We start from the raw sequence: 486,645 nt of genomic DNA on the forward strand, positions 1-486,645 counted from the left end.
CATCTAACCTCAGGAGTTCCACAAGATTCCATACTGGACCGGACCCGCAGTTATAGAATGCCATATACGACAAACAGTACAACTTAAAATTCCCTATGAACGTGACCATCGTTTACAGGTTAAACAGGTTAAATATAGCCAGCCGATCAGGCTAAGGCCGGGGTGGTACATAGTCTTCTTCTTCTTCTTGGCGTAACGTCCTCATTGGGACAAAGCCTGCTTCTCAGCTTAGTGTTCTATGAGCACTTCCACAGTTATTAACTGAGAGCTTCCTCTGCCAATGACCATTTTGCATGCGTATATCGTGTGGCAGGCACGAAGATACTCTATGCCCAATGAAGTCAAGGAAATTTCCTTTACGAAAAGATCCTGGACCGACCGGGAATCGAACCCGTCACCCTCAGCATGGTCATGCTGAATACCCGTGCGTTTACCGCCTCGGCTATATGGGCCCTGCTGTACATAGTAGCCGCCTCCATTCTACTCGGTCCATGGCTGTTTGTCTCCAGTTCCGCACTCTGCGTAGGGTCCGCAGATCGTCCTCCACTTGGTCGACCCACCTAGCTCGCTGCGCACCACGTCTTCTTGTACCGGTCGGATGACTCTCGAGAACCATTCTAGTCGGGTTGCTATCCGACATCCTGATGACGTGACCCGCTCACCGTAGCCTCCCGATTTTCGCGGTATGGACGATGGTTGGTTCTCTCAGCAGCTGATGCAGCTCGTGGTTCATTCGCCTTCTCCAAGTCCCGTCTTCCATCTGCACTCCGCCGTAGATGGTACGCAACACCTTCCGTTCGAAAACTCCAAGGGCGCGTTGGTCCTCTGCACGAGGGTCCATGTTTCGTGCCCATAGAGGACGACCGGTCTAATCAGCGTTTTGTAGATGGTTAACTTCGTGTTACGGCGAACTTTATTCGATCGTAGAGTTCTGCGGAGTCCAAAGTAAGAACGATTTCCTGCCACAATGCGCCTCTGAATTTCTCTGCTGGTGTCGTTGTTGGCGGTCACCAGTGAGCCCAAGTACACGAATTCTTCACCCGCCTCGATTTCATCACCGTCGATATGAATTCGGGGTGGCGGGCGCGGTGATTCCTCCCTGGAGTCCTTTGCCATCATGTACTTTGTCTTCGACACATTAATGACTAATCCGATTCGCCTGGCTTCACTCTTTAGTCGGATGTACGTTTCCGCCATCGTCTCAAATTTACGAGCAATAATATCAATATCATCGGCGAAACCAAGCAGCTGAACGGATTTCGTGAAAATCGTCCCACTCGTGTTTATCCCCGCTCTCCTTATTACACCCTCTAAAGCAATGTTGAACAGCAAGCACGAAATACCATCACCTTGCCGTAACCCTCTGCGAGATTCGAAGGGACTCGAGAGTGTCCCTGATACTCGAACTACGCACATCACTCGATCCATCGTCGCCTTGATCAATCGTATCAGTTTATCCGGGAATCCGTATTCGTGCATAATCTACCATAGCTGTTGTTCGAGCCCAGCGGTGTGGGTCGAAAAAGCAGCGGACTGTATGGTCAATATGCGGGGGCAAACACGGCGGAACACTTCGCGACGGGAGGATCACTCTCGCGGAAGGGGATTTGGCAAGGGCCAACTTTTCTAGGGTGGAGAAAACCAGAACACGGAACGGCTGCGCTTACAAAACTACATTTATTCTCTCTTCTTTTACATCACTTTGTAAATGATAATTATTTCACTGCTGCGGCTGCTGCGCGTCCGATCGGTAGGTCGGTAAAAAACTGTCTGATGCAACCGTTGCGGCTGCTGTTGCTTGGAGCTCGGGGAGAACAGCGAACAGACATACGTTCGCAGGTGTCGGTCACGCTGGCGGACGCGTGGCGCTCGCTGATAGGCTGTACGATTTTGGAATGGATTGCTTGCAGTGTTTCTCGCTTCCGTCGTTAGACGGAACATACTCCCCCCGTTGAGGGCACTCAACAGTCCTCATGGACCGCCGTGTCAGGAACACACTCGTTGTCTTCAATGGGTAGCACGGAAATCTTGTTAATGGGGCGACGGAAAGTAGCTCCTCCTGTAAACACGTCGACAGCTCGGACTAAGCCGTCGTCGCCGGGGTAGACCGCTGCTATGCGACCCATCTTCCAAACCAGCGGAGGCTGATTTCGATCGTGGAGCAGAACCACCATTCCCTTCCGGATGTTCGGCACAGTTCGAAGGTTCTTCTTTCTTGGGTGTAACGTGTTCAGGTATTCCCGGCTCCATGCGCGCCAGAAGTGCTCGCGCATGAGCTGGAGGTGCTGCCATCGATTCAAGCGGGTTGCTTGAACGTCTTCTAATGAAGGTTCGGGCAAGGCTGTGAGCGGACGGCCGATCAAATAGTGGGCAGGTGTGATCACCAGCGGGTCCGCAGGATCGTTGGAGATGGTGAACAGTGGGCGGGAGTTCAATACCGCCTCGATTTCGACCAAGACGGTGGTTAGTTCTTCGAACGTTAGCTTGACGTTACCGACGATGCGCTTGAGGTGGGTTTTCGCAGATTTAACCGCGGCCTCCCAGAGGCCGCCGAACTCCGGTGCGTCGGGTGGGATGAAATGCCATTCGATTTCGCGGCTGCGACAGAAATCCTCGATGGTCGCCACGGATTGCTGATCTTGAAACTGACGGAAGAGCTCGTTCATCTCGTTGTGCGCACCTCGAAAATTGGTCGCGTTGTCCGAGTGTAGCTGCTGAATCATTCCTCGTCGTCCGATGAAACGTTTCAGCGACGCCAGGAAGGCATCGGTACTCAGATCGGATACGGCTTCTAGATACACGGCCTTGGTAGTCATGCACACGTAGACGGATACATATGCTTTGATCAACGCTGGACGGCGTGCTCCTTGCTTGATGGTGAACGGGCCGGCGTAATCCACACCGGTGACGGCAAAGGGAGGTGAGGGTACAACTCTGGCGGCGGGCAAATTACCCATTAACTGGCTGGTATTGCTTGGGTTGACTCGAAAGCATGTTACACACTTCCGAGTGATCGATCGAATGGTAGAGCGAGCGTTCAGGAGCCAGTATCGTTGGCGCATGGCATTCATCAGGCCGGTCTGCCCGATATGGAGCAGCTCGACATGCATCTGTTGAACCAACAGACGTATCACCGGATCCCTGTCCGGCAAGATGATGGGGTGCCGACTCTCGAAAGGTAGCTGGGAACGATCCAGACGGCCACCCACTCGCAGGAGACCATCGGAGTAGATCGGACGAAGGTTGGCGAGTCTCTTACAGGGTTCGTTGGCGCTCACTCGCTGAATCTCGTCCGCCAAATGAACGAGTTGGACTACGTGGATAATCGCTTCAGTGGAACGACGCAATTCGCTGACGGTCAAGTGCCGGCTTATTTCGCGTTGGATCCGAGGTCTTTGGCAGTTCCGAATGAACCGCAGAACGTACCCCATGATACGCTGGATGGCCCGAAAACTGCTGAACTTGGAGAAAAAGGGAAATGGTTCGATACTTACAGCCGGGTTGGCTATCACTCCTTCCATTTCGGGTAGCTGATCATCAGGAACGAGCTCGGGCGAGTCGATGTCGTACACCACTCTATGGAGAAAATCTGGCCCATTCCACCAGAGGCTGTTGGTCTTCAGCGTTTCGGGTAGTTGGCCTCGGGACACGATGTCAGCTGGGTTTCGTAGAGATCGAATGTATTCCCATCGGTAGCCATTGGTGCCTTCTTGGATGACAGCTATTCGGTTTCGAACGAACAGCTGTAGCTGGTTGAGCGGCTTTCTTATCCAGGCCAGGACAATCGTACTGTCGCACCACAGCACAACTTCCCGGAACGTCATATCCAGGGCTGGTAGCACCTTCTGCACCAACCGGGAGAGCAGGAGAGCTGCACACAACTCCTTCCGAGGAATGGAAAGGTCATGCAGCGGAGCCAACTTCGATTTACTGGTGAGGAGTCGTAACTTTGCAGAGCCGTCGGCAAAGAGGCTTCGCAGGTAGATACAGGCCCCGTACGCCACGGTTGAGGCATCGGAGAACCCATGCAGCTCGTATGCAATCACTCCGTCGAATGTTACGCATCTTGGAATGTCGATGTGGTGCAAATGTGACAGCGAGGTTTGCAATTCGTGCCACTCTTGCGCCGTGACTTCGTCGACTGGATCGTCCCAGCCGGTCTTCAACTGCCAAAGACGCTGAGCCAGGAGCTTCGCCAACACTATGACCGGCGACACCAGGCCCAGAGGGTCGAAGAACTTGGCGATCTCCGAATACATCTTTCTTTTCGTCACTTGTTGATCAGCTTCAGCTGACGGCTTCGGATGGTTGGCGATGAACAAGGTGTCGGCACCCGGGTCCCAGAGCAGACCGAGCACTTTGATGGCCTCGTTCACTCCTCGTTCTTCCATTGGCAACCTTTTCTCACGGTCTTCTTCGGGAATGTGCTCGAGAAATTCCTCGGAGTTCGAGCACCACTTGTGGATCGGGAACCCTCCATGCTGAAGTAGCTGCTGGAGTTGTCGTTGGGCCTCGATGGCTTCTTCCACCGAGTCTGCACCGGAAAGCACGTCGTCCATATACGTTTCTTCCTTCACGATGCGAGAGGCGATTGGGTAGGCATCGCCGTCTTCTTCCACCAGTTGCACCAAGCACCGTGTGGCTAGGAATGGTGCCGATGCTGTACCGTAGGTAACGGTACACAGCTCCAAGACCCGCAGCGGTTGCGACGGGTGGGGTCTCCAAAAGATCCGCAGGAAACGCCGGTCTTGCATCGCGTGTAGAACTTGGCGGTACATTTTGGAAACATCTCCGGAGAAGGCAATCTTGTACTTCCGGAACCGCAGGACGATGAAATGCAAGTCGTTCTGTACTACGGGTCCTACCTGTAGCACTTCGTTCAGGGACAGCTCGGATGGCGACGACTTGGCGCTGGCATCAAATACAACACGGCATTTCGTGCTCGAGCTTGACGGCCGTAATACCGCGTGGTGCGGCATGTAGTACGATGGCTGGTTTGGAGGGTCTTCGGTTTCACGGACTTCGTGGCAGTGTCCAAGAGCTTCGTACTCCCGGAAAAACTCCACATACTGTGCCTGCAATTCCGGGTTGCGGGCGAGTCGTTTCTCCAGCATCAGGAACCTCTTGAGCGCCAGAGCGCGACAGTCGTCTAGCTGGTCGATATTTTCCTTGAACGGCAGCTGCACGATGAACCGTCCATTCTCGTCTCGCTGATACGTGGAAATAAAGTGGGCTTCGCATGCCAACTCCTCGGTCGAAAGCTTGGGAACATCAGGCACTTCTTCGATTTGCCAGAACTGCTGCATCATTCGCTCGATGTCGTTCACGGAGGCATGACTGGCTTGCAGCGACACGTTGGATACTAGCGGTTCGACGATGACACCAGATACGATCCACCCAAAGTATGTGTCTCGCAGGAGCGGAAGGTTGTCCGCTAGGTTCAGCTGGCTTGGCTTCAAAATGTCGAAGAAAAGTTCTGCGCCGATCAGTAGGTCCACCTTGTCTGGTGTGTGGAAGTCGGGGTCGGCTAGAACCACTCCATCGGGGATCTCCCACTGGGCAACGTCGATTTTGGACGACGGAATCGTGCCCGTCACTCTCGGCGTTACCAGGCACTCGAGGCTGGCCTGGAAGCTAGAAACTCGAGACTTGATCTTCAGGGTTACCTTGTCGCGAGCCAAGGTGCGCAAGGCGTTGATACCAGTAATTGGGACGTTGGCTGGTTGTTTTGGGAGACCAAGGCGATTGGCCAGTTCTTCGGTGACGAAATTTACCTGGGAGCCGCTGTCCAGCAGGACACGGCATGGATGCGGACGGTTCTTTTTGTCAAATGCTTGCACCACTGCGGTAAGCAGCAGTACCGTCTTGGACGACTGGGCGAAGTTCGACGAGCAAGTGGTGGACACGGGCGGGTCCACGGGAGCATTCTTCTGCGCCGACTGCGGTTGAGCCGGGACAGACGGAACCGGCGGTAGGCTTACCACTGACTCCGCGGGAAGGGAAACGTTGGACTTGGAATCTTGGCTGGGTGCTTCATCAGCATAGAGCAGCGTGTGATGCCGGCGTTGGCACTTACGACACGTCTTATCGGAAGGACACTCTCTGGAGCGGTGCCCTTTACGCAGGCAGTTGAAGCATACTCCTGCAGCTCGGACCTTTTCTTGCTTCTGGGAGGGGTTCAGCGTTTCCAATGCTGTGCACTGGACATTTCGATGAGGGCCGCCACAGAGCTCGCAGGCTTGCGATACCGTAGCGGAAACTGCATGGCTCTTCTGGGGTGGATTCTTCGGAAGCGGCTGAAGCTGCTTTGGCTTCTCCTTGGGATTCGCTGGATGGACGGCTGCTTCGCAGTTTTCCAGGATCTGGCACCTGGACTTCAGGAAGTCGATGGTTTGAGAGTACTTGGGAAGCTCTCCTTTCTTCTGGCCACCTTCCCAGGCCTTTCGGGTTGACTTATCCAGCGCGGAGACGATCAGATACACGACGATGTGTTCCGATAGTCCAGTCATGTTCTGGTCGAGGTAACGAAGACTCTCTACATGGCGGGTGGCTTCGTTCAGGAGCGCACGCAGTTCCTTGTGCGTCTCGGAGGTCATCTTCCTGAGGGACAGCAACCCACGGATGTGAGTCTCCACGATGACACGCTGATTCTCGAAGCGGTCGGTCAAAATATCCCAAGCGTAGTCATAGTCACCATCGCTAAGGACCTTCGTATCCAGTACACCAGCTGCCTCGCCGATGAGCGCCTTGTCGAGGTGATAGAGCTTTATGGCGTCACTATCCCCCGAGTTGTCCATGAGATCTTGAAAGATCGCCTTGAACTTGGGCCAGGCGGCGTAGGTCCCATCGAACGTCGGAATCGGCGCCTTCAGTGGTTGTTGCTGGATGATCACTTGAGGCGCTGCTGTACTTACCGGAGGTACTGGAGAACTCGCTGTTTTCGCTGCCAAAATCAGCGCTTCGACAACGTTGGAGGTGGCGTAGTGCATGTCTTCATAATCCGCATACTCCTTTTCTTGCTCTTCCATCGCTTTATCCGGTACCAGCCCCACTATCTGGGTGTGGAGCTGACTGAACTCGGCGTAGGTAGCGGAGAGCCCTTTCGATAGCACGTTCAGCTGCGCCAAGCCAATCTCTTGGTTACTGGCCAGTGTTCGGTTAATCCTCACCAGCTTCATTTTTACTTGGGCACGCTGCCGAACGGCTTTCTCAAACTCCTTCCTTGTTGCGTCATCCATTGCCGTTTCCCACTCAGCAAAGCCGTGGAACGACGGAGTAGAACTAGCAACGGATGCGGATTCTGGAACCACTTCTTGGTGCTGCTGATCAGCACTGTCGTTTTCTTTTTGCTGCGACCGGGTCACCGGCATTTATCACTGTTTATTTCTTCGCGCTCTTCTTACTCGGGATTGCGCGCAGTTGGTCACTTTCGGACGCGTTTCGAGATTGGTTTTGTCGCGACCGCGCACTGCACCAACTTGTGCAAACTTTTCGCAAACGCACTCGAAATCACTCGCGACGATGTTTTCGCAGTTTACTGCACGTAAAAAAATCCGTTCCGATATTCGTGCACGCTCAGTCACGGCAACGGGAACAAACGGGAACTATGCATAGCAACGATAACAACAATAAGAAATGTACACCGTGAACTAGATTTCACGTTTTCTAGAACGCCTATATTGACAGCTGGAACTAGTTCCAGTTCACGGTGTATATTTGCTTGTTCTCATATTTGCGTTTGTTTGTTCACGTTTATCAGAACGGTTTTCTGAGCGTGTGTTTAGTCCAAACTTTTTTCTGCTCGGGCACTCACAGCAGCAGCAATGTTTTCATTTGGTCCACTTTCCACTTTGGTCCAACCAAGCGTAGCTCGTCTCGTGTTCGTCAAACACGCACAATCATGCACAGCGTCTGTTCCACCACGGAGGATGCCGACGACGCGGGCGGTCGACGGCCGATCCAGGCCGGATCGTCACACTTTTATCACTTCAGGGAGGGTACCGACGACGCGGGCGGTCGGCGGCTCGATCCAGGGAGGATCGTCACGGAACACTTTTCCCCTGCGCCACTCGGGCGGCGGCACAGTTGAGGGATTTTCTTTGGGAATTACCACGCGGATGGTGGTGCGATTCAGGCAGAATCGTCTTCACTTTCACTACACTTTTCTTGGCGGATTTGCCACTCGGGCGGCGGCACAATCCAAGGGAATTTCACGGGGTTTTCTTGTGGGATTCACCGCTCGGTCGGCGGTCGAATCCGGGCAAAATCTTCACGGGAAATCACTTCACACACTGATGATCCGGTTCGGAACGGACCAGATGTTCGAGCCCAGCGGTGTGGGTCGAAAAAGCAGCGGACTGTATGGTCAATATGCGGGGGCAAACACGGCGGAACACTTCGCGACGGGAGGATCACTCTCGCGGAAGGGGATTTGGCAAGGGCCAACTTTTCTAGGGTGGAGAAAACCAGAACACGGAACGGCTGCGCTTACAAAACTACATTTATTCTCTCTTCTTTTACATCACTTTGTAAATGATAATTATTTCACTGCTGCGGCTGCTGCGCGTCCGATCGGTAGGTCGGTAAAAAACTGTCTGATGCAACCGTTGCGGCTGCTGTTGCTTGGAGCTCGGGGAGAACAGCGAACAGACATACGTTCGCAGGTGTCGGTCACGCTGGCGGACGCGTGGCGCTCGCTGATAGGCTGTACGATTTTGGAATGGATTGCTTGCAGTGTTCCTCGCTTCCGTCGTTAGACGGAACAGCTGTTCTCGATCGATTGTATCATACGCCGATTTGAAATCGATGAACAAGTGATGTGTGGGCAGGTTGTATTCGCGGCATTTCTGCAACACCTGGCGGATGGCGAACATCTGGTCCGTTGTAGCGCGTTCACCCATAAATCCAGCCTGATATTGCCCTACGAACTCTCTTGCAATCGGTGGTAGTCGGCGGCATAAAATTTGAGAGAGTACCTTGTAGGCAGCGCTCAGTAATGTGATCGCGCGGTAGTTCCTGCAATCCAACTCGTTGCCCTTTTTGTAGATGGGACACACGATACCTTCCATCCATTCCTCCGGTAATACTTCCTCCTCCCAAATCTTGGTAATGACCCAGTGTAGTGCTCTCACCAGTGTTTCTCCACCGTATTTTAGGAACTCGCTAGGTAGTTGATCTGCTCCAGCGGCTTTGTTGTTTTTCAACCGGCCAACCTCCTCCTCAATCTCTTGGAGGTCAGGGGCCGGAAGTCTTTCGTCCTGTGCACATACTGCTAGATCTGTTACCACGCCACCTTCGGTACTTGCAACGTCGCCATTGAGGTGCTCATCGTAATGCTGCCGCCACCTCTCGACCACCTCACGCTCGCTCGTGAGAATATTCCCGTGACTATCTCGGCACATGTCGGCTTGTGGCACAAAGCCTCTGCGCGAGCGGTTCAGCTTCTCGTAGAACTTTCGTGTGTCCTTAGCGCGGTACAGCTCTTCCATCGCTTCGCGATCTCGTTCTTCCTGCTGGCGCTTCTTCATCCGGAAGACTGAGTTCTGCCTGTTCCGCGCCTGTTTGTAACGTGCCTCATTCGCTCTCGTACGGTGTTGCAGCATTCTCGTCCATGCTGCATTCTTCTCGTTTTTCAACTGTTCACATTCGCCGTCGTACCAGTCATTTCTGTGATTCGGAGTCGCGAAGCCTAGTGCTGTAGCCGAGGTACTACCTATGGCGGATCGGATGTCCCTCCAGCCATCTTCAAGTGTAGCTGCGCCAAGCTGCTCTTCCGTTGGTAGGGCCACTGCTAACTGCTACGCGTAGTCTTGAGCCACTTCTACGTTACGAAGTTGCTCGATGTTGAGCTGCGGCGTTCGACTTCGACGCGTGGTGATAAATGTCGAAAGTTTTGAGCTCATGCGCATACAGCGACTAAGTAGTGATCCGAATCTATATTCGCACTGCGGTATGTGCGGACGTTGGTTATATCCGAGAAGAATTTACCGTCGATTAGAACGTGGTCGATTTGGTTTTCTGTTTGATGGTCGGGTGATCTCAAGGTGGCTTTGTGGATATCTTTGCGGGGGAAGAAGGTGCTTCGGACTACCATACCACGGGAGGCTGCAAAGTTTACGCATCGCTGGCCGTTATCATTCGATACGGCGTGTAGGCTGTTTCGCCCGATTACTGGTCTGTACATTTCCTCCCTTCCTACCTGCGCGTCCATGTCGCCGACAACGATTTTCACGTCACGCGGCGAGCAACCATCGTAGGGTTTGCTCTAACTGCGCGTAGAACGCTTCTTTCTCGTCATCGGGTCTCCCTTCGTGTGCAGCGTTTCTTACTCAGCCGCTGGATGCCAGAACAGACGCTGTTTGAGCCGCACCTCCTTGGTGAACAGACGCTCGGATCGTACCTCCTCAATCTAGCTGAAGTCAGAAGGACAACAGTGCCCAGGCTGCACTACCAGCTAAGCACACAACTCTTAACTGGCGGTCTTTGTCATCGCTTGACCCGTGGAAGCATGAGGTAGGAACTTGTGAGGACCAGAGCTATATTGGACGCTCTCCTTATCGACTGACCGTTTTGCAGCCCAGGTTAAATATAGATAAAATAATTAAGCGAATCATATTGCGAATACATCGACAGTTCTCAACAAAAAATTAATCAAAATCACTATAAATACTAATGAAAGAATAATATATTATATTTTGACTTATTTGATGAACTATTACAAGTAACATAATATTCGCATGGTAATTCAAACGTACTACTACTGCCAATCGTGGTCCACCCGTTCCCAGTTATCTATAAACGGCTTATCGATGGTGCTTATCATAACCTCGCCGCAAAGCAGACAGTCCGACACGAGAATGTCCTCGATTTGACTCTTGAGGTGCTCCTTACTGTTGGCTATTCCACTTCCGGTATCCTGCGCTTGATTCTGCGCCGCCGTCAGCTGTTGCTTCAAATGTTCCAAATGATGCAAAAGTTCCGGCTCTGGAAAAGGTATAGTCATAATATTAATCCGCATTACTTAACGAATAGAATAAAAATCTTACTCAATTGTGGCAACAGTTTCGCCTCCAGGCAATCGCCATGGAACTTGTGCCCACAGTGGAAGATGAAGAACGGCTTCATCAGCAGGTACACCCCACAGATGGCACACTGCTCCTGGGCTCCGATGGTAACGGACCGGTTGCGGAATGTTTGCAGCTTGTTGCGAACCTGCTCGGCCGATATGGCCGAATCCTCCATGTCCTTGCGCTGCTCCTGGATCTTGAGGTTGTACTCCTTGAGCGATTCGCATATTGCCTCCTTGAAGTGGTCGATCTTCTGAAAGTCCGAAAAGTACGGCAGTAGGTCTTCGATGCGTAGGAGGTCACATTCCTTGAGTATTTGCAGGGCGTCCTGGACGTGTTCCTGTTTGCCGCGGATTTCCTTCTCAGCTATGATAAGCCACAGCTTTTTGCGCAGGTTCTTGTCGGTCGGCTGGGATGCGGTGTGTTTGGCGAGTTGGATATCGAAGTTTAGGGCTAGTTCTACCGCCGGTATCCACATATCCAATAGGGTCTGTAAGAAGACACAGGCATCTCGGATTTGATGCTTCAAACAAATTCGCAGCGCGTAGTGAGCATCGTAACTAATCATGCTGAGTTCCTTGCCTTGGGTTTCCAAAAAGGTGAGAAGTTTGTCACGGAAGTGTTCGCTGTAGAGCTGGATCAAATAGTTGTGGACAGCAGGTTCTGCGCAATGGCTAGAGTGAATGCAGAATTCAAGATATTTGACTATTTCTGTGATGTGTTTGGGGCTCTCCAAGCATAACAGAGAAGGAATTAGCTTGATAGGATCTAGTCGTTTTCCTTGATTGATTAGCACGCCAATTGTTTCCGTGGGTAGTTCTTCCATGATTATGGGAGCGTACTTGTAGATCAGTTCCTGGCGACTTTGAGCTCGAAGCACCGCCAAAGCATCGTCAAACCTATTTTGATTGATATACTGTTGGATCACACTTTCATAGTCCTGATGGATTGTTGTCAACGCTGCCAGATTGTGACTGTCCCCATGCGACGCCATCAGATCGTAAATGACCGATCGATTCTTCTTCATGCAATCGATCACAATGGCGGTCTGCATGAAGGCATCAAACTCCTTCTGGAGCTTCTTCTCCCGTTCCGCGTTATCTCCTGCGCTCCGCGAAATTTCCACCAAATACAGTTCTACCATCCAGACGATAAGCATCGTAATCTGAGTCTTCTCCTGCGACTTCAACTTGGCCAAACGATTCTTCAGATACAGCATCAGGGCATCGTTTTCGCTACGCTGTAGAAACTTTAGGCAAACGTCCTCGAAGCTTAGCTGCGTGTCCGAGTAGATTCGAGCCGCTTCCAAGTATTCCCCGACGTCAAAGTAGGATTGAGCCTGCTTAACCAGAACAATATCCCGATGGGCAGGGTTATCGTTGCAGTACTGTAGCGCCAGATCGAACTTCTGTCTATCGGCATAGAGACGCCATGCGTTGCGTTGTTCGTTGTTGATCTGGAAGAGATAGGAGATACAACATGTGTTATCAACTTCAATGCGGCACAGGGCAGAAGCGACGCTACACTTACCTTATATCGGAAAATCATCTTATTACTATACACGTACGTAACGTTTGAGCGCACATCCTTCACCACGTTGCACAGTTTGCCGTACTGCTCGACGAAGTACTCCTCGTAGACGACCTGATAGTTCAGCAGCGAAATGGCCGTCACGTGGTCCACGTACAGCAAAATCGCATGGAAATCCGTCAGCACAAACGACAGCGGAGTGTTCAGCTTCGGAGTCACCTTGTAGGAAGCCTCCGGCTGCTGCTGCTGCTGAGCAATGTCATCCTGCGCAGGGTACGAAATCAGCTCCTCCGGGACGAACTCCAAGATGTTCGTTTTGGGGTTTATCTCCTGAAAGTTGACTCCGTCCTCGGTCAGGCAACCGAAGCTCTTCGGGAAATCCTCCTCGTGGTTGAACGCCAACTTGGAGTAGTTCAGTTGACTTCTCACGATCTGAAAGTTGGACACGCAATCCTCGGGAATGTTCAAATAAGGCTCGAACACCTTCTGCAGCTGACCGGGCGCCATTTTTGAATCCGACGGTGAGAGCGTATCGTGAAATTTGTATATTCTCTCCAACGTTAGCACCAGGATCATGCAGTGGGTGTCCTTCTGTGCCCGTCGCATGTGAAACTCGATTCCCGTTATTGGATTTGGTTTGCCATCGGTGCGCCTCATGTCGAACACTTGTCGGATGTTCTGCTGAACTAGCTTATCACCACCGTCTATACCGATGTCGGCTTCCCAGATGATTCCCTTGCTCGTACCCAGCAAAATGGGACCCGTCATCATATCCGAATTGTTCAGATAGTTGAATCCTATGGCCGTTATTTCCTGATCCTTCAACTGAAACAAAGAAGATTGATTATTATTTCGAATTTCTCCTTGGATGTTGGATTTATGAGTTTTCCTTAAGTCCAACATGATCGCCTTGACTTAAATTAACTTTATAACTGTAGACTACTGTAAATGTTAGCTGCCTCTATTCTCTTTTCAATGGCATTGTGTTTCCATGGAATCATTAATAAAACTTACATACATTTAAGATAAGACATAATCGGTCACGCTCAATGCTCGCCAGATCACGCTCCACCTGGTCCGCCCATCATGCTCTCTGTACTGCATGTCTTCTTGCAACATGCCCTGCCCTCCGTATCCTTCCGGCTTTGGCCACCTTCTGGATTTGTTGGGTTTGCCGTAGAGTGCAGCGAGCTCGTGGTTCATCCTCCGAGTCCTTGCAGGTCCTCCTCGAGCATGGTCCATGTCTCGTGTCCGTAGAGGACCACCGGTCTTATTAGCGTTTTGTACATGGTACATTTGGTGCGTGGGTGAATCTTTTTCGACCGCAGTTTCTTCTGGAGCCCGTAGTAGGCCCGACTTCCGCTGATGATGCGCCTCCGAATTTCCAGGCTCACGTTGTTGTCAGCCGTCAGTAAGGATCCGAGGTAGACGAATTCCTCCACCACCTCGAAAATATCCCCGTCTATCGTAACATTACTACCCAGACGGATCCGGTCGTTTTCGGTTCCGCCTACCAGCATGTACTTTGTTTTTGAGGCATTCACCACCAGTTCGACCTTTGCTGCTTCGCGTTTCAGGCGGGTGTACAGCTCTGCCACCGTTCCAAATGTTCTGGCAATAATGGCCATGTCGTCCGCAAAGCACACAAATTGTCCGGTACCGTAAAACAACTTTTGCGGATAACTTTAGTGACAATTGAAATATTGCCAAAACTATTTCTGTAAAATCAATACCCATTGGATCTCTATAAAACCATGTGAGAGAATTTTGTTCAACAAATTTAAACTTTTAGTTAAATTACTTCAAAAATCATAAAGTTGGAGATGCCACTTTGAGGCGAAATTGATCAGTATACAATTAAGCATCGGTTAAAAAGAAACAATTTTGCTCTTCTCAACCGGAATAATGCGTCAAAACTCTTACAACTAGTGAATTTGACACTTAAAACGCAAAATTAAATTTTGAAATTCCCACCTTAACGCCTGAAGGTAGGCAATTTCCTTTGAAATAAGTGATTTCTGTTACAATAAATTAACTTTTCGTCAAAAAAGAAGTTTTTTTAGCTTATTCATATTCAGAATAGCTTCATAACTTTCCAACCAAGGCCCCACAAAAATGTTAAAACAAAAAAAAATACGGGAAGTCCTAGTGGCAATCGATTGTTTAGAAGCAATGATTTCAGCTAAGTGAGAAATACATTGAAAATTCCCAAAAAAATAAGGCAAAACTGACTTTTTTCTGAAAAAATAAAAGTCTAAACTCATCTCTAGACATTTATGGACTTGATGAGGTAAGAAGTTTGAGATTATTGCGACGCTTAGAAGTTCCTGGTATGCAATTACAATGTAGTACCCAAATGATCAATTTCACCCCGCTGATCAATTTGACCCCGGTTTACGGTAGCTGTTCGGTTTCCCAGATCTTGACTACTAACTGGTGCAGACAGGTGGCCAACTTTTCCGGGCCCATCTTGATGAGTTCTGCTGCGATACCGTCCTTACCAGCCAGTCGTTTTGTTGTTTTTGAGCTGGTGGATGGCATCCTTAACTTCCCTCAGCGTGGGAGTTGGTTCGTTCCCGTCCTCTGCTGCACCAACATAGTCATTTCCTCCGCTGCCTTGGTCCTCCGTGCCTACATTCTCTTCGCCATTCAGGTGCTCGTCGAAGTGCCGCTTCCACCTTTCGATCACCTCACGTTTGTCCGTCAGGAGGCTCCCGTCCTTATCCCTACAGACTTCGGCTTGCGGCACGTAGCCTTTGCGGGATGCGTTGAGCTTCAGGTAGAACTAACGTAATTAAATTAATTAATTATCGATTTTTGCGGCTTAACCAGCCGAATGGAAGTTTTACTTTATTTCAAAAGCTAGACTTTACATATACTGGCGTGAGTGAGAAATGGACAAATTGAGGTGAAATTTGCGAAAAAGTTACTCGTCCTCTCGGTGAGACTCGAACTCACGACTCCTACTCACTAGACAGGCGCGTTGCCGCTACACCACGAGAAGACTCGAAGACGTAGCTGCTAACCTGAATTCAAGTTCAACACAAAATTCCGAGGTTATCTTTTCCACAGATTGCACCCCTTTCGGATGGAATGAGATGTACATCCACACTACGCATATATTGTATATGTAAAGCCTAGGCGAGAGCGTATTGTTTTTTGTGTGTTGGAAGTCCACACACGGCAACGCGCCTGTCTAGTGAGTAGGAGTCGTGAGTTCGAGTCTCACCGAGAGGACGAGTAACTTTTTCGCAAATTTCACCTCAATTTGTCCATTTCTCACTCACGCCAGTATATGTAAAGTCTAGCTTTTGGAATAAAGTAGAACTAACGTGTTTCTTGTGAACGGCACAGCAGTTCCATTTCCTCGCACTCCGCTTCTTCCAGGTGGCGCTTTTTCTCCCGGAAGAGACGAGTCTGCTGCTTCCGCTTCTGTCTGTATCTCTCCACATTCTGTCGGGTTCCATGCTGCTGCATTACCGCCCGCGCTGCATCCTTCTCCTCCAGAACCGCTCTGCACTCCTCGTCGAACCAATCGTTTCGTCGACTCCGTTCTACGTACCCGATAGTGCTCTCGGCTGCGTTGTTGATGGCTGCTTTGACTGAACTCCAGCAGTCCTCTAGATGGGCCATATCGAGCACACCCTCGTCAGGCAACGCTGCCCCGAGATTCTGCGCGTATGCGGGGTGGCCACCGGTACTGTACATTGTTAAACCATCACCAGGTAGTGATCAGAGTCGATATTAGCGCCACGATAGGTCCTGACGTCGATAATGTCGGAGAAGTGCCGTCCATCAATCAGAACGTGGTCGATTTGCGATTCCGTTTGTTGTGGTGATCTCCAGGTGTAACGATACGGGAGGCTGTGCTGGAAGAAGGTGCTACATATGGCCATATTTTTTGAGGCGGCGAAATCTATCAGTCATGGACCGTTTTCGTTCGTCAACTGGTAGGCGCTGACTTTCCCCAATCGTCGGCTTGTATATTCATATGTTCATAGCATTGCAAAAATTCGTTTCCCTTCCTTCCAACTTCCACAGCATAGTGTATATAACGCCTACAAGTTATGCAACCAAAGCGTGCTGTGCCGCTTGACCTTCTTCACCACACAATCTATCACGAACACTATAAATAACCCCTATCCATGGATCACATCACCGACCCAACGGTTACTTCCAGATCTCCCATCCTTTCCGTCTAACAAAATCCCCAGTCCGTGCTGGTTGTGGGGATGCAGAGGTGCTCTCGGTCTTTAGTAGCAACAACCAGTACACTCTAACATTCCTTTCCCTTCCCAACTGACTATAAGGACGTGGCCGGCGCCGTTATTGATCAAAAATGTATGAGCTCCTTAAATTGCACTTTGAGAATAAGTTGAGTGTCCCAGCCCTTATTCATTTGGATCTCAGTGCAATTGGTACCAGCTCAGATCAATCACGGAGGAGCAACCATTGACATGTATAGTCAGATTTGAACGTGATCGATTGATCGTTGATCGTGATCGTCGGCTTGAATTCCTCCTCCCGGCCTACCTGAGCGTTTAGGTCTCCTACGATGATCTTGACATTCTTGACGTCGTATCTTGGGCAGCTATCGTACTCGCGTTCGAGCTGCGCGTAAAATGCGTCCTTGTCATCATCAATGCTTCCGGAGTGAAGGCTGTGATGTGCACGTTTATTATACTGGTGTTGAAGAATCGGCCCTTATCCTCAATCCAGCATATTCTTTCGTCGATCGACCACCAACCGATCACGCGCAGTGACGCTGGTAGATGGTATTTATGATCGCCTCTAAACGTTCGCACCATTGCACTGGGAAAAAAATCTTCATTCCTTCTATGTGTCCGGGACATGGATTTTTGCAATGGGGGTAAACAAATGTTTTCCATAAGTGCGACTCATACTTTTGATGAGGCACCATACAGCAGCGACTCATACAATTTAGAGCACATACTATTCATGTGTTAATTTGCCTGCGTAATCGGGTATTGGTTGCATATACTTTGGATGTGGTTTGGCACATGGATATTTGCCATTAAGTATGAGGCAATTTTCCTGAGTGTGATCCTGTCCAACACACCTCCTGCAGCGCTACCTACGATGCCCAACCCGCGGTGAAGTCGGTGACTTCTGCAGGATTTTTTTCCAAGGACTACGGAATTACTCCAAAGAAATCACTCAGTGATTCCTCAAATCGACTCAGCACTGTACTGTGTGACACAGTTTGGTTGTCTGTGCAATACACAATTTGTTGATGACCTTAGCTCCACAGACCAATGAATGGTAAAGTATTGTAACAATGCTATATTGACCCTTTGGAACCGGAGGATTCACACATTCAATAAAACTATACTGTCTTAGACAAAGTTGTTGCAAATTGAATCCTCTGTTAAGGAAAAACCGGAATACTAGTATTTGAGAATTTACTGACAACCTAGAACATCCTGTACACCATGATGTTTGGAGAAACGAAATAATTGGCATACCATAAGGTGTTTTATATTCTGAGATGTTCTGGGTGTTCCAAATTGTCCTGTAGTTAAGTCCTTCAAATCTAGAAAAATAATTTTATATGCTTTCGCCATAAATAATAGCATTGCATTATCTACTGGGAACGGTAAAGCTCTTGAAATCCACATTGTCATTTATAGACACTATAGGGATATTCCAGGTCAGCCAAACTATTTTGAATTTCAGAACTTCAGGTCTACATTCTCAACAATAGCCATACCTGTTATACTGAGTAACGTTGCATAATCAACCACGGTTACTCCCTGGCCAAGATCACAGGGTTCGACGGTATTAAAGTGAAGGATGTTAATTGTAATTCTTGTAATGAAAATATCACCTTTAACAATTTAATGCGCCTCCAACGGTTCATTGCGAACCGGCTGCTACAGATGGAGTATAGCTGATTTATCAGAAATGCTCGATAAACAGGAGGAACCTGCTGGGGCCTAGTAGTTTCTATACCCAGAAAACAGTTCCGGTCGATTGAGTCTGGGAAGGTTTCGAGAGTCGTTGTGAATCATAATGCAAATTTTTGTGTTTTGTGACGAGTCTCGGAATCTTTTTTGAGTCGGCAGACTTTGAACTGTTTCCTGGGCTTCCCACTATTCGGTTAACTTTAACAAATACACTATACAAAACAAATTTAATTCAAATATGAAAAATAGTAGTATCTCGCGTATTCAATTTGCTAATACATAGTTCTCAACATTTGATGTGCTTTCTTGATTCAATTTTCTCTATAATAACTCTATAAAAAAAACTAAGAAACTAATAGTGGGAAGTGCAGCATTTAACAGTGCTTGCTTATAGATTCGAAGCTAACGTGTGATCAAGACAAAATCGACAGAAGCTGACTACTTCGACTTTGACTAACGTAGACTATTTTTGACAAATTAGACATTTTTATATTTTTCGACTGAGTGTATGAAAGGTTTTCTTTAATATGGACTTATTTGAACCGATGATGCTCATAGTGCTAGGGATGTGGACGAAAGACAACTTTCAAAGATAATAAAAACAGTACTAAAATGAGGATCAACGAAAATAGACATAACAAACACATCGACTATCTAACAAATCATAGGCACACCAAAGATTACTGAACTATAGGGCACAGCATAAATATGAACAATGACATTCTTTAAACCTTGACATGACAAAAAAAAACAAATACAAAATCGACCATATGACAAAACCGAAACTTTCACACACCTTCTACCGTAACCTTCTGAGTCAGTACGCAACAGTATCTTACTGGACGACATGTTCCGTGCACGGCTGGTGAACTGCTTCTGAAGGATTACGTTCTCTATCCTATCCAAAGGCCTAGTGAACTGTCGTTGTCCGCGCAAACGCGAGACGCTTGTGCGCACAGTGATGGGAGAGGTTTCTACGTCCGTCGGCGTGCCGCTAGGAACCTTTCCAAAAAAAAAAATTATCAACCGCGGTTACTGAACCAATCCACTAAGGGGATTCAGGTGGCCAAAAATCGAAAATTGACTTTAAAATAAATCTATACATATAAAAATGAGTTCAAATTTCCTTTGAGGCAACAAAACTCACGAACGGGTGAACCGATCAGCATGACAATTGCACGGTTCGATTTGTATTCATGGTGGCTGTGTTTATAAGTAGTAAAAGTTGAGAAAATTATCTAAAAAAGTAAGAAAATTGATAAAAACCTGATTTTTATGTACTGGGAAGAAAATCAACACGATCCAATTAAAACTGATCTAGAGTGCCGTGCTGCTATGAACCCAACAGTTGTCAAATCACCACAGCTTGGCAAGACAAAGTTTGCCGGGACAGCTAGTTGACCATAAAATAAAGAAGGGTGTGATTAGGGGAAATGGTTCATTCGGGGAAAAGTACCATTCTGGGAAACGACATTCGGGGAATCGACATTCGGGGAAAAACAGCACAACCAAATCTACAACTAGGTCAGCCAAACTATCTTGGAGTTCAGAATAGACTGAATATTCGACAACGGACAACACATAGAGCCCCACTGGCCCACAATGGAGAAATTTACGAAAAGTTTTCCCCGATTGGAATGAAACCCACACTCTGAGGCTTGCGAGACACCAAGATTCGAGTCATGCCAAGATAATTTTGAGATATTCCAGATCAACCAAACTGCTTCGGAGACCATAGCTTCAGGTCTACACTTGTGATAATAGCTTTTGCCACTACGTTAAGTAGTGTTACATAATCCACTGTATGTACCAAAGTAATTCGAGGAACAATAAATGATGCTATATATTTTTTGGATAATGTGGGCCATCCTTACTGTTATAGATAAAAACAACCACTAACATGAAGTGATATTGTTTTAGATAGTTACGTTACACAACCAAATAGGATCCATAAACCTCTTAACTCTCAAGGGTCACGTCATGATAATTTTGTTATAATTTAGGTCATCTAATCTTTCATGAGGTCATAACTTTAAAGTATAATTATATCTGCACTTGCAATACTAGCATGCTACACTGAATAATAGTAGTTTACGCAACAAGGTGCAGAATGACGATTTTTACAGCACGAGTCGTACATTTATCCAACGAGGCTTGCCGAGTTGGATAATTACGACGAGTGCTGTAAAAATCGAGTTCTGCACCGAGTTGCGTACAACGTTTTTTGCAAGTTCATAAATTACCGCTTGAACAAAATTTTTCATCAAACTGCATACTGATGCTCATAGCCATGTTTAAGAAAATCTGATCATAGCAGGTTATACTGTGCAGTTGCCACAATTTTTCAAAACTGCATCCAGAAAGCATCAAGAAGTTGATCAAAACTGAAAACAGTGCTGTAATGGTTCATTACGCAACGCAAATCAGTGCTGTAATGAATCATTACAGCACTGTTAATTTGGTGTAGGAAAGTAGGCCTTTTCCTGTCAGATTTGCATGAGGTAAAACGGCCTATTGCGATGAGAAATTGCAAAATAGTAGTTTACGCAACAAGGTGCAGAATGAAGATTTTTACAGCACGAGTTCTACACTTATCCAACGAGGCTTAAGTTCTGCACCGAGATGCGTACAACGTTTTTTGCAATTTCATAAATTACCACTTGAGGATAGTTTTTAACAAAACTTTTACATCAAACTGCACACTAGACCTGTTCACTTTGAAACTTTTTTCTCCGATTCTCCGTGACACATCAAATTATCAATCCACATGTAAAACCAAGTCTTCAGTCCAAAATTGAGCCAAATTGATGAAGATTTAAAGGTGTATCAAATCGATTTTGTGTTTTTTTTAGCCGTTTTCACAGACATTTACTCAGAAATTCACAAAATTGCTCCGAAAAGATGCCGGAGATACCGTTAAGATATAGTTAGAACAATACTCTACAACTTTGCCGAAGACACTACGGTGTTTAAATTGCGTATTTTGAAGTTATTCAACAATTTTCGTTAAAAAATCACGAAAAAACACGATATTTTTACGATTTTACATATAAAGGTCATGTAATTGACTAAATTAATTAGCTATTACTCCTTTGTGTAACCAACATTTCGTCCATACATCGTTTTTGAGTAGGAATTCGTTTTCATTGACTAATTATCAAAAGTATGTCACGTTGATACTAAAAATCGCACAGAGTTACCAGCACAAATTAAAACAAAGTTACCCATGATTAAGACGTCATGCCATCGTATTCTAATGTCTTTTGATTTAAGTATCAGAAATGGTGCGGATGGTAAGGCTCAAGCTTGCGGATCAGAAGGTCCCAGGTTCAAGCTCAAATACATGATAAACTTTTTTTTTCTTTGTTTGTAGCAGTTAGGATGATGAATCTGCCATGACTTACACGCAATCTCCCAAAGAATAATGATCGGGAGCTGCCAATTTAGCCCATTCCAGGACTAGCTAGATATTTAGTTTATTCTTGTTGACAATAAATCGTGTCGACGATATCAGCTGGGCGAAATATTGAGCATCTGTTTGATAATGATCAATTTTGCTAAAACAATTCAATACGATGATGGAACTGCTTCTGGATGCAACATTTTACAGACAACTGTGGGTGGAGCTTACTTCTTATCTATCTACCCACAAATTAGCACAACTATACGATGAAGGGAAACTTCATTCTTACTATGCACTCTACGGTTCCGAAACAATGCTATGATGCCAAATTGCAATGAGATGCAGTGCGTAGTTTCATCAACTTATAGCAGGATCGAGACGCAAAAAAAATCTATTCCAGGACTCGAACCTTGAATCTTCGAATCCACAATCTCATGCTCAACCAACTGCACCAAATTTAAACTGATGCAGATGAGACAAAGAAGTGTAATGACGTTTAAATCATGGGTAACTTTGTTTTATTTTATGCTGGCAACTCTGTACAATTTTTAGTATCAACGTGACGAACTTTTGATAATTAGTCAATGAAAACGAATTTCTACACTAAAATGATGTATGGACGAAATGTTCGTAACACATAGGAGCAATAGCTCATAAAATTAGTCACCTAAAACAATGTAAAATTACATGACTTTTACATGAAAAATCGTAAAAATATTGTATTTTTTGGTGATTTTTTAACGAAAATTGTTGAATAACTTTGAAATACGCAATTTAAACACCGTAGTGTCTTCGGCAAAGTTGTTGAGATTGTTCTAACTATATTTTAACGGTATTTTCGGTACCTTTTTGGTGCAATTTTCTGGATATTGAAGTACATTTTCGTGTAAATGCTCGAAAAAACACAAAATCGATTTGATACACCTCTAAACTTTTATCAATTTGGCTCAATTTTGGGCTGAAGCCTTGTTTTTGCATGTGGATTGATAATTTGATGTGACACGGGTAGGTCAAAAAAAAGTGAACAGGTCTACTGCACACTGATGTTCATAGCCATGTTTAAGAAAGTCTGATCATAGCAGGTTATACTGTGCAGTTGTCACAATTTTTTAAACCTGTGTCCAGAAAGCATGAAGAAGTTGATCAAAACTGAAAACAGTGCTGTAATGGTTCACTACGCAACGCAAATCAGTGCTGTAATGAACCATTACGCAGCGTGAGGTAAAACAGCCTATTACGATGAGAAATTGCAAAATAGTAGTTTACGCAACAAGGTGCAGAATGACGATTTTTACAGCACGAGTCGTACATTTATCCAACGAGGCTTGCCGAGTTGGATAATCACGACGAGTGCTGGAAAAATCAAGTTCTGCACCGAGTTGCGTACAACGTTTTTTGCAATTTCTCAAATTACCCTTGAGGATAGTTTTGAACAAAACTTTTTCATCAAACTGCACACGTATGTTCATAGCCATGTTTAAGAAAATCTGATCATAACAGGTTATACTGTGCAGTTGTCACAATTTTTCAAAACTGCGTCCAGAAAGCATCAAGAAGTTGACTAAAACTGAAAACAGTGCAGTAATGGTTCATTACGCAACGCAAATCAGTGCTGTAATGAACCATTACAGCATTGTTAATTTGGTGTGGGAAAGTAGGCCTTTTCCTGTCAGATTTGCGTGAGGTAAAACAGCCTATTACGATGAGGAATTGCAAAAAAGTCATATTCGTTAATTTTCCATTAAGAATAAATGGTGTATAATACAAATTGGCATTTTTCAAATGTTCTGTAGATAAGAGCTGAACACCCGACATGTAATAAATTGCTGGTTTCAGGGTATAGGTATTGAGTAGTTGTTTTGAAAAGTAACATGGTTTTGCATAGAAAACTTATTTATTCGAGTTGCTGGAAAAATCATTTAGGGAGTAAGTTTGGAGCAGGAATAAACGCAATGTAATCAGTTCGAGAACCCTACAAATGTTAATTTGAATAACTTAGCATCACATCATTTTATGCAAAATTCTTTGTAAAGTTTTGGTAATAATTGTAAAATTTATGCAGACTGTGGCCAACATGGGTCTATCATTTTCACTCACCTTTGGAATAAACTTTGGCTTGAAGCTGTTTCGCTGCAGATAGAGGACTTCGTGCGTCAGTCCCGGTGTTTTCGGCGACAGCGTAATGAACAGATGGGCCCCCAGTGGATCCAGGAACAGGTTGCACGACTTAAATCCCCCAACATACTTTTCGATCGGGACCTCGGTAAACTTATCCGGCTGTTTGATATTCATCCGGAGGATCGTCAGATTGGTCATCAGTATGATGATCCAATCGTTCTGCACCGAGAGGAACAGAATCCCAGCCGGCAGATTCAGATTCATTTTTTGCTTCGAAAAAATGGGAGGCTCCTTCTTGATGCGGACGCTCACGTATCCCGACGATTGGGGCCGATTCGATGGATCCGGTTCATTGGTGTTTTCGCGGATCAACGCCGACGAATACTGATCGAACATGGAAGCCATTTTGGCCTGGTTTTCTGCAGATTTTTGCACTGTATGAACTAAAATTAATAATTAACACTTTTGAAGCTTTCCCATTTCTCTGGACTGCTGAAATCGATAACAAAACTTGGAAAATGAATCACTTTATTCTAAATTGTTTTTGTTTGTGATAAGATTGTCAAACTGCAGTTACTAGAGAGACAAGATTAGAGAAGAGAAACTTGCAAGCTTTGTGTTAAGCTAGTATGACACTCTTTGACCAATGCCAAATATTTGACCACTTTTGACAGTTAAATTTTGACCAAGGTGTACATGGCAAACAAAAATATTTGTCACTCTCGAAAAACGAATAGGGACAAACAGAGCCAAACAACCTGCCAAAATTTATCTGTCAAAAGTGGTCAAATATTTGGCGTCTGGGCAAAGAGTGTAATAGCACCCTTAGAATGAAACAACTGAAATTACAGGGTGAACATATGAGCAGAAGCCTGAAATAATGAAAAGAAAAACACATACTTTTGTCCGCATTCAGCCACAATGTCAGTCAATGTCAGAGGTCACTCAGTTCCTCATGATATGGTTCTTCGATGGGCAAGAACACAACTTTAGGTGAGTTTGTTCCATATTATTTTTAAAAATACCAGTATGTATATGATATATGGAACTGAACAATGTTTCTATTTATTTCCTCAACAATTATTTCTGATTATTTCAATTTCTCGGCGATAGTTGAAGTTTGTTTTTGTTATTGTTGAATAATCTTCTTCTTTTTTTCTTCTTTGTGGCTCTACGTTCCCACTGTACTGGAACTTGGCCTACCAAGAGTATTTTGCTGAAGTTTTAACAAAAAATATATTTTTGGCAGATATTTCTGGCATAAATGTCAATAATTTCTCTGCACCATTTTTTTGTGAATTTTGATGAATTTACTAAAAAAAAATCAATTTCTTTAGAAACTTTGCAAGAAATGTCCAGATTCGTTCATTTTTAATGCAATTAGAAACTAATTTCACCATAAATAATTGAATAATAAGTAATTATCACTTTAAAAACTTCGTTAACATTCGGAGCTTCAAATATTCTCAAAATAGAATATTAGGGAAATTATTAGGGATATGTATCCTAGAATCCTACAAGAAGGTACGTAGCAATTTTCAATTTTCTACAACCCATGCCCCAGGCCCATTCTGATCAAATAAAAGGTTCATATGAGTTTTCAGAATTTTGTATGGACCAAAGTCTACGAATGAGGAGCGCGGGTATAAGATGACTAAACATTAGTCTATATAGTTTATGGACCGCATCCTTGTTAAAATTATCATCTCAGGAAACCTTCGACGGTAATAGGGTAAGAGCACCAATTTTCGACATCGCGATTTTTTTTAAATTTTGCTGCATGGGCACCTTGCTGATCGCGTCTGATCTGTCACCACTCCTCCGGTATCGGACAAAATACGAAAACATCTGTCTCTGTGCACCTCCATGCAGAGCATATCAACCTGCAAGAGAGTGCCACGCCATTCCTCCCGAACACGGGATTGTAACAGTGTGCGTATACGTCTTCTGCTGCGGCGGCTGCATTTCAATCATCGATACAATCGTCACGAAAGAACGCCGGCTACAATCCGGTAGGTTTTTAAATTGTTATTTTTACTGTAAAATCAGGTGAATTTCCTCACAATTTATGTTTCATTTCAATCCCCAGGTGTCCGAGCATCGAGCAAACATGAGCAATTGATGGATTTGGCGAGTGCAGAGGAACTACGAGCGAAGAAATAAATCTGCCTGTGTGGAAGCGACATTTTTGTTTCCATCACGCATCACCACAACCACACCGCACACAGTCGTCCGTCATCGTAGTAGGCGCAAGAAAGGCATAGGAGGCGGTATCGCGCTGTTGTGCTGAAGGCATCTAGTCAACGTTGCGTTATTGCCGGGGCTGATCGATCTGGTATCTGATTGGATCCGCGGGAATCTAGCGACGATGGAGCACGTTTCCAAGCTCCGTATGAATCTCGAGAAGCAGGAGAGCCTGGTCAAGCTGGGTATTCTCACGACGGCAGCGATTCTATGTAAGTAGTGAATGCTGGTTGAAACACTGGGCGGAATAAGGATGGTCTCACTATGAATGTTCTGCTGTTTTTACAAACAAAAATGCAGACGTGCCTTTTAATGAACTTTACTTTTATGGAAAAAGTGACAAAGTCCCCGAGCAAAGTCTGACAGCAAATCGAATACTAATTTTGATGTTGTGATATTGCAAATTATGATTACTCAGGTTGATGTCGTTTTGGTCGTTTTAACGGTTAAAACATCAAAAATGAGAGCAGAAAAATGTTCCTGTGAGAGCAAGTTGAAAACAATTCCTGCTGTCAGTAATGGCAAATTGATTACTGTTTTTGCTATCAGGGCGAAAAAATGGTAAAATCGTTAAATTTAAAGTTTTTTCGAATAATTTGGAAACATAAATGCAATACGTTAATTGCAATGATGGTATATCATTAGATGCTTTATAAAAGATCGCCTAGAAGTTTTGAAATAACTTGAAAACTTAAACATTTGTAATAATTTTAAATGACAGCCAAAAAATATCAAAATTTGAAATCGAAATTAATCAAGACAATCTGATATCAAAATATGATATCAATTTGCTGCTGATTACAAATCGTGTTTTTGATTTGCTATCATTTTGTTGTTTGACTTTGCTTTCCTGATCAGGAATCGCATAGCTAACTCTCTGAAATGAAAAAAAAGTGTTAGAGATTGATATTAAACCAATTTGTCGAAGAGGATAAGAAATATTCGCAAACATTCATGCTTGACAAGAATGCTCATATATACGAGATAAGAAATCATTGTATATAATAGCTCATTTGGCATCCCAGAATCGAATTTCATGGAAAAAAATGCGATCTATTATAAATGTTATTCTAGGGGTACTCACTAAACAGATTAAATTGCTGCGAAAGCCATGATTTTTTGATGATTAACCTGGGCTTGTTAGGGGAATATCTGTAAATAAAAAGAAAATCGCGTTAAGTACTGTTCCTTTGAATTCCACTAAGAATTTGCATCTTTTGACAGATACGTATTTCGACCTCAACTGTAAGGTCGTCTTCAGTGTCTTGTACTCTGTCTTGTAGTCCAGTCAAGTACAAGACACTGAAGACGACCTTACAGTTGAGGTCGAAATACGTATCTGTCAAAGGATGCAAATTCTTAATGGAATTCAAAGGAACAGTACTTAACGCGATTTTCTTTTTATTTTCATGATTTTTTGTTTATTTGAAATGTTTCATGATTTTGTGAATGAAATAATCAAAGATTGCCTTGGAGATAGCGACGTTTAATCAGTTTACGCTGTTAATTGAATCACCCTTCTGTAAATTATTAAGGAATTGACTACCTTTAGGCGTTACTCGCTGTTTAGAGGATTTAAATTCTGAAATACATTAAAGAGTACATAACTTGTAAGAATTTGGGCAACATTTTCGAAATTAGGGATCACGAATTTAGTAGGCAAGGTTGTTTTCAACACAAATGAACATTGTTTAATGAGAGGATCAATGTTATGATTTTTATTAGCTTTATGAAGATTTTCATCCCGAGGCTGATTCATATCTCCAAATAAATATGGATCAATGTTACCCCAAATCAACAAAATTTAAAAAAAAAAAATCAGATTAAGAAGCCTATTTAACCCTAGTAGGATGTTGGGGCCAATATGACCCAGACAGGCCTGCTGAACGTGCACTACGCTATCGTGGTGCAAAAATGCTAACATCTTAGGAGGGTTAAACATGGTTTAACCCGTTAACGATCATGGTGTCTCACAATTTAAATCTATAAATAAATTTGTTATCAAAGATAAAATAAGCAAGATTTGAAAAAAAAATAGAAGTCTATGGTGTAGTTCCCAAAAAAAATTACATTGATGGTTCTCAATATCTGACAATTTTTCAAGTTCTATTTCAATATACATCTACGCAATCGTTATATTCTGATGCGTAGGGGAGACTGGGGAGACTTGATCCCTTTTTCTTAATTTACCTGAAACTTTAAGAAAAAACACAAAACTAGATCCGATTTCCGTACAAAATGGCAGGTAAACATCTATTGCAAGTTAATACACTACAGAAGGCCTTTAAATTATTGTTAAAGTTTTCCAAACTCTGTTTTTATGGAGGCATGTCTTATAGTCTGTTTTTCAAAAATGGGTGACACTTGATCCCCCTTTGAGCACATGGTTTATTTAAAGGGAAAATAATTCCAGAGTCTTCCTATTCACCACTTGTTTTGGTGGGATTCGAACCCACGACTCCGTTATCGCTAGTCCGGCGCTTTAACCAACTAAGCTACAGAACAAGTTACAACTCTGCAGAATAGAAAGTCAAACTGGATTCGAAGCACCACTCTAAACCGGGTCCGTCTTTCACAACTTTATCTCTCTTTCGGCTCTTAGATGCCAATCTCCCGCACTCTCGCGGCCTACCAACAACAAGTGTGCGCGTATTGTTTTTAGAATGTTGATATTGAAGCTCGACTGACACATACTTCGTCACCAACCATATGATCGGTGCAAACTCAGTATGCGTTGAGCGCTCAACGCGAACGGACGCACGGCCGTCCAACTGCGCTAGAGAGAACGCAACTCATGTATGACAATGATTTTATTGCCCTTGTCATACATGAGTTGCGTTCTCTCTAGCGCAGTTGGACGGCCGTGCGTCCGTCCGCGTTGAGCGCTCAACGCATACTGAGTTTGCACCGATCATATGGTTGGTGACGAAGTATGTGTCAGTCGAGCTTCAATATCAACATTCTAAAAACAATACGCGCACACTTGTTGTTGGTAGGCCGCGAGAGTGCGGGAGATTGGCATCTAAGAGCCGAAAGAGAGATAAAGTTGTGAAAGACGGACCCGGTTTAGGGTGGTGCTTCGAATCCAGTTTGACTTTCTATTCTGCAGAGTTGTAACTTGTTCTGTAGCTTAGTTGGTTAAAGCGCCGGACTAGCGATAACGGAGTCGTGGGTTCGAATCCCACCAAAACAAGTGGTAATTTTTTCACAAATTTATCTCTCAATTTGCCAATTAAACGTACTTTGCCTAAAATACTTCAAGTTTTTACGTCTATTTCAGACATACTAGCCGACTGGTATAGCCGGAAAAGGGCAATAAAATCATTGTCATACATGAGTTGCGTTCTCTCTAGCGCAGTTGGACGGCCGTGCGTCCGTCCGCGTTGAGCGCTCAACGCATACTGAGTTTGCACCGATCATATGGTTGGTGACGAAGTATGTGTCAGTCGAGCTTCAATATCAACATTCTAAAAACAATACGCGCACACTTGTTGTTGGTAGGCCGCGAGAGTGCGGGAGATTGGCATCTAAGAGCCGAAAGAGAGATAAAGTTGTGAAAGACGGACCCGGTTTAGGGTGGTGCTTCGAATCCAGTTTGACTTTCTATTCTGCAGAGTTGTAACTTGTTCTGTAGCTTAGTTGGTTAAAGCGCCGGACTAGCGATAACGGAGTCGTGGGTTCGAATCCCACCAAAACAAGTGGTAATTTTTTCACAAATTTATCTCTCAATTTGCCAATTAAACGTACTTTGCCTAAAATACTTCAAGTTTTTACGTCTATTTCAGACATACTAGCCGACTGGTATAGCCGGAAAAGGGCAATAAAATCATTGTCTTCCTATTCATTTTCTTTTCGAGTTTTCTTGTATTTTCGATGAATATGGAGTGTTTGAAATTGTAAGATTTCCTAAAATTTTTAAGGATATGACGTTTTTTTTTAAATGGGGAGACTTGATTCCCCTTTTATTGGTTTGTACTAAAGTTATAATTATCTGACACATTTTATCGTTGAATAGACTAGAATTCCAAGTAAATAGAGGCTTCCGAATAGAATTTTATTTTTCACATGTATAATGGTGTGTAACCCTCGAGAGATCAAGTCTCCCCATGTCACTGTTGTGTATACTAAGCTGAATTAATTAAAATATGTTAACAACAGCCTTATTTGGATAAATAAGTTTGAAAGTATTTTATTTAAACTATGTGCTGTGAAATTTTGACACGATTTGGTTCAATTTTCACAAAGTTATTGAGATTTTTCGGAATCGTCTAAAAGATTTCTGAAGGACTGAAAACAAACCATCAGCCATTAAAAAATAATGCAATGTACAATCGAAATCACTTGTAGTCAAATCATAGTCGTTTGTCCAGGAGTAGTTTAAAAAAATATGCTAGAAGAAAAATGTTTTTGATTCCGAGCAAATATGGAGGGAACAAGTCTCCCCAGGGATCAAGTCTCCTCAGTCTCCCCTATACATACAATACAGCTCTACACAAGTGAGAGAGATGATAACCAAACAAAAATAATAGAAAAATTACTTATAAATTGGGGCAAAAATCTAACCCGATAAACGCTCAAAAGTATGCATGGCCCTTGTAATTTCATGTAGTTTCAACTGCAGTGTTCAATTTCTCAAATTTAATTTTCTAAAACAAATCAAATAAAGAGTGCTCACTATGTGTAGCATAACCGAACGTTAAAATATTATAGTAGTTAGATTTTACACAGATATTGATTTCTGATAAAGCAATTGAATTTTTCATTTAGTACCCCACAAACTCTCTTTACGTACCGTAAACCGGGGTCAAATTGATCAGCGGAATGAAATTTATCAATCGGGGACTAGATTGTTACTTCATCATAGCAACTTCTATACGTCGTTATGATCATAAAGTTCTTACCTAATTCAGTTCATGGATGCCTAGAGATGAGTGGGGACTATTGAATATTTATAAAAAGTTAGTCTTACATTACTTTTTTTAAGGTTTTTTTTAATGTGTTCCTTACTTAGATGAAACCGATGGTACTAAACAATCGGTTGCCATTAGTATTACCTGTGAAGTTTCTGTGTTAACCTTTTTATGGAACCTTTTTTGTGATGTAATGTAGCTATTCTAAACAAGAATCAGTTCTTGTACCGACTTTTCGAACCCTCAAAGCAGAATACCCTCGTCGAATGAGTGTAATCAGTTTCGTACCTTTTAATTCCGCCCTAATTGCTTATCCTTTGACAGATACGCGTAGACAGTTAAGGGTCGGTCCACTCTCTGGAATGGTGAGACATGTAGATAAAATGATTAAGGAATGTAAGGCAATCATTGAGGATAACTAGCGATTTTCGACTGTGAAGATTATTTCGAATGATTTGTTCTGGCTTACAGTCTTAATAATTGGCCTACGAATTTATTTTCTTGGCTTCAATGTTTCGATCCCAATTTGGATCTTCATCAGGGATCTATTTTTATTTGAGTGACAGAAACAATATAAAAAAAACAACAACACTAGTCGTCTCAAAGTATCAAATCCAGTTCTGCCTAGAATCAAAGGTCTACCTAAAATACATAAACCGGGCAACGACATGAGAGAGATTATTTCAGCGGAAGTGTCCCCTACCCATAAAATTGCAAAATGGCTGATGAAAGAATTCCAATCTATGTCAAGAGTCGTTCGGTGAATAATACTCAGGAGTTTGCAAGTCAACTGCGAGCCTCTGGTGATACAGTGATAGACATTCGTTTAGCCGAGACCAAAAAAAGTGTCAGGAAACCCATACAAAAGATTTTATGATAAAACTTTTTTATCGTAGTAATAGTATATCTAGTATTGTTTTACAAAAATGTGATACATCACACTTACATATACACTGAAACAAAAACGATGGTAAAAAACCCTTCAAATATCATTTTTTGCCTAGACATTCGTTTAGCCGAGGTAAATGAAAAAATGGTTTTTCATAGTTTTTTTTGCAATTCCGTGTGTATATTTCGAGGATATACTCCAAGGCATTCAGTTTATGACGTGTTAGTAAGATAATTGACCTTAAAAGTTTATTTATTTGTAAAATTCAGAGAAATATTATTAAAAAAAAATGTCTCGATAAGGAGAAGCGACGGTAACCAAATTTATTTAAGAAAAATGATTTCTGTAAACACTCAAACGTAAGCTAGATTAGCAGTTTTGAAAATATGGCACAGAATGATTGTTAGAAATGTTCAAATTATTGCATAAAATGTCATGAAAAAATTAAGTATACTAGTTTTTGGTTGTTTAAACTTTAAAATGGGATTGATAAAAGCTAAAATAAATAGTTCTGCATTGAAATAAAGACGTGCCCTAGTGCCTGTGGAGTATACCTGTTTGATACTAGTATTACTAAATGAGTTAGAGGACTGTTAAGTGAAAGAACTGCAAATAGTGTCAGAATTTTTGTACCCTGTTTATTTAAAAGCAGATGATCATACAAAAATGCAAGATATGGTCAAACAATTGGCTTATTTCATTCAATCTGAAGAAATATATTATAAATGAGTCTTAGTTGTGAACCACATTTATTTTAAACATGATTTATTTGACAAGAATGTCTAAATTATGAAACAAGTAGTTCATGCTAGAAATTTGAATACTTTCAGTACCATTTCTCAAAATATGAGCCAACCGATGTATGTTACTTCAGCCAGAATACAGTCTGGGAGCTATTAGAAGACGTAATAGTAGAACAAGCTGTGATTTATGCAAGTGAAACCATAATATTTCATCAAGACAATACTTAGATGTGTGATTTTTTGATGGTTTGCATTATGTTTTTCTGTTAAAAACATTGTTTTTCGTAATTTTTCAACCTGCTTTGGTCATGAAACTTTCATTGCATTCTTTTGAAACACTTCCGATAAAAATAACTACATCAATTCTCAATTTGGAAACATTTACAATATTATGACATATTTATATGAGATGCATGCAAAATTAATATGGCAACACTTCCAAAAACGACCTAATTCATGATTTACAAGTCGATCTATTATGCAGGTCACCATACAAAATGACTTTGTTGGATATTTTTCGAAATTTGTAAGTTTTTTATTATGAAATTCTAAAAAATGTTCAATTCGGCTAAACGAATGTCTAGGCAAAAAAATGACATTTGAAGGGTTTTTACCCTCGTTTTTGTTTCAGTGTACATGTAAGTATAATGTATCACATTTTTATGAAACAGTACTAGATATACTATCACTACGATAAAAAAGTTTTATTATAAAATCTTTTGTATGACATTTTTTTGGAAATTTTTTAGCCTCGGCTAAACGAATGTCTACCACTGTATTCAAGACGATGAAATCATGGTTTCGTTTGACGTCACTGCTTTATTCCCAAGTGTGCCGGTAAAAGAAGCTATTAATCTTTTGGAGGATTGGCTTCTTAGCCAGTATGAAGAGTCAAATTGGAAAAACAAAGTTCGTAGCTATATTAAATTGACACGACTTTGCATGGAAGAAAACTATTTCAGTTTCCGAGGGAATTTTTACAAACAAACAAAAGGAGCATGATGTTTTTAGCATCATCAAGAAATAGAGTTTGTCAGAGATACTTGGAGCAATCAATGGCATTCATGAAGAAGAGAAAGATAGTTCTTGGATCTACTAATTGTCAGGGAGTCGTCTAACTTTGTATTCGAAATTTATAGGAAACCAACGAATACTATGAGGATTATTTCCAGAACTTCTAATTATTCTTATCAACACAAAATGGAAGCTTTCCATCATATGATTCACAGGATGCATACTCTTCCTTTAAGTGATATAGGAAAGCAAAAGGAAATGGACTATATTTTTGAAACGGCTAGGCTTAATGGATATAACGATAGTACAGTTAAGGCTATTATCGATAAGAAAAAGAGGGATTTATTTAGAAAAAGTATGACAACTCTTGCTACTGAACAAGATGTGTTGAAAAGGGTTGCGGTGAACTTTGGTGATATTACAAAACCATTAAAATCAAATTTCAGAAACTTGTGTATAGATTTAGTTTTCAGTAGCAAGAACTGTCAACTTAAGTCATTATTAACAAAAAAAGAAAATAAGTTATTTAAACAAAGCGGGAGTTTACAGTTTTTTGGGGTCTCCAGTTAGCCTAGTGGTTAAGGCCAATCCGGAGACGGCGGGTTCGATTCCCGTTCCAGTCGGAGAAATTTTCCCGACTCCCTGGGCATAATGTATCATTGTGCTTGCCCTCACAATATACAAATACATGCAATGGCAGGCAAAGAAAGCCCTTCAGTTAATAACTGTGGAAGTGCTCAAAGAACACTAAGTTGAAGTGAGGCAGGCCAAGTCCCAGTGGGACGTAGAGCCATAATGAAGAACAAGGGAGTTTACAAGATAACATGTCCACATTGCAATAAAATCTACATAGGGCAAACTAAAAGAACACTTGAAATTCGATTCAAAGAACATATTGCAGTGGTTTCAAAGTGGGTTTCCATACACAGTTAGAAGAAGGATTAAGCTACTTCCTCGATTTTTTTTTTCAGGTGTAAAACTTCAACCAATTTTTCAAAAACCATATTTTTTGGAATTTCTCCGCTTATGTGCACTAGTCCAGGATTTTTATTCGTGAACAATATTTGGATTGTATAGTGTTATTCTGGGCACTATCAAAGTTACATCGAAAAGGTCTTTGGCTACATGAAAAATAATAAACTATCCAAGCATTAAATTTTATTCGATCTATCAATTGCACACAAAAGGCTGAAATACCGAAGGCTGAAATTACAAAAAGCTGAAATAATGATTCGACTATTTTTCAAACGCCATCAATTCAAAAGAAGCCGTTCTCAATGCCAAAATAAAAACGGGAAGAATCTTTGGAGGAATCTCGGCAGAAATCCTGCCACGAATACTTAAAGAATCCCGCAAGATTCTCAAGATTTACAGAAATCTTTAAAAGGATACAAGTTGGAACCCCTGGAGCAATCCTATCTGGAACCTCTGATTGATTGATTGATTTGTTTTTATTTAAGAGACTTTAAGTACTTGGCTGGTTCGTCTCTAAAAGGAACCTCTGAAGGATTTCTTTGCGAAATCCCAGAAGGGACCTTTGATGGAATTTCGGCAGTAATCCCTGAACTAGAACACTTGAGAGCAATTAAAACAATCCCGATAGAAAGTCCTGAAGTAATCCCGGAAGGATTTACTGAAGGAATTCTGGAAGGCATATCTTGTAGAATCCTGAGAGGAATGCCAGCTGAAAGTTTGGTAGGAATCATTGAAATAATCACAGAAGAAATCTCGGGAGAAATTGCTGAATAAATCCCGAGTGGAATGCCTGAAAAACTTCCGAGAAGCCAGCAAGGAACCCGGTACTAGGATGAATCTGTGAAGTAATTCCAGCAGAAATCCCTGACTGGCAAGAATTTCTGTAAGAATCCATTCAGGATTTTCTAAAGCATTTCTGGCAAAAATCCCTGAAGTTATTCCTGAAGGAATCCCGGAAGGAATCTTTGAAGAAATTCCAGCACGAATTCCTGAAGAAATGCAGAAAAGAATAACTAAAAGAATCCTTTCAGGATTTTCCAAAGCAACCTCTGCAAACATTTCTGAAGAGAACCCAGGAGCAATCCCGGAAGCAATATCTGAAGGAATCCCGGGAGAAAACCTGGGTAGATCCTAGAAAGGAATGCCTGAAGAAACCTGGCATGAATTCCTAAAAGTATCTCGAAAAAGTTCTTCGTTCTACTCTCTAGCCACTACCTTACTATCTTCTTTGCCATCTATACCAACCCTCTATCCTATGCTCTATCATAACCTTCAACCCTACCATCTTCTCTACACTCAACCCTATCCTCTACCATAACCACTGCCTTATCCTTCATCGTACCCTCTACTCTAACCCTTCACCATACTCTTTATATTGTGCTTAATCGTACCGTCTACCCTAAACATTCCCCTACCCTCAACCCTATTCACCATCCTACTCTCTTCCCTACCGTTCAGCTTAGCCTCTACCCTAACCTTCTACTCCACCCCCTCTACTCTTCCTTCACCAAACCTTCTACCCAACCGTCTGCTCCACACTTTACCCTACCATCTACCCAGATCTTCTACCTCATCCTCTACCCTTTTAAACCATCAAGCCCGATCAATAGATACCCATATTGCATGGCAGCATAGCTCAAACTACCATTCCGTGACCGCCATCTTAGATATAGTCGCCATATTGCATGGTATCATAGCTCAAACTACCATTCCGTGGCTGCCATCTTGGATATGGTTTGCCATCTTGGATTTCACAATGGCGTCAAATATCGGTTTTTTACTTCTACTTATAATGTGAAGAATTAGCATTAAGTTAAAATTCACAAATACAAAGAAATTAAAAAAAAATCTACTTATGAAGCCCGATCGATACATTAAGTATGAGCTCGGCTAATTGTCATTCTTTTGCCAAGATCCGCACAGCAAAATGCTCGGCAACCTTAATTTAACTGATATATCGGCAAAAAAAAACCTATTTTATTCATAGCAGCACCTGTTTAACCGAGATTCAGCATATTAACTTAAACCAAGATTTGCACAGCCGATCTCGGCATTCTGTGTTAAGTGTGTAGATACTAGCTTGGTTCAAAAAATCGTTTTTGCTCCACACCGCTTATTCGATTCGTAACCAGATTCTATGCTTCTCCCGAAATATGAGCTCATTTGGTTGAAAATTGAGACTGCACAAGCCCTTCAAATTTTATATGGGAATTATTATGGAAAAGCGATGTTTTTCATTCAATAAACCGTAACATTTCCCCAAGTACCCTAGAGGATTAGTTGACCCTTGGTACTACTAGATTACTCTATCAGCTACAACCTTGCCGAAGACCACATTCAAATCGGACGCGTCATTAATTAGTTATCGACTTGTATCTAACTGGACGAGCTTTAGCAATGATCCTCCAGCTTCCCTGCAGGCAACATTGCTGCATGTGGGGGCGTAGATAGCACACTGAAATCATGGCTACTATGTTTCACTGCAAAATGCAGTGATGCCCACCGATTAGTTCAACCATAATGAGTAAAGATTTCGATTCTGGATAAAAATCTGTAACTAATTTCTGAGGCATGCGACTTGAATGTGGTTTTCGGCAAAATTATAGCTGATAGAATAACCTTGAAGTGCCAAGGGTCAACTAAAGCTCTAGGGCACTTGGGAAAATACTACGGTCGATTGAATGAAAAACATCGTTTTCCCATAGTAGTTCCCATACAAACTTTGAAGGGCTTATGCAGTCTCAATTTTCAACCAAATGAGCTCAAATCTTGGGAGAAGGCATGGAATCCAAATCGAATAAGCGGTGTGGAACAAAAACGATTTTTTGAACCACGGTAGTAGATATCCATATTGCATGGTATCATAGCTCAAACTACCATTCCGTGGCCGCCATCTTGGGTATGGTCCGCCATCTTGAATTTCAAAATAGCGTCGAATATTCATTTTTTGTAATTGCGTTGCGTTTTCCCCTACTTTTCACTCGCGGTTGTAATGTTAAAACGGCCTACTTTTCTTCACTAAAACAAAAGTGCCGAAAAGTACTACTTTTCGGCACTCTTAAGAGTGCTGAAAAGTAGCACTTTTCGGCACCTTTGCCAGAATCCAATTTTCGATAACTTTCGAGGCTACCGTAGATACAGCTGCTACTTCTACATCCTCTGATAAACTCGAATCCGAATCAGGACTATCCAGATTCAGATTAAGACTGCAGATCAGGCGTAGAAGCAGCAGCTGAAGCTACTTTTGCTCTTGCCCATGGTGCGGTTGCGGTATGACGACGACCGACGGGAGCAAATTTCTGACACCTAGCCTATCATAGCCTACCTGATCAAGCAAAAGCACCACGCTGACGCGCATGAATGCTGCCACGTGGTTCGTCTTGATACATGTATGTACGTGTAGTAACATTGTACCAAGGATTATACTGAATAGGTATTTTTTAGCAATTACAAAAAACTTTGTATGCAACTCGTTGCAAAACTCGATTTTTTCAGCACTCGTCGTATTTATCCAACTCGGCAAGCCTCGTTGGATAAATGTACGACTCGTGCTGAAAAAATCATCATTTTGCAACTTGTTTTTTTTTTTTTTTTTGTTTGTATTTACGTGTATTTTAACTTATGCTAATTCTACACTTCCTTTGCAACTTGTTGCATAAATAACTATTTTAGTTCTATTCGTGAAGCCCGATCGATAGATACCCATATTGCATGGTATCATAGCTCAAACACAAACTACCATTCTGTATTCGCCATCTTGGATTTCAAAATGGCGTCGGATATTCATTTTTCAGTTCTACCCATGAAGGTCGATCGATAGATACTCATATTGCATGGTATCATAGCTCAAACTACCATTCTGTGGCCGCCATCTTGGATATGGTCCGCCATCTTGGATTTCAAAATGGCGTCGGATATCCTATTTTGGATTTTCCGTCTGTTCAGAATATATAGTTGTCTATAATATGGTGCCCACACGGTACCTACATTGGAAAGCGGGCCTTATTATTAGGAACAACTTTGTAGAAGACCATATTTGTCTAAAAATCATTTGAAGACGCTGAATGCATCTTTCGTCGTAAATCTAGATCCTGGATCACTGTGCAGTTAGGCAACATTATTACGCCGGATATTTTGGTTGGATCACTTTTCCTAATGACTCTGATTATCCTACAGCATTCTCAACGCGTCTATTCTCGGTGCTGCGATTCGAGAGCGTTATCCATGAGTTCGATCCGTATTTCAACTATCGAACCACAAAGTTCCTGGCCGAGCAGGGATTCTACAACTTTCACAACTGGTTCGATGACCGAGCGTGGTACCCGTTGGGCCGTATCATCGGCGGTACCATCTACCCGGGACTGATGGTGACCTCGGCCACCCTGTACCGAATCATGTGGTTGCTGAACATCACCGTGGACATCCGGAATGTCTGCGTGTTCCTGGCGCCCTTCTTCTCGTCGCTGACTACGATCGTGACGTATCTGTTGACGAAGGAAATCTACACCACCGGGGCCGGCCTGGTGGCAGCAGCAATGATCTCTATCGTTCCGGGATACATCTCCCGTTCGGTGGCCGGTTCCTATGACAACGAAGGTATCGCCATCTTCTGTATGCTGTTGACCTACTACATGTGGATCAAGGCGGTGAAAACGGGAGCCATTTTCTGGGCTACGATGGCTGCGCTGGCCTACTTCTACATGGTTTCCTCCTGGGGAGGCTACGTGTTCCTGATCAACTTGATTCCGCTGCACGTACTGGCTCTGATGGCCACCGGCCGGTTCACGCACCGGGTGTACATCGCCTACAGCACTTTGTACACCATCGGAACGATCCTGTCGATGCAGATCTCCTTCGTCGGATTCCAACCCGTCCAAAGCTCGGAACATATGCTGGCCTTCGGCGTGTTCGGCCTGTGTCAGTTGCACGCCTTCGTCGATTACGTACGCTCCCGGGTTTCCAAAGAGCACTTCGAAATCCTGTTCAACGCACTGGTGGTGTCCATTGCCACGATCACCGTCCTGCTGAGTCTGATTCTTACCCTGACCGGTAAGATTTCCCCGTGGACCGGACGGTTCTACTCCCTTCTGGATCCGTCCTACGCCAAGAATCACATTCCCATCATCGCTTCCGTCTCGGAACATCAGCCGACCTCGTGGTCGTCGTTCTACTTCGACCTGCAGATACTGGTGTTCCTGTTTCCGGCCGGTTTGTACTTCTGCTTTTCGAAGCTATCCGACGCCAATATTTTCATCATCCTGTACGGAGTTACGTCCATCTACTTTGCGGTAAGTTTTGGACACTTTTCTTTTATTGTGAAATGACAATGATTTTCTGGTTCTAGGGTGTCATGGTGCGTTTGATGTTGGTCCTCGCGCCGGTGATGTGCGTCCTTTCGGGTATTGCTATCTCGCACCTGTTGAGTAAGTACATCCGCAACGTGGATACCAGTGGAAGCAGTGCGGGTGGTTCCAAGCCACTCGATGCCAAGAAGGCCAAAAAGTTCGAACAGCAGTCGCCGATGAAGAGTGAAATCGCCAACGCATTCGTGGTGGTCATTACGCTGCTGCTGATTACGTATACATTCCACTGCACGTGGGTCACCTCGGAGGCGTACAGTTCTCCCAGTATTGTGCTGAGCGCTCGGTCCCACGATGGAGGACGGATCATCTTCGATGACTTCCGCGAGGCTTACTACTGGCTCAAAATGAACACACCGGAGGTAAGTAGGATAGAAGCGAAGTTTTCTTGATTATACGGGTTATTGCTTTTTATTGTCTGACTCGGAGTTCCACAGCGTTGTGACTGCGTCCTGATAACTATGTTATGTGCTCTGCAGATCTTCACACTCTGCGTTACCTACACTGTGATTTGTTCACTGCGGCTTTCTTGAAGGCCGGGCACCTTGGACCACCTGTTCACGGATTTCCCGGATTCAGACAAATAGGTGGACTCGTGCAGCCTTGTGTCTTATGGCCTTCGGCGCCGCATTTCCTACATAGTTTGCTCCAGTCGTGGCCTTTGCAGTCCTATGACTTGTGTCCTGCTTCATGACACCTTAAACAAACCTCCGGTGGCTCGTGGAACTTCAGACGTATTTCACCAGACTACTTTAATCCTCCCTATTTTAACGGACTTTTTTACGTCCGCAACAGGTAGCAGAACCAAAGCCTTCCGTAACCTAACGGATGCGGCAGCCACCTGGACCTCGCACTGTTGCCGCAGTTCCGTGACGAGCTCTTGCACTTCGGTGACCTCGTCTAGGTTTTTCACCTCCAGAGTCGCCTCTTGTGTAGGAGCCCCCACTTCTATCCTCTCGCCAAGGAACTCTTTCGTCAAACTTTTGTAGGCGGCGCCCTTGCGCTCCTTATTGGGCTTTAGCTGCAGGATCATCTCGCCCAAAAGAGTACGTCTGATTCTGCGCCCGTCGCCTCCCAGATCCACGAGCTTGGCGTCGCTTCACATCGCCTTCAAGAAGTCCGAGTACTTCGACTGGTCGGTCTTGATGACGAGCGCATCGCCTTTCTCGTGCTAGTCACCTATTCTTTTACGCCTTGGTTCAAACGTCCCTGATTTCCTCGACCTTCGTCTTTTTCTTCTTCTTCTTCCGCTAGACCTTCGTCCAAAGGGGATTGGACCTTGATTTGCCCTACTTTGTGGTTGCTGAGGGCCTAACAACTGCCGCAACCCCTTGTTCCCATCCTTTCTGGACGGGCTAGGCTTTTCAGGCCCACCCTTCCCAGCTTTCCGGGACACCTGACTGGGGTGTGACTTACCGGCATTATTGCCGACCTTCGGGTTAGTATTCGCCTTGCCTTGCGGGCACCATCAGACAGCTCCTCAACTGACAGCCGCCTCGCCCGCTTCTGCGAATTCTTATCACGAGCAGCCGCATCCACCACACCTTTTGGACTACATGTGAAAGCGAAGGCCTCCGTCTGGGTAGACTTCGTATACTTTTCATTTACGCCGCTTTTTAACTTCTCCCCTAGGGGTTCATAAGCGATCGTGTCTGTCGTATCCTCCGGGCTACCCGCGAATGCGAATGCCTTAGTCTTGGTAGACTTCGGTACGTTGAGGTCCACGAGCTACCATGAGTTTGTCATGGTCCTGCTTGAAGTCTTTGGTGATGTACGACTCCGAGGACGCAAAGTCGATGATGGAAGTGGAATTTAGAGTTGGACAAAATAGTATTAAACCGCTTCATCAGTCAGTATGAAAAGCATCACGATGATGAACGATAGTTTAAGTTTGAAGGACGGCGCATTTAGATCCCAACGAAGGAACACCGGAACAAATGATCGGTTGAGCTAGCGAACTAGTTCCCGGATTTTGTTCTGTCCTTAGTTGGACAAATGCCATACCACTGTCCCGATGATCATTAGCACTTTGATCGCTGAGTGTTGCTTTTTCTACCAAGATCAAAGGCCAAGACCAAAGGTCTTCCCACAATCAACTCCTAAACTAAATGTTTTGAATCCAAAACCATCTAGGATGCTCGCGTCATGTCGTGGTGGGATTACGGCTACCAGATAACGGCCATGGCAAACCGGACCATTCTGGTGGACAACAACACGTGGAACAATACGCACATTTCACGGGTCGGCCAAGCGATGGCCTCGACTGAAGACAAGGCTTATGAGATTATGAAGGAACTGGACGTCGACTATGTGCTGGTAATCTTCGGCGGTCTGACGGGGTATTCCTCCGATGGTAAGTCAAAATTCCAACAGATTAATAGTGATAGCAAAATATCTTCCCTATTATCTCCCTAATTCTAGACATCAACAAGTTCCTGTGGATGGTGCGCATCGGTGGTAGCACCGACCGCGGTGCCCACATCAAGGAAACCGACTACTACGCCACGAGCGGTGATTTCCGCATCGACAAGGAAGGCTCGCCTACTTTGCTCAACTGTTTGATGTACAAAATGTGCTACTACCGGTTCGGTCAGGTGTATACCGAAGGCGGTAAGGCACCCGGATACGATCGGGTCCGCGGAGCCGAAATTGGCAACAAAGACTTCGAGCTGGACGTGCTGGAGGAAGCCTACACGACCGAACACTGGTTGGTACGAATCTACAAGGTGAAAGACTTGAGCAATAGGGGTGTTTAAGGATGCTTCTTTTTCGTGGATACACTAATGATGATGGAGAATAATATTTTCAATCGACTTTCCTATGACTTGAAATTTATCACTTAAAATTGTGTACTCAAACTCATTATCTGTAGTTTTCGAAATTATTTCTACAAAATTCTTTGATAAACAGCATTAACGCATACAGTCGCACCCCGCAAAACACGAGTCCTAGTTAGATAGTGTGTTATTAGGTACTAGAATATGCAATTGGAGCTCAATTTTCAAGGCAAAAATTGGGCGAATATGACATCATTGCAAACAATGAAAACCACTACTAAAAGCGAATAAATTAGTCTGCCACTAAAAAAAGAGAACAAAAGAATAAAACACTGGTAGTTTTAACGAAACATTTTTTAACGTACGTATGATGGTAATACATTACGCGCATTGTGCTGAGCAGAATTCGTGCATTTATAATTGCTACAAATACGTTTTTTTTGTATCAGTTCACCGGAACACACAGTCACAAAAGGATACTGAGAATAAAAATAACACAACAAACCAAAAGAATGACTTGATTTACCGTAGCGTAAAAATCCGAATGCCCAATCATTAATACATCGCGTCTGTGCATTTTCTCTCCTTCAATTACAAAGTAAGAGTGTTCCATCTGTCCATCAAGGTGATGCTAATTATATCCTACTTGTCGCAGACCCCGGAGTGATCCGAATGAAGTTCGGCTTCTCAGGAAAATTATTCTCGTCCATGATTTTCCATTGCTCTGTGCGTATGCCGCCTTAAATCAATGAACAGGCGATGCGTTGGGTCTTGATTGGTATTCACGGCACTATTTTCCAACACAGTTTCCCTTATCGTTACACCTGGACATCACTACAGTAGACGGAATCGCAAATCGACCATCGAGCATCCGAAAATATTGGCGTCAAATCAGAGTTGATGGGTCCTGCGCCAAAAATGTTTCGTCATCAACAATGTACGGTACCGTCGACTTCAACGGCACAAACTAGAGCGACTAAATCAACCGGATATCAGGACAAAGCGATTTTGAAGAAGAATGTAACGCTGCAGCAATGAACGCGACAGAACGTTGAACGATACAAACAACAGAAGCTAATGACCTCAATGTGTCTTTTTAAACAAGCTTTTGTTATGCCTTTCCTCGCGATTCTAAATCGCTTAATTTAATTTTAAAATTCAACGACTTATCCAGATTATTGGATTAGCATTAATTATGTCACACATATTCGTAGATGGTATTTGTAATCCTAGTCCGCTGTTATGAAATGTGTGTCCTTCGCGTCCGTTACCAAAGCACAAAGATTCGGGAATAATCTCTGACTCTGAGACAAGTTATATATTGTTGACGATCGAGAGCTGTCCTGGTCACGTCCTTGCGACAGCTGAGGGATGGGAAACAAAATTTATTTTGGACTCCTGAGAAAGGTGTAGAACTCTACACTGAAAAAAGTTTTCATATTGATTTCATCTGATTTTCACATGGATTGTTTTCATACGCGTGTCCATTGAATTTTATAGGAATATCACATAGATTTTGCGAAGTTATGTGATTTTCCAATAAGGACTATGTGATTTCCTAATGTTTTCCATAGACCGTATTGATTTCATGTGATATTTCCGAAGAAATTTTCATCGGGAAATCCAATAACAGTTATATAGCCAAGCTAATGGAAATTTTCCATTGGATATGTGATTTATTTTTTCAGTGTACGTCATCTCAGGCCTAGGTGTAATGCCTGGTTTAGATGGTGCAAGTGACTTGATTCAAGTCAATGGAAACTGTCCAATTGAACGCGAATAGAACGTGTAAACACCACCGCTCAACTCACTTGATCAACTGACTTGACTTGAACGAAAGTTGAACATGTTGAACTTTTTCATTCAAGTCAAACGAAATCATCTCACTTGCCTCGTCTAAACCCGCGATTCATGTGAGTTGAATTCAAGTCATCTGTCAAATGAGATGAATTCAATCCAGTATGCTTACGCACCGCACGAATTGAACAATGTAAACACTTCGTTCAATTTAAATGCTTTCAACTGCATTCAGGTGGACGTTCAAGTCGTTTGCTCAGTCTAAACACATCATTCAATTGGATTGAGCACATTTGAGAAGTTTGCAAGTGAAATGCTCGTTTCAGTTGATCAATGTAAACCAGGCTTAACGGAAATATGTTTTTTAAAGCCTTGCATGAAACCACAGAGAAACAGACGTAACACTTAGAACAAATTTCACTAAAAATCATCGTTACGAAAACGCAATCGCTCAATGCTAAAAATATTTATTTATTTAGTATGTGTTTGGCCGGGCCACCACTAGGTGGTGCTAGTGAACGAACGATGAACAAAAGCAAAAACGATGCCAGTACCGCGAGTGGTCATGTTCTGCATTTCTGCCTGGTTACTAAATTAGGAAAATAGCCAGATCAAAATTGAATGTGGTAGATCTTACGCCGTAACGCACCATTCCAAGGTGATCTACCAACGTTACGGGATGTCCTTCGAGTTATCGAAAGATTTCCCAGAAAATATTTCAAGCATTCCTTCCATGAATTTCTTCGAGGATTGCACAAGATTTTTTTCAAATTCCTTCACAAATTTCGCCAGGATTTTCTTTTTATAAATTCTTCCAGAAATGTCTCCACGAGTTCATCCAAATTAAATATTATGTATTTTTTCAAGGAAATATTCTAGGGATTCCTCGTGGAATTCCTGCATAAATTTCAGCATGGATTCCTTCAAAGATGCTTTAAAATATTACATCAGGTATATTTTACAACAAATCATTCGTTGTCCAAGGAATCTTTGAGTAATTTGACAAAGAATGTCTGTAGGAATTTCTCCAATCCTCCAGGAATTAATCCAAAATTCTCACAATAATTTTCCCCAGGAAAACCTCTATAATTCATTCGAGGAATTCTTCCACAGAATTTGCATAGAATTAAAAAAGACATGGACACCGTCTTCCGCCAGAGGCTGTACAGACTGAACGAAACTTAACACTAGACAACGAACACGACACACATTACGAACACCAGTGGAGGAAGAAATATTTTTTTTAAGACACTACACCGTCTCGTCTTCAACCAGAGGTTGCACAGACTGAACAATCACTAACATTAGGCAACGGACAACACGGAACACCCAGTGGACCAGTGATGAATTTTTCGTTTGACGAAAAGTTTCCTCCGACTGGAGCGGGAATCGAACCCTCACTCCGTGGCACTCACAATACGCCTAAACGACTGACGCCGCTAACCGCACGGCCACGAAGCCCACATTCATGTGAAAATTTTCATCACCCGGAGCGGGAATCGAACCCTCACCCCATAGCACGGTACGGTTATAGCTTGGTGACGCTAACCGCACGGCCACAAGGCTCCACTAATTTATCCAAGTATTCCTGTACAAATTCTACTATGAAATACTTAACCGTTATGTGGCCGGCAAACTTTTTGCTTTTTTTCTACACCGTGTATTTTAAATGGGTGCTGGGTACCCGGGTACCCTGCCGGTCACATAAGGGTTAAATATAGAATTTCCAGTTAACATAGTGGTTAATGCTATGGATCGTCAATCCGGAGACGACGGGTTCGATTCCCGTTCCGCTCGAAAAAATGTTTGTATCATTTTGATTGTCGCACAGTATACAATAGACTGGCCCAAATACAAAAATGTCGAAAAATTCCTCGGGGCACCCTCTAGAATCGTGCCTTTGGATGAGAGGAGCAATCTGTAAAAATTTCAGCTCAATCGGTTTAAAACTGAGCTGGCGCAAATGAGTTGAAGGTTTGTATGGGATCTTCAGTCCAAATATATGGGAAATTGGATGACCTCCAGTCTCTCATTCAGCACGCTGATTGTAAGAGTTTGATTTGGCTCATAATTGAAAAAATAATAGTTGATACCCTAAGAAACAACTTTGTAGAAGGCCACATCATGATATTTTAATGGCTTGTGTAAACGGCTTTATCACGCTGCTTGTGTCGGGTTGAACAATGAAGAGCTTGCCGCTGTATCACCGCCAAAGAGGAATAGTTTTTGGTTGTGCGACGATTGTTTTTCCCAATTTCTTCAGTGGAGAGAGAGTCACAAGGAACCAACCGAGCAATGCCGCCCGGTGTGCAGTTCAAAATGTGTGTTGCAACATGACGTAGATGAATTGAAATCTAAGGTCGAAGAAATTATGTCCGTTCTTGCCTCGAATGCTACATGCTCTTCGGGTTCGGATACTTCTTCAGCTATACGACATTCAACTCCTCGTTCATCGCCGCAACTGGAAACGATCCCCAATCGTGTGATGCCACTTGTGCCTGATGTTACCGATCTTACACGATCACAACAGACAACCTCTTCTTCAAATGCTCTTGATGAGAGTTTTGCCCTATTACTGACGAACATTGACGCGAGCGTATCAGAGGAAGATGTTCAACGGATGGTTTCTCGATGTTTGGGTGCCTGTGACAACGAATGTAAACATGTACGGAAGCTTGTTCCGCGATGGGTGGATTGTGATAATTTAGATTACGTATCATTTAAAGTTGTATTAACCAATAGATTGAAGCCTTCCGCTATGAGATCGTCTACTTGGCCAAAAAATGTTAAGTTTCGAGAATTCGTAAGAAAACAATGTACTTGGAAGCCCGATATTGTGTAGATTTTTTGACCTATATGTAAATGTATGACCAGTGATTTTAAAATGTTTATGTTGCTAAAGTGATTATGTATCTTTGTTTCCTGTAGTTTATATGGTGTGATAATACGAATTATGTATCTCTGTTTTTTGTCGTTTGTTTATGTTTTCAGTATTTTTGATATCTTAGTATAAGTATATTCAATAAGACTAAATAATGTCAGTTGAATTAATATAATAAATAAATAAATAAATAAATAAAACTTAATTTAGTTGCGGTTTCAGCTAACGAAAGCAGGATGAGGACATTTTCCCCCGTTTACACTCGTTTGTTACATGCAGCACGTGTTTGCTGTTCGAAACTTGCGCACCACATCATAGGCGGCTATGTTGTCCTTCATTTCAATTGCTCACGCACGTGGACGGGTATCGAAACAATGAAGAATTATATAGCTGCCTATGATGTAACATTAGAATAACTAGCCACAGAAGGTCAATGTCGCGACTGATCGTATGACTAACATCTATTTATTTATTTATTTATTTATTTTTAACTAAAAATTTGGAAGAGGGAAAAACCCCTTTGAGCGATTTCCATTTGAAATACTTCTCAAAAAGGCACAAAACCTCTTCATCTTTTCAAAAACATTATAATAGGGAATCGCGCTACTTGGGCGGTGGCTTCTATATTCGTCTGTTTTCCACTATAACTCAGTCAATCTTGAACCAATTGACACAATTCTTGGAATGCGGTGAGATAGGTATAGTATCTACCCGTGTACAAAATTTCAAGTCAATCGGTTCAAAATTGACCGAGTTACAGTGGAAAACAGACGAAAATAACAGACGAAGAAAACCACCGCCCAAGTAGCGCGATACCCTAATAAAGTTAAAAACTAAAGGCTCAAACGGCAAAAAACCATAGCAGAGCCAGCGTCTTGATGCTTCATCGATTGGATCTAGGGTCATCATTTGCTCAAGAGCCATCAAGGGTCATCAATGAATCATATCTGAAAAATAAAGCAAAAAAAAAACAGAAGAAACAAAAGATTTCAAACAGCATATGAAATTTCATTTAAAAATTCAAATAACAACTTCATTATAGGTAAACATTTTCTACCGAGTATATCACGTACAGATTCCGGAATGGAATGGTTGAAAAGATTCAAACTACAAAAGAATCTTTTTCTAGGTAATTCAAACCTATGGCATACAAATACAATGTGATCAATGTCTTCATAAAAATCTCCGCAATCACATAAATTAGAATCCTTAATATTGATGCGGTATAAATGACTATTACAAATGTAATGATTTGAAATTATTCTCGAAAAAGTACATATCATATTTCTACTAATAGACAAATTTTTGAACCATGCAATTTTATTTACTTTAGGACAAATGGAATGACACCAACGTCCTTTATCACTAGAATCCCAAACATTTTGCCAGTTATTCAAACAATATTCATTAAGCTTTGGAAAGAATTCTGATGCATAAAATTTGCGATTGAAAATTATTCCACTATGCACTCCCAATTTGGCTAAAGAGTCAGCTTGTTCATTTCCATAAATATTACAATGTGCTGGAACCCATACAAATTTGATTAAAAATCCTCGACAGAATAAATCATATAAAATGTTTTTAAGATCTAAAAATATGATATGGGTTTTAAAATTTAAATGCATGGAATTCAAAGCATTCAAACAGCTCAAACTATCAGAACATATAATGTATAAATTTGGATCACATTCACTGATTAAACTGCAAGAGAAATATAAGGCTATTAATTCGGCAATAAATATAGAACACGGACTTTGCAATTTGAAAAAATGGGCCAGATTTATGTTATAAACCCCAAAACCTGCAATATTTTCACAGAAAGATCCATCTGTGAAATAAATTTGGTTACGATTGACTCCCTCAAATTTTCGTTCAAATAATAAACTGGCAAACCGAGAATGTTCTTGTTTTGGAATTTGCTTTAATTCTTCATGTAAAGATAAATCAACTAAAGGCTGAAATGTATGAATGTTAATATTAAAATTATGGAAACTAGCAGTAGCAAGTTCTACATTTTCAGCAGAGCAATAAATAAATGAATCTAGTATTTTACTTGTTGGATTAATTTCATACAAAGAATTTAGGATATTAATTATCGGATGATTATATGAAAAACATTGTAACAAAAATTTACAATTCAATTTTTGAAAACGAATTTTAAGAGGTTCTATTCCAGCTAAAACTTCAATTGATTGAGTATGAGTTGAATTCATTAATTTTAAACAAATTCTCAAACATCGGAACTGAATTTTTTCAAGTTTTGAAAAATGAGTTTGAATTGCACTGCCAAATGTAAAACAGCCATATTCCATAACTGAACGAATTGTTGTTTTATAAAGAGTAATTAAATCAGAAGGATGAGCCCCCCACCAAGTGCCAGTAATTGTACGAAGGAAGTTAATTCTTTTCGAACATACTTTTTGAATATACAAAATATGATTGGCCCAATTTAATTTCGAATCAAACCATAACCCGAGATATTTATAATCATAAACTTGTTCAATGTCATGCCCACTTAAATATAAGTTTATACTGATGTTTGCCTCGCCCTTACAGCGTCACTAGCGGTACTAGAAGTGTCAAATAAATTTTGTTTATCAAAACAAAAGATCCTCTGTAAGATGGACACTTAAAAACAGTCAATTATAACAATTAAAGTTACTAAAATAATAAATTAGGAAAAGTGACTACAGCGCCATTGGAGTTCTAGTGCATAGGTTCCCAAACTTTCCGGTCGCGCGACCCCCTTTTGCCAGCAGACGTAGTATTCGCGACCCCCCATAGAAATTTCCTCATTTGTTGTCTATTACAGTTAAACATTTTACTGTCCCTCGCGACCCCCTGGATGAAGGCCGGCGACCCCCCTGGGGGGTCGCGACCCACAGTTTGGGAAACCATGTTCTAGTGTATTTCTATTGATGTAACGCGCAAGCTTCGACCGACAAACACGTGCTGCATGTAACAAACGAGAGTAAACGGGGGAAGATGTCCTCATCCTGCTTTCGTTAGCTGAAACCGCAACTTAATTAAGTTTTATCATGATGTGGTCTTCTACAAAGTTGTTCATTAGGGTATCAACTACCATTCCTTCAATTCTGAGCTAAATCAAACTCTCTTAACCGGCGTACTGAGTGGGATATTGTAGGTCATCCAATTTCCCATATATTCGGACTGAAAATCCCATACAAACCTTCAACTCATTTGCGCCAGCTCAGTTTTAAACCGATTGAGCTGAATCTTTCACAGATTGCCTTTGGATGGCACGATTCCAAATTTTTTTTTTCTCGCCATACCGTGTGCGCACCTAACTTTGCGCAGGTCCAAACTTTGCGCATTCTTGTAAAATAACGAAACAAATAGCTAAATGTCAACACATTCACCAGTTTAATCATTGCACTAGCATTGTGTAAACGTAAACATTATTTGAAAAATATTTATTTGCCATAAAATCTTTGTTTATGTTTAATAATAAACAAAAAAATACACAAAAACTTCAAAATTTGCCTCGCCCTAACACGCTTACCAAGAAGTAACTCTACTAAAAATCAACATATTCCTCGATAAAACTGTACAACGATGATTAATTTTGCAGTTAATTGACAAAAAAGATGATATTCTAGTAATATCAATCACAGTTCGTAATAAATTTTTCAATTTTATTAGTAAATAGTGGTGCGCAATGTTTGGAACCATTATTTGCACTGTGTTCCTAATTTTTGCGCACTTTCAGTAAACGCATGGTGAACGTGAATATATGACTTATGAACCATTTAAATATTATGTAACACCAGTACTGATAATTTCAGGCCTGCTTCTAAACCATGTAGCAGATTTTGTATAGAAATTAGTAGAAAATTGTATGAACCGTAGCACTACGGCAGGCACTCTCCATCTGTCTACAAGGAGACGAGGTTTGTGAACATTCCTTCATTTGGCTTTTCCGGCGGTCAATGTTAGGGACGATTCAACTATGACGTCCACCATTTTTTAGAGTTTTAGAACCCCCTCTTTCCCTGGGCCACCCCGTCACGCTTCATAGTATACCTAATACATGACATATCACACTTTTTCAGACAACCCCAACCCTCTCCCCCCAAAGATGGACGTCATATTTAAATGACCCCTTATTGTTCCTATCCGTAACGGTCACTTCATTTATCAAGAAGCTTTTACCTTTGATCTTTAACCACAGGAAACTCCTCATGAAGTTTGGATTTTTCACACGGTATGTGCCTAGTACGAACCGCAGACGAAATCAAAAACTCCGGAGGCCTCCGTTCCCCCTCCCTCGTAGGACAAAGTATTTCAACAAAGATCAATTAAGGGCACACTATCTGATCTGAATAACTCTAGTTTAATGGGAAACCATTAAATAATAGCATTTTTGATTACTTTTTTGAGCAATTCATAGCATGCGCAAAGTTAGGCACACCATGCGCAAAGTTAGGAACAATCGAAGATTTTGAGCGCAAAGTTAGGAACAAGGCAATGAAATAGTTTTTCTATTTTAAGTATTTTTTTGTTAATATTATGATTTTTTTTTATATTGCAGACTCAAAGAAGGATCATTAGTCTATTGTATGAGCATGTGGTTCATGATATATTTTGTTTGTTTGTAATTTTTATAACGACTATAAATTTGATTTTTCTTAACTGCGCAGAGTTTGGTGCATACACGGTACAAATGTGGGCCGGTCTAGTATACAAATTAATGCAATGGAGGGCAAAGAAAGCTCTTCGATTAATAACTGTGGAAGTGCTCAAAGACCACTAAGTTTAAGAGAGGCAGGTCAAGTTCCAGTAAGAACGTAGAGACATGCAGACGAAGAAGAAAACCATTAAATCGGTGTACGATGGAAATTGTCAGGAAGTTATATCTGTTTGTCTGTGGTCTATCTGTCTGTCTGACCAATAGAATCTGTGGTACCTTGTGGTATGCACATAACAAATTATTGTATTACTCTATTACGTTTAGCGTGTATGTTTACATTGAGTATCTGTCATATGTGGAGATGTTGTTATTGTTGTCTGGAGTGTGAATCATTGTATGTAATATTGAAGTATCGATAATAAAGTATATACAAATAATGAATACAGTTGTTGAATAATCATTACAGAGAAAGATTCCCATATTGGCGACGAGAACGGTGAACAGTGCATGTGAAATTAGTTTAATTTCGGTTCGGGAAGTGTTGTCTTTGGAAAAAAAGAAAGAGATGAGTGGTATGTGGTGCATGCAGAGTGGTGATGACCTCCAGGTGATGACTTGTGATTGAATTTCAACATTGGAATCAAAAAGGTAAATATTGTGTACTAACTGTTCAATATGAATCAATCTATTTGTACCTTCGAATAATGACAATGATTAACCTGTGAGAGATTTTGATGGTGATCGGTATTGTTTAGTTCAAATCGATGGCAATCACTATTGTCAGATAAAGAAATAAAGAACTGTGAAGAAAATCTAAGTTTTGTTGATATTGATACTCGTTGAATGGGGTTGTTGTCCTAAATCTAGACTTAAATGCTGAATGATGAATGAAGTATTGATTTGTTAACCGCATGGCCGAGGAAGGCGTAGAGGTGAAACAATATTTTGAAATCAAATTTTGCTGTTGCTGTTAAAAGTCAGTGAAGGCGATGAAAGCCAATGAAGGCGATAAAAGCTAATGAAGGCGACATTCTTGAAATATCCGTAAAAGGCGGAAAGGATTACAGATAGAAAAGCCGTTGAAGGCGGAAAGACTTTTCGAAAGCAGGAAAAATGTTATAGGCAGAAGAGCCGACTAAGGCGAAAAACTGTCGATGGCGGAAAGATCCGTCGGAGAGTGAAAAGCTGTTGAAGGCGAAAAAACCGTTGAAGGTGGAAATGCCGTTAAAGGCGGTAAGACCTGCAAGGCAGATATAGTCGATTCTTTGTAGAGCCGTATAAGGCGAATTGTGTTATTAAAAATTAAAGTACTAAAAATGCAACAGTGTCGTAAATTTCGTAAGAAACAGATTACCAGCCAACGCAGATTTAAGGCGAAACTGGATCCATTTCCTCACTTTTTGGTTTTTGATTTTTAATAAAATAACGAAGCAATATTTTCAAAATCGGTTTTCGTACACATGTAGAGTATGGATCAAGGTATCTCCTGAATTTTTCCCTGGTGGAAAAAGTTTTTCGTTTTTGAAAAAAACATTTTTAAACAAAATTGCACAAAAAAATGGTTTCTGCGAAAACGAAAAACTTTTTCCACCAGGGAAAAATTTAGGAGATACCTTGATCCATACTCTACATGTGCACGAAAACCGATTTTGAAAATATTGCTTCTTTATTTAATAAAAAATCAAAAACCAAAAAAATGAGAAAATGCTTCCAGTTTCGCCTTAAGGGCTGTTTGCAGATCAGAAGGAATTTCTCGGCCTATCTTGATGCATGGGAAATTCCTTGGCTGAATCGCTCAAGAAACCGTTTTTTCTTCGATCGCAGTACGCAGTTTCGAAGAAATGACAGTTCAAATGGCAGTCACCGTAGAAAGTTTCTGCCAGGAATCGTTCTAGAAGTTTCTTGAGTGATTTCTCTTGAACTCCAATCCGGGATTTTTAGTTAAATGGAATCATTAAAAATTAAATTTCACACCAATTAAGTGGCAGCTGAGAAGGCGAAAGACAAAACTAAACTTTAGGCTGAGCGTTAGGAACGAATAGTATTTGAATATGTTCCAAATGCAAATATAACTGAGCAGATACTGAGATTGTTGTGGACCCACTTCAGGTGATATATATTGAAGTTATCATTGCTCAGTAAAGTATAATAAGTCTACGAGACGTAAAAAGGGTTGGCTCTTGAAACCAAATTAACATGAAGACATGATTTAACTAATGCTTTGTCCTCTCTTACAAGACTTAAAATGTAACTTCAAGATGATTAACATCAAAGTGTGGAAAACGAGTACGTGTGTACAAATAAAATTTATATATTAAATCCATGGATTTTTACCAATAAAAATGTGTGTACATGTATAAGTGATATTTGTGTTAATAAGTTCATTAAAAATTTGAATAAAAATGTGCTTTAAATAGTTTCAGTACATAGAATTAAATCCTAGAGGCAAGCGTAAGGGCCATAATGACACAGACAACCACGGTCAGTGTGCACTACGTCAGACTTGTAAGCGTAAAAAAAATGAGGATGTATTTCATCGAAAAGATGTGAAATAAGTGATATGATAGACAGATGATTGGGCTTTGCAATATTGCAGAATATTCTAGTCCGATCCAACGAATATTATCAATATGATTAGCATATGTAGAAAATCAGAGTTACTTAAAGATAAAAAGTTCTAAATTTTGACGGTACATTGAATGCGAATAATTTGGAAAAGGCTTGTTGAAATAGCCTCATTAGGTATCTAGAGTGAGAACATAACATGTTGAGGGGCTTTTGCAATATTTTGGAGGTACACCATGAAAATAAGTCCTACAGTTCAGAACCCAAAAGAGCGACATCAAAGGAACAAATTTTTGGTTTTGTAATGTTAAAATAGGTTTGATTGAGCACGAATCACCAGTAAATGCGGGAAAATATGCCTCGTAGAATGTAAACCTATTGAACGACCAAACCGTAAAAATAAACTCATTCAGTTTGAAAGGTAAATGGTAAATCATGAGAATTCCGAAATTATCGGAAACATGATTCCTAAAAACGTGGACACCTATATAGGTGAATCGTCGAAAAGTGCTCCAATAAGATGATCAATTTATTTTGTTATCTGAAGAAAATTGCTTTGTATATAATAATTGGCTACTAACTAAGTATCATTACGTTTTCGGTTGGAAGCCGAAGTGACTGGCGGTGCGAAAATTGATGTATAACCAACTTATAAACATAGCAACTCGATTCAGATTAGTGCTAATTTCAGCTCTTAAGTAGTTTAATGATGCGCAATACCAGCAATCGGTGCGCTAGTGCGGGTGCGAGTTTTGTGAACAATATGTGTTAAATATAATTCAAAAACTGGATGTTTTCAAGTTTTCAAATTACTATTTAGCTAAAACTAGTATTACAAATATTGCTTTGGACAAGTGACGTTTTTTGAAATCCTGATTTGATTTAAAAAAAGTATCAATCCCTTCGATATTTAGAAAACATCTGTAAAGCCAAACTTCTGAATATATTCTGAATAAGAAACGAGTTCCAGCGAAGTTCGCTAAAAAAACATAAAATGAAATAGTGTTTGTATGACACTAGGACACTTTGGATCGAAAACGAGTTAATGGATATTGATAATATTTCCACTGTAACATTCGTGCAGTGTTCCGACATATTAGTTAATGCCTTAATAATAATCTGAATATACATACCTTTTGTATGAGATTCTTCTATGAAAGGACATGTCAAAAAAAATCAGTGGGCAGTATACAATGTTTGCATGCTAGCTGTCATTGAAAACATTTGAGAAGAGGAAAGCAATTCAATCAATTCATCAGCAAAGGTAATATTTAGCTTGACACACAGTATTAAAAATATTTTGGGATTTGGGAAAATACTTGGGTCAAAATAATATTTCTTTTTAGGTACGACCATAAGTAACGGCCAAGTAATTTACCAAAATGCCGAGCAGAGATGGATGACCAAATGGATGACTGTACTACTAATTCTGATGTGAGACTGAAGCGAGACGTTCATAAACTGAGGAGACTATAAGCGAAAACAACCTGGAGTGACCTTGCTGCGGATCTGGAGAAAAAACGAGATGTGGTACCTTGTGGTATGCACATAACAAATTATTGTATTACTCTATTACGTTTAGCGTGTATGTTTACATTGAGTATCTGTCATATGTGGAGATGTTGTTATTGTTGTCTGGAGTGTGAATCATTGTATGTAATATTGAAGTATCGATAATAAAGTATATACAAATAATGAATACAGTTGTTGAATAATCATTACAGAGAAAGATTCTCATAGAATCAATTAACTAGAGAGGACGACTGTCGCTGCTGTTCCCTGTATCTATCTGTCAAACTGCATACTTTTTCGCTTTGACACTTATACCCCCCCCCCCCCCTTCTATTTCCGCCAGTAAGAGCGATGAGTACAGCAGCGCGGGAGGTGATTGGTACTACTCAAAGACGACATAAAAACGGGTGGTTCGACGAGGAGTGCCAGAGGGTAACGGACGAGAAGAATGTTGCCAGAAGCCGGATGTTGGTGTCGAGGACCCGGCAGAGTAGGGAGCGATATAGGGAAGCAAGAGTAGCCGAAAAATGAATCCACCGCAAAAAGAGAAAAGAGCACGAGAAAAATGTGATTGCTCAGGCGCAAGAGAGTAATGAACAGAATGATATGCGGAGATTTTACGAAACTGTCAATGGCGTGCGGAGAAAAACAGCGCCTTCTTCCGTCATGTGCAACGACTGTAATGGAAACTTGCTGACAGACAAGACAATGGTGGCTGCCAGGTGGAGAGAGCACTTCGAGGTATTGTTGAACGGTGGGAGTGGGAGAGCGACGGACATAATTCGAATCGGCGACGACGGACAAGCTGTGGAACCTCCAACGCTAGACGAGGTCAAGACAGCCATTAGAGGACTGAAGAACAACAAGGCTGCTGGGAAGGACGAACTCCCGGTCGAGCTTCTCAAGCACGGTAGTGAGCAGCTGTATCAACTCTAACACCGTATTATATTGAAGATATGGGAGGCGGAAGAACTGCCTGCTAGTTGCTTGGATGGTCTCATTTGCCCTCTTTTCAAGAAAGGGCATCGATTGGAGTGCGCGAATTACAGAGGAATAACACTCCTCAATTCAGAGTACAAAATTTTGTCCGGAGTTCTGTTCCACAGGCTGAGGCCGATTGAGGAGTCCTTCGTCGGAGAATATCAGGCAGGATTTCGTGAGGGCCGATCAACAACGGACCAGATGTTCACCCTGTGGCAGATTCTTGATAAATTTCGGGAGTACAACTTGCAGACCCATCATCTGTTTATTGATTTCAAGGCGGCGTACGATTCAGTGAAGAGAAACGAGTTATGGCAGATTATGATGTATTTCCGGCGAAGCTGATTCGTGCGACGCTTGACGGATCGAAATCAAGTGTACGGGTTGCGGATGAAATTTCGTCATCGTTCGTAACCTTGGACGGACTGAAGCAGAGCGATGCTCTTTCGAACTTACTGTTCAACATAGCACTGGAAGGAGCGGAACCATTGTCACGAAGTCGCATAGCTCCCGGGCCGTGGAAGAGGCGTTCGTACCTTTTAAGAGGGAGACTGCGAGGATTGGACTTACGATTAACACCACAAAGACTAAGTACATGATTGCTGGTGTTCAACGTCGGTCCGGCCGTGGTAGTGGTGACGAAGTGGTGCTAGATGGGGAAAAGTTTGAAGTTGTGGATGAATTTGTTTATCTTGGTACTCTAGTGACGTGCGATAATGATGTTACCCGCGAGGTGAAAAAACGGATTGCGGCTGCAAATCGGGCCTTTTTCGGTCTGCGAAACCAGCTGAGGTCCCGCAGGCTGCAAACGAAGACAAAACTCGCGTTGTACAAGTCTCTGATTCTCTCGGTCGCTTTATACGGTCATGAAACGTAAACGTTAAAAGAAGTTGATCGGAGAGCCTTTGCAGTCTTCGAACGTAAAGTGCTGCGAACAATACTCGGCGGTAAACTGGAGGACGGCATCCGGCGGCGTCGCATGAACTACGAATTGTACCAGGTATATAAAGAGATGGATGTAGTGAAGCGAATACCACACGGCAGGCTGCGGTGGGCTGGACACGTACATAGCTCATATGCCGGAGGAACGACTAGCTAAAATTATATTCAGCAGAGAAGGGGTCGTCGGTATAGATAGTAGAGTAAACATAGATCCGCGGACACCGCTGACTAAAATGTTTCAAGCGTGTAAGTAGTAAATTTCAAGAGTGCGACGGTTGAATATGACGTCATGCGTTCCATTGATGTTGTCCAAATCGTGACGTCATGCTCGTTTGGATACAGATTTTGACAGTTCGTTTGGATACAACGGATTCATCAACACGGATCTATGTTTACTCTACTATCTATAGTCGTCGGCTTCGTGGAAGGTCGCGCACACGTTGGCTTTTTGCAGTTGAGGAGGACTTAAGGACTATAAACGTTCAGGGCGCGACTGGAAGCGATTGACCCAGGACCGAGGCCAGTGGAGGCGGATACTTCATTCGGCGTAGACTCACCGCTACGAGTTGTAGCCCATTAAGTAAGTATTTCTGTTTGTCTGTGGTCTATCTGTCTGTCTGACCAATAGAATGAATGAACTATAGAGGACGAATGTCGCTTCTGTTCCCTGTGTTCTCGTTCGCAAACATACAGAGAACCTATCTGTCAAACTGCATACATTTTCGCATTGACACTTATATCCCTCCCCCCCCCCTCCTATCTCCGCCAGCAAGAGATGTTGCGGCGACGACGCCAGCGACATTCGTCCGCTAATAGTTCAATAACTGTATTGTCTGACCCTTATGGGATTGATTTGGAAACTAATGTACTGATTGGTATAAACATTTGCATGCAGTTTTCTTGGACTTCTTCTTCTTCTTTGTGGCTCTACGTCCCCACTGGGACTTGGCCTGCCGCGCTTCAACTTAGTGTTCTTTGAGCACTTCCACAGTTATTAATTGAAGGGTTTTCTTGGACGGTGAAGGTTTTTAGCTTGATTTAAAACCCTTCCCTCTCTGGAAAGGGGGGGGGGGCTCTTCTTCTTCTTCTTTTCTGACCAACTATCACCGTTTGGCGCCAGTTGTGTTTTACGTCGGCTGGGTCTAGGAGCTAAGCCTTGGAGACAGCCACCATACCTGGGACCCTACAATTCGAACCCATCAACACATGGACCGGGACCTACGGCTTAACGTCAGTGCAGCGGAGGACGGAGATGAATCAACTCCCACGCTGAGGGATGTTAAGGATGCCATTCACCAGCTCAAAACCAACACAGCAGCTGGTAAGGATGGTATCGCAGCTGAACTCATCAAGAAAAGTTGGCCACCTGTCTGCATCTGCTGATAGTCAGGATCTGGGAAACCGAACAGCTACCGGAGGAGTGGAAGGAAAGGGGTAATCTGCCCCATTCACAAGAAAGGCGACCATTTGGAATGTGAGAACTTCAGGGCGATTACTGCCACGAATGCTGCCTACAAAGTGCTATCCCAGATCATCTTCCGTCGTCTGTCACCTAAAACGAATGAGTTAGTGGGAAGTTATCAAGCCGGCTTCATCGACGGCCGGTCGACAACGGACCAGATCTTTACCGTACGGCAAATCCTCCAGAAATGCCGTGAATACCAGGTCCCAACGCATCACCTGTTCATCGACTTCAAAGCGGCATACGATCAGGGATGAGACCATTCATTTGCAAAAAGTTACATTCACTTGCTATTATCTCAGTTCAGAAGCATGCTATCGAAAAACAATGTATGGATGAATTTAATCTTGTAGTTTTATCTGAAACTTTGCCGAATAACATTGGGGTCGCACACGCATACCGAAGTCATGAGCGAGCTGTGAAGGCAACTCTCCACGCGGTGAATGTAAATTACATTCACGCCGTGGAGAGTTGCGTTTGCTGCCTTCTGTTGACTAAACTATTATTACGTTAATAAATTCTTCTATCAGTAGAAAAAGACCGATATAGTCATAAAATGATTAAGTTATAAATAGAATACGGTCGATAAATCAGAATATAACTTGTATAATCTTGGAGCAAATCAATGCATTCCAAGAGTCTGCCTACACGTAGTGCTCAATGATTACGAAGCTTTCAACTTCGAGTTGTTCCTGAAAAAATTATCGGCCTTATTGAAGCACAATACGAGGCATTTTCGTGCAGAGTACTGCACAACGGTGCCTTGTCCGATCCTATCCGAGCCGTCGCTGGAGTGAGGAAAGAATGTATACTATCACCGCTACTGTTTCTCATCGCAATCAACGAGATCCTGGTAAGTGCGATGATCGTGAACCAAATCGTGGGTTGCTGTGGCAGCCCATTACTACGGAGTCATTTAGGTCTTCGAACTGTCTGATTCTGATGACGTTTCTCTCTTAGCTCAACGGCGCACTGATATGCAAAGTAAGCTCAATTACCTTGCCGATCGCTCCACAGCAAGTAAAAGCTCTAATGGAATGAAGTATGTGCTAAAATATGGCTCAGATGTTGAGGACCCATTGCTACCGAATAAAAGAGCAAATAAATATTACGTAACTAGATTTTTTATTCCACAATCTTCGACCTTACATAGACATAAAAAATACTTTACTGGCAGAAGTGGAGAGTATCACGAATAACGCGAGCGTAGTTGTTGAAGCGTTCCACTCCGCGGTCGACGCAGGTCATGATGCGTGGAAGCATATCGGTTCTCAGGTCGAAGATTTCCTGGAGGGTGCGTTCCAGAGCGGGCTGAGTGACCTGCTGGAAGTATTCGTACTTTTCGTTGATCTGAGCACCGACAATGGTCGAGATGGACTCGGTGTAATCGATGGCGTTCCAGTCGATGAATCCACGGACGACGATGTTCTGCAGCTCGGTGGACTGGACCTGGGCATCTTCGATGGCGCTGTGCACATCGGCGGTGGCTCCAGTGATGTCCAAGTTGGCCTGGCTGGCGCAACGCTGCAGGGCCTGTCCCACCCATTCGATTTCCAGTTCCCAGTTGGCGGTGGCCACATCGAGACAAGCCTGCTGGGCAGACGAGCCCGAGACCAGTTCTTCGGTGTCTTCCTTGATCTGTTCGACTTCCTCCAGGGCGCCGTTCATGCGGGCAATCAAGTCACGGTTCAGGTCAATCAGCTGGTCGCTCATGGTGAAACGCATGTTGTCGAAGGTGCCCTCCATCAGCTGGTGGACGGTTTCGGCCTGGGCCTGGATTTCCAGCAGGTAATCGACGAACTCATCCTGGCTTTGGGCCAACGACTAACGGGGCGTAGAAGAACCACAGAGCAATTAGTTATCTTAATATAATGATACCTATGTAAATGAATTATATCAACATTGTAATTCACTTCTTTTTTAAGATATCAGTCATACAGATCATTTTTCGATAGCAGATTGAGGACGTTGACGAAAGAGTTTTGAATCAATGTTTAATTGTTTAAAAACTTTTAAAATCCTGGGAAAAATCAGCCTTGGGCTGAAAATCATCCTAATAAAGATAAATTATAATAATAAAACTCCGTCAAAGGATCCAAGAGACATTCGATTATACTATGCGTTATTAAATCATTGCTATTGCTATGAAAATATTGTCTCTAGGATGTGATTAACCAACCTGGGACCGAAAATCTCTATAATAAAGAAATAATAATAATGAACTCTCTCTGGATTCTCTAATTATGAATATGAGTTGCCACTTTCGCCACAAGATGCGAAAGCTAGTGACCAGATTGTGATTGTGAAGTGAATTACATTGTCAATTTTATAATTTTCATCAGTAACTTTCTCAAGAACTTCAAATCTGAATGTAGTGCTATTCTGCTATTCTGCTATTATCAACGCAAACTTCAAATCTGAATGTAGTGTAGCAAATAATTAAGACTTTTTTTCCTTATTTCGTTTCATGACTGGGGCAGCCATTTTGAATCACTGTATAACTGTCTTGAGACAACTACACTTCTTTTACAAAAATATGGGGATTTTCCATTTAAGTACACAAATACTAAGTATTACTGCATCACAACTTAAGTTTGGACTGTTAGACTAAATCTGATTTGGATGTTCCGTAACACACTAGATTCTACTGGTATACTCTACTAGGTACTTCACTATACTTCCTCGATCCTCGAGGGATATCCTCGATCACACTTACCTGTCCGGCAATGGCCAACAGCAAACACAAGAAGAATTTCATGACTAGAGTTCGGTATTTAGCAAGAAAACTGCTAGGCTACTTTTCAATCCGCTTCCAAGGAAGGCTTCAACTCAACTGACCTCAAACGGGTGGCAATTTGAAATTAAACTTCTGTCCACCCTCAATCGGTATCGATCTGGTATTTAACACACAATCAAATCATGCTTCATCAACATTGACGTGGCGGATGCCGTGTAGAAGGATTTAGAGACCGTATCGATAGGGGCAGCTGTTGGGACGCTGATTATCAGAGTCAGGAAATTTACGAGACAAGGCTGCCTTTGTAGGAAAGAGGCAGGAGATGTCGTAATAGTGAGCGAGTTAATCTAATCTTTCCCGCCAAACGACCGACCACAAACTTATGACCCTGCTGTAATTCTGGCAATCGAACGGCTGAAAAACCACACACAGGATGATGTCCACATTGTGCCGATAAGATTATACGGCTTGATTGGGGAGACCTGCAATATCAGCGCTAATTGGTCAATTCGGGAAATTGACCATCCAGCGCAGTATTGGAACTAATTCCGCAAGCCAAGTGTCGGAGAATGTTATCGATGTTTTTATGCATGTAACCTCACCGTCCGAGGAAGTGAACGATAATGCGCTGTATGTAGTTTCCGACAGTCTGAAATTGATCACTAAAACATATGTTGACCAGATATTTCAAAGGGAAATCGTAAGTTTTTGGTGGTCTTCAATGCATTTTGTATCGCATTTTGTTTCGATCACAAATCTATAGATCCCTCACATGGTTTGGTCCGAAAACGCTACTCAGTGTAGCGAGTACGAGTAAGAGGTCTGAAGAGTTCAGAAGGGATGTGGAGAGTGTGGGGGATTCTAGGAGTATGGTTCTGAAAGGAGCTAATTTCCAAAGAAGTGCGGAGCGGACTTGGTATGATGATTAAAGCACGTGGCTATCACGCCGAGGACCTGGGATCGAATCCCACTCCCGACAAACTCGGAAAAAAAATGTGAGTTCTTCCTTCGGAAGGAAAGTAAAGCGTGGGTCCCGAGATGAACTAGCCTAGGGCTAAAAATCTCGTTAATACAGACAAAAAAAAATCCAAAGATGATCTACGGTAACCAAAAGCTTCAGCGAGCAAAGGCCTGAAGATCTACAAGCATGGTTCTGAAGAGCCTGAGCATGAACATGAGCATAGATGACCGTACTATTCGTAGTTGCTACTCCCTGATTGACCAGAGCAATCGAAATTGCACAAAGAATCAACGAATAGGGCTTGGGACTAGCTTACTATTCTCAATGTACACAGTTTGAGAGCTCTCAACTAAGATCAATAACGGCGCCAGCCACGTCCTTACGGTCATCGAGGAAGGGAGGGAATGTTAATGAAACAAACGTTGTTATAATGACCGCAAATCGCTGCATCTACACGTTTGTCTCAGGAAGGAATTTTTGTTAGTAAGATAGGGTATTATCCGTTGCAAGAAAACAGAGAGCGAAAATGGTGCAAAATCGCTAATAGACCTCCGCTCGTACGTTTAATCGTTCTGGTGTCTTTTACAATAAAATCGCAAATGGGCCAAAAAATACTGCGCCGAAAACACCAACACGATTTACCGTACTGGCGGAGATACACGAGCACTAGCGCTCAAAAATTTTCGCGCAACGCATAATACATTGTCAGTCTGGGAGTCAACTATGGTTGGTGATGTGATTCGACAATGGATCAATAAACACTTACTTTCGCACAATCGATCACTTTTCTTTACGAAAGTATATTTAATAAAAGAAATCCTGTCATGCGTCTCCACCCCATCAGGGGGCAGAAACATTAAGCCCATTCCACGCAGAAACAAACTGAACGCAACAAACCAGACCGTATGCATGAACTGCAAGGAACAACACAATACTCACTACAAGCATGGTTCTGCAGAGATCTAAAATTCCAAATATGTTTTAGGTTATCCAAGAACTTCCGCGAGTTAGCACCTTAAGATCTGCAAGCGTAATCAATGGATTGTTGTTACATTACTGATACACGAAAGTGCTACATACGAAAGTATTGTTCTGTAAAGAACTAGTTTCTAAAGATGATGCCAAGGAGTAAGGGTGTGATTCCCGATCTGAGTGATGCAACTTTTTGAAAGAAATGCCACTGACTGAGTGGTTTGAATTTTCGCATTCTTGATGGAAAGGGACTGGTAGAGGTAGGTACTGCCAAATGCGCAAGCGCATCGTTTCCGGAACTTGTAACATCCTACATGTTTAAGAAGCATGATTCAGTAAAGTACCACTTTCCAAAGATGTTCTAGGTCATCCAAGAACTTCCGCGAGTGAATACTTTAAGATCTACAAACATAATCAATGCATTGTTATTACATCACTGATGCGGTATATCATCACATAGGCCCAGGGAGCATAGTTCTGTAGAAAAGTAATTTTCAAAGATGTTCTAGTCACCCAAGACCTTCCGCCAGTAAATGCCTTAAGATATATAAGTGTAATCAATGGATTATTGTTACATTATATAGGCAGCATCTATTTATTACGTAACACTAAAATCGACATTTTCAACAAACGCCGTAACGCTCGGCCATACTCCCCCCTCCCCTCAAAGCGTTACACAATTTGTGGACGGCGCCTGATGTGCTGTAATATCCTACGCAACAATGGATTGTTGTTACATTACTGATACAGTTTATCATGGAGCATGGATCTAATTTCCGATGGAGTTCTAGGTCAATCAAGAATTAACGCGCGTAAAGGCCTTAGAACTACCTACAAGCATAATCAATGGATTGTTGTTACATTACGGATATGGTGTAACATCCAGGCCTTTATTTACGGCCACTTGTTCTTGGATGACCTAGATTATCTTTAGAAATTAGTCCCCTGCAGAACCATGCTTCATGTCCATGGACTGCAAGGGAACAAATTTCCAAAGATTATCTAGAGGTCATCCAAAAACAAATGGCCGCAAGTAAAGGCCTTAAGAACTACAAACAAAATCAATGTACAAGCGTAGTGCTAAAGTGTAAAATCCTACAGTTACATGGAAGATGGTTTTGTAGAGTATTAACAATCGAAAAATTAGCACTTTTGACATTTTGTTTAGATCCGGAAGGAAACCTACCCTATTTTTCTCAATAGCTTAAAAACGAGTGGAGATATTGCAATTCTAAGTATATGTTTAGCCCTTTAGGGTCCTAAAATTATCAATTTTAGTAGAATAGCGTATTTGTTTCGTCGAAAAAAAAATTCATGTTTTTTTTTGGTCCCATACAATTATTGACAACTTTAGGCCTCTTGAGCTGAGGGACCACTTAGCCTTGAGATACGGACTTCAAATTTTGACACGATAATTTCTTAGCTTAAACGATCATTTTCCAACAACGAACTTATATCATTTCCAACTTTTGTAAAATAAGGGATGGCCTAGTGACCGCATACTTTTTTTTTATTATTACCTGTATTTACTAGCCGTTGGCTAGCTCATCTCGGGTCCCACCCCACGGTTTACTTGCCTTCCGAAGCAAGAACTCACATTTTGTGAATTTGTCGGGAGTGGGATTCGATCCCAGATCCTCGGCGTGAAAGGCATGCGCTTTAACCATCACACCAGGTCCGCTCGTAATGACGAGTTTGGCTGGAATGCCATTTCATCGGCTATAACTCATGTCGTCTTGGTGCTACAGAAGAGTCGGAGTTCGGAGTCGGCTACGTAGGTCATAACGGTGCTCTGCTGTCGAAATCGACCTTTATAGGGATTAAGTGGCCGCGGGGAGAACATCCTGGTAGCTTTGCTGACGTGGCATCGATCTACTGGGAAGAATCCGAGCCCGCGTTTGAAAAGGGGTCCCCGGTAAGGGCCGGAACAGGTGGAGGCCTCATTGTCAGCAACTCATGGTGCTAGCTGATAGGGCCTGAACCTTCAGCAGGTCAAATCGCGTTGCATGCAAGTATCAGTTCTTGATGCTTGCAGAACAGTTGGGCGCGGGCATGGTGGTAGATCCTGCCCGTATTCCGAATGCATATAGGGAGTGATAAGGACCATTCGGGAAACTGGCTATGCGCCAGCATGCTACCTTGGCGGACTCTCTAGAGCGTGCTCTTCTTCTTATTCTATGTGGCTTTGCGTCCCCACTGGGACTTGGCCTGCCTCGCTTCAACTTAGTGTTCTTTAAGGATTTCCACAGTTATTAATTGAAGGGCTTTTTTTGCTTGCCCTTGCATGAATTTGTATATTGTGAGGCAAGCACAATGATACACTATGCCCAGGGAGTCGAGAAAATTTTCCCGACTGGAACGGGAATCGAACCCGCCGTCTCCGGATTGGCTATCCATAGCCTTAACCACTAGGCTAACTGGAGACCCAAGCGTGTTATCGATGTTCGTTGCTGCAGACTGCGCAACTAACCTTATGAGTGCGATATGCACTAGTCCCTCTCTGAAGCAGAAGCAATGCCTTCTTGGTGGTTCCGAAGAGATGAAGGGTTTAGCGACCATGGGAAAGTTGTTTAGGTGGTCGAGGCATGCGTTGTTCTGGCTTTCACTTTTTTTTTAGAAGACAGGTCTATTTTCTATTGAGCAGATTATCCCTCCATGGTCTAGAAGCTCACACGCCAAGGATGGGAACACTCACTTGCAAAGAGTTACATTCACTTGCTGTTTTCTCAGCTATGAAGCGTGCAATCAAGAAACGATGTATGGACGACTTTTGCCTTGTGATTTTGTCTGGGGGTTTGCCGAATAGAGTAAGGGTCGCACACGCATACCGAGTCGTGAGAAAGCTGCGAAGGCAACTCTCCACGGGGTGAACTCTCTAAAATAAAAACTCTCATTTTTGGTTAACACCCACAGGGACTGTGTTGGAAACAAACATTTTTTTAAATTGCTCGTACGCTCACATTTTTGCAAAATATCAATATTTTTCGATATTTGAAGGTGGTTTATAAACCCAGTGAGGTTGCCATGTCGAAATTATTGCAAAATACATGCTCATGTGAGCATGTGTGTTTCCCATGCCATTGTGCGTCATGGATGTTTACTAAAAATGTGCAGGCCGAACACATTTTTGAGCGTAGCCGTTTTTGCGTGAATGTAAATTACACTCACCTCGTGGAGAGTTGCTTTCACAGCTCTGTCACGGCTTTGGTATGCGTATGCGACCCCTACTCTATTGGACAAACTTTTAGACAAAACCAGAAGACAAAAGTCGTCCATACATCGTTTTTTGATTGCACGCTTCTGAACTGAGAAAATAGCAAGTGAGCGTTATTCTTTGCAAGTGAGTGTTCCCATCCCTGTCACACGCATACAGAAATTTGCTCAATTCATCGAGCTGAGTTGATTGGTATATGAGACTTGTCCCTCAGGGCCATGGATCGAAAGTCGGTATGCCAAACGCTATTTATACCCTTCTTATGCGTGTGTAAGCTGAATAAAAAACAGGAAATTAACCATAGCACCGCTGCTGGAGAGTCACGTCAAATTTACATGAAGATCAGGTAGCCAAAGGCTGTATCAAAGCGTGTATCAAAACTGGCTTTAGAAAGTCTGAGGGAGTTTTAGGAGGCGTCAGCGACGTTCCAGAGTGTTCAGAAGGATTCGAGGAGTGTTCCAAGGGTTTAAGGGCGTTCCTAGGGATTTCAGGGGAGCTCCAGAGAGTTTCGATGGGTTTCAGGGGCGTTCCAGGAAAGTTGCAGGGGTTTCAGAAGATTTTAAAGCCGTTCCAGGGACTTTCCAGGGCTATCCAGGGGGTTTGAAAAGCGATCCAAGGTGTTTCAACGGGTTGCCAGGGCGTTCCGAAGCATTCAGGGAATTTCGAGGCCGTTCCAGGGAGTTGCCAACAGTCAAAAACGGTCGGATGCTGCACATTTTTATTAGTTATAGATAAGCATCGTTATAGCGCAGCTGTCTAGATGGTTGGATTTGGGTGTCATAACATTGGTTGTAACGTCAGATGGTGAAAATGATGCTACAGTTTTGCTTTGGCATAGTCGATGTTATAGATACATAATGCATAGTTAATGAAAGGTGTTACACTTGAATTAGAGGTCCCAGTTTAATGCTTATAGCAGTTCACTTACTTCAAACAGTTTAGAGCGCAGTCAGTCAGTTTTGTTTCTGGTAGAACTGTAAGTTTTTCATGATCCTAAATTTTCTACGGTTTGAATTAAATCGTTATCATGAATATTTAGATAGATCACTATCACACGTTAGTTCAAAGTGATTTGTTGGATTCGGTACACGTAGAAGCACCAATTTGTAAGTAGTCCTACATAATTACTAATTGAATGATTGTTTTCTGAAATGAAACTCCCTTTGCAGCTTCAAGAATTAATACAGACATAAATAAGTGCATATTTCTCTAAGGAGTCCGAACAAACGTGCAACGCCTAAATATTCCCACGCCTTCCGATATTCTAAGTCAATTCAACTGTGAAAGAAAAAGATGCATTTCCCCCCCCCACACACTCCCGTTGGAGTAGCTGCCTGGGTATGTTTTTATTTCAATTTTTCACCAACTGCTACGCTCTAGGTAGGTTCTACCCACCTCACGCGCTGTAAATTGGAAGCAACGGGAAACATACCATTCGTTACTGACTTTGTTTTTATGACCCATCATCGCACCCGGTGATGGCCGGGTGCGATCATGTTCAAACACGGGAGTCGAGCCGGTAAATCCACAATATGCTTGGTGGGTCAATGGTCGCTGGGTTTGATTGGCGGCGACCGTTTCAAGGCTCAATTGTAAACCTGTAAAGGTTTTGTTTTTGATCTAAAATGTCGTACTGGACGTTGACCAAAACAACATCCGTACGGTGTCCTGGTTTCGCGGGGCAGCGACCGCGCAGCGATGCGTTTGTTTTGTTTTTCACGATCATACATGTTGGGTCCGGTTGGTTTGGTGCAGCTCTGATTACGCTCGGTGGGCCGTCGATAGGAATGCCATGGAACGGATACCCTATCGATCGCGCTAGAATGTTGCGAAAATCAAGGCGCCGTATTGGCCGCATATGGCTTTAGGTATCCAAAATTGTTTTTGTTTTGAAATCAAGGCGCGGTTTCAGGTAGCCCATATTGTTTTTGTTTTGAAATCAAGGCGCGGTTTCAGGTAGCCTAGTTTGTTTTTGTTTTGAAATCAAGGCGCGGTTTCAGGTAGCCTAGTTTGTTTTGGTTTTGAAATCGAGGCACTGTATCTGCCGAGAATGGTTTCAGGTAGCCGTGATTGTTTTCACTTGGTTCGATTTTTGAACCCAGGTGAACCATAAAAGGAATGTTGAAAATCGAAATCGTACTGGCGGCATAGGGGCGCCGGAATTGTTTTGTACTCGATTTTGTTTTGACTTCGAGTAAAAAGAATGTGGGGTATAATTTCAACGAACATCCGCGGCCGGGCCCGGCTAGGGGTCATTGTGCACAAGCAAGGGTACATTTGAATAACAAGGCGGTTGCTTTGTTTTGAAGAATTGGGTGCCAAGTCCGAAAGATGATGGGGCTAAGAATGATGATGATGATGATGATGATAATGATGATGATAATGATGATGATAATGACGATGATGTTGACGAAGATGGCAATGATGGGGGTCGACTTTGGATACGCCCAAGTCAGGCGTGGTTTCGGTGATAAGATTTTAATAGGATTGGCTCAAACACGCCAAAGTCAGGCGTGGCTAGGAGATTTGGACTTGGGGATAAGATTTTAATAGGTTTGGCTCAAACACGCCAAAGTCAGGCGTGGCTAGGAGATTTAGACTTGGGGATAAGATTTTCACAGGTTCTGTTCAAACACGCCCAAGTCAGGCGGAGATGGTAATCATGAAGAGAACGATTAGGATAGATAGAGTTTTTAACTTTTGGCTTTTACATTTTTGGCATCGAAGGTTTTTGGACACGCCCAAGATGGGTTGGGCAACGTTAGGAATTTTCGTGACTTCTTCGGGTATTGCTAGGAAATTTAGGCTATAAATACTGAGGCTTTGGCTTCAATCGGGGCAGTTGTTGAAGAACAGAGTAATCGAGGAGAGTTCGACGTTAGAGTTGTTGAAGAACGAAGTTGTTGAGTTCAAAGATAGTCAGTGAGACAGAGGGTCAGTTTCAACGCTAGAGTGTTCAATCTTGGTCCAGAAAAGACAGTAGTTGTAAAAGTTCAGTTTTTCAACGTAAGAGTAAAAGTCCAGTTCGGTTCAGTTTTTTTCAACTTCGGTGTAGAAATACAGAAAGGTGATATAAGAAAAAGTGAATCGTTGTAATTTAAGTTAAGTGATGGTTTGTGATACTTCAATATAATTTATTAAAACTGCGTCGGACTGTAATGAAATTAAAGATATCACATTCCGTGTAGTGTTTAATGCAGCCCCTGGACGGTACAGGGCGCTTCATATGGTGACAGCGAAAAACTGTTCGACAATTAGAACAGCGGGACGCCAATTTTCTGACTGGAAGAAGAAATCAGTGTCAGAATCAGTGCAAACCATAAACATTGAACAGTTTTGAACAATTGAGAAGAAATCAATGTTACAGACTGGATGGAAAAGATGAAATTCGTGGCAGCGCAAGTGATAGTGGAATACAACATAGCACCGAATTGGAAATAGCAACGCAACAACCTGCGTATAGAACCGAGTGTCTGGACCAATGGACAACATTCAGCCTGCATTATTTGATGGTATCGTAAGTATTAAACTTTTAAATGATTAAGTGTTTTGAGATGGTTTAATTTTTTTTTTGTGAGTTGGCTTGAAATGATGAAAAATTATTACGATATAAACATAAACATTTTAATTGAAATACTGTTGTGGGAAAAATAAAGAAGTTATTCAAAAATTTATAAAAAAAAAGGAAATCATAGTGATTTTCAATAAATAATGGAAAAACATAACAAGAATAATAATTTCAAGAAGAACAAGTGGATGAAAAATACGAACAAACACAAAAATACAAACAAACACTAGTTAACAAAATCAAAGGAAAGTCGCGGACTTCTGTTAACGATTAAAATTATTGATGCATAATTACGTGCTGATTTTGAGACCGTGTTTAAAATAAGAAAACTAAGAAGTACAGTTTTTTTTATTATACGAGACAATCGCAACCAAGTTTTTTTAGAATTTACTAAAATTCAAATATCTCAAGTTACAATTCACCAAATTTAAATATCTTTTTTGCAATAATAGGAAGCTGAATGTAATATGTTTTGAATATCTAATTATTTTTTTTTTCTCGTCAGATTAGATATTGATGAGTGTTGGGAACAATCTCCTTAAATTGTAGCAAAATATTCAATAAATAAAACAAGATTTGCATTTTTCTTTAAAAAAAAAAAAATCTTTATCAGTTATAGCAATGTTGATTCAAAATCGCCAGCTTTTACGGGATATCGAAAATATTTTCAGCTCTACTGTATTTTTTTCCCTTATGCTTTCGAACTTAGGGCATAATTTTACACTAAACATGATATTCAGCTGTAAACTAGCATTACAATGGAATGGAATCAATTAAAAGTTGAAAGAATAATAATAATTGTGTAACTATGCAGCAGACCGGCGACAAATAGGTCATGTTAATTTGAGTTAAAAAAAAAATCAGTAAAAATATCAACATAAAAATGGTCACGAATACAATGGATGAAATAGGCAACAATAGTGGAGCGAACAACGCTAGATTTGAATTTCCAATAAATTTTGCTATACAGTGTATTCCAGAATTTTATGGTAGTGCGTGTGAATTGGATGCTTTCATATATCAAATAAATTGTTTTTTGAAACCCATAAAACGGATAACTGATGCTAGTGAAAGGAAAAATGCAGAAACCGTACTCATTCAAATTGCACTGTCCAAACTTAAAGGCCCAGCAGCGTTAAAATTTAAAAACATTCTTGCAAATACTTGGGATGAAGTGAAAGATAATCTCCAAAAAGAATTCGGAATTAGTTTACAGTTGGAAGAACTGTTTAATCCTAGGGGCGGGACAGCTCTAATATTGATTAGCGATATTAGAAGTATTAGGAAATATTAATCCCAAAGCCTGTTCATATTCGAACAAAGTAAGCCACGCTGATTGAATTAAATGAACAGCAACTGAAATGACAGCAACAAGAAATTGCAAAATTGCGTGCTTTCATCGCACTAATGTTGTATGAATGAATATTTCAGGACTGAAATCGATCAAATGTCGTTCCGATCAGGTGTTTCTCTTATCAAGAGCATCAACTCCGGACATACAAATATCGCTGGCGGACATGACCGTAATAATAGTATCCGTACGCACGTCCATTACGCAAAGTTTATGTGTGATCAATGTGAGCTAACCAGCTAACCGTTCGCTCTGAAGAACTGATCTTGAATCTGATACAATACCGAGACCACACCACCGGAGAATATTCGTAATGAAATATCCAATTACCCTGGCTCAACAGAACTAGCAGTGCCAGAGGTATTTCACTGTCAAATACAAAAGACAGTACAAAACAAATATCACTGAACTGTTCTATTGTGAAAAATGAAAACACACTGACATACGCTTCGTTTTATATTTATTGAACATTCTGTTGGTTGAAAAAAAAGATGTTCATCCCGTACCCACATCATTTGATTTCTCTGACTACATCCATTGGTTCCAGGCTACTATTCCAGCGATGTAGGTTGAAGATCAGATTGCTTCACAGCTAAAATAATGAAAAGAAATTATATTTTGTAATCGAACAAACTATAGAAAATACACGGACAACTCATTTTTCACCTCGCGTCTTCGTGACAGTTGGTTGTTTCATGAAAAGTCATGACATACTAGCCGAAAAATGGTTCGGTGAACGGTGAAGATTAGGACATTAATATTTATTAGGCAGTATTAGAGTCGGTATTAGACGCTGTCCCGCCCCTAGGTTTAATCAAATAGAGACCCTTGAGCAAGGCAAGTGTGAAAGTTTTAAAAGCTACAAAGATCGCGTTCTTCAACTTAAGAAAAATATTGATGAATTTGAAAATGATTATATTAAAGATACTACAATTGAGTCATATGCTCAAAGACATTTAAGAATACATTTTCTAGCGGGCTTGAAAGATAGAAATTTGAAATTTTTGGCAAAAACGAAAAAAGAAGAGTCATTGGAGGATTTGGTAGATTACCTACAAGAAGAATGCATCGATATGGAACAACAAGAACGCATCGAGCAGAGATTGAGGGATTCCCACATTGCAGAATCTTACAGGCAACAAAATGAAGAACAGAAATTCATTAATCCACAATGTATTGACCACAACTTTCGTAACGATAAAAGTAGATTCAACCAGTGTGAAATAGGTTATGAAAAAGATTTTAACAATTATAGAAATCTAGGACAACAAGAAATTTATTGTGGTGATTACCAGATGCCTTATTGGACCAACAGAACTTTTGATGAACGCAACATGGGAATTCAAAACAATAACATTTACTATGATGAGCGAAAAAACTAAATAACCGGAGGTTCGTTAATTGCGTCCGATCACTCCGTCAATCAGAAAATAATTTAGAAAGGCGCTTATATGCTGCAAGTAATAAGAAAATGATGCCCATGAACATTAATAAGAGTTATAACATACCACAAAAACAAATGGTTCAATTTGATAAATGCATTCCAGCACAAGAAAAAGTATTTATACATTGGACGGGCAACAATCAATTTATGTTAAATATCCCCACTGTAGAAAGACCATACACAAAAATCAATTACATGATAGACACAGGCTCACAACTAAACATATTAAGATGGGATGCAGCCCCTAGAATCGGAGCAACAGACATAGATTATTCTAAATCTGAAAAGTTTTTGATTTCGGGATTCAATGGAAGTCAAACAAGAACGCTCGGATCTACTGAAGTTAGTTTAATAATTGGAAAGTCTAAGTATAAGATAAAATTTTATTTAGTTCACCACTTAAATGTACATGGCATCATAGGAGCAGAATTTTTGAAACAGCATACATTATATATTAGCCAGAACTTTGATTACATAGCCCTACGCAAGCCAGATAGTGTAGAATATAATATTAACAATATTACAACAACAAAGTACGTAATGGTATCAGATAAATCTTGTCAGACTGATCTACAAGATAATAGTAATTGTATACAATATGATAACAATGACAAAAGCTGTCAAGTAAATTTTGATATTGATGAAGTCATACATGATAAAATAGTTACACAGCCAATCGTACCGAAAAAAGATTATTCATGCAATATGTGCTTTTATGAGAAGTATTATGAGGACGAGGAATGTATAAATCAACATTTTGATGAAGAATATTATAATAATGGATGTTACAATAAGAATGTAGAGGCCGGGAATCAATATACGCCGGAGGATTTAGATTCAAACCAAGATCTAAGTTTGACAGATAATTTGAATTATGAACAAATACAAGGTAAAAATCGTATCGAAAAATTGCTAGATACAATTGATTTGAAGCATTTGAAAAGCGCCAATTACGACGCAGTGGAAAATATAATGGCAAGGTATAGTGATGTATTTTATTTGAAAGGGGATCACCTGACAGTAACAGATGCAGCAGTACATGAAATTGAAACATCGACTAATGTTCCAATAAATAAAAGGCAGTATAGGTTCCCTGAATCAACGAAGAAACAAATTAATGAGGAAGTTGAAGAAATGCGTCGGCAAGGGATTATTAGGCCCAGTAAAAGTCCTTGGAATGCACCTGTTTTATGCATACCAAAGAAAGATTTAGACGAAGAAGGAAACAAAAAGCATAGAATTGTGGTAGATTTTAGGGCATTGAATTTGATAACTAAACCATTTGTATATCCGATTCCACAAATAAATGAAATATTGGATAGCCTAGGCGATAGCAAATACTTTTCAACAATTGATCTGAAATCCGGATTTTATCAAGTCCCTATAGACCCAAGAGATGCTGCAAAAACTGCATTTTCTACACCCAAAGGTCATTTTGAATTCACGAGAATGCCTATGGGGCTTAGAAACAGTCCCTCGACTTTTCAAAGACTGATGAACACAGTTTTATTTGAAATTGAAGATGTTAAAACAATTGTTTATTTGGATGATATCATTGTTTTTGGAAGAACAATTCAAGAGCATAACGAGAACCTGATTAAAGTTTTGAAAGCTCTTCGTAGACATAATTTAAAAATTGAACCAACAAAATGCCAAATTTTGAAAACCGAATTAAAATTTTTAGGACATACAGTTGATAAAAATGGTATTCGTCCGCTTGATGGTAATATTAAGGCTATACGAGAAATGGCAATACCAAAAACTGTAAAAGGAGTGCGATCATTCCTAGGAACAGTAAACTTTTATGGTAAGTTTATACCAGGAATTGCAGAAAAACGAAAACCTCTGAATGATCTATTGAAGAAAAATGTAAAATTTAACTGGACCCCAGAGTGCCAGAAAGCATTTGAAGAATTGAAAAACTTTTTAACGTCTGACTCTTTGCTAGTGAGACCAAATTACAAGGACACATTTGTTTTAACGACAGATGCCAGTGAATACGCTATTGGAGCAGTTTTATCGAATGAAAAATCAATTGACAGACCCATAGCTTACGCTAGTAGGGGACTTATTGGAGCAGAACGAAAATATTATACAATTGAGAAAGAATTACTGGCCATAGTATGGGCAGTGAATTATTTCCGTCATTATATCTACAATCAGAGGTTTATTGTTTACACAGATCATAGACCATTGATCTCAATATGGCATCTAAAAGAAACTTCATCAGTCCTCACACGTTTGCGTTTGAAATTGCAAGGATTGGAATGCGATATTCGATACAAACAAGGAAAGGATAACGTTGTAGCGGATTTTCTCTCTAGGCTAAATCCAGACAATGAATCAGAAGAGCAGAGTAATCCAGCCGATGAAATTATAACCGCAAGGTCGAAATTAATTGCTGTGGTCACCCGACAGCAAACGAAAAGAGCAGAACAAGAAAACGTATCCAACCAAAAACACCGCGACCGCGATCAAGCGAACAAACAGCTGATGAAAAACTACACCGTTTCTGGCGACAATAACGGGGGCGCGATCGCTGACCGGGACCATGAAAGCGAGGGAACCAAAACAAAAACGCAAAAGATGACCTATATGAATGATAGCGTAAATAATAATTGCACGGGTTCCGACCTACGAGGCATAAACAAGGTGTCAAATATACCTCCAGCAAGTACGAGTGCGATATCGGACGAGGCTGAAGTTGAGGAATCCATTATGGCCGACGTTTTCGATTTATGCAATAACACACATACTAATGACACATTTGCGGCAAGCGCATATGATGAATTTTTAGAGATGTCCAAGAATAATCCAACTGATGTAAATCGATTGAAAATTTCTAGGAATTTGAAAAGTGCAGATGCTGATTGTAACATTGTAATTTTGAATAGCAGATCAGCATTTAATGAAATTTCAAAAATTATTGATTTACCCCATGGACTGAAAGATTTTTGCGAAGATGGAGTTGTTTCTATTCCAGATAGTAATTTATTCGGAATTATTGTGGAAGGCAAAAGTAATTCAATGATTAATACCAAAACATTCTTTTACAAACTTAGCAACTGCTTCAATCAAAATAAAGCGCCGATAACAGCGTCCAAAAATATTCATTTGATTTCGTTCAGAAAGATTAAACAATTTGAAGTACTTGAGATGATTCAATTTTTAGCTTTGAAAAATCAAATTAAGTTAAGCCTTTATAACGCAGATTCGGAACGCACGGAAGTACGTAATGAAGATATCGAAACAATTCTTCGAGAGTTTCATGATGCTCCCTTAGGCGGACATGTTGGAGCAAGGCGAATGCGGAAACGCATTGGTCTCATTTTTAATTGGAAAAACATGAGAAGGGATATCGAAAATTACGTAAAACAATGTGATTCATGTCAGAAAAATAAAATTTGTAAACCCAACAGAATTCCGTTAAAAGTAACTACAACGTCATCCGAGCCATTTGAAAAATTATATATGGACATTGTTGTTCTCCCAGAATCCGAATGGGGCAACAAATACGCGGTGGTCATGCAGGACGACCTTACAAGATTTTTGGTAGTAGCTCCAATGGACAATCAAGAAGCGGAGACTGTATCCAAAACTTTTGTCGAAAAATTCATTTGTAAATTCGGTACTCCGTTGGAACTGGTGACAGACCAAGGAGCAAATTTCATGAGCAAATTTTTTAAACACGCATGCAAAATTTTGAAAATCAAAAAAATCAATACAAGTGCTTATCACCCACAAGCAAATCTAGTAGAACGATCAAACAGAGAATTGAAAACATATTTGCGACAATTTGTCGGAGAAAACCCGCAACAATGGGACCAACATCTTGATTATTTTACCTTTGAATACAATACTACAAATAATAGCTCAACAAGCTACAGTCCGTTCGAACTTTTATATGGAAGAAAGGCAAGGATTCCTACCTCTATATACACTCCAACAGATTCAGATCTAACATATAATGACTATTTTTGCGAAATGAAACAAATTCTTAAAAATTTGCATGAAAACGCCAAAAGAAATTTGATTATTTCGAAAGAGAAACGTAAAATTATTTATGATAAGAAAACCGAAGAATGGCAACCTATGTGGGGCGAGTTGGTTTTAGTACAAGCAATCCCAACAGGAACAGGTCAAAAACTTCAAAGTAAATGGAGAGGCCCATACGCAGTAGTTGACCTACCCAGCGAACAAACCACAATCATTAAAAATGGGAACAAATTTGAAAAAGTCCACAATAATAGGTTAAAAAAAGTATAATGATTGATTAGCTATGCGTAGTCGTCAATGTATAAATTGATGTAAATATTGAAAAACCAATTATTTCCTTATTACGAATGATTTTTTGTAAATATTAGTTACTAAATATGTTGTTAAAAAAAAATACCATAGGAATAATATGTTAGGATAGAGGCTTGCGTAGGATAGCTAGGAATATTAATTGAATTATTATATTAAATAAACAATTATCACATATAACTGTAGTAAGGTTCACAACAAAACGGTTAACGATTGGAGAGCATACGAATTACCTTAATTGAAATTATATCGTAACAACTCAAAAGGAATTGATAAAAAAATGAAATAAAAAAATAATGATAATAGCAATAAATAAATAAATAAATTTTATGAGAATATGAAGAGACATAAAGAAATGATAATGATGAATGAATCAGGATAATAAAAATAAGGTTTCGGGATATTTTGTACAGCTGAATTATAACAAAAATGCGTCCATCAATTCGGCATGAGTTTGAATGCAAGAACGATTTGAATGTACCGAAGAGCTGAAAAGGGGTAATTTGGGATGAGGAAACATAACTATGCAAAATGATTATTTGAAAAGGGTATATAGAAATTGGGAATGAAGAATTGGGCAATTGATATATTTGGAATAATATGATGGGAAATACAAAGTAATCTTGAAAGGGGATCATTGGGGTATATCGGGTAACAATAGCGGGGAATGTATAAGAAGAAAAATAATAACTTTAGAGATTCTTGAATAAAGAAGCAGCTCTATTTAACGTTAATACATATGGGATACATAATAAATGAGGTTTGAACAAACAAACAAAAGACATAAATTGTTGATTGAGAGTATTAATAATAAAAAGAAACAATGACAACAACCGAACGATTATTCTCTGAAATGATAAAGCAAAACGGATTAAACAAAAAAAAAACAATTTAGAAACAATTTAGACCCTAATGAAACTACGGAGGACGCTCCTATATAAAATGGCCATGTTACATAACATTTTTGAAAGTATATACGAGATCGGATGAAAATTGAATGATGAGGACAAGGGAGGGCCCCCCAGAATGCTTGTGAATGTTGAGTGTGAATGATGAATGAATAACTAATTTGAAAAAAAATAATAATAATATGTGAATGAAAAATGAAGTAATATTTATAGATTCGGAATCATTAGGTGGCGTCAAGAAACAAAAACTAGAAATTAACATAAATATATTTATATTTTATCAAATCATGAATTAAACACAAGATCTAAGTCTCGTTACAGGTATCCATCCAAAAACCTTATTCGGTAAGGGGGAGAAGTCGTAGCAATAAGGCGATCAAGCCGAGCCTGCGAAAGGAAACGGAGCAAACAGGAATTGAAAGAAAACGCACTGGAGAGAATTCTGCAGTGAGATTTTTTGGAATTGGTAATACAGATGTTTATAGTGATCCTGCAGAAGCTTTCCATTGCTACAACTCACATTTTAATATTTTACGGTTTTTGAAAAAAAAACCGTTTATGACTATTAAGAAAAGTAACGGTAACAGAGCATGATTAATGTAATGATGCAGTTTTTTTTATACTATTGTAAAGGTTATGTTTTGCACATACAAGAAAAACAAATAACAATAACATGAAGACTAAAAGTTCAGTTTGCCATGGTAGATCAATATTTTATAAATCGATGGTTTCGACAGAATTAAAAATACAACTTCCTCGAGAGATGACGCGGGAGGACAAGACGAGAAGGCAACATCCGGCGAGAGCAATCAGAGGGGCAGTTCAACAGTACCTCTATGAAAACGTACCACAGCCAATTGGTACGATGACGAGAAATAACAGATCGGATGGAAAGTTGAAGGTCAAAGGTGCTGGTATGGCGAAGGAGAGAATTCAACGAACATAATTTTATCACCGGAGACGATTCAAGGTCAACTCGGGTGGCACATCGAGACAAACATTATTGTACATCTGCGAATCTGCTAATATGAACCAACACAATGCAGAGCATCGGGAAAAACAACAACAACAATTCATACAAACATATGATGAGAGAAGAACGTCTTCAAAGTTTTCCAAATTAACCGACATAATGTAATGTTCACCAGCCGCATTACATTCACCATTGAAAAAGCACTTACTCCGTGCTTTATACAACAACAATTAACAGTGACCATAATCAGGAATGCAACATTTCGACATCATCAAAGCTTTGGAATTTAAGTCAACCAATTACAAACTCTTTAAAGAGTGTGCAACAGTTCCACAATTTGCACCAGGTCAAGGCAACAAGATTCACATCACAGAGATTTATTCAACACCAACCAAAATCAGAAGAAAGGGCAATAGCTTATCAACCACATCGCCGTAGAAATCATTCATATACAACCCATTTCGAAAGGCAGCTTATGACACTTTTTCGAGAAACAACAGAAAGCAACAGTAAAACTAATTCTTCTGTCTGCAAACGACAGCGCGGGAATTACCAGCAGGGAAATACGATTCAACCGAGGTAATATCCGGATACCAAAGCTTCATGGTCACGTTCCCACAGGAGACGACATCAACTGAATCAACTACATCATCTTTAAGACAAGCCAGTACAATAGAAAAGCAACGATACCATTCATCTGAGACCTGAAACTAACCAATTGATCTGGACATTTAACAAGAAGAGGTAGAAATCAATGGCAGACGAACAACCCCTACGACGAATCAAGAGGAGCAGCAGCGAGTACCAAGGAAGTCAATCTCTTGAGGAAGAATGTAAGAAGGCTAATACAAAATTTAAAGTTTCTTTGGGATATCCAGATCAATCAACTGTAGTGGAAAATATTGTAAGACACTTACTGGGAAGATAAAAGATTAGTTTAACAGTTTCAGTTTAGAAAATTAACGATCATCGTTAACGTCATCATCTAAATGAAGTTTTGGGGGATACATTTTACCCACATCCTTACATTTGAACGTGATTTTATACACGTTCAAACTCCGCTAAGTGGGAGGGCATGCAACGCCTAAATATTCCCACGCCTTCCGATATTCTAAGTCAATTCAACTGTGAAAGAAAAAGATGCATTTCCCCCCCCCCCCCCCCACACACTCCCGTTGGAGTAGCTGCCTGGGTATGTTTTTATTTCAATTTTTCACCAACTGCTACGCTCTAGGTAGGTTCTACCCACCTCACGCGCTGTAAATTGGAAGCAACGGGAAACATACCATTCGTTACTGACTTTGTTTTTATGACCCATCATCGCACCCGGTGATGGCCGGGTGCGATCATGTTCAAACACGGGAGTCGAGCCGGTAAATCCACAATATGCTTGGTGGGTCAATGGTCGCTGGGTTTGATTGGCGGCGACCGTTTCAAGGCTCAATTGTAAACCTGTAAAGGTTTTGTTTTTGATCTAAAATGTCGTACTGGACGTTGACCAAAACAACATCCGTACGGTGTCCTGGTTTCGCGGGGCAGCGACCGCGCAGCGATGCGTTTGTTTTGTTTTTCACGATCATACATGTTGGGTCCGGTTGGTTTGGTGCAGCTCTGATTACGCTCGGTGGGCCGTCGATAGGAATGCCATGGAACGGATACCCTATCGATCGCGCTAGAATGTTGCGAAAATCAAGGCGCCGTATTGGCCGCATATGGCTTTAGGTATCCAAAATTGTTTTTGTTTTGAAATCAAGGCGCGGTTTCAGGTAGCCCATATTGTTTTTGTTTTGAAATCAAGGCGCGGTTTCAGGTAGCCTAGTTTGTTTTTGTTTTGAAATCAAGGCGCGGTTTCAGGTAGCCTAGTTTGTTTTGGTTTTGAAATCGAGGCACTGTATCTGCCGAGAATGGTTTCAGGTAGCCGTGATTGTTTTCACTTGGTTCGATTTTTGAACCCAGGTGAACCATAAAAGGAATGTTGAAAATCGAAATCGTACTGGCGGCATAGGGGCGCCGGAATTGTTTTGTACTCGATTTTGTTTTGACTTCGAGTAAAAAGAATGTGGGGTATAATTTCAACGAACATCCGCGGCCGGGCCCGGCTAGGGGTCATTGTGCACAAGCAAGGGTACATTTGAATAACAAGGCGGTTGCTTTGTTTTGAAGAATTGGGTGCCAATTCCGAAAGATGATGGGGCTAAGAATGATGATGATGATGATGATGATAATGATGATGATAATGATGATGATAATGACGATGATGTTGACGAAGATGGCAATGATGGGGGTCGACTTTGGATACGCCCAAGTCAGGCGTGGTTTCGGTGATAAGATTTTAATAGGATTGGCTCAAACACGCCAAAGTCAGGCGTGGCTAGGAGATTTGGACTTGGGGATAAGATTTTAATAGGTTTGGCTCAAACACGCCAAAGTCAGGCGTGGCTAGGAGATTTAGACTTGGGGATAAGATTTTCACAGGTTCTGTTCAAACACGCCCAAGTCAGGCGGAGATGGTAATCATGAAGAGAACGATTAGGATAGATAGAGTTTTTAACTTTTGGCTTTTACATTTTTGGCATCGAAGGTTTTTGGACACGCCCAAGATGGGTTGGGCAACGTTAGGAATTTTCGTGACTTCTTCGGGTATTGCTAGGAAATTTAGGCTATAAATACTGAGGCTTTGGCTTCAATCGGGGCAGTTGTTGAAGAACAGAGTAATCGAGGAGAGTTCGACGTTAGAGTTGTTGAAGAACGAAGTTGTTGAGTTCAAAGATAGTCAGTGAGACAGAGGGTCAGTTTCAACGCTAGAGTGTTCAATCTTGGTCCAGAAAAGACAGTAGTTGTAAAAGTTCAGTTTTTCAACGTAAGAGTAAAAGTCCAGTTCGGTTCAGTTTTTTTCAACTTCGGTGTAGAAATACAGAAAGGTGATATAAGAAAAAGTGAATCGTTGTAATTTAAGTTAAGTGATGGTTTGTGATACTTCAATATAATTTATTAAAACTGCGTCGGACTGTAATGAAATTAAAGATATCACATTCCGTGTAGTGTTTAATGCAGCCCCTGGACGGTACAGGGCGCTTCATATGGTGACAGCGGTGGGACAGGGCGCTTCAAACGTACCCAACAAGGGGGTTTCAGGGGCTTTCCAGAGGAGCTGAGTGGACTTCAAGGGCGTTACAGGGAGTTTTAAAGGATGTTTGATGTGTTCCCAGGAGGTCGGGGAACTTCAAGGCTCCAGTTCCAAGGGACCTCAGGGGTTCGCTCTTGTTACAAGGTGTCCAGGGGTATTCAAGGTTTCTTGGGTGGTTGTAAGTGTTTCAGGGGGTTTAATGGATGCTCATGTATATTTTAGTGGGGTTCAGAGGGGTTCCAGTTGGTTTCGGGGGATTTCCAAGACATTTCAGGGGTATTCCAGAGAGTTTCAGACAATTGCAGGGATCCCCTCACACTTAATTTTGAATGCCGTGTTCGGTAATTTTTTGACGAAAATAGAACAGCTGAATACAGTAATAATGGATTGTTTACCTTTTGCACCCGTTTTTGACAGTCTGTGTACTGAACCTCAGTAAAATCGATTACCGTAGCTACCTGCTGCTGCTGTTCTATTTTCGTCAAAAAAGTACCGAACAGGCAATTCAGGATTGAGTGTGCTGGAATAACCTGAAACCCCTCTGTAACTTCAACTGAAAGCCTCCTAAAACCCCTTAAATCGCCAAGAAGCCACCTGAAATCCCCGAAAGCCCTGAAATGCTTCGATTTCCTCGGATCTAGCCTAACATATGAAAAGGAATTAAGTACTTTTTGTAAACAAACTTCTTTCGATTGCTGTACTGCCTATAATCGCATAATTGTAACATTTGCATATTTTGCTGTTATTTACTTAATATCTGGGATCATCATCAAATTACAAGTACTTTCGACTACCTGAATAAAATTTTCAAGTTTGTTCTAGAATTTGTGAAATAAACGTTTGTCTCATTGACCATCATTAACCGATGTGACCGCATAACAGTCACACTGGGAAAGTAGACTGGTTTTAATGCGTGTCATCAATCATACTTAAGTCCGATTTATTTTCTGATAATAGGTCCAGCATACAAGAAGTGCTGTAGAAGATCTTCTTGCTAAAGAATTGATTACGAATTAATAAAAAAATGTTTACAATTTCGGTTCATTCCCATACTATTAAAATTTGCAATTTTGGGTCCCATTTTCTCCAATGCCTACTTCTGTCGAATGTTACTGTTATGCGGTTATGGGCAGTGTAGAGCCTATATCGATTCACCCACGCACATCAACATCCTTATCTGAAAGAGCAATCTTTGAGCTATCTGTGTTAAGAATGTTGATGTTCGTGGGTGGAGTAGTTGGATACTACAGCGACCGAAACATATTTGTTTACAAAAAGCACTTAAAACCTTTTAACATGTTATGCTAGAAATATCCTCCTCAAACGTTTTTGAAAGCTTCCTGAATCCCTCCCTGAATCCCACAAAAATCCCTTCTAGACCTTCACTGGATATTTTCCTACTATCGTGTTATTATGCACGGGGAAACAAATGAAAGCAAAAATTCTAGTACTAACTTGGAGACCCACCCATTGGCAAGATCGAACACCCATGTACCCAGCCCAGGCTAACAGTTTATTGAGAGGCTGGAAATAAGACAACTGTTAAATCTGCAAGCAAAGGAGTTCTCAACTTTTTTTCCACAATCTCACAATTTCGGCCACTTCTTTTTATGTAACTTTCTCCAGGTTTTATTTTACTTACTAGCTGTTTTTCTCAGTTTTTTATTATATTTGTTTTCTCTATGTTTCCTTCCATTCCAATATAATTGATGTACTTGAATAATACTATAAACTGCTGCTGCTGGTTGTGTTGTGTATTCGATAATTATACCCAATCAACGTCGTCGGTTTCTTGTGTTTTTTTTTTGTTTAACGATTTCTCCCTTACTGTTTTCTGTTTTCTGTGGCTTGACACCTGCGGTATTGTGTTTATTCAAGTTGAATTTCACGGTAGTTCCGAAATTACCAGGGGTTTTCGATTTTTCACAAGCCCTACACCCTACCATCGGGTTTCGTGTGTGGTTTTCTGCATGTGTGAAACTGGGCCACATCTATTCGAAATCACCCATATCATGGCGAAGAAATTATATAGGGATAATTTTCGGTTTCTCTCAAGCACATCCTTTTTAAAGGAAGTTGGTCAGACAGTCTCCCGGGTCAGTGTATTTTTAATTTCTATATAGGTTCCCGGTGTTCAAGAGACACAGAGATCCTTGAACACGCAGGGAATTTCTCTCTGGTCTAATTCTAGAATGGTTGTTTCTTTCTTTTTTTTCTAGCTGCAACGATGACTTATTTCGAAATGTTATGAGCTTGTATGGGTGTGTTGTATGTGCAACAAAAGTTTGTGTCAAATTGTTGCGGTGTGATTTTCTGTTTAAAATTTCACAAACGGAGTTTCTGTTCCATTATGTTGAGTACGATTACTATCTTTTTTTTAGGTATATGAATAATATAAAAACAATTCAACGCGTTCTGTTTATATTTCTCTTCGATTTGAGTTACTTTCAGTATTTGAAGATGTCTATAAGTTATGGTTTTACTATACACAGTTTTTATTGTAAAGTATTTTTTAATGAACTCTGTCACATGCAAATTCCTAACGTGATTCTGTTCGATAATAAATATTGAGGAAAGGTTTTTGACAAGGGAGGACTCCAACGTTGCGCAATACCAATTGAATATGCAGCACAGGGTGTAAAAATGGCGCCCAGAAACGAATAGAGACGATTGTGCTAAAGTAGGCCATGCAGTAGTAGCTAGCGTAGAAGTTGGTTTTGAAAAGCAAACAACACAATTGCCACCATGATACCTAGTAGGCGCTGGTTCGTTTCGCTTGCTTGCTATGTTTTAAACAGATCAAAGAAATGTTGGCATGGCAAATTTGGCGACCAACAGTTGGCAGCACTTGTTCCATTGTTATTTTGCGTCTTCCGCACAATGTGCACAATAGCCTTGGAGACGTTTTCATATGGGGATTTCGCTAACTATTTTGAAGGATATCGTTCTGTTACAAACGGATTCTGCCACTCGGGAGCATATGCTAGACTATGTTGCTTACGTTGGGGATGTTTGATGTATAAAAATGCCATTGTTTAACTATTTTTACACTCAGTTTAATGGTAAAATATACAACTTTCATGAAAAATCGTTTTTCTCACATTTTCCGGCGCTCGTTCGATTGCGTGGTATCTAAGAAGTTTCAGAAAATTCTCTCTCACGCTCATACTGTTCTACGCACACATTCAGAAGGTGTGTGTCTTATCACTCGCTTAGTCTATATATTAGTTGTATGTATGTATATATGTATATCGATCAAGGAATAAAGCGCCGTATTTTGAAATCTTGAATAAAGGTCGTTAACAACAAAACAAAGGATCCAAGAGGGAGAAACCCTCGGAAATCGATGGACTGAGGAGGAAGCCTACAGGATTCGAGGGACAATATAAAACTATACAACAAATCGAATATGTACAACAAAATACAGGGAGCGCATTTGAAAGAGGCCTTATAAAAGGATTGCATTATACTCACACATTTTGACCATAGGATGATTTGAATGCAGTGGCAGAGGAAGCAGTGGTGCTGGTGTTGGTAGGATTGTCCTCTGTCGCACTACTACTACTATCCACCACTGCCGTTGTGGTGGTGGAAAGATTTTGCGGAGCCAGGAAGTAGGATAGGGATCTTAGGGTAGAGGTCACGATGGCCAGTACGGTAGAACAGCAGGTGGCATTGGCAGCGACGGAACTGAACGGATCCGGCTCCGGTTCCGAGCAGCCGCTGGGACTCAAGGATTCTGGATGGTGGTCGTGGTCATGATCGTGGTATTGGTAAAAGGCAGTTGTGATGTACAGGGGGTCGTCTCAGGTTTTATATTGTCTACTATCACTCCTATAATGAGAACAAGAACAATTCGAAACGGTAATGATAACAACAGCTGCTAAGGCCAATTTCATACGTTTCAACGGAACCAAACCAAAGTAAAACACCGACACCAATAATGCAAACTAAAACTAAATGATCGACTTTTTGTGAGGATTTCTGAACAACAATGCTTCGATAAAACAGAAAATTCCAGGGAGTTCCCTTTGTGGCATACTGATTGTTTGGCATAATTGCCATTTGGCATAAATAATGTCATTTGACATTACATGCCAAACGACATTATGTAATCTAAACATATTGCAACAAAGTTTTCCAAAAACCCAACACCAAAGTCGGTGAATAACACAAAATGTGTGAAAGAAAGCGTAAAATATGCAAAGAAAGGTCAACATAGAAAAGAACATACAGAGCAAGCGTAACTGAAAAAAAAAGGCAAACCATCTTAAAACTTCGATCAGCATCAGCAGCAACACCATTCCACATTCTAATCTTATCGCGCTCAGGCCAGGTTTATGGCACTATTTTTACTAACCGCTTGCGTGCCTGTCCAGTGCGATAGGTTTCATCTAATCGCCAATAATGTGGCCAAACGTTGGCATTGTACCTACAAACGAACGAACGAACGACCAACGGATGATGGTGGTTCACCTGTGATCGTTCAAAAAACGGGAAGGGAAGGGAGACACGGGTCTTCTCCTCGTCTCTATCGACGAAATAAAGTGTAAAAATAAGTTCAAGTGCAATAATTTACGGTCCCGAGAGGTGCTGATAATGCTGCCGGTTGGCGTAATATCCGAACACTTGCGTATCGGGCGTCATTCGATTAGATTCTACGATTGAGATTGGGAGGGGACGCAGACTCACCGCACAATCGGGCCAATAATACTTGTGACCGAAAATATCTTGCTCCCGGGGTTGTTGCATAATAGACCTCCCATTGGGATGACGAGCATGTACTAAGTGGAATTTGGCACATTAATCAATGCCCTATACATAGCTGACTCAGTTAAAAGTCTTTCGTATAACTTTTTTTTTTCTAAAACACTACAAAACAAATTTCGCTTCGTCAATAAATGAAGTTTAAGTTTCCTTGATTGCCGTACCTTTATCATCGTTTTGCGATTTCAATTCTATACAAACATGGCTGAGTTAAGTAGTCGAGAAGAGTAAACGACTAAACTAATTTCACATATGCAGTAACTCTTTCTGGAGTTAATGACAAACGTCTTAAAATCCCGCACCAGAACGCTAATATAGGGTCAGCAAATTCATCGTATTCGTGAGCAAATGCGGCACCTGTTGACTCGTTCTTTTGGTTATCATACGTGCATAAGGATACGTAACCTGACAATTCGTAGTTACCACTGTGTGATTGACTAAAACAGTCAAAATTGTACATGTATCGAGCGAATGGAATCTGGGATTGCTAACCTTCCTATTGATCACTGTTGATCCCGTTAATCACCGAGATCATCTTAACGTATCCACAGATGTCGTGGGAATAACTTTTCTGGGTAGAAAGTTATGAGAGTTACATGATGATGTTTCACCTTGGTAAGTGATACGATCGTTGTAACATGTTCCTCGTCCCCAATATACGCAACCTTACAACACACGGCTTCGACAACCCTCTCAAAGCAAACGCGAAGTTCAAGTGGACTCTAAAGTGCCAACAAATGTTCGAGCAATTCAAGCGATTTCTTTTCTCGGATCTGGTCCTCACACACTACAATTCGAAGTGGGAAATCATAGTTTCCGATGGCGCTTCTTTCGTTGGCCTAAGGAAAACGATCAACCACAAGTTTCCTCGTGACACCGTCAAGGTCGTCAAACACGCTTCCAGGACAGCAACAAAGGCTGAGCAAGACTACAGTCAGCCACGTGAAGGTTTGGCCATCGTCTCGGCACCTCAATGGCGACGTTGCAAGCACCGAAGGTGGCGCGGTAACAGATCTAGGAGTACTTGTGCAGGACGAAAGATTTCCAGCCCCTAACCTCCAAGAGATTAAAGAGGAGGTTAGCCGGTTGAAAAACAATAAAACCGCTGGAGCAGATCCACTACCAAGCGAGTTACTAAAACATGGTGGAGAAGCACTGGTGAGAGAACTACACTGGGTCATTACCAAGATTTGAGAGGAGGAAGTATTACCGGAGGAGTGTATGGAAAGTATCATGTGTCCCATCTACAAAAAGGGCGATAAGTTGGATTGCGGGAACTATCGCGCTTTCACACAACTGAGCGCTGCCTACAAGGTACTCTCTCAAATTTTATGCCACTGATTGCAAGAGAGTTCGTGGCGATTCTTGGGTGAACGCGCTACAACGGATCAGATGTTCGCCATCCGCCAGGTGTTGCAGAAATGCCACGAATACAACGTGCCCACACATCACTTGTTCATCGATTTCAAATCGGCGCATGATACAATCGATCAAGAACAGCTATGGCAGATTATGCACGAATACGGATTCCCGGATAAACTGGTACGGTTGACCAAGGCGACGATGGATCGAGTGATGTGCGTAGTTTGAGTATCATGGACACTCTTGAGTCCCTTCGAATCTCGCAGAGGGTTACGGCAAGGTGATGGTCATTCGGGCTTGCTGTTCAACATTGCGTTAGAAGATGTAATAAGGAGAGCGGGGATAAACACGAGTGGAACAATTTTCACGAAATCCGTTCAGCTGCTTGGTTTCGCTGAAGATATTGATATTATAGCTCGTAAATTTTAGACGATGGCGGAACCGAACATCCGACTAAAGAATGAAGCCAGGCGAATCGGATTAGTCATTAATGTGTCGAAGACAAAGTACATGATGGCAAAGGGCTCCAGGGAAGAATCACCGCGCCCGCCACCCCGAATTTATAACGACGGTGATGAAATCGAGGCGGTTGAAGAATTCGTGTACTTGGGCTCACTGGTGACCGCCGACAACGACACCAGCAGAGAAATCCAGAGGCACATTGTGGCAGGAAATCGTGCTTACTTTGGACTCCGCAGAACTCTACGATCGAATAAAGTTCGCCGTAACACGAAGTTAACTACATATCTACAAAACGCTGATTAGACCGGTGTTGCGTACCATCTACGGCGGAGTGCAGATGGAAGACGGGACTTGGAGAAGGCGAATGATCCACGAGCTGCATCAGCTGCTGAGAGAACCAATAATTTTCCACACCGCGAAAACCGGGAGGCTGCGGTGGACGGGTCACGTCGTCAGGATGTCGGATAGCAACCCGACTAAAATGGTTCTCCAGAGTCATCCGACCGGTACAAGAAGACGTGGTGCGCAGCGAGCTAGGTGGGTCGACCAAGTGGAGGACGATCTGCGGACCCTACCCAGAGTGCGGAACTGGAGACAAACAGCTATGGACCGAGTGGAATGGAGACAGCTACTATGTACAGCAGAGGACACCCCGGCCTTCTGAAGGTTCTAAACACGCCAAACCGGGCACTTTCAGACTAAAAGTCACAATCCGAGCTCACGTTTGGGCTCAAAATCGCACGTGTTCGAACTTCTGTGTCCTCCTCGGTCGGTACGGACACCGACTGTAAAAAACCAAGATCCTTCTTCAACCGAGACGATCCCGTTTACGAGAAACTCCATGCTCGTAAATGGTTGTTGGAAGTGTGGTAAGGTCATCGAAAAGATTGAAGACGTGAAGTACAATAGCCACTGACGCCGCTGGTCAGGTGCCAGGTTTCGAGCCAGCCACGACACGAGCTTCCGGCAGTCCCGTCGTCGTCTTCGTCAACAACAACGTCAAGCGTCCTAGGCATTCTTCACGTACCCGAAAGCCACCAGTTAGGGATCTACCCCATTTCGCATAATTCCCATTGACATAACTGACGTTAGAGTTGCGCTACCCGACTGTCGGTTCCCCGAATGCCGTTTCCCCAAATGGCACTTTTCCCCGAATTACCCATTTCCCCGAATCACACTCTTCTTGATTGTATAGGCGGTTCTTCAAGTTCTATTTCTCCTCAGACCTGCCCGTTCGAGAAAAAGGGCCATTCGGGGAACTGGCGTTCGGGGAAGCGACATTCGGGGGACCGACATTCGGGGAAAAGTAGCACAATCCGACGTTTAGCATAAGGCAGCATCCATTTATTACGTAACGCTAAAATCGGCAATTTTGGACCCCCCCTCCCCCCTCCGTAACGCTTTTTTGTATGAAAACTCTAAAATTTTTGTATGGGCCGTAACGCGCGGCCGGACTCCCCCCCTCCCCATAAAGCGTTACGTAATTTGTGGACGGCGCCTAACAGCAAGTGAAGTAGCATTTTATTTTCATTTTTGTTCTTTTCTACTTTTCTGGGTTTCCGCTCCGCCTGCTGATTTTTTTCCGCCTAGTTGACTTTCTGCCTTCTGGGGGTTTACTCTTTCCGCCTTCACGGCATTCTATTCGATTCGAGCACTTGAAGGGCGATACAGAGTTCGGCTAAGTGTTATAGCTTGTTATAAATTGTTATAACTTGAACCATTGACCTGCAAACACTCATGAGTGTTTATATGAGAAACGGATGCTAAAGGCCGGTAATTGACAATGTACAGTTAAACAATGCGAAACGGAATCTGTAATATAGAACCTTCAGAAGATCTTGAAAGAAACCTTCTCAGGCCGAAAAAAGTGAAAGGTCAAATTAAGAAAGACTGATATTATCTCAATTTACTTTTTACATTTTTTTCTAAATCAATGAAAAAAGGGAAGGGGTTCCTCCAGAGTTTCCTACAGAAATTGCTCCAGGGATTCTTCCAAGAAAATCTTCACGAATTTCTCCAGGGATCCCTACAGGATTCCTCCAGAAATTACTCCAAGAATTCCTTCAGGATTTGTTTGGAAATTTATTCCGATATTTTTCCTTCCAGAACTCTTCTAGGGATTCCTCCAGGAATTCATCCTAAAATTAATCCAGGAATTCCTTCAGGAATTCTTTCAGGAATTCATCCAGGAAATTTGAAAGGATTTCCGCCAGGAAAATGTCCAGAAGTTCCTACAGGCATTCCTCCAGGAATTCCTCCATTATATTCTCCAGGAATTACCCAAAAAATCCTCCAGGAATTACTCCAGAAACCCCTCCAGGAAGTCCTCCAGAAATTCCTGTAGGAATTCTTCGAGGAATTCCTCACGAGATTTGATGCGAAATTTCTCCAGGGGTTTATCCCAGAATTCCTCTAGGGATTTCTCCAGTAATTACTTCAGAAGTTGTTCAAGATATTGTTCCATGAATTCATCCAGGAATTTCTCCAGGGGTTCCTTTAGGAATTCCTCCTGATATACACCGTGTCCAATAAGTTCTCATACAAAATCAAATTGAATTCATTTCACATCTATAACTAGGATTTTCAAAGTAAATGTATTTATTGAAAGGCCAACTAACAAACACCAAGTGCAGCACATGTTTTGGAATTAACTGTCCTTTATCCTCCTCTGCTGATCGCTTATGTGTCGTAAGTCCGTTTCAGCTGGCACGCACGCCATTTCTTAGGTATTTCGTTACATTTTAACGAGTAAAGTTGAAATAAATTAGTTTCCTGTACTCACCATTGCTAGTAGTAACTATGACCAGAAGAAAAAAATATATGAGGCTCTGTATTGGTGGAGTACGAAGCCATTTTATTTTGTTCAAAATAAAACGTGAATTAAACAAAAATGTCCATTTACGTGTTTTAATAAGATTTGTTGTGCTAAAGAGGCATGGCTGTATCTTGCCTTGTTGATTCACACCATTTTCATTTCTAAAACATGCTTGCATCCCTATTATGGAATATTTTGTCCAACATTTACGTTTTATGATGTTTATCTTTAAATTTAAAATTCAAAATTTATCAAGGCGTCAAGGGACTCCTTCAAAAATTCACTCGCGAATACCTCAAGGGTTTCCTCCAACGCTTGTTTTAGGACTTATCTTAGGATTTCTTCCGAGTTTTGTGTGAAGATTTCTACAGAAATTTCTCTTGGAATTTTTCAAAGAAGTTGCCTAAAAAAAGTTTCTCCATCCGTTGCTTCGAGGATCATCATCATCATCAGGATTTCTTACAATAAGTTTGTACAAGTGTTCAAAGAACACTAAGTTGAAGCGAGGCAGGCCAAGTCCCAGTGTGGACGTAGAGCCATAAAGAAGAAGAAAAGGTTTCTTAAATTCCTCTGAACATTTCTTATTGTATATATTCCAGGGATTCCGTCAAGACATTCCTTCAGGTTAATTCCATATTTTTTCCAAGAATTCCATTATCTGCGAGTTATCCGGAATAGCTCCAGCAAATTCTTCAAGAATTTCCGTAGGGATTCTCTTCAGAAATTCTCACAGAGATACCTCAGGGGTTTCCTCCAGTGATAGTTTCAAGGCTCTTACGAGAATGACTTCAAGAATTCTTCCAAAGAAGATTATTTTGCAACGATTAATTGCTTGAAATACAAAACTGCGCCGATCGGTATCCATGAAGAAATACCAGAGAGAACGAGCGTCAAGAGGATACACCGCAAGGCAGTCACGGAAACCTCCCATTACTCTGAAGAGGGATAAGTACCGAGAGGATATGATACATGGTTGCGGATAGAGACAGAGACAGGACTAGCGGTTTTGGAACCCTAGCTTATTCTAGATGTGATCGAAATTGCTGAGCAAGCAAAGTGTTTAGCAAAGTGTTCCGTGCAGTTGATAATTTTAAAATTTTACAGGATTCGAATCCGTGTGATATCAAACACGGGCATCCCTTCCACTGGCACTCATTGCGGTTTTCTTATTGTCTACAATCCAGCCAAACAGAGAATTTCCTGTAAGTTAATTTTTCAGCTCTTTTTCGCGGAAATGCAAAACAATTGAATAGGAAGTAGCATATTTCCAAAGTCAGTGTCGATGTCTATAATATACAAAGTTTACAAAAAGCTCAACAAACTTTCGCAAAGCTACACAGTAGAAATCTAGATAACAAGCACTACACTTAAAGCTAACCTTATTCTCATATAGCATTACTACAATAGCTCAATAAATACTACCAGGAAGAAGCGAGCATCCAATTCAGTATAATGCTCTTTGGCGTAACGGCCAAACGACTTTTACACCAATTGGCCTGTTATCAAATAGGATACTCTCAGGAAACGCATGAGCTTCAGTTTTTTTCTACCTACTTTTAAACCAAATGAAGTGATGAAGTATACCACACCGCTAGACCAAGATGTACACATTCCCTAGATAGCAGTTTTTTAAGTGATAGTTGATAGCACTCTAGTAGTAGGTAGTAGATAGCTCGAGATAGTACGTATACCAAATGAAGAAGGGATATACACAGGGTGCAACAGTGAGAAAGGTAGGTAGGTAGGTACACGGGTGCGAGTGATGACGACGGCGATATCCTACACCACACACGCAGAGAAAACTCCCATCACCCGTCAGCCGAGATCTTGCTGAGCCTCGGACCGATAGATTGCTGCCCGATAACTGTACCTGTTGGAGATGCTGCCGCCGCCGCTGACGCCAGTCGTCGCCGCCGCCATCGTTGTCGTGTTCCCGAGTCCCGGTTGCAGTTGCAGTTGCAGCTGTTGCTGCTGGCCGCCCCCCAAAGGTTGCTGTTGGATGATGGTTTGATTTGCGCCTGCGCTTCCGAAACCACCGCCTTCAGTGTTTTGCCGATTTCGCTGGAGGATTTCGTCCGACTCCAGCAGGACACCGCTATCGCCCAGGGTGAGCAGGTTCTCGAAGTCCAGCGACTGGTCCGAGTTCATGCGGGAACTTAGCAGATAGTAGTACGTTTTGTAGCGCTTCAACTGCGAATGGGAGAGAAAATTGTAATTCTATTAATATGAGCGAATTGTGTATGCGAGCTAGATTAATAAATATCATTCTATGCAGAAATAGTTTTTATAGTATCATTTCTCTGAAAGGTATGTTCGATCAACAAGGTAAGGAAACATCGTATAGCTCTTCCTTCATACTTCCTTATTCCAGATATTCCAGATAAATAGAATAAAGCAGACTCACGCGTATTTTTTTTTCTCTATTGTCATTTCATTGCAGAGTCCACAAGGGTGCGGGCACCGGTTTTGGCTAGTCTAAGGGAAATATTGACTATAAAAATTGCCAATAATCCAATAAAAACTACCAATGTGTCAAATGGAAGGTTTTGATCTATATTTTGTTGAAAAAATGCAAAAATCATGCTAATTCCTGATTTTTGTACTGGCACTAGCCAAAACAGAAGCATTTGCCGTAATTTTGGCCATATTCTCAACTTTGGCTTCTATTTTGGCTAATCACATGTATATTTCTTATGCGAGTGGCCAAATTAGAAGCACCCTGGCCAAAATAGACATATGGGAGCTGATTTTTTAGGATTAGGCCACGACATAGGTAACATGGGCCTTAAATGTCAATTGACATTGTTGAAATATACGGTGGGAGCTCAAGACGGCTTTTCTTAGGCGAAGCATGTTCGAACGCCAGTGAGGACTCACTACCTTTGAGAATCATGTGCACTGCACACGAATAGTTCAAGCGGAGTTTGCCTAGGTGTGGCAGGGGTTCAGCAGTGGGCTATGCTGGGCTTCTTCAGAAATACCACACATCCGGAAGCATCAACTCTGTACAAGCGATTCGGCACCGCTTCCAAAGTGTTCTAGCCTGGTCAGGAGTGCCTCGGGCACATTTGGAGCAATGCGAGTAAGTTCCTGATTACGGCATACTGGCGCGCGTGATGGAACTTGTTAACGAGATGACCTTGACAAGGGTTTAGAGTACGTATCCAGCTTAGGAAACTAACTGGGTGGAGGTAGGTTCAGTTGAAGAATTCAGAATTAGCGCTGATCCTGGCTCTGAGCTCAGGTCCCATAAGGGCCTGTGCCAACCCGTGGGTGGCCTCCCTGCTTGCATAGATAACAACCGGGATCCTTGGGCGACTAATTCAGTGGTAGTGAGGGACAGCAGCCCCAAGGGGAACCCTTATTGCAGTGATGGATTCATTCTTAACCCTAAACGGGATACCTGAGGTCCATTGGACCCCAGGCGCCTTTCAGAGCTCGTCTTTGATGGAACACAATCAGCGAGGTGACGAAACTGAGGCCATGAAGGTATCCCTTTAAGGGTTAATTAAAGAGACAAAGAATACGGAAGGTGAGGCGATCAACCCGTTCGCGAGAGACGGACTGGTTAGATCACCAACGCATGCGGCGATGGTGGAATCCCCTCAAGTATCGGAGCGTGGAACACCGAGGATCGGTTCAGCGACCGAGGACACGCAGATGAGTGGAGCGGAACTCACGCGTGCGCTGATTCGAAACAGGGAAGATGCTGGTGGTCGCCGAACAGCTCAACGAGCTGATCGGCTACACGAGCGGGCGGAACAACATCAGCAAGGACCTTAAAAAAGGTCTACTGAAGCTCCACGATTCGGTAGCCAAGGCCAAGAAAGAATACGATCTTATGGTCGAGCAACGAGGCAAAGCTACTGACGCAGGTAGAGTGGAGAGGTCCACACAAACGGACCGCCCCTCTACAGAGAGCGTGACTAGGGTGCAACAAGGTGGGGCTGCAGATACGACGAAAATTTCGGCCCAAGCCAAAAGGCCGAGATCCGTCGACAAGGAGCGGCCGGTGAGGGGTAAACACCCGCGCAGTGCGAGCAATTCCAAACCGGTCGTGAAACGAGCTAGGGGTAAAGATCCGAAACTCCGTGAAAAGGTCGTTAAAAGTAGCGGTGGCCAACCGGTCCAAGGAAAAGAGAACCCTTGGTCTTGGATTACGATTGGAAAGAAGAGGAAAGATAAGGTTTTGAGTAAACCCAAGGCGTAGCCTGCTCGTAAACGTACGAGGGGCGACGCTCTGCTACTCAAAACAGAGGGAGATAGCTACGCAGATGTGCTGCGGGCTATGCGGGCTAAACTTTTTTTCAGTTCATATTTTTTATGGATTCCTGAGAAAATTTGCTTTCATTTTCTAGAAAAAAAAAAACTTTGTATCTACGAGGCTTCGTTCTTGAGTTATGATTTTTCAAACCCGTACGGTAATAAAAAAAAATGCCCAGGTAGGGTAGAAGCTTCAGTTTTGGCCAGCCCGGAGTTTTAGCCATAGTGCGGTATTCAGCATTTTACGATCTAAATCGGCATAAATTTATTTTTCACTAGTAGATTCTAATATAATAATATGATTGCAGCTGTTAAAACCATACATTTTGATTAAAAACTGGAAGAAAAAAAGGTATTTCCTTAAAAAATCAGCTCCCATATATTGAAGGAAACACGTCCAACTCGGTGAAAGAAGTGCTTTATTGTGACATAATGTATTTTCATAACAGCAAAGCCTACTACAATATCTATTTTGGCCAGGGTGCTTCTAATTTGGCCATTCCCATAAGAAATACACGTGATTGGCCAAAATAGAAACCAAAGCTGAGAATATGGTCAAAACTGCGGCAACGCGTCTATTTTGGCCAGTGCCAGTTTTAATACAAAAATCAAGTATTGACTTGATTTCTGCATTTTTCTAATAAAGTATAGATCGGAACCTTTCGTTTAACACATTGGTAGTTTTCATTGGATTATTGATTATTTTTATAAAAATGATTTCCCTTAGACTGGCCAAAACCGGTGCCCGCACCCTACCACATCTCCTACAGCAGCAGCGATATAGCAGAACGTGGAATGTTAAGAACGACAGCATGCACCAACGGATGATAAGTCCGATAACTTGAAGGATGAGTTCTATGAAGTCTTGATAAGGGCTACGGAGCGTCAAGATGTCAAAATAGTCATCGGTAATGCAAAAGCGCAGATCGACAAAGAAAGTTTCTTTCGACATTCATTCCGTTATTTTATTACATTACGATAATAATTTGCGGCTTGTGATATTCACTGTTGTTAGGGGGATGACAATCAGCAGTATCTATTTTCTACATAAAAATATCCGGTAACGCCCGAGTGGTAACGGAAGATAGATCACGTGCTGGGTTCCGGGTCATTTGACCGAATGCCGTTTGGCCGAAAATGAATTATGAACGCAAGAGATAATATTTCTGATGATCATATTGGCAGCAAGCATGTCAAAACGTTCTTCTAAATTCTATTGATTTTAACCCTCTAATGGATACCTGGGGTCCATTGGACCCCAGAGCCACTTTGAAGTAGTCGCAAAAAAGTTTGGATTGATATATCGGCCCCATTTTTACAGTACCTTTAAACTACACCGCGATGAGTTATTTGTGCAAAAATACCGATAGTTCCATGGCGTACTATGGATTATTTTGGATACCAAAGTTGAACCGGGCGATTTTGTACCCCTGGGGTCCATTGGACCCCACGGTACGATTGATTGTATCTTTTGATCGTGACTTGCTAGAATAATGCTGTCTTCGACAAAATTGTTCAATAGACCAAGGGCAACCTTATGATAAATAAATTGAATCGAATTATCTCAGTAGATGGCGCTAGTGTGTATTAAAATTACAGATTAAAAGTTATATTTAGTCCGAATATTTTTATATTCTGATTGTATAGAATATTCGTGTCTTCGGCAAAAATGTTTAATACATCAAGGACTATTGGTATTGACAGTTTATCTGCAAGCTGGCGCTAATAAATACATGTCCGCCCAGCATCCTAGATACCCCGATCGACAAATGTCCTCAAAAAAGGAAACTTCTTCTGAGGTGAATGTCTTGATACAATATATTAACAAACTGTTAACAATACCAATACTTCCTATTTGGTGGGTAATTTACATAAGAATTGCCTCACCAGGTGGCGCAAATGTAGCTGCAAAGATCACCCATAGATGAGACTTTTGAACCATATTCCAAAAATGTAATATACTTTTGTTACGTTGATGTCTCGACTCTATCGAGAGAAAATATTTGGAGTTGATGTCTTCGACGGAATTATTCATATGAATGTAAATTTTCAATTTCAATTAACTCTGATTTGAAATTAATACAGGGAATCTTTCAATGATTCTCCAAAGGTTCCTCCAGGGCTTCATCTAGAAACTAGAAAATGCACTTGGAATCCGCATTTTTTTCCAGAATTTCCTCCCGGGATTCATTCAAGAATTTGTACCAGTAGTGCTCCCGGGATTCCTCTAAGAAATCCTTTGAGGTTCTTCCAGGAACCTCCCGCGTTCCCTACAGGAATTCCTGCTGAGATTCCTCTTGGAATTTCTCCTGGGATTCTTCTAAGATTTTCTCCTAACATTTCCTCAGGAATTCTTACAGGAATTCCATCTGGGATTGCTCTAGGAATGCCTCTCGGGGTTCTTCTAGGAATTTCTCCCGAGATTCTTCTAAAATATGAACTGTACATAACAATTTCATCACTCAATTATGTATCCGTAAGCCTGTCAATTCTATAGTGTCTATATATTTTAGCCTAATGCCTGCCAAAAACTTTGCCGTAGACACCATCTCTGTAAATAATAAGTATTCCGATGTACAACAGATATAAAATGTAAAAAATTGTTCATTAGCACCAGCCTATGTCAAAGTTCCAAATCAAATAAATATTTGGCCTCCCGAACAACACCAACCTTCTAAGTAATCAGAATCCTGAGATATATGAGATACAAAATTTGTATACTCACTAGCGCCCCTTCACCAATCAAACAACTTTGCCGAAGACACCAACTTTATAAGTAATCAGGATCTTGCGATATATGAGATGTTATTTTATCAATAGTCCTGTTCAACGACGCAGGTTGAACTTGCTCGAAGTTGCTGCATCTTGCTCTTACTCATTTGTCATCAAACGGGTAAGAGCGAGATGCAGCAACTTCGAGCAAGTTCAACCTACGTCGTTGAACAGGACTAATGACTAGCTGGCCCGGCAAACTTTGTCTTGCCTGGTTGTGGTGGTTTGAAAACTGTTTAGGTTATTGCAGCACTGCACTCTAGATTGGTTCCATTTTCAATCATGTTGAAATCAGAACGAACTATTTATATTTTCTTACTTTTCCAGTTGATTTTCGTAACTTTTTGTACATATAAACACAGCCACCACCAATACGAACCGAACCGTGCAAGAGTAATGCTCATCGGTTCATCCGTTCTTGAGTTTTGTTGCCTCATAGGAACTTCAAACTCATTTATATATATATATATATATAGATATGTCTGCTTGTCTGTGATGTCTGTTTGGGTTCATTCAAATAATACGTAACGCAAAATTTGACAATTTCAGAACTATCAGAACTCCTCCCTACTCCACGTAACAACTTTTGTGTGGTAAATTTTTTTTTTTATAAAGCGTAACACAGCGCTGGACACTCTCGCTACCCCTAGCGTTACGTAATATTTGAACGAACCCTTTTGAGCTGCCGGACATTTATGTCTTCCCATTTACAGAAGTGTGATTTATTCTTTTGTTATGTGCGTCTTGTCCGCTTGCTTTGGTACGTTACATTCCATTGATAAGGGGCGTTTTGGAATGCTCTCTAGCGCCAACTATCGGATATTTCCTAAAACAAATTGTTCATCACTAGATAGGCCTTGACTTACCGAACATCTTTGCTGAAAACATCAACCTTTTAAAAAAATAAGGATCACGAGATACGCGAGAATATATGTTGGGGTCCAATGGACCCCAGGGTCCCAAAACGGACCTTTTTTTAAGGTATCCTTTTGAGGGTTAATTCGGCTAATGACCCATTCGGCCAATTGGCATTCGGCCATATGGCGTTCGGCCAAACGACATTCGGCTAAATGGTCGGACAGCCACGTGCTGGTCGACCGTCACCATTTTTCGGACGTCAGATGTGAGGTCCTACAGATGTCCGAACCAAGGTGTTTTTAAGTAAGCAGTAAGTGGATGCGGGTAGTGCGGCACACTGCGGGGGGATGAAGGTGACAGCCGACCAGTTTGTTTATGCTGCAGAAAGCTACAGAAGCGTTGCTGCGCCGCATCGGCAACAACATTCTCAACACGGATAACCAATGTTGACATGGCACTCATAAAATGAGTAATATTCCCCCAGGTTTAAAATTTGCTCGTGCCCCCGCATTTTTGTTAATTATGTATACAACGGTGATTTCTTAACCAAAAGAGATTGTTATACCGAAAATATTGCAAAATATTTGCTTAAGTGGATGTACGAGCTTAATTTGCAATCTGTGTAAGTAGGAAACACTCGATGAGTGTCATGGAGTTTGTCCGATTTTAGTACTGAGAAAGTTAATGAAGAATGGTTTCTGTGGGATTGCTACGTTGCTAGCGCTGAAAGTTTTTATGTACAGATGGGTAAATTATTGGTTAAATTTGGAAAAAATCCACAGCTCGGGTGAGATTTGAACTCACGACCCTTATTCGCTAGATAAGTGCTTGCCAACTAAGCTACCGAGCCAATTAATGACCCGGCAACTTAGTTGTCATAAGGTTCAATTCTAATCTCATCGATCTATATCATCTTCCCCTAAACCGCAAATATAACCATCTCTGTTGTACATCGATCAGATACCATTTCTGTCCGTGTCTTGCAGTCGCAAAATTTTAGGCGAAATTATACAGCGTCACATGTTCAAGAGGAAGTGGGATATTTGGCATAAAATCACTTGGCATAAAGACATTTGCCATAATCGAATAGCACCCTTCTTTATTATGCCAAGTGTCTATTATGCCAAATGACCGTTATGCCAAATCTCTTTATGTCAAGTGACCTTATATCAAACGGCCTTATGCCAAAAATTACTTTATGCCAAATTACTTTATGTCACAGACGGGTCTGGTACGTTTGGCATAAGGCCGTTTGGCAGTACTTTATGCCAAATGTCCATTATGCCAAACGTCCTTTATGCCAAATGTCCTTTATGCCAAGTGTCCTTTATGCCAAACGTCCTTATGCCAAATGGCATTATGCCAAACGGCCTTATGCCAAACGTACCAGACCCGTCACAGACACTGTTCAAGAAATAACAGAATAATGCGTTTCAGAAGAGAAACGAATCCACCGCAACAAGACACGGCAGCAAAACAGTGTGATTGTTGAAGCACATGAAAGCATGGATAGGTACGATATGTGGAGTTTTTATGCCACTGTCGACGGCGCGCGACACTAAACTGCGCCAGCGCTCGTCATGTGAAATGACCGAGAAGGAAATTTATTCACAGACAGAAAAATGCTGGCACCCAGGTGGAAGAAGCAGTTCAAAGATTTGTTGAATGGTAACAATGAAGATGCACCAGGAACAGGAATAACATAGTTGATGACCACCATGCAGTGTAACAATCAGCACTGAGACCAAATGAGGCTAAAAAGACGCTTTAGGAGTTGAAAAACAGCAAGGCTGTTGGGAAGGACGAGATCTCGGTCTAATTGCTTAATCATGGCAGCAAGCAATTACCTCAATCAATCCACCATTCTTCTTCCTTGTCGCTCTACGTACCCACTGGAGCTTGGCCTACTTCTCTTCAACTTAGTGTTTTTTGAGCACTTCCACAGTTCTTAATTGAAGAGCGTTATTTGCCTGCATTTGCATAAATTTGTATGTTTGAAGGCAAAGTTCGTTTGATTGACAAATTGAGATACTTTTTGAAAAAAAAATACTCCTTGTTTAGGTAGGATTCGAACCTACGGCTCCGTATCGCTAATCCGGCGCTTTAACCAACTAAGCCACCGAACAAATTACGATTCTGCGGAATAGAAAGTCATAGAGTGGCGCTTCGAATCCAGTTTGACTTTTTATTCCACAAAATCGTAACTTGCCTCTTCAGTGGGAAGAGCCGGCCATTCTCCGTCCAGTGTCCGTGATCGGACAGAGCTTTAAGGAACATGATTCCGAAAGAAGTTTGGATGATCCGATACATCCGTTTAACATACATAGTTGTTTGAGTTTTTTTGTTTTTGTTTTGTGAACCCGTTTTTCAGACAGGAAGTCCATATTTGTTAAAATGTCTATCATAGCCTATCAAAAAACGCTTCAAGGTATATGTATAAGTGGATTAAGATTCACACTTTCGATGGTAAAACATTCCTTACCTCATAGAGTAGATAAGCTTCCTTTTCTTTGTAGTTCTGCAACGCCAAACCTTTCGTAGGGATGGTTGACCGCTTGTGTTCAGCCAGCAGGTTCTCCAACTTGTTGACTTGTTCTTCGTGGGATGCTAGTTGTTCTCGCTAAAAAGGATAGAATCAATAAGTTACATTGAACTCTTCTTATATACCTAATAAGGCGTTCCCACTAGGGTACTCACCAATAGCAGTTTCGTGTGCGTGCAGGGAAGCAACGGCCGCTGGAAACGCTTCTGGCTGCCGACGCCTCCCTCTAGCGGTGGGGCCGAGAACGATGCGCACACAAAGTTGATCGTATCGATCCACGACTGGAGCTCTTTGGAGTCGCTCGTTTGGAAAAGGTACTCGGACTGGTCAGCCGTTTGCAATCGGAAAACGTGCTGCTTTTTGGTATAATCGCTGGCCTTGGTCGCCAGGGCGTGGTGGATGCGGATCGCATTGTGGACGTTGTCCGACATTTGGTTCTTGCGGAAACCGTGCTCGTCCTTGTGAAGGTATAGCACCAAATCGCGGAGCGTACAGTAGAACATCTTCCACGAACGCTTCCCGAAGGGCGCTGTAAAGAAAGCACAACAACCTGCGTCATAGGCGTGACTGCGGAATGGGCGTGGTCGAACAAGTTAGTGGTTTTCAAACCAAACGGGTGCAGATTAGTATTTTAGTGCATGCATATAAAAGTTCTACTGTCTACTGGAAGGTTTTAGTTATAGATTTAGTGATAGTTGGTTGAAGTATTTATCTGGGCAGAAATTTAAGAATAATCCGATAACATCTTTTGTGACATCCAGTCAATTTGTTTGCTTTCTACCCAGGTAGCCATCGAATTCAAAAACCAGGGACCAAGGGGCGGGCATCCAAAATTCTACTGTACACCTCCGATTGGGAGCAGGCAGGCAGGCAGCCTAGATGCCAGCCAATCGCACTCTACTTACTTTTCTTGTAGTTCGTGTCGTAGCAACACTTCCGCATCACGTAACCCTTCTTGTACTCGATGGCCGCCGGCTGGGGAGGATCCAGGAACGGGTTGGGTCCCACCGGAGGACCTTGCAAACTGCCACCCGTGCCACCACCGCTCCCATTTCCGCCCATGGTACCGTCGTTTCGACCTCCGCCAAGCTTCTGCTGGTCCGGCGATTCGTCATCCCTGGCGTGAAGAATAAATAGATAAGTGTCGTATGCTGTACTGCCAACGAGACGCAAAAACTTACAGTGCCCATTCGAGCGGCTGAGTCTTGATGGCCTGGTACAGCTGCTTCAGGATGTCCTTGGGGAAGTTCTCGCCATCGTTCAGTTCGCTCAGATTCTCGATGAATTCCGAGCATGTCATCTTCCGGCCAATGTTTTGCCCGTGCAGGTCCGTGTTGAGTAGCATTATTGCACATGTAAGCGTATGAACGGCATCTAGAAAAATTGAGAAATTCAGAAACCAGCCTAGAATCTGGAATTCAAGCGTCAATTACCTTGCGAATTGAAAGATCCCGGGTTGCAGTCCAGGTATCGTTTGGAGAAATGCACCAGCACCCGTTCGCGTTCCTGCGTTTCACCGGACAGGGAAAACTGCTTCAGGAATAGCCTCAGCGCTTCGTCGAGCGTTAACCGCTCGAAGAGGAAAAACTTAAGGTATTCATCAGCTACGGCACGACTGAAATCGTTGCTGAAATTGAAACGTATAATTATTATCAAACTTTAAGTTATAGGGTTCGCAAAACCTACTTTTTACTGAGATGTCGTGAGACATCGCTCTTCTTAAAGCCCTCTAGATTGTATAAGCGTTTGGCCAGGCGCTCGGCCGATGGAAGATCTACTGCCTTTGGCGAATAATGGAATGAATGTAGCGAATCCACATCGCTACCGTCGTCCGACACCGGTGGCGACGATTCCCGACCGCCACCACCACCGCCGTACATCAGTTGGCCATCCTGTCCGAAGTACATGGTAGGCGTGTCTTCGGTCAGGGTTGCCAGTTCGTCTTCCGAGTCCTTCAGATCGGAATATCGCATACTATCCTGCTGTTGGTTGTACATTTGTTGTTGCTGCATTCCCTTAACCTGTATCACAATCTTATGATCACGGTCACGATCTCGATCGTGCACTCGATGCGTTGTCTCCGAAACCAATATCGTTGAGTCGGAATCACTGGGATCGCTGATCGCCATCGCGGCCAGGTCCCGCGTGCTGAGCAAATCATGCTCATCCTGGTAGTCCGGGCTGGAAATGTTCGACACCGCTTCCGAAACGCTCTGGTCCATGCCGCCCCCTCCGCCGCCGGGACCACTTCCGTTCGGACAGCTGAGGCTCTGTAGGTTACTGTGGGTACCGCTACCGCCCCGGCCCCCCTCGAAGCCACTGTTGCTGTACCCGTTGTGGGTATGATCGTTGGCACCTTTGGATCCACCGGACGACGACATCACAGACGAGGACACGGACGTAGGCGAGGCGGGACTATCGCTGGCCGACCGCTGCGGCGAGGAACTCATCGAGCTGGAGTGCGAAATCGGAGAAGTGATGATGCCCGCCGCCGGTCCGGCCGCACCGTTACTTTGCGACACCGGCGCGTTATACGTCCACACTATTCGGTCGTGATCGGAGCCCTGTAGAAGAGAGAAAAAATATTCTTATTTAGCATTTTTTTTTAAAGTTACTCCATATCGGCCCCGGGTCTGTGTCATTTGGCATAAGGCCGTTTAACATAAGGTCACTTGGCATAAGTCATTTGGCATAATGGACACTTGGCATAATAAAGAAGGGTGCATTTCGGTTATGCCAAATGTCCATTATGCCAAACGACCTTATGACAAATGTCCCGCTCCCGTCCTATTCATAGGACGGATACCCCGAAAGCCCAGTGACCTATTTATGGCAAAGTACTTTTGAAGTGAATATCTTGAAAATTACACAATATTTCAGCGTACTGCCTTCGGAGAAGTTGTTTACAGGAATAATTACAAAAACAAACAATTGACTCACTAGGTGGCGTGAACGGGAGCGGGACATTTGGCAAAAGGTCATTTGGCATAAGATCGTTTGGCATAAGGTCACTTGACATAAAGCCATTCGGCATAATGGACATTTGGCATAATCGAAATACACCCTTCTTTATTATGCCAAGCATCCCTTTTGCCAAATGACTGTTATGCTAAATATCTTTATGCCAAGTGACCTTATTGCAAACGGCCTTATGCCAAATGACATAGACCCAGATAGAAGGAGGAATCCTTGACATTCTATCAGGGTTTCATAAAGGGTTCTTCTTGAGGTTACTCTCGAGAGAGATTACTTCAGAGATTTCTTTATTGATTTTTCCAGGTTTTCATTAGGGATTTCTCCTAAGATTTATTAGGTTTTTTTCGAGGATACTCCCCGGGAATTCTTCAGAAACATTTTTCAGATTTTTTTCATTGATATCTAACGAGTTTTTTTTCGGCTTTTTTTCCGGAATTCCTTCAGCAATTTTTACCGGGATTCTTATCAAGATCCTTTCCGGGATTCTTTGGGGATTTATTCTGGAATTCCTCCAGGATTCCGGCAAAGATTTCTCTAATATTTTTTTTCTGAAATTACGTTGGAAATTCCTCTAGGGATTTCTCCTCGGATGCTTTCCTGGATTTTTTCACGATTTATTCCCAAAATTGCATCAGGGAGTTCTCCAGGATTCTTCCTGCATTTTCTTCCCGGATTGCTTTAGGAATTCTTTCGGGCTTCCTTCCGCGACTCCATCAGGAACTATTTCTAGGATGGCTTCAATGATTTTCCTAGATTTTCTTTAGAGATTTCTGCCGAGATTATTTCAGGGATTCTTTTAAGAATTCTTCCCGGAATTCCTTTAAGAATTGCTCCCGCGATTCTTTCCGGCATTCCTCCCGATTGTCATTTTTGTATTGCCTTGAGGATTTCTCCTGAGATTCCTTCCAGAATTCCTTCTGAGACAATTTAAATGATTTCTCCTGAAATTCTTCAGGGTTCCCTCCATGGATTCCTCTTGGGAATTCTTCCTAGATTTCTCCTGGGATGCCGTCAGCGACTCTTCTAGGATTCTGTCGAGGATTCTTCTAGCATTCTCTCAAGAATTACTTCAGAGTTTGTGTCTGAAATTCCGCTATGAATTCTACCCGGGATTCTTTCATTGATTTCTCCGAGGATTGCTTTACCTCACGTCTCCATTAGTCTGAAATGTCTTGCCATTTTGCTGCCAGAAAGAGAAAACGTAACAGAAATGATCAACACCGCTGCTTTCCATGCAAACAACGAGATAACATTTCTGTCATGACACATCTGTCCAGCAAAATGGCAAGACATTTCTGTCTAGTGGAGACGTCGGGTTAGGGATTTTGCATGAGATTCCTACCGAGATTTGTTTCCACAAATAAGATTGCATCTAGAATTCGTCCTAAATTTTCTACCAGAATTCCTTTAGGGATTTCTCCCAGGCTTTCGTTCCCGAATTCCTCACAGGATTCCTTCGTTTTTACTTCCCGGGTTTGCTTCATTGATTTTTCTGGGTTTCCCAGTAGGGTGGGGCTAATTTCAAAAAATCTCTCGGATATATGGTTTCCCAAGGGGAAAATGATCTACTAGTCGAAATAAGTGAGCTGTACAAAAATGAGCAATTCCGGTGTTGATATTTAGGGGTGGCGCAAAGGGTTCAAGTGAAATTTTTGCTAGAACAAACTTTCAAAAAACATTTCAAATATAATTTTCAAACCTAATTTTTCTAGACTAAATCGGTGATTCTAGAACCCAATTGGGCCAAATTTATGCTCAAAATTGCGATATCTCCACTGGTTTCCGAGATATTTGAAAAAAAATGTCATAATTTGGTACACAGTTAGAAAAAATCACCGACTTCGGTAATGCTTTACCGAAATCTCAATCGTTAAGTTTATTTACAGGAAAAAATCGGTAAAGGTAGCAACTTTTACCGAAGTTCGTTAGAGTTTGACAGATAAACGATAACATTTTACCGAAAATCGTTAATTTTTTAAAGAATTTCGTTAAAATCCATTACCAAACGCTCAGCGGTTGAAATTTCGGTAAAATTACCGAACGCGATTAGCTGTGTATCCAACCCATACTGAAAAACATCTCAGAAACCAGTAGAGATATCGCAATTTTGAGCACAAATTTGGCCCAATTGGGTTCTAGAATAACCGATTTAGCTTAGAAAATTAGGTTTGAAAACTAAATTTGAAATGTTTTTTGAAAGTTTTCTCTAGTAAAAATTTTACCCAAAAATTTGAACCCTTTGCGCCACCCCTAAATATCAACCGAAATCGCTCATTTTTGTACAGCTCACTTATTTCGACTAGTAGATCACTTTCCACTTGGGAAATCATATATCGGAGAGATTTTTTGAAATTAGCCCCACCCTAGTTTCCCAGAATTTATACTGAATCTTTTATAAGATGCTCACGGGATTTCTTTAGTGATTTTCCCGAGATTTCTTCCGACATTCCTTCATTGATTTCTCTCGGTATTCTTTTCGGGATTTATTCCTTGACTTCTTCCGACATTTTTTCGAGTATTTTTCTTGAGATTCATTTAGAAATCATTGGATATGCCTCTCAGGATTTTTTTATGGATTCCTTCAGAGATTCCGGGATTCATTTCAGAATTTCTCCAGGATTTCCGTCAACAATTTCTTCAAGGATTCCGCCAGGAATTCCTTCCAAAATGTCTTCATTGATTCCTCCCTAGATTATTTTATGGATTTCTTTCGGAATTCTTCTAGCGATTTACCCCAGGATTCCTTTCAGGATTCTTTCTAGAATTATTCAGAGATTTATCCTGGCATTTCTTTAGAGATTCCTCCAGCAATTCTTTCTGCAATTCTAGGATTCTTCCTGCATTTTCTTTCAGGATTCCTTCAGGATTTCCAGGATTTCTTTATTGATTTTTTTTCAGGTTTTCTTTATAGTTTTCTTCCGAGATTCATACAGCGATAATTTTGAGGAGTTTTTTCCGGAATTCTTATAGAGAGGCTTTTCCCGGGATTTTCCCATTGTTTTTCCTGGAATTCTTTTATCGATTTCTCCCAGGATTGTTTCCGGTATTTTTTTAAGTATTCCTCCCGACTAGCACTTGAGGATTCCTTCGTAGCTTTCTTCGGAGATTTCTCCTGCAAATCGTGCTGATATTCTTTTAATGCTTTCTCTAGAAATCCTTTGGGTTTCCATTTAGCGTAGTGGTTAAGACTATGGATCGCTAATCCGGAGACGGCGGGTTCGATTCCCGTTCCGGTCGGGAAAATTTTCTCGACTTCCTGGGCATAGTGTATAATTGTCCTTGCCTCACAATTTACAAATTCATGCATTGGCAGGCAAAAAAAGCTCTTCAATTAATAACTGTGGAAGTGATCAAAGAACACTAAGTTGAAGAGAGACTGGCCAAGTTCCAGTGAGAACATCGAGCCAAAAAGAAGAATAAGAAGAAGAAGACGAAATAATTTCGGGAATTCTTCAAGGTTTCCTTCATGGATTCCTCTCAGAGTTCTATTGGAGATCCGTCAGGGATTTCTCCAGGATTTTGACAAGGATTCCTCCAGCTTTCTGACAAGGGTTTCTCCATGATGTTTTTTATTGTTGTGAAATTTCATGTGGAATTACTCCCGATTTCTTCCGGGATTTTTTCAGGAATTCCATAATTCGGCACCAACATTTCAAAAGGGCGTAACTGCATTTACAACCAATGCCTTCTCACAAAGCTTTGGAGCGTATCCCATCCCTCTCGAGCAATCCACTAGCACAAATAGAAAGATAAAATCCTCCTCTTTCGATTAATGGATGTGAATTGCGTGAGATGAATGAAATACGACCCACAGCTCTGTGAGAAGGCATTGGTTGCAAAAGCAGTTACGCCCTTTTGAAATGTTGGTGCCGAATTGATTTCGGGATTTCTTCATTGATTTTTTCCAGGGGTCTCCTGAGATTCATTCAGGGATCCTTTCAAGAGGTTCTTCGCGGAATTTCGTAAGTGATTTTCCCCCTCTTTCAACATTCTTTCGGGTGATGATTAACCTGGGCTTGTTAGGGGAATATCTGTAAATAAAAGAAAATCGGGTTAAGTACGGTTCCTTTGAATTCCACTAAGAATTTGCATCCTTTGACAGATACGTATTTCGACCTCAACTGTAAGGTCGTCTTCAGTGTCTTGTGAGTCGAGTCAAGTACAAGACACTGAAGACGACCTTACAGTTGAGGTCGAAATACGTATCTGTCAAAGGATGCAAATTCTTAGTGGAATTCAAAGGAACCGTACTTAACCCGATTTTCTTTTATTTATTCTTTCGGGTTTTCCTCCCAAGAATCATTAAAAGATTCCTTTGAGGATTATTCCTGGGATTCTTTCCGACATTATTTCAAAGAATTTTACCCATATTCTGTCAGGGATTTTGTTGAAGTTTCTTCTGGATTTCTCCAGGAATCCTCTCGGGAATTCTTTAGGGATTTCCGCATGTTTTTTTTCGGGATTCCTAGCTGAATTTATCCTGGGATTCTTTTCGGGATTTTTTTAGGAGTTCTTGTAGTATTCTTTCATAAGTTGCTTCCGGAATTTCCTTCAGAGATTCCTGCCGTGACTCGTCTGGGACATTTCCAAGGATTCCTTCCTGGATTCTTTTCAGGGTTTCTCCCAGGACTCGTCCTGCTTTTTCTGGGTTTCCTTCAGGAATTTCTTCCGGAATTCTTGGAAGAATTCCTCCCATGGTTTCTTCCGATCTTTCTCCGAGGATATATCTTGGGATTTTTCCTGAGTCTGGATGCCTTCAGATAATTTCACCAGAATTCTTGTGGATTAACCCCAGTTGAGGTTGGAAGGGGTAGTAAGACGAGGGGAAGCGGACTCTTCGATAATGTTACGAGACATGTTTAATGAATGGGAGAATAAGGTACAAAGGACTATAGTCTGCGGGTCTTGAAGCCAGTAGACTTCTCGGACTGGGCTGCATCTATAGTGGTCGTTCGGAAGCCTGACGGAAGAGTACGGATCCATGCCAGTTTTTCATCCGGTTCAAACGACGTCTTCTTGTCCGAACAGTATTCGTAGCCGTTACCTGATTTTATTTATCCCGAAGATGTCGGAATGTCGGTACTTCGGCCATATCTGCTTTTGCAATCACTGCCTTCTTCCAAAGATGTGCACCCTCCCGAGCAATCCACTAGTATAAATAGGAAGGTAAAATTCTCCTCTTTCGTTTAATTTAATGTGTTTTGTGTGAGAAAATGAAATACCAACCACAGCTACAGAAAAGGCATTGGTTGCAAATGCAGTTACGCCCTTTTGAAACGCTGGTGCGAATTATTATCTGAGAGATCCCTCTGCCAATGATTACATGCCGCCACCTCAAGGCCTTCTATCCCCGGTCGAATTTTGAGACATTCTAGAGATATGAAAGTTGCAATACCTTATGGACAAAATCCTTGAAGCTGGAACCAAATGACATTGGAACACGGCTTGCCAAAACTCGCTCGATCGATTCCAGGAGCTTTCGATGTCTCCGCTGATGCTGACGCACTACAATCCCATGTTTGATCAGTATTTCACGCTAGAAACCGACCGTATTCGGATCGAAAGAGGGAATTCCCGTTGATACCGCCAATGGGCCACAGCGCTGGGCGTTAACCGTCCATCTATTCAGTATGTTTCAACCGACAGTTTTGCAAGGTTCATCAGCAACCACAGGCGCTCGGATGGGGAGCTCTTCAAGAAGAGTCCAATGCAGATCTAGTCCTGCGAGAAGTTAGCAGTTCTTCCTTTGAAAAGACGGTTTGTCAGTCATATTGGACTGCCTCACGGTGAGAGGTTGGTCATCCCGTCGAAATACCAGAAGAAAGTTCTCCAAAAGCTGCACAAGGGACATCCCGGCTTTGAAAGAATGAGAACAGTTGCCCGCAGTTGTGAATACTGGCCGGAATTTTCCAGAGCTTCCAATCTATCAGAACTCCTATAGAGATCCCTTCCAGAATTCCTCTCAAGATTCACCTCCTGAGATTCAACCCAGAGATTTCTCCCTTCCACAATTCCCGCCGGAATAAAATAAAAAATGCCACCCGAAATTCCGTCAGGGTTTCCTCTGAGAATTCCTTCCGTGATTTTCGCAGAGAACCCTCCCGGGATTTATCCAAAGATTCTTCGCGGGTTTTCTTTTGAGAATTTCCCGGTACTTCAGGATGTGTCCAGGGAAATTCTTCAGCGATTTCTACCAGGATTTGTTTTGCAATTGCAATTGCATAGCATTCCTTCCGAGATTCAGCCAAGTTTTTTTTAACATGATTCCGTCAGTAATTCCCCCCGGAATTTCATTAGAAGTTTATCCCGAGATTGCACCGAGTGAGTCCTTTCGATATTCTTCCTGGAGTTCCACAAGAGACTCCTCCAGTGATTCTTCGGGTTTACTCTTGGTATTCCTCTAGGGTTTCGTTTCAAGACTTCTCACGAGACTACTCCAAGAATTCTTCCAGCAATTTGTCCAGAGATTCCTTCAGAAACTTCTTCCAGGATTATTCCAGAGGTTTCTTCTCGGGATTCCCTCCGAAATTTCTCCTGGGTAATTGTTTTCGGGACTTCTTCAAGAATTCTTTCCGGGCAGTGGAGCCTCATAACTTCATTTTTCGCCTGTTCTACGATCCAAAAATCAGTTATTTCGGCAAGTTTATGATCAGAGACAAAAAGGATCGACAAACCAAATCTACCAAACCTACTTTCAAAGTTGTTTACACTCATTAAGCTTGTTCATAAATTTTCAAAATTTGTACTTGTGGAACTGTTAGATTCACCGTTTCCAGGATTTTTCCCAAGATTTCTTCAGACATTCCTTCGTTTATCCCTCATGTTCCTTCCGAGATTTCTTCAGAGATTCTAATTGGGAATTCTTGTAAAATTTCTCACGGGATTCCTTTAAGGATTCCTCTCGGGATTTCTTCCAGAATTTCTCCCAGGATACCTGCAGGAATTCCTCCCAGGATCTCTACAGGGATTTTCCTCGAGATTTCTCCTATGATTTTTTTCTGGAAATCATCTAGGGATTATTCCAGAGATTCATCCCGGATCTTTTGCACAGATTCCTCAATGAATACCATTAAATAGAGGACAGGTAGGATTGTTAGATATAGTCCCGATTACGTATTACGTATGGGAAAATACTTAATGATTGATTCGCCACAATTGTAGTCTCCCAATACTTTCGCGAAATTGAATGGGTGTTTTTGAAACTTGAATATACATTCAAATTCCTTTAAAAATATTGATAGTGAGATAATTCGGGCGTGACCCGCTAACGTAAATAAAAGTACGAAACAGAAAACTCACCTGCGATTCCTCCGAGTCGTGCCGCGTATCGAGTAGCGTATTCAGCGAACTGTTCACGTCCTCGTCGATTTCGATGGGCACCAACGCTCCGATTCCGCCATCCCGCTGCGTCTGCTGCAGGTGATCCTCGGACCGACTGGTTCGGAATCCGGCAGCATCGCACTTGCGGACAACCCCGCCACCACCACCACCTCCTGCACTTCCGCCACTTCCTCCACCGCCACCCGCGCTGATACTGGCACTCATGAGACTGGAACTATGACCAACAGCGGGACCGCCACTGTTGGACGATTGATTGTTACTACTGCTGTGATGGTGGAACTGCTGGTGCTGGTGGTGATGGTGATGATGATGGTGATGAGGTTGATGATGATGATTACCGCTACTGCTACGACGAACGATTTCTTGCGCTCCGGATTCCGGACTAGTCGGCACTGAGTTTGCTAGTAGTAAATCCCTTTTCTTTAGCGAGGACGCATAGCCCTCGAGGATCGGAGCCGCCGACAGCGACGTCGGCGACGTTGGCACAGAATAGCTCATTTCCGGGGAACTATCACTTTTCACTGTGGTTCCACCGCCCCCAGAGGAAGCTGCCGATGAGGAAGATTTACTACGCTCCTTGGAGTGATAATGGCGTAGGTCACCGTTGGTTGCCGCCGCGCTACTGCTGTCGCTTCCAACGGAATTTCCCGGCTGAACAGTGACACTCAGATTACTGCCGTCCTGGGCTCCGGCGGGGCGGACGTCTCGCCTGGCCGAGTTCCGTTCCCCGAGCAACGAAGACGACACACAGCCACTAGTGTTTGTTCGTGCGCTTCTCAGATCGATCAGATCGTCAGCGTTCTCGTCCTCGTCCGCTGCGTCCACACTACTTCCTGCGCTGTTGGTATTGCTACCGATTGTCCGTCCGGTATTACCTCCAGCCGCTGCTTCACTACTACTATGTTTCGATGATGAATTCACCAGTGCACGTTCGTCCTCTTCCGCAAACCGATTGTTATTGTGGTTGTTGTTGTGATTGCTACCTGCGCTACCGCTCAGCTTTTTACTACTGCTGTTCACTATCGACTCGATTGAACTACCCGTGTTCTGATCGTTATGATCGTGTTCTTGTTCCTCCTCCTCCTCCTCCTCCCCCCGTTGCTGTTGACTTCGGCTCTTCTTCAGCGAAGAAGAATGTTCCTTTGGCAAAGTACGCTGCTGTTTGCTGTTGTTGCTGCTGCTGTTGTTGTCGATGTGCTCCGAATAGCTATTGCTGCTGCTACTGGGTGACGATGGCGACGAGTCGCACTTGGCATGGGGAGCGATAGCACCGTTTTTCCGCTTCGTGCTGGCCCGATGGCTCGGCGAGTCCCGTAAACTGTCGATCTGCAAGAAAGATGCGGAAAAGTTGTCATTGAATTTTTGGATCAAACGCATTTGTAACGAAACAATTTATCGCAATTTTATGAAGATAATAGTCTTAAGGATCAACACATCGTCCAACATACCTTCTTGGCTTGTGGCAGTATCCCTGAACTCTGTGGCGTACGTGAGAGATTCAGTATCAGATCACCGGTCATCATGTACGCCTCGAAGCCTTTTTTTGGTACTTGCTGCTGCTGGAATGGGTTCTGCTGGGGGTGTTCCTGCCGGAAGAACGGCGAAGACGAGTTGTTCGTTGTCGAATACTGATGATGCTGCTGCTGGTGTGGCGTCGCTCCGTTAACAACGGTCGGTATCAGCGACGGCCGGGGTGGTTTGATTCCGTGCGGGGACTGCGGTGCACTCCAGGAGTTTTTCGCCAGTACGGCCTGTGGTATCCGCGAGGGCCGGCATGACGGATCGGACGAACTGACCCGATGGCCGTACCGGCCCGGTGTGCCACCGCTGGTCGTTATCGACGGTGGCTGAATCCGACTGGGACCCCGTTCGGACAGAGGGGAAGCTGGCGAGTGGCGGTGGTGAGTTGGCGACGAGGGGTTCGAGCCTTGCGACAGGTGACCGTCCGAGTGCGGGTGCTGGTTGCTGATGGAAGCCAAGTACTTGCGAACGTGTGCTTTGATTTTGGGATCTGGAAATAGTAGAAACGATGACAAAAATTAGCTTAAATACTGGAATGACTAATTTTTTGGATAAACAATACTAAAGTAACGACTACCTTCTAAATTAGAGAAACCATCCGAATCAGCCAGAACGAAACTGGTTCTGTTACTTTGGAGATCCATTTCGAAAAAAATGAATTTTGAAGGATGCGTTAATAGCACAAAACACGACTAGTTTCCACCATATCCGACAAACGAGCAAAACAATTTGAGATAAAAAAGAACTGTGACATGTTCTAGCTAGCTAGTGTATATTTATGGGCTAGGTCATTACATGCTGCTGTGCATTTTGTATGTATGTGCGGCAATTAGAATGACTGATAGCAGCGCAACTACGTTGAAAAGTGCTTCTCAGATAAGCCATTCGTCTCTACATTGGCGAGGAATAAGCCATTTGAAACAAAAGTTGCTAGTGCGAGTGAGATATGTATGGTGAAAAGCGATGTCCAACATAATTTTGGATAGGTACAGTATTGGTCAACGAATTTGCTACTTTCTCGATTTCCAAGGTAGCACATTTTGAAAGATCTATGTTGTAAACCTCAAAGGTGCAAAAATCTAGTGAATGAAGGAATTAATTATAGCGTATTTGTATACTTTTCATTTGAAGGAAAAAAAAATCAAGAAAATAAAATCTAGATGCGTTAATTTAGGAATTTACGAGAGTTGTCCATTTTAGAACGTAAGAAGTAGTGGATCACGCTTTGTGTAATTTTAGATATCTTCCCTATCTTGCTAACGTCTTTGCCTCGGTTGTTTTTTGTAGCTCTTTACTATTCAGGCGTTCATCGAAGTGTTACTTCCACCTTTCGATCACCTCACGTTGGTCCGTCAAGAGACTCCCGTCCTTATACCAGTACATCTCGGCTCGCGACACGAAGTCATATCGAGATGCGTGAACTTCTGTGATTCATAAGAACGCCAAAACGGTACAGCATTTCCATATCCTCACACTACGTTTCTTCCAAACGACGTTTCTAAACAGAGGTAAGTCTGCTGATTCAGCTTCCGTTTGTAACGCTTCACTTTCTGCCGGGTCTCATGCTGCAGCATGAACGTTCGTTTTGCGTTGTTCTCTTCCAAAATCATTCTACAGTTTTTGTCGAATCAATAGTCTTTCCATCGACTTTGTTCCATGTACCCGACGGTGCTCTCGGGTCCCCTTAACCGCCCGGGACGATTCTTTCGGACTTCAAATGGCTCGTTCTCCGAAACTAGGGCACCAAATTGCATTCGGTTTGAATTATCATCACGGGGAAGAGTGTATCTTCATAATGATTTGGCTGGCATCCCCCTATGACCTCCCCCCTTTTCTGCAGGGCGAATCGAAGTGTGGCATAATATTACCATATGATCATGATTTCGACTGGAAAACAGCATGTTATTGTCGTTGTTAGTGACAGATTATTCTATACATGTAATTTCGGACCTGATTAGGTCACCCAGTCATCCGGTGACCTCGGAACAGGTTCTGGTGACCTTGGAGCTACGGTAGAAATGGCCATTTTTCGATTCTAAATGAATCCCATCATGCGACACCTCAAATTTTGCAGGATGCCGCGCGTAATCCAGTAAAACGAAGAAAAATGATTTTGATCCATTCTGGTCACCCGGTAACCTCGGAACAAGTTCTGGGGACCTTAGAATCTCCGGTAGAAATGGCCATTTTTCAATTCCAAATAAATCCCATCATGCGACAGTTTTTATTTCGTAGAATGCCACGCGTAATCCAATAAACCAAAGAAAAATGATTTTGATCGATTCTGGTCACCCGGTGACCTCGGAACAGGTTCTGGGAACCTTGGAATCTCCGGTAGAAATGGCCATTTTTCGATTCTAAATGAATCCCATCATGCGACACTTCAAATTTCGCAGAATGCCGCGCGTAATCCAGTAAAACAAAGAAAAACTGTTGTGGGCTTCGTGGCCGAGCGGTTAGCAGCGTCAGTTGTTTGGGTATCTCGTAAGCCTCGAAGTGTGGATTCGATTTCTGCTCCAGCCGGGGAAAACTTTTCGTCAAACGAAAAATTCTTCACTGGGCCACTGGGTGTTATATATCCGTTGTCTAATGTTAGTAATGTTCAATCTATGCGGCCTCTGGTCGAAGACGGTGTAAATGTCTTTTTTTTACAAAGAAAAATGGTTTTGATCGACTCTGGTCACCCGATCACCTCGGCACAGGTTCTGGGGACCTTGGAATCTTCCAAAGGAATGATCACTTTTCGATTCTAAAAGAATGGATGAATTTCTGGAGGAATTGATGAGGAATTTTTGAAGATGTTCATGGATAAATCCATGGAGGAATCCTGAAAAAATTCCTGAAAAAAAAATCCTAGAGAAATTCCCGGTGGAATGCCTAGAGGAATTTTTCGAGAAATTCCAAGAGAATTTCCTGGAAGACTTCCGGGAAATTCCTGGAAGTATTTCTAGGGAAATTACTGAAGGAATTCAGGAGGAATTTTTTGAGGAATCCCTTGAACAATTTCTGGAGGAACTACTGGAGAAATTTCTGAAGGCATTCTTTGAAGAATTTCTGGAAAAATATTTGAGGTTTCCTTGAGGAACTCCTTGAGGAATTTCTGAAGGAATTCCTGGAAGGATATATGTACGATTTTTTTAAGGAATTTCTGGAAAAAATCATGGATGAATCAACGGAGGAATTCCTGAAGAAATTCCTGGAGATATTACTAGAGGAATCCATGAAGGAATCCCTGTTGGAATTCCTCGAGGAATTCCTATGAGAGTTCCGGGAGAAATTCCTTTTGGGGTTTTGGAGGAATCACTAGAGGAAATATGGGAGGAATTCTGGCAGAAATTTCTAGAGGATTTTCTGGAGAAATACCTGGAAAAATCTCAGGACGAATTCCTGGAGGAATCCATGAAGATGTTCATGGATGAATCCATGGAGGCACTCAGGAAGAAATTCCTAGAGGATTTTCCGGTGAAATCCTTGAAGAAATTCCTGGAGGAAAATCTGGAGGATGTTTTGAGTATTTTCGGGAAACATTAATGAGTAAATCCTAGGAGGAATTCCTCAAGAAATTCCTGGAAAAATCCTGGAGGAATCCATTGAGGAAACCCTGTAGGAATTTCTCGAGGAATTCCTGAAGGAAATCTTGAATGAGTTTCGGGAGAAAAGTCTTTAGGGTTCTTTAGGGTTTCTGGATGAATTCCTGGAGGAATCATTGAAGGAATTTCTGGAGGAATCCCTAGAGGAATTCTGGCAGAAATTCCTAGAAGATTTTCTGGAGAAATACCTGGAAAAATCCCTGGAGAAATTCCTGGATGAATCCCTGTAAGAATTCCTAGAGAAATTACGGGAGGAACTCCTTGAGGAATTTATTGAGGAATTTCTGGATTAATATTTGAGGCTTCTTGAAGGAGTTCTTGAAGGAAACTCCAAAAAAGGAATTCCTGGAAAAAATTGTAGAATTTTGTAGAAATTCATGGATAAATACCTGGAGGAATTCCTTTAGAAATTCCTGGAAAAGTTCCTGGAGGAATCTCTCGAGGGATTCCTGGCAGAGTTCCGGGAGAAGCTTCTTCAGAATTTTCTGTAGAAATCCGTGGAGGGGTGGAAATCTTGGAGGAATTCTGGCAGAAATTTCTAGATTTTATGGATGAATCACTGGAAGAATTCCTGGAGGTAATTCTGGAGGAATTTCTCCTTCCTCGAGGAATTCCCCCCAGGAATATCTCCAGTAATTCCTTCAAAACCTCCTTCAGGAATTTATCAAGGAATTTCTTCATAAACTACTTCAAAAGTTCCTTCAGGAATTCCTGCAGAAATACAATCAGAAACTTCTCCGGGAATTCCTCCAGAATTAAAAAAAAAAACTTTCGGTAATTCCTTTGAGACCCTCCATAAACCCCTCCAAAAGTTTCTTCAGAAACTCCTCCAGAAATTTCTCCAGGAATTCCTATAGGTATTCCTCCAAATAATCCTCTTAAAATTTCTGCCAGAATTCTTCCAGAAAGTCTCTGGACCCTCCTCCCTTGGAGGGGTTTATGAAGGGTCCCAAAGAAATTATTTAACGAAATTTTTTAGAAAATTTTCTGGAGGAATCCCTGGAACCAAAACATTTTTCTTTGTTTTATAGGAGTTATTCCTGGTGGTATTTCTGCAGGAATTTCTGAAGGAACTTTTGGAGGAGTTTATGAAGGAATTCCTTGGAGGTTTTGGAGGAATTACTGGAGGTATGAAATCTCTTGAAATTCCCTGTAACTCCTCTGATACCTTCTGGAACACACCGGAATCCCCTTGAAACTCCCGGGAGTGCCTCCGAATCCCACTCAAACACTCTGAAACTTCTTGATGATTTTGGAACACCCCTGAAACCCCCTAAAATTGCCATGAAACTCCCTGTAGTCCCTCTGAAACACCTCACAACTCCCTGTAATTTTCATGAAATCCTCTGAAACGCCATAAAACTCCATAATCGTTTACGAATCTTTTCTGGAGTACCCAGGAACTCTCCTGAAAACCCTTGAAACTCTCTGTAACTTTCTTGTAACCCCATGAAACTCTCTGCAATGCCCTTGAACCCTTTGCAACCGCTGGAACGCGACTGAAACCCATTCAAACCTCCTGAAAACCGCTCAAATCCACAAGAACGCCCCTGCAACCCCTTGAAACACCTTTATTTGGAAAACTCCTGGAATACTCCGAAACACCCCTTAAACTCCCTAGAACTCCCTGTAGTTCCCTTCAAACCCTCTGTAATCCTCTGAAATGTACTCGCAACTTTCTTGAAACTTTCTGGAACTCTCCTAAAGCTTCCAGGAACGCCTCTGAAAATCACTGAAGCACCCTTGAAACCACCTAAAACGCTCCTGAAACCACCTAAAACGTCCCTGAAACCCGTCGAAATTCTTTGTAACGCTCTGAAACTCCCTGGGACACTTCTAAAACCTCTTAGAACTGCCTGAAACCCCTTAACCATCCGTTACTCGCGCGGTTGGCAACCTCCGTTAGCACCACGCTAAAGCTAAGTTTCATGTTGCCAAGTAGAGCGCTCAAGTAAAATTTCACCTTTTTTGCGTAAGTAATTTTGACATTTGTTTAACTGACAGCATTTCAACGAAACGATGCTGTTAGAAGGATGTGAAGAAAAGGGCACCAGGTTGTTTACGATTTGGACTATCGTTTCCTCAGGAAATTTTATTGAAATGTACTTTTCCGCGCGCGAGTGGGGAAAGTGATTCATTTTATAACTTTTGGGTGGCCTTCTGGCGAAAGTCCAGATAGTGAGATTCCAACAGGGTTGTGAAGCTTTCCAAGGAAATAATGAGTAGAGACATTGCGCTGGGATTCTGGGGGAACTTTTATTGGTTACAGCGAGAACTATGGATAGATACTAATTGTAAATTCTGAAATTTAGGGATTCGGAATACGGTGGAAGGCATTCTGCTGGGACTCTGGCGATTACTTCATGGAGTTCTTGAAGAAATACTGGGACAAACCTCCACGGGAAATTTTATGAAGATCCTCGAAGGATTCTTTTTGATGAATCTTCAGACATTCTGTACGAAGGTTTTTCTCTGGGATTTCGCAGAAAATCCTCTTGAAATTCTTCCAGGTGTTCCATCGGAACATCCACCAGGAGTTCGCCGTGGATTCTTATAAAATGTCTCTGAGATTTTCATTGGAATTTCTACAAAAAACCCTCCATGAAGGAACTAATGGTTTTTTTTTTCAGGCATTAATAGCATGGGATCTTCCAGGGGTTCCTTCAGGGTTTTCTCCAGAGGTGTTTGCTACGATTTCAACAGGAGTTTTTTTTTGGGAACCATCCTCCAATAATTTCCGGGATTTCTCTTGTATTTTTTTAGGGTTCACTCAGATATTTATTCAGAGATTCCTTCCGGGATCATTCTAAGAGTTCCTTCTAGGATTTCTACAGGAATGCATTCTAAGATTTCCCCAGGAGTTTTTTTTTTTCTAAAATAGAACTACTTGGGATCCCTCTAGGTTTTCTTTGGGCGTTTTTTTATATTAATCCTCAAAGATTTCCTTCTGGGATTTCTCCAGGAATTGTTTATCCGATTTATCTGGGAAATCCTTCCTCCAACAACTTCTCCCGGGATTCCTCCAGAAGCTCCTTCTAAGTCTCCTCTAGGAGTAACTTTATAGGTTCCTCTTATAGTTTCTTCTGGTTTTTCTCCAGGATTTTTTTAAGAATACACCAGAAGTAGCATCAGGGAGATTTCTCCAATAATTCCTCCAGAAATTCCTCCGGAGATTGCTCCAGGTATTCCGCCGGAGATTTCTCCAGAAATTCCTCCTGAAATTTCTCCAATAACTCCTTCAGAAATTCCTCCGGAGGTTACTGCAGCATGTTTTTTTTTCGGAAATTTGTCATGGAAAACCTTCCGGAGATTCCTCCAGAAATGCCTCCAAAAATTCCTCCGGATATTCTTCCAGGAATTCCTCCCGGGGTTTCTTCGGAGATTCCTACAGAAATCCCTCCCGGAATTCCTCCGGAGATTTCTTCAGGAATTCTTCAAGGAATTCCTCCGAGGATTCTTCCAAAAACTCCTCCGAGGATTCCTCCAGGAATTCCTCAGAGGAATCTCCGGGGGAAATCCTGAAGGAAACTACGAAGGAATTTCTGGAGGAATCTCCGAAGAAATTACTGCAGGAATCTTTAGGGGAGTTCCTGGAGGAATATCCGGAGGAATCACCGGAGGAATTCCTGAAGGAATCTCCGAATCAATTCCTGGAGGAATCAGCGGAGAAATTACTGGAGGAATCTCCGGAAGAATTTCTGGAGGAATCTTCGAAGGAATGCCTGGAGGAATCTCCGAAGAAATAACTGCAGGAATCTTCGGAAGAATTCTTGAAGTAATCTCCGGAGGAATTCTTGGGGGAATCTCCGGAGGAATCCCCGGGGAAATTCTTGGAGGAATCTCCAGAAGAATTCCCGGAGGAATCGCTGAAGGAATCTCCGGAGGAATTATTGGAGGAATCTCCGGAGGAATTCCTGGAGCATCTCCGGAGGAATTTCCGGAGGAATCTCCGGAGAAATTATTAGAGAAAGCTCAGAAGGAATTTCTGGAGATTTGCTACAGAAGATCCTCTGGTGATTGCTCCAGAAATTCCTTTGGGGATTCCTCCGGGAAATTCCTCCAGATATCCCTCCGGGGAAGTTCTGCAGGAATTCTGGAAGAATTGCACGGGAATTTCAGAGGTAATTTTAGATGAGTTCCTGGGAAACTCCTGGAGGAATTTCTTGGAAACTCATTGGGGAATTCCAAAAGAATTTCTGCAGGAATTCCCGGGGCACTCCTACAAGAAATCACGGGGAACTCCTGGGTAAACTCCCAGCGAACTTAACTTAGGAATTAACTGGGAACTTCTGGAGACATTCCCGGGGCACTCCTGGAAGTTTTATCGGGGATTTCCTGGAGGAAGCACCTGAGAATTTCCGGATGATTTCCTAGGGAATCCTTGGAGAAATTTCCAGAACACTCCTTGAGGAATTCGCGGGGAACTCCTGGAGGAATTCCCGGTTACTGAAAAGAGACGGACCACAGAGAAGCTGTGGAGAGTCTGTCTGGAAAAGCGCAAAGGCAGTCGCTGTCCATCAAAGATCCGGTGTTTGATGTGGAGCTTGCAATGAAACCGTCATACTCTGTTTCACAGGGTGGAAGAAACCGTACAGTTGCAGAAAGCGAAATCAAACTGTACAGCGATTTTTCGATACGCCACATTCCTAGACGAAGGCTCGTCCACTTCACTAGGGTCTTAAGGCTGAAGAAACGCTTGCGTCGCTAATAGTTACGTTGATTGGCATCATCAAACGTCTTGAGAACGAATCTCGCAGTGTCGAGCTGATGATGTCAAAAGAAGATCATTGCAGAAGTTTCCGCTATTTAACATGCGCCGTTAGGGTAGGGTAGGGTTTTTCGTGCGGCTGAAGTCTCAAGTTGAAAAATTAACAAGTCTGTAATCGAAAATGGACTGAACGATCTACGGTGGAAGCTATACGTGAGCACTCACCTAAACCTCTACTCAGTCACTCCGGTAAGCAATCAAGAACTTCACGACCTGATGCGAGAGCATTACGTGTTGGATGTAACAACTACTACATTGTTTGCCATGCCAGAGCCTACGGAGAAGAAGCAGGCTCGGGAGATTCTACAAGCGACTACCAACTACCAAGTGGTGGGTATGCGTAGGCGATCGTTTCGAGACGGGAGTGCTATGGCGTGCAGACGAGAGGCAGTTTCCAGACAATCGATGTGTAATGACGACGTGTAATGAATCAAGAACTGAAAAAAAAAACTTTAGTCTGCATATGGGGGACTATCTGTTGAAAGGGAACGCCCACAATGCAACCGACGTAGAGCTGACGGATACACCACAGGCCACTGTATGGTATCTACCGTTGAACGTCGTGGTCAATCCACGGGAAGCCGGGCAAAGTACGCCTAGTATGGGACGCTGCAACGGAACGTCTTGGAAGTCGACGATGCTCAACGGCAAGGGCCCAGACAGGTTGGTTCAACTCCTTCGAGTGATTTGCAAATTTTGAGAACGTCCGCAGACCTATAGCGGCTATATACAGGAAATGTATCACCAAATTCGCATCAGAACGGAGGATAGGCAAACACAGAGAGTTTTCTTTAGATCAAGCGAAGATGAGGCTCCAGCTTCACAGGTGTATTTAACGGACGTGGCGACGTTCGAATCCACATGATCATCCAGTACGAGAATTTCAGCGCAGAACGTGAAGAACTTGAACGCCGAACAGATCACTCAGCAGTATCCGGAAGCAGTAGTAGCAGCGATCGTCAAGAAGTATTACGTTGACGATTTCTGTGGTAGTGTTGATACAGAATGTGCAACTGTATACCTTTGCAAACGCGTCAGTCGGTAGATCAAATCTGAGTTGCATATTTTGAGCCTTCGTATGCTGTGAAGTGATGTGTGCGCTGGTCATGAACTGTATTAGGTGATCCGGACGGTCGAGTTAAGGAGCGCTAAACTTCTTCCGATCGATCTACGTTTCGCGGTAATTCCGCCGGATGGTCACTGGTGGATTATAAGGGTGATTGTTCAGAGCTACCACGCTAAGGTAGGCATTCGTTACCGCCAGGCGGTGAAAAACTCGGCAGCTATGGCTACGATACTAGGTATCAGGTATCAGAAGGCCGGCTCCAGAGGCACGTTATCCTCCATTTGGGACATTTGTGCCATCGCCAAAATAACAGCCTATTTCATCATCTACCTGAGGGAAAAGGAAGGAAAAAGGATTTGGATGGGGATAGGGACAGGTAGGGAAATAGGAAAAATACCCTGGAAGAGGGTACTAACGCACAAGCGTACCACAATGGGTTTAAACAGCGCCCTGAAAAGGGCACTGTAATAACGCATAAAGCGAAAGAGAGCCTATAGCTCTTTACCACAGCGGGTTAAGAACAACAGAATATCCTGAAGATTCAGGTTTCTGAAGTCAGTTTCACTTAATAAGTGTTTACCGAATACTCGGAAACGCAGTTGCGCGAAAACTGGACAGTTGCATATCAAATGATACGAAGTTCCATAATCGGATTCACAGCTATCACAGGCAAATGAATCAGCTTGCTGAATATTCGCCATGTGATAGCTGAGTCGGCAGTGGCCAGTCAATGCTTTGACCAGCATGCTGCAATTCTGCTTAGACATATTAGTTAGATACTTCGCCACCCGTAGAGATGGCTCAGCACTATACAATTTGGTTTGACGACATGACTCCAAACTATTCCAATATTGTCTGTGTTGAGTGACAGCCCAGGTGTGAATCTGAAGCTTAAATAATCCAACACTTCGATATCGGAATAGCTGGCTCAGGGCCAATGAAGTCATGTGATGCTCCAGAGCGAGCTAACTCATCAGCCAATTCATTTCACGCGATGGAAGAATGACCAGGTACCCATAGAAGGTGAACAGCGTTTGCTGAATTCAGCTCTTCGATTTGAGTTCGACAAGCGATAACTATCTTCGACCTGGAGTTGGCCGAAGCAAGTGCTTTAATAGCAGCCTGGCTATCTGAACAGAAGTATATTACTTTGCCCATTACGTGCTGCTGAAGTGCTGATTGCACTCCGCACATAAGAGCAAAGATTTCGGCCTGAAAAACGGTGCAGTGTCTACCAAGTGAGTAAGACTGATACAGCCTTAGCTCACGAGAATAAACACCAGCACCTGCTCGACCTTCGAGAAGGGAGCCATCAGTGTAACATACGATGCCGTCTGAAATACTTCTTTCCAGATAACCAGATGTTCACTCTTCCCGGGAAGGGAATTTCGTGGAAAATGTCCTATATGGAAAATTACAAGCAATTGTAAGATCACTTGGAGCAAGGACAATTTTGTCCCAATTCACTAAAAGTGGAAACAACGAGGTGTGTGTTGATGTGCGGTTCACAGGAGTTTCCTCTAGTAGACCGAGTACCCGTAACCGGTAAGTGCAAGAAAGGGCTTCTTGTTTGAGATGAATGTGTAGTGGGGCAACGTCAAAGAGAACTTCTAGCGCTGCCGTAGGAGTTAAGGAGAACGCTCCAGACATCGCCATTAAGCACATCCTTTGGAGATGGCCTAATTTTGATTGGACCGTTCTCACTTCACCCTTTTGCCACCACACAAGACATCCATAAGCCAATATTGGCCGAACCACAGTTGTGTAAATCCATTTGATATACTTGGGTTTTAGACCCCAAGTTGTACCAAAAGTACGCCGGCATTGCCCGAAGGCCATACAAGCTTTCTTGATTCTGAACTCAATGTGAGGTGTCCAGGAAAGCTTGGAATCAAGAATGACTCCAACGTACTTTACCTGTTCAGTCACATCGATTTCAGAATCAAAGAGACGCAAAGGTCGAACGCCATTACGGTTTCGCCTTTCCGTAAAAAGAACAATAGATGTTTTACTCGGATTAACCGAAAGGCCATATTGGCGACACCAACCCTCAACTACCTGAAGGGCGTTTTGCATCAGGTCGAAAAGGGTGCTGATGCACATACCAACTAACAATGTTAGGTAGTCGTCGGCAAAACCATAAGTAGGAAAACCGCTATTATTGAGTTGCCTCAATAGCGTATCTGCTACGAGATTCCACAAAAGCGGTGATAAGACTCCCCCTTGGGGGCATCCACAAACACTCAATTTCCTAATCCCTGCTAGACGCAATGTCGAGAAGAGATATCGGTTTTTGAGCATTTGGTGAATCCAATTGGAAATCATTGGAGATATACCATGACTCCGTGCGGCTTCCAATATGGCATCGAAAGGCACGTTGTCAAAGGCACCCTCGATATCTAAGAAAACACCCAAACAAGATTGCTTTTGAGCGAATGCTTTCTCGATATCGTAAACAACCTTGTGTAAAAGAGTCACAGTGGACTTACCAGATTGGTAGGCATGTTGGTTCACATGAAGAGGCACGTAGGCCAGATAAACATCACGGATGTGATGATCCACAATGCGTTCTAAGCATTTCAGAAGAAAAGAGGTCAAACTGATAGGTCTGAAACTCTTTGCTTCTTCATACGACGCACGACCCACTTTCGGAATAAACTTTACAGTAATATCCCTCCAGGATTTGGGAATACACCCTGTAGCAAAACTGCAAACAAGTAGTTTTTTCAAAACATGTTTGAAATAATCAAATCCCTTCTGAAGCAAAATAGGATAAATCCCATCTGCCCCAGGAGATTTGAAAGGAGCAAAGCTATTAAGAGCCCACTCAATCGATTCTATAGTTACAATACTCCGAGCCGAAGCTAAAGAATCATAACTACAAGAAAAGACATCAGGATCATCCGAAGATGTAATATCCACACATCCAGGGAAGTGTGTGCTGAATAAGCATTCCAGAACTTCCTCATCAGAGGAAGTCAGATCGCCATTTGGCAAACGAAGTTCGTTCACCCGGAAATCCTTAGATTTCGCAAGGATTTTGTTTAACCGACTGACTTCACTCAAGCTGGAAACATTTGTACAAAGGTTTTCCCAGCCGGATCGTTCAGCAGACCGGAGAGCTTTCCTGTAGGCCTTGCGAGCCGACCTGAAAGCCTCCGAACCAGCCGAACGTCGTCTGTTCCAACTCTTTCTACATTGTTTCCTGAGTTTCGCCAGATCAGAGTTCCACCAAGGGGTTCCTCTTGTGATCTTCACAGACCGTAGAGGGCATGCTTCTTCAAAAGCATCCATGATGAAGGTCGTTGTAGTATCAACGGCATCATCTAAATCACTTGGAGTGTCAATGGATGGTGAATATCCATGAAATTTGGCTGCAACCAAATCAGTATAAAGATCCCAGTTTGTTGACCGAGGATTCCTGAAACGCAATGTTTGCGAAGTAACATTTAAATGTTCAAAAAAGATATAGCGATGGTCAGATAAAGATTCTTCATCTGACACATGCCAATTGGTCAGCTCGTGACTAATTCTGCTAGAGCAAAGCGTTATATCTAACACTTCCTCTCTAACAGATACCATGAAGGTTGGGCGGTTGCCTATGTTAAGTAATGCAAGATCTGTACTACTTAAGTACTCCATCAAACTGGAGCCTCTCAAGTTAATGTCTGAGCTGCCCCAGATGATATGGTGAGCATTAGCATCACTGCCAACAATTAGCGGAAGGCCTTTTGAAGTGCAGTATGCGATGACTTGTTTGAAAGCATCCGTAGGGGATGGTTCATCATGTGGTAAATACACAGAACAATAGACGTATTTCCTGTTGAGGTTTCCAACAGATACATCAATTGTGATAGCACATACATCTCTGGTGGTTAGTTCAGAGATGAGTGTAGCAGTACGAGAAGTTCAGCGAAGAACGTGAAGAACTTGAACGCCGAACAGATCACTCAGCAGTATCCGGAAGCAGTAGTAGCAGCGATCGTCAAGAAGTATTACGTTGACGATTTCTGTGGTAGTGTTGATACAGAATGTGCAGCTGTATACCTTTGCAAACGCGTCAGTCGGTAGATCACATCTGAGTTGCATATTTTGAGCCTTCGTATGCGGTGAAGTGATGTGTGCGCTGGTCATGAACTGTATTAGGTGATCCGGACGGTCGAGTTAAGGAGCGCTAAACTTCTTCCGATCGATCTACGTTTCGCGGTAATTCTGCCGGATGGTCACTGGTGGATTATAAGGGTGATTGTTCAGAGCTACCACGCTAAGGTAGGCATTCGTTACCGCCAGGCGGTGAAAAACTCGGCAGCTATGGCTACGATACTACTCGTGGATGAAGTTTTCCGGAATATTTAGGGTTTTTGATGTTAGGTGCATCGTTGTCGTACTGTGTACATTGCCGTCAGTACAGCAGATCACACCAAATTTCCGTCCTTCCAGCCATGTTGGTGTCGACTATTTGAAACCGTTAGATGTCACTTTAGAATGCAGAGCATAGAACAGATGATGAAACACGCAGTGCATTTGGAATTGGCTCATGAAGTGATCCAGCAGTTCTGCTTGGTCCTGCCCGTTTCTTCGAAAACGGGAGTAATCTACGAGGATCCCGCAAGAAAATATAGGAAGCATACATGACCAGTTAACGAATTCAAGAACGAGGCAGACATTTAATCCCTCTGCCGCTCCTTACCACATGGAAGCAATCTGGGAATTTGGTGAGTCTAGATCGTTGCGAGTAGGTGACCTGGTGAACGCCGTGATGAGTGGCAACCAGAACTGTTAGCTACGCGGAGTGGGTTGAGAGATTATTGGATCCGGCGACGGAAGGATACGTCAAGGTTAGCTGCGTACCAGTACCGAAAGATACAAGTGTAACCCTGAACCGGATACGAACAGTTACGGACCGAGGAATATTCTGGCAACACTGACCTGCCCTTATCATATCGCGAACATAATCATCGCGTAAGTGATGAGAAGTAAGCTGCGAGAGGGAGCATAGATGTCATTTGAAGAAAGATGAGAAAGAAGAAACGTCAAAGAGAGATAGAGAACCGTCAACACAATAATCTTAGGTTCGGATCATAGACAAAGCGTCTATATCGTTTGTGATCGTAGATGGACTGAATCAGAGTGATGCTATTTCATATTTACTGTTCAACATTTCATTCGAAGGACCGATTAGGAGATCTGGCGTACAAAGGAACAGCACTATAGTCACATATGGTCGCACATGATCCTTGGTTTTGAGGTCGATATCGATCTCATCGGCATCGATCGTAGGGCAATAGAGATGGAACTTGATCCTCTAAGGACGTAGGCAGTGAGGTAGGATAGGCTTGACAATGAACTCTACTAAGACGAAGTACACGATTGCGGGTAGAGACAGAGGCATTCTTAGTGATGGTGAGGCTGAGGTATTGACTGATGGAGATATGTGTATGTTTTAGCCCGAGGCAGGTTCATCCCCATGCTGATTCTAACAATCTAATTGTGGCTTCCGAAGCGTGGTAGACCGAAAAAGCTTTCAGATTTTTGAAAAGAAACACCAAGAAACCGGTGTGGCGAGAAAACTGAAAAGCGCATTGACAGTAATTAGTCTTAACCCTCTTGGTGCATTAGCTCAACTTCACCCCGCTAACGTAGTGAACGCTCAGCGTGCCTGTCTGGGTCATTATGATCCCAATGCACGACTTGGGTTAATCACTTAATGCAATATATCTTGGAAGGATACACTGCACGAGATTCGAGGAAAAGTTCATCAAGAAGTGCATTAAGAAGCATTTAGCACCGAACCATGCAGATTAAGAAGCCTTTTTTGGTAAATCGTCACCGTTGAATAAAATTTTCTTGTTTCTTCACTCACATACACAACCGGACTCGCTCAATGTCCAATGCCAATTCTGCTCCGTTATCGCACAGCACATATCTTGTCAATTTTCAAATACGACGGAATTGTCCATGAGGGAGCCTAAAAATATTCGTGCGTGGGTGGAAGATAACCGTGCGGCTCATGTGGGGATACACCCCGTACGAAGAGATAGGAGAACGACACGGCACATATCTACCGACCGTCTAGCATATAAACAAAACAACATCAACCGGCAGGTGGTGGTCGTTGCTTCGAGTCGTCGGTTCGGTACATTCGCCGAAACTTGGCAGCCAAATAGATTTTCGAAAGCTAATCCGATTCCGGGTGATAAGCTTTGGGCACAGTGACGACGACTTGTTTTGGTCGGATTTGTTCACGTCGATTCTTGAATTTGTCATTTGTCGTAAGAAAAACAGTTTTAAAGTGAGTTGTGCATTAAATGTTTGTATTTGTTGAACTTAAAGAAGTATCATTTTCATAGTAACTCTCCCAATAACTTTTACATAATCAAACTCCAAGAGGTGCTTAGAGTTCGTTCATGCAGGGATTTCCCTCGATGTTTCTGTTAGCTCATTCAGGAGTTTTTTTTTGAGCTCCTCGCAGATATTTCGTGAACTTCCTTCAAAGATTACTTCTGGAGTGTCTCCAGGAGATCCAGAGATTGTCTTAGGCGTTTTTTTACACCAAGATTCCACCTGGAGTTTATCCAGGAATAATGTTTTCTAGAGTCTCTTCAAAGATTACTCATCGAGCTCGTTCACTTCTTCAAGGAATTCCATACATAGTTCTAAGGAGTCTTCCTCCAGTTTTTTCAGGGATTTGTCCTAGAATTCATCCTGACATCCCTAGTCCTAATGGATTTGCTCCAGAGATTCGACGAGTTTCTTCTCCCGAAATTTCTCTAGACATTCTTCATGGTTTTTTTAAAGATTCTCCTGGATCTTGAGCTTGAGCTTGATTGACCGCACGCAGTTGCTACTCCAATATCGCCAGATCAGCTACAATCACACAAGGAACCAATGAGATAGCTGCTTGGGACGAACAGGCATCTTCAGTGTGTGAGCATTGGTGGTCTTGTATTTTTAGGCGACAATGGCGCCTGCTGCGTCAGGTTGCAGGCCAATGAAAAGGCGAGGGAAGTGATGATTGCAATCGCTTGCCCACATCAGGCCGTTGAATCCTCTGCGCCTGAACAAGGTCATGCTGATGTTGGTGTGTTGCTGGGAAATGTTTATTTTTAGCACATGGATCATGCATTGGTGCAAGGATGTCAGGCGTAAAGCGATAGATTGTGTGAAGATTACTGTGAAGCGGCACAGTTCGCTTGGTTGCATAACTTGTAGGCGTTATATGATAGATTGACACTGTGCTGTGGTGAAAGTTGGAAGGAAGGGAAACAGCTTTTTTTTCAATCCGTTTCTGGTCCTAGCGATCGCTACGAACATACGAATATACAGGGGATGGCCAAAATGTTTGGGATAGGCAACATTTTTTCTCCAACAAAAAAAGTCAACATGCTGTAACTTTTCATAGAGTGCATCAAAAAATCTCAAATTTTGACTGTTTGTCAGCCTATTATATGTGCATCTTTGGTACAAATGTGGGCTCGATTGAACAATTTTTCGCGAAGTAAGAACCGTTCGGGTAAAACACTATTATTGAGACAACTTATTTTTGAACTGTCATATCTCGGAAACCAGTGAACCGAATTTTTCTATGCACTCTGTGAAAAGTTATAGCATGTTGAACTTTTTTGTGAGAGAAAAAAAAGTTGCCTATCCCAAACATTTTGGCCATCCCCTGTACATGAGATGTATATGTAGGGTCTCCAGTTAGCCTAGTGGTTAAGGTTACGGATCGCCAATCCGGAGACGACGGGTTCGATTCCCGTTCCGGTCGGGAAAAATTTCTCGACTCCCTGGGCATGCTGTATTATTGTACTTGCCTCACAATATACAAATTCATGCAATGGCAGGCAAAGAAAGCCCTTCAATTAATAACTGTGGAAGTGCTCAAAAGAACACTAAGTTGAAGTGAGGCAGGCCAAGTCCCAGTGGGGACGTAGATCCATAAAGAAGAAGAAGAAGAAGTATATGTAGGAGAGAGAGTGGGAAGAAAGTAGATAAAAAGATACAAAGTAGGAGGAAAGGGACAAACCAGGGATTGAACCCAGGACCTTATGAATCAGAAGCGGTAGCCACTAGATCACCAAGCTCGTCTTTTTTTAAGGATACTCCTGGATCTCTCCTGAAGCTATTCCAGGGATTCTTGCCAAAGATTCTTGCTGGGGTTCATTTGAAATTGAGTTTTCTCTTGGGCTTCCACCGGGATTCCTCCAAAGATTTACTTTGAAGTTTCTCAGGAGTTCCTTCACGAGCTCGGTGCAGAGATTCCTTCTCGAAACTCTCCAGGATTTTTCCAAAGATTGCTTATTGAGCTTTGAATATTTCTCTTTGCGTTAGTTGTTTGAATAGCGTAGCGTAAGTGTTCAGTGAAGTTTAAATCGTCTGGTTAGGTAAATAGAACACAGTACTACAGAAACATTGTGAACTGACTAAATTCTAATTTCAACTAGGAACAGAAACCAACTAGAATTAAACCAAAAACAACTCCGAAAAAACCTCATTCAACGGTACTTACGACCCTTTTTGGGATAAGCTGTAACTGTGAACTTGTCTTGCTTTTGACTTTTAGCTCGCACTCTCTATCTCTAATTGTTTACAAATAGTCAAAGCATTCTGAAAGTATACAGAGAGGAGAAAACGAAACCTGAACCCCGTTTGCCGGCGGAACAAATCATTGAACGATTGATTCACTACAGTTGGCTAGAACAACGTGACTAACTCGCACTCGCACTCTCTTCTAAAACCTATGTGAATGATGATGGTGGGATTTGAGAACAGAAGACAAAACTAGTAATCCCCTTCTTCAACGTTCTGTGTCAATTTGTTCAAAAATGAGCACCAATAAATGGCATACCTGTTTGTTCCGACACCTAATCGGCGTTGTTCTTGGGTTGGTTTCGGCAACTCTCGGCATCATGAGCTTATTGTAACTAAGCGCAAAAATAACAGTAAAAATTAGCACTAATCTACCAAAGCGGCCGATGCGAGAGATACACGAACATGGACATGATAAACTATCGGAAGAAGGGTCAAACACACATGAATGGTTGATTTTGTTTTCCGTTTTGCGTGATTTGGAGATTTTGCACTACACTAATGATGATGATGGTGGTTATTATGATGTCGATGTGCCTGTGGCGGCGTTTTTTTTTCTCTCAAACAACTATTAAACTATTTGATACTGACCTCTTTTGAGCTCCAGCGTAACTGGATCCGTTGAAAGCCGAAGGCATTTTAGCACTGCAAAGAAAGAAAAACGGAATAAATAATCGTGAATTGTGTATTTGAATAAACATTGACGATGAAGCAGATACTCTTGGTATTCCTCCAGGAGTTCTCCCTAGGGAAGATTCCTACGAGGAATGTTATCGAAAGATTCCGTCAGGAATTCCCTCTTGGGATTTCTCCATGAATCCATTTTGTGGATTAGGCAGAGTTTTTTTCATGGGAATTCCGCTAGCGGCTCCTTTTGTGAATTTCTCTAGACGATCCCCTCGTGGATCTACCAGAAATTTGTTCAGAGCGTTTTTCCAGAAAGTTTATCTAATAAATCTTCCAGGAGATCTCCAGAAACTCCTCCATATTTCTTCAGAAGTTCCTTATGAGGATTCCCTAGGATTGGCGCTTATGGATTCCTTCAGGAGTTTCTTCTTAATTTTTTTTCCAGGAGTGCCATTTTGGTTGTTTGTTTTTAGATTTCTTCAACAGTGTCCTGTAAGGATTTCTCCAGGAGTTCTCTCTGGGGATTGTTCCAGGAGTTCCCCCGTGGGATTCCTCCAGGAGTTTCCTGAGGGGATTTCTCTAGAAGTTTCCTTTGAGGTTTTCTCCAAGAGTTCGTTCTGAGGATTCTCTAGGAGTTTCCTCTGTCGGTTTCTCCTACACTTTTCACTGGGTGTTTCTCCAAGCATTCTCTCTGGGGATTTCCACATGAATCCCCTCTGGAGATTCCTTCGGGTGGTTCTTCCAGGAGTCCCCTCTGGGTAATCCAGGCGATCCCTCTGACGGCTCCTCCAAGTGGTCCCTTCAAGTGGGTCCTGCAGGAACTTCATCTACGGAGTTCTCCAAGAGTTCTCTCTGGGAATTTCTCAAGGAGTTCCCTCGAGGGTTTCCTTTCAGTGCCCTTGGGGATTCCTCCAGAAGTTCCCTGTGAGGATTTCTCCAGGAATTTGCTTTGGAGATTCCTCCAGGAGTTCCCTTTGAATATTCCTCCAGGAGTTCCAACTGGGAATGTCTCCAAGAGTTCCCTCAGGAGATTATTCTAGGAGTTCCCTCTGGGATTTGCACCAGGAGTTCTCTCTGGGAATTCCTCCATGAGTTTCCCAGTGCTGTCATGGTAAAATCAGAACTTATTACTAAAGGTCTTCAAACTTCAGCGCCCTTTATAATGGCACGCCCCCATAGAAATGACTTCCATAATGCGCCGTATGCATATTGTTTGGATGACTTTCCAAATCTTGGCGATAATTCTCAAGTAAAAGTGTAAAAAAACACTCAATTTTCACAATTTTTACTCCTTTAGAATGCATTCCTGTCTATGCATTTCTTCAAAAATTTCTCCAGGGTTTCTTGCAGGAATTCCACCAGGAATTTTGCTTGAGTTTTCTTCAGCAGTTTCTCAAGATACTGCTCACAAAAAATCTTCTAGGAACTAGTCCATGACTTTCTTCAGGTTTTTCTTCAAAAACTCCTCCTGGGAGATTTTTAAGAAGTTTCTTAAAATATCGTACATGTACCTATAATACTTTCATATCTAACTTAAGAATTTCTTACAAGATTTTTTCTTGCGACTTCCTCATAAGTTTCGAGCGATCAATTCATAAATTCCTTTAAGGATTTATTCGGATCGTTGACCGGTCTACAGAGATTCTTTCAATTGTTCCTGAATCATCCTATAAGAAAATATCATGTGAGATGCTCTCAGGAATTCTCTCATTATCTACTCTAAGATTTATGTTTTGAGCATTCCTCAATTTATCGTTCAAAAAATTCTTATAGGAATACTTGCTGAGGACTCTCCAGCTCTTTCAGGTATTAATCAAGAGATTTCTTCAAAAAATGTAATTCATTCAGTATTTTTTTTTACAAAAAAATCTGCTGGTTTTTCTACTCAAATTCTTTCAGTCATTACTTCAGAAAATGCATCGGAGATTGTACAAGAAATTGCCTCTACGAATTTCTCCCGAGGTATACCCAGGAGTTCTCCTAGTGATTGCTTCAGAAAATCCTCCAAAGAACCCTTCTGAAATGTTCAGGATATATTTTTAATTTCTCTAGAAATTACTTCTGATTTTTTTCCAAGAAAATATTTTTTACAATTCCTCCAGTAGTTTCTCAGCAAATTATTTCAGCAATTCCTGCAAAGGTATCACAAGGATGTCATCAAGAATTCCTCCTGAGATAACTTCAGATATTGCATCAGGGAATTTCGTTCAGGAAGCGTTTAAGAAAAGATTTCCGGATTCACGCTCCACCAGCTCCGCTCATCGTGCTCTCTGCGCTCCACGCCTTCTTGTGCCAACCGGAACTGTCGCGAACACCAACTTTGCAGGGTTGTTGTCCGGCATTCTTGCAACATACCCTGTCCAGCGTATCCTTCCGGCTTTGGCCACCTTCTGGATGCTGGGTTCACCGTAGAGTGCAACGAGCACGTACTCCATCCTTCTCCGCCACACACCGTTCTCCTGCACACCGCCGAAGATCGTCCTTAGCACGCGTCGCTCGAAAACTCCGAGTGCTTGCAGGTCCTCCTCGAGTATGGTCCATGTTCGTGTCCGTAGAGAACCACCGGTCTTATTTGCGTCTTGTACATGGTGCATTTGGTGCGTGGGTGAATCTTTTTCGACCGCAGTTTCTTCTGAAACCCTTAATAGACCCGACTTCCACTGATGATGCGCCTTCAAATTTCACGACTCACTTTGTTGTCAGCCGTTAGCAAGGAACCGAGGTAGACGAATTCCTCCACCACCTCGAAAGTATACCCGTCTATCGTAACATTACTACCCAGACGGATCCGGTCGTGTTCGGTTCCGCCTACCAGCATGTACTTTGTTTTTGAGGCATTCGCCGCCAGTCCGACCTTTGCTGCTTCGCGTTTCAGGCGGGTGTACAGCTCTGCCACCGTTCCAAATGTTCTGGCAATAATGTCCATGCCGTCCGCAAAGCACAGAAATTGACCAGATTTTGTGAAAATCGTTCCCCGGCTATTTAGCCCGGCTCGTCGCATCACTCCTTCCAGAGCGATGTTGAAGAGTAGGCATGAGAGTCCATCACCTTGTCGCAGTCCCCGGCGAGATTCGAATGAACTTGATAGTTCACCCGAAACCCTTACGCAGTTTTGCATACCGTCCATCGTTGCTTTAATGAGTCTAGTCAGCTTCCCAGGAAAGCCGTTTTCTTCCATGATTCTCCATAGCTCTGCGCGGTCGATACTGGCGTATGCCGCTTTGAAGTCGATGAACAGGTGATGCGTTGGGACCTGGTGTTCACGGCATTTCTGAAGGATTTTCCGTACGGTAAAGATCTGGTCCGTCGTCGACCGGCCGTTGATGAAACCGACTTGATAACTTCCCACGAACTCATTCGTTTTAGGTGACAACGACGGAAGATGATCTGGGATGACACTTAGTAGGCAGTATTCAAAATGGAGAAGGTCTCACGTGTTCCAAACGGTGACCTTTCTTGTGAATGGGGCAGATTACTCCTCCCTTCCACTCCTCCGGTAGCTGTTCGGTTTCCCAGATCCTGACTACAAACCGGTGCAGACAGGTGCCAACATTTCTGGGCTCATCTGAATGAGTTCAGCTGCGATACCATTATAAACCAGCTGCTTTGTTGTTTTTGAACTGGTGAATGGTATCCTTAATTTTCCTCACCGGAGTTGGCTGATTTCCGTCCTCCGCTGCACTGGCGTCGTCGTTTCCTCCATTGCCGTGGGCTCCCGTGCCTACGTTCTCCACGTCGTTCAGGTGCTGATCGAAGTACTGCTTCCACCTTTCGATCACCTCACGTCCGTCCGTCAAGAGGCCTCCGTCTTTACCCCTGCATATTTCGGCTCGCGGCACGAAGCCGTTGCGGGATGTGTTGAGCTTCTGATAGAACTTCCGCGTTTCTTGGGAACGGCACAGCAGTTCCATTTCTTCGCACTCTGCTTCTTCCAGTCGACACTTTTTCTCCCGAAAGAGGCGGATCTGTCGTTTCCGCTTCTCTTTGTAACGTTCCACGCTCCGTCGGGTCCTTTGCTGCAGCATTACCGCCCGTGCTGCGTTCTTCTCCTCCAAAACCGTTCTGCACACTTCATCGAACCATTCGTTCTGTCGATTCCGTTCCACGTACCCGATGGTGCTCTCGGCTACGTCGTTGACGGCTTCTTTCAGTGTACTCCAGCAGTCTTCTAGAGGGGCCTCGTCGAGCTCGCCTTCGTCTGGCAACGCGGCCTCGAGATTCTGCGCGTATGTTGAGGCGACATCCGGTTGTTGTTGTCGCTCTAGGAGGTTGTACCGTGGCGGTCGCCGGTACCGTGTAGGTTGATGACGGAGAGTTTTGGGCGCGGTTTGACCAGATCACCAGATAGAGGTCGGAGTCGATGTTGGCACCACGATAGGTCCTGACGTCGATAATGTCGGAGAAATGCCGTCCGTCAATCAGAACATGGTCGATTTGCGATTCCGTCTGCTGTGGTGATCTTCAGGTGTAAGGATAAGAGAGACTGTGTTGGAAAAAGGTGCTACGTATGACCATGTTTTTGGAGGCGGCGAAATCAGAGTCGTAGGCCGTTTTCGTTCGTTTGTTGATGGACGCTGAACTTACTTACCAATCGTCGGTCTGAATTCCTCCTCCTGGCCTACCTGAGCGTTAAAATCTCCTATGATGACCTTGACGTCGTGGCTTGGACAGCGATCATACTCGCGTTCGAGCTGCGCGTAAAGTGCGTCCTTGTCATCATCAGTGCTTCCGGAGTGTGGGCTGTGCACGTTTATTATGTTGACGCACGGGTATTCAGCATGACCATGCTGAGGGTGACGGGTTCGATTCCCGGTCGGTCCAGGATCTTTTCGTAAAGGAAATTACCTTGACTTCATTGGGCATAGAGTATCTTCGTGCCTGCCACACGATAAACGCATGCAAGATGGTCATTAGGCCGTCCCTTATTTTGCAAAATTTCGAAATGTTATAAGTTCGTTAATGGAAAATGATCGTTTTAGCTAAAAAATGATCGTGTCAAAATTTTAAGTCCGTATCTCAAGGCTTAGTGGTCCCTCAAGGGGCCTAAAGTTGTCAAAAATTGTATGGGACCAAAAAAACATGAAATTTTTTTCGACAAAATAAATACGCTATTCCACTAAAACCGGTGATTTTAGGACCCTAAAGGGCCAAAAATGTGCTTAGTTTTGCGATATCTCTACTTGTTTCCAAGATATTGACAAAAAAACAACTGAAAAATCAGCATTTTTGACCATTTTTTTTAGATTCCAAAGGAAATTTACCCTATTTTGTTCAATAACTCAAAAACGAGTAGAGATATCGCAAATCTAAGCACATTTTTGGCCCATTAGGGTCCTAAAATCACCGGTTTTAGTAGAATAGCGTATTTTTACGTCGAAAAAAAAATTCATGTTTTTTTGGTCCCATACAATTTTTGACAACTTTAGGCCCTTTGAGGGACCACTTATCCTTGAGATACGGACTTCAAATTTTGACACGATCATTTTTTAGCTAAAACGACCATTTTCCACTAACGAACTTATAACATTTCCAATTTTTGCAAAATAAGGGACGGCCTAATGGTCATTGGCAGAGGAAGCTCTCAGTTAATAACCAGGCTACGAAAAACGGATCACGCCGAAAAACAAACGCTTTGTCCTAAGCGGTGCATGTTGGTAACAAAGGCGCTCCGCAACAAACGCATGTCAGGCGATGAGAGCAATAAAACAAACATCGCTTACCATGCGTGTGCTGATATTCCGGCTTTTCTGCTGAAATTTTCGACCCACATTATCGAATTCATAAGCATTTGGACGAAATAAGACTCTTGCAAACCTCAGAATTGAGTTTCAGTAGTAAAACAATGCGAAAATCACGATGTGAATAGAACGAGACAAATATTCCTACCGTTTTTGTTGTGAACAAACTCGGTAGCGATTTTGTCATTATCTGCTAACGAAAAAACAAAGCGTTGTTGCTGTGCCTTCTTTGTTGCCTATTTTTCGCTTGCGGTGGCATATTCTGCGTACACTGTTAATAACTGTGGAAGTGCTCATAGAACACTAAGCTGAGATTCAGGCTTTGTCCCGATGAAGACGTTACGCCAAGAAGAGAGAGAGGTCGTTGCCGTTGATCTCGGTTCGTATTATTCTGTTGCTGATTTTCCGTTACAATGTTTTTTACGGATGGCTCGTGGGGCTGGTCACTAACCCCCTACTTTTCAAAGGACCATAGTGAGTTGAGCTTAGGTTCCTTCCTGGCACTCGGACGTCGATCAGCAGCATCTAACATGGGGATTAGATGCTGTTGTGAGCCGCTTTTTGTGGAGAACAGAAGCTTAGGTTTGCAGAATCAAATACCAGATGGCACATTGTCACATTGTTGCCTCGAATGTTACGCGATGGAAATGATTCACAGATTTTGAGACTTGAATATTCAGGTAAATGTGGGTGAAAAATTCATTCAATGATCTAATAATTTAATTATGGATTGAGAACGTATTAACAAGCAGACATTAAATTGATCCCTTGGATCAATTTAGATTTCTTTCAGCTTTTTCATGCTCCAACAGCGGGCGGCGTTGAGATCCTCAAATATTGATAATGCGGGCTACGTTGCGTTTGCTTGCCTAATACTTACCGTCTTTGGTGGTGAATCCGTGGACGTCGGTCCCATTAACTTTCACGATTACATCACCGGCTTCGACCTGGAAAGGAAGAAAATAAAAACCAAAACGAAAGTGAGAAAAACAAATTTTTGATCAATTTGGTTCGTATAAGAAGGAGGATGAAGGTGAGCCATATTTTGAAGGTGGTAGATTTGAGGAAGGCGTATTTGGCGCTCAGTCGTCTTTCTTTAGTAATCGCAATTCAATATAGAGAAATTTGTGTTACGAAGAAGATAAACACAGTTGAGCTGAGCTGTAATCCGACAGGTACCAGCAGATGGATTTTTTCGTAAGATACGTCAATGGGTGCCAGCCCTCTGCTAAACACAGCTGTGCCAGATACCTGTATCTCTACACAATCAACCAGGCAGAATGCACAAAACCCAAGGTAAATCGTGCTGTAGCAGCATACCCCGATATAGCATTCATCGTGTTGTAGATTGATTGGCGATAAAGTGTGACGCTTCTTCCCGCAGTGCGATGGTGTACATCGTCCTTGCCAAGAGTGGCAGTAAGAAAATCAATCATTCAAACGGAATTGCGTATATATTTACATTGTTGTGTGGTGTTCTGTAGGAGGAATATCTTCCACCTTCTTGGAGCTTCAAGGTTGCTTAAGTTAGAAAACATCGTTTGTAGGAACCAAAAGACTGAATTGAGTATTGAAATCTTGTACATTGACAATGTTTGGGATAAAAAGATTAATGGAATTGATACATATTTGGTGGGAATATACAAAGAATTCCTCACAAGGATTCATCGAGGGATTTCCACAAAACTTTTTAACAAGTTTTAATCAGTTTAGATTTTGTTCAACAAACATACAAACTTACGTACAGTTCTAACCACTTCACAGCTATCATGAGCAACTCAAGTGTTGCTTCAAACAAATCGTCCAGACGATAAAACATCTCGAGCAAATAGCTCGAATTCCTCCGTGAATTCATGCTATACACGAGTGTAACAATTTGCTACAACAATAACGTACCTACAACTATTTTACTCGATGATATGATGGCTCGTTGGGGGAAAACATGCTTTTAGTCCATTTTGGTCCCGGTAAGTGGTGGATCGCTACCTACCCGAGATGGGAAAATAATGTAACAACTCCATCAACACCACCTGTTCTGCTTACTACCTACATACTAGTCCGGTGTCTAGTCCTAGCAGTAGTGGTGGTGGTAGCAAATATGTTGCAGAAGACTTGGTCTTACTTACAAGCGAGCACCGGACCACCCTCACCTCGCCATAGTATTCGGAAAACGTTTTGTGCACTATGAAAACTGTAGCGTAGCCGTTGGCTGTAGGTACTAGGCTGTGTAAAAGCATGTCTATATTGTTGTCGAAGGCCTCCGCGCACAGCAGCACCGGAATTGCAAACCCTTCCTCAGCTGCTGGCACTTTACGACGGGTTGGAGGTACGCGAAATGCCGCATGCACTTTACACACATTGTATACCTTCACACCACATACAGCAGCAACAACAACAACAACAGTACAGAGCCAGAGAGATAGAGGTACGTATCGCCGCCGTGCATCGTTCGTTGGCGGCGTAATGGTTGCTGCTGCAACGCAAGACTCAACACAAGAGTGATGTTATTTATCGATTGGACCTTGGGGCAGGTAAGGGGTAATAACAACAAACAACGATGACGCAATCGATGGGGATCCATAGTTTTTCGTTTTTCGCAAAGTGCGTAGCGAAATATATTTGATTGACTGCTAGGTATGTTGTTTTAACATTTAACGTAGCTCAAAACGTCTGTATGTGCCAATGTTTTTTTGTTTTTCTAATCCGTGATTGATTCGAAGTGGTGTAAATTTCACTCAAATGAATAGTAGTTGAGACATTTGTGGAGCCTCGTAGCCGTGCGGTTAGGGTATCGCACCATGCTGTGAGGTGAGGGTTTGATTCCCGCTCCGGGCGATGAAACTTTTCTTGAGAATAGTTTCTTCTCCGTATCCACTGGTTCATGCTCCGTGTTTCCCTTGTCTAGTGTTAAGTTTCATTCAGTCTGTGCAGCCTTTGGCTGAAGACGGTGTCCGCGTCTTTATTATTATACATGTTTGATTAATAACAGCCCTGAACACACTAATCAGTTGGGAAGAGAAGATTAATGTGCAATGATTGTTCGCAAGAGCAGACAAGAAACGATTCTAGCGCAAGAAGAACCAGAAGCACGAAGAGAGTGTGATTGTTAAAACGCAATAATGTATGGATCGGAATGATATGCGGAGGTCTTATGTAACTCCCAATGGGTCGCGGCACAAAACTGCGCCAGTACTAGTCATGTACAATCTCCAGGAAAACAAATTTGCTGACAGAAAACACAATAGTGTGGCAGAGCTATTAGGGAGGCTCTCTTCGAATGGTCACAATGAACATGTAGACTGAAGGTGGATATTGATCGGTATTTATAGTAAAACCAGAAAGTACGGGAAGTACGAGTTCGTTGATGTGAAAGAAAAGGGCATTGGCTTTTCGGATGGATCAGAATGAGAGGGCCCATATAGCCGAGGCGGTAAACGCACGGGTATTCAGCATGACCATGCTGAGGGTGACGGGTTAGATTCCCGGTCGGTCCAGGATCTTTTCGTAAAGGAAATTTCCTTGACTTCCTTGGGCATAGAGTATCTTCGTGCCTGCCACACGATATACACATGCAAAATGGTCATTGACAGAGGAAGCTCTCAGTTAATAACTGTGGAAGTGCTCATAGAACACTAAGCTGAGAAGCAGGCTTTGTCCCAGTGAGGACGTTACGCCAAGAAGAGGAGAGGAGAGGATGGATCAGAATGTATGAATAGATCTAACGGATTTTTTTTAACGATGGTGCGAACAATTATCAGTGAGAAACTGAGAAACTAAAAAAAGGAGAAAAATGTGTGTGAAGGCATGAATCACGACAAGCAATTGGTTTCCTGTAAATGAACTCACTAAGATTACTCATTATCAACATTTTGGCATATGACGTTCTGGTTTCGACGTTTTGTCCCTAAGCCGCTGGAGTTAGGTAACATAATGTTCACCATACATAATTAACACTCCAAATACCGTGATAGGAATAAAGTGGGCATAGTGCAGCGGTAATACAAAATGTTCGCAACTATCTTGAACATTCCTAGCTACGATCGGCTCTACCCCATTTGGCATAACGCCGTTTGGCATAATGCCATTTGGCATAATGGTCATTTGGCATAATGGCTATTTGGCATAATGCTGTTTGGCATAACACAAAGAACAGCCTTCTTGGTAAGAATGTGCATAATATTTGTTATGCCAAATGGCCATTATGCCAAATGGCATTATGCCAAATGGGGTAGAGCCCTACGATCAATTACGGCTCTCCACTGCTCTTGCTAAGTTTCCTAGAATGACAGGGTCTTCAGAAAAGTTGTTTAGATTAATTGATGTCACACTTTTATGTCTTTGATTTTGATCTAGATCTGCTGAACTGATCTAGATAAGTTTTATCTTTCAATACGAAGCTCTAGTGTTCGCGATATTCATCCTAGATGGTTGAAGTCTTCGGCAAAGTGCTTTGGAATGATTGCTACTACTGCTGATCTAGATCTGGCGGAACTGATCTACATAAATTTTATCTTTTAATACGATGCTCTAGTATTCCCGATATGCATCCTAGAGGGTTGGAGTCTTCAGAACAATCCTTTGGATTAGTTGGTACTACATTCATGCGTCCTTGGTTTCGATTTAGATCAAATTTAACTGATCTAGATCGGTTGTATCCTTCGATATGACTATGTAGTGTTCTAGATATGCATCATGAAGGGTGGGAGTCTTTGAAGAAGTGTCTACGATTTATTGGTATTACATTTACAAGCCTTCGATAGATCTACTAAAACTGATCTAGATAAGTGTTTTCTTTCAATACGACGCACTAGTGTTCTCGATATGTATCCTAGATATTTGGAGTCTACGGCAAAGTGCTTTGGAATGATTGCTACTACATTTTTACGTCTTCGGTTTTGATCAAAATCTGCTGGAACCAGTGAATCAAAATTCAACCATCGCGCAACAATAATGACAATGTCGCAACCTGAATTTGTTGCGACATTCTACTCACTGCGAGATAAGTTTGTTTCAACTTGAACAGAATAGGACAAAGATCGTGCACCACAAGTTTAGAGATTTTAAAGGCTTGCATTGTGATTTTCGGGCGGTAACTTCGAGTCGGTAAACACTGCAATGCTGCTGAAGATGTACCATCAAAAAGTTTCGATTTGGGTTGGTAATAATTGATTATTCTCGAGTTGAAAAGTACGCAACAAATTCAGGTTCCGTTTTGTCTGCAACAAAAAAAATCGAGATCATGTCATAATCTGTTACCAGTTGGGATAAAGAGTGATCGCCGCGTCTTTTTTGTCTCTTGTTTTGTGTCTCTTTTGTCTGGTAATTCTCTTCACTGGAAGGGAGGGTATGGCGTTCGTTGTTACTAGTGAGATTATCTATGTATATCAACTATGCTACGCCACTGTTGTAAAACTTATCAGCCAATGACTTATTCTGCGTCAATATCGCCAACTAACTATCAATAACCACCAAGTAGCCTTCACAGATAAGCAGACGTAACACTTCGAACATTTTTCGTTTCAAACCATAGTCGCGGAAGCAAGTTCACCCAAAACAATGACTGTGTTTGGCCAACCGTCAACTAGGTGGCGGTAGTAGGCAAACATCAAACTCAAACAAAAACGATGTGAGTAGTCAGTTGGCCAACCATCGATTTTTTTTTTTCAAATATATCGCTAAATCGGTATTCAATGGGAATCACAGGATGTTACATCTGTTTGTCTGTGCAGTCTCTATATCACTGACAATTTAATTGATACGCAAATTTCACGTTTCAATTTCATTCTATTTACTAGTTATTTTTTTTTTCTCGTTTTGCGTACGACGAAGGCAATCGCTCCAAAGCAGCAGCTAGCCGAATTGTTCTTCATCACCGTTCAATTTTCAATTCGCCAGATTTACTTGTTAAACCAACCTTCTATTCACATCCCACAAAAGCTATGTGAAACTTCAAAGTTGGATTTCACTGCTGCAAAATGCAACAAAAGCAGTTCAATTATTCAAATTAATCATTCCTTTCCCGTCGCCGGTCCGTAAAATGTAAAAAAAAAAAACAAGTTGTCTTCGGTTCGGCAGGATACAAGCAAATGTGTGCGTGGATTTTTTGGACTTTGGATACATGATTTGATTTGGATTGCGTCGATGAACTTTGAGAATACACAACTACAATCAAATCATATATTTTGATTATCCTATCTACCATAGTGTCACGTAAAAGGTGTGACGTGAATTAAATAGAACGGGGAATAAAATTCTTGAGGGACAATTATTCAATATTGCTAATTTGAAGAAATGGTAGTTGTTTTACAATATCTTTTTACATGATCTTCTTCTTCTTCTTTATGGCTCGACGTCCCCACTGGGACTAGGCCTGCCCCGCTTCAACTTAGTGTTCTTTGAGCACATCCACAGTTATTAATTGAAGGGCTTTCTTTGCCTGCCATTGCATGAATTTGTATATTGTGAGGCAAGTACAATAATACATTATGTCCAGGGAGTCGAGAAAATTTTCCCGACCGGAACGGGAATCGAACCCGCCGTCTCCGGATTGGCGATCCATAGCCTTAACCACTAGGCTAACTGGAGACCCCTTTTTACATGATATGAAAGCTAATTTATGAATTAGTCTTTGAAACCAAACTGGCCATGAGACATTGAGCAAGATGCAAGAATAAACTCGAGGATCATTGCTAGCTAGACGGGAATTAGAAAAAAAAACCCTATGTCAGAGCCCTTTGAAAGTATCATTAGTGTGATTAATCCCACCTGGAAGGTAGATAGAAATATCTTATTTTTCATAAGTGATCACTCGAGGGTTAAAACGAAGCTTTTGATGATAGGCATCAAGGCAATTTCTTACACTGTCCACACTACAAAATATTTATTTGATTCATTTTGACAAAAAAAGTTTTGGTATTCATTATCTTCAACAGTTATTGATACTCAATGTGCACCAAAATCCTCTCAAAATCTCTTAAACACCAAAGCACTTAATCAAATATGATCCATATCAAATCGCCTATGGTGATAAAAAGCAGCAAATTTATGACTTCCCGCAGGCCAATAAAACCGAACCCAAACAACACAATAATGGCAATCGGAAATTTGTCCCAATAGCTTGAGTGGATCTCGTGATACTAGTGCACACTGACTGGTCACAGTATTTGCAATCAGCACACCCGCAAGTATGGAAGAATAAAAAAATGACACTTAACGATTATGATCATAGAATTGAGAGGCTCGTGTTTCATTTTTTCCCACCTCTCATGGCGCCATCTCATTCTCAATGTTGTTCTGTCTGATCGGCGTCGGTGACATTTTATAATCCATCAACGTCGTCATCAATCAAATAAGGGAGAGCATCATTGTTTGATACGTTTTGTGAGCGATCGCTCACAGCCATGCGCTCGTGCACGTGTGTGGTAAAATGGAATCTAATTTATTTGCACCACTATGTACGATGTGCATGTCTCTGGTTGGATTAGTGCATCATGTTGTAGTGTACAGCGTGTGATGGATTTGATGATGATTTCATGGGCTTAGGTAGTTCTGGCTTCAGGATTTTGAGGGAACACGACAACTTCATTTATCCTCAGATGATAAATCAGTTATTTTACCTAAGACAGATCAAGCAATCTCGTGTTTTCTTAATCCGAAGCAACAATTTGAATACCAATTAGTATTAAGAACGCTATGAAAACCATTATAAAACCACATTTCCTTAATATTAGTTTTATGATAGTTCCCATCACCTCCTTCAATCTATATGATTTAAATAAAGTAACTCGGAAACCAGTACAAGTATTCATTACCAGCCAAGGGGCTAAGTTTGCGTGTCATTTGTAGTAGATTGCAAAAAAGTTTAGATATTTTTTTCTTCTTATTTTTAAAATTGAAAGATTTCTTCAAAAGCTTCCAAAACTCAACTTAATATTTTTTAAATGATTTTGAGATTGCCTCTGTGGTATAACACTAATGAGTTGCATCAAATTTCCAAAATGGAAACATTGGAACAGAAAATAATTTGAAATTTTCATCAAAAATCGTTGCAATCTTTTATTGCTACGATTAGCTCGTTATATAATTAGTTTAAGTTAGGTTAGAGTTAGGGTTGGTTACAAAATGTTTGACTGACACGATAGTGAAAAATAAAGCCTGTAAACAAATAATAATTCCTATAGAAAATTAAATGTAAATATTAATAATAGCTTAGATTCATTTCACCAAATTAAGACGATAGTGTGTATACACAGTTTAAGTGTCAATGAATCTTTTAATTGATTGAGTTGAGGTACCAAAAAAGATAATAGGGGTACTCACCAAACAGATTAAATTGCTGCGTAAGCCATGATTTTCTGCTTATTGGAAATGCTATTACCTTGGTAATAGCGACGTTTAATCAGTTTAATCGGTTTACGCTGTTTAGTGAATCCCCTATATATAAAAAAAAGTATTCACTATTATGCATAAGCATGTGTCACAAAAGCTAGTTGTTTCTGTTCTTTCAACATCCATGTATTCCTTTTTATGATAAAACTTAGATAAGACCGATCGAAGTAGTTCAATCTAGATTTATCCTATCAATCACCTCGATGTCCAAAGTGTTCGCACCTCTTCAATGCATTAAATTTTGTCAATGACGTCATCTTCTTATCTTCTCACCAACACTACCGACCGGAGAGTTCCAAGTATTCCGAAAATTTACAAAGCTATCGAAACAACGAACGCCTCATTATTGGTTTGCATCTTCCACCCACAAAACTCCAGCTGGCGAAAAAGATAAAAACAATGTGTTTATTGTCCCGTTTGCTCATAGTTCACGGACAGTCAAAGAACGCATGGTGGTGGTAGAGCAAAAACGACAACTCGACACGGCTGGAAGGTAGTCGCTAATGGAACAGTTCCATTGGAATTGATGATATTGCAGCTTCTTCTGGCGCGATGTGGTATAAAAATGCTTTGCCCCGATGGCTTCGTGTCGTGGTTTCTATTCTACGACGTCGATGGTATATTTGCATAAATTTTAATCTTGATCTGCGTTGTATTGGATGTTTGTTTTATTTTTATCGGAGTTTTACAGTATTCTTCGATTGATTGGCTTGTCTCGTGTAGTGGCGGTATGAAGAAAATTTGACTTCGGACTCGTTTCGTTGAACGTTCGTGAATTTAATTCAAGCAAACCTGATCAATCAATTATCAACATTCTCTGTAGAATTGTAGCATGATTTTTACAGGGCAGATTAAATAAAAGCATTTGCTAATTGTTTTGTTCCAGATGTGCCTGTATCTTTCAACACGACGAAGCGAGTTAGCTTCCTTTCTTGACTGCGTTCATTTGAATTTGACTCTCATTCCGCTGAATTAACTGTTTAACTAGAACCAAGAAAGACGGTTTCGGTGGTCTAATGGCTACTATTTCTGTTTTGCATGCAGAAGGTTTCAGGTTCAATCCCTGGTTGACCATTTTCTCCATAGAGTAAAGTGGGGCAAAAGTTCGAGTGGGGCAAGAGTTTCTTTTGAAGTTTTTGAGCTTAATTCAAATGATATCTTTCGGGTGTCAAGGTTGTTCGATGCCTTTTTGAAAAAGAGTCTTTCACTCCAAAAAATATGAAAATTGATCAATATTTCGAAAAGTTATGACAAAATGTTAGTTTTTGATCAAAAATTGTAATATGCGATAGTCCTTCCAACGCATGGAATGGAATTGTAATGAAATCGAATTCGATATTTTATTTTGGGGCGTAGCTAGGTATATTTTGAAGATGCTTTAGCATGTATAATTTTTTTTTCAAAAAAGTTTTGGAAATCATATTTTACACTTAGTGGGGCAAAAGTTCGAATTGTGGGGCAAGAGTTCGAGTCATGTGGCAACTTTAGGTATAAACTTAAAATTCTGCAAAATGTACATATTATCTCTAAGAGTGATGGAATTAGTGAGAAAATTCGATTAAAGTTGAAAAAAAAGTTGTTTTATCTGAATTTGGCGGAAAACTACTAATTTTTGGTGAAGTAAATTTAACCCTGATTAGGGTAAAACCCAGATCGAACTTTAAAGTGTATTCCAGTTCCAACATCAAATATTAATTAGTTTTAGGCATTCCAATTACCAAAGTGTCGAAATAGTGTGCTACGGTTAGCGAAATACCACAAACACTAGATTCGAACTTTTGCCCCAGTGGTGGGGCAAGAGTTCGAATTAGACACACACATACAAAAAGTGTTGTAACTCAAAATTGAAAAGACATTTGGCGTAACTTTGTTCAGCAAAATTTTAGCTCATGGATGGTAGAATCACCACACGAAATTCATTTATTTGTATCTGCTTAGATTTCTTGAGAAAAATTTAATTTTCAACTAGGGTCGAACTTTTGCCCCACCTTACTCTACTCATCACCACTAGAAGAAGAATCGGGTTGAAAAAGTCGATTGTATTTCTTCAAACTTCACAGCTATCACCATCGTGTTGCGCCAACAATTCGGCAACTGGGCCGCAGCATCATCACCGTAATTTTCTTGACACACAATCTACCACTTACGCCTATCATTGGGAATCCACGCACCAATATGAACCTATGCCAAACAACCAATTCCCAAACACTCTGGTATCTGCAAGAACTTACGCAGACGGTCTACCGTACGCTAGCCTCTTCCCCACATTGACCGCTGCGATCTGACGTAGCAGGTGCCATTCCTGTTTTAAAATAGACAATCGATCACAAGAAAATTTTATCTCATAATGTTTGAAGCAGATGCTTTTTTCAGGAATTTAAGAAGAATCATTTCTCGAAAATTTTGAAAGAAATCACAGGAGTATTTCGCTGAAATTTAGATACTAGTCCGAACTGTTATCGAAATTAGAATAGGCAAATGATAGACTGAAAAAATAAGTGTTAATATCATGTAACTGTTTCGGTAAATGGTTCCCATAAATATTGGTGACCATTTTCACGAACTTTCGAGAAGATCCAACACAAATTTTGCTAGAAATTCACTCGTATGTTTCTTTTGGCGGGGTCTCCAGTTAGCCTAGTGGATAAGGCTATGGATCGCCAATCTGGATACGGCGGGATCGATTCTAGTCGGGAACTTCTCTCGACTTCCCTGGGCATAGTGTAACATTGTACTTGCCCCACAATATACAAATTCATGCAATGGCAGGCAAAAAAGCCCTTCAATTAATAACTGTCAAAGTGCTCAAAGAACACTAAGTTGAAGTGAAGCAGGCCAAGTTCCAGTGGAAAAGTTTCTTTGGGCAATCTCCAGGAACTTCATCCAAGATCTCTACAGGTGCTTTCAACATTTCTGCCAGGAATTCAACCAAATTACCCTTAATGTGCCAGTAGCAGCTGGCTTAGAATAGCACTGTGGAATGCTAATGGGGGAGCCCTGAATGTGAACAGATCGTGTTGCGTTACGACGAAAGATCTACAAAATCGAACCCTGGTCCTAATTGTTTCCAACTAGTGGAACAGTACATTTTAGTGATTAAATTGATCTTTATTGCAGCAGCTCACTGACGTAGTGTACGGTTAGGATCGAAAATGACGCCAAAGTAGGGTTAAAAGGGCCCATATTGCCACAGCTGCAAAGTCGTGGATATTCAGCATGATCATGCTGAAGGATGATGGGTGGGTACGATTCCCGGTCGATCCAGCAAATTTTCGTAATGGAAATTTCCTTGACTTCTTTAGGCATAGAGTATGTTCGTGCCTTCCACACGAAAAACACATGCATAATTGACATTGGCAGATGAAGCTCTCAGTTAATAACTGCAGTGCCCATAGAATACTGCTGATAAACAGGCTTTGTTACAAAGGGAACGTAAAGCCAAGAAGAAGAGATTATGTAGTAGTAAGAGTAAAGAAGTTGGACTGGTATTTAAATTGAGGTGTCCACGTTTAATATCCCCAAAGTAATTCCCCATCCCCAGCCAATTAACATTTCAAGTTGGAATGTTTGCATTAATGAGATACGCATTGAATTGAAAATTCCGGAACCGAACCGAAGTTCATTCATGAGTAGCCAACAAAGAACAGAAGAAACTTACCATACGTGTGCAGAATGATGACACGTCCAACATTTTGTTCGATATGGAGGAGCCCAACCAGTTGTCAGCGTTCAGGAAAGATAAAACAACCACCTGATTGAAACACTGCGTTTACGCTCAACAAGCACTATACACTGTATCCAAGCACACTCTCCCACTCCCTAGATATGCTACCACATGTCACCACGTCCGGTGTGGTTGATCTTCACGCACTTCAGAACTTCAGAACTTTCACAACTTCAAGGTCTTCGCCTAGCAGATTGCCACCTCCCTTTGGACGCCCCACGCCGCCGGAATCCCGGAAAAGTCCTAGAGGAACTCTTCACAGTAGAATCGAATCATTTTCGGAAATCGTGACACCATAACCGAAAAACTTCACACGGCGAAACAGCCAGACAAACCGACAGAAAGCGTGGACGTGTACCGTCGTCGTCGACGTCGTCGTCGCCGTTGTCTAACCCACTAGACTAGCCCAGTTGGAGATCGTGTCAATGTTGGCACGAGGAAAAACTGAAACTGAAACAGCCACACGCCCGGAGAGAGAGCGAGACCAGGTCGCTACTAACTGCTGGCTGGTTGGTATCCGCCGCGAGTTAAACTGCGGCGGCGATTCCGATTGCGAAGAAGTAAAGTAGAAAACAAAACAACGCGCAGACACACGGGCAGACTCAGCCAGGTGAGTGAGAGAGAAAATTCGAAATTCGCACGGCCGTGACTTGTTTGCGCAGCCGACGCAACCGACTGTCGCGCCGCGAACTGAGCTGAGCCGAACCTCTACTACGGCCACCACCAATACCATCGTGGGAACGGGCTCAGCTGATACACATGAGCTGAGTATCGTCGTCGACGAGTGGTAGACAGAAGGGTTACGACAGCATCAACATGAAGAAGACGACCACCGCAAACACCACAACAAAGGGTTAACTGTATGTATGGTCAATGTCGATTGGAGAATGAGATATTCCAATTTCTAGCAAACCTGAAGTTGGGCTTATCCGACTGAAGCCTCGACTGTATACAAGACTTGAACACTGCTTTTCGCAACGATATGACCACTTTTTCAAATTTCCATATTTTATGGAATCCACTGGATTCTAATAAACATAGAATCTTGAAATATTAAAACAATGCTCTCAGTGCAAGGCTGAAATAACAACAGATTGATTTTTAATTGGCTAGATAGTATCTGTCCGGTAGCTACTTTCAATCTAAACAGTTGGGGGCGTGTGTCGCAGCAATGCTAACGCGATTCCTTTATCAAGAAACGGGCGCTTACCAGTGTAGATACAGCTGGTGCCTGGACATCGGCGGACTCCGCGTATCCTGCCTAAAAGATAGAAGGATGTAAAGGTGATCGGAGAGCTTTTGGAGTCTTCGAACGATACTCGGCGGTAAACTTGAGGACGGCATCTGGCGGCGTCGCATGAACTACGAATTGTACCAGGTATATAAAGAGATGGATATAGTGAAGCGAATACAACACGACAGGCTGCGGTGGATGCGGACACGTAGCTCGTATGCCGAAGGAACGACAAGCTAAAATTATATTCAGCAGAGAACCAGGAAAGGGTCGTCGGTTCGTGGAAGGCCGCGCACACGTTGGCTTTTTGCAGCTGAAGAGGAACTAAGGACTCTAAACGTTCAGGGCGACTGGAAGCGATTGGCCCAGGACCGAGGTCAGTGGAGGCGGATACTACATTCGGCGTAGACTCATCGCTACGAGTTGTAGCCCATCAAGTATCAAGTATCAAGTAAGTAAAGGTCTCACATCGATATTAAGGGTAGAGCCTAGGGTAGAGCGTATCGAAGAGAGGCCTTCACGGCGGCTAAACTGACTCTGAACTAGAAGATATGGGTGTGAAAGCAGTCGTGCTTCGATCATATCTGCAAGTCAGTCAATACGAATCCATGGGGCATACTCTACGGCCAAGACGGCCAAAGCCAGAATGCCCTGAAGACAAACTAGGAACTCATCACAATAACGAAGTCGCTTAGGGTGAACAAGGCACCTAGTCTGGACGGTATTCCGACCATAGCCATCAATGTTGGTTTCCAAAAGGGCGGACGGTCGACGGTGGACGCTATTAGATCAGTAAACAAAATGGCCGAGGTTGGGATGGACAGATGCGTTACCGCACTGTTGTCACGCTAGAAGTGAGTAACTATCGAGTCGCTATTGAGAGCGATATTCAACATCTAGAACTTGATATACTACCACTGCGTGGTAGAGTGTGCTAGCAGTTAACCGAAACGTGGAGCGTTTTGAGAACCCGTAGCTTCCAAGAATGAAATCAAAACAAACATAGATATAAGGTTCAAACGAAACCGAAGAATGCGATCGCCCGAGGAGGGAGCCCCTACTAGAGCTGCTGGTCTTGGAACGGGGGACAGAGCAAGCGACCGGCGGCTGGAAGATATGGTTCAAGAGCGGCCTTCCAGTCAACGGGTACGTCAACGAGTACAACCGGCAGCAATAGCAATCACCAAGGCCATGCTGCACCTGCCAATGTTGCTGTGGCTGATCGACGGATCGGATCATGTGGACGGGGGAGATGAATATGAACGTGATTTGGAGACGGACATGTCCGGCAGATCAGGGATGCTGAAGATGTTCTAGGAAAGATTCCCTTGCTGTCGAACCAGCTTGACTTGAACGTGCTGCAGCGTGTTGAACAACACGGCAGCGAGCAATTGTGCTCACCGTTGCAGAAGTGGAACATCAAACTGGAAGTGCAAAGGGAATTGGGATAGGAGAGAACAAGATCGAGCGTTACGATGACAAGCAATTCTGTAGGACTGGATGCATCGAACACAAGTGCTCCAGGACCAACTGCGGATATGCAACGACAGCACCAGGGTGTCTACTCGATTGCGAAAATAAAATTCCCTGATTTTCCAGGTTTTTTCCAGGTCTTAGAAAATAATTCCAGGTTTACATAATAATCATTCAAGTAACTTGAACGAACCATCAAATTTTTCATATATAAATCAGACAGTTATTATGAGATTTGTGCACTTGAGTAGGTACAAAAGTTAGCCATTCTGGCAGCTTTATTGGTACTCTAACGAACTTGTCCTTAAATTATTTGTCAATCAATAGGAAATTTTATTTTTTTTATTTTTGTAATTCATTGATATGTTAGTAAGAGTCTTCAAAAAATACGGCAAAAATATGCTATACATATATAAAAATTTAGTGACATACGTGGGACGAAGCATTACTTGTGAACGGAACGTCGGATTTGGGTTGTGTTTAGTCGGTTCTGTTAATTTTCACCTAAGGAAGTTTTATGAGGCAAAAGACTTAGAAATTCTCAGTTTTTGAATATTGAGATATTTTTTTTTGCATTTTGACAGGGAACTTAGTGCATAACTCAATAGGCAAGACAAAGTTTGCTTTTGTATGTATGTATGTATGTAGGTACCCGGATAAAATCGAACAATTAAGGCTATGGGAGAAACAATTGAAAAACAACAGATTCTTATGTTAACATTGCTTTCTATTGTGAATGTATTATACAGTATTTTTAAAATTTAATTCTTTATAGTGAGTACAATAGGTTCACATTAGATTCCATGGTTACATAGCCAAATAATAGATTAACATTAACACAGAAAGTTTGTTCAAAGCAATTTTCTATATTCTGGTAGAGATATGTTAAGATTTCCGTCAGATATTTTTCCGGGACTTCTGGATCTGCATTCGATCCTTTCTAAATGTTGGAGTACTGTCTAAAATTTTTGGCAGATTTGTTTATCACTGGTTTCTGATTTCAATTAGTACATATATGGAGAATTTTCCTAGCTACTTCAGAGAACAACTTACTCATGATTACCGTTAGAAATAAGTTAGATATTCCCCGAAGGATTTCCTAAACAAATGCTTCAGAAAACTGTGCACGTTTTTTTTTTAAGAATCTGGAAATTCCTTCTAGAAATTTTCCAAAGATCCACCACTAACGAAAATAATCTCGAAGCGTTTCCTTAATTTCAAAATAAAGCCAATAAGGAACTATTATAAATTTCTCACCAGCTTCGGCCGCCAACTCCCCTCAAAGATCTATTAAAACCAACTCCATGAGTTCTGAAGAAACTTATTCCAGAAATGCAAAAAATGGCTCTATATGTTTTTCCAAAATTTGTTAAAGAACTTCATATTGATCAAATTCCAAATTAGTTTCAACAAAATTCCTTACTATCAAAAATTCCCTGATTGACTCCAGAATTCCCTGATAATTCCAGGTTTTTTCCAGGGTAAAGAAAATTCCCTGATAATTCCAGTTTTTCCAGGTTTTTCCAGGTAGTAGACACCCTGAGCACTTACGAGATGGCCACAGCAGTCACGCAGTTCCGTGAATTGCTATCGGCTAACAAGTGCATTAAGCATCGTAAACCAGGATATTTTGCCACAGTATCTGGAGGCTGTACAGAACCTCGGCTGTTGTCAAGACGCTGGCATTGTGAACGCGTCCACAAGGAGACGGGGATGGTCGCATAACAAAACAAAATCGGGCGTTCAACATTAACGAAAGGGAGTTCTACAATTGCATCCGAAACGACAAGCCTGATTATGGTCTGAGATTGGCAACGTTACACAGTTCTGGGTCAATCTATGGGAGAACCCTGTCCAGCACAGGGACGATGAGATGTGGTTGGCAGACGAAGAGCGACAGTGTAATGGAGTTGAAGCCATGGCCGCAGTCGTAGTTACCGCCCAGGATATATGTACGTGAGGCTACCCGGTATACCAGGAACTAGGCTGCACCAAGACTCGATTTCGTGCACAATTTTTGGTATAAAAAAACTCACGACGATTCACGGGCGGATGGCTAGAAGACCCCACGCAGCTACCAGAATTCATATCCAGGGGTATCACTTTCTGCCGATCTAAGCAAAGTACAGACCAAAAACGTGCCATTCGAGCCTGCTCAAGGTGCGCAAGGAGAATACAAGACCACTGCGATGCCAAAAACGTGATGACTGAAGTACAAAAAAGGGTGTCGTAAAACACGCAAGGCTGCAAAGACCTGGTCAGAACAGATGCAGGCATTGTGGGTCAAGCTATCGTAAAGCAGATCGACCTGGGCATGGCGTATATCGACTACAAGAAAGCGTACGACGCAGTACCACACTCGTATCTTCTCAAGGTACTGCAGTAACACAAGGTAGACGTGAACGGTCAGTCACGGCCCCAACGGTTTTTCTTAAATCTACTGTCTAATAATACACGCAGAAAAATGGCACTTGTTTAAAACAATAAAACGCATGGTTGATTTTCAAACTTAGAATTTACATATTCAAAAGTTATATTTAATTGTTTTCATTTAGAGTTTATCGATAAAAACAACCGACTACCATCATTTCATATAATGTCAAAAAATTCATTTGTTTCAACAAAATAAAAACCATAAACATGAATGCACTCACACATCTATAAAATGCTTACCCCAACATCACCACTACGAAAAAGGTGCAGCAAATCAATCACGCCAACTTCCAAGTGCAGCTTTGGTCGTGATGGATAAAGCGCTGGTACTCACGACAGCACCCACAAAAAGTTGATCGGTTTCGCCTTTTTTGCCTTTTTTTAGTCTTCCCCTCCCCGCTTACCGACGGTCTAAAAATAGGATTTCCGAGCTGCAGCAGTTGCTGTCGTCACCAACACAATCACATTCCGGGTTTGTTAGTGGCAAAAGTGAAGTCGTTTGAATCAATCCATTATTTCATGTTGAAAATACCATATCTCTGTTTGTTTTAACAAACTGTCAAAAATTTCGACAAATGAAAATATTTGTATTACTAAACAATAGAACAGTTCAGTTTTAACTAGAAATCAGTTTGTCGCTATAGTAAACTGAAAAACGGTTGATTTGAACTAGAATTTAATTGTGTTTACAATTTATTTTTCTGCGTGTACATATTAAAAAAAATCACAGTTAAATATAAAACTTCTCGTTCGGTTTAACTGGTGCCGCAGCATAGAGTTGTTGCGAAGAGAACGAGGTTGAACTTTAATGTGTATTTGGCTCAGAATAACAATCAATGTGTGCTTGCAGTATATCTGAGATCAACAGAGCCCTAGCTGTATCTCTACGGGACGATAATGGTTCCAGGTGGATCAGTTGACAACGGCTTTCGTAACTTGGCAAACGATACATATTAGACCAAGGCCAACGTCGAAGAGCATACCTCAAAAACCGTCGTTGAACAGACTCGATCCCTTCGACGCCGTTACTGGGCTGGGGCACAGTTCAAGGATTTAAGGCAAACGATATCCGTGAATTTCATGGCTAATCTGAACATGAAGCCGAAAATACTGGAGATTTTGCCGACAGCATAGCTGTTTAAAGAGAGGTGGTAGTCCAAAACTACACCAAGGTCTACAATTTGGCTGACGCGTTCGATTCGGGTGCCTGACAAATTTTAAACAAGTTAATCGAGGAGAAAGGTACAGAAAATTCCTGATCCGCTGAGATCATTTCACGGTAAATGGCGTAGAGCACTTCGAACGAATTTTCTTCGGATAGATTTCAACTGCATTAAATATTCATACTCTTTGATAAGGGCACCAAATAACTAAGCAAACTTCAAAATGGACCTCACAAGAGCACAATACAGTGCTTTGAGGCATGTGGGATACGAAACTCATCAGAAATCTTGAAGACAAACCCAAGTTGTTTGGCAGCGATATCTGCATAATGTGGCTTAAACTAAGTACACTGAAGTTTTTTTTTACGCGGTTTTTTTTTACGCGGTTTTTTTTTACGCGGTTTTTTTTACGCGGTCCGTCCTAAAAAAAAACCGCGTTATTTCAAGACCCGTCGTAAAAAAAAACCGCGTTATTTCAAGACCCGTCGTAAAAAAAATCCGCGTTTTTTCAAAAACACGCGTAAAATAGTCAGCACCACATCTAACGTGACTTGACTTTTTTTACGACGTTTTTTGAAATAACGCGGTTTTTTTTTACGACGGGTCTTGAAATAACGCGGTTTTTTTTTACGACGGGTCTTGAAATAACGCGGTTTTTTTTTACGCGGTTTTTTTTTACGCGGGACCATTACCGTCGTAAAAAAAAACTTCAGTGTATGAAGAAATTTCGGCAACACTAATCGCTGAATTCGTCGAACAACTATTGCAGGCGTAAGTAGTCGGTAAGGCTGTGAACAAAATCTTAGACGTCGTCAGCATAACAAACCCTGAATCCTGGAAGAAGAACTGATTCAGCGACGTTTAGGAAAATTGTAAACAACAATAGTCCCATGTTACTTCCTTGCGGTATCCCAGAAATGTTTGTGAAGTTGGCTGAGAGGGCTGAGTCAAGTTTTACACAAAGTTTGCGGTCTTTCAAATAGAAGTTGAACCACTGAAACAAGTCAGCAGACGCATCAATCCTTTCCAATTTGGCGAACAGGATGGAGTGACATTTTGACTCGATTGAAGGCAGCTTTAACATCAATGTACACAACATCTAACTGCGAAGTTCCGTTGAGGTGGTCGAAGCCAGAGATCGGCTTTGTGCGGTAGCTTTGCAGCTAATGTTCCAAATTAGCGCTTGCTTGCTTTTGTGTACGACGTTGAGAGAAACAAACAACCAGCGATGGAGACCAGGGGCGTACAATTTCGTTTCAATGATACACTTTCATGCAACATTTGAATGAGTCACTTCAAGTGTTTCATACATTTTTCTAATGACTCGGTCGTTAAAAAAAACTTTTCCACTCATCGTAGCACTCGGTAGTCTCCCACCCGGTCGCATTGCTTGTGCTTCACCCGTCAGAGCATTAGTGTCTCACTGGTGCGCGCTAGTCTCTCAATGGTTACGGGCGCCGGTTAATTGGATTTAAGTGGTCGAATTTGTTATCCTCTTTCATAAAACATAATTATCATTCTATTGTCGTGCACCACTATTTAAAAATGTGGTTTAAATAGTGTTTTTAGCATGTTGAAGTATTTTAATGACTCATAAATGAAACGAAAATCCAAGTGTATCATCCCATGTTTCATACACACTTGTTTCTGTAGCAGCAACGAACGAGTGTGTTGCTGGGTGAGAGATGAAGCATCACAGCAGTCCGTTCGTATGGGAAACGACTTGCTACAGCTTTCATACGTCATGTTTTCCTTTCGAAATTGCACGACCCTGATGGAGACACATAAATAGGTGAGCTCGTTTCATGCTATTATTGTATTGTGAATGTTTGTTGTAAAACAAGACGACTATCTACGTAGACGTTAGTGATGGTAGTGATTGCTCAGTCTGTGCTACCTCTGGTTGAACACGGTGTAGTGTCGCAATTCAGAATTTTATCCATGATTCTTTCTTGAATTCCTTTCGGAATTAATCTTTGGATTTCTATCGTAATTCCTTCTTTGAATACTTTTACAGATTTCTTAGAACTCTTTCTACGAGTTCTTCCTTGAATTTATTCAAGTTCTCTTTTCCTCAATATTTTACTGTTTTTCCGGCATTTCCCCTTTCTCCCAGTTTTCCATCCAGCGATTTTTTACGTATTTTCTCCTATACATAGTTACTTACGAGATTACTTCGGTGTTTTTTTTTCGGGATTTCTGAGGGTTGCTCTTGGGATTTCTACTACAGTTCCTTCCAAGATCTCTGCTGGAGTTTTTCACGGGAGGCTTCCCGGAGGTTTCTTCTCGAAATGCTTTCAGGGTTCCTCCCGAAAATTTATGTTAAATTGCTTCAGAAATTTTCCGAGATAGCTTTCCAACTCTTTTTCTGTGGATTATTGCTAGATTTTTGCAGAAGTTCTTCAAGGGGTTTCTTCCAGCGAGTTTCCTTTGGATTTTCTCACGGGGTTTCGCCCGTAGCTGCTCCCGGCATTTATATTGGAGATTTTTAAAGTTCCTTCTTAAATTGTCTCAATATTTCCTTCCGGGATTACTCCCAGTACTTTTGTCCGAGATGTCCCAGTCTTTCTTTTTATTTCTTCTGAAGTTCCTCCCGAGATTTCTCCAATAAGTCTTTGCGGAGTTTCTAGCCAGATTTCATCTGAATTTCTTCCAATATTTCTCCGGGGATTTCTTACAAGGAATTTCATAAGTTATCACAGGGGACATTCTGAAGATAAACTCCTGGAAGATGCCCTACAAGAACTCCTTTAATGAAAATCCTAAAAGGAGCATCCAGAATCTAAGAACAATTTCTAGGAAAAGCTCTGGGAATAACCCGGAGAAAATCTGTGAAAAATAACTTTAGGTAAACAACTATGAGAAAAAAGCTCGAAATCACGGGAAAAACTCTATGAGAAATATCTATGGAAATATCACTAATTATTCCTGCAGAAATAGCTGAAAGCATTCCGTAAAAAATCTTAGGAGAAAATCTCTGAAAAGCTCTGAGTAACTTCAGCGGAAGGAATTGTCTGAGAAAAGTCTTGGGAAAACTACGAGTGAAATTTCTGATGACACTACAGCGTTCGGGCTGTAACGAGACAATGTTCGTGTGTCCCCGATAATCAGTTCGTCATCCTGCCATCTTGGTAGATCTACCGTATCACCATCCCTCTCAGACTACCAACAGAATCGATTTAAATTCACACAAAATTTCAAAAAAAAATCCACGCTGAACTGTGAACACATACACACTTTTCGACGTTTTGGCATTCGACCTTTTGGCATTCGACGTTTTGGCATTCGACGTTTTGTCTTTCGACGTTTTGTCCCTAAGCCATGTATGAGTAATTCTCGCTGAAACCAGGCCGCCATTTACATAAAGTCTGGGATTTCAATTTTTCTTGCTTATCCGCTAGGATACGATAAAAAAAGGATAAAAACCACTTTGGTTGGGTTCAATTGATAGACCCCTCGCTTGGCAAGGGGCTGACAAGGTGACAAAAATGACGATTTTTCATCAAATTGCACCTAATTTATCGCATAACATCTTAAAATTTAATGTTGTAACATATACAAAACTTCACTTTTCTATGAAGGGAAAGTATAGACCTTTCATTTGAAGTTGAAAAATTTTTGGCAGCCATCTAAGATGTGGTCGCCATTTTGAATTTTATCATTAAATTGCGATTTTCGCTGTGTTCGCAGGTATCAGGTATCAGTAGGTCGGCTCCAGGGGCACGTTCTCCTCCATTTGGGAAATTTGTGCCATCGTCATGAACACGAGCCTATTCATCATTTACCTGATGCAGAAGGGAAGGAAAAAGGATAGGACAGGTAAGGGAATAGGATCGTCATACACGCAAAAGCGTACCACAATGGGTTCACATAGCGTCCTGACAAGGACACTGTAATAACGCGTAAGCGTACCACAATGGGTTCAAACAGCGCCCTGAGAAGGGCTCTGTGATAACGCATAAAGCGTAAAGAGAGCTTATAGCTCTTTACCACAGCGGGTCAAGAACAACAGAACGTCCTGAAAATTCAGGTTTCTGAAGTCAGTTTCACTTAATAAGTGTTTACCGAATTCTCGGAACGCAATTGCTGCAATTCTGCTTTGACAGATTTGTTAGATACTTTGCCACCCCTAGAGATGGCTCAGTACAATACAATTTTGTTTGACGACATGACTCCAAACTATTCCAGTATTGTTTGTGCTGAGTGGCAGCCCAGGTGTCAATCTGAAGCTTTACCCAACACTTGGATACCGGAATAGCTGGCTCAGGGCCAATGAAGTCATGTGATGCTCCAGTGCGAGCTAACTAATCAGCCAATTCATTTCCAGCGATGGAAGAATGGCCAGGTACCCATACAAGGTGAACAGCGTTTGCTGAATTCAGCTCCTCGATTTGAGTTCGACAAGCGATAACTATCTTCGACCTGGAGTTGGCCGAAGCAAGTGCTTTAATAGCAGCCTGGCTATCTGAGCAGAAGTATATTACTTTGCCCATTACGTGCTGCTGAAGTGCTGATTGCACTCCGCACATAAGAGCAAAGATTTCGGCCTGAAAAACGGTGCAGTGTCTACCAAGTGAGTAAGACAGATACAGCCTTAGCTCACGAGAATAAACACCAGCACCTGCTCGACCTTCGAGAAGGGAGCCATCAGTGCAGTGTAACATACGATGCCGTCTGAAATACTCCTCTCCAGATAACCAGATGTCCACTCTTCCCGGGAAGGGAATGTCGTGGAAAATGTCTAAAAATCTCGTCACGGTTTGCACCCAAGGAATTTATTAGAAATTACTCAAGCAATTACGACAGGCATTTTTAAGCAATGTCATAAGAGATACAAGACTAAATTCGACAAAATCCTCACTTTTTAGATGTTTTTCTTGAAAGTTTGTTGTTAAAAGCTTATTCATATATGAGTAATTTTCGCTGAAACCAAGCCGCCATTTACATAAAGTCTGGGATTTCAATTTTTCTTTCAATTATTCGCTAGGATATGATAAAAAGGATGAAAACCACTTTGGTTTGGTTCAATTGATAGACCCCTCGCTTGGCAAGGGGCTGACAAGGTGACAAAAATGACGATTTTTCATCAAATTGCACCTAATTTATCGCATAAAATCTCAAAATTTAATGTTGTAACATATACAAAACTTCACTTTTCTAGGGAAAATATAGACCTTTCATTTGAAGTTGAAAAATTTTTGGCAGCTATCTTGGATTTGGTCGCCATTTTGAATTTTATCATTAAATTGCAATTTTCGCTGTGTTCGCAACCACCGATTTTAAATCCGAACTCATCATTAGAAACCTGAGAGTCTATGTCTAAGCTTTTAAAAACATTCAAAAATTTAGGTGTGCATTGTCCGCAACAATGATGTATCGATGAAAACGTTAGGCAACCTCCTATTCTCCCAAACATTTTGCTGCAGACGCCACGCGCAGGCATGCGATTCCAACGATCCCGTTATCGCACGATCAGATGCGTGCGTGAGAATGTATGGGAAAATTGAAGGTCGCCTAACGTTTTAATCGATATGTATTAGAGTGGGTCATCGGAACCGTTTTCTCAGATCAAAGCTTTTTTGGTTCCGTTTCGGGTGCTGAGTATCTGTGCAAAATTTGAGCACGATCGGTTGCGTCTACACTTTGCGCATTGCAATTGAAATTTGTATGGGATTTTGTATGGGAAAACATACTTTTTTGCATTTTTGACATAAGTTGAAAAAGTTGGTCTGAAACTTTTTAACCGATACTGTAAAATGATAGCCTACCCAAGTAACACACTTGTCACCGAAGAGTCACGGCGGCGCAGGTTTTTGTTGCGCAGAAGTCACTGTGACTTACTCCTAGCAAATAAGTGTTTATTTGTTAGAAGTAAGTCACAGTGACTTCTGCGCAACAAAAACCTGCGCCGCCGTGACTCTTCGGTGACAAGTGTGTTACTTGGGTAGGATGTTCTGAAAAACTTTGTTGAAGACCGCAAAGCGATTCGATGCTTGTGAAAATAGTTATAACCAACGAACCGCAGGCATGTGTTTATGTTTTAGCATGTAAACAGGGTGGCCACTCAATTTCAGTTTTGAAATTCCCGTCTTTTTCCCGGTTTTCCCGGTACAATTATTCAACTATTCCCGGTTTTTTAAGTGCTTATTTTTTAAATATGTAACTCAATTCTCGTTTGACGTGGAGAAAAAGTACCATGTAAAAAAATGCTTGTTGAAGTATGCAATAACCCCGATTCCTCAACAAATCGTGTAAGACAAGTACTATTGAAGTTGAAAGTAATAAACTTATTTAAGTGCAGCCGAAATAAGAATTTTTTGAAGCTTTTTATGTTTGCAAATTTTAAGTTGCTACTTGTGTACACTGTAACAAAGAAATATGTTTTACTATTTTTTCGATTTCATGTATGTATTAGCCTGGTACACGGTTTATATGGAAAAATACAAAAAAATGAAAAAACTCAAGCTCCTGTATACTTTTTAAGTTCCACTTTGGTCCCATATCATCTGTGCAAAATTTCAGATCGATCAAAAAAACTATATTTTAGCGCCCGCCATTCTTAGTTTTTCATACGATTTACTATGGGGAAATTTTACTCCTGCAAAGAAAAACCGCTAGGAGTCACCCCTAGATCTCTAAAAATAATTCGATGAATGATTTCTGTAGAAAACTTTACTAGAGATCAGACCTCCGAAGACAGCAAACCGATGCGACTTTCGTGGAAAAAGTTATTAGGCCTCATCCGATCGATAAAATGACGAGATTTTATTATTTATTGTTATTCCTTACATATTAAACCGCGTTTGCATGCCATTCGGTTTTCAGTTAATAACTTTTTCCAAATGCCTTAGATCGCTTTGCGGTCTTCGGAGGGTTGGTTCCTCGTAAAATTTCCAGCAGAAATCATTCATCGATTTATTTTAAGGGGTTAAGGGGTAACCTGTGGCGATTTTTCTTTGAAAAAGTGATTTTCCCCATACTAAATCGTATGAAAGATTGAAATGGCTGGCGCTAAAATATATGTAGCTTCTCCGATCGAGCTGAAATTTTGCACAGTTGATATGGGGCCAAAATGGAACTCAAAAAGTTTATAGGAGTAAAATGTCTTTTTGTGTCCCACGCTAGTATGTATTTATAAAGGTTTGGGGTAGAATATTCTATCATCTACCTCTTTTAAAATTTCTTCTCCAACCCTTGATGTTATTCTTGGCCAAACATTCTTTGTCAATTGTCAAGCGTAATTCCGAACAAATTCGAGTACATTATTGCAGAAATTCATTCTTATAACAGATTTTGCATCAAGTCAAATGCGAGGTGGAATAATTCTAGTATGTAATATTCAGCCAAACCAATCGTTTTATAGGATCTAACTGGATGACAGTGTCAGTAAAACCCTTTGTTCCTATTACACAAATCTAATATTTTTCTCTTAACGGTGCACTAAAAATTTTGAGAATTCTGAGGTTCTGTGTAAGATTAGGTTAACATTATCGTGGAATTGTAAAATGAACGCTGAAAGAAAAACCTTGCTGTTAGGCTGCTTCATAAATGTTAATTTAACTAATTTACTTGATAAGATTCTTCGAATGAGTGTAATCAGTCAGTGTCAGTTATCCATGGACTTCCCAACTAACAAAAGTAGCTGCATAACAGCTTATGGAGCGAACGCTCTTTGAAGAAAGCTCGCTTAAGCTCTTATACAACAAAAATGTTAGTTGGGTTAACACATTCACATAAAAAATTAATGAACCTTTTGGACTTTGGAGTAACATAAAGGGTTAGTCGTTAATTATTGTGTCACCCTACCTTCAACTGATTCGCAAATTGTCTACAGTTAACGAAATGAAACCAAATTTTTACAGCACTTTAGTATATGTATGTTTTTCAACTTTTCGGTCTGCCGTGTGCAGCATAGTTGTCCCATGTTCTATGGGAATCCCTATTAACATGGGACAACTATGCTGCACACGGCAGCGGTATAGGTTCAAATTTAGGATGCGTTTTTATGAAATTCACGACATTTTCAATTATAACGCCCTCCATGCGGACATGTTCAGGCTCCACTTGAAACAAATAATTGAAGCTCTCTGGTTTGTTTATGCGTATCGTGCCTGGTTTTCACCCAGCTCCAAGCTTATGTTTCACTGACAACCGTTCCTGAAACCTATTGACGAACATTAAGATGATCTGATAATGTATAATCATTAATTGTTCCAAGGCGCAGTACCATGATTTTTTTATTTTAGCATGAGATTGTACAACATCTTTTTTAGAACTTTTAACTAAATTTATTCTATATCGACCGGAATCTCACCGATAACTGCTCAATTAATTATATGTAAACAATAGACTATAAGGAGAAACTGTGCAAAATTTGGTTGATTTTGGTGAAGTAGGAAAAAAGTTACGTTAGTTTGAAAATGGCACAATAATTATCGACTCACCCTTTATTTCAAAAATTTCCCCAATTTCACTACTTGTTTACTCCTTTACTCCAAATTTCATAACGATATGCATTCATTGTGGAGTTATTCTAAGAAATGTGAAACATTGTTAAAAAATAATATGTTTTTGCTACTGAGAACATGCAGTGCATTGCAGTGTACCTCTGTTTTCCATGGCGATAGAAACACTCGAAAAAAAAATCTAGCATTTGCATAATTGATGAAGGTATATGGAAAACTTAGATGATTGTGATCATTTCACATTATTACGGGGCTTTGAAGTGAGAAAATATGGTCAAATCACATTTCTCTTCGGGTAACAAAATCTCATTTAAAAGTTGGTGAACTTTTGCATCGATTACACCAAATGTTTACGGAAGATATCCTAGTTAGGTAATTCAGAAATATCCGAAATAAGTCGAAATTTGCACTAATAGTAGCATGGGATCCTTATTTCAATGATTTTTCAGAGCTAATAAGAAGTAAAAGTAGGATCTGGAAAAAATAACTCTATTAACTCTATTCTTTAAAGGCCTGTACCATTTTTTTTAGCATAACTAATAGATACTGTTTGTAAAAAAAAAAAATTGTTTGTATATTTTTCTAACTCACTTTGTCAAACGAATGAATAAACGGATAGATTTTAAAGAAGTCGGTTATTTGAGTTTAGCTTGCTTATGCACTGCCGTTCTACGCATAATTGTCCCATGTTATATGGGATTCCCATATAACATGGGACAATTGGGCGTAGAACGGCAGTGCAGATTATCCATAAAAAAAATCCAAATATCTCCACCAAGTTTATCTGAGAATAATTTTCCCGGTAATCATCTCAAATTCCCGGCTTTTTCCCGGTTTTCTCCCGGTCATTTCAAATTCCCGTCTTTTTCCCGGTTTTCCCGTTTTTCCCGGTTCGGTGGCCACCCTGTGTAAAGGAATAACAATAGCAACAAAATCATGCTGTTTCACCAAGCAATGCCAACGCTATAACTTTTTTCATAAACGTCAGATCACTTTGCGGTCTTCGACAAAGTTTTTCAGGACACCCTAGGCTATGTTTTCCTTTTATCGTTTACATGGGTTTAGAAAAATTCGAGCTTGTTATGAGATAAATGCAAAAAAGTGTGTTTTCCCATGTAAAACTCCATACAAACTTCAAACGCGATGCGCAAAACGTAGACATAACCGATCCTGCCCAAATTTTGCACACTTATTTGGGTCCTGAAATGGGATCAAAAAAGCTTTGATCTGATGGGATACCATTGAATTTTTCATTTTTCCATATAAACGATGACCCACTCTAATATGTATATCATTGTTGCGGTCAATACACACCTAAATTTTTGAATGTAAGCTTAGACTCTCTGGTTCTTGATCGTACATACATACATACATACAGGTCTATTTCTAAGTATTTCCAAGAATATGTATTCCAAACAGGGATGGCAAAAATACTTTTTTCTCTTTTCCGTTCATCGATACTGGCAGTAAAATAAAAACAAAACAACGACAGCACCAATACCATCAGACGCCGTGCCGACGGCAGTCAAGCAGACGCTTGATGGTTTTCGCTTCCCCACGAAAATATTTATGAGCAGTCATGCTGAGGCGGGTGATTGCGAAAAATGTCAAATATTTTCAACTGCTAATTACTCACTTGTTTTAATAAATAATTTAAATCGATTTGCACAAATAGCTAGAGCACACTCCTAGCTTTGTGATGCATGTAAAGAAGTTTGTCTAAAAGCGGTTTGAAACGCAGAAAAATACGAAAACGGAAGAGACAGAAATTTTTGTCGTCGTTGTGCTCGAGTACTGGCGCTCTCGCGCTTGGAAACCGTTTCGAGGGAGAAGGCTGCAGGAAAAAAAATGTTATGACATTTATTTTTCGAACAGTTTGAGTTTGGCTGGGCATATGATGTTCGTGTGGAAAAATGTCAAATGTACAGCCGGTAACCGTTTTTTCCAGTACATTTCTCATCCCTGACATTATTGAATATGCAGAGGATTTTACTATTCTAGGTAGCAATGAGTACAACTAACATTCTTTTCCTCAGTACTCCCATTGTTTTCAAGGTAGAGAATCACAAAGCTTTCGATTTCTGAAAGGTGATCCCATCATCTCGAAACATCGTGTACCACAAGAAAAATCAACTACAAACACGTGTAAGTTGTAGCACACATCCTCTTGTCGGTCCACTCCCCTACGCGCCCCTACAGAAACATCAAAACAAACTTTTTCCATTCCGATTCCATCACCATTGCTACCAACATGACCGAACCGCGAGTTTCTCGATTTCTAAGACCAAGTCGACTCGAGGAGACGTTGCTTTGGGTCGTTAGTTGGGCATGGCAACTCACTTCAAAACTTGTCTCCAAGGCGTCAGCAAAGCGCCTTCTCGCGGCTGAAGGTGATTCATCGAAGCGCGGTGGTTTATTTTTAGACCTGTGCGCACTGTACATATCATTGCAGGTTGGATCGCGATAGTGCGCGATCAAATCTTCGACATGCTTATTTTTTGTTTCTTCAACAACTTCATTCGATATAATTTTTTTTTATACAAACACGAAGGCATCACCGCGAGCAAGCGAAGGCGACGATGGGGCAATAAAAACTCGTGGAAAGTAGGAAACGGGCGAACTAGATGTCGTCGTTTTGCGGTCGGTTGGCGTTCTACTTGAGACGTGTTGAAGGCAAATGAAGAAATATGCGTTTGTTTTGATGCCACGCACTGCCGGGTCTACGACGACGACGGCTTCTTGGCGATCGCGCGCGGATGACGTCGTCTTCGTTGTCGTTGATTGTTTTTTTCTCGCTTTGGTTGGATACAACGTAGACCGCAGAGCAGAGAGACCAATACGGACGGATTGGATCACGGATCACGTCGACGAGCATGGCTGAGTGTGTTTTTGTTTCCATGTTCGTTTCTACCGTATTCGCGTGTTTTGGGGGTTAAACCGGTTAAACCCCTTTGGGACGGGGTATTTTAAATGTGTAAACAGGAGGTTTACAAAGCTTTTTTCGAACCATATTTTTTAATGTTTGAGCTCTCCAAGTGGTGAAACATAACTGTTCAACGCTTCCAAGAGCTCCATTAAGTACTGTTCATCAAAGTGCAAGCGTAACTAGTGATCTTCTGTAATAATAGAAATAACCAAACCTAAATTACATGGAATGGTCTGATACCCTCTTAACCACTATTAAAACTGATAATCTTCTTGAACCACTACTGAAACAGAGGCCCTTCTTTTGAAGCCCCTTGAAATACCCTGAAACACTCTAGAATACCCTTGACTGCTCTGAATTCCTCCCTAAAACACATTTCAATCCTCTGAAACACTGTGAAGCCCATCTGAAATCACTGAAACTACCTGAAATCTTCGTTTCTCCCATAAACCCCAACTGAAACTCCATTGAAACCCTCGAGAGACCCACTCAAACCCTCCTAAAGCTGGTTGAAGACGTGTAGAAACTTTCTTAAGCTCGCTGAACCCTTCCGATGTCCTATGACATTCCCAGAAACTACCTGAAAGACCCTGAAGCTCTATTGAAAGCTTCTGAAACCCCTCTAAAACCGCCCTGTAACCCTTGTTTGACTATCCTGAAACTCGCCTTCTTGAACAACGTAGAAGCCTCCCTGAAATGAGTTCCTGTATCCCTTGTGGGACCCCCTAACAACCCCTAATAAACTCGTCTGGAACCTTTTTAGGTGCATTATACTTCTCTGAAACATCGAAGAAAGCTTCGTGTTAGAAAGTTAGTGTATGTGGAAGCGTTTACAGAACGACAGGAAGCAAATTCGGTCCCGGTTGGGACGTCACGCTAATAAGAAGAACGTTGACGAAGCATGCGACTGCGACTCTATACATTGGTGAGCTCATTTCATGTTTTTTTTATTATTTTCTATTTAAGTACATATACGCGACAAATATTACCGGTACTAACTGTAAATATGTAACTGTAAACTGTAAATGATCCAATGACAGTAAATCCTTCGGAACGAATGTAATGAAGATAGTTTAGCTAATCTCGAGACAGGTAGCCCAAATCTGATTCATGTTTACCGTGCAAAACCAGGCGTTAGAGAGTCAATAATCTCTATAATTCTAGCCTGCAGTCCTACGCCCTAGCACCTAATCATAATGGAAACTGTTCCCTGATTACTTCACTAAGAGTAGGAAATCTGAGCCAAAGGACAACAGTCATCCGTATATTTCTATATCGTTCATCACTGTTCAATGTACCACGGACGGTGGTAGGTACATGTGCCCACAGCAGTCCAGGCAACTAATTCCGGTTGGCACTTTCACAGCAAGACCGAGCCATTCGATTTGTATCATTTTCACCATTGCTGATTTTGCCAGCCGGCCTGCGGCGTAAATAGCTATAACGTAGGTGCGTAGCCTAAAGTGCCCCACACAATGCATACGTTTGCGTGTGCGTGACAGTAGTTTGACACATTTCCCATGGGAAAACTGTCAAAAAAACGCAAACCTCGACGGAACGGACGCTATGTGTTTCAGGCTTAACCATCCAGCATTGGATTGCCATTTCAGTTTGCCCGGCCGGTTGGTCGATCAGCATCAGAAAACGAGCAGAGGCGTACCAATTAGCGATGTTCGAATAATTACTGAACCCACGGATGAATGAAGGAATGAGTGTTGCTGCGCCAATAATAGTGCCCCCAGCCAGCACAGTGAGCAGACGAACGAACGGAACAATATGCGAGGGGGTTATTCTCGAGAAATTGGATTATGGAAGGGAATTAGTTCAAATCTGTTTTAGCGATGGAGAATAGCTTTGTTATAGGCTCAGGTATTTAGGTGTGTATTAAAACAACATATTCAATCTATAATGGTTGAATATATGTGAGTGTCTCTATATTTACAACCAGCAACGATTCTCCTAGGAAACCTCTAAGAACATCTCCAGAAAATCCACAAAGATATCTTCTGAGGGAAATCCTGGAGAATTCCATGGAAGAATTGCTGGCGGAATCTTTGGAGAAATTTCTAAATCTTTGGAAGAATTGCTAAAGGAATGTTTGGAATAATGTTTTAAAGAATTCTTGGAAAAATATCAGAAAAAATGCTGACAAAATTCTGGAGGAGTTCGTTCATGGCATTTTGTAGAAATTCTTGAAAGATTTTTCCTTAAAATTCTTGGAGAAATTCTTGAAAAATATATGGGCATCTTTAAAACAATTATTGGAGAAAAATAGGAGAGAATCCTTTGAAAAACTCGAACAATTTTTTGCATGAATCCTTGAAGAACTTTTGTAAGAGTCCTTGAAAAAATAAAACACCTTAAGGAATTCCTCGAATTTCTGAGGGGAATCGTAGAAAAAAAAATCATTCCTTGTACGTACTCCTGGAAGAGTACTTGGAAGCATTCAATTCTTCAAGGAATTGTCAGATGAATCATTCAAACAAAAAGGGTAACATTCTTGGGAGCATTCTTGGAGAAAGTCTCTGAATGAATTCTAGATGTCATAGACTTCTAAGTAGAACTTCCTAGAATATATGGAAAAATCCTGAAGGAGTCCTTGAAACAATACCTGGAGAATTACTTGGAGGATAGAGTTTTCAGAAGAATGATGCAGGAAACTTCAGAAGATTTTACGTGTTATTTCTTGGGGAAATTGTCAAAAATAACAAAAAAGAGTGACTAGAGTCACTAAGACATTACCGGATAAATCTTGGAAGAATTTCTTGAGGGTTTCATCTGAATAGTTTTTAAGGGAATCCTTGAAGGGTATCCTGGATGAGTCCTTGGAAAAAAATATAAGAGGAGTTCTAAGAAGATTACCTGACGGGATTTTTGGATGAGTCCTTGGAAGAAATACTGGAAAATTCTTGAAGGTATTTTTGGAGGAAACCTTCGAACAATTCCTGGAGAAATATTTTGGAGGAATTCTTGTGTGGATGCGCGGAAGATTTTCTGGAATTATCTCTGATAGAACTCTTGGGAGAATCACGAGCTCTTGCGGGGAAGTCCTTCAGGAAATCGCCCAGGGATTTCTTCCACAAGAATTCCTGTAGGAATTCCTTTAGGCACCTTCAGGAAACCCTTCAGGAATTCCTTCAGGATTCCTTCAGGAAATCCTGCAGGGATTCTTTGAAGATTTCCTACAAAAATTCCTACTGGAATTCCTCGAGGGATTCTAAAAAAAAACAGAGATAGCTGAATAACACTTTGGAAATGTATGATGGGCTGTCTAAAGAATTCCTGCAAGGATTACTTTAGGAATTCATCAAGGATTTCGATAGGCACTCCTCCAAGGATTCTAGCAGAAGTTCCTCCAAAGATTCCTCTAAAAATAATATCCATTGAATCCTTCAGGAATTCATCCAGGGTGGTCTGAAGAAATTCCTCCAAGGATTCCACCAGGGATTTCTTCAGGAATTCCCCCAGGGATTTCTTCAGGTTTTCCTTCAGAAATTTCTCCTGGGATTTCCCCAAGAATTTTTGCAGGGATTTCCCCAAAGAAAATCCTTAAGGCACTCCTGCAGGGATTTCCCCAAAGAAAATCCTTAAGGCACTCCTGCAGGGATTCCTTCAGGAATTTCTCCAGGAATTCCTTCAGGAATTCCTACTGGGATTCTCTGAGGACTTTCTAAAAGTATTGCTACGGATTTCGTCAGGAATTCCTTAAGGCACTCCTGCAGGGATTCCTTCAGGAATTTCTCCAGGGATTCCTTCAGAAATTCCTGCTGGGATTCTTTGAGGACTTTTTAAAAGGATTCTTACGGTAAATCCTCCAATGATTTCCTCAGGAATTTATATAGGCATTCTTCCAGGGATCCCTTCAGGAATTCCTGCAGGAGTTCCCCCAAGGATTCCTCTAAAAATAAAATCCATCGATTCCTTCAAGAATCCCTGTAGTCCCTGTCCTTGAGAATTTCCTCTAGGAATTCTTTCAGGCATAGGGACTTCATCAGGGTTTCCTTCAGAAATTTCTCCACGAATTCTTTTAGGATTTTTGCCAGGTTTTACCAGGGTTCCTTTAGGAATTCTTCCAGAGATATCTTCAGGAATTCTTCCAGGGATTTCCACAACAATTCCTACATGGATCAGGATCAGGCACTCCTGTAGGTGTTTCTTCAGGAATTCCTACAGGAGTTCCTTAAAAAATAAGAATAATTGAATTCTTCAGGAACTCCGCCTCCAAGAACTCCTTCAGGGATTTCCTCAGGGTTTCTCTCGGGAATCCTTCAGGAATTATACCAGGCATTTTTCCAGAAATTTCTTCAGAATATTCTCCTAGGAGTCATTTAAGGGGTCTTCCAAGAATTCCTCAGAATATTCCTCCAGGAATTCCTCAAGTATATCCAAGGATTCCTCCAAGAATTCCTATGAGATTCCTCTCAGAGATATTTCTCCAGAAATTTTTCAAGGCTTTCTTCAGGCTTACCTCCATGGGATCCTTCAGGAACTTCTTTAGGAGTTTCCAAGGATCTCCAAAAATGAGATCCTTTGAGCCCTTCATGAAATGCTGTAAGGATTCCATTAGGATTATTCCATCAACCCATCAAGAAGTTCCACTAAGGAATCCCCCAAGAATTCGAACGAGATGCCTTCAAGCATTCCCCAGAAATACCTCCAGGGGTTCCTTCAAAAGTTCTTACAGAGATTTCTCCAGGAATTCCTCCAGGGATTCCCACACAATTTTGGAAAAGTTCCGCGAGGATTCTTCGGAGAAATATCTGGAAAGAATTCCAAGGGAAAAATTCGTCATGATAAAAATTTTGAATAATTCCTGGGAAAGAATTTTTAAAGTAACATCTGAAAGAATTTCTGAAGGAGACATACGAATAAATTCTTAAAGAAAGCATTTCAAGAGAAATAATTACTTTGAAGAAATCTTTGAAAAAATTCTTAGAAGACATTTTAGAGGGATGGTTGAAAAAAAAAAATCCCCGAAAAACCTTGGGAACATTTCCGAAAGAATCTTTTGAAGAACTCATGCATCTTTTGAAAGTCCTTTGTGAATTCCCCGACGAGTCCTTGGGATATTTTTGAAGGTTTCTTTGAAACAATTTTTGGAGGAATCCTTAAAAGCTTTTTTGTAGGAGTTCACGGAAAATTTTACGGAGAATTCCTAAACGATTCAAGTTTTTTTTTAAATAATTCTTGAAAGTTTTCTGAACGAATACTTGGGTGATGCTTCAGATTTCGTCAAGGAAATCTTGGATTTTTTCTCGGGGAATTCCGAACAGAACCTTCTCGAGGAATCCTTTAGAGAAATCCTGGAAAACCCTCGAACCTAGAAGAAACTTTCGGAATAATTTCTTAAAGTATTTTCGGAAAAAAAATCCTGAGGCTTTTTCTAAGAATTCCACGCAAAAACACTCGTTCTTGAATCGTCACCACTTCATACATAATGGGATTTGTATGGATGGGGCGAAGACTAGAGCAGTGGCAAAGAATTTTAATCCAGCGAAAAATTCTGGTAAAAAAATAATGGAAGATTCCTAAGATAAGAAGAAATCTTTGGAAAAAATCCAAGAGAAATCCTGAAGAAGTCATTGGGCAAGTTTCTCTTGGAATCAGAGGAAGATTTATTTTCTGGAACTTTTATATAGACTTTCAGAAATTTGTTGCAGGGTTTTTCGTAGGAGTTCAAGTTTAAATTACCGGAGAAATAAATGGAAGAATTCAATGGTGAATACGTCAGAGAAATTTATGAAAGAGTCCTTGAAAGAATTTCTGTATAATTCCTGAACGAATTCAAGGATTTTTAGGGAAAGTCTTTATTCATAGACATCGCGATGCAATCCTAGGAAAAGTTGCTCGAGGATTCTTCGAAAACAATTTTTAATAAATATTCCTGGAGAAAACCTTGGAGGTTTTCTAAATGAACATTTAAAAAAAAAAACGTCATGAAAACAGATTTTGAGTTATTCCTGTATGAATTTTCAGAGAAATTTCTGAAGTCAGATCCTTTGATAGATTCCATGCCGGAAATCCTTGAGAAGTTCTGGGAAGGAATTTTTGAAGGATTTCTAGGAAAAACTCATGGCGAAGACACAAAAATATCTCTTGAAGGAGTCCACGAAAGAATTCCCAGAAGTCATAAGAGAAAAAACCTAGAATGCTTGAAAAAAAAAAAACCTCGGGTGTGTACCCAAAATAATCTTTTGAAAAAATCCTGAGAGTTCATTTGTGAATTTCTTGACGGGTTATTGGGTAATTTTTTGAGGCCTCTTTATAAGAACTATTTGAGATCCTTAGAGTTTCTTTTTGAGGGAAACCACAAAAAAAAACGCCGGGGAATCATTGGAAAACTTCCTAAAGGAATCTCTCAAAGTTTTTGGGAGAAATTCTTAGAAGTCTCCTGACAAATACTTAGCAGGATTATCAGAATTCGTAAAGGAGATCTTAAAAGATTCCCATCTTGGCAGAAATTTGCCGATGAATCTCTGAAATAATTATTAAAAAAAACTTTGGAGGAATCTCTGAATTCAAGAAGTTTGGAATGTCTTCTGTATAACAGATTTTGAATTATTCCTGTATGAATTTTCAGAGAAATTTCTGGAGTCAGATTCTTTGATGGATTCCATGCCAGAAATCCCTGAGAAGTTCTGGGTAGGATTTTTTGAAGGGTTTCTAGGAAAAACTCATAAAGAAGACACAAAAATATCTCTTGAAGGAGTCCACGAAAGAATTCCCAGAAGTCATAAGAAAAAAACCTAGAATGCTTGAAAAAAAAAACTTCGGGTGTATACCCAAAATAATCTTTTGAAAAAAACCTGAAAGAGTTCATTTGTTAATTTCTTGACGGGTTATTAGGCAATTTTTGGAGGTCTCTTTATAAGAACTATTTGAGATCCTTAGAGTTTCTTTTTGAGGGAAACCACGAAAAAAAGCCAGGGGAATCTTTGGAAAACTTCCTCAAGGAATCTCTCAAAGTTTTTGGGAGAAGTCTCCTGAACAAATACTTAGAAGGATTATCAGAATTCGTAAAGGAGATCTCAGAAGAAATCTTGGCAGAAATATGTTGATGAATCTCTGAAATAATTATTGAAAAAAAAAAACTTGGAGGAATCTCTGAATTCAAGAAGTTTGGGATATCTTCTGTGAGTATTTTCGAGGAAAATAATGATCCTGAGCAATTTTGGAGAATTCCCTGGAGACAATCTCGGAGAAAAATAGGAGTTCTTGGAAAAATTGTAAAAGAATACGTGAGGAAATGTGGAAAGAACTCCTGTAAAATTATGAATTCCTTGGAGGAAGGCGGAAGCATGTCTGGAGGAGTTGTTCGAATTTGTTGTTGGAATGTAGGAAAAATTCATGGTAGAATCATTGTAAATATTCCATTGAGAGTCGCTGAATGAATCTATAGAGAAGTTCTAGGAAGAATCCCTGAAAACTTTGAGAGAATTCTTCGAAGAAATACTGGCAGGATTCTTAAAAAATCGCGACAAAAATCTTTGGAATTTCATCTGGAGGAAACATTTCAAAAATTTCCGAAGGAATCTTTGAAAGAATTCAGTGAGGAATCCTTAAAAAGTTCTCGGGCAAACTCCTTGAGGAATCAGTCGAAGATTTTCTGGAAGTTTTTTTAAAGAAATTTTGGAGGAATCCCCAACCAGGAGATCATGGAAACAATTCCGGAAGAAATATTTAGAGGAATACGCCGAAGAATTCATGAAGGAGTCCTTGAAAGAATTTCTATAGAGCTCCGGAACGAATTCCTGCAAGAATTTCAAAAGAATTCATATAGGGAACTTTGGAAAATTTCTCATAATAATCCTTGGATAAATTCCAGATAAATTTAAAGAAAGAATTCCATGGTGTAGTTCTTGAACGACTTTTAAAAAATATTGGAAAATTGTGAATAAGTCCTTGTATGAGTTCTACGAAAAACTAAGTGGAATTCTTGAAAAAAATCCTGGTGGAGACTTTAGGAGTATTTATGGAGGAGTTCCTGGAAGAACTTCTGAAAGCTTTCCTGAAGAAATTTCTAGAAAGATGCTTTCATGATGATGTTTGTATTGTATAAGTTTCGTTTTTTTTTTCTCGCAATCGATTTTTATAAAATCAATAAACACAGATTTCTCCAAAAATCATGGACCTTTTTCTGGATGGATCATCAGCTTCTTCCAACATTTTTTTTTTCAAAACTCAGTAATACTCTATTCTTAGAATTTAAAGTATTCTTCTGTCATTCCTATTTGTTCTGTAATCTCACATTTCTCTAGGTATTGAAAGAAATCTTCGAGAAGCTTTCATCAGCTAACACTGGATCCTGTCAGTATCCGTAAATTCCATCAAAATAACTTATTTCTTTCAATAACTTGATGATTTTATGGCTATATCGGTCTTTTTCTACTCATAGTATAAGGGAGTAGAGATCAAAGTGGATAATGAAATGATAGATATGATAGTATTCGCTAAGTAGCGAACAAGTGTGAAAATTTTATGGAAGGTGAAATTAGGCAAGTAGGCCGTGTATTGAACGAATACATCGAATGCGTGAAACTTCTGCCGTGCGACCTGTGCTTTTAAACAGATCGGCTTGGTTGGTAGTTCATACCACCTTACCAAGACTGGCAAAAGTTTCAGGCACCCGACTGCCTATGTATTGTTCTGTTTTCATCACAAATTCTATCGATCAGTAGCTTTATCGGAATTCGCACTCCGTTCATAGGGGTATGCCTATATCGCGGCGTGTTCTTCCTAGTAGCTTTCGATCTTATTGGATAGAACACTTTTCTTTTTAATCCTCAAGCGATCGCGCTGTTGTATTTTGTACAACACGATGAAAAAATCTTGCTTTTTGTGCTCAGCATTAGCATGGTGCTGACGCAGGTAGTCAACCGCGCGAGTTACGGAAAGTTAACTTTTTATATCATATTCTGATCTATCGACCGTATTCTATTAATAACTTGATGATTTTATGGTTATATCGGTCTTTTTCTACTCATAGTGTAAGGGAGTAGAGATCAAAGTGGATAATGAAATGATAGATATGATAGTATTCGCTAGGTAGCAAAGAAGTGTGAAAATTTTACACTCAGTAGCAAAAAAAAGCCGAGCTGATTTTTTCTCCTAAAATGCGTTATGTTCAATCTGCTGCAACTTTGACAATTATCAATATTTTTGGCAGAAAATTTTACCGCTTCATCATCAATATATTGAGAATGTATGGACAAAATTTCAAATTAATAGAAATTATATATTTTGAGTTATAATAACTTATATGAAAAAACCCATTTTTGGACATACCTTTTTCAAAAATCCGTATTTCAGTGAAAAATTTAAGTTGCTTCATAAAAATTGCACTGCAGCGTCAGTAAATATAGGAAATGTTGTGGTCAAAATTTGAAATGTTTTCATCCAGCGGTTTGGGCCACAAAAATCGTCAAAGTTGAAGTACCACTGTGGGTGAATACAGTTTTCACTCCATATTGACCACGCTGAAACACTGGTGCAGAAAAAAAGCCGAGGTCAATTCGTTCCATTAATGTTTTGATCTGAGTTTTAATAAACAATCTATATCATGACATATTTTTATAAATTTTCGTGTGGTCTGCTAGTTGTTTATGACATTCTACACGTAACACATAGTGCGTTACGCGTTACACGTAATGCGTTACAAGCATACGTATATTAGTGAATATACAAGTAGTTTGAATAATTTGCAAATTTTGGCTACTGTTAAAACCTAATCATAAGCAAACAAGTGATGTTACATGCCTTGCTATATCATACTTTGTGATTCTCAATTATACCCCACAACTTGTTTACTTATAATATTTTTTTACAGTTGTCAGAATTTGTAAATTATACAAACTACTTGTATATTCACTAACATATGTATGTTTGTAACGCATTACGTGTAACGCCTAACGCACTATGTGTTACGTGTAGAATGTCATAAACAACTAGCAGACCACACGAAAGTTAATAAAAATGTGTCATATAATATGGATTGTTTATTAAAACTTAGGTCTTAACATTAATGGAACGAATTGACCTCGGCTTTTTTTCTGCACCGGTGTTTCAGCGTGGTCAATATGGAGTGAAAACTGTATTCACCCACAGTGGTACTTCAACTTTGACGATTTTTGTGGCCCAAACCGCTGGATGAAAACATTTCAAATTTTGACCACAACATTTCCTATATTTACTGACGCTGCAGTGAAATTTTCATGAAGCAACTTAAATTTTTCACTGAAATACGGATTTTTGAAAAAGGTATGTCCAAAAATGGGTTTTTTCATATAAGTTATTATAACTCAAAATATATAATTTCTATTAATTTGAAATTTTGTCCATACATTATCAATATATTGATGATGAAGCGGTAAAATTTTCTGCCAAAAATATTGATAATTGTCAAAGTTGCCGCAGATTGAACATGACGCATTTTAGGAGAAAAAATCAGCTCGGCTTTTTTTTTGCTACTGAGTGTATAGAAGGTGTACGAATTACGTACCAAACAACTTCCAAAGAGACGTGAGACAATTGAAAGGTGAGAGCAGTACCACGACGAACATTGTAAACGGTGTTCAGGATGTTGGAACATATCGGAAGTCATGTTCCGAAAGTGCTGCAACTTTTACCATAGCAGATAGTGTTGTTCGTGTGGAAGGCAATTCACGAGTTCTTAGCTAAGCGGAGTGCAGACTGTTTGACCCCTCTAAGTAGAACACCCTCTTCGAATGAATGTAATCAGTTTTGTACCTTTAAATTCCGCCCTCGTTTGCTTATCCTTTGACAGATACGCATATTTCGACTACCACTTGTAATCTTCCTCAATGTCAGTTATCCACTGACAATTGTGTGCCTTCAGGAGACTTCTATGAGGCCTAGTAGGATATTGTTTAAGCAATAGTCCCCATTGTACCAAGAATCCTATCTGTCGAATACATTAGACGTAATTGAAAGGTGGAAGAAACACCACGAAATTACATTGAATAAGGACTGTATCGGAAATTAACTATAAACGTTCAAAATGCTCTATCTCGAAGCATAGTTGGTCTTTTTATTTCGGTTCTATGAAATGTTCACAATATAGTTAAGTTTGGAACAGCTTGAACAAATTTGGAAAATGTTTAGTATTATTGAAAATATGGTTCTTTGAATACACCACACAAAATAACAGATTCAAAAGGCAATTTTTGAAAGTCTTTTTAACGTTTCAATAATTTGTAGCGAAAAAAAATTGTACTGGGAAAAATTTGGAATGTGATGATTATTACTTGCAGTTATGTACACATAACATACCACTCAATACCGACTTTTAAAATTCTTATTTTGGATAGAAAACCCTCCAACATGTAGAAAATGGTCCAATCCTAGAAACACCTGCTTTTTGGTCGAACTTTGATGCTCTGTTTTAAATATCTAAAGAGGTCATAAAATTCCGGTCTCTGGTAAAACTACCTCTTCAATAAATTTAAATACATGCCCAATTTAAAAAAATGCGAATTTTCAACTTAATGTATTTTTTATTTGCGTAATTGTTCTTTAAAGTCGCATAAAAATAGAGTTCCTCGAAAAATGGCCATTTTTTTCATTTTTAAGAATTGCGCTAAACAACGGAGGAAATTTTTCTTGATAAAAATAATTTTCCTATATCATGTGCATTCTGGAAAAGAATATATTTGCGCAAAAATAAGAGAAAGAATTTGATATTTTTCCACAGTTTTCGCTATTTCAAATTTTTAGGGGGTGTCCAAAATTTTAGAAACATATGTGCGATCTTTGAGATAAAAGTCCAAGTTAAATGATTATTTTTGAAAATCAGAACTGCCATTCTTTATTTTAAAGATTTATATAGTATCTCCAAAAATAAAATTATGTTTATGTCGAATAGATTATTTTTTAGGGAATGGTGAACGTTTATAGTTAATTTCCGATACAACGATAACGAACTGAACAATGGTCGAATAGACCTGTGGCGATTGAAAGGTGAGAGCTACATCACGATGAACATCTGGAACGGCGTTATCGACATGTCACAAATCAGATTCCAAAACTGATGAAAAATTGGTCATAACAGATAATTCTGCCATGAACAATGCCAAAACTTTATGGAATACAGTGTACGAGTTTCTAGGCAAACTGGAACTGATAAATCACGTTGTGGACGCTGGAAGCTAAGAGCCACAAAATGTTGGAGCAGTTCAATAAACACTAGACCATTCAATTTCTAGAGAAGTTAGTAAGCCCTAAGCAGTTTACAAGCCCTACACAACAAATATAATCTACAGAAGAAAATATCGATTAAAGGAAAAACGGCGAAGATTTGTTGAAATGTAGTTAAGACAATGAAGCAGGGATGAACACAACATTGTTTTATTGCTTTCAAGATGGTGTAAAACAGAATTGACAAAGCTCAGAAGACATCTCGAAAGTCTCCGCAATTCAAACGTCTCATGTAGCTATTAAAACGTTACTCACAAGACCTTGGCTTACCCACAATCGTGTATTATTCATAGAGCATCACGATTTAAGCACTTGTTAACTATTATGTCGCCGCACTAAGATCCGTCAGCAAGATCAACCCCATCGCACCGCGCATCAGTTTCAGGAAGTAAGTATCTTGTCAAGTAGCCAAATCGTACAGAGCAGAGACCGAACGTTTTGTTTTTTGCATTGCATTGCAGCTGACCGCGTCGCGGACGGCTTTGGCCTGCTCGGAAACATTGAACCCTTCGGTGGTAGTCATACACGCCATACGGTACTACATCATTTACCACGCTTAGAGCATCATTTGCTTACGGGATTGTTGACAAACATCAACAAAAGGAACGAATGAACTGTGTAAAAAAACGCCTCGATCCCTTCCCAGAATAATTCACCTAAGGAAATGTAAAGCTACAGAAGAAGAACATACTTTTGGTGGGATACGAACCCACGGTAAGCATATCTGACTATAATAGGCACCGACCTCAGTATGTACCTTCGGTAATGCCAAAATTTGTCAAGTAGCGTTGGTAAATATTAAAAAAAAAATAAAGAATGTGAATTATGAAGTACCTTGAGAGATTGCGGTTGTGATGGTTAGAACAATTGACTATCACGCCGAGGACTTGGGATCGAATCCCACTCCCGACAAACTCACAAAATGTGGGTTCTTCCTTCGGAAGAGAAGTAAAGTGTGGGTCCCGAGATGAACTAGCCTAGGGCTAAAAATCTCGTTATTATGGATAAAAAAAGAGATTGCGCTAGAACGTGACGAACCTCTCATTCATTGTTGAGTAAAAACATTAAAAATGTAGGCTTAGTTATAGCATATACTTGTTATTTAAAATAACATGGAACAAGCTCACCAATGAAAAGCACAATTCTGAACCCAAGGAATGGTGCTACAGAACAAGTTACGATTTTGAACGTCCACGAATAAAATGAAAGTGTTGACATCAGATTCATCCAAATCATTTTTCAATTTCGTAAGCTGGTTAAGCCGCAAAAATCGATAATTAATTAATTTAATTAATTTCGTTAAGTCCAAATCTGTTTTGTGGCGTGGTCAATTAAAGCGTCGGACTCGCAGTACGAAGTTGAGGGTTCAAACCCCGCAAGAACGAGTTTTTTTTTGCAAATTTATGCCTCAACTGTGCCTTGCAGTGTACTATTCTACAGTCTGATATAGCCTGGATTCTTGACAGACTTCCGAAAGACTCCATAACCTTTCCGTTCCAAAAGTAACGCAACAATAAACAAACACAAATTCATCGAGTCGGTCGCATCAAGGCTTTGTCGCCACGAAGCACGACCGACGACGAAATCATCTTCCTTCCTCCTTCGCGCCGAGTGGAGGACGTTGTTGTGCTTATTTTTTGCGTCGTTACGTGACAGTAGGGACCGGTTTTCGCTTAAATTCCTCCTCATCGCGCGAATGATGATGACCGGTTTTCTGAAACGGTTCTGGTACCCTTTCCTCCTTCAACCCTACCCCGGTCCAACCCTTCTTGGACCGACATTCAGATATTTGAGTTGATTTAACGCAAATTTCTTCCAAGTGGCAGCATTCAGCGGTGCTGCGTCTGGCGCAACCAAATGCTAATAGGGTCTGGGACCATTTGGGCAGGAGCACCTATTTTGGGCACTTGCTGCTATAACTCCGTCAATTCCAAACCGATTGACTTGAATTTCTGCACATGGCTAGATACTGTGCGTGTCTGATCATGTCTCAAAAATTAAGTCAATCGGCTCAAAATTGACTGAGCTATAGCAGCAAGTGCCCAAAATAGGTGCTCCTGTCCAAATGGTCCCAGACCCTATGTACTCTTCTGAAGTCGGTTGCGCAAATGAACCGCGAGCGCGGCGCGGTTTCGCGTTTCAGAAGCAATTCGCCCAGAATCGAATGATCGATCGATTTTAATTAGCATCGGAAAGTCGAGAGAGAAAGACAACCCCAGGGTTCCTTATCAGGTTTCCCGGTTTCTGTGGTTTCTTTGGTTGATTTTTTTTATCTTTACCGCCCATCTATGTCTCAGATTGTAGGTATTGACTTGTTGAAGCTTTTCGGGATTGTGTTCGTGATTGCTGAATCGGGTGTAGTATCACCCTGTGTTGAGTTTCGAGCATTCAAAATGATAGACGTGCGGAGCCGTTATCAGATGTGTCAAATGGTGCTAATTGAAAATTGTTTTTGGGGATATTCATGACGTAAATCCTGCGGATATTTTCGTCTTTTAAGCATACTGATTCACGATGATAAGGCCATTGAATGAAAGGACATTATCTCCCACAAAAAAAGTACAAAACTGAAATAAATCATTTATCAAAAGCACGCGACGAAAATCAGGCGAGTACTTCTGGGCGCTCTTGGAGATGACGCTTTCCAAAAGGGTCAACAACACACTGCTACCTATGCAAAAGCAAAATTTAGTGAACCATCTTAGTCTCAATCGATGTCACGACTTATCGTGACAGTAGCACGTGGATTCAGACATACAGGGCATAAACGGCGTACAGTACCGACACCCGCCACTGAATTCCCATTTGTAGTCTTGCTGAATGGGTCTCCAGTTAGCCTAATGGTTAAGGCTATGGATCGCCAATTCAATGCTCAAAGAACACTAAGTTGAAGCGAGGCAGGCCAAGTCTCAGTGAGGACGTAGAGCCACAAAGAAGAAGATGTTTTGCTGAATACCTACGAGTTCATCGCTTCGGCTACATGAACCTTATCCTTCCATATATTTTCGGGGCAACATGATACAATGCTTCCAACATACCTGCAAAGAGAAGAAAATAAAAATATAAGATTCATAGAAGAAATTATAAATAACTAGCTGTCCCGGCAAACTTCGTCTTGCCAAGGTGTGGTGGTTTGACAATTGTTAAGGACAAGGTATTCGGAGTACAAGCTCAAAATTTCTAGAGCACCGTTTTTTAGAACCGTTGAATGGATTTGGATGAAAATGCATCACGCTAATTGTTCAGTGGTTGTCAATAGCGTGATGTATTTTAATCCAAATCCGTTCAACAGTTCTAAAAAACGGTGCTCTAGAAATTTTGAGCAATGTACTCCAAATACCTTGTCCTTAAGGTCATTTCAGCATGGCACTCTAGATTTGTTTTATTTTAATCGTGTTGATTTCCTTCCCAGCTCATGAAAAATCAGTTATTTATCAATTTCCTTATTTTTCGAGTTGACTTTCGTAACTTTTTGTACATATAAACACACCCACCATGAATACGAATCGAAACGTGCAAGGGTCATGCTGATCGGTTCGGCCGTTCGTGAGTTTTGTTGCCTCAAAGAAGCTACAAACTCATTTTTATATATATAGATTAGGGTGAAAGCACTATACTTCGTCCTTATTCGTTCGTTTGAAGATTGGTACACAAACACGTACAACGGTGGAGCAAGTAGTATCTGACACAGCTGCAAATAACAACGAGGATCCTGCCGGTCAACCATTTCCAATCGAATGTATCGTCGTGTTACGAGAGAAAAATATGCCTACACTAAGTTGGCCATTGACAATAATCATGGCCTTACACCCCAGCTCATACGGAGTCGTGCGTGTTGTAACGATACAGACGGCTACCAGAGTGTACAAGCGGGCGGTGAATCGCGTTTGATCGATACCCATTGAATACCCGGATCGCCGAATAACAAAACATTGATTAACAGATGGTGGCTCCAGAGAGGATACAAATTAATTTAAGAATAAAATATTCTAAAATTAATTCATTAAAGCTTTTTTAAATTTTTCTCTCTTACTGGTCAGTATGGAAGCTGATGGTCACCAATATTCTTTGTTATATATTATAAACACCAACTAAAAATTGCGCTTGAGCTTCAGTTTGATTGACCGCCCGTGGATGCTACTCCAGTATCGGCAGACCAGCTACACTCACACAAGGAACCAATTTTTAGGAACAAGATTTGTACCGGGGACTAGCAGGCATCTTCAGTGTGTGAGTGTTGGCAGCTTCAGCGTCAACTAATTTTAGAATGGTAAAAAAGCCTATGATTAAAAGAAGGAAATATTTCTGATGATCATATTGGCAGCTAGCATGTCAGAAAGTTGTTCTAAATTCCTTTGATTTTAATTCGGCCAAACGGCATTCGGCTAAATGGCTGGATACCGTCTGCTAACATTTTTTTTTTTCAATAGCGCTTCCATTTCCTGTCATATAAATTGATCAGTTTCAGGAAATAGTTTTTACAATGAAAAAAAATACCGTTTAGTTCTGGTCAGATTCGAACCCATGACTCCGTATAGCTAGTCCAGTACATTAACGAACTGAAACACATAATTCAGTTTGACTTTTTATTCCGCAGAACTTCAACGTGCGCTGTTCCTATGTTTGTTAAAGCACCTGCATTGGCGTAGCGAGAGGAGGGCGGGGGAGGGGGCTTGGCCCTTGCTTCCAGGATTCCTCCTGGGGTTCCTTTAGGAACTCTTGCAAGGATTTCTTCAGGAACTGCTACAAGGATTCCTCAAGGACCTCCTCCACGAACTTTTCTTAGGCTTCCTTCAGGATTTGTCCAATAATTTCATCTACTATTTCTTCAGGAATTCTTCCTGGGATTCCTCCACAAATTTCTTCACGGATTCCTCCAGGAAATATTCCAGGGATTCCTCTGGCAATTGTTGCAGGGATTCCTTTAAAAAAAAAAAACCTCCAGGGATTTTTACCGAAATGTCTTTGGAAATTCCTCTAGAAATTCCTCCTCCTTGTATTCTGTAAGGAAATCCTCCAGGAATCAATTCAGCACTTCCTTCAGGAACTGTTTAGGGATTCCCTTGGGAATTCCTCTTGAAATTACTTCCGGGATTCCTTTTGGAGTTTCTTCAGAAATTCATCAAGGGATTTCTTCAAGAACTGCTGCAGGCATACATCCACGAACTCTTCTAAGGATTGCTTCATATTTTTTCAAATTCTTCTAGAGATTTCTTTAGGAGTTCCTCTGGAGATTCCTTCAAGAATTCCTCCAGGAATTTCTTCATTCCTTCAGGATTTTCTCCACGGAATTTCTCCAGAAATTCCCCTATGAAGAGAATCTAAGAATACTTTTATAATTCTGTCAGCAATTCATTCAGGAATTCCTAAAGGGAATCCTTCAGGGATTCCTTCAGAAATTCTTCCAGGATTTTTTCTAGGCATACCTTCTGGAATTTTGCCAGGAATCCTCCAGGAATTGCTACAGCGATTCTTTCAGAAATTCCACCAGGCTTTTTCCAGGGGTTTCTCCACAAATTTCTGCAAGGATTCCCTCAGGGATTCCTTCAGAAAATCTTTTGAGTATTTCTCCAGGAATTCCTCAAGAAATTCCTCCAGGAATTTCTCAAGGGATTTTTTTCTACAAACTTTTCTCAGAATTCCTCTACAAATTATTCCAGAAGTTCATCCAGTAATTGTTTCAAGAATTCCTCTAGAGATTCCTTCAGAGATTCCTCTTGCAAATCCCACAGGAATAACTTCAGGCATTTTTCCGGGATTTTATCAAGGAATTTTTCCAGGAATCCCTCCATAAGTTTCTCCAGGAATTGATCCACGAATTGCTCCTGGGCATCCCTCAAAAATTATGTTATCAATTTCTCCAGGAAATCCTGAAGGGATTTCTTCAGAAATTCTGCAGGAATACTTTCAGGAACTTTTCGGGGATTCTTCAAGTCTTTCCAGGAATTTCTCCTGCGACTTCTACAGGAAGTAGCTTCAGGAATTCCTCCGGAGATTTCTCCACGAATTTCTCCAGGGATTCCACCAGGCAATCCTCCATAAAGTCCTCCACGAAATCCTCCAGAAATTCCTTCAAGGGTTCTTTCTGCGAGAGGAAGAGCATTCATCAAGGAATTCCCCCAGGAAATGCTTCCGGGATTCCTCCAGGGATTTCTCCACAAATTTCTCCAAGGATTCCTCTAGGGATTGTTTCTGAAAGTTTCAGGAATTCCTTCGAGAATTTCTCCATGAAGTCTTTCAGAAATTCCTCTGATGTTTTTTTCAGAAATAAAAAAATAATAGAAATCTCCCAGAATTCCTTTAGAGATTTTTTCAGAAATTCATCCAGTAATTTATTCAATAATTTCTTTGGAGATTTCTCCAGGAATTCCTTTAGAGATTTCTTAAGCAATTCCCACAGGAATAGCTCTAAGAAATCCTCCAGGCTTTCCTCCAGGATTTTTTTCCAGGAATTTCTCTAGGAACTCCTCCAGGAATTCCTACATATATTTTTTTCCAGAAATTGCTCCTGGGCATCCTTCAGAAATTCTGTCAGCAATTCCCCCAAAAAACCTCTAGGGATTTCTTCAGTGATTCTTCAGGAATTTTTCAGGGATGCCTCCAGTCATTTCTCCAGGAATACATCCAAATACTTCTCCAGGAATTGCTTCAGGGATTCCTCCAGGGATTCCACCATGAATTTCTCCAGTGATTTTCCCAGAGATTCCTCCTGGAAATCCTCCAGAAACTTCTCCAAGAATTCTTCCAGGAAATCCTCCTGGAACTTCTCAAGGGTTTTTTTTAGAAATTTCTCTAGAATTCCTCTGGAGATATCTCCAGAAATTCCTACAGGGATTGCTCCAAGAATTAATCCAGGAAAGTTCCTCTAGGCATTCTTCCTCCAGGATTCTCTCTAGGGATTTTTCCACGAATTGCTTCAGGGATTCCTTCAGGGGTTTCCCCTAGAATTCTTCCAAAGATTCCTGCAGAAATTTTCTCTACGGTTTCCTCTAGGAATTCCTCAAGAGATTACTTCAGAAATTTTTCTAGGGATTTCTTCCAGAATTTCTCTAGGAATGTCTCTAGAACTTTATCTAGGATTTCTTCTATGAATTTCTCAAGAGGCTTCTTCATAAATTTATCTAGGGATTCCTCTCAGAGTTTATCGAGGAAGTCCATCAGATATACTTTCAGAAATTCCTCCGGGAATTCTTCCTGAATTCTTCCTGAAGTGATTTCTTCGGAAATTCCCCCCAATTTCTCTTCAAAATTTCATGCAGAAGTTTCTTCAGAAATTTCAGAAATCCTTAAATTATTTTTTCCAGGGTTGTACCCAAGAATTCATCCAGGATTGCCTGATGATTTTTTGAATTACTTCTAGAATTTCTGGAGGATTTCCTCTAGTGAATAGTATTGGAAGATGATTTAAAAATGATGCATACAGGAACCAGGAAATTATTCAGGGATTCTTGCAGGAATCCCTTCAGCAGTTTCTGCAGAAGTTTACTCAGGAATTCCATGCGGAATTCTTAGAATAGGCGAAACAAAAAGGCCTCCAGGGATTCATTCAAGCTCCAAAAGTGTCACGGCAGCGCAGGTTTTGGTTGCGTACAAGTCACTGTGACTTACTTCAAACATATAAGTACTTACATGCTAAAAATGCATTCAGACATTTCTCCATGGATTCCTTCAGGAATCCAACAAGGGAAGACTCTTTAGGAATTCTCCGAAATTATTCTTTACGGATTTTTTCTAGGAAATGCACGAGAAATTCCTTCTTAAATTCAACCAGACATTTCATTTTGAATAAATTCCAGGATTTCTTGAAAAAAAATCTATTATTCGAGAGTTCTCCGGAAATACCTGCAGGAAATTCTTCAAGAATTTCTCCATGCATTTCCTTCAGGAATTCACACAGGTATAACTCAAGGGTTTCCTACAGTGATAGTTTCAAGACTTTTACGAGAATACCTTCAAAAATTCTTCCAAGAATCCTTCCGGGAATACGATTATTGGCATTTCTATAGGATTATACTATGAGATGAGTATATGAGTATATAGCGCAATCTTTAGGGGGTTTCCGGCAATGATGTCTCCGAAATAATTCAACGGAAGGTATATTCTTATAGAAATAGAGATCCAGGACACTCCAAGATTGCTAATAGGCATAGACAAACTGGATGATTAACCGTTATGTGTCCGACAAACTTTTTGCTTTTTTCTACACCGTGCTTTTAAAATGGGCGCTGGGTACCCGGGTACCCTGTCGGCCACATAATAGTTAATTAGTAAATGAACTCCAGTTAGTCATGGAAGACATTATGTAGACATTTAAAAAAAAAACTTCGAACGGGTTTCAATTATGTTCTACTGGAAAAAAAAATGATGAAAGAAATCATGAAGAAAATTGTGGGATAGTCCTCAAAAGAGTTCGTAATTTCCAAAACAATTTCGCAACGTAAAGGGTGTCCACGATGAAATTGGCACACAGAAAATCTTGTATAACTTTTGATTGCGTTCGCCAAAATAACTATTTTTTTACCATGAATAGAATATTATGTGTAGCTAATACCATAAAATTTTCATTAAAATCGGTTGAGTATTTGCGGAGATATCGTTGAAACAATGGAATTGCCACTTGAGAATTTTAGGCAAACAAACATTTTGGAAATTATCACCTTTTTGCCGTTTCAACTCTGGCGCCAAAAATACTGAACCGATTTCAATGAAAATTTTTATGTACGTTAAGTGTGTATGTAGAAGTAATTTGTCAAAATTTCATTCAATTTGAACTTACCGTTAAAAAGTTATAGCCATATATGTCGTACTATGTCACAATAAGCAGATGTGGTTTTTGGTATAGTGTAATTCAAACTGCTCTTACATTGAAAGTACTCAACAAAAATGGCTAAAATTTTCACTGTGAACAGTTTAACACAACAATTTTACACTGTCAAAGTTTTATAAAAATCGGGACAGTATTACCAGTTCTACAGTCAAAATAATGCACGCGGAACTAAAAATGGTCAAAAAGTACCTAAAATTTACCTTGAATCGATTTGAGCTTTGGATATTTACAAGAAAAAGTACTGAACCGACTTCGATAAAATTTTTACCACTTAATAGATACTATGTTAAGAATATCGAATGAAATTTTCAAACGTTTCGATGAGCTAACAAAAAAGCTATAGCCTAAGCAATTTTTTGAAATGGGTGCCCAAATTTTCTAAAATCTCATTTTATGATATCGACAATATCTGCCAATACTCAACCGATTTTAATGAAGATTTTATGGTATTAACAACACATAATATACTATTCATGGTCAAAAATTTAGCTATTTTGGCGAACGCAATCAAAAGTTATACAATATTTTCTGTTTGCCAATTTCATCGTGGACACCCTTTAACGAGCTCAAGCTCCAATCGCAAATGACTGAGAAAAATATGATTTACTTGCAATTCTCACTCCACAACAATACCATATGCAACAAAGAACCACAGAAGAAACAAACCCCCCAAAAAACAAAAACATCATGTTGGTCAAATCCATTTTATCCCGCCAAGTAGCTCATTGATATTCTCTTTTTAAAAAACGACCACGGATGGGCACGAGCCGTAGAGAGCGCAACAATGTCCGTGTGTACTGCAGCAGCAGAACCCGAGCATAGGAGAATATCTAATAATAACAGTATCACATAGCTTGTATTTATATCATAATTTGTTATTATTAACTTATCGAAGTATTACTTTTTTATAACAGGTTTTGTTGGGCAATCTTATTTTGTTATGAACAAGTTATCAAGTTTCATCCACTACTTCAATAATATACTTTGTTGTAGACCAACTTTTGTTAATATGTATTCTACTATTGACAGGGTGGCCAGCAAATTACAGATTTTGATTTCCCGGTTTTCTCCCGGTTTTTTCCCGGAATTTTGAAAACTTTCCCGGTTTTAAGAGGGACCGGCATCGCAAAAGCCGAAAACTCGCTAGTATTCAGATTTTAGAAAGACCATGCCAAAGATATCTGTGTTTCATTCACAGTACATTGGTACAGGAGCTTTTTGTAATAGAAATTTTATTGACTTTTTGGACATATTATCTACCTGCTTGCCACACGATATAACTAAGCAAAAATAATCAATGGCAAAGAAAGTGTTGATTTAAAAACTGTGGAAGTGTTTTTACAGTTACACAAATGAACAGTTTCTACAGATGCTTACGTTTCTTTAAAGGCAAAATTTGGCCAATTCTTAGGTTTAACACTTTATATGACCGAGAAAACCAAGCACGGAATCAACTTGTACTACAGTGGAATATCGTACAGAAATACATACCTAGAAATTTTTTTTTTCTCTACAAGAAAATTAAAAATTCTGTTATTTCTCAATGCGTTCATCAACGATTCTGAACTTTTGACATCTAACTGCTTTTATATTCATGAGCAACGTGCATGGATTATGTCACGATTGCATGATTATTTGTCTATGGGATTTGAGATTTTAGTATTTCATTTATTTTATAGTTTATAAAACGAACAAATTGAAATTTGGTTCACGAGCTAAAGAACACAGACCTTTCATTCTCCATCAATTGATTATCAATTCATTCACAACAACAAAAGTGGTAGCCGGGATTCTTCCTGAAATTTCTTCTAGGACACCTTCAGCAGTTCGTTCCGAGATTCCTCCAGATTCTGGGTCTCCTTAGGAAGCTCCTGAGATTCTTCCTCGGGTTTGTTCAGGATTCCTTCAGTAGTTCTCTCTGTGATTCTTCCAGGAGTTAGAGGAATCTTCTAGGATTCCTCCAGAAGTTCCTTTTAGGATTTCTTCAGCATTTTTTCTTAGATTGACCAGGGGATTCCTCAATGAGTTGGAGATTTCTCAATGTGTTCCTTCTGTCATTCCTCTAGAAGTTCATTCTGGGACTCCTTAAAGAGTTCCTTCTGTGCTTCCTTCTTTTGAGGATTCCTTCTACTGAGATTCCTAGAAGAGCTCTTTCAAAGTTCCTTCACCAGAAGGTATTCCTGAAGGAGTCGCGGAGCTCTTGGAGGAATCGCGAAACTCCTGGGAGCAATCTCAGGAAGAATTCCTGGAGAAATCTCAGAAGAAATTCCTGCAGGAATCTCATAACGAATTCTTGAGAAGTTTCGGTCGAATTCCTGGAGGAATCCTGAAAGAAATTGTTGGAGGAATCATGGACCTTCCTGAAGAATTTCAGAAGTAACTCTTTGAGAATTTTCGGAAGGAATCCCTGGAGAAACCCTTGGATGAGTTCCTGCAAGAATCTCAGATAAAACCTCTTTAGGAGTCTCAGGAGAAGCTCCTGGAAGAATCCCAGAGGGAACTTCTAAAGGAATCCTGAATAAAATCCTTGAAAAATTCCATGAAGAGCTCCATGAGGAATCCTGGAAGAAATTGCTGGACAAACCGAGAAAAAAACTCCTGGAGGGTTCCCAAAAAAGAATGTCTGGGTGAATCCCTGAAGGTATTCCTAGGCGAATCCCGAAAGGAAGTTGTGGAGGAATCCCAGAAGAGCTTCCAGAGGAATCCCACCAGTAAGTAATGTTGATGCAGTAGAATTTTGCCAACCACGTAGTACGAACCGCAACCTTATCAGGATCCAGTACTTATCAGGATCCCACAATAATTCTCACCATTATTTATTGAAAAATGACAGTTCTGCCACAGAAATTTTGCACTGAAAAGCCCATTTATACAGGTTTTGGCTAGAAAAAAGTGAGTCACAGATGCTAAATGTGTTCAACAGTTGAAACAAAAATTGTAAAGATATTCAGAATGAGCAGACAAAATATTTGTATGGGGTGGCAAGGCAATATAAATAGTTTCCTTGGTGGAAATTACACACGTTCTGACATCAATATAATCATCGGAAACACGTATCCGATGAACAAATTGAAATTCATATTACGAAAAGAAATCCACGAGCTCTAGTAGAAATCAAATTCACGACTCCCTATTCGCTAGACAAGCGCTTCTTTATTTCCTACCAGGTATGAACGCCAAAACATAATTTCCACTAGAATTGGCACAGTACTTGTGTTCAAATTTAAAAGTTTTTTTCAACAAAATTTAATTTTAAAATAAAATGTTCTCAAGTCGTTTCCTCTTATATTAAAACAATATCAATTTTGTTGAACAAATTACAAGCAGGGCTTTACAGACTTCTCATAAACGATTTTTTAATAAAATTCATTGCTAAGTTGTTAATATATAAAAAAAGTAATTGAGCAAAACGGAATTATTTCATAAAATGCAAAATTTTCCCGGTGGCAAATTAAATTCCCGTATATTTCCCGGTTTTTTTCCGGTGATTTTCAATTCCCGGCTTTTTCCCGGTTCTCCCGGTTTTCCCGGTTCGCTGGCCACCCTGTATTGAAAATGTACAAATATGTGGTGAACTATAACACAGCAATAACAAGTTTTCAAATTCACTGCAAGGTTCATTGTTATTAAGTTGTTATTGAATCTTACAAAACATGTTTAATTAAACTGGTCTTCCAGGAACATTTTTTTGTTATGATTTTTGTTATTTTGCCGCCTATGACGCCTATGCCGACAAGTTTATAACATAATAAGATATGTTAATAACCTAAAAATGACTGATTCCATTATACAGTTATTATGCCAAAATAACATATTTTATTATGCTTTTGATATTTTCTTCTACTCGGGAAGCAGTCAATGTTTTTGCACAACCGGCAGCAATAGTGGTCAAGTGCGGAGGAGCCAAAACAACAAAACCGTTCGTTCTCCATTAGACACACCCCACTCTCCTCCTCCTCTGCTGGGGGTTATGTTGCTTATAAAACCAAATAATTTGGCGACTTTTATAATTGAGAGCAGTAGCAGATAATGTGTTTTCTTGCCTGGTTTCCATTCGCCAAATCTACAAGACCGCCGCCTGAAGTAACACCAAATGAAGTGGCTAAGCGCTTTACGGACGACGATGTTTGCTGTTCATGATAATAACAGCGGTGGCAAGTGTCGCTTCGAACTCCGTTTGTTTGCATTACGTGATTACATTAATTGGAAGTTTGCTGTTTCTCGTTTTGCTTTACGATTGTTGTTGGTTTTCTTCATTGTTTTTTTTTTCCTTTTTTTTTGGTAGATATTCAGTTCTCTGTTTAGTTTGAGGAGGTGTTTGCGTTGGCATTTCAATAAAAACAACTACTACAACAACCACATAAATCGGTAGTAATTTGCTGCTTTAAATGGCCTGCCCATTTGTGGCGGATGATGGGAAAAGACAAAGGGTTTCCCATGCGTCGGGCGTCGTCGGCATGGGCAGCCTCATCACAAATTTCGCTTTTCTTAGCCTCTTTGTATTCAAATTTAACTTCAACGTTGGCGTAAGGGCCTGCCTACTTCAATTATGCAATGTTTATTACGCTCTAGCGCTGTGTATATTTTGGCTATGTTGTTACGCAACAGAGTGATGTACGTCATAAAAAAAACGACGCAATATGAAATGCATTTTATGTGAAATTGTGTTGACCCGATTTGCAAGCGCTTTAGAAGAGGAGATTACGATCGAATCGATTCCGACTATTCATTATTTTTGGAACATTTTGAAACAAGTAAACAAGTGTCTGTGTCCCATCCTGCAGATAGCACACAAAATGCCTTAAAATGTGTTAGAACAGTACCCTTAAGCTTAATCTAGCTTTTGCTTTGTTATAGTTGTGCTCTAGTCATCTCAGCCAAAGACGATCTGCTCTAGCAGATTGTACCCACCGTCTTTAGCACGCAAAATGTTGTAAAAATATTCCCAAAACCTTTGTTTGCAGCCGAAAACTGTGGCAACACAGGCGGGTAACTTGTTGACCTATTTTAATTCCAGGAAATTTTCTCCATGGATGCACACAGGCACAAATCCTTGTAGTAAAGTTTCTAGAAGGAAATCTGAGTAAGGTACATAAGTATCCCATTGTCTGTTGTTCGTCGGTCTGGAATGAGATGCTACGTAAATTTCCCCATTCCAGAATTTTCTACTTTGCGAGTTTATTGTAAACAAATGCGTACTGCGTCGCACAACAGGAACTTCACTACATTTGAACCAATAAGTTTTGATTCGAGAAATGTTCGTCCTCTGCAGTCTATCTGTAGACTGTACTGTGAAAGCATAAATTTTCAGGAGCTCCCGATTGCAGTGTCGATTTTGCAGTAATCCCCTAGTATCAGCGTGTGCTTTAACGCTAGCACATACAGTTCAATTAGCAGACATCTCCTGTCCCAAATAGTAGGCACCCTATAAGCTCATAGGACTCTCGTTGGGGTTTCCCTGTCGGAGTGCCAAATGGCTATGGTCAATTTTGCGGATTTATGTTTCACGAGGTAAACGTGCTGTTAGTACTGACCGCCACCGGAACGGTGTTCAGCCAGCCAAACACACACTCATCGGAACGAAATCGAACACATTTATCGCGGTGTCCCTGTCTTCGCAAAGGTCAGTGGAGAGTGAGATGATGTCCTGGTCGCACCATAAAACAGCTTCTGTGGTGTAAAGCTTTTTGGTTTACTTCGACCACTCCATTACAGTTAACCAGTCTAGTGGGTAAGTGAAGCTGGCACGGCTGTAAGCTCATTCGTTCGGAAAACGCGTTTTGCTGTCTGCTATAAATTTTCCAAAAGCAATTATCAGTTCATTTTGGGACGTAGATTTTAAATAACGATTGGGGCCCGATGGTTGGCGCCATTGATTGTGATTTTGTTATCCTTTGAAGCACATGGTTGATGTGTTCGTTTCGAAACTCAGAGGGTTTTTATTATGTCTAGTATTAGAACCAGCTTGAATAAATTCTTGTGGTGACGGTATTCAGCGAAAAAAGAAATGAGCATTGGCAGATAATGTCTGAACATGGTTTTCCGGTGAAACTAATTAGGCTGCTGCGCGCAACGCTGAATGGATCAAACTCAAGTATTCGGATCTCAGAAGAAATCTACCTCGTTTGTGAACTTGGATGGATTGAAGCAAGGTGATGCTCTTTCAAATTTGCGCAAACACAAGAAATCAGAGGGCAATGTGTGAATATCCGAAACAATTACACAGCGAAACAAAAATTAACTTTTGGTCTGTCGCAAGCGCAAACTTATGTGTCTCCAAGTCCCTAGACATGGAAATATTTTTTTTAAGCAAAAAAAAGGTAAATTGGTCAATAAACATCTAAATTAACGACTCATGTCTTCCAAGATGAACCAGCCTTGGTCTGAAAATCTCGTTAATAAAGATAATAATAATAATTAATTGTATGTTACCATAATGAATATTTTATGATTTATGTTAGGTACTATATTTCCCGTACAAGTCACCCTCCAAAACTTGCATGCAAGTACTTATACTTACTAACTTAGAATGCTAAAATCTATCAAATTTGAATTATAAAACGAAATATTTTGCATGAGTCAATCCAACACAATTCTGTCAAAATCCGCGGTCGATAACACGCGGTGTGTACACTTGATGACTTGAGATTCAATAAGGAATTCTTAGAGGATACAATTTCTGGATGAATTCTTGACGAATCTCTCGGAGGAATCACAGAAGAAATTTTTGGAGAAATTCTTGGAGGAATTAAAACAAATCTTCCCGGAGAAATCTCTAGATCTAGATGAATCCCTACAGTAGTTCTTTTAGAAATCTCAGGAGAAGTTTTTAGAACAATCATAGAAGGGATACCATAGAATATAGTCATAAGTGAAGATTTAGTCTACGGAGAACGGGAGTGTTTTTAGGCAGCTTTTTTTTCGTTCCTTCCTTCAAAGTTCCGTTAGGGTACCGAGCCACTTGGGCAGTTACTGGAATTTAAAAAGACAATTACACCGTCTTCAACCTTACGGCCTCTGCAGACTGAACATTACAAACATTCGACAACGGACAACACTAAAAACACCCAGTGGCCCAGTGGAGAATTCTCCGTTTGACGAAAAGATTTTCCCGGCTGGAGTGAGAATCGAATCCGAGGCTTACGAGACACTTAAACGACTGACGCAGCTACTTGCCGGCCACGAAGCCCACAGTTCTTCGCTAGACCTCAGTTAATTTAAAACCAGTTGGTTTTAAATTTTGTACACGGCTAGATACTGTACGTATCTCACAGCGTTCCAAAAATATGTCAATTGGTTCAAAATTGAATGAGTTATAACAGAAAAGTGCCCAAAATAGAAACCCTGCCGCCATGGTTCCACTTACCCCATCCCAGGACGACGAGCTTCAATGGAGTGACATTAACTTTTTATAGCAACGTCACTGCCAACGATTTTGCATTACATCTACTACACATACTATACAAATCGGTACAGTGATATACATATATTGCCCTTAACTGGCATTTTACCAGATTTGCTGGTATGTCAGAAAAATACTGCAAAAACTTGTAATAAGAAAACACGAAATGTTGCTAATTGACAAATCTGGTAAAATGCTAGTAAAGGGCAATATATATCACTGTATCCTTTCTTGTGTCGATCGGCGCAGTTAATCGCCAGAGTGTGCGACCGTTCCGAGCTCTCGACGCATGCTAATTAGACACCAGCAAAAACAAGGTGCTGCGTGGCTAGGTATGCGGAATGCGAGAGTAAGTATCCTTCGCTGTTCCTGTACAATTCGCTGTGGAACGGACCTGGTGTGGGTCCAAATCCCACCAGAACGCGATATTTTCACAAATTTCAACTCTCAATTTGTCAATTACCTACATTTCGTGCCTTCTAATAACACGTTTTTCTAGTTTAGAATTCGGCCAACAAAATGTCGCCGTGCTATGGTTTTGTTCAACTGTATTCAATAACGTTGCACAGCAGACGTGGCCGCTTCAATACTTGTAATGCATCAACGATGCGATGCCGAATATAAGATATTATCATCCTCAAATTGCATGAATGATCGTGGAATGCCTTGCGTTCTAAATCATGCTAATAATTTGTCATAGTTTATGTAGGACTTCAGCTAGGAGTTGTTTCATTTGTTTCCAGATTGCAACCGAATATACCTACACCAGACACCAGAAAGATCTCCGCGACTTTTTACAAACAAAACTTTAAAAAATCTTCTCTTCTTTCTATTTGTTACATGTGTAATTCTTTGTATTCAATGGACTTACAATCACATGTAAATTGAATTGATTTTCTTTGATCTGGAAAATATTTGGAAAATTAGGGACTTTTATTTTAATAAAGTCATTATTCATAACTCATAATTATCTCCAATGATGCCTTCACCTGGAAAAATAGATACCTCTGTTCTGATTCAGCATAATCTCTAACAAACATAACCTACATTTGCCTGCCCGAGGAGATGCAGCTGGACCATGCAACCAACTGCAATGTTGCAATGCTGCACTCGCTGACGTCTCCAACTGCAACTTTATTAGTTTATCAATTAGTCGATGACATAATTGGAATCAAATGTCGAAAACCGACATTTGGGTCGGTCCGCTGGCTGGCTGTGGACGTTTATTGGATCTCTGGTCTGCAACGGATCAGGGAAATTGATTGAATGGGATACCAATTATGGTTCTCATTTAAAGACTATCAACGCCCAATCGATCAAATGTGCGATGTTCAGCTCGTTTGTTACCGCACTGCTCTGTGCTGTGGCTTCCGGAGAGCGATTGGTGATACGTCCAATCAACAGACAACCATTTGAGTGAAGTCAAAGACAATAAGGCGGCAGATGCTAATCAGCCATGTTCGGTTGGTGCGACTTTTTGGAGTGGCGGATGGGCTTTCCTTTTTCAGAACGTGTACGATAGGATGATTTGTGAGTGATAACAAGTATATGACATCTAGCCGACTATTGTTCGGAGCTCAACCATTTGCAGATGATGTGTATACAGCCGGATATTTGAATACAGCTGGGGATCATCAAGCGAAAAAGAGTTAGAAATTCGTGATGTTTTGATTGTTGTTTATAATATGGAACCAAAAGGGTTGGTAACCATCAATTTCGTTACTACTGTGATTAAAAGTTCGCCACATTATCTTCAGCGACAGTCGAATACACCACGACGACGTTCAGCAGAAAAAAAAACAAAACAGAGTTTGGAAATTATGTCAAGAAGAATTTTGTAATAATATTTTCTATACTAACTATTTAGGCTTTAAAAATAGGTATCTATTTGGTCACTATTGTATTCATTCGCGACGTACAATTCAGTGAAAAAAGCAGATCATGACAATTGATAGAATATGGTTGTCCGACGAAACTGATTAGGCAGATTCGTATAACACTTGACGAAATGAAATCATGTATCTGGGATGCTCATATGAATTCGACACCGTATCTAATCGGGGCCGTTTATACTCTGGGATGTTCTAGGTGTTTCAAACTGTCCTATAGTAAAATCCTCCAAATCTATAAGAATAAGTTTATGTGTTTTCGTCATAAATAATAGCAATAATGGAATCCGTGAAGCTCTTGAAGTCTATAATACTATTTATGCCATTCAGTATCATAATTTCTTTTTTATACTACTCATTTCAGTATCATAATGACTTATTTTTTCCGTGCCGGTTCATTATGCAACTAAAATGAGTTGCACAATGAACAAAGTTGCATAATATTCATAAAGCAACCCATTTGAGTTGCATTATGAACATTACGCAACTCAAATGGGTTACATAATGAAAAATATCATTGCATAAAATGTTGTATGGAACTCGTTGCAAAATTTGATTTTTCAACACTCTTCGTATTTATTCAACTCGGCAAGCCTCATTGAATAAATGTACGACTCGTGCTGAAAAATCAACTTTTTGCAACTCGTTACATAAATAACTATTATAGACACTATAGGGATATTCCAGGGCAGCCAAACTACCTTGAAGTTCAGAACTTAAGGTCTACACTCGTATCAGTAGTCATATCTGTTATACTGAGTAACGTTGCATAATCAATTGCGGTTACTGTACCAATCTGAAGACTACTAGATATTATTATTATTCTTTGAGGCATTCAGGGTCATCCAAACTGTTCTATAATGAAGTTCTTAAAATCTACAAGAATAACATTGTGTTTTCGCCATAAACAAAAGCATTGCATAATCTGATGGGATTTGTCGAGCTCTTGAAATTTCAAATGTTATTAAGAGACACTATAGGGATATTCCAGGTCAGCCAAACTACCTTGGGATTCATAACTTCAGGTCTACACTCGTAACAGTAGCCATATCTGTTATGCTGAGTAATGTAACATAACCAACCGCGGTTACTGGACCAACCTGAAGACTTCTAGATATTATTATGAACCTTTGGGACACTCAGGGTCGGCCAAACTGTCCTATAATGAAGTCCGTAAAATCTACAAGAATAATTTCATGTTTTTTCACAATAAATAGTAGCATTGCACAATCTACTGGGATCCGTGAAGCTCTTGAAATCTAAAATGTCATTTAGATGTACTATTGGGGTATTCCAGATTACCCAAACTACCTTGGACTTCAGAACTGTAGGTCTACACTCGTAACAGCAGCCGTATCTGATGTACTGAGTAATGTTGCATAGCTAATCGCGGTTACTGGACCAACCTGAAGTCTACTCGATTTAGGACATTTAGGGTCGTCCAAACTATCCTGAAGTTTATCTATTGACACTAATAATAGTTATTCCCACAATGAATTGTAACATTGCACATCCAGCTGTAATCTGCAAACCCACTGGCATTTCATGAGTTTTTCCAAGATAGTTTTGAGGAATTCCAGATCAACCAAACTACACCGGAGACCATAGCTTCAGTTCTACACTTGTGATGATAGCTTTGCCACTACGCCAAGTAGTGTTACATGAACCACGAGCTCGTTGTACTCTACGACGAATCTAACATCCGGTAGGTGGCAAAAGCTGGAAGGATACAATGGGTAGAGCATGTTCAGAGAATGCTTGACAGCAAACCCTGCAATGCTGCTATTCGCAAGAGATCCGAATGATACAAGAAGACCTGGAGGCAAGCGTGCAAGGTGGGCGGATCAGGTGCAGAACGATCTGGCAAATGTGGGACGCGGCCGAGGATGGAGGACAGCTGCCACGAACAGAGTGTTGTGGTGAAGAATCGTTTATCCAGTTTTATTATATTTGTAATATATTGCAGGACAGTGTGTACGGTTCTGAATATCCCGAAGCCATGTCATAGTCTCCGACTATATTCTGCTCCAGTAAGTATTATAGATTACGCAACATAACTCTATTCAACCAAAACAGAAACTTTAGTTGCTCTAGATACTATATTTTGAACATCAAAATAGTTTGGATGACCCCAGCTGATCTGATGATATCCATTGAACATTCAGAAGAATTACTGGATTACGTATTGTAACTTTGTATAATGAAAGAAAAAAATACCGTTACACCAGTAGACTTTAGTATCTAAACTCAAGAACAGTTTGGATGACCTAGGATATCCCGACTGATATGATACTGTCTATTGAACTTTCAGAAGACTTACTGGACAAGATAGATTTTGAATAGTAGCTTAAATCGTTTGGTCGTCCTTATAATAACTGACCAGCTGCATATGCAGCTCAATGATATAGAACAAAGCATCGTGTGTTTGTCTTATCTTATGACACAAATCACACATTAAATCCCAGTACTTCTTGAATCACCATTTCCAATCATATTATTTCGACCTACATTTAGTTATCGATCTCCGACTGTATGCATAAACAAACTCCTCGTTAAACGAACGTCTTGCAGATTCAAAATTGAGATTGAGAACTTTTCCTCGCCAGTCAGTGCACAGTGCAGTGGGTTGGGTGAAAACCCAAACACCAACTTCCACGAAACGCTCGGGGAAATCAAAATTTACCGCCATCCAAATGTTATTATTTATTCTACGACGCGAGCAAAGAAACCAAACTCAATTCGGTACGGTATGGCCAGTCGACGGCACACGCTAATTGGCAGTGTAAATGATTTCGGTGGTGCGACCTAGTCCATGTTAGCAGCACCCCGGAGGTCGCTCTTACATATGTGGAGCGAGTTGTTTGTGTAGCTTGTAATTCTGTGGAAAGTCTTAAGTGTCGAAAACATCAATTTGCGTTCCACTAAATGAGAATGGGTTCAGCGGAGTTTAAACAAACAGAAAGGGTATTTGGGAAAACTTCCGAAGTAATTGGGTAAACGAGATTGCTGGTACAATGAACGCTGTTGAACAAACTTTGACAGTTTTTTTATGTAGAGGTCTAGTTTCATCAATTATATTTACCCTCACCAGTCAACCAGCTGTTCCTTTAGGCGAATTCACTTACCTGAAAGAGAAAAAAAAACAACATTAAAATGAGTGGTTTGGAAATGAATGGAAATGAATATACAATAAACATTTTTTTTAAATCATTACATTTTGCTTCGAACGATAAAAATGGATTGGAATTTTTAATGCTGCCAATGATATCAATGACAGTAATTAATACAGTAATACAATTGAGTGAATACCGATTTGGTGAGCTCGTTCCATGCAATTTTATGTTATTTTTTATCCTTTCAATCGAAGTTGTAAATCCTTAAAATTTATTTCAAAATTTATTCATCTGAATTGTTTTTCTTCTTGGAGTTACTGTCCTCACTGGGACAATGCCTGCTTCTCAGTGCAGTGTTCAATAAGCATATGTTATGTATATCGTCTGGCTTGCACGAAGATGCTCTATGCTCAAGGAAGTCAAGTAAGTTTCCATAACGAGAATAGATCGAGAATCGAAGCCGTCACCCTCAGTGTCACTCGTTTACTGCTGTGGCAATATGGACCCTATGAATTTTGATACAAATTTATGCAATGTCCAACTGACAACTATGCTCACAGAAGAAAACTACAAGAAGTTCCTTAAAGTTCATTATTTAAAACGACGGAGTTATGTAAGACTCGAAGGCGATGTATTTATCAAATTTACATATGTCGAAGTAAATTCCTACCTTCCATTCCGTAAATATTTTATTCATGTTATCGGACAAGCATACCCATCTAAAGTATTGGCAAATGTCCGCATCAAGAAAAAAAAACCGAACGAAGAATGAAGGAAACAACCGATCGAACATATGCCCCCACAACATATTCAACAAATTCCTGTGTAGGCTTGGGCCCGAGGACCAACTGTTGTGGGGACGAGGCACGGTACTACACTGACTGCTGCTAATCAACATCCATTTCAATTCATTTCTCAGCATACAGTTACTCATCCGTGAAAGGATGAGCGAGCTTACCACGGTTGGAGGCTTGTTGCATTGCACACCCCTTTAGCTTTAATTCTATTAAAGTTGGGTGGGCTGAGTTCGTGTTGGACGTCATATGTTGTGCCGGAACGTCAATTTTTATACCGTGTAGTATCGATGTTCCGATATATCGGGGATCTACAAAGCAGCAGGAAAAACGGAACAGCCCAGCAGAACCGCAAACATATAATTCGATTTATCATAAATGAACATAAGTATCGGAATCGAAGGTGGGTGGGAAAGACAAAAACTAAATGCATGCGAGGGTACATCTGCAGACCTGAATCGAAAAGCATTGCCAACATTCGTTGGTGCCGGTTTTAGGGTGGAATGGAAAAAATCGCTATTCGGCACCTTTTAGTGAATGCAAAAAGCGATAAACTTATCACACAAGATTGGCATCCGATGGGGCCCCGTCCGTACAACAGTCGTGGTTGGAGCATGGGGAGTGAAACAGGTTTCGTGATTTAATTTTAATGTATCATGTCATATCGGTAGCTTTTCTATGCTAAATTGATTTGTATCATTTGGCATGGTTTGGTAGGTTGGAGAAACTGTAGAGCGTAAAACTCTTATGTTGAATTTTAACCATAATTTACTGAGCATGAGCATATATGACCGTAAAATTTCTAGTTGCTGCTCCGTGATTGGCCTGAATGATCGAAACTCCAAACTTTATTATGTTACGGTGTCTGACATGTACTTACGGTTATTGAGGAAGGGAAGGAATATTAGTATTTTGTTATTCCACTCCGACCATATTTTACGTCCATTTTTTCCGTCGAAAATGTAGATTAACGTCCGCTTATATCATTGCTCTAAATTTCGAACAGTTATCTGAAAATGCACATGTAATGTTCAGTAATGTTCAAAAGGAAAAAGGAAAAAAGGTAGCTCATGATATTATTATTTCGGCTGTAAGATGGTAACACTGTTCAAATTGCTGAATATATACACGTAAATGTGTACAAACTATTCAGCATAATTTAAGCGAGAATCAAATGATATTTATTTATTTGTTTATACATTTGAATACTACAAAGTATTTTTTTCTTTAAGCTGACAACACTGCTGTACTGAAAATGAAAATCTTAATACATATGTTATCCATTTCAATTCAAATAATTCACATTTTGATTAAAGTTTGAATGAACGTCACACAATGTCTTGATTTATTTATTTGTCTTTGTGAAATTCGGATCTTTAAAATTATCTCTGTAACTGGTAACACATCGATCAAGACGGTTTTGAGATAAAACTTCTAATTCGAATGTTCAATCAAGATTATGTAGAAGTCAAGTAGCATTTTTGGAGTCATTTTATAACACAGCAAACATTGGCATAAATTGGCTTGGCATCTTTGGCATAATACATAATTTCTGTAATAACTGGCAGTACTGGTCTTGCGAACACAAATAAAACTTAATTTTTCAGAAAGGGTCCGAGATTGGCAATTTGTATGTTTGACAATGTATAGTGCACCGCACTGTGAAGCAATCAGTGCGACACACATAATGCATAATACAGTGTTGGGTCAACACTGACCAACCAAATTCAAATAAACCAAAATATATCAGATGGGGTAAAATTATCAGTTTTGGCCAGTCATTTGTTTTGGCCATCGTGCTTTATTCACCCTGTTGCGATCCAAATCGGAATAAATTTAATTTTTACGAGTACATCCTAATATAAAATGATGATTAAAGCCATGAAAACTATAGATTTTGATTAAAGCCTGTATCCGCAATAATCGGGACACAGAAATACAGCTGTTACTCTGCAATATATACACCAAAATTGCTCAAATTTGGCCTAAAAAGATCTTGAGATGTGTTCATTTCACCTACAAAATTCGAAGTGAATCGGTGCAGTACTTTTTGTTGTAGCAATAAAAGAGTAGAGTGTGCACCATTGAATTTTGTACAGCCCCTAGTTTTACTTGTCAGCGCTGTAACTTTTGAATTTGGTAAAGGAAATGGCTGAAATTTTGAAAACAAACCTCTCAATCTACATTTGTAACATAGGCAAAATTTCAAAAAAATCGATGCACTATCAACAATTTTATAGTCGAAACATATATTGGGACTGAACGTGATTTTAGCCCTTCAGACAGCAATTAGTCAGCACCCTTTATTGTTTCTATCGTATTATTGAAAGTACTATACCAATAATCATCGAATTTTGCAGGCATAATATACACATACATAATCAACTACCTTTTGTGAAAATTTCATGAAAATTGGCAGATAAATTTACAAGTTATGAATGGGCATACATCGCACATGAAAAACACGAAAAAATTTCACTAACACTTACCTTTATCAACACCAGTATCTTTCAAACCAATTGATCAAAGTTGATGAAATTTTGCAAGAAAGTGTATCTATAACTATCATAACTGCTAACGAAATTCCATAATTATCATTATAGAACTTTGAACTGTAGTGTAAAAGAACCATCTGTTATGCGAATGAAAATTGGTCATGATTGTACAAAATGCTGAAAACCACGTCTGTTTTTCATCCAGAGATAAAAGTAATGCATCGATTTTCATGAAATTTGCCACAAATAATAAACACATACCAAAGAGTTCTTAGTCAATTATTTGGCCAATTTTACCGATTCATCACAGAGCTACAGCCATACTTCTGTGTCCCAATTATTGCGGATACAGGCTTTAAAAAATGGTAGCAAAAAATAATTTTCCTTAACAAATCAGCTTTTATATATTATGGTCGAGTTGCTTTTATTATGGCCAATTCCATAAGAAATACACGTGGTTGGCTTAAATAGAAACCAAAGTTGAGAATATGGCCAAAACTGAAGCCGTGCTTCTATTTTGGCCAGTACCATTTTCAATACAAAAATCAAGTATTAGCTTGATTTCTACATTTTTTCCTCCAAAATATATTATTATTACTATTTATTAACGACACTTTACCATTATTGTGGCATGTCATCCAAAATATAGATTGAAACCTTTTATTCGACACATTGTTAGTTTCCATAGACTTATTGACTATTAAAAAAAATATTCCCTTAGATTGACCAAAACAGGTGCACACACCCTTATTTTTTTATCTAGTTCATTTATTTAGGGCTCAATCGTGTATAACGCTTTACGGAGCCGAAGATCTTTTTTTTTACGTAATAGTATACAATATACAGAGCAATAACTGTTTAATGGTATACAGGGGATGGCCAAAATGTTTGGGATAGGCAACTTTTTTTCTCTCACAAAAAAGTTCAACATGCTATAACTTTTCATAGAGTGCATCAAAAAATCTCAAATTTTGACTGTTTGTCAACCTATTATATGTGCATCATTAGTACAAATTTGGGCTCGATTGATTAATCTTTCGCAAAGATAGAATCATTCGGGTAAAACACTATTTTTTAGACAACTCATTTTTGAGTTGTCATATCTCGGAAACCAGTGAACCGAATTGAATGAAATTTTGCACGTACACTAACAATATACAGATGCTTCGCAAACCATTAAAACATAGATACTTTTTGAACGTTGAAAAAAGTTATCATGGATTGACACTTTTTGGATTTTTCTCGAAAAAATGTAATTTTTTTACGTCAATGTCAATAAATTTGAGTGTTGATGTCCAAAAATTTTCCACTTCTGTTCTCAAGTTATCTCTAATCAGATATATTAGAGCCTATTCAGATTAAAGGAAAAACACATTTAGTAATTTTTGTATGGTGTTGTAAATTTGACTTATATTCCTCTATATAAGTAAAAATTTCAACCCGGTATAATTTAATTTGCCGTGAGAAAATATTACATTTTATAACGTTGTATTCAGTATCAATATATTGTTGATAAACGTTAAAAAATTCATCCAATTCGGTTCATTGGTTTCCGAGATATGACAGCTCAAAAATGGGTTGTCTAAAAAATAGTGTTTTACCCGAACGGTTCTAACTTCGCGAAAAATTATTCAATCGAGCCTAAATTTGTACCAACCATGCACATATAACAGGTTGATAAACAGTCAAAATTTGAGATTTTTTGATGCACTCTATGAAAAGTTACAGCATGCTGAATTTTTTTGCGCGAGAAAAAAAATTGCCTATCCCAAACATTTTGGCCACCCCCTGTATGTTAGTAATGGGTGGAACCCTGGCTTCCACTCGTGGCAGCTCGAGATAAGAAGGTCACATTTTGAGGAATGGACAGGGTAAGGCTTGGACCAAAGGTTTCACTGTAGCTCATCCCGGGGTGAATCGCATCTTGCTAGCGTATTAGGTGCCTTGTGGTGTTGGTACCAACTTGTTGTTGGGCTTAGTCTTCCGGATAGCCAGAAGCAGCTTGGTAACACAAAGAGGACAAAACAGAGAGAAAAGAAACATAAGCGAATTAAACTTTTATACAAGCAGAGCGAAGAAAGTCGCAAATACATCCCATGTATGTGACATCGCGGGTCCCCAACACATCTCTCACAAGACCAAAGGGTTGTCTACCTCGGGCCTCAAGGGCATCCCTCGCTCAACGCGAGGTTAACATCTTAGGAGGGTTAAGAGAATCTGCTTTCAACAGTATGATCCAACAAGGGGGATAAACAGACGCAATGGAGTTATACACTCCCGTTCAAAAGTTTGGGGTCACCCCCTCGAAAACATGTAATTTTTTAGGCCCATATCTCCGCCAATTTGCGTCCGATTTCAAAACCCAAGGTTTCATTCAAAAGATAATAAGTCAAAGAAACTTTAAACATGATTTAAAAGAAACTTTTTCAAAAAATTTTGTATGTAAACTTAACCCAAAGTTGCCAAATTTTCTAAAAAAAGAATATAAACTTACGGCAGTGTCGCTGGAAGTTGGGTCGACCAAATTTTAAGATGAGAGCGGTAATATGACCCATTTTCTATTAGCTTTCAACTGCTTTTTACAGAACTTAGCTAAAAAATCTAGAAAAAAAGTTATTAAGTAAATTAATCCTTGATGTCATCGACCAAAAGTTTGGGGTCACCCCTCAATATGATGTATCGGCCAAAAGTTTGGGGTCACTTTCGTAAAACATGCAAAAGTGATTTGGTGATATCTTCGTCATCTATAGTTCAATTTTAATTATTTTTGGCGCATTTCAAAGATAATTAACTAAATTTACGTTTGATGTCTTCAACTTAACGTATTTAACGATTTTTGTATATAAAAATGTTATGTAAAGTTAGCACATTTTACCACTTTTAAAAAAATGAGGCAACTTTACGTTAAGTTTTAGTATGTAAATTTCAACAAATATGTGTGGTTCAATGTCTATGCAGTAAGTATCATTCATTTTGTTTCAAATAAGCCAAGAAGAATTAAAATTGAATGAAAGATGACAAAGATATCAACAAATCACTTTTCCATGTTTTACGATGTGATGACCCCAAACTTTTGGCCGATACAGCATTTTGAGGGGTGACCCCAAACTTTTGGTCGATGACATCAAGGATTAATTTACTTAATAACTTTTTTCTAAATTTATAAGCTAAGTTCTGTAAAAAGCAGTTGAAAGCTAATAGAAAATGGGTCATATTACCGCTCTCATCTTAAAATTTGGTCGACCCAACTTCCAGCGACACTGCCGTAAGTTTATATTCATTTTTTTAGAAAATTTGGCAACTTTGGGTTAACCCTCTAATACCCAACCCCGCCTTTAGACGGGGTATAGTTTGAGCATTTCTATATTTTTTTCTTGCCAGGGTAAAGACTTTTTTAATATTTTTAGCTGATATTTAGGACTGTTCTGTATATCTCAAAATTGTTTTTGGTGTCTTTTAAAGTGTATTAACATTTTTTTAAAATCATTGAAAAATTGATGTTTTGGTCACCTTTTAGATGTCATTGTTTCTTTTGTATTCAATCGCAACAATTAACGTATTTTAGATTTTTCCTCAATCATTCTATTGTACTAGAAGAGTTTGAGGGAGTTGAAAACACACTTAAATAATGTTCCTAAAAGTTACACGGAAAATAAAATTTGCCATAGAAAAAAATTAATGTAAAAATATTTTTACAATAATCATAAAATATCAATTTTTTTCATCCCAAAAAATCGGTATACCAAATAGGCTTCCAGGAAAAATATAAAAGTATAGGGGTGTTCAATAATAAAATTTAGAAAAATCAAAAACCAAAATTCACAAAATTGAGAATTAAAAAGAATCATCTTCCAAAACATGTTCAAATCGATTTTAGACGACGAAAAATGATGTTTAGATCAAAATCAAAAATTTGGATATTAAAGGGTTAAGTTTACACACAAAATTTTTTGAAAAAATTTCTTTTAAATCATGTTCAAAGTTTCTTTGACTTATTATCTTTTGAATGAAACCTAGGGTTTTGAAATCGGGCATAAATTGGCGGAGATATGGTCCTAAAAAAATGACATGTTTTTGAGGGGGTGACCCCAAACTTTTGAACGGGAGTGTATGCATCCAATAACAAAAAGTTGGCAAATCTTCAGAACTAGAAATCGTTCCTCATCATGTGCAAACGGCAGGAAGTATTTCCGTCACACATTGTGAACTCGTTCAGATGCGTACACCAGCTCCTGGCAGAGAATGGTCCAATAAATAGTCTATACATCAACAAAGTCGGCATAACCATCAACAGATTCAAGAGGGCCATTCTTAATCTGTAAATAAAGCAAACGATCTTCAGGACAAATCAAGTAAATAAAAATATTGATAATAGTCCGTTAAAAGTTATAGCAATCTAAATAAAAAAAGACCAAGTTACTCTCCCCCTGAAGAAGACACTAACCCCCTGTCGAAACGTTGAGCAAGTAATAAACATCGTTTGCTAATTCAAGACAGCGTAGCCGTTTTCAATGATAGTTCTTTGACCCTTCTTGTGCATTAGGGTTATTTTTTACCCAAACCGTACACTACATTAGCGAGCTGTTCCCAATGTCATGCATTGGGAAGGTTTGGTATATTAATTCATTAAAAAGCCAGTTCAAAAAATTTCCCCTTGCAGTGTTTAAAAAAAACAACCAAGGACACCAATCTCGTATTCGGCCAGTGGCGATTCCCTAACCTCAAATCTACCTGTTCAACGAATGCAAATTCCTGATTTCCCACAATAAATTGACTTGTAATTTGTAGAAAATGACGATAATCGCCGTTTCCGCCCATTTTCAATTTGATTCTGATCCTGAATTTTCCGCAAATACACCTTTTAGGGTCGTTGAACAGGTAAAAAGTGAGGTTACGAGACGCCACTGTATTCGGCGTCTCTACAAGTAAAGGGTGGCAAACATTCAACTAGTTCTAGTCGAATTGTGGTTAGTACATGCTATAAAGTCGTTATTAAAAGTTGGAATTGAGTCGGGTTTCTTGTCTGATTATAAATTTTCATCTTGAACTGATTTGGTTTGACTAGTTTTGCAACGGACTGAAGTATTATGACTGAATACAACTGGCGCAAATCTATGTCTAGTAGGAGGGTTGCTACTTAAGTGAAATCACGTCCGAGAAAAATCCCAGGGGAAACTCCTGCTACAATCCCGAGAGAAGCTCTGAGAGAAAGAGCTTGAGCTTGATTGACCGCCCGTAGTTGCTACTCCAGTATCGCCAGATTAGCTAGATTCACAAAAGGAACCAACTATATAGCTGCTTGGGAGTTGGGACTAACAGGCATCTTCAGTGTGTGTGTTGGTGATTTTCTATTTTTAGGCTAGAATGGCGCCTGCTACGTCAAGTTGCAGGTTAACAAGGGAGAGGGCAGGGATGTGGTAATTGCCCACTTTAGGCCTTTGAGTCTTCTTCTGCACTTGCACAAGGTCTTGAGGATGTCGGAGTGTTGTTTTTTGGAAATGGTTATTTTTGGCAACGGGTCCACGCATTAGTGCATGGATGCAATGGGTAAAGTGGAAGATTGTATGTTAAAGATGATGTGGCACTGTTCGCTTTTTGTTGCATAACTTGTAGGCGTAATATGATAGATTGACACTGTTCTGTGGAAGTGGGGAGACGAAAGGAAATGGCTTATTCAACGCGTTTCTGGTTCTAGCGATGGCTATGAACTTACGAATATATGTGAGTTGTATATGTAGAGAAGAGGAAAAAAGTAGATAGAAAGATACGAAGTAGGAGGAAAGGGACGAACCAGGGATTGAACCCGGGACCTTCTGCAAATGAATCAGAAGTAGCATCTACTAGGCCGTCAAGCCGGTACCCGAGAGAAGCTCTGGGAAAAAAGACCGTGAGACTCTGGGCTGAAAGGAATCCGGCGAGAATCTCTGGGGCAAACTCCGGGAAATTCTCTGGAAAAAATCTCGGGAAGAACATCTGCATAAATCTCGAAAGAACTTTTGGGAGCAAATATTGAGTAATCCTTTGAGATAAATCGAGAGAAGAATCTCGGATGAAATGTAAAGAAGGATTTCAGAAGATTGTCAAGAAAGAATATCGTGAAGAATCCCTTGAAAATTTTCTGCTAAAATCCTGATATGAGTCCGAATAGGGCCCATATAGCCGAGGCGGTAAACGCACGGGTATTCAGCATGACCATGCTGAGGGTGACGGGTTCGATTCCCGGTCGGTCCAGGATCTTTTCGTAAAGGAAATTTCCTTGACTTCCTTGGGCATAGAGTATCTTCGTGCCTGCCACACGGTATACACATGCAAAATGGTCATTGGCAGAGGAAGCTCTCAGTTAATAACTGTGGAAGTGCTCATAGAACACTAAGCTGAGAAGCAGGCTTTGTCCCATTGAGGACGTTACGCCAAGAAGAGAGAGAGTCCGAAAAATACTTTAAAAAGGAATAATAAGAGAAATACCGGGTGGTAATATGGAAAGAATTGTGCGTAAATTAAAAAAAAAATGAACATCCTGTTTAGTTTTCAAAATAACAAAATTATAATACCTAAATGTTGTTTTGATTTTTTTTTGAAACTAAGAACATAAAACTAATTTTGTTAAAATTTGGTTGCATATACCACTTAATATTGAATGCAACAACTAAGTTATTACATAATTTGATAGTCATATTGAAAGAAATAGAGTTTTAATAATTTACTGTTATGCTTTATTTTAAATGGGTTTCTAACTACCTATTGAAATTGCGTTTCTATAGAAAATATGTCATACTGTACCTCCGAAACGCAAAGCCAAAATATAGCATAGATTGTATAATTTCCCAAACCAAAACAATCAAATATTGGCATTTTATAACCTAAGTAAGCCACCCAACCCAACCAGCATAAGCACCAGTTTAACAACACAGCTTACACCCTCCCACGCAACTGAGAGCAGAAAAAAAAACAGAAACATGCACATAAACAAAATCCTGAAGGCCGTCTAGGGCGGAAATTTAAATTTCGGCAGTCACCGTTAACGGACGGGACTGACTGCGTCGTAAAGCCGACAAAATGTCTCAACCTAAACAACAAACCATACGTAGGTACGATGATGATGGCAAACAACGCAACTCGTCGTCGGTGGTATGCGTATGGCGTGTCAGTGACAAACCCGAAACATCGAGAGCCTATACCGTGCCATTGACCATACGACGGCTCTGTGCGATGCCGGTGGTGGTTGGTTTGTGAATGAAAACATCAATTGTTTTGCCTACACACCACCGAATATGATACACGGAACCCGGACAGCAGAGAATAACAAATAAGAAACAATAAAATAATCATAATATAGGAACATAATTTTTAAACAAGCTTTAAAATGAACATCTAACAACATAAAACGAGCTCACCAATTTAAGAACATTCTGTTCTAATATGCATCGGAATATTGTTGCTCAAAACAAACTAGGAAGATTTAATACTTTATTATGAGTTCCATTTTAGAGGTAATACCAGACCCCCCCTCTCTCGCCATTATATTCTACGTAGTTTATGGACGACCCTAATATGTTCAAAAAAAATCGTTGTAAATTTGAAAGAGCTTGACCATGTATTCATTTAAAGACACAAACGAGATAGACTTCGTCTGCAATCTTAACACTTGATTGTGATCCATCCAGCATTGCACGTATCAGTCTCATTAGTTTCGTCGGAAAACCATTCTCCGATCTAAGCTAGCTTCTTTTTTTCGCGAAACTCATCATCATGAATCCAATTTGTTGAATCAGATGTTTTAACAACCGCATACTTACAAACTTCCTTTGTCCACTATTCTCCACTTCAATATTTGACCTTATGTTGTGACACTTTTTTTCTCGGGACACCCATATTGTCATGTTGTTGTCGTCTGTTTCGGAGAAACACGCGACATATCCACACCACACACGTATCTAACAACACCGGCCAAAAGGGCCCAAGTCCCCACCAGCAGTGTGCTCATGTCGTCGTATAAATTTAGGCGATTTTTCCGTCGCAGCAGCAGCTGTAGCGTCAAGCGTGTGCCTTGTCATGGTACCCGTCTGAGCCTGGTTCGTTATCGAAAAGAGCAAGCCCCAAAAGAAATCAGTGGCTCATTAGTGTGTTGTTCGCTTGTCCGCCACCACCACCCAAGCTTCCAGTTGTAGGCTACTAGTAACGAACGCGATATAACTACCTCTATTCTACCTAACTGGATTCCGATGGGTTGCGGAAATTTCCTGCAACGTAAGCAATCACAGTGAATGAGAATTGGGCAACCCGACGACGACCCCAAGGACAGGGGGAATTTTTGCTGGCGCTTGACTGACTGGACCTGAACGGTTGGATTGCGTTGCGTTGCGACCGTAATGTGATCCCTCGCCCGGTGAACTTGATGTACGGAAGTAGTTTGCTGCGTGGGGTTGACAAAATGGAATGGGAATCGACGACGTCATCGCTATTCCGGGATACTGACGATGTTTTGGTATTTAATCTACTGGAGATTGGGGACAGCGTTGGGTGTAATGGGTGTTGTTTTGGTGTTTGACCTTCGATGATAGTTATTGGAAATTGATAGGGAGATAGGGGTATTCTTGGTGAAGCGTTCCCACTGGGACATATGCTGTTTCTCAGTGAAGTGTCCTACAAACACTGTGTTTTTTTTGCCAAGCGAATTTTGACATTCCAGGGATTCCTTCCGGAATCCTCCTGGGATTCCTTCCGGAATCCTCCTGGGATTCCTTCCGGAATCCTCCTGGGATTCCTTCCGGAATCCTCCTGGGATTCCTTCCGGAATCCTCCTCGGAATCCTCCTGGGATTCCTTCCGGAATCCTCCTGGGATTCCTTCCGGAATCCTCCTGGGATTCCTTCCGGAATCCTCCTGGGATTCCTTCCGGAATCCTCCTGGGATTCCTTCCGGAATCCTCCAGGGATTCCTTCCGGAATCCTCCTGGGATTCCTTTCCGGAATCCTCCTGGGATTCCTTCCGGAATCCTCCTGGGATTCCTTTCCGGAATCCTCCTGGGATTCCTTTCCGGAATCCTCCTGGGATTCCTTTCCGGAATCCTCCTGGGATTCCTTTCCGGAATCCTCCTGGGATTCCTTTCCGGAATCCTCCTGGGATTCCTTTCCGGAATCCTCCTGGGATTCCTTTCCGGAATCCTCCTGGGATTCCTTTCCGGAATCCTCCTGGGATTCCTTTCCGGAATCCTCCTGGGATTCCTTTCCGGAATCCTCCTGGGATTCCTTTCCGGAATCCTCCTGGGATTCCTTTCCGGAATCCTCCTGGGATTCCTTTCCGGAATCCTCCTGGGATTCCTTTCCGGAATCCTCCTGGGATTCCTTTCCGGAATCCTCCTGGGATTCCTTTCCGGAATCCTCCTGGGATTCCTTTCCGGAATCCTCCTGGGATTCCTTTCCGGAATCCTCCTGGGATTCCTTTCCGGAATCCTCCTGGGATTCCTTTCCGGAATCCTCCTGGGATTCCTTTCCGGAATCCTCCTGGGATTCCTTTCCGGAATCCTCCTGGGATTCCTTTCCGGAATCCTCCTGGGATTCCTTTCCGGAATCCTCCTGGGATTCCTTTCCGGAATCCTCCTGGGATTCCTTTCCGGAATCCTCCTGGGATTCCTTTCCGGAATCCTCCTGGGATTCCTTTCCGGAATCCTCCTGGGATTCCTTTCCGGAATCCTCCTGGGATTCCTTTCCGGAATCCTCCTGGGATTCCTTTCCGGAATCCTCCTGGGATTCCTTTCCGGAATCCTCCTGGGATTCCTTTCCGGAATCCTCCTGGGATTCCTTTCCGGAATCCTCCTGGGATTCCTTTCCGGAATCCTCCTGGGATTCCTTTCCGGAATCCTCCTGGGATTCCTTTCCGGAATCCTCCTGGGATTCCTTTCCGGAATCCTCCTGGGATTCCTTTCCGGAATCCTCCTGGGATTCCTTTCCGGAATCCTCCTGGGATTCCTTTCCGGAATCCTCCTGGGATTCCTTTCCGGAATCCTCCTGGGATTCCTTTCCGGAATCCTCCTGGGATTCCTTTCCGGAATCCTCCTGGGATTCCTTTCCGGAATCCTCCTGGGATTCCTTTCCGGAATCCTCCTGGGATTCCTTTCCGGAATCCTCCTGGGATTCCTTTCCGGAATCCTCCTGGGATTCCTTTCCGGAATCCTCCTGGGATTCCTTTCCGGAATCCTCCTGGGATTCCTTTCCGGAATCCTCCTGGGATTCCTTTCCGGAATCCTCCTGGGATTCCTTTCCGGAATCCTCCTGGGATTCCTTTCCGGAATCCTCCTGGGATTCCTTTCCGGAATCCTCCTGGGATTCCTTTCCGGAATCCTCCTGGGATTCCTTTCCGGAATCCTCCTGGGATTCCTTTCCGGAATCCTCCTGGGATTCCTTTCCGGAATCCTCCTGGGATTCCTTTCCGGAATCCTCCTGGGATTCCTTTCCGGAATCCTCCTGGGATTCCTTTCCGGAATCCTCCTGGGATTCCTTTCCGGAATCCTCCTGGGATTCCTTTCCGGAATCCTCCTGGGATTCCTTTCCGGAATCCTCCTGGGATTCCTTTCCGGAATCCTCCTGGGATTCCTTTCCGGAATCCTCCTGGGATTCCTTTCCGGAATCCTCCTGGGATTCCTTTCCGGAATCCTCCTGGGATTCCTTTCCGGAATCCTCCTGGGATTCCTTTCCGGAATCCTCCTGGGATTCCTTTCCGGAATCCTCCTGGGATTCCTTTCCGGAATCCTCCTGGGATTCCTTTCCGGAATCCTCCTGGGATTCCTTTCCGGAATCCTCCTGGGATTCCTTTCCGGAATCCTCCTGGGATTCCTTTCCGGAATCCTCCTGGGATTCCTTTCCGGAATCCTCCTGGGATTCCTTTCCGGAATCCTCCTGGGATTCCTTTCCGGAATCCTCCTGGGATTCCTTTCCGGAATCCTCCTGGGATTCCTTTCCGGAATCCTCCTGGGATTCCTTTCCGGAATCCTCCTGGGATTCCTTTCCGGAATCCTCCTGGGATTCCTTTCCGGAATCCTCCTGGGATTCCTTTCCGGAATCCTCCTGGGATTCCTTTCCGGAATCCTCCTGGGATTCCTTTCCGGAATCCTCCTGGGATTCCTTTCCGGAATCCTCCTGGGATTCCTTTCCGGAATCCTCCTGGGATTCCTTTCCGGAATCCTCCTGGGATTCCTTTCCGGAATCCTCCTGGGATTCCTTTCCGGAATCCTCCTGGGATTCCTTTCCGGAATCCTCCTGGGATTCCTTTCCGGAATCCTCCTGGGATTCCTTTCCGGAATCCTCCTGGGATTCCTTTCCGGAATCCTCCTGGGATTCCTTTCCGGAATCCTCCTGGGATTCCTTTCCGGAATCCTCCTGGGATTCCTTTCCGGAATCCTCCTGGGATTCCTTTCCGGAATCCTCCTGGGATTCCTTTCCGGAATCCTCCTGGGATTCCTTTCCGGAATCCTCCTGGGATTCCTTTCCGGAATCCTCCTGGGATTCCTTTCCGGAATCCTCCTGGGATTCCTTTCCGGAATCCTCCTGGGATTCCTTTCCGGAATCCTCCTGGGATTCCTTTCCGGAATCCTCCTGGGATTCCTTTCCGGAATCCTCCTGGGATTCCTTTCCGGAATCCTCCTGGGATTCCTTTCCGGAATCCTCCTGGGATTCCTTTCCGGAATCCTCCTGGGATTCCTTTCCGGAATCCTCCTGGGATTCCTTTCCGGAATCCTCCTGGGATTCCTTTCCGGAATCCTCCTGGGATTCCTTTCCGGAATCCTCCTGGGATTCCTTTCCGGAATCCTCCTGGGATTCCTTTCCGGAATCCTCCTGGGATTCCTTTCCGGAATCCTCCTGGGATTCCTTTCCGGAATCCTCCTGGGATTCCTTTCCGGAATCCTCCTGGGATTCCTTTCCGGAATCCTCCTGGGATTCCTTTCCGGAATCCTCCTGGGATTCCTTTCCGGAATCCTCCTGGGATTCCTTTCCGGAATCCTCCTGGGATTCCTTTCCGGAATCCTCCTGGGATTCCTTTCCGGAATCCTCCTGGGATTCCTTTCCGGAATCCTCCTGGGATTCCTTTCCGGAATCCTCCTGGGATTCCTTTCCGGAATCCTCCTGGGATTCCTTTCCGGAATCCTCCTGGGATTCCTTTCCGGAATCCTCCTGGGATTCCTTTCCGGAATCCTCCTGGGATTCCTTTCCGGAATCCTCCTGGGATTCCTTTCCGGAATCCTCCTGGGATTCCTTCCGGAATCCTCCTGGGATTCCTTCCGGAATCCTCCTGGGATTCCTTCCGGAATCCTCCTGGGATTCCTTCCGGAATCCTCCTGGGATTCCTTCCGGAATCCTCCTGGGATTCCTTCCGGAATCCTCCTGGGATTCCTTCCGGAATCCTCCTGGGATTCCTTCCGGAATCCTCCTGGGATTCCTTCCGGAATCCTCCTGGGATTCCTTCCGGAATCCTCCTGGGATTCCTTCCGGAATCCTCCTGGGATTCCTTCCGGAATCCTCCTGGGATTCCTTCCGGAATCCTCCTGGGATTCCTTCCGGAATCCTCCTGGGATTCCTTCCGGAATCCTCCTGGGATTCCTTCCGGAATCCTCCTGGGATTCCTTCCGGAATCCTCCTGGGATTCCTTCCGGAATCCTCCTGGGATTCCTTCCGGAATCCTCCTGGGATTCCTTCCGGAATCCTCCTGGGATTCCTTCCGGAATCCTCCTGGGATTCCTTCCGGAATCCTCCTGGGATTCCTTCCGGAATCCTCCTGGGATTCCTTCCGGAATCCTCCTCGGATTCCTTCCGGAATCCTCCTGGGATTCCTTCCGGAATCCTCCTGGGATTCCTTCCGGAATCCTCCTGGGATTCCTTCCGGAATCCTCCTGGGATTCGTTCCAGAATCCTCTTGGGATTCGTTCCAGAATCCTCCTGCGATTCCTTCCAGAATCATCCTGGGATTCCTTCCAGAATCCTCCTGGGATTCCTTCCATAATCCTCCTGGGATTTCTTCCAGAATCCTCCTGGGATTCGTTCCGGAATCCTCCTGGGATTCCCTTCCTAAAAAAATCCTCAACTGGTACTGTGGAAGTGCTCAAGGAATATTTAGCTGAAAAGTTGACTCTGCCCGAACCCAGGGAACGCTACGAATAACGTGCATGACGTTGTCGTCGTCTGACCTCTCCTTGCTGTTCCATGAGCAATGAGACTCAACCAACATGGCAAATCACATTTCTACAGCAAATATTTATCCGTTCTTGTGAGCAGGAGCCGTTTTCAATGGGAATGTACGATGCTCCTACCGGTGGCGACGGCGGCGATAGTGGGATGTAAGAAGGATTATAGTTGCATACACAACACATGGTCTGTGTGCGAGCAAACAGAGCGCGAAAGTGAAGTGCTTCGCCGCGCGACGGGACGGGATGAGATGATTCTGTTCTCGGAACAATCTTCTTGAGCAAGCAAACTGGATTAAAATCCAACAGGAAAGCGTTGTTATCCTAGATCCGTATATCTAGCTGTGTATTTCGATTTTGCAATCAGAAGACCGGTAGATCGGCTGACGTAAACCGAAGCCTCCGGTCTTTTCATGGTTTCGTTAGAGATAATACGGTTCTTCCCGTCTGGTGGGGAAAATGACAGTGGGGTTTTGTCATTGTATCGGGATGCTCTATCGAAGGAAACCGACCGGACGATGATGATGACGGTGCTAGAACATTGAAACAACACGGGGATGTCACCGTTTTGACGAGGCTTATAATCGATTCGGAACAGATTGACCTAGAGAAACTTTTTAGAAAAGTGTCTTCTGTTGAGAAATATGGTTTCCAATACATTTTATAACAATGCAAACCCCGTAGTGCAACCACGGTTGCGCTTAGTATGTCACCAACGCCGTTCCACGTCATTCGGCATTATTCATAGCAGAAGCTTGAAAATTCAATTACTCAATTAATGTCAATTGTAGCGACAGCGACCTGAATGGTTGCCAGTCTCATCATATCATCGTCATATTCGACCATAGATTTATCCACCCGAGCCGATGGTGGCTCCGATGGTGGTATCCCCAAAGGTTTTTAAGTTCTGCAGCTGGAGCTCTCTGGCAGACCGGCCGAATGGCACCATATTGCCATTTGCAGGCGCAGTGTATATAATAATGCCAACAGTCGATTTGGCTTGGTCCAGAGTCTGTCGTGGACCATACGGAACATGCGCTTTGCAAGCTCCGATGTGTAGCAGAATTCTTTGAACCTTTTTAGGTATGGTTGAAATAGATTATGATTTGTTCTGAAGGGTCGATATAACCGAAGCGTTTTGACATGTTCAAACAGCGCCCTGCCTGAAAGGTAAACGCCATTTTTGAACGCCACTGTACTTCATTAGAGTCTGCTCTACCGTTCCCAGAATGTCGTCACAATTATTGTCGAAGGTGTCGGCCGACGTCCGACACTACATAATGTAGCACTTTGGGGCCCATAGCGCACACAAAGGACACCAGTCACTAGCTTTTCTCCTGATTAATCGAGAAAGCATTTTGCGAATAAATTTCCCAAGCGCATGTTTTCAACGGCAGACACGGATGTCGTCACATCTGCGTTTTCCCCCCTGGAACTGCATCGTAGAGGAAAAACATACCTCTGGCGCAGCTAGAACGAGAGAGATTTGTTTGGCTTCCCGTCTGCTGCTGCTGCTGCTTCTGCTGCAGTCCAGATGAAAATCGTACACGGACGCGTGCAGAGCTGGTTATGTTTTTTCCCGGTACCGGTAGACCCGACTAAGGCGGGGTGTGCCGATGGGATTTGATGACGACCACAAGGGCACATCGGCACATGGCTTCTCGGCATAGACAACGAAGAGTGCGATGACGACGGGTGTGACCCAATTTTTCCCTATCGCAAAATTTCCCACTATGACGACAACCAGACATGGCGTTGATGCGCAAAGGGCTTTGGTTTATTTTTGTTCCGAGTGAATTACGATTTATCTGCTGCGTGCGGACTGCGGATCATCACACGTAGGTGATGATGGGTTGGATGGGATCAGTGCATCAACGTCTTTGGGATATGGTGTGTTTACTTGCGTCCATGAACCACAGATACTGGAAATCGTTTAGTAAGGCTTCAACTCATTGACCTACCAATTACTGATTCAAGGAACTGAACATTATTTGCCATTCCCAGTCAGTTTGGGAAATTGCCTTGAATAATTGATTCTAATCATACTAGGATTCCTTGTCGCATTCCTTGGCACTCACCTAGAAAGAAAGGAGAACAGTAATAAGATCAATAGAGGATCACATGAACTTAGATCAATAGAATTTAAAATAAGCTGTTCTGTACCGGAAGGAAGGGAATTTCAAAGCCACTGAGTGAAGCTTATAAATGCCAGTGAACGTTTAGGGATTCTTTTTCCGGAATACTCCAAGGCATTCTTTTGAAAACATTTTCAATGATTTTTTCTAGAAAATTTTAACGGCAATCTTTGAATTAACCCTGCCAGAGATATCTTTTCTCAGGAATACCTCCACGAATTTCGCAGGAAAAAAAAACTCCAGGGATTTCAGGAATGTCCTCCGAACTTTAAATGATATGCGACACGATCTGGAGCGGCTAGTCCGTCGAGAACGACCAGCAACGGAACGAGCTGACGATTGATGGATTCAAAAGGCAATGCACAACTGGGCTTTCATATTTAGTGCGGCGAGAAGGACACGACATCACTCAACGTGTTCCTACATTGCACGGAAACGTTCGCGAGGTCGGAAGGCATGAGCGATGACACGCTTTTGACCTCCATCAAACATCTATTAGAGGAGGATGCCGTCGACTGGGGTCCCCGTTAGCCTAGTGGTTAAGGCTATGGATCACCAATCCGGAGACGGCGGGTTCAATTCCCGTTCCAGTCGAGAAATTTTTTTCGACTCCCTGGGCATAGAGTATTATTGTACTTGTCTCACAATATACAAATTCATGCAATGACAGGCAAAGAAAACCCTTCAATTAATAACTGTTGAAGTGCTCAAAGAACACTAAGTTGAAGCGAGGCAGACCAAGTCCCAGTGGGGACGTAGAGTCATAAAGAAATAAAAGAAGCCATCGACTGGTACTCACGAGTAACGTCGCAAAACCTGTTGCGGACCTGGGACCAGTTCAAACGAGAGATTCTCAGAGACTTCTTGCCTAGCGGTTAGTCTCAAATTCTCCGTGTGGAAGCTAGCTTCCAATTCCAACGAAAGAGTAAAACTTCACAAAATTAGTGCTTTTCTGCTTCGTCGATCCACAAATACCAGACGATGTTATTATTGTTCTAATCGCCGCGATTTGATGTGCTCGTAGTTCATCGATTGGTTTTCGGCGAGAAATAATTAAAAAACTTGTAACTCTTCACTATTAGACGGCCATAAGATTAGTCCGCAGAAGATGGTCGAAGGCCAGTAAAATCGACCGAAACGTCCGGACAGTCTGGCAAATAAGTTTTTTAATTATTTCTCGCCGAAAACCAATCGATGAACTACGAGCACACAAAATACCAGACGAAGAGAAGTTCTTCCTGGTAAAGAAAAAACACGGACGATAACTACGCAGGCACCGTACCTAGCAGTAGCGAAACCACGTTCACTGGAAGAAATTGTGGAAGTATGGCGTCGGATACGACGAAATGAGAAAGCTTCTGGGCCGTTCATAAACCACGTAGACTTTTAGGGGGAGGAGGGGTCTGGCCAAAGTCTACGCTCCATACAAATGTATGAACAAAAGTCTACGATGGGGGAGGGGAGGGTGGTCTGAGATGGTCAAAATTCGGTCTACGTGGTTTATGAACAGCCCCTTCTGAACAGGTACGCACGTTCCGCACAGCGCGCTTTCGGAACCGAACTTCGCTACGCCAGTAGCAAAGCAACCAGTAGACCACCACGGACTCAGCATCAACAACCCACAGCGGTTCAGCAGGGCTCATGCCGTGGAGGTAGATGAAGAAGTCTACGAGCACTAACAAATGGAGGAGGTACCTGAAGACAATTGGCAGCACACCATCAACGAATTGATTGAGCAAGTCAATGCATTGGAGCAAAGATATGCGAGGAAAGGCTTTGCCGCACGCGACGAAAGGCAGTCAAAGGCCAACTGATAGGTACAACCGAACAGAGGCTGACATTTTACGAGCAGTGCTGCAGAATGTGTTCAGCGCCCACCAGCAGACGAACGAAAATGGCCTACGACTCATTGATTTCGCCGCCTCCAAAAATATGGCCATACTTAGCACCTTTTTCCAACACAGCCTGCCTTATCGTTATTCGATACACCTGGAGATCACCACAGCAGACGGAATCTCAAATCGAACACGTTCTAATTGACGGACGGCACTTCTCCGACATTATCGACGTCAGGACCTATCGTGGCGCCAACATCGACTCCGACCACTATCTGGTGATGGTCAAACTGCGCCCAAAACTCTCCGTCATCAACAATGTACGGTACCGACGACCGCCACGGTACAACCTAAAGCAACCGGATGTCGCCTCAGCATACGCGCAGAATCTCGAGGCCGCGTTGCCAGATGAGGGCGAGCTCGATGAGGCCCCTCTAGAGGACTGCTGGAGTACAGTGAAAGCAGCCATCAACGACGCAGCCGAGAGCACCACGTGGGTACGTAGAACGGAATCGACGGAACGAATGGTTCGACGAAGAGTGCAGAATGGTTTTGGAGGAGAAGAACGCAGCGAGGGCGGTAATGCTGCAGCAAGGATACCGACAGAACGTGGAACGTTACAAACAGAAGCGGAAACAGCAGACCCACCTCTTTCGGGAGAAAAAGTGCAGCCTGGAAGAAGCGGAGTGTGAGGAAATGGAACTGCTGTGCCGTTCCCAAGAAACACGGAAGTTCTACCAGAAGCTCAACGCATCCCGCAACGGCTTCGTACCGCGAGCCGAAATATGCAGGGATGAAGACGGAGGCCTCTTGACGGACGAACGTGAGGTAATCGAAAGGTGGAACCAGCACTTCGATCAGCACCTGAATGGCGTGGAGAACGTAGGCACGAGAGACCACGGCAACGGAAGAAACGACAACGCCAGTGCAGCGGAGAACGGAAATGAACCAACTCCCACGCTGAGGGAAGTTAAGGATGCCATTCGCCAGCTCAAAACCAACAAAGCAGCTGGTAAGGATGGTATCGCAGCTGAACTCATCAAGATGGAACCAGAAAAGTTGGCCACCTGTCTGCATCGGCTGATAGTCAGGATCTGGGAAACCGAACAGCTACCGGAGGAGTGGAAGGGAGGGGTAATCTGCCCCATTCACAAGAAAGGCAACCATTTGGAATGTGAGAACTTCAGGGCGATCACTATTTTGAATGCTGCCTACAAAGTGCTATCACAGATCATCTTCCGTCGTCTATCACAGAAAACGAGTGAGTTCGTGGGAAGTTATCAAGTCGGCTTCATCGACAGCCGGTCGACAACGAACTACATCTTCACCGTACGGCAAATCCTCCAGAAATGCCGTGAATACCAGGTCACAACGTATCCCTCATCCCTGTTCATCGACTTCAAATCGGCATACGACAGTATCGACCGCGCAGAGCTATGGAGAATCATGGACGATAACGGCTTTCCTGGGAAGCTGACTAGACTGATTAAAGCAACGATGGACGGTGTGCAAAACTGCGTAAGGGTTTCGGGTGAACTATTCAGTTCATCCGAATCTCGCCGGGGACTGTGACAAGGTGATGGACTCTCATGCCTACTCTTCAACATCGCTCTAGAAGATGTGATGCGACGAGCCGGGCTCAACAGCCGGGGAATGATTTTCACAAAATCCGGTCAGTTTGTGTGTTTTGCGGACGACATGGACATTATCGCCAAAACATTTGGAACGGTGGCAGAGCTGTACACCCGCCTGAAACGCGAAGCAGCAAAGGTCGGACTGGTGGTGAATGCCTCAAAAACAAAGTACACGCTGGTAGGCGGAACCGAACACGACCGGATCCGTCTTGGTGGTAATGTAACGATAGAAGGAGATACTTTCGAAGTGGTGGAGGAATTCGTCTACCTCGGATCCTTACTGACAGCTGACAACAACGTGAGCCGTGAAATTCGGAGGCGCATCATCAGCGGAAGTCGGGCCTTCTACGGGCTCCAGAAGAAACTGCGGTCGAAAAAGATTCACCCACGCACCAAATGCACCATGTACAAAATGCTAATAAGACCAATGATCCTCTACGGACACCAGACATGGACCATGCTCGAGGAGGACCTGCAAGCATTCGGAGTTTTCGAGTGACGCGTGCTAAAGACGATTTCGGCGGTGTGCAGGAGAACGGTGCGTGGCGGAGAGGGGAACCACGAGCTCGCTGCACTTTACGGCGAACCCAGCATTCAGAAGGTGGCCAAAGCCGGAAGGATACAGTGGGCAGGGCATGTTGCAAGAATGCTGGACAACAACCCTGCAAAGCTGGTGTTTGCAACTGATCCGGTTGGCACAAGAAGGCGTCAAGCGCAGAGTACGATGAGCGGACCAGGTGGACCAGGATGGAGAGCGGCAGCCACAAATCGAGTATTGTGGCGTACTATTGTTGATAATGTATTTTCTTAAATGTGATGTTGAACAAATAAATGTATGTAATGTACGCCAAAAATTGTCTTAAAACATTACTAGAAAGAACAGGCCATGTTTAAAAGATGATCACATCCCTGCTAATGAAAATTTTACCAGTCGTTGAGTCGATAGCCCTTGGAATTTGCCGCATATCCAACGAACGCTTGAGGCCGCAACCAACTCATTCGTCTGAACGTTGAACACCTTGCATTCATCGCTTGTGAAGATTACTGCATGGTCCTTCTTGCAAATCTGGCTTACCGATAATAAGTTTACAACAGCAACTACAGGAACTTCAGCATTGTTGGCACATTGATAGCTTGTGGGGTTTCTCTGCCATCGACGATACTGCTCGGATCACGGCACATGTGAACGGTGGAACCAGAGTCAAAAATCCAACGTCCTCCGTCCTTCGAACGATTCACACTGGCAGTGAAGGCAGCTTTCCTCGGGTTCTTACGTTGTGGTCCAGTACCCTGATCTTCGTTCACGCTTCTCTGACTGCATTCCGACGCAACATGTCCTGTCCGATTGCCCTTGAAGCTTGATTTGTCCTTCTTCGGCGTTTTCTTCTGGAAATTACTCACGAATGCACCATCTCTGATCCACTGGATTTGGGAACACTTGCGACCTTCACTTCTTGGAGTATTTTGGCTTTGACCGCATCCGCTGTTATCCTAGTTCCCGACGCTTCCAATCCCATGATCATCGGCTAATAGTTTTCAGATAATCCCACCAGGAGCGGGCTTGCTAGCCGCGTATCATCGACCTTGAAATCTACTTCAGCTAGTTTGTGGCTTGTAGACATCACATCATTCACGTACTCTTCAACCGACTTGCAATCCGCCAAACGAATACTCGTGAGCTTCCGCAGCAAATCCATCCGACGAATCTTTCCGCTGTCCTGGAACGCGCTCTTGAGATTCTTCCATGCTTCACGCACAGTCTTGGCTTGCTAAACCAAGCTGTAGTTGACCGGTTCTATGCTCCAACAAATTGTAGCAAGAGCACGCAAAGAAACTTCATCGTCCGCGGCATCCACAGCATACCAGGTCTGGTAACCCGTCGGCATACAGACCTATCTGACTTCTGGACACCGCCGGAAAACTGTTGGAACGGACTCGGAAGGCGGGCAGGGTTAACCCCATCCGCGCCCATCTGCTTAGCAGACATCAAGAACTGATGCCCACGTGCAACCCGATCTGATCTGCCCGCAAAGGAAGGGTATCACTACCCACCAGGCCCTATCAGCTGCACCCGTAGGTTGCAGACAGCAGGGTCTCACCTGCCCCGGCCCTTGCCGGGGATCCCTTTCCAACCGCGGGCTCGGATCCAACCCAGAAGACCGACGCCACGACAGCAACGCTACCGGGACTTCCTCTCCGCGGCCACTTAATCGCTTTAAGGGTCGATCTCGACCGCAGGGCACCGGAATGACCTACGATTCCGATTCCGAGCCCCTGGGTCACCTCTTGTACCGCATATGAACAAGCCATTCTCCGAGTTCACGCGCCACATCCTCTGTAGCTCCCAAACGATATGGGTGGTAGCCGTTGAAAAGGCGTTCCAGCCAAACTCATCCCTACACATTCTCTGGACAAGATTGTCCGGAGTTGTGTCCTCTCCGCATGTGGCAAGCATACGGTTACGCATTGTGCGAAAACGCGGACACACGAAAAAAAAACGTGTTCCGCCGTTGTCTCTTAACCTTTGCACACTGGGCATTCAGGAGAATCCGCATGCCCAAAACGATATAGATACTGTCGGAAGCAACCATGACCTGAAAGGACCTGTGTCAGGTGAAATGTAACTTCCCCGTGGCGCCTATTAACCCTCGAGCGATCGCGCTGTTGTATTTTGTGCAACACGTTGAAAAAATCTCGCTTTTTGTACTCAGCATTAGCGTGGTGCTGACGCAGGTAGTCAACCGCGCGAGTTACGGAAGGTTAATCTAACTATCTACCCTCGGTATTAACCTATGGATCCACCTTCCTGACCATAGAGGCCATCCTGGCAGTCCTGCGTATGCCTCTTGTGCCACGCATTTCGAAGCACTCCATGTCTTCACTGATAAGGCTGCTGATAGGCACCAAACCAATGTAATGACGCAGAGAGCGTCGTGTGACACGCTACGGTACGCGCTCGCAACCCTCAGGCACATAAGCCTGTAAGTACTTTCCAGTTTCCGTCGGTAGCATTCAGTACTTAGCGCGGTGCCCTACGCCGGGCCGCCATACCTAAGTATGGACGTAGCAACACTAGCCAGAAGCTTGCGCTTACTGGCGTACACCGCAGAGCTATTGGACATCATCCGGGACAGTGCCGCAATAGCTGTGGAGGCTCTTTTAGGCATAATCAACGTGGCTACCGAAGGTAAGCTTATCGTCGATAATCACCGCCCAAGTGTTTGACGGAGCGCTTTGACAGGATAGTGCACTCTCCTACACTGATATCCGTCTGCTGCTCCGACTTCCGGTTGTTAACAACCGTCACCTCAGTCTTGTGGTGAGCCAGCTCCAGTTTCCTGGACCGCATCCACGCCTCCACAACCTTGATCGAGTGGTCGGTAGTCAACTTCACCTCCTCGATCGTTTCACCGTAGACTTCGAGCGTATTGTCGTCGGCAAATCCGACAATCTCCACTCCCACTGGGTACTCTCACCTCAACACCTCGTCGTACATGGCATTTCATAACACCGGACCCAGGATGAAACCTTGCGGGACTCCTGAGGTTATGTGAAAGCACTTCCGACCGTAAACTAGTACTCAATTCTGAAAATAACTTTCGAGAATCTTGTACAAGTACTCCGGTATCCCCAGACGCAAGAGCGCATCGGCAATAGCAGCCCAGCTGGCGCTATTAAATGCATTCCTTACATCCAGAGTCACTACCCCGCAGAAGCGAATTCCCCTCCTCTTAGGCTCGAGTGCTTTCTCGGCGGTTTTTGTAACCGACAAGATAGCGTCTACGGTGGATCTCCCCTTCCGGAAGCCATACTGGTTGCTCGAAAGACCATTTGCGCCCTCAGTGAACCGCAACATTCTATTGAGGATGATCTTTTCGAGCACCTTCCCCGCCGTGTCAATCAAGCATATTGGTCTATATGCCGACGGGTCTCCGGGTGGTTTCCCCGCCTTTGGCAATAGTACCAGGCTCTGCCTCTTCCAAGCTTCTGGGAAAACTCCCTCGTCCAGGCATTTCTGCATAGCAGACCTGAACATCTCGGGAGCCTCTGCAATAGCTACTTTTAAGGCCAGGTTCGGAACTCCGTCCGGACCTGGGGCCTTACCTACGCTAAGGGACTTAGCTATTCCCGCAAGTTCCACATCGGTGACCCTCTCCTCATCGCCAGCCCCACTCCCCGGCTGTCCTACGAAAGGAGGCCAAGGACTAGGATCATGACGCGGAAAAAGTCCTCCAATGATCCCCTCCAACATCTCTGGAGATTGCTCTGTAGGAGCCATCACACCTCTCGTCTTGGCCATAACGATCCTGTAGGCGTCACCCCACGGGTTCGTATTGGCACTCTGACAGAGACCCTCAAAGCAGGCCTTTTTGCTTGCTCTTATCTCGGTCTTGAGCGCGGCTTTTGCAGCGGCGAACACCACCCGCCGTTCGTTTCGCTCTTCCTCTGATCGTGCTCGCTGCATCCGCCGCCTAGCCCTTAGGCAGGCGCGGCGCAGGTCCGCAATCGCGTCGGTCCACCAGTAAGCCGGTGGCCTCCCGTTTCTAGGGTGGACTCGCCTAGGCATGGTCGCATCACACGCACGTGAGAGCACCGCTACCAGCTCGTCGCCGTCTAAACCGAGTAAGTTTCGCTCACGGCGGAGCGCTTCCCTAAATACCTCTTCGTCGAAGTATGATGTCTTCCACCTACGAGGGCTTGGCCTTGGCCTAGCCGCCTCTTCTTCTATCCGCTGTCTGCTGTTGTTGTAGTCGATACTGTAGCGAACCGCCAGGTGGTCGCTGTGAGTGTAGCCATCATCTACTCTCCAGTTCGGACTACTTGTTAGGCCAGGACTACAAAAAGTCACGTCAATAATTGACTCCGCTCCGTTTCGACTATAGGTACTCTTGGTACCGACGTTAGCCAAGTCGACATCTAAGATGGCCAGTGTTTCTAGCAGGATCTGACCCCGCTGGTTCGTGAAACGGCTTCCCCATTCCACAGCCCAGGCATTGAAGTCACCCGCTATTACCACCGGCCTTCGCCCTGTTAGCACGGTCGTTAAGCGGTCCAGCATTTGCGTGAACCGCTCGATCGGCCACCGCGGAGGCGCATAACAGCTACAGAAGAAGACCCCGTTTACTTTGGCGACCACGAAGCCCTCATAGGTAGTAGACACCAACTCCTGCACGGGGTATTTACCCGTCGTCCATATCGCCGCCATTTTCCTGGTCCCATCCGAGGCCCAGTTGCCGTTGCCGGCGGGTACTCGGTATGGGTCCGAAATGATGGCGATATCCGTCTCCCACTCAGAAACCGCCTGACAAAGCAGTTGCTGAGCCGCATCACAGTGGTTCAGGTTCAGCTGCGTTACCTGCACTGTGATTTGTTGTTCACTGCGGCTTTCTTAAAGGCCGGGCACCCTGGACCACCCATCGTATGTCTGTTTTTCGAGGTTTTCCCGGTACAGATCATACAGATGGGTGGACTCGTGCAGCTTTGGGCCTTATGACCTTCAGCGCCGTATCGCCGACACAGTTTGCCCCTGTCAGGGCCTTTACAGTCCCACGACTTGTGTCCTGGTTCCAGACACCTAAAGCAAACCTCTGGTGACTCGTGGAATGTCAAAGGACATACGCACCAGCCCACCTTTATCCGCCCTACTTTAACGGACTTTTTAACGTCCGCCACAGGTAGCTGAACCAGAGCTATCTGTGTCTCTGCTGGCCCCTTCCGCAGCCTGACGGCTGTGGCGGCCACCTGAACATCGCACTGTTGCCGCAGTGCCGTGACGAGCTCTTCCGCTTCGGTGATCTCGTCTAGGTCTTTGACCTTCAGAGTCGCCTCATGCGTAAGAGCCCTCACCTCCACTCCATCGGCAAGGACCTCTTCTGCCAGCCTCTTGTAGGCGGCGCCCTTGTGATCCTTCTCGCGCTTAAGCTCCAGGATCATTTCACCCGTACGAGTACGTCTGATACTGCGTACATCGGCTCCAAGACCTTCAAGCTTGGCGTCGCACCTCATCGCCTTCAAGACGTCCGAGTATTTCGACTGTTCGGTCTTGATGACGATAGCGTCACCTTTTTCGCGCCTGGCACCTGCCTTCCTGCGCCTTGGCTTGGCGACCTGCACTTCTGCCTGCAGATTCACCTTCTTCTTCCTCTTCCGCTCTACCTTTGTCCAAGGAGGGTCCTCTCCTTGGATCGCCCTGCTCTGTGGCTGCTGAGGGCCCACCATTGGTCGCAACCCCTTGTTCCCATCATTCCGGGACGGACCGGCCTTTTCAGGCCCACCCTTCCCAGCTTTCCGGGAACCCTGGCTGGGGTCCGACTTTCCGGCATTATCACCGGCTTTCGGGGTTATTATGCGCCTGGCCTTGCGGGCACCGTCAGACAGCTCCTCACCTGACGGCTGCCTCGCCCGCTTCTGCGAATGCTTGTCACGTTTGTCACGAGCATTCGCTTCCACACTCTTCGGACTACCCGCGAAGGAGAAGGCCTCCGTTTGCGTAAGCTTAGACGCTTTCTCCTTTGCGGATTCCGCCGCTGCCGCAGCCAGCAACGCGACCGCGTGCTCCTGCTTGGCCTCATCGACTGACGCTCTAAGCCGAAGCAAGGCCGTTTTCAGGTCCTTGCTTATATTCGACTTAGTTGTCGCGAAGTCGATAATTTTGCCAAGCTGCTGCTCAGCTACCTCCAATGCGGGCCGTCCTTTTCCTGCTACTTGGCTGATGGCCCTCAGCAACCATGCTCCGTCCATAACCTCCGCCGGCTGGCTTGCCGTGGAGTGGACAGGAGCTCCCACGCTTGAGCTGCGCAAGCAGCTTCCAGCACCTGACTCCTCGCTTCTCCTTGTTGGAGACCGCATCAACCCGCTTCTTGCGAAGGGGTTGATCGCACCACTACTACCTGTTACACTTGTTTTTGAAATTTGTTTACTCATATTTTATTCCCACGAGTCGCACGAGAAAGAATGTCCGCCACGCCAGAGCTCTGCATTAACGCGGTAAGGGACAGCTTACTGTGGGGGGTGCCCAGGTGCCCCACAGGCTCCGTTAAAGATCGAGCATCTTTTTCACCCCCTCGATCACTCATTCCTCGGCACGGGTCGCTTGACACCTTGAATTGGGGTTAGTAGTCCTATTCTTAGCCGGCAACTACGCGGCTGACTCGCAAGCGGGGGGGGGGGGGGGGGGGGGTGCGTCAGGCCCCAGGACATCCGTCCCTGCTGTCCCTGCTGCGGAAAAAGAACAACAGGTAGTGGTCACCACAGGCGGATGCACGATCAACTCTAAGCGCTCACTGAAGCAATTGGGGGTCGTGATCGGTGATATGCTGAAATCCGGAATGTCCTGCCCAGGCTTCGTGGAGCAATGGTCGAGTATGCAGGAGATATGCGATAGAGATATCACTCCGGATAACATTGCTGAAAGGATGTGTACGGGGGCGAACAAGTGGGATTCCGTTACTTTTCCGGTACTTAAATTACAGAGAAAATAACGGGCCGACCAACCGCAAGTTGAGTTGGCGTCCTCTCCATCCGAGAGCTTCAATTCAACGGTCTATAGTAGTATATAGTACTAAACAGGACCAAAGCTTCCAGGGGAGAGCGGACAACTTAAGGCACTAGCTGGTGGTGCAACGCTTACCAAACTAATAGAGAGTACTCATGCACGCCACCACCCTCTTCTCGGACGAAACGCGAAAGTAAGGAGAAGGAGAGAGAATGAGTTTTTAGAGGGTCGATCCCCACATTATCCGAGGACCCACCTTTTGGGTATCTGATCAGCCGCTTTCCTCATTTCATAAAAAAACGCCCTATAATTTCGTGAGGACTAAGAAGATTGCGCCTAAACCGAATGGCAACGGGAATCATACGTACAGGAAATCACACCTCATGTTACCTTTTTGGGACAACTTGAACGGTGTGTTTATTTACCAACGGAAAAGAATATTTACACAACCAAAGCAGTTCAAAGACTAAACCATCTGTGGGCTGTTGGCAACCAACGGCAAACGAATGGTCAGTTTCTTATGGCACCTCAAGGTCAATTAGAACGTAGCTTACACACAGCCACACGCATAATACCCATAATACCCGACTATTTTGGACTGGTGGAACAACGTAGAATCTCTTCGGTATGATCAAAACCGGATTAAGGCATTTAGCCAAAAAAGGAGACACCGAAAAAAAAAACAGAAAGCAAAACAGAAACACCGAAAACAAATTAATTAGACGTTTCATTTGTTGTAGAATTTGGGTGTGAACTGAGCTTGCCGGCCTGCACGCCGGGACGAGTGCAATTAAAGGCAAAGCGGAAACAACAATCTTGCACCACCGCGCACCGACGACGCGACCGCCGAGGATCCCCATGAAGAAGACTTTCAACTTGCTGCGGTGCGATTCTATTGTGGTCGACGTCGTCGTCGTCGTCGTTGAGAAATCGAGGAGCGAGCGTGAAGACGAATGTGACGAAGCACTCCGCACTACAAGTGCAAGTGGGGAGTCAGTCAGTCGAATGACTAATCACGACGAAACGTCGATGCGGTCGAGTGGACGCTGTCTGTCACAAACGATGACGACGACGACGACGACGACGACGACGACGACGACGACGAAGGCACCGGGCGGCGTTCCATCAACATTCATTTGGTCGTTTTTAGCAGTGAATAGGGAGGATTTAGAAGTGCGGGTCGTTGCAGCAGCATCGCGTGTGTTGCGTGGCACACTACTTGCCACTCTTCGAGTAGTGAAAGGTTAAATTTAGAACTTTCGTTGTTGAAATTTCGCAGAACCACAACAACAACAACAAAATAACCCGTTGCATTTGTCGAGGAGTTGTTGCAAGTGCCGGATCTGACGAAAGCGATGTAGTTTGACATGTTTAGAACGTTTCATAAATTAAAAAAAATAATACAAAATTTGACTATCAGATATAAATCAATCTAGGGTTCAGAACGTTTCCAAGGCTTGGGCCTTGGACTCCGGTGTCCGGTAATGACTACATCGTCCTGTTTGCGCATTCTGGTCCTTTCTCTACAGTTGCCAACACTAAAATAGACGGAATTCCACACTCTTCATCTACTATCTTCGGTTGGTGACCATCACCACTGATACGAATATGATTATCATGGTCCTCTCCTAGAGTTCTTGCTGTAGGTAGCAGAATCACTCTCTCACTTCGCCCGTCATGTATGACTGCTCAGAGAGAGAGAGTGTTTCTCTCGCAATCCGTCTCTGAAGCATACAACTAGCGTAACATTTGAAAAGGGCATATCTGCAAAATATAAACAAAGCATATTTTTTTACTATTTCCATCAATTTCTACCAAACCTACCCCATTATACCTTCATTAATGCTTCAAAAGCATCTTTATTTTAAGAAAAAAATTGAAAGGGCCTATCTGAACACTAATAAGACGCGACGCGAGACGGAACACAACACTTATTATTCTTACAACGTTAAAAAGGAGATAAAATTACCTTTTTGAGTCGACCGGTTTCGGGCTCGTTGTTGCCCATCGACAGGACGATGTCCGACTGACTACGTAGAAAACTAATACTACAATCCTACTGTATGCAGTATTCGTCGTGAAGCTTGTATTTTACTGAATTCTCAGCTTGGTCAAGTGGAAAAGGGAGGACGTAATTGGGGCATCGTCTTCATTCATTAATGGGCGGTCGGCAGTAGCTATATACATGGATTCCCATGCGTTCAGTTGTGTAACTTTTCGGACATTTTTAAGCAGTTTCGCTTGCTCCCAATCTACAGTATGTCCCAGCGTCGTGGCGTGCATTGCCACACTCGAATCACAAGTCCTTCCATGTTCCACCGCGTTCTTGTGTTCGCGTAGACGAGTTTTAAACTTACGGCGTGTTTGCCCAATGTATACCGCTGGGCAGTTTTGGCACGGTATCTGGTAAACTCCGGATTTTTCGTCGGCTGGGACTCTGTCTTTCAGATTGCACAACGCATCCTTCAAGGTGTTGCTACTCTTGTATACCACCTGAAATCCGTGATGGTTGAGGGCCCTTTGGATTGGGTTGGTCAGCTTTGGGTAAAAGGGAAGGCTAATCCTTTTCACATCCGTCTTTTCTGGCCGCAGTGTCGTAACATTACTCCTGTGTTTCTTCCTCTCGTGCTTTCTTAAAATTTTGTCCACAAACTCTCTTTCGTACCCATTCAACTCAGCAGCTTTGTGGATCCTGTTCCTCTCCTCGACAAAATCATCTCTTTCCATGGGAAAGAGATGATTTTGTCGAGGAGAGGAACAGGATCCACAAAGCTGCTGAGTTGAATGGGTACGAAAGAGAGTTTGTGGACAAAATTTTAAGAAAGCACGAGAGGAAGAAACACAGGAGTAATGTTACGACACTGCGGCCAGAAAAGACGGATGTGAAAAGGATTAGCCTTCCCTTTTACCCAAAGCTGACCAACCCAATCCAAAGGGCCCTCAACCATCACGGATTTCAGGTGGTATACAAGAGTAGCAACACCTTGAAGGATGCGTTGTGCAATCTGAAAGACAGAGTCCCAGCCGACGAAAAATCCGGAGTTTACCAGATACCGTGCCAAAACTGCCCAGCGGTATACATTGGGCAAACACGCCGTAAGTTTAAAACTCGTCTACGCGAACACAAGAACGCGGTGGAACATGGAAGGACTTGTGATTCGAGTGTGGCAATGCACGCCACGACGCTGGGACATACTGTAGATTGGGAGCAAGCGAAACTGCTTAAAAATGTCCGAAAAGTTACACAACTGAACGCATGGGAATCCATGTATATAGCTACTGCCGACCGCCCATTAATGAATGAAGACGATGCCCCAATTACGTCCTCCCTTTTCCACTTGACCAAGCTGAGAATTCAGTAAAATACAAGCTTCACGACGAATACTGCATACAGTAGGATTGTAGTATTAGTTTTCTACGTAGTCAGTCGGACATCGTCCTGTCGATGGGCAACAACGAGCCCGAAACCGGTCGACTCAAAAAGGTAATTTTATCTCCTTTTTAACGTTGTAAGAATAATAAGTGTTGTGTTCCGTCTCGCGTCGCGTCTTATTAGTGTTGTCGAGGTTCTTACGTTAGCGCAAATCCCAAGAATTGAAGCCTATCTGAAATCGACTATTTTTAGAACCTAACTGAATAATTTCTTTTAAATCAGGTAGGCCCTTTTGCAAATTTAGGTTTTATATCGCATTTCTAGCACAACATGTGAAAAAGGCCTAAGTGCTTTTCAACATCAGCACCCGTAACAGATAGCCCGAAGATAGCTCTTTCTGATAAGGATGTTGATGTGCGTGGGTGAATCGAGATGAGCCCTAAAGCGACCGAAATATGTTTGGTCACAAAAAGCACTTATGCTCTTTTCATATGTTATGCTTGATTTTGTATTACAGGGTGTCTACTCAAAGACAAAATAAAATTCCCTGAGTTTTCCAGGTTTTTCCAGAGGAAAATTTTAAATATTAATAAATCAAAAATTAGTTTTTTTTTATAAAATTTCTACACTTCTAAAAAAATATACAATAATAACCTCAAAACTTAAAATTTAAGGAAAAATGTGCAAGATTTATTATTCTAGAGATTCCACTAAATCGCTACATGATTTAAGGAACTGTTTAAAAAAAAATCTTTCGTAAATAATGGAAAAATCGGTTGAGGATTATTTGTAAACTTTTCTCAAGGTTCTTTTGGGTTAATTGCCAAAAAATGCTCTGACATTTCCACCTACAATGACATCCAAATACACTAAAAAATCAGGAAGAAACCATTCAGGAGTTTAATCAGTAATTCCACAGACTATATGACAGTAAAATTTCATACACAGTTTTGAATTTGAACTTGGATGTTTGTACTGTGCTGGTGGTGTAGTAATGTTGCGATTCCAAAATTCTACCCAAGATTCTTCCTTCAAATCCGTCCAGAATTCCTCCTTTAAATTCATTCTCAGTTTCTCGCAGAGTTTTCTCTTGAAATTACACGATCCGACAAAAAATCAACTTTTGTTCTGCCCAGCTCTAAATTTCACTTTTTCTGATTGCTCCCGACTAGAAACTCATAAATCTGAAGTTTTGACCCTCCCCCTCCTGGGAGAGGGGAGGGGCATTGTTTTGAAATTTTGAAAAATCGAAAAATTTCGAGGTTTTTTGATCGCCATTTTGGCTAAATGCACGATATCGAAAAAGTAAAAGGTTGACCACGGAGCTTTAGGGGTTGTGCAACTACCAACAAAATTTCACGAAGATCCGTCAAGCCATTCTCGAGAAACGATGTTTTTACGAAATGATGTTTTAAAGATTTCTTATATTGCACGCAAAGAATTCAACTACTATATGGCACAATTGCTGATTTAACCATGCCGTTTAGCATCATGGTGTCTTCGAGGAAGTTTTTCAGTACAATAACGTGCTTCTTTTAACCTGTTGGTAAAAATGATCAATCCCCCCAAAAGAGAGATAGAAAATTTACTTTTTGAATTTTTCAAGATACAAGGTTGATGTCTTCATAAAAGTTGTAGAAAATGCTGTTTTGAATAACTTTGTCGAAGACGCCAAATTCGTAACTCTGTTAGTTTTCAAGATACGTTACGTTTTTATTACCGGCGGCCCCTTGAGTGTTTTTTCCTCAATAACTTTTTTCACTTTTGATTCCACAGTTCTATTCTCACAGTCTCCAATAGGTTAATCATTTTGACTTTCTAAATAAGACAATTACTTGTACTTGCGCATTTGTATGAGGTAATTTGCTTACAATTGCCTATAAATTAGTGCGGGGCAAAAGTTCGCACCTAACAGTCTTCACAAAATAACTATAAAGCGGAAAGACAATAATTTCGTTTTTCATTGTTTAACGATTTCCTATCATGTAACCTTCAAAACATAGCACTAGATTTTATCGAGTTCTTTTTGTAGCTCTAGTAATAAAGCTTTTAATGCAAGTACTTCAGAACATTTGCCTCATACTTGGGGAAAAAGTTCGCATATGATAAAAGATAGTTGATTGGTACAAAGTCCATTTATTTCAAGTTAATTTATGTTTATCCTTTACCTATAGCAAGAATGTCAGAAAGATACTTTCGCTTGATACATTGAAAGCCGAAAAAATCCCCTATAACATCAAAATGTGTGTTTTTTTTATTTGGATCTCAATATCATTATTCGCCATCTTAAATCGATTTAAACGTGATTTGGTTGACGATACTTTTTTATTCGTAAGTTTATGATTTTTTGTTTCTTTTATTTTTTTTGAACATCCCTACACTTTTATCTTTTTTCTTAAAGCCAATTTAAGTTCTCATTGTTTGAGTGAAAAACATTTTGAGATTTTGTGATTACTGTTGAAATGTTTCGATATTTTAATATTCTTTAGGAAAATTTCACTTTGCTTTTTCATTTGCTACTTGTGGAAAAATAATGCTAGTGTTTAATTCCGCAAAACTATTTTATGATGATAGAATGGTTGGGGCAAATTTTGAAATATGTAAATTGTCGCTATTTAATACAAAAGAAACAATGACATCTGAGAGGTCACCAAATATAAATTTTTGAATGATAAAAAATGAAATACGCTTCAGAAGACATCATGTTAGTTATTTATGTAACGATTTGCAAAATGATGAGTGCTGTAAAAATCGAGTATTGCAACGAGTTGCACACATTTTTTTTTTGCAAAGAAAAAAAATATGTCATTTGAATATAATCGTTTCCATCAATATCATCGTGCTTCGCTGTGGTTAAATAGGAACGGCTACGTGCTCAATTTTGCTGAACACATTATTTGAATCAAGCATGCCGTGCTATAACCGTCACAGTTTTTCAAGCTCTAGCCGTGGAAACTGAGGTTGTCAATGAAACAATTGCATTATGACTCATAATGCAATCGAAATGAGTTGCATTATGAATCATAATGCATCGTGGTATCGTGCGGAAAAGTAGGCCGTTACCTTACCGAAACGGCAAGTATAAAAAAATATATTATAGTGCCGAGTTGTAAAAAATATTTTCAGATATGCTTATCAATACTAGCTATCAGATATAAAATACAAAAATATTCGAACTATACCCTGCCCTAAGTCGGGGTTGGGTATTAGAGGGTTGGAATTAATTACTGTAATGTTAACATAAAAATAAAATATGATCTAATATTTTTCAATGAACGACAAACCCATCAAATATAGCGTCTACTACATTGGTTCCCTGTGGAATGGCTGAATTTCAAAAAAATATGAGCTTTTGCACAAGTTCACTTATTTGGCGTTTGGGCGGTGCACACAGAATGTGTTTGTTTTCATGGACATCTAGATAACACGGCTCCGCACGGTTCAGCGCCGTATCTATAGCTTAACTAAAGGCTTTACACATCAACCAACAACTAACTATTAAGTCTATGTCTAAACTATTAGATTTAGCTATGTTGTCAATATTGAGTAGAATTATGGAGTTTTAAGAAGCCAATTTAAAAAAGTTTTTCTTGGGTTTCTTCTAAAAATGGTTTATTTTTGGCACTTCTTATCTTATGATGGTTCAAGTGGATTTTAAATTTATTAGTATTGTTCAAAAGAATTAATTTGCAGTTTTTAATGACGAAGAAACTAAAAAAAAGGTTTTTTTTTGTTTAAGGGCGGACGGGACGGTCGAGGAAATATCCGCCATTGCTCTGTTTCTTCTAAGATGGTAATCTCAGATTCTACTTCATATAATGGAACAAAAATCTATCATTGTGTATGCTCACTTGCAGTGCATATGCTGATTGTTTTTCAGCCTCATCTGTGCGATAGAAATCGAGATTACCATCTTCAAAATCGCGAGGCAAATTGTTAGAAAGAGAGGGAAGATAGGAAAAATAACACAGCGTCCCGATTCACCTTAAGGCGATTAAGTAAATTTTGAGATTATGGTATTTTTCGTATAAAAATGGTCATAATTACGAAAACAAAATAAAAGGATACGAGATTTAAGTCTTAAACACAAATGTATGATATTACAAGTATAAAAAGTATTCAAAGATTTGTGGAACATTCATTGCTCCATATAAAAAAAACAAGTTGATAATTTGATCCTAAGAAAAATTTGGACCTCCAATATTGAAAAAAGGATAAAAAATTTGAAGAAACTTCTACATTTTTGCATATATCAAAAACTTATAATTTGGCCGTTATACTTTTTGTCCAGCAAGAAACGGCTCTGTACCATTGTGCGCTGCTTATTTTGTTTTCATGGGCTTCGTAGCCGAACGGTTATCGGCGTCAGTCGTTTAGGTGTTTCGTAAGCCTCGGAGTGTGGGTTCGATTCCCGCTCCAATCGGGGAAAACTTTTCGTCAAACGGAAAATTCTCCACTGGGTGTTATATGTGTTGTCCGTTGTCGAATGTTTGTATTGTTCAGTCTGTAGAGGCCGCAAGGTCGAAGACGGTGTAATTGTCTTTTTTCTTAATCTATTGCTTTTGTTGTGATTGGTTACCTCTCACCTCAGTCGGTGAGACAAAAATATCTTATTACGTCTTACTTAGGAAGGAAAGTCTAGCTGTTCGTCCCGGCCCATGTGTCAATGGGTACAAATGCGAAAGTACAAGTAATTGTCTTATTTAGAAAAACAAAATGATTGACCTATTGACCTATACCTGTGAGAATATAATTACATAATATAATATATTTATATAATAATATCAAAAGTGAAAAAAGTTATTGAGGAAAAAATCACTTTCAAGGGGCCACCGGTAATAAAAACGTAACGTATCTTGAAAATTAACAGAGTTTCGATTTTGGCGTCTTCGACAAAGTTATTCAAAACAGCATTTTCTACAACTTTTATGAAGACATCAACCTTGTATCTTGAAAAATTTAAAAAGTAAATTTTCTATCTCTCTTTTGGGGGGATTGATCATTTTTACCAACAAGTTAAAAGAAGCACGTTGTTGTACTGAAAAACTTCCTCGAAGACACCATGATGCTAAACGGCATGGTTAAATCAGCAATTGTGCCATATAGTAGTTGAATTCTTTGCGTGCAATATAAGAAATCTTTAAAACATCATTTCGTAAAAACACCGTTTCTCGAGAATGGCTTGACGGATCTTTGTGAAATTTTGTTGGTAGTTGCACAACCCCTAAAGCTCCGTGGTCAACCTTTTACTTTTTCGATATCGTGCATTTAGCCAAAATGGCGATCAAAAAACCTCGAAATTTTTCGATTTTTCAAAATTTCAAAACAATGCCCCTCCCCTCTCCCAGGAGGGGGAGGGTCAAAACTTCAGATTTATGAGTTTCTAGTCGGGAGCAATCAGAAAAAGTGAAATTTAGAGCTGGGCAAAAAAATTGTCGGACCGTGTTATCATAGATTTTTCTTTTCTGGCTTTCTCCAGTTTTCCAAAGTACATCCAGAGGTTTTTACGCATTTCTGATATTCTGCTATCTATTTACGTATTATTCTGCTAGATTACGTACCCCCGGACTTTCTTCCAGAGTTTATCGCTGGATTCCTCCTGTAGATCTTTCCAAATGTTTTCCTAAGTTCTTCCAGGAATTTCTCTTAGTGGTTTCGGGATAGTTTTCCAAGAGATTCTCTAGGGATTTTTGCACAAGTTCTTCAAGGGATTTTTTTTTCAGAGGCGGTTTTCAGATATTTCTCGTGAATTTCCTTACGGGGTTTAACACGTAGTTTCTCTCGGGATTAATTTTAGAGATTTTCAGAGTTCCTGCTTAAATTTCCTTAATATTTCCTCCTGGGATTGGTCCCAGAACTTTTACCCAAGGCATCCCATTTTTTTCTCAGGATTTCTTCCTTAGTTCCTCTCGATAAGTCTTTGCAAAGATTTTCGCAAAATTTGAACGAGATTCCTTCAGATACTTTTCCTTACAAGAAATCTCGTAAGTTTTCCCAGGAGATATTCCGAGAAAAACTCTTTGAAAAAACCCTGCAAGAACTCCGGGAGCAATTTTTAAAGAAATTCCAAAGAGGAGCATCCAGAATCTCGGGATAATTTCTGGTAGAGGTTCCGGGAAGAGCTCTTGAAATATGAAAATCTATAAAGAAATAATCTCAGGTGGAAAAGCCTTGAAAAATATCCGAAAAAAAAATCACGGAAAAAACTCCATAAGAAATACCAGCAGTGACTCCTGCAGAAATCCCAGAATACTCTCTAAAACATCTTAAGAGAAAGTCCAGGATAAATTCAGAAAAAAAAAAACTCTGAGACATCCCAGGATCAACACCGGAAGGAATCTTTCTCTCAGAAGCTCCGAGAAATCTCAAAAGAAATCCCGCGACAACATTTTGGAAATATACCAGCTGAAACTTCTGTAGAAATCCAAGGCTATGGGAAATTTCTTGAAAAAATCACAGGAAAGACTTCGGGAGATATCCCGGAAGGAGTTCCAGCAGAAAATTAGTGAAAAACTTCTTAAACCGTTGGAGGACCTTTAGTAGAAATCCCAGGAATAACTCCTTCAAGAGGAATTCCGAGAGAAACTCTAACAGAAATTCCGCAATAATAACTGCGGAATATCCTGAGAGAAACTGTTGTGGAGATCTCGGGATGAATCCTGGTAGAACCCACGAGAGCAATACTAGAAAAATCTCTAGAGAAATTTTGTCTGATCCCCGTAAAAATTCCAGAAGAAATCAATCGTAATTCCGGAAGATTCTCATGGAAGAATACAGAAAGAAATGTTCGAATCTAGGAAAAATGCTGGTAGGAATCCGGAAGAAATTTCGGAAGGAATTCAAAAAGGAATACGCAGACAAATGGCGTGAAAAAATACGGAAGAAAACCTGTAAGAAAAACTCTGGGAGGAATATCAAGAGGTATTTCCAAAGAAATTCCAGAAAGAAACGCTGACAGAATTTCCGTTGCAGTCATTTTTTTAGATGGATACACTAACCCTAAATAATCGAAAACTTTTTTATTCAGACCCATGATGTAGTAAACTCTGTGAACTCCATTTCTAAGTAAATCTACAAGTAATAAAATTCGCTGCTTTTTATTCATGCGACCCAATGTTTTATTGTTTTTTTATTGGTCCAAAATTTCCCTGAGTTTTCACGATATTCCCTGAGTATTCCAGGGTTTTCCCTGTTAAATAAACTTCCCTGGGGATTCCCGGTTTTCCAGGTTTTTCCAGGTAGTAGACATCCTGTATTAATTTTCAATGATCTCTAAATTTCCTTGTATTATTGATACAAATATGTTCAATATAAAAAAAGACGCGGACACCGTCTTCAACCAGAGGCTGTACAGACTGAATGAAACTTAACACTAGACGAGGGACACACGGAGCATGCACCATGGATACGGAGAAGAAACTATTCTCATGAAAAGTTGCACCGCCCGGAACGGGAATCGAGCCCTCACCCCATAGCATGATGCGATTAGAAGCTTGGTGACCTTAACCGCACGGCTACGAGGCTCCACAATTAAATTAAATTAAAGCTTATTGAAATCCTAGATGAACATTTGAAAAGGGCTTATCTGCTTTTTGTAAACAAACATGTTTCTGTCTGTGTAGGGCCCATCTGCATCCACCCCACCCACGCACATCAACACCCTTAATAGATAGCTTGAAGAACGCTCTTTCTGATAAGGGTGTTGATGTGCGTGGGTGGATGCAAATAGTTCCTATAGAAACAAAAACAAGTTTTGTTTACGCAAAGTAGAGAGGCCCTTTTCAAATGTTCGTCTAGAATAAGCTAAAATTAAAGAAAAAATAAAAGGGCTTTACTGAAATATTCTACGATAAAAGGGCCCAACTGCTAGGGCCTAACTGAAAAAGGATCCGTAAAAGGCCCTAACAGGTAGGGCCTTATTGATTTTAAGATTTGTAAAAGGGCCTATCTTCCGTCCATGTTAAAAATCGATAATTTCTGAGAATTTCGCTAGTATTGAGAAAATAATGCCCAGAATCATAACCTAGCTCGCTGGGTACCACGTCTTTGTCAGATTGCTCTCGGGAATCATTTTAATCGGGTTGCTAGCCGACATCCTGATGACGTGTCCCGCCCACCGTAGCCTCCCGGTTTTCGTGGTTTATTCGTCTTCTCCAATCGCCGTCTTCCAACTGCACTCCGCCGTAGATGGTACGCAACACCTTCTGATCGAAAACTCCAGGGGCGCATCTTTCATCTGCACGTAAAGTCCATGCTTCGTGCCCATAGAGGAGCACTGGTCTAATCAGCGTTTTGTAGATAGTTAACTTCGTGTGACGGCGAACTTTGTTCGATCGTAGAGTTCTGCGGAGTCCAAAGTGAAGTCCAAGCTCGATTTTCTGTCACAATGTGCCTCTGAATTCTACACGAATTCTACAAACGCCTCGATTTCATCACCGTCGATATAAATTCGGGGTTGCGGGCGCGGTGATTCTTCCCTGGAGCTCTTTGCCATCATGTACTTTGTCTTTGACACATTAATGACTAATCCGATTCGCCTAGCTTCACTCTTCAGTCGGATGTACGTTTCCGCCATCGTCTCAAATTTGCGAACTATAATATCATTATCATCAGCGAAACCAAGCAGCTGAACGGACTTCGTGAAAACCGTTCCGCTCGTGTTTATCCCCGCTCTCCTAATTACACCCTCTAAAGAAATGTTGAACAGCAAGCACGAAAGACCATCACCTTGTCGTAACCCTCTGCGAGATTCGAAGGGACTCGAGAGTGTCCCTGATACCTGAACTACGCACATCACTTGATCCATCGTCGCCTTGATCAATCGTACCAGTTTATCCAGGAATCCGTATTCATGCATAATCTGCCATAGCTGTTCTCGATCGATTGTATCATTTAAAATTGACGAACAAGTGATGTGTGGACACGTTGTATTCACGGCATTTCTGCAATAGCTGGTCCGTAGCGCGTTCACCCATAAATCCAGCCTAATATTACTCCACGAACTCTTTTGCAATCGGTGATAGAAGGCGGCATAAAATTTGAGAGAGTATCTTGTAAGCAGCGCTCAGTAGTGTGACCGAGCGATAGTTTCCGCAATACAACTTGTCGCCCTTTTTGTAGATGGGACATACGATACCATCCATCTATTCCTCCGGTAATACTTCCTCCTCCCAAATTTTGGTATTGAGCCAGTGATCAATACATTTCATTTCCTACCTTTAAACAAATTTTATGAATTACTCAACAAACGGATAACTAAAGGTATGCTTTACTCCACTTTTCCCGTGACCTTTTCCATATCAAATCTCTTATCGCGTCATCTCGCGGTAACCCTTATCTTCCAATTTATGGCACTTTTCGAACGATGTCGGCCCGCAAGATGACCTTTCCGATTGCTGACAGCATCATCCACGGCCAGAGGCCAAAAGAGACAGAAACAAAAAACAATCATCCATTTACTTTCTTTTCCGTCTCTAGGGGGAAAAGATCTGCCCGTTCGGCGCGTTGGCTGACAATACTCATTAATTTCATTTTGCTCTATTTAATTTACTGCAGCAGAGGAATTCCACGGAGTCATGTCAGTCGATCCTGAGCGACCATTTCAAAAATATCTGAAACTTTGCACAGTTTTCAATTTCATCTAAATCGTCATTTTTCGATATCAAACCTTCATATTCACTCACGACTAACTTTTCAGAAGGGTGTATGCTAAAACAGCTCAAAAATATTCTAAAAGCTGTACAGCAAAAACGGATTTTTCGATTGTTATGAATTTTTCAGCAAAGTTAGATAACTAAATGATGATTCCTTAGAAAATATACACTGTAAAAAATTTATTTTTTTACTTAAAAAAAATATGATTTTTGTCACAAAAACTCAAATATCTCAAAACCCTATCTTTTTACCAACGTTAATTTTTTAGGGGAAATGGCCCTTTATATCAGCTATCTACCATAAAATTTTGGTGATGGTAAACTGATAGATAAAAAAGTTATGACATTTCAAACATTTCACAATTTTTACATTTAGTAGCAAAAAAAAATTTTTTTCTGTGTAAATTATTTTGAGAATTATTTTTTGATGCTGATTTTATTGTAAAGGCTACCGCCTGAATTAAACAAGTTGTTTTCATGATACTTTTGTTTGATTATTCATAATTTCTATAGTATCTATTTGAAACTTAGACGCGATCCAGTGTTTTGATCAAAAATATTGAGAGTGTCATACTTTTTATTGTACGTGACTGGTGAAAAAATCCCTTGATAGTGTTGAAAAGCTGTTGATTATAAGAAAAATGGAATTAAACTTATTTTTAAGACAAAAGCTGTATAATAAAAGTTTTATATACGCGTATACGTCTAGTTTATCTTCAAAAAAATACCTCTTAGAGAACAGACTTTATGATCGGAAGAATGCGAGTAACTTCAACAACAACAAATGCATGAGAGTTACCTACCACGTGGATATCCATCGCCCAGTTCACACTACCCCCACCTGGTGGAAATGTTTCACGAAATACTGCGATGTGCAATATCGTCATCAGAAGGCGCTAGTGTGAAACGTCAAACGCAAAGAAAAATGATGGGCACTCTTCTGGTTATGAAAGCCACAACCAAGATTCAAAATGATCGTTAAAGGCGTGGTCAATGAAAATTTCGTCAGTGTTACGTTTGTTTGTCTGTATACATACCATGACAATGCTCACGAAAAAGCAAAAAAAAAAAAATACTACCTCTATGGATATTAAATAGTAAATTTTTTCTTCAGCCAAGCAAACAACACCAAACTAGTCAGTTAAAACTAATAAGTGATTTTGTTTATTATAATCTAACGAACAACATGAACAGTCGCTTTCTCAAAGGTCTTCAACTCAACTCTCTCTTGTAGACCGTTTGATAAAAAAAAATGATCAAAGGAGTTACGAAATCTCACCGAAAGCACCATAGATAATCTGAAAGAGACTGGTTATGCCCAAATTGAATCCAAATTTACGCATTTGCACGTCCTGCCGTCTAGACTTTGACAAACGAGCCATCTGTATATCATCGGTAAAGCAGGGCGTAGGAAGTTCGAAAACGACAACAACTGAGAAATTGCCAGAAGTGCTAAGTGCAGAGAGTCATGTCACCGTACCATCAGCGACATCAGTTTAAACAATTAATCACGCCCCTTTTCAAAAATGCTTTGAAATATTCTTCAATATCTATACCCATTTCAATATTTTTAACGTTGCAAAACACGCTTTCAACATTCATTTTGAAGAAGAGGGAAAACACTTGTCCTCAAATGTAACAGCAAATAATGAATAAACGACTAATGCGCGGAGGGCGTGATAAAATCGGAACATTACTGTACATATAATATACATAATACATAATAAAAACAGCTTGTTTTACTCACGCAAGGCCATTAACAATAAAATCAGCATCAAGCTGCGATTTCCGGCCGAAATAAAGGCAGGAACAAATCTCATTTTCTTCTTTTGTCACAGCGCTCGTTGACTCGTTAAGGGGGAGGATGATAAATAATAAATGTATTCGATGGAAAAATATCCAAACAATTAGGCAACATAGATAAACTCATCGGATTTATTAAGAAAGTTTCTGTGGAACTCGAATTACACCTTAAATTGGGTTTTTAAATTAAGAAAAATGTATTGATTTTTTGAATTTATACGAAAGAGCACCTTTTTCTGAGCCACTATGATTTTTTTCAAATTTTTAGAACTTTGTTTTGATACCTAAAATCAATTTCAAAGAGATTTTTTGAAATCACCTTTTGACAGCTGGGTAACTGTTTGACAGCTCCACCCAGTACAAAATGTGACGAGGGGTGATTCGACAAATCGCTCCCATACAAACTTCAAATTGATTTTTAAATAGGTTCCCGGGCACCAAAATTCATGAAAATTTGGATTTCGGCTCAGTTTCGCATGCAGATTCAGAATATGCAATTATCTCAACACCGCTAAAGAAGCCAATTTGTTGATTTTCTTGAACATTTTATTTGTGCCCCCCTCAAAATGTTGAATTCCGACCAAAATTTTCCGAGGGGGCGGTGACATAAGAGAAAATCGAAATTTGTATTAGCCTAATTTACACTAAAAAAAAATTATTACTAAATGTGAAAATTGTGAAATGTTTGAATTGTCATAACTTTTTTGTTTATTAGTTTATCATCACCAAATTTTTATGGTAGATTGCTAATACAATGGACCGTTTTCCCTAAAAAAATTGCGTTGGTAAAAAGATAGGGTTTTGAAATATTTGAGTTTTTGTGACAAAAATGATATTTTTTAATGTTAAAAAAAGATTTTTTTTCACAGTGTATATTTTCTTAGGAATCACCATTTAGTTATCTAACTTTGCTGAACAATAAAATCAGCATCAAACTGCGATTTCTGACCGAAATAATTTACACAGAAAAAAATATTTACCAAATGTGAAAATTGTGAAATGTTTGAAATGTTATAACTTTTTTGTTTATTAGTTTACCATCACCAAATTTTTATGGTAGATTGCTAATACAATGGACCGTCTTCCCTAAAAAAATTGCGTTGGTAAAAAGATAGGGTTTTGAGATATTTGAGTTTTTGTGACAAAAATGATATTTTTAATGTTAAAAAAGATGTTTTTTTCACAGTGTATATTTTCATAGGAATCACCATTTAGTTATCTAACTTTGCTGAAAAATTCATAGCAATCGAACGAACCATTTTGGCTGTACAGATTTTTGAATATTATTGAACCATTTTCACATACACCCTTTCGAAAAGTTAGTCGTGATTCAAAATAAAAATTTGATATCGAAAAATGGCGATTTAGATGGAACTGAAAAACTGTGCAAAGTTTCAGTTCAATAGAAAATCATGAATCAAAAAATTTCCTTAATTTTGATGCTGTTGCTTGGAATCGCTCAGCAGCAGTAACGTCTTCTGTTTATGGGGCGGTGCGAAGACGAAGGCATATAGCACCCTCGCCCCAGTCGGTCATTCTCCATTGATTTATATCACACCTTACGGTTCACCTTTGTTTTCGCTATAAAATACAGGCCATTAGCAGCGCCATGACGGCCATCGTGTCTGAAGAAATTCGCTTTTTCCTTTGTTCGATCCAACCGGATATTTACTGTTTTTATTTCAATTTATTTATGTAAAAAAGTCCACCACTCTAGATGTAGTCTTGTATGATAAACTTATGGAAAAAGCTACGACCAGAGTTTTGAACAGGAATACGTCCTTTATTCACAAGACTTATCTTGGTCCTAATTAGCAGTTAATGGTTGTCGTTTGCCATCGAATTATGAAGATTTAGCATTAAAGGATTGCTTCTTACCTCTCTCATACGAATACTTTTGCCACCGTTCGATACGAATCAGTATTACAATTGAGCCACTAATAGGGATGTGCTTCCAGAGACTGCTCCAGAGAATATACTTTCCTGCATAATGCAATAAATTGGTAACCAAAGGCCATTAGATGTGGAAACACGAACCAATCTCCATTAACGGAGGCGGTTGCACAACGTGGACTCACCCACAGTCAAAATTAAAAAGTATTGTCACGGAGTTCCAGTAACATCAGAATTGAGACACTGCCGAAATTGAGCTAAATTTATCACCTATGAAAAAAAAATATTTTGGGGATTCGAACACTGATCTGTTAAAGCAAAAGTCACGCGTCATCCCTCTCGACCATTTACGCAAGGTTTAAATGACCTCACTGATCCGTTAAAGCATGAACACTTCGTTACAAATAACATGGTGGCAGATTGAGCAATATTTTTTACTGTGTCAATACCGATACGGCTAGACACAATGATCAAACCCCCTTTGATTGGTGTCATCGAGCATTATTGCATTTTGCCTGATGATGGCCATCAGGCAGGCGTGGGTGCTTGCTCTTCGAGGTGAAGGTCAATCGAGCGGCAATTAAAGCCATTTAGTAGAGCGAGCAGTGGTGGTAGTTGATCTGCCCGGAGGAGGACAGTTCGAATGAAATGGATGCTTTCGACTTTGATTGATATGTTGGTGGTTGATGGGGAGAAACTTATCTGTACTCGTTGATAGAAATTCAGCAAAGTTTGCTGATTTGTTCAGTAAAATCTACTGATCACCAGCAACAAATCAAAAATTCAGCAAATTTTGCCGAGAGATCAGCAAAAAAATGCTGAACACTTCAGCTTGGCAAAACTCTGCAAATTTTTGTTGGAAACTGTTGGAAAGGGATGCTTCCATAATTTTGAAAGAGATTCTCCTGGAACCCTGGGAAGGATTCTTGCAGAACCCTGGGAAGGATTCTTGCAGAACCCTGAGAAGGATTCTTGCAGAATCCTGGGAAGGATTCTTGCAGAATCCTGGGAAGCATTCTTGCAGAATCCTGGGAAGGATTCTTGCAGAATCCTGGCAAGGATTCTTGCAGAATCCTGGGAAGGATTCTTGCAGAATCCTGGCAAGGATTCTTGCAGAATCCTGGCAAGGATTCTTGCAGAATCCTGGCAAGGATTCTTGCAGAATCCTGGCAAGGATTCTTGCAGAATCCTGGCAAGGATTCTTGCAGAATCCTGGCAAGGATTCTTGCAGAATCCTGGCAAGGATTCTTGCAGAATCCTGGCAAGGATTCTTGCAGAATCCTGGCAAGGATTCTTGCAGAATCCTGGCAAGGATTCTTGCAGAATCCTGGCAAGGATTCTTGCAGAATCCTGGCAAGGATTCTTGCAGAATCCTGGCAAGGATTCTTGCAGAATCCTGGCAAGGATTCTTGCAGAATCCTGGCAAGGATTCTTGCAGAATCCTGGCAAGGATTCTTGCAGAATCCTGGCAAGGATTCTTGCAGAATCCTGGCAAGGATTCTTGCAGAATCCTGGCAAGGATTCTTGCAGAATCCTGGCAAGGATTCTTGCAGAATCCTGGCAAGGATTCTTGCAGAATCCTGGCAAGGATTCTTGCAGAATCCTGGCAAGGATTCTTGCAGAATCCTGGCAAGGATTCTTGCAGAATCCTGGCAAGGATTCTTGCAGAATCCTGGCAAGGATTCTTGCAGAATCCTGGCAAGGATTCTTGCAGAATCCTGGCAAGGATTCTTGCAGAATCCTGGCAAGGATTCTTGCAGAATCCTGGCAAGGATTCTTGCAGAATCCTGGCAAGGATTCTTGCAGAATCCTGGCAAGGATTCTTGCAGAATCCTGGCAAGGATTCTTGCAGAATCCTGGCAAGGATTCTTGCAGAATCCTGGCAAGGATTTTTGCAGAATCCTGGCAAGGATTCTTGCAGAATCCTGGCAAGGATTCTTGCAGAATCCTGGCAAGGATTCTTGCAGAATCCTGGCAAGGATTCTTGCAGAATCCTGGCAAGGATTCTTGCAGAATCCTGGCAAGGATTCTTGCAGAATCCTGGCAAGGATTCTTGCAGAATCCTGGCAAGGATTCTTGCAGAATCCTGGCAAGGATTCTTGCAGAATCCTGGCAAGGATTCTTGCAGAATCCTGGCAAGGATTCTTGCAGAATCCTGGCAAGGATTCTTGCAGAATCCTGGCAAGGATTCTTGCAGAATCCTGGCAAGGATTCTTGCAGAATCCTGGCAAGGATTCTTGCAGAATCCTGGCAAGGATTCTTGCAGAATCCTGGCAAGGATTCTTGCAGAATCCTGGCAAGGATTCTTGCAGAATCCTGGCAAGGATTCTTGCAGAATCCTGGCAAGGATTCTTGCAGAATCCTGGCAAGGATTCTTGCAGAATCCTGGCAAGGATTCTTGCAGAATCCTGGCAAGGATTCTTGCAGAATTCTGGCAAGGATTCTTGCAGAATTCTGGCAAGGATTCTTGCAGAATTCTGGCAAGGATTCTTGCAGAATTCTGGCAAGGATTCTTGCAGAATCCTGGCAAGGATTCTTGCAGAATTCTGGCAAGGATTCTTGCAGAATTCTGGCAAGGATTCTTGCAGAATCCTGGCAAGGATTCTTGCAGAATTCTGGCAAGGATTCTTGCAGAATCCCGGGAAGGATTCTTGCAGAATACTGGCAAGGATTCTTGCAGAATCCTGGCAAGGATTCTTGCAAAATCTTGGCAAGAATTCTTGCAGAATCCTGGGAGGGATTCTCCCGGAATCCTGGGAGGGATTCTCCCGGAATCCTGGGAGGGATTCTCCCGGAATCCTGGGAGGGATTCTCCCGGAATCCTGGGAGGGATTCTCCCGGAATCCTGGGAGGGATTCTCCCGGAATCCTGGGAGGGATTCTCCCGGAATCCTGGGAGGGATTCTCCCGGAATCCTGGGAGGGATTCTCCCGGAATCCTGGGAGGGATTCTCCCGGAATCCTGGGAGGGATTCTCCCGGAATCCTGGGAGGGATTCTCCCGGAATCCTGGGAGGGATTCTCCCGGAATCCTGGGAGGGATTCTCCCGGAATCCTGGGAGGGATTCTCCCGGAATCCTGGGAGGGATTCTCCCGGAATCCTGGGAGGGATTCTCCCGGAATCCTGGGAGGGATTCTCCCGGAATCCTGGGAGGGATTCTCCCGGAATCCTGGGAGGGATTCTCCCGGAATCCTGGGAGGGATTCTCCCGGAATCCTGGGAGGGATTCTCCCGGAATCCTGGGAGGGATTCTCCCGGAATCCTGGGAGGGATTCTCCCGGAATCCTGGGAGGGATTCTCCCGGAATCCTGGGAGGGATTCTCCCGGAGTCCTGGGAGGGATTCTCCCGGAATCCTGGGAGGGATTCTCCCGGAGTCCTGGGAGGGATTCTCCCGGAATCCTGGGAGGGATTCTCCCGGAATCCTGGGAGGGATTCTCCCGGAATCCTGGGAGGGATTCTCCCGGAATCCTGGGAGGGATTCTCCCGGAATCCTGGGAGGGGTTCTCCCGGAATCCTGGGAGGGATTCTCCCGGAATCCTGGGAGGGATTCTCCCGGAATCCTGGGAGGGATTCTCCCGGAATCCTGGGAGGGATTCTCCCGGAATCCTGGGAGGGATTCTCCCGGAATCCTGGGAGGGATTCTCCCGGAATCCTGGGAGGGATTCTCCCGGAATCCTGGGAGGGATTCTCCCGGAATCCTGGGAGGGATTCTCCCGGAATCCTGGGAGGGATTCTCCCGGAATCCTGGGAGGGATTCTCCCGGAATCCTGGGAGGGATTCTCCCGGAATCCTGGGAGGGATTCTCCCGGAATCCTGGGAGGGATTCTCCCGGAATCCTGGGAGGGATTCTCCCGGAATCCTGGGAGGGATTCTCCCGGAATCCTGGGAGGGATTCTCCCGGAATCCTGGGAGGGATTCTCCCGGAATCCTGGGAGGGATTCTCCCGGAATCCTGGGAGGGATTCTCCCGGGGTCCTGGGAGGGATTCTCCCGGAATCCTGGGAGGGATTCTCCCGGAATCCTGGGAGGGATTCTCCCGGAATCCTGGGAGGGATTCTCCCGGAATCCTGGGAGGGATTCTCCCGGAATCCTGGGAGGGATTCTCCCGGAATCCTGGGAGGGATTCTCCCGGAATCCTGGGAGGGATTCTCCCGGAATCCTGGGAGGGATTCTCCCGGAATCCTGGGAGGGATTCTCCCGGAATCCTGGGAGGGATTCTCCCGGAATCCTGGGAGGGATTCTCCCGGAATCCTGGGAGGGATTCTCCCGGAATCCTGGGAGGGATTCTCCCGGAATCCTGGGAGGGATTCTCCCGGAATCCTGGGAGGGATTCTCCCGGAATCCTGGGAGGGATTTTCCCGGAATCCTGGGAGGGATTCTCCCGGAATCCTGGGAGGGATTCTCCCGGAATCCTGGGAGGGATTCTCCCGGAATCCTGGGAGGGATTCTCCCGGAATCCTGGGAGGCATTCTCCCGGAATCCTGGGAGGGATTCTCCCGGAATCCTGGGAGGGATTCTCCCGGAATCCTGGGAGGGGTTCTTCCGGAACCCTGGGAGGGATTCTCCCGGAATCCTGAGAGGGATTCTCCCGGAATTCTGGGAGGGATTCTCCCAGAATCCTGGGAGGGATTCTCCCGGAATCCTGGGAGGGATTCTCCCGGAATCCTGGGAGAGATTCTCCCGGAATCCTGGGAGAGATTCTCCAGGAATCCTGAGAGGGGTTTTTCCAGAATGCTGCGAAGGATTTTTCCAGAATGCTGCGAAGGATTTTTCCAGAACCCGGCGAGGGATTCTCTCAGAATGCTACGAGGGATTATCCCAGATTCGTGGGAGGAATTCTCCCAGAGTCCTGGGTGGCATTCTCCCAGAATCCTTGGAGCGATTGTCCCAGAATCCTGGGAGATATTCTCTCAGAATCTTGAGAGAGATTCTTCCAGAAGGGATTCTTTTTTTTTTGTTTTTATTAACATGTATTTTGATACTGAGCTAATTCTACACTTAGGGAGGGAGTCTCCCAGAATCATGTGAGGGATTCTCCTAGAATCTTAGGAAGGATTCTCTCAGAATCCTGGGAGGGATTCTCCCAGAATCCTGGGAGGGATTCTTCTAGAATCCAGAGAGGGATTCTTCCAGAACCCTTAGAGGATTTTTTCTAGAATCCTGGGAGGGATTCTCCAGGAATCCTGGGTGGGATTTTCTTAAAATCCTGGGAGGGGTTCTCCTACAATCCTGGGAGGGAATCCTCCAGCATCTTGGGAGGATTTCTACCAGAATCCTGGGAGGGATTCTCCCATAATCTTGGGAGGGATTCTCCCATAATCCTGGGAGGGATTCTCCAAGAATCCTGGGAGGGATTCTACAACAATCCTGAAAGGGATTCTCTCAGAATCCTGAGGGGCAATCTCCAGGAATCCTGAGAGGGATTCTTCCAGAGTTCCAGAGAGGGATTATCCCAGAATCCTGAGAGGAATTAATCCAGAATCCAAAGAGGGATTTTCTCAGAATTCTAAAAAGAATAATTCTTAACTGCTGAGAGATTCTTTTAGTATCTTGAGAGGGATTCTCGTGATATTTTCGAACGATTTTTAACAGAATTTCTACAGGAGTTTTTCCTGGGATTTCTTTAGAAGTCCTCCCATGATATTTTCAGGAGTTTTTCATAGATTGTCTGCAGAAAATCATCCCAGAACTTGTTTCAGAGGTTCTTCTTCTTCTTCTTTGTGGCTCTACGTCCCCACTGGGACTTGGCCTGCTTCGCTTCAACTTAGTGTTCTTTGAGCACTTCCACAGTTATTAATTGAAGGGCTTCCTTTGCCTGCCATTGCATGAATTTGTATATTGTGAGGCAAGTACAATGATACTCTATGCCCAGGGAGTCGAGAAAATTTCCCCGACCGGAACGGGAATCGAACCCGCCGTCTCCGGATTGGCGATCCAAAGCCTTAACCACTAGGCTAACAGGAGACCCCAGTGTGTTTCAGTGTGTTTCAGGAGTGTTTCAGAGGTATCCCCCTTATTGATCCTAGAGTTTCTCCTGTAAGTTCTTTGAGAATTGATCGGAAGCTTTTGTCTAAATTTCTCCCGGGATATTTTTTTCAGTGGCGTCTCGTAACCTCACTTTTTTACCTGTTCAACGATCCTAAATTTTGCTATTTAAAAAAATGTACGATCAAAATCAAGTGGAAAATGGGCGAAAACAGCTTTTCTTGCCATTCTGTGCTAAGTATAGTTTAATTTGTTCAGAAAATTCAAAAAAATACGTTTGGGCCCATATAGCCGAGGCGGTAAACGCACGGGTATTCAGCATGACCATGCTGAGGGTGACGGGTTCGATTCCCGGTCGGTACAGGATCTTTTCGTAAAGGAAATTTCCTTGACTTCCTTGGGCATAGAGTATCTTCGTGCCTGCCACACGATATACGCATGCAAAATGGTCATTGGCAGAGGAAGCTCTCAGTTAATAACTATGGAAGTGCTCATAGAACACTAAGCTGAGAAGCAGGCTTTGTCCCAATGAGGACGTTACGCCAAGAAGAAGAAAAAGAAGAACGTTTGATGAAAAGGTAGATTTGAGGTTAGGGAATCGCCACTGATTTTTTTATAGTTCATGAGTGATTTCTCTTGAGTTCCCTCCTGAAGACTCACAGATTTTTTTCTGGATGTCTCACAGGTTTTTCTCAGAACTTATCCTGGACTCTCTCATGACTTTTTTTCCGGAGTTCATTCAGAGTCCTTTTTTGAGATTTTTACAGTGGTTTGTCTTTCAATGTTTTTTTCCTCGTATTTGTTTCTGGGATTCTTTGTTGTGACCGTCTTGTGATTTCTCTGAGAGATTTTTCCAGGATTACCCCCAGTGCTTTCCCAGAATTCCAACCGAAAATTGTCACGTGATTGCTTTTGGGATTTCCCTAATAGATACTTTTTACTTGGATTTACCAGAAATTTTTCTTGCTATGTCTCCTATGTAAGTCTACGAAATATCTTGGATAAAATTCAGATGCAATCACGCAAGGATCTCTGAGAAGAACTATTGAAGAAATTATGAGAGGAATTCAGGAAGAAATTTCAAGACAAATTGGAACATCTCTGAATAACTGTAGGAAGTAATCATGAGAGGAAATATAAGGTGAATTCCAAGAGAAGCTGTAGAAACTATTGAGAGAAACTTCCGAAGAAACGAGGAAAGTAATCTGACGAGAAACGCCAGGATAAACCTAGAAAATTTCCCAGAAATCCATGGAAGAACTTCTACAGAAGTCTTGCGAAAATCCCGGGAAAACGGTTTGAAAGCTTACCCGGAAACCCAACGATAAAAATCTCCGAATAAATTGTGATGGGGTCTCCGGAAGGAGTTCCACGAAAAACTCTGGAAAAAAACTCCGTGAAAACTCCTGCAGAGATCCCAGGAGAAACTCTTGTAGAGATTCCGAGAATACTCAGTAGTCCCACAAGGAACAACGGGAAAACCCGGGAGAAACTCTGAGAACAAATCCAGGAAGCCATTGGTTGAGATCATGGGGGAAACTTCGGGAGTAATCGCGGGAAGAATTCAGTAAGAAACTTTGATGTAAAGACTTAGCATGAGGTAACAATTCACCAATACAAAAATAAGGTAAGGTTTTAACAGTTTCATCCGTTCAAGCTATTGTTCCCGGTACAAGTTGTTTACATTTCAGTAAATAGTGTTACCTCCCGCGAATCCAACCCAACCCGAATACCGTCTATTTGCTGCGAAAAGCAGTAGCTAAACGTTCGATCCCATCATAAAGCACTCGATGACGTCGTCATCATGAATAGTACCTACAGCTCTTCGAGTAGCGGCGTTAGAGAGTGAAATTTTATATTATTATGCAGTTTCGATGTGAGTCTGTGTTGGGTGAAAACCACATCAGATAGCCGGCATCCGGGCGTGCGCTGCACCTCGCCTCGTAGCCGGTCGATCGTAAATTGGTCTTAAATTTATAAACTATTATTATTACTATGGCGATTAATATTGCAGAAAGTTAATTTAGAGCACGTCTTTCGCTTCGGAATGTACATATAATACCGCCATTGGAATAACTATCATCATCATCTGCGCCTCTCGTTCGCCATCTCACTAAGATATCAACGTGCGGTGTCGAGCACTGACTGGCCGGCCACAACTTGCAGTTCAGGGCTTTCTCCTTCGGGGTTTATGTTCGTTCGTTCGTTCATCCGTGCCCCCACCCCACCAAAAATGGATCAGTGAATGGGAAGATTCGCAAGCGCCAGTCGACGATGCCGACAGTATGAACATTGTAATAACTTGGTGTCATTGTGGTGCCCCTGGACAGATAGTGGCTGTGCTTAATCGAAATTTATGACCCTCGCGAGATCTTCGCTGATGGTGCACTTTTCCACTAAATAAGAAATATGACGATTAACGGCTCTGGGAGAACTAGAGGTTTCAATATATATTTAGGAGAGAATTTAGACCACCGATCGAGTGCTAATGCATGATTCTGTCCCACATTTTCCGGAACAAAGCCGTCGGCAAAGTATGCCGCCCTACTATAAATACGACGCTAAATCCAAAACAAGCAGTGGATATTTTTGTTGACTTGCCGTTGTCGCACGCGCGCTACAGCAAGCAGTAGTGTTACACCAACGTTGTTCTGCTAGCAATAAGTGCCTAGTACCTACTAGGAATGACTCAAGCGCAAGCGATTCTTCGCCGCCGGCTACGAGGAATGAATGGTGGAATCGATGTCAATCGTCGCCGTCTTCGTCGTCTTCAACATCTTCGTCACCACGCGCCACGGATGTGAGCAAAGAGACTGAGGCGTGAAGATGAACTTTGAACAGATTGGTCAACATCGCGTGGACACAAAATAGTGAAAAGAAAAACAAATCCCTCTTTAATGAAGTGCAACTGGGTGCGAGAGGAATTTCAGACAAATAACGTCCTTTGATACATAGGATCTTGTACCAATTGGGCAGGTGTACCTATTTTGGGCACTTGTCGCTATAACTAAGTCAATTTCAAACTGATTGACTTGAAATTTTGTATAGTGCCTAACACGTACAGTATCTAACTCTGTACAAGAATTTAAATCAATCGGATTGAAATTGACTTAGTTATAGCGACAAATGGTACAAGACCCTGCAGTATGTGATGAGTCAAAAGAATGTTGATATGAAATAATCAAGCGTATACGAGATAGGGTGAAAAAGGGTATTATCGGCCAAATTGCCTGAGATTTGGTCATATCATTCAGCTAGGTTGGGAAAGATTTGATGCCAATTTTGAGTTCGATAGGTTTCAAAAAACCCCCCATGACGAAGAGAAAAAAACGGCCGAAAATACGTAAGATTATAGTTTTATCAGCAATTTAATGTTACTTTGCACATCAGCACAAGCAGGTTTAATGTTACTTTGCACATCAGCACAACAAGGCCAGACAGACTCAATACAATTACAGACTTGGTGCTGCAAATTATCCTTCATCATTTGAATCAAGAATGAACGATTATAACCATAGCGAGGATCTTTTGAAAAACTCGCATTTTATCCTACAACTTCAAGCGTGAGTAGTATAATCAATAGCGTGGGACACGAAAAGACATTTTACTCCTGTACACTTTTTGAGTTCCATTTTCGCCCCATATCGACTGTGCAAAATTTCAGCTCGATCGGAGAAACTATATTTTAGCGCCAGCCGTTTTAAGTTTTCATACGATTTACTATGGGGAAAATCACTTTTTCAAAGAAAAATCGCCACAGGTTGCCCCTTAACCTCTAAAAATATATCGTTGAATGATTTCGGTTGGAAATTTTGAGGAACAAACCCTCTGAAGACCGCAAAGCGATCTAAGGCCTGTGAAAAAAGTTATTGACTGAAAACCGAATGGCATGCCAACGCTGTTTAACATGTAAGGATAATAATAATAATAAGGATAAATAATAAAATCTCGTCATTTTATCGATCGGATAAGGCCTAATAACTTTTTCCTCGAACGTCGCATTGGTTTGTGGTCTTCGAAGGTCTAATTCCTAGTGGAATTTTCTACAGAAATCATTCATCGACTTATTTTTAAGGATCTACGGGTGACTCCTAGCGATTTTTCTTTGCAGGAGTTAAATTTCCCCATAGTAAATCGTATGAAAAACTAAGAATGGCGGGCGCTAAAATATAGTTTTTCCGATCGATCTGAAATTTTGCACAGTTAATATGGGACCAAAGTGGAACTCAAAAAGTATACAGGAGCTTGAGTTTTTCAATTTTTGTATTTTCCCATATAAACCGTGAACCAGGCTAATAATCAATTTACCAACTTACGCTTACCAATCGGCAATCCACGCATTGACCTAAACCTGACACGCAACCGTTTTCCAACGCTCTGGTAGTTGCATGATTCGCACAGACATACGGTATGAAGTGGGCGAGCGATTGCATTAACACTTGCGCAATGCTCATCATCGCCACATTGACCAGCATTCAAACGTGACAGGCATAAATGTGGCCTAAAAATAGAAGCCTTTTAAGACCTACATACATATACACTTCTATGATGTCTTCCAGGTCTTGGGATAATAAAGTAGCAGCCAGTGTTGGTAAAATCACACTCGAAGCTCACTCATGAACCGCTCCTGCGTGAGTAAACTCGCGCGCGATTCTGAATCATTTTCTCATGCGCGAGATTTTCATGCAAAATCTCGCTCTCACGAGTCAAGCGCCGAAATCTCGTTCGTTTGTAAAACGAATCCAAATCAATTTGAACGACATCCAATGTTGTTGTACGATAGGTTTGCTTCTGTTCTATCATACAATCCTAAAAACTTCGATGTAAATAATAAGAACACCAAGAAATTACGCAATGAGTGAAATCGCGAGTCAACTCATGCATGATTTGTTCGGCATGAGTTTGGCGAGTCAAGAATCGCGCGTGAAACAACTCAAGCATGAGATTTGAGAATTTGAGTTTTTACCAAAACTGGTAGCAGCTAATAGATACATAGATAGAACCGGGAGCTCGTCCAATGCACCAACACCACCCACAATGCAAGGCATGTTTATGAGAATATCGGACTATTTTGGGAAAGGTCGGCTGCAACACAGGTTCTCTTTTTGGGTAGGGGCTGCCGATGCGTAGCTGATAAGGCAATTATTCCAAACTTTTTGGAGGTTTTTCTCAGATGAAACCTACAGGGGACGAGTTCGTGGGAAGTTATCAAACCGGCTTCATCGACGGCCGGTCGGCAAAGGGCCTGATTTTTACTGTACGGCAAATCCTCCAGAAATACGGTGTCCGGCCATTTGGCCGAATGCCGTTTGGCCGAACGCCATCTGGCTAAAGGATCGTTTGGCCGAATCATGATCAAACGAATTCAGAGGAAGTTTTTGACATTCTAACTGCCAATATGATTATCAGAAGTATTTCCTTCTTTCAATCATAGGCTATTCTTTCTAGTTTCAATATTCAGGGATTAGTTGTCGTTGAAACTGCCAATATATCATCAAAGATTTTTCCTTCTTTGGATCATAGGCTGTTCTTTCGAGTTATACCGGTAATACTAGATCCCAACACATCACCTGTTCATCGACTTCAAAGCAAGATTCAACAGTATCGACCGCTTTTTGGAAGCTGAGAAGACTGCTCAAACCAATGGTTTGAGTTTCGGGGTAACTATTACCGAGGACTGCAACAAGGTGACGGGCTCTCGCGGACTATTCTTCAACATCACTCTGGAAGGTGTAATGCGACGAGTCCGACTCAGCAACTGGAGTTCGATGTTCACGAAATCTGGTCGATGTGTGGCTTGTTCAGAATTCCATCCAATCTTCCAATGTCCATCATTCCAACGAATGACGGAGTCTGCAAGAGACAAAGAAAGCTTATTCGCAATTATTCGTTGTACCGTAAATGTTTCCGATGTGGACATCAAGTTGCAGACTGTTCCTCTCGTTTTGTGTGTCGCAATTACAAGGCGAAGCATCATATCATGGTTTGTTTTCGGTCGGACAAGACCGATGGAGCCAAGGGAGGCTCATCGCAAAATCCACAAGGGTACGGGCATATGGGTAATATGGAGTTCCTGATTCTACCAAAGGTAACGGCACACGTACCTACTACGGACATCCAAAAGGCTTGCTGGGAGATTCCTAATGGTACTACAATGAATGAAAGCAGTACCAGCTACTTGGAACGTGTTCGTCGCAAATCGTGTGGCAAAAATTCAGCAAGTGACTGAGCATTGTGCTTGGAATCATATCCCAGGAGTTCCCAATCCCTGCTGACCTGATTTGACGAGGTCCACCGTAGCTCAAGCAAAATACAAGCCTCTGGCCACATTAACCAACAGAAATGATAACAGATGAGCAGAGGAGAAAATGCGAAGAAGAGGCTTAAATTTTCGCCTTTTCTTACAACAGAAGAACAGAACAAGTTGGAAATAGCAGTTATACGGGGTATGCAGCGAGAGGAACTCATAAAGAAATGTTCAGCGCTTGTCAAGAAAAAAATCGTAGCAAGGAGCTCTCCACTTTGTTGGTTTGCCACAAACGTCCGCAGAAAACGTTATTCGCATTAGAGAAATTAGCGCATTCCAAGGACAAATAAATATCCTCTTGTGCGCCCGAGCAGAGGAGAATATCAACCTAATATCTATCTAACCACATAATAATCTGTCGGGGCCCGTGGCGCAGTGGTCCACACGTTCGCTTCATAAGCGGATGGTCATGGGTTCGAACCCAGCCCCGGCACTTGCAATTTTTCGTCAGTTGCTCTTCCCCCCGAGAGCAGCTGGCACCTGACCCTCTTCGGAGCATATAGCTCTAACGGACCCGGAATTTGGATATCGGCGAACCGCAACTCATAATGGACCCCCAATCGGACTGGAAAAAGTACAGAAGCTACAATCAGCATCATCGTGCTCATCATTCTACCATGGACAGGGTAGAAGAGTGAAGGAAGCACAAAAAAAAAAACATCCAGTTCAATAAAGTAGGATAGAATAGAATACATTTAGGCGCTGTACAAAGTGGAAGTGCAGCGTCCAATTAGAATCGCTCACGTAGTACCCTAGTGGACAAAAGAGCTGTAAATTAGGTTAAGTGATAAAGAATAAAAAAAAAAAAAACCACATAATCTGTTTTTATATCTTGTTTTGTTATTATTAACTTATTAAAGCATTACTTTGCCATAACATGTTTTGTTTGACAATCTTATTTTGTTATGATCAAGCTATTAGGTCTAGGGTTGTTTTGAAGAGCAGTCCAAAACAAAATTTGCCAATTTCTTAAATTGGCTTCTTAACCACTGAACCGACTTAAATTATTTTGTAATTGTAATTTTAACGGTAGCCTGCCAGCGCTAGTGTACACTGTGTATCAGGACAAGGAATGTAAGGGGATACCATTAAAAATAATTTATTTGAGAAGAAAAAACGGCAGCTAATCATGATATTACAAATTACTAATTACATAACTATCAAATCTACTTCGAATCAGTGTAATCAGTTTCGTACCTTTTAATTCCGCCCAATGTTGCTTATCTTTTGACAGATACGCGTATTTCTACTACCACTTGTAATCTTCCTCAGTGTCAGTTATCCACTGAAGAGGTCATCGCATTCACCCCGCTTATATACCATTATACCAAAGTCCTACCGCTACTATTGTTACCTAAAAACTACCTATGCCTATAAATCTACCTAAACCTATTTTTTCTACCGCTATAAAAGTACCTTGTATGTAGATTATTAGGTACCTACGTATTCCTATCACGTGCACTGAGCTTAGGTATGAATTTAAATAAACGTGACTGACCGTTTCCCTGATCCTTGTTAAGAAGTAATGCCGCCCTTTCTTTGTGGATTTCTAAACTTTCCGCTACGTCAAGCTTCCAAGATAAAGATACATTTCGCAGGATACTAATGTTATCCTTTGTCAACAGGTGTTCATCTTGGAAAACATGTTCTGCCACTTTAGATTTAAATTCATACGCTAAACTCTTTACCCGCTTTTTTAACCTCTGCAATATGTTCTTTGAATCGAATTTCAAGCGTTCTTTTTGTTTGTCCTTGTTTGTATTGAACTATTTTCCAAATTCATTGTTATTATGTTGTTATCGAAACTAACAAAACATGTTATTGGATTGGTCTTCCAGGAACATTTTTTTTTTGTTATGATGTTTGTTTTTTTGCCTCTTATAACAGCCAAGTTTATAACATAATTTGTTATGTTAATAACATGAAAATAACTGATAGCGTTACTCAGTTATTTTGCCAAAATAACAAATTTTCTTATGAAGTTGTTATTCCCTTCTGCTCGGGCGATGCTGGTGGTCGGACTGGTGAACCTACCACATGCTAGTAGGCAGAACTCGACAGGATTTGTCTAGAAAGTAACGTTACAATAGACATTAGTGGAAGTCATGCCTACTATGGGCTCCAGAAGAAACTGCGATCAATTGAATAGATTCACTCCGCAACAAATGTACCATGTAAAAAACGCTTATCAGAGACCGGTGGTCTTCTATGGATTTACGGGCGAACCCAGTATTCCGAAGGTGATCAAAGCCAGAAGAATACGTTAAGCAGGGCATGTTGCAAGAATGCTCGACAACAACCTTCTTGCAAAGTTGGTCTTCGCTACTGATCCGACTGACACAGGAAGGCGTGGATCGCAAAGGGCACGATGGGCGGACCATCTGCAGCGTGATCGCGCGAGCTTTGGGCGCGACCGAGGATGGAGAACGGCAGCCACGGACCGAGTGTTGTGGCCTACTATTATGTGTTATCCTAATTCTTCTTTACACTACGAAACTTTACCTTAAAGATGTTTGACAATTCTCAGGTCATTTGACAGATCACACGTATGCAAACTGAAGACAAGAATTATCTTTTAATTTACCGACTTTGTTGCCGTCCTATTTTTGCTCATGTTACATCTGTCAAATGACCTGAGACTTGTCAAACATTTTAAGAGTAGGTTTGTTAATATTTTTTTAACATTCCTTTCCCTCCTAACTGACGGCAAGGACTTGGCGGGTGCCGTTTTTTTGTTGGGATTTGAACCACTGCGACCATTAATTTGATCTATTGTGGTATACCCCTGTTTAGTTTCGCATTTGTTCAGGACGTCAAGTCACCATTGAGGGATCACGCATAATCAGCAAATGATTATGCGAAGTACCCCAATCTGGGATGATTCTTAGGATAATATCAACCATAAAATTGGGATTTTTCAACCAAATTTCGAAAGGATTTAGAACAGACGGGCTTGGTGGTCTAGTGGCTACTGCTTCTGATTTATATGCAGAAGGTCCTGGGTTCAATCCCTGGCCCGTCCCTTTCCCCCTACTTTGTATCTTTCTATATACTTTCTCTCTGCTCTCTACATATACAACTCATGTATACAAACATGTTCATAGCCGTCGCTAGAACAGAAACGGGTTGAAAAAGCCGTTTCCCTTCCTTCCAAACTTTCACAGCACAGTGTCACAATCCTATTAGAAAACGCCTACAAGTTATGCAATCAAGCGAACTGTGCCGCACATCTTCAAAATAATAAAAACACACAATTCTATCACCTTCCCCTGGTTGGTATCCACACACCAATAATGTGTGAACCTTCTGCCAACCAATTCCCACCAACACTCCAACATCCGCATGAATTTGTGCTGGCGCAGAGGTATATTCGGCCAGATGTGGATACAAACGATTGCAATCATCACTTCCTTACCCCTTCCCTACATTGACCTGCAACCTGACGTGGCAGGCGCCATTGTCGCCTAAAAATAGAAGATCACCAACGCTCACACACTGAAGATGCCTGCTAATCCCCGGCAGTTATCTCATTGGTCCTTGTGTGAGTATAGCTGGTCTGGCGATACTGGAGTAGCATCCACGGGCGGTCAATCAAGCTCAAGCTCAAATTTCGAAAGGATTTAGAATACCCTTGGTGAAATATTGTCTTCTACGCACAAATAGTGCTGGACAGTCACATAACAGATGGTGAGAGTTCTCAATTCTCAATTGCATAGTTACAGAATCAGCAGACATCAGTTTGACATCGATTAATATTTTTCAAATGATATCGTGTCGTGCAGTGCCGCGTGAGAAGCCCAATAGCTATGCTCAGAGATTTCCTTATTTAGGTTTAATAGTTTTTCTGTAGTTTTATCATTCGGAGTTATGAACAGTTTGGATTGTCTTGATGTTTTCGTAGCAATCCAGTTTGATTGTATCTTTTGATCCTCCCATCGCTTTACTTCCATTTGTATTTCACATTTAGATACACCACAGAATGGTTCTGGGCCCATGAATTGAACTTCAGAGCCTTCTCTGGCAAGTGTATCAGCGTTCTCATTACCTTCTATTCCACAGTGGCCTGGTATCCAGTACAGATCAACCTGGTTTTTAGCGGCCAACTGTTTCAGTAGTTCAAAGCATTGCCACACCAGTTTAGACTGACATGTGAACGATTTTAGTGCATTCAAAGCCGCCTGAATATCTGAAAATATGCAAATCCTTGTATGCCTGTACTTCCTCTTAAGGCATACATATACACACTCCAGAATTGCATATATTTCTGCAAGAAAAACGGTTGTCCATTTTCCCATTGATATTGAAATATTCAGCCCTGGCCCGGTAATTCCAGCTCCAGTGCCTTCCAATAATAAAGTACTTCTTCTTAGCCTTAGGGCACTCTTTTCAGCTTTCATTTGCACATATTGATGCAGTGAAAGCTTATAAAGAGCGGCATCTAAGGCCTTTGACGGTGTACTATGCATTGCTTCTGTTATAGCCATACACGCCAAACCTTGTAACTTTTCCAGTCTTCTTTGTGTTGTATATTGTTTTGTCTTAGACCACTAAACCAGCGATGCATAGACTATCCTGGGTCTTACGATAACCGTATAGATCCAATGAATCATTTTTCGTTTGAGTCCCCATTTTCTTCCAAACGTAGTTTTACTTACCCAAAGAGCATTCGTGGCTTTGTTAATTACATGTTCTAAGTGTAAGTTCCAGTTAAGTTTATCATCTAGAATTATTCCCAGCTATTTAGCATTTGACGAGTATTTTAAGATAGATCCGTTAATTTTCAAAGTTTTCAAAGTAGGTTTTCTTCTGCTGGTAAATAGCACTAAAACGGCTTTTGAAGGGTTGATGTTCAATCCTTCGTTTTAACGCCAACGCCAGGTGCAGTTTAATGCAGATTGCATTCTGTATATAAGGCTTGAAAGGCTTTGGTTGTGCTTTGTCTTTTTTACCCGCTTTTGGAATAAAAACTACTCGAACTTGAGTCCATACATACTACCTAGTAAGGGAATCTAGCACTTCTATTCCACTCTTCTGAAGAAGTGCAGGAAAAGTGCCATCCCTTCCCGGAGATTTGAATGGTTCGAAGGAGTTCACTGCCCATTCAACTTTAGATCGTGTGAAGATTGTATCCGGTATAGTAGAGTTGCTGTCTACATTCTGTATTGGCCTATATAGTTTTCTTCAACTCCCGTACCATCTTCATCATCACTTGATAGTAAAGTTGATCCAGGGAAATGAGTTCCCATCATTATTATAAGTGTTTCTTTTGTATCAACAGTAAAACTCCCGTCTGTTTTCTTCAAACTTCCCAGGCCATTCGAATGGTCTTTGGAAAGAACTTTTTGAAGTTTTGCTACATCTGGAGTTTTTCTATGTTTTCACAATAAGATCTCCAGGTTTTCCTTCAAGATGTTCTAATTTCTTTATTGTAAAGTGTAAGGGATTTTTTCTATATTCATCTCATTTTACGGTTGAAAAGTTTCCGGGATTTTTTCCTTAAATTGTTTAAAGTTTTGTTCCACTAAGGTACATCTCTATTTGAGATTTCTTCCTTGACTGGACCTTCTTTCCTTGGACTTCGTAGCGTATCTGCAAGTTCGGACGTTATGCCCCGGAAAAATGCCCCATAAAGTCCTGGGACTTTATGGCCTCGGACGTTATGATACTGCGCCAGCTGAGCTAAGCTTTAAAATGTATGAACTGCTAAAATTGTAGTGGAGTGTGCCAACCCTTGACCTCAGTGCAATTTATACCAGATAAGATCAGTCACGGAGGAGGAACTATTGTCAGTACAGTCAGTCTAGAGTTTAGCTAAGCTAAGCTATCCTGGAGGAATTCTATCAAAACTGTTGAGCCATAACTAATGCATTTCACATTATCAGTGTCAGACAATACGAAAAAAATCCCTAATTGACGTTATCAAAAATCCACGAAAACAGGAAGCAATAACGTGACTAATCTTAAATCTATCACCACCCAATATTTGGCAAATTCGATTCGTACTGATCGTATAGATAAACTTTCCCACGCCTATTGGCTACCGAGCGTTAACCAGACTCCGTTTAGCACTTGAACGCTAACGAGTTGATATGATCACCGCTCGCACTCCGGTTCACGGTTCGTTACTTCGAAAGTGTTCTTGAACGCGCCGCCGTTTACCCCCAAGATTCAGTAGGTACACTCGCCATAAACACACATCAAATTGGCACCCACCAGTCAACAGCCGCCGCCGTCGAAGCCTCGCAGCCGTTCATAGTCGATCCGCTTGTTGTCGACGGCAGCTGGCGCTTATGACTTCTCCATCATCTTCTCCTTCTGTCTTGCCTGGCCTACCCACCCGATGGACCCGTCATTTCGCAAAATTCAAACGTTTCCGCTAATGGCGAAATTATTCCCACCCGAAATGCATTGTTACGCGAGTAGGTTTTTGCGAATTATAAGTACTGTTGGTGCTCCTACTGCTGTTGCTGCACACAACATTCGCGCAATTGTGCTGTTGCGTGGGTTACCTACTGGCGCTGGCGGAAAAGCCAACCAGCTTTTTTAACGAGCAGAAACCGATCAACATCATGGAATCGAACAGACCGCCACCGCACAGCAGAGCAGAGCCCCTTCATCATATTGCGCGCCGAAAATGGCAATCAAGGAAGTGGAGACATTACTGCTGGTGATGGAGCTGTGCCTATGTACCGGTTGATTGATCGGCACAGGTAAAGGCAAATTTGCGTAAAAAGTGAATTGAACGTGGGTGTGACGGGTGCTTAATGGAAGGACGGTTATTAATCAATTTCACAGCTTATTGCAGTTGTGGAATATTAGCTTTTCTAGTTTGAAAGCAAAGACGGGATCTAAATTGAGCTTAAAATGTATCCACAGGCTATTCAAATTTCATATGGGGTACATATGTTTTGGCTAGTCTTCTATTTTGACCACTATGGTGCATTATAGACCAGTTCTACGCATAGTTGTCCCATGTTACTTTTTACCGTTTTTTTTTCATGGATTTCTCCAGAAATTTCATCGGAGATTCTTTCAGGAATTCGGGACTCCATTGCAAATTCCTGCAATGTTTTCTCTATGACTTCTTTCATTGTTTTTTTTTTTTCAGAAAGATCTACAGAAATTCCATCTCGGATTTCCTTCAAGAATTCCGTCTAGGATGTCCCCAAAGGTTCCTTTAGATTTTGTTCCGGGATTTCTTCACGTACATTTCGGATTACGGGGATTCCTCTTAATTTAATTTGGGATTTCCTTCGGGTACTGCTCCAGGAATTCCATCAGAATTCCTTCGAGAACTCCTTCGGAGATTCCTCCGGGAACTCCTTCGGAGATTCCTCCGGGAACTCCTTCGGAGATTCCTCCGGCAACTCCTTCGGAGATTCCTCCGGGAACTCCTTCGGAGATTCCTCCGGGAACTCCTGCGGGGATTCCTCCAGGAACTCCTGCGGGGATTCCTCCAGGAACTCCTGCGGGGATTCCTCCAGGAACTCCTGCGGGGATTTCTCCAGGAACTCCTGCGGGGATTCCTCCAGGAACTCCTGCGGGGATTCCTCCAGGAACTCCTGCGGGGATTCCTCCAGGAACTCCTGCGGGGATTCCTCCAGGAACTCCTGCGGGGATTCCTCCAGGAACTCCTGCGGGGATTCCTCCAGGAACTCCTGCGGGGATTCCTCCAGGAACTCCTGCGGGGATTCCTCCAGGAACTCCTGCGGGGATTCCTCCAGGAACTCCTGCGGGGATTCCTCCAGGAACTCCTGCGGGGATTCCTCCAGGAACTCCTGTGGGGATTCCTCCAGGAACTCCTGCGGGGATTCCTCCAGGAACTCCTGCGGGGATTCCTCCAGGTACTCCTTCGGGGATTCCTCCAGGAACTCCTTCGGGGATTCCTCCAGGAACTCCTTCGGGGATTCCTCCAGGAACTCCTTCGGGGATTCCTCCAGGAACTCCTTCGGGGATTCCTCCAGGAACTCCTTCGGGGATTCCTCCAGGAACTCCTTCGGGGATTCCTCCAGGAACTCCTTCGGGGATTCCTCCAGGAACTCCTTCGGGGATTCCTCCAGGAACTCCTTCGGGGATTCCTCCAGGAACTCCTTCGGGGATTCCTCCAGGAACTCCTTCGGGGATTCCTCCAGGAACTCCTTCGGGGATTCCTCCAGGAACTCCTTCGGGGATTCCTCCAGGAACTCCTTCGGGGATTCCTCCAGGAACTCCTTCGGGGATTCCTCCAGGAACTCCTTCGGGGATTCCTCCAGGAACTCCTTCGGGGATTCCTCCAGGAACTCCTTCGGGGATTCCTCCAGTAATTCCTTTGGGAATTCCTCCAGGAATTTATTAGACGATTCCTCTAGGAATTTCTATTGAGGTTCCTCCAGGAATTGTTTCAATAATTCCTTCAGGAATTCTTTTGGGAGTTCCTTCAGTAATTCCTTCGAAGATTTCCCCAGAAAAAAAATTTGAGAATATCTTCATGAATTCCTTTGATGATTCCTCCAGGAGCTATCCCTGGGAGAATTTCTTGAGGATTCTCTGAGTGAATTCCTTGAGAATTCTCTGAGGAAATTTCTCAAGAAATCCCAGATGAAATTCCTCATGTAACCACTGCGGAAATTTCTTAAGTGATCCCTGAAGGAATTCCTTGAGGATGCTCTGAGGTAATTTCTTGGAGAATCCCTGAGGTAATTCTTTAAGTAATCACTGCGAAAATTTCTTAAGGATTCTAAAAGGAAATTTCTTGAGAATCCCTGCCGAAATTTCATTAGTAATCCCTATTGGAATTCCTTGAAGATTCTCTGAGGATCCACTGAAGAAACTCCTTCAGGATTCTCTGAGGAAATTCCTTGAGTAATCTCTGTGGGAATGCCGTGAGGATTTTGAGTGATCCCTGAGAGAATTTCTTGAGAATTCTATATGGGAGTGTCTTGGGTCATCCCTAAGGGAAGTTCTTGAGGATTCCCTGAGGGAATTTCTTGAGGTTTCTCTGGAGAAATTTCCCTGGGGATATTTTGGAGGAATATCTGGATTCTCGAGAATTCCTGGAGAAATATCTGCATGAATTCTTGGAAGAATTTCTGATCAACGATCAAACGATCAAATCTGACTATACATGTCAATGGTTGCTCCTCCGTGATTGATCTGAGCTGGTACCAATTGCACTGAGATCCAAATGAATAAGGGCTGGGACACTCCACTATTCTCAAAGTGCAATTTAAGCAGCTCATACATTTTGGATCAATAACGGCGCCGGCCACGTCCTTATAGTCAGTTGGGAAGGGAAAGGAATGTTAGAGTGTGCTGGTTGTTGCTACTAAAGACCGAGATCACCTCTGCATCCCCACAATCAGCACGGACTGGGGTATTTGTTAGACGGAAAGTATGGGAGATCTGGGAGTCACCGTTGGGTCGATGATGCGATCCATGGATAGGGGAGGGGGTTATTTATAGTGTTCGTAAGGTGATAGATTGTGTGGTGAATAAGGTGAATATGGGTCAAGCGGCACAGCACTCTTTGGTTGCATAACTTGTAGGCGTTATATACACTGTGCTGTGAGTGGAAGTTGGAAGAAAGGGAAACGAATTTTTGCAATTCGTTTCTGGACATATGAATATACATGATTTGTATATGTGGATAAGAAAGAGAGAGAGAAAGTGGATAGAAAGATACAAAGTAGGATGGAAGGGACGGGCCAGGGATTGAACCCATGACCTTCTGCATAAGAATCAGAAGCGGTAGCCACTAGACCACCAAGCCCGTCAATGTGAATTCTTGGAAGAATTTCTGGAGGAATAAACTGCGAACTTTCTGGAAAAATTCTCGAAGAAATGTGTGGAGAAATTCACGAAGGAATTTCTGAAGGAATATCCGAAGCAGTTTTTCAGTGAATTCCTCCGGGAGAAATTTCTGGAGGAATTCTCTGAGAAATTTCTACAAGAATTTCTCGAGGAATTTCCGGAGGATGCATTCCCGGAGCAGTTTTTGGAGGAATTTCCGGAGGATGCATTCCCGGAGAAATTTCGTGAGGAGTTTCCAGAAGAATTCGCTGTGGAACTTGCGAAAGAATTTCTGGAGAAATTCCTAGAGGAAATTCTGGAGGAATTATCAGAAGAACTTCTGGAGGAACTCCTGGAATAATTTCTGGAAGATTTTCTGGAAGAATTTCCAAATTAATGCCTAGATGAACTACTGGAGAATGTGAAGCGGACCTGGTGTGATGGTTAGAACACTTGACTATCACGCCGAGGACCTGGGATCGAATCCCTCTCCCGACAAACTCGCAAAATGTGAGTTCTTCCTTCGGAAGGGAAGTAAAGCGTGGGTCCCGAGATGAACTAGTCAAGGGCTAAAAATCTCGTTAATACAGATAAAAAAAACTTCTGGAGAAATTCACCGAGAAATTTTTGCAGGAATTCTCAGAAGAATTTCTGGATGCATTCACGAAGCATGGGGGATTTCACTGGAGAATTTGCGGAAGAATTTCTGGAGAAATTCCTAGAGGAAATTCTGGAGTAATTCCCAGAAGAACTTCTGGAGGAACTCCTGGAGAAATTTCTGGAAGATTACCCGGAGGAATTTTTAAATGAATGCCTAGAGGAACTTCTGGAGAAATTCACCGAGAAATTTCTGCAGGAATTCTCAGAGGAATTTCTGGATGCATACACGAAGCAGTTTCTGGAGGAATTCACTAAGGAATTTGCGGAAGAATTTCTGGAGGTATTCCTAGAGGACATTTTGGATGAATTTTCAGAAGAACTTTCGCGGAGGTGATTCTGGAGGAATTCCTGAAATAATTTCGTGATGCAAACTTAAAAAATATTCGCGGACTCGGCTTTTCGTGCACAGCCGACTACTCAGCAAACGCACAAACTGATATCTCAGTAAAAAGAAAACGTTTGTAAGCTGATTCTCAGCAAAACAGTTGCCGAGTCTCAGTAATGAACTGTCAAAGTGGCTGAGATCTCCGTATCGTGGCAAAATTTTGAGAAAATGCTGAGATCTCGGCATTCCAGGTTAAGTGTGTAAATTTCCGAAGGGATTTCTGGATGAATTCGTAAAGGAATTTTTAGAAGAATTCCGAGGGAAATAACCAGGAAGTTTTCCGTAGGAATTTCTTAAGAGAGACTTCTTTATTTATTTACTAGCTGTCCCGGCAAACGTCGTACTGCCTGCCTACTGTGTTTTTTGACATGCAGCTCCATAGGGACGTCCCCCGCGAAGTCATCTGTATGGGAGCCCCCCGTTCCAGAGGGGGGAGGGGTCTCGGACCAAGCTAAGAACCTTCCCCGGTCCCAAACGCACTTTACACACAAAATTTCACACCAATCGGTTCAGTAGTTTCTGAATGCATAGCGGTCAGACAGACAGACAGACAGACAGACAGACGGAAATCCATTTTTATATATATAGATTTGTTTAAAGATTTCCCAGAGGAATTCCTTGATGAATTCCCTGAGAAAATCCTGACGGAATTGCTGAAGAAATTTCTGGAGGAATTCACGATGCGATTTCTGGTGGATTTCTCTGAAAAATTTCTCGAGAAATTCACTGATGTTTTTTTGGAAGTGTTCCCAGCGAAATTTCTGGAGAAACTTTCGAAGCAATTTTTTGAAGATTTCTCGGAGTAATTTGTGCAGTAATTTTCAAAGTTATTTATTGAGGAATTCTCCAATCAATTTCTGGATAAACTTTTTAGTGGAATCGAGGAATTCCCAGAAGGATTGCGAGATTTTTTCACTATTTCAGGTTTTCGATGTTTTTTTACGGGGTCTCTGCTAGAGTATTTACCCCCCGGACTTTCTCCCAGCATTTCTAGCTAGATTCCCGGAGATCTTTCCAAAATGTTTCCAAAGTTCTTCCAGGTATGTCTCTTAGTGATTTCGGGATAGCTTTCCAACAGTTTCAACTTAGTTTTCCGACATGCCCTAGTTTCTCTCACGATTTTTTTTTCGAAAAATTTGCAAAATTTGATCGGGATTCTTTCAGATATTTCTCCGGGAATTTCTCACAAGAAATCTTGTAAGTCATCTCAGAAGACATTCCGAGGAATCGCAAGAAGAAGCATCCAGATTTTCCGGATAATTTCTTGTAGAGATTCTAGGAAGAGCTCTGAGAGTAATCCCGAGAAAATCTTAAAAAAAAAATCTCAGGTAGATCACTGAAAGAAATTATATAATCAAGTGCTAGGAAAAGCCTTGAAAAATATCCGAAAACACCCGGTAATCCCATATAACATGGGACAATCGTGCGTAGAACGGCAGAGTAGCTCCTGCAGAAATCCCCGAAGACTCTCCAAACATTCTTAGGAGAAAGTCCAGGATAAATTCTGAAAACACTGAGAGACTTCCTAAGATCAACACCCGAATGAATCTTCTAAGAAAAGTCCCGGGGTAAACTCCGACAGAAATCTTCAAAGAAATCCTTTGGGAAATATACCTTTGAGAAATACAGCTGAAACATCTGTAGAAATCCAAGGAGAAACTTCGGAAGAAATCCTGAAAGGAATTCCTACAGAAAATGAGGGAAAACTTCTTGAAAGCCTTGGAGGAACATTAGTATAAATCCCAGGAATAATTCCTGGGAAATTAAATTACCTTCTCAAAAATATTTTATTAAAAAATTTCCGCGAGTTCGGGCATGGTTTTCCAGCTTTTCTTTATTAATTTTATCTACGGTGGAAGGTTTTGTGAAAAACTTTTTGCAGTTCACATTTTTGCTGGATTTCTGAGAAAATTTGCTTTCATTTTCATCAAAAAATTTTGTTTCTACGATGCTTCGTCTTTGAGTTAAGATGTTTCAAAGAAAAGACTTATATGGGACATTTGGATATTTTTCAACAAAATTGGTCATAACTCAAAAACAAAAAAAAAATACATTCCAAAAATTTCAGCGAATAAAGCTAATGGAATTACCTTCCAAAAATTTCAGCGAATAAAGCTAATTGAATTACCTTCCAAAAATTTCAGCGAATAAAGCTAATGGAATTACCATCTCAAAATTATTATTTTTTTTTAAATTTTTCCACAAGTTTGGGCATACTTCTTTCCGGCTTTTCTTTACGAATTTTCTCAACGGTAGGAAATGTTGTGGAAAACTTTTTCGTGTTCATATTTTTTTTTTATTCCTGAGAAAATTCGCTTTCATTTTCATTGAGAAAACTTTGTTTCTACAATGCTTCATAATTGAGTTATGATTTTTCAAAGTAAGTAGTGTCAGGAGAAAACAAAAAAAATCCCCCTGAATTTTCCGGTCCTGGCGACCCTGAATTTCTGTTAATTCTTTTTATTCTTATATACATGAGCTCTGCCGATGAAAAAAAAAATCATGAAAATCTAAGTCCCTTCGGCCCAAAGCCGTACGGTGGTAATAAATGCATTGTGTGATAATGTTGAGATCTCGGAATTCTATCTAAGATTCTATCTTGAATTGTTTCCGGAACTCCTCATTGGAATTCTACCGTAATTCCTCCCTTAATTTTTTTGCAGTTTATCACAGAAATCTTCCGGCGAGATTTTTTCTTGAATTAACCCAGGGTTTTTTTCCTAGTGGTTTAATAGAGTTTTATTCTGACTTCCTCTTGTTCTCTCATATTTCCATCCATAGGTTTTTTATGTGTTGCTCCCATAAATAATTCCTTCCGAGATTAGTTCGGTACATTCGGGATTTCTGAGTTTTTTCTGAGATATCTACTAGAGCTCTTCTCAAGATTACTACAGGAGTTTTTCACAGAGTCTTTGCTGGAGTACCGTGACCGCTCCTAATTCTGCGCAGTCCCTAATTCGGCGCACTTTCGCGAATATACCACAAAATCACGGACGCTAGTTCAATATTAGCTTCAAATATATTTTTTGAATATTGTTTCAATAGTAATGAAAAAGTTTGTGAAGAAAAATTTTTCAAATCAACGATCATTATTTTGTAAAAAAATAAAATGATGTTGCAAGTACTGGAAATTGCCTGAAATCTGTGCCCGTTTGCGAAGCTGCTAAAAAGTTGCCTCATGAGCTGAAGCATTTTGCAAGATAAATAATGAAGAGAATGTCTGTTTTTCCATGCGCATCCTGTACTGCTGTCTTCAAAGAATCAGAATCGGCAAAAAACAATTGAGTTTTCTTCTTCCTTTCTTAATCTTATTGTTCTTCTTAGGTGCGCAGAATTAGGAACCGGTATTAAATAGTGGTCCTAATTCTGCGCAGACATTTCAACACTAAGTTTTGAACATATAATTAATAAACAAACATCATATAAATGCCACCATAGTTTGTTATAACTACGATATTCTGTTTCTAGCAATCCGGTGAATGTAATTACGTTTTAACAAGCTAGTTTAGAAACTTAAAGGACTAATTTACGCTTCTTGAATTTTTGATCCGATAGTTCGAGTGGTTAGTCCCACTTGTTTTAAACATTTGCTATCAACCTCGGAGGAAAATTTATGTATTCACGTAAACATTCGTCAAATGCGACATATAATGGAATTTTCTTAAACAGAGGACACCCTGGAGTTTGACAAGAAAGAAGTCTCAGTTTGTAAACAAAGATTGTGCCACCTTGTCATGGCGAAAAAGTTTATATTGCCTTTATAGAAGCACTTTAAAGTAAATTTTACTAAAATTTAATGAGTGTACATATTATGCGTATAACTGAAAAGCTTTATATAGAAGTATTCGTTAATGCTACCAAATACTTTTGTGTATCATGATGAAAATTCACTTTGCTTAGTAATCAAAGTGGGTAGTATCAATGTTGGGTACATGCAAGGTTCCAATATGGTCGTGATGTCGTATAAAAGTTGAAAATGAAGAATTCGGTTGAATTTGATCTATGAACCATGTTCTCATTACAATGTGTTATCTTTTTAGAGTTTTTCCCATGTGCGCAGAATTAGGAACACTAGTGCGCAGAATAAGGAACATTTCAAAAAAGGGTGCGCAGAATTAGGAACAAAGACATACTTTACAATTTCTATGATTTTACATAAAAATTGGGTGTTTTGTATAATATTTATATTTTTCCCTTGTTTACAAAGCTAATAGCTATGCGCGGTCAAAAATTCAGCCAAATCGGTTCGATTTGGAATTTATGACAGCTGATTGAAATTGAAAAAGTCTTAGGTGCGCAGAATATGGGCCCTCCACGGTACCTGTCGAGTTTTTTTTTCAGAGATTTTCCCGATATGCTTCCAGCAAGCAACTGATTTCTCCTGGAGATCTTTCAAAAAATTATCGAAACTTCCTTAAGGAGTTTCTCTGGGTAGTTTTCCGGGATAGCTTTGCGACTGTTTCTTCCGAAAATTTTGCAAGATTTTTACGTTTTTGCCTCCAGAGAGTTTTCCTACATTTGTCTTGAATTTTCTAGCGGAATTTTTGTTTGAGGTTTTTAAAGTTCCTTTTTCAATTTTCTTAATATTTATTCCCGGAATTACTCACAGATTTTTTTTCTTAAGGTGTTTTGCAGATTTTCTTCTGAAGTTCCACTCGAGATTTCTCCTATGAGCTTCTATGCAGATTTCACCTGGATTATTTCCGATATTTCTCCGGGAATTTCTTACAAGGAATTTCGTAAGTTATTTTAGGCGTTATTCCGAAGGAAAACTTCTGAAAAAAAAAATCCTGCAAGGAATTCGGGAGCGACCAATAAAGAAATCCCAAAAGGAGGTTCGGTAAGGGATTCCCTCCTGGAAGATCTCTGAAAATAATTCGGAAAAAATCTATAAACAAAAAATCTTGTGCGGATTACTGTAAGAACTGTGGCAAACAACATCGAGGAAAATCCGGGAAAAGGCTCTGGAAAAAATCACAGGAAGAACTCCATGAGAAATATCAGCATGATCTCCTGGGTCCCAAGAGGAAATCCTCAAGAGGTGTGCGGAGAGAAGCTCCGCGACAATTTTCAACGTCTTCACGGAACCACAAGCTTCCAAAAAGAACCTTCAGCAGTATACTCTGTAGACTCTATTTATGAGTAGATCTACAAGTGGTCCGTTACTTTTTATTCGACCCAATGTTTTATTTCTTTTTCGGTGCAAAATTTCCATAAGTGTTCAAGATATTCCCTGACTATTCCTGGTTTCCTCGGTTGAATAAAATTTCCTAAGGATTCCCGGTTTTCCATGTTTCTCTAGGTAGTAGACATCCTGAATATAGGATGAACCAGGTAGTTAGTGGCTGCTACGTTGGGCACTTTTCCGGTATGACAGAGTAATAGCGGAGAAGTGCCCAAAATAGGAGCCCTGTTGAAATAGTCCCACTTCCCTATTGAATATGGGAAACGGCTACGAAATCATCGTGTGTTGAAAACCTTGATGATGAAATCTTGTTGAAGAATATTATATAATACCAAAGATGGAACAATCTAGTTATTTGTGTGAAATGAACAACTGAAATGATGTTTTTTATGGCATTTTTGTTGTTCAGAATGCCACGTCAACTGAACAATAACCCAAGCGGGACGCGAATCACAAAAAAATAGACATTATTTGTTCGATGTGGGCAGAGAGAACGCAATACATCGAGGAAATTGAATCAAATATTTACACTCAATTGAAGCAAACGCAGCACCACGATCCGGATTTATTTCGGCAATTACTTGGACCCCGCTGAAGCTGCGTCACGGATTGACGCATTGTCAGTCAGTACTCGGTCATCATTACAAGGGCGATAACAAGCACACGGCTCAGCGCAGAAATACAATTATTCTGCTGCATGCATAATTTGTCGTCGCCGCGACCGAATCGGATGAATACATTATTTTTAGATATAAACTTGACCACCGACCGTCAGCTGCCATTATTCTCAATGACTGTTTGTCAAAATCAAGTCAGTTTCATTTTTTCCCCTCGAAACTGTTTGACTACCGAACCAGCAGCAGACAAACCAGTTATCAAATTTAATCCACCGATTAAATGACTTGAAATAGCTCCAAACAACGATAAATCAGCGCTTAATCCACTGGACTGGACCGGACTGGAACTGCTGGGCGTGGGCACACATGGGGAAGCTCACACATCCCCACCACCCACCATCCTACACGCACGCACGTCGCCCGGTCCGGTCCGGATATAAGTCCCATCCAAGCTAACGAACAAACAAACATCGAAATGGAAACGACCTTGACCGAGTATAAAGTTTCATTCGAAATTCCCCTCGCTCATTCCCGGTGGTGGATGTAGAAAAATTGAAACGAGGTAGTAAGTACCTACCTACCAATCTACCATACCACCCATGATGTGTAGAATGTAGACATACGCCGATTTTCACATTCACGGACGACCACTTAGCAGTAGCAGCAGCAGCGCAGATACCTACTCTGTGCTACTACCTGACGGGTTGATTACAAACAAACAGAATCAAGTTACGTCTATGATTTGGGGATTGGGTGGAAATGAAAAACGGGGCGATGTCGCCATCCAATGTTCAATAGACGGTGGTTGAATTGAAGTTTTTTTTGGAATACATACCTGAAACGAAAACAGAGAATAAACGGGGAGTTAATTATTGAATTCTACTTGAATTTGATAATTTAGATAATTGCAAAGAGGAATAAAATGTATTGGTATTAAAGTAACATATGGAAAATATTAATTGGAATTGATACTTATGCCATCGCATACAAAATTTGTAAAAATAGTATGGAATGAGCTCACCAACGCGTTGTAAAGTTTCCTGTAATAGATTATGCATGTTGCACGTATGGACATAAAAATGTGTAACGAAGCGCTCAATATGTTAACAGCTTTGTGGATCACCAATGCTACTTCAATTCGATTTAAATCCACTTGCATAACTTGAGAGGTATTGTCCTCAAATACCATTGCTACGTTGCAGCCTAAGCCATCGCAGTTACATTCGGTTTAGCTGGAGACAAGGGTTTTCTTGATGGTTGCAACAAAGAAAATGTTCCAACGCGCCAGCTTCGATGCTTATCCCAGCAGCACTACAGTGCAATAAACAATGTTTTTCGCCTGCATCGATATTCAAATATCACCGGACAACCGATGCATTCTAATCGTTGTTGCAGTGGATTTCTCTTTGGCACATTTCTCCATGCTCATTGCGAAGCTCTACACTGCACTGAGACTCTGACCGATATTATTGTGCTTGTTTGCGACCAACTACAAACTATTTTTATCGCTGCCGGTTTGTTTTGCATTTGCCCGGTTATTTTTGGGATCTGGAAGGGCTTTTCAGTGTGGCAGCGTTGTGCAAGGCCGCGAGGCTTTCTGTCGGCATCATTATGGTTGATTGCCACATTTTAATGGAAATCGATCACACTCCTCTTGCTTCTCCACGGCTCATTTTACAAGTAGTCATAAAACAACAACAACAGTTCTTTGAAATTCAACGCTATCGCAGTAGAGCGCCTCTGCACCAACCGGTCCCGTCTCGAAGCGAGAGCTACCGATAGAGAGCGGCAATATGGCGCATCAACGGACGAAACTGACACGAAGGTTTTCACGCACTTTCGGTTGTGTTTATCCTAGGCTAACGAGTCACTTTATCCACGCGCTCGCACACGTTCCGTGTGGCTACGACGGTGCGGTGATGGCGGTGCACAGTGGGCAAAAACGGGAGTAAAACTTTTGTTTTCGAAAGTTGCTAATTCACAACGATATCATAACTTTAATATAATGCACACGACTATCACGCCGAGGATCTGGGATCGAATCCGACTCATATACCATATTCTCAGGTTCAGCTTCTCTCTAAAATGAGCTGTAGGTGGTTGAATTTAGATATGTCGAAATGACATTTTCAGCACTGGTCTCTACAAACTCTGTCTTCCTTCGGAAGGTAAGTAAAGTCGTTGGCTCAGAGATAAACTATCCCCGGGGTAAAAGTCTCGATAATAAAGATTAGAAAAAAAAACTTCAATATACTTATAATTAATTTCAGTGGCGTCTCATCGTAACGTGCACTCGGTGCACTGCACAGATAGAGAACAGTGAGAAGTAAACTCAAATTGTCGATCACAAAATACTATGTGTATTCAACAACATCATGGGCCTTTTTTGAGGAACTGACGTCGTCGGTAGAGTTTTTTTTCTTTATTATACAAAAGCTATTAGCAGGTGGACTCGTTAAACTGGAGTAAACGTGGCGTTGTGTATGTAGAAAACTAGTTCACTTCGTCCTGGTGCACTCGACAAACGGAGAGACTGTTGCCGCCAGCAAGCGAGAGTGGAAAAGTGAGCACAACTGGCATGGTATCATGACGGTTGTTGGAGATGCGTGCTCTAGTGGATGGATTGGTCTACGGCAGTATGCCCAGACAAGTGAAATCTGTTTTTTATTTGCTCCAAGAAACAGACAATTTCTTGCAAAAGCTTCAGCCAGTGTTTTATAGAATTACACTATAACATGGGTCTCCAGTTACCCTAGTGGTTAAGGCTATGGATAGCCAATCCGGAGACGACGGGTTCGATTCCCGTTCCAGTCGGGAACATTTTCTCGACTCCCCGGGCATAGTGTATCATTGTACTTGCCACACAATGAACAAATTCATGCAATCTGCAATGGCAGGCAAAGGAAGCCCTTCAATTAATGACTGTGGAAGTGCTCTAAGAAGACTAAGTTGAAAAGAGGCAGGCCAAGTTTCAATGCGAACGTTGAGCCACAAAGAAGAAGAAGAAGACTATAATATGACAAATGCAATTGCACAGAATATCGCATTTGTTTCGAAGCCTCACTCCTAGTTTTGGATAACAAATATATTTTTTCTATTGAGTAGTTGATATATCTTGAGACTAAAGAAGGTGATAGTTTTATATACTAAACTGTGGAATGTAGTGGCGTGTAGTGGACTAGGTTCACTACACAGGCTGAGAAATGTATTCAAAATATCGATCAGAAAGTACTCTGTGTACAGCGTACTGTGTAAGTACCGCGTAATATTGTTTTGCCTCAAAAGCAAACTCATGTGTCTCTGAGAGATTTTGGACCATTGAATTTAAATTCAGGCTTCGACTATTTGCGGCACATCACACATCTATGGTATATCTCAATTTAAAGGGCAAACTATGAGATTTTTGATCTATTAACATCATTATTAACTATTCATGCAAACTATTTCGTTTCACCAAAACAAACTTTTTTAAGTTTTAAAGATTTCTATAGTATCAGACTCTACTAGCACTAGGGTCTACATTTCCTTGTTTTGTTGATCTGAAACGTCTCAAATGAATTTTAGAATGTCTATGTATACGTAAAAGCCTGAAGTTCATAGGCAGCAATCTGTTAATAAATAGACAAATTGAAATGGAAAATTCTGTTAAGATTTGAATTTACATCTCCCCACTTCGCTAAACAGGGTGTGTAAATCAATTTTGCCACAGAACAGGTAGCAATTCTGTGAAGCCGAAAGCCAACCTGAATCCAACACCCGACCTGATCCCACGTTCTTCCTCGCGAGACTACATCTCCTTCGGTCCTTAGATGTCCAGTTCCAACACTCTTTGAGAGTGCCAACGAACAACAGTGAGAGCATGTTATTTCTAGTGTCAAAACTATTTGCCTTTCCACAACACAACTCATCCACGACTTGCGGATGAGACAATCAGTGTGTCGGGCGTTAGAATTGGTCGCTTGTCCTTGACACAACCGCTGTTGCGATAGAGACCGCCGCTCAATTTTAACTTGAATGTTGATGTTTTTTTGAAATAACATACTCTCACTATTGCTCTTTGTTTAAACGTGGGGTCAGGTGGGGTATTGGATTCAGCTTGGCTTTCGTCTCCGCAGCATCGTTACCTGTTATGTGGCGAAGCTGGTTAGCTGGTCTAGCAAATTGGGGAGACGTTAGTTCAATTCCCACCAGAACTACGTGATTTTTTTCGCAATCTGCCCTTTTTTAACACATTTGTACCTATGAACTTCAGGCTTTCACGTATGTCTAACATACCATTTCGGTTCGTTACCGAACTATATTAACATTCAGGTTGATGTTTATCTAGTTTATCGACCGTAAAAGTTCTTCGGAATATTTGAATATTCGTTAAAATTCTGATGTATATTTATGATAGTTTTAGGTTCACATATAAAAATAGTTTTGTATTAATAGTTGAATATTCGTCCGATATTTGGTTTCTGAGGATAAACATTGAGTATTGAAGTGAATTTTGTGTTAGTTTGAAAAATTTGGGAAGCATTAAACAGAGTAAAAATTGAGTTTGCGCAGGGTTAAATTAAGATTATAAGTATTTACGTTGTGTTTGTTTTTTTTGTGTGCTTCTTTTACTTTGTCTTCTTGGGTCCGTAACGTGGGTAGATCACCTTGGAATGGTGCGTTGCGGCGTAAGATCTATCACATGAATTTTCAATGTTGCTATTTTCCTGCCTAAAGTGGGAGCATGGATTGAAACTTGATTTTTTGTGATGTTTCTGTTTTTACTGTTTTGACTTTTACTGCGAACGATTTCTGTTCTTATTTGTTTATTTTTTTCCCCTTTTCTATCTTGTGTTTGTCAAACATTAATTGTCTGCCTCATTCCTTCGGCCGCTTCAATATCTTTGGTATTGATACGCAGATGTGTATGTTATTTATATTCTTGTTTTTGTATACTAATATACTTTCTTTCAAGAACATCAAGGTAAGTTCATTTAACAGATCTGTAAACCATCCATCAAATGCCAACTGCGCTCTAGATTGTCGAATAGAGCTCCTCATAACATATCCCGTCCTACTAACACAAATTCCTTATGAGATGAACCAGCCTAGGGCTGAAAATCTCAAAAATAAAGACAAAAAAACAAATTCCTTTTCTTTAACGTCTACATATAGAGATACATAGTTTCAAGTGAACGTTAAACTAACATTCCTACCCTTTCCTAGCGGTCGTGGCCAGGTATACAATGTGATGCTTGTTTCGACCAACTCTAACACGTAGAAAAAGGCGTTAGTCCCAAACGTCATTTTAGTGACACTACGTGTTAGATTTCTCAAAACATATGATGCTGAACATTGTATAACCATTCACGATGTGGACAATCGCCTATGCTATGCTATGTTTTTACTTTATCTTCTTGTTTTTATTCAATTTATAAATAGCTGTAAGACTTCCCCATGCAAACTACTGCATTAACGAGCAATTAGACTAGGAACTGAATATCCGAGTCATTTTCTCGGATAAAATACTATTGGGTAGACTACAGGATTATGCCAAAGGACGCTGATTCAAAAAAAAAATGCGGAAGGAGTTGTTAAAGAAGATGAAAACAGATCTGAACAAATTTGAGGGTAGAAAGGAGCAGGAAAGGCGGCCTAGTCCTTTCGGGTTTTAAGAAGATGGGTGCAAAATCCAAAGAGCCAACAGCGGAAAACTTGAATAAATAATCCGAAACCGGGACGTTCGGTGAATCCAGTACTACTTGACGAAGGACAGATTTAGGTAAACGAAAGAGAAAAAGCGCAAGAGGTGCAGGATAAAGCGTTGCGAGAACCGTTGGAGATGCTCTTGATGTAGATCTGAAGGGGTCAGAGGAGGAAACGTAGAAAGTGGAAAAGAGAGAGACTATTATGCAGAAAGACTTAATACGAAGTACATTGGTCACACCGGAACACGGTTAAGCTCGGAGTCAACAAGATAAAGTGGACTAGAAATCAAGCCCGTATTTTAGCAGTCGAAGAGGAAAGTAGAGAGGTTTCGGTACGACGGTTACAGGACAAAATGAGAAGAACGATAGAGGTCAGCAAAGTTATGAGAGAGATGGTTACTATCGACGTGAGAACCGAAACTAAAGCGTGACAGATGATTGAGACATATGCAGAGAAGATAGGTGCAAAAGGAATAAATACTATCCAGGTAACCAATAAGCATTTAAATAAGCTGTATTTCAGCTTTAAAACTGCATTGTATCAGCTTGCTGTCATATCATACCAATTCGACTGCTGAATTGCCCTATATTAGCATTTTAAATGCCGTTTAAAATCTGACAGCTGTTTCAAATGAACAATGTGTTTTGATTAACAAGCATTGCCACTGCTGCTTTATTGCCATAAACTGCCAAGAGAGATGAGTGATGCTAAAACTGCTACACATTTCAACTTTTCAATTTATGTGCCACGGCTGTAGTACCCATTATTATTCAGATGTCCTATCATTTATTGCTGGCAACGAAGCAAATCATTGGGAGAACAGTTATTTCCCAAATACTTTCCTTGAGTATTTTATTATGCCATCGTGTCTGATGTGGTAGACTCGACTATCAGCACTTGTCCGAGCCGTTTTCTGGGGAACAACGAAATAACTGCCGGCGTGGTACTCAAGCCTTAAATGGAACAAAAATCAACGCAAATTATCTGATCATTTATAGCTTATCAATCTGTGGCGCGGTTCAGCACCATCATCAACCCGAGGATCAAGGGATCAATTTCAGCAACCGCAGCAAAAACAACTGCAAAAAAACAAAAGCCTCAAAAATTGCAGAGTGGACTGTGAGAGAAAAATGAAGAGAGAAAGGAAACGATATGAAGTGCCTGAAATAAGCAGGGGACAATATTTTTATTTTTATTTTCGACAATTTGGGGGATAGGAAGAATAAGTATTTAATCAGCCGCATATTGGGCCATAACCTGCATATAATTAGCACTTATGGCGTATATACGGCAGTTTAGCATTTAATGACCTGCAGTTAAGGCGCATGTAGTGCTGAATAAATGCAATTTTAACTGCTTATTGGTTACCTGGGTGTTAACATGATCGTCAAATTTTTTTTTCTCAATTTACCTAATCCTAATCGTGCATTCCAAGGAAGAAGAAAATACGCTCAAACCGTTTTAGCAGCGTTGCTGGGCGTCCAGGGGTGAGCATGAGCATGAGCAGGGTGAAATCCCCTGCTCAGGGGCGTCCAAAAGGGGTTTTCAAGAGACTTCTGCGGGTCTTCAAGGGATTTCAGAGGCGTTCTATGGAGTTTAATGGGATTTTAGAGGTATTCCAGGAGTTTTCAGGGAATTGAAGAGGCGTTCAAAGAGGTTTACGAAACTTTCCAGGGATATTCCAGGTGCTTCTAGATGGTTCCATGGGGTACATGGGTGTTTCGTGCGGTTGCATGAGCGTATCGTACAGCTTAACGGGGTTTTGGAGGCATTTCCGGGGGTTTCAAGGAGTTTCAAAAGGTCCCAAGGGTTCAACGGGTTTTTTAGCGTTCTATGAGGCTTCAGATGGTTTTAGAGGCGTTTCAGGGTATTACAGGGTCTTTCCAGGGGTGTCCCAGCGGGCTCTAGGAGGTTTCATGTGCGTTCCATGGGATTTCAGGAGCGTTACAGGCGAGTTCCAGAGAGATTTATAATTCTTGGGGTTTTTCAGGATTCAGAGGCGTTCGTGGGGATTTCGGAAAAGGTTTCTGGGGTATTCAGGGAGTTTTAAAGAGTTACAAGGCGTTCGAAAGGATTCTAGGGAGTTCAGGGGATTACAGGGACATTCGAGAGCGTTCCAGGGACTTTCCGGTTTTCCAGGAGTCTATCATGGGAACCAACTGGTTTTCAGATACGTTCCAAGAGGGTTTCATGGTTTCGACACTCATTCGACGTTGCTTAGCGTATTGTCTATGATAAGGCGCAAGGGAGTGATAGCATTGGAAGTAACTGTGAAAAGGATTCAAGCAATGACAGTGGGCATAGAACAAGGAGAGCGAAGGGATACAGTTAAATTATTGGGTTAAAGGAGATTTAACAGGTGCATAAAAATAAGCGCTTCAAACCAGTGATTTTCTGCCCGCTTTGGCCCACTGTGCACCGAGTGTTACAGTTTAGAATCCCGTCACGAGTCGGTCCGGTCGTATATTTAGAATTTCTCCAAACTGGTTCACGTATTTAGATACATCAACAACATGAGAGACAGAGCCACACAACGGCATTGCACACACATCGTCGTGGAGTCATCGCTGGCTGGTGGACCTCGGTGTGCTACTGCTCAATTATGTGCCTGTTTATGATTTATGCTTCAACGGGATTTCACTTTTACTCATCACTCGGTCCGGGTTTGTGTGTGTACTTGTGCATTGACGACAACGGTGGCATATTTTTGGACAAACCGCATGTCAGAGGCACACTGCACTGCACTTTATATGGCGTGCGGCGGCTGCTGTGGCTGCATAGTGCAGAGATTGGTGGTCCCACTCCAGCACCACGGGGGCCAGAGTGGTATGCGGAACGATTGCATCATCGACTTTTTCGTGTGTTTTGAATTGGAAGTCACAACGTTTAGGGAAATGTGCACACACGCGCCGCAAAATCGCGTGGAAAAGAGTGTGATGAATACCATCCATCGGTATTCTGTGCCGTTTTGTGGGATGACCAAACTTATGGCCACAATTCTTAGTTGGAATATGGTGCGGTGATGTCGTGAATCGACGTTTACTGTCCAGGTGTGAAGTTCATCGCACTTTGTTCCAGAATGCAATTAGCATTCTTATAACGAAAATATTGTTCAATTAACAATCATTTGAAGCGACACGAGTGTTGAATTAATTCATGTATCCCCGGTCACAAGACAAACCTAACGTATTGTGATGAAGGCAACCAAACAAACAAGTAATTCAATGACTAACTGTTTTGGACTAGGAGATCAAATACTATCTGAATCACAAGTTGTAGTAGTTGAAAACATTAAGGATTCACTAGCGTCACGTAGTAATAGTTGCTTCGAAAAAGAAGTGCCAACGAGTGGACGAGATGAATGTCGCTAAGAATCGAGTACTAGCGATTGATACCCAGCGCAGCAGAACACAGGCTTACTAAGGCAAAAGTGATGGTTGCACAAGAGAGCATGAATTGGAACAATATGCATAGGTTTAATTCTCCCTCGAAATAGTTTCCAAGCGCGAGAGCGCCAGTACGCGAGCATAACGATGACAGAATTTTCGCATTTTTGGCTTCTATATTCGTCTGTTTTCCACTATAACTCAGTCAAATTTGAACCAATTGACACAATTTTTGGAATGTGGTGAGATAGGTATAGTATCTACCCGTGTACAACATTTCAAGTCAATTGGTTCAAAATTGACTGAGTTATAGTGGAAAACAGACGAATATAGAAGCCACCGCCCAAGTGGCGCGATACCCTAGATTTTATTTTTCTTTATTAAAGAGGCTTTCAGCCAGACGCTGGTTCACCTCTCACCTACCCTAGATTTAAATTATTCATTAAAAAAAGTGAGTTATTAGCAGTTGAGCATAGTTGACTGTTCACAAATATTTTTGTGAGGAAGCGAAAACTACCAAGCGCCAGCTTGACAGCCGGTGGTGCGACTGCTAATGGTATTGGTGCTGCCGTTGTTTTGTTTTTATTTTACTGCCGGTATCGATGAACGGAAAAGAGAAAAAAAAAGTCTTATTGCCATCCCTGCTCACGCCATTTATTATTATTTTAGGCAAACTATGCAGAAAACTCGTATTAGTAACTTCTGGAGAAATTGAAATGGACTTCCAGTGTTACACCTCTCGAGAAGTTTCTCTAGATTCTTCCAGAAGGATTCAGTGATGCCTCCAGAAAACTATTCAGAGATTCCAACATAAGTTTCTTCAGTGATTAATCCAGGAGTTTCTTCGGAGATTCCTATAGTAGTTCCTCTAAATATTGCTCCTGAAATTTCTTCAAAGATTCTTCTAAAATTCCAATCAGGGATTCCTTCAAAAAATCTTTTAGGGTTCTCTTAGCTCTTTCAGGTATGTCTCCATTAGTTCATTCAGAGTTTCATCCGGGATGATTCAGGAGTGCTCCTAGGTCTAGGAGGAATGTGAAGATGTTCAAGATATTGCTGCAGACTTTTTTTCAGGGATTACTGTAGGAGTTCCTTCAGATTTTTCTTTTCAGCAGGATTCTGGGATGTTTCCAGAAGAGCCACCAGGAATTTATTCAAAACTTTCTTTAGGGATTTCTGTACGAGGTCTTTCAGAGATTTGTCTAGGGGTTCCTTCCAGAATTCCTCTAAAATTCCGTCAGGGATTTCTCAAGGAGTTTCTTCAGAATCGCTCCAGAAGTTCCTTAATAAATTCAGTCAGGAGAATTCAGGGATGTCTCTAGAAGTTCCATCAAGGCTTCCTATAGAAGTTCCTTCTGAGAATCATCTTAAAATTTCTTCAAGAATCCCTCTTGCGATTCCTTCAAAAATTACCACCGGAGTTTCTTCAGAAACTCCTCTTGGAATTCCATCGAAATGCCTCATGGAGATTTTTCATAGATTTTTTCCAGGATTTCTTTTAGGTATTTCTCTAGAAGTTCCTTCAGGTATTTATACAGAAGTTCCACTAGGGATTAATCCAGAAGTTCTTCCTGGAGGATCTAGAGATGTTTCCAGAAGTTTCATGCAGAATGGATCTAGAAGTTCCTTTAGGAATTCCTCCAGGAGTTTTTTCAGAGGTTTTTCTAGGAGGATCCAGGGGTGCCTCCAGGAGTTACTTCAGGGATTTCTTCGGAAGTTTCTCAGAAATTCGTACATGACATCCTTTGAAAATTTCTTTATGACTATAATCAAGTATATATCCAGAATCCCCTCGAAAGATCTCTCATGGAGTTCCTACGAGTATTCCTCCAGGATTTCCTTCAGGAAATCTTTTAGGCTATCCTTCTGGGATTCCTTCAAGAATTCTTTCGGGGATTCCACCTGGAAATCTTTAGAGGATTCCTCCTGAAATGCTTTCAGGGATGCCTCCAGGGAAACCTTCGGGAATTTTTAATTGAATTCCTTCGGAGATATCTACTGGAATTCCTTGGGGGATTCCTCCCGAAAATCCTTTGAGATTTCTTTTCGTGTTGTTTTGGTGATTCCTGCTGTAGTTACTTTGGAGATACCTGCTCTAATTCCTTTGAGGACTATTGGTGCTTTGTTTCGGGGATTGCTTTTGGAATTCTTTCAGGGTTTTCTTTGGGGATTCTCGATGGAAATTCTTCTGGAATATCTTTGAAGATTTCTCCTAAAAATTCCTTTTTGAATTCCTTTGGGGAGTCCTGCTGTTATTCCTTTGGGGATTTCTACTGAAAAACCGTTGAGGATTGCTGCTGTTATTCCTTTGGGGATTCTTTCGGGAATTCTTACTGGACATTCTTCGGGGATTTCTTCTTGAATTTTTGGGAATTCCTCCATATCCATTGGTGATTCCCTTTTGAAATCCTTTGGGGATTCCTGTTGAAATTCCTTTGAGGATTCTTTTAGGGATTCCTGCTGGAATTCTTCCTGAAAATTCTTCTGGAATTCCTTTGCAGATTCTTCCTGAAAATCTTTCAGGGATTCCTTTTTGAATTGCTTCAGGGAATCCTCTTGGAAATCTTTCGAGGTTTCTTCTTCCTCTGGACATTCATGCGGGGATTTCTTTAGATGATCCTGTTGGAATTACTTTGATGATTCCTGCTGGAATTCTTTCGGGGATTCCTTGAGGGATTCTTAGTGGAAATCCTTCGAGGATTCCTCCTGGAAATTCTTCGAGGATTCCTCCTGGAAATCCTTCAGAGATTTCTCTAGGAAAACATTCGGGAATTCCTTTTGAAATTCCTTCGGAGAGTTTTTTATTCCGTGGTGATACCTCATGGAAACGCTTTGGGGATTGCTGCTGTAATTCGCGTAAGGATTCTTGCTGAAATTCTTTTGGGAATTTCTTCGAAGATTCTTCCTGGAAATGCTTTGGATTTCTATGGGAATTCCTTTCGGGACTTCTCCTGAAAATCCAATTGGAGATTCCTCTTTGAATTCCTTTGGAAATCCCTGCTGTAGATTTTTGGGGATTCCTGCTGAAATGCGTTCGAAGATTCCTACTATACTTCTTTAGGGGATTCCTCTTCATTTGGGGATACCTGCTAGAATTTTTTGGAGAATCCTGCTAGAATTCTTTCGGAGATTCCTTCGCAAATTCTTCCTGGAATTCCTTCGAGTATTCCTGCTGGAAGTTCTTCGAGGATTTCTCCTCTTATTCCTGCTGGAAATATTTTGGGGAATTTTGCTGGAATTGCTTTGAATATCCGTGCTGGAATTCTTCCAAGACATTCTTTCGGGGGTCCCTCCTGCAATGTTTTCAGGGATTCCACCTGGGATTGCCTCGGGTATTCCTGCTGGAAAATTTCGGAATTCCTTCGAGGATTCTTCCTGGAAATCCTTCGGGAATTTCTCTTTGGAAATTCCTTTGAGTATTCTCCGTGGATACCCTTCGGGGATTTCCCAAAAAACAGAACTTGCTGAATAACAGTTTCTTAAGCTAAAGTTTACTTAAGAGTGGTTTGTTCCACTCTTGTACAGCACAAATGTTTGTTGATTCCTATGGAAATTCCTGTTGAAAATCGTTCAGGGATTCCCACTAGAATTCTTTCGAGGTTTTCTTCTGAAAATTCTTCGGAAATTTCTCTTCGAATTTCTTCTGGGATTCCTTCGGGGATTTCTGCGGAACTCCTTCGAATATTCCTTCTGAAATCTCTTCCTGTAATTCTTTTTTGGATGCCTCCTGGAAATCTTGCGGCCCTTCCTGGAATTCCTTCTGAAATACTTCTAAAAATCTAGTCAGAAATTTCTGTAGAAGTTTCTGCAGGGATTCTTGGTGAACCAGGGATTCCTGCAAAAGTTCCTTCAGGGTTTCCTCCACGAGTACTTTCACATGTTTCTTCAGGGATTCTTCCTGCAGTTTCTTCCATTTGTGATACGAAAAACAAACAAGAAGAGCCAAGTAAAACTCTCTGGACTGCCCACACCAACTCCAAAGTTCGATGATCGCAAAAATGTCTCTTTCCACTCAAGGAGAGTTGCAAGTCTATACAGTATCTTCCACCGCCGCCGATCCGATTACACAGTCAACAAAGAGCCAAAAGTGTCACCTCAAAGCATCAAGCCGTCCCAAGAGTGTGGCGAAATTTGATATGTACCATTTTCCCCGACTCCCCGTTTGTTCAATGACCAACTGAAACTGGGAATTCACGGGAAGTTCACAAAGAAGCGCCATAAAAATAAGAGGGGGGAAAACTCAACTCTTGAACACCAACCGCCAGCAGTCACCAACGACGGAGAAAGAAACGCCACCGAGCGATGATGCTATTGAGTGTGAAATTCGAATCGATTCTACACACTTCTGCTGATGCTGGTGAGGCGACATTATTGGTGCCTGCCAGATCGCATCGATTTGCGAGTGGGCTGCGCTGCTCGTTGCATGTCGGTCGGTCGATCGGTCGGTAATCACCGACCGTAAATTCCAAAGGAGACCCTGCTGGGTCGTCTTGGTCCGAGCGATGGGTGCCCGACTGTCAAGTGAGAACCACAATTTATGTTTGCAGTCATTCCAACATTTCTCGGAAAGTCAATGAGCGAAAGTGACATTGATTATGCATTCGCTCGCCCATTATAGACCATGTGCAACAGCGGCACAAATTCGCTTTGGTTGTTACCGATTTCCGGAAAAGATCAAAAAAGGAGATAGAATTATACAACTACAAAGTAAGATTGTATTCTGGAGCAGGGATGGGAAATGTCACGGAGTTTTACGAAAAAAGTGTCATGACATTTTTTTTTTAATTTCGACCACATTCATCGTGAGCATAACCATAATGTTGATTAGTAATGGAAAAGTGATGACGGCTTCGATAAACCTTTCATTACTAGGGATCGAACAAATAATTAAATTACATTTTCATGACATTTTCCATCCCTGAGATTAATTCTTTGTACGAAGTAAAAATGTCAAGTTGTCTAGGAGAATTCGCAGGTTTCGTAAACTCGCAAATTATGAAACAATTATGAAATACCACCCAACTCGGGTGCAAGTGTTTCGTCCCTGGAGTGACAGTGCCAACACGGTCCATCCAATCCACCATGAGCAAAGAGTTGCGAAATAGAGTGGAGAAATTGGGTGTGTTGTTTGTATACATATAGACAGACACTCACAGCAGCATCGCCAGCCAGCCAGCCAGCGGTGACATTGGACGCGTGTCGTCGTGGAGGAAACTGTCTCGTCTCTGGCAAAAAGTTGTATGGCAATGCGCTCGCTTCGATTCGCTCTCCAAATTGGTTCGGTGGAGAAAAGGCGAATTAAATGGTCCGTAAGTAAGTGCATTTATTATCACGACGTTCCGAGCTTCTCGGAGACGTCTTATTCTTTCCGCCGATGCTGCTGCTGTTGGCGAACGATGTGATGTGGGGGGATAGGGACAGGGTTGGTGGATTACATTACCCCATCACAGCACAGCACAATGGAACTAGAGACAGACGAATATGCGCGGGTATAGGAATTGCTTTGCAGACGGTATGTAGCAGCGTGGGGGAGACGTATTCCCACGGTTGAAAGCAGATGGATACTTTCATGGTTGGTATCGTAGGTATTCATGCTTGCGCGAAGGTACAATATGGTCGACTCGACAGACCACCAGGGGTTTCTTTCGGCAAACAATTCGTCAATGCCAACGGGGGAAATTTATGCAAACGTGATATTTTACGGCAAATTGTCAAAAGACTTCATTGCCATGCTCTAGTCATGCAATTTTTGAACATTATTCTTACTTTTCCTGGTGTAGCTGAAACAACAGCAGCTTTACAGCTTAGTGTTCTATATGCGCACTTTCACAGTGCTCCGAAGCATTTGGAACACTTCTTGCAATTTCTCAGACGAACTAGGCGTAGCTAGGATTTTTTTTCTGAAGGGGGCTCAGGGGGGGGGCCTGACTTTAGATGACTTTTAAGTGGCATGGACGCCCGATATGTGAATATGCAAATCGGCATTGCAGTTTTGAGGAATCAAAATGGCTGTTTTAGATTTGTTCCAAGTTTCATAAACTATATGAGTATGAATAATTCCTCCAGGATTCCTACAGGGATTACATCTTGGATTCCTTCAAGAAATCATCTAGGAATTTCACCAGGCATTTCGCATATAGCCGTGAATATTTATTTATTCACTACGTCTTCAGCATACGCTGTACAGACTGTGTAAACTTAGCCTAAATATTATTGTACGTTTCTTACACTAGTTTCAAATCTATCTCTGCTAACATTATTCTAGAGGGTGGTTCTGCTCAAACACGATACGATGCCTACTGACATTTCATTGGGGATTCGTTCTGGGATATCTTTAGAGGTTTTAGAGGCAGTGATTGTTCCAGTGCGTTTTTCGGGGTTTCCTTCAGAAATTTCTCCAGAGATCTTTTAATGTATTTCTGCAGGTATTCCTTCAGAGATTTCATCAGGGATATCTCGATATACTCCTTCCAGAATTCCGCTAGAGATTGCTCAAAAAATTCCATCTGGAATCAATCAAAGTATTTCTACAAGAATGTCTCCCAGAATTTTTTTTTAGAAAATTGTACAAGAGATTATTTGCCAATTAATCCAGGAATTGCTTATAAATTTTGAACAAAAATCCTTTTAGCAGTCCATCCAAGTATTCTTCAATTATTCGTCCAGAAATTACTGCAGGCACGGATTTCTTTAACTTTTTTTAACCAGGGGTCTCTACACAAATTTTTCCATGAATTCGCTTAGAAAGCTCTGCTGAGTTTCCCTAAGGAATAGCTTCCCGGATTCCTCATGGGATGGGGTTTCAGGAATTATTCAGGAATTATTTTCAAAATGCCTCCAAGAACTCTTCTTGGGATGCCTTTAGGAGTTCCCAACGTATTTATTAAGAAATTCCTCCAGAAATTAATCCAAGACTTTTCCAGCTACTGTTTAGAGATTCCCTCAGGAATTCCTCTTCGGATTGCCTCCGAGATTCCTCCTGGGGTTTCTTCAGGGATTCCTCCAAGAGCCCCTTAACGTTTTTTTAGAAATCCTTCAGAACTTCCTGAGGAATTTGATCAATTTCTTCAATACCTTCTGGGATTTCTTCAGAAACTCCTCCTGGTATTCCCTCTGGAATTGCTCATTGGATTTCTTCAGGAATTCTTCCTGTGATTCCTCCAGGAATTCCTCAAGGGATTCCTACAGAAATTCTTCTAGGATTTCTCTTGAAATGCCTGCAGGGATTCTTCTAATAATTCCTCCTGAAAGTGTTCTAGTGATTCTTCAAGGAAATCCTCCTGGAACTCTTCCAGGGATTCCTCATGGAATTTATGCAGGGATTTATACAGAAACTCCTCTAGATATTTCTCAAAGAGTACCTAATGGAGTTCGTCTATGTATTTCTTCAGGAATCCCTTTAAGAATACCTACAGGTATTCCTCCAGACATTCCTCCAAGAGTTCCACCAGGGATTTCTAAAGAGATTTCTCCAGGCATTCTTTCAGAAATTCCTCCAGAAATTCATCCAGGTATTCCTTCAGAATTAACTACGTTTTTTCAGGAAATCCCCCAGGGATTCCTTCAGAAATTCCTCCAGGGATCCAAGGGATTTCTCCAAGAGTTTGCCCAGAAGAACCTTCAGACATTCTTCCTGAGGCTCTTCCAGAAATTGCATCAGGAAATCTTCCTGGAATTCCTCCAGAGATTTTTCCAAGAATTGCTCCAGAAATTTTTCAAGAATTTCTCTAGAAATTTCTCTAAGGATTGCTCAAGGGATTCCTCAAATGGTTTCTTCATAACTTTCTCTAAGGATTCCTCCCTGAATTCCTCTAGGGAATCCTGCTGGATTTCTTTCAGGGTTTGCTCCAGGAATTCATGCAGAAATTGCTGAATCCGCCGGGAATTGCTCTTAGTAGCCCTCCGCGATTCCTCCACGGATTCATCCAGAAGTTGCTTGCTCCGGGAATTCTTTCAGCGGTGCATCCCAGAATTCCTATAGAAATTCCACCAAGAATTCATCTAAGAATTCATCCAGGGATTACTCCAGGCATTCGTCCAGGAATTTCTGCGATGCCTCCAGCAAATCCTCCAGTTATTCCTTCAAAAATACCTCCAGGGACTCCACCAAAAATTTTTCTTACGATTTCTCCACGACTTCCTCCAGGTATACATTCGGAAATCCTTTCAACAATTTCTCCAGGGATCCCGCCATGAACCTGTTAGAAGTTCTTTCAGGATTTCCTCCAGGAATTGCTTCAGGGATTTCTCCAAGAATTCCTCTAGAGATTCTTCCAAGAACTCGTCCAGAAATTCCTTCAAGGATTCCTCCAGAAATTTATCTGCAAATTCCTCCAGGAATTTCTCAAGAAAATTCTTCGGAAATTTTTACAGGGATTCTTCCCATAATTGCTCTAAGTATTCCTTCAGGAATTCATCCAGGGGTTGCTCCAGTTATGCCTTTAGAAATTTTTCTAAGGAATCCTACAGAGTTCACTCCAAGTATACCTGCAGGAATTCCTCTAGGCAATTCTCCAGGAATTTCTGCAGGTATTGCTCCGGGAGCTCTTTTAGGGATTGTTCCAGGAATTCCTGTAGTGATTCCTTCATAAATTCCTCTCGGGATCTTTTCTTTTCTGGCGATGAATTAAAAGAATCAACGCTTTCTGTGACTGCAAGCCGAAACCACTAGACGTCTCACCAAAATCTGGATGACTGAGAAGCAGTATTTCCAAAATTTATTAACCCTTCAGGACGCGCGCTGTTGTAAAAAGTACAGCACTACCAAAAAACCTCGTTCGTCGTATACAGAGCGAGCGCGGTGCAGTTTCGGTTGCTTGACGGCGCGCGTCCTGACTGGAAGGTTAATCAGAACAAACTAACGAATTAATCAAAGAACGAACGTGTGACCGAACCGAGCTCTCGACGCATACTAAATTAGACACCAACAGGCAGACTGCTTGGTGGCTAGGTATGCGGAGTGCGAGGGTAAAGCCTGGAACATATAGCGTGCGTTCTGTCGAGGTTTGCGTTTTTTGACGGTTTTCCCATGGCAAATGTGTCAAATTACTGTCACGCAAATTTATGAAGTCTCGACTTCATAAAAATAATTCGCTACAAGAGATTACATGGCACAAACGCGAGTGGGCTATGGATTGGCTTCTAAGCCGAAGAAGAGATTGACTTGTGAAAAAGGGAGTGTTCATGTGGGTTCGGAGTCAATTTGGCTTTCTATTTCGCAGAATCGTTTACTTATTCTGTGGCTTAGTTGTTTAACGCGCCTACCTCGCGAATACGGAGTCGTGGGTTCAAATACCTGTAGAACGCGATATTTTTTTCACTAATTCATCTCTCAATTCGTCAATTAGCAACATTCTGTGCCTTATAATTACAAGTTTTTCCAAAATGTTTCGGACATACCAGCAAATCTGGTAAATGCCTGTAAGTAACATACAACATTGTAATTGTTGCCTGTATATAACATTGTAATCTCTTCCTTCACTCATTTCTCTAGAAATTCTTTGAGCAACTCACTGTTGAGCAAGTTTTTTCAGATATTCCTCCAGATATTTTTTCAGAATCAGAATTAAGTTTAGAACAAACTTAGAAAAAATCACCGATTTCGGTAATAGGGTAAGTGTGCCCATCGTTGTGGTATTAAGGTAAATCCATTTTAAAAACAATGATCGTACCATCTAATGAAGGGTTGCAAAACGTTAGTTGATAGTTTTCTATCCAAATTTGCTTGGAAAAATATAAAAACTATCGTTTCTCTCTGTTTTCGATCATAAATCGCTTACCACAACATTAGGTATACTGTTCCTATTATGGAGGTAAAATTTAATTTTGGTTCCTATTGTTGCGGTATCCCATTGAAATCATATGGGATAGAGCAACATTAGGAACACTACCGCAACAATAGGAACACAGCAGCAAAAAATTTAAGGAAAATATTTTTTTAAATAGGTTTTTGAGCAAATCTTAAGCACACAAATGGTGCAATCTCATAATTTAAGCATAATACATCTATTAAAAATGCCTTTTGGTAACATTTCAATCGAAAAAGTGTTCAATTGCCACTACCGCAACATTAGGTACTACCACAACGATGGGAACAATTACAAAATTTCGGTAAAAATTCATTACCGAACGCTCAGCAGTTGAGATTTCGGTAAAAATTACCGAACGCTACTAGCTATGAAGGAACTAGTGTAAAATTATGAAAAACTCATGAAAGTAGCATGGAAGCATTTTCTAGAGCAACTTCGATAAAAAAATCCAGAAGGTGGTCCCTGAGAAATTCCTAAAGAAACTCCTATATAAATTTCTAGAGGACACCGGAAGCAGTTTCTGAAAGAACGTATAGAGGTATAGCTAAGGACCTCCAAAAAATTGCTGAGTGAACATCTAGAAAAAAATGCTGAAAACACTTCTAGCGATGTAGGAGCTGTAGGAGCTCGCTAGAAGCTTCTGGGAGAAAAGAATTACGAAGGAATTTCTGAAGGATCTCCCGAAAAAAAAATCTGAAGAAATTCCTAGAGAGATTCTCAGAGGAATTGTAGCATGTTGGAATTGTTGGACCAATTTGTAAAGTAACTATGTACAGTAGGCCGTCCCTTATTTTGCAAAATTTAGAAATGTTATAAGTTCGTTAGTGGAAAATGATCGTTTTAGCTAAAAAATGATCGTGTCAAAATTTGAAGTCCGTATCTCAAGGCTAAGTGGTCCCTCAAGGGGCCTAAAGTTGTCAAAAATTGTATGGGACCAAAAAAACATGAAATTTTTTTTGACAAAACAAATACGCTATTCCACTAAAACCGGTGATTTTAGAACCCTAAAGGGCCAAAAATGTGCTTAGATTTGCGATATCTTTACTCGTTTCCAAGATATTGACAAAAAACCGACTGAAAAATGAGCATTTTTGACCATTTTTTTAGATTCCGAAGGAAACTTACCCTATTTTGTTCTATAACTCAAAAACGAGTAGAGATATCGCAAATCTAAGCACATTTTTGGCCCTTTAGGGTCCTAAAATCACCGGTTTTAGTAGAATAGCGTATTTTTATGTCGAAAAAAATTTCATGTTTTTTTGGTCCCATACAATTTTTGACAACTTTAGGCCCCTCGAGGGACCACTTAGTCTTGAGATACGGACTTCAAATTTTGACATGATCATTTCTTAGCTAAAATGATCATTTTCCACTAACGAACTTATAACATTTCCAATTTTTGCAAAATAAGGGACGGCCTAATGTACAGTCAGGTTTTTTTGTTACGCGGTTTTCATTTACGCGGTCGCGTAAATGAAAACTCCATAATAAATTTTATTTTCATCGTCTTATTTTTGCATGATTCGTCGAGAAATGGTGAGACTTTTTTTACGCGGTTTTTCGAATTTTGAACTGAGTTTTATTTTTACGCGGTACGTATCCCCCGTTTGCCGGCTGTTCGGGCTCTAAAGAAGTTGATCATCAATATTAATTTCTATTCCCGATCAGCCTAGATAGCCGTGTAGTGGCGGTAGCAGTTACCTCAACTGGCTAAGAATATCACTACGGATTGCCTAATCCGGTGGTAAAAATCCACCAAACAAGCGACCCCTAATTCATGGTGTTAAGCGTACCGTGCCTAGGAATGAATGGTTAGGGGGGTCTAATAAAAACTTAACCGTGAACGGAGCCTGTGGAGTACCAGGGCACCCTCCACAGTATGTTGCCCTTACTGTGTTAAACGGAGCAATGACGCAGTGGACCTTATTTGTCTCCGGGATAATCGGCCACTTTTCTTACGTCTCAATTCCGAGGCTTAATAAAAGTGGGTAAATGAAATTTTTTTATGGCAGGAATTAAGTTCGTACAGGTAAACCTTCATCACGCAAAAGGTGCCTCTGCTGTGTTGAGTCGAAGGTTTAAAAAAGAAGGACTGGAAGTGGCGCTTATTCAAGAGCCATGGTCCAATAAACGAAAGATTCTTGGAGTTCAGACACAAAATAGTAAACTATTTTATGATGAGCAACAAGATTCGCCCAGAACCGCTGTCTTAGTACGCAAAGCGTTAAAATGCTATCCTATTACAGAGTTTATCAGAAAGGACATTGTTGCGGTCATGGTAGAGGTACCAACCACTAGGGGTAAAACTGAGATCGCTGTGGCTTCAGCTTACTTTCCTGGTGATGTTCCTGAGGTACCTCCTCCTGAGATCGCATCATTTGTTCAATTCTGTAAAGAAAACAAGAAATCGTTTATCATTGGCTGTGACGCCAATGCGCATCACACGGTTTGGGGTAGTAAGGATATTAACAGTCGAGGTGAGTCACTATTAGAGTATCTGTCTTCCAACAATATAGACATTTGCAATAATGGTGATAAACCTACTTTCTCAAATGTAATCAGACAAGAGGTCTTGGATCTAACACTGTGCAATGCTGCAATCTTTGACAAGATCACAAACTGGCACGTGTCAGATGAGATTTCTCTATCTGATCATAAACACATAATCTTCAATTGGAGTGGTGGAGATTATTCTAGAACCGCATTTAGAAATCCCAGGAAGACAAACTGGGATCAATATGTAGAATTGTTGAATACGCAATCATTTACCATGGGAGAAACAATTGATTCAACCCAAAAGTTGGAATCATTTTCTCAAAGGGTAAATGAAAGTATCATCAATTCCTTTAACGGAAGTTGTCCCACCATACAATCGTCTTCTACTAGAGACGTGCCATGGTGGAACTTTAAACTGGATCGCCTTAGAAAATTTTCTCGTAAAATGTTCAATAGAGCGAAACATACGGGAGATTGGACTCAGTACAGGAAAGCCCTGACTGATTACAACAACGAAATACGAAAATCGAAAAGAAAATGTTGGATGCTGACATGTGAAAACATAAACAGCACTCCTGTAGTTGCAGGACTACAGAAAACGCTTGCAAAAGATCATTCAAATGAATTGGGAAACCTGAAGCGCGACGATGGAGCTTTTACCAAAACTCCTCGTGAAACATTGGATTTAATGATGGAAACCGGTTCTAAGTGTGGATTCCAATGATACACCCAAACCTTATTTTACGTCCACTATTGGCTTAGCGAAATAAAATTCTACTGCCAACATAATCATCAAAATAGACATTTCTATATTTTTGTATAATTCTCCTAATCACGGAGATGTTTTAAAAAATATAAAAATGTTGAGTTTGCTAATTGTCTTGGCGGTAGAATTTTTTATCGCTTAGCCAAGCATGGACGTAAAAAGAGGACGAGGTGTACTATATCTCTGGAAGGTGAAGGATGTCCTAGTATAAACTCATCGGAGTCAACTAGTCCAATAAACACCGCCTCAGATTTAGCTGATGAAATCTTCACGAAGGCCAGAGTGGAAAATGCAATTAGATCTTTTCAGCCTTTTAAATCTGCAGGAGTTGATGGAATATTTCCAGCACTGATTCAAAATGGAGAAGCGGTGTTGGTTCCACCACTAATTGAGATGTTCAAGGCTAGTTTAAGATTGAATTACGTTCCATCAAAATGGAGACTTGTAAAAGTTATCTTTATACCAAAAAAGGGGAAGCGAGACAAGACGCATCCCAAAGCATACAGGCCAATTAGTCTTTCTTCAGTTTTGTTGAAGACTATGGAAAAGGTTTTGAAGGATTTTATTAATTCTTCTTACATAAAAGACCATCCCCTATCTGACTTCCAGTTTGCTTATCAATCTGGTAAGTCAACGGTTCTTCTTCTTCTTCTTCTTGGCGTAACGTCCTCACTGGGACAAAGCCTGCTTCTCAGCTTAGTGTTCTATGAGCACTTCCACAGTTATTAACTGAGAGCTTCCTCTGCCAATGACCATTTTGCATGTGTATATCGTGTGGCAGGCACGAAGATACTCTATGCCCAAGGAAGTCAAGGAAATTTCCTTTACGAAAAGATCCTGGACCGACCGGGAATCGAACCCGTCACCCTCAGCATGGTCATGCTGAATACCCGTGCGTTTACCGCCTCGGCTATATGGGCTATATGGGTCAACGGTTACGGCACTTCATTCGCTAGTAACAACGGTGGAAAAAACGTTTTCAGCAAAAGAAATAGCTCTATGCGCCTTTTTAGACATAGAAGGAGCATTTGATAATGCCTCCTATTCATCTATGAAGCGTGCCATGAAGAACAAAAACTTCGACCAATGTATCATACATTGGATTGATACTGTGCTTGCACAAAGAGAAATCACCTCTGAGCTGGGAAGTTCTTCTATAACAGTAAGGGCAACGAAAGGTTGCCCTCAAGGAGGAGTCCTCTCACCACTAATGTGGTCGTTGGTTGTAGACGATCTTCTAAGAAGCTTGAAGGAAAAATGTTTCGAAGTTGTGGGCTTTGCAGACGATATAGTCATAATAGTGAGAGGAAAGTATGACGAAACTGTTTCGGAAAGAATGAAAAGGGCTCTAAACTATACACATTCATGGTGTATTAAGGAGGGCCTTAGCATCAACCCGTCAAAAGTCGTAATTGTCCCTTTCACTAGGAGAAGGAAGATCAACCTTAAAGCTTTTCGGCTTGGAGGGATACAAATTCATCCTAGTGATCGAGTCAAATACTTAGGTTTGATACTGGATGTTAAACTGAACTGGAAAGCTCAAATTGAGTCCGTGATCGGTAAGGCAACACGTGCGTTCTGGTTATGCTCCAAAACTATTGGCAGAAAGTGGGGCTTGAAACCAAAAATGATAATGTGGATTTATACTGCCATAATCCGCCCAAAAGTGACGTATGCTTCGTTTGTCTGGTGGCCAAAAACAAAAGAGGCTACCACACAATCGAAGCTTGCGGAAATTCAACGTCTTGCGTCCATTGCTGTTACAGGAGCGATGCGAAGCACTCCATCAAAAGCTTTAGATGCGATTCTCAATCTACTACCTTTGCACGAGTACGTGCAATTAGAAGCAGAAAAGGAATTGCTGAGACTTGAACGAGTTGAAAAGTTTATGCCAGGTGATCTTGTAGGTCACCTGAGCATTTCACAATACTTCCAAAATAGGCCAGTAATGAAAATGATTAAAGACTGGATGAAACCTGTGGAGAACCATGATGTTCCTTACAAGTTGCACGAAACAACTCGTGCAGATTGGGAAGTCGGTGGTCCCACTGTTCGTCAAGGGTCAATCAAATTCTTTACAGATGGCTCAAAAGTTGGAATAAAAACGGGAGCAGGAATCTACGGCCCTGGAATACAAATTTCAGTGGCGATGGGACACTATCCTACGGTGTTTCAAGCAGACTCTTGCTATTTTAAAATGCGCAAATATCTGCCTTGAGAGAAAATACAGGTATGCAAATATTTGTATTTTCTCAGATAGTCAAGCTGCACTAAAAGCATTGTGCGCTTACAAATGTACTTCAAAGCTTGTCTGGGAATGCATTCTTTCACTGCGCACTGCGCAGGCTGTGCTAAGGGAATTCAGTAAACTTATACTGGGTTCCAGGTCACTGTGGCATTGAAGGGAATGAAATGGCAGACGAGCTTGCTAAAAGTGGTTCCAATTTACAGTTTGCTGGCCCAGAACCATTCTGTGGTATATCAAACTGTACAATTAAAAAAGACCTGAAACGCTGGGCTGAGCAGAGGGTGATATCCAATTGGATGGACGTCAAAAATTGCAATCAGTGAAAACGATTTATAACACCAAATGCTTATAAAACCAAAAAGCTCTTAGTGCTCAACAAGAGAGCTCTATGTACATCCCGAGCAGAAGAGAATAACAACAGCATAACAAAATGCGTTATTTTGGCAAAATAACTGCATAATGGAATTAGTAATTTTCATGTTATTAACATAACATATTGAATTATAAACTTGTCTGTCATAAGCGGCAAAATAACAAGTCACATAACAAAAATTTGTTCCTGAAAAATCAATTTAATAACATGTTTTGTTAGTGGCAATAACAACTTAATAACAGTGAATTTGGGAAATATTTCAATAACAAATTTTGATATTAAAAAGTTATTGATAGCATTCCGAAAGCAAAATTAGGGTAAAAACTAACTTTTTTTACTCATTTTTGGGTAATTATTTTAAGTGTGTTATTATATTTTTAGAAAATAATAGGTCACATAAAAAAAATTCGAATTCATTATAAAACTTACAAACATGGACGGGATTTGAACCTCCAATCCTGCTATCGTAAATTTTCAGTCGCCTTTACCAATGAGGCTATCACAGCACTTGCAGTGAGGGACGATAGAAGCTTTACTGGTTCTACGTATTGCCAGTTTCCCTATTCCCCCATTTCATGTTTGCCAGTCGCAGGACAAAAATAGACAGAGATTTGAATGCAAGATCAAACAATAAACCTCTCTCTCTTACCAACAGCGCTATCGCGGTGCGCAGACCTGTGCACTGTAACGTTGAGCACATAGTGGGTAAGGTGCGATGCAAAGAGATAAGAGATCGGATAAGCGTCGAAGCACACTCTGTGGAAACTATATGCAGAACGCATGAACCGTACATAGTAGATGAGCTGCGATGAGTGCGGAAATGCGATGGAGCTGCTTCGACGCATGTGAACGCAAGAGAACGCAAGAGAATGCTTGTCGGGTATGGATTTTATGACTGCGCTCGTTTTGTATGTAAAGCAATGCGGATTTAGTGTTTTGGGAATGCTAGTAGGTAATATAAAATGCGTTAAGGCCGCACGGGACGACGTGTAATTTTTCCTATCTTCCGTCTCTTTCTAACAATTTGCCTCGCGATTTTGAAGAAGCAAATATCAATTTCCACTGCACTGACGAAGCTGAAACTTTAGTCGATTGTGCACCACAATTGAGCAAATGAACGATCAAATTTTTAGTGAATAATATGAAGTAGAAGTTGAGATTTGCATCTTACTAACAACAGAGCAATGGCGGACGATTCAACCACCGTCCCGTCCGGCCTTAATATGTTGTTGTTTTTAAATAAAACTCAATGCTTTTTCACATGACTTGCATTTTGATGAACCAGACGTAATAAAAATTTATCATACTGTCTATCGATCGCCACGTAAAATAACATATTTCATTGCATATAAAATAGTATTCCATCAAATCGTTTAAGTTTTTTACAGCATATTTTTGTTATTATATGTGTATAAAAAACATTTTATTTTCTATGTTCGGGATTAAATGAAGTGATCAATGTTTGCTATGGTCGTTTGTTCAGTGCATGCTATTCATGTGCAAGTTAGAAAGTTTAAGGGTTTTATGGTATTCAACTAAATTGCTTAAAGAATTCTGATTGAAAGGTTCTGCTTTTTTCTTTGTCAGGCAAAACTAGAAAAGAGTGTCACATCGATTTCGATTGATACTCTTTTACCTAATATATGATGAATATTGTGTACTTGGGTGTCTACTCATAACTCAAAATAAAATTCCCTGAGTTTTCCAGGTTTTTTCCAGATGAAATTTTGAAAGTTTATAATTAAAAAAAATAACCCAAATTTTCCAAAAATTATAAAGGGTGACTTAGGGTATCATCGCCAGGTTTGTTCTCTTCGTCATGAGGGATTTATGCCGGTCAAATTGCCTGAAACTTGATCATATTCAATTTGGTTGGGAAGGATTTGATGCCAACTCTGAGTTCAACAGGTTTCAAAAAACCCCCCATGACGAAGAGAACAAAACTGCCGAAAATACGTAAGTTCCCCTACTCTTCAAAAATTCTTTCAATATTTCTGAGCATTACTCCTGGAATTTCTTCCAAAGTATCTTCCTGGCTTTCCGCAAGATTCTTTCACACGAGATATCTGTTTGAGTACGTCCCGATATTTCTTGCAAAGGTTTTCCGATATACTAGAGATTCTCGCTGGATTCTTCCTGAAGATCCATCTAAAACTATTCAACGTTTCTTCAAGAATGTCGTAGCCATGCGGTTAGAGTCCGGGTGGATGAGGGTTCGATTCCCGCTCCGACCGATGAAAATTTTCACGAGAATAGCTTCTTATCCGTAGCCACTCGGTGTTAAGTTTCGTTCAATTGGTACAGCCGCCGGCTGAAGCCAGTGTCCATGCCTTTTTTAACGGTTTTCCGGGACAGCTATCCATAAACTATTGGATTTTTACCGATAGTTTTCCGATATTCCTCTTGTTTTCCTCGCGGAACTTCGTCCGCAGCTGCTTTCAAGATTCCATATGGTTTTCAGAATTCCTCCTTGGATGTCCTTAATATTTTTTCTCGGGATTACTATTATCTCGAACTTTTTTCGAGATGTCTCATTTTTTCTCAGGTTTTTCCTGAAGTTCCTGTTGAGATTTCTTCAATAACACTTTGCGGAGTTTCTCGCAAGATTTTATTTGAATTCCCTCGAATATTTCTCCATGAATTTCCTATAAGGTATTTCGTAAGTCATCTCAGGAGACATTCTGAGGAAAACCCGTAGAAGAATCCCTGCAATTACTTTGGGAGAAATTCCTGAAGGAATATCCAGAATCTCGGGACAACTTCTGGTAAAGATTCCGGGAAGAATTTTGGGAATAATGCACAGAAAATCTGTAAAAACTCTCAGGTGGATCACTATAAGAAATCCGGTACAACTACAAGAAACAGCCTGGCACTGAAAATATGCAAGAGAAGAATTCAATGAGAAATATCAGCAATAACTCCTGTAGAAATCCCAGAAGGCACTCTGGAAAAAAAATCTTAGGGGAAAATCCAGGGTATTTTAATTAAGAAAAGCTCTGAGAGACATCCCATGACCAACATCGGAAGGATCTTCTGAGAGAAGTTCCAGGAGATACTCCGAGAAAAATCTCAGGTAAAACTTCAAAATAAACATCGCAAAAACTTTTAACAAATTCCTGTAGGAGACCAGGAAGAACATCTCGAAGAAAGCCCAAAGCAATGGTTTGCAGATATCACAGGAAAAAATAAAAGAAATCTCTTGAGGAACTCTTGCAGTAAATTCGTGAAAACTCCTTCAGAAATCCTTGGAGAAACTTTAGTAGGAACCCCAGGAATAACTTCTTTAGCAACTCTGAAAAACGTTCTGTGAAGATCTTCTGGGGAAGTCCCAAGAGGAACACCGGAAGGAATCGGGTAAAATTTTCGTGAGGAGTGTCGAAAGAAATTCCACGATTTATCCCGACAGACATTCTTATAGAGTATTCGGAATAAATTCTGGTAGAAATCCTACGAAGATTTCTTTGAGCAAAACACTGGAGGAACTCTGAGAAGAAATAGCATCCCCGTGAAAAACTCCAGGAGAAATCGATTGGAAATCAGAAATCCTGGAAGGAATCCAGAAGTATACCTTTCCGGAAAAAATCAAAAAGGAATACCAAGAAAAATAGCGTCAAAAATGCGGAATGGAATTTTATAAGAAATCCTGGGAGACATTCCAGAAGATATTGTTAAAGAAGTTCCAGAAAGAAATTCTGACGGAATTTCTGGAAAAAAAAATCCTTGTAGCGAAATTTCTATATGGATTTTTACTACCAGGTTCATACGACCCAATGGTTTTTTTTTTCGGAGTAAAATTACCCTAAGTACTCAAGAAATTCCCTGAGTATTCCAGGTTTTTCCCTGTTAAATAAAATTCCCTGAGGATTCCCGGTTTTCCAGGTTTTTCCAGGTAGTAGACACCCTGTGAGACATCTTTTCTCGTAGATGTCGCCGAAAATTTTGTAATAAAAAAAATCTATACCCTTAAATAATACATACTTGCCGAATTTTTGTTTCTTATTGCCGAGATCAGCACAATAAAGTAAAGTTTTAATTCCGAAAATCAGTATAACAGTCTCATATTGATTTAAATTGAAATCAACACTCAGATACCTCAGTCCGGAAAGTAAAAATATCTGTATACATAAAGACATCCCTCACGCGGATATAATTACATTTTATACATTATTTTATCAAATAATTAATTCAATAATCTCAATCTTGTACAGTTACACCAGCTTTGTTTTTTGAACTGGTCGGTTTTTGCTATTGCAACAGGATCAAAACTGACTAAGTTATAGCAAAAATAAAACAGCCCGCACAAAACAAAAAGCAGGTGCATTTTATCTTTCCGATCTTACAGATGAAACGATTATTTTACTACCCACATCCAAAGAAGCGCTTCAACATACAAGCGACTTCATCGATCAAATCACGCGAGTCGTTGATGCGCACGAAATAGGCGAAAAAGGATGTGAAAACAACATGCGCACCCTCATTGAAAACCTCATGCACTATGGCCTATCAAACTTCCCTCTTCTCATCTCATAACTTATCGCATCCGATCGCATCTCACCTTACCCACTATGGTCACAGCCTTACAGATGAAACGATTATTTTACTACCCACATCCAAAGAAGCGCTTCAACATACAAGCGACTTCATCGATCAAATCACGCGAGTCGTTGATGCGCACGAAATAGGCGAAAAAGGATGTGAAAACAACATGCGCACCCTCATTGAAAACCTCATGCACTATGGCCTATCAAACTTCCCTCTTCTCATCTCATAACTTATCGCATCCGATCGCATCTCACCTTACCCACTATGGTCACAGCCTAACACTAATAACAGTGGTGGCGTTCGCATGGCCCGTCGTCGGCTGTTTCGGAACAAAGAGAACGACAAAAAAGTTGCTAGTCGACTATTTATGATTGAGCTTCGTCATGGGGTGCATTTTGGCGGCGACAAAGATTCTTTCCAGACGGAGATGATTTTTTGTTTTGTTCGCGTTGTGAGAACGGCGATTATACACGTACCTACGCGAGCGAAGGTGAAAGGTAATTATATCATATGCCGATATGATTACTTCTGCAGATGCTGTTTAGTTTTAATCTGTTTTAGATTATTTTTAGTAATGAAAAAAGATATTTATGACATAATGTCAAACAATATATGATCGAATAATAATAGATCGAAAGAAAAAAGTTATAATAGACAAATGCAATCATCAATTGAGCAGAATTGTCTGTATAGTTGACATTTTTATTGATTAGAATTATTTAGTAGGTACCATATTTGCTATCTCCACTCTCACTAACATTCATTACTTCGTAATACATAGTCTGATCGGTACTTTTTGACGTTATAATTAGAGGTTAGAATAGCAGTACTGTCAAAATGACATATAAATTCAACTGAGTTTACTCAATTTTGAGATAAAAAAAAAACTCATTTGCAGATGTATCACTTTTTGAAGCTAAAATTTTACTTAACCTATAAGAATTGGGCGTAGAAATGTGATAGGAATTTGGCACCGTTACGGGACTGGGATATTGAAAGAAGGAAATTAATACAAAGATAAACATATCAATAGCTATGATGCTATATTTACCCAAAACTCAAATTATAGCAATGAATAAAATAAAAAATACGGAAGAGTCTGATTGATGAAATTTCTAGAAGTTGCAATGCCTTTATTTTTTACTTCATAATATGAAACAGCAGACAATAAAATAAAGAAGGTAAACTATGTAATGGACGGTTATATCTGCGATAAATTTTCTCCGATTTTGACAATATTGTTCTCATTTGATCCAGATTTATTTTTTCCATCAAAAACAAATCCGACTGAACCGATCTGGTCATCGTGAGTTAAGAAAAAACCCGAATTGCCATACACGTGGAATTTTCCATAGACCAGCTGCAATTGGCTTCTTTAGTGGTGTTGAGATAATTCCATATTCACAATCTACATGCCAAACTGAGCCGAAATCGAAATTTTCATGAACTTTGGTGCCCGGGAACCTATTTAAAAATCGATTTAAGTTTGTATGGGAGCGATTTGTCGAATCACCCCTCGTCGCATTTCGTACTGGGCGGAGCTGTCAAGCAGTTGCCCAGCTGTCAAAAGGTGATTTCAAAAAATCTTTTTGTAATTGAATTTAGGTATCAAAATAAAGTTTTAAAAACCTGAAAAAATCATACTGGCTTAAAAAAGGTGCTCTTTCGAATAAAATCAAAAAATCAATATATTATTCTTAATTTTAAAACCCAATTGGTGATTGGTACAAATTAAGTACCTTACCAAGAAAAAAATGTTAAATTTAAATTTATACGTTCTATATGTAGTCCGTCCAAAGTCTTACACCGTACATCAAACCGTTTTTAATTAGATTTTGTTTTAGATTTTATAGAGGCATTTTAAAATCTTCTCCTGTGTGGTAGGGATAGGATTTTTCAAAACACCATCGTTCTTCTTCTTCTTCATGCACCATCAAATCACCAATAGCATATCTCCAGACACGAATGCCACATAAGTGGTAAAGTGTCTTTAATAAATATTAATAATAATAATAATAGCATATCTGCCCAGCCTAGGCCCAAAGTATTGACTTCAAAGTAATCATTACGAAGCATAAATGTCAATTTCTTGATTTTGCTTTGGCTGACCAAGCCAAGGTTGACCGTAGCATTTTCATAATTCAAATCTCAATTTGTTCATCGAGCACATGTTCTGTTGTACTGCACGTGGATGTCAAAGCGTTTTTAACAAAGTAATTACGAAGCATGTTTCACGAGAGACCATATCTTTTCAATACGCTAACTCCAACAACGCCGATATTAGAATAGAGGAGCTTAGAAGCAAAGGGGTGTAAGTTACAAAAACCCACTTTCGAGTAAATGAGCTTTGAAGTTTTTCACCAGTTTTTCATGCCATTCAAAATGTATGGAGTTTCAATATCAACCCAATTTTCTCTGATTTACTGTAATTTTTCTAATCATCATAAAAATAATCTTTAAAAAGTTCCTGTGAGCTTGAAATCTGAAGATTTTTTGATATGTTCAACTCAAACTCGACAAAACGACCACTTACACCTCTTTGCATCTGGGCCCCTCAATAGCATAAGGATATGTTCCAGAAAATTCGCATAACCAATCAATAAAAAAAAAAAAAGATTTCTTATTCAAGCGAGACGAAGTTCACTTAAATTGGTTCAAAGTTGAAAAATATGAGTACTTTTCAGTTTTGAGGGTAGCCGGATACGCTTCTGGCATTCTACGCAATGAAAAACAAGCAAAACTGCAGCCCCTCAACAGCAATTGAATGTTTTTTTTTTTAATTTTTCAATTACATAGAATAAAGCTGTTTCCTTATAAGCATTTTCTGATCTTTTACCTGCTATCCATCGACCTTTTGCTCTACAAGCAATGAAAAAAAAACGAATACTTAATCAAATTTCTCATTTTTTGTAATATAGCTAAAAATTAAAATTATTTCATATTCTGATATAATTATGTTATTTTTGCAACTGATTATTTTTTTTCAGTTGCAAAAATAACAAAGTTATAACAGAGTTTGTTCTGATTTATTTGTAACAAAACTAGTTACAAAAGATTATAATATATTTTGTTATAATTTAGTTTGAAAAAGTTTGAAACAGTCCATGTCATAACAAAATTATAACATAATTTGTTAGTTAAATCACATTAAGATATAATTATGATATATTCTTGTTATGTTCATCTAGTCGGGTATGGCCTCCACTTTAGCATCCTATTCTACATCATATATGACTTCGTGATGGCTGAGAATTCTATATATTTCGACCAACATGTGAGAATGCGAACTTCAGTTTCTCTCTTCCCTAATAGGTGTATTTTCAACTATTCATGTACCTATCTTTCAAATAGGTAGATCCGACTTCATCCTCTGGAACGACAGGGAAAACATGTGAAATACAAAATATTTCTGAAAAATCCCATTCAAAACCATCTACAATTTTGGATTCAGCTGCCTGTATTAGCTTCGTTCAAACAAGTTTACTCCATAAGTTTGACATTTTTATCATTGAAATTCACATGTCAAAGGCGGAATCTGGAACGTCCCTTTGAAAACCTTAAAAACCTTCAATATCGTCTGCTATGTTCTCGTTTAGATGTATGCAGGGTACTGCGCCACTTGGGCAGTGGCTGGTATTTTGGGTACTTTTCAGCTACAACTCAGTCAATTTCAGAAAATTAGCAAAACCTCGCGCCGCCCAACAGGGACTTTGTTTTGTACACATTACAGCACCTCCATGTCACGTAATATACCACACCTCTTATCAAATGTGATACCGTAAGCGTACCATACTTTGCGCACCTAGGGCCTAACTTTGCGCACTTTTCAAAAAATCGTTAAACAGTTTTTCGGGTGCATTATGCAAACTTTTTCCCACGGAATACTAGCTAGTGATATGGGGCATGCACTTTGTCTCAGTTTGGATGTAATGATAAATGGAAGAGGAAGACAAATTGATGAGTGAATATGCAGTTGCTTTCCCTCAAATGCTGTAAATAACGTTGTAGAATGACGTAGGTTTTGTTTCAAAATTTGATTTAGTTTAGATAGCAATACCATACAGTATTGGTGCACTCTCAATAATACAATAATAACCAAACTTGTTCCACAACAGAATGTAATATTGAAATGTTATTTAAGGGCTGCATACCAATTGCTTGGTCATAACAAAATAAGATTGTCCAACAAAACATGTTATGGAAACGTAATGCCTTGATAATTCAATAATAACAAAACAAGATATAAAAACAGGTTTTGTGATTTCGTAGTTATTAATTTGATATTCCCCTCTGCTCGGGATACACTGGCCTAGTAACTGGACACTGCCCGAGCAGGTATCACTTGAAAAATATTGGCCATATTCAGAGTGATATCTGTCGTTTCTGTAATACGGAACGTGAAACCTCGGAACATCTGCTTTGCAGTTGTGGTGCTTTATACACGCGCAGGCAAAGATTTCTAAATAGTGGTTGCTTGCAACCCAGTGAGATCTGGTCTGCAAAACCTGGGAAGGTCTTGGAGTTTATCAATTCCATTGCACCTGACTGGGAGACGACGCGTCGTGGCAGTAGCTGATTACTTGACACATGGTAATTAGCTGGCTAGATGCGAATATAAAAACGGGACATGCCACAAAAGTTCAGCCTATTGGACGCAGTGGCTTAATTTCCCCAACAGGGGAGGAAAAAAAAAATCCCCCGCGTAAAAAAAAACCTGACTGTGTTATTTAGTTTATTTAAGTATTTGTTATAAAAAATACTTTTTGGAGGTAACTCAGTGGAGAATCCGTATAGTAACCTCTAAAAATCCTATGATTAATCACTAGAGAAGTCCTTGGTAAAATGCCAGGTGAAACTTCTGGAGTATTTTTTGCCGAAATTGCTGGAGGAATTACATGACGAACCTCTATTCGTCTAGAAATTCCTGAAGCTATCCCGTAAGTAATATATGTAGAAACCTCTAGCGGAGTTCTCGGAAAAAAATCCTTGAAAAATTTCTGAAGAAATCCCTAGAGACATACTTAGAGATATTCCTGGAGTTATTCCTAGAAGAATAACTGGATGAATTCCTATTGAAATCTCTGAAGAAGTCCCTGTTATTATTTTAGATAAAATTCTTGAAGTAATCCACGGATCTTGAAAAAAAAATGTGGGTGAATACCTGCAGTAATTTTAGGAGGAATCCCAATAAAAATGGCTTAAGAATTTGTGGCATTGATTAAGGGAGTACCCATTAAGTACGTCACGCTAAAATTGGGGTTTCATACCCCCCCCCCCCCTGCTCCCTTCGTACGGAATTTTCCTATTGCTGATCACACTATGACAAACTCCCCTTGCTCTAATGGAGAACTTCTAGCAAGAAATTTTTCAGAAAAATCACTGCAAAAAATCCGGGAGAAATCACAACAGAAATTCATGAATCATTACCAAGAAATATTCTTGTAGAAATACCAAGAGGAATCCCTGAGAAATCTATAGGAAACGCCCTACAGAGAAATCTATAAAAGAATTCCCGGAATTCACCAAAGGAATTTCTAAACGAAATGTTAGAGAAGTTTCTGGAGAAATAACTGAAGGCATCAATAGAGAATTTCGTTGAAGAAATTCCCAGAGGGATTCACGGAAAAATCCCTAGATAAATCTCGGGAAAAACTTCGGGAAGAATCCTAGCAGGAATCCTTCAAGGAGCCCAAAAAGGAAATTCTGAAAGAATCCCTAGAAAAACCCCTGGAAAAATCAGCGGAGTAATTCTAGGATTTACTGGAGAAATCTCTACGGGAATTTCTGGGGATATCTGGGAAGTTGCTGTAGAAATTCCTGGGCAAAGTCCTGTAGTAATACCAGCAAGAATTTTTGGAAGAATCCCAAAAAAATCTTCTGGAGCTACCACAAGAGGAAACATTCTTAGGGAAATAAAGGGTTTTTTGATTAAAAAAAATCATGGAGAAATACCAGCAGAAATCCTGGAAGAATCGCAGCACGGATTTCTGGAGGGACCTCGCCATGAATTACTGAAGGGTTTCCAATAGGAATTCTTGAAGAATACATACTGGAATATCTTGAAAAAGCTCTGCGAGAAATATCTGGAAGAATCCCGACAGCACCTTCTGAAGCATTCTAAACAGGAAATCTAAACATATTCCAGAAACAATCCCGGAAAGTATTCCTGCCAGGATTCCAGTAGGAATCCCCCTGGAGGCATGTCTGGAAAAAAGTTCTAATTTCGTATTTTCCATATTCAGACGAGTTTAAGAAGTGATTTCTGCGGGGTTTCAGAGGGGTTTCAAGGGATTTTGGGGTAAGAAGCGTTTCAAGGCATTTCAGGGCGTTTCAGAAGGTTTCAAAGGGGCTTCACAGGCTCTCAGGTGAGCTTCACGGGGGTTTCAGGAGGGTTTGATAGACGTTTCAGAAGCGTTCCAATGCGTTTTAGGAGGGAAACCTCCTAAAGGGTTTTTTAAGCCCTCAGGTGATTTTCACGAGGGTTTCAAAGGTATTTCAGGGCGTGTCAGGGCGCTCCAGGAGGTTTTCGAGAAGTGGGTTGATAGGCTCGGGAGGTTTCTGAGAAGGTGCTTCATAGGCAGAGGCGTAACAAGGCGTTTCAGGAGGTTTCTGAAGGAAATTTGGGAGCTGCACCGGCTCTCAGGTGAGCTTCGCGTGTTTTCAGGCATTGCGGGGCGTATCAGGGCGTTTCAGGAGGTTTCAGCGAAGTTTAAATTTGCTTCGTAGGCTCTCAGCTGAGCGTTCCAATGCTTTTCATGGGAATTTAAGGCGGTTTCAAAAGGGCTTCAAGACGTTCAAGGTTGATTACGCTTGCAGGTTCGATAATCTGCAAGCATGAATTTATTCAAACGCATGCGTTATGCATGTAGAACCGATGACTTTTGTACAAGAAAGTTAACAGGGAATCTTAAATAGTGCCAACTGAAGAAAGGGGTCCATCAATGCATCTCAACCAAAGTGGTTTTCATCCGTTTTCTATCATATTTCAGCGGAAAAGCAAGAACAATTAAAATCCTAGACTTTATGTAAATGGCGGACTGGTTGCGGAGAGAATTGCCAACGTGTGGTATTTTGATTTTTGGTCGATTTTTCGGGAAATCGTTAATCTTCTTTCAGGGGCAGAGCATGCATCTTAGCTTAATGTTCTATGAGCTTTTCTACAGTGTTAATTTATAGCTTTTTTGACAATCAACATTTTTGCATGTGTATGTCGTATATAATATGTATTCAAGAACGTCAAAGAAATTAGAATGAAGAGTCGTTTGACAAAGAAAGCTCTCAATTAGAGTAATGCGGGGCAAAAGTTCGCACCTAACAGACTTCACAAGATAACTATTGAACGAAAAGAAAATAGTATCGTTAAACGGGTCCCTATCATGTTGCCTTCAAAACGTAGTGCTAGATTTTTTCGCGTTCCTCGTGTAGTTTTAGTAATACAATTTTTAAAACAAGTACTCCAATGCGAACTTTTGCCCCATAGTGGGGGCAAAAGTTCGCATTATGCTGGGCAAAAGTTCGCACTTTGTACAGGGTAGTTTATTGGTGTGATGTTCATTTATTTCATGTTAATTCATGTTCATCGTTTCACTCTAGCCATGAAATCTGTTTCTTTCTGTTCTTAGAACTACGACCCAACTGGAATACGACCTGGTGTTCAACTTTTGTATAGAATGTGTTTTATGAAGACTTCCATAACCATTAACTAAGAGCTGTCCTTTACAGCGTTACTGAAGTTGTCAAAATACATTGTGGGGTAATCATAGAGATAGGGTGTTGCACAAAATGAATGAAAAAAAAATCGAATATGCAGCAAAACTGTTGAACGGGACTGTTATCGAATCTTATCCCCGTCAGTATGGTGATGGATTATAAATGTGAATTTACAAACTAAGCTATGAAAGACCCCGATAAATTAGATGAACATAAGACCTTCAGAAACATACGAAAAGACACGACGAGGATGACAAAGAAAATGTTTAAAAATGTTTTTTAGCCATTTTTTATTTATTGATTTAAATGCGTGAACATAATGTTTGCTTTACAATCAATCTTCTTACAAGACTAAGTTCAGACCCTCTGTCGCAACGATTTCAGGGTGCATACTACTCATGTTATGCATATATAGTAGTTTCTATACGAAATTATCATTGCTTCAAAGATTCTGTAATTATATTGATGTACTAGACTCAGAAATCTAGTGCGAACTTTTGCCCCACAGCTAGGGTTTCGAACTACTTCGGCACCCGCGTCAATTTCCGGCACCTCACAGCAAAACAAATCAAAATATCACTTGCCGCATATTTTCCAAACGCCCTTCCGTAGGTAATCGTCTCCCGCAACCTTTTCGCAACGGAATCCACAGTCAATGAGCTACACTTTCACTCTGAAGCCGCACAAGTGCTCAAAACAAATATTACTCGCAGACGGGTGCACTTCGGCAGCACAAAGATGGGTGCCGAAGTGATTTCTCATTTGATTTTGCTGGAAGTTCGGCACTGGTGCCGAGAATTGGTGCTGGACTAGGTGCAGTAAACTCGTTCAAAATCAACTTTCCGGCAGAAAATCTTCACAACAATTACTGTTAACAACAAGTTCAATCAATAAGGTATCAGATTCAGACGGAAGAAGTGGTTGAAAACAGTCGTTTCGTTGTGAATTTAGGTTATAAATAATTTTGTTTACATGTTGTGCCGGGAATAGGGCAAAAAACCCTACTGCGAACTTTTGCCCCACTGTCGAGGTTTTAACAATGACCCTTTCTGCAAGAAGCACTAGTAGTTTATCGTTTATTCGAGAGCACCTCGCGAACTACTATGGAATAACGATTCTCCGACACACCGAGAAAAATTTCTACTCAATGACTGAGTTGGCCTTACTCAGAAATCGAGAAATCCTTTGTTTTCTTACTCAGTTTCGGCTAAAAGTGGGACAACCCATTGGCAATGGGTTGTCCCACTTTTAACGGAAACTGAGTAAGAAAACAAAGGATTTTTCGATTTCTGAGTAAGGCCAACTCAGCCTCTGAGTTGAAATTTTTCCCTGTGCATAAAGAGGTTATGAGATTCTTCTTCTTCCTGTTACTACAAATTCTTATTCTAAAAGGTCCAAAAATTCTATCAAAACCCCTAGAAACACATTTTTTCGCATAATTCTGCCAAACCATAACGAAATCGTTCCAAATTTTATTGACGAGTAGCTGACCTGATTATGTGTCGAACCCATACAGATTTGTTTGGGTTCTTAACTCATGCTCAGAAAAAGACCCACTGCGAACTTTTGCCCCGTGCGAACTTTTGCCCCGCATTACTCTAATGGCTTTATGAGCACAGAACTGAATGCTTCTGTCCCTGTTGGAACGGCACGTTAAACTATAATTTTTTTTTTTTTTTTTGAAGAGTGATCAGGTGGAGCTGCAGGACAGCTGATAGCAAAGCCTGGACCCTTTCCCAACTTTCCCCCTACTAGGACCAATACTCACGATGGACTAGACGATGTCGTCAACTTGAGCAAAGTGTGTAGTAATTAGCATTGGGTCGTAGTAGTTTTTAAAAATACTGTTTTTAACTTTTCCCATCGCACTAGTGTTTTGATCGAATGGAAGCTCCAAAGATGATTTGATAATTGAACAATATTTCAATAATCGAAAATCTCCGAGGTCACTGGACAACATTCAGAGATAAAAAAAGGGTGTCTATGTCTATGTTAACGCCTTCAGAGTACTATTCTTAAGAAATATACAAAGAGCAAAAACAAAAAAAAATGTGTCGTAGCTAATGTTTAAACATTTGATATTTCTGAAAATTATTCGAAGACAGCTACCAGAGCTAACGTTTTTAGCCGATATGGGCAACTAGTTTTTCTGGCAGCTTCCCCAAACAATATTCAGATAATATCCTCAATTATTTTATAATACATTCTGAAAATTATTTCAAGCTGATTACCAATAGTGTCAATAACCGATGTTAGTCATTGACAGCACCAGCATCATCCCCAAATAACTCTCATATTAGTGTTAGATAACACTTTTTGAGCTTCCATTCGATATTGTAAAAAAAATGTCAAACCCTATTTGTCAAAATATAGTCAATAATGTATCAAATTGTGTTCCTAATTTCGCTAATCGTCTTCTGCATATCTGTGATCATCTCAGTCCAAAGTAATATTATATCCATCGTAACCCTTTACATTGTCAACCGTCCTAAGTCCTAACTAAATTCCTGCTTTTTTTTTTGATCAGTGAAATAATACCGTCTAAGATATAAAAACAAAAAAGTTCAGTCAACTGAAAAATGATAATAGGGGGATTCACTAAACAGCGTAAACTGATTAAACTGATTAAACGTCGCGATCACCAAGGCAATCTTTGATTATTTCTTTCGCAAAAACGTGAAACATTTCAAATAAGCAGAAAATCATGGCTTACGCAGCAATTTAATCTGTTTCGTGAATACCCCTAATGATTATTTGTCAACTTTTATAAATTCACAAAACCCATACAAAAAAATACAAATATAAACTCCTATAATCAACAGTTTTATCTTTACCTAATCAGTCCATAATTTTCAAATTGTAATGAATCCAATCTGTAAGGCTGTAAGTCAACTTATCCTAGCGTCCCCTGTCCTGTGTACTTTCGATTTCAAGTGATAAATGATGAGTGTAACGCAGAGACCTCCCCTACCCACTCTTGCGTTACGTTAAATTTAACAATTATTGTTAAATTTGAGAAAATTCAATAAATACAAAGATTAGGTCTATGCAAGCTGAATTATAACTTGTCTTGAACTTGTGATAAATGCACAACGGATACTCCTTTGGTTCCCATTAGCACTTACGGCCGATTCCTTCACTTGCGCTCAACTCGTAAACCAGATATATCTAGCTCAAAGTCCAAGCGGTGGTGAATAAACTGGCACTAAAGTGCTAATGGGTTAAGCCCTCCCATCGCGTCAAGATTGAATATCCAGGGGGAGGGAACGGCACGTTAAACTATAATTTTAATTAAAAATTGTAGGCGAATATTACGTCTCATTGTTTCAAATAAACTATGGAGACCAGAGTCCAGAAGAGCTTCCTGTCTTGCTTGAACCAAACTCTTTAAAACGTACAAGTTTCTGTACAACAGGGAAAACATTCCCAAAATTCCGATGCAAAATTATATCCCAAATTGCACTGTAAAGCAACGTTCGTCAAGCTGATAAGATTCGACCACTTTAACTCCCACTTATTTCTTTGATGGGAAAATTGCAACCGACACCGACACGGTGGTGATGTAGTACAACAACGGACGCCTCGTTTATGATACGGACGCGCTATCGCCGTAAAACATCGAAATTTATGGCTGGTGCGCTAGTGGTACGGTGAAATTACAATTCAGATCTCTCATGTTGGGAGCTTGTTACCAAATAGTCCAAATGTATTCACGATTCCATCTCATCGCCGGAACGAATAATGTCTACCTTTGCGGTTGGTCGCTGCTTAAAGCTTTGGCACAGGCGCGTAGATTGATGTGTTGCATGTCAGACTGCTATTATTGACAGTTGCCTCTGTATCTCTGGCTAGTAGTGGTAGGAGGCTACAGAAACACAACAGAAGATTAAGAACTTGTTGCAAGTGTCTTTGCACGTGCAAAAGTTTTCCGTCTCCTTGGTGAGTACAGCTAAATGGAATGGTTGGGGAGCTAGGGGCACAATTCGTAGAAAATCGATCCCTCTGCCACAACACCAGCGTTGCTGATTCGTGCTGCCTTTCGCTGTTCATACACTAAACAAAATTGAAGAAATTATAGTGTAACATAATTTATTCTCTGAAAGGCGTCTAAAATGTTTAATAATCTAAAATGAAAGCATCGTTCACGTTTCAACTTGGTGACCTAGTGAGATGCGGCGCGGTCCTCGCTCGCCAAAGGGGACCAGTGTTCGAATCCCGTCACCCATTTTTTATAGTTCGTCAGTCTGTCCGACAATCGTTGCTGTGCGTCATGTCTGCGACGCGATCAAAATGGAAAGGTACGGCATTACATCAATATTTTTTCGCCGTGTAACCGGTAAGTGGGAAGCACAAGCAATTTTCCTTCTTTCACTTTCATGAATACACACTCGTTTGCGCATCGCTGGGGCCGAACCTTCAGGCCGAGATAGACCTAGCGCAACTTATGCATGTTTCATATTACAAAATCCAATTACTTTCTACCGGCCTGGCCCGGCTCGGCTCGGTTCGTCCGGCAATCAGGCAGGGTCCTCTTCGTGAGCGAAGCAACTCTGTCACACACTCTAGCTCTAGCACTACTGTGTGCTACCTACTAGGAGAGAGAGAAAAGCTTTCAGTTTTTATTTTCGCCCGCCGGTAAGTGCGCTTGCGGTGGCCATATTAGGAGCCGGATTTCCAGTAAAAGTCAGCCACTAGCCACACAGCAGCCTCACGTGAAACGGCAACATCGGTGGCGAGCGACGGTGGTGAAATTGATTTAATCAATTATGAAGCACGTTTTCTGGTGCCTTTTCCGCCGAACGTCGACCGTCATCGGCGTCTTCGTCGTCGCAGTCGCGGTTGTCGATTTCTACTTTTACCACACAATGATCCACGCAATGGACCACCTGGCACAGCCTCAAGGCCGTTCAGAGAAGACAGCGTGCTGCCTTATAGCCGTGAATGGCATTATTGGTAATGTTATGCAAGTAGCTGATCTCGAAATTGTGTTTGGACCCAGGTGGCGAAATTTCAACCATTCTTAAAAAAATGGCGAGATTCTGGTGCAATTCATAAGATGTTGATGGAATTCCTACTACAGTAGTGACTTGATATAGTCTATCCGTGATTTTGAATTTATCCAGGAATTCCTGCTGGGATTGCTTTAGGAATTCTTACTGAACTCCTTTGCCGGCTGTTTAACCCCGTATAAAGTTGATCATCAGGGGGTGGAAGCTCAGGTAAATATTATCTCCTGGGCGCCCATTAAAAACACCACCCCCGGCGAAGACTGGCGCTTGAGCCTAGCTATTTAGCACTGTAGTTGGAGGAAATGCCAATGCAGAACCCGTAGCTTCCGGGAAGGTAAGCCCAGCTCCCTGGGTCAGTGGGTTGGTGTCAGGTCCTGCGAGCCAGCCGTAAAAAAGATTAGCACCGGAAAATCAACAAGAGAAGAATGCGAACCGATACCAATGGCGACGACCACAGCGACGAAAAGGGACTTGCGATTGGAAGCTCGGTACGTGGAACTGCAGATCTCTCAACTTCATCGGGAGCACCCGCATACTCGCCGATATACTGAAAGGACCGCGGGTTCGGAATCGTAGCGCTGCAGGAGGTATGTTGGACGGGATCTATGGTGCGAACGTTTAGAGGTTATCATACCATCTACCAAAGTTGCGGCAACACACGTGAGCTGGGAACAGCTTTTATAGTGATGGGCGACATGCAGAGGCGCGTGATCGGTTGGTGGCCGATCGACGAAAGAATGTGCAGGTTGAGGATCAAGGGCCGATTCTTCAACATTAGCATAATAAACGTGCACAGCCCACACTCCGGAAGCACTGATGATGACAAAGACGCATTTTACGCGTGGCTCGAACGCGAGTACGACCGCAGCCCAAACCACGACATCAAGATCATCATAGGGGATCTAAACGTTCAGGTAGGCCAGCAGGAGGAAATCAGATCGACGATTGGAAAGTTCAGCGCCCACCAGCTGACGAACAGCCTCCCGTACCGTTACACCTGGAGATCACCACAACAAACCGAATCGCAAATCGACCACGTTCTGATTGATGGACGGCACTTCTCCGACATTATCGACGTCAGGACCTATCGTGGCGCTAATATCGACTTTGATCACTACCTGGTGATGGTTCAACTGCGCCCAAAACTCTCCGTTATTAACAACGTACATTACCGGCGGCCGCCCCGGCACGATCTAGAGTGACTGAAGCAACCGGATGTCGCCACCGCATACGCGCAGAATCTCGAAGCCGCGTTGCCGGACGAGGGTGTGCTCGATGTAGCCCCTCTAGAGGACTGCTGGAGTACAATCAAAGCAGCTATCAACAACGCAGCCGAGAGCACTATCGGGTACGTAGAACGGAGTCGACGAAACGATTGGTTCGACTAGGAGTGCAGAACGGTTCTGGAGGAAAAGGATGCAGCGCGGGCGGTAATGCTGCAGCATGGAACCCGACAGAATGTGGAGCGATACAGACAGAAGCGGAAGCAGCAGACCCGTCTCTTCAGGGAGATAAAAAGCGCCGCCTGGAAGAAGCGGAGTGCGAGGAAATGGAACTGCTGTGCCGTTCACAGGAAAGTTCTACCAGAAGCTCAACGCATCCCGCAAAGGCTATGTGCCGCAAGCCGAAATCTGCAGGGATAAGGACGGGAGCCTCCTGACGGACAAACGTGAGGTGATCGAAAGGTGGAAGCAGCACTTCGACGAGCACCTGAATGGCGTAGAGAATGTAGGCACGGAGGACCACGGCAGCGGAGGAAATGACTATGTTGGTGCAGCAGAGGACGGGAACGAACATACTCCCACGCTGAGGGAAGTTAAGGATACCATACACCAGCTCAAAAACAACATAGCGGCTGGTAAGGACGGTATCGCAGCAGAACTCATCAAGATGGGCCCAGAAAAGTTGGCCACCTGTCTGCACCAGTTAGTAGTCAAGATCTGGGAAACCGAACAGCTACCGGAAACCGGAGGAGAGGAAGGAAGGGAAAACCTGCCCCATCCACAAAAAAGCGACAAGTTAATATGTGAGAACTTTCGAGCGATCACCATTTTGAATTCCTCCTATAAAGTGCTATCCCAGATCATCTTCCGTCGTCTTTCACCTAAAGTAAATGAGTTTGTGGGAAGTTACCAAGCCGGTTTCATCGACGGCTGGTCGACAACGGACCAGATCTTCACCGTACGGCAAATCCTCCAGATATGCCGTGAATACCAGATCCCAACGCATCACCTGTTCATCGACTTCAAAGCGGCATACGACAGTATCGACCGCACATAGCTATGGAAACTTATGTACGAGAACAGCTTTCCCGGGAAGCTGACTAGACTGATAAGAGCAAAGCTGGACGGTGTGCAGAACAGCTTGAGGATTTCGGGTGAACTATCCAGTTCATTCGAATCTCGACGAGGACTACGACAAGGTGATGGACTTTCCTGCCTACTATTCAACATCGTCCTGGAAGGTGTTATGCGACGAGCCGGGCTCAACAGCCGGGGTACGATCTTCACGAAATCCAGCCAATTTGTCTGTTTTGCGGATGACATGGATATAATTGCTAGAACATTTGGGAACGGCGGCAGAACTGTACACCCACCTGAAACGTGAAGCAGCAAAGGTCGGACTAGTGGTGAATGTGGCCAAGACAAAGTACATGCTGGTAGGTGGGACTGAGCGAGACAGGACAAGCCTTGGCAACAATGTTACGATAGACGGGGATACTTTCGAGGTGGTAGAAGAATTCGTCTACCTCGGTTCCTTGCTAACGGCTGACAACGTGAGCCGTGAAATACGAAGGCGCATCATCAGTGGAAGTCGTGCCTACTATGGGCTCCAGAAGAAACTGCAATCAAAAAAGATTCACCCCCGCACCAAATGTACCATGTACAAGACGTTAATAATACCGGTGGTTCTCTACGGACACGAGACATGGACGATCTTCGGCGGCGTGCAGGAGAACGGTGTGTGGCGGAGAAGGATGAACCACGAGCTCGCTGCACTTTACGGCGAACCCAGCATCCAAAAAGTGGCAAAAGCCGGAAGGATACGGTGGGCAGGGCATGTTGCAAGAATGCCGGACAACAACCCTGCAAAGTTGGTGTTTGCTAACCATCTGGTTGGTACAAGAAGGCGTGGAGCGCAGAGAGCACGATGGGTGGACCAGGTGGAACGTGATCTGGCGAGTGCTGGGCGTGACCGACGTTGGAGAGCTGCAGCTGCAAATCGAGTATTATGGCGGCAAATTGTTGATTCAGTATTATCATGAATTTGATGTTAACTAAATAAATGAAAAAAAAGTTGATCATCAATATCAACTTCTTTTCTTTGGTGTGATGCGGCTATTTGCTAACCGTGTCTAGGAATGAATGGTTAGGGGGGGGGGGGGGTTAATCAAAACCTTATCGAGAACGGAGCCTGTAGAATACCAGGGCGCCCTCCACAGTAGTTTGCCCTCGCGGGACGAGCCGGAGCAATAGCGCAGTACCTTGTGTTTCTCCGAGACAATCAGCTGCCCTTCTTTAGTGTCAAACTTGATGCTAAATAAGGGCGGGATTATGAAGATGTTGTTAATTAGTTTAAATGGTCACCTATATGGTTTCGCATTATGCGATTTACACAGTGTATTCTGTGTATCTTCGCCTTTGGCGTTTTCCAACCGATCTGGTTTTATTTGCTGTTCTTTTGTAGTGATTGTACAAAGTTTAATCTTGCCTAGTTTGGGTAGTGGCTGCGGTTAGGATAGCTCAGATCAATCTTCAGCATAACCCTTTCGTGACGAACCAACACAATTGTGCTGTTGAGCGGTAACAGTTTTGCATATTTTTTTCATCTGTTTAGACTTTGTTTTATATGATGTAAATTGTTCCACTAAATCAGCCATTACTTATACTTGTATGTGTGAAATAAACTTTTGTTTACGTTGCCTGTAAAATTTACCACAACAAGGTAAACAAAAAGTGGGCAAAAACGGTAAAACATGAAAAAGTTTTATCTGTCGCATATTATTTATTTCCGATTTATCTAAGTAGTCAACGCTAGAAATCAAAAGATAAAGAGTAGTTCTTTCAAATGAGTAAAAATAATAATTACTTTTTTGGGAAATCTAAGAGTTCTGGAGAGCCAAAGTTGAGCAATTTGTATGGAGATTTCACTTTTTTGCGCTCCGTCACGAAAGGGATAAAAGAACAGCAACGATCAATCTTTGCAGACTTATGCAAAATGGTACAGCCCAAGTGGCCTTAGTCTAAGAACCTTACTTTCGTAAGGGTAATTTCTTTCTAGGAAACCATGTGAACCTCAGTAAAAATGAAATGGCAAACTCGCGTGTCATCGAGGCATGTGTGCTGTGCCTGTGTGCTTGTCAACAACGCAATTGTTGCTACACTCGTCTCTGAACTAACTACTAGAGATGTATGTGCTATCACAATCAATATATCAGTTGGAAACCCCAACAGGAAATACGTCTATTGTTCGGTTTATTTACCGCATGATGAACTATCCCTTACGAATGTTCTCAAACAAGTCATCGCATACTACACTTCAAAAAGCCTTCCGCTAAGTGTTGGCAATGATGCTAATACTCACCATATCTTCTGGAACAGCTCAGACATTAACTTGAGAAGCTTCAGTTTGATGGAATACTTAAGAAGTACAGATCTGGGATTACTTAACATAGGCAACCGCCCAACCTGGCAACCTTCATAGTATCTGCCAGAAAAAAAGTGTTAGACATAACGCTTTGCTCTAGTTGAATTAGTAACGAGCTGACCAATTGGCTTGTGTCAGATGAAGAATCTTTATCTGACCATCGCTACATCTTTTTTGAACATGCGAATGTTACTTCGCAAACTTTGCGTTTCAGGAACCCCCGGTCAACCAACTGGGATCTCTTCACTGATTTGGTTGCAGCCAACTTTTATGGATACTCACCATCCATTGACACTCCAAGTGATTTGGATGATGACGTAGATACTAAAACGACCTTCATCATGGAAGATTTGAAGAAGCATGCCCTTTGCGGTATGTGAAGACCACAAGAGGAACCCCTTGGTGGAACTCTGATCTGGCGAAGTTCAAGAAGCAATGTAGAAAGAGCTGGAACAGACGACGTTCGGCTGTATCGGAGGCTTTCAGGTCGGCTCGCAAGGCCTACCAGAAAGCTCTTCGGTCTGCTGAACGATCCGGCTGGAAAAACCTTTGTACAAATGTTTCCAGTCTGAGTGAAATCAGTCGGTTGAACAAAAGCCTTGCAAAATCTAAGGATTACAGCCAACGAACTTCGTTTGCCAAATGGTGATTTCACTTCCTTTGATGAGGAAGTTTTGGAATGTTTATTCAGTACACACTTCCCCGGATGTGTGGATATTACATCTTCGGATGAACCTGATGTTTTTTTTCTTGTAGTTATGATTCTTTAGCTTCGGCTCGAAGAATCATAACTTATGAATCGATTGAATGGGCACTTAATAGCTTTGCTCCTTTCAAATCTCCTGGGGCAGATGGGATTCATCCTATTTTGCTTCAGAAGGGATTTGATCATTTCAAACATGTTTTGAAACAACTACTTGTTTGCAGTTTTGCTACAGGGTATATGTCCAAATCCTGGCGGGATATTACTAAAGTTTATTCCGAAACTGGGTCGCGCGTCGTATGAAGAAGCAAAGAGTTACAAACCTATCAGTTCGACCTCTTTTATTCTGAAATGCTTAGAATGCATTGTCGATCATCACATCCGTGATGTTCATCTGGCCAATGTGCCTCTTCATGTGAACCAACATGCTTACCAATCTGAAAAGTCCACTGTGACTCTTTTACTCAAAGTTTTTTACGATATCGAGAAAGCATTCACTTAAAAGCAATCCTGCTTGGGTGTTTTCTTAGATATCGATGGTGCCTTTGACATAGTGCTTTTCGATGCCATATTGGAAGCCGCATGGTATATATATATATATATTTTTTTTTTGAAAGGTTCCTAGCGGCACGCCGACGGACGTAGAAACCTCTCCCATCACTGTTCGCACAATCCTCTCGCGTTTGCACGGACAACGACAGTTCACTAGGCCTTTGGATAGAACAGGGAACGTAATCCTTCAGAAGCAGTTCACCAACCGTGCACGGAACATGTCGTCCAGTAAGACACTGTTGTATACTGACTCAGAAGGTTACGGTAGAAGGTGTGAAAGTTTCGCTTTATTGTCATATGGTCGATTTTGTATGTGTTTTGTCATGTCAAGTTTTGATGAATGTTATTGTTCAAATTTATGTTGTTCCATATAATTCAGTAATCTTTGGTGAGCCTATGATCTGTTAGTCGATGTGTTCGTTATGTCTATTCTTGTTGACCCTCATTTTAGTACTGTTTTTTTTATCTTTGAAAGTTGTATTTAGTCCACATCCCTAGCACTATCAGCATCGGTCCAAATTAAAGAAAACCATCCTACCATACACTCAGTCGAAAAATGTAAAAATATCAAATTTGTCATAAATAGTCTTCGCTAGTCAAAGTAGTCAGTTGTTGTCAATTTCGTCTTGATCACACGTTAGCTTCGAATCTATAAGCAAGCACTGTTAAATGCTGCACTTCCCACTATTAGTTTTTTAGTTATTTTGAATTGATATTGCAAAAAAAAAATTAAGCATTAGGCATTTGGAACATATTGGGGTTTACTCACAAAACTATCAGATATAAAAATAATTGAAGAGAAAATTAAATCACGAAAGCATATCAAATGTTGAGACCTATGTATTAGCAAATTGAATACACGAGATACTACAAATTATTTCATATTTGAATTTTAAGAGGCGAATGAACCTAGGTTTAAAACCTCTATAATAAAAAAAAATATTTGAATTGAATTTTCTAGTGTATTTGTTAAAATTAACCAAATAGTGGGAAGCCCAGGCAACAGCTAAAAGTCTGCTGACTCCAAAAAGATTCCGAGACTCGTCACAAAACACAAATATTTTCATTATGATTCGCAACGACTCTCGAAACCCTCCCAGACTCAATCGACCAGAACTGTTTTCTGGGTATAGAAACTACTAGGCCCCAGCAGGTCCCTCCTGTTTATCGAGCATTTCTGATAAATCAGCCATACTCGATCTGTAGCAGCCGGATCGCAATGAACCGTTGGAGGCGCATTAAAGTGTTAAAGGTGATATTTTCATTACCAGAATTACAATTAACATCCTTCACTTTAATACCGTCAAACCCTGTGATCTTGGCCAGGGGGGACATGGTATATCTCCAATGATTACCAATTAGATTCAAAACCGACATCTTTTCTCGACATTGGGTCAAGTAGCGATTAGAAAACTGAGTGTTTGCGGATGCCCTCAAGAGGGAGTCTTGCCATCACTTTTGTAGAATCTCGTAGCAGATACGATATTGAGGCAAATCAATAATAGCGGTTTTCCTACTTATGGCTTTGTCGACGACTACCTTACATTGTTAGTCGGTAGGTATGTGAATCAGCACCCTTTTCGACCTCATGCAAAGCGCCCTTCAGGTAGTTGAGGTTTGGTGTCGCCAATATGGCCTTTCGGTTAATCCGAGTAAAACATCTATTGTTCTTTTTACGGAAAGGCGAAACCGTAATGGCGTTCGACCTTTGCGTCTCTTTGATTCTGAAATTAACGTGACAGAACAGGTAAAGTACGTTGGAGTCATTCTTGATTCCAAGCTTTCCTGGACCCCTCGTGTTGAGATCAGAATCAAGAAAGCTTGTATGGCCTTCGGACAATGCCGACGAACCTTTGGTACACTTTGGGGTCTAAAACCCAAGTATATCAAATGGATTTACACAACTGTTGTTCGTCCAATATTGGCTTATGGATGTCTTGTGTGGTGGCAAAAGGGCGAAGTGAGAACGGTCCAATCAAAATGACGCCATCTCCAAAGGATGTGCTTAATGTCGATGTCTGGAGCGTTCCCTTCATTTTCCACGGCAGCGCTCGAAGTTCTTTTTGAAGTTTCCCCACTACACATTCATCTCAAACTAGAAGTACTTTCTTGCACTTACCGTCTATGGGTACTCGGTCTACTAGAGGAAACTCCTGTGGACCGCAGTTTAACACACGTCGTTGTTTCCACTTTTGATGAATTGGGACAAAGTTGTCCTTGCTTCAAGTGATCTTACAATTGCTTGTAATTTTTGATATAGGACATTCTCCACGAAATCCCCATCCCTGGAAGAGTGGATATCTGGTTATCTGGAGAGAAGTATTTCGGACGGTATCGTATGTTACACTGATGGCTCCCTTCTCGAAGGTCGAGCAGGTGCTGGTGTATATTCTCGTGACCTAAGGCTGTATCAGTCTTGTTCACTTGGTAAACACTGCACCGTTTTTCAAGCCGAAATCTTTGCTCTTATATGCGGAGTGCAATCAGCACTTCAGCAGCACAATGGGCAAGGTAATATACTTATGTTCAGATAGCCAGGCTGCTATTAAAGCACTTGTTTCGGTCAACTACAAGTCGAAGATAGCTATCGCTTGTCGAACTCAAATCGAGGAGTTGAATTCAGCAAACGCTGTTCACCTTGTATGGGTACCTGGCCATTCTTTCATCGCTGAAAATGAATTGGCTTATGAGTTAGCTCGCATCCTCGATTCCTCCAGAGATTCTTGCAGATCTCTTTAGGTACTCTTCTATGGGTTCTTGCAGATATCATTTCAAAGATTCCTCGTGGAATACTCCAATGTTATATCCAGGGATTTCTCTTGAGAATAGTTAAAAAAATCCTCCAGCAATTCCTCAAGCAATCTCATCAGAGTCCTTCAAAAATCCCTTCAGTAACATGTACTCCTTGTTTTTGAATACCCCGACAATTACTTTGGTTTTTATGAATATTTGAAGGGCACAACGTTGATTCCTCATCATACATATAAAATGTATGACCCATGTTAATTCCAAACAAAACTCCGGGAAAATGAAAAACTTTCTTTGTCGTCCATTATTCACATTGGATGCTGTGTTGGATACCGACTCCAGGAGGCAAACGCTACTGTGCTCCGAATTGTATCGCCTCGCCCTGTTGTAGAGAAATTTCCCATTTATAGATTTATAACGACGTCATGCCCACCCGCGCGCCGCCGGCAGGCGTCGTCGGTCGTCACTAAAGAAAAGTTCACAGAAAATTGCGTTACCGGTTGGTCTGCTTCTGCTACATCCCCGCTCCAGGTTGTTCATTCATTCGCGTAGGTTCCCAGGACACCCGTCCGTCAGTCACTCATAACTAGGAGACTACGATGACGACGACGACGACGACGACGACCAGCACCACAACGACGAAGCAATAACATTAGGAGGCATCATCTGGCAACCTTTGACATTCGCCCGGTGATCCATCTCGTCTCGTTTCTCATCGCGTTTGAGAGTTTAACATTTTGCGGTCGGTGGCGGCGCGGTCGATCGCGTTGCTCCATGTAGGTACACCTTCTTGATGTGGGTGTAGAGGTAGACTATGTACGGTATGTGTGCGCTTCATCCTCAAAGAAGAAGGAATTCAGTCTGTAGTGCTGTACCGTACCGTTGGTGCCCAGGACGATGGTGGTTTCGCTTTCGAAGCACATACATTTGATAAGTAGGTACGTGGTAGCTGGATGGAAACACTATAATGGTGGAGAAACTGCGAACTCAGGTTGGAACTATGTACGTACAGTACACCCAACCGAAAATTTGCAAGTTTCAATGTAAGACAATAGAATATCGACGAACTGTGTGTAATAAGAAAAACTTAATCCAAGTTCATCTAGAAATCTTATTTTTATCCCCAAACTTGCTACTTTTCCAGGGGCTGGTATTCCTTCAGGGAGTCCTCCAGGAATGCCTACTGGATTTTTTCAGGAATTTCTCTTAGATTTTTTTTCCTTCCCTCCATGAACTGGATTTCTTAAACAATATTCTACTAGGATTCCTGCTGGAATGCTTCTAAGAATTTTCGATAATGATAACATTCACAGATGCAGTTATTCTTCCCAGAAATTCCCCCTTCGTCCAGGGATTCGTCCTGAAATTTCTCTGCTTGAATTCCTCTAAAAATTCTCTCTGTGATCAGAGCTGCGCAATATCAGTCAGTTGACTACTGATTTTGCATCACCGTCACTTTCACTGTAGGCCGATCAATAACAAGATGACAGTGACAGGCAACGATTAGATAATGACCCGAACTCCAGGGCACTATCATTGCAACTTAACCCTCTAATACCCAAATTTTTGATTTTGATCTAAATATCATTTTTCGTCATCTAAAATCAATTTAAACATGTTTTGGAAGATGATTCTTTTCAGTTCTCGATTTCGTGAATTTCAGTTTTTGATTTTACTAATTTTTATTTTTGAACATCCCTACACTTTTATATTTTTCCTGGAAGCCAATTAGGGGAACGGATTTTTTGTGATAAAAACATTTTGAGATTTAATGATTATTGTTGAAATATTATTATTTTATATTTTTTACACAGAAAATTTTATTTTCCGTGTAATTTTAAGGAAAATAATTTTAGAGTGTATTCGATTCCCTTAAACTATTAAACAAGGATAGAATGATTTGGGAAAAATTTAAAATATGTTAATTGTAGCGATTCAATGCAAAATAAACAATGACTTCTAAAAGGTGACTAAAACATCAATTTTTCAAAGATTTAAAAAAAAAATGTAAATGCGCTATAAAATACACCAAAAACCATTTTGAGATATACAGAACAGTCCTAAATATCAGCCAAAAATATAAACATTTGATTTTCCACGAAACAAAAATTACAAAAATGCTCAAACTATACCCCGTCTAAAGGCGGGATTGGGTATTAGAGGGTTAACTGATATTTTGACGATTCTATCCAAAACTCCAAATTTTTAGTTAAAGCTATGTTCATTTAGAATCCGGAATGACAAAATCACGTATATCTTAGGGATGGAATAACAAACATAAAAGGTGAAGCCCTCAAAACAAAGGTTATTTATTGTACTTTCATGGAAAAATATCATTGAAATTATTTGTTTTTATTTTTCACACATTTTCTCACTTTTTCAGTGTTGACCTATCTAAAAATCTGCACAACGGTGGTAAATTTTAGCAATAACCCCTTCCGCACATTTGTTCAACAATCAGGTCATCTATGCAGTGTCCTGAGTGCCTTGACTAGTCTGACTAGGATTCCGAAGAAAAATTGCCAAACTTTTTTTTATTGCGAAATGAGGGGCAATTCAGTGAATTGAGAAAACTCGAAATTTGAGTATTTTTTCGTTGATAAACACTACCCATCTGTGACGATACAACTGAACGTCTCCGGCTGTCATGGCAGCTCACCAAAATAGGTAAAACCTCTACATATCCCTTGTGTGCGTTTTTGAAAAGCAGGACGCGATTCTTGAGACTGTCATCCTTGTATGAATTGGTTCTCATCATCTTGTTGCGAAAAAAACCAAGCCCAGAGTTCGAACTTCTTGCCAAATCTTCAAATTCAAAGCAGATTTATCAATGAACCCAAGCTTTTTTCTTCCGAGGATACTTCCTTATGCCATGGTTAACAACATATGTGCACATAACACATAATGGCACATGTGCACATAACACATTTGACGATATTAACATTTTTCGCGACTGTCGTACCTGACCACGCTAAATTTTCAACGTGTTTGTGCAAGATATTTTTCCTCCTCTTGTCTTCAATCTAAAATAACTTTTCACTCGTTGCAAGAAAATCGATGAAATTTTCACCATTTAAAGCGGATTAGTGTATGATCAGATTGCTGCAAAAGAATGATGATTATGTTCATTGAGAGCGCCACTAGAAAATGTGACATGATTCCGGATTCTAAGTGAACATAGCTTTACTATCGCATAATACATTCTGCTTGGTACCACATATTAGCTAATAATCCAGGTATTTATTTGGATTTTAAACGAATTTTAAAGAAGGCCTATCAGTGATATCTACCCACCATCGCAATCAATCCAGTTGTTATGGAAGAAGGAAAGCGACGGTTACTCAGCATGATCGCGACAATCTATAAAAAACGGCAATTTGCCTACCATTGACAGTGACAGAGTACAACTCTGCCAGCGATTCTTGCAGGATTTTTCAGAAATTCTGTTATCACCCATAGGGCACTGGCACGCCATGGTTGCTAAAGTAAATTCTTCTAAAACGTTGATGCTTTGTGGCCTTATTCATCACGATTCGGACTTTAAAAAGCTAAATGTGCAGTTCGCGAGAGTGTGCTGATTTATGACTCCAGGAGTTTTTTTCTAGGAGTTCCCCAGGAATTCATTCCGCGGTTGTGAGATTTCTTCAAGATCCAGAAATCCTCCAGAAAATTCTTTCGAAATTTCTATATAAATTCGTTCCGAGATTCCTTCACGAATTCTTTCTAGGATTTCTCCAGAATTCATAGGGTAGGTAATCAAAATTTGAACCAAATTGCAGCTTTCTGAATCAGTGCAAATTTTAGGTGATTTTTTCTCCCACATGTGAATAATTTACTACGGCAAAATCGTATGCACATGAAAGCCACGGGTATAAGCTTTCTTTTAAATGGTAAAAAGTTTGTATTTGCACCGAATTTCATTGAAATATTCGATTTTTCATCAACAATGATTTTAATCTTAATTTGAACCATCGTAATCATAATTTGAACCAATTTTAATCTTAATTTGAACTAATGGCGGCAGCAGCTCGAGCAACTCACAAAACAGCCAATTCCATGCTAAACAATCAAAAATCGCATGAATCTGCTAATTCTCATACTTATTTTTCATTAGGCAGTGGAATTTCAACTCAGAATGTTCGGAATTCTTTAGGAATTTGGAAACTAAATTTGGATTTTTTCATCCCCCAAGAGTAAACAAAGCAACCACTAGCGCAATCTACAGGCCAACACTAGAAGCTCACCACCGTTTACTAGTTCAAATTTAGATTACAAATGGTTCAACTTAAGATAACATTCTCCAAGTAAGAATCACTTAAATTTGATAATTTTATGACAAATAATGCGGAATATTATTCGGTTGGTCGATTCTACGATAAATAAGCTTTCATTTGACGTGTTCACATATTGCGTGTGATACAATGCATGAGCTGTACGAATGCACCGAAAATGTGCTTTCTCTTGGGGGAAATGGGTGAAATCACAGTGATTTTTCAATTGCCTGTTTTCCATGACAAAAACGCTTTTTCCAATGCTTTTAAAGTCCATGTTATCAGGTTATATTACGGAAAGCTGTTTAACATCTTTTTCGGGACAATATTTGCCTGAAAAGTACGTCGTTTTAATGAATTTTGAAATGGTTCAAATTAAGATTACAATTTGACTAGTTCAAAGTTTGATTTCTTACCCTAGGATTTTTTCAGGTATTCCTCCCGTGGTTTCTGCAGAAATTTATTCCAGGATTCCTCTAGGGCAGTGATTCCCAAAGTGGGCGAAATCGCCCCCTGGTGGGCGAAAATCATGTGCAAGGGGGCGAAAATTATTAAAATGAAAATTGGGGAGCGATAAAACTGAAAAGGGGGCGATTTTTCAATAAAAGAAATTAATCTATAATATAAACAAATAAGTTCGAATCTTTGAAAAAATCGTGGGTCAAAACATGCTAATGATTTATGTTTTACAGAATTTCAAAGTAAGTTTAGTAATTTTTGATGTTTTTTTTTCTGGAAATTGTAGGAGGATATCTACCATGTTTTTTTCTCGTAAAACTGCTACAAGAATTTACGGAACAATTCCGAGGGAATCATATTCAGAAGCTTCTAACTAATGAGAAAAGTTTTAACCCACTTTTTGGCAAATATTCGAGAAAAGTTTTACCAATATCATGTAAATGAGATAGTGTTGTCCCGTTAAAAATGTTTTGACAGCACATGCGGATTTCCGCAGAGGTTTACAGTCAAGAATAATGAGAAGTTTCAGGCAATTTTTATAAACATATTGCTGGTGATATTGGTGAGGAAGCTTCTGATAGGATTTTTGGTGGTATTTATGTTTCCTAAAGAAAATTATGAAAATTTTCACACAGTATCTGACTTTTCATGAAACTTTTAAATTTTTATTAATTATTTCCAGAAATTTGATGAGAAATAGCCTCTGTCAAAAAGGTCAATCTTTGCATAATGATATTACAATTTACCATCCCTTAGTTTTGTTCTTACCCAAACAAAACCATAGGATGCGGGACCATTTGGGAAAGGAGCCATATTTTAGTCACTTTTCCACAGTCATTAACTGATTTATAACGGGCAAGTGCCCAGAATAGAACCTCATGTTCAAATGGTGCCATCCCTATATTAGTAGTTCAAAATCATCGACTGTTTTCAATTAACAATCATCGGAAAAAGCTATCAGAATTGATTTTTTGTGAATAATTGTTGGCTCTTGGTACTACGTCGTAATTTAATCAAAAAGAGGAAACTAGTAAATGAACTGATTACACCAGATTTTTTTGTACGGGTCGCTTTTTTTTTGCTTTTTCGAACCAATTGACTTTTTTATTCAGATAATGCTAACCGTGCCTATATGTATGTGTCAAACAAACAAAAGTGACAGAAATGTTTACGTAAATACGTTACATGTAAAATTTTGCAATTTCAGTCTACTTAAAAAAAAATCTTGCCCAGGGGGGCGAAAAAATATTTCATCACCTCCAAGGGGGCGATACCTCCGACAAGTTTGGGAAGCACTGCTCTAGGGGTTCCTTCTGTGATTTCACGGGGAGCTGAGGTTATTCTAGCAGTTTCTTCAGAAATACGATCTGACATTCTTCCAGGATTCTTTCCGAGATTTCTTCGGAAATTTCGGGAAACCTCCAGGAGTTGTTTTCTTTTGCATGAATTTGTATATTGTGAGGCAAGCATAATGATACACTAAGCCCAGGGAGTCGAGAAAAATTTTCCGACCGGAACGGGAATCGAACACTCCGTGGATTGGCGATCCAAAGCCTTAACCAATAGGCTAACTGGAGACCCACGGAGTACGAAGTATTCTTTTTTGTGTAATCTGTTAGTATTTCGTAAGAAGATTCATCTTGAGGAAAAAGATCATCTTGAAATTCCACTGTTTGTATGAAATTCCCTAGAGAAGTCTTTTAGAATTTTCTTTTTTCTAAAATTCCTTCAGAAATTGTCTCTGTGATTTCTACTGGAGTTCCTTCTGGGGTGATTGATCGGTGATATCGTTCTAGGATTTCTAGAACGAGGTTTTGCTGGATTAAATGAAGAACGTTGTTTGTATCTTCTCTAGGATTTTCAGTTGGAATTCCTCCAAGAGTTCCATGTGGAAATTCTCCAAGAGTTCATTCTTGAAATTCTTAAATTTTTTTCCTGGGAATTCCCTGAAACTCTTTCTGGAATCCCTGAAGGAGTTAATGTGTAGAGAATCTTTCAGAAGGTTTTTATGGGGGCTGATTGTGAAATTCGTGGTGGTTGTTTATAGGATTTTTCTAGGACCACAGGTACCTTCTGGGAAATCCTCAAGAAGATTATGATAATCCGCCGTTATTTCCTTTTGGATTCACTCATGGATTTCTCCACAAATTCTTTAAAGGGTTCCTCTATGAACGTCTTCTTCCGGGATTCCTCCAGGAATTTCGCCCGGAAATCGATTCAGAAATTAATCCCGGGATTTATCCAATAGTTCTTTCTGAAAGTCCTACGGATGTTCACTTTTGAACTTTCTCAGATAGTTCTCATATAAGTCCTTCGAGATTATTTTTTATCTAAATCCTTTTGAAATTTTCAATGGAATTCCTTATGGAATTGCTCCAGGAATTCTATATACAGTGCTTCCATTAGTTCCTTATTAAATTTCTTCACGAGTTCCTTGATTGATAACCCTCACACTTTCTTAGGGAATTCCTCCAAAAGTTTTTAAGGATATCCTCGAGGAGTTTCTTCTGTAATTCCTCCTGTTCTTTATTTCCACCGAAAATTTCTTCTGGGAATCCCAGAGAAAAATTCTTAACAGGAAACTCAAAAAATCCTGGAAGATTCCCGGAACTCCTAGAGGAACCGGAAGGAATTTCTGCAGGAATCCTGAAGAAATCTCGGATAAAACTGCTGGATGGCCCTGTAGAAAATTTAGGATGAACTCCTCTGAACGCCACAAGTTTCTTTGTGTTCGTCATATATCCCAATGTAAGCCAAACCGGAACCATACAAAAATTCGTCCTACAACTCCATTAGAAACAATTTTATCGATTAACCCTTATGTGGCCGGCAGGGTACCCGGGTACCCAGCACCCATTTAAAATACACGGTGTAGAAAAAAGCAAAAAGTTTGCCGGCCACATAACGGTTAAATAATCTGCACTATAGCTTTTATTTTTTTTTATTTAATATTTATTATTATATTTAACAATTTGGGTTTCCACTTTTAATAATGGCGAGCTCAAACCTCTTCTTCAGCGGCGAGTGACGGAAAGTTTAACCTGGATTAGTACTCAATTTTGATCAGTCTAGATGAACGAAAGTAGACTCTTGAGAGCGGCAACATAACAAAAGTTCGGTATATCTGGATTTACATGCTTTCCGGAACATGATCATTTGTTGGTGCACCGATCCCTTCTAGGTCTTTGTGTGCATTACTCCTGTGCTTCTTCCTCTCGTGTTTTCTTAAAATTTTATCCACAAACTCCTTTTCGTACCCTTTTAACTCTGAAGCTTTGTGAATCCTGTTCCGCTCCTCGACGAAATTTTCTCTTTATTTAGGTATGTTGTACAGACGATAAGCCGTGGAGTGAAACGCTGCTTTTTGTTGGGCTCCGAAGTGATTTGAATCTGATGTTATATACCGATTCGTCGAAGTTGGTTTTTGATATATTCCAAATTTGAGTTGTCCATCCTGGAGATCATCAAGTCGAGGAAAGGTAATTTACCCTCTGCTTCTTGCTCTACTGTAAACTTGATGGTTCAATGTCGCGAATTTAGTAGTTCAAGCATCTGAGACAAATACCGCTTTTTGACTACTGCAAAGACATCGTCAACATAGCGTCTCCAGACTCGAGGGAAATACCTCTTTTTCGCTAATCCAACTTCAGAGTCACTCAAGAAGAGATTTGCTGGAAGTGTAGAAAGTTTGCTCCCCATGCTGAGGTCGAAAGTCTGCTTGTAGAGCTTCCCTCTGAATGAGAACAAGTTCTGGTTCATACAAACTCCAATTCAACTGAAATATGAACGCATCTCCCATGTGTTACAGGATGTTTTCTCAGTTCATTATCTAGCCAAGCAGCCACCTTCTCGGTAAGAGTCGAGAGACGTTGGAAGTAATCGGCCGCATTCCTACGGCCAATTTCCGTTCCCAGACAGTCTTCGCCAATCAAACGAGCTACTTTCTGACGGACACAGTTTGCTTCTTCAATCATCGCATTGAGGGTCGATTCAAAAGGGTAATTTTATCTCCGTTAAGTAAGAATAATAAGTGTTGTGTCCTGTCTTGCGTCGCGTCTTATTAGTGTTGTCAAGGTTCTTACGTTAGTGCAAATCTCAAGAATTGAAGGGTTGAAGGGATAGCAGGAGGATCCGTTTGAACTGTTTAAATGTATATAAGAGCTCCCGTGTGTAAAGGTCGACTGATCTACAATTGTAACTAGTGATCTTTTTCTGTATTACAAATAAGGTTTAGATTATATAAGCTCCAATTTTCCCCTGAAATCTTCCGAAACGCCTTGAAACCCTTATGTAACTTCCTGATAGTCTCTTTAATGTTCTCTTGAGAAACCCTCAGAAACCCCTCCGAAACGCCCTGTAACTTCTTAGTAGGCGTCCAAAATCTATCACTTACCCCCTGAAATGTCTTGAATTACTTTGAAACCTGATGCTCTGAAGCTTTCTCCGGTTTAGGTACAAAACATTGAAAGACAAAACGTCGAAAGGGACAACGTATTCGACGTTTTGTCACACATCCCCGTAAACCACATTCAAACCCCGCTGAAATCACCTGAAACGCTTTAAAACCCTTCTGAAAATTATTCCGTTAAATGCGAAAGGTGAAACACCATCAAGCGAAATGTACGGAATAGTTATTTCTACAAGTGTCGGGTCACTTTACGATCTTCAACAAAGTTTTTCGAGACTTTTTTTTTAGAAAAAAAACGCCAAAAAAAGTTTGCTTCTCCTCCTCTTATAAATATTAAAATTATAAAACAAAAGTAATCATGCTGAAATTTGAAATAAAACAACAAAAAACTCTGATATCATTCATGTATGTATTATTATGGTGTTCTCTTATGTCCGGGTTATGCTGCTGGTGTTGTTAAATATCTCTAGAAGAAGAATCTGTTAAGATCTCGTAGAAAAGTGATCCACATTATTTTAAGTTTCATTATCTTATAGATGGGTAACTCTCGCTGAGACCGTCCCACTATTTACACCATGTCTTCAAAAATGTTTAAGGTGGCGATTTTATGAAAGTCCTCCCTAAAAAAGTAAGGAAAATGCATTTGGTTAATCAAATTGGTGGACCCCCCGTTAGTTAGAGCCACAAGCATTTTGGCGGACCCCTCGATTTTTGTCAATTGTTGGTTCATTTGAACCGTTATAACTCGAAAGTTTCGCCAGAAACCACCTCAAAACTATAGGTTGTTGAAAAGAGAGAAGATAGGGCTACTATTTACAGTTATAAAAAGTTGGGTCGGCCATATTGATTTTGGCCGACATCTTGGATTTTTATACCAAAACTGTTTTTTCACCATGTTGGCAACCACCGATTTTCAAAATTTTTGCGTCAATCGAAAGCGGGGACATTTTTACACAACATATCAAACATTTAGAGATGTATCTTTTTCCTATCAAAAGTTATCTGCACTTTTATGAATCATGCCACTTTTGCGCACTGGGCCAGGTGCCGATGGTTTACATAAATGCATCGTTATTTCACAGTGTTTACGAACATTTATTCTAAAGCCTGTATCCGCAATAATCGGGACACAGAAATATGGCTGCAACTCTGCAATATATACATTAAAATTGCTCAAATTTTGCCTGCTAATATCTCAAGATGTGTTTAGTTCACCTGCAAAATTTCAATTGAATCGGTTAAGTACCTTTTGTTGTAGCAATGAAACAGTAGAACGCGAGCAATTGAATTTTGTACAGCCCTTGGTTTAGCTTGTCAGCGCTGTAACTTTTGAATTTGACAAAAGAAATGGCTGAATTTTGAATACAAACCTCTCAATATACATCCCTAGCATAGGCAAAATTTCAAAAAAATCGATGTGCTATCAACAATTTTATAGCCGAAACATATATTGGGGCTAACCGTGATTTTAGCCCCTCAGACAACCATTAGTGAGCACCCCTTATTGTTTCGATTGTATTGCTGAAAGTACTACACCAATAATCACCAAATTTTTCAGGAATAATATACACATAATCAACTACCTTCTGTGAAAATTTCATGAAAATTGGCAGAGACATTCAAAAGTTATGAATGGGCAAACATCGCACATGAAAAACACGAAACATTTTCACTAACACTATCCCCTATCAACACCAGTGTCTTTGATCCAATCGATAAAAGTTGATGAAATTTTGCAAGAAAGTGTCTCTATAAGTATCATAACTGCTTACGAAATTTCATAAATATCCTCAAAGAACTTTGAATTGTAGCGGAGAAGAACCATCTAGTATGCGAATGAAAATTAATGATGATTGTACAAAATCTTAAAAACCACGTCTGTTTGTTTCTCATCCACAGTTAAAAGTAATGCATCGATTTTAATGAAATTTTGCACAAATAATAAACATACACAGAGGCGTCTCGTCGGCGTGTTCAACCTGTTCATTGCACAGGTATTCGATTCGAAACAAAATATAGCGCATTTAGTTCACCACTGGACTATCGCACTAGTTTTCACGAGTGCGAAAACGCTAATAAAAGTGCGCGATTGCATCAAATCAACTCGGTGTCTTCAGAGCACTTGTTCACCATAGATTGAAGAAATAGTGCGCCGAAGACATCAACCTGATTTTATGCAAACGCGCACTTTTATTTACGTTTTCGCACTTATGAAGTCGCAGTTCGCAGTCCAGTGGTGAACTAAATGCGGTATAATTAACCCACGAGCGATCGCGCTGTTGTATTTTGTACAACACGTTGAAAAAATCTCGCTTTTTGTACTCAGCATTAGCGTGGTGCTGACGCAGGTAGTCAACCGCGCGAGTTACGGAAGGTTAAGAATCATTTTACCATCCCAGTCTGCTGTTTCAACTTAACCCTTGATTTAACCTAAATTATATGGGTTAAATTTTAAATAACCACAGAGACCTGAAAAAAAAGTTTTTGCAAGATTTAATACATTATGCATCCTTATTGGATCACAAAATCGGGTAAAAACCGTACCGCCCATCCGACCACTGAGAGAGTTGCCCAGCCACTCACCGTGAAGCGGCCGAGAGGCAGAACAAGCACACCACACAGTAGTTGTTCAACTTCTGCTGCTGAACTAGCTCTCCCCTAGTAGCACACTTGTTCTACATTAGTATATATGACTCTTATATTACCAAATTTAGTCATATAGGAGTTGTATGAACTTTTGTAGAACATATGTGCTATTAGGGTCATATATGAACGCCCCAACACACTGCAATAACTCGGATGTTCGTATACGACTGGATGTGTAAATGTGTGGGATCAACCCGTTCAACGAGAGAATTTGAACAACGTTCGCTGTCAAGTGCTGCGGGGCTCTCGTGCGTGTTTTTATTAAACGCTAAAAATGATTTGCATACGTTTGAGTTTAAATCACTCATGGCAATGTTTCCGCAGAAAACGGATTTCAACAGAAAATAGTTTGATTATTTTAATGTCGTAATTCGCCCCCAAAACGACGATTCGACCGCTTGGAGTGTTGTCGTCATCGTGATTATGCTTCCCGAAAGCAATGTCAAATTCGTTCGGGGTTTCAAAACATTGGAAAAGAAATTTATTATTTTTACAGTCAGATTGAGATTTACGAGTAAATGAGTGTGATCCGAAGGTATAACTGTTTATTCTGAGCATAACAGTATTTTTTACGGCAGTGAAAACTAATTAGAAGTACGATATTTCTGGGTCTGAAAATCGTTCAGGCGAAGTGGTTAGCAAATCTAACCTAGAATATCCTACAATTCTAACCTCAACTCCTCACTTGCACAAGCCGGATCTCATTTTTCACGGAAATGGTGGAACAAAATGCAAAACTAATGTACGCGCGACCGAGGGAATTGAAAGTTCTACCATTCCCACTTAAAAAAATTGTCGGATGTGGGTTGTAAGTAGGAAAAATAAAATAATTCCCCCAACAGATTATGTTGATAGGTATGTAAAAAAAGGTAGGGGTAGGCGGGGCAATATGGACACCCTAAGGTTTTTGCCAACTTTACCTGGCAAGATGTCAAAAAAGTTAAGTTTTTTGATACATGTATCCTTTTAAAGTCTATTTAGCATCTATTGCATAAGACTGTTCACGAAGAAAAATGATTTATCCACTTCAAAAAATGTTTTGAAAAATGTTAGTTTTCCATGACCGTCTTCAAGCATACGGGGCAGAATGGACACCCCCATGGGGCAATATGGACACCATGAGACTTTTACGAATTTCGTACATTATTCACACCTATAAAATCATTTCATTACAAAACAACTATTATGGATGAACAATACGCCGAAGTAGTTCATTTTTGTTCAGTTAATTTAAATTCAGGCTGTTTTGGATAAAGTTTCGTTTTTGTCGGCATGTACAGCTGTGCCTAGAACAACTATTTTCCACTTCTGTCGTTTTTTGACCAATTTGTTTCACCCTATGTCCAGGCTTGTCCGCACTGAGCGCATGAAAATTCTGCTCTTTGGATTTACACCATCAAGCACATCATTAATTACAAATCTTTTCATTTTATCAGATAGAAGGGTGTTGAAATATCCTAAATGTCATTTCGAACTGTCAAAAAACCGCACCGCAGAGCCGCACGGGCCGTTCAAAGTGAAATTCACCAGGGTGTTTTCACCCGGGTGAAAATCTCTTTGCGCGCTCCGTGTGGCTCTGCGGTGCGGTTTTTTGACAGTTCGAAATGACATTTAGGATATTTCAACATCCTTCTATCTGATAAAATGAAAAGATTTGTAATTAATGATGTGCTTGATGGTGTAAATCCAAAGAGCAGAATTTTCATGCGCTCAGTGCGGACAAGCCTGTATGTCTACTATAGTGAACACTTAACCGAAAATATACTGAAATCGAAGAATTTGGTTGGTTTGTGATTTAGGTTATATTTTTCCCTTGCCGCTTCTTTCAAAAAGGTGAGTGTCCATTTTGCCCCGGCAGCAGAAGATATTTCCAAACTTCATTTTCGATATAATAAAGAAGAAAATATAAACATGTTAAGCATGTAGATACAGCATAACTACTTGCATGTGTTCTAGAAATATCAGGTTTTAATCGACCTGCAATAAATTAATCACTAAATCTTATTTTAGATGGTGTGAAAATTATAATTTCCATGCACAAAAAACGGAGGACGCAACTTTTTCGTGTAAAATCAAGTATAATTTTAATTTTGAATGTTTCTTTCCTGAAACTACGTTTTAGACAAATGGACTATATTCTCCATTCATTAAAAGTTCAAAAAAGTTCGCATATTTCAAAATATTGAGGGTGTCCATTCTGCCCCGGGTGTCCATAATGCCCCGCCTACCCCTAAACATCATCAGTTCGGTAGTTGCGCTACCGAAACAAAGATGGGTAACAGTGTGTTTTGTTTTGCCCTTGAAAGCCAATATTCTTGCCCAAAAAAATCAAAAAACGCTCTATGATTACAACTAAGGGGGCTGTCCATAAACCACGTGGTCATGAGGGGGGGGGGGGATGGGGGTTCGGCCAATGACCATTTTGTATGGACAAATAAAAAATTTTGTATGGATTAATGACCAAGCCGGGGGGGTGGGGGGGTGGTGGTGGTTGAAAAGTCCCAAAAACATGACCACGTGGTTTATGGACAGCCCCTAAATTCTAACAGAATTATTTTTCCGAAATCAACGTTATCGCTGCGTGAGCCACTCTTACCGTGTTGCGAAAAAGCGCGGTAAACTTGCATGCAGCTTGGCGTCGGCGTCTCTCATCGTGTTCAACCCACCGGCTTGAACGGGAGAGATAAAACGAAGCAAAAAGAGAGGCTTCTCACCGCAATTGCGAGCTTTCAATGCGCGTGGCTTGCGCACCAACAAACCATGCGTGCCTACCTGAGAGGCTGAGACGTGCCTACTGTTGAAGATGTTTGTGCTTTCATTTGGCGTTCGTTGTAGGGATGTAGTACCGGTAGTACCGGTACCAAAAATACCGGTATTACCGACCAATTTTTGGTACCGAAATACCGGTACTGACTAAGCATTGGTACCGGTACTTTCGGTACCACGAAATCTCTCCCGAAGAACTGAAATCCGATCATTAGTATAGCCAATATACTGTACAATGGAAACATTTAAAACCAAGTACTTTGACAAACAAACATTTTACATATGCAACAATTCTGAAAATCCAGGGTATCAAAGCAATGATTGGTTTGATGAACGTCGTATGTTGGAATTGGATTTACTTGCTTAGAACAAAATTTTTTAGATCAGGGTTTCTTGTAATTTCTTCAATTTGTATAATCCGTTGATAGCATCATCAAGAAAAATTATTTATATCTTCTTCTGTCTTCACCTTGCAGCTATTTGATTTTTGTACATGTAAGGTTGTTCCTGTTTCATTATAAACTGACTTAAATACTGCTTGTGAAACTGCACAGAAGCTAAACAATAGCTACAAAATAAGTCTCATACAACTAATTACTTTCTATCCTTTTTATTTACCTATATTTTTTGTTTAATTTATTGTTTTCTGGATAGCTTTTATGACATCCCTGAAAACCGTAATTCACAAATGCCTGGTAAATTGTTGATTTTCTGTGCAAAGTAGATTACTCTTCATTTTAGTGAAAAAATTCCCAGTACCGGTAATTTACCGGTACTACCGGTACTGTAATCCCCAGTACCGAAATACCGGTACTCACCAAAAGTGGTCGGTACTGCGACCCCTAGTTCGTTGCGTACATAGGTAATTGAATGTTCAAATGCAATTTTTAATAAACTGTTCTAGCCGAGCTGGTTTGTATTGATCAACATACATATAGTTACATTCTGTCCCGCGAATGCTTCCATTTTTAGTCTACTCATCGTCATCGCTTGTTTTGATGTATTTGGAAGCGTAAGATTATTAACGGCACTGATACCACAGTCCCTTAATTTTCAAACCGATCGAAAATGATCCAAACAAATCCAAATGACCATAGGGATTCGATCGATGAAGACTATTTTCAGAATCTGCTTATTTTTAACTGAAAAAGTAGGTTTCGTCAACCATATCAAGCGAGCATTCAAGCACAACAACATGGTGTTGTTTGACGAAAACTTTCTTCCAACTGTAGAGGGACTCAAACTCCAAGCATGAAAAGCTTTAACGTCGGTAATCGAATAGCCACGAATTCGTTTTGGTACCAACAAATCTGAGGTTTGGTGATTATTCAGAAGAAAAGTGCACAACTTTCAGTTTTGGAATACGTATTTGAAATTCTGAATGCTGCATAAATACCCGTTCTTCACCATAAATGTATCGAATACCAGTTTTGATTTTTTTTTTTTTTTTTTTTGCAATGTTGAACAGGTCCCCTATTGGACCACGCGTCGCCTCTGAACATACATCAAAGAGTTCTCAGTTAATTTTTGATCATTTTTTATTGATTCAGTACAGAGTTACTGCCATACTTCTGTGTCCCGATTATTGGGGATACAGGCTTTAAATCTGAATCCACTAATGAAAAGTTGAAAGTTTCAGCTTTTCAAAACACCAAAAAAGTTTAAAAAGCAATGCCCGCATCGTTGAGAAACAGTTAAAAATGAGAACGATCCTCCGATTTGCCCTAATTTTGCTGCAGGTGCGTTTGTGTGTACTAGCAGGCGCCAACTTTGATGCTGTTGCGTGTCATTGCCGGTGCGTATAGAAATGTATGGAGAAAACGTGTCATGATTTGCAAAAGTGCTGATAACTTTTGATAGGAAAAAGATACATCTCTAAATTTTTGATATGTTGTGTAAAAATGTCCCAGCTTTCGATTGACGCAAGAAATTTGAAAATCGGTGGTTGCCAACATGGTGAAAAAAATGTTTTGGTACATAAATTCAAGATGGCGGCCGAAATCAATATGGCCGACCAAACTTTTTATAACTGCAAAGAGTACCTTTATCTTTTCTCTTTCCAACAACCTATAGTTTTTAAGTGGTTTCTGGCGAAACTTTCGAGTTATAACGGTTTAAATGAGCCAACAATTGACCAAAATCGAGGGGTTCACCAAATTGCTTGTGGCTCTAACTAACGGGGGGTCCACCAATTTGATTAACCAAATGCATTTTCCTTACTTTTTTGGGGAGGACTTTCAGAAAATCGCCGCCTTAAACATTTTTGAAGACATGGTGTAAATAGTGGGACGGTCCCAGCGAGAGTTACCCAGATGTGACTACATGTCGATAATTTTGTAAGGCTTATACTGCCCAAGGACGTAATCGACACTCTACGCCTAGGATGTTTTGGAAAAGTTATGCGATGATACTCGACGAATATAGTTTTGACATTCACTAACGAACATAACCTCAAAATGACTGACAACTCTCATGTCATTTTTACAGATGTAAGCATAAAAAGGATGGCAACAAGCTTGAGCTTGATTGACCGCTCGTAGAAGCTACTCCAGTATCGCCAGACCAGCTACACTCACACATGGAACCAATGAGATATCTGCCGGGGACTAGCAGGCATCTCCAGTGTGTGAGCGTTGATGATCTTCTATTTTTAGGCGACAATGGCGCCTGCCACGTCAGGTTGCAGGTCAATGTGGGGAAGGGTAAGTAAGTGATGATTGCAATCGTTTGTATCTACATCTGACCGAATATACCTCTGCGCAGCACAAATTCATGTGGATGTCGGAGTGTTGTGGGACTTGGTTGGCAGAAGGTTCACACCAGGGTAAGGTGATAGAACTGTGTGTTTTTATTATTCTGAAGATGTGCGGCACAGTTCGCTTGAATGCATAACTTGTAGGCGTTATCTACTAATAGGATTGAAACAATGTGCTGTGAAAGTGTGGAAGGATGGAAAATGTTTTTTTTTCAACCCGATTATGTTCTAGCGATGGCTATGAACATGTGAATGTACATGAGTTGTATATGTGTATAGAAAAATACAAAGTAGGAGGAAATTGACGGGAAATATGAATCAGAAGCGGTAGCCACTAGACTACCAAGAATGAAAAGGATGGCAACAAAATCGATAAACAAGAATATATGATCCGTCTTTTTCGTGCATTTGTGTGGTCTGTCAAAATGACCCGAGAAATGTCAAACATTTTCATGGCTAGCTTTGTAGGTGTAATGAAGAGTTACACTAAATCGGTTGATTCAGCACCTAATTTCATGGTTTACCTGCTACTTCTTTTGTAAAGTCAATCCAACATACCTGAAATAGAACAAAATAAAATGAAGTTAGCGATGTTTGAATATTTTTCTAGTAGACATGAAAAAAGGTCAAGTAATGAATATTCAGCGGAACAGTCAGTGTCGGCTTGTGTCGGCTAAAGAGCAAGATTCTTTATGTTTTATTAATCCACATTATAGACGGGACGGACTCAATTTGCTTTCCCTCCCAGCAACAACACTACTAGAACTAGGTACTACTGACGACAAGCACCATTTACCAGCATCATTATGATGCTCTCTGGCTTGGGCGCCAGAAATCCTCAGCAGCGAATTTATCCGAAGGAAGCACATCTTCCGTTTTGGGGCGCACACAAACGACGCACGGACAGCATGAAGAAAGTGGAGCAAATGTAAGAGAACCATGTACGATGTGAAGAAATGGAATCGACATGAGTTTTCCGCCGGTTTGGTCAGCGATACTTTAACCGCACTTTAATCACAAGAAATTGCGTTTGTGATGGAAAATGTAGAAAAAGGTCGGTGCTCCTTACGGAATTCTATCTCTATTGGATCGATATTTCTACTTTTATAGCTCTTATTGTGGAACGATAGTCTCTTATAGCCACCATTTATGGGAACAAATGAGATTCTATTCTAGCTATCGGGAATTGGGATCCCGAACGTGATCCTTTTTCGATTCTGCAATGGCTTTAGATAGCAAATAGAAAAAGGTTTTTCGGAACATTCTACCGAAAAGTTCTGCACGAAACAGTCATATGTTTCCCCGTCATAAGAGGGGTACCAGTCACCATCAAACCGACCTATAAATCATTGTAGGTACAAAATTAATTCAACTCAAAATTAGACAATTTTTTATCCCCTCTGTACCGAGCGTGAACCACTCCCCCAATAAAGTGCACCATACACGACATCGAACAAATGTAGCACAACCACCATACATATTTCCCACCGGTGCCGTTCTCTGTGTTCTCTGTGGTATCGCGTGGTTGAATCGCCCCCTAAGTCCACCCTAATAGGGTCACCTCACCATTGAAGCTCGCTGTGCATTGCCTACGTAGTAGGTACGTACCTACTACCATAGAGAGGCTCAAGCCTCAAATGCCAGGCACGTCATCAGCTGTGGCTCGTCGTCGGTCTCGGTTGCGTTCTGTGTATGTACATATTATTCATTTATGAGCCGCGCAGCACACCTTCCTATTATCACAGTGGTTCTCAATTGTTGTTACAAAAATAAAAGAAATTTATTATTCCTATGTATCAACATATCACGATACACAGAACCTTACAAATGCACAATATGCAGTCATCACAAATAGACGCAACACGACACAAAACATAAATGTACCCTGTTGTCCAGATGAATAACATCTTCCGATCACATGATGACGAGGTTGCATTCATTGGTTTGGGTCCATCAGTCATCCTGGAATTGTTTTTTGATTGGCATTTCGCCTTCTAGTTGACAGTCTTTGCTCCTGTGTTCACAGCTTGGTTTTGTCTAAGAAAACTAATCCTAATCGGGCATCCCGTTTCGGGGTTCGATACTTAAGCTCAACAACTTGAAGTCCGTGACAGGGAAAGGTTTATATCTCTAGTACTGAACCGCTGCCCGAAATGGCCAGAAAGTTGGAAATCAAAGTGGGATTGCATTTCATGGGCCTCTATTTTTACAGAACCCTATAAATGTGCATAAAAATTAAGTTAAAATAAAACATACATTACAAAAAAACGCACGAATAATAAACACATTAAACAATTATTCTGTCTTATAATTGTAACAAACATTTATTGTATGGGTAGAGATTCTCACATAAATGCTGGACTGCTGGAGGAATTCGTCGGGGAACTCCTGCAGGAAGCCCTGAAGGTATTTTCGGGAAACTGCTGGAGGTATTCCCAAGAAATTCCAGGAGGAATTCTCATAAAAATTTACACTGAACGGCAGCTTGCGGTGAAAATTACTATTCTGAGGGTCAATTTAAATACACAACGCCACTAAATTTGTGCAGACTGATTTTCGTTTCAATTCAACAGAATTATGTTTTCAATTTTACCATGGACTCGATTTTCAATTAAAAAAAGTTTCTGCTGGCAACCGGATTCAAACCAAGAACCTTGACATCACCAGGCTCGCACGCTACCACTCGGCTATCGAACCGGTTGATATGAGAGGAAACAAAACGCACACAAGAAGCGTTGGTGGGTCGATGATCATGTTTTGCCATGGTAAATTTAAAAACATTGTTATGCTTGTCATTACTGCAAGCCGCCCTTCAGTGTAGGATGAATTTCCGAAGAAATCACGGATGAATCCTGGAGGAATTCCCGAGAAATTTTAGAGGAATTCTCGGGGAAATGCTAGATGAAATCCCGAGAAAATCTTGGAGAATTTCTTGAAAGAATTCCTGTGAAAATCAAGGAAACATTCTCGGTGGAAAAATGCCCAAAGAAATCATGGAAATTTTGCCAGGGAAATCCAGGAGTTTCTGTAGATCACCTGGAAAGAAATGTCAGAGAATAGAATTCTGTGGGAATGCTGTGGAGAATCCCCGAAGAAATTATGGAGAATCCAGAAAAATCCTGGAGGGATGCTTGGAGGAATTCTTGGGGAACTTCTGGAGAAATTCCCCGGGAAATACGGGAAGAATTTCCATGGAAATCCTGGAGAAGTACCTGAGAAAATCTTAGACGTCCCTAAAATATAGGTTGAATTTTCAGGATTTTTTCCCAGGGAAATCCTGAAGAAGTTTCTGGGGAAATCTTGAAGTTCTTGAGCTAAGAATTCTCAGCGAAATTCTAAAAAATCACATGGAAATCTCGAAGAGATGTTATCGAGGTACGTTGGGAGCTTACTAAAAAAGAATGTTGGGCAACTACTAAAAAGTGCATAACGGGAAAAAGGTTGAGAACCACTGCCACTATCTGTGTATGCCATTTCATGCAATGGCCATGGCGGCGGGGACCAACTACAGAACAAAGTGTTGCGGCGACGCCGGTGGTGCGATAACCGTGGCTGTTGGATTTAATTAAATCCACTGAGTCAATAGCTGGATGGAGAAAGAGTTCCCTATACGCCTGCTGCATACAGCACAGCAAGTAGTGACGTCAAGTCTGGTCGTGGCAATTAGTTCATTTTCTATCGTCGCTTCTCTCCGGGTTTTATGGTGTCTGACAACCAGCAATCGTCGGCATAGAGTTTAGACTTTAGACCAAACCGGTTCGCTGGTTCCTGTGCGCTACGGAGAAGAAAAGCTCGCTCATTCTTCCTCAATAATGAGGCCGAAATTCTTTACCGAAATGAACAGTAGCGCAGCTGGACAGTAGTTGCGCTCCGAAGCACCATATAATTGTTTTTCAACTACAGAGTTTCAATCCATGTCAAGGTTTTCTCCCTCGCAGCAACGGGTGTCACTAGCGAAGTGGTTCTGGGGCTGCATACCTGCACTACTGCTGCCACCTGAACAAAACTGGGCATAAGAACATCGGTTTCCACCACCGCCGTGTACCGGTGACAGACAGCATAAGTAACACGAGTGCACCACACAGTTGCTGCCACAACCAGCAAATAACAAGTTGTGTGCCCCCACATTCTAATCGGTTTTTGAATTGGCTTCCACAAGCCAAGTGTTTGTCTCCCACAGCCTTTTGCTGGTTTAAATCAAGGACATAGGTAGGGTTCTTGACACCGAACGAGCGCAGCAGGTATGCTAGAACCCTAGAACTTTAGTCTGAAATGCAATGCACAAATGCTGCGTGGTAAACACTTCTGCAGGTTCAAAGCTGGTCAAAACAAGTCTCTTTGAGACAAGCTTAAGCCACATCACAAGGCAAAGACCAACAGTTGCAGAGTTGTGATTTTGCACAAAGTGATCAGCCCTCTGAACTCTGATGAATTTTATTCGAGTAATTCGTAAGTTGTAAGGTACACACCTATTTTTTTCTGAAATACCTTTTCACAATAAGAAACTGCTAAGAAGTTCCTAGGAAATGCTTCCAGGAGTTGCCCGGGAATTTCTGCAGAAGTTCCTTGGGAATTTATCCAGGACTTCTTCTATAGAATTCTTCCAATTTTTTTTCCAGAAGTTCATCCAGGAGTTTCTTGGAAATTCCTCCAGGAACTCCATTGGAATTCCTAAAAGAGTATCTTCGGAAGGTCTTCAGGATGTTTCCAGGAGTTCCTTGGCAATTTATTTTTCAGAAGTTTCTTGCGAGTCCCTCCAGAACTTTCTCGAAAATTTCTCCACGAGTTCCCAGGAAATTTCTCCAGGAGTTGCTCGCAAATTTCTGCATAAGTACCTTGAGATTTTTTTCAGAAGTTCTACGAGAATTTTCCCAGCAGTTCTACCAGAAGTTCCTCGGAAAATCTTCCACGAAATTCTTCCATAACTTCGCGAATTTCTTTAGGAGTTGCCCGGCAATTTTCCTATGAGATCCCGGTAGCTTTTTTTAGGACTTCATAGAAGTCATTCAGGATTTTCATGGGTAATACTGCAAGAGTTTCCCGGGGATTTATCAAGGAGTTCCTCCAAGAGTTCCATGAGAATTCTTCAAGGTGCTCTTCGGGAATCTCTTCAGGAGTACCTCGGCAAATTCTCAGGAGATCCCTTACAACTTTTCCAGAAGTTCCTAGGAAATTGTTTCCTAATTTTCTCCGGAATTCCTCTTCAAGATTTCCCTAGGAAGCTCTCTGGGAATTTGTCAAAGAGTTCCTCGAAGACCTCGAGCAGTAGCTCGGGCGATTCTTTAGAAGTTCCCCTGGATTTCTTCTAGAAAATGCTTGGGAAGTTCTCCACGAGTTACTTGGGAATTCCTGCAGAAGTTCTACATGAATTCATTCAGAAGCTCCTCGGAATTATCTCCAGGAGTACCGATAAAAATCTTCCAGGAGATCTATTGGAAGAATTTATAAGGAATTCCCGTGAAACTCCTGGAGGAATTCCCGAGAAACTCCTGGGGGAATTCCAATGAACTTGTGGAAGAATTCCCGAGGAACTCATGGAGCAATCCCCAAGGAACTCCTGGAAGAATTCCCGAGGAACTTCTGGAAAAATTCCCGGTGACTTCCTGGAGGAATTCTCGAAGAACTCGAAGAGGAATTCTCTGGGAGCTCCAGGAGAAATTGCCAGGGAACTCCTGGAGGTATTCTCGGAGAATTTTTGGAGGAATTTCCGGGGAACTCCTGGAGAAGTTCCAGGGGAACTACTACAGGAAATTCCGGGGAACTCTTGGAGTAATTCCTGGAGGAATCCTAGAGGAGTTCGCGGGGAACTCCTGGAAGTATTTCCTGGGAACTCCAAGAGGAATTCCTTGAGAATTTCAGGTGGAATTTCCGGAGGTATTCTCGGAGAATTTATGGTAGAATTGCTGGAAGGAAAGAAGGAATTCCTCATGAAGTAATTTTCGGAGAACTGCTGGAGAAATGCCCGAGGAATTCTTGGAAGAACTCCCGAGAAACTCCTGGAGGTATTCCCGAAGAATTCTTGCAGGAAATACCTGAGAAATTGTCGGGGAACTTCTATCTAAAGGAATTCTCAGGATTATCATGGAGGACTTTTCAGGAAACTCCTGGAGGAATTCCCGGAGAACTCTGGAGGTTTTTGTGAGAACCTTGTGCAAATATTTTTAGGGAAGTGCTGGATGAGTTTCCTGGCATTATTACTAGAGGACTTGAACTCCTAAAACAAACTTTGTGGAAACCCTAGAGAGAATTTTGGGATCATTTATGAAGGAATTACCGTAGAGGGATTTCCTGAATATCCTGGAAGGGGCTTGGCCAAAAATTATGGAAGAATTCTTGAGGAATTTCGAGAAAGTATTGCTGGGGAAGCCATGGAGGTATTCCCGTGGGCTCCTGTAGGAATTTTCTAAGAACTCCTAGAGGGATTCTCGAGGAACTCCTGAAGGACTTCCCGGTGTACTTCTGGAAGAAGTTCTATGTAGGTTCTGAAGAAATCCTCATGGTTATGAGGAAGTAATTTCCGGAAAACTCTTCTGAATGCTTGGGGAACTGCTTGAGACAATTTTAGAATCAATTCTCAGAAGTATCCCAGCCGGAATTCTGGGAGAACTCTAGGAACCATTTTTGAACAAAACTTCACAAAAAAAAATGGTTTCTGCAAAAATGGAAAACATTTTCCACCACAAAAAATAAATCAGAAGATACCTTGATCCATACTCTACATGTGTACGAAAACCGATTTTGAAAATAGTGCTTCGTTAAATGAGAAAATGCTTCCAGTTTCGCCTTAACCGGATGATTCATCTTGCGATTCCACTTCTGCTATTTTTCTAGAGCTTTCTTTAGAACTTCCTCGAATGATTTCTTTTAGAAAACATCCCATGGGTTTCTTAAAAAATGTATCAATACATTCTCTTAGAAAATCTTACTGGATTATACAGACATTCTTTCAGAGAGGTTCTCAGTAAGATTTCCAGTGATCTTTCCTGAAGATGAAGATTCCTCCATAAATTTCTCCAATATTCCATAAACGATCTGCCATGGATCACTTAATTTTCTCCAGGAATTCTTAGATATTTTTTCAGAATTTCCTCCAGGAAATCTTTCAACATATTTTTCAAGTGTTAATTCGGAAATGATCTCCAGAGATTCTTTTAACAACTCCAGGAATACTTTGGTACATATTTCGAGGATTACCTTCAGAATTTTTTCATGTTAAATACATTACATAATTACATATTATATCCACACTGTTAACAAATTACTCCAAGTTTTCTCCAGAGTTTCTTCAGAAATCCCTCTACAGATTTCTCCAAAAATATCTAGAAGGATTCCTTGAGATGACTATTTTTTTAATAGATTCCGTCAGCTATTCTTTTAGAAAACTCTCCAGGGTTATCATCAATAATCTCTTCACCGTTTTATTGGGAAATAGGGTCTTGTGCCATTTGGGCAGGTGTACATATTTTGAACACTTGCTGCTATAACTAAGTCAATTTCAAACGGATTGGTTTGAATTTTTGTATAGAGTTAGCCACGTACAGTATCTAACTCTATACAAAAACTCAAATCAATCGGTTTGAAATTGACTTAGTTATAGCGACAAGTGCCCAACATAGGTACAGGGATGGGAACACTCACTTGCAAAGAGTTACACTCACTTGCTGTTTTCTCAGCTCAGAAGCTTGCAATCAAGAAATGATGTATGAACGACTTTTGCCTTGTGGTTTTGTCTAAAAGTTTGCCGAATACAGTAAGGGTCGCACACGCATACTAAAGTGGTGACAGAGCTGTAAAAGCGACTCTCCACGAGGTGAGTGTAATTTACATTCACCTTGTGGAGAGTTGCCTTCGCAGCTCCCTCACGACTTCGGTATGCGTGTGCGACCCCTACTCTATTCGGCAAACTTTTATACAGAACCACAAGGCAAAAGTCGTTCATACATCGTTTCTTGATTGCAAGCTTCTGAGCTGAGAAAACAGCAAGGGAATGTAACTCTTTGCAAGTGAGTGTTCCCATCCTTGCATAGGTACACCTGCCCAAATGGTACAAGACCCTATTACGGATTGCTTCAAGTTGTTTTAGCGATTCCTAAAAAAATAAATAGGGATTTTTCCAGATATTCTTCAAGGGAGATAAATCTGCTGCATGGATACATTAAGAAAATTCTCTAGCAATTGCTTTCAGAAACTTCCCACGGATTCATTCGAAATTTTTTTCCCTCGATGCATGGGATTGCTTCAGACATTCTCCAAAGTTTTCTTCATAACTTTTTTCAGTGATTTTTTTAGAAAATATTCCAAGAATGTCTTCTTAAATAACTTCATGGGTTTCCTTAGAAAGTCCTAGAGAAGGATTTCTTAGGATTTTTCAAGAACTCCTTCAGACATTCCTTATTTTCAATTTTTCTCGTGAATTCCTCAAGAAAGTCTTCTAAGGATTGCTTCACGAATTTCTCTTAGGATACGTTCAGAAAATCTTCGTTGAATTCAAACCTCCAGGGAAGACATTTCTTTGATTCTATCTTCTATTATATCTTCTCCAGGGATTCTATCTTGGATTTCATGGAAAATATATATTTTCTTCGGGAATTTCTCCAGAGATGCTTGTATGCATTCAGTCGTTGAAGCAGGAACACTTCCAGGAATGTCTGCAGCAATTTTCAGATTATCACATGAATTCCTCCGGATACGCATCTATGTATTTTCCCAGAAATTCTTCTAAGACTTTCTTCAAGGATATTTTTTGAACATTTTCGTCGGATTCTTTCAAGAATTTCTTCAGAATTATTTTCTGAAATTTTTTACAGTAATTTCTTTGAATTTATTTAAGCAGATTTCTCTATAAATACTAACAGATGGCTTTTCATTTACTTTCCGGAAGCTGCTCCAGGGATTCATTAAGGGAGTTCTTCAGGAATTCATCTAAAAATGTCTTATGATATACTTTTAGGAATTTCTCCAGTGGTATGAACATCTTTAGAGAAACTTCTTTTGATTTCGTAAGGAATATTCCTTGGATTCCTACAATTATTGCTATTGGAACATAACAAATAAAAAATAAATAAATAAATAAATAATTCCATCAGGGACTGTTTTTTTTTTTAAGATTTCCTTAGAAACTTATTTAGAAATATTGTCAATTTCTCCTTTTGTAACTTCTTTAAAAATATCCAGATTCCTTCAGAAATTGCTCTAGAGACCCATTCGGTATTCGAGGGGTTTCTTCGGGAATTTAAGGTACATTCCTTCAGAAACTTCCATTGATTCTTAATAGAATTTCTATAGGAATTCCTATAAAAATCTACTAACTGAAATTGCCCTGAAACTGACTTGACACTCTCCAAGATCCCTTGGAACTCATCTGAAAGCCCTTGGAACTCACCTGAAAGCCCTTGGAAATCTCTAGAACACCCTTGAAATTTCCTAAAATCCCGGGAACACCCATCAAACTCTTCTGAATTTCCCAATGACGGCCTTGAAATCCCCTGACATACTCCTGGAACCATCTGAAATGCTCATGAAACCCTTTGAAACTCTCTTAAATGCCCCTAAAACCATCTGAAACGGCGTTGAAATCCCTATAACACCTATGGAACGCCTCAGAAACTCCTCAAAACTTTCTGGAACACCCTTGAAATCCCTATGGAACTCCCCTGAAACCATTTTAAACTTTCTGGAAAGCGTCGTCTTAAGCCCCCTGAATGACCTTGAATCTCCTAAAACTCCTGGAATATTTCTGGAGAACCCATGAAACTCCTTGAAACTTCCTGGAACGCCCCTGAGACCACATGAAACCTCCTGGAACGTTTTTGAAATCCACAAAACCCCTGAAATATCCTTGAAACGTCAATTAAACTCCCCCTGGAACGGCCTCAAATCACCTGAGACCTCTGGAACACCTCTGAAAATTCTTGAAATCCCCTGGAATGCTCCACAATTCTCTACAACCCCGCGTCCCAGAAACTTCCTAGAACACCCCTGTAACGCACCTGAATCCTCCTGAGGCCCCCTTGGAACATCAGACGAATACCACCTTCGTTCCTGCCATAAGATATACGAATGTAAAAATGGTCAGTCGACGAAGAATGCTCCCAGTTAATAAATGTGAAAGTGAGGTTGAAGGTGGGTTATTCCTGAAAGTTTCCTCAGCAGAGTTGGAACCGGACTCAAACACCCTCGATAGAATTACGCTGAATAATATTTGGGCTGTCTTGCCGCTCTTGACGGAAACATTGAAAGATTCCATGTCCAGCGGTGGTGCGGGCAAAACCGTATTACGTAAACAGTAGGATAGCATTCCCGTGGCCTATATTACACCATGGCGCCACCACACAGAACCCAAACCACGAAAAATGACGTCATTTATTTCCGTTTTCCGCTTCGATAGTCTCTACAAGAGATCATCAATTTGTCCCCCAGCTAGAGAAAGGGAAAATATATGGAACGCCAGCAAGGGCTGTTCGTTCGGGTAGTGCAGTTTCAACGTCGTCATCAGTTGCGAACGTCGCAACTCGGACCGGAACCCGAGTGTGGCATTCCTCATTCAGTGGCAAAGAAGGAAAAGAAAATACTTTGGATAGGGGAAATAACAAAAGGAATTAACATATAAAAGCAGCAGCGCGCGTATGTTCAGTTCGGGTTGGGTCCCACTATTGCTGCTTCCTTGCGTTCAAATTGGATTTAAGTAGTTCTGCTGACGCTGAGCAAGCTGGGCTGCCTCTGTAGGTCGCCATTTGGTGGATTATTGCGTTAAGTTGAGGCAGTCGTGCGGACTGGCAATAAATGTGAAATATGCCCCACAACAACAACATCATCAAACACACACACAGATGTCGTTGCTGGCTTGTTTGGTTGACAGAGAGTGCTGAATCCAGTGTATTTGTGCAAGTTGCAGGTTATCCGAAAGGGACTGGTTGTCTGTCTGTTTTGGTACTTTTGAGTCATTCATCCATCCATTCATGGTTTGCGTCTTGCGCACGAACGAAGCAAGTTATGATGCCTGATGACACCAGATATAAAAATATGTATGCTAGTCACATTTTTCATTCCGAAACAGCCAACGTGGGGAAGCTCATCCCTGGAGTGTCGTAAGTGTTTTGGAGTTTTTTTTTTTCCTGGCAGCTTCTGATGTCATGAGGTTTAAAATGGAAATAACAAAACGTTATTTTATGTCACAATTTACTGCATCATAATTTAGAACAAGATTTTTTTCGTGTGGATTGCATGAGAACATTCTCTCTCTGTCGTTTTTGTCATATGTACCATGCTTTAGGAATCATCTTTCAAGCAACAGATAAAACTATCTTTTCTTCAATGATTTTTGTCGTTTTGGACCATACACTTTTTCTTAACTAATAGTAATACACTATAGAATACTACAGTTTCTATCTAAAAATGTCGTCGTACAAGCATTTTTCTTGTGAGATTCATATTGGAAAAAATCCTTGACACGACAAGTAGTTTTATTTTATTTGTTCTTATTTGTATGTATCTTTATTCCGTATGATGCGACTTCTTCTTCTTGCTTACAAACACGATACTAAATAAACCAGAACAAAATCTTACCACACGCTGTCAGAAAGCAAAAGAAACAATAACAAAATCATGCAAATAATCTAAGCTGTTGGCAGCAAGTTTACCACCATACTGATTACTGACAGTAGAAAGTAGGTGACGGCTGTTGAACCATATTGCACTTTCAATAGCGATGCTTACTATCTACTGTTGTGTTGTGCCTACTGAAATAGCAGATAACACGTACACTAAACTGGTCTCCAGTTAGCCTAGTGTTAAAGGCTATGGATTGCCAATCCGAACTCCGAAGACGGCAGGTTCGATTCCCGTTCCAGTCGGGAAAATTTTCTAGACTCCCTGGGCATAGTGTGTTATTGTACTTGCCTCACAATATACAAATTCATGCAATGGCAGGCAAACGAAGCCTTTCAATTAATGATTGTGAAAGTGCTCAAAGAACACTAAGTTGAAGAGAAGCTGGCCAAGTTACAGTGGGAACGTAGAGCCATCAAAAAGAAGAGGCAGTTCTGAAATATTAAAAATATAAATCGACAAAAGTGGTAAGGAAATATCATTCCATGAAGGTCACAATCCATCGTGTAGAAGTGCTTGGAATGTAGAATGTAACGCGCCTGAAACCCCTGAAAACGCTTATGTAACGCCTTTGTAACCTCTCTAAAGAATTTCTTTTGCAATTTCCTTAATTCGTTTGGAAATTTGACAAATTTCATTGGGAATTTATCAACGCTTTCTTTAAGAATTTGTTAGACATTTTTGTGAATTCCGCTCGCAATTTTTTGGATCACTAGAATTTCTTTGGGAATTGCTTTGGTAATTTTCCATAAAAATTTGTTCGAGAGTTCCTTTGAGAATCCGCTGGCATTTTTTGGAAATAACTTTCAAAAATTCTTTTTGATAATATCTTCGACAATTCTTCTGAGCATTCTTTCGGATATTCATTAGGTAGTTTTCGCGACATTGACCAACACTTTGGCATTTCTTCAGATATTCTTATGGAATTCGGCAATTTCCTAGGAATTTTTCTTATTTTATTTCTTCGTCAATTGAGAAGTTGTTGATCTATTTCTTTGCGGTGATTCATTTCTTCATGTGAATTTGTTTAGAAATTCCATTGACAATTACTTTGGAGATTCTTCTGACATTTTTTATTATTCTTCGGCTCTTCGTTTTGAAATTTATCTAGTTATTTGCTTCGGGAATTTCTTTAGTTAATCTTGCTGCGAATCGTTTGTTAATTTCTACGGCAATTCCCTTGCATTTTTTAATTAGTTCGGATTTTGCATTGCGAATTTCTTCCACAATTTCTTTGCTCTTAATGAATTTCATCTTTCATCTTCAGAAATGCTTTCTTTTGAGATTTTTTTTAGAATTCGATTGATATGATTTAGCATATTCTTTCGTAACTTATTTGGGAATTAACTATTCGTTAAAGTTTTACCTGAAGTTATCTACAGAGTAACTGTTGGAAAAATTTTTGAGAGATGTACCGCTGAAGATCACAGAGAATTTCGATTTCATCGATTCGATATAAATTGAGGAATCTTCGTGAGGATAGTTGGAGAAATTTTCTGATAAACTTGTGAAGGAAGTGCTTTTGAAGGAAGTTTCAAATAATAAAATTAGTTGGTGGAGATATTTCCTAGATAACTCCCAGAGGAGCTCGTAGGGAAACTTCTTATGTTCCTGCTAGAAGTTGCTAGAAGTGCTAGAAGAACACTTGTAGAAGCTCCTAGATTATTTTCAAACAGAACTCTTGAAATTCCCTAATTCGTTACCCGGAAGTTTTAGAGGAAATACCAGAAAAACTTACAAACAACATTTCTAGGAAGAACTTTTAGCACAATTTATGGAGGAACTTCCATATTGGCTCCCGGGGGAAATAGCTAACAAGGGTGTACTATCCGAAGAACTTATGGAGAGGTATTTGAAAGAATTCCTGGATAGTTTTCTAGAAGAATTTCCAAAGGGACTTTTAGAAAAGTTTCCTAAAGGATTAGAAAAAAATCCTGAGGTATTTCCGGAAAAATTCCCAGAGGATAATCCTGAGTATTTTTGGAGGAACTCTGAAAGAATTCTCAAAGTAAATTATGTAATAGATCACAGAGGAACTTCTGAAAGAACTCCATGAGGAACTTCAAGAGAAATTCCCGGAGGAATACCTAATGGAAAAACAGGTGGACATCTTGAAAGAATACCCGTTGGAACACATAGAGAAATTCCCAGTGGAACTCCAAATGTAATACCCGTAGGAACATGTAGAGAAAATTGCATTGAAATACCTAAATATATTTCTGAAAGAACATGAAGAGGATTTCCGGAGCGACTCCTGGAAAAATTTCCACGGTAACTAACTCCTAGGGAAATTCCCGAGGAACACCTAGAGGAATTCCTGAGGAAACTCCTAGATATATTCCCGGGGGTATTCCTATAGAAATTCCCGGACACACTCCTAGAAGAATGCCTAAAGGAACTCGTAGAGAAATTACCAGAAGTACTCCTAGAGGAATTTGCTGATGAACTATTGGAGAAATTCTCGGAAAAACTTCTAGAAAATCTCCGGAGGAACTCCTAGAGGAATTCCCGGAGGAAATTCTAGAGAAATTTCCGCAGGAACTTCTAGCAAAATTCCCGAAGAACTTCTACAGAAATTTTTGTCAGAACTCCTAGAAGAGTTTAGCGGGGGCACTCCTGGGGGAAATTTTGGGAAAACTCCTGGAAGAATTCTCGACAGATCTTTTAGAAGAATTCCTGTAGGAACTCCTAGAAGAATTCCTGGAGAACCTTTTACAGAAATTCCAAGAGGAACTCCTTTATTATTATTAGCTTTATTTACGAGACTTCCAGCCCTAGGCTGGTTCACCTTGAATGGAGGAATTCCTACTGCCGAAGGATCTCCTAGAGGAATTCACGGAGGAAACTTTTGCTATTCCAAGAGGAACTTCTGGAGGAGCTCGTAGAGCATATTTTTTGTTATATTTCCGGAGAAGCTTATGGTCAATTTCCGAAGGAGCTCTTAGAGAAATTCCTGGAGGAATTCTTGAGTGAATTATTTAAAGAACGCCCAGGGAAACTCTTAGAGGAATACCTGGAGGAACTAGCAAAAAAACCACAGAGAAACCTCCATAGGAATTCTCTAAGAAACGCTTAGAAGGATTCTCAGAATGAACTCCCGGAATTCTCGAAGGACTTCCCGGATAAACTCCTAGAGAAATTTCTGAAGAATCTGCTGAAGGAATCTCCAAAGGAGCTGCTGGAGAAATTTAATCTGAAAACGGGTATGTATGGACAAAAGTCTACGAATGGGGGAGGAAACTGAGTTGACTAAATTTTGGTCGATCTACGTGGTTTACGAGAAGCCCCTAATCTCTTAATTGGTTACACGTTGTCCAACATTTATAAACATTATATGCAGCAGAAGATATAATCGGGTACAATTAATATAAAAGCACGGCTAGTAACTCAATCGCAGTTGTTCCTTTAAGTAGCTACTTAGCACTGCACTAAGACAGCAGAAAAGAAGTCACTCTTTCTTTGCCGTTTCAATGTCGTCATTCACAAAAATCCGTGACTGAAGCAATTTCGCCAGACTGGCTTATCGCGTATCCAAAGCAAAGCCTGCACTCTACCGCACACGTGCCTCAACAGTCAGTAGGCCTCCCCGTAAAGATAGTAGCCGGTTCATTTACGATAAAAGACCCATCACCAAAACCACAATAAAGACAACAACAGCAACGAGATTGTGCCCGGATGACATCGATTTGCTTCAGTGTTCAGTATATATAAATAGTTGTCCGCCTATCTCTTTGCCAAACCGACTATTTTCCGGTTTCCACAAGCATGGACATAGCTCCTATTCGAAAACAGACGAAAAACGAAAGATAAATGCGAGCAAAAGCTACGCATTTGTGTTCTGGCTATGCTACAGCTGACTATGTTATGTATTAAAAAACTCTAGATAGATTTTCAAAAATGGCTAAACAGCAATAGGAGATTATTTCTTTTTTATTTTGCATGGGTGCAATAACGAATATTGGTATCCTATCGTATTAAAATCTAGAAAAAAAAATATTTTAAACATCGTTTAATAAGTCCTTTTGAAAACACTTTCTATCTCTGATATATGTAGACATGTCCACTAGAAAGGCGAACGGCGCGGCGGCAGGGCGTAACCGGTTCGATCGGGTGAGCGAGCAATAAGAAAACCAATAGCACGAATGGCGACGAAAGATGTGCATCCGAAAACGAAATGAAATCCACCAAAAATGGGTTGCAGCAATTATAGAAAACAAAGCAACTCACAGAAGAAACCAAAAAAAATATACGAGATTGACCCGCTTGAAGGTGATGAAAAGCTCGCTGCCGTCGGCGTAGTGCAGTGTGCTCGCTCAGGCTGCTGGCCGCCAGCCTTATTGTGTCTTATTGTGTCACACACATTCGTCATATAAGTCGGAAAAATGATTTGGACATGGACATGTTGTGTGCGGTTTGCGGGTTAGCTATTGGAGTGTGGTGTTGCTCGAGGAGAGCGAATGCATATTTGAAATGCGCGCAACCAATGATTGTTTCATGTGACCGATTGCTAGAGTTTTCCTTTTTGTGGCTATCTTTCTCTTTGCCGTGCTTCGGCGTTTGATACATTTGACCGAGTTTGAAACTTATCGAATAATCACGAATAATTGCCTAATTAAATTATTTCTTTTGGCAAATTGTTGAATTAATCGCATTTTTCAGTGCCTGTTGAAAGGAAGTATGTAATGAATAAAACATGGATGATAACTTTGGAATGTACTTAATTTTAGGATTTTCAGAGGTTGTTCATGAGGCTGTTATAATTTGTTGCAGATACAGGTAGGTACTATCCGATATAACGAACGGCTTGACTTTCGGGTTGTACTATATCGAAGCAGGAATTAAAAACCATATTTATGTCCTACTTCAACTGTATTCCATGTGGAAATTACCCGGGCAGAGTTCAAGTACTGACGATAAAAATGTGATATCGGTTTGTTTGAGATAAGAGGTAAAAGTACTGAAAATAATAGCAAAAATTTGTTTTTGAACTATCTAACCAATAGCAAAATATGATATTTGAAGATCAATCAAATATCTCACTGCTATTGGCTAGATCTTACCAAGAGCTAAATGTGCTATGATGATGATGTCCCAGGAGTAAAATTGAGATATTATTTTCTGTACTTTTACCTCTTATCTCAAACAAACAAATATCACTTTTTGTTCTCCATATCAAAACATGCTATTATTGAGCTTTGTTCCTCTGCTCGGGTATCGCCAAAATGATTGAGAACTACTGATCCTTTCTCAAGAAACACGGAAGTTTCATCAGAAGCTCAACAGTTATGGTACACGGCTTCGTGCCGTGAGCCGTAATATACCTCTTGACAGATGAACTATGATTGAAAGGTGGAAGCAACACTTCAAGGAGCATCACGGTAGTATCTGACTCATCAAGATGAGCCCAGGAAAGTTGGCTTACTATCTGAATCGACTTATAGTTAGGATCAGGGGAATCGCCAGCTGAGGAATAGAAGATAGAGATAATATGTTTCATTCACAAGAAAAGCGACCATTTAGAATGTAAAAACTTCTGAGCGATCACCATTTTGAATGCCGTCTACAAGCTACTTTGCCAGATGGTGGTTTGAAATTAAGTTTAGTTTAGTAGATCATGTTTCAATTTTTCCGGTAGAGTCCTGTATCTTTGATGAAGGATATGATTGCTGCTTCGTTAGTCTGATCGTTTGAGCATGTATTATACATACTATTTGAAATATGGAAGCGACACATTTGGCATAATGGACATTTGGTATAATCGAGATGCACCCTTCTTTATTATGCCAAGTGTCCACGTCTAATCAGGCAGTCATACTCATGCCATGTGATTATTTTTGGACCAGGCTTAATGAGTTGATGTCGGGACCCGATATCCTACGCCATTTTTAGGGTATTCGGGATCGTTATAGCGGCGCTACTGGAGGTTTCAGAGGGTAACGCACCTGATGTCTCTGACACCCGCTGAAAATCGTCCCGAATTCATGAAATCCCGTCGGACCTCCTGTAACGCACGATACCCTCCAAAATGCCTCCAAAATCCTCTAAAATCCTATCTGACTCCATGTAACGTATCTGGTCATTTTTTTAGGCCCATATCTTCGCCAATTCGTCCGATCTCAAAACCCTAGGTCTCATTCAAGAGATAATAAGTCAAAGAAACTTTGAACATGATTTAAAAGAAACTTTTTCAAAAAAATTTATAAACTTAACCCAAAGTTGCCAAATTTTCTAAAAAATGAATATAAACTTACGGCAGTGTCGCTCGAAATTGGGTCGAGCAAATTTTAAGATGAGAGTGGTAATATGACCCATTTTCTATTAGCTTTCAACTGCTTTTTACAGAACTTAGCTAAAAAATCTAGAAAAAAAAGTTATTAAGTAAATTAATCCTTGATGTCTTCGACCAAAAGTTTGGGGTCACCCCTCAAAATGATGTATCAGTCAAAAGTTTGGGGTCACTGTCGTAAAACGTGTAAAAGTGATTTGTTGATATCTTTGTCATCTTTCATTCAATTTTAATTCTTCTTGACTTATTTGAAACACAATGAATGATCCTTACTGCATAGACATTGAACCAAACATATTTGTTGAAATTTGCATACTAAAACTTAACGTAAAGTTGCCTCATTTTTTTAAATGTGGTGAAATGTGTTAACTTTAACTAACATTTTTATATACAAAAATCGTTGAATACGTTAAGTTAAAGACATTAAACGTAAATTTAGTTAATTACCTTTGATATGAGCCAAAAAGAATTAAAATTGAACTATAGATGACGAAGATATAATCAAATCACTTTTCCATGTTTTACGAAAGTGACCCCAAACTTTTGGATGACACATCATATTGAGGGGTGACCCCAAATTTTTGGTCGATAACATCAAGGATTAATTTACTTAATAACTTTTTTTTGTAGATTTTTTAGCTAAGTTCTGTAAAAAAAGTAGTTGAAAGCTAATAGAAAATGGGTTATATTACCACTCTCATCTTAAAATTTGGTCGACCCAATTTCCAGCGACACTGCCGTAAGTTTATATTCATTTTTTAGAAAATTTGGCAAGTTTGGATTGAGTTTACATAGAATTTTTTTTTGAAAAGTTTTTTTTAAATCATGTTCAAAGTTTCTTTGACTCATTATCTTTTGAATGAAACCTAGGGTTTTGAAATCGGACACAAATTGGCGAAGATATGGGCCTAAAAAAATGACATGTTTTTGAGGAGGTAACCCCAAACTTTTGATCGGGAGTGTACATAATCCCTCTCCCCAAAACCCCCAAAAACGTCTATGTAACGCCTCTGTAACGTCTCTAAAACCCACCGTAAACCTTCTGAAACTTCCTGAAATGCCTCAGAAATTCCCCCCAAAATCCCCTCGGAACCCATATAACAAAAGGGTCAATCGGTTTGAAATCGACTGTGTTATAGCAGCAAGTGCCCAAAATAGACACAAAACGTAGGCACGTTGAAAAACAACATGGGACTGACATGCGAAGCGGGGCAGTACAGGACATCTCCAAAAATGACTATATAAGCCCTGTCTCTTGTAATCTAATAAACCATCCGAAAACCCTCTAAAACCCCCTAAAACCTTCAGAAACGCATTTGAAACTTAACTGAAACGTAACCCCTTGAAAAGCTCTGAAACGCATTTAAATACTCTTAATAGCCCACCTGAAACATCATGGGACCCCCTGAAACTCTCTAAACTCTAAACGCCCCAAAAAAGCTCCCCTGAAATCTCTATTCTTCTATCGGGACTTGACTTTTTGAGGCGTTTTTTTTTATAACGCGGTTTTTTGACGACGTTTTTTTTTTTGAAATAATGCAATTTGAATGTCATTAAAGCGTGTTTCTTCCGTCACTGATTTAAGGGTTATTCTTGGCACTAAGTTGCCATGTTGAGCACATGACAACAACTATTTGTAAGGCCAATCGTCAACTTTGGTTCATTACTAAAGTGTGCCAGTCTATCCATGATCCATTCCCAAGTAACCATGGAGCTGTATATTGAGCATCAATTTCACTTTATCAGGGTGTCGACTCAATTTTGACAATCAAATTCCCTGACTTTCCAGTCACTTTCACTGAAAATTCCAGGTCATGTAAATCTAAGCTTAACGGTATCTGCTCATGAGATGATATTCAATTTTCTGATTTTCCTGAACTACGCTAGATTTTTTCTAATAAATTTAAGGTATATTTACAGTATTTCTTTAGAATTCTTCTACCTGGTACGCTGTGCTGGAAATAACTTTTGACAAGTCACCAAAAATTAATTAATTTAGATAAAAGTTCTTTGAGAAGACCAACTTACTTTTTTTTTTAATAACGCCAAAATTACAACTAGGATATTCGAAAGACATTACTCCTATAACATTATTAGGGTGACATCTTAATTTTGTTTTATCAGTTCAAACTACTTCAGATGCTCAGATTTTGTGGCTGCAATTTTGTCGCTAATTTCGCATGTTCATAATGAAAAAAAAGCCGGGGCCCGTGGCGCAGTGGCTACACGTTCGCTTCATAAGCGGATGGTCATGGGTTCGATCCCAGCCCCGGCACTTTGTCAGTTGCTCTTCCCCCCGAGAGCGGCTGGCACTTGACGCTCTTCTGAGCTCTCATAGCTCAAACAGTCCCGGATAATTGGATATCGGCGAACGGTAATCCATAATGGACGACCCCCAATCGGATTGGAAAAGGAAAAACAGCCACACATCATTTCGGTAACAAATTTTGAAAACGACGTATAATCAATGCTACACCATTGATTATACGTCGTTTTCAAAATTTGGTACTGATTTCATCATCGTGCTCGTCATTCTACCAAGGACAGGGTACACGGTCAGAAAATTCACTCATTTTCGAGCTAAAGTGGGACAACTCAAAATTGAGTAATTTTTTTTTCCAGCGATAGTGTATATCGAACTGGTTTGCATTATAGATAGTAGAGTAAACATAGATCAGCTAAGATGAATCCGTTGTATCCAAACGAACTGTCAAAATCTGTATCCAAACGAGCATGACGTCACGATTTGGACAACATCAATGGAGCGCATGACGTCATATTCAACCGTCACACTTTTGAAAATTACTACTTACACGCTTGAAACATTTTAGTCAGCGGTGTCCGCGGATCTATGTTTACTCTACTATCTATTGTTTGCATTTGTGCTGCTTTCACTTTTCTACACGCTAAGAAAAAGTTACTCTAAAATGAGTAAGAATCACACAAAACTGAGCTAAACTGGAACAGCTCAAAAAATGAGTAAATTGCATTTCCAGCGATAGCGCTGGCCCAAGTGCAAAAATCCAACTGGTTTAAGCCGTATAAAATTCTTCGCATCATCAAGAATATTATACGGCTTAAGGACAAGGTATTTGGAGTACATTGCTCAAAATTTCTAGAGCACTGTTTTTTAGAACCGTTGAACGGATTTGGATTAAAATGCATCACGCTGTTGACAACCACTGAACAATTAGCGTGATGCATTTTCATCCAAATCCGTTCAACGGTTCTAAAAAACAGTGCTCTAGAAATTTTGAGCTATGTACTCCAAATACCTTGTCCTTAAACTGATGAGATTTTCGCACTTGGGCCAGCGCTATCGCTGGAAAAAAATTTACTCAATTTTGAGTTGTCCCACTTTAGCTCGAAAATGAGTGAATTTTCTGACCGCGTAGTAGAATAAGAATATAATAGAATACATTTAGGCGCTGTACAAAGTGTAAGTGAAGCTGCCAATTGGAATCGCTCACGTAGTTCCCTAGTGGACAAAAGAGCTGTAAAATAGGTTAAGTGGTTAAGAATAAAAAAAATAATGAAAAAATCTCAAAATAAAATCCGTTGAGCACTCTACAAAAATCTTTCAGCAAGAAATTCATCCAAAAGTTCTGCAATATTATTTCTGATACTAATGTAAATAAGTACAGTAAATGTATTGGGAATATCTGAATGCACTTTAAAATCTTTCCTGATTTGTCAAAAACACCTTCATGAATCGTGTAACTTTCCATGTAAAATTTTCTAAGAGGTCTGCCACAATGCCGACAAACTTACTTAGAACTCCTATAGTGTTTTTTTTTCTCGAAAATGCATCACATTTATGTTGTAAAAATTATGTTCCAAAAATACTTTTAAAAGCTCCATCAAGCGAATTCGACAATTCGTACGAGTTTGCTTACTAAACTCTCTGATGCCTTTAAGCATTCATTGAAATAGGTTGAATCCTTAAATAAGATTACAGGATGTCTAGCAGATATTTCGATATTCTTCCAAAATAATTTCAAAAACTAGGAATTGCAACACGAATTCCACTTGAAGGACTTTCAGGAAATTGATAAGGCGCTGTCCATAAACTACGTAGACTTTTTTCGGCCATCTCAGAACCCCAACCTCCCTTCCCCCTCTTAGTCTTTTATTCATACAAAATTTTTGAAATGTGTATGAAGCCCAGACCGCCCTCCCGCCCCCCTCCTAAGAGTCTACGTAGTTTATCGACAAGGCCTAATTCTGTCTTCGTTACATAGTTATCATCTTGAAATAGCTGAAACTTTTCAAATGCTTTTCAGGAATATAACATATAAAAGAGAATGTATTTTCTATTTTATTGTGTTTTAATCTTCTTAAGTCTTAATAAATTTGTAATTTTATTGGGATGTTTGGTAAACTAGTCCCCTATTTTTTCCATATTCTCATCAAAATTCTCTATGGTTTCTGTAGACTTAGATCTATGAAGGATTTCTTGCAGAAGGCAAGACTCAGTTTTTTTTTTCAGAATTTAACCCACATAGGTATTTTTATCAAACAATTAAACCTGCATATAATACTATCTGGTACGCATCATTGATAATATCGAATGTATTCGTGAGCTATCAACACAGATAAGGACTGTATCGTTTATTATGAGTACACCTGAAAATAGCTGTATTTGGAAATGTTGTATTCATTTTATAAATTCAATTCAATTACATTGTTTATTGACCATCAGAAAAGCCCATGACATGATTGTATATTTAATTTTTCGTGGTTCTTGCCACTTCTCGAACTTTCTTCTTGGTGTTCTTCATAAGGTTTTGGACAACCGTTCCGACGATGGTTTTGCTTACGCTGACCCAGTTTTTCTTGAATTTTGTGACGTCCTCTGCTCCTCTATCCTTTATCCGTAGTTTCCCTTTCATCAAAGTTAATTATTTCTCAACGGGCCTTATTTGCGGGCGATTTAGAGGATTCATTGCCCTTTCCACAAATTGACCATTGTTTTCTTCATACCGTAATCTGGGGGGTAGTTGATCAGCGGGGTGAAGTTGATCACAACGGGGTCCACGTGCTTCAACCGCTCAGGACTCCCCAATTCTGTTTCAAAGGAAGAACTTTTGATGTAAATCGATCGTATGAATATATTTGAAGAATTACTTTAGGCGTTTAATGTGGGTCATTCTGTAACTTACTAAACTTTATTTTATTTTTAACTAACAAATTACACCAGTTGTAAGAATTTTAAAAACTCATTCGGATTCAGCATCATCAAATTTAGTTTGATCAATAATTTTCCATTCTTAGAATGTTAAGTCATTGGTTGATCAACTTCACCCCGGATTGAAAGTTTTCAAATTTGGCCATTTGAGCATTTAAAAAAAAAAATAGCAATTTCTTGTAAGAATTTCGTTTACGGGACTTGAAACAGGTCCACTCAGTACATGTTTTAAAAATATTTGTTTGAAGTCAAGTGCATTGTACTTGATTTTATTCAAAATAATAGAGGAAGCGTGATCAACTTCCCCCCAGATTACGGTACCTGTCAAAGGTGTCACGCGCATAGTGGCAGGATGCCATATCCGGCCAAAGTGATGTAGGACATTTGTGCTTTCTGATAAGTGTCAGAATAAGTTTCTGGGGACATTCCGTCCGGTATATTTCGACGTACATACTTGACAAGCTCAAGAAAGGTGACGATATCATACCACATTGTCAAATTGCTTGCCAAACCAACACATTTTCCCAATTTTTTCGCAAAAAAACGATTTCTCCTACTTCGTAACATCCGTGCCACACTTCACAGTGAAAAACTCAGGGGCGTCTCGTGACCCGTAAAGCTGACTGTGCACTTGAAAAGTTTTCACATGGGACTGTAGTATGAATGGAAAACAGCAGGAACCTGAACTCCGCTAGACAAGCGAATCTATCGACGATTTCGTCGAGGAAACTGCCTTGTTGTTTCAATTGATGAAACAGAGGGTTTTTTACTGCCATCAGTTGAGGCCTCTTTAGTCTTTGCTCGCCCATTGTAACTGAAGATAGGTTCTTATTCTTTTGAGGTGGAAAAACTTCTTCCAACGGCATCAGTTGTAGACGTAAGTGTTATTATCAGGGGAATAAGCAGATACGTTTCTGAGAAGACGTCTTCCAAATTGTTCTTAGTAAGCACCTTAGCTATCTCTGTGACTTTTTTCGTGTAAAACATTCTCAGCTCATTGGTCAGCTGGACTTAATCGAAATTTCGGAAGCGAGAGTAGACATTGCCTACCAATTGTTAAGGGTTTTTTTCGGAATAACTTTTGAACTTCGAAGAATCCATTCAGAAGTGGATAACTGACACTGAAGAAGTGAAACACCCATTGCAAAATTATGGGTCACTCTGTAACTCTGTAACTTAGACGATTCGAGATGTGGTACAAGCTTTTCCTCAATCGACCGCCTGGCAAACGAATTGCTGGAGTAGATTGTCTACGATATCGCGCTCCATTTTCCTTTGAATGTTGCTAGAAAATGAAACCGTACGCGACGTGCAACTAGTAGTGAATGAAAATGCCACCCATTCAGGTCCACCCAAAGGCATGCACGCATGCCGAAAGAGTGGATAGGCGGCCTCCGTTGAATGGTACAAGTTCTCTCGCTTTGCTCTTTCGCCTCGCTCTCTTGCTGAAGCATAGCTCAAATGCGACGTTGCCAAGCTTAGCAGCTTCCCCGCGAGCGCAAGCTTGGGGTAAGCAAACAATCTTTCCTTTCCTCCGCCACCGATGAGGCCCACGTCCATTGGAAAAAGTGCACAAAAATTTTACTAATACATTGCCAAAGCAGCACAGAACAGTCGAACACAAGTAAACACAGTTCTTGCATGCATATACAGCGTTCCCGTGTACTTCTGGAAGTGAACTGAGGCGAGAGATTTTTGGCGATGCTGTCACATGGATGTGACGCATGCTTCGGCGTGGAGAACTCTGGCAGCGGCAGGGTGGTGGCATAGTGAGATTAAGTTGGAAAATTTACTTGATTCCCATTGGATACGCACTAGTATTTCATAGTGGTTTGTTCACTTGAAGTTGTGAACATCAAAAGGATCGAATGAGTAGTTTATATCGTTTGTAGCAAAATGTTGACACTATAGTGATTTATTTTAGTTTTTATCAACTGTGTAGTGAACGCAGTGGACCTATGGACGAGACGCCACTGGAAAAACTGTTCCCCTGGAAGTGCCTTGTAGTTCAATTTGACATACGTTTCATTATCCATGATTATGCACATGCAATTTTTGCTCAAAACATTGTCGTACAGTTTCCAAGCCCGAGTTTTCATATAATCCGCTAGAATTTGACTGCGTTTTGGACATTTTTGTTTTGGGTAGGTCTTAAGGGAATTACGCTCCTTGGCACGTTGAACCATACCAACAGTCGTTCCGCACTTTTTTGCATAATCTCTAATGGATACCTCCTATTTTCTTCAACGATTTTGCAAATTTTGCTGTCCAAATTTGACTTGGACGCACCTGTTTTTTTGCCGCGTCCGGGTAAGTTTTTCAGTGTGTTATGCATACCGAATCGTTTGATAGCATTTTGGACAACAAAAACCCTAACACATTCATTTTTTGCTAATTTTCTTAGCGATGATCATTTTTCATTGCAGTGCCTGGTCACAATCGATTTTCGCTTCTCCTCCGTAAATCCTCGCATTGTTCCACTTGAGGAAAAACTTTAAATTTTAATGAAGGTTATCGTTTGTTTACAACGTTAGTAACACATAGACACATAGCAGTTGTCAAAATAAGGCATAGTCTTTTTAATACAGAGCCTCAAAGGTGTACAAATAATTAACGATACAGTCTTTATTTTGCCGTACCAAGAAACATTTCAAAAGTTTACCCAAATTTTAAATTTACATAATTTTAAATCGTGGTCTGTTCGAGAACACGGTAGAAAACTATTATGAATCTTGGAAAAAAAACTCTAAAGAATGCTGTTTCACGATGTCACCAAATCATGTCACGAGCAATCTGAAAAAAAAAATCATTTGAATCCTGTGAGGACTATATCAGGAGACCATTAAAGATGGCGTTTGGATACAAAATAAAACTTGTGAAAATTTGTGAAAGACATGCGAAAAGTCTGGTAAGGATTTGTCAAGGAAAGTTTACTAAATAGCTTTAGAAAATTCATTGGAAATTGTATTTGAGTTTTGCAAAAGAAGACTACTTCAAGGATCTGGTTAAAATATTTTAGATTTTTTAGGGTTTATCACTATGAGTTAAAAATGTATTATAAAGGTGTAATTGCCTTTAGAAGTGCTTAAAGAACACTAAGTTGAAGAGGCAGACCAAGCTCTACTGGGAACGTAGATCTAGAATGAATCAGACGAAGTACTACGCAATCAACTCGGAAAATTTTCCGGAGATTATTACTCAAGTGTCAACAAAGATATCTCCAGAAAATAATAAAAATCACTAGTGATCCGAACAACAAACTTTTAGGCAAGTTTTTCAAATTCCATAGCATGTTGTATAACTCGAATACATCGTTTTATGATTAGGTATCGTGAAAATATTTCCCTGACCATCAACAAAATTCCCTGACTTTCCCTGATTTTCCAGGTCCAAAAATAAATTCCCTGACATTCCCTGACTTTCCAGGTTTTTCCAGGTAGTCGACACCCTGTTTATAATAGTGTATTATATGACTATGAAAGTTGCTATGTCATATAGGTCCCATTAAAGTATGGTTACAGTTGAAAGTGGCGCTACTATTGTGTATATAATGCTTTAACAACAAGCTTTTCTTTAGTCATTGCTAAAGTATATAAAAGGCTTGTACCATATAGAAGCTGTTAATCAAATACAGCTAATGCAATAAAATCGTATGGGACAAAAGAATAGTGTTTATCGTCTGTCTACTTTATCCTGGTACAACTTTCTCACCCTGATGATTTTTTTTCTGTATCGGGAATCAAACTTTGATTGCTGCTGCTGCTCCACGATGGAATCCGAACGCGCCTACGATGTGTGCTACAATTACCATGCCTGTCTATCGGGGAAATTGCTCAATTTAGGGAAAGTATACTCAAATTTTACCTTACTTGAGAATACAGCTTTGATTTTTTTTTTTTTGAATAATGTTGGCTCCCTCAGTGCATAATTTCGTTTATGTCCCAACCAAAAAATGTTAAACCATTTTATTCAGCAACATCATTTATCATATAAAAATACTTTCCTAGAATGGTTCTATATCCTTGAACGTGATTGAATAGACGCCCGATTCATTCTTTCAATCAGCAAAGTAAATACAGTTATTAATGTATAGTTTGAAGACAAACACCATTTAGGTTTATCAACCAAACCTAAACATCTAAAGCAAGCAAATCAAAGCTTGACGAAATCCCTGAAAATTTTTGATTCAAGTTTTTGCATTCTTTAGAATGGTTCATCCATCCAAAATCTTTCTGCATTTTTCTCCTGGATGTGGATTTTTTGTTTACATGTTTAAAAAATTATGCATACTTTAGTAATGGTATACATAAAGCAACACATGCTTGCGTTATTGTTTGCTATAAGGCTTTTAAAATGGCAATGCAATGAAGCATTAAACAACGCCACTTTAGAACTATATTGAACTGTCAAAAACCCTTAATGCTTGAATGCATTCATAATGTAGGTTTAATGCTTTATCACTTGACAGATGTTGAATAGAAGTTATCTTGCATAAGCTATACTCAAATACGGTTGACTTAATGTTATAATATAATGCTTGTGGTTACTTGGATACTGTTTCCGTTCATTGCATTGCTCGTTAGTTCGTTCGATTCTAGAATTTTGTTATGTTGTGTGTGCCCTTGTTTACTTTTAAACCTTGAGACGCTTTCTACACGACGTACTAAAGCTGAGGCCTTATTTGCAGCTATGGTTATATTAGCTGATATCGATTCCCCCAGCCATCTTGGCAATATAAATTTTGCAGCTCCCTCTCGTACACTTCGATCCTCATGTTTCTTTGATTTGTCGTTTAGGAACTTTGGAAACTATGAAAAATATGAACCAATCCGTAGAATCTGTGCCTCGTTTAACAACTATTCAAAATCTTTTGATTTTACCAGTGGCAATTCCCTAACCTCAAATCTACCTGTGCTTGAATTTTTTGAACAAATTTGCTTGTAATAATTAGAAAATGACAAGAATAGCTGCTTTTACTCATTTCTATTTCGATTTTTAACATAAATTCCCTGTAATTGTAATTGTAAGCTTACTGGACGCCACTGGATTTTACATGTGCTAGTTCATTGTTTAAAAATAGGATTGATAAGGTTACGGTTATTTAGTATTAGTATGTTCAATTACACATATAGTTGTCCATTTAATGTTTGTATTTTTTGTTTTGTTTTGTCAAAAGATGTTTTTTAATCAGCTTTGCTGGTTTTTCCTGTCATAAAAGAATCAAATACAGCTCATAAATAAATAAATAAATAAATAAATAAATAAATAAATAAATAAATAAATAAATAAATAAATAAACAAATAAATAAATAAATAAATAAATATTTTGAATTACACGAACAACGTAAAAATCTAATGAATAGCATATTCAGTTATTCCTGATTGAATTACTGAGCAACAAAAACTGATATTGGTTTGATTGATATAAGAGGTAAAAGATCAGAAATACTAGTATGGTGAATTGCTCAATAATAGCTCGTTAAGATATTACAAGATCAAAACAATAACAGACAAGATTTGCCGACCTTTTTCTGCCAACATCCAGCATCGAACCTACAACCTTAGGACTCACAGGTGACAATGCTTACCACTCAACTGTGGCTCACTGTTGTGAATATCATGGGAACGAGAGCATGATGTTATTCGTTTCTACAGCTCAGAAAGGGGCACATGGCATTTCTCTAATATTGAGCCAACTCTATGGGTGTATGTGTACCATTTCGTGCAGAATAGCTAAATTTGTTTTTATGTAGAAATTTTCAGACATTTCTACAAGAACAAAAACTGATATCATATCACTTTGAGTTATTCGTGCGCTATTCATTAATTGTTGGATAACGCATCACAATCACATCGAGCTATGATAGCCAAAAATTGTTCGATTTGAGATATGATTTAGATATCCTTCTCTAACCGGGATACCAGGATAGATACCTCGCTATATGGTAATCGTAGCATGCTGAGCGCGCGAGCGGCTGCGTTTTCGAAACTGTCACGTGTTATCTTTGCTCCGCGTGGTTTTGAGAATGTTATGAGAATTTGTCGTATTCCCATCAGGGTGCCGGTATTCGTCTTTCTTCTTTTGCCTCATTCGCTTGTAGTTTTTGGTGATTATAATGCTGTTGGTATCCGAGACACGCAAATGAAAGTGAACAATTTCGTTTGGATACTGGATAATTTGATGAGTCTGTACATCGTTGTGGTGCCTAAAAGTTGATCAAACGTACCCTTTGGACCTTTCACTAACAATACCCAAATTCTCGTGATACATAGGCCTGAAAGGACATAGAGGTCTCTTCATTATCTTCACTATCCATCCCTCAGCTGTCGCATAGACGTGGCCAGGACAGCTCTCGGCCGTTGGAGGATTGCGTTAATGTTGTTTTAGAGTCAGTGATTAGCCCCAAATCACTGCTTTGGTAACGAACGGGAAGGAGGCAATTCATTTAACAGCGGCCTGAGACTGTACCACCTACGAATTTATGCGACTTGCTAATATTGCGAATGCTTATATTGGGCACTACCAGAGTAACTCCGGTAACCTGGTTCCCCAGGGGAAGTGGGACAGTTTTTGATTGTATATGATCTCTGTTTTGCGCCATATGAAACATCAGATACTCTGATAATCTGATTTCCTCGGGGTAGTGACCTGTTCGTGATTTTTGCTGAACCCTATCAGACATTTCAAAATCTTTTGGTCACATTGGCCTCTACAATAGCATAATACTTCGGAGATACTCTTTATTTCAAGACTTTTTTGGTCATATTGTACTCTACAGGGATCCTGTAAGTACAGGGATCCTGGCGTTTCGAGACTTTTTTGGTCATATAAATCACTGCCAGAGATATTCTAGGATCCTGGTACCATGGGAAACGGGACAGTTTTCGCAACCAAGGTCAGGTCAGGGATTCTTCTCGGAGTTCCCCGGTAATGTGTATATTAGGGTGGCCCACACTTATATGAAAAACAAAAATTTCGAAAAATGCCAAGTCTTACCTCCTAAATCAGTTGTTTTGGACTCCCAGAAGCTACGTTCAAAATTTGAGCAAAATCGGTTGAGCCTAAGGGGGCGCTCAAAACGCTTGAAGTTTGTATGGGAAAACTGGGCCAAATGTATGCAGAAATTTAAAGTTTTCGAATTTTGCCGCCAGGTGGCGCTGTAAGCGTTCAATAATCAAACCCTTTTGTATTATTGTAAGTGACTATATGCCAAAGAACTTGTCGAAGACCGCGAAGTGATCCGACGCCTGTGAAAAAAGTTATACCCTAGGCAAAGTGAGGCAAAGTATTGAGATTTCATTATTGATATTATTCCTTTACATGTATTAGAAAAACAACAATAAAGTTTATCCTCACTTTACGAAGAGTATAACTTTTTTCACAGACGTTGGATTACTTTGCGGTCTTCGACAAAGTTGTTTGGCATATAGTCACCTACAATAATACCAAAGGGTTTGATTATAGAACGTTTACAGCGCCACCTAGCGGCAAAATTCGAAAATTTAAAATTTCTGCATACATTTGGCCAAGTTTTCCCATACAAACTTCAAGCGTTTTGAGCGCCCCCTTAGGCTCTACCGATTTTGCTCAAATTTTGAACGCAGCTTCTGGGAGTCCAAAACAACTGATTTAGGAGATAAGACTTGGCATTTTTCGAAATTTTTGTTTTTCATATAAGTGTAGGCCACCTTAGTGTATATAGGAACTTTTTCGGTGTTTTTTTTTTCAGGGATTTCCAATAAATTTCATGGGATTCTTCTAGATAATTTTTAGTGATTCCTCCAGAAGTCGTTTCGAGCTTTTACAAGGAATTTCTTCTGGAATTTCTCCAATAATGTTTCTGGGATAACATCTCGTTGGGTTTCGCCTGAATATTTTTTTTAGAATTCATAGGAAGTACTTGCGTAGGGAATGTGTATCTATGTATTTCCTTGGAATTCCTCCAGAAGTACCGTCGTGCGGGGCTTCTTTATACACTTTTTAATGGTTTTTCAACTTTATGACATTTTAACTCCCAGAGTAGTGAATGTATTTCCACAATTTTTACACATAATAATTGTGAGTATGTATGTAGGATGCATGCACAATTTGAACTAAATCCATCCATAAACAAAAAAGTTGTCCATACATCAATCGGAGACATATCATATAGAACCAGAGGGGGGCTACTTTGGACATTCATAATTAAAACAAAACTGCAGTTAAAATTCCGGGTTTACTTAGAATACTACTTTGTACCAATACTGTTGTATACTATATCAAACATTATTTCAATAAATATATGCGTTTTTAGGTGGTTCTGTGTTACCTTTATTTTTATGAGCAGCGTGATATTTTAATATAGACTAAAAGGCTGTCTGGGGGCCATCATTCCATTATTTAGGTGAAACGGTCATTTATATTGTGTATCCATACAAATATTCGATTGTATATGCTACGTCGATACTTCTTGCACGAATTGAGCAACCCTTTGAAATTTATGAACTGCAGAAACAATGCTTACAGAGCAAATGTTCTGATACGTTATGTATATTTTTATGATTCATTCGATGTATTTTCGCCTCCTGACAAGCAATAAAGAGTTTGTTTGAAAAACAATTTCAACCAAATGAAGGGGAAAATATTGCGTCATAATAGTCCCAAAGACATCAAACAGATTTGAACGATATTTCAAATTCAAAAAATCCATATTCAAAAGTGTCCAAAGTAGCCCCGTATTTCAAAAGTAGCCCCGCACGACGGTACCTGTAGGATTTCTCAAAGAACATTATGGGGTTTTTCTTTGTAACCTTTTGAAAGTCCTCTAGAACTATTTTTTTGGTTTCCTAAACAGGATTTTTTTTCCAGATAATATCACTAATTTATCTCTTGAAAATCGATGAGAAGTTTTCATTTGATATTTCAAATAATTCCTGATTTCTGTGGTTTCTTAAGAATTTTCCCCATGTGTACCTTTTGAAATTCGTCTTGGAATGTCTACGGAGTTCCATCAGGATCCGGAATTCTTTAAGGGATAATTTTGGGTTTTACTTCCAGAAATTCCGCCAGAAGTTTCTTTAGAGTTTAACCAAGAGGTTGCTTTTTATATTTATACAAGAGTTCCTTCACAAGCTTCCACGGGAATTATTCCAGCATTTTTTTTATTTCAGTAACTCCTTCTGAGATTTGGAGGTAATAGATGTGTTAGGTTTCCATTAGGACATCCTGCGATTCTTCAAAGAGTTTCTTGTGGCTTTTTCCAAGAAATTCTGCTGGGACTCATCCAGGACATTGTTCTAGGATTCCTACCAAAGTTTAATCTGAGACTTCAGCAGGAGTTCAGTACTTTTCATCCATGCATTTATTCTTGGATCCCAGAAATTGATTCTGCTGGATTCCCTCTAGAAATCGTCTTAGAAATTTCTCTAAGATTTCCAACTAGGTTCCCACCAAGCCAAGAGTTCGTTCCGAGAATCCTACAACAGTCAATTACGGCAATCCTCCGGAAGTTTCTTCTGGGAATTTCTAGAAAATCCTGGAGAATTCCCTACATAAAAATTCTGAATTAATCTCTAGAAGCAATTATTGGAGAAATTCCAGCCTTAGGCCGTTCGCAATGCTGTTTTATTTTGTATGGCGAGTTTTAAAAATTTTAAAATTCGCCATACAAAATAAAACAGCATTGCGAACGGTCTTAGCTCCTGTATTCCTCTCTTTTCTTGGCATAACGTCCCAACTAGTTCATTTCTTATCAAATATTCGACCCCGTGTTCTGGAGGCCTAAGAATTCAGTCACATTTGTTCAACATTTTCACCAGGCACTTAAACATTGATGTCTCGAACTCCTTCAGGATTGAAGCTAAAAGTTACAGGTTTTTATGAAGTTCGATAGAAGTTTTAGAGACTTTAGGGTATCTTAAATTTGGTTTTTGTGACTTTTGTTGGAATTTCTTCAAAATAATGACTTTATAGCGACTGGTGCTTCATAGTGCTACCAGGCCTGGAATTGCAATACTGAGCTATGTCTCGAACTGCAACTCATTTTCTCTATGCATACCTCATATAGTTTTTGCAACAAGACGTGCTGCACCAGCAGCAAGCAGGAAGCAAAACCAAACAACCCAACCCAGCCCAGCCAACACGGCAACCTGCCCTTCCCTCCCGTTATTTTTGACCAGACCACCCCCCCACCCGTCGCCATCATCGCTTCCAGCTTGCCCACTGAACTGACTGACTACTGAATTGTTGTTGTTGGTATGGTAGGTACTCACCTCTCCGCACTCGGCAGCCGGCGAGTTCTCCACGATATCGTAGATGACATGGGGGAATCCAATCAGCGAATCGGTCCGCAGCAGCGAGAAGCCAAAAGTTGCATCCTCACTCTTTCGCAGTACGACCATCAACTCTTCCTCACCAGCAGCCATGGTATGGCCGTCCTGTTGTTGTACGCGGTCGTCGTCGTCGTCGCTCTTCTGGTCGTCGTCTCGATGACGAACAGCCAGCAGCACCAGCACCAGCAGGAACAGGAGCGGCAGCTAATCGAGCATCGATCGTCTTCGTCGTCGTCGTCGTGGTCTTCGGCGTAATCGCACTCCGGCCGCGGTCGCCGCTTGCGTTTCTGTGCTCACTACTATTTCTTCTTCACGCGAAGTTTTCTTCCGAGCTTCGCTTTCCGAGAGCTCAAACTAGAGGGCGCTGGCTTTACTTATATATTTTTATGTGTATCCACAGCCTACAACTTTCTACGACTCGCGAATGGAGGAAAAAGAACTTCCTCAAACACTTTCCTCGTCGGAACAAGTTTTTTCACCAATTTTTTCCCATCGACTGCACTTTTCACTACAGCAAATTTCCGGATTTCATATGAATTTCGGTACCATTCTCTAAATCAGTGCAAAAACCACTTTTCCACACACTTCACCACCGATGGATGCAAGCAACTTTTCTTCTTCCTGCTTCCAACAGCTTCCTCTTCCTGTTAGACAACTTTGCACAAATGGACCATCCTCTTCGGCTCCGGAAAAATCTTCTTTTGCAAGTAAATTTACGATACACGACCCACAGACTTCCACACTTCTACAGAATCTAATCCAAATTCTTGGAAAATCTTCAATAAATCCCACTTCTTCACCGATTGACCTTTCCCCAGAAAACCACTCAAATCCACCACTTCTTTCGATTAAGAACTCCACTGAACAGCTTCCTGCTTCTTCCCTGTGTTGTCACTGCACTGGAATGCACTTGTGTGTGCTGCCAGCTATTAGAACATCCAAAACTCGTGAAGCCTGCCCCTTCTTTGCAGGAGAATAATCCAAGACGCACAATCAAAGATTCTTCGGGTTTCTTCGCCCCCGTGTTTTTTTTTCGCTGTTGGGTCCAATCAATTGTGGGCTGGCTGCTTGCTGCGGGTCAAAAGAAATAATAAAAAAATACACACAGATGAATCGAATCCAGAGAAAACCAGCTTCGGAAGGTAATGTTTTATTTTATTCTTGAACAACTGTAGGTATTTTCTTCTTCACTGGATATCTTTCCCATACACTCGACACACCTCTCGCTCGCTCGCTCTGGTAAAGACTGACGGCAGGCACAGCACAAGCACAAGCAGTCGTCGGAATGGATTTTCGCTCTCGCAAGGGTCCACCGCGCGCCACGCCACGGCCACACACCATCATCGTTCCAACTCCCAAGTTCAATCATCCACCAGCCCAACCAGTCGACCAACCACATAAACCAAACCCGTATCATTCAAAGTCCAAATACGCTACGGTTTACGGTTCATGCCACACCGTGATGAGCTATGAGCGGAGAGGAGAATCAAGAGAGATAATCGATTTGAAGAGGTGAGCAAAAGCTGCTCAATTTTCCAGCTCGCACACACACACACATACCACAAGTACGAGAAGCTTTGGCAGAGCGACCAAATAGTTTTGAGCTGTTTTGAGTGTTCAGGAAAATTTAAATGAAAAGCCGTACCGCCGACTAACTTTTTGAATTGTTTTATTGATCAATTTCATTTAATTCATTTACACTATTTCCTCATGAACGCTCTTTTGGACCGGAAATGCTCTGCATTTCTCAAAAGAACATCCTGCAAGATGGACCACCCAACAAACATGTTTGCTGTACAAGAGTGGAACAAAACCACTCTTAAGCAAACTTTAGCTTAAGAAACTGTTGTTCAGCTAGTTCTGATTCTTGGGCAACCAGTGGTCTTAGCCAGTCGTCAAGACAAGTTCAAAGAAAAAAAAAAGAACATCCTATTTTTAAGAAGGACGCGACGTTTTTTGAATCATTCCAAAAGTAGTGCGTATCTATCTCCTTGAAATCAGCAACACATCGCACTAGTCGCTAAATAATTGCGACACTTGTGGATCGAGAAAACGGATTTTTTATTAACGTCTTGATTCCAACAGGATAGGCAACAACATTTGATCTACTTTTTACCATTTCTCTATACAAACTCATGTTATTGATTTTATTGATTAGCTTAAGTTTTCTTTCTGTGTATTATTGTGTATTTTCGCCTTTGGCGATTTCCAATCGATACCAATCTGATTTTATTGCTGTTGTTCTTTGTTGTGCAATAGGCCTTTTCAGTTGACAGGTCCGCGTATGCCACTGTTTACAACTGCCGAACAAAGGCGCAAACGCTGAACTGTCAGTTTCATTGAGAACTGTTAAAAACCCCCAAAATCAGCTGATTTTAGACGTCAAATGAAAAGGCCCATCAGTACTTTAGCCGCACCTAATGGGCAAAGTATTGCTTTTTTCATTGAAAATTTTCCTTGCTTCGCTAAATAAGATGACGTTTTCTTCTAGCGAAAGCTTACACGATACAGCAAATCCCCAAATTTCACACTAACACAGCAATAAATCTGTCAACAATAACTTAATACACATGCATTTTCAGCGAAATGCCCTATTTAAATGACAACCACTGGCGTAGCCACGGGGGGGGGGGGGGGGGTAGGTTTAAACCACCCCCCCCCCAGAGCCAAAATATGTGGAACAAATTTTTAGTATAAAGCGCTTTGCGACGAAAAAATTTTTTGGCTGCGCCGCTATTTTGAAACGACAAATACAATTGCTCATTAGGCAGCATCCATTTATTACGTAACGCTAAAATCCACATTTTTCAACCCCCCTCCCCCCTCCGTAACGCTTTTTTGTATGAAAACCCGAAAATTTTTGTATGGGCCGTAACGCTCGGCTACACTCCCTCCCTCCCCCGGGAGCGTTACGTAATTTGTGGACGGCGCCTTACTGTTTACAAAAAGTAAGTCAGGCCAAATATGTCTAAAGGTCCTATCTGCAGAAGAGAGGCTCTCTTTGGTTTCTCTCTCTTTCGTTAATATCTCAGCTGTATATTTGTATTATGATTGTCTCCTTGCATTGAACGATGGTCAAAACAATCGTCTTTTGATTTGTACTGCAAAAATAGTTGAAAAGTGTACCATTACATTGCAATAATTGAAAGAGAAAGTTAACAAAGAGAGCCTCTCAAATGCAGATAGGACCTATTGAAATGTTTGGCCTGAAGTGTCAAATCAAAAAAGGTACCATTGATTGTTGAAAACCCTTCCCAGAGACAATTTCTGGCTACGCCACTGATGACAACAATCCACTCCTACAGCTAGCGGATGACTGCCGTCAAATATCAGGATTGCCATCTTTCCAGCGACGGCTGTCATGTTTCTTTGTCGCCGAATCTGGCGCTGGGTCTTCGGCGCAGAAACCCAAAGGTGGGAATAAAATTTTGGGGTTTGTGCGCAATAACACACTTTTGTGTAGATAGCCAGGCTGGTATTAAAGCACTTGCTTCGACCAACTCTAACTCGAAGTTAGTTATTGGTTGTCAAATCAAGGTGCTAAATTCAGCAAACGCTGTTTACCTTGTATGGATACCTGGCCATTCCTCCATCGCTGGAAATGGAATGGGTGACGAATCAGCTCGAACTGGAGCATCACTTGACTTCTCATTGGCCTTGAGCCAGTTATTCCGATACCGAAGTGTTGAGTAAAGCTTCAAATAGACACCTGGACTGCCACTCAGTACAAGCAATGCTGAAATGGTTTTGAGTCATGTCACTAATTGAAACATGCTGGCTGGTCACAGAATAGGCTGGCAACCGCCGACTCAGCTATGACATGGCGAATATTCAAGAAGCTGATTCATTTGTATGCGATAGCTGTGAATCCGATTATATGAAGCTTCGTATCATTTGATATGTACCTGTTCAGCTTTTGCGCAACTGCGTTACCGAGTACTCGGTTAACACATTAAGCTAAAATGACTTCAGAAACCTCAATCTGCAGGTTATTTTGTTGTTCTTGACCACTGTGGTAGGCTCTCTTTACGCTTTATGCGTTATAACAATGCCCTTTTCAGTACGCTGTCCGAACCCATATTGAGGTACACTTATGCGATTTTGACGATCATATTCCCCTACTATCGTTTTTCCTATCCCATCCCTTTTTCGTCTCCCTCTCCCTCTGGTAAATGATGAATAGGCTTGTGTTCATGGCGATGGCACAAATTTCCCAAATGTAGGAGAACGTGCCTCTGGAGCCGACCTACTGATACCTGATACCCGCCATTCATTTGACTCTTCCGCATTCTGTGTTCGCTGCATTCGCTGCCTAGCCCTCAAGTAGGCGCGGCGCAGGTCCGCAATCGCTTGAGTTCACCTGTAAGCCAGTGGTCTCCCATTTCTAGGTTGGACTCGCCTAGGCATGGTCGCATCGTATGCACGCGAGAACACCGCTACCAGCTGGTCCCCGCTTAAACCGAGTAGGTCTCGTTCGCGGCGGAGCGCCTCCCTAAATACCTCGTCGTTGAAGTATGATGTCTACCACCTATGAAAGTCTTGGCCTTGGTATAGTCGCCTCTACGTCTACCCGCTGCCTGCTGTTGTAGTAGTCGATACTGTGGAGAACTGCCAGGTGATCGCTGTGAGTGTAGCCATCGTCTACCTTTCAGTTCAAACTACTGGTTAGGCCAAAACTACAAAAAGTAACGTCGATAATTGACTCCGCTCCGTTCCGACTAAAGGTTGTTTTGGTACCGACATTAGCCAGATCGACATTCCACGGCCCAGGCATTGAAGTCATCCGCTATTACCACAGGTTTCACCCTGTCAATATAGTCGTCATACAGTCCAGCATCTGCGTGAACTGCTCGATCAACCACCGCGAAGGCGCTACAGAAGAAGACTTCGTTTACGTTGGCGACCATGGAAACCTCGTAAGTACTAGACACCAACTCCTGGACGGGATGTATACCCGTCGTCCACTTCGCCACTATTTTTCTGGACCCATCCGCGACCCCATTTCCGTTATTTATCGGCCGGTAATCGGTATGAGTCACCTGTTATCACGATATCTATCTACCACTCATAAACTGCCTGACAAAGCAGCTGCTGGGCTGCGTCACAGTGGGTCAGGATCAGCTGCGTTACCTGCACTGTGATTTGTCAGCTACTTCTGAAGGTCGGAAAATTTGGGTACTTGCTGTTCGTGGATTTCCCGGAATAAATCAAACACGTGGGTGGACTGGTACAGCGTTGTGCTTTGTGACCGTCGCCGCCGCATCACCTACACAGCCTGCTCCTGTCAGGGCCTTTGCAGTTCCACGACTTGTGTTCTGGTTCCAGATACCTGAAGCAGGCCTACGGTGGCGAGGTCAATTGGCATACTAACCAGCCCACCTTGAGATTCCCTACTTTTGTAGGCGGCGCCCTTGCGCTTCTTGTCACATTTGAGCTCTAGGATCATTTCACCCGTACGAGTACGTCTAATACTGCGCACGTCGGCTGCTAGATCCACGAGTTTAACGTTGCTTCGCATCGCTTTCAAGACGTCCGATTTACTTAGACTGTTCGGTCTTGATGACCATCAGCGCGTCGCCTTTCTGACGCTTAGCACCTACTTACCAACGTCTTCTAGATTTGGTGCCCCTGCGATCCTACCCATCTAACGCTTTCTTTTGCTTTCTCTTCCGCTCAACTTTCGTCCAAGAGGGGTCATTCCCCTAGCCCACCCTACTTTGTGGTTGCTGAGGGCCTAACAACGGTCGCTACTACCTGTTCCCTTTCATCCGAGACGGACCCAACGAGGGACCAGCCTTTTCAGGCCCACCCTTGCCAGCTTTCCGAGACGCCTGGCTGGGGTCCGACAAACCGGCATTACTGCCGACCTTCGGGGTGCTTATCAAAATCAGTCACATCCACCACACCTTTAAGTGCTACCCGCAAAAGCGAAGACCTCTGTCTATGTGGACATTGTAACCTTTGCTTTCGCCGGTTCTTCCGCTGCTGCAGTTTTTACAAGTCTCTCGTGATCTTGCATGACATCGTCCATCGACTTCCGTAAAAGAGCCGTTAAAAGGTCCTTGCTTATGTAGTTCGTGGATACATGAGTCGATGATCTTGCCAAGCTGCTGCACAGCCACATCCATTGCAGACAGCCCGTCTCCCGGGGGAGACAACTATAGAATAATTTGAACTAGATTTGAATAGACCATTCCCGTCTGACCTAACCCCCCTTTTTTATATTTTTCTTCGAAAGACAATTGGTTTTAATGATCATTGCCGTTTTTCAATTTTTTTTATATGCATTCCTGATTTTCATACAATTTTTTGAAAATTCGTAAAATCTCTCCAATTTGAAATTAAAATCACCGTGCGAAGTAGTGTGCACACCCCTGGCCTGTGGAGATGTTTTTCAGTGTGGAGAATAGACTCCCAACCCTGCCATCATTCTGGCATGTTTACATATCGAAATGTCAAATCCCGATCGCCGCTCCACCTCAGCTCACCTTTACCTCATCAGCGGTCATCTTGCTGCGGATCAGATCCCACAGATCGTACTTTTTCCGGTCCGGTAGTTCGCTGTATATCGTCCACCGTGACTCGCCGCGACCCACTCCTGCAGGCACTTGTACATCACCACCCGCCAGGAGACCTTCGAGGTGTAGTCCATATGCTTTTTCAGGGCCTTGATGGGATGTTCCAGCCGAAGTCATTCTGCTGGCTGTTCGTATGGGATTCCACGACGCAGTGCTCCTTGACTTGCAGCCTTGCCACACCGTAGAACCCCACCAGCGGCACACCATTAGCAGAATGTGCTGGTTCCACAGCAAATTGGACAGACGAGTCACGGTTTGCTCGTTCGCCCCTTTGGCCACCACAACGTCAAAGTTCCGGAACAAATTTACCTGCGAGTCCATCAGCTGATAAAAATTCTCCTGTATACATGCATACTTTCTGTGGCCAAATCATCCGGATCCAAGCAGAAGTCCGTTCGTCCCTTGGTTCGTCCTCCTCAATCCTCGCCGGTAGTGTCGTCGATTGGAGCCGCATCAAGTCCTGCACAACATCCTCCTGGCACTGCAGTTTCCAGCAAGATGAATTCCGATTACATTATCGACGTCATTAGTTCGGCTCCTAGCAAAAAGTAGTTCCTCCAGTTCCTCTACACATTCCAGTCAACATCAATTTCTTACGTCACCGCAGCAGCATCCGCCACGACCTCAATACCCATCGGCCCTCGGAAGTTTCAATGAAGATCCCAGGCTCATGCCAACAACATGGAACCGTCTTACAGTTTCTCAAAACCATCACCCCGCCCCACTCCCCCTTCGATGAATTTTCGGATCAATTCCCCGTCAGTATCTGTAGTTTACTCGGTGTCCTCCCAAAGACCATCTTCCTACCAGGAACAGCCTTCAATAGCCCACAGTTGCCCATTTCCATTGCGGCGGGAACCGATGACAGACCGAAAGCGGGTGCGCCCTAAATTCTCTTTGCCAAACTAAACGTGGCCGCGGCGCTGGAACAGCATAGCTTTTAAATCTAGAAACCACTTCAAATTCAGTGTTTCGGAACTGCCGATAATGAGAAAAGCAGTACCACGGCACCGCTTTCACTCAAACTAAGGGGATTCCAATTCAACCCGGAACTAGCCAATCGGAGGTCGCGTGCCCTGCAAATCAGTCGAGTCCCATTAAAGCACCATTGCCACTGAGAAGTAGTAGTTGCCTGAATGCTCCAAAAACCAGCTCCGCGGTTCTCGAGCTGAAAACCGGCAGTGCTTGGCCGTTCTCAGTAAATCGTACCAGCTCCGCTTTATAGGGGCGCCGCTTCTGGATTCTTTAGCACCTTCAAGCTGCCACAACAAGTCGGAATGCGTTACCGGCATGGCATGGAATGATCACGACAAAACGAAATGTGTTTCCTGCCAAACTACCAAGCCTGGTTCAAAACCGGGAGCAGCCCCCTCCAAAAGCAGTTTCTCTTTCGGATCGGCTCCCAACGGAGTCGGGATTCAAGGCCCTGGTCGCCCAACAGTCGGCTTAATGCATGTGCACAGATTGCATGGCTCGGAGCGATTCCAATGCGTCTGCTGTGATCCATGTCCTCATTGTCGGCCAGCAACTCGGATTAGGAATTCAAGGTCCTTGTGGCGCAACAATCGAATACAGCGCGTACCTACATGACCCGAAATAAAGCATCTCGCTCAAAGTGCGCCTGTTGCAAGCAGGCAAAATATGGTTCTATGCCATTAGATCGACCTCTCTTTTCCTTGGTAGTAGATCAGCGTCATGCTCTTCTGGTGCAAAACTCAGCTTCGCAATCCCACCAAGCTCCGTAGCCGCCACAAGACAGGATTTTCCTTTGGTGTTCCGCCAGCTAGCTCGACCGCAAGTGCATCGACATGGGCGAGTACCAGATTTAACGGGCTTGACCAGCGCCCGTTGTTTCGGAAGTGTACCCGGATCCCGGATCTCGTTCTTACCCGGAGGATCTTGATGCAGCAGCTTCGATAATAAAGTTTTTATTTGTTTTCATGCTGTTAAGAACGGATCAAAACAAATATATTATCTTACGTCATATTTGACAACCAGCTGATTGAAAATTCTCCGCATCTCTCCGAAAGCCCCGTAGGGGAGAAAGGGGTTCATTGAGTTTTGTGAAAAAATATATTATAGGTGACTATAGGGCTAAAGTGCTACTTCGCAGGTTTTTCAATGTTTTTCAATAGTTTTTTTTTTAGTTCTTTATCTTCTTTATTAGGAGCAGGGAAAAGCCCCTGGGAGTGGAATGTCCATTTGAATCCCTTCTCCCAAAGGCATAAAACCTCCTCTTCTTTTCAAAATACATTACAATGGCACTTCCAGTGAGAATTATATCTCTTTGAAGGAAGTGCATAAACTGTTACAATTTAATTTTAGAAAAATATATCAAATTCATTTGTGAGGTGACGATGACTGGTGGGAACGGTGGTGAAGGAATACGGCTGACGGGTTTTGCAATCTCTTCGGTTGGTAGATGAGCCCCTTTCGGACGCGCGTGTGGTCTGGAAAAATTCATTAATTTTATTAGGCGCGCAGCATCACTAACTTCGGCCAGACATATACCAGCATCTTACCTGGAAGAGCTGAACTATCCTCTCGGCCGACGGATGAGCGGACCATAGACGGTTGTCCAATAGTACATCGCAGTTGCAGCAATACGAAAGTCAATTTCGATGGTATTATACGCACGTTATGGAAGAGCTGGATTTTCCTCTAGGCCGGCGGAAGAGCGGCCCGTGGACGGTTGTCCGCAGCACGTCGCAATAGAGTAGCAGCAAGATGGATCTCGGCCGACGGATGAGCGGACCATGGACGGTTGTCCAACAGCGCAGCGCAATGGAGTTGCAGCATGATGGAAGCCAGTTTCGGTGGTACTTTCAGCACATTGTGGAAGGCAGTGGCAATGTTTTTTCGCAAGTTCTGGAACAGTTTTTCGGTCTAATTAGACGCGCAGCATCACTAACTTCGGCCAGACATATACCAGCTTCTTACCTGGAAGAGCTGAACTATCCTCTCGGCCGACGGATGAGCGGACCATGGACGGTTGTCCAACAGCGCAGCGCAATGGAGTTCTAGCTTCGGTTGTACTTTTCGCACGTTGTGGAAGTCGGTAGCAGTGTTTTTTTTTGTAAGTTCTGGAACAGTTTTTCGGTCTAATTAGGCGCGCAGCATCACCAACTTCGGCCAGACATATACCAGCTTCTTACCTGGAAGAGCTGAACTATCCTCTCGGCCGACGGATGAGCGGACCATGGACGGTTATCCAACAGCGCAGCGCAATGGAGTTGCAGCATGATGGAAGCCAGTTTCGGTGGTACTTTCAGCACATTGTGGAAGCCAGTGGCAATGTTTTTTCGCAAGTTCTGGAACAGTTTTTCGGTCTAATTAGGCGCGCAGCATCACTAACTTCGGCCAGACATATACCAGCTTCTTACCTGGAAGAGCTGAATTATCCTCTCGGCCGACGGATGAGCGGACCATGGACGGTTGTCCAACAGCGCAGGGCAATGGAGTTCTAGCTTCGGTTGTACTTTTCGCACGTTGTGGAAGTCGGTAGCAGTGTTTTTTTTTTTTTAAAGTTCTGGAAGAGCTGAACTATCCTATCGGCCGACGGATGAGCGGACCATGGACGGTTGTCCAACAGCACAGCGTAATGGAGTTGCAGCATGATGGAAGCCAGTTTCGGTGGTACTTTCAGCACATTGTGGAAGCCAGTGGCAATGTTATTTCGCAAGTTCTGGAACAGTTTTTCGGTCTAATTAGGCGCGCAGCATCACTAACTTCGGCCAGACATATACCAGCTTCTTACCTGGAAGAGCTGAATTATCCTCTCGGCCGACGGATGAGCGGACCATGGACGGTTGTCCAACAGCGCAGCGCAATGGAGTTCTAGCTTCGGTTGTACTTTTCGCACGTTGTGGAAGTCGGTAGCAGTGTTTTTTTTTTAAGTTCTGGAACAGTTTTTCGGTTTAATTAGGCGCGCAGCATCACTAACTTCGGCCAGACATATACCAGCTTCTTACCTGGAAGAGCTGAACTATCCTCTCGGCCGACGGATGAGCGGACCATGGACGGTTGTCCAACAGCACAGCGCAATGGAGTTGCAGCATGATGGAAGCCAGTTTCGGTGGTACTTTCAGCACTTTGTGGAAGCCAGTAGCAGTGTTTTCGCAAGTTCTGGAAGAGCTGGACTATCCTCTCGGCCGACGAACGAGCGAACTATGGACGGTTGTCCAGCAGCGCAGCGCAATGGAGTTCTAGCTTCGGTTGTACTTTTTGCACGTTGAAGAAGTCGGTAGCAGTGTTTTTTTGCAAGTTCTGGAACAGTTTTTCGGTCTAATTAGGCGCGCAGCATCACTGACTTCGGCCAGACATATACCAGCTTCTTACCTGGAAGAGCTGAACTATCCTCTCGGCCGACGGATGAGCGGACCATGGACGGTTGTCCAACAGCGCAGCACAATGGAGTTCTAGCTTCGGATGTACTTTTTGCACGTTGAAGAAGTCGGTAGCAGTGTTTTTTTTGCAAGTTCTGGAACAGTTTTTCGGTCTAATTAGGCGCGCAGCATAGTTAGAGGCTTCAAAACATATGGGTTCTTTAGGAAAGTTTGATCAGTAAATTGTCGGAAAGCCGTAGAGCACATAAAAATTTTTGACGGGAATGGTCTATTATTATTTTATGAGAAATATAAAGTGTTTGTGTAGGTTTTTATGTGCAATGTTTAGGATAGACATAGATCCTGTTGCGCAATCGTTGACAAAGGCAACTGTTTTCACTATGAGAGCAATTTTCAGCTACTAACACACTCAATCCTGAATTGCCTGTTCGATACTTTTTTGACAAACATAGAACAGCAGAACCATTTCGACAGTTTCGGTAATCACTTCTACTGTGGCTCAGAACATCAACTGTCAAAAACGAATGCAAAAGGTAAACAATCCATTATTGCTGTATTCATCTGTTTTAATTCCGTTGTAAAATTACTCAACGGTACTCATCATTAAGTGTGAAGGGTTTCACTATTGATCAATCCAAATGCACGTGTCAGAGTGATTTGTGTTCAAATTCCCCGTGTTAAGAAATTGTAAGAATTTTGTAAACATCTTTTGTTCTCCCGTATAGGGTAATTCATGTATTTTGGACAGGCTGAGGACAACGGTGGAAAAATCACCGCCAGGCTTCCTTAGAGAGCAATTGAATATATTGCAAAGTTACAAAATACGCTTACAATATGACTGTACTTTGCGTTTCAGGTGACAATAACCTTAACGAAATCAGAAAGTTGAGAAAATCACGTTTCTCAATCGCTTGTAACGAATGCAATTTTGACACCTAATAATATATGTTTTGGACACCCTCAGGTATAAACAATTTGGACAGGGTTATAAAATTACCTATATTAACAGTAGAAAATCTGTAATAGACACCACCAAATTTAAGCGTTTCAAATGAATGTTGAGATATTGGCTGCCGAATGCTTTATTGATAATTTCTCATTGCAAAAAGGTTTTCACATTTCTTACATGTATTAACCCTCGAGCAGTCGCGTCTTCGGCCACCCTCGGCGACACTGCGCTTACGCTATGTACCAAAAGCGTGCTTTTTTCATGGTGCGTGTACTCAGTACATGACGCGACCGCTCCCGGGTTAATTTTGAGGGGCATATTGTATGTGACGGTTAAGTGTATGTTCTCTTGCATACCTGCGCATTCGAGGAGTTATAGTGACACAGTATACATTTTCGATCATTTTGAAGTAAATTCTTAAGTAAAACCTCCATGAGTCGATATTGAAGGGACCATCGATTCAAAGAAATATCGAGTAGTGGAACAGAAATCCTTCGGGAAGTTTTTTGGTGGGACCATCATAGTAACCCACACACTAAGATCAGCTCGGTATTTTTCCCATCTTTTTACTGAGTTCTCATTCAATAGCAGATTTAACTCCGTACGCTCGGTTGTTTCTTTTGCGGATATTCTGTAAATGAGTTACCGAGCTCAGCTAATGAACTGTCAAAAGTTACTGATTCACGGTAAATATCATTACTGGTGAATGGTTAATTCGATTACCGAGTGTACCGAGATAAATCTGCTGTTGAAAACTCAGTAAAAAGATTGAAAAAATACTGAACTCAGTGAAAAAAATACTGAGCAGGAACATCTGAATCTTAGTGTGCAGAAATTATTTTTCAGTGTGGAAAAATTTACCTCCATGAGTCGATATCGAATTGTAACGTCCTGACCAATGTCCGCGTGATCAACCGAATCCACCAGCCGAATGCGTGATACACGTTTGTTCGTGTCTCGAGAATGCGTCTGCACTCTTGTGTGTCCGAAGCCAGACTGACTCATTACGGTCGCCGTCCGAACATTGACATACACTCTCGAGCGTATATGTGTGAGTGCTAGATTACCAACCGAGGGAGCAACCACTAGCGTTAAATATGCGTATTAGAGTGGGTCATCGTTTATATGGAAAAATGAAAAATTCAATGGTGTCCCATCAGATCAAAGCTTTTTTGATCCCATTTCAGGACCCATATAAGTGTGCAAAATTTGGGCATGATCGGTTATGTCTACGTTTTGCGCATCGCGTTTGAAGTTTGTATGAGGTTTTACATGGGAAAACACACTTTTTTGCATTTCTCTCATAACAAGCTCGAATTTTTCTAAAACCATGTAACCGATAAAGTGAAAACATAGCCTAGGGTGTCCTGAAAAACTTTGTCGACGACCGCGAAGTGGTCTGATGCTTATGAAAAAAGTTATAGCGTCGGCATTGCTTGGCGAAACAGCATGATTTTGTTGCTATTGTTATTCCTTTACATGTTAAAACATAAACACATGCATGCGGGTCGTTGGTTATAATTATTTTCACAAGCATCGGATCGCTTTGCGGTCTTCAACAAAGTTTTTCAGAACATCCTAGGCTATCATTTTACAGTATCGGTTAAAAAGTTTCAGACAAACTTTTTCAACTTATGACAAAATTGCAAAAAAGTATGTTTTCCCATACAAAATCCCATACAAATTTCAATTGCAATGCGCAAAGTGTAGACGCAACCGATCGAGCTCAAATTTTGCACAGATACTCAGGACCCGAAACGGAACCAAAAAAACTTTGATCTGAGAAAACGGTTCTGATGACCCACACTAATGCGTATTCAGTATGACCGTTACATCCCTCATTTTCTTTAGAATGTTTGCAACAGTTATTAATACTTACTTGATTTTATTCCTACTCCCAGTGTTCAAGTCGAAAGTAACTCAAACCCTAACATTCTTCCTGATGTCCATCAATAACACATCTTGCTAAATCATTCAGAGCACTGATATAGAACTGAGTAAGACTATTATAAGTTGCGACAATCAAAAGGTGTGAAACCTGCAATGGACAAGCTATAGGCAAATCCAAAGTCACAGATGAAGTATGTATTTATGAATTCCAAGTGACTGGTACACATCTCGCCATCCATTTTAGTGGCATTATCTCCACATCTTCCATTCACAGTCGACGTCCAACAATACAATAAGTTCATCCAATCCCGAAACTCTCTCAATCCCAATTTTTCGCTGCATCCAGCTCGCAACGTGACATACACCAGCGCTTCGGAACATTTATACCAAATCTTCGTTCAACTTCAGTCAATACTGCAATAATCGTAGGAACTCAATTTCATGTACAAATATCACATGGCAACTCTATCAGTTGGGTTAAGCTTAATATCTTTCCTCTCTGTTTTTATTTAGTTTTGCCTAGCAGCCATATCAAATATAACAATCAAAATGCCCAGCTACACACTTGCAAGAACACTTGCAATCAATGGCACCACACCTCCATTAGACACTTCAACTTCTCGGTGTGACACTTCAATGCTTCAGCCATCTTTTATTTTTTTCGGGATGAATCACTGCTACCGATTCCCTTTTAACTTTCTCACCTCCTTACACTGAACTACCATTAGGACATATTTAAAAGACACTATATTCAAATACAGTAGCCGCTCGATAACGGCAACATGTTGACGTTTCACCTACTGAATAGAATTCGATAATTGCAACAGCGACAGATGTCTAAGACCTGTCAGTTGCTGCAAAATGCAAACAAAGTGCAATCGGAAAACATCGTACTGCAATGCAAGTGCATGTGAAAAAAACATCACATCGTTGTTGACGCTTAACTTTGACGGATAGCGGCGCGGTAACTGCAAAACTGTTGCACTTAGCTGACCTTCAGTTAAAAAGCATTGCAGTTAAAGAATTTGCACCGAGCGAACGTCCACTGTAGCGTCTGGAGTATGATGACCACTATACTATGCAACTCTAAACGCCCATGAGCCATAAGTACCCTACATGCACTCAATAGCTATCTCTGCCCGAAATTTCGAACTGTGCACTAAAAATGGTGCAGATACTAATGCTGTTGGAGATGAACCAGCTTCGGGCTGAAAATCTCCCTAATAAAGCTAATAATAATAACTATTGCTGTATCGTAGATTAACACCGTTATGTGGCTCCCTAAAGAAATACTTCCGCAACCTGGAAAATTGTTTTAAGATTCATAATACACAAACTAGCCTAAGCGAACTACAATTTGTTAACTTATTAACTGTGGATCACCGCTCGTATGCACCAACATAATTTTGACTCTGTCCAACAATACATTTTCCACATTCCTGCAATTTGGGTCACAGTGATAGTATACTCCTCAATCACGCTGCTCCTCAAATCAAACTCAGGTACAATTACCCCATAAGAAAATTTCATATACCTTTCAAGTAAGACCCGCTTTTGTGGTTTAAAACTCTGCAATGCTCCCTATATAATCATTCCCTAGAGAAACGTACAACTTAAGATCTAAAGCCTGGAACACATAGCGTCCGTTCCGTCGAGGTTTGCGTTTTTTTTACAGTTTTCCCATAGGAAATGTGTCAAACTACTGTTACGCACACGCAAACGTATGCATTGTGTGGGGCATTTAACATCACTCGTTTCGCCGTGGACATCAACCAATACATGTTGGCAGAACAATCCAATCTCCACCACAAAAAAAAACGCGTGTAGTGAAACAGAACATAGTTCATCCCTTGATTCAACCTTTATCCAATATACCACTCATTCCAAGGCCTCTCAATACTATTTCTAACACTAAACTGCATTATCATGAAAAAAAACCTCCTTCTTCAACTCCAAGAAAAATAAGTAGAAGAACGGCCCGTCTGTTGATTCTTCTCTTTGTAACGCTGATATATAACAGTACAAATGCAGCCGTTATGGGTATCACATTTCCCGAAATAACCTGTAATTCATGACACCTAATCCACACCAAACCTAACATCACCTGATCCACATTTGCAACATCGTACTTAACAAATCTTCCCCCACGTCACTGCAAATACAGTACAACATTTGAAGACCACCATCGTCGATACCGTATGAGTCAGTAATATCCAGTCTAGTGCAAATCAGCATGACCCAGTGAAACATTACACATAAACAAATCTTAGATTTGGTGTCAATGGCCCTATTCTTGCTGGTTATAAAAGTAACATCTTCTACAAATAATGTCTACCTAAGCGCAATCTGTTGCACAATCAGTACATACAACATGCACAATATCTTGAATAAAAAAAACTCAAATAATTTTCCGGTATCGTTTGAGTGTAACAATAAACCAGTTGTTGTCACCTCATGCCAGTTGTCTAAATCCGTCCACAACATATTATTCAACAAACCCTTACAATTTCACATTTCGAAGTATGTTCGGAAATAATCCAATACGTCCACTTTAGCATCATTAGATGCATAACTCTACTGTGGTCAAAGCTTCACCTCAGGAAACGATTCCTTGTGAAAATTTCATTCGACACTTTCCATTTGAAACACCTCATTCTGCGGTTGAGTAAAGAGAACACTTCTTGAGCAATTCGTTACCTGAATCTCCCTTTCCCACGCATCGAGATGAATCAAGAAACTTCTTTTGAAATCGATACTAAGCTTCACTTGTAACGAAACATCTCCTACCGACGCACGTAGCTTTCTCCTGAAAATGTGAAAAGCAACCACTCGATCTGACTCAAATCATTCCCAACAGTTCCCTTCACGCACGAATCAAGTACCAACGTGACATGAAGCGTGAATTTCCATTAGCTCTGTCATTCTACTTTCGCAGAACGTCCATCAATATTACACGAAGCAAACATCGATCATCCTTTACACGAATCACGACTCATCATTTAACGAAGCATATATTTATCTCGCACGAAACATCTCTTAACACTGCACAAAGCTTGACACATTGCAAATAGCATCTCATCACCTTGCACAAAGCTACCCACATAGAATTGACGAAGAAAACGACATATCGCATGAAAGCATGGCTCATCATTTGCACGAAGCATATGTTCACCTTGCACGAAGCTTGACTCATTATTACACGAAGCATCTCTTCACTTTGCATGAAGCAACTCTCATTAGTTCACGAAGAAAACAAGATATTGCACGAAGCACGGCTCTCCATTACCCGAAGCATATATTTACGTTGCACGAAGCTTGTCTTATAATTGCACGAAGCATCTTCCAAACTTGCACGAAGCCTCTCATCAGTTCACGTAGAAAACAACACATCAATTTGTCAACAGGCACTCGATTATCGTTGAGTGTCTTCTGCTCTCACTGAAACTTTGTTTTCTTCATTCCAACCAGGGAGAATATTCCAACCAAACATAGCTTTGCTTCTGCGGACACACTCTTCCATTGTCAAAGCTCGCGACCGCCGCACTGGCTGCGGACGCATGACCGCAGCTGAAAAAAAACAAACATCGTCATCACAAAAACCAAAAATTCACATCCAGAAATGCTGCCCCTCACTCCCAAACACATTCCTCCGAAAACACTGCATCATCCTCTATTGTTCAAAACAAACGGCGGTCCACACACAAATCCACTGCAGCAACCAAACACACTTTTTTCCTCCACACCGCCGCTCTCGCACAAAAGATCGTTTCATTTTTCCCCCTTCATGTCCATCCGCACGTCCCACTCAAAACGTTTACCTAACCACATGCCTTTTTACATGTGGAAACAATTAGTTTTCTCCTCGTCGTCATTGTAACGTCCTGACCAATGTCCGCGTGATCAGCCGAATCCACCAGCCGAATGCGTGATACACGTTTGTTCGTGTCTCGAGAATGCGTCTGCACTCTTGTGTGTCCGAAGCCAGACTGACGCCGTCCGAACATTGACATACACTCTCGAGCGTATATGTGTGTGTGCTAGATTACCAACCGAGGGAGCAACCACTAGCGTTAAATATGCGTATTCAGTATGACCGTTACACGAATCAAGGAACATCGACTCATGGAGGTTCGACTGTTGTTAAACGTATTTTCAACGTATTTCAACAGGATAGGGTCTGATTAATCCAATAATCGATATTATCTCTTTGGAACAAGACATACAGCATCGTGCCTGTCCAAATTATATTTTTTAACCTATGGATATATACATAGTAAATTTTCATACATGAAATGAGCGATCAGCTGATCAGAAACGTCTCGTAAATGGTTCATTGGTTAAAATAGCGGTAGAAACATAAACTAATTTCAAGACCTCGATGTAACAAAGAAAACCACCCGAATAAAACGGTATCATATGTCTATCATACAGATTATGATTTTCAGATTATTCATCTTATCATAAACTGGATTATAAATCGATGATACAACGAATCATATCGAGGATTGATGTTATCATTATTGAAGTTTCAATGATAGACCGAATAGGTCGTTAAGTATCGTTACCATTCAAAAATGCCTTTTTTCGCGAACAAAAATTTCCGAGAATTAAACATGTTACAATCAGTTTATCATTGATTTGATGATACAGCAAATCATAAAAATAAGGGGCGAATATCTACTTTACCGACATGAAAAAAATACACCCCTGAGGTTTTTCGCCGGATTCTGTCAAATTGGTCTACCATTCAGAGAATCATTGTTTACTTTTGCAGTTTTTTTTATCTTGTGTTGTGTGTTTGGGATTCGAACTGGTCGTGGTTTCCGAACTTTCTGCGCAGTTCCTCTCGCGTTACTTACGTACTGAACCAAAGCTAAGAAGTGCTCGCGAGTGACTCAAAGCCAATAATGTTCTGTACTTGGTTTAAAAGTAGATGAGCAGACGGAAAACATGAAAATCAGAGCAACATTTGTGAATACATCAAGGACCTCTTTTTGGTTTGGCCGGTAAGTTTGCAAATGGTATCTGAATTGAAAGTGATCAGAAGCAGCGACTGCCGAGGGCTCCTGTTTTAAAGCTCCACTTGCGGGCGAGAAAAGGGTGGTGCATCCACTCAAGCGTTGTAGATAGCAAGTGGTTGTAGTACGCGGTACCGGATTTATGTGACGCATTGCCCCTGTTGCAAGCAGTGCAAACCCAGTTTTTGTGCCAAAAATGCCAATTAGCTGCATTTTAAGTGAGATAACATGGCAGCCTACCGTGACGTCGTCTTAACATCATCAAATATGACAAAAAACAGTCAAAAATGTTATTTTTGCCGCTGCACTTATGGGAAATTCTATTAAGTAAGATTATTCATGTAGTATTCAACGTATCATTATTATAAGTTCAATGATACTTGAAAAATTCTAAATGATTGCAGTTTTTCAACCCCAATCATTTTATTATAAACCTATTACTATTTGTATAGTTATCATTGCACTAATGGACATCGTATAATATGAACGATGCCGTGAATAGTATTTTTCTATGCGGGCATTAAATTTTGTGTGTCCAGTCCGATACCCATTAATATTCATTACCGTGTATTTTTTTCCGTGTAAATTGCCTTTTGTGTAAATTATATTTAGCGTGTTAAACCGATCTGACAGGAAAAGGACTAAACATAAATTACGTAATGGGTACCGAGGATTGTTCACAATCTGCGAACTTGACTGCGGAAAAAATGCGACCATGACCAGAACTCTGCGGCTACCAGAATGGATTTTTTTCTAAAACTCCGCTAATATTTTTGAATATTACAAAAAAAAATTCTAACCCGACTGGTAATCCAGCCCTAGTCTCCCTCAGCGTTGAATATTCAATTTTTCAAACTGTTTGGCAACCCTGTTAAAAGCTTTCATCAACCGCTCACAACTACAATCAAACAATCGCTCGCACTCAACATCTCCCAAAACAGTGAATGCACTCCGGTGAATGGACGAGCCGATTCGGAATCAGGTTGGATCCTTTTTCCGATAAAAAAGATGTCAGACCGACATCCGATCACTACCTACAAGAAAAAGCTTTTTTCCGACAATCCATTCGCAACTGCACACACATACAAGCCAAAAAGATGAAGCCTCCTCTTTTGGACCACAGAAAGAAACACCTTTCGGGCCCAATCGCAAGAGGTGAAAATTTTTCACATTTTCATTTACCTGCAAGTCTGGCCGCCCTCCGAAACTAATGCACCGGCTTGGTCACAAATTGAAAAGTTTTATGAATCACTCGTCAACAAACGTGAAAACCTACCGATTGAATTCACTTTTCAACTGCACAAGATGAAAAACACTTGAAAACAAAACTACTTTTGGTGAAACACTCGCGTTTGCTTCAGCTCAAAACTTGCATGTTTTCAACCTGCTGAGATGAGACCGACTGAGCTGAACCTGGCTCGGTGTTGAATGAAAAAGCGCTCCACTCACTAGTCACTCGTCTAGCCAAACAAAAAAATCTACGGTTGTGTGCCGTCCGCGGTGGCGAACGCATCATGCAACGGGAATTTGCGTGTTTGTGCAAGCGGCCCGAGCGGCGGACGCGATAAACGATAAAAGCTTCGAAAGATCGATGGGTTGCCTCAACGACCAAAATATTTTCCCTTTTGTTGGTGGCTTGCACCAAGGGGTTGGTCACTCGGCACATAGAGTTTTGCATCGAAATTTAACCTCAATTTTCTCTCTGAGAGAGAAAAGAACGGCAACGGATGGGAATCAATACAAACCACCGGAAAATGTAAAAATTCGCTTGAGAGGGAAAAGGTAGGGACGAACGAGAATGAACCGAACGTTCATTCGTGACGTCACCTCGCAAAATTCAATTGCACTTTTCAATTGCAATAGAGGCTTGCATCAAAAACATAACCTCATCGAATTCCCATACGATTTGTAAACATTGCCCTCAAATTTTTTTTTGAGGGCAAGGACGGCTATATGGACCGACGCCGAAGGAAAGAAAAAGAAGGAGATAATGATGACGTCAGCGTGCAAGCGCTCATTCAATTGATCGATGCACAAAAGAAAAAGAAACAGTTTTGACATCCGAGCGGTGTGCAGTCGATGAGATCCTCGTCGCTGATTGGTCGATGCATGTAAACGGCACACCGCTCGGATGTCAAAACTTCTTTTTCTTTTCGCTTGGTGCATCAATGGGTGGCAATTTTTCGATATTTCTGCATTAGGCTAATACAAATTTCGATTTTCTCTTATGTCACCGCCCCCTCGGAAAATTTTGGTCGGAATTCAACATTTTGAGGGGGGCACAAATATTGCGCATTGCGCAGTTAAAAGTGCGACGAGGAAGTGCGGAATCTCAAATAAAAGTGCGATTTAGTGTCAGATCGTTTCGGTGTCTTCACCGCACTTATTCATTAGCTCATGATGAATAAGTGCGGTGAAGACACCGAAACGATCTGACACTAAATCGCACTTTAATTTGAGATTCCGCACTTCGTCGCAGTCCAGTTAGCAATGCAATAAACTATAAAATGTTCAAGAAAATCACCAAATTTAAGGTGTAATTCGAGTTCCACAGAAACTTTCTTAATAAATCCGATGAGTTTATCTATGTTGCCTAATTGTTTGGATATTTTTCCATCGAATACATTTATTATTTATCATCCTCCCCCTTAACGAGTCAACGAGCGCTGTGACAAAAGAAGAAAATGAGATTTGTTCCTGCCTTATTGATCCGCAAAAAGCTCGAGCTTTTGATCGACAATCGAAAAAAAGTTCGTGGTACAGCACATCATTACCCGTATCGCTTTTTATTTTTGAGTTGGAATTGAACTTTGATAGTGTCACAAGGGAACGTTCAAAAATTACGTCCAGCTTTTGGGGGAAGGGGGGGTCTAGAAAAGTGTGACAGTACGTGTATTAAGTATAGGCAAATAGCGTGACAGAGGGGGGAGGGGGGGTCTAGAAATCCCGAAAAACGATGGACGTAATATTTGAATCTTCCCCAAGGTGTTTCTTTGTCCCTCGCTGCCCGTGCTGTGTGCACCATTTTAATGTTCGTTATCACGACGGTTCAGAGGGCATCATAAGAAATTCCTCTATGAGGCTGTAAACTAGTAATCCTACATTATAGAGATCTGCGGAGGCGGCCATTGTAAGCCAATCGTGCAGAAAGAACTGTCAAAGTGTGAGCCAAATGAACAGGCTGATCGTTCGTAAGAAGGCGTCGATTGAACGGTATTGCAATCCGAGCTAAATAAATTAAAATTATTTATTTTTAATATCGAGAAATTGACGGTATATGTAAGTTTAGTAAAAAGATAGAATTTAATTAATTCTGCTTTCAAAAGTATGACGAAACTTTTGTTGCTGCACTTCTCGAAAAAACTTTCATTGCTGCTTCTTGCTTCAGTTCTGCCGATATGTTTAGCTTAACACTTTACAATAAATTTCAGATTTCATCGATTGCTCCGCTATTTTTTCTCAAAATTTTGAAAAAAAAATCTATTATAAATTTAAAATGTAAACAAAACAACTTGAACCACTACGAAGTCACGCACAAAGTTTGAACATCTAGCTTTGCAGCAAGTGTTGGCAGCTGATGTAAACAAAATGAACAGCGTTGCCGAATCGACATATGTAACTTCCGCTTATCTCTATGTAGAGGATTTCTACTGTAAACCACCGACGAACCGACATGACAGCTAGAACAAATAAATTCAAATTTGTTGTCCGCGACGCCATGATGAAAAATAGCCAAACACTATCGCCACCTCTATAACGGCTCGCGATGATTTGATACCTCAACAGCGAACCCCCGTGTTTTCATATAGGAAACGGTTCGCGTCTGCGCTGATTTGACAGAAGCTATCGCTCGCTTCGGTGGTCGACCGTTAAATTTGGGGGGGGGGCACTTTTGAATCACCACTGTCACGTTGGTTCGTCGGTGTGTAAACCACATACGATTTTCACGTCGCGAACCGTAGCAAGTGCAAGTGCAGGATACCGGCCACGGCTCGGGTGATGGGTTTTGTTTTTGCATTTTCGGTCGTCGGTCGTCGTTCGTGGCTTCCATTAGTTTACCGGTTCTTGGAGGCCACCAGCTTTTGTTTTGTTAAGGTTTACCAATGCCGGAAGTGCGCTGACTGGAACGGAGCGGAAAATCAGGTGAGGATTTATTTTTTTTCCTGAAGTGGCGGAACAATATCGGCAGGAAGATGCGGATGTTGATCAGGAGGACGATTATGTATCGCACCCTGGAATTTTGAGTGAAACTAAAAGTGCAGTGACGGATCAGTGGTTGGAAATTTGTGTTTCGTTGCGTTGCGGGCTATTCGGAGCAGCAGCTGGGTGTTGTGTATGCCGTGAATGGAGGTGCCGCCGGCGTCCGGATGTTTAATGTTCAACGATATATCTACTATAAGACATAATATTCGATTTTTTTTATCATCTGGTCAATATAAAAAATGATTTATTTACATTCCGGTGTATTTCAGCCATATTTGTGCAATTATTGTCTATCCGGTTGGAATCAAGACCGACATTCTATCAAAAATTGCCATTTTCTTGGTCCACAAGTGTCGCAACTGTTTCGCATCTAGTGCGCTGTGTTGCTGACAACAACGGGAAGGATGCGCACCACCTTTGACATGAGACATGATTGAAAAACGTCGCGAGTTGGGTCGCGTCGCGACTTGATTGTGCGAAGTCCGGTTTGGTGGCGGCCCGACAATATATGTATGGAGTTATGTATATTATTCTTGCGTAGACAAATCGTATTTAAATCTTACATGAATGATGCTGCAAATAGTTAATATCTGATTTGAAGTCAACGAATAGTTTAGACCAAACAGCAGATCGTTTTTGATTAAGCGGGAAATGCTCTCGATTTGGAAAATCTACCTGTTTATGCAAGTGAGCAAAGCCAGGATAAACAAGTGCGGCTCGGTTCGATGCTTCGTTCGTCAGATTTGTGCCTCTAAAGTTTGTATGCAAAATTGCAATGGGATTTCTTGATGTTTCATGTTAACAACAACAGATACAACAAATTTACTGTATGAAGCTTAAGGACAAGGTATTTGGAGTACATTGCTCAAAATTTCTAGAGTACCGTTTCTTAGAACCGTTGAATGGATTTGGATTAAAATGCATCACGCTATAGACAACCACTGAACAATTAGCGTGATGCATTTTCATCCAAATCCGTTCAACGGTTCTAAAAAACGGTGCTCTAGAAAATTTGAGCTATGTACTCCAAATACCTTGTCCTTAAGGGCAAACGTCTTAAAATCCCGGTACAACAGTGCATCAAAATTTCAGGCGCACAAATCTCAAGAAACAAGCTTCAAACAACAGTGCATTTTATTATTCTGTTCTTGCTCACTTGTAATAAGCTTAAAATAAGAAGATCAGGTGCACTGGTTTTGTTTACGAAGAGATTTGTGCGCCCGAAATCGTGAGTAGGTGCCAGAGTCGGCCATTGTGGCGGCCATTTTGGGATTCTAACAAGTCTGTCCTTAAGACAAACTGTAAATCTCTATGTGGGAATTTCAAGACCTCGATGTACTATAGAAAACGATACAATTTTGTGTGCTCAGTCCGGTACCCAATAATATTCATAACCGTGTATTTTTTCCGTGTAAGTTGCCTTTTGTGTAAATTATATTTAGCGTGTTACACTGATCTGACAGCTCTGGCAGTAAAGGACTGAACATAAATTACGTAAGTGGGTACCGAGGATTGTTTACAATCTGCGAACTTGTCTGCGGAAAAAATCACGACCATGACGCCGCTGGTACTACCAGGGATTCTACTCCCTGGTACTACCATAGACTAATTTCAAGACCTCGATGTACCAAAGAAAACCATTAAATTTTCTGTGTCCAGTCCGGTACCCAATAAATATTCATTACCGTGTATTTTTTTCCGTGTAAATTGACTTTTGTGTAAATTATATTTAGCGTGTTACACCGATCTGACAGCTCTGACAGTAAGGGACTAAACATAAATTACGTAAAGTGGGTACCGAGGATGGTTCACAATCTGCGAACTTGGCTGCGAAAAAAATCGCGACCATGACGCCGCTGGTACTACGATCGAAGAAAAATGGTTTCTTAGGCGATTCAGGAAAAGATATTATAGTACAAGATAGAGATTTTCGCTAGTGGTCCCATGGTTCTGGCGTCAGAGCATCTCAGGTACATATCTGTCAAAACAGAATGTGGATGTCATGAAATCACTACACCGATAATGCTGATCATCGACGATAATCAGCACGATTTGCATTGGGATCCCTAGTTTCTCTCATTTGCCTTTCAATGTTTCTATCTCAACATTTGATTATACCCTGAATCACTTTTTCTCACATGCGGAGTACACGGTGTTCAATAAGTTCGGATACACCATATAACTTGAATTAATTTCACATCTGTAATTCAGATTTCCAAAGTAAATGTATTTATTGAAAGGTCATACAGGGGATGGCCAAAATGTTTGGGATAGGCATCTTTTTTTCTCCCACAAAAAAAAATCAATATGCTGCAAGACATGCTGTAACTTTTCATAGAGTGCATCAAAAAATCTCAAATTTTGACTGTTTGTCAACCTATTATATGTGCATCATTGGTACAAATTTGGGCTCGATTGGTTAATCTTTCGCGAAGTTATAACCGTTCTCGTAAAACACTATTTTTAGGCTACTAATTTTTGAGCTGTCATATCTCGGAGACCAGTGAACCGAATTGAATGATTTTTTTAACGTTTATCAACAATATATTGATACTTAATACGACGTTATAAAATTTAATATTTTTTCACGGCGAATTAAGTTATACAGGATTGAAATTTTTACCCATATAGAGGAAAATAAGTAAAATATACAATACCACACAAAAATTACTAAATGTGTTCTTCCTTCAATCAAAATAGGCTCTAACAAATCTGATTAGAGATAACTTGAGAACAGAAGTGGAAAATCTTTGGATATTTTCATGTCCGGGGGAATGCGATATGTGGCCGAATAGGATACTTCCACACGCGGACATTACATAATAAAAACATGCACATTTATTAACATAAACTATGTACACAATTTACACAATATAGTTTATTGCATTGCTAACTGGACTGCGACGAAGTGCGGAATCTCAAATTAAAGTGCGATTTAGTGTCAGATCGTTTCGGTGTCTTCACCGCACTTATTCATCATGAGCTAATGAATAAGTGCGGTGAAGACACCGAAACGATCTGACACTAAATCGCACTTTTATTTGAGATTCCGCACTTCCTCGTCGCACTTTTAACTGCGCAATGCGCAATACTACAACATATTAAAATCTATTAAAAGTAATACCGCGGAGAACGCGCGCGGGCAGCATCTTGCTGCTGTTGCAGTCGATGACGTTCTGTTGTTGCTTCTGTTCGTCGTCGTCGTCGTCGGCGGCGGCGGTCGTCGTCCATCCGTCGTCGTGATGGAGACGAGCCGAGCCGATCGAAAGGGTACGAATGCTCGTTCACAACATCTCCCCCTTTTAATATGACGAACGTTGATTGGATATCAAGCCGCATTTCTTCGATGCTGCGAAGAAATTCTTGATCGCACGATGCGATATGAATCTCGTTGTTGCCCCACCATTGCGCCTACCGTGGAAAAGAATGATGCGCAGGATGCCGACTGTCTGTTGCTGCTGTGTGGCCAGACAGGACGCATCCGATGACGTTGTGCATCTTGGGGATCAAAACCGGGCTTACGCAGAAGGACGTGGCCAGGAAAACGTCTGGCTTCTGCTGGGTTGCTTGATCCGAACGGTGTTGAATTGGAATGGTGGAAAACGAGAGGCTGTCTTCTGGACCGAGTCATTGTGCTGCAGGAATTAACTGTATCGATGAGTGTGTCTCCTGACGAGCTGCGACTGCCAAGTCCAAAAGATGTTGGTGATTATGTCGATGCAAAAACAGCCATCTTGTAGATCGACGATCAATCACCATAGGAGCACACCGTGTGTAGATGGCATCGGACTCCTTGCTGCGGTTCATGTTTGATCCTGATGATGTTGGAGGGAATATCCATCCTCCGAATCGAACCGTGCTGCCATGGGAGGACGCTGACTGTGCGTTCGGACTCCCACTGGACTTCCACTTGGTTGCCAAATTCGGTGATGGCGTTGGATGATGGGGATTATTGACCATCATTCGGAAGCAAACCCATGCTCCTGCAGGAGGACATTGGCGATGTGCGACTCCAGCCGGGTTCTGCTGTGCGACGATGACGGTGCATTTTCGTCCATCTTCCCTCCCGCGTAGAATCGTTGAGTTGGTCGTTTGGAGCTGCGGTACGACCCAACTACGAAAAACCGTCGCCACTTTCATGTCCGGGGGAATGCGATATGTGGCCGAATAGGATACTTCCACACGCGGACATTACATAATAAAAACATGCACATTTATTAACATAAACTATGTACACAATTTACACAATACTACAACATATTAAAATCTATTAAAAGTAATACCGTGGAGAACGCGCGCGGGCAGCATCTTGCTGCTGTTGCAGTCGATGACGTTCTGTTGTTGCTTCTGTTCGTCGTCGTCGTCGGCGGCGGCGGCGGTCGTCGTCCATCCGTCGTCGTGATGGAGACGAGCCGAGCCGATCCAAAGGGTACGAATGCTCGTTCACAACAGATATCAACACTAAAATGTATTGACATTGATGTAAAAAAATTACATTTTTTCGAGAAAAATCCAAAAAGTGTCAAACCATGATAACTTTTTTCAACGTTTAAAAAGAACCTATATTTTAATAGTCTGAAAAATAGTGTTTTACCCGAACGGTTCTAACTTTGCAAAATATTAATCAATCGGGCCCAAATTTGTACCAATGATGCACACATAATAGGTTGACAAACAGTCAAAATTTGAGATTTTTTGATGCGCTCTATGAAAAGTTATAGTTTGTGGAACTTTTTGAGAGAAAAAAAAGTTGCCTATCCCAAACATTTTGGCCATCCCCTGTACAACACTGATCAAATATAGCATATGGTTTTGAATAAAATCTTTTTCTACTTTTTTATATAAGCATTAGATGTATCTAAAGTTTGTTAGCTCCGGCACGCTGGACTAATTTTCGATAAGTTGATCAAACTACAGAAGTCTAAAGCGTCGACTTTTGAGTTTACATCTCACTATACTAAATTAAAATAACTAAATTAATAGACAAAAGCTTTACACTGCTATTTCAGTGATGATATGGTGATAAATTAGCAAGTTTAGTCAAAATGTGCTTGTTTCTAGGAAAAAGGCATAAATACATTATATAAAGCCAATTTTGGTTAAAATTTGCCACAATAGGGATATAAACAAGTTTTGGAAAAGATAATTATGGATTAAATTGAGATATAACGCAGCCTTGCTTTTTAACAAAACAAAAATCATTAAAACAGGTACAGTGGCAATTGTAGCAATTTTAAAGATCAAAATAAAATGAGTCCGTTCTTCACCCAATCTGAATCTTATAGATTATTTTGTATGGCCATAGTTGCTACCACTAATACTGAGGGCAACAACCTAATTTGATTCAACCTAACACCAGTACTCAATAAAAACTAGACGAAATACCAATGGCAGACGTGCGTGCCGGCCGAAAGGAACTTGAGACACATTTGCACTTATTACAAAAGGATAAAGCACAGTTTATTTCAAAACATGTACTGTATTTGATCAGTATTATGTGAGCTTTCAATTAATACATTCACTTTGCAAATATGAATTACAGATGGGAAATAAATTCAATTTTACTCTGTATCCGAACTTATTGAACACCGTGTATACTCGTTTCTAAAAACAAAATTATATTTTTTTTGTTAGACGGCGTTGAAGAACCTGACAAAAATTTCTATTGATGTTCGGCTCAGATTACTTAAATCATTGATTTCCGTAACAAACATTTTCAAGATTTTGTCACTCAGTATGGAGGCTGACATATTCTATTTCAGACACTTTCATATGTTAGCCTTTCATCGCCACTAGCTGATGCTGTAAACAAACCGTTTGACAGATATGACCCGGAGATGTCGCGGACAGCGACGAGAGCGACAATCTTCATCTTGTACTATAATATCTTTTGATTCAGGCAAGGAATTTCCCATGCATCAAGATAGGCCATAAAATTCCTTCTGAACTGCAAACAGCGCTTACTCATAAAACGATGGGAAATGTATATAGTTAATACCCCAGACAGACATGTGATACGAGTGTGATTCCTGTACAACGGTACGCAGTGTCAAGAAAATTCTAACAAGACTGACTTGAACTGAGAGAATTTTCAGTATGGCACTCATTTCAAGCGTAATTGTACAGTGATTCTTGTATCACATGTGTATCATAAGTATAAGACGTCTATATTGTCTTTGGAGTGAGCATGCACGATAACAAAAAGGACGGAAAAAACGGTGTCTAAATCGCCTGTTTTTTAGAATAGAATGAACATGGGGCATAGGCTGAAGAAGGGTGCTCATACCCTAGTTTTCAACGAGCGGGAAGTTTTATGAACGATGAGGCGCAGTTATGTCAGTGTATTCCCTTTTCTATCCTCTTTTCGGCCAACCGTCTGACAGTGACAGACATCAGCAGTTTTTTTTTTGCCCTGCTTGGCTTTTGCTGATCCGTTCTCCCATCATCCGATCCGCGAGTCTCATTCGGTGTCTAATCGTTGTGTAGTGAAACAACAGAGCACCTGGTCCCGATCGACTGACTTCTCGAAGCCTCGTACTTCCAGTCCTTCCTCTCTCGTGTCACCTGCGCGGTATTAGAAAGTGGTGAGTTTTTTTTGTGCGTCTAGCCTTCACATCAGCGCCGAAACTGATGAATCATTACAACTAGAAGGTACCTTTCGTCTCCTCAGGTATTGTAGATCATCTACGCAATCATGCAGCTGCTTGCCGGACTTGTCAAGACCACCCTGCCCAACTACTTGGCCGGATTGCCGATCCCGGACAGCTTCGGAGGATGGTTCCGGCTGGGATGTAAGTACCTACGTTTTTCGAAACTCCATTTTCTATCCCTTTCAATGCACTTCTTGGATACAAATGGGGGGGGACCTTTTGCTGATGTGATTCAGCAGCCAGCACACGTTGATTCTCCATCTTCTGAGAGCTGGCTGGAGGAAGACCTTCACAGAAAAAAAAGTGGTAACTGGGGACAGCTCAAGCGTGACCCAAGCTCGGCGGAGAAAATGGAATTCATATTTCGCCAGTCGAGCGGTTCGCTACACTTGGTGCTGGTAAATAGGGCGTTAGGATAGGTAATGTTTACTCCGGTTGATCTAGAGTCTCGTGGTGCGAAAAGCTAAGCGAACAAGATTAGTTACAAGACTGTTATGTAAGATTTGTTTTTGGTGTCACTTTTTATTTGTGGGTCATGTAGTTGCTTGTTGTAGAGCAGTTGACACGCACATAGTTGTCTGATCTGCGAATGATGTAGTGTAATGTCTCATGTATGACTAGCGTAAATAGAGATAATAAACCTAGATTTGCTTCTATTTGACCGATATCAGAGCAGACAGAAGCCTTTGCGCCGCTCGGAGCCGTAGTGAAACAAGTCCATTTTATGTTAAAGCTTCCAAATTTTTTAGTTAAAGTTTACCTTAGTGTATCAAGGTCCCATTTAGTCAAACCGGTAAACGCGTGAATAATCAGTAAGATTATGCTGGGGATGAAAGGTTCGATTCCCGGTCGGACTTTTCTTATTGGAAATTTCATTGACTTTGGGCATAGAGCATCTTCGTGCCTACCACACCATATCACTCACTCATGAATCCTAAGCATCCCTAGGAGGGGTCTGGTACGTTTGGCATAAGGCCGTTTGGCATAAAGACATTTGGCATAAGGACGTTTGGCATAAAGGACATTTGGCATAAAGGACGTTTGGCATAAAGGACATTTGGCATAATGGACGTTTGGCATAAAGGACGTTTGGCATAAAGAATATGTGAAATATATTTTCCCTCTGGAGAAAAATTTAAGAACAGCCTTCAGTGGCAAGAAGGCAAACTTGTTAGTGGTGCATTATATTGGATCTCTTATTTTCGGAATAACCTTTTGCTTTCATGAATTGGATTATTTTCCGGAGGGGGAATATTCCTTCTTTTGTGTATAGGCTGTTCTTTATCGATACAAGCAATTTGGATTCCGGTAATTATTCTTTCCAGTAAATCATCCTTGTCTGCATATTATAACCAGAAAAAAATAATGCATTCTAATGTATTATCCTTTTTAAAAATACTTTTCGTTCTTTAACGATAAGTTTGTAGTTCATTTTTTACTGAAATCATTTTATGCCAAACGTCCTTTATGCCAAATGTCCATTATGCCAAACGTCCTTTATGCCAAATGTCCTTTATGCCAAGTGTCCTTTATGCCAAACGTCCTTATGTCAAATGGCATTATGCCAAACGGCCTTATGCCAAACGTACCAGTTCCGTTACTTCGCTCGGATGAGTAAGAATCCCTTCGGTTTTCCCTAAGTAGCTTTTAGCCTGTGAAAGAGTTGGAGTTAAATTTGCGTTCGAAGAAATTCTGCCGTTTACCAAGAACCGTTCAAAACCGTCCCTGAGTGAAATAGTCTCTTGCAAAGTCGGGCAAATTTCAACACGACCGGTGGTCTCTCTTTGAGAGTGGCGCTTAAGCCACCGTGCTTTAACCAAATCCTCAAGAATAGTTTACGAACGTTCGTAAACTATTCTTGAGGATTTGGTTAAAGCACGGTGGCTTAAGCGCCACTCTCAAAGAGAGACCACCGGTCGTGTTGAAATTTGCCCGACTTTGCAAGAGACTATTTCACTCAGGGACGGTTTTGAACGGTTCTTGGTAAACGGCAGAATTTCTTCGAACGCAAATTTAACTCCAACTCTTTCACAGGCTAAAAGCATTGGGGCATTGGGCTGGGCTCAAATCAGATTCCTATCGATTTCCTTCATGTCCTTGTTGAGGCTCTGCGCCACGAGCCTCTGGGTCTGCCGCTGCTGTGAAGTCCTACCGGATTTAAACCCAGTGCATATTTGCAGATTTCGTCGCAACCCTTTCCTACTATGTGGCCTACTCACTTCCACTTTCGTTCTGGAATTTCTGTTGATATCGGTTTCTGATGGCATCGATGGCCCAATTTATAAAGCACCAGTTGATGGAAATTTGCAAATTTTCGATCTTCTCCACTGCTTTTAAGGCTCAAGCATCCGTCATCATTTTTCGGAAAACGAAAAGCAGTTTTTCACTGTAAATCAAAACAATGACCATGAAAATATACTCACTGTATTCCATTCCTCATGTGGAGAGCAGTGAATACATTTTCATGGCAAAATCTTTTGTTTTGGACGAGACAACTGCTTTCAAATTCTTGATGATGGCAATGATTTCAATGACGAATGGTTCAACGTTAAGTTGGAGTCGAGTTAACATCCAATGATTTAGCCTTGCTGACGTTGATAGATCCCTATCAACCAGATTCTGATTTTTTATAGTTCTATAATCGACATTGCTTCAAAACATGAATGCAGTTCACTGGTAATGGGAGGTGATTACAATTCAATAACACACGCAAAAGACTCTACAAGTGGAAATAACATAAGTCCACAATTGAAAAACTTGATACAGAACGCTAGAGTCATTGACACTTGGGAAAAGATACACAAAAACGACATTGAATACTCATTCATAAGACCAAATTGTGGATCAAGGATAGACAGAATCTATGTTGATCAAAGTCTGAAGACAAAATTGTTGATGCAAAACTACAAATTAATTGCTTTACTGATCATAAAGCTATCATTAGTCGATTGAAGATGCCAAAGTGCAGTAAAAGAGATGGTAGGGGCGTCTGGACATGCAGGGCAGAGGTCTTGACTGCTGAAGTTCTAGCTGAGTTACAAACTAAATGGATTTATTGGACAAGTCGTCGACGTTTTCATAGATCTTGGATGGACTGGTGGATTTGTTTTGCAAAACCCAAATTGATTTCGTTTTTAAAATGGAAGTCAAAACAACAATTCAGAGTATTTAATGAAACCATGGAATATTACTATTTTTGTCTCAAAAGATGTTACGACGATTACGGTAGTGCAAGAGGGGATCTTTTTAAAAATATCAACAAAATTAAAGCGAAAATGCTATCACATCAGCGAAAATTTTCATTCTACAAAAGATGTAATGAAACGTACATTCAAGGCAAAGAAACTAGTACTTTCCACGTAGGACAAAAATTTCAGAAACGACAAAAATCAAGATTTGAAAAACTAACGATAGGCGATACCACTTTTGAAGATTCTACTGACATTGAACACAAAATATTTGATTATTTTCGAAATCTATTTCAAGAAACCAACATCGATTATGTTATTAATTTTTCACCCCAAAAATCGATTCCCAATGCTTGTGCAGCGAACGATTCTTTGATGAACAGGTTCACAGTGGATGAGGTTTTTAAATCCATTTGTTCAAGTGCTTCTAAGAAATCCCCTGGACTTGACGGATTGACAAAAGAATTTTATGTAAAATGTTGGGATATAATAGGAACAGAAATTACTTATGTAATGAATGATGCTATTCAAGGCGCTATTAATCAGGATTTTGTCAAAAGCTATGTTGTTCTAATTAGAAAAAAGAATACGGATGACATCGATTCAATCAGACCTATTACGTTGACAAATTTTGATTATAAAATATTATCGCGAATTTAAAAAAAAAATAGATTAAACGAATTAATGCCTTTGTTGCTAACGTCATCTCAGAAATGTTCAAATTCTAAAAAAAAATATGTCAAGCTGTTCTAGCAATCAGAGATAGAATTCCAATCTCCAATGTTCAAGTATAATCGGAAAAAAGGAATTCTTATATCGTTCGATCTTAGACGCGCATTCGATCGGGTCAATCATGAATTTCTATTCAAAACACTTGAACAAATGAACATTAACAAGCATTTCATTGATTTTTTGAAACATATTTTTTCAATTTCCTATTCGAAAATCTTGATAAATGGCCATTGACCGGAAGATATCAAATTAGGATGCTCTGTAAAGCAAGGGGATCCTCTTAGCATGCATTTATTTGTATTGTATTTTGAACCACTCATACAAATCTTGAGGCGTGAATGCAATGGCAATCTTGATCTAGTATGTGCATATGCAGATGACATATCTGTAATAGTTGAGGATTTTTCGAAAATTGATGCAATTAAGCAAATATTTGACCATTTCTGTCTCACTTCGGGGGCAGAACTTAATTTAGCAAAAACAAAAGCAATCAAATTGCTTTTTTAACGAAATTTACCGAATTGGATAAACGTAACTGATGAGGTAAAAATTCTAGGAATAATATTTTACAGTTCAATAAGTGATACCATAGAACAGAATTGGAAATCAGCTCTCACAAAACTTTCAAGATTTCTTTGGATGAACAAAACTAGACAATTGAATTTAATTCAAAAAATCACTTTTATAAATACATTTGCACTATCAAAAATATGGTATGTTGGATCTATCATTCCAATGCTAGCAAATACCTGTAAAAAATAATACAATTAATTCGACAATATCTTTGGCAAGGACATCCAACAATTGTAGCTTTTAATGATTTGACGCTACCAAAACTCAAAGGAGGTTTGAACTTACATAATCCTGATCTTAAATGCAAAGCACTTTTCCTGAATAAGCTTCATTTCGCGAGAGATGATAGTTTAATAGACCTCAACCAAATTATTGAAAATGTACCTATGAAACAATTGCCTTCTAATTTCAGTTATCTTCATAAATCGATTTAGAACTTCGATAGAGGTATGTCTATATCGCGGCGTGTTCTTCCTATTAGCTTTTTCGATCTAAGCCACAAAATCATCAAGTTATTAATAGAATACGGTCGATAAATCAGCATATGATATGAAAAGTTTGGCTCAAAAAGAAAAGTGTTCTATCCTATAAGATCGAAAAAGCTAATAGGAAGAACACGCCGCGATATAGACATACCTCAATGAACGGAGTGCGAATTCCGAAAAAGCTACCGATCGATAGAATTTGTGATGAAAACAGAACAATACATTAGGCTGTCGGGTGCCTGAAACTTTTGCCAGTCTTGGTAAGGTGGTATGAACTACCAACCAAGCCGATCTGTTTAAAAGCACAGGTCGCACGGCAGAAGTTTCACGCATTCGATGTATTCGTTCAATACATGGCCTACTTGCCTAATTTCACCTTCTATAAAAATTTTCACACTTGTTCGCTACCTAGCGAATTCTATCATATCTATCATTTCATTATCCACTTTGATCTCTACTCCCTTATACTATGAGTAGAAAGAGACCGATATAGCCACAAAATCATCAAGTTACTATTTTATAAAGCAGAAAATAAAACAAGATTTTTTTTTACAAAAAAAAAAATCAGTTAAGTTTGGTCGGTGAGTAATTGTTGAGAACCACTGAACAGTTACTCAACTCTGGCTACTCTTCTTGCTCGATGATATCATCATAGTTCATTTTACAAGCCGATTTTCTGAATGAAAATTTAACAGGAGATAGTATCACTACCACGTGAAAATCAATATCATTATTAACATTGTTATCGTTTCGTAAAATGGCTAATACATGTATGTAACACCTGACACATTCTACCGTGAAGTTACAACGTTTTGACGCATTTTTTGTCAGATTTTTCACTATAACTCATAAATATGACCGTAAACCTCAAAGATATGTTTGCATATTCGCATTCTTCGTAAAATTTGCAGTAAATATACATAGTCTGTTGAACATTTACCCTATGTCTCCACTAGACAGAAATGTCTTGCCATTTTGCTGCCAGAAAGAGAAAACGCAACAGAAGTGATCAACACCGCTGCTGCTCTCCATGCAAACGGCAGGAGAACATTTCTGTCATGACACATCTGTCCAGAAAAAAGACATGACATTTCTGTCTATTGGAGACGTCGGGATAGTTTTCATTGGAAAGGTATGTTCAAATTGGGAATTAGTAGCGTGACGCGTCCACTCTGGCCGGCACCTTAAAGGATCATGTTGACCATATAGGCTGTTACGCGCACTGAGTTGGAAATAGTTACGCCTTAGGAGCAGTCGTTCGGGAGCATACAAATTCAAGTCAGCCAATAGTGATGGGGAGTCAGCTTCAGGAGTTTGGCGATGAACATAGCTTGCGAAACATTGCGTCGAGTTTCCAGTATGGCGATTCCTAACAACTGGCAGTGATCCCGGTAGGGTGGCAGGTTTGCAGGATCGTTCCAAGGAAGCCTGCTTAAAGCACGACGAACAAACTTCTTTTGCATGCCTGCAATACGGTTAATCCATGACGAGTGATACGGGCTCCACACAGCAGTCGCAAATTCGAGTATTGAGCGAACTAGTTTTTCTAAAGAAAACTAAATGTTCAACATACTATATTTACTGCAAATTTTACAAAGAATGCGAATATGCAAAACATATTTTGGGTTACGGTCGTATTCCTGCAAGAACCCTTGGAGGAATTTCTGGAGGATTTCCTGGAAGAATCTCCGGGAATATCTCTGGAGAAATTCGTGGAGAAATCCCTGGAAGAATCCCTGAAGCAATTCCTGGATGAATCTCTGGAGGAATTCGTGGAGGAATGTCTGGAGGAATCTCTGAAAAATTCCTCGTAGTATTCCTGGAGAATTTCCTAGAAGTATCTCTGAAAAAAATCCTACAATTCCTGAAGGAATTGCTGTCATAGTTTCTGGAGGATGTCCAGGATAAATTTCTGGAGGAATTCCTGGAAAAAACTCTGTGGTATTTTCTGGAGGAATTCCTGGAAAAAAAAACTCTGTGGTATTTTCTGGAGGAATTCCTGTAAAAGTTTCTGGAGAAATCCCTGGATAAAATCCTAAAGAAATGCCTGGCGGAATTCCTAGAGGTATTCCTGTGAAAATTGCTGGAAGAACCTCTAGAGGAATTCTTGAAAGAATTACTGAATGAACTTCTAGAGGAATCTCCAGAGGAATTCTATTTCTATTTCTGTTATTTTTATTTTTCTGAAAAAATCCCTTAAGAACTTCCTGGAGGAATTTCCAGTGGAATTTCTGGAGGAATTCCTGGAGAAATCCTCGAAGGAATTCCTGAAGGTATCCTTGGGGGAATCCTTGAAGAAATTCGTGGAGAAATTCCTGGATCAAATCCTGGAGGAATGCCTGGATGAATTCCTGGAGGTATTCCTGAGAGAATTGCTGGAAGAAGCCATGATGAAATTCCTGGAGGAATCCTTGAAATAATTACTGGATACATTTCTAGAGAAATTTTGAAAAGTTTCCTGGAGAAATTCCTAGATGAGTTGCTGACATAATTTATGATGGAATTTTTTGAATAATTCCCGGTGAAATTTCTGGAAAAAACCCTGAACAAATTCCTGGAGGAATTCTTCGACGAGACCCTGGAGAAATTTCTGGATGAAATCTTGGAGGAATGCCTGCATGAATTTCTGGAGGTAGCCCAGGAAGAACTCCTGAAGCAATCCCAGGAGAAATTCCTGGAAAAGTCTCTGAAGCAATTCCTGGAGGAATCCCTGCAAGAATCCAAGGAGGGGTCCCTGGAAGAATGCCTGAAATTTTTCCTGGAAGAATGCCTAGGAGAATACCTGGTGGAATTTTTGGAGGATTCCCTGAAGTAATTCCTGGACAAATCTTTGGAGGAATTTCTGTAGGATTCTCTGAAAAAATCCCTTCAAGATTTCCTGAATAAATTTCTGTAAGAATTCCTGGAAGAATTCTTGGAAGAATCCTGGAAGCAATTACTTGAGGAATCTCTGGAGGAAGTCCTGAAGGAATTCCTAGAGGAATCAACAGTCCCTGGAGGAAGTACTGAATTAATTTCTGAAGGAGTTCCTTAAAGAATACAAGGAGGAATTGCTGAAGGATCCAAAGAAGAGTTCCCGGGAGGCTCTTTGGAGGAACTTTTAAAATAAGTTGTTTCATAAAAAAAACACAGAAGAAACTCCCGAGTTATGCCCTGCAGAAATTCTTGGGGTAATCCCTGGAGAATATCATAGACAGAGGAGTGCCTGTAGGGATTAACGGAGGAATCTCTAGAAATACTCCTGGAGGAGTCTCTAGAAGAATTCCTGGAGGATTATCTAGAGGCATTTCTGAAAAAAATCCTGGAATAATTCCCGGAGCAATCTCAGAAGAAACTCGTGGAGGAACTCTTTGAGAAATCCTTGTAGCAGTTCCTGAAGGAATCCCGCAAATAGTTCCTAGAGGCACTCATAAGGAAATCCTTGAACAGTCCCTGGAGGAAGAAATGGATTAAATTCTGGAGGAATTCCTGAAAGAATTCCAAGAGAAACTCCTGAAGGAATTCTAAAAAGAGTTCCTGGGGAAATCCTTGGTTGAATTTTTTAAAAATTATTTTTAAAATAATCCTTAGAGTTGTTCCTGAAAGAAACACGGCCCCAAGCCCTGCCCCCTCTGGCTATGCCCATGCCGTCGTGCACCTCCCTTGACTGCGTTCAGGTCTCGGCTTTATGTTTCCTTTTGCGACACACTTAATCGAACCTCTATTGGGAGCCGCCACCTTGCCACCGTACCGCCGGACATTTTCTAGGGAACTTTCGGTTTTCGTAAAATGGTTCAAGGCACCGGAGTTGGAACATCTGCTGCCATCGTCTTCTGAAATCGTCAAAACAAGTGTGCACCACGCGTTCAATACCTTTGCTAGACATCTTCTGGGAACATTCTTTGGCGATGTGAACATACTTCTACTGGCACTGTCGGTACTTGGGTCCTTCGCGTAAGATAACACAAATTTCAAATGTGTTGTAAGGAAAAAAGTCTATGATGAGGTAAGGGAAGGGAAGTCTCAAATGATCACCAACTTTAGTCTACGTAGTTAATAACGTCCCCTTCACTGTAACCACTGTTTTAGTGCTCCATTTTGAAATGTGTTTCTTGAATTTCGTTTCAGTCACGGACTGGCTGTCGCTGATCCCGCCGACGGCCGCCGTCGGTGGCCTAGTGTACGTGTCCTATCTGGCGTTCTGCCCGGAAGCCCGGCCCAAGCCCAGCACCAAGGTGAATCGTTCCATCCGGATGGCCGAGGCCAAGGTGGTGGACATGATCGACATCGAGGACATCGCCGAGAAGGCCGCCTTCTGCCGTTGCTGGAAGTCGAAGAACGTAAGGACCATAATGAAGCAATATTTATTGTTCGTGAAATAATCGGATGTTTCTTTTTTTTTTCAGTGGCCGTACTGTGACGGATCGCACGGTGCCCACAACAAGGAGTGCCAGGATAACCTCGGACCGGTGGTCGTTTCGCGCAAGAAGAACTAAGGCAACTTCCGAGGATCTACAACGGACAGGTACTCGAAAGTTCCGATTGATTCCAATTGTATAATTGAATAGTGCTTTTTAAACGCATCTAAAACTCAATACAAAAATAGCAAATTATGTGCATTAAAGAACCCGATAGCGCTAGGATATTTGCATAGAATCTAATAGGAGAACCAATTCTTAAAAAAGAAAGAGAGAGAAGTAAGACGGCATTCATCACATCATTCTGTTTATCGAATTCTTCATTTTTAAACTGTTATACACAGTAAACTGGAAATTACCTACTTCAATGCAAAAATACGGTGATGGCACACGTCACCCAATTAATTCAACATTCACTTACTTTTCGAGAGTTTTATTCATGTTTTTGTCTCGTCCTAACACCAAGCAATTTGCATGAGACGTTACGACTCAACCAGTATAAGCATTCAGCATGTTTCCTTACAATTAGTACGTACTGACTTTTTCTATCGACGTACGGCTAGAGCCGGAATCGATAGAGAATGGATTTAAAACCTGTTACAGGGCAGATGGTGCTACAAGAACCTCTTTTAAAACTGCCGAATGTTCTAAACATTGTAGGTACCACGTGTGTGTGTTTTTCTAATTTCCGAATTGATATCGTGGATAATAAATTTGAACCAGTTGAGTTATGAAGTTATGCTGTGGAGTTTACTAATCGATAGAGAAAGCCCTTGGATAGCCCAAAGTTTTATTCATTTTACTCTCAGCTCCTCCGGTTTTAAATCTGACCTTGCTTCTCAGAATAAGTAACATGGATGTTTCTCTCAAATTCTATTGGGCATAAAACACAATGATTATTAAACAAATCACTTAATATCACAGTCATTATTACAACTTTTATGCTAACAGATGTTTTATTATCTACTTTTGACTTTTGATGGCTCTTGTTGTCACGTTTTTACTACTTGGATTTATGTCGCAGCTATCAGTAGAAAAAAATGCCGTGTACATGAGCTTGCAAGCTTCTATTGTTCCATCTCATAGAATAAAGAAATTCTAACAGCCATGGAACAAACATGGTGTACACGGCAGTAAAATTAATCAATCAAAAAATGGCGGTCAAGTTTACAAATATCTAGTATAAAAGCGACACAGTTATACTTACAATTGTTGTTCTCGATCAGAATGGCACTCGTTTTCAAACTACACTATTTAATCTTGTTGGGGTTTGATATCTATTGGTTATTGCTATTCTTCTTCATGTTGTCTAATTGAGTTATGGTTTGCTGGGAACTGTTTGCTTGAGTTGATTGTATTTCGTCCTATTGCTCAAGTGTGAAAACTCTGCGTTTATCCTAGTTTTACTTTGAGTGATGAGTTTTAAATCTGAAAATAAAAAGACAACAGACAAATTAATGCAATTGCCCATATGAATTCTTTGTTAGGGTTTAAGGTGAATATATAACGAAGCCACACCTAAAAATTTCAAGAGCACAAATCTGAGGAACCAAAAGACGGATTGCGCTGAAAAGTTGATCGATTGGTGACCCGCTGGTGATGACCAATCGATCAACTTTTCACCGCAAACCAACCCTCGGTTCTTCAGATTTGTGCTTTTGAAAATTCGAAGTGTGGCTTCGTTATATATTCACTTTAATTAATCGTAAACGTTTCTGTATTATGGGTTATACCGTCGCTTGAAGATATGCCCCGGTTCGCTAATTAAGCATTTGTAGCGCTCTGGCCAACTCGGGCAAAGAATAACTACAAGACATGCAAGCCGTCCCCTAACACGGACATCAAAATGTAGACGGTCTTGTATTGAAGCCCGAATGGAAGTGCCGCTTTAGGATTAGAAATTCCTAGACCAAACTCGAGCTATGTAAGCAACTGACGCTACGAACAAAAGGCAACCAGCCAGAGAAAAAAAAATACGATCACAGGATTGACTGATGGACCTAGAACCACAGAACACCTATGTTCTCCAGGGATTGGACTCCATTTGGATAACAGGGCCCAATTTATGCTCTGTATTGTATGTTGTAAGTTTGTGATGCGTCTTTTGTGAATTTGTGGAATTCGAAAACAAAATAGAAAAAGCGCATTTGTAGGGCTTTATTGCTAGTTATTCGTTGCATGTCGCCTTACGTGGGGCACGATACATTTGTTGTGCACATTTTTTTTACGAACGCAAGACACTTCAAAACAAAAGTAACGTCTTTTTTTTTCTTGACGCAAACGTCACAACTGGCATAATGTCTGTTTCTCACTTTAGAGCTTTATGAGCACTATTTTTACCCCTGGACATTTTAAGCACTTCTCGAGTCTACGTTCAACCTCCTCTGTAGTTCCGAGAGAATATGGACGACATTCCAGGACTCTCAGGCGTAGGATTCTTTCCTAAGCGAACCATATTCGCACATCAGTGTGGTCTACCACGTTTGGCACCGGGAGGAGACCGAGCACCGGGACATACGAACTGCTCAAGCGAAGTAAGCCTAGGCGTGGCGGGGGACTTGCATTGGGCTCTGCTGGTTCTCTTCAGAAATTCCACATTTCCGGAAGCAAACTCTGTACAAGTTACATGACACCGCTTACAAAGTGTCACAGCCCAGCCTCGGGCACATCAGGAACGGTGCCAGTAAGTTCCTGATTATGGTATACTGGTCATGCTTAGTAATTGGTTTTGAGATGGTACACGCTTAGGTAACTATGCACAAGTGAGCTGATGGCGACGGCATTCTATCCTCTTAGTAAGGTCGGATGACACTGACTTGAAACGGCGGATAGGCTCATGTCGACGCTGTCTTCCGCCCCATAAAACCGTGGCATGGCCTTAAAGTACTTTTCTGATCTGTACCCAGCTTAGGCAACTAACAGGGCGAAAGTAGGTTCAGTTGAAGTATCCTGATTATCGCTGATCCGCCTCTGAGCCCAGTCCCCAAAAGGGCCTGGGCCCACCCTCGGGTGGGCTCCCTGCTTGCACAGATAACCACCAGGATCCTTGGCAACTACTTCATTTACAGTGAGGAACAGCAGCTCTAAGGGGGCCCAATAGAAATGAATCCTATCACCAAAACAAAACCGGGGTCGTGAGCGGAGTTGAGAACAGTGAGGCGTTGAATCCGTTCGCGCGGGGTGGCTTGGCGAGATCGCCCCCACGAGGGGCTGGTGCACCCACCAGCGACGCAACAGCAGGTAGCTCAACGAGCGCAAGTGGAGTAAGCGCACGAAGCGGTACAGGGCCAACGGAGGAAGCACAGATGACCGGTGCAGATCTCACGCGGGCGATAAACCGCAACATGAGCGGCCTACCAAAGATGTTGGTAGTTGCCGAACAGCTGGATGAGCTGATCAGCTATACTAGCGGGCGAAGCAACATCAGCAAGGGCCTGAAACAGGGCCTGCTGAAGCTGCGCAAATCGTTGGCTCTGGCCAAAAAGGAGTACGATCTCCTGGCAGAGGAACGAAGTGCTGCAGACGCGAGCAAGGAGGAACGGACAGCTTCCTCTTTGCGGGTAACGCGACAATGCAGCATAGGACCATATAGCTCGCCGGGGCCGTAGCGGAACGGTCAAGACGCCCTACGACTCAAGCTGCACGGTCGAAGCCTGCTGGAAAGTCACGGCCCAAGAAGCGTACGGTAGAAATGGGTGCGAAGCCGAAGCGGGAGGAAAAGGGAGCGCGAGTAACCAGGCTACCAAGCCGGTTGCGATACGCGCATGGGGCAGGGAAACAAAGCCCCAACAAGCCAATACCAAGAAGAGTGGCGGCCAACCAGACCAAGGGAAGGAGAACCCTTGGATTACGGTTGGAAAGAGAAATAAGTTGAGAAAAGGGAAACCAGCCCGAAAGCGCGAACGGAGAGACGCGCTGGTCTTCAAAACCGAGCCAGACACATATGCCGAGGTGCTGAAGGCCATGCGGGGCGAAAATCGTCTCTCACCGCTGGGCGCGGATGTAAAAAGCATCCGACGCACCAGGACTGGAGAGATGATGGTAGTGCTGAAGAAGGATGCAGCCAAGAAAGGTGCATCCTACAAATCACTAGCCCAGGAAGTACTTGGAGAAAAATAACAGGTAAGACCTCTAACAGCGGAGGCAACTCTCCAGTGTAAAAACCTGGACGAAATCGCCGACGCAGAAGTGCTCGCAGTCGTACTCAAGCAGCAGTGCGAGATAGATGTACCAAGTGCATCGATCCACCTGCGAAAGGGCCCGGCTGGTACGCAGATTGCCACGTTCAAGCTCCCCGTAGGGGAGGCGAACAAGGCGACAGTAGTCGGCAAGATCAAGGTAGCTTGGTCAGTGTGCCCGCTCAGCATATAGGAGCCGCCGCCAGTGGCGTGCTTCAAGTGCTTTGAGCAAGGACATAGGAGCTCGTACCTATGAGGGTAGAGCGGAAAGAAGTGAGGCCTACAGGGCGGCTAAACTGGCACTGAACGGAGAGATTTAGACAGGAAAACGAGCGTACTTTGAAAATCTCTGCCAGGCAGCCAACACGACACCCTGGGGTGATGTCTACAGAGTAGTCATGGCCAAAACGAAAGGAGCGTCAGCGCACTCGGAACGCCCACCCGAGATGCTGCAGAGGATCGTGGAAACGCTGTTTCCGCGCCACGATATCAGACCATGGGCTGAACTCACCCCCCCCCCCCCCCCCCAACCGACCCAGGCGTAGGTAGCCCCAGTGACGAAGGATGAACTCATCGTAATTGCGAAGTCACTCAAGTTGAACAAGGCTCCGGGTCCGGACGGTAGCCATCAAGTCGGCCAGCGAGGCGTCCAATAGCGTCAGTTGGGCAGCCATTGAATGCGCCATTCAACACCTAGGAGTCCCGGATAGCTTACACCGGATACTGGAGAGCTATTTCCAGAATAGGGTGCTACTCTATGACACGGACGAGGACGAAAAGAGGTACAACACCACCGCGGATGTACCACAAGGGACAATCTTGGGTCTGAGAAGTTCTTGCTGAGATAACTAGTAAGACTCCAGGAACAGTTCTTGGCGGGATTCCTGGAGAAATTCCTAGAGAAATCTTCGAAGCAATGTCTAGAGGAACCACACAAAAAGAAATTAATGGAGAGTTTCCTGATTTAGCTTCTGTAACAATTCCAGAAGCTTTTGATCTTTCAGAAAACATAGGAAGATCAAGTACTTCTAGTTACTATATCAATTCCGGAGAAGAGGCCTGGAGCAATACAAAAAGGAATTCCTAGAAATCTTCCCGAACAAACTGTTAGAAAAATATATGAAGAAAATCATGGAAGCATTTCCAAAGGAGTTTCTGAATGAACCCATGTTGTTTTACGAGGAACCCTAGGAATCCTTATCCAATTATCCATACAACTCAAGTGACATGTAGATGAATATCGCACTTTCATACGTTAAACAAAAATCCATTACATGGCACCAGCAATCATATCGTTTATGTAGCTTTGATGTTTGCGCCTATATATCTTAAGGACATATATGAGCGAATCCAAATACCGAAAGCACGGACTTCGTCATCTAAACAACAAGCAGAGCTGAAAAAGCAATGAGTAGCCTTGCTCACTCGTGATAAACATTGAGTAGCATTTTCGTTTTCGGGCGTTTTGTGGATGACGAGATCGGTGCTCTCAAAAATGCGAGTCAAAAATGCACCTGGACGCTCTACCATTTCACCATAACAAAAAGCCGCTATCTTGAACTATGAGCCGTAATTTTGGATTAAGTCCACCATCTTAACTATTCTGGTCTTTATTTTTACACTCCACATTTCTTCCCCATACCAGATATACCCATATTGCATGGTTTTAGAGCGCAGAACCCTATTGAACAGCTACCATCTGGTCACCATTTTTTGGAATCCACAATTCGTCGCTATATCAAATAAACCCATATGACACGGATTTAGAGCTTAAAACGCATTTAAACAGCCACCATCTTGAATTTGGAGCCGTCATATTGGTGTTTCGGCCACCATTTTGCATATTGCGGTCGCCATTTTTGACTCCAGACATCTTCCCTACACCAAATATACCCATATTACATGCAGACAGGGTCTAAAACTACTTTAAACAGCCACCGTCTTGAATTTGGAGCCGCCATTTTGGATTTTAGATCGCCCTCTTGGAAATTGTGGTCGCCATTTTTGGACTCCGGATATCTTCCTTATATCAAATATACCGATTTTTCATAGTTTTAGGGCCTAAAACTCCATTAAACATCCATCTTGATTTGAAGCCGCCATTTTGAATTTTGGACCGCTATCTTGGATATTCAGGTTGCCATTTTTGGACTCCGGACATTTTCCCCATACAAATAATAACCATATTGCATAGTTATAGAGTCAAAAACTCCACTTTACAACCACCACCTTGAACTTGGAGCCGCCATCTTGGATATTCAGGTCACCATTTTTGGATTCCGGACATCTTGCCCATACAAAATATATTCTTATTGCATGGTTTTAGAGCCAAAAACCGCCATCTTGGATTTTAGACCGCCATACCAAATGTACCCATATTGCATGGTTTTAGGGTCTAAAACTCCTTTAAACAGTCTCCATTTTGAATTTGAAGCCGCCATCTTGAATTTAGAACGCCATCTTGAATGTTCAGGTCGCCATTTTTGAACACCGGACATCTACCCCATACAAAATATACCCTTATTGCATGGTTTAGGGCCTAAAACTCCGTTATGCAGCCGCCATATCGAATTTGGAGACGCCATCTTGAATTTTAGACCACCATCTTGGATATTCTGATCGCCATTTATGGTCTCCAGACATCTTCCCCATACAAAATATACCCATATTGCATGGTTTTAGGGCCTAAAACTCAATCAAACAGCCGCCATCTTGAATTTGAAGCCGCCATCTTGAATTTCAGACCGCCATTATGGATACTCAGATCGCCATTTATGGACTCCAGACATCTTCCCCATACAAATTATACCCATGTTACATGGTTTTAGTGCCTAAAACTCCATTAAAGAGCCGCCATCTTGAATTGGAGGCGCCATCTTGGATTTTAGACCGCCATCTTGGATGTTATGGTCGCCATTATTGGACTCCAAACATCTTCCCCATACAAAATATACCCATATTGCATGGTTTAGGGCTTCTTTAAAAAAAGGGCTTTTAAAAAAAAAAACTCCATTATACAGCCGCCATCTTGAATTTGGAGCCGCCATTTTGGATTTTAGATCGCCATCTTGAATTTTTGACCGACATCGTAGATTTTTCGGTCTCCTCACCTGTGTTAACATCCGCACAAAATTTGTCAACCATGCTGAAGGTTACAAAAATCGCCGCAGTTTGATGTGTCGCATGATGGGGCTTGGTCGGGGACTTGGTTCAGTTTTATGTGACCAGTTCTACCGGTGCTGGTCCGGATCACTCAAATGGCCATAACTCCGGAACGCCTTGACCCGGATCATTTTTAATAGCAAACAATGCGGTAAAATTCCGGTTCGATTCGAGCTATAATTCGAAAAATCGGCCAATGGGAAGTGCTTTAAAAATGAGTGACCTTTTTGTACACAGACATACATACACACATACACACATCATCTCAATTCGTCGAACTGAGTTGATTGGTATATGCGACTTGGCCCTCCGAGCCGTCTATCGAAAATTCGTTTTTTGAGTGATCATATAGCCTTTCAGTACACTTTGGTGTACGAGAAAGGCAATAAAGGAATTCCGAGAAAATTGATTTCTTAACGAGGAAGAATTCTAAGATGTGTCACAAAAAACACCTTGAAGAGATTCTATCAAAATGAGCTCAGTGGGCCAAAATGTAACCACCTCCTCTTGGCTTATAAATCGTTAACATAAAACTTTCTTTCCACCTCATTCAACTCACCTCATTGTTTGAGTAGTAATCGTCCTCCGTGACCAAACGCTGTCGCATTCCATATCGATTTCTGAAAGAAACAAAATCGAAAGTTAAATAAAACAATACCACCTGATGACCAATCCCCATCTTACTCTAGTCGATTCCGGTAGAGCACCATGGCAATGTAGGCGGCCAGTGCCAGCACAAAAACTGCCCCCAACATGATGATCCATATGTGTTCCTGTCGCATGGACGACACCTCAATGGTCGTGTTGTCGAATATCAGCGGATAGTGAACGATTTTATCTCTGTAAAAGAAAAAAAAAACCTCTTAGTGAATTCCAACGAACGTGATCACTGATCATTCCATAAACCCTACCCAAACTGTTCCTCCAGTCCATCTTCCCGATTGGGATCCTCCGACTGGAATTCTTCCGCCGCGTTGTCGGTATCATCCTCCTGGCTTTCCGTACTGTCCAGATCGTCGTCATCTTCGCTGTTGTAGTCATCGTCATCATCGGCGTCGTCATCTACCGCACCGCCCTTACCACCTTTATCACCTTTATCGACCGACGACGGTGACGATAGGGTCTGGTTACCGTTGGACGGCGCCGCGATTGACTCATCATTGCTACTGCTGCTGCTGCCGATCGTGCCTCCAACCTTTGCCGGCGGTTGACTCTGTTGCACGTTTTGACCCTGATCACGGAAATGAAAACGACAGTAAAAAAAAGTGATCACGAGTATGAATTATTATTGTGTTCAGCTTCTGTTTGAGTAAGCTATAATGATAAATCAACACATGTACGACGTGTAATGAGTTGGGTTTGATAATTATTTGTTGCAATGTTTATACGTAAACGTTCCATCACTAACTCAGAATCACCTTCAATATAGGAGAGATGCCCAATAACGTTTTAATTTTAATTTCCATCCTCCTTCTTTTTAAAAATTGTGGTTTATTGTGCCGCAAAGCACACAAATTGGCCGGATTTCGTGAAAACCGTACTCCGGCCGTTGAACCCGGCCCGTCGCAACACACCTTTCAGAGCGATGTTGAAGAGTAGGACATGACAGTTCGCCGCCTTGTCGCAGCCTCCGGTGAGGTCCGCATGAACTGAATTAGTTCACCCGAAATCCTTACACAGTTATAAACACCGTCCAACGTAGCTTTGGTCAGTCTGGTCAGATTCCCAGGAATGCCGTTTTCTTCCATAATTTTGCCCAGCTCTGTGCGGTCACTTCCTACTGTCATATTGCGGAGGCGATGCGTCGGGACCTGGTATTCACGACTTTTCTAGAGGATTTATCGTACGTTGAAGATCTGGTCCGTTGTCAACCGGCAGCCGATGAAGCCGGTTTGATAACTTCCCACGAACTAGTTCGTGCTAGGTGACAGACGACGAAAGATGATCTGGGATAGCACTTTTTAGACAGAATTGAAAAAGCTGATCGCTCGGAAGTTCTCAGGTGGCCAACTTTTCTGGGTCCATCTTCATGAGTTCCTCTGCGATCCTTTCCAGCTACTTTGTTGGTTTGAGCGGGTCAATGACATCCTTAACTTCCCTCAGCGTGGGAGTTGGGTCATTTCCGTCCTCTACCGCACTGACATAGTCATTTCCTCCATTACACTGGTCTCCCTTATCCACATTCTCCACGCCAGGTGCACATCGAAGTACTGCTTCCACCTTTCAATAACATCACGTTCGCCCGTCAGGAAGCTACATATCATCTTTATCCCGCAGATGCAGATTTCAACTCACCACACGAAGCCAGGGGCGTTGCCAGGTTTTTGGGCAAATTTGTGCCTACTAGCTTCTACATCTAAACGCAATACAATGAAATTGAATATAATAACATTATATTCTAAAAGCATTATTAGCCCTTCAGCAGTCACGCTATTGTATTTTGTACAATACGTTAAAAAAACGCGCCTGACCTACATGATTCAAGGTAGCGATGAGCAATTTCTGGAAGATTATGGATTTTTAGGACTAGAATTTCCTGGTTCCTGTATGTCCTTTTTTAATTATCTTCCAATACTATTCGCTAAAGGAATTCCTCAGAAATTCTTGAAATAATTAAAAATAAATCATCAGGTAAACCTGGAGAAGTTTTTTGGTACATCTCTGAAAAGATGATTGAAGGATTTCTAAAATTTCCGAAGGATCTCCTGAATGAATTTTTGAAGAGAACCTGAGAGGAATTTCTGCAGAAATAATTTGAGAAACTCCCGGAGCAGTCCCAGGAAGACTTTCTGGATAAATCCCTAGAGCAATTCCTACAGGAATGCTTGGAGGAAGCCCTATAGAATCCATGGAGGAATTCCCTGGTATTCCCTGTATAAATTATGGGACGAATACCTAGAGAAATATCTGAAGAGATCTCACGAGGAAATCCTAGATGAAATTCTAAATAAATTTCTGGAGAATTCCTCGGAGGAAGTTCTGGAGAGATTCCTGGAGAAATTCTGGGAGGGATCCCTAGGAAAAAAAAATCAAAATAAATCTCTTGAGGAATTCCTAGATGAAATCTTAGAGAAATTTAAAAAAAATCATTGGGGAAGTTCTTGGAGAAACCTCTGAAGGAATTTCAGGAGGAATCCCTGAAGCAATTCCCCGAAAAAATCTCTAGAGAGAATCCTGCAGAAATGCCTGGAGAAACTTCTAAACAATTTCCTGACGTAATTCCTGGAAGAATTATTGGATGAGACCCAACAGGAAATCCTGAAATCTCTAGAAGAATTCTGGGAGGAATTGCTGGAGAAATTTCTGAAAAAAATCTCTTAAGAAATTCCAGGAGAATTTCCTGGAAGATCCCTTGGAGGCATTTCTGAAGGGTCTCTGAGAGGAATCTCTCATATCCCTGAAGAAATTCAAGGAGAATTACCTGCAGGAACCCCTGAAGCAATTCCTGGATGAATCCCTGAAAGAATTCCTGGAGGAATGTCTGGAGGAATCCTATAAAAATTCCTAAAAGTATTCCTGAAGAATCTCTGAAGAAATCCCTTAAGGATTTCCCGAATTGCTGATATAATTTCTGAAGGATGTCCAGGAGCAATTCCTGGGTAATTTCCTGGAGGAGATTCTGGGGTATTTCCTGTAGGAATTCCTGGATAAAATCCTAGATAATTGCCTGGAGGAAATCCTACAGGTGTTCTTGTGATAATTGCTGGAGGAATCTCTAGAGGAATTCTTGGAAAAATAACTGGATGAATTTCTAGAGGAATCTCCAGAGAAATTCTTGGAAATTTATATTTTTATATCTGAAAAAATCTCTTGAAAAATTTCTGCAGAAATCCTCGAAGGAATTCCTGAAGAAAATTTGTGGAGAAATACCTGGGGGAATCCCTGAAAAATTCCTGAAGGTTTTCCAAGAAGTTCTCCTCCTGGAAGAATTTCTGATGAAATCCTAAGAATCTTTGGAGGAACTTCTGGAGGATTTCCTGGAGGAATCCATGGGAAAATCCCTGGAGAAGTTCGTGCAGAAATCTCGAAAGTATTCCTGAAGCAAATTCTGATGGAATCTCAGGAGAAGTTCCTGTAGAAATGCCTGGAGGAATCCCTAGAAGAATTGCTAACAAAATTTATGAAGGATGTCCTGGGGTAATTTCTGGAGGAGTTCCTGGAGAAATTCCTGTATAAAATCATGTAGGAATGCCTGGATCAATTCCTAGAGGTATTCCTGTGGGAATTGCTGGAGGATTCCATGATGAAATTCCTGAAAGAATCTCTAGAGGAATTCTTGAAAGAATTACTGGATAAATTTCTAGAGGTATCTCCAGAGGAATTCTGGGAGCTTTTTATTTTTTTCTATATTTAAAAAAACTGGCCGAATTTCTGGAGGAATTCCTGGAAAAATCCTTCAAGGAATTCCTGAAGAAATCCCTGGGGGAATCCTTGAAGATATTTGTGAAAAATCCCTGGAGGAATCTCTAGAGAAATTCCTGGAGGAATCCCTGAAAAATTACTGAAGGTTTTTCTGGAGAATTTCCTGCAAGAGTTTCAGAAGAATCCCCAAGATGATTTGAATCCTTAGAGGAACTTCTGGAGGATTTCCTGGAGAAATCTTCGAAGGATTTCCTGGAGGAATCCCTGGGAAAATTCCTGGAGAAATTCGTGGAGAAATCCCTCCTGGAGGAATTCCTGAAGCAATTCATGAAGGAATATTAAGATAAATTCCTAGAAAAATGCCTGGAGGAATCCCTGAAAAGTTCTTGAGGATATCGCAGGACATTTTCCTGGAAGAACTTTCTGAAAAAAAAATCCTGGAGAAATTGCTGACATAATTTCTGAAGGATGGGCAGGGGCAATTCCTGGATCAAGTCCTTGAGTAATAATGAATTCCTGAAGAAATTCTTGGGGTAATTCCTGGAGAATTTCCTGGAGGAGTTCCTGGAGAAATTCCTGGATTGAATCAAGAATCCAAGGATGAATCTCTGGAAGAATGCCAGGAAAATTTTCTGGAAGAATACCTAGGAGAATTCCTGGTGGAATTCCTGGAGGATTCCCTGAAGTAATTTCTTCAGAAATCTATGGATGAAATCCTGTAGGAGTCTCTGGAAAAAATACTTAGAGGAATCCCTTGAAGATTTCCTGGATAATTTTCTGTAGGAAATCTTGGTGGAATTCTTGGAAGAACCCCGGAAGCAATTACACTAGTTTACAGCATTTTTGAACTCGGTAAGCTGATGATCATTTTTGGTGTAGAATCATGCCCTGTGTTCGAAAACGCGAAGGAAAAAAATTACAGTAGAGCGGAAATTTTTTCGACTTTCCATACAAGGTTGATGATTTGAAATCGATTTTTGTTCTATTTTTAAGCAAAGTCGCTCACTTCAAACATCTCATTCTCCGTAATCAATGCTCCGATTGAGCTGAAATTTTTACTGTAACTCGGCCACATATGATATGTCAAATAAACGTCGAGAAAGAATTTTTCAGTTGGTTTTTACTTATTGAAAAAAATACATTTCTGCAAAAAATTTTGGGAATTTTGCTAAAATTTAAGAAGATCGTCCCTAAAACTCGCCAATATCTTGAATTTCATCAATCTGACGCAAATCCTGTATTCAGATGATCGAATGGTATTGTATTCAGCTTTTAATTTATGGAAAAAGATTTAAAATTGGTTGAACAAAACGCAATATATTTGAATTTTAGTAAATTACATATTTTGAAAAGTTACAAAGCTCGATATTGAGCTAAAGCTCAAAAACTGTTCTACTTTAAATTTTTTGAAGGTCGGTTTCGAAATCAGCACTAAATTGTGCTTCAAAAATTTTGTTCGTTGACTGAAGTTCACGACTTTCGTTTTATTTTGTAAACTTGTGTTATTAAAGGAATCTCTGGAGGAATGCTTGGAGAAAGTCCTGAAGCAATCTCCAGAAGAATTCCTGGAGAAATCTTTAGAGGAATTTCTGGCGGAGTTTCTGGAGGAATATCAAGATGAAATGAAATCCCTAGAGGAATTCCTGAGGAAATTCGTGGATGAATCTCTTAAGAGGAATTCCTGAACAGTTCCTGAAGGAAGAACTGAATTATTTCATGGAGGAGTTCCTTAAAGAATACAAGTAGGAATTTCTGAAGGAATCTTAAGAAGAGTTCATGGGAGAATCTTTGTAGAAATTTTAAAAATCAGTTGTTCCAGAAAGAATTACAGAAGGTATTCCCGAGTTAAGTCCTGCAGAAAATCTTGGAGGAATCCATGGAGGAATTCCTGGAGGATATCCTAGAGAAATGCCTGTAGGATTAACGGAGGCATCTCTGGAAATACTCCTGGAGGAATCTCTAGAAGAATTACTGGAGGAGTTTCTGGAGGAATCTCTAGAGGCAATTCCCAGAGGAATCCCTGGAATAATTCCTGGAGGAATCTATAAAGAAATTCGTGGAGGAATCCCTTGGTAAATTCCTGTAGGAATCCCAGAAAGAACTCCTGAAGAAATTGCAGATGGAATCCTTGGAGAAATCCTGAAGGAATTCTAAGAAGAGTTATTGGAGGAACTCCTTGAGGAATCCCTGTAGCAGTCCCTGAAGGAATCCCTGCAGAAGCTCCTGAAGAAACCCAAAGAGGAATCCTGGAAGCAATTCCTAAAGGAGTCCGTAAACAGTCCATGGAGGAAGTACTGGATTATTTCCTGAAAGAAGCTCAAGAGAAACTCCTTAAAAAGTTTTCTTGGGAGAACCGTTCGAGGAATTTTTAAATAACCCTTGAGTTGTTCTTAAAGAAACACAGAAGAAATTCCCGGGTAAAACATGGAAGAATTCCTGAAAAAAACCATGAGGAATCCAGGAAGCAATCCCATGAGGAATTCCTTAGGAAATCCCAGGAAAACTTTCTTAACAAATTACTGGAAAAAAATCTGTTGGAAAAAAATATGAGGGAATACATGTCTACAATAATGCTTGGTCGAATTATTGTTGGAATCTTTAGATGGACTCAAAAAATAATATTTTGTACAATTTGTTAAGGAGCTCCTGGATTTCTTTTAGCAAATCTCTGATAAAATTTCCTGTAAGGGCTTTCTGCTGAAATATTTTGAATATATGAAGGAATTCTTGAAGAAATCTCTAAAGGAATACTTGCAGAAATACATAAAAGAATTTCTGTTGACATTCCTTTGAGAATCACTGAAGAAATTCCTGGAGGAATCCTCGAAAAAACACTGGAACAATCACTGGGGAAATCTCTATAGATATCCCAGGATAAATTCCCGGAGGAATGTCTGATATAACCCATAGGGGAACTCTTGAAAAATTCTCTGGGGCAATCTATGATAGAATCACTGAAGGAAGGTATGGAAAAAATCCTGGAGGAATTCGTCGATGCATCCTTCCAGAAGTATCTATAAAAAAATCTGAGGGAATCGTGGGAGGAATTCTTGATGCATTTCTTGGAACAAACCCTAAAAAAATCACTATCGGAACTTTGCAAGATGTCCATGGAAGAATTCACGAAGGAGAAATTCCTGGAGAACTCCCTTGTGAAATTTCTGAAAGAATCCCAGCAGAAGTTCCTAACTAAATGCCTAAAGAAATTTTTGAAGTTATCCTTGAAGTATTCATAAAAAAATCCCAGGTGTTTTAGCATGACGTTTTTTTGAATCAAATACTAGTGAAAATTCATGTTCCAATAGCACATAACTGCACTCTATAGAAGCATATGGTCCTCCCTGGAAGAATTCATGAAGAAACTCTTGGAGAAAACATTCGACAAATTACAGGAAGAATTCCTGGAGGAACTAGTAGACTCCCTGGAAGAATGCTTGATGGTATTTCTTCAGCAATACCAGTCGGATTTTCTAGACAAACCCATCAGTTTATTCCTGTGAGCAATCTAAGAGAAATTTATGACAATATTCTCTTGGAATTCTTCCACAAAAGCCTGATTGGATACCTTCAAATATTATTTTTGGGATTGCTTCAGAAAACTGCAAGAATTCCCTCGCATATCCTTCCAAGGATTCCTCTAGAGAGAGTAGTCCTATAGAAATTCCTCTTGCAATGGCTCCAAACATTTCTTCAGAGATTCCTTAAGGAATATGTCTTAGAGTAGTAGCAGATATTCTTACTAGGATTTCTCCAGAGATTACTGCTGGGGTTTTAGCTGGGAATCCTCCAGTAATTGCTCTTAGGAGTCCTGCAAGAATTCCAGGATGATCGCCAGCAGGAATTACTTGCGTCAGTAATCCCAGCAAAAGTTCCTGATGAATTCTACCAGAAATTTCAAAATAAATATCAGCTATATTTAGTAAGAATTCCTAAAGGAATGTCAAGGTGATTTCCAACAGAAATTGCTGGGTACATTCAAAGATTTTTTGTCCTAATCCTCGTGAAAATCCTTGATGGAATCACAGCAGAAAATATTCTCAACTGTAATTACTAACTTCTTCATCACGCTTTTCCCGTGTTTATCAAAAAGAATTAATGAAAAAAGAAAAGGCTGCCTCCGCTTGTGGCTGTTATTGTATGAGAAATTAATGCAATAATTTCTGGAGGAGTCCTAGCAGGAATTTCTATAATATTCCTCCCATGATTCCGCCAGGGATTACCCTAGAACTCGTCCAGAAAATCTAATAAGGATTTCTCCTCCCAAAAAATACTTTCTTGGTGTGTCTTTTGAAGGCTTATCCTGTTCAATTTTCAAGGAAGTAGGAGATCAATTGCTTGCACAATCGTTAATAAGTTTTTGCATGTATTCCGAGAGGGCTGCAAAACGGTGAGTCGATGAGGAAAACGTCCAACATAGCTCTGGTCCTCACAAGTTCCTACCTCATGCTTCCACGGGTCAAGCGATGACAAAGACCACCAGCTAAGAGTTGTGTGCTTAGCTGGTAGTGCAGCCTGGGCACTGTTGTCCTTCTGACTTCAGCTAGATTGAGGAGGTACGACCCGAGCGTCTGTTCACCAAGGAGGTGCGACTCAAACAGCGTCTGTTCTGGCATCCAGCGGCTGAGTAAGAAACGCTGCACCACGCCCAGCTACATCCAAGGTGGTAGCCTCATCAGTGTGGTCGTCCCAGTGTTGGTTGGGACGTTAAACAGAACTGGTACGATGGCCCTCCGGCGAGACAGGAGTGTTGGCGTAGGCCCAATAAGCCACCCGTAAAAATCCCCATTGCGAATAACATAGGAGAAAATACGATTCGATACAATCGGCAAAGACCCACGCGACGAAATAAGGACTACGATTGGAAACATAGAACATGGAATTGCGATCACACTACTGAGCGCTGCCTACAAGATACTCTCTCAAATTTTATGCCGCCGTCTATCACCGATTGCAAGAGAGTTCGTGGGGCAATATCAGGCTGGATTCATGGGTGAACGCGCTACAACGGATCAGATGTTCGCCATCCGCCAGGTGTTGCAGAAATGCCGCGAATACAACGTGCCCACACATCACTTGTTCATCGATTTTGAATCGGCATATGATACAATCGATCGAGAACAGCTATGGCAGATTATGCACGAATTCACGGAATCCTGGATAAACTGATACGGTTGATCAAGGCGACGATGGATCGAGTGATGTGCGTAGTTCGAGTATCAGGGATACTCTCGAGTCCCTTCGAATTTCGCAGAGGGTTACGGCAAGGTGATGGTCTTTCGTGCTTGCTGTTCAACATTGCTTTAGAGGGTGTAATTAGGAGAGCGGGGATAAACACGAGTGGAACGATTTTCACGAAGTCCGTTCAGCTGCTTGGTTTCGCTGATGATATTGATATTATTGCTCGTAAATTTGAGACGACGGCGGAAACGTACATCCGACTAAAGAATGGAGCAAGGCGAATCGGATTAGTCATTAATGTGTCGAAGACAAAGTACATGATGGCAAAGGGTTCCAGGGAGGAATCACCGCGCCCGCCGCCCCGAATTATATCGACGGTGATGAAATCGAGGCGGTTGAAGAATTCGTGTACTTGGGCTCACTGGTGACCGCCGAGAATGACACCAGCAGAGAAATTCAGAGGCGCGTTGTGGCAGGAAATCGTGCTTACTTTGGACTCCGCAGAACTCTACGATCGAATATAGTTCGCCGTAACACGAATTTAACCATCTAAAAAACGCTGATTAGACCGGTCGTCCTCTATGGGCACGAAACATGGACCCTACGTGCAGAGGACCAACGCGCTCTTGGAGTTTTAGAACGGAAGGTGTTGACTACGGTGGGCGGGTCACGTCATCAGAATGTCGGATAGCAACCCGACTAAAATGGTTCTCGAGAGTCATCCGACCGGTACAAGAAGACGTAGAGCGCAGCGAGCTAGGTGGGTCGACCAAGCGGAGGACGATCTGCGGACCCTACGCAGAGTGCGGAACTGGAGACAAACAGCCATTGACCGAGTGGAATGGAGGCGGCTACTATGTACAGCAGAGGCCACCCCGGCCTTAGCCTGATCCGTAAGTAAGTAAGACATCCAGTTTGCCAAGCTGGGGTAATGAATTTTGGTAATAAAAATTCATGGCACAAAGTCCTTGTTATTAAGTCCTTGTTAGACTCGGACTTTGCCTACCCGAGACTACACTTGATGTTAGGAAAGCAAGCATGCCCAATAGGAAGCAATCAGTGAAGTACTAGATTGAAAGTAGTGAGCTGGATTTTTGTATGGTGAGATGTTCAATTCTCCATTTCTGCAATGAAATGGAGCAAACAGCGTGGGTTATATGATTTATTGCCTAATTTGATGCTGTTTGAGCAAAACTTTGGGTAACTGTGTTGTTGAAGTTGCAAGAAATAAATAATACAACAACACAGTTACCCAAACTTTTGCTCAAACAGCATCAAATTAGACAAGAAATCATATAACCCACGCTGTTTGCACACTAAGATCAGCTCGGTATTTTTCCCATCTTTTTACTGAGTTCTCAACAGCAGATTTAACTCGGTACGCTCGGTTATTTCTTTTGCGGATATTCCGTTAATGAGTTACTGAGCTCAGCTAATAAACTGTCAAAAGTTACTGATGCTCGGTAAATATCGTTACTGGTGAACGGTAAATACGATTACCGAGTGTACCGAGATAAATCTGCTGTTGAAAACTCAGTAAAAAGATGGAAAAAATACTGAACTCGGTGAAAAAGTTACTGAGCTGGAACATCTGAATCTTAGTGTGTACACTAGAAGTCAGGCATGGTTGGGCTAGAGCTCCGATCTGTTAGCAGTAATTCAATCAAGTTTTTGTTAATATTTATTTGTATAATTATTTAAGGAAAAAATAAACAACTATTTATTCCCACAAAAGTACACGTGAACATTGACATTGTACGATCGGTTTAATCATCCGTCGAGCCAATTATCGATTGTGGCAGCTTGCGGCGTTCCAGATGTTTGACCGTGTGGGGTGTCCGTCTGGGTCTGCCATTGCACTTGATGATGCCGTCTGGCGGTGGTGCATGCACTGTTGCACGCTGTCTGGTTGTTTACTATGCAATCCTTAAATGACACTTTGATTCATAACAAATCAACCTGAACCAGAAAAACAAGATTAAAGGCTCCCCCAAACCAAGGCGACTTTTCCGGCGACACGATTTTTTATCGCCGCGATTTTTCTCAACGACTACAGCGATAAATGCGTCGCATCAACCATCTACACCAACGCGAAAACTAGTCACAAACAAAACTTAGTCGCCCCGCGACAGCGACAAAAACTGTGTATGCAGCGACCAGCGCCGCGACACACCGGCGACAAGTACAAAAATCGCTGCACTGTCGCTTGTCGCCTGCGACGACGTCGTCGCAGTGTGGAAGGTCCCCTTCAAATCAGTGCGCAGCGATTTCGCGACAAAAACATAGCGACAAAAAGTCGTGTCGCTGGAAAAGAGTCGCGTCGGTTTGGGGGAGCCTTAAGTAGGTATTTTTGTACTTGGTACCGCCCCTACACTGACTGCCAACGAACGGGTATGGTGGTGATCATCTCACAGGAGAGTGAAACTTTATTTGCCGACTCTCGCTCGCATCGATCGGCGATGGCCTAACAACATCAGACATCGCGGCTCGCCGCGCTGGAAGATAATGCATTCCCTCAGCTGCACCGATGATTATACACATTATTGGAAGCTCGTGTGACTTACGTTTACCCGGGGGTTTGGGAAGTTTGTTTACTTAGTACGAGTGATTATTACCAATGAGGTATGGATACCTATATGAAACAAGAAAAAATGTTGTTTCTTGTATCAATAAGGAAGAGAAAAGGTAAAGAGCGAGCCCATCCGATTATGGTAAATCACGATCGTACTTTGTATGATCGCGATCGTTAGAAAATTGTATATTCCTCCTTGATGCCCCATCAATTATTCTGAGGAATATTTAAGCTGCTTTTGCTGACAGATTAAATCAAGGGTCTTAGGGGTCATTCAGAAAGTACGTCAGGGGAGAGATCTTCTTACACTATCCAATTTTTTTTGCGAAAACCAGCTTTGCAGGGTTGTTATCCGACATTCTCACAATAAGCCCTGCCGTTTCATATCGTATCCTTCCAGCATGTTATAGGTTCGGGTTCGCCGTAGAGTGGCGACAGCAAGGATTACAGTCTCGGGGCCTGACGAACCCCTTGCGAGTCAGCCGCGTAGTCGCCGGCTAAGAATAGGACTTCTAACCCCAATTCAAGGTGTCAAGCGACCCGAGCTGAGGAATGGGTGATCGAGGGGCTAAAAAGATGCTCGATCGTTAACGGAGCCTGTGGAGTACCTAGGCATCTCCCACAGTATTTCGTCCCTTATCGTGTAACTGCAGGGCTCTGGCGTGGTGGACATCTTTTCCCGTGCAACTCGAAGGATTAACTATGAAAACAAATTTGAACAAACAAACAAATCAAACAGGAGGTAGTGGTAGTGGCGAGGCTAACCCTTTTGCAAGGAGTGGGTTGACGAGGTCTCCGTTAAAGAGAAGTGAGGAGTCAGAAGCGGGAAGATGCGCACGTAGCTCCAGCGTGGGTTCTCCGATTCATTCACCGCCTAGCCTGTGGGGGAAGTATTGGACGGAGCGTGGTTAATAAGGGCCATCAACAAAAGAACTACGGGCCATCCGCGAGGAGCACCTGGCAAGATCATCGACTTTGCGTTCACGAATTCCAACATAAGTAAGGACCTGAAAACGCTTCTGTTGCGACTTCATAAGTCGATTGACGATCCCAAGCAGAACTTGTGAAAACTGCAGCAGAGGCGGAATCGGCGAAAATAAAGGTTACGAAGTCTACCCAGACGGAGGCCTTCGCTTTCGCAGGAAGCCCAAAAGGTGTGGCGGATGCGACTGGCCCATCCCGGATGGAAGGGAACAAGGGTTTGCGACCGTTGTTAGACCTTCAGCAACCACAGAGTAGGGTGAACCAAGGGGTGGATCCCCCTTATACGAAAGTCAAGCGGAAGAGAAAGAAGAAAAAGCCGCAGGTCGAGGAGAACAGGGACGCCAAACCAAGACGGCGTAAAAGAATAGGTGCAAAATGCGAGAAAGGCGACGCGCTAGTCATCAACACCGAACAGTCTAAGTATTCGGACGTCTTGAAGGCGATGCGAGGCGACGCCAAGCTCGTTGATCTGGGAGCCGACGTGCACAGTATCAGACGTACTCGTACAGGTGGAATGATCCTAGTGCTCAAGTGCGACAAGGAACACAAGGGCACCGCTCACAAAAATCTGGCGGAAGAGGACCTTGGCGAAAGGGTAGATATGAGGGCTTTTACACAAGAGTTGGGAGAGTTGAACTGTCCCGAACTTTTGAACCTAGTCAACATCTATGCTCCAACGCGAGGGTCTCGTCAACGTGACTTTTTGATACTCGAGTCGAGAAACACAGGTTATGGATCGCATGAACCAATCCGGTTCATGTCGGCGAAATTCAACCGTGAGTACGAGCTGTTCGACTTCAGCATTTCTGCCAGCTCATTCAAACGAAGGCTCCAGGAAAGTCATCTATATCGATAGTGAAGAAGCGGGTCAAATGCTGTACAATGCGCAATTGACTTCGTATGTGTGTGAGTTTTTGTGTTATTTATAAGGGAGCATCCGTTAAGTACGTCACACTAAATTTTCAACCACCCCCCCCTCCCCCCTTCGCACGGGTTTTTCCTATACCTAATACACACTTTCAAACCCCCCCCCCCCCTCCCTTCTAGGACCGTGACGTACTTAATGGATGTCCTTACTTACCGGTCAGGCTAAGGCCGGGGTGGCCTCTGCTGTACATAGTAGCCGCCTCCATTCCACTCGGTCCATGGCTGTTTGTCTCCAGTTCCGCACTCTGCGTAGGGTCCGCAGATCGTCCTCCACTTGGTCGACCCACCTAGCTCGCTGCGCTCCACGTCTTCTTGTACCGGTCGGATGACTCTCGAGAACCATTTAAGTCGGGTTGCTATCCGACATCCTGATGACGTGACCCGCCCACCGTAGCCTCCCGATTTTCGCGGTATGGACGATGGTTGGTTCTCTCAGCAGCTGATGCAGCTCGTGGTTCATTCGCCTTCTCCAAGTCCCGTCTTCCATCTGCACTCCGCCGTAGATGGTACGCAACACCTTCCGTTCGAAAACTCCAAGGGCGCATTGGTCTCTGTACGTAGGGTCCATGTTTCGTGCCCATAGAGGACGACCGGTTCATTTCATTTCATTTATTTAGTTAACATCAAATTCATGATAATACTGAATCAACAATTTGCCGCCATAATACTCGATTTGCAGCTGCAGCTCTCCAACGTCGGTCACGCCCAACACTCGCCAGATCACGCTCCACCTGGTCCGCCCATCGTGCTCTCTGCGCTCCACGCCTTCTTGTACCAACCGGATGGTTAGCAAACACCAACTTTGCAAGGTTGTTGTCCGGCATTCTTGCAACATGCCCTGCCCACCGTATCCTTCCGGCTTTGGCTACCTTCTGGATGCTGGGTTCGCCATAAAGTGCAGCGAGCTCGTGGTTCATCCTTCTCCGCCACACACCGTTCTAATGCACGCCGCCGAAGATCGTCCTTAGCACCCGTCGCTCGAAAACTCCGAGTGCTTGCATGTCCTCCTCGAGCATCGTCCACGTCTCGTGCCCGTAGAGAACCACCGGTCTTATTAACGTCTTGTACATGGTACATTTGGTGCGGGGGTGAATCTTTTTTGACCGCAGTTTCTTCTGGAGCCCATAATAGGCACGACTTCCACTGATGATGCGCCTTCGTATTTCACGGCTCACGTTATTGTCAGCCGTTAGCAAGGAACCGAGGTAGACGAATTCTTCTACCACCTCGAAAGTATCCCCGTCTATCGTAACTTTGCTGCCAAGGCTTGTCCTGTCTCGCTCAGTCCCACCTACCAGCATGTACTTTGTCTTAGCCGCGTTCACCACCAGTCCGACCTTTGCTGCTTCACGTTTCAGGCGGGTGTACTGTTCTGCCACCGTTCCAAATGTCCTAGCAATAATATCCATGTCATCCGCAAAACATACAAATTGGCTGGATTTCGTGAAGATCGTACCCCGGCTGTTGAGCCCGGCTCGTCGCATAACACCTTCCAGGGCGATGTTGAATAGTAGGCAGGAAAGTCCATCACCTTGTCGTAGTCCCCGTCGAGATTCAAATGAACTGGATAGTTCACCCGAAATCCTTACGCTGTTCTGCACACCGTCCATCGTTGCTCTTATCAGTCTAGTCAGCTTCCCGGGAAAGCTGTTCTCGTCCATAATTTTCCATAGCTCTGTGCGGTCGATACTGTCGTATGCCGCTTTGAAGTCGATGAACAGGTGATGCGTTGGGACCTGGTATTCACGGCATTTCTGGAGGATTTGCCGTACGGTGAAGATCTGGTCCGTTGTCGACCGGCCGTCGATGAAACCGGCTTGGTAACTTCCCACGAACTCATTTACTTTAGGTGAAAGACGACGGAAGATGATCTGGGATAGCACTTTGTAGGCGGCATTCAAAATGGTGATCGCTCGAAAGTTCTCACACATTAACTTGTCGCCTTTCTTGTGGATGGGACAGATTATCCCTTCCTTCCACTCCTCCGGTAGCTGTTCGGTTTCCCAGATCTTGACAACTAACTGGTGCAGACAGGTGGCCAACTTTTCCGGGCCCATCTTGATGAGTTCCGCTGCGATACCGTCCTTACCAGCCGCTTTGTTGTTTTTGAGCTGGTGGATGGCATCCTTAACTTCCCTCAGCGTGGGAGTTGGTTCGTTCCCGTCCTCTGCTGCACCAACATAGTCATTTCCTCCGCTGCCTTGGTCCTCCGTGCCTACATTCTCTTCGCCATTCAGGTGCTCGTCGAAGTGCTGCTTCCACCTTTCGATCACCTCACGTTTGTCCGTCAGGAGGCTCCCGTCCTTATCCCTGCATATTTCGGCTTGCGGCACGTAGCCTTTGCGGGATGCGTTGAGCTTCTGGTAGAACTTGCGTGTTTCGTGTGAACGGCACAGCAGTTCCATTTCCTCGCACTCCGCTTCTTCCAGGCGGCGCTTTTTCTCCCGGAAGAGACGGGTCTGCTGCTTCCGCTTCTGTCTGTATCGCTCCACATTCTGTCGGGTTCCATGCTGCAGCATTACCGCCCGCGCTGCATCCTTCTCCTCCAGAACCGCTCTGCACTCCTCGTCGAACCAATCGTTTCGTCGACTCCGTTCTACGTACCCGATAGTGCCCTCAGCTGCGTTGTTGATGGCTGCTTTGATTGTACTCCAGCAGTCCTCTAGAGGGGCCACATCGAGCACACCCTCGTCCGGCAACGCTGCCTCGAGATTCTGCGCGTATGCGGTGGCGACATTCGGTTGCTTCAGTCGCTCTAGATCGTACCGGGGCGGCCGCCGGTAATGTACGTTGTTAATAACGGAGAGTTTTGGGCGCAGTTTAACCATCACCAGGTAGTGATCGGAGTCGATATTAGCGCCACGATAGGTCCTGACGTCGATAATGTCGGAGAAGTGCCGTCCATCAATCAGAACGTGGTCGATTTGCGATTCCGTTTGTTGTGGTGATCTCCAGGTGTAACGATAAGGGAGGCTGTGCTGGAAGAAGGTGCTACGAATGGCCATGTTCTTGGAGGCGGGGGTGGAAGCTCAGGTAAAATATTATCTCCTGGGCGCCCATTAAAAACACCACCCCCGGCGAAGACTGGCGCTCGAGCCTAGCTATTAAGCACTGTAGTTGGAGGAAATGCCAATGCAGAACCCGTAGCTTCCGGGAAGGTAAGCCCAGCTCCCTGGGTTAGTGGGTTGGTGTCAGGCCCTGCGAGCCAGCCGTAAAAAAGACTAGCACCGGAAAATCAACAAGAGAGGACGACCGGTCTAAGCAGCAATTTGTAGAAAGTTAACTTCGTGGCACGGCGAACTTTGTTTGATCGTATAGTTCTGCGGAGTCCAAAGTAAGCAGATTTCCTGCCACAATGCTTCTCTGAATTTCTCTGCTGGTGTCGTTGCCGTCGATCATCAGTGAGCCCAAGTACACGAATTCTTCAACCGCCTCGATTTCATCACCGTCGATATGAATTCGGGGTGGCGGGCGCGCTGATTCCTCCCTGGAGCCCTTTGCCATCATGTACTTTGTCTTCGACACATTAATGACTAATCCGATTCGCCTGGCTTCACTCTTTAGTCGGATGTACGTTTCCGCCATCGTCTCAAATTTACGAGCAATAATATCAATATCATCGGCGAAACCAAGCAGCTGAACGAACTTCGTGAAAATCGTCCTACTCGTGTTAATCCCCGCTTTTCTTATTACACCCTCCAAAGCAATGTTGAACAGCAAGCACGAAAGACCATCACCTTGCCGTAACCCTCTGCGAGATTCGAAGGGACTCGAGAGTGTCCCTGATACTCGAACTACGCACATCACTCGATCCATCGTCGCCTTGATCAACCGTATCAGTTTATCCGGGAATCCGTATTTGTGCATAATCTGCCATAGCTGTTCTCGATCGATTGTATCATACGCCGATTTGAAATCGATGAACAAGTGATGTGTGGGCACGTTGTATTCGCGGCATTTCTGCAACACCTGGCGGATGGCGAACATCTGGTCCGTTGTAGCGCGTTCCCCCATAAATCCAGCCTGATATTGCCCCACGAACTCTCTTACAATCGGTGATAGACGGCGGCATAAAATTTGAGAGAGTATCTTGTAGGCAGCGCTCAGTAGTGTGATCGCGCGGTAGTTCCCGCAATCCAACTTGTCGCCCTTTTTGTAGATGGGACACACGATACCTTCCATCCATTCCTCCGCTAATACTTCCTCCTCCCAAATCTTGGATGTCCCCTAATGGTTTTAGATATTGATTGTGATTTTTAATTATTTAGTTCTTAAACCTTCTTGTATATATGTATTGTAATATTGTAAATCTGTAAAAGATGTTGGTTTTTATGCCTTTTTGAGTAAGCCGAGTGATGTGGGCAACTCGAAAAGGCTTTTCCCTGTCAGGCTTCATTAAGGCTTAATGAAGGAAACAAATAAATAAATAAATAAGAGGCGACTATCTATCTATATATATAAAAATGCAGTCGCATACGTGGGACCGTGCATAACGTGCGAACGGAAGGTCCGATTTTGGTCGTCTTAGTTTTGTTCACCCAAGGAAGGTTTATGAGGCAAAAACATGGAAAAATTGAGAGTTTTTGAAAAGCGATCTTCCATACATTTTGACCGGGGATTTGGTCTTGGCTAGAAACTTAAAACGTCAAAAAATGCAGTAGGCAAGACAAAGTTAGCCGGGTACAGCTAGTGAAGGTGAAAAACCTAGACGAGGTCACCAAAGTGGAAAAGCTCGTAACTGCACTGCGGCAGCAATGCGACGTGCAGGCGGCCGCCGCAGCCGTTAGGCTACGGAAGGAGCCGGCATGGACACAGGTAGCCTTGATTCACTGTGGCGGACGTAAAAAAGCAGGAAGGATCAAGATATGTCATCTGACGTTCCACGAGGCACCGGAGGTTTGCTTTCGGTGTCTGGAACCAGAACATAAGTAATGGGACTGTAAAAGATCTGACAGGAGCAAACTGTGTAGGTGATGCGGCGCCGAAGGCCATAAGGCACAAGGCTGCACGAGTACACCCATTTGTCTGATATGTACCGGGAAATCCGTGAACAACAGGCATCCAACGGATGTTCTAAGATGACCGGCCTTCAGAAAAGCCGTAGTGGACAAACCAATGTACAGGTAACGCAGCTGCATCTGAATCACTGGGACGCAGCGCAACAACTGCTTCGCAGGCAGTTTGTGAGTGGGGAACGGATATCGCCATCATAGCGGACACCGGTAATTGGGTCGCGGATGTGTCCAGAAAAATGGCGGCGATATGGACGACAGGTGAATACTCCGTCCAGGAGTTGGTGTCTACTACCTATGAGGGCTTCGTGGTCGCCGGGGTCAGATCCTGCTAGAGACACTGGCCATACTAGTCTTCGACCTGACTAATGTCGGTACCAAGAGTACCTTTAGTCGGAACGGTGCGGAGTCGATTATTAACGCTAATTTTTGTAGTCCTAACAAGTAGTTCGAACTGTAGTATAGACGATAGCTACACTCAGAGCGATTACCTGGTGGTTCGCTACAGTATCGACTACAGCAACAGCAGGCAGCGGGTAGAGGAAGCGGCGACAAGGCCAAAGCCAAGCCCTCAAAGGTGGAAGACACCATACTTCGACGAAGGAATATTTAGGGTAGCGTTCCACCGTGAGTGAAACCTACTCGGTTTAGACGGCGAAGAGCTGGTAGCGGTGCTCTCGCGTGCGTACGATGCGACCATGCCTAGGCAAGTCCACCCTAGAAATGGCAGACCACCAGCTTACTGGAAGCTTAAGGTGAATATATGACGAAGCCACACCTAAGATCTTCAAGAGCACAAATCTGAAGAACCGAATGTCGGTTTGCGCTGAAAATTTAATCGATTGGTTAACCGCTGGTGGTGACCAATCGATCAAATTTTCAGCGCAACCCGACATTCAGTTCTTCAAATTTGTGCTATTTAAAATTCTAGGTGTGGCTTCGTCATATATTCACCTTAAGGAAGAGCGAAACCAATGGCGGGTGGTGTTCGACACTGCAAAAGCCGCGCTGAAGACCAAGCTAAGGGCAGGCAAAAAGGCCTGCTTCTAGGGTCTCTGTCAGAGTGCCGATGCGAATCCGTGGGGTGATGCCTACAGGATCGTGATGGCCAAGACGAGAGGTGTGATGGCTTCTACAGAGAAATCTCCAGAGATGTTGAAGGGGATCATCGAGGGGCGTTTTTCCGCGCAATGAGCCTAGTCTTTGGCCTTCTTTCGTTGGACAACCGGGGACTGGTGCTGGCGATGGGGAAAGGGTCACCGATGTGGATCTTGCCGGAATATTAAAGGCTCTTAGCGTAGGTAAGGCCTCAGGTCCGGACGAAGTTCCAAACCTGGCCTTAAAAGTAGCTATTGCAGAGACTCCCGAGATATTCAGGTCTGCTATGCAAAAATGCCTGGACGAGGAAATTTGCCCAGAGGTTCGGAAGCGACAGAGTCTGGTTCTATTGCCAATGGCGGAGACGCCATTCCGAGACCCGTCGGGTGCTATCTTGTCGGTTACAAAGATTGCCGAGATTGCGCTCCAACGTCAGAGGAGATGAATTCACTACTGTGCAGTAGTGACTCTGGATGTAAGGAACGCATTTAATAGAGCCAGTCGGGCGGCTATTGTCGATGCGCTCCTTCGTCTGAGTTCGCGTACCTGTACAAGATTCTCGGAAGTTACTTCAAGAAACGAGTACATACCAGTTTTACGATACAGAGTCCGATCCACCAGTGCTTTCACATAACTTCAGAAGTTCCGCAAGGTTCCATCCTAGGTCCGGTATTATGGAAGGTCATGTATGACAAGGTGTTGAGCTTAAAGTTCCCGGTGGGCGTTGCCATCGTCGGCTCTGCTGACGATATTTCGCTGGAGGTCTATGGAACGAAGAGGTGGAATTTACTGCAGCCCACTGGATCGCAATTGTAGAGAAGTGGATGAGTTCCATGAGGTGCGGTGAAAGACTGAAAACGCGATTCAGACCAATTATAATGTCCTGCAGCATATTGTCATGATTTCTATTTAATAGTTGAGACCGGACTCGCGATGGCAAGGGTATACACTATCACCGCTACTGTTCCTCATCGTAATCGACGAGGACCTGGTAGGTGCAATTGATAGTGAACCAAATCGTGGGTTCCTGTGGCAGCCCATTACCATGAAGTAGTAATCCTACATTATAGAGATCTGCGGAAGCGGCCATTGTAAGCCAATCGAGCAGAAAGAACTGTCAAAGTGTGAGCCAAATGAACAGGCTGATCGTTCGTAAGAAGGCGTCGATTGAACGGTATTGCAATCCGAACTAAATAAATTAAAATTATTTATTTTTAATACATATCGAGAAATTGACGGTATATGTAAGTTTAGTAAAAAGATAGAATTTAATTAATTCTGCTTTCAAAAGCTCAAGCTTATGACGAAACTTTTGTTGCTGTACTTCTCAAAAAAACTTTCATTGCTGCTTCTTGCTTCAGTTCTGCCGATATGTTTAGCTTAATACTTATGACACACATGTGATGCAAGAATCACTGTACAATTACGCTTGAAATGAGTGCCATACTGAAAATTGTCTCAATTCAAGTCAGTCTTGTTAAAATTTTCTTGACACTGCGTACCGTTGTACAGGAATCACACTCGTATCACATGTCTGTCCGGGGTATAACACTTTGCAATAAATTTCAGATTTCATCGATTGCTCCGCTATTTTTTTTCAAAATTTTGAAAAAAAACTCTACCATAATTAGAAAATGTAAACAATACAACTTGAACCACTACGAAGTCACGCACAAAGTTTGAACATCTAGCTTTGCAGCAAGTGTTGGCAGCTGATGTAAACAAAATGAACAGCGTTGCCGAATCGACATATGTAACTTCCGCTTATCTCTATGTAGAGGATTTCTACCATGAAGCACCTAGAGGATTTCGAATTGGCTGATGACGTTACTCTCCTAGCTCAGCGGCGCTCTGATATGCAGAGTAAGCTCGATGATCCTGCCGATCGCTCCTCGGCAGCAGATCTTACCGTTAAGGTGAATATAAAACGAAGCCACACTTCGAATTTTCAAAAGCACAAATCTGAAGAACCGAGAGTTGGTTTGCCCTGAAAAGTTGATCGATTGGTCACCACCAGCAGGTCACCAATCGATCAACTTTTCAGCGCAATCCATCTTTTGGTTCCTCAGAATTGTGCTCTTAAAAATTCGAGGTGTGGCTTCGTTATATATTCACCTTAACGTCAACAAGACCAAATCGTTGGATGTAAACACGGTCAACCCTTCCAGCGCCCTTGCGGTAGCTGAGCAAGCAGTGGAGAATGTTGAAAGCTGGCCTAAGAAGAAGCGAACAAATGGAACTGCTGTGTGCAGGGCCGGATTTAAAGGGGGGCCAGGGGGGCCATGGCCCCGGGCCCCCACATTTCAGGGGCCCCCACAAAATGTAACTTCAAATGGGAACCGAAAAAAGTAGTGCTAGAAACATCTTGATTTAATTTTTATCACAAGTACTTCTACTCTCAAGATGTGTATGAAATATTGTGCATTAAATCAGAAAGAAGCAGATATCAGCCTTTTAATAAAATATCAAGCTTTTCCAGAAAGTTGTTAAGATTTTTAAGGTTTGAATTGATTGCTCTTGTGAATTACACAAGTTATTTTAACGAAAATACATGAGAAAATCTTCACCTGAATTCTAGATGAAATCTCAAATGCTATGGGATAGAGAGACGAAAACTATCTGTTGAAAATTCATGCTTATTTCTGTCGAAAATTATTGAAGTTATTTTTAAAAATTTCCTGCTTAGTTCTTTGAAGATTTGCAAGTGTTTCTATCAGAATAAAGATTTTTTTTTAGGATTGTAGAGTTTGATTTCGCTTACCAAACTTATAAACTCGGCACCAACATTTCAAAAGGGCGTAACTGCATTTGGAAGTAATACCTTCTTTCAAAGCTGTAGGTCGTACTGCCTCCCTTACACTCAAACCACCGTGGTTGTCGGAAAGAGGAGAGTTTTTCCCATCTGGTACTTGTTGTGAAAAACATGGAAATCATAACACATGATCCACAGCTTTAAAAGAAGGTGATGATTCCAAAAGCAGTTACGCCCTTTTGAAATGTTGGTGTCGAATTATTAAAATCAAACCCCAGAATTGTTGAAATATTTCTTTGAAGGTACAAGCAAGAATTTTAGGTCGGATTTAGACGTTACTTGATAAAATTTCTTTCACAATCGTCTTTAGACTAGATTTTCATATCTGGATCTCTGTTATGCTTAGTTCATAGTGGATGTCTTTTTTCTAGTTAAGCTTATTAAGCTAGATTAAGACGGATACAAATTTCATTTTGACTTTTTGGCACCCATACCCCCCCCCCCCCTTTGAAATTTTTTGGCAGTATATTGCATTTTGAGGAGGCAGTAAGAATAGTTATTTATGCAACGAGTTGCAAAATGATGATTTTTACAGCACGAGTCGTTATCCAACGAGGCTTGCCGAGTTGGATAAATACGAAGAGTGCTGTAAAAATCGAGTTTTGCAACAAGTTGCATACAACATTTTTTGCAATGACCAAAATTATTCACTAGAATATGATCATATCCATCAGTATCATTAAACTTCTCGGTGGTTGAATGGGAACGACCACGTGCTCCAACACGAAATCTGAATCAAGCAAGCCGCGCTATAACCGTCACAGTTTTTCAAGCTCTTACTGTGGTAACACAGGTTGTCAATCAAACAAATGCATTATGATTCATAATGATACCCAAATGAGATGTATTATGAGCCATAATGCATTTGTTTGGAAAGTACGTAAAAGTAGGCCGTTAGGATATTTAAACGACAAGTTTAAAATGAATTTTATAGTGCCAAATTGCAAAAAAAACTTTAATTATTTTTACCCTCCCTCGACCAGTCAAACAGTGGGGGGACAAAAAGTGAAATAAATATTTGTATCGGTTTAATTTCTTCAATAATAACCCTAAGTTTTGGAAGAATTTTTCATATTTTCTGGAATTTTTCTACAATGAAAATAAAATATCCTCTAAAAAGTGGGCCCCCACAACACCGTGGCCCCGGGCCCCCACATTTGTAAATCCGGCCCTGGCTGTGTGCCATTCAACAACTCAAGACAGATCCAAGATCGATCAGGAATCCTGTTTCCTGTTACTCTCAGCATGAGAATATGTAATAATTTTCAAATACAAAAGTCATATTTAAAAGTAATCCGTACAATGGGAAGCATTACTGCACGGCGGCCCAGTACAAAGTGCCAGTTTTAGCGCACTTAGGACCCGTCGTCCGTCCGTGGGTACTTTCTTCGTCGTTTAGGGCGGTACAACGGTACAACCGCAACCAGTAATACCTCATGTGCGAATACATTACGCCGCGCGCCGTAATTGGCCAATTAGGTTCAATATTATGGAAGAATTTCAGTACGCGCGTGCTCATCTCCTAATATGCAGCCAGCACAGCCCATCCCGGAACGAACGTCTGCGGGCGCAAGTTTATGTGTCGCCGTATGCGATAACGATCTGGTTTGAAAAGGGTACCAGTCAGCGGCAGAGTCTCGGGCAAAGTAAATTATTTTGTTTACATCTTTCCGAGGTTGCTGGAGCATATCACTACATATAGAGCTAGATAGCGTGTACGGTTTTTGTTTGTCTTGTTTACTTTTCTACGGAGACACGTTTTGCATAAATCGGTGCGTCATAACCTACTTTAGTAGCAATTGATTTCGCGGGAAAGTGTTTTTCAAATTTATGAACTGGCCTTTGTCGTGCATTTAGCCAGTATGGAAAATTTCTATCGTTGGTATGTGTATTCTTCAAATATTCGTCCAATAATTACTTTATTGTCCAGCCTTCGAATAGCTTAGCCAATAGTAGAATTATAAGTTAACTTGATGTACATATGAAAAATTTTTATTAACATCTCAGATGAGATTTGAACTTGTGACTCTTGTACACTAGACAAGAGTTTTGCCAACTAAGCTATCGAGCCACTTAATGACATGACATCATAGTTGTTACCAGGATACCGAAATTCAACCCCATTAACATGGGACAACTATGCTGCACATGTCAGTCAAGTTCCATCAATACGCTTCAACTTCCCCTAACCACAAATCCATCCTTTTCAAGTGTACGTATTTACGAAGAGCGACTATGATTCCCATGAAAAATTTGGATTAAGGGCCCATATAGCCGAGGCGATAAACGCACGGGTATTCAGCATGACCATGCTGAGAGTGACGGGTTCGATTCCCGGTCGGTCCAGGATCTTTTCGTAAAGGAAATTTCCTTGACTTCCTTGAGCATAGAGTATCTTCGTGCCTGCCACACGATATACACATGCAAAATGGTCGTTGGCAGAGGAAGCTCTCAGTTAATAACTGTGGAAGTGCTCATAGAACACTAAGCTGAGAAGCAGGCTTTGTCCCAGTGAGGACGTTACGCCAAGAAGAGGAGAGGAGAGGAGGAGAAAAATTTGGATAGTCAGTTAGTCTTGCGGAGGTTTTCACAACCGTCATAAAACCTAACATTTCCATTCAGCCTAGTTTTATTATGGCTCTTAGAACCTACTGCAGTATATTTGACTAAAAAAATATTACTTGGGTTTATTTACTGTTGAAACTATTTGCCTCTCTTCCAGGCGTACCAACAACTGCCTTGGCTTGATACCTGAAAAGCGGTCAACGTATCGTCAATATAAAGTTACAATTCTTGTTCCATACCTTATCATCGGCGGTGCCGCTTTCTCCATCCGTGGGATTGTTCTTCTCAGCAGCCGCTCGAGCCTGCAGAATCTTCAGAGCGGTGTCATTTTCTACGACTTTGTACACACTACTATCCTTGGGGAAGATTAACGGTGGCACCTTTGGATTTGCAGCTGATTCTGAGCCTTTCGCCAGCTCGGACGACGAACCTTTGTTGGCTTTGTCGGCAAGATCTACCGGAGTGCCGTTGGTGAATTCTGTGTTCAAAAGTTGAAAGATAGAAGAGACAGTTAGTTTGGGAAAACATGGAAAACTGTTGGGAAATGTTTGGGATCATCCCTCTCAAGACCATGTTATTTTTCAGCCCTTATTTACACCTGTTTAAAACCGATTTCAAGCATCTAGATCATTCAAAAGATAATAAGCCAAAGAAACTTTTAACATGATTTGGCAAAACTTTTCCTATTATATTTGTATGTAAAGCTTAACCTAAAGTTGCAACATGTTGCTGAGTCATTAGGCCGAATGGTCATTAGGCCGAATTGCCATCAAGACGAATTACAATTTAGAAGTTATCTGGAAACGGATCTGTTGTTTTAATCTTCTTCAATTATTATTGCCGAAAACTAATTTAACAATGAAACTAGAAAAAATAGCCTATGCTTAAAAGAAGGAAAAAATCATAATTTGAATATCAGCAGTTTCAGCGCTATATTCAAAAACTATGGTACCGTAAACTGGGGTTAAATTGATCTTCGGGTTGAAAATGATCAGACGTTATTCGGATAGAAAAAGCATATTTTTAATAATTTTCTTTTGAGCATCATGCTGTTGGAATCTGATACTTATTGCTATTTATGAGGAAACTATTCAAAAAATGATTTATCAACTCGAAAAACGACTGATCAATTCCAACCCGGAGATCAATTTGACCCCGGTTTACGGTACCAAAAAGAACAGCCTATGTTTCAAAGATGGGAAAAATCATACACATGAAAAATGATCATTGGCAAAGGAAGGTCTCAGTTAATAACAGTGAAAGAGCTTATAAACACTAAGCTAAAAAGCAAACTTTGTCTCAGTGTAACGGTAAAAAGAAGACCCAATGGCCATTCGGCCTAATGACCTTGCAAACTGTACTGTAGTGTGATGCGTGTACTCAGTACCCCGGGTTATCAGAGATACTTCAGATGTCCCTGATGTAGGTACTGGAACTTGAATGGAAATCTATTTCCCAAAACTTGCATTACATGTATGAATCAAATGGGATAAATTTTGATATTCGTGCATTTTTATTTATAGTAAAGCTTCATAATGGTTTGGATGATCTCTAGAACAACTCTAAGTTATATGATATCTGGGTCAACTAATTACACTGCTCGACAAAATTTTACAAAATTTGGTGTTATGGGATAAAAAAAATAACAGGGGTTTGGGACCCTAGAAGTGTCATAGTGAAAGAATTTTTGAAAAATATTGGACCGGGCCTTCACAGTTTAAAACCGAAGTTTGTATGGAGAACTTGGGGTGTTCAATTGATAGGAATCGTCTGTCGTGTTTTTCTCGGTGCCGCGTTGTTTGGATTTGCCCTTCCGAATCGTGAAACGGCTGGTGGTGCTACGCCATCCGGCGAGGTTTACGAGTCGTGTTTGCGTAGATACTGTGATTGCAGTTCCGGTGCCACAAGTGAAAGTTTCGAAAGGTTCGCGTTTTTCCGCGTGGGGTAAGGGGACTGGTAGAGCTACGCCATCCGGAATTGTTTCGTTTGGAAAGTGCGCGTGACATTTGTCTGGATTGTCGATTTGGGCATCGTTTTGAAAAGAATAATTCGTGAGTGTAAGTTTTTTCGTGCCAAAATCCTGCAAATCTTTTTCATTTTTCGTATTTATCGTGAGTGTTTGGGCGGTGCCGAATTCAGTTGTCCGGACGGGCGCGGTGCTGATTTGTGTTCCAATGCTGACTGACTGCGTGCGCGACGGTGGTGAGACGTTCCGCATAACACCGAGGAACAGCAGTTTCCAGATAAATCAGTGAGACCGTTTCAAACAACATTTTTCTTTTTTTTTTCCTTAAGGGGGCATTTATAAACTTCGAAAACTAATTTTTTGTTATGCAACGTTTTCCTCGCACCCAGTTTGTTTCATTACAGAGAGCGAGTAAAGGCGTTTAAGCCTAGGCATTCGGGCCAGGACACGGCCCAAATACCTGTGTTCCATCCCAGGAAGCGAAGGACCAAGGGGTGACATTAACCTTCTTAGCATCGTCACCCCCATCGATTTTCACTTATTTTGCTTTCTCAAAAGCTGAGTGGTCCCCAGTTAATGGCTTTATTGTAAAAACAATAACGCTGCACAGTGTAGACTAGACTAGACTGAACTAGACTAGACTAGACTAGAACTTGGGGTGTTCAATTGATATATGCATTAGAACGTGCCGTGCATATTTTTAGGCGTTTTCGGTATTTGGGTTAGTTTCGTTATTCTCTAACGCCTAAATATATGCACAGCACAATCTAATTCACATATCAATTGGGTTGTTCAGTGAATTAAATATTGCCATTTGCTTTAGCCTAATCGAAAGAGCTCATTTTTCTGAGTATAAGGTGATTTTATTGCGTTCCAATTCCTTTGTTTTGATGGTTAAATAAACAAAACAGTTTTAATTTCCGTGGATAGAATGACAGTTCAATCGATAAAGTGACAGTTCGCCCCGAACAAAAAATTTTGTCCATACAAACTTTAAATGCATTTTAAAAATAGTTCCCAGGCATCAAAAATGATGAAATTTTGGATTTCGACTATTTTTTGGACGGAGATTCCGATTATGCAATAATCTGGATACCCCTAAAGAACCCAATTGAACCAACCCCCTGAAGAAAGCGTTAGTTCTTGAAGCAACCGCCTTTGGTAGGGCGCCACGGGTTTGTTGACGAAATTTCAGTCTGCTGACCAATCTGCTACGTGCGGAAGCGAACTTTGTTGTGCGAAGATAAATTCGTGATCGAAAAACGATCATTTCCACATATTGTTCAATGGGTTCAGTGTTCTTTGTTGAATTTACAAGACGCACAAGTATGAAAATACATTTAGCCCATTTAAGGACAGACTTGTTAGAATCCCAACATGGCCGCCACAATGGCCGACTTTGGCACCTACTCACGATTTCGAGGGCACAAATCTCTTCGTAAACAAAACCAGCGCACCTGATCTTCTTATTTTAGACTTATTACAAGTGAGCAAGAACAGAATAATAAAATACTTTGTTGTGTGAAGCTTGCTTCTTGAGATTTGTGCGTTTGAAGTTTTGATGCACTGTTAAAGCGGGATGTTAAGAAGTTTGTCCTTAAAACAACATTGAAGTCAATTAAATTTAAATGTCGCATCTGCTCCAACAGAAAAAAATCACTGTTTTCAGCCTTATGCAACTGCCCATTCAAATCAGCACCACGTCCAGCACCATATTTTTGGCTTCAATCCAGTTGTATGTGGATGACAGCCGTTTCATGGGGTTGAATTGAACACCTCATGTTCTCCATACATACTTCGGTTTTAAACTGTGAAGGCCCGGTCCAATATTTTTCAAAAATTCTTTCGCTATGGCACTTCTAGGGTCCCAATCCCCTGTTCTTTTCTTTCTCATCCCATAACAAAATTAAGTGATGAACGGTGTACTAAACTACACAATACTAATTTAACTTTCTTTCCTCAACATTAGTTTAGTATCCAGGTATACTACAGGTAAAGGCCTTACTATCAGAACTTCAGAGTGTTTTATGTTGCAAATTAAAAATAAAATCATTATCCCGTATTCATTGCAGTAATAGAGAATTTATTGCACCACCATACACGCTAACGCCGCTCCGCACAAAAGTGCATAATTTCCAGACCAAAAATGTGTAACCCTTGCACATTCACAAAATCAGGTCCTGTGTCCACAAAATCGTTAAATTCGCAAAAATTTTTGTTCGGCAATCTAGCTAGGTTTACTAATGACCTTGGGAAACAAAAAAATTATACTAGTTTACAAAATAAAACGAAGGTCGTGAACTTCTGTCAACGACCAAAGTTTTTGAAGCATAATTGAGCGCTGATTTCGAAACCGTGCTTCAAAAAATTTAAAGTAGAACAGTTATTGAGTTTTAGCTCAATATCGAGTTTTACAACTTTTTAAAATATGGAATTTAATAAAATTCAAACATCTTGCGTTTTGTTCACCCAATTTCGAATCTTTTTCCATAAATTAAAAGCTGAATATAATACCATTCGATCATCTGAGTGCAGGTTTTGCGTCAGATTCAAGAAATTCAAGATATTGACGAGTTTTAGGGACGATCTCTTTAAACTTAAGCAAAATTTCCAAAAATATATGAAAAAAAGTATTTTTTTTTTTCAATGAGAAAACAATAATTTAAAAATTCTTTCTCAACGTTAATTTGACATACCATATTTTGGCGAGGTACAGTAAAAACTTCAGCTCAATCGGAGCATTGATTACGGAAAATGAGATGTGTGAAGTGAGCAACTTTGCTTAAAAATAGAACAAAAATCGATTTCAAATCATCAACTTTGTATGGAAAGTCGAAAAAAAAATCCGCTCTACTGTATTTTTTTCCTTCGCGTTTTCGAACTCTGGGCATGATTCTACACCAAAAACGATCATCAGCTTCTTCTTCTTCTTGGCGTAACGTCCTCACTGAGACAAAGCCTGCTTCTCAGCTTAGTGTTCTATGAGCACTTCCACAGTTATTAACTGAGAGCTTCCTCTGCCAATGACCATTTTGCATGTGTATATCGTGTGGCAGGCACGAAGATACTCTATGCCCAAGGAAATCAAGGAAATTTCCTTTACGAAAAGATCCTGGACCGACCGGGAATCGAACCCGTCACCCTCAGCATGGTCATGCTGAATACCCGTGCGCTTACCGCTTCGGCTATATGGGCCCTTTTCGACACTAGTTATAGGTTGTTTAATGAAGTTGCTGATGTGTTTGATTTTAATGTCTCGAAAAGTGTGTTTTATAATAAGATATATAACTTAGGCCATATAGTCTGTACAACACAGTGTTGAAGACGGTAAATAAATAAATAAACATTCCCAGGCCAGGGCCTCACGAATCCCACCGTATCCTAACGGAAATCTACATCGAGTATCTGTCATTTCTCTTTAAATAGCTCAACTATGCATATAAACTCAAAACATCATTAGGTTTATAAGAACTCTAAAACTTTATTTCATATAATCCGTATTGTTAGCTTCAAAGTCTCATAAATAAAGTGAATTGAATCAAATTGAATTTGAAAAACATCTACGAGTTCAAAAATAAAATTCGAATACATATTCAAATTCATCGAAAAGAAAGTCTAGCTATTCAACTGCATGCACAGAATTGAAAACAGTAAAGCTCATTATAAGAAATCACACAAACATCCGCCAACGCATCGGTTCTCATCATTTCAACAAATATTAAGATGTTGCCAACTCATTGTTGCATCTCCTGCCTCCTGCAAACTCCATTAAGTTAATAATTAATGACCTTACTCCCTAGCCTCTCAACACATGTCATTTCAAACCAGTTTCCGAAAATAAAGAAATCAAGCTCTTCAGCGAAACTTACCGGATTTCGTCGCAACAAAGACCAGCACAGACAGCACGACTCGCAGGTTGACCTTCATCGTTGTTGTTTTGTACACGTTTACCACCCCAGAGAGAACTATCACTTCCGTGCTTCACCTTTCTTCGGTGCAACGACTTCACAGGATCACAACGTTTTGACTGAAGTGTAGAATTTATCAATTGTGGGACGACACATGAACTATGGTGACGCGGTTCAAAATTTAGCACCTTCCAACTGTTACCGATCAACACAAAACAATCGGTTCAATCACTTAGCACATCGGACACTTTGTCGTGGTGGTCACACTTTTGATAGTAGATGGATGATCTTGTGAGACACTCAAACACACGTTGGTCTTCGCAGCTTCAACGTTATCGACGTTTTCGATGTAAAATACCGGTTCCTTTCGGGAATTAGCACTTTGATTTATTTGGCTATCTACGAGACTGCGTTACTCATACGACACACTCCACTCGATTTCACGCGAACACTTGAAATTTCTGCGGACTGCTCCTTTGAGACACTCCGAATAACAGAACTACATTCCTTGAACCACCAATCAATAAATACCATCCAAGTGAGTGTGAGGTCTAAACCGCGCAGCGGAGCCTACTTTACGAACAACGGCAGCAGCGATGCGACGCAAAATTAATCACCGCCTGCTATGACGAAACCTAAATCCACCCGTATCCGTTCTCTTTGCAAGATCAGCGAAATTAAACGCTGCTTCTTCGAAAGAGCAACTTAGTAGGTACTGATTTAGTACGGTAGCTGGATTACGTGTTGCTACCGTTTGGGACCCTTTCTTCTTCGCCGAAAATCTCTATCCGAACATCTCACGTAGCTGCGATTCTCCGATATCTGAGCGAAGATTGGTTTCGCGTGGTACCACCACCACCCGAAGCCGGAACGATGTCTACGCCAATAAATTGATAAACGTAATTGAACTGATAAGAGCCTCCAACCCGATATCGGGTACCTTTTCGGTATAAGGCCGACAAGCTCCGTTATGGCCGTAGAAGAAGATTATCTCTCGCGCGGTGACCAACGACGGACGACGACAACGGTGTCTTCTTGGGTATACCGGGTTGTCTGTCTTATCGGTTCAGTAGTCCACTTGAAACTGAGCGCGCGAATTCGAAGGAACTATCATTTTGAAGAAACGGTTGCTACCGTCGACGTCGCGCGCGCGGTGATTCCTTGTGTTGCCTACTGTGAGCGAGCTGCTGCTGCTGAGATCCCCGACGCAATGATGATGATGATGCACTGAGCGTGGTCTACGCCGTCCCGTCCTTCGTCGTCTCGCGGAGAGCTGACCAGCAGCCGCAACCAGACGGTTTTTGCTAACCGCCTACACCAGTGGTTTCCAATTGGGAGGTGAATCAATCTAAAACTGCACACTACCAATACATTAAATTTACTCATGACGTAAATTTATTAAAGGGCACGTAAACAGTTTTACGATCAAGTTGTCCAGTAAACTTACGTGATAAAATTGTTCAGAATGTAATGGAATATGTCCTTGATTTTCTGGGGAATAAAGGATCTTCGTGTTTCCCACACGATATACACATGCAAAATGGACATTGGCTGAATAAGCTCTCAGTTAATAAATACTGTTTTTTCATAGAATGAAAAAAATTGCTGATCAAGATACCTAAGAGGTGGATCCTCAGGTTATGTGGGTTTAGCGTACCGATTAGGTTAAGGCCGGGGTGGCCTCTGCTGTACATAGTAGCCGTCTCCATTCCACTCGGTCCATGGCTGTTTGTCTCCAGTTTCGCACTCTGCGTAGGGTCCGCAGATCGTCCTCCACTTCGACCCACCTAGCTCGCTGCGCTCCACCTCTTCTTGTACCGGTCGGATGACTCTCGAGAACCATTTTAGTCGGGTTGCTATCCGACATCCTGATGACGTGACCCGCCCACCGTAACCTCCAGATTTTCGCGGTATGGACGATGGTTGGTTCTCTCAGCAGCTCGTGGTTCATTAGCCTTCTCCAAGTCCCGTCTTCCATCTGCACTCCGCCGCAGGGATGCATTTGAACGCGTTCTGTTCATGTTCTGTTCAAGAGCTGTGCTCACGTGAGCCGTGTTCGTGTTCAAACATTTCAGGCGCCTGATCACAGTGATCTTCGTAGCTAGCAGCAACTGATAGCAACAAATTGCTACTGGATGTGTCCGCCGTAGATGGTACGCAACACCTTCCGTTCGAAAACTCCAAGGGCGCGTTGGTCCTCTGCACGTAGGGTCCATGTTTCGTGCCAATAAAGAACGACCGGTCTAATCAGCGTTTTGTAGATAGCTAACTTCGTGTTACGGCGAACTTTATTCGATCGTAGAGTTCTGCGGAGTTCAAAGTAAGCACGCACGATTTCCTGCCATAATGCGCCTCTGAATTTCTCTGCTGGTGTCGTTGTCGGCGGTCACCAGTGGTACACGAATTCTTCAACCGTGCCGATTTCATCACCGTCGGGGTGGCGGGCGCGGTTATTCCTCCCTGGAGCCCTTTGCCATCATGTACTTTGTCTTCGACACATTGACTAATCCGATTCGCCTGGCTTCACTCTTTAGTCGGATGTACCTACGTTTCCGCCATCGTCTCAAATTTACGAGCAATAATATCAATATCATCAGCGAAACCAAGCAGCTGAACGGATTTCGTGAAAATCGTCCCACTCGTGTTTATTGCCGCCCTCCTTATTACACCCTCTAAAGCAATGTTGAACAGTAAGCACGAAAGACCATCACCTTGCCGTAACCCTCTGCGAGATTCGAAGGGACTCGAGAGTGTCCCTGATACTCGAACTACGCACATCACTCGATCCATCGTCGCCTTGATCAATCGTATCAGTTTATCCGGGAATCCGTATTCGTGCATAATCTGCCATAGCTGTTCTCGATCGATTGTATCATACGCCGATTTGAAATCGATGAACAAGTGATGTGTGGGCACGTTGTATTCGCGGCATTTCTGGCGGATGGCGAACATCTGGTCCGTTGTAGCGCGTTCACCCATAAATCCAGCCTGATATTGCCCCACGAACTCTCTTGCAATCGGTGATAGATGGTGGCATAAAATTTGAGAGAGTATCTTGTAGGCAGCGCTCAGTAGTGTGATCGCATGGTAGTTCCCGCAATCCAACTTGTCGCCCTTTTTGTAGATGGGACACACGATACCTTCCATCCATTCCTTCGGTAACACTTCCTCCTCCCAAATCTTGGTATTGACCCAGTGTAGTGCTCTCACCAGTGCTTTTCCACCGTATTTTAGAAGTTCGCTTGGTAGTTGATCTGCTCCAGCGGCTTTGTTGTTTTTCAACCGGCCAACCTCCTCCTCAATCTCTTGGAGGTCAGGGGTCGGAAGTCTTTCGTCCTGTGCACATACTCCTAGATCTGTTACTACGCCACCTTCGGTACTTGCAACGTCGCCATTGAGGTGCTCATCGTAATGCTGCCGCCACCTGTCGATCACCTCACGCTCGCTCGTGAGAATATTCCCGTAATTATCCCGGCACATGTCGGCTTTTGGCACGAAGCCTCTGCACGAGCGGTTCAGCTTCTCGTAGAACTTTCGTGTGTCCTTAGTGCGGTACAGCTCTTCCATCGCTTCGATCTCGTTCTTCCTGCTGACGCTTCTTCATCCGGAAGACTGAGTTCTGCCTGTTCCGCGCCTGTCTGTAACGTGCCTCATTCGCTCTCGTACGGTGTTGCGACATTCTCGCCCATGCTGCATTCTTCTCGTTTTGACGTAGGACTACGTCTCTGTTTTCTATACCCGGTGTCATTTCAAAATTTATGAAACCAAGAGCGTTACGTTTGAGTGAAAGATTTTAAACGCTCACACTATCTTTCCCACTGAATGAAATGATAAACAAATCCCGTTATCCGAGAGATGAAACTCCCACGTTCAATTTGAAATAGTCGGTGAACCTAAAAATCATTGATAAATAGTTGAAAAGTTGTTTTAAAGTTAGACATTGAAATCGCTGAAATCTATAAATATGGGTAGCGGACTATTTTTCTCGTTCAGTCTACCAACGCTCTCTGATTGGTGCGCCTCGTGGGGGCAACTACCTACGATGCGGAAAGGAATGCGATCATGCGAGAGCTGTTCGTCAGTTCCATTTCGACCACCGTCGAGGTGACACCTCGAGCTGGGCAGCGGCGCATCGACTCAGCGACGACACTCGGCTATCGTACTGATAGCACCGGGAATCTCATTCACGGCAGCAAGCGCACAGTGGGATCATTCTGAAAAAAGACGATCAAAACCTCTAAGAGTCGTTAGATGGCATTTTAGCATATAAGTGTCTTTGGAAGATGTGTTCAGAAATATCGTCTCTATTTTTATGCATATTCACTGTATGGTAAAACTGTAGGGTGAACCCGAGCAAAAACATATTTTTTCAAAATAATTTTTTAGAGGGTAGATGTCTTCAGCAAAGTTGTAGAACAAGTAATTTCAAGTATCTTTGCTGAAGACACCATATAGTTTGGACTTCATTTTTGAGAGAAAATATCAAAGTTTAAAAAACAACCTCAAAAACAGTTTTTTGAACTTTTCTATGATTATATCGTAAAATTTCAACGTGATATATTCTACAAGTTTGTAGGTACTACTGGAATACACTATCTTGCCGAAGACACCAACTCTGTAAAATTGAAAATTGCTCCAGTAAACCAATTTTTTTGAAAAATTTTCACTATTTTCACTATTGAATATTTTTTGAATCGGCACTTTTTGGCAGTCGTGCTATCAAAATTTCAATGCTTTGTCATGTCCAGAATAGACCAAAAGTGACTTAACAATCGGGTCTGATAAGGCACTTTGATTTCTGATGCTATTTTAATAGTCATTTTTTAAAGAAAATATTCACAAATTTTATACAAATCAATTAATACAAACTGAAAACTCACGAAAACTTTTCGACATTAATATTTGTTAATCCAAAGAGTATTCTTGTTGAAATAGTTTACATTTCCAACACTGTGGTTGACTTTACATTGAATATACGACAAAAAATATCGCCTTTTAAATTTTTAGATGAGTTTTTAATACCAATTAAAAACTGTGTTTTTTTCCCTATTTTTTTATTGTAATTCCCAATGCATTTGTTTATGTTAAAGTACATACATTAATTAATCAACTAAAGCAATGATAACATTTTTTTTCATTTGCTATGTTAACATTATAACTTTGGTTGAAAAACTAAAAAGGCGAAAATATAATGAATGCCTCTACAAGTTTTGTGTTGAAAATAAAAAAAAATAAAATAAAACGAGTGAAACAATGTTACATCACATTGAAATAACCAGCATCTGTAAGAGATATTCTAGGTTGTAAATCTTACGTCATGATGAAAATTCCTCACAGATATTTTATTGAAATTGGTTATGCTGTTTGGTACTCTTTAAAATTTATTTTTCCCAGTTTTCGAGAACTGCGTCCGTTAGGTCGATTTCTGTCCATGATTTTCAAAATTCCTTCGTCGTAGACATCCCAAGTAACCACGGTGCTGAAGCCTTATTGCATGCAGATATACGGTGTATTTAGTGCAATCATTACTTTACATGCAAACTTAAGGTTAATTTAAAGTGGAAGTGGGCAATTATAGAATCAAATTAAGATAATACTGGTATAATCTTGGAGCAGTCGCATAATTGCCCATTTCCACTTTAAATCAACCTTAAGTTTGCATGTAAAGTAATGATTGCACTAAATACATCGTATATCTGCATGTAATAAGGCTTCAGCACCGTGGTTACTTGGGATATTACCTTGGTTCATCCCTTGACAAATCCACATCAAGATCACGGCTCGATTATGGATACTTTTCCGGAGGAGCCTTTAGTTTTAAGTTTATATTATAACGATTTTTTGAAAAGATAATTTGTGCCTTCTTGAGAAAGATTTCGTAGATGAGGAAATCACTCAAAGAGGGAAAAGCCTCTTTCAAAATTTGTAGTTAAAAATAAATGACACTGACAGTTGAAATATTGTACATTTATTTAACTTGTTTTTTTTATTCAGAATTACTACTTGGATGAGCTAAAAATAATATCGAAAGGTTGTATGGGATTTGTGAATATTTTCTTTGAAAATTACTATTAAAATAATTTCAGATATCAAAGTGCCTTATCAGACCCGATTGTTTAATCAATTTTAGTCTATTCTGGACATAATGAGCCATAGAAATTTTGACAGCACGGTTGCCAAAAAGTGCCTACTCAAAAAATATTCAGTAGTGAGTTTTTAACTCACCTAAAAATTAAAGAAAGCGACATTTTTTGTCGGGTATTCAATGTTAAGTCAACCACAGTGTTCGAAATGTAGACTATTTCAACAAGAATACTATTTTGATTAACAAATATTAATGTCGAAAAGTTTTCGTGAGTTTTCAGTTTGTATTAAATGATTTGTATGAAATTTGTGAATATTTTCTTTGAAAAATGGCTAATAAAATAGCATCACAGATCAAAGTGCCTTATCAGACCCGATTGTTAAGTCACTTTTGGTCTATTCTGGACATGATAAAGCATTGAAATTTTGATAGCACGGCTGCCAAAAAGTGCCTATTCAAAAAATATTCAATAGTGAAAATAGTGAAAAAATTTCAAAAAAAATTGATTTACTGAGGCAATTTTCAATTTTACAGAGTTGGTGTCTTCGGCAAGATAGTGTATTCCAGTAGTACCTACAAACTTGTAGAACATATCACGTTGAAATTTTACGATATAATCATAGAAAAGTTCAAAAAACTGATTTTGAGGTTGTTTTTTAAACATTTATATTTTCTGCCTAAAAATGAAGTCCAAGCTATATGGTGTCTTCAGCAAAATTACTTGAAATTACCTGTTCTACAACTTTGCTGAAGACATCTACCCTCTAAAAAAATAATATGAAAAAATATTTTTTTGCTCGGGTTCACCCTACAGTTTTACCTTACAGTGAATATGCATAAAAATAGAGAAGATTTTTCTGAACACATCTTCCAAAGACACCTATATTCTAAAATGTCATCTAACGGCTCTTAGAGGTTTTGATCGTCTTTTTTCAGAATGATCCCACTGTGAAGCGGCGGGCCAGTTTTCGATGGCGTCTAGCGTTGAGCGCGGAGAAAACCAACACGAATTGCGTGGCATTGTAAATTCATCAAAATCGTCCATTATTCAAACGGTCCTTTTCAGGACCATCGAAAATGATTTCTCAAGAGTTAATTGGATAAATTTCCACCCTCGATCGAGAAAGGTGTAGTGCAAAGCAAGGACAGAGCATCGTTTCTCAGCAAGAGTGAAGCCGGTCATTAATCGCATCCACGGCAGCAAGCGGGGGGCCAGTTTTCGACGGCGTTCAGCATTTAGTGCGGAGAAAACAAACACCCGTAGTGGCATAGTGAATTCATTTAATTTTCTTCCTAGAATTATTCATTATCCAAACGGTCCTTTTAAGGACCATCGAAAATGATTTTTCAAGAGCTGTGAATCGGATAATTTCATTCCAATGAACGGGAAAAGTGTAGTATAACCGAAAAGTGAATTATTGAATGCTTGGTGACTCAGTCAGCAACAATTATGACGCCTAATTGTTCCACCCGGACTTTGGCAACGCATTATCATATCCGGACCATTTTGCGTGAAAAATGTTTCAATTCTAACATTTTCCAAATTAAAATGATCTAAATCATCTAAAATTTTGGTTACATTATCCGTTCAATGGAAATTTTCTCATTTCTCGGTTGAGTAATCGTTTGATGCGTCTGGAGCATGAGGGGTGGGTCATGCAAACGAAATTAACTGAAAAGCCAGCCGAATGGGAGGAGCTTCATATGCTAATCTAGGGGTATAAAAGCTGTGTCCTCTGTTTTCTGTCTTCATTTACGTTGGATCGGCCAAGGAGGTAGGATGTCATCTCCAGCAAGCAGCCGCACATCGACTGCGATGACTCTCGGTTGATAACACCAGGAATCTAATCCACGGCAGCAAGCGGCGGGCCAGTTTTCGGTGCCTAGTATTGAGCGCGGAGAAATCCAACACGCATTGCGTGGCATGATGAATTCATCAAATTCGTCCATTATTCAAACGGTCCTTTTCAGGACCATCGAAAGTGATTCCTCAAGAGTTAATTGAAGAAATTTCCACCCTCGATCGAGAAAGGTGTACTTCGTTGCCAGCAAGAGTGAAGCCGGTGATTAATCTTATCCACGGCAGCAAGCGGCGGGGTAGTTTCAGGTGGCGTCCATCATTCAGCACTGAGAAAACCAACACACCTTGCGTGGCATGGTGAATTCATGCCACTTCTTTCGTAAAATCGTCAATTAATCAAACGGTCTTTTACAGAAACACCAAAAATTATTCCTCAAGAGTTGTGAATCAGATAATTTCATTCCATCGAACGGTTCAACCATCCAATATTTTGGTTACTTCAGCCGTTCAATGAAAATTTTCTCATTTCTTGGTTGATTACAGACAGATTACGTACAGACGTCTGTAGCATGCAAACGGAATAAACTGCAAAGCTAGCCAAATGGGAGGTGCTTCATCTGCTAATCTAGGGGTATAAAAGCAGTGTTCTCTGTTTTCTTTCGTCATTTTCGTTGGATCAGTCAAGGAGATTGGAGGTGGATGTCACCTCCAGCAAGGCAACAGCACAACAACCCAGCGACTACTCTCGGCTATCGTGCTGATGATAGCACTTGGAATCGCATCCATGGCAGCGGCGCGGTGGGCCAATTTTCGACGGCGTCCAGCATTCTCCGCACTCCGCAGAGAAAACCAACACGCATTGCGTGGCATGGTGAATGAAGCAAAATCGTCCATTATTCAAACCGGTCCTTTTCAGGACCAACGAAAATGATTTTTCAAGAGTTAATTGGATAATTTCCAACATCAATCGAGATGTAGTGCAACCAAAAAAAGCAAAAGACAGAGCATCGTTGCCAGCAATAGTGAAACTGGTCATTATTATAATCCACGGCAGCAAGCGGCGGTCCAGTTTTCGGTGGCGTTTATCATTCAGCACGGAGAAAACCAACACGCATTGCGTGGCATGGTAAATTCATGCCATTTCGTTCCTAAACTCGTCAAATGTTCAGGTGGTCATGTTCAGGACCACCGTTAAGGTGAATATAATATATTATGACGAAGCCACACCTAGAATTTTCAAGAGCACAAATCTTAAGAATCGAATGTCGGTTTGCGCTGAAAAGTTAATCAATTGGTCACCACCAGCGGGTTACCAATCGATCAACTTTTCAGCGCAAACCGACATTCAGTTCTTCAGATTTGTGCTCTTGAAAATTTCAGGTGTGGCTTCGTCATATATTCACCTTAATTATCATATATATAAAATCCCAGCGTTGTCTGTCTGTCTGTCCGTAACGCTTTGAAATGTTTCGTTGAAATGTTTCATCATAGTTGTATCAAATTTCTAAAAGGTACGAGAACATTCTGGATGTTTTTGACTTTCCAGAAATAATAAGAAGAACCTTCTGGAATGTTCTGGAACATCAATATTCTCAAAAGTCTAAGAACTTTCTGGAAGTTCCAGAAAATAAATAACGTCCTGGAATGCTCTAAAATATGGAACTTCTTAAATTTTCGAGAATCCCCTTGAAGTTTCTGGACGCTTAAGAAAGAAGAAGAACCTTCGGCAGTATTATGAAGCATTTTTTTTTTAGCGTAACGTCCCAACTGGGAAAAACCCTGCTTCTCAGCTGCAGTCTATGAGCTCAGTTATTAACTGAGAACTTCGGCTTCTAATAACCACTTCTAAGTTGTTAAACGTTTTAGAAAAGAACCTTCTAGAATGTTCTAGAGAGCATGAAACTTTATTATATTGGGAAAAGGTTATGGACGTTAGGGAACGAGCAAGGAACCAAAAAAGAACCTTCTAGAATGTTCTGGAACATAAAAATCCATAAAATTTCCAGAAACCTCCTGAAAGATACTGAACGTTACAAAAGTAAAACAATCATCTGAGACATTCTGGATACAGTAGACGTTCGCTCGGTGCAAACGGTTTAACTGCAATGCTTTTTAACTGCAAGTCCGCTAAGTGCAACAATTTTGCAGTTATCGCACCGCCATCCGTCAAAATCAAATGTCAACGGCGATGCGATGTTTTTCCTTTGCAGTTTTGTTGCAGTGCGTTGTTTTCCGAATGCACATTGGCTGCATTATGCAGCGACTGACAGTTCTTTGACGTCTGTCAGTTGTTGCAGTTATCGAATTTCATTCGGTAAGTGAAACGTAAACATGTTGCAGTTATCGAACGTCTACTGTAACACACTTCCTCAAATATCGAAAACTTTCTGTGCGTTACTGAACGTTTCAATCAGAGAATGGAGAAGAACCTTCAGGAATGTTCTGTACACTTTTCATTCTTAATTTCAAGAACTTTCTGGAAGTTAATGAAAGTTCAAGAAAGAAGTAAAGAGCCTTCTAAAATGTTCTGGAACACCAAAACTCATTAAATTTCGAGACCTTTCTAGAGATTACTGAATGTTTCAGAAGGAAGAATAATAATCTACGAAAATGTGTTCTTTGTATCCCGCGCCCGAGATAATCAAAATTCTTAGAACTTTCGAGAAGTTACTGGACAAAAACAAGACAACGACCTTCTGCAAACTTTTTTAAATTTTTGAAAAGTGTCTGAGAGTTTATGAACGTTCCAGAAAGAATGAAAAATACCCTTTTAAGAAGGTTCTGGAACAACCAAATTCATAAAATGTTTGAGAAATTTCTGGAAGCTACTGAGCATTCCAAATGAAAACAGAAAAATCTCTAGAATATTCTGGAACATTAAACTTCCCAGGTACTTTCCAGAAGTTACTGAATGTTTCAGAAAGAACAAGAAAACTAACCTTCTGGAATTTTCTGGAACAAATTTTTTAATGCCGATTATGTTCGGAGAGTGTTACAAAAATAAAAGAAATTAATTATTAGAAAGTATTAACACTTCACGATACACAGAGAACCTTACAAATGCACAATATACGGGCATCACAAATTGACACAACGCGACACAAAACATAAATGTGCCCTGTTATCCAGATGGATAACTCCTTCCGATCACAGGATGACGAGGTTTCATTTATTGGTTTGGGTCCATCAGTCATCCTGGAATTGTATTTTAGTTGGCAGTATGCCTTTTAGTTCACAGCGTTTGTTGCCGTGTTCATAGCTTGGTTTTGTCTAGGAAAACTAATCCTAATCGGGCATCCCGTTTCAGGGTTCGATACTTGAGCTCAACAACTAAGTCCGTGGCAGGGAAGGCTTACATCTCTAGTACTTGACCGCTGCCCGAAATAGCCTGAAAGTTGGCAATCAATATTGGATTCCATTTCATATTTTGTCAGAACCCTATAAATGTGTATTAAACTCGGGGACTATTTACAACTTAAAATGAAACATTTAACACAAAGAACGCACGAATATAAAATTTATAACACATTCAACAATTATTCTGTCTTATAATTGTAACAAATATTTATACCCGTAACACAATCCAACGTTTGAGCAAGAATTTTTCGTGAATCGTTCAGCGATTCACGAAAAATTCAGCTCCCATATGCTTCACATCCTTCATAACAATAGTGTTAAGGCCATATACTTAACACTACGATAAAGATAAATAACTTAACCTAAACTCAAAACGAAACCAAAACGAGTTTTGCTACTCGAAAGCCACAGTGCTTTCCAGAAACGTAGCGGTGAACAGGACTAACAAGTCCCCAAAAAACACCTCAACTCAAAAAAGATTTATGTTACCCGAAAGCCAAACTGCTCTCCAGATTTTGTAACGAATAAATCTTACCTCAACTAAACTTTACTTTTATGGACGAGCTCTGGTCCACAAAAATAAAATGGCCTTAAAACTGTAGTTATAATCCATCCAACTAGCTTTCATTTGCATACACGGGGTTTTTTAGTTGGGCGCCAATGTTACGAAAAGTACATTGGAACCTTATAAATGTACATTTTATTTTCCGTATCGTGCCCCACGTCTGGGAACTTAGATACGAAAAACAAAATGGAGCATTACAAATGCACAAAAAACAAACATGCAACACACAACATTAATTGTGCCCAGTTATCTAAATAGATAACGAAGTCCCAATCCAGGATGACAAGGTTTCATTTTTGTTCTTGGTCCATCAGTCAATCCTGTAATCGTATTTTTTCTGGCAGTTCGCCTTTTAGTTCGCAGCATCTGTTGCGGCATTCAAAGCTTGTTTTGGTCTAGGAATTTCTAATCCTAAGGGGGCATCCCGTTTCAGGGTTCGATACTTGAGCTCAACAACTAAGTCCGTGGCAGGGAAGGCTTACATCTCTAGTACTTGACCGCTGCCCGAAATAGCCTGAAAGTTGGCAATCAATATTGGATTCCATTTCATATTTTGTCAGAACCCTATAAATGTGTATTAAACTCGGGGACTATTTACAACTTAAAATGAAACATTTAACACAAAGAACGCACGAATATAAAATTTATAACACATTCAACAATTATTCTGTCTTATAATTGTAACAAATATTTATACCCGTAACAGGAGTTTGTCAACGTTCAAGAAAAAAAAAATGTCAAATGGACCTTCTGAAAAGTTCTGGAAAGTCAGAATTCATTAAATTTTGAGAACTTTCTGGAGAGAAAATTTTGAGAACGTTCAAGAGAGAAGCATTCTGAAGAGAGATTCTGGAATGTTCTCGAAAACAGTTTCATTGAAAAAGTGTAACTGGAATTTAAAAAACAATCTTTTTCCAGCTAACGTGGCTAGCCACGTCGGGTCAGCTAGTTCCTTAAGAGTTTGTGAATCAGCTAATTTCATTCCATCGAACGAGAAAAGTGTAGTGCAACTGAAAAGTGAAAGATTGAATACTTGGTGGCCCAGCAATAATGATGAAGCCGGTCACTAATGGCCTAATGGTTCCACCCGAAATTTAACAGCGCATTATTCTATCCGGACTATTTTGCGTGAAACATTGTTTAATTAAAATTAGTTTGAACATTTTTCGAATTAAACTGATCGAAATTATCCAATATTTTGGTTACTCTATCCGTTCAATGAAAATTTGCTCATTTCTCGGTTGATTAGTTGCTTGATGCGTCTGGAGCATTCGGGGCGGGTCATGCAAACGAAATAACCTGGAAAGCCAGCCAAATGGGAGGAGCCTAATCTGCTAATCAAGGGGAATAAAAGCAGTGACCTCTGTTTTCTTCCGTCATTTTCGTTGGATCAGTCAAAGGGAGTGAATGTCACTTCCGCAGCTGCGCACCTAGCCGGCGACGACTCTCGGCTATTTAGCTGATAGAACCAGGAATCTTATCCACGGCAGTAAGCGATGGCAGTTTTCGACGGCTTCCAGCATTCAGTGCGGATAATTTTCAATTGTCTTGCCGAAATCTTCTATTATTTAAAAGGTCCTTTTCAGGACCATCGAAAATGATTCCTCCAGAATTATGAATCGGATAATTAAAAGCGACAGACTGAAAACTTAGCAACAGTATAGCCGGCCTCTAATTGTTCTAATTGTTCTAGTATCTTATTCGGACAAATTGTGCCTGAAACATTGTTTCGTTCTAATATTTATCGAATTAAAATGATCTTAACTTTTCAATACTTCGGTTAGTTCATCCGTTCGATTAGAAATTGTCTCAAAGAACGATTGATTAGTTGTTGAAAGCATCTGACACAATGTGGGCGGGTCATGCAAACGGAATAAACTGGAAAGCCCGCCGAATGGGAGGAGCTTCATCTGCTAATCTAGGGGCATAACAGCTGTTTCCTCTGTTAACTTTCGTCATTTTCCTTGGATCAGTCAAGGAGATGGGAGATGTCACATCCCAGCTAGGCAGCTGCACACAAACTCAGCGATGACTCTCGGCTATCGTGGTGGCAGCACCAGAAATCTCATCCACGACAGCAAACGGCCGCATTCAGTATGAGTAAAATCCCCAAGTAACCACGGTGCTGAAGCCTTATTGCATGCTAATATACGGTGTATTTAGTGCAACTATTACATTACATGCAAACTTAAAGTTGATTTAAAGTGGAAGTGGGCAATTATAGAATCATATTAAGATTATACTGGTATAATCTTGAAGCAGTCGCATAATTGCCCATTTCCACTTTAAATCAACTTTAAGTTTGCATGTAAAGTAATGATTGCTCTAAATACACCGTATATCAGCATGCAATAAGGCTTCAGCATCCTGGTTACTTGGGTCAACTCGCATTGCGTGATGAATTCATGCAATAATTGTCTTGCAAAAATCTTCCGTTTTATAAACGGTCTTTTCCAGGATCAGCGAAAATGATTTCTCAAGAGTTATGTTTCGGTAATTAAAAGCGACAGACTGAAAGCTTGGTAGTTCAGCAATAGTGAAGTCGGCCACTGTTCTTCCCAGATGAAAACAACGTATTATTGAAAGAGTTTCACGTTAATCTTCAATTAAAAGGATCTATCTAACGCCGTTCAATTATCTAATAATTTTACCCGCTCGATGAAAATTCTCTCGTAGAAGAGTAAATTGATCATTTCTCTTCAAAACGAAATAACTCTTGAACTAGTCAAAATCTTCCCAAGTAACCGAACAAGCTGAATAACAGCTTCTTGAGCTTAAGTAAGCTTAAGAGTGATTTGTTTTACTCTTATACAGCAAAAATGATTGTTGGGTTATGAATGCGTTCAGCGAAAGCGATCGATCACACATCAACTTTACTCAACACATTAGTCCACCCATTTGTATTATCATAACAACAAACATTGTATTATGAGAATATAAAAGTCGTTCCAGCCTTTGTCCTACGTCAACATTGCGGTTATGTCTCAGACATTACCCACTCCTAGTTTTTCAACTGTTCACATTTGCCGTCGTACCAGCCGTTCCCGTGATTCGGAGTCGCGAAGCCTAGTGCTGTAGCCGAGGTTCTACCTATGGCGGATCGGATGTCCCTCCAGCCATCTTCAAGTGTAGCTGCGCCAAGCTGCTCTTCCGTCGGTAGGGCCACTGCTAACTGCTGCGCGTAGTCTTGAGCCACTTCTACGTTACGCAGCTGCTCGATGTTGAGTCGAGGTGTTCGACTTCGACGCGTGGTGATAACTGTCGATAGTTTTGAGCGCATGCATACAGTCTTGTCTGAATTTTTGATTACTTGAGTAAGGCTCTCATCTGCGCTTTTTCGCCCAATACCTCCTAAGCTAATGCCTTGAAGGTAGTACCTTTCTTGGACGCCTCCTTCTTCAGCATTAGCATTATCTCTCCAGCCCTGGTGCGCCAGCCGCTTTTTACATCCGCGCCCAGCGGTTACAGACGATTTTCGCCCTCAGCGTCTCGGCGTATGTAGCCGCCTCAGTTTTGAAGACCAGCGCGTGACTCCATTCGCGCTTGTGGACTAGTTTCACTATTCTCAACTTCATTTTCTTACCAACCGTAATCCAAGGGTCCTCCTTCCCTTGGGCCGGTGGGCCCCGTTTCTCTTAGGGGTGGCCTCCTTGAGCTTAGTTTCCCTACCCCTTGCTCGTTTCTCAACCGACTGGTTGATCGCGCTGGCTATCCCTTCCTTCCTCTCCGGCTTTCCGCCGGGAGCTTCTTGGGCCGCGTCTCCTCGGCAGGTTTCTACCATGCAGCTCGAGCCGTAGGGTGGTTTGACTTTCCACTACGGCTCCGGCAAGCTGCATGGTTTCATCATGCTGCATCGTCACGTTGCCAGCAAAGATGAAGCTGTCCGTTTGTGTGGACCTATCCTCACTGCTCGCATCAGCCGCACTCCGCTCTTCGACCAGGAGATCATACTCCTTCTTGGCCGGCCAGAGCCAGCGATTTGCGGAGCTTCAGCAGGCCCTGTTTCAGGTCCTTGCTGATGGTAATCCACTCGCTCGTGTAGTCGATCAGCTCGTCCAGCTGTTCGGCAACTACCAACATCTTTGGCAGTCCGCTCCTGCTGTCCTGTGGATCAGCGCCCGTTTGTGGTCCACGCCTCTCATCTGCACTTCCTCCCTCGTGCTCCTTCTATTGAACCTCCTGGCATTTGCTCGCTGGTGAGTACACCAGCCCCTCGTAGTGGCGATCTCGCCAGTCCTCCTCGTGTGAACGGGTTCAACGCCCGTTCCCTCTCCCTCTCCACTCTCGATCACACTGTTGTTGTTCATGGATTTGATAGTCATTTCTGTTGGGTCCCCCTTAGAGCCGCTATCCTTCACTGCAAATGCAGTAGACGCCAATGATCCTGATGATTATCTATGCAAGCAGGGAGGCCACCCGAGGGTTGGCCCAGGGTCCTAATGGGTATTGGGCTCTGTTGTAAAACAATCTAGATTAAAAGTGACGCGGCCTGAAGGGCCTTATAACCAGGGGTTTTCCAGGCTTCTGGTCTCGGCCACGGAAGTCTTACGGGGTGGGCAACAAAAACCTCTTTTCCCAGGGCCGACTCTTCGCTGTAATACTGATCAGGGAACAAAGAAACGCCGCAATTCACTTTTCACAAGTTTATTGTTACCTTATCTGTGTGGCGTGTATGGTGTTAAGTGTGTATGCTGGCCAGAGTTGACGGGATCTCGGTATGCTGCGGGCTGATGGGCGGTGGATGGTAACACGGGAACTCGGGCACAAGATGACTGTTGGGTGCCGTGCCTATTTCTTCCACCGGCTGCAGAACTGCTATCTCAGTGGCCTTTGGGTTCCACTCTCTCTTGGCTGTTTTTTCTCAGCCTGGAAGTAATGGGTCCTATTCGAGACACGAGGGAGGTAGGTCTTAGGGTTGGAGCACACTATGAGGGTAACTGAACTTTATATCAGACTCAAACTTCTTTGAAACACAATTTTTATTCTTGAATAACTATGAAGCTACCGCTTCTCGGAGCTCAGTAGCCGAAATTGTAGATTCTGATACAATGTGGTAAAATCACTTTAGTTTCTTGGACACGAAGTGATCACTCTGGATGTTCGATCAGAAAAGAAAGATCAACTTCGAAAGACCTTGCTCCAAACCCACTTATAACTTTCCAATATCCTCATCCTCTTCCCGAAGTTTGCACTTGTCCATACCCTGCATCTATTGAGTTGTCCAAAAAAAGTGTCACGAAACCTACTGCAAGCCTATTCATATACGTGAGAACAAAAGATGTTTACAAAGTTCTTACAGATAGATTAACACGGGAAGTCTGAACACAAACCACTACCACACAGGAATTTGGATTGGTCAATATCCTTTTCATCTTTCTAATGCCCACCTAACCCTTCTGTCATTCCGAAATTTCTCATTTCATATATGTCATAGGGGAACCAACATATTTTGGACACAGCAACGCGCCAATATTTCTTGGACACTTACGGCAAAAACAAATGGAAGTGTCCAAAATATATTGACGTAACGCTGTGTCCAAAATACGTTGATTCCCCTAGGTGTCATGTGTAAATATGTGGAGTAAGTTTACATAATATTTATCTAGTTCAATTTGGCGGTTGCTTTACTGGGAGTGGCTTACCTATAGACTTAATTCTATTTCAAACTGCTAACTGTTAAGGGGCCATTAGACTGTTTGTCATCATGACAAATATTTGCCATTGAAGTCCGACATTTATCCAAGGTTGCTATGATTCAGGCTGTGTTGGTCATTTGTTGGGCTTGTTTGGCCAAATATTTGTCACGTCTAATGGGACCTTTATACGTACCCTATTGGGTGGCTATTAATGACAAACTCTAGTATGGTTGTATCTCTGCTTTCATATTTAATTACTCGCTTGCTCTGGATTGGGTTTATAGGGTAAATGTACCAGAATGGTAGCAGCTCAAAGCCGGATCAGCGTTAATCAGTAGTGTGCATCTGAACCTACTTCCACCTAGTTAGTTGCCTAAGCTGGGCACAGGTCAGGAACGCACTTTAAGGCCACGCCACGGTTTTATGGGACGGAAGACAGCGCCGACATTAGCCCATCCGCCGTTTCAGTGTCGCCCGACCTTACTAAGAGGATAGAATGCCGTCGCTACCAGCAAGGAAGACTTCACTAGCTACAGCCACACCATTACCAACATTCGTTGAAGAATACGTCGGACGATTCTCCAACTAAATAACACATGCTGCGAATCACTGCTTATTGGCGGCGATATTTCAGCCACAGACAAACAGACGTAACACTTGCGAAATTTCCATCGACCACGATTTTAACGATCATTTTAAATTTTCATAGTTGTGGCTTTCACAACCAGAGGCGCGCGCATCGTTTTTCTATGCGTTTGACGTTTCACACTAGCGCCTTCTGTTGACGATATTGCACAACACAGTGATTCGTGCAGCTTTACCACCAGGTGATGGTAGTGTGAACAGGTGTGAACTGGGCGATGGATTTCCATGAAAATCTTTCAAGGTGTTACGTCTGTTTGTCTGTGTTTCAGCAACTTGCGCCTACCTAAACCCAAACGAATTGTCACTTCGCCACTCTCCACCGATGAGATTCGTGGCGCCGAATTGGCTCTCATTCGACTGGTATAGAAGGACTCCTTTCCGTTGGAATTGAAGGCTGTCAGGGCAAGGCAGATCATCTCATCTCACTCCAGACTTCGTTGGTTTCATCCAATCATCGACAAGGACAACATTCTTCGCATCAGCGGACGCCTCGACCGTTTGGTGCAACCATTCGACTCCTGCCATCCGATTTTGCCCCCAGGTTCACACCCAATCACGGAACTGCTTCTTCGGAGTCAGTACAAACGTCTTCTTCACGCAGCAGCTCAGCTTCTTACCAATATCCTCCGGTTGCGATTTTGGATTTTGGGAGGCAGAAACGTTTCTCGACGAACCATTCACAAATGCGTCACGTGTTTCCGAGAAAAGCCGAAAGCCATTGAACAATTCATGGCCGAACTTCCATCGCAACGCGTCACCGCTTCGCGACCATTCTCCATCGTGGGGATCGACTTTTGGTGGCCGATCTATCTCAAGCCACGCCATCGCCGAGATGCACTACCGAAGGCGTATTCGTCTGCTTCAACACAAAAGCCGTCCACTTAGAGCTGGTAGTGGACCTCAGCACGGCCAAGTTTCTCCAAGCTTTTCGTCGTTTCGTTTCTCGTCGTGGTCTGTGCTCAGATGTCTGCAGTGTATACTCTACACCGACAACGGCAAGAATTTCGTCGGTGCGGCCAATGAACTGCGGAAATTGTTGCGCGCCGAAGAGTTGCGCAAGCTCTGGAATTCGATGGCACTTCAATCCTCCTCGTGGCTCCCATTTCGGAGGACTCTGGGAAGCGGCAATCAAGTCGGCGCAAAAACATTTTGTTAGAGTGTTGGGAGACCGGAAACTAGCTTTCGGCGACATGGAGACGCTTTTGGTCCAAATTGAAGGGTGTCTGAATTCTCGCTCGTTAACAAAACTATCTGATGGCCCGTCGGATCTCCATGCATTACCTCCAGGCCACTTCCTCGTCGAAACTTCGCTACAGTCGGTCCCAGACGTCGACTACGAATCAGCTCCAATAAACCGCCTCCACCAATGACAGCAGATCATGAAGATGCTTCATTCAGGACGTCTGGAAACGCTGGCACATGGAATACCTGCAAATGCTGCAACCCCGCTGTAAATGGATTAAACGACCACGTGTAACTGAAAGAGAACCAAGTAGTGGTTATCGTGGACGAAAATCAACCGCCAATGCGTTGGCCTTTGGCGCGAATCCATGAGATCCATCCCGGAAGAGACTGTGTGGTTGATGAATGCTGCACTATCAACGACGTCACTCAATGCTATAAAAACATCCACCGTATCAACATCCCATCTACGATAATCAACGAGAAAGCGGAGAGAAATTCATCTCTACTCATCAGGCAATTTCATCTCACGACTGTAGTTGCTGGGTCGGCTTATAATGAGTAGAAGTAGATACTGTAGAGTCAGTGCACATTTACCCTCGGTGGCTATCAGGCTGTATCTCTATCGGTTATGATTCCAAATCTACGTCTTCGATTCGAACCTTTATTGTCGTTTATTGTGATGTGTTTTTTTGAGAAATACCTATATGTTATTATTAGTTAAGTTCTACCCAAAAAATCAGTGAAATTAGTTAAGAATAAACTGTGTGGTGTTAGTATTAATAAACTGTAGTGTCTCAATTCAACGTGAAAATCGATAGTTTATTTGCTGCCGAAAAGGATCATTGTGTGATGAGTTCGTGCTGGGAACTAGCGAATACAGAACGGGAAAAGAAATTGAAGACCAAGTCCACTGCTACCGAACATGCATAGTTACCTAAGCGTGTGTCATCTCAGTTACCAATTACAAAGCATGAGCATTGAGCAGTATACTATAATCAGAAACTCACTGGCGTTGTTCCTGATGTGCCCAAGGCACTCCTAGTTAGGCTGTGACACTTTGGAAGAGGTGTCATGTCGCTTGTACAGAGTTGCTTACGGACGTGTGGAATTTATGAAGAGGCCCAGCAGAGCCCACTGCTGGGCTTCCACCACGCCTAGGACTCTGTTTGAGCAATCCGTATGCCCCGTATACCTTCCTTGGGTTACCAAAAACGGACCTTCCGTTTGCTAGATATGCGCGTTCCCACGTATGCCATTGCATCTTCCCCCAGAAAACCTGAAATCGCATAATTATGCAGGTCGCAAATCATTTAGGGACAGATTTTGCATCAACTGGCAGCAAAACTCACTTTATTGGTGATTTTTCTCGCAAAGGACGCTATTTTCCGAGTTTATTGTGTGTATGTTGTCTTTCTCCGTACAAGCGCACTGAATAAATCGAACTGCTACGTCGAATTGGTTTTGTTATCACGCAACACCTCGCAAAAGCCAACGAGCTTACTCGCTACAACATCGGTTGTCTCCAGTTCCAGGACCGACTGAAGTGCTCAAAGAACTTTAAATTGAAAAGAGGCAAACCAAGTTCCAGTGGAAGCGTAGAGCCATACAGAAGAAGAAAAAGAAAAAGGACCGACCGGGAATGGAATCCAGGCACTCTTAGTAGTGGTCTTGTGGAATACCCGTGCTTTTATCGCTACAGCAATGTGGACCGCCAGGTCGCAAACAGGGTGAACACCACTGTCCTAGACGTTGCTCAAACGTCTTCGGGTCTGTCCATAAACTACGTAGACTCTTAGGGGGGGACGGGGGGGTCTGATCAAAGTCTACGCTCCATATAAATTTCGAAAATTTTGTATGAACAAAAGTCTACGAGGGGGAGGGGGGGGGGACTGAGATGGCCGGAAAAAAGTCTACGTAGTTTATGGGCAGCGCCTTCTCTCAAGCTCTGAGAAACGGACGACGGACGATGATGCTGGCGCGAAGAGAGTAGAGCAAGTACGTACACCTACAATTGGTTTGCACTGAGATACCTAGGTACATACAATGCTGGTTTAGGGCAGCACTGTGTGTGCTTGCTACTGGAGCGGTGACAAGTCAGTTGCAATTTCGCGGAAAGTGATCACATTTATTATTTAATTAGATCTGAACGACCGGGGCCGGTGAATCGATTTTAGGCTATTAAAATTTGAAAGCATCTAAGAACTTCTACGAATAGTGATGCTGAAAAGGCTGTAGTGCGATTTCCATTACATTTTATAATTACCGTAATGCTGTTTTCTAAATTCAATTCACAATTCCGTACACAGCATGTTTGTTGGTAAATGGTGGCAACCTTAAATGTAGCGCCAGAGGGAAAAGAAAGTTCTACCATTAAATTATCTTTTTTTTTTTTTTGAAAGGTTCCTAGCGGCACGCCGACGGACGTACAGTGTATCAAACAATTGTCCGTACAGCAATTTTTTGGTCAACATAATTTTTCACTCAAATGTTTATAACTTTTTTATACATCAATCAAAAACGCTGAAATTTTGACCAATCATAAACCATATATTGAAGCTCCATTGGTAAAATTTTGAGCGAGATCGAATAAGTTTTCTGAAAATTATAGAACTTTTACTAAAACTTATAAGATTTTTGAACACGTTTTTAAAACATTATATCTCAAAATGTACTTGATGAAACTTTTACAATCTTTTTTGTGTTACAGTTTATACCTAAGGCTTTCATTTGCACCTTCGTTTGAGGTTCAATATACACTACAAAAATTATAAAAAAACTGTATATGTTCAGAGAATTATTTGGAAATTTATCATATTTTGATCAATAAAAATGCCAAGTATTTTCAACTTTTTTAAACTTTCTTAATGTAATATTTTTATGCAGGACCTACTAAACTACATATGAAGAGTAGGTCCTATGCATTTTTCGTTCAGTTAATGCACTTTTATTGGTGGAAAACGCTTGGCAGATTATATGTGCAAAATATGGCATTTTTTTCAATATCGTCAACTACATACGCAAATTTTTCATATTTTTTGTAGTGAATATAAAACCTCAAACGTTGCAGTATATGAAAGCCTTAGCCTTTAGGCTGTAACACAAAAAAAATGAAAACATTTCATCAAGTACATATTAAGATATAATGTTTTAAGAATGTGTTCAAAAATCTTATAAGTTTTACTAAAAGTTCTATTACTTTCAGAAAACATATTCGATCTCGCTCAAAATTTAACCAATGAAGCTTTAATATATGATTCATGATTGGTCAAAATTTCAGCGTTTCTGATTAACACATAAAAAAATTATTAACATTTTAATGAAAAATTATTTTGGCAAAAAATTTGCTGTACGGACAATTGTTTGATACACTGTAGAAACCTCTCCCATCACTGTGCGCACAAGCGTCTCGTGTTTGCGCGGACAACGACAGTTCACTAGGCCTTTGGATAGGATAGAGAACGTAATCCTTCAAAAGCAGTTCACCAGCCGTGCACGGAACATGTCGTCCAGTAAGACACTGTTGCGTACTGACTCAGAAGGTTACGGTAGAAGGTGTGAAAGTTTCGGTTTTGTCATATGGTCGATTTTGTATTTGTTTTTTTTTGTCATGTCAAGGTTTAAAGAATGTTATTGTTCATATTTATGCTATGCTCTATAATTCAGTAATCTCGACACCAACATTTCAAAAGGGCGTAACTGCTTTTGGAATCATCACCTTCTTTTAAAGCTGTGGATCATGTGTTATGATTTCCATGTTTTTCACAACAAGTACCAGATGGGAAAAACTCTACTCTTTCCGACAACCACGGTGGTTTGAGTGTAAGGGAGGCAGTACGACCTACAGCTTTGAAAGAAGGTATTACTTCCAAATGCAGTTACGCCCTTTTGAAATGTTGGTGCCGATCTTTGGTGTGCCTATGATCTGTTAGATAGTCACATCGACTTTGTTTGTTATATCCATTTTCGTTGATCCTCATTCTAGTATTGTTTTTATTATCTTTGAAAGTTGTCTTTCGTCCACATCCCTAGCACTATCAGCATCGGTCCAAATAAGTCCATATTAAAGAAAACCTTTCATACACTCAGTCGAAAAGTAAAAATATCTAATTTGTCATAAATAGTCTACGTTAGTCAAAGTCGAAGTAGTCAGTTTTTGTCGATTTCGTCTTGATCACACGTTAGCTTCGAATCTATAAGCAAGCACTGTTAAATGCTGCACTTCCCCCCACTATTAGTTTCTTAGTTATTTTAAATTGATATTGAAAATTATAGAGAAAATTGAATCACGAAAGCATATCAAATGTTGAAAACTATGTATTAGTAAATTGAATACGCGAGATACTACTAATTATTTCATATTTGAATTGAATTTGTATTTGTATAGTGTATTTGTTAAAATAAACCAAATAGTGGGAAGCCCAGGAAACAGTTCAAAGTCTGCTGACTCAAAAAAGATTCCGAGACTCATCACAAAACACAAAAATTTGCATTATGATTCACAACGACTCTCGAAACCTTCCCAGATTCAATCGACCGGAACTGTTTTCTGGGTATAGAAACTACTAGGCCCCAGCAGGTCCCTCCAGTTTATCGAGCATTTCTGATAAATCAGCCATACTCCATCTGTAGCAGCCGGTTCGCAATGAACCGTTGGAGGCGCATTAAAGTGTTAAAGGTGATATTTTCATTACAAGAATTACAATTAACATCCTTCATTTTAATACCGTCGAACCCTGTGATCTCGGCCAGGGAAAGTTCTACCATTAAATTATCATATTAATAAACTACAAACAGCATTATTTGAATAAACATATTAACAAAAGTTCCGACAATCCTCAAACAACATTATTTGATGCAACAGTTTGCCAGTTGCCAACACTTCACATGTTGCAAAGCAACTGCAGAGTTAGATGATCGTAATTTCAATTTATTTTAGAGACCATCTAAGAAACGATCTGACTCAATCTTCACCATCTAAGCCCTATACCTAGAGAGCTATTCAGCTCCACGGCGGCGAAATTGGCGCACATTAGAGCCAAGGCCATAACCTCAATTGCCCATAAACTGGCTCATCCAGGTCGTTCACCTACTCTGCTCCCGGTCCTTGTCCCTGTCGTCGTCGATTTGTAGAGATACGCGATAAACGGCCATCATTCCCAGACTGTTGAACGGAGATTGAACCGGGCACGATGCGCGGCACTCGAAAATTCAATTAACCGCGAAAGCGCCGAATCTTCCAGCACCGAGGTGACCGTGACCGTGTGCGGTCATCGCGATTTGTGAACCGGTGAGAATCGGTATACCGATAGTTATAGCTACTATAGGGGTACTTGATAGCCCAGTTAAATAACGATAGCAGAGACCAGAGCTAGGTATATCTCTGGTCTAAACATTCGTTTATGATGACATTCAATGACGACTTTGTATTTCATAGATGTTATTACTAATAAAATAGCTATTTCATCAAAAGCTTCTATCCTCATCTCTGTGCGTTAGTTATAGATCGCATTACAAACATCTATAACAAATTTCAAAGATCTGTAAAACGTATGCAGTTTTCCTGGTCATATGTGCAACGGAATTCAAGTTGTGCTTGGCCTTCAGAATTAGAAAAGGTGGGAGATTGATTTGTTTATGCATTGTATTGTTGTAAAGGAATATATTGTTGGTTTAATTTAAAAATATGTTGATTGATCATTCACGTAGTTAATCAGTTTAGGTTAGTTTTTACAAAATGGTGATTAGGCCGTGTCGATTTTTGCAAAATAGCGAATACACAATCCAGAATAGTCACAAATGGTTGCAAATGGACCCAAATGTAGCTCTGCAAAATAAAAAAAAAAAAACTAAAAAATCGGTGAGCTAGCCCGCAATTGACTTGAAGTTTTATATGGGAATTTTAATTTTTCAGTATGGGAAAATCCAGCTTTTCAAACATTTGAAGAAAAAGGCACTTTAAAGCAACTCTTAAAATCTGCTCCCCCTGAAGATTTAGTACATACAATTAGTGAACATTTTGTTAAAAGACAACTTTTTAGTTGTACTTCAGATAAGGGCTTTATTAAATTTCGAAACAATGGACATTTTATTCGCATGATTTCAACTTCTTTAATTGGCATCACTGCACGTTTTGCGTGTGGAAGTGGGTGGTAACAGCCACCTGCGGCGTCACCACCCGCCGCTGGATGGAGACGCAAGTACCTTATAAAAATGAGATACCGTCTACCCCCGTTGGTTTGACCTCATCTAATCTGAACACTTTTTAATTTGACCCAAACTAAAAATAGTTTAAATGTCATTCTGCTCATGGAACGTGGTGAAACGGAACGCAGAATCAAAACAAAACAGCAAAAAGGGTTGCCATCAGTGTGTTTTTCGATGCCAACAGAATTACTAGAAGTTTAAATCAAAAAATGAACCCCGTTGGTTTGCATGATGTATCGTTCAAACCAACGGGCGTGGATGGTAGTTGGGATTATAAATATTATTGCGATATTACTTTATAAAAACTTGGTATCTTCGGCAAAGTTGTTAGCATGGTCAACAGCTGTCCAGTGATGAACTAAATCATTGGCAAATCTATCGCTGAGCGGCGCTAGTGTGCATACAAACTGCATACAAAAGTATAAACGTGTACTTATGCGTGTATTTCAATAACGTGATAACACAGACAAACAGACGTCTCACTCTACCCACTTCTCACGTTTCCCTTTTTAACGGACTATTCAAATATTATGTAGTTCGCAAATCTCTCGCTTATGGCGCTCGCATCATTTTTGCTCCTGTTTGACGTTTGCTCACTATCGCCATCTACTCAGCGGGTTTGCGAAACAAAGCATAATTAGCATTGAGCGATTGTACTTTTATGACGATGATTTTAATCGCACTTAGTTCCAAGTGATACGTCTGTTTGTCTGTGGTGATAATTTAAGTAGGTGGTGTCTTCAACAAAGTGGTTGGCTGGGCCTGGGCCACGGGTTATCCAGTGACGAACCAAGTAAGTAGGAATTCAACCGAAAGGCGGCACTAGTGTGCATACAAACTGCATGCAAAAGTATAAACGTGTATGCGTGTATCTCAATAACGTGATAATTTAAGTAGGTGGTTTCTTCGACAAATTTGTTGGATGGACCACGTGCTATCCAGTGACGAACGCAATACAGTCTAGACTCCTACAACACGATTGATTCGGGGGTGCAGTAGGAATCCGTGTTGTAGGAATCCCAGAGCTTAATATGGGATTTCGCCTGATAGCACCATACTTTCTTTGGCAAGGTGGTAGTACTAGAATAGAACTACCACACAATGCGAACTAACATCCAATTAGTTGTCAATTTTGGCCGATAGAGGCGCTATGTAGAAGTGGGTGCTTTGCTTATGTTCACTTGCCAGCAGAAGCACTCATAAGTTATCACATGCGATATCTCAAGATCTACTTGATTTGGAACAATGCTGTCTTCGGCAAAACTGTTCAGTAAGTCAAGTACAATCTGGTGATTCACCAATTAGTTTGTGATTTCATCGCTAGGTGACACTAGTTGTCAAGTAAAATTGCAAACATCTCTATCTCGAGATCCAGAGCAGATAAAAGAGGATCGTCTTCGGCAAAGTTCTTCAGGAAGTGAAAACCTAACGAGTGATTCAACATTAAGTTTGTGATTTCGTCACTCGGTGGTGCTATTTGTCAAGTAAAATTTGAAACTTCTCTGGCTCGCAATCCAGAGCAGATAGAAAAGGGTCGTCTTCGGCAAAGTTCTTCAGGAAGTTAAAACCTATCTAGTGATTCAACGTTTAGTTGGTGATTTCGCCACTAGGTGGCGTTCTAGCTCGCGTTCCACAGCAGACAGAAGAGAGTCGACTTCGGCAAAGTTCTTCAGGAAGTCAAGAATAATCTGGCGATTCAACAATTAGTTTGTGATTTCGTCACTAGGTGCCACTAGTTGTCAAGTAAAGCTTCAAACTCCGTTATCTCGGGATCCAAAGCAGATAGAAAAGTTTCATCTCCGGCAAAGTTTTTTTTGGAAGTCAAGAGCTATCTGAGGATTCAACATTTAGTTGGTGATTTCGCTGCTAGGTGGCGCTAATTGCCAAGTCAAATTTTAAACTTCTCTAGCTCGTGATCCAGAGCAGATAGAAAAGTGTCGTCTTCGGAAAAAATCTTCAGGAAGTCACTATACTATACGCGTCCTCTCTGGTTAATGTAAAGGATTGTGCGGGATATCGGTTTCAAACTTCATAGACGATGAAAAATCGAGGTTTTTTCACAATCCGACTGGTTTTCTCTGAAACAAAGAAACACAGTCAGCCACATTGAATTTTAGACCATATTCTAATGGTTTTGTTCAGCCAGAGTGAACTGAGTGCAAAGTACTGAGAAATTAAATGTAATTATATCAATGATTTCAAATAATTTACATGTATTCTTCATTTCTGATGGTTAATAAAGGCTTTTAAGTTACATGTGTGCAAAAAAGTTTAAAATAATCTTAGCTGTTGTTTATTTGTGAATGGTTGAACTTTAACCTTAAATATCTCGGAATAAAGTTTTTGACTCTTAGTTCGGTTTAGCATTTCAGAAACGTGACAAATCCGAGTATTTCTTTTACAAATCATCCCCAAAGGTGAGTGGTACAAGTAGCACTTAACGAAATTCAGCACCTCATGTGAAAATCTCTTTTTTGTTTACATATGTAAAATTAAGCTTGAATTCGTTTACTTTAGTCAAATGTAGAGTGAAATAAGTAAACTTGTAGGAGATGCTTCAAGATTCCTGATATTCAAAAAAATCACATATTTTAGTTTGCCTCTATTGCAGGAAACCGACGATATGTGCCCCCAGCAATACGCGGTATGGAGGCTTCAGGAAGTTTCCGAGATGTAACAGAGGGTTCCAGGAGGATTCAGGGAAGTTAGAGGTTCCAGGGAGTTTCCGGGTATTACAGGGATTTTCAGGGAGTCTTGAAGAGGTTTCAGGGGACTTTACTGCAGGAATTTACAAGAGGGTTCTATGGGATTCTAACTAGAGGGTTTCAGGTGCATTTCAGAAAGCTTTAGGGATATTTGGGTAGAGATCGTCGGAGTTCGAGAGCATGTAGTTCAAAGAGGGTTCGGAAGCCTTTCAGACGGTTTCATGGAGTTTCAGGAACGTTTCAAAGGATTTCAAAGGGTGCCAGGAGTGTTTCAGGGAGTCTCGAAGGGGACGTTAGGGGATTTTTGAAAGCGTTTCAAGAAATTTCAGGTTTGGTCCAAAGCGATTTGTGGGAATCTCATACAACCTTCATAAAACCGTGAAGCCTTCTATGTCGAACTCCTATTGGAATTCCTTTAAAATTCTCTTTGGAAGCCCCCTAAAACCCTTCTGCCACTCCCTTAAAATTTTGAACGGAACACCCGAAACCCTTCTGTTACTTCCCTTTGGAACCATTCAGAAAGCTTCTTGTAACCTCGGAAAATCCTTTCGAAATACTCGAAAAACTTGTAATTAGAAGGCACGAAATGTTGCTAATTGACAAATTGAGAGATGAAATTTGTGAAAAAAAAATCGCGTTCTGGTGACGGGCAATTATGTGTCATTGTATCCTTTCGAAATCTCTTAAAAACCTCTGAAACCTCTTGAATCCTTCTTGAAACGCTCTGGGATCCCCCCCCCCTGAAACACCCATATACCCTCTGAAGCGCTTCGGAAACTCTCTGGTTGAGCGTTTCTGTGGTGTGAGCGTTGGGTTATATAGAAATTTCCGTTTCAGCTTCGGCGAGGTATACCTTACAACCCAAGCAGGATGAAAATGTACTGTGGACTCTGAAAACATATTTCTAGAAATCTAATGCTGGTGAAAGTACATATTATGAAGTAAAGGAATAAATTAGCGTAATAGAAAAACACAATTCCAAGTTTTTTCACCAAGTGGTTTTAGTATCAAAGAAAAAAAAGCAATAGTTAACCTTTGCTTATTATTGATATGCTGGTAGGTTTTCTAGACGAAATTCCTGAAGTAATTTATTCGACAATTTCTCGAGGCATTATTTCATAGATTTCTTCCTACTTTTCTTCAAATATTTCTTCGAGAATTTCAAAACAAGGTCTCTCAGGTTTTTTTTTCTTTTTGATATTCATTAAGAGATTTTTCCATAGATCCCTTCATTCCAGCAGTAATATCTCCTCCAAAAATTGACAAGGTAACTTTTTCTTGAGCCAGACATTTCTTCGGGGATATATCCAGAATTGTCCACCGCAATTGCTTTGAGAACTCTCTAGAAAAGCTATCAAGAGAACCCTTAAGAAATTTACCCAGTGCTTTCTACAAAAATTCCGTCAACAACTCCTCTTAGACATCCTTCTTCTAATCTCCTCTGAGTTTTTTTTTTAGTACTTTCGAAAATTCATCCAGGAATTTACTAGGAAAGCATGCCACGAGAGATTTCTGCGAAAACTCCTAAGAAACTTTTTTGGATATTAGCTGAAA

General features: G+C 41.4%; 7 protein-coding genes across 16 annotated transcripts; 2 read left to right on the forward strand and 5 right to left on the reverse strand.

The window, feature by feature from the left end:
* Positions 1-1,961: 1,961 nt before the first annotated feature.
* LOC134289195 (uncharacterized) lies at positions 1,962-7,370 on the reverse strand. The gene has a single exon (XM_062855102.1). The coding sequence runs from the start codon at positions 7,368-7,370 to the stop codon at positions 1,962-1,964; it is 5,409 nt and encodes a 1,802-aa protein (XP_062711086.1).
* A 3,299-nt stretch (positions 7,371-10,669) lies between these two features.
* LOC109402237 (vacuolar protein sorting-associated protein 18 homolog) lies at positions 10,670-24,601 on the reverse strand. The gene is made up of 4 exons (XM_019674877.3): positions 24,024-24,601; positions 12,597-13,421; positions 11,046-12,522; positions 10,670-10,983 (listed from the first exon to the last, which is right to left on the reverse strand). The coding sequence occupies exons 1-4, from the start codon at positions 24,447-24,449 to the stop codon at positions 10,757-10,759; spliced, it is 2,955 nt and encodes a 984-aa protein (XP_019530422.3). The 5' UTR covers positions 24,450-24,601; the 3' UTR covers positions 10,670-10,756.
* A 1,309-nt stretch (positions 24,602-25,910) lies between these two features.
* On the forward strand, positions 25,911-43,469 carry LOC109402222 (dolichyl-diphosphooligosaccharide--protein glycosyltransferase subunit STT3A). The gene is made up of 6 exons (XM_019674859.3): positions 25,911-26,056; positions 26,134-26,500; positions 38,996-40,107; positions 40,164-40,541; positions 42,313-42,532; positions 42,601-43,469. The coding sequence occupies exons 2-6, from the start codon at positions 26,413-26,415 to the stop codon at positions 42,933-42,935; spliced, it is 2,133 nt and encodes a 710-aa protein (XP_019530404.3). The 5' UTR covers positions 25,911-26,056; positions 26,134-26,412; the 3' UTR covers positions 42,936-43,469.
* A 17,384-nt stretch (positions 43,470-60,853) lies between these two features.
* LOC109402253 (uncharacterized) lies at positions 60,854-62,624 on the reverse strand. The gene is made up of 2 exons (XM_019674905.3): positions 62,464-62,624; positions 60,854-61,571 (listed from the first exon to the last, which is right to left on the reverse strand). The coding sequence occupies exons 1-2, from the start codon at positions 62,503-62,505 to the stop codon at positions 60,915-60,917; spliced, it is 699 nt and encodes a 232-aa protein (XP_019530450.1). The 5' UTR covers positions 62,506-62,624; the 3' UTR covers positions 60,854-60,914.
* Positions 62,625-84,909: 22,285 nt separating this feature from the next.
* On the reverse strand, positions 84,910-399,386 carry LOC109402210 (PH and SEC7 domain-containing protein). Of its 6 annotated transcripts, none has more exons than XM_062845274.1 (14): positions 399,139-399,386; positions 379,116-380,246; positions 140,245-140,311; positions 133,591-133,644; positions 114,914-115,476; positions 113,424-114,791; positions 104,835-105,712; positions 104,582-104,775; positions 104,330-104,522; positions 104,054-104,265; positions 103,304-103,698; positions 103,089-103,226; positions 94,584-94,903; positions 84,910-87,141 (listed from the first exon to the last, which is right to left on the reverse strand). In XM_062845274.1, exons 2-14 carry the CDS (start codon positions 379,266-379,268, stop codon positions 87,114-87,116), a joined length of 4,563 nt encoding a protein of 1,520 aa, XP_062701258.1. In that variant the 5' UTR covers positions 379,269-380,246; positions 399,139-399,386; the 3' UTR covers positions 84,910-87,113. The 6 variants fall into 6 exon arrangements, with proteins under 6 accessions (XP_062701258.1, XP_062701261.1, XP_062701260.1 ...); XM_062845277.1 differs by having other exon boundaries at positions 103,304-103,677; positions 399,139-399,385; XM_062845276.1 differs by lacking the exon at positions 399,139-399,386 and adding an exon at positions 380,385-380,728.
* Positions 399,387-408,575: 9,189 nt separating this feature from the next.
* On the forward strand, positions 408,576-418,919 carry LOC109413004 (CDGSH iron-sulfur domain-containing protein 2 homolog). Of its 4 annotated transcripts, none has more exons than XM_029874124.2 (4): positions 408,576-408,743; positions 408,808-408,950; positions 417,895-418,106; positions 418,173-418,919. In XM_029874124.2, exons 2-4 carry the CDS (start codon positions 408,854-408,856, stop codon positions 418,260-418,262), a joined length of 399 nt encoding a protein of 132 aa, XP_029729984.2. In that variant the 5' UTR covers positions 408,576-408,743; positions 408,808-408,853; the 3' UTR covers positions 418,263-418,919. The 4 variants fall into 4 exon arrangements, with proteins under 4 accessions (XP_029729984.2, XP_019542223.2, XP_062701257.1 ...); XM_019686678.3 differs by having other exon boundaries at positions 408,811-408,950; XM_062845273.1 differs by having other exon boundaries at positions 408,839-408,950.
* Positions 418,920-419,080: 161 nt separating this feature from the next.
* Positions 419,081-458,084, reverse strand: LOC109402231 (uncharacterized). Of its 2 annotated transcripts, XR_009996168.1 has the most exons (7): positions 456,870-458,084; positions 451,274-451,512; positions 426,436-426,755; positions 426,209-426,364; positions 426,084-426,144; positions 419,392-419,612; positions 419,081-419,282 (listed from the first exon to the last, which is right to left on the reverse strand). XR_009996168.1 is itself a non-coding variant. In XM_029874123.2 (6 exons), exons 1-6 carry the CDS (start codon positions 456,925-456,927, stop codon positions 419,607-419,609), a joined length of 840 nt encoding a protein of 279 aa, XP_029729983.2. In that variant the 5' UTR covers positions 456,928-458,084; the 3' UTR covers positions 419,081-419,606. The 2 variants fall into 2 exon arrangements, 1 of the variants encoding a protein (XP_029729983.2); XM_029874123.2 differs by having other exon boundaries at positions 419,081-419,612.
* Between the last annotated feature and the right edge of the window lie 28,561 nt (positions 458,085-486,645).

This window comes from Aedes albopictus, chromosome 1 (genome assembly GCF_035046485.1).
Source record: "Aedes albopictus strain Foshan chromosome 1, AalbF5, whole genome shotgun sequence".
NCBI lineage: Eukaryota > Metazoa > Arthropoda > Insecta > Diptera > Culicidae > Aedes > Aedes albopictus.

Bases quoted from the DNA above. Each gene is read 5' to 3' on its own strand.
- LOC134289195 (XM_062855102.1), bottom strand. From the start codon at position 7,370: ATGCCGGTGACCCGGTCGCAGCAAAAAGAAAACGACAGTGCTGATCAG.
- LOC109402237 (XM_019674877.3), bottom strand. From the start codon at position 24,449: ATGGCTTCCATGTTCGATCAGTATTCGTCGGCGTTGATCCGCGAAAAC. The intron at 12,523-12,596 runs GTAAGTGTAGCG...TATCTCTTCCAG, and splicing joins AGATGATTTTCCGATATAAG to ATCAACAACGAACAACGCAA. The intron at 10,984-11,045 runs GTAAGATTTTTA...TACCTTTTCCAG, and splicing joins GAAACTGTTGCCACAATTGA to AGCCGGAACTTTTGCATCAT.
- LOC109402222 (XM_019674859.3), top strand. From the start codon at position 26,413: ATGGAGCACGTTTCCAAGCTCCGTATGAATCTCGAGAAGCAGGAGAGC. The intron at 26,501-38,995 runs GTAAGTAGTGAA...ATTATCCTACAG, and splicing joins CACGACGGCAGCGATTCTAT to CATTCTCAACGCGTCTATTC. The intron at 42,533-42,600 runs GTAAGTCAAAAT...CCCTAATTCTAG, and splicing joins GACGGGGTATTCCTCCGATG to ACATCAACAAGTTCCTGTGG.
- LOC109402253 (XM_019674905.3), bottom strand. From the start codon at position 62,505: ATGAAATTCTTCTTGTGTTTGCTGTTGGCCATTGCCGGACAG. The intron at 61,572-62,463 runs GTAAGTGTGATC...ACGCCCCGTTAG, and splicing joins TGTTGGCCATTGCCGGACAG to TCGTTGGCCCAAAGCCAGGA.
- LOC109402210 (XM_062845274.1), bottom strand. From the start codon at position 379,268: ATGGCTGCTGGTGAGGAAGAGTTGATGGTCGTACTGCGAAAGAGTGAG. The intron at 140,312-379,115 runs GTGAGTACCTAC...CTTCCTTTCCAG, and splicing joins CGGCTGCCGAGTGCGGAGAG to GTCGAAGCCGGTGATGTAAT. The intron at 104,776-104,834 runs GTAGGTTTTGCG...TTTCAATTTCAG, and splicing joins TCACGACATCTCAGTAAAAA to CAACGATTTCAGTCGTGCCG.
- LOC109413004 (XM_029874124.2), top strand. From the start codon at position 408,854: ATGCAGCTGCTTGCCGGACTTGTCAAGACCACCCTGCCCAACTACTTG. The intron at 408,951-417,894 runs GTAAGTACCTAC...ATTTCGTTTCAG, and splicing joins AGGATGGTTCCGGCTGGGAT to TCACGGACTGGCTGTCGCTG. The intron at 418,107-418,172 runs GTAAGGACCATA...TTTTTTTTTCAG, and splicing joins GTTGCTGGAAGTCGAAGAAC to TGGCCGTACTGTGACGGATC.
- LOC109402231 (XM_029874123.2), bottom strand. From the start codon at position 456,927: ATGAAGGTCAACCTGCGAGTCGTGCTGTCTGTGCTGGTCTTTGTTGCG. The intron at 426,756-451,273 runs GTATGGAACAAG...TTCCGTGATCAG, and splicing joins GCGGCACCGCCGATGATAAG to GGTCAAAACGTGCAACAGAG. The intron at 426,365-426,435 runs GTAGGGTTTATG...TTTCTTTTACAG, and splicing joins GGACTGGAGGAACAGTTTGG to AGATAAAATCGTTCACTATC.